This window comes from Stenella coeruleoalba (genome assembly GCF_951394435.1).
Source record: "Stenella coeruleoalba genome assembly, chromosome: 17".
NCBI classification, from domain to species: Eukaryota; Metazoa; Chordata; class Mammalia; order Artiodactyla; family Delphinidae; genus Stenella; species Stenella coeruleoalba.
In genome coordinates, this window is record NC_137163.1 from 72810880 (window position 1) to 73319070 (window position 508191).

The following is a 508191-nucleotide window of genomic DNA, read 5'->3' on the forward strand; positions in this document are numbered from 1 at the left end:
GGCAATCCATCATCCCTCCCACCCCCCTTGAACCCAGCAGCGGCAACGTCTTGCCTGGGAATAAAAGGGCCTCTCAGAGAAGCCGTTTCAACCTCGCTTGTCCTGTGCCTCTCAACTTTTACCCCTTAAATCAACTACAATCATCCCAGTTTCACTGGCCCCCTTCCTGGAAGGCTAAACAGTGCTGTCACCTCCTTCCAGAGCCTCTTCCTGTACCTCTCATGACACTGAATTACAGAAGCTTGACCCACCTCCTCTTGAGTTGTACATGGGACTCTCCTTCTCTGGACTCTCTTACACGTGATTCATCTTCCAGTTTGGACCAAATAATTGGATTCAGAGCAAATCAGTGAAGGCTTTCTCTCCTGAAAAAAAAAAATACGTCCCTTTCTTAGATTACCATTTTGGATAAAGATCTCAGCTACCCTAAATTTCAACTAAGGTAGCCTGCATCATTCTGCCTCACTGTCTACTGTACCCCACCCGAGATGACTTCATCTGTCTGCCCATCGGTGTGCGACCTCCTGCCTCTGCCTTTAGGCTTCCTAAGACCAAGTGTTGTTTGACTTTCTCTCGCCGTCTCCACCGTGGGGGTTCTCCCCTGCTCCCCCTGCTCCGGGCCCTGTCTCTCACTCACTGGGCTGACACTGAGCTCTTAAGCACGGGTATCGCTGCTCATCCATTGGACCCCATCACTCTTTCTGCATCTTCAAGTGAGTCTGGTGTCTCTGCCAACACCATCACCATCTGGTTCTTTCTTAATTCTCCACCTGGCTCCCTCCTGCTTCCTTTGATTAATCAGCTTCTCTCTATGTTCTGTTTTGTACTCCCCTGTGTCTTTCTTTCTTTAACCAAATTTGTTGAACCAACCAATGGTTGGCCAAGGAGGGTGTTAGCGTGAGTTTTGCCTTACAAGGTCTTCATGTTTTCATTTAATTCTCACACCATCCTTATGAAGGAGAGAGGACGGAGGTTATCGGCTCTACTTTCAAGAGGGTAAAATGGAGGCTCAGAGAGGGTAAATCCCTTTCCTAAGGCTCCCCAGCTCATAAAGGGCAGAGGTGAGACCCAGGTCTTCCGCCCCCAAATCACAACGCCTCTCTGCAGAACCCCACGTTCTCACTTCCTCGTTGCCGCTCTCCTGCACTCTCATTTCTGATTTCGGGCCTCTCCCACCTCTCATCCGTTCTCTGCTTAGCTCGGCTTCACCCACGTGGCTTCCTCTCCTCTTCGTCCTCTGCCCCAGGTTCCTCTTGCACAGTAACTGCCGGCCAACAGCCTCACACACTGAGCTGAAATGGACAGGTCAACCAGAGGCCCCGGCTCATCCCAGAGCCCACAAGCTACAAGCTACGAGCTACAAGCTTGGCTACAAGCTCTTTAGGGCAGGATCTTGCTCTGAAATGCTGCCACTGGCTGTCCCCCACCTGCTCTCCACCCTCCCGCTGTCCTGTCACCTCCATCTCACAAACACCCATCAAACCCCAGGATACTGGCCGCTGGATGGCAGGACTGTCCCCTGTGTTCCCAAATCACCTTAGGCTGTAGCACCTTTGGGGGCTCATCTGTGTTTTTTTCACGCTTATTGTGATTTGTAGGACACTCTGGGAGCAAACAGATACCAGGGTGAGGGCTGACAGGAAAGGAAGACCCAGATGGCAGATTCTCCGGCCACACAAGGGACTGACTACCTGTGCGAGCTTCACTGCCTGACAGTCAACAAACCTGTACTTCAGGTAAAGGGAAAGTCTGTCCAAAAAAAAAAAAAGTCTGCTTTGTTGTGGGTTTTTTCTTTTCACGCCAAGACTTCTGGGGTCATGTTTACTGACTCCCCTCCAAGACCAGGATCAGACCCAGACAGAAATGCAGGGACAGGAAATAGAATTCCTGCGACACCTCAAGCCTGGCAGGAGTTCTTTTTGTCCCTTGATCCATCTTCTGTGCCACCCAGAGTGACAGCAGCCAGACCAGGCAGGCCCGAAAAGCCACAGAGAAGAAGTGACGCCCCCTCCCCGTCCTACACCCCAGGGGCCAGCGCCACGAGGGCAAGCTCTCACATCACGTGGCACTCTGGTTGGGTATCCTGGTATGACACTGCAGCTACGGAATCAGTCAAATAAGCTCACTGAACAAGGCTGAGGGTGTTCCAGCTTGGAGTTGACACCAGGATGGGTGGGGAGCAGGTAGGGAGTGGGTGGGGACCAGCCAGCCAGCCCTCCCGGCGTGACACAGCACCTCTCCGCCTGTCCTCTCAAATCCTTGCCAACTAAGGCCTCAGCACGGCCAGCAAAAGAGACCAGCCCCCTTCCCCCTCCTGTCTTTTGTCCTCCCTGACAGAGCACTCAACTAGGAGTCCACTATATCAGTGGTCCCCAACCGTTTTGGCGCCAGGGACCGGTTTTGTGTAAGGCAATTTTTCAACAGACGGCGGGGTTGGGCGGGGGAATGGTGCAGGCGATGGGGAGCAATGGGGAGCAATGGGGAGCGGCACAGGAAGCTTCGCTCGTAGCCCGCCACTCACCTCCCGCTGTGCTGGCCCGTTCCTAACAGCCGTGCACTAGTACTGGTCCGAGGCCCAGGGGTAGGGGACCCCTGCACTATATGGATTCTTTCTTACTGGAAACGATGCAAAAGCACAAATGCTCATCGCCTCAGCTTGTTTTTTGGTTTGGGTTTGGGCTTGGGTTTTTGGCCAAGCTGCGCGGCTTGTGGGATCTTAGTTCCCTGATCAGGGACCGAACCCGAGCCCTTGGCAATGAAAGCACCGAGTCCTAACCACTGGACCACCAGGGAATTCCCTATCAGCTTGTTTTAAAAAGAAGATCATGCCTTCCTTCCATCGCCTTCCCAACCTTCCCGCCATCCTACACACACACACACACACACACTCACACACACACACACACACTCACACTCACCCAGCAACACCTGAGGGTTGGTAAGAATCCTGAGAGTGCTGTGAGCTCCTTTCCATGAACTCTGCATAAATATTAGAACATCTTTTGACCATGACCACCTGGCTATTTAAAGTGATCCTATACTATTTAAAAGAAAAAAATCTTAGGCTCTTTTCAGCTGAAGAAGAGAGAGCTTGGTAGCTGCTTGAGTAAGGTGACAGCCTCCCTTTTCCTTCGTGGCACAGTTTACACAGAAGGAAGAGAGCGGCTGGGCCAGGCAAGGCACGACAGGAACCTGGTCCCTTCCCAGCTCGGATGGAGACTAGAAAAACTTGGGATCTGCCACCCTCCTCCCCATCTGATTTTATTCTAACCAGCACAGATTTAATACACGTACACTGTATATGTATGTATGTGTATATATATATTTATTTATTTAAATATATAAATATATCAAATGTATACATATTTGCATACATTTATATGCTACACAGATTGTTTGCTTGTTGTGAGCCCATGCTCTAGACACTGAGAGTGTACTACTGCACTGTCGGTCTGTATTTCAGGCAAGGATGTCCCACGATTGTTTCTAGATGTTAACTGCAGTGGCTCCCAGGATTCTCAGCATGTCTGTCTGCTCCCTGAAAGCTCTTTGAGGGCTTCTCGTCATTACAGTTCCCTGAGTTTTCACTCTTTCCTGGCAAGCCATCTGACCTCTCTGCGCTGCAGCTGTGGTCACCGTCCGCCAACTCCATCCATCAAGACTATTCAAAATTGCAACCAGAAATTTTGTTTCCCCAAAATCTAGAATTAAAAATTTCTTTCCTTCAAACCTACATTTAGGTTTCATGCTTCATTTTTTTCCCCCTCAAATTCATTATTTATGCTCTTGGAATAGACAGGGCTGTGCACGAGAGAGAAAATGTCTACCTTTATTTCGTCATTTAGCCCCATTAGCTGAGGCCGCTCCCCTCCGTGGCTGCCCCTTGAACACTTACAATTGCCGTTAAACAGAAGAGCAGAGGACGGCAGAACGAAGGGGCCTTCGAGAGTCAAAGGTTGCAGACCAACAGCCCATGGGCTTGAAAGCCTCTGCCTGCTTCTCCTCAGAAGAAGCTGGGGTGCCAACCGGCAGGCCTTGCCCACAGCCATGAACCCTGGCCGGAGGGACATTTTGAGTGACCGAGAACCACCAGAGCACCACTCAGAGGAATCCATAACTGGTGATGGCATTTGCAGGATGCAGGAACGTGGGACCAGGAAGAGAGAAAAGCGAGAGGAAAGGCCCAGAGCCAGAGCTGCTGCTGCTCTGACCTGGGACAGAGGCGGGGACAGAGACAGAATTTTCAAAAGACCTTTTCACTTTTCTCATCTTCGGAACCAAGTAGCTCTCTCTCCCTTTTTCTTTATATTTTCAGTGGTTGTTACTGGTGCTCTTTACTTCCTTTTGTGTTAATTGAAGAAACACCGAAAGGCTATTTTGTGAAGATATCGCAAGCAACCCCATCGGCTCAGGACAGATTTTCCTTCGTTCTTAAGATGACAATTGTGAACCTGTGCTCCAGTGACACAGGGCATGTGACCAGTAAGACAACAGTTGGACGATGTCCTGAAACCCCTAACAATATGTGGTCAGAGGAGACTCACCAAGTCCATTTTTGATTCAGCAGCATTGCAGCTAAAAAGTTCTCAGCTCTGCCCTCATTTGCCCCTTGCCAGTGGTGGTACAGCAGGCGTGGGATGTGAGGGAGCTGGGCGGGAAACAGAAGGAAACAAAGTCTGATTGCCAGTTCAGCCCAGTCAGAGCTGCAGTAATACCCGCTCATGGACCATAGGTTATCCCAGCGAAATACGGGGCAGCAACACGCAGCAACACATTTTTTTCTTTTTTATATTGAAACATAGTTGCTGTACAATATTATATGTTACAGATGTCCAATATAGTGGTTCACAATTTTTAAAGATTATACTCCATTCATAGTTATTATAAAATATTGGGTATATTCCTCGTGTTGTACAATATATCCTTGTAGCTTATTTTATACCTAATAGTTTGCACCTCTTAATCCCCACCCCTATCTTGCCCCTCCCCCTTCCCTCTCCCCACTGGTGACCCCTAGTATGTTCTCTATACCTATGAGTCTGCTTCTTTTTTGTTACACTCACTAGTTTGTTGTATTTTTTAGATTCCACATATACGTGATATCATACAGTATTTGTCTTTCTCTGTCTTATTTCACTTCGCATAACGCCCTCCGAGTCCGTCCATGCTGCTGCAGATGGCAAAATTTTGTTCTTTTTTATGGCCGAGTACTATTCCATTACATATGTATATAAGTACCACATCTTCTTTATCCATTTATCTGTTGATGGACGCTTAGGTTGCTTCCATATCTTGGCAATTGTAAATAATGCTGTCATGAACATTGGGGTCTATGTATCTTTTCAAATTAGTGTTTTTGTTATTTTCAGATATATCCAGGAGTGGAATTGCTGGGTCATATGGTAGTTCCATTTTTCGTTTTTTCATTTTCTAAGAAACCTCTATACTATTTTCCACAGTAGCTGCACCAATTTACAGTCCCACCAGCAGTGCACAAGGTTCCCTTTACTCCACATCCTTGCCAACATTTGTTATTTGTGTTCTTTTTGACGACAGCCATTCTGAAAATGTCAACAAATTGAACCAGCACTGATCAAGTGCCTGCTATATCCAAGTTTTAATATACAGTTTTTCATTTAGCTTTCTGTTATGGGCTGAACTGTGCCCCCCACCCCCCAAAAATTCATGTGTTGAAGTCCTAACCCCCAGTTCCTCAAAATGGGACTCTATTTGGAGACTGGGTCATTAAAGAGGTAGTTAAGGTAAAATAAGGTTGTAGATCCTAATCCAATCTGACTGGTGTCCTTATAAGAAGAAGAGATCAGGGTACAGATCAAGGAACGACTATGTTTAGACACAGGGAGAAGACGGCCACCCACAAGCCAGGGAGAGAGGCCTCAGGAGAAACCAACCCTGCAGACACCTTGATCTCGGACCTCCAGCCTTCAGAACTGTGAGAGAACAGGTTTCTGTTGTTTCCGCCCCCAGTCTGTGGTATTCTGCAGCCCGAGCAGATGAGGGCACCTTCTCAACAGCCTGTACACTCAGAACAGAAGCAAGGATATAAAAGCTCAGTGATAGAAAGTAACTTGCTCAGAATCAGAATTGTGAGGGGGAAAAGCAGGCATGAAAAGGCATCCTCTGTCCTCAACTCAGGAGCCTTGAACAGACAGTGCAGTTTCCAGCTCCTGAAGACAGGAGAGGCACTGGGCAAGAACGTCCCGTCCTACGGAGTGAACCCAGGGATTAAACCCATAACTGCCCACCCTGGGCAGCTCTAGAGAAATCATTGACGTGGAGGTCCATGAGGGGCTGCAGTGAGGCTGGCCTGTCTCCTGCCGCTCGGAGGAGTGAAGCCCTGAGCAGCTTCACGGGCAGGTCCCTCCCCAGGGCTCCACGTGTGTCACACCAGGTGATCCCCACTGCATCCCATGAGCTCGGGACTTCCATTTTTCCCCATAGCTTTCCTCTCTCGGGTGCCCTCCATTACATTGATTCAAAGAAGACCTCTGCTTCAGAAAGTATTCTTTGGGTCACTTCTTGTGGTGCTGTTTTATGCCACTCCTTGTCTGCTCCTTCTAGCACTTTCTCTCCATCTTCCTTTCTCACAGAAATGCTATCTTCTCTTGCACGCTACACATTATACACATGCAAGCTGACCGTGTCTTTATTCTCTACAACTGTGGCCCCTGAAATTAAATATTCTATATTCAACTCCCACTAGACAGGAGGGTTGGAAATAGGTGATGGAACACAGGAGACAATGAGACTAGTTGGCTCTCGTAGAGTTTACAGGTGAGTATCAAAGATGAAAGCAGACAATTACTTACAAATTAGACGCATTTCCTTACCAAAATAGAGACATATGGGACTAAAGCAAGTTGTCGAATGAGCTGCCCGAGAATGTGGCATCTCAGGGAAACCTGAATGGTCAGGGCTTGGTGAGGCCAGGCGGGAGCGAGGATGAACCAGGCAGAACAAAGAGCTCGTTGGCTTTTCGCATCAGAGCAGGTTTGGCTGAGCTGGGAGCCTGCACAATCGTGTGACGGGCACGAATGAGGTGAGAGGATGCAGACGCCACACTGTGCCCATCCTGAGAAGCCACCACAAGGACTATGCACTATATACCAAGGATAACAGGACCACACAAAGTTTTCTTTGTTTGTTTGTTTAACTTTTTTTCTTCTTCTTCTTCTTCTTTGGCCATGCTGTGCGGCTTGAAGGATCTTAGTTCCCTGGTCAGGGATTGAACCCAGACCTGGGCAGTGAAAGCACCGAGTCCTGAGCACTGGACCGCCAGGGAATTCCCAAAGGGTTTTTTTTGTTTGTTTGTTTGTTTGTTTTTTGTGTGTGGTACGCGGGCCTCTCACTGTTGTGGCCTCTCCCGTTGCGGAGCACAGGCACCGGATGCGCAGGCTCAGCGGCCATGGCTCACGGGCCCAGCTGCTCCGCGGCATGTGGGATCTTCCCGGACCGGGGCACGAACCTGCGTCCCCTGCATCGGCAGGCGGACTCTCAACACTGCGCCACCAGGAAAGCCCCCCCAAAAAAGGGTTGATATGAAAAACTTGGTCTGATATGGAGGAGGAGCTGAGAGCTTATTTTACTTTTTATTTAAAATTTTTGATATGCAATAATACCTTCACATGTTTTCAAACACCAGAAAGCATGAGAAGGTGTTCAGTAAAAGCTCCTCCCTCGTCCCTCATTTGCTTCTCTCCTAAACAGGTATCGATTTTTTATAGTCTCTTATGTGTCCTTCCTGACTTTTTCTATACTCACTCATAATCAAATAAAACTAGCAATTCTTATTTTTCTCCTTACATATTCAAAAAATAGGGCTTCCCTGGTGGCGCAGTGGTTGAGAGTCTGCCTGTCGATGCAGGGGACACGGGTTCGTGCCCCGGTCCGGGAGGATCCCACATGCCGTGGAGCGGCTGGGCCCGTGAGCCATGGCCGCTGGGCCTGCGCGTCCGGAGCCTGTACTCCGCAACGGGAGAGGCCACAACAGGGAGAGGCTCGCGTACCGCAAAAAAAATAAAAAAATAAAAAAGAAGTAGCATACCATGCGCTGTGTTCTGTACCTTGAATTTCTCTGTGATAGCTCTTGACTGTTTTGCATATTGTCGATTTAGCTCTTAGTGTTAGTATGAGTATGAGTACGAGTGTTAATATTAGTATTAGTATCAGTTATCTTTTCACAAATGTAAGTTTCTCCTCTCTGACCAGATGGTACTGAGAGGCAGAAGCTGAGTCTTATTCAATTTTGTATGAGGTAGGCGTTCGTTAAAAAAAATCTGTTGAATTGAAGTAGGTGAAGAAAGAGTATCTTTGTCAAATAAATCAGTTACTATTGAAAAAAACAAATGCTTCATCTGGCCTATTCACTTGAAATTTTACTTTTACTTAGGCTACTTTCCCAAGAGTCACAAAGGTAGACAGAATACATAATGAACCCACTCCGCCATGCCCCAGCTTCAACAGTTACCAACATTTTGACGAGCTTGATTCTCATCTATGCACACCACCCATCCACTCTGGGGAAGGAGAGGGCTGAAGTATTTTAAAACAAAGACATCATGTCACTTCCTCTGTAAATACCCGAGAATTCACCTCTAACCGAGAGAGCCTTCGCTTCGCGAACAGAAGGGTGTGCAGGCAAAATTAAGAGTAGCTCTTCAGCTAATGTCCACGCCGTGGTCAGATTTCCCTGATTTTCTCCAGAAGGTCTGTATACACTTGGCTTGTTGAAATCAGGAGTCACGCTCAGCCCACAGATAACACTTGGTCACTGTGTTGACAGTTCTTACACCTCTTTGATTCCATCACAATCCCCTCTCTTCCCTCTTCTCTCTCTTGCGTGCCACTGATTTGTTAGAGAAACCAGGTCATCTGTCCTGCTCAGTGCCCCACATTCTGCATTTGTCTGATTGCTTCTTTGCGGTCATATAACTTATTTTCTGTCCCCCATATTTTCCTTGAAACTGGCAAGATTTGTGTTTGGAAAATGTAATCCAAGTTGCTGTGAGGAGAACTGATGGGAGGTGGGAGAGTGGACAGTGAAAGGCCACGCTGTCCCCCAGGCAGGAGAGAAGGGTTCCCTACATGACAGCGGTGGCACATAGCTCCAGGGGTGCGAGGACAAAGAAGTGGGATGATTCAAGAAAAACTTAGGAGATATGCTCAACCAGACTGCTGGCTAATCGGGAAGGAGGATGCTTCTTGACGCTCTGTGAAGAATCTGGGTCTCCCCATGAGACAAACGGAAAAGTCTGCTTCCCCTGGAAACATTTACATGTTTTCTGACAATCTCCTCACAATAATCATTTATGACAAATTTTAAGGGCATGCAAAGTTGTAGTATTATTGTTGGTATTAAATTTTATTGCTGTGGCTTTAAAATGTAGACAAAAATAATTCCTTAAGTAGCTGGAAATTGTAATGATACTCTTGGGAATAGATTTTATTGCTATGGATACTGTAAAGCACAAAGATAATAAATTTAAATTGTGGTATTAGTATTGGGAATATATTTTATTGCTCTGGCTAGAACACAAAGAAGCAGGACCCCGAACTTGCTTCTCCCCAGCTACAGGTTTATATGAAATGACGCTGGATCTGGTGTGTAGGGAGGATCAAAGGTCACCAGCATCACAGATCACGTGACAAGGTGATAAACCTGGGCTGATGGGAGAAGGTAGAGAGAGGCTTGTCTCTTACAGGTGGCCAGGGAGCTGGAGAGACACAGGCCCAGTGTCTCTGAGTAGGAGGTGCAGGTGGTCACATGGCCTGCGGGAGGGTCATCTGGGAGGAACCGCTGCAAATCCACCCCCACTGAGATGTCTTTGCATCCCACCCGCTAGCACACGCACTGCTTCACACGCTCCCGATTTGAGTCTAGTTTTGAAAACAAGCTCTACAGACCATTTGGGTTTGGGTATTGTATGGTCTTTCACTTCATGAACACTGCCCGCGGCTCCCTCCGTATCCATCTCAGTGGAGGGACCCCCATGCTCCTGGGCAGAAGCAGCCTAGAAGCTGCTGACTCTCCTCTCTCTCTCACCACGGCACATCATCAGCCACTAGCCCTGCTGATTCTGCCTCCCCAAGTATCTTTCACAGCAGTTGCTGTCTCTCCACCCCATCTCAGGCTGCCATCATTTCTCACAGCGTCTTTACTGTTTCGGATCCCGCACCTTGCAGCCCATCCTCCACGCTCATCATCATAATAACCACTTTCATTGAGCAGCAGTAATGTGCCGGGGACGGTGCTCAGCACCTTACATCCGCATCTCATCTGACCCTCACGACTTCCCGATGGTGGAGGGACATCTCTTTTTCATAAATGAGGAAACTCGGTTCAGAGGTTAAACATTAAAAGACATAATAGACAACGAAAATCACCAGGCATAAGCAGAAAATAAACATTAGTTTTTTGTTTTAAACATCTTTATTGGAGTATAATTGCTTTACCATGGTGTGTTAGTTTCTGCGTTATAACAAAGTGAATCAGCTATGTGTATACATATATCCCCATATCCCCTCCCTCTTGCGTCTCCCTCCCACTCTCCCTATCCCATCCCTCTAGGTGGTCACAAAGCACCGAGCTGATCTCCCTGTGCTATGCGGCTGCTTCCCACTAGCTATCTATTTTACATTTGGTAGTGTGTATATGTCCATGCCACTCTCTCACTTCGTCCCAGCTTACCCCTCCCCCTCCCCGTGTCCTCAAGTCCATTCTCTACGTCTGCAACTTTATTCCTGGTCTGCCCCTAGGTTCATCAGTACCATTTATTTTTTTTTAGATTCCATATATATGTGTTAGCATATGGTATTTGTTTTTCTCTTTCTGACTTACTTCACTCTGTACGACAGACTCTAGGTCCATTCACTTCACTACAAATAACTCAATTTCGTTTCTTTTTATGCCCGAGTAATATTCCATTGTATATATGTGCCACATCTTCTTTATCCATTCATCTGTCAATGGATACTCACGTTGCTTCCATGTCCTGGCTATTGTAAATAGTGCTGCAGTGAGCATTGTAGTTCATGACTCTTTTTTTTTTTTTTTTTTTGGTGGTACGCGGGCCTCTCACTGTTGTGGCCTCTCCCGTTGCGGAGCACAGGCTCTGGACGCGCAGGCTCAGCGGCCGTGGCTCACGGGCCCAGCCGCTCCGCGACATGTGGGATCTTCCCAGACCGGGGCATGAACCCATGTCCCCTGCATCGGCAGGCGGACTCTCAACCACTGCGCCACCAGGGAAGCCCCATGACTCTTTTTTGAATTATGGTTTTCTCAGGGTATATGCCCAGTAGTGGGACTGCTGGGTCATATGGTAGTTCTATTTTTAGTTTTTTGTGTGTGTGTGTGGTACGCGGGCCTCTCACTGCTGTGGCCTCTCCCGTTGCGGAGCACAGGCTCGGGACGCGCAGGCTCAGCGGCCGTGGCTCACGGGCCCAGCCGCTCCGCGACATGTGGGATCTTCCCAGACCGGGGCATGAACCCATGTCCCCTGCATCGGCAGGCGGACTCTCAACCGCTGCGCCACCAGGGAAGCCCTATGTTTAGTTTTTTAAGGAACTTCCATACTGTTCTCCATAGTGGCTGTATCAATTCACATTCCCACCAACAGTGCAAGGGGGTTCCCTTTTCTCCACACCCTCTCCAGCATTTACTGTTTATAGATTTTTTGATGATGGCCATTCTGACCAGTGTGAGGCTTAGGTCCTTTTTTATTCTTTAATACTCCTATTGTCATTTCTTCCTTCCTCCCTTCCTTCCTTCTTTCCTTCCTTCCTTCTTCCCTCCCTCCCTCCTTCCCTCCCTTCCTTCAACAAATAAACCCCTTGGAATTAAACACAACAGCACTGCCAATTTCTCCAGACTCATCCATCAGCACAACCCTAAGTAAGGGTAGCACTCATTAACAAAGTAACGTGTAGTTCTTGGAATGCCATTTGCTCTTATCTAGAATGTAATCCCTTTCCCTTTCATTATCTCAAGTCCTATTATCCTTCCATATTTGTTTTAGACATCATCACCAGGAAGGCTACTTTTTTTTTTTAATTGGAGTGTAGTTGCTTTACAATGTTGCGTTAGTTTCTGCTGTACAGCAAAGTGAATCAGCTATACGTATACATATATCCCCTCTTTTTTGGATTTCCTTCCCATTTAGGAGGAAGTCTACTTTTAAACTATGCATTTCCAAACACCATGAGCACACGCGTGTACACACACGGCTGGATCTCTGGCTTCCTCCTGGCTCCTACTGTACCCTGGGCATCTCCCTATCTTGGTGTTTATCGTACTACATTGTAACCATCCCCCTGGTCTTGGAAGCACTTCTGGACTGTAACCGGCCTGAGGGCAGGGACTGTGTCCTTTGTGTGTAAGCTCCCAGAATCGGCTGCCTGAATCCCAGTTCACAGTGAGCACTCAGTGACAGCTTGCTGAGTGAATACACAAGTAAACAAAAAGGATAAAATACAATGAATTCAACAGTGATTATTAGAACAATGAGACATAAGCCTCTTCAATCTCAAAGAAATTTCAGGTCATGCTTTATTTAGTTTGAGGAATTATATTTATACACTACATTTCAAATTCAATCCGCAGTTACTCACCTGTTCTCAAACACCCAGCAACACGCTACCTATAAACTCAAGGCAGACCAAAATTAATGGAGGATAAGCAGTCCTTTTCAGTGGCCTTCAGCGAGTGCATGGAAAAGATCACCATAGCAACCACACAAATAAATATTGGGAGTAATGTTTACCGTGTCACAGCAAACTTGGAACGCTACAATCAGTTAAAGAAATTAGGTTTAGTAAGTTTGAATGCTCTCAAATGCCGGAATCAGCCCAACTTCTGTGAGCTTCTTGTTTGGGAGAAAACTCCTAAATTCTCAAGTTACACGAAGCTCTGTGCTTTGCATTTGGTCGCCATTGAGGTCAGAAACTTGCAGAGTCAGAGTATGGAATCTGAGCATATGGAAAGTCCGAGAAGCCGACAGGAACCAGGCCTCTGACCAGCGCCGCTTCCTGCCTCCATTTCTGTTTCCATAGAAATGACCATTGGCTCAGCAAAAACAAGTTCAAGATTCTTCCACTTTGTTTTCCTTTCTTCTTCCTTTGAGATAACCCCTCAAAGTTGTGCTAATTAGAGAAAATGGGCTCGTGGATGAAATTTGAAATGTTTGAGAAGTTAAATATCCTCCTAGTAGCAAGAGCGTGTCTCTACTCTGTCTCACATGGGCCTGCTCCAGTGACAGTTACCCGCCCCCATCTGGGGAGGTGCTCACAACCTCTGGATCTACAATCATCTTTCCGGTCACTTCCAGCAGTTGGATAACCTTTATGACTGAACACGTTGCTGGGGATTCACGATGGTCCCTATCAAACTGAGATGAATGCATTCCCTAATGTCTGTTTTTATTACATTAGCCTGGGAAGATGAAATCAAAAGGACTACGTTCAACAAAAATGTCCTGTGTCGACAGTTCAATACTCTTTCTACAGGCCCTGGAGATTGCCCTGATTGTGTGCTGGATAAAGGCTAAACGTGCAGCTACCTGTTAGTCTGACAAGGCTGTTCTCAAGCCAGCAGGTTGCTTAGGCTTCTTCTTCTTCTTTTTTTTTTTTTTCACAGCAGCCCTCTAATTCCAACAAACCTACTGGATTAACAAAAACCTGAAAGTAAGATAGCACAAAATGCTATCCCTGCATGAGCTACTCTTCTACTTTGCAAACTACAATTACACCAGTTCAACCTAAATGGCCCCGAATATTATTTCATTAATTCAAGCCATTTCAGAACTGGTAAATATTCCCTCTTCTTGGATTTTCTGTTATTATTCGTTCTCAGCAGAGAATCACGAAGCAGGCAGAGGCCACAACGGAGAACGGCGCCAACGGCACAGTCAAGATGACAGGAAGTGAGGGGCTGGCACAGGAACGGGAGTGAGAGTTGACAAAGTCGATTCGGATAGAAAAAGAGAGAAAACGAACAGGGGGAAAGAGAGAGAGAGATCAAAGAGAGGCATATCAAGGAGGAACTCTCCAGGTGGGTAGATGGAGCTGAACGGGCTGGTCCAGGGCCCGCGGCTGGCGTGGGACAGTCATCTAGGAAACCAGGTCCAGCCCCGCTGAGCCCCACGGCCGCCGGGCATGTGCAGAACCTGAGCCGGCTTTCAAGACCCGCGTGCAAGACACCTTAGGGTCTGAGAGTCAAATCCTTTAAAGAGACTTCTTCCTGTGACAGAATCCTTGGACCAATACAGATGCAAGTGTTAGTTAATTTACAAGAGAAAAAAAAAATGTCTTAACATTCTTAGTTGGTCCAAGATCTTCGTTCAGTAAAAGAGCCTTCCGAGCTGGGAAAGAGGATTTGGGGGAAGATCGTGGAGTTGGGCGCAGACAAACGACTTGTGTATTCTCAGCAGCTGTGTGCTGGGCAGGAAAGGAGGAGGACAGGGAAACAATATATCTCACTCGTGGATTCATTTCCATGGCAGCTGACGGTTAAGAGGAGGGATTTTGAAAAGAGAAGGACCTTGATTCCAATAGCAGCTTTGCTACTTACTAGATGTGATGGGGGGTAAGTTATTGAACTTCTACAAGCTACCATTTCCCCATCTATAAGAAGGAAATCCAAATAGCACCTACGTGAGAGAGTTTCTGTGAGAACTAAAGGTGCGGATAAGAGCTTAGGAAATTGCTGGGTACCTCTTTGACCTCAAAGGAAGGTTAGATAGTATTGTTTGAAGCAGAATAACATATGAGATGAATAGAACTAGATCTTAGGAGTCTATGAGAGTGAGGGAAAGGGGTTAAAGCCAATCTGAGGGTTTTAATTCTCATTAGCAAAACTGGGACATGAAGCTTCACGTTGGTGTGTAGCATCTTTCTAAGATCAGGTACTAGAAAAGGAAAGATATTCTAGAAAGAGGGAGGAGTCCACCTGCACCATCTGCACCATCAGTCCCTTCCTGCTGGTGAAGATGGCCGTTTGCACCTGTGAGGGAGAGAGGGAGGGAGGGAGGGAGGCACCCAGGAAGTGCTGGGAAGGGAAGGGGTCACAATGGAGGTGGGACTGAAACCAGTGGAGGTGGGGAAAGGATTGGCAGGGATGCAGGTCAAGCTGGAAGTTCTCCTTTCGGAACAACAAACATCTCCTGGAAAATGTCAGGTGCTAATCTCGGGGACAGCTCTGCCGGGAAGAAGGGCACCTGCCCACACGTCCTACGGGCAGACGTTTGGGGGAGCAGGGGGTCTTCCGTCATTGTTCGAGCTGAGCTGAATGGCCAGCTGGAGCTCTTGGGCGTTGTGCTAGCCTGGATTTCACACTGTTTGCACAATTACAGAACAACAGACAACAGAAAAGGTGCCAATTCTCTCTTCAAAGGCACATGAACACCCCTCGCTCCCGAGGCTGGTTGCAGCATGCAGACACCGCTGATTCCCGCATCCTTCCCCCTTTGGTACCTCATTCAGGGCCCAGAGCCCTCCCAAGGGGCATCTCCACACCCCCCTCTTTTGGATGGAGAAAGAGCTCCTTGCTGATGAGCATCTAGGACCCAGGCTCACACTGTGGTGGCAGCAGAGGCTTTTGCTGCCCTTTTTGCCCTCCTGGCTGCTGGGGAGGGAAGCCAGCTGCATCCCGAAAACAGTTCCACTCAGCAAACAATGCAGTGCCCCGACGAGTCATAATGAGGTCTGGTTCAAGTGCTGGCACGCACACAAAATATTAATTAAAATAACGTGCATGATAAATAATATTGGAATCCAAAGCATAGGACTCCTGGAAAGTCACAGTTGGCAATTACTTGAGCGCCTGCTAACACGTACTCAGAATTCCAGGGTTGCTTCCATGACAAAATCAGTCTTGGGGAGGTGACCTTGAGAGGTCGCCTTGTGTGGCATCCTCCTGTTCATAAACTGAACAATGTCTAAGCAACCCCCGAAGAAGAGTATCCATCCTGATTTTCAGGTGCTAAGGAAAGAAATTCCTCGAGAACTCAATAATTTAATTTCATAATAAATACTGGAGTACCAGCTAGGCTGAGGCTCTCTCTGCTTAGCACTGGGGATAAGGGGATGAGGGATGGGAGGGATCCGTGGTTCTGGTTTTCAAGAAGTAACTGGTTATTGGCAGATAGAAAGTCCTTCTATATGCCTCACCTAAATCTTTCATGCTGCTGTTAAAAACCCATTGCCACCTGTTTAATCCTTGACTGAGGACCCCACAGGATTCCAGTTCAAACGTTTCTAGAGCCTTTCTTAGCTACCAGGGACTTGGGGAGAGGGGTGACAACAGGTAAGTGTCCCTGGTACTTCTGCACTACTGAGGTTTCCCACCAGCTCCAACAAGTAAAGCAAATTGTGCACCATCTAATTTATCTAGACCCTTAAAAATGATTACCAAATGTATGGCCCTGGTTAGTACAGAAACCTAACTGGGAGAGGAAAAGCCCCCATTATCTTAATTCCAAAAGCATTTTCTATTTGTGGCTCAGGCAACATTTCAGCATCTCATTAAACGTGTTTAATTTCATTCCCTCAACAGTGACCCACATACCACACCAGTGACCACAACTTCGGTGCCCCAGCCCCTAAATTCTATTAGTGTTCAGAAAGCCTCCTGCTTGCAACATAATGTTCAATCAGTGCAGAGAAATTAATTAAATTAAAATTATTTTTATTGTGATTTAATTAGCTCGATTTAATTACTTTGTTCACTGACTGAGCATTCTGTTGTTACAGGCAGATCCTCGCTTTCATTCGTGGCATGAATGTTCCCACAGAATTACACATTTTCTCTGTTCAGCCATTGGAGCAGGCCGGGGGAGTCTGCCAGAAACCCACGATTTATCACAATCAACATCATCACAAATTATAGGAAGCATCCAGCAATATAACTTCTAAATAAGTGTCTGAAAGCAGGTCACAGCGCCAGCCTCGGCTGTTAATCCATCATATTTCATAGTCGACCCGACAGCTTGTCCAATTAGCCACGCCTGCTGCCTCTCTGGGCGCCCGAGTGAGGGGTCCAGCTCCTGCACAGGCTGGCACCCCTAAAAAGGCCTGGCCGGCCCTCCTTGGCCTCCCCAGGCCCCAACTCCACGCTCACTGTGGCTGTTCAGGCTGCCCTTCCTGCTGCTTCTCCCTCTGAGCCTGAGCTTCACCGTCTGAAATTCAGTATTTCCTCTGATTGCAAAAGTAGGCAACAAACCACAGTGCCTAGCAATCCCTGGGACTGAGTCACCAGAGCACACCAGACACTTCCATGATTACATTACAGCTACTGTCGGTATCTTGGAACCCCTTACTTTCCTCACCACTTCAAAACAGCAGTGGGTATTCGACCCCCCAGTAGATCACACGTGAACTCAACCTTTCTCCCCTGCAGGCCAGTCCACGATGCCGTGTGTGATTCAAGCTGGACCACAGTGGCCATCACAGTGGTGTTTTACAGAAATGAGATCAGCTCTAGCTTGGCTATATTTGAACTGTGTCATCTTGATTACTGTGCTCAAAGCTGTGCAGAGTTGTTTTCTTATGTTCTAACAACAGTGTGTCAATATATTTGGCTTTCTGCACTGTCTTACGTGTTTTATTTGATGATCTGAATCCATTCTCCTGAGAAGGGATTCTATACGCTTTGCTAGACTGCTCTAACAACAGAGGCCTAAGCTTTTTTTTTTTTTTTTTTTTTTTTGGTCTCTGTGTTAGCTTCCTGTGGCTACTGTAACAAATTACAATTTTGGTGGCTTCAAACAACAGAAATTTATTGTCCTATAGTTCTGGAGACTAGAAGTTCAACCTCAGTCTCACTGGGCAGAAATCAAGGTGTCCTGGGGCCATGCCCGCTCCAGAGGCTCCAGTGGAGAATCCTTGCCTTGCCTCTTCCAGCTTCTAGGGGCCACTAGCATTCTTTTGCTTGTGGCTGCATCGCTGCAATCTTTGCCTCCATATTCACGTCGCTTTCTCCTCTTCTGTGTGTGCGATCTCCCTCTGCCTCTCTAAGTACAGTTTTGATGGCACTGAGGGCCCAACTGGATAATCCTGGAAACTCTCCCCATCTCAAGTTCTTTAACTGAGTCACATCTTCAAAGGCTCTTTTTCCAAATAAGGTAACATTTACAGGTTCCAGGGATTAGGTCCTGATATTTTGGGGGCCACAATTCAGTCTGCTATAGTCCCTACGCTTAATTCTTTATTGACCATACAATTCTGTCCTTGAGGAAGGGACACAAAATGATTTCAAAAATGTGACAAAATTGGTAGCAAGTTAAAATAGATGTCCATGCAAAGCCCACTGCAATAATTAGATAAGAGTTCATGTGATGGTTAAAGAGACAGCAAGACTTTTTTTAAAAATTAAGTGTTTACCATGGCCCAGGAGAAGAAACAGGCCTGTTTCTTCACCTCCAGATGAAGAAAGTACAAGCTTTGCAAGCCTTGCTTCTAGAACGTGTGTGGTTCTTGGGCCCTGAGATCTCACGGGGCCCAGGTTGGCAGTTCTGCTTTTCCCTCCTCCACCTTGTCCTGCCCAGAGGGGGCTGTATTTGTGTGCTCTGCAAAGTGCTGAATGAGGAACTTATGCCACTGACCAGAAGTGAAAAAGGGCAGGGACTGTGTGTTTTTCAATTAAATAGAACAAGAGGAAGGAAGTGTTAACTTTGACGTGAGCTGTTCAGGCTACCGATGAGAACAAAATCCCTGCAGTCAGGTGCGCCAGCTCAGAGTTTATCCAAAAGGAGTTCTACAGCCGCCTCTTCTGAACATCATGAAAATGGTGCCTGGCAGATCCAGCAGCAGCCTGATCCCCTTCTCTGTCTCCCTGCCCCAGTTATGCCTCTTTAACTCATGTGATTTCATTCACAAAACCTGACCTCTCCAAGTGCCGGTTTCTTCAACCGGGCCTGATGTTCTACGTGGGCTCCTTAAAGGCAGGACTCACTCTTCATGCCCTGTGTGAAGCTTTGAGCACATGGCCTGGCACACAGAGGACCCTCAATCAATATCCACTTATCTGGGGCTTCCCTGGTGGCGCAGTGGTTGAGAATCTGCCTGCCAATGCAGGGGACATGGGTTCGAGCCCTGGTCTGGGAAGGTCCCACATGCCGCGGAGCAACTAGGCCCGTGAGCCACACTACTGAGCCTGTGCGTCTGGAGCTTGTGCTCCGCAACAAGAGAGGCCCGTGCACGGCGATGAAGAATGGCCCCCGCTCGCCGCAACTAGAGAAAGTCCTCGCACAGAAATGAAGACCCAACACAGCCAAAAATAAATAAATAAAATTTTTTAAAAAATGATTTACATTAAAAAAATATATATATCCACTTATCTGAACCTGATGTCTGTCTTACCTGACTCACAGTCTCAAAGTCATGCCGGGCGTGCTGCCTCTGAGGATAATTCCAAAACTCTGCACAGACAGACGGCATCAGTATTGCTGCAGATGTCGTTGTTCTTGCACTGACTCACTTTGCAAGGTCCCTTCCAGCCACATGACACTTTCATCCCTCTTAAATTTAGCCTCACAGAATGAGCATCTGTCCTGGAAATGAGTAGAAAGAGGTCTCTGTTATACCCGTGCTCTTCAATTCAGAGGGCATGCGCTGTCAGTGGGAGACTGTGCACAGACCCTGGTGCCCATAGGCGGGCTGGAGAGACCTTTGAATTATCTAGTTCAACACCCTCCCTTTACAGCTAAGAAAGCTGACAGCTGTCTAATGTCACAAGGCTGGCTGGCAGCAAAGAACCCAGGGAGCTAGGACCCACTGCTACTGTCTTCTGGCCTGGTGTTTTCTCCACGCTATTACACTCCTTCTTTGACCCAAGGTCTTAGCTTGGCCTGGTAGAACTGGCCCAGCACACTACCTCACAGCTAAGTGCTCCAAACTATCAAAGGGTTGAGTATGTTACCGATTCCTCTCACACAGCCTGGGTTGTAAGAACCCATAAATAAAAACCATTGCAAGGTACTCAGAAAGTGTAGAATGTTTTGGTAGGACTCGATTTTGTAGTATATCATTTTGATTCCCTCTTCTTGTCTTCTCTGTGTTTTTGTTTTTCTTTAGTTATTTTCTTGGTGGTTACCTGGGGGGTTACAATTAACATCTTAAATTTATAACAACCTGGTTCGAATAATACCAACTTATTTTCCATAGTATCAAACATTCCACACCTATACGTCTCCATCTCTCCCCCTTTATATTGTTATCGTCACAGATTACATCTTTGCACATTGTGTGCCCGTTAACATAGACTTATAATCATTGTTGTATGAATTTTCCTATTAAATCATATGGGAAAAAGAGAGAAGTTACAAATCATTACCAAAGTGCAGTATTATGCACTTTTAAATCCAGACACTAGATTTTATATTTAACTATGTAGCTATCTTTACCAATGTTCCTTATTTTTTCTTACGGGTGAGATTTACAGTCTACTGGCCTTTCATCTGAGCCTAAAGGACTCCTTTTAACATTTATTTTACAGCAAGTCTATTGCTAATGAACTCCCTTGGCTTTTGTTTATCTGGAAATGTCTTAATTTCTCCTTCAGTCTTGAAAGATAGTTTTGCCAGATATAGAATTCTTGACATTTTTTTTTCCTTCAGGCCTTTAAATATGTTATCCTATTGCCTTTGGCCTCTATGCTTTTCGAAGAGAAACCAGCTGTTAATCTTATTGAGGATCCCTTGAACATCGTGAGTTACTTCTCTCTTGCTGCTTTCAAAATCCTCTCTTTGTGAGTTTTGACAGTTTGACCATAATGTGTCTTGGTGTGAATCTCTTTGAGTTTATCCTGCATGGAGTTCATTGAGATTCCTGGACATGTATATTCATGTACTTCCAGATTTGGGAAGTTTCTGGCCATTACTTATTCAAAATTTTTTTCTTCCCCTTTCTCACTCTCTCCCCCTTCCTCTCTCTCTCCTACTTCTAGGACTCCTATAATGTGTACGTGAGTATGTTTGATGGTATCCCTCACATCCCTCATGCTCTTGTTCATTTTTCTTCACTCCTTTTTCTTTCTGTTCTTCAGACTGGATAATTCCAGTTGTCTTATCTTCGATTTATTGCCTGCTCAGATCTGACATTTAACCCCTCTAGTAAGTTTTTCATTTTGGTTATTATACTTTTCACCTCTGGAATTTTTCGGTTCCTTTTTATAATTTCTATCTCTTTGCTGGTATTCTCATACCAACAATGTTCATGTATTGTTTTCTTGATTTCCTTTAGTTCTTTGCCCATGGTTTCTTTTAGCCCACTGAACATATTTAACACAGATTTAACACCTCCGTCTAATAATTCCAATGTCTGGAATTCCTCAGGACTGATTTCTGTCAAACTCTTTTTTTCTTGTGAATGGGTCATGTTTTCCTGTTTCCTTGTATATTTTGTATTTTTGTTATTATTGTTGAGAACTGGATATTCTGAGAAGTGTGTTAACTCAACTCTAGAGATCTAGTTCTCCCACACCTCAGGGATTGCTGAATCTTGCTTGTTGAACTTTTCCAAACTATTTTAGCGACAGGTGTGTTCCTTGCTTTGTGTGGTCCCTCATGTTTCTGTTATCTCTGCAGCCAGATTTCCTTAAATGTCTGCCTCCCAGAAGAGCTGCAGGGGAGAAAAAAAAAAAAGGGTCCTGTCTCTTTAAATCCCCTCAAAAGCCGCTTCAACACGTGGAAGGGCTGACAGTTCCTGCCAGCTCAGTCACTGTTTTGGTGGATGGGTAGATTCCCGGAGCTTTCTACTCTGCTTTCTCCCCATGAAGTCACCCAGTAGTGACTGACTGATTCTTATTTAGAAAAAAGAGAAAATAATTATTAATTTAAAATTCAAAGTACACGTTTTTTCCAAACATGAAAAAACATTTCATAAATGTGGGTCTTAACTTTCTCATGGTCTCTCAGAAGAGATTAAACAACCCAGTGATTTTTATCTGCCATCTTTAAGTCACATACATTCTAAAACTCACTTTAGGAGGCAGGCACGTATAAAACACGCTGGAAACATGATCTGAAAAAAAACTTAGACCTAGAAGAGTCTAGCAGGAGGGTCAGAATTGAGAGACCAAAGTGATGTTGCTAAATGAGGTACATCTTCCAGAGCATGAAGAAAGCTTGTTCTCAGGATCAAGGAAAGTTTAATCAAGAGAAACATTGACTCTGAGCCCAAAAAAGTCCCTGCCCTCCCTGTACTTATTGTATGCACTCTTAGCTCTTGGTCACCTGGTGTCTTGTGGCATCCCCATCTTGTGGTCCTATTTGGTCACTTAACTTGCATACCATTTAACGTCCACTGGAATAGGTGTCCTTTACTTCAGCATAATTAGATCTCTTTTGAGAACAAGAAGAATTTCTTAAACATTATGATTAAGCTGAAGAAGGAGAAGAAGGAGAGGGGTATAATAAAGTGTGTATTCCTTTCCTCGGGCTGCTATAACAAATTACCACAAACTTGGTGGCTCAAAACAAAAACATTTGTTCTCTCACAGTTCTGGAGACCAGAAGTCCAAAGTCAAGGTGTCATTAGAACGGTGCTCCCTCCAAATACTCCAAATCCCTCCTTACCCTTTCTAGCTTCTGGTGGCTCCAGGCCCTTAACCTGTGGGGTCTGTACTAATCCTGGGCAATTAGTGTCAGAATTGAACTGAATTGTTGAACACCCAGTTTTGGTGTTTAGAATTAGAGAATTTGTTGGTGTCAGAGAAAATACCCCACTAGGGTTAGGATTTGGATATATATTTTAGGGGTGCATAGTTCAACTCACTACGAAGAGGAAGGGAAAGAAGAAGCAGGATCCTTGTTTTCTCACAAAATCTAATAGTACTGAGCACATATTAATTAAATCTATGAATGTGTTATTTATGGAATCAACCTAAGAAGGCAAAGTACAGAGGTTAATGGATCTTCCTGCTAGGGATCTCTTTTGCCTTTAGTAAAACATGAGGTCTTTGTACAAACTTTATAAAAAAGATTGCAAGATTTTTTTCAGGACTTGCACCACCTGCTCACCAATCCTGAGTTTACACTGCAGGAAATATGAATCACAGGAAATATGAGGATAGGCAGGAAATATGAATTACATTTAATGAGAGCGAAATCTGTGAGTTGATCACTGGAATTGTCACTGCCCTTAGAGCTAAGGAAGCATGCAATGGTCTGAGGCCCAGATTAAGGCCCCTTTGGACCCCCTTCCTGGATTGTCCCCTGCAGTTTCTCACCATGAAAAAATAACTGATTAAATTCATGCCAAGGTCAGGTAGCCAACAAAAGGCATATCATTATTCTCAATCTTATGATTTTTACTTTCTTTCGTGTCATTTCTCTCCCTTTTCTAACATGACATTTTCTCTCTTTCTTTCCTTTTAAAAAAAAATAATAATAACAAACATTTGCTTTCACATGCAATTTCTCTTGCATCAATGCCACAAGGTAGGTGTCATTACTGCTCTTTTATAAAGAATGAAATGAGGCCCCAAAGAGGTAACGTGAGGTTACACAGACATTCAGTTGTGGAGCCGGCAATCAGCACTAAATCCCACTGTTTTTCCTCACTGTTTTTCCTCAGCTCTATCGTGTCTTCCTTTCTGCTATTTCCTTTTCTATTTCTATTTCCTTTTCTTCCTTTTTCCTTATTCCAAAGGCACTCACAGACCTAGGACATGCACCCACCCATTATTTTAAGAGCGATTGTTCTCAGCACTCTCAGTACCAAAACTACCCAGGGAGCTTTTATGAAAGCTGATGACTGACTCCATCCCAGGCCAATCAAATCATAACTTCTGGAGGTGTGGCCTGGACACCAGCATTTTGTCAAAGCCCTCCCCACCCCTGCCAGGTGATCTTAAAGTGCAAGGTTGAGAATAACATCTCAATGTATCAAGAGACAGACAAGATCTCTTCTTAACCCTAGAAAAGAAAATATTCACTCTTTCAAGCATAATCCAATCTTTGGAGCGCATCTCTGCAAACCTGGTTGACGAAAACCAAGAACAAACTGACCAATAAGACTTACAGATGGCAATTTGAGCCAACATGCTTAATGCCCCCTCCCTTCCTAAATCCCACTAAAAGATCACAGAATTATGCTAAGCAGGGAGAAAAGTGTAAGACATTAATGTAAAATAAAGAAGAATGGGGCTTCCCTGGTGGGGCAGTGGTTAGGACTCCGCCTGCCAGTGCAGGGGACACGGGTTTGAGCCCTGGTCCGGGAAGATCCCACATGCCGCGGAGCAACTAAGTCCGTGCACCACAACTACTGAGCCTGCGTGCCACAACTACTGAAGCCCGCGCACCTAGAGCCCATGCTACGCAACAAGAGAAGCCACTGCAATGAGAAGCCCGGGCACTGCAACGAAGAGCAGCCCCCGCTCGCTGCAACTAGAGAAAACTCATGCACAGAAACGAAGATCCAACGCAGCCAAAAATAAATAAATAAAATTAATTAATTAATTTTAAAAAAAGAAGAAGAAGAATGGTATCAAGGGGCTAGAAACTTTGAAGAAGTTGGCATGATTTGGTGCAGGTGAAAATGTCGCACCAAATACTGACAAGCACTATTCAACACTGACAAAGAAAAGCCAGGTGGGAAGCAAGTGGATAAAATTCCCCCTCAAAGACCTGGGAAATTCTCAAACTTGATCTGGAAGCAGATGGGACTGTGGGACAGTTGGTGGGCAGAAAATGAGAGCAGTTTGGCAACAACACCAGTGCCTGACACGGAACTGCTGGCCGCCCAGGAGGCACCTGGGGAAGGAGGGACCCTCATCCACACCTCCAACACAAGAAGCTTCAAAGAAGCTGTTTGAAAAAGCAGTGACTTCCTGAGGCAAAGATGCCTTCTCAGTAGTTTGCTACCAAATAAATTTAAAATTCCCCCTTTGGGACTAAGAGAAAAAGAACCAGTACAATTGCTGACAAAACCATTTCAAATCTCCAAAATGAATAAATATAGATCTCCTTCCAAAGGGAAAAACAAATCAAAAAAATAGAATACAATAAAAATCACGGAGCATATGAAAAGAGAAAGAAGACATTTTTGAAGACTCAGAGCAAATGTTTATCTATGAAATAAACTTATTCCAAAGCAGGGGATAAGTTTAACACAATCTTTCATTTATATTTTCAACAATGTTGGAAGGACATTACGGAGAATAGCTATAAAGAGAAAACAATTGATAAATATTCCTATCAGTGAAAATCATGCTCACTAGAATTTTTCTTTCTTAAAAAAAATATTTATTTATTTTTGGCTGTGTTGGATCTTCATTGCTGCGTGCGGGCTTTCTCTAGCTGCGGCCAGCAGGGGCTACACTTCGTTGCGGTGTGCGGGCTTTTCACTGCAGTGGCCTCTCTTGTTGTGCAGCACGGGCTCTAGGTGCACGGGCTTCAGTAGTTGTGGCACGCAGGCTCAGTAGTTATGGCACGCATGCTCAGTAGTTGCGGCACACAGGCTTCGTTGCTCCGTGGCATGTGGGATCTTCCTGGACCAGGGATTGAACCCATGTCCCCTGCATTGTCAGGCGGATTCTTAACCACTGCGCCACCAGGGAAGTCCCAAATTTTTCTTTTTTAATCAGCTTCAAGCTGGGTAGTTGTGAATTTTCCAAAGATGGCAAATCTCCCAACTCCCATATTCATTTGCAATGTGGACTTCTTCTTCCAGGAGGAGGAGTCTCTTTCTTCACATCCTTGAGGCGGTCATGGGTGGCAGACAGACTAAAACTTCCGAGCGGTAGAATGTGCGGGAAGCAATGCTGTGCCAGCGCTGGGCACAGCTCCCCACTGGCCTAGCAGCTTTTGCTTCTTGCCAGTTGGAAGTCATCAGTCACGTAAAAGGTACGACCGCCCTGAGACCACCACACTGTGAAAAGCCCAAGCCACAGAAAGGCCCTGGAGAGTGAGATGCCATGGTGGCGGGGCCGGGCCGCCATGCCACAGGAGTAGAAGCCAGCGTGTAAGTGGACCCTCCATCCACGCTGCGCCAGCCGAGGCCGCGTGACCAGAGACGCACCACCCAGCCGAGCTACTCCTCACCCTAAGTATCGCGAGGAAAATAAAATGGTTATTCCAAGCCACAAAGTTTTGAGGTAGTCGTGAAACGGCAACAGATAACAGGCAGAGGCAGCCAAGAGCAGCCCGCAGTGCCTTACAGAAACAGGTGGGTTTTGGAAAATAAAAAGACATGAACATTAGAGGACTCAGACAGACCCACAATCGTCTGTTTATCCAAATAACAAAGAGTTCCGGAGAGAAAGAACAGAGAAAATGGAGAGGAGGAAATCACCCATGAAGTAACTCAAGAGAATTTCCCCATATTGAAGGGCATGACCCCCACCAAGTCACGTTACCATGAGACATCACAGCAGGAGTGAGAAAAAGAAGATTCTGCAAGGAGAGGGAGAGAGGATTGAAAGAGAGATTGAGAGAAATGTCACGCACAAATGATAAGAAATTGAATGACTTAGAATTTCTCAAAAGCAACACAGAGAGCTAAAAGACAACGGTGCAATGCCTTCTAAAATGATCTCCATACTGGACTCATCTACCCAGACACACTATGAGTCACAGGTGTGTGTAGAAGGAAGACATTTTCAGACATATGAAAAATTAACCTCCTCCTACGGTTTTTCTTAGGAAACTGTGGGAGAGTGTGTTCCATAAAACAAAGGAATGAACCAAGGAGGAAGAAGGTATGAGGTGCAGGGCTCGGCTTCAACACAGTAGAACAATAAAGGGACTTCCCAGGCCGTTAGTGAAGGGGGACCTCCGAATGACAGTAGCCACTCCGCACAAGAGCTCGTCAGAGGACTCCCGGACAGACTCCCCCAGAAGAGTAAGACACAGGATGTCCTTTGTGAATGCTTATCTCAAGAGACATCTAAAACACTGGCATAGAATCAGGGATTGACAAATGCATGGAAAACCAAATAAATAAACAAACAAAACAATTACAATTCAGAGCAGCACCCTCAAGAGTCCCATATGTAATTTTACATTTTTTAGCAAAATCATATTAAAAAAAGAAAGAGCTGAAATTAATTTCAATAATATATTTTATTTAATCCAATTTATCCAAAACCTTATTTCAACATAAAATCAATATAAAATGATTGAGGTTTTTTTTAACATCTTTATTAGGGTATAATTGCTTTACAATGGTGTGTTAGTTTCTGCTTTATAACAAAGTGAATCAGTTATACATACACATATGTTCCCATATCTCTTCCCTCTTGCGTCTCCCTCCCTCCCACCCTCCCTGTCCCACCCCTCCAGGCGGTCACAAAGCACCGAGCTGCTCTCCCTGTGCTATGCGGCTGCTTCCCACTAGCTATCTACCTTACGTTTGGTAGTGTATGTATGTCCATGCCTCTCTCTCGCTTTGTCACAGCTCACCCTTCCCCCTCCCCATATCCTCAAGTCCGTTCTCCAGTAGGTCTGTGTCTTTATTCCTGTGTTACCCCTAAGTTCTTCATGACATTTTTTTTCTTAAATTCCATATATGTGTTAGCATACGGTATTTGTCTTTCTCTATTGAGATTTTTATATTCTTTTTCATATTAAATCTTTGAGGTCCAGTATGTATTTTACATTTATAGCTCATCTCAGTTTGCACACTGAAATTTCTCAGAAATACTTGATTTCGGCTGTATTTAGTTTTCATTAAATCTGCAGTTGAAAAAGTGATTCACATACCAAAAGTGCTCCATACATACTTAATTTTTTTCCAAAAGCCATCCGTTTTCAATTTAGATGTAAACGAATTAATAATTAAATAATAATAATTATTACTATTATAGCATTTTAATAATATTAAAAATTAATTCCTTGGTCACAGTAGCCACATTTCAAGCACTCAAAAGTTCCATGTGGCTAGTTGCTATTGTATTGGAGAGTTAAATCCAGAGTGATCAAAAAGTTACGTGGAAAAGGAAGAATCATTGTAGTTACGACATGGCTCAGCTTTGAGTAACATACTCTGAATATTCATTTAATCAGAATCATAATATGAACTCCACTGGGAAGGTGGGGATGGGAAATGTTCATCGTGTCAAAGGAGGAAGAGGAAAGAAAGCTAAATCTCAAATGCCTGAAACTGAAAAATTAAGAAGAAGCAACATAATCCTACTGAATAGAAACACAGAAATAGATACAGAAGGACTCTCTCACCCTAGCTCCAAGTAACTGCCCCTGAGTAACGAGAAATGGAGCGGGAAGGGGCTTGGGACTCCTGGGGTCTTGTGTTTTGTGTTTTTTCTAACAAACCTCAGGGGACTGGCTGACTCTTTCAACTCATGCATATATGATTTTGATTTTTAAAAAGATCTTGAAAAATGATCTTGGGAAGGTGTGCGGAGTGAGAATTTTCTATGTGATGCTGCCAGTGTAGGACTGTCACTTTAAAATGTGCCCCTTTCTCATTGCTTTATGGAAGGAGAAAGCAGAGGAGGCAGCCCCTAGTATAGGAGGAAAATAAAGTGAAAGGGAGCTCAGGGGTGGCAGATGTATCCTCCTGGCCAAATCCCAAATCGCACTCTTACTCAAGTGCCCACGCCCAGAGCAGGCTCCTAAGAGGTTACACAGAACAGCAGAGTTTTCAGGGGGTGAGTGCTGCCCAGGCCACAGGGGAGGCATGCACTTTCTCCACATCTCAAACCTGCCCATCTGCGAGGCCTGGCAGCTCCAAGGGCAGCGCCAAGACCACCTCCCCGCCTCCAAGCCAAGCCCACCATCCTTCATGGCCCAGGACGGAGCTTCTTTCCACATTAATTTTTCCTGACTTCTACTGTCCTCACCAACAATCTTTTTCTGTTTTCTTTTCCAATCTCATGCAACTCATGTGGTATGTCTCACAGAGTTTGGGCCTTAATTATAAACTGTTTTGAATTGTACACTGTTAATTCCAAGCTGCATGAAAAGAACAAGGACAATCCCATATACTGCCGCAGGCCCCTCGGTACTCAGCATATAGTATCGGTTTAAAGAGTGTTTGAAGATTGATTGTTAAGGATATTATATATGCATTCATGCATTTCTACAGTAGCTCTTATCACAGAAACGATGGTATTAGATAGGTAGGTGGATGGATGAGAGAGAGAGAATTTTTATGCCTAGGAACCAGGTACAGTGTTCAGTTCATTGTTTCTTCATTTCATGGCACATTATTATAATTAGTCAATAAAAAACCCCCTCCCTTCTTTAATTTTATTTCGATTTTTTCCCTGTATCCTTGACCCCATGACCTGCTTCCTTCCTCTCTCCCCACCCGATAGACACCCATCTAAAGTGTTAGGAATTTGCCCTTGGAAACATACGTATCTTAAAGATAGAGTGTTGTTAGTGTGTGTATGCTCTTCCTAACTCTATTAAAACGATATCTTGCTAAAGATCCCGTTCTACATCTTCCTTTCCCATTCAACACTCTTTCTAAGGAACTATGTTTATCTGTTGCTTCATTGCTGCACGGTGTTTACCACTTCTGCTACATCTCACCTATCCATTCCCCAACTTATGGAGACTTATGTCACCTCCAGCTCCCTGGGACCCGAAGTAATGCTATGAGGAGTACCCTTACCCCTGTGCGTTTCCATATGGATGTACGCAACAGTTTCTCTGGCGTACGTTGGGATGGCCATGGCGTGGCATATAAAATATATAATATACAATTTTTTAATTGCTGTCCAGAATGGCTACACCCACCTCACTTCTACCAGTTGTAGATGAGAACTCACTGCTGTGTAACACAGAAAGAGCTGTCAGACACAGTGGGACAGCTGAGCACCTCAGGAGGTAAGTCTCACAGTGACTCTCAGCATCTCCACGAAAAGGAGAGGACAGAAAGACGGAGGCTGCTCTTGTGGGTCTTTTCCCGGGCCACAGGGCTTTAATGTAGGGTCGAGGATGAGCTCTGGGAGACCTCTGCTTCCCTGATCTCCCCATTCCGTGCTGGTGACTCACCTGTGCTCCTTAGGGGTCAACTTATTTCAGACAGTGCTTTTGATTCGTAGCTCAAAAGGTTCTGTAACCCACAGTTTCTTAAAGGGTAAACACACACACACACACACAATTAACTAGAAGGACTAGGGCTCTGAAGTTGACGGCTCCTCCCTACCAGCCTGGGGACTGATGAACCCCTGTGCCAGGTGTGGCTGAGCGAAATGGACTCTGTCTTTTCCCACCCGCGCCCTTGTGTTTCATCTCCCACGGTCTGCAGGGTCCCAGCAGCGTGGAGTCCTTTTGTTTACCCTCGTCCTGCCTTCCACCTGGGGCTCCCTAATCGCGGCCCCTCTGAGACCTCTTCAGCCGTCATCTACCCTCCACAAGTGTGCCCTGCGCCCCCCACGTGCCCGCACTTGAGCTTGAAGATCAGACACGCCAGGCGTCACTTCCCCACTTGGCCTCAGCTGCTGCATCCAGAGAGCTGGGCGGCAGGACAGCAGATCAGATGTGGAGGCGGAGAAAGACCAAGCACCCAAGAAAGGGCAGACAGCCCTCTCCCGCCTGGGCCCCCGCACCCCTGCGCGTGCCCCTCAGCTTCCTTCCCCTGATTCCCACCATCTGGGATCCACCTAGGAACTGACAAAACTCCTGTTGGTCACATCTGGTTTAAGAGAAAGAAACGAGGAGTTAGGAGACCTCAACTAACAGGCAGCACTTGGCACGCACAACAGAAGCAGCTGCTGCTTACAGCCTGTTTTAGGGTGGCCTCGAGCTGGACCTCACACTTCCTGTCCCTGGCTCTCCCCTGGGGAGCATTGTTTTACACGGGGCATTTGCAAACCTCACAGTCCTGCAGCTCAAAAAAAAAAAAAAAAAAAAAAAAAAATCCATGAATCTCATGAAGCCATGAAACTATAACGAACTCTCTTCCTGGGAAAATGTCCCAGACTCGGTCCTGATTGGTCTCTTATTGTAACGCAGGTCCCTACAGCTCCTAACTCCCCACTTTCTCCTGCCCAGTAAAAATACTACCCCAGGAAGCCCTTTCCTGCATAACAGCCAACGAGGTTTGAAACACTTCGGATTTCTTAACTGGGAAAAATACCAGCAAGAATTCAGGGTGTCAGTTCAAGACCAATATCACACTGCCTAGGAGGCAAGTAGCCAGGGCCTTCCCAGCCCCTCCTGCTTGGCGTTGTTATCTGTGCGTCTCTGCTGACCCCAGGGCCTCTCCTCCCTGGTCTCATCCCCATAGAAACAAGCCAGGAGCTGGCGGGCGCGGAGAAGGCGCTGCGCACCATCTGACTCCGTCAGCGCCCTCCCAATACCCGCTTCTGAGCTCGCTCCGCTGGGCAAGGGGGTGCCTAATTACCTCCCTTCTGTTTTCTCCTTCCTCTCCTCTCTGGTCCTTTCCCCTCCCCACTCCCTCAGAGGACAGCCTTTCCAAGAAATAACACACGCTCACACCTGGCGCGGAGCGATAGGGAGGCTACCATGGAGACCGGGCTCCCATTCCCACCCCGGTGGCGGCTCCTGGGAATAAGCAACTATCTCTAGAATGCTACAAACTCCAGATGTGCCCCGCCGAGTGCCTGGAGACCCGGCTTCCTTGTTTCATTATGCCTATTTTTTTTTTTCCACAAGTTTCATATATGCATATCGAGCCTTCAGAAGGGGGAAAAAATGGGAAATGGTAATCTTCCTTTTAATATGCTCTCACATGCCAGCCCGGAACAGCTGTGCACACACCACACGTTGGACTGGACGTGAAATATAGCCCAGGACCATTTTTTAAAGCAGTCATTCCCAGGGCTTACAAAACACATTTACTTGGAGGGAGGTCACACAGTCTTCCCTCTGCATAAAAAGGTGGCTTTGAAATAGGTACAGCCATCTGGAGACAGGCTCCTCTGCCATTGATATGTAAAATGCACACAGGACACCATCTTGCTGAGACCGGGCAGAAGACGCAGAGACACACACAGGCCGTGACTGTTTAAATATACAGCCTCCGGTTCTCCGTGGTGCTTACCTTGCTCTGAAAACCCATTTGCCAGCAGCCTCGGTGACTCTGGACAGGCTGGGGGTGGGAAAGGGTGCAGTTTGCTTGCTGGGGCATTCATCTGTGTGGAGGGGGAGTGTTGTGGAATCCAGATTTGGGGGGAATGATTTGCACACTCTCCAGGGCGGCTCCAAGCTTGCTAATAAGGAAGAATACGTCAAGTGCCTGACTGCAAGTAAATAGCAAACACCCCATCAAAACTATGACCTCTGCTCCTTTGATCATTACAGCCAAGGGTTTGCTCCACCCCGGAAGACTTAGATCTCACCTTTAATAACTGGTTTGCTCAGGCATTTAAAGAAAACGTGCAATGGCTCCTATACGGCTAGCTGATCTCCATGTAGTGGGGTGGGGGCAATGGCTCTGTATGTTTATTGACATTTACTCTTTAAAATGAGTAAACCGCTCCCCTTGGCAAGACCTTCATTGTGCAGACCTCATCCAAACAAATTCTTGACCTCTGAAGCTATTGAACTTTTGTGTTGTTTCTTCCATTTTTACTTCCTAGGCTTGTTTTTTAATCTGTTTTATTTTATTTTTTTAATATACACATGATATGGATAACATAAATCAGCTGCCTTAAAATTTAGAGTGCCAACCCAAAGCCGGACGCTCTCCCAAAAGCAAGCCCAGAAAGGATGCAGAGCTCTGGGTAACCCAAAGGGTTAAGCTGTGAAATGCACAAATAGCAGAGCTCCTGTTACCGAGCTAGCAGGAGAGGGAGGTGACTGGAGGAAGCTCACTCTAGGTCAGCCTGTCCTTTACATTGTGAAGAGCTTGAAAGGGGCTAATAAACCCAGCAGCCTATGGCAAAGGTAATTTATTTTATATTCTTAGTCATCACATGCAATATTTTTTGGAGGGGGAGAGCAAATATAATTCAAAGAAAGCGATAAACAATAAAAAAAAAAACCACATTATCTAGTGATGCTTCCACCCGTAAGTCAAGAGAACTCGGCCCTTCTCTGCTTTTGTGGTGTATTTCTCATCCTGTTTGTGCCTCAACTTCTTCAAAGCGCTTCAGGGCTGGGGTCTGCGAGGAGGCGGAGTGGTGGTGGCTCTGCCTGGCCTGAGGTCAGGGTCCTTCCTGGGGTGGAGGAGGGGAGATGCAAATCCCCTGAGGGGAGCAGCTCCCAGGGTGGGCGTGGACATTTCTGCACAGGCACCTCCCAGCCCTACCCGCTGGAAGCCACGTCCACTTGACTTAGGAATCAGCTCCTGGATGGGAGGGATTACTGAGTGGACAGCTCTCCGGATGATTTCCTGAGCTTCTCCTGGGCTCCGAGGGAGAGGCTGGGCCGTCCTGCTCCTGTCTCGCATTGGCCACATTTTATGTGCATGAGGTCACTGGGCTGCAGATGAGGTAACTAGGCAGCCGCCCGCGAGCTGGGAGAAGTTACCACGTGACCATTCACGTAAACACAGCGAGGTCCCCGCGGGGCCCACGACAGCTGGCTCTGCTGCTGGCTGCCCTGCCAAGCGGTGGGAGCTGCCGGACTCATGGAGCTTGTCAGAGCTCTTAAAGGAGCCAAATCGCTGCCTGAGCTTGTGTCACACCCGCCTTGAACACCGGTCCCCCAGCCTCAGGACAGAGCAGCATCCTCGAGGGAGGAGCGCTGGCTGGTCCTGCGACACGTGTGCATGGTGGGGGCGCTGGATGAATAATACTGCCTCTTAAAAGAGGACACCCAAGGCAAAGAGGCACAGGGGTCTGAGGGGGCGTGGTCTCTGCAAGCCCAGCTCTAAACCTCTCTGCCCTCGGCCAGGAGAGGTGGCCCCAGCATTTGGGCACCTCCTAATCATCTCAAAGTTAGAAACGTGGCTGGAAAACAAGTATTTTTGTAAAAGCCAATAAAGAAATACATTTTTAAGCTCTTCTATGGAAGGACAGAATGCACTTCCAGACGTGGAGCTCTGCTGCTTAGGTGTTTCAGGGCCCCTTGACTCTCAAGGTCAGAAAGTTCTTTCCAAGGTCAAGTCAGATGCACTAAATTCCGCATCTACCCCAGTTCTGCATTTATTCCTTTTTTACGGAGCCCGACCGTGTACCGAGCTCTCCACTGAACCCTGGGAGTGTTGTAGGACCAAAGGTTTGGTCTCCACACGGACGAAGCTCCCACGCCGGCAGACAATTCCTGCTATTACGCTAGCGGTATCCACGAGTGATGGCAATAAAGAGGAATGCGTGCAGGGAGGGGAAATGTGGGGTGCAGGAAAACAGAGGGCACGTCACGGAAGACCTCCCTGAGAGCCTCACTGAGCTGGGGCCAGACCTGTGAGTCCCAATAAAATTCACGGTGGCAGCCAAGATGCACTGTGGGACCGGTCACACATCTTACAACAACCTGGGAGGTAAAGTCACTGTGATGCCCATCTTGCAGATGCTCACACAGCTTAAGAGAAGTTAAGTAACTTGCCCAAGGAAGTGGTAGAATCAGGATTTGAACCAAGGGGTGGGACCCCAGAGCCTGCACTGCATAATCGCTCTACGCCAGACAGTCACTGGGACACCAGGACAGGAAGAGCCTCAGAGCCAAGCGTGAGGTTGGTGCCCTGCCAGCAGCACAAGAAGCTGGGCTCACAGGAAGGGTGGGAAGACCCTGGGAGAAGAGAGCTAGGTGGTGGAGAGAACATTCTGGAAAGAAAAAGCAGCAAACGTATAGGCCCGTGTGTGTGTGTGTGTGTGTGTGTGTTGTGTGTGTGTGTGCGCGCGCGCGCGCACATGCGCACATACGTGAAAGAGAGAGAGGGACTTTGCAAGCCATACTAAAGAATCTGAACTTTTTCCTAAGGGCCATGGGAAGTCATTGAAAGACTATAGGCAGATTAATGAGATGATCAGATCTGTTTGTTTGAAATGCTGCCCTGGCCGCAGTGTGGAATATGGATTGGACAGCAGTGAAGGGCGTGTTGGGATAATCCAAGTGAGAAATGATGGCCAGGTCTGAGAGGGAGCCGTGGGCGTAGAAGGGAGGTGACTTCTGCACAGGAAGCAGAATCAGCAGAGCTTGGTAACTGACCGGCCACGGGGAGGTGTGTGCGTGCCAGGGAAGGATGGAGGAAGGGGGGGAGGATGTCTTCTGATGGAGCTGCAGGTTGTGGAGGAAGATCAGGTTTAGAGGTGCTCACTAGGCATGTAGACACACAGATTGCAAGCTCAGGACCAAGATCTCGTCTGAAGATACAGAGCGAGGAGCCGTCGATACGCACACAGCAACTGAACCTGGGGAGCTGGCGAGCGTGGCCGAGATGTTACTGACACCCCATTTCTTTACCTTGGCTTTTTTGGGTTCTTGTAGAAAGGCCCATCCTCCCCCACTGGAATAGAAGCTACATGAGGGCAGGGACATTTTATTGTCTTGTTCTCCACTTGTTCCACAGTACGTGGCATTTGAAATGTAGGCAATGTTCCATAAATTTTGTGGAATAAAAGAACTGAAGGATAACCCTTTCTAATATAAGGTTCTAAAAATAATACAGGCAGGCAGTTTTTAAAGTTTTAAAGCACACAAAATAATTTTAAATTTAAATTCTCCTTCCACCCTCACCCCTCAAACGTGCTATGTTAAGACCAGGAAATGAGCGTACGGAGAGTCCATCATGACCCCAGCTTTGGTCAGCTGCCATGCACCCTCCTACAGCATCAAGGTTTATATTTACCTTCTGTCTTTAACTATGTTTGGGTCCTTCTTGCTTTGTCAATTTAGGTTAACTCTAAATTTCAAAACAACATCAATTATACTACTGTTACTGTAAAAATATCACCCACTGCAGCATCGAGTGATGTGACGGTGCTCGTAGAAAAGTCAGTGCAGCCATTGGACTGTCTGTCACTCAGCTCACACTGCCCAGAGGAGAGTGTGCCCCACGTCAAGATCAAAGGCAGATGTGGAGAAAGGGAACTGCCGTGCACTGTTGGTGGGAATGTAAATTGGTGCAGACACTGTGGAAAACAGTATGGAGGTGCCTCAAACAGAACTACTCTATGATCCAACAATTTCACTACTGAGCGTTTACCTGAAGAAAACGAAAACACTAATTCAAAAAGATATCTGCACCCCATGTTCATTGCAGGATTATTTACAATAGCCAAGATATGGAAGCAACTTGTCTATCAATAGATGAATAAAGAAAATTATATATATATATATACACATATATGATACATATCTTTCTCACAATTTCTATTATCTTTCTTTTTTCGGATTCACGGAAGACACAGGCACCCGTCTTATCAGGAAAATCTTCCAGGTTCTTAATCACATAATGTGTGTAATGTAAGTACCTATCGTATTAAAGGCCTTCTTTATTGGGCCCTCTGCTGTCCTATACTCATTTGGATCAACTGCTTTCTAAGACTGCCGCACAGCTGTCATCCGGGATTCTTTTTCATTATGCTCCTGGGTTTGTTCCACTGTTTCTCAGATTCCCATTTTTCTCTTGGAGACTTTTTTGTCTCAGTCTTGTATTACTCTGTCTCAGCCACACTAGCACTCTCTCTGACAGCCGAAAATACCAGAAAGTTCCTATTTTACAGTCTCTGCCCGGGCTATTGCTCTGTGTTTAATGCTCCCTCCCCTACCTCAGATCCTTACAAAACTCGGTCCTTTATCTGATTTAAGTCAGCTTCAAATGTTGCCCTCCTCACCGAGCATCCCTCTGCTACCATACTGTCAAAAAAATAAACAGACAAAAACAACCTCCCAGTCACTCGCTAGTAAAACAACTTCTTTTATTTTCAACATAGCACTCTCATTTCCTGATATTTTCTAGTTTTATTCACTGACTTATTTTCTTTTCTTCCCCATTAAAATGTCGGGCCCAAGAGAGCAGGAGTTTTTTCTGTCTTTTCTACCTGTAAACCCTAGCCCCTAGAGCAGTGAGAGAAGTGTAGGAGAAGCCCAGGAAACAGGCTGAAAGAGATTTCAGAAGGCCACATTCATACTGAACACCCAAATTTCTTCTACTCTATCCTCTGACACGACAGAAGAGGGGTCAGGCTCTTAGGATATCTCTTCTGAAATCTTGCTAACCTGTGACGAAAAGCTCTCATATGGAAGAGGAGCTATAAATTGGTACAACAAGATGCTAAAGGACTGAGGGAGATGCTTAAGGAAAAATAGATGATTGTCCTTTAGCTAATTTACCAGGCTTTGCCTAATTGAAATGGTATGTAAGCTAAAAGAGAGAGAGAACTTGTTAAGTTCTGCTGTTAGAAATACAAAAGACTGGATACTTCAAATATTCTTTCACTGTGAAGCACAGAGACTGCAATATTAAATGAGTTGATTAATAAGGGAAATGCCCAGAAACATAAAGTGAGATAAAACAAAACAAAATAAGCCATGAGCAAAAAAGTAAGAAAACTCAGGAGCCGGGGCTGCTCGGGAAACAAATGCCAATGCCAGGATTCTACAGCAGGGATTAACAAACCATAGCACATGGGCCAACCACCTGTTTTTGTAAATAAATTTTACTGGCAGATGGCCATGCCCATTCATTTATGTATCGCCCATGGCTGCTTCTGTGCTACAACAGCAGAGCTGAGTAGTTGCAGCAGAGACTATATGGCCTGCAAGCTTTTAAAATATTTACTCTGATCCTTTAAGAAAGCCCTTAATGGTTGTTCAGGGAAATGGGGTCTTTGGACCTATACAAAGTTGGGAGAGGAACCCAAGAGTCATTGAAGCTTGAACCTTCAAAGGGGCTTACTCTCCAGGAAAAGGGTGGGCTAGAAAAACACACCTGCTGGCAAAACAAGTCAGAGGTAAATCCTTCTGTTTTCACGACAACAATGTTATTAATAAAAGTGATAATAATAAAGATTTTAAAATAATAATGATGATCTCCCTTGGGGATTTGTAACTATGAACCTGCTTCATATGAACCTCAGATTCAAATTTTTGCTACCCACCTAAATTTGAAAACCCCAAACAAAAAAATAAAGTGGTCCCAGTTTGACAACACTTGGCAGAAAGAAATGCAAATCCTCTCCAACGCAAAGCCTTCCTAACTCAGTCACATGAGGATTCCCACAGTTTAAGTTTGATTACATATAAGTTTTTGAAAAGAGAAAAAATTTACCAAACCACAAGGTAACTACCATCATAAGTGAGAATCGACAGAAATAACAAGCATGATTTAAACTCCCAAGAACTTCAATATTAGAATTATCAGATATAGGACATAAAAATAACTACACATGAAATGTTAAAAGAAATGAAAGATAGAAAAATGAACAAGTTTTGAAAAGGGTACCACCAAAGTGACCAAACAGATCTGACAAAGAACCAAATAGAACTTATGGAAATAAAAATAGAACTATACATAATTAAAACTATACATATATTACATATAATAATTATAATGAGATAGATACATTCATACATATATGTGTATGGGTGTGTTTGTATACACTAATGAATAGGTGAAACAACAAAATAAACACGGATGAAGAGAAGATTAGTGAACTGAAGACAGATATGAAGGAATCATTCAGAATGCAGCACAAAAAAACAAAAAAGAAACAGAAAGAGAAAGGGAGGAATAAATGAGAAGTTTTAATATACAGCCAAACAGAGTTACACAAAAGAGAACAGAAAGAATGAAAGAGAGAGAGAGAGACCCTGTTTGAAGAACTAATAGCTAAGAAAATGCCAGAACTAATGAAAGACATGGATCTGCAGAGACAGGAAGCATAATATATCCCAGGGAGAGTAAAAATTCTTTAAATTATCACACACGTTTGGCACATCCTGTGAAACTGTAAAACAGCAAAGCCAAAGAGAAAATCTTGAAAACAACAAGAAAGGAAAAACAGATCACCTAACAAAGAATGACCGTGGTCTGACAGCAAACTTCCAGCAGAAACAATGAAGCCAGAAGACAGTGGAACCACATCTCCAGAGGCTGAAAGAAAATAACTGTCAATCTAGAATTGTGTTCTCAGAAATATTATCTTTCAAAAATGATATGAAAATAAAACCATTTTGGCAAAACAAAATCTGAGACACTTTACCATTAATAGATTCTTATCAAAGAAACTTCTAAAGGATGAACATCTAAAAGAACAAAATGTTCCTAAAAGGATGCTCTGGAACAGAACAAGAAATTCTGAGCTGAATTGCAGTGCACGGTGCCTGTCACAGGAGTGCTCAGTAAATGTCATTTCTTGATTTCCCTTTTCCCCAGAGGTTGTGCTTGGAAACTACCACCAACACTGAGACCTGATCTTAGTAGAAATGGGGGTGTTGAGGAAAGTAGAGAGGATTTTGAGGCAAGAGAAGAAAGGGAGACAAGAAAGCTGGCAAAAACAGCAACACTTTGTGGGAGTTAGAAGGAATGTCTAATAGATGTTTTATTATGTTTTTGCAGTGTGGGATGGATTGTGAATTCTTCTTCCTGTATTCCCACAATATCTTCAGTAACGTATACATTTCTCTCAAGTGCTTTGTGGAGCCAAATTTACTTCTCAAGATAGGAGTAAGAGCCCTTCAAATGAAAAGTTAGGGCAGCACCCTAACCAAATCCAGCCTACTTCCTGATTGATTTTTACATTTTTTAATGATTGAAGGAAAAAAAGAAAGAAAGAAAGGAAAACATTTCGTGACAAGTGAAAACTAGATGAAACTCAAATGTCAGTATCCATACAATTTTATTGGCACACAGCCATGCTTGTTCATTTACATCTAGTCTACGGCTTCTTCTGTCCCATCATGGCAGAGCTCAGTGGTTGCAACAGAGATAACAGCGTAAGGGCTGAGTAAAGTTCAAGGAAAGTGGCTGGGACTGTTACTTCAGAGGAAATAATGCCTGTGTAGCAACAAGGGTCCCCCACACGCCCACTTGATACATGTGCCTCACCTCCTCCTGTAGCTTTAGCTCCTTTTTCCTTTTGCCCAAAATATTTGTCATCAGATTCTTTACAGAAAGTGTTTGCCAACCCCTGGCCTAATTGATAGTATTAACATATTTAAAGAAAAAATGTAATAATCAGAAAGGTCAGTGGGTGTTTCAAAGGAAAAAAGTCAAGAAAATGAAAGCCAGATGTTCCCAGGCAAGTACTAACTTGTGAGGTTAGCCTGACAAAGGCCCTGGGTTAGCAGACCTGGTAGGGCCTGTTGCAAAACGATGCACTGAGCTAAAATTGTGTATCAACAGCTGCTATAACACCACTTGTCAAGCAAGGCTATGTGCCAGGCATTGTGCTTCGCACCTCATATACATTATTAACGTAATACTCAGAAAAAGACTATGAGTGTGGTGGGTGTTATTTCTACTTTAGTGGTAGAAAAAATATGAAGTGCAGAGAGGGGAAGTGGCTTTCCCAAGGCTATGTAGTAAGTAAGTGGATGAGTTGGAATCTTGGACCATCTGACTCCAAAGCCCCTAAACACTAACCTATACAGTTATTAATATTCTAATATTATACCCACTAAAAAACTGTCAATTTGGTCACTACTGCCTCTGCATCTAGCCCAAAACCTAGAGCATCTTAGGTAATTAGAAATTGTTTGTTGAACAAATAAAAGACTCTATGCTCACCCAGCAAGGTTTTTATTATAGTCTGGCTTCCTAGGAAGTTGCCTGCATGGAAAAACTACATCAAATTGAGAACTCAAGACTCCTGCCTCTTGCCAGCTCACTCTACGTCTATCAAGTCAAATAAAAATGGAGTTAACATATACATGAGTCATTTATGAAGCTGGTTAGTGGAAGTCAATCACTCATCTACTCTTGCGTGACAACAGAATCAAGATTTTTAGCCTGCAAAGCTGTGGGGACCAAGCCCCGTTCACACATCAGCACCTGTCGACCTTCAGGGCCCCACCTGATGACAGCCTGTGTCACTGTGCATTGCTGTGAGCCCACAGCAGTCAGACTAAGAAACAAAAGACCCAAGTGGCAAGGCCACCTCGCCAGTAGGAGCAAAGCTGGGATTCAAAACCAGTTCTTTCCTGTTCTAGACCCAGTACTGTTTCCTTCTGCCATACCTTCTCTTTTGTATGACAAGATGTCTACAATCTTCCACTTTCTTTAGTGACTCAAGAAATCCATATCCATTTTAGGAAAAAATTAACATAACAAATTAGAAAAAAATTTCACATAATCCCTCTCCCAGAAATTATTTATTAATATTCTAGGTTATATTTTTCCAGATTTTTTCTTGGGCGTGCATGTTTTAACCAAAAACACAATTATACTGTTTTATAATCTGCTTTGGCCTCTAATAGAGTGTGAATATTTATGACACCCTACATACACATATAATCTTTTTTCTTTTTTTGGCGGTACGCAGGCCTCTCACTGTTGTGGCCTCTCCCGTTGCGGAGCACAGGCTCCGGATGCGCAGGCTCAGCAGCCATGGCTCACGGACCCAGCCGCTCCGCGGCACATGGGATCCTCCCAGACCGGGGCACGAACCCGTGTCTCCTGCATCGGCAGGCGGACTCTCAACCACTGCACCACCAGGAAAGCCCACATATAATCATTTTTAATGTCATGTTTTATTGTATTGATATGCTGTAATTTATTTAACCAAAATCTTACTGTTGGACAACCGAGCTTGTCCTGGTTTCTAATTTATTATCTAATGTGTCTATCTTATTCTCAGTAAGCAATTCCCCCCAGCTCCAATCCTAGTCGTCACTTGATCAATGTCTCAGAAGCTAATATTAAATTTATAATGTTATAGCAATGATCATCACGGCTCTTTGCTCCACCTTTGAGCTCAGAATCAATGCAAAGTAGACACAGTTGTTCAACATGGCAACTTTATTACAAGAAGACTGTAGTGGATACCACAGTTTAGATATGGCCACTATTGGCTCTTCCTAATGGAACACCACATCTGGACCAAAAGACAGCCCAAACCTCTGCCTTGTCGTACCCTCTGAGTTACATCAAGCACACAGCAAGCAGCAGACCCAGCTTCGCAGCTCCTGGAACCCATAATATTTGTGAGCTGGCAAATCTCTGAGAGAGGAGAAGGGCTAAGATGCCACACTCGCTTCTCACAACCTCAACAATCAGACCCAAACACGCCCTCACCCGGACTGAGGAAGGGCAGAGGAAGCACGAGGAAGAGGCCGGGAGGGTCGCCCCAGTAGAAGGAGCCCCGCACTTGATTACACACCTACGCCTCTCCAGCTGCTGCTGCGGCTTCTTTGTCTTTTCTCCTCCTCCCCCCAGATCTGAGTCGGGATGGCTCCCCACGGCTTCCCCATGTATCACATGCCTGTCGGAAGGCCACCGCCACAAAGCTACACGTTCGCTTTGGCCACGGCCACAGGCTCAGTGTGGCTGCCACCAGCCCCGCTGACTCAGCCCTGGTCAGGGTGGCCGGTCTGCAGAAGGGACTTGTTCTGCCTCGACGTGAGTCATTCTGAGTAATAACAGGAGCTGACAAACTCCGCAAGAACCTCTTTCTTCTCTCCTTGCCTCTGTCCCTTCCAGGCGGACACCAAAAGGTCCTGGCCACCTTTGGCGCTCCCAGGGCTGCAGCTCCTATGGCCACCTGCTCCCCACAGGAGGCTGCAAATCTGCCCACCCCGAATCTGTACTCCAGCTGCCCTGCCTTCCTGAGCCCGCAGGGTCAGCAGGTGAGCATCCCAGCTCTGCCTCTGGGCTGTGTGACCTTGGAAGAGGCACCTGGCTTCTCTGGACCATAGCGCCCTCCTCTGCAGAATGAGGACCACAGGCCCGGGTAGAAACGTGAAGCTGGCGTGGCAGCAGGCACCCCACAACAGGCTGCCCCGCTCCCCACCCCCCAGCGCCTCTGCTCTTCTCTGCCTGTTTGCATCTCCCCCCGCCCCCCAACTTTCCCCACATCTGTCCTGTAAGTTCAGCTTCCCCAGGAACTCTTTCCTGCCTCCAGGCTTCCTCGGGTGCCCTCCCTGTGCCCATGGCCTCCCCTGCCCTGCCTCTTTCATACCCTTTCCTCAGGGCTTGGAGATTAATCCGGGTCACCTGTCGGCAGTCCATAGGTTTTTCAGGGCGGGAAGCTTGATCCTTTGTTCCCCATTTCCTAGCCCGTTGGCTGACTCTAATGCAAGGTAAGGGGAAGGGGACAGGAGAGCCGTTCAAATCGCAGCATCCCAGCTTCTGGAAATCTACGCAATGTCTCCCTTTTCGTGTTTATAACTCTCCAAACACAAAATCTCACCTCTTAGACTAAACGCTGCCCTCTAAGGGCCCTGGGACACAAACCACGGCCACTCAGTGGGCAGCTTCGTGGGTGCTGCTCTGCTGGTGCTGGGTCAGCGGCTCCCAGCCTGGGATCACAGAGAATCTGGTGCCGGGTGCCTGCCCTGCAGCCCCAGGCCACGTGTGCACACAATCGTACCTCTCCAGTACAAACAGCCCTGGAAGACAACACCAGTTTGTTCCAGAGAGAGAGGAATTCTGAGCAGTGGCTCTTTCCTGGATGATGGAGTACTCTTTACACTGGAAACATGGACGGTCTGAGCAGATTTATTCAAAAACATCTTCTCCCCTTGTTTCAGACTAGGGAGGGGGTTCCACGTCACCTCTGACGGGTTTGTGACAGTGATACTGGAAACATGGAGGCTTCCAAAGATATTTCTGTGCTGTTCCCCACGGGGTGCGCAAATTCCAGCATAAAACCCAGAAGTGAGAGGACACAGAAGAATGCCAAGTACATGCACAGTTTTCTGGAAGACTTGGGCATAATTTCTACCTCTGATCAGTCTCACTGTGCAGACGATTTTGCATGTAACAGAGACTTTTTTTTTTTTTTTTAGCTTGAATCAGGCTAAGGAGAAAAACACTGCGGCCTTTTATAAGGGAAAGTGTCTCCCCAAGGAAATAATTGAAGGCCCCAATTGCTCAACTCTTTCAAAAGAGACTGTACAAAGTTCTCCTGAAAATACTGTGGGGAATAATTCTGTGTCAGCTGGGGAATTGGCTCGATGATCTAATAGGTCTTTGCCCTTGCTCTAATTTCTATGATTCATGTGTGACTTATTTAATTGTTATCATCTATTGCAGATATATAAAAGAATGCTTTTATTCTAAAAAAAAAAATCTAAATTCAAATCATCTTTAATATCACACCAAGTTCTTACTCCCATCAGCCTTCAGAACATTGACATATTAACTTTTTGACCTGTCTTGAACCCTCCCGCTACCTCCCAGGATACAAAAAGTACATCTGCAGAGCTGCTGGGTGTACTGGGGAGCCCTCACCCCACAGTGCATTGAAAACAAGCTTGGGAGAACTAAGGGTTAAGTGAAGTCCCCTAGGAATTCCAATCTGTTGCAGGCTGCTCATTCAGAGGCTGCCTGGGGCCTAGGTGTAACCACAGCTAGGCAAACAATGCCTAACTGCCTTATCCTCAGCAGCACTTAGCATTTATTATGGTCAGAAAACCACCTGTTACTTGGGAGAGCTTCAAAAGAAGTATGGGCCATAATTAAAGCAAAAATGAATAAAAACATATTGCGAATCACTACCCAACCCCCAGGCAGATGTGTGATTTAACTGTGGGCTTGATCTATGCTATTAATCTGGAATTAAAAATAACAGACAACAAAACACAGACCCAACCAAGGCCCTGCCCTGCCCTGGGGTTTTGTTTCTTTCCAAGGCCGTGACGGTTGTGGTTAGTAACCCACTGCCAGCAGAGATGGCTGCAAACCTGAATGGTGTCTGGCAGCTGGCAGCCAATCGGAATCAAACGCACCCCTGCACCAGTGTGACTACCCATAACTGAAGTTGAAGGAGCGAGTAGGGTTTCCATCCTCCCACACTGCCGGAGGCTCTCTCACGGAGGCCTTTTAGCCCTGCCCAAGCCAACAGATCTTTTACCCTAGGAGAATCACACCTGACCACCTGGGTCCCGCCAGGAGATACTTCAGGCATCTCACTGGGGAACATCTGAAAACACACTTCTCCGACCGACCGTCAGCAGGATTGCAGTCAAACACAGAACAGCGCATGGGAGGGTCAATGGCGGGGGTGGGGGGGGGGGGTTGGCTTCTACTTGCAGGTTCTGTTTGGCGGCTCCTGGTTTGTTTTTAAGGCTCTGATTCCACCTCTTTAAGCTCCTGTGAAATCTTCTGGTAGAACCAGGCTCTAGAGGGGGTGAAGGAAAGGGCAGAGGGGGTGTGAGGTGAAGGAGAGAGGGGCAAAGCAATTTTGTGGCACCCGGGTGTTCCTAATTTTGTATAAAACATTACTCTTAAAAGAATTCAGAACTCGGTTGACATCCAAGCAAATGTGCGAAAACTGGGAAAAGACAAGCTAGCGTTCATTTCAAAAGTTGAAAGCATCGCTTTGATTTGCAATGATCTTTAATCTACCTCTTTCACCACAAAGAAACACTGCAAAGAAAGGAGCCCCAAATGTCACGAAATGAAGCCTGCCGATGTTCTGTTGGCATATATTTTAATTCTTGAACAATTACCCTGCCATATACGTTTATTCTTGAATGTTATATACTGACACATTAAATTTTGGAGTTGAAAGAGAAAATGACACACGTAAATACACCCAAATAGAGAGCCGACTTTACAGTGTAGTCTACTACTCTGCGTGAGTGTGTGTGTGTGTGTGTGTGTGTGTGTGTGTGTGCACCACAGTAAATCTGTGAAAAGTTAAAAGAATGGCTTGTTTATTGAAGTTGACTTCGAATCACCCTCAAGGACTTTGAATATACATGTTCATGCCCTGAAAAAGTTTTGGGTTCGTCTTTTCTGGGATATGCTATCATCTATATTTAGGATGTAATCTCTAAACTAGCAAACATAAGGGGTGCTGATGCGAATTTGTACTTGAGGGTGGCCTTTATGCGGCTGCAATCCTATTGCTGCCCTTAGATGGCTCCTCCATTGCCTTTCAAATTAATTACACACTGTCATTAATTCAAACCTGCCCAAATACGGCCCCAAACGTCTTTTCTGGATTCACCTGCATTACTCTACAAAATCCATGGCGGCCACAGATGACTCCTGGGAGCGTCACAAAGCTCGCTTCCATCTCTTTACCTCTCTGTCTCTGCTCACCCTATTTCCTCCTCTGGAAATGCCCTTCCCAACCAATTCTAGTTGAAAACTCATGCCAAGGATCATTTCCTGGATACCTTGACTATGTCGTAGTCATCACTGTATCCCCAGCACCCAATGACGTGGCAAGGGGTAAAGACTCCATAGGCATTGAATGAACGGATTTCACATCCTTTTCAAAAATTGGTGTTTTAATTAAGCTTTTTCCTATCCCTCTGCCTACTGGACCCCAGAGTTCGGTGCTGGAATTCTCTCGTGGGACTTCCCATACTGTATCTGGTATCACAGTCACTTGCCTGCCCCTCGTCCCCCAGCCCCTCCCTCCAGTCCCTCCATGGTGGTCTCCATGTCTTGCTGACTATCTGTTGAAGTATTCATCCACATGCCTTCCATGGGCCTCATACTCACTCAGTGTTTAACAACAATAATAATATCTAACTCTGCAACAGTGCAGAAAATTGTACAAAGCACTTTCACATTTATTATCTCATTTTATCCCTGCAATAAGGATACAAAATAGGAAGGACCATCATTTGAAAGATAATAATGGGTAATACTTATTGAGAGCTTACTTCAGGCCAGGCATGTCAAATACATGACTTTGTTGAACCCTCACAACCCCATGAGGACAGCCCTATTTTTGTCCTCATTTTACAGAGGAAGAGCCTGTGGCCTATGTTGGCTCAGTAAAGGCCAAGGGCACCCAGCTGGGAAGTGGCAGAGCTGGGGCTGGTCCGGCTCCAGAGTCCAGGCACGTCGTCACTAGCCCTACCTGAAGCTTAGAGAGGTCGTCAGGAAAACTCAGAGCTACAAATGTTTCAGTTCTCCCACTACACTCTACTGCCCCTTCTCTCCTCTGGAAAGGACTCTGGCGACAAAAAAAAAAAAAAGAACTGAACATAGTTTGAAAGCTGAATCTGATTAGCAGGATAGTGGTTAAAAGCACTGATTCTGGAACCAGAAATCCTGGGTTCAAAGTCCAGCTCCACCACTTCCCAGGAGTGTGGCGTTGGGCAAGCTGGTTATTTCCCCTGTGTCTTCTATCTCCATCTGTACAATGGGGCAGTGAAAGCATCACCCCTTAAGGGTGCTGTGAGGATTAAGTTAGTTAATACGTGAAGAACAGGAGGAATGGCGCCCTGCCCCTCTCGGTGGGGCTCTGAAGCCAATGGATGGTTCCAAACGGCTTCGCTTGGCTTCCAGGATCTCTGTGTGCTAGAACCACTTCTAAACCTTCAAAGGAATGATTTCCCTCCACACAGAACAGGCCCTCACATCGTAAGCCCGGTATAATGGCGTGGTGGGCACTCTAGCATCTCCGCAGCCTCGTGTGTGTACGAGAGAGCCGACCGGGGCTGGAAGTGAAGCCTCCTGCCAGGGAGACCGTCTCCTGGTCTAATGTGCCCCCAGCCCACCGCCCTGCGAGAATCCAGCCCATTAGGAAGAAACTAATGGCCACGCAGATGCTCACTTTGCCCTGGCTTCACACATGCGCCTCCAGATGGGCCTGACACTCTACACCACCCTGGTTTCCATTTGTGCGCACTTAACCCAACTAAAGGCCCCCAGCGGCGCCGCCTGCACACGCTCCCAAGCCCTCTTAGCCACCCAGCTCTCTGCTTCCAGCTCTCTGCTTCTCTTTTTCCTTGTTTCCTTCTATTTCTCTGTCTCTCTGAGCTTCTCTCTCTCCACCTCTCTTTCCCTGTTTGAGTTTTGCTTCTGCTTTCTCTTTCTCTCTCTCTCTCTCTCTGTCTCTCTCACTCACACACACACACCCCCCATGACATGCTAACTGGGCTCCCAGGAGAGTGTGCCTCACCCATACAGGCAGAAGTGAACAGAGATGGTGAGAAAGGACGCACTTCACACCTGTCAACTAAGCTCAATCGCCTATTGTGTGAAAATAGCCCGGTGCCCAGGAACAGGAGCCTGGCTGGCTCAGGCCCAGCCTCGGCTGTCCCTCCGAAGTGGGCCCGGGGAACAAATGCTCCTCGTGTTCTCCGTGGGTGAGAGCATCTCCTGGAGTGTCCCAGGAGCAGGTGTGGGCCCTTCCACAGCGTGGATGCAGGGGCCAGTTCCCAGTGAGCTCACAGGACTGTATGTACTGCAGTTGGTCAGCTCTTTTTACAAGATTCCAATTACATAGCTAAAGGACAAAAATCACATAAGGAGGAAATAGGTGACATCCCAGCACTCATGTCACTGGAGTATGTCAGCGGCAAGGAAATGTCTTGGGGCTGGACTGGCCGTAATAGGAAAGAAATATGACCCAAAACAAAGGTGTCTCTATTAATATATTACTTGTGATTTCAAATGGTCTGCCAACTGGAACAGAGCCCATCGAGAGGGAAAGCGGGATGTCACCATGAGGGAAGGTGGGAATATTTTTAAGGGTAAGCTGAGATCCAAGTCTTCATCTATCATTTGATGCCCTTGACAATTATCTGAGGGCCCACAGTGTTGAAAGCATGGTACCAGCTTTCAGAGGTTGTCCCCCAGCCTCACGGAGCTTACAGTTCAGAGGAGAATAAGGACAAGCGATCAAGAAGCACCCACGTTGTGTGTGGAGTGTCACGGGCACGGGAGTCCAGGGTATGAACATGGAAAGTAAGCGGGGGCCGGGGAGGGACCAGAGTTGAGCAGGAAAGGCCTCCCAAAGGACATGGCACAGAAGCTGAGTCCTGCCGCACGAGTAGAGTTAACGGCAGAGGGAAGGATGAAGGGTTCCAGGTGAAAGGGACAGACAGCGCCAAGGTCAGAAGGGAGAGAAGCTGGAGAGGGGGGGAAGCCAGATGACAACGGGTCTGATGGGCCCGTTAAGGAATCTGGGTCTCATCCTCAGGTCAATGGGAAGTTATTAAAGGGTTTTAAGTGGGGTGTAATGTGACCAGAATTGCACTTCGGACGCATTGCTCTGACTCCGGTGGAAAGAGAAGAACCTTGGCAGCAGAAGACAGCTGTAGTGAGACACCGGAGAGCATGAAGGAATCAAGTGGCATTTAGGAGGCAAATCAATAGGGCTTGACGGCTGATTGTCTGAGAGGCTGTTAGGAGAAGGGGTCAAGGAGGACTTCTCGGCCTGTGGTGTGAAGGGTGGCACCCTTTCCTACCTCCGGGAAGATGGAGGAAGTGCAGGGTGGTCAGGAGATGATGTGTCGGTGTGGCCGTGCTGACGATGCTTAGGAAACGTCTGGCGCTCAGACCCTACGGTGACCCACGATCCAACTCCTGGAGTTCATGCCCTTGGGTGACCCCTTCTCCTTGAGTGTGGGCAGGACCTGTGACTTCCTTCCAGCCGACAGACTATGGCAAAGGGGATGGGACATCACTGCTGTGACTACATTACGTTATGTTACAGAAGACTCTCGCTCAGCCATCCGGAACTAGAGACTGTCCCGTGGGCTTGACGCAATGAGCCGCCATGTTGGGAAAGCCCAGGTGCTGAGGAACAGGCTGTAGACACTGAGGCTAAGCCTCCAGATGAGATCACAGCCCAACCAGCACTTTGATTTCACCCTTGTAAGACCCTGAGTAAAGGACCCAGTTAAGCCATGCCTGGACTCCTGGCCCATGAAAACCACGAGATGATAAATGTGTGTCAGTTGAAGGCACTAATCGGAAAATAACACAGTATCTAACTGGAGACAGCGAACAAGCACTTGATGTTTGGATCTGGACCACGAGACCGAGGTCAAGCCTGGAGATACACAGTTGGCAATTGTTAACGTATAGGTAGTAGCCAAAGCCATGGGAGAGAGTGCAGTGACAAGGAGAAAGTCCAGGACAGAAACTTGAGGCTCCACCAATGCAGATGATAAGCAGATGAGCAGGGGTCTCAAAGGGTTCTGAGAAAGGGTGCCCAGCACGGCAGGACAAAAACTAAGAATATGGCCGTATGAATCGCAGCTAACATTTATGAAGAACTTACCACGTGCCGGGTACTGTTCTAAGTGGATAGCAAGTATTAATCCATTTAATTCTTACAACCCTGTATGAGGCATTATCACGTTAGTACCCTTATATTACAGATGAGGCAACTGAGGTACAGACAGAAGAAGGAGCTTGCCCAAGGTCACACTGCAGAACAAGGGTTCTAACTCAGGTGGCTGCCCCCAGAGACCATGTTCTCTGTCCTCCCTCTTACGCCAAATTGACTCTTCCTGTTCTGAGGAACAGAAACTGAACGCAAACTGACTTAACCATGGGATTTACCAGTTCACCGTAACTAAAACGATGAGGGGTAGAACGTGGGACATATTTCAGGCACACCTGAGGGGACAGAGGCAATGTCATCACTTCTCTCTCTCTCTCTCTCTCTCTCTCTCCCTCCTCCCTTCCACCCCTTCCTTTCTCTCTCTGTCTCTCAGCGCAGCTTCCCCTGTGTTGGCTTTATTCTCAGACACGCTCTACTGACTCCACGGCAAAGAGAGCTCCAGGCAGATCCTGACTGATGTTAATCTCCACAGAACAGTTTTTCTGCCATCACTTGCCAACCCTGAACCAATTACAGGGTCCAGGGCGATGAGTTCCCCCTCCAAATTTAGAATCAATTGAGAGATGAATGCAAGAGCCAGACAAATAGAATCCCCGTGTCAGATTTAAAGCTGGGGAGTTGGGGGGACAGCGGCATGGGGAGGATAGAGACGTGACTCAGGTGTTTGGCAAAAAATGGGCTTTTCTAATATTGCACCTAAGAAAAAAGTTACCACCAGGCGTAGGCAAAACTGGACCAGTGGGAGATGTCCCAGCAGGGGCAGAGCCTGGGACCACAGCCTGTGCAGCCAGGCCAGCCACGCACATCATCGTGCACCTGCTCTCGGGCATGGGAGAGAAGAGAGCTGAATCTCGCAGGCCCTCTCCCAAACTCACCTGTCAGATAATTCACCTCTCCACCCACCTGTCCATCTCCCCGTCCAGCAGGGAATAATGGAAAAGGAAAAAGAAATTCAAGCACAGACCTATCAGAATGGCTAAAATTTAGAAACCTGACAAAACCAAGTGCTGATGAGGACATAGAGCAACTGGAAGAATCGTCCATTACCAATGAGAGTGCAGAATAGTACAGCCACATTGGAAGACTGTTTCTTATGCAGCTAAATGAACTTTTACCACATGACCCAGCAATCCCACTCCCAAATATTTAGCCAAGAGAAAGGAAAATGTACGTCCACATGAAGATCTGTACATGAATGTTTATAGAAGTTTTACTCATAGTCACCAGAAACTGGAGACCATCCAAATGTCCCATCAACTGGTGAATGACTGCACAAACTCTAGTATCTGCACAATGGATACTATTCAGCAATTAAAAAGACCATGCCGCTGATAACACACAACAAGGTGGAAAAATCTCACAGGCATTGCACTAAGTGAAAGAAGCGAGTAGTATTTCATTTACGTGATGTTCTGAAAATGGCAAAATTATAGGAACAAAAATAAGATCACTTGTTGCCAGGTGCAGGGGATGGAGGGAGGGATTAAATACAGAGGGGGATAAGGGAACTTTCTGGGGTGATGGAAGTATTCAATACCTTGTTAATGATAGTGATTACATGACTAGATACGTTTTTGTTTTTTTTTTTAATTTCTCGAACTGTGTGTGTAAAAAGAGTGACTACTACTGCATGTAAATTAAACTCCAACAAACCTAACCTAAAACAGAACAAGAATAAACAACAAAAAACAGGGGTGTTACGCTAGTTCTCAAATTTTAACGTGTGTCAGAATCGTTTGGAGAGATTATAAAACACAGATTGCCGCGTCCCACCCAGAGTTTCTGATTCAGTGAGTCTGGGGTGGGGAATGAGAACCTGCATTCTTAACATGTTCCCAAGGGATGCTGATACCCCTGGTCCAGGGGCCACACTTCAGGAACCGCTACTTGTGAAAACCCCTCCACGTGGAAACAAGGGGCAGGAGACAAGGCTTCACTCCTAACCAGCTGTTTGAGCAGCTTGGGGCAGGTGGTGGGGTCGCTGAGGGAGACCAGCCTTTCCACAGACAGCCCCACGGGAAGACAGGGGATCTTCCAAGAGGAAAAGAGTGGGTTCTTTTTCCAAAGGTGGAGGATCAGAAGGTAAGTAGCCCCAAAACAAAGTCTACTTTGGAGATGTACCAGAGAAGCCAAAGGAAGCATTTCTACAAAAAAGGAGTGGGAAGCGCTGTCAGATGCTCAGATGGGTCAAGGAGGTAAGGACTAAGGGGATCCTGCCAGATTTCGCAGCACGGAGGCCACTGTGACCTTGGACAGACCTCCTGTAAACGGGTGCTGGTGCTGGAGCCGGAATGCAGAGGGATGGTGAGGCCAGGTGGGACCATGCAGTGAGTGGGGAGCCATAGGGACCTGTGGGGTGGGGAGGGGAGGGGAGGGAGCAAGGGGCCAGGGCACCACACTTCTTTCTTCCCACGGGAGATACTTAAGTGAGGAAAGGAGTCCGTGAATGACGAGAGGCTGAAAGTAAAGGTGGAAGAGAATGGTCATGGAGTGAAGTCCTTAAGGAGGCAGGCCAGGGAGGGACCCCGAGCGCACAGGGGACAAGTGGCTGCGGAGAAGCACGAGCAGATGGGCACCAGCAAGGAAGACGGTGCAGATGTAGGGATGTTTGTGAGTTCCGTGGAGGGAAACTGAGCGTCTTCCCATCTGATGGCTTCGATTTGCTCTGAGGAGGAGACAACGTCAGTCAAGGGAGGCCCTACAGCACTGGGTTGAGAATTCAGTCTCCAAAGTCAGAGTTCAAACCTGGTGCATAACACTGGGCGGAGGACTCCAGGGCTTGACCAACATCTATAAAACGGGGATAGCGATGGGACCTTCCTCAAGGTAAAGGTGCCTAGAACTGGGCCCAAAAATAAAACCCTGGTGAACCCAGTGGGCCGCGGGTCCAGGCGATCTGCAGAACGTCATCCGCGACCCTGCTCAACCTCTAACAGACGCTCCACCTTGTCTGTAAAACTCTGAGAGCCAGTGTGCACACGGGAGAGCGATTCAGAAGTCCTGGGTTCTGCTGCGGCTGCAGCCACGCCCAACTGTGGGAACGTGAGTGTTCCGGAGGCGAGGCCACTGTTGAGGTCATCTCTGAAGTTCCATCAAGACCCAACAAGTTGGTGTTTCAGAGGCTCAGAAGTGAGTCACTCGCCTACAGTTGGCACCTTCAGACAGATCCATTGTGTAAGAAACCCAGGGGGAGGGAGGGGAAGGGAGCTGGACCCAGTTAACCTGTGGAGTCCAAGGTGACTCTTCTCCCCACCCAGACCACTGGCCACTAGCCGCGGCCACAGGTCAAGGACACTGCTTCCATCTCATACAACGGAAAAAGGGAGAGCATTTTCCCCCCAAAGCATTCCTTCTCCCACTCTGTGTGCCCGAGCTGAGCCTGCATTTCCAACGACGTTTTTTCTCCTGGAATTCCTTGAGCATGATCCAGGTGTGAGTCCCAAATTAATCACAGGAAAAGCAGAACGACTCCAGTCCCTTTGTTCCTCTTCCAAAAGGTGAGGTTTTTCTGAGCTTCTGGTGTGTGTTTTTTCTTCCTTTTTTTCCTCTATGACCTTTTACTTCGGGACTCACCGAACGGCAGTTACCATATTTCATCAGTCCTATGATGCACATTTCCCTCACATTCAACATCTGGGAAATGGAGATGCAGTTTACAGTCCACGGCACCTTAGCTTTGTGTAGTAGTTAAATTGCCCATCTGACAGTGTCTTTGTTTGCATGAACTATGGAAATTGTTCTTCATTGAGTGCCTCAGCGCTGGGACTTTACGTAAATGTTTTCCACGGGTCTAACCACAGCCCTGAACGCTCGATGTGATGCCCCATATTATGAGGGAACTCGAGGAGCAGCCAGATTCAGTGACCTGCTTGAGGTCACCCGGTGCATAAATAGCAGAGCGGGATGATGCCAAGTCACCCTGCTTCCTGGAATATTCGAGCTGGATCAGAATCGTCAACCAACCACAGCCATGAACAGTGCAGGGGAGACGAACAAGGTTCACAGGAAGATTTCAACTTACACTATACTGTAATGTATGGACAGCCAGGTACACAGAAATTTAGAACCAGCCGTGGCAAGAAGCAACCAGAGGACTGTTACCTTCCCTGGGTCTCTCAGTCTTGTAAACGCGGTCACAGTGACGATGACATCTACCACTCATCAAGAAGCTGCCCATCACTGGGTCTGTGCCAAGCATTTTACCATGTTGTCTTATTTATTTTCTCACAACAGCCCCCAAAAGTAGATAGCATTGTCCTCATTAGAAACTGTTGCTTAGAGTGCTTAAGTTACTCACCCAACATTACAGATCTAGCAAGTATCAGAACTGGAATTCAACTCTGCCTGGTTGGCCCTGGGGAGCACAGAACCCCTGGGCCATTCAGCCCCATGGTCAAAGGAAGTAGACAGGATGACCTCTGAGGTCCGGTCCCTAAGAGGCAGTGGTCCTGCTTTTACAAATAAGTACACAATGGCACGATGCTTAGTGATTTGGGGTTGACGGTTCCTCCGGAAGTTAAACATAGAATGACCATGCCATCCAGCAAATCCACTGCTAGGTCTATACCCAAAAGGACTGAAAGAAGGGACTCAGACGTTTTACAGTAATGTTAGCAGCATTATCCACAATAGCCAGAAAGACGGAGGTAAAGCCAAACACCCACCAACAGAGAAGTGCTTAAACAAAACGTGATACACGTGTGTGTATATAATATACATAAGGGAACATTTTCAGCCTTAAAAAGGAGCGTCGCTTGAATATATGCTACAACATGAATGAATCTTGGACGCTCTGCTAAGTGAAAGAAGCCAGACAAATACCGTATGATTCCATGTATATGAGGCACCTGGAACAGGCAGGTTCACAAATCCAGAAAACAGAATCGAGATTAGCTCGGGCTGGAGGGAAGGGAGGGTGGGGAGTGACTGTTTACCGGGCACAGACCTTCTGTTTGGGATGATGGGGAGGTCCTGGTGATGCGTTGTGCAGCCGGTTGCCCGACACTGTGAATGTCCTTAATGCCCCTGAACTGTGCACTTTAAAATGGTAGGTTTTATGCGGTGTCAACTCTCTCACCGTTTTTTAAAATCACCAAGGAAATGTATTGGTGACTAAGCATGCTACCCCAAATCCAGAGCAGGAAAACTCTTGAGACCTGTGTTCAGAGAGAAGGGACGAACCTCGTTCCCACAGTGTGTCAGGAGCAGCAGCGAGGGCGAGAGGGGAAAGGGGCACGCCTGGGAGGGGAAGATGCACAGGCAGAGGATGTGGGTTCTGCCAGGCGACGCCGGGCGCACACACACCCCGAGCATCCCGGAGCAGATGGCGAGTGCTGCCACGCCAGCAAGGAACAGCGAGGGATCTCACGTCACTGAGAGATAAACCATCCTCCTCCGGTCACACGCCCGCCTTCTCACATGTCAGACAATACTGTATCCTTCCTGGAACCTGTAAATGACATCCGTGCATCCTAATTTTCACTGCAAGAAGGAAGCAGTCGACTTATGAAGTCGCTTCTCGGCCTTCAGGGGACGTGGGAGGGATCTAAAGTGTTTCCTCACATCAGATCCCCAGGGTCTGGATTACAGAGTGCTGCACAGCCCCTGATAAATGTGCTCTGACGCGTGCTTCCTGCCAGGGGGCCGGCGGACAGGCTTTCCCGGGGGCTGCGAGAAGCTCTGTCCCCCGCAGCGAGGCTGAGGCCCCGCTCCCGGTCTCTCTGGACGCGCGCCTGCCTCCTGTTGAAACAAGCTGCACCCCGACGGGATGCTTGCACGCTGTTCTTACAGAGAAGGGAATCAAGTCCCCCGTTGAGAAGAATCTGGAAGGACTCTAGGGCTCACCCGTCTGGGCTCCTATTTGCGTGGGTGTCGTGGGCGGAGATGAGGAGGCCGATGAGACCCGGCCTGTCTCATCTGGGGAGCACGGGTGCCGAGGAAGAGCCGGCACTGGTTTCAAGATTTATCAGAAACACAAACAAAGGAAAGTATTCTCTGAAAACGTAGCAAAAGCCCCAACTCAGGGTCAGAGGCTCATTTAATACCTCCAGTCCACTTCCGTGGGCCTGCGGAAATCTCAGAACCGCCCAGCTACCTCGGTGCAAAGCTTTACCTGAGCGCGGGCCTTTGGACCGTGCGCGCTGGGAAGTTGGCAGCGGCTCCCTCTCTGTGCCCAAGCTTCCTTGCTCCAAACAGGAGACACTGAAATAGGTGCCATGTCGCCACTCATTTTGCATTTATAATTTTTAATGAGAAAGGTAATATAGAACAACAATAACATGTATGAAATGGAGACAAAGTTAATTACCTCTAATCCAATTGTCCTAACACAGGTCGCTTAGTTTTATAGTTAAGTGTTAAGTCTTAAGTGTCTTAAGTCTATAGTTAAGTGTTAAGTTAAGTTATAGTTAAGTGTAAGTTAAGTCTTGCAGCATAACTGGTTCTGGAAAACACTAAAATGTTTTAGCTGTTTTTTCAGGACAAAAAATCTTATTAGTACATTTGATTTTTTTTTTCATGGTTAAGCCCTTATACTTTCTAAACTCCAAGGCCCTGTTCTGTGTCATGATGACTCTTGTGTCCTCCACAAGTCATATGCTGAAGTACTAATTCCCAATACCTCAGAAAACTGAGTATATTTGAGGAAGAGTTTTTAAAAGAGGTAATTACGTTTTCTTAAAATTACTTTATATTGGAGTATAGTTGCTTTACAATATTGTGTTAGTTTCTGCTGTACAGCAAAGTGAATCAGCTATACCTATATATATATCCCCTCTTTTTTGGATTTCCTTCCCCTTGAGGTCACCACAGAGCACTGAGTGGAGTCCCCTGTGCTATACAGTAGGTTCTCATTAGTTATCTATTTTATACACAGTAGTGTATATATGTCAATTCCCAAAGAGGTAATTAAGTTTTAAATGAGGTCATTAGGTTGGGATCTAATGGTGGGTGACTTTATAAGAAGAGGCGATTTGGACAGACACGCACAGAGGGAAGACCGGATGAGGACACAGGGAGAAGACGGCCATCTGCAGACAAAGGAGGGAGCCCTCAGAAGGAACCAACACTGCAGACATCTTGATCTCAAACTTCCAGCCTCCAGAACTGTGAGAAAATAAATGTCTGTTGTTTAAGCCCCCGAGACTGTGGTGATTTGTTCTAGCAGCCCTAACAAAGCAATACAGTGAGATATGACTCTTTCTTGGTAAACTACTGATCACACTAAATGGTCATTGACCACAAGGTCCACATAATAAAACCCAGGAAAACACACACACACACACACACACACACACACACACACAATTTTAATAGCTACAGGTCTGTTACATTGTAACATGAGTGTGTTTTGCAACAATTTGTTTTGTTTTGATCCTGGAGCAGAACAGGGTCTTGCAAAGTAACCACATCCTCTCCCCCAGCTGCTTCTCCCTTCCTGCCAGCCAGCTCCACTCACATAGGTGCTTTGAGAGTGAGCCCAGCACAAGGGGTTGGGTGGGAGATCTCCCTCTATCCTGGCCTGCCTCTCCAGTCCTTTCCGAGAAGGTCTGGTGAACAGTCTGTTCATTCTGCCAAAAGGGAGAAGAGAGAGAGCCCCCATACGCCGCGTGCCCGCAGTGCCTTCCGAGTGGCTGTGAGCGGGAAGCCTTCTCCCGGGCTCAGACCCCCGATCAAACCTCCAGTGACTCACCAGTGGCAGGGAGAGCAGCTCCCTTGGCCTGTGCGGCCGGCTTCCCAGCGGCACTACTGTTTGCTTTGGGGTGGAAAGCTTCAGCTTCTCCTGTCCAGACCTGATCATGGCAGCCACACAGAGACCCGTTTACGTTGCCACCAGTACCGCTATAAACACCACCACCAAAGAGAACAGAGAGGGTTGGGCTGTTTTTCTTCAGGGGAGCAGGCCGCATGGCCCTGCAGTTTTGAGTCGGTGTAACTGGGAACCACCAAGAGTTGAATCGGTAAACACTCCACCCTTTCCTCATTCCTGCAACATTCTAAAGAGACAGTGAAGGTCAAAAGGGACACAGTTATCTCTGCACCAACTGCATGAGTTTCTGAAAACAGCTGCAGCCCAGCACCCGGATGACCTCAAGGGGTAGGAAGAGTGAATAAACGTTAGACATCGAGGTGCAGAAAAGCACCTATTATGCACAGAAGAGGACGGGGCCCGCACATCCCTGAGAAGGTCTCGTCTATCAAACGACCAGGAACGGCACCAAGAAATTGCTAAAAGGCACAGCAGCCTGAAGGAGCATCAGTACCGACGCTGCAGTTACAACCTAGTTCAGCTTTTGCCTCAACCAGACGGTTCGTCTTCTTTCTCATGGGGAACTCTCCCATGACTACTGTCACCTCCTCTCCTTAAAGATCAGCCTCTGCATTATCACTTCCTTTGCGTTGTCACCGAGGCCACGAAAGCTAAGGGAAAGAGTGACACCCGTGTGGCCCTGCCCTTGGGTGCTTCCTCCAGCCTCCCCAGGGATGTCATTTTTTGCAGGGAATTGATGAAGGGAGTAGCCAGGCTTCCCACAGAGGCGCCGCTCTGGGCCAGCGCTGCCCTAAGGAAGTAGCTAACAGGGGAGACGGTCACCAAAGCCATCAAAGGGGCTCTAACCTTGGACTTGTTCAGAGTAGGATTTAAGGACCGCAGTTTTAGGAGAAGGCATTGACCGGACAAAGGCAAGGGCTCTGTCTCTGTGGGCAACGCGTTGCACACACATCACCCCACCTACTCCTCACGAGTCTGTGAAATATTCATGCCCCCATTCTGCAGATGACCCGCCTTCCTTCAGGCCTCGGTTTATGCCAGCTTCTCAGTGAAGCTTCTCCTGGCCACGCTCCCTGAAATATCCACACCAGCCCCTCCTGGAACATTTCTGGTGCCTCTTCCTGCTTTGCTTTTTCACCGTACGACTTTATCACTCTCTAACATGCTAGTTTACTTACGTCTCCTATTTAATGTCGGTCTCCCCGACTCAAATATATAATTTCTATATAATCATGTATTATAAAAGCTCCATTAGGGCAGGACCATGTGTGTTCTGTTCACAGCTGTATCCCCAGCACCCAGCACAGCACTCAGCACACAGTGCAGGCTCATTCATGTCTACTGAATGAATGAATGAATGAATAAGGCAACTGAAGTTCCGAAGTTGAACCCAGCAATACAAGCTATTAAAAGGCAGAACCAGTACTGGATCTCAAATCCTGCCCCAGCACCAGGCCTCCCTTCCTGGGAGAACGGCTAAAACTGCTACATCAGCTGCGGCCTGGGAGATGGACGACCAGACAAAATGAGGCACAATAGGACCCAAAGGGGAGCAAACACATGCTGTTCGCATTTTCTTTGAGAAAGGCTAGAAAACCAAAGGCAAGATGAAGGACCCGGGAGACAACAGAAAAGTGACAGCTGATTCCAGGCGGGCAAAAGAAGAAAAACATAGGAAGATAAGGCAAAATGAAAACAGAAACAGAGCTTGGGGTGGAGAAGCCTCCTCCATCCCTGGGGCTTTCTTTAGCAGCAGATGGAGAAAGGAAAAATTCATACAGCCTCCTGGAGAGTCAGGAGAAGACAAAAAGAAAGAACAACCAACATGTAAGAGAGTGAACTTTGCGAACAGCTTAAGGAAGCCCTCAGGGCTGCGATCCCGATCGGGTAGGACTGCCAGGCATTGGGGGTGAGAAAGTCGTGGTGGGGGAGGAGGGATCCTAAATTGGGGGGTTCTCTCGGAGTGGCCTAGAGGGGGCGAGAAGCTTCACATTGAGAATGAGCCAGGTGGAACATAAGGGGGAGCTCAGCACCTCTGAACAAAACCAACCTGCACAGCCCGACTGTACAGGTCCCACCAATGAAGGGAGGTTACACTGGGCTTCAATGATGGACATTTCCAGAAACTTCAGGCTAGAATCTCCCTCTGTCCAACACCAGTGATTATAAGAAGTGGCAGACATAGTGGCTTCCCTTGGGGGATGAGCCCAGGATTCTTAAGGGAGGAGGCAACGGATTCAAAATATCACCGTGGGGCTTCCCTGGTGGCGCAGTGGTGCCTTGTTAGGAAAACACCTAACAAGGGTAAATGATGGGCAGGGGAGCACATGAGGACAGACGGGATAATGACCCGAAACTGAGAGCTGGGGACCAGGTGACACCCCAGACCAGGCCAGCTTGCTGGAAAAATCCAGCAGCCTTCCGGGAACCTGACAACTTTTGCTGGCAAGGAACTCCTGAAGGGTGGTCTCAGAACCAAGATGCAGGCATGGGTTTTACAGAGAGGTGCCAGGGCAAAATGACAAGAAGGGAGGTTGAACTTCCTGGAATCAGGTAAAGGCTTTTCCAAGTACCTCGCAGAGTGTTTACTACTCTTGGCTGGAGTAACTACCGAATTAAAAATCATCCATATGGGTGAAATGACATGATGTCTGGGATTTGCTTTAAAAAGTCTCCAGGGGACTTCCCTAGCGTTCCTGTGGTTAAGACTCCGCACTCCCGATGCAGGGGGCACGGGTTCGATCCCTGGTTGGGGAACTAAGCTGCCGCATGACACGTGGCACAGCCAAAAAATAAATGAAATGAAATAATAAAAGTCTCCAGCCCCCTGAAAGATGGGGAAGGGAATGGAAGAAACCTGATGGGCAAAATGTTATACAGTTTGCATATTGAAGCTGGGTGAGGGTTACACGGGAGTTTACTATACCAGTGGCTCTCATTGCGCCCTTTGGAGACCAGCAGCAGAATCACCTGGAAACTTGCAAATTCTCAGGCGGCTGCAGGAGACCTCAGATCTACTAAATAAAAACCTCTGGGGGTGGGCCCAGCATTCTGGAGTTTTCACCAAACCTCCCAAGGCTGCTGCTCCCGTGATTCTGATGCTTGCTCAAATTTGAGACCCGCTGCGTTATACTATTTTCTTTCTCCCTCAGTGTTTGTGCAATTATTTCCATAATAAAGGCTTTAAAAAAAAAAAAAACCAACCCTATGGGCATTTTTGTTGTTGAGTTGTTTATTTCTTACCTCACTTGTTTTCAATTGCCATTTAACTATTGTTTTGATCTTTTCCTGGAGCCAGAACTAAAAGCCAGGAAGCAGATGCGACTACCCCTCTCTCCCTCCCCTCCCTCCGCAGTTTGCAAATGTAAACTTCCTGTAAGAGACGCCCAGGCCGGGTACACAGCACTCACACCTGAAGAACTGGGTCTCCAAAGGGGCCCAGGAACAGCCCTCACCCCAGCCCCCCGCAGCGGGGCGAGATGCCGGGCGAGGAGACGCCTTCCAGGGGTCACCCTACAGGAGTCCGGGGCCCAGAGAAACTGCCACCCGCTGATCCTGGGGGTCAGCCGGAGCTCCCAAGAAACGTTCCCCTGGCCTGCCTCTCAAAACTGCAGCCCCTTGATCTCCGTTCTCCCTTTAGGAAGTTCTTTAGAAAGAACACCGAGAAGGGAGTGGCGGAAGCCGGGGCCGGGTCACGGGGCCGCCCCCTCCAGCATCATCCTCTTCTCCCTCCTGTTTCTGCTGCTTCGGAGCACGGGCGAGGCCGGGGAGGCCTGAGTGGCCGCGGGAGGGAAAGGGTTAACAGGCCGGGGCCACCTTCCCCTCCTGGCCAGCCGGCCCCCCTCCCCCCCACGTGCTGTAAAACAATCCCAGGGTTTCCTCTTTAAGCTGTTAGCCTCAGGGGCCATTATGGGAAAGAAAGGTAGCCGGGCTCTTTTATCTGCAAGAATCCATTAAGCTTGGCCTCGGTGCCGCGGGCCGCTGTTTACGGGCAGCTTCACTAGGGCACCCTAGGGGGACCTCTCCCCAGCCAGGACGCAGGCGCACCTGTACCCCATCTCACCAACACCACCCCTCCCCCGCTAGGAACTGGAACTCGGGAGGGGGGGAGTGGAGAGCAAGAAGCCCCCAGAGCAAACCAGAGTTCCGAGCAGTGGAGCTCCCGGTTCACACCTTCCTGTACGCCGGGGGAGGGGCACACGTGCGACGGCGAAACGGGAATTGAGCCCCTCGCGGTCTTCGACTCTCCACGCAAGTCTGCGCGCCGCCCCTCGGGTGCTGAACGCGGGCGGGAAGGCGGGCGCGGCAAGATGCGCACGTGTGCCCGTCGGTCCGCGTGTCGGTCGGTCGCCGCAACCCGCGGAGCGTGTGCGCCCGGCCCCATCCCCCAGCCCGGGCGCTCAGACGGCCACCGCTCCCCGCTACACCCGCGCCACCGCCCGCGGTGGAAGGTGGCGCTTCGGGCTGCAAAAGTGTTTCCACTGCAGGCCTAGCAGTCAGCCCTTTACCTCTCTTAAGGAAGCTGTGGCGCAAAACGCCGGCTGGAGAGCCCTGGAGAGGACACTAGAGGTTTCCAGTGTCTCATCAGAGCGCAGTCTAACACCGATTAATTATATCTTCCCCCGAGAATCATTTGCCCAAATGCCCACTTTGTGCCGGCCTCCCAATCAAAACGAGGGAAGAAACTTCGACAGGCCCGAGGCATAGGACCAGAGAAAGTTGGCTTTGAATGCTGGTCTTGGGGGCAGAAGTAGGGGGAGAGGAGGCGGGGGGGGGGGGGGGGGGGGGCGGTACCAGGGCCCTGGGAAGGTCCAGTGTGATACTTTCTTGGGGCTTCGCGGGCGAGGGATATTCCCTTTTTCAAATTGCCAACAATGCAGATTGTTAAGAGGAGCAAAGGTGGCAGGGAAAGCAACAAAACAAAACTCTTTCAATTCTCTGTTGTGTCCAGCTAGAGACAGAATATCAAGTCTGTGCGTCTCCTGCTTGAAATCTCTGTGCAGTGACCTTCTTTGGATCTTCCCCTGCTCTTTCCCCATGAATATAAATATTTTCTCCACTTGCCATATGTTACCCACGCACTTCCACAGACCCCACTGCCACTGCCCCGCTGGGCTCCTTGCAAAAAGAGTCTGCCTGCCGCTCAACCGGGAGGGCAGGGGGAGGAGGGGGCAGTGTTGTTCAAGGGACAATGTCACTTTCCTCTTCGTCAAGATTCTTTGTCAATTGCTGGGGAAATAATTGACCTCAAGCTACTTCAGTCACAACCAATAGAAAAATGGAATGGTGATGTGTCCAGCTGTTAAGGGGAGGCACGCATGCAGGCTGGGAAACAAAGGTGGCTGGGAACAGAGCTGACATGAAAAATATGTAATGCTTCATGTTGGAATTCCTGGGAAACAGTGGAATTTCACTTAAAAAAACAACAACCCTAGTATTCTGTTCATTTGCCACATCTTCTAGTTTGTGGTCCTTAATTTATGCCTTTGGATAGCTTAAAAGGAGAATCCCAACCCAGAACAGCCCTTTAATACAGCTGCCATCTTTTCAGTTCTCTGACCCTTTCCTTAACTTGCACAATGGTACTTTTTTCCAACACCCTCCACTCCATCAGCAGCCAGAATGACACAGTTCTGTCAGACTCAGGGGCCCAGGGAATGATCTGAGAGTTCAGTGAGTATTGTTAGGGGGTTTTTGTTTGCAGGCAGTGGGAGAAAGAGGCAAGAGAATGCTAGGCAGGGGACACCAGGAGGAGTGAGAAGAGCCCCCAGAGAGGCCACCAAGAAGAAATTCACAACTTGCCTTTGCTTCGTTCCCTGGGACAGATGATGGTTACAAGCAGTTTGTTAAAACAAATCTCCTATTTCAAACCACAAGATGTCCCACCTACGAAGCCAATCCTGTCCCAGGTTGGACCAATCGGGAACAAATCAGCAAGGACATTTGATGCCAGCGATGCGGTAACAAGCGAGCACGATATCGAACAGCAGCTCGAATAGGCCTCCAACACAAGCTCTGAGCGCAGACTGTGTGGTTGGCTTACAAAGAGGAGAAAAGAAAAAAATTCAGATGCTACAAAAGCAGCCCAAGAGCTTTGGTGGTTGAAATCTTCTCTCCTGTGTGACTAAGCCCACGTGGCAGACGTGTGAGTGTGGATGAAAAGCTGTCACACAGAAGAACTAAGATCCCTGCCCTCTCCAGGCTTACAACTGAAACACAAAGGGCGGGGTGTCATATCAACATGGCACAAACTCCTGTCACCAGGGGGGAAGAGGTCACCAGAGCCCACGCATGAATTTCTCCACAGCCTGCTTCTTCTCCATGGAGTCGCAGGGAGTGCGGGTATGTGTACAAGTCATCTTGAAAAGAAAGCACAGGCCGTGCACAGAAAGTGCATCACGGTAGAGGTAAGGCTGGTAAAACTCCATGCAGACGTTCAGTGACGTATACTTAGCGTCACGGTAGAACATTCCCCAATTGCAGGATGCGGTATTCTCAAATGGAATTTTTGAAATTTGTGTGTCTGCTCTCAGATGACCTCAGGTCAACAGGTTGATGGGCATATTTTCAAATTTCTCCAACCAGTAACTACACTTTACTTTGCTCAGAATTACTGACTCTAATAACCGGTGGGGTGGTATTGAAGCAAAAGAACCTGCGGAAGGAATTCTCTGGTTTCCGTCATTGTTTGAAGCTGCTGACTGCCGTTTCATCTGAAACTAGAGAGATGTTTTTCACGTACCGTCCTTGAAGAGAGATGGATCTGGACTGGTTTTATTCTAGCTGGATCTGGAACTTTCATTCTAGAATCCAACAATTGTCCAACATGAAATATTCTAATTGTGCCTACTAAGCATGACCCCGTGCCAAGTTCATCTAATGGTTCAAAACAGAATCCTTTAGGTTGGCTGTCCAGTAATGGATTCTCCCTGGTGACCCAGGTGGGAAACCAAGAGTGGGGTGAAATTGGTGGCCACGGTAGTTAGTAAGGCTAATTGACTCTTGTGAGGATGAAACCTCTGGCTTGGCCTCATTAGCCCTACTTTAAATCTAACATCTCAGAGTACAGTTGAATGGACATAGCTCTTGCCTGGAGTATATTTGTAACTTGGTAGAAATAAATATGGTTCTAACTAAACACTGCCCCACCTGCGACCTGTTCTGGGCCAAACAGAGGAAATCAGAGTGAGACGCCAATCAGGAGTCACACACACTCACGTTGCTGTCACTGCCTGCACCAAGGATGGTCACCTGACCCAAAGCCACCATGCCATTAACTTCTTAGTGCCAATCAGATCCTCTCTTCTCAAGAATCTGAATAGAAGAGATGTATAAATTACGGCAAAGTGTAACGATAATAAGCTTTTCAGCTCAGATGCTGGCCTGTGGGGCAAGAGCAGGCGTCAGCTCCATCGAGAGCACAGATGTGGAGGACGGAGGCCTCTCAGATGAGTGGAGAAGGCTGGTCTGCCAGTGGGAAGCGAGGCAGAAACGAAGGCACCAGTGGCCACGCTGCCCTGTGCTGCCCAGAAGAGCTATGCCCATCCTCACAGCTGTCCCGTGAGCAACGCGCCCCAGGAAGCTCGTTGTATGCTAACAGTTCCACGTTTTATTTGAGCTAGCTTGACTAAATTTCTTTCCTTACAACCAAAAGGTCTCAGACTACAACAGAGATAAACACACAAATTATCCAAATGATTGTCTCAATTTGCCAGCGATGACCAGTGTCCCCAGTCTCAGGTCCCTGTGGACGTCTCTCAGGAATCTCAAACCCAGCATGCACACAAGCAAACACATCCACTTCCCGCCTGCATTTCCCCATGTGTTCCCAGACCCTCCCAGTTGTTCAAGTAGAAACCTAGGCGTTAGCTCGACCTTCCCCTCTCCTTCGCCTCCTGTATTCACCCTGCTACCAGTCCTCTCAAATATCGCTCAGATCCACCCATTTCTCTGCCCCTCCACTGCCCTGCCCTAGTCCAGGCTCCATTGCCTGCTGGTATCTGCAGCAATGTCCTATACCCATACGTCTAATGCTGAAGTCTGATTGTTGCGCGCGGTCGCGTGCACGCTCACACACACACACACACACACACGAGCATTTAAAACACTCTCGTGGCTTTCCTTTCCCTTGTAGGGTAAAATCAAAACTCCTGAGCTCAGCCTATGATGCCCTGGCCGTGCACCCTCTCCTGTCCTGCCTCTCAGCATCCCGCCCACGCTCTGCCCAGGCTGAACCTCTTTCAGTTCCTCAAAAATGCTGTGCTTCTCTGCCTGAGGGACTTTCGTGCACCCCGTTCCCCTTTGCACAGAACTCTTCCTCTACCTGGCTGACTCCGACTCTCCTGTGGCGTCTCAGCTTAGACTCCGTGTCCTCCACAAAGCCTCATTTGACTCTAAACTCAAGGCGAAGGAACCCCAATATGTGGTCCTGAGACCTTCTGACCACTCTGACCACTTACCAACCTTCTTGGTCGTTCCTCATTTGTATTATCTGTCTCCCCTGCTTGACTGTAAGCTCCATGCAGGTGTATCCCCAATGCTGAACCCACAGTGCACGCTTAGGAAGCACTGGAGGAATCAATGGATTAGGTTCATAACAACATATTGTTAGGTATTTTAGTGAACCAGCCCTTCTACTCATTTTTGTTATAGCTTACACCTTTTAAGGATCTGATACAAGTCCTGAAAGGGAAGGTGCAAGATGAGGCCAGAGAAGAACATTAATAATAATGATTACTGTTACGAGTATTAACGCACCTGAAATTTCTCCTGCCTCTTTGCACTAGGCTGTAGATTATAGTCTCATTCCTCTGATTACAATTTGACTCTCTTTGCCCTTATGGTGAGTCCTTACCCAGGACTCTCTTGGATCTTCATGCAAATCAACCTCACAGCCCTTTCCAGAAGTCTCTCCTCCTAACATCAAACTTACGGTGGACATAAACCAAAACATCTCCACTACACGTGTGCAGGAGCATATCATTTGGATGAGGAAACTGAGTCCTCGCACAGAGACGGCTGATGTAACAGGTCAGACTGTTCTTTCTCTCCCACAGGCTGCCTTGGGGACCAAACAGTCTATGGAAGGATAGATCAGACAGGAGAGCTTGGAGGCTGGGGGCAGGGAGGTAGCAACCAAAACATCACAGACACGACGCGCTCAAGAGCTAGATATGTGTGGTGGTCTTGGAAAGGAAATAAGAGAGATTATCAGGTGGAGTCACTGTGGATGAAGATGCCTCAGACCCAGAGCCTCAGAGAAGTAGACAGCAGCCGGGAGGAAGGGTGTTCAGGAGAAGGTGGAACCAGCATGGTTCCCAGGGTGGAGTCATACATCCCGAGGCTGCGAGAGGATTTCTGTCGGAGAGGGAAGGTGGTCACTTGGGTTTTAGGTAGATTGGGTTTGGGATGCCACAAGCAGTCCAAGTGGAACTTGGAGTCACAGGAAGTCACCTGCAGAGAGGGCTGGGGATGCCAGTTCGGAGGTGACCAGTGTAGAGTCGGTAGTTGCAGGATGGATGCGGGAGATTCAACAGTGTGAGACAAATACAGGGCCAGCAGGTACTCCCCAGGTGACATCAAGACGACCAGGGGAGACTGGGAGAAGGACTTCAAGGAGCCAGAGCAGGCCGAGGTCAGAGGCATCCCAAACGTAGTGCGAGGCGACAAAGCCAAGGGAGGAGAGGCTTTAAGGAGTTGTTTGCGACCTTCAGTGCTCGTCATGTGTCTGAGCCCTGGCCACGGGCCAGGCATGTTCCAAGGAGGTCTTCACCGATGGGCTCGTGTAATTCTTGCAGCAGCTCTCTGGGAGGGGTGCCATCATGATCCTCATTTTACAAGCGAGCTGAGACGCCGGGCAATCACACAACTCATCAAGGTCAGGTGGACAGAAAAAGGCAGAGGTAAGATTCAAACCCATCGTCACGGAACCCAGAGCTGGATCTTGAAAGAGGAAGGGAAATGTGGAACAGAGGACATGCCAGCGTTCTGTGACGCTAAGTCACTTGACAGAACAAAACAGAAGTCTCTATTCTGCATGGGCATTGAAGCTGAAAGAGACAGAAGTCTAGACACTCTTCTGATTAAGTGAGGCCAGGACAGGGAGGGAATCAGAGAGGTTTGAGAAAGGGCCACAGCCCTGAGACAGTGGCCGGCGTCTGCTGGGCTGCCTGCTGCCTCTCCCCCTCCCCTACTGGAAATGCAGCCCCAGGGTTGCCAGGATGGGTGCTTTCCAGTGGCCACGGAGCCAGTGAGGGCAGAGACGGGGAACAGCTCATCCACTTGCCAGAGCCCTAGTGGCAAAAGGCCCTACAACCCAGGAGCGAGGTGGAGGCCCTGAGAGGGACTTGCCTGAGGCCCGCGGCTGGGGGTGAGGGAGGGAGGTGACCATAAAAAAAGAAAAAGTCAATTGTAGGAGCCTCCGAGTTTGCTTACAAGTGAATTGAGAGCCCTAGGAGTGAGGCAGAGGGGCTGTCCTGCCTCATTCCTCAGCTGGGGGCTTCCTGCTGCCTCACTTAATATTCTTTTATCTCTTCCTCTCCTCCACATTCCACCCAAGAACTGGAAAAGCCTTGCCCACCATTCAGAAATCTAAATTTAGGAATGAGAAAAGCAGGAAAGGAAGGAAAGAGATGGGCCCTTTTTCCAGGGAACTCAGAGGTGACTTGATGCTTTCATGGGAGAAAAGAACCAAATCTGCCCTTGGCTGCTGGGACAGACCTGTGAGTGAGGAGGGACACCCCAGGCCTCTGGAAGAAGTGGGAAGCAGACCTGGGGGGCTGGATGGCAGGCGCCTGAGACAGGAGGCCCACACCCAGGTCTGAGGAGGCTGCTTCTGGCGGCATGAGTCTCTCCCGAGGGGAAACCCTGGTCCTGGTACACGGGTCACGGGTCTCTCCCCTCAGAACTGCGTAACCCAAGCCCGTCCCCACCAGTTGGCCAGCTCCTCAAGATGTACCCTCTGACACCTCCCCCCCCACTGCAGACAATGGATTCTTGCTCTGCAACAGCTGTGTCTTCTGCTTTCAATCAATATTGCCGGCTTTCAAGGCAAAGCAAAGAAGATTCGCAGGTAAAGAGGCATCGTCTGAGCCCAGCAGGCCTGCTGGTTTGCCTGTGGAAGTGACTCAGGGCAGACGCCGGTTACAGGCAGGCTGCAGGTCAGGACAGCGCCCCCTGGAGTTGTGCACGCGGCAAGTGAAGGAACCCTGGGCCTCCGCGCCCCCCACCCCCTGCTTCTCCCCAGCCCTGTGACCTGCGCCTTCCCTGTCTCTGCGACTGAAGCAGCTCCTCCCAGACTTCCTGCATCTCTCTGCCTGGACTGTTTCTCCCAAGTGGCACCATGGCTGCCTCCCTTTTGTGTCTTGATCTCAGCTCAAATATCAGCTCCTCAGAGAGGCCGTCTCTCTGTCCGGTGGTATTATTTTCAAAGCTCTCATCCCTAGCCAGAAGTCATTTAAAAATTTACCTGTTAGCTCTCGCTCCCCCATAGGATGTAAGTTCCGCGAGAGCACGGCCTCGGCCTGCCTTGCCCTTCCGTATCCTCGGCACCTAGGAAAGCACCTGGCTGGGATCAAGGCTGCTCAGTGAAAGGATATCAAACTGAATTCATTTAACTGAAGCTTCCACCCACAACAAGTGGCCAAATGTTACAAATGATTTGTTTCTAAGCAATTACAACTTAGCTACAAATAATTATTTTTGCCCATCCCTCAAAAGGATGGTCCATCTTCTCCCTCCTCCTTTGCCTCTTTCATCTCATCAGATACTACATTCGGAATGTCGGGAACATCTGTAAACTCCCCTTGGTTAAAGGGAACCTATGACTTTAAAAAAGACAGTCATCACTGAAGTTGGTATGAAACGCGCTGTAAAAGGAAAATCTCCCAAGGAGATAAAGGGCATCAGGAGTAGGGCGGCGCCTTTTTATGAAGAGTTCCTAGGTGGTGCTGGGCCAGCTGCTCCACCCCGGTAAAATAGGGCAGCAGGGAAACCTGCCTGTGGCCTGGTTTAACCCTTCCCTGGCCCTCAGCTCACTAAGATGCTGCGGAAGATCAAAAGAATTCGAGCACTACTCGCTGACTGGAAGAAAAGAGCAAAAGGAAAAAAAAAGACTGATTCCAACGTTGCTCCCCAGCCCCAAGCTTTCTTCTCCCAAAGAGCCTTCTGTTCGGAGAAATTAAAGGACTCTGATAGCAGATCACAAGTTCAGGACAGAAAAGCTTCACTATGCAGCCAGAGACTGTATTGTGGGTAACCAGACATCGGACACTGTTTTTTGCTTATGAACTTTTGGAGACCATTCGAATAAAAGACTGTTTGTTCCTGGACACTCACCAAGCCTTTAGGAGGAGGGGGCATTTTTGTTTTGCATTTTCCCTTTGTAAAAAAAAAAAAAGAGCGAGAGAGAGGAGAGACAGAGACAGAGAGACACTTGCTCTATTTACTTTTCAGATGGAAGAACCTAGACTAATTTGTTTACTGTTGTCGGGGATTTGTGTTTACAAGTTCCTATGCCGTTGTGGTAAAAAGAAATGCTATTTTTAAAAAGCAAAACCCCACACAAGCCTCCATATGCAGGGCTTTTCTTCCTCTTCCTGTCTCCCCACCTTCATCTGACAGGTGGTCAGGAACCTATAAGGCAAGTCAGCACTCAGGAGCTAACTCGGAGGCACTTTTCTCTCCCTGCCTCCCTTCACAGAAGGCCATACCGGACCTGGAAAGCACTCTCTCGTCAAAGTTCAGTGAAATTCTACTTGCCCTAAAAGTCACACCCCAGATCTGCTGCTTTTCAGAAAACCCAACTCCTGGCCTGTAGGAGGAACCTACACCCTAGGTTTCAATTCCCCATCCCTTGCAGTCGTCATCCTTCTTGTATCCACGGACCGTTTCTGCAATCAAGCTAGCAAGACGTGGACTGATGTCCTTTTAAAAGAGGGTGTGCCGTAACTGGGTCACTCACTGTGTGTGACTAATCGTGGTTGCCTGGAACCACAGTGACTGTGGCTTCAACCTGACTTGGTTGTTCGTAAACCGCAAAATGACCCAGCCATCTGCAGGCTCTGGAGCTTACAGCTCTTCCTAGGCCCGTTCCTTCCTCAGCCGCGGAAGGGATGGGAGCAGCCCTGGGCTTGGGGCCTCTGGGCATGTGCAGCAATCCAGACGGGTGGATCTGACCTGCTCAGACTTCCTCTCACTCAAGTCTTTGCAGGCTCCAGCCTCAGCAAAAGCACTGGCAACAGCTGCTCTCTGGTCCCAAGTCCACTTTAGCCACACTGAGTCCAAATGAGGAAAAGAAGGGACCCAGAATAAATTTCTTTTCAAGAAAGAAAAAAGACTTCTCCCAACTTAGTTTGGGGTCCTTTGTTGTCCCTATCTTTTACTCATTTGTTGCACTTAAAATGTGATAAAATCCATACATCTTTCCCCAATCACTACAGCAATTTAAGGAGTTTTCAGGACAGAAGCATCCTTTGCCAAAGGCTCCCCCAATGTATCCTAAGTTAGGAGCACCTGAGGTTGCTTTGCGGTAATGCTGTCCCCCCCGCAGGGTCAGGGATCAGTCTGGTCCGGGTGCAGGGAGGGAGCAATTAACCCCTTCCCTTCCTGCCACCCCACATCATTTTTTGCAGGCCTGCAGTGCTAAAAAAAAAAAAAAAATCAGGGCGAAAAGGTATAGTTATAAATGAGAAAAATGATTGGTGGTAGGGGAGGGAAAGCATCTATTCTCACTGCCTCTCAGCACAAACGCCTCACCCCACCTCTCTGGAAATAAGGTTTTTTCCTACATAGTTGGGGTAAGAGTAGTCGAAGGTCCGCGGTGGACTCAGCCGTCTTCTTCAGCCCCGCCCCCTTACCTGCGTTCCTCTCACCCCCTCTGAGCAATCCCTCAGGGAGACACTCACTTTTTGCTTTCTTATCACATTAAGTCTGTAAGGTAACTACTGTCTTGGGCAGAGGAAGGGGGAGGCATTTTCTCGGAAAGGACGGACGGAAGCAACAAATGGGAAAGAAAACAGGCAACGCTTGTGAAACCCCAAACCGGATTGGTAAGAGCAACATCATAAATTATGGATCCCTCGAGCCGCCTCAGGCCTGTCACCGCGCGGTCCGTCTCCAGGGACCCGCCGGGCGCGGGCGACACCGTGGTCCGGGCGCGCGGGTCGCCGGGGCCTGCGATGCCCCGCGGGGCCCTGGGGGGAAGGAGCCCCCCGAGCCGGCCGAGGCCAGGCTCGCCTTTGTTCGCCGGGACCCCCGGAGCGCGGGCCGGGCCGGGGGACCGCAGGGGCGCACGGGGCAGGTGCGGGGCCGGGTGGGCGGCGTCACGCGCGGGACGCCCATCTGGCCCGGCCTTCCTCCAGCGCCCGCGGCGGCGGGGGGAGAAGTCAAGGTCAGCGGCGGCGGCGGCGGGGCCTCGGTGGGCGCAGAGCCCCGGCCCCTGGGCCCGCGCCGCGCCCAGCGCCCCGCCGCCAGGCCGCGTGCGCCCCTGCTCGCCCTTCGGCCTTCCTGCGGGGCAGCTGTGCCGTGACCCCGGCAGCCTCCGGGCTGGCAGGATTAAAGGAGCCTCCGCCCTGCGTAGGAACTGCGAGCCGGGTCCCCCAACCCTCACCAACCCCACCTATTGTTTTGTTTTTGTTTTGTTTTTTGGCAGCATTTCAACCACTCTTCATAAGGTGGGCAAGCCCATCCCCCGGTTCACATCTAAATTTGTTTGTGTGCCAAATCGGCCTGCTGTTACAGCCTTTCAGCACTGCAACCCGCACCGCAGACACAGTGAATGAGGAGATTAAAGTCACCGAAAAACGACTCATCCTGCAGATGTTGCCTGCGGAAGGCTGCTCTATTGACGAATGTGTAAAGGGGCTTTGTGTGTGTGTGTGTGTGTGTGTGAGAGAGAGTGAGAGAGAGAGAGAAGGAGGGAGGGAGGAGAGAGAAGCCTCACATTTGTTCTTCGGTAATTTGTCTTCAGTAAGTTTTTTTTTTTGATGATGATGATGAAAGGTCAACCATGAGACTCAAAACTAAGCAACCTTCTCTAGCAAGCCCTACTCCCAGAAATGAACGGCAGAGCTGCGGGCTCTCCTGGGGCAGAGAAAAGGGAACTCCAGATCAAGCCGAGTCGGGTGTGAGTTAGGCCCTGGAGAAAACTGTGCTGAGAGGAAACGTGGGGGACGGCTTCCTGGATTTCTGCTGCAGGAAGAAACCACCAGTGGGAGGGAGGGCAGCGAGGGGAAGGGCGAAAGAGGGGCGGGGGAGGGGAGAGGGCTGGGAGGAGGGACCGGGCCTCCTTAAGGCCGCGCGAGGAGGGCGGGGTGGACGGGGGAAGGTCGGGCTGCCTTTGTTTGGCTCGGGCCGGCAGGGGCTGGGCCCCGGGGAGCTCGCCTGAGAGCGCCCAGGCGGTCAGCTGCCCGGCGAGGTACCAGCTGGCACCTGTGCCTGAGAATGCCGCGTGCGTTCGCAGCATCGTTATTGAGCATTAGAGCACCGCAAAGGTAATCATTAACAGTTAGAACAAGGGAGCACGGGGGACTGGAAACCCCAGACCCCTCGGCTTACGAAACTCCCAGTTTACACGTGTAATTTCCAGCAGGGTTTGGAGGCCACCACCTCTCGCAAAGCTGCCAGTCTGTGACTCTAGATTCGACAGCTGGAACCAGTTCCCCGGGGGCTTCTTTCCAGCTCTCCTCCTAGCTCAAAGGTCAAATTAGGGTCAGAGATCAAAGGTCATCACTCTAAAATGTTCTGATAACCAAAGCAGTTCCACCTGGAATGCCAGAACTATCCTTTTTACCTGGAATTAAATAGGTCAAATAAGGGGGAGTGGGCACTTTGGTCTTCAAATAACAAGAATCACCACGACAGCTAATTGCTGCGCTCTTTTACTGTGTGAGACACTCTGGAAGCACTTATCACCACCACTTGACAGATGAGAAGACTGAGGCTTGGAGAAGCCCTGGGGGGTGCACGGAGTTGCTCAGCGCCCAGCAGTCCTGTCGCACTGCCGGGAGGGTGAGGAGGTGGCAGTAGGAGCTAAAAGCCCACCAGACAGCGGGCAGAATGAGAACGTATATTCTGATTTTCTGTAGCCATCAAAGACCCTTTCTCACAGCTTGAGCTCTAGCAGAGAAATGCTCGTTCTCCAAAGACATTCTCTCCAAACATGTCCTGGTTCGGGTCAGAAGTACACCTCACAGAAGTTAATGTTAGGGTTTCTGGAAAACCAACTGTTTTCAAGGAGTGTCTTCTTTTATAGGTTGGTATAGTAATTTAATTAGTGAAAAATGTTTTACAAACTTCCTTCATAAAAAGTTTGCCTTCGGGCTTCCCTGGTGGCGCAGTGGTTGAGAATCTGCCTGCCAATGCAGGGGACGCGGGTTCGAGCCCTGGTCTGGGAAGATCCCACATGCCGCGGAGCAACTAGGCCCGTGAGCCACAAGTACTGAGCCTGCGCGTCTGGGGCCTGTGCTCCGCAACAAGAGAGGCCACGATAGTGAGAGGCCCGCGCACCGCGATGAAGAGTGGCCCCTGCTCGCCACAACTAGAGAAAGCCCTCACACAGAAAGACCCAACGCAGCCAAAAATAAAATATAAATTAATTAATTAATTTTTTTTTTAAAAAAAAGAGTAGCTCCTGCTCGCCACAACTAGAGGAAGCCTGCACGCAGCGGCAAAGACCCAACGCAGCCAAAATAAAATATAAATAAATAAATTTATTAAAAAAAAAAAGTTTGCCCTCAACACATGCAACTCATTATATGGACAATAGTAAACTGTTTAGGGATCAAAATCGGCTTTACGTTCGAGACCCAGCTAGGCTAGTAAACTCACCGCCCAACTCCTGACCTAACTTTTTTTGACGTTGTGGTGACTGAAATCAGAGAAGACATTTCATTTCAGGTGTACATGTTGAATTATAGCATCAGATTATGATGCCAAACTGAAGCATTATTACTATTAATACTGATAGTAATGAATAACAGCAATCATGTAAACTGGGCAGTTGTTATGTGTCAAGTATTGCACCAACTGCTAAACATTCATTATCTCATTTAATCCTTACAAAGAAAACCCTGACTTCCACTCCCTTCCCAGTCTCCACTCCACACAGCAGTAGCGAGAGAGCTCTTTGTAAAATGTAAATGAGGTCAAGTGCTGCTCTTGAGTGAAGTCTTCCAATGGCCTCCCAAAGTGCTCAGGAACTGAGCTCCAACTGCTTCCCTTGGCCCACAAGCCGGCACCACCTGGACCCGCCTGTTGCCTATTTCCCCTCGCAGCCCACAGCACTGTTCTCCAACCAAGAGTCCAGTGTTCCGTTTCTTCAGCCTTCAAAGACTCTTGCACCTCAGGGCCTTTACACATGCTTCTCCTTCTGCCTGAAATATCCAGCTTTGCCTGGCTAATTTTGTTCATTCTTCAATTTAAATGCCTCCACCTCATGGAGACCTTCCTTCAAACCAATCAAATCACCCTATTTTCCTTCGTAACACTTAACATCATGTAAAATTGCTTATTTTTTGTTTGCTTACTTGTTCATTTCCCTCCCTGAGCAACAAAAGCCAGAAGGACAGGGACACACATTCAGTGTTGCTCTCTGATGCATCCTCCACACCTGGTGTTTTGGGGACACGCAGTGGTATTTGTTAAATTAATCAACAGAGAAGCACTCTCACAGGAGGATACTATTATTACCCTCACTTTATAAATGAAGAAACTGAGGCACAGGGGTGTTGACTAACTTGCCAGAAGTCCTACAGCTGAAATGGGGCAATGACTGTTTCAGGTCGCTAGCTTTGACTGAAGCCAAAAACAAAATGACAAACACACGTGATCATGAAGAAATGTTAAGACCACACTGGATTCTATGGAAAAGGGACTCTGAACAATCTGAATTTACAGAAGGGTGCTATTTCCAAATACATCATCAAAGATGAATACATCATCTTGCACACTTATTCCAGCCATACAGGTTAACGTTAAGTATTCTGTGGCTTCAGATGCAATGTTTCCTACTATTTCTGACTTTTTTTTAAGGTTTCAAAGTATTTGAGGATTCAGACTATGTCTCTTCAAATAGCACGGGCTGACGGGCATTCCATCCAGTCATTTCTGCTCTTACCTAAGGAAACCAGCAGAACGTGGTTTTATTTCACAATAGTAGGAGCCAGACGTAGCCACAAACCCAGTGACCTATTCTTCTAGTGCAGTCGGCCCTCCCTATGTACGGGTTCTGCGTCCTCAGGTTCAACCAACCTCAAATCAAAAATATTAGGGGAGAAAAAGAATTCCAGAAAGTCCCCAAAAGCAAAACTTGAATTTGTTCCATGCAGGAAACTATTTACATAGCATTTACATTATATTAGATATTATAACTAATCTAGAGATGATTGAAAGTTTAAAGGAGGATGTGCATGTGTGTGTGCCATTTTATATAAAGGACTTGAAGATCTGCAGATACCCTGTGATCAATCCGCCTTGGATACCGAGGGACAACTGTACTTCTAAATCTTTGCATAAATCAGAAGAAGCCCTCACCCGAGAGAAAGGCAAAATTCGAAAAGAGGAGGGGCTGACTTATCCCTAAATTGCTGGAGTGCCTTTACACTTAAGGATTTGCTGTTTCTCCAGACAGTAAGCAAACAGCTTTTCTGTAGTGAGGAAAATGTCCTTAGTCTTTTTGTTGCTTTCACAGCTGAGATAAACCTGCAAGTCCTACTGAGGAAGTGCGGCCGGGTTCCAGCAAAGCCCCGTAGCTGCACATGCAGTAGCTTCCCTTCAGAGAACTGAAGTTTTCTGTTTCCTTCCGGCAGGAACCATAGATGCTCCATAGGAAAATACAGGAATTCGATTCACATGGAACAAAACACAAGCCCAGGGGGAGGGAGAGATTTTCCTGAAATATATGAATTTCCCTGGTTTCACATGACACTGTGTATGGTTTATAATTCACGTACCACAGGAGGCTGAAAATTGTCATTTCCTGGCCCCTCCAATGGTGGTTTTCCAGTGAGGAGAGCGTTCTGACTAACCAGTGCTGTTTTTTTTTTACTTTGAGTCTTCATGTTTGTGAAAGAAAGCCTACCTAAACTTGCAGGGGGAGGGGATGAGAAGGTGGGATGCAGAGAAACAACCTAGAGTTGGTCTTATTATCAATCATCTCTGCCTGTTGTCACAGTTTTAACAAGAAAAACCTACCCACACAGACCGGCATTGATGTGCGTTTCGGCACGTTACTTAGAGCATAAGTGAGACATCATCTAACTTTCTATAAGATGGGGTTTTTAAATATAAATATTCAGACCAAATTGAGATTTTTAGGAGCATTTTGTAACATCCAAACTTGATCGTGAAAACATAGGCGAGAGAGGTTATATGCACTCTTTTTGTGTCTTTTAGTACACAATTTTGGTTTCACTGGTTCACTTTGTGTGTGTGTGCGTGCATGCGTGTGTGTGTGTTGAGGGGGGAGTTTTCGAACCTTGAGCTTCTGTGTAACGTGCATTTGCTGTTATACTTAAATGACGCTGAAGTTAGCTGAGGCAGGCAGAGTGAACCTTCAGTTTGCTCTGGTTTCATCAGTGATTTCTCTTGTGTGTTGGATGTGAAAATTGTCTTTTCATGAAAGCAACATCGGGGCTCATTCAGCCCTTCAGGAAGGCCTTCTGTGACATGGGAAACCTTGGTGTATGAGGTATGATCAGCTGTCTGTAGAAATGACAGGCTCTCAGGGGTAGCCAGTGAATGTGCGGCTTGCAGAAAATTAAGAGGCCTGGTGTCACAGAGGGACGAACCCACATTCTCAGGAAGGTAACATCGAGTCACCAAAGAAGACCTTGGGCCCATCACAGTAAGGGAATGAAGGGACCCAGTCTCAACTTGAAATGATCAGCACGGGGATTTTTAGATCCAGAAATTGTCACTGTCTCCCCAGAATTGTCGGGGGGAAGGGGGAAGAGGATGACTTGACCGATGGGTAATACTATGCACTCTGGGACAGACTCCTGACCCCAGAGATGGAAGCAAGAAGGACAGACGTCGGCGGCCTCGTGTTGTAGGTATTCTTGACCATGTGGTTGGTAGATTTTGCATCACATATGAATTAGCTGGACTTAGGGCTGACATGTCAGTTTCCTGTGGGTTTTGGTTAAGCGAGAAGCAGTTCCAAGCCAACCACTCCAGGTGACCTAACTAATCATTTCTTGACCTGAGAAGCCTGGGACCAGACTGGGGACTTCGCCAGGCAGTGCCCCCTGGGAACCCAGCCTCCCAGCCAGCTAGCCCCCTGGTGACGCATCCAGCAACTCCCTAACTGTGGCAAACTCCCAGGGCCTGGAGAAACCCTGAGAGGGAAAGTGCCCCATCTCTTCACAACACCTCAGCCCACAGCTGCAATCCCGACATTTGATACTTTTCACACGATTCACAACTATTAATCAAAAAGCAGTTATTTTTCAACAATCTTGAAAATAGACACCCCAAAGTCAGAGTTTCTAGGGATTTTCCCTCCGGGAATAAACGTGTGAAGAAGAATCTTCCTGAATGGAGATAACTATTTCTAGTGAGGCAAGAAGGCTGGAATATGTTCCTAGAAAATGAGAAGGAATCATGCTTACAATTATGAGGTACGCTCAACTCAGAAGGTAAGGCCTCTCAGGAAGTAGAAGAGTGAATGAATGAATAAATGAATGAATATGGTGCCACTCAGTGAGAAAATGAGGGGTAATGCAGTCTCACTGTTTTCTGGGGGAAACACTTACTTGTTCACAGGGCCTTTTTTTTTTTTTTTTTTTTTTAACTGCTGGAGGAAAGCCACACATGATGTGTTTCTGCGGAGCAGCCTAGAGACAATTAAGCCAGGTTTCCAGAGAACATCCTGGCCCCGTATGTAGGTGGGTCCGTGCTGGCCTCAAAGCCTTCCTCATCAGCCTCAGGTTACTCAGGTGGTCCTTCAATTTACTTGAAGGCGTTAGAGGAATAATGTAAAAATCTAGAAGAATTGAGCTCATAACGTGATAAGTAGCACAATTCGGCGAGCCTATTAGAGGGGAAAATTGAAAAGGTTGCAGCCAATTATTAATAAGACAGGTGAACATGAGCTGTCTGGGGATGTGCTTGGACCACAGGAAACAGATTACCGGTGTGAACATGCTCGGAGCGGTCACCTAGCAGCCCTGAGGATGGATCCAGCCAGGAGAGGAGGTGTTTTGATCGTCCACAGGAATTAAAAAAAAAAAGTGAGCCAACATAAAATCAAGATTCTTTTTCTACACGTAGTAGAATCTGCACTTTTACCTTCTTTATCTCACACACTTACAAACAAAATTCTTCACTTTTTAGTTTGAGGATGCTAACCTGGGTCGGAAAGAGCAGGATAAAGTGATTAATCTCATCGAAACCACCAAAAAAAATTGCTTTTAGGAAAATGAAACCACCATACTTCCTTGAAGAGGGCCGGGACTCTTATAAGACAGGCAGGAGCCCAGGGCACAAAATTTAAGAAGGCACTTATGTCCGGCAAGCGCATGCAAGTGCAGGGCTGGCGGCTGAGAGGGAGAGGGAGGGCCTCCTTAAACTGGGGGCTTGTGCCTCCCTCTGGCTCTGGCCCACTAGGAATTACAGTGGGGTGGAAGGAAGAGAGAACGGTAGAAAGCATGAAGGCTCTTTTACTAAAATAAAATCAGAGAAGTACTGGGCTTCCCATTTCTATTATATTGTAGAACTCAAACTATAAAACTCTACAAACTCTAATCCCCCCGACTCCGTCACCTCATCTAAGAACACGCTTTTAGAAGCTTTGCTCAGGACGGCAACTCTGGTTTAATAAGGTGGTTTCTTGCTGCTTTTGAAACCTGTCCACCAAGCTCTGCGCTCCCTGTACATGTGGAATAGCTGAGCGATGTCTTTTTTAACCTTTATTTTCCTAGAAACATCACCTTTTAGCCCCCTCAACCTCTTTCACCTTTTCTTATCAAACCCATTTTCCTTTAGTCATTGAGGTGCTAGGTTTCCAGTTTCCATTTAGTCACATATACTCTAGTGGTATCACCTAGGGTTTCCCAAAAAAAAAAAAAAAAAGCACTCTCTCTACAAAGATCTTTCTTTCAGCCAATGTCGTTTTAGGTTTGTACAGCGTATACTAGAAATAATGGTGGGAGAAAATACTGAACGTAATTAGACCACAAAGATTGCTGATCGCTGTGCCGAGCAAAAAAGCCAGACTGGGGCTTCCCTGGTGGCGCAGTGGTTGAGAGTCTGCCTGCCGATGCAGGGGACACGGGTTCGTGCCCCGGGCTGGGAGGATCCCACATTAAAAAAAAAAAAAAAGCCAGACTGTACCTTCTCCGTAGGTCCCTTGATCTACGACACAGCACAGCTCTATCATCCTGGCTGATTATTCCAGGGAAAGGGGTCTGACCTGAAGGAAACGAGCTACAGGCTGGTTGGTGGCTGTGAGGTGTCCTGACATGACCACACTGCTTCATACAGACGCTCTGGACCAGATGCTTACAAACCCAAGCAGGTACCTTTCAGGGAACTGCAGTGTGAGCTGTTAAAGGAGACGCAGCTACAGGGGAGTGAGAAGGGATGGAAAGGGAATCAGAGAAGGACATAAGCAGGAGGCATGAAGGCGGGAAAGCTGGAAGGCTGCAAGGCCATGAGTCATGGGAGTCTGGGAGGCAGAGGGGAGGAGGGGGAGGGAGGCCAGCGGTAGTGACAGCAGAGGCGCACAGGAGGCGCTGGCCTGGGCTGTGCTTGCGGCGAGCATCCCTTGTCCTTTCTTCACGCGGCAGGGGCATGACCATCCCTGGGGCACCTCCCCAACCCCCGTTCCGGGGCTTTGTTTTCAGGGCGCAGACGCACCCCAGCTCCAGCTCCAGCTCCAGGACTGGCCAGTCAGAGCATCCCATTCACCTGGCTGCAGGGACTGGTGTGAGAATGGGCCTGTGACCCAAGCCAGGTGAGCGAAGCCAACGGAACTGGCTTCCAGAAGTATTACTGAAGCTGCAAAGAGAAGTTCTTTTTGCTGCAGTTGTGAAGCTAACCTTGCCCCGAGCCACCATAAGGAGGATGTCGGCCCCAATGCGAAGTCAGCCCAGAGAAAGGCAGACCCAAGGGGTCGAGGGGGAAAGCCTGGGCCATGAAGGTGAGGCCTACCTCTCTCTGACACAGAAGGAGGCACCGTGATGGGGCCAGGCGCTTGCTTCAGGGGACAGTGGCATAGCTGGGCCAGCTTGGAAGGACCGGCCCTCATTCTCTCTTAGTATGTACCATATAAACCTAACACCATACTTGCTGAAAGAAAGAAGCTCAGAACACAGTGGCTTCTTAGCCGGTGATAGTTATCATTACCAGGACATGACACACGCTTATCAGCCAGTGGGACCCCATCTCTGACTCTCAGGGCAAAGTCACAAATTTTCAAAAGGACCCTTGAAAGTCCCTTACGAAGCTGCCACATTGGAGAGAATTTCTCCAAGGTCCAATACGTCCAGATTCTCCTCACTTCTGGACAGATCATTGCTTCCTCAGTGTTTACATGTGAGCACTTGTGGAGAATCCATCTCTTTAAATGCCAGAGTGACAGAGATCAGGCCACAAAGGCGTGTGGCAGCTGAGGTCCCCTAGGAGAAGGACAGACTTCTGACGCCCATCTCAGCCTGTGAGGGGTGTAGCTCATTGAGTGGACAGACAACACTGCCTGCACTGTCATACTGTAATTCTGCACTCCCCACACCACCTTTTTTTTTTTTCTTTTTGACCTTTATTGCCAAATCCACTAAGGCAAATATGCATGTGGCAATTATGCTCTGATATTACGGTCTGTTCCCGGCTAAGTTATCACCATCTAATAACATACTATGTAGATCAGCACCCAAATGCCAGCTGCCAGGTCAGTCTACCTGGAAAACAGTCTGACGTTTAGATTCTCTCTTCCCCAGCACGTGCCTAGAGCTGAAGGGGGCATTTCTGGAAAGTAAACTTTGTGGTAATTCTAAAATAGTCCTTGGAAAACAGTATGGAGATTCCTCAAAAAATTAAAAACAGTACTATCATATGATCCAGTAATTTCACTCCTGGGTATTTATCCAAAGAAAAAGAAAACACTAATTGGAAAAGATATCTGCAACCCTATTTTCATTGCAGCATTATTTACAATAGCCAAGATATGGATACAGCCTAAGTGCCCATCAATAGATGATGTGGTATACATATATGTGTGTACGTATATGTGTATATATATATATATATATATATATATATACACGTATATAAAATGGAATATTTCTCAGCCATAAAAAAGAATGAAATCTTGCCATTTGTGCCCAACATGGATGGACCTAGAGGGTATTATGCTAAGTGATATAAGTCAGACAGAGAAAGACAAATACTGTATGATTTCACTTATATGTGGAATCTAAAAAAAAAAAGCAAATGAAAAAAAACATAGCTAAACAGAAACAGAGTCATAGATACAGACAACAAACAGGTGATTGCCAGGGGCGGGAGGTGGGGAGGTGAGTGTAGGAGAGAAGGTGGTAAGCGATATTAAGAGGTACAAACTTTCAGTTACAAAATAAGTGAGTATGGGTATGAAATGTACAGTATGGGGAATTAGTCAGGAATTATATAATATCTTTGTATGGTGACATAACAGCTAGACTTATCATGGGGCTCGTTTTGAAATGCAGAGAAATATTGGATCACTGTGTTGTGCACCAGGAAGTAACGTGGTGTTGCAGGTCAAGTACACTTCAAAAACAAACAAAGAGGGGCTTCCCTGGTGGCGCGGTGGTTGAGAGTCCCCCTGCCGATGCAGGGGACGCGGGTTCGTGCCCCGGTCCGGGGAGATCCCACATGCCGCGGAGCGGCTGGGCCCGTGAGCCATGGCCGCTGAGCCTGTGCGTCCGGAGCCTGTGCTCCGCAACGGGAGAGGCCACAACAGTAAGAGGCCCGCGTACCGCAAAAAAAAAAAAAAAAAAAAAAAACCAAAGAAACAAACTCATAGGAAAAGAGATCAGGTTTGTGGTTACCAGAGGTGGGGGAGGGAACACTGGATGAAGGCCGTCAAAAGGTACAGACTCCCAGTCATAAGATAAGTTCTAGCGATGGAAGGTACAACATGATGAAGATAACGAGCACGGCTGTAGGTTACAGATGAAAGTTGCTAAGACGGTCGATCCCAAGAGCTCTCATCACAAGGGAGAAAAACATGTTTTTTCCTATTTCTTCCATGTTGTATCTATCTGAGATGATGGATGTTCCCTAAACCTACTGTGGTCAATCTTTCATGATGTATGTAAGTTAAATGATTACGCTGTACACCTTAAACTTACACAGGGCTGCATGTCAATTATATCTCGATAAAACTGGAAGAAAACTAAAACAAAATTGTTCTTGGATACTTCCCAGGGTCAGAGGTTAGCAACGCAAAGGTTTGGCTTTCCCAAGAAAGCTGTAATCATGGATGCCCATTTCCTCCCTGACACTGACCTCACAGAGCGAGCGCTTCTGCGGGAGCCCTTCCCCGGGGGAAAGCAGTGCAGCCACAATGCCCACCACCAAGACACGCGGGGGGAAGTAAAGGCCTTCTGTCCTCAGAGGGCTACAATAACCTTAAAGGAGGAAACTTGATTCAGTTAGCACTCACTTTATACACTGGACCGAGATGGAACGGAGACTTGATGCAATTTGAGAGGACGCAGAAGGACCTAGAAACACTGAGACCAGAGAGTAGGGGCAGGGGATGGGGGTGGAAGGAAGGAGCATGGACTAAGGAGTGAGAGTCATGGAAGGCAAATATTCCATCAACTTTCCACCACCACCCCTGCCACCTGGGAGATTAGGGGGTGCGGTGGTGAGTGGAACCAAGATCAGAAACAATCTGTCACAAGGCAGGGGACCCCATTAACTATTGGTTCTGGGTCTCTCTCTACTCCTCTTTCCTTCAAAAGAGAGCAGACTAATAGAAGGGTTAAGAGTTCAGGGTCTGAGCCAGATAAATCTATTGATAGATTCATACGTTGACCATCACCTGGTTGCTTTCTGACCTGGAGCAAGTTACTTCTTTTTGCCTCAATTCCCTCATCAATGAAGATGATAATAATACTATCTATCTCAAAGGACTGTAAGAGATAATGGTTGAAAAGTGCCCAGCACATAGAAAATGTTCGGTAAATATTAGTTGCTGCTATAGCATCTTCTCCCCCATCCTTCGCTATTTATGCAGCGCCTGTGGTATAGATTACTGACAGAGTGCCATCCTCCTCTGGGCATCCCGAGGCTGGAGAGGACGCTGGGGATGTCACTTTGATCTCGTGTGCGTTTACAGTCAGCAGAAATTAATCCACACACTAGATTTGTCAGTTGCCATAGGCTTCAGGTCCCACTTAGGAAAGACCTTGGACAAAAGAAAGAAACATTCAATGTCAGTAAGTGAATCTGGAACTTCACCAAAGTGGGCTCTCACTCAAATGAAGTCGCATAGAGCGTGAAAGTTCTCAGAATGGTCTCCCTTGATGATCAGGTGGAAGCTTCGGTCTTTACATTCCAAAAGCAAAGTTGTAAGAAATGGGCGTCTCAAAACCCCCAAATTCACACCAGAAAAAAAAAAACCAAACATCTGGAATATCTCCATACCAGACTCTGCCACACACAAACTTATTGAGAAGACGTTACTTATCTTTGCAATTTCATGTTTCCACTTGAGGGTGGTTTTCCCAATGTTTGCCCCAACAGGGGACTTAAACTGTGTTGGTCATTTTAGGACAAAGAAACATCCTTGACAAGGAGACTCTCACATACATCTTCTGCATTTTCTGCTGAATTACCCAATTTATTGTGGTTTGCCATCTTCTGCCTTTTCGTAAGGCTTGAGATTCAAGAAATCCTCTACTCATCTTTGGAAAGTAAACTGGTTATGAAAGTAGCTCTGGTAATATTCATTACAGTTTTAAATGACTCTTTTTTTTTCCATTTCATCATAGTTAAAATTAATTTTGTGGCTCAGGTACATGAAGAGATTTAAAGCGATGTTTATAAAATGAGTTAGGCTCTCCCTCATCTTATTTAGAGTCCTCCATGGTGTAGATATTCAAACTGTAACGGAGAAGCAATTTATGAGGGAGCTCTCTGGTGTCCCTGATTCTGGATCCTCTGGAGGATTTATTAGTTAGTTCTCCTCCTCCCTGGGGGCCAGAAGACAGCCCATGTGGCTGAAAGACAGTGGCTTTGACACTTTTTTTTAACAATAAATTGTTCTTCAAACATCCCATTTGGGATATTTTGATGAGGCTCAACAGTAGGGGCTGGGGAGGGGCACGGTGGGAAGGCAGGAGTGGAGTGGAGTGGGGCACCCATAGCTCACTGGTGTGGAGGCAGCTTTAGCGTGAATCGGTGGCAAATGTCATCTTTAGTTCTAGGTGTGTGAGGCTGCCTGCGAGCGTGCACAGCCCCAGACGGGTCTGGGGGGACCTGGTTCTGATCCTGCCTTTGCCCTTATCTCACCCTTGATCCTAGAAAAGTCACATAGATCCCTGTGGTCTCCACCTTTGTCAGCAGTAAGATGAGGCTGTTGGAACAGACAAGCTCTAAGGTCTCTTCTAGCTATGAAATTCCATGATTTAGCAATTTACCAATTGTAAAACTGTTCATTCAGCTAGTCCTTATTTCAGTATGTCTTCAGAGTTCCAGTAGTTGATTACACACATACAAACACATCTTTAAAATTATATCTCTTTGCCTGTATTGAGCCATATCATGATCAACCGAAAAAAAAGACTTAAGCTAGTTCGTTACTAGAGCTGCCCCATCCAACACGGGAGCCATTAGTCACCGTGGCTGTCTACCTGGAAACGAGTTCCTCCATTACATGAGCCACATTTCAAGTGTTCCATGGCCACACGTGGCTAGCGGCAACAGTATAGGACAGCACAGATACAGAGCATTTCCACCATCACTGAAATTTCTTTTGGACCAGAGCTGTCATTAGAAGGAAAATTGTTTCTAAATAAGAGACTAGGGACTTCCCTGGTGGCCCAGTGGTTAAGAATCCGCCTGACCATGCAGGGGACATAGGTTCAAGCCCTGGTCCAGGAAGATCCCACATGCCGCGGAGCAACTAAGCCCGTGTGCCACAACTACTGAGCCTGCGTGCCACAACTACTGAAGCCCCTGCACCTAGAGCCTGTGCTCCGCAACGAGAAGCCACCGCACTGAGAAGCCCGCGCACCGCAACGAAGAGTAGCCCCCGCTCGCTGCAACTAGAGAAAGCCGGCGTGCAGCAACAAAGACCCAGTGCAGCCAAAAACAAATTAATAAATTTATTTTAAAAAATAATAATAAGACACTAGCTTGGGTGCCCAAGACTGGTTACTATTTTCCAAGCAGTTTCCTCCTAATCCCAGATTGATAAATCATGACCTCCAATGCCAGTCCCATAATCCAATAGTCATTTTTTGGCAGAATTCAAGGCATCTCAAATGTCTGCTTAAAAATACCTTCCCCACGAGTTTGTCATGGGGTTTCCCCACCCACTCTTGCCCACTTCTCCCTCCCTCCCACCCCTGCCAACTTCCTCCTCTCTCTGCTGATCCCTGGTGTCTAGTAACCCTGATGTAATAACTCAGGGAAACAGCAGCTAAAGAGGAGAAAACAGAGCATTTTCCCTCCATTTAAACATGCCATTGATTACAGGGCATAATATTGTTTGTTTTTTGGTTTTAACTTTTGACGTTGAGATGATTTTAGATGGCCTACAGGTGAGTTGCCAAAATAATAGAGAGCTCCTGTATGCTCCTCATACAGCTTCCTCATGTTAACACCTTACATAATCATAATACAATGATCAAAACTGAGAAACCAATGTCCGTGTAATTCTACTAGCTAAACTGCAGATTTTATTTGGATTTCACCAGTTTTTTCACTGATGTCCTTTTTCTGTTCAGCGACCCAGTCCAGCATCCCATGCTGCATTTATTTGTCACATCTCCTTACCTCCTCCGATTGGTGGCAGTTCCTCAGTCTTTTCTTGTCCTCCATGACCTTGACATTTTTGAAGAGTGCTGGTCAGTTATTTTATAGAATGGTCCTCAATCTGGCTCTGCCTGATGTTTCCTCATGACTAGACTGAGGTCCCGCATCACTGGGAAGGAATCTTCAGAGGTAACGTATCCTCCGTGGTGCCTCATATCAGGAGGTACAGACTGCTCTCTGGCACAGGGACAGTTGTAGCGAGTGACGTTCCTGAGAAAGCAGATCCAACAGTGCTGGTTCTTCTGTCTCATGACTGTGCCCAGTGGTGTCAGGGGTGGGAGCCATGACAGATGGTACTAGGAGATGAGAGCCACAGGGTTTTCATTTGATAGATCCTGTGATGTAATCTGGTGGTGTTATGCCTTCTCTCACCCCGCTAGATTCTCTGGGATTCCCAATATCTTTTTTAATGAGTTTCTTTTCTGCTTAAATCAACCCCAATAAGTTTCTGCTGCTTACCTCTAAGAATGCTCACGGATGGAGAAATTGGAACCAGAGGTGGTTATAGGAAACAGACCTCGAGGTAATGAGGGAAATCTGGGATTGGTTATCAGACCGAGTTGGGCAGATAGCAGAAAAAAAGTTCAAGTAAGAATCTGATTCTGTCAGGTCCAATGCATGGTGGCAAAATGGTTATTCGTGACCTGTGGTCCTCCGAATTAAGTGCCCATTCAGGGCAGGCTTCAGGGGGACAGGTGACTCCTGCCAACAATGGTACAAAGGCCACAAGGAACTAAAGATCTAAGGGTGGAGCTCAAATATGTAAACTCTTGGCACAAAGCATAGTCAGAAAAACATGGGACTTGTCTGACAGTTAAGATGAACTCATTTCTTGCAGATAAGCCTGAGGGAGACAACAGCGAGACTCAAAGCTGGGTCCTGAAGGCCGAAGAACTCCTTTGCCAGTTGAATTCACAGCCTTAGTAGGTATTTTATGCAAAATTTAGGGCATTGATCAGGAAAGAGTAAAAGCCTGGGAGTTGAAATGGGGATCTGGGGAGGATCCACTGGAATCCTCTGGCCCCCCGTGAACCTTCCACAAAGATCCACACCAAGGAGATACGTGCATATTTGTAGATCAAGCTGAATTTGGTTGATAGAGGAGAGTCTGGGTTCACTGAGTTAGCTCAGGCAGCTGGGAACAGTTTCAGTTATTTATTTGTTTAGTCAACTGAAGTCTGACTCATCGAGAGTCCCTGCTGAATGAGACGGCGATACCCAAAATTAGTTGATGTAGTTGAAAAAATCAATCCAAAGACTTCAAGTTTGGAGGGACAGGACTGTTACAAGCAGATTTATCGTAAGTGAATAAGTGGAATATATGCCCCCAAATGTACCGTGTCTCCAAAGAAGGCCCCAAGAAAACACTCCCTTTGTCAAAGCAATGAGAAACGCGTGGGTTAAGTGAAGGCCAGTGTATTTCTATGGCACTAGGGTTGCCATTTTCTATAGGCTGGGCTGCTGGTGGTCTTAGAAAACACCCACTTCTGGAGACCCGGAACACCACTCTAGTCCTCCAGTCAGAGAGGGAGATTTGGGAGAGTGACCTTTGACCAAAGTCCTCTCCCAGGAGATTCAGTAAGATTTTATCCTAACCCGCCCCCCACCCCACTCCCCGCCCCCGTCCCCCTCCCCCACTCCACCCTTTACTAAGTGTGTCATCTCAACAATTCATAGAATCCTCACTTTGGCTCTCTCTTAGAAAAGGAGCAAAGGCTACTATGGTCAATGAATTGGATGGAAATCCCTGAAGCATACTGACTGCCCTGGTAAACAGTAAATCCCAAACTATGCTTTATCTCTGGGAGAATTGCAGAGATAAGTTCTTTCACCAAAGATGTAGGGGGTTGTAAAGTACATACATCAGCCAGAGTCAGTTTCTGTTGCTTCTGACTGAGGATGATCATGGGTAAAGGAAATGGAACCAGAAGTGGTTACAGACCTCAGGGCGATGCTGCAGATAGACAGGTTTTGGAGAATGAATGACAGTGGATTATCATAAGGTTAATAAAGTGGTTGTTCTAATTGCCACTACTCTTCCAGAAATGGTCTCTCTCTACTGAAATAAGTCAACAGAGCCTCTGGTACTTTCTATGCGGGTAATAATCAACAAAAACAAAAACAAAAAAACAATGCTTTTTTCTCTACTTCAATAGGTAGAGAACATCTGAGGTTTTGTTTTGCCTGGTCGGCCAGCAGTACACTTCACCACCAGGCTCCAAGGCTCTGTGCCAAAGGGCCACTGAGATCATCTCTCTTTCCCCTTCTGCATCACACTGGTCTACTCAGCCAGGCTCCACCTCGTCTCACGGCAGAGGCCTCCAGGTTTGAGAAGCAGAGCCACAGTCGTTTGGCAGGAATGATTTTTCTTCTGAGAAATAGGCATTGCTACTGGACTCTGACGGGTGTTGAAAAATCTCAGCCTAGAACACCAGGTAAACCTGAAAGGCACATCACGAAGTGGGTTTTATCTCATCCTCCTGGCCATAAATTCAGGCATTCCCAGACGCACCCATCATTCAGGCTGAACAGATCCTGAAGGCACAAGGAAACTGTATGAGCAGATGACTCACGCTCCCGGTCTGAACCCTCCTCCTGTATTATGACCCTTCCCTCAACCTGCACCTGGGCCTCCTGGAGAATTCTCCTCACTATATGCTGCTGTCAGCCAGAGATAGAGTGCTGAAGAGTTACACCTGACTCAGGGGTGGCCTTGAAGGATGGCTAAGAAATCTTCCCAGTCACTATAACTTTGACTTTTTTTCATCCCCTATCTCACCTGGAAGGAGACTGGAGCTGAGCAGTCCATACAGGCAGTGGTTAACTGTTTAGCCATATGGTAAGGAAATGGGAAAGAGTAAAATTTAAGAGCTGGTGACCAGGTTAGGGAAAGAATATGGACTGGCCTCTAAGAACAGGCACAGAGAGTGCCATGTAAGTACTCACCAAAAGTCCCTTGCGATGGAGGAGGCTTTCTTTACTAAGGTGGATGTGATGACCTATTTTATCAGTCAACATCTGGGCTCACTCGATAGGTTCATGAAGTAAGTGGCCATGAAGGGCGCCAGCGAAGCTAAGCAAGGGCTCAAAAACACGGGCATGTCCTCACCTGGCTGAGTACCCAGCTTGTCAGCAGCAGTGACTAACCCTGAGTGTCAATACGGTACCATCCCCAGGAGGAGCAGCCAGCTTCCTGGTGGCTGGTTAATTACGCTGGCTCTTTTCCATAACTAAAGAGGTAGCGATTCAACCTTACTGGGATAAACACTGATTCTGGATTTGGAGTGCATCTGCCTTTCTTCCTACCATGCTTCTTCCTCCATGACCTGCACAGTCTTATGGGTGTCTTATTATTTATTTATTTATTATTATTATTTTTTTTGCGGTACGCGGGCCTCTCACTGTTGTGGCCTCTCCCGTTGCGGAGCACAGGCTCTGGACACGCAGGCTCAGCGGCCATGGCTCACGGGCCCAGCCGCTCCGCGGCATGTGGGATCCTCCCGGACCGGGGCACGAACCCGCGTCCCCTGCATCGGCAGGCGGACTCTCAACCACTGCGCCACCAGGGAAGCCCTGGATGTCTTATTAATGATGGTATCTTATTAATGATTAATGATGGTATCTCACATTCACACACAATTACGTCTCGCCAAAGCACTTACTTCTGAGGGAAAGAAGACAGACAATGGGCTGGTGTCCATGAGACTCACTGAATTTACCCTGTAGCCCATTTCTCAGAAGCAGATGCCCTTATAGAACAGCAGAATAACCTACTGAAGACTTAGTTCTAGTGACAGGAAAAGTAGAAAAAAGAAATCTTGCCCTTAAATTGAACCAAATGATCTTGCCATTACACGACCATTTTTGACCTACAAAAATGGTGCGTTTAGGCCATTCAACCTAATGATTTAGGGTACACAGAATGTGTTGAGCCAGCAATCAACACGTGATGCTTCCACCTGTGAATACGGTGGATTGTGGGAATGGTATGACCTCATGATCACTTGGAACCATTCTGTTTTCTGATCCCACAGCACTGGGCTTTGTTTAGAGGTCTTAATAAACAAGGAGAGCATGCTTCCTCCAGGTGGGGTGGCACTGGTTCCACTGTACTTGAAGCTGAGACTCACACCTGGACATTTTATGACCCTTCTCCACTGGATGAAGAGACAAAAAAAAAAAAGTGTGTGTGTGTGTGGTGATGGGGGTGTTAGGGATTGCGGCTGAAGTAATTAATCTGCTTATAAAGAGGAAATGGAGTTACTGCTCCACAGTGGGACAGAGGGGGCAATGGATAGGCTCCAGGAAGCTCCCTGGAGAGCCTCTGGATGCAGTGTTCTTGGAACCTGGAGTCATGCGTTTTGATAAGTTTTCTCTTCCTACTTAAACGAGCCAAAATCGGTTGCTGTGAGCTGTAACTAAGAACTCTGCCACACTGGGCTGGACCTCAGGTCCATAGCTGTAAAGTGGAGGTAAGAAAACTGCCCACTGTAGGGTAATGGCTAAGCACACAGACTTATGATTCCTTAATTCAAGTCCTTGCTCTGCCACTTTCCAGTTGTGGCATCTTAGGCAAGTTACATGACGTTACTGTCCTGTTTTCTCATCTATAAAATAGAAATGACGGGTTTCCCTGGTGGCGCAGTGGTTGTGAGTCCGCCTGCCGATGCAGGGGACGCGGGTTTGTGCCCCGGTCCGGGAAGATCCCACATGCCGCGGGGCGGCTGGGCCCGTGAGCCACGGCCACTGAGCCTGTGCGTCCAGAGCCTGTGCTCCGCAACGGGAGAGGCCACAACACTGAGAGGCCCGCGTATCGAAAAAAAAAAAAGAAATGACAATTAAAGCACCTGTATCTTAGGGCTTTTGTAGGGATTAAATGAGATAATTTGCATAAAATGCATACAGCAAGGAGTCATGATGTTAACTATCATTATCTGTGTCTATTATTGATATGAATCTTAAAGAAAATTACCTAAAATTATAGAGTGTTAGTTATTATTTAGGATATATCCACCCTTTCCTTCTCCCCCTGTGTCGTCCGCGGTAACCACTTGTATAAGGTATAAGGTGGACCATTTTGGGCGCTGCTGGAAGGAGTCCTGGGGTGAGAGTTCGTGCACCTGGGTGTAGATACCCGCCTCTCGCTGTGGGGACTGGAGACAGTTTCCTCATCTGTAACTTGAGAGGCTTGGGCGTGATTTCCTCCAGTTGGATCCAGCTCGGACAAGCTCAGGATGTTAGGGGAAGGGTCACAGGCTACACTTCTCCTGGAACTCCTGTCTCTGGGGTATGTCTCGCAATGGAGTGTTAGATAGGTGTTGCATAAAATAGAAATTCATTCACGTTCCAATTTTTCCCAGCACTGGACCTAATGAAAAATTCCCCTCAAATATTTCAGTCAAAGGAATCAGAACTTTCAAATGAGCTAAGACATAACAAATACTTAGAACAACTTTGGGACAACCATGCAAGTATAAACCACGATACCACACACTTCCTAGATGTGTGGAGTGTAAAAAAATGTTCCAAGTTATCTGTTCCCTGTAAAAAATAGAATGTGAAATTGATTCGGAAAAACTGACCCAACCTTTATAGAACAGGTTAGATTTGAGTAGTCTACTGACTATATTAAACAAAAAACTTGAAAAGCAAGGAAAAGATTTAGTAATCCCCAGAAGGTTGAAAGAGGGATAATTAATGGGGATGGGATGTCATTACGGTGTTTCATCTTTAGTTCTGAAAGTTTTCTGAATTTTAGTCTTCTCGTTTTATTTCTTAACTAAATTTTAAAGTGTTGACTAAACAAAGAATCCTAAAGAGAAAGGCCAGCAGGCAGCGTATATTTAATAATGTTGAGTAATTACGTCTTTGTAAATGACAACTCTTCCATTCTTGTGTTGCTCACAGGTACACTGAAATGACAGCAGGAGAGTGGTCGTTAAGTATACTTCAAATGTTATTAGACTAAATAAGAAAAGGAGAGATGTCGTGCAAGAGGACTCCCTGATTTAGGCAAGGAAGCTTTCATAGGATTCTGGAGGGAAATGATTTTTAGAGTGATAAGTTGGCATTGTTTGCAGATAACAGGATCACCCACCTGGGGCGGCGGTGCTGAACGAATCAACAACCAGCCGTTAGAACTAACCAAGAGCTTCGCCAGGTTTAGTCAGTGCGATCAACCTACTAAATAGCGGAAACCAACCAACTAGGAATTTTAATGAGAAATAAAATAAAATCCTTCATTCATAATAGCAACAAAATCTATGACGTGTCTAAGAATCCTGAAGTCTTTTGTGGAGAAAACTAAATTTGAGGAGGAACATAGAAGATGACCTGAAAAACAACAGGGAAACGGTCCACGCTCTTGGATGATTTAATAGTTTGTGTCAATGTCCCTAAAATTAACCCGTGATTGCAATGCAATCATGATCATGACTAGAAATTGAATTCTTGAGGAACTTAAACTTATATTAACATGTATATGGAAGAATAAAACATCTAAATCCATCCTGAAAGTAATAGAGAGAGGATTTTCCACACTAGATAATAAAGTATAGTATAAAGCCACAGGGGGGGAAGATGTGATATTGGTACAAGAACAAAGAGGCTAATGGAATATTACACACACACACACACACACACACACACACACGAAGTTAATATATGATCATGGTGGCACTATAAACCAATGGAGAGAGTACAGAATTTTTAGTAGCTGGTAATGGGGAAACTGGTTCACTCTAAGGAGAAACGTACCACTGCACTCTTACATAATAGCACTTACAAAGATGACATCCGGATAGATAAAATTCTCAATGTGAAAAGTAAAACTACCAAGTCAAGAAAGCCTAGGATAAGATCTTTCTGATATAGGTTTGGAGACTGACTTTCTAAGTAAAATTAAATTCACCAGAAAAAAAAGCAATCCCAATAGAAAAATAGGCAAAGAAGCTAAACAGGCAATTTACAAAATGAAACCAAAAACGCTAATAAACATGAAGAGATGCTCAAACTCATTCGTAAATAGAGAAATGAAAATAAAACCACAGGACATAAATTTACATCTGGCAACAGTTAGAAAGATAGACAATGGCACAGGCTGGGGCGGATGTGGAGGTAGGGCAACCTTGGTTCTGGGCTGGTGGAGGGTAGACTGGTGCAGCACTTCTGGGGAGCAGCCCATCACTGCTCAGGCACAGTGAGTGCAGGCACGCATCGGTGACCCTGCAACCTCATTTCTGAGTGCACATCGTAAGGAGGTTTGCATGGAAGTCCATACGAAGACATGAATGCAGATGCTCTCTGCAGCACTCTCTGGAGTGATGGAGAGTAGGGGCCAACCTGGTGTCCGTCACCGGGAGAGTGTGTACCTACAATGCGGTGGATGCACGTGGCACGTGGAGGCTGCATGATGCTCCCAGAGGTGTCCCTGTCCCAATCCCTGGAACCTGTGACTATTACTTTGCAGATGTGATGAAGTTAAGGATCTCGAGGTGAGGAGATTATTCTGGGTTATCTGGGTGGGCCTGATGTGATCACAACATCCTTGTAAGAGGAAGGCAGGAGGGTCAGAATGAGAGAGAAAGATGCGAGGACAAAGCAGAGGCTGGAGTGATGCACTCTGAAGACAGAGGAAGGACCACAGCCAAAGGATACAAGCAGCCATTAGAATCTGAAAAAAAGGCAGCGAAATAGGCTCCAGAAGGGACCAGGGTGGCCAACGCCTTGACCTTAGCCCAGTGAATCTGACTTCAGACTTATGACCTCCAGAACCGTAAGAGAATACTTTGGGGATGTTATAAGCCTTTAGGTGTGTGTAACTTGTTACAGCTGTCATAGGAAACTAATACTCTTGCTGAAATTAAGCAAGAGTTAGAAGCCATGCAGTAACTATACACATAGGAACATAAATTAAGCTTAAATTTTCAATGTTAAGAGAAAAGGGTTTTTAAAAAATATCATGTTCATGGATTGGAAAATTCAATACCGTTTAGATGCCTTTCTGCTCAGATTGGTAGGTAGACTCAATGCAACCCTAATCAAATTCCCAGCAGGCTTTTTTTTTTTTCCTAAAAATTGACAAGTGAATACTAAAATTGATATGGAAATACAAAGGAACTAGAATAGCTAAAACAACTTTGAAAAAGAAGAATTAAGTTGGAGGACTTAGATTACTTGACTTCAAGAATTATTATAGAGCTACAGTAATCAAGACAGTGTGGTTTGGGCATCAAGATAGACAAACAAATTAATGGGACAGAATATAGGGTCCACATACAACCCCAAAAGCATGACCCAGAAGGGAAACAAATTGATATACTGAACTTCGTCCAAACTAAACATTTCTGCTCTTCCAAAGGCTCTATTAAGAGAATGAAAAAAACCACAGACCAGGAGAACATATTCACAAATTATACAAGTGTATCCAGATTATAAAAATAACTTTCAAAACTCAATAATAAGAAAACAAACAACCTTCTCCACAAACGGGCAGAAGATGTGAACAGACACCGCTGCAAAGGAAATACACAGATGGCAAATAAGCACATAAATGGTCCTTAATATCATTAGTCACTAGGGAAATGCAAATTAAAACCATCACGATACACTACTATGCACCTATTAGAATGTCTAAAATCAAGAGGACTGTCTACACCAAGTGTTGGCAAAGTGTGTGGAGGAACTGGAACACTTCTGGCTGGAAAATGAAACACTGCGACTGCTCTGGAAAGAAGTTTGGCAGCTATAAAAAGTTAAACTTATACCTACCACGTAATCCAGGTGCTCCATTTCTATGCATTTATCCAAAAGTAACAGAAGTGTCTCTCTATTAAAAAACTCATAGCAGCTTTACTTGTAACAGCCAGAAATTGGAAAAAACCAAAGTGTCCATCAGCAGGTGACTAGGTACATAGATTGATACATCCATATAATGGAATACTACTTACGCTACCACAGGAAGAAATGAACTATTGATGCACACAACACGAATGAATCTCAAAAACAGTCATGCTGGGCTTCCCTGGTGGCGCAGTGGTTGAGAGTCCGCCTGCCGATGCAGGGGATACGGGTTCGTGCCCCGGTCCGGGAAGATCCCACATGCCACGGAGCGGCTGGGCCCGTGAGCCATGGCCGCTGAGCCTGCGCGTCCTGAGCCTGTGCTCCGCAACGGGAGAGGCCACAGCAGTGAGAGGCCCACGTACCGCAAAAACAAAAAAAAACAGTCATGCTTTGCAAAAGAGGGCAGACAAAAAAAAAAGAAGAGTACACACCACAGAATCCCATTTATAGAAAATTCTAGAAAATGCAAGCTAATCTATAGTGATAGAAAGCAGATCAGTGGTTGCCTGGAGATGACGGGTGGGAAGGGGCAGGAATAGAGGGGTTACAAAGAAACAAGAGGGAACCTGAGGGATGCTGGACCTGTCGTTATCTGGATTTTGGTGATGGTTTCACAGGTGTCCAAACTTATCTCAACATGTTCAGTATAACGTCTGCCAATGATATCTCAATAAAGCTGTTAATAAATAAGATAAACTCACAAGATTAAAAAGTAGAATGAGATACACAAACTACCATTTACATAATTAAATATATGTGTGCACACAAAACAACACACATTTTGAAAAACATATAAGCAAAACTAAAGCATGTACCTGTGATAAACACATTAGAAAGTGTCTCCAGGTGAGTGGGAGCTGAGAGACCAGAACTGGGGTAAAAGAGAATAAAAAAAGAAATGAAAGAAGAGAGAGACTTTTATAGACCAATGACGATTAATGAGGAACACAATGAACTCAACCCTCTGCAGAAAAAAATTTTTTCTCATTATTTATTATAAAAAAAAAGTTTCCTAGGAGAAGATAAATTTTTGTCTCAATTCAAAATGGGAATATTTTTGAGATTTTTATGAAACGGATGCAAGAACTTTGTCTCCAAAGGGAGACAAGTCACATTTTAGTGCTTCTGGATATGGACTTGTGGCTGGTACGTGTCACATCTCTGAAAATCCTGCTAGAAATCCTGCCAGCAGCAAAACGCTGCCATTCCAAAGGGCGTAATTACCTTGATGTTTACAAAACTCCATCATACCCTTTTCGTGGGCCCATTGCACAGATGTTTAAGTACCTTCAAGCTGTGTTTTCCTATGTACAGCTAATAACGCCTAGTGGTCGTTTCCCTTTAAATAAGGCCAACAGTAACCAGAAGATACACTTGGCAGAAAGGGTTCCCTATGTAAAACATCATTTATTTTTAGTTTATTGCAGAGAAATGAGGTAGGGGGAGGGTGGTTAGAAAAGAATTAAAAGTGTGTGCTTCCTTATAACATGCTATCTCCACTAACTGAACTTCTAACCTGACATGAATACATTGCACACTGTAACCTGTTTCGCCTTATTATTAACCTTGAGCGTGGCAACCTATAAATCATCCCCGAAACAGCTGGCGCTCAGCATTGCCCCAAAGGTACATGATTACGATCGTTTTATATACGTCTTGGTATGCAGACATGAAAAATTCATTGAAGAGGTTGGTATTGTAAGACTCATTGTAATGAATTTTCTCAAAAACATAGATCATGCTTAAAATAGGTGTCTGCTTATTATAATGCAGCCATTTATATCTTCTTGAATTACCTTGTCCATAGCTCAGCCATTTTCTTAAAGTCAAACACGATGATACCGAAACAGATTTACTGCAGTCACTTTGCACTGCTTCAAAGTAGAAGTTTTTTTCCCCCCTCCTTTCTATGTTAATGCCTACAGAATCCAAGGGTACAGATTTTTTTTTAAGGGAATCATTTGGAAGGTCATTCCTTAAAGGCACCCCATTTACTTCGGTTTCTCAACCATGAACACACAGAGTATAGAAACCCCCCAAATTGTTATGCTTCTCTCAACTCGCTAAGCTTTTTCACTGCTCCTGCAGAACGGTTCATATCAACATTTATTAGAATAATAAAACGTTAGTGCTGAAAGAGTCCTCAAGTGTGGCCCGGGCCTTCACCGTGTAGATGAAGTATCCCCAGGGGGCGGTGACCTCCTCAAGGTCACACATCTGGGAAGGAGGAGGTTCCAGACCTGGAGCCAAGTGTCAGGTTTGCAATAGTAACAAAATAATCACTCAGATAGTACGTCTAGGTACAGGTTCAGTGCTAAGTGCTGGACACATGGCAAACGGCTGGATCCTTCCGGCAGGCTTGTGAAGTGGGCACTACCACCACCACCACCACCAGCACCATCACATTTAAGCAAACAGCCCCAGCGAGGTAGAGCAGCTTGCCCTGGGCATGGACTTGTAATTGGCTGAGTAAGACTCAAGCAGACTCACTCCAACCCAAGTCCGTATTCCTCGCCACTGCTTTTTACTTCTCTGTGATGGTTTCTTATTTTTTCCTTTTCTCATGTGTCTGGCCAGACTTGTAACCTGTTACTATATGAATTCATAAAGCACACAGGGTGTTAGTTTGCTGGGGCCGCTGTAACAAAGTACCACGAATGGGGTGGCCGAAACAACAAATTTATTCTCTCACTGTTCTAGAGGCCAGAAGACCAAGATCAAGACGTCCGCAGTGTTGGTTCCTTCTGAGGCCTCTCTCCCTGGCTTGTGGACGGTCGTCTTCTCTCCGTGTCTTCACATGGTCTTCCCTTGGTCTGTGTCCTGATCTCCCCCTTTCTATAAGGATACCAGCCACACTGGATTAGGGCCAACTGATAGGACCTTATTTTATCTTAATTACCTCTTGAAAGACCCTGTCTCCAAATACAGTCACATGCTGAATCACTGGCGGGGGAGGGGGGGCGGTCAGGGCTTCAGCGTATCAACTGTGTGGCGGGAACTCAAGTCAGCCTATAGCACAGCATGCCTTTTCCCAGTGGAAAACACCTGATTTAAAACAAATAGGCCTAGGGCTTCCCTGGTGGTGCAGTGGTTAAGAGTCCGCCTGCCAATGCAGGGAACACGGGTTCGAGCCCTGGTCCAGGAAGATCCCACACGCCGTGAAGCAACTAAGCCCGTGTGCCACAACTACTGAGCCCGCATGCCACAACTATTGAGCCTGCCCTCTAGAGCCCATGAGCCACAACTACTGAGCCCACGTGCCACAACTACTGAAGCCCGCGTGCCTAGAGCCCGTGCTCCGCAACAAGATAAGCCAGCGCAATGAGAAGCCCGCACTCCGCAACAGAGTAGCCCCCGCTCGCCACAACTAGAGAAAGCCTGCGCGCAGCAACGAAGACGCAACGCAGCCAAAAATAAACAAATTTATAAAAAAATAAATAAAACAGGGGCTTCCCTGGTGGCGCAGTGGTTGAGAATCTGCCTCCTAATGCAGGGGACACGGGTTCGAGCCCTGGTCCGGGAGGATCCCACGTGCCGCGGAGCAGCTGGGCCCGTGAGCCACAACTACTGAGCCTGCACGTCTGGAGCCTGTGCTCTGCAACAAGAGAGGCCGCGATAGTGAGAGGCCCGCGCACCGCGATGAAGAGTGGCCCCCACTTGCCACAAATAGAGAAAGCCCTCGCACAGAAACGAAGACCCAACACAGCAAAAATAAATTAATTAATTAATAAACTCCTACCCCCAACAACAACAAAAAAACACAAAAAACCCCCCAAAAAAACCAAATAGGCCTAATTCTTATAGGTATATACATCTTCATTCGTTACCAGGTATGAGCTGTTAAAACCAGAGAAACCTTTTGTCTCTGTGTTCTTTTAAGCCAAGCTCCAGAAAAGAAGAGCTGGTTCTGGCAGAGGACTTGTTTGCTTGCATTTCAGCCCCTCCTGGGAGCAGGACCTGACCTCACGGTCCATCTGTATCCAGCACAGCCTGAGCTGCCGCACTGCCTACTGCTGTGTCCAGCAGAGCCGCTGCTGTGTGGAGCCAGGCGTCATGACTGAGTCGCGTGACAGCAGACAATGTGGTGGGCTTCGCAGATAAGAAGGCAGAAATCCAGCCTCCCCCAAAGGCAAGCAACGCACACACAGAGGCATCTTCCTTCTCAACTCACATTCTCCTTCATAAGGATGGAAAGTGGAGGGCAACTCTCTCGGTCCTGTTTTGTTTTCTTCTGATTTGATTTTTATATGGAAGGGTGAGTAGGCGCCCGAGTACAGGTCCTGGGTGTTGTCTGCCATCTGGCAAGTAAGGCACATGGGTGCCCAGGAACCCGGGGTAGCCTGGCAGGCATGCCATTCCGGCCCTGGGGCCGGCTTCCAGAAGCCAGAGAGGGAGGAAAGGACTCGTTTCTATCCTCTAGCTTTGTACGAGGACCGTGCGGCCAGGCCCAGACATATATTTGATTGCCCTGAATTTCTATCTATCAGCCTCGATCCTAATGAATGAGGGAAATAATTCATTCTACTAAAAACAAACACACACACTCATACAAGAATGGAGCAGATACAATGGGACAACCTTCCCTGTGGTACCACCGTCACGCAGGGTCCGTGTGCACAATGGTTGACATTGTGAACGTGTTTATCTTGCGCCCATTCTACTCATTGTTCTATATGCATTATCTCATCCAGTCTTCAAAACAGGCCTATATGGTGGGTGCTCTTTCCATCCCGACTTGGTGCAGTTGAAAAGGGGGGCAGTCATGACCGCTGGCTGCTACACAATGGAGAGAGGCATCCTCTATCCAGGACACGCGTGGAGGACGCTCAGTTTAACTGTGAACTGGGTTTTCCTCTTCAGGGACTGGTCTTTCATCGGTTCTCCATTTCTAAGTGGCATTAAAAGCAATTCCCAGTCAACGCAAACTTCATTTTCTGGTTCTCTTTCTCACCACCCTCTCAAAGAGGGAGTCAGATGCTTTGAAAACCAGATGAAACTTAGGGACACTCTTTCCAGAAAAACGCACACACACAATTGTGCATCCAACTCCAGGATATCTGAGGCCACCTTCACGTCCCTCCCACAAAGCCCACCCACAGGCCCAAGTTAAAAGTCCTTGTTTTAAAGCACAATTTTCCCCAAAGCAGGCAATTATAGATTTCAATTTATTGAAATAATTGAAATTTCAATTTATTCAAATAATTTTCCAATAACCATCCATTATTGTATCCTAAAATCAATTTAGAGGGGCGTGAACATTTGTTTTTTAAATGGAATAGGATACAACAGAGAAGAGTGCATTAGAGGAAGTTAGGATATGTTATACTGTATGAAGTTTTGAAAAAAATTCATATCCAAATGTGACTATGTACCAGGTCCCAGTGCCACTCGTATTTCTCTCTGGTGTTTGAGAGCCCGCGCCCTGGAAGCCTTGCCGCCGCCCAGACTCCCTCCTCCAGGCTCTGCATTGCTCTTGCCCGCCAGCGTTTTCAGGACGGGCATCAGCCTCATTTCTGTGGGACCTTCCTTGCAGAGCCGTCACCCCAGCCCCTCCCTCAGTGCTTTTCAACTGCACCTCCTACGCTGCTTGGCTAACTCGATAGATGAGGATGGTTTCATTTACTTTTGTTAAGCCTTTTTTTTACTGGAGTATAACCGCTTTACAATGCTGTGTTAGTTTCAGGATGGTTTTAAAGTCATCCTTTCCCGCGTGTCAATTCAGTGCCAGCCGCTAAGGACTTTGCACAGTCACAATTTCTAATCTTCCCACAACACTACGAGGAAGGCATGTTTGGTGTTATTTTTATTTTTATTCCAAGTTTACAAATGACAGCGGTGAGGCTCAGAGGAGAACGGAACTCTGGCCGTGCAGGGCTGCCCCGCTGTGCATAGTGGAGTTGCCTGCCGGCTGTCATAACGTGGTACAAGGATCTCTGGGTTTACAGTCCAAACACCTGCCTGCATGCTACGCTGGGATGGCTGAGCCTTAATATCTTCCATCTCTAAACTCACAACTAACTTGCGGTTTCAAAGTTCTATCAGCTGAGATAACGCCTGCATTTGTGCTCTGAAATCTCGAAATCGCAGGCAGGTATATACTATTTACACGCACTGCGTCAGCAACACGCGAAGGGCCCAGAGAGCAAGGAGCCCGACTACGCCCTTTGTCCCGCGTCGCCCCGCCCCCCCGGCACACCCTCTAGCTGCACATTAAATATTTGCCAACTGATGGCGGCTGCTTAAGAACAAGAATGATGCCTATTATTCCCTCTCTGTGTCCTTCGTACACGGAAAGACTCCATGACGTTTGTCCTTGAGAGAAGAGGAGGCTTCTTGTAGGAAGCCCGGAGCACAGAATGGCTGCCTGAATCCACCAAGCAAGGGTGTCCAGGTCCAGGAGGAAATCGGCTGTGGGCACGGGCCGCGGGGATCCTGTCCTCGGCCCCGCCGCCGTCATTGTCAGATCACCGCTGGTGCACCAACAAGAAAAGAGGCATCACGACCACGTTCACGCAGGAGGGGCTGACGTGTGAGCCGTGAAACTGACATTTCTAAACTTTTTTTGGGGGGGTGGTGGTGGCAATGATTCAGAAGCCCAGATGGCCTCGCCTTCGAGTTAATCGAGATCAGTTCAAGCTGCTGGTGCTCTGGAAATGAGGCTGTCAGGTGCAGGGAGCTAAAATTACCTGGAGCCGAGGACAACCCATCGTTGTCCCCCCCTCCTCCAGGATCTGTGGGCTCAGGCCCTCCTGAAGTATTCAATACATTTACACACAGCTGACAATCAACTGGCCAGGATATTGTGTACCTGGAATGGCTATTAACACCGTAAGTCTGCCTAAACCCTCCAGTTATGGTGGATTTCTGTGTTTCCCTGAGGGCAGGGAGAGGCACCAGACTCCCGTCGCCCATGAGGATACATGTGCCACGTGAGCAGCATTTTAGACAGCGGGAGCGCTGCGACCGGTTCTCCCTCTTCCCTGTGCTTTAATGCTGTATACCGCCTGCAAGGTAAAACCCTGCGCTGTCTGAGGCACACGGACGCACACAGAGAAATAAGTTCAAGCATGTTGGGAACGTGTGGACTGGAGATGAGTTTTTGGCCATTTAGTCATTTGAGCTCCAAATACAAGGAGGAACGCCAGATGATTTGCAAAACTGCTTTTCTTCCTGCGTCTATTTTCCACCTTGGTCGCCCAGTCCCCTCTCACCTTTCACAGGTCAGAGCTGTAGTGCTCCCAAACCACATTAAAAAGAACAGCAGGGGCTTCCCTGGTGGTGCAGTGGTTGAGAATCTGCCTGCCAATGCAGGGGGCACGGGTTCGAACTCTGGTCCGGGAAGATCCCACATGCCGCGGAGCAACTAGGCCTGTGAACCACAACTACTGAGCCTGTGAGACACAACTACTGAGCCTGCACTTCTGGAGCCTGTGTTCCGCAACAAGAGAGGCCACGATAGTGAGAGGCCCGCGCACCGCGATGAAGAGTGGCCCCCGCTCACCACAACTGGAGAAAGCCCTCGCACAGAAACGAAGACCCAACACAGCCAAAAATAAAACAACAACAACATAAACACAAAAGCTTTTGTTTCTCTGACATTACAAACGGTATTTGGGTTTTCCCTGTGACTGTCCCCCACAGGAGGGTTTTAATGGTAATAAACATTTGATACCCGAGAATCTCCTAGCAATGGACAGCTTTCTGGTTGAAACGTAAAGGGACACTTTCAGCTTTAATTGCATCTTGCCCTCCCCCCCGAAGGCTGTCCTGATGGCCAATGGTGTTTTTTTTCTCAAGAGCCGTCTGGAGGCTGAGGGGCAGAGCTGAGCCCCTTGTCCTTGAGTTGCCATTGCTGTGTTACTCTCTCTGTTTCCTCTCAGAACACACAAGCTCTGCACAAGATGAGGCTCGAAAGAAAAGGGGGTTCGGGGTTGGTTTGTAACTTTACGTTTTGGAGAGTGAGGGGGAAAGGGAGAATTTTAAACCGTTTCATGTAACCCTTCAGGCCACTGAGTCAGTCCAGCGGCTCCCCAGAGCAGGCCAGGCTGAGGCAGCAGAAACCCAGCGGCTGAGAAGCAGGCCAGCTTCGTCCAGCAAGAACAATGCCTCCGCAGTCAGACACGGTGGCTGCTCTCATTTTCAAGGGACACTTACAATCAGATGGAAAGGATCCCAGAGGCGCCTCGCAGGGCTTCCAGCCTCGTGAGAGAACAGGAGCTCTGCAGCTACAGATATGCAAATCCGTCCTGAGAGCCACAACTGCCCAGAAAAGCTCTGTAGGGGTGGAGGCTGCCAAGGCCGTGTCCCATCCCTGCAGGGACTTCAAGTCCCAGACTTAGCTGGGGCTGCCTGCTAGGGCCATTCAGATACGCGATTCACTATCCAAAAATTCTAAGGAATAAGCTTCAAGAATGTGCAAAGACATTTAGACTGTCAGTTGCGCAGGTTCTATCATAAAATCAGCGTGGATGTAAATAAAGCAAGCTCGTAACTGTATACATTTTTTTTTTTAACTTGAACATCTTTCAGTCATCCTGTCCTGGGGTACTTTGGTCTTGCAGCATGAGAGACTGCAACCTTCTGGCTTGTTCTCCAGATCAAGCTGTTATTAGGAGAGTGTGTAGCTTATTCTATTTTAGGTTGGGAGTTTTTGTTTAAGCTCACGGACCTGAATTAACAAGAATGGCAGGTTTATACTTCACACAGACAGCCCACTGCTGGACACGGCTTACACTGGAGGAGTCTAAATACTAGTTGTCGCCACCACACCTGTCTCAGCACTCAGACTTGGGCAAGAGATCCTGCCTCACCAGGTAAACGGCTGGTGGCAAGAACTCTGAGCTAACTCGCCAGGCTGTGCTGTGGGTTAACTCACAAGTGCCTATTACCAAACACAAATGCTGAATTCTAAAGTGTTAAGAGCCTCCTGACTCCCAAGGAAACATGGTGAAACATGTTGAACAGGATGAATTTTCCGTTCCAAGATGTGATGTGTGCTCCCCAAACTATTAAATTTACAGCCCGCTTAGGTTTCAGTCACCCAGCCTACATCCAAGTTGAAGTCGCGTTAACTGCAGCTGACAATTAGGAGATGGTTTGGGGTTGCAAAGGATGTGAAGCTACTGCAGTACCTGGCTTGAGTCACGGAAAAGAATCAGGTTCCTCTCATTTGTAATTTTGAAATCAATCAAAATTCCTGTAATTTTCAGATCAAAATGCAGAGGCGGGCAACGGACAATGGAGGAAACCACCCAGAGTAGAGTCTTAAGTGATTCCTAAACAATATTTTGACTTAGTGTTTCTCTTTATTATACCTTAGAAATAAATCTATTATGCTGTCCTTCAGCTGTAACTCAGATTCACCATGACAGATTTATCTTGGAGCCCAGTAGAGACCTCGCAAGTGAGAAAGGTTCACAGGAAGAAACATACTGGGAGACAGCCCGACACTTAAATAACATGTCTGTATTGTGTTTGGAGATGGGTTCTGCCATCTTTGTTCAATCGACGAAAATTTCAACCAGTTTAGGAGCTACACAAATGATAAGAGTCAACCGTTCTGGAGCTAAAGATGTCAGATGAAAAAATATTTGAAATTTTAATTGTCATTACCCTATTCTTCAATTTCATTTAAATTACATGGTAAACATTCATCAAGGAGATGCAAATTAAAAATCAACTCTACATTGGTAGATCCAAAATAAGATCTACAGACCAACAGGCCCATTAGGACGGTGGACCTACGTTGCCAACACATATACACAGGGAGTTTTTTAGTTTTGGTCTACAGCATTAGGGAAGTTCAGCAAAAACCTTAGACATAGAAATGATTTATATAGCTCAAACTACTTTGAAAATCACCATTCGAACTCCTACAAGAAAAAAAATCTCCAAATTAGGTGAGTCTCCCAACAAAAAATTCAAGGATGAAATACTTTCACTGAAGGAGTCTTACGTTAGATTAAATATTCCGGATGGTAATTTACACATCTATTTTGCCAAATGTAGTTTACTTTACTATAAAATGTCTATAAAACGATGGTAAATCTTACCTGTGCTAAGAAAATACATAAAATTGCTCATTAGAGAGCCAAGTTGAATGAATAAGGTATATTCTAACTTTTAAGTGCTTGTTAGTAGAGGTCATTTACATTGTTTTGCTTCCTAATTTAAATTTACTGATGGCTCTGGAGGCGCACTGATGTTCACTGCACATGCATCACTTCAACGATGCACACACCTTCTTACCTCCGCTACCTGTTAGAAATAATTGCTGAAAACTCTTCCCAAAGATAATTAACAAATAATTTTCATTGAACTGAAAAGGTAACTTTGTAACAGGGCATGGATGGAAAGATTTCTGTTCCTAGCACCTTTTCTATTAACACTAATCATGGAATTAAAAAAAAAAAGTGTATGTTCTTCATCTGTTGGTTTTACCTTTGGGCTAATCCTGAAAAGTTAATTCAAATTATTCACTTAATGTAAATTGGAGGCTCTATTTCTTTAAAACATAGCCCAAATCCATTTACTGCCTTCCATCTCCATTGCTACCTACTGCCTTGATCCAAGGCTGCTGCAACAGTCTCCTAAATGGGGCTCCTGGTTCCTCCTTACAAGTCATTTTTTTCACATTGCAGCCATAGTGATTATTTTTTTAGAAACATGAATATGATATCACTTCTCTGCATAAAACCTTCCAAGGAACTTTCTATGGCACTTAGAAAAGAAATCCAAATCCTCCACCAGCACCGGTTTGGTCCCTAGCCCCCAAATCTTCTAGGCAAACAGGCTCCCTGCCCCTGCTTCCTCCAAGCTCACTGTCAACACAGGACCTTTGCACTAGCTCTTCCATTTGCCTGGAACATTCTCCAACCAGCTCTGTCTGGCCACTGCTTCTCATCACTCAGGTGTAAGCAGAGTTGTCCCCTCCACAGACCTGAGCACCCCATCACCTTATTTAATAGTATTCCTCCATCTACAAAAATTGTATTTGTATCTGTGTATCACCTGTCTCTTCCTATTAGCATATAAGCCCAATGACAGCAAGGCCCTAGTCTATTTTTGGTTTTCGCTATATTCTTGCCACTAAAACAGTACCTAGCACATAGCACCCAGTAAATGTTTGTTGATGAATGTTAATCACCCCAGTGCAGTGATTTAAGTGCCTAGGGTTGAAATACCCCAGAAGTTAGATCAATCTGAGTTGAAATACCAGGTTTGCTATTTGCTAGCTCTGAGGCTTAAGTTAATCTTTTCCAAAGACTTGACTTCTTCATAAAATAGAAACATTCATGGGGCAAGATAAATCCAAATTTAAATGAGGTAACTGGGACTCAAGTTTGCCTGGTCAGAGATCACACTCTTCTTCCAGGTTCTGCTTCATATAGACTGCCTCTTAATCCCCAATCTTAGATTTAAGGTCCCTTACGGAGGGGTAAGGGAGGGGGGAAACGTAAAAATACAAAAGCCCTAGACACTTCAAATCATCACTAAATAACTATTTTATTTCAGAGACCAGAGTGCAGTATTTCAAGAAACTGTAAGGAAGCTCTAATGTTAGACTGCCTGGGTTCAGATCCAGCTCCTGTACTTACTGCTAGCCAGTTACTTAAAGTCTCCAAGTCTCTGTTTCCTCCTGGAAAGCAGCACTTCCCTCACAGAAGAGAAGTGACGGTGAAACAGAAACGCCATGGAAAGCACTGAGCACCTCAGTGCTTAATTTATACAAGCACGTGACGAACACCGGTTATGAAGAATCAGACTGAATTTAAAATATTTCTTACTTAGGCAAATTCGAGATCTCACGTCGAGAATTAATTCCATTAGGAAAAAAAAAAACCAAACAAACGCATTCTTTGCGTTTGGAAACTTGCATGACTTCAAGGCCACCTTCACAGGTAAATCCCAGATGACTCAGGGCCAGCTGCTGACCTACCTATCATGTCAGGGTTCCTTCTGGCCACAAGCAATTGATGTCTCTGCTTTGAAGATCGTCATTGTTCTCAGCATCTTCCTTTAACAGGGACAGAGTCACATCGTGTGCTCTATTTACAGAGTGTCATAGGAAAACTTCCAACGCTATAAAGAATTTCAGAAGAAGCCCCTTTAAGACTCACTTTATGAAACATATTCTCCCTACCTAAGGTCCTATTTTAAGGCTTAAAAAGTCTTTCAGTTATTTAAATATTTAAGTTCTTTATACTTTGTGGAAGTCTAGTCTTATTTTCCACGTTTGAAGAATTCTGCTCCCGAAGCTATTCTTTTAAAAAAATTCTTTTTAAATTTAATTTTATTATTGTTTTTATTGAAGTATAGTTGATTTACAAAAGGCACTTTCCTGCCCGCGCACTACCCAGGCGCTCTTCAAGAAAGAGTCACGGTGACGTGACAGGTGAAGCCACCACGGGGCGTCTAAGGTGGAGGCTTCACGGAGCTCTTTTTCCAGAATCATCATGGGTATATTTTCATCTTGCGATGCTAATTCACGGAACCTCGTTAACTAAAAGGGACTCGGACAGCCTGTCTCGTGCCACGTCGGGCGGGGGACGGGCTGGGCGCGTCCCGGGGGCGGTACGGAGGGAGCCACCACAGACCACCCTCACCCTCTCTTCCCCTCCTTTTTAACTGCAGGGACACGGCACTTTATGTTTGGTCAGGTGACATTACAAGGTGAAAACAGAGCATCTCAAATTCTAGCTTACCTTGAACATCAGAGGTCATGAAGGAGTGCCCGAACCAGCGGCTCCCAGCCCGTGCGTGCGCGTAGCTGCACGTGCGCGTAGCTGCATTGCGTGCGTGCGTGCGCGTACCTGCAATGCGTGCGTGCGCGTACCTGCATTGCGTGCGTGCGTGCGCGTCGTTCTACGTGGGGCTCCGTGACGCTGGCACCGAGCCCGGGCCCTCAGGACACCAGAGTGCCTTCGCGTCCCTTGCTGACACCACGGCATTGTGTTTTTCTACCCATTAACCGAGGATAAATGACCCAGATATTGTGCCTATTAAAGCCTCATTTTTCTTTTGACCCTTTGTTCCTCGGTGTACCACATTATCAGACGCTGCACACGTTTTTTAAGTCGTCTCGGCCTCGGGTGACCTTTCGAGGGAGTAATGGGAGGTTTCTGCGTGTGGTTCTGTTGAGATATCTGGAGTGGAATTATGTCAAGGTAATGTGAGGTTTTTCTTCCAGTCTAGGCGGAAGACAATCAGTTGAGCGTATTACCAACAGCTAATCTGGTATAGGAGGATGTATCAAGAAACTGTACAAAGGCCAGAATGCTGTATTTGCATCTATTGCGAATACAAAAAATAGAGTGAAACCAGTTCCCCTACGCTACTACATTCTATGCTTACATCTCTGCATATCATGGGTCACTTTTATTAAAAGCATCATTACTACAGTTGGCAGCAATTTACATTTTATCTTACATGATAGCAGTTTTCAAAGGAAAAAAAATAAAAGGACATCACAACAAAGAAAAACAATACATTTACAAAGTCATGTCTGTAAACTTCAAGGCTAGTTTAGAGCTGAGGTAATGCTGTTTTAGCTTGTGGCTAAAGTAACGAAGTCCTTTAATTTAAAAAAGGTACCTGATTCTCTCTTCTCTCACTCTTTATTTATTCATCTATTTATTTTGTTTATACCAGTGCATTACAAGACCACGAGACAATGGAACTGCAGTTCTGTCTGGCAAGAACCCTCCCAGTAGGTTAATTTCCAAAGGGACCCTTCACATTCAACAGCTGCCTTATTATTGCTGCGCCTCGGGACAGAGACGTTCACACTAAGGTGGAGATTGTCAGAGTGTGTGGATGTGTGTGATGCGCAAGTGCGGGAACCCCCGTGTAGTCAAAAAGGGAAACAAATGAGCAAGGATGATATGTATGGTAAATTTCATCTTGACCTTCACAGCAAAAAAATTAAAATTAAAAAATTAAATATATAACTTCATACTTCCTTTGAGCAGCACTTCCTTTCATTCGTGCCACTTGGTTACAAATTGCTCTTTATTATAATACCAATGGTACCAAAGGAAAAGAAAAAAAAAAAAGCAGAGCATTATGTAAGTTTCCTTAAAAAGACACGATCATCTCTCAAATTTCATCTCTCCTAGGGATAATAAATAATGCACTGCACAATACTTAATGACCAAGATACCTTTTGACACACCTGTATAACATGACTTGGACTTTTTTTTTCTTTTGCTACACTATGTTACAGAACAGCTTATAAAACTAGGTATGAACATTAACTGTGAGTGTAAACAGTAGGACTACCACTTGTCAAAAGTTTTAAACACTTTAACTGAAAACTGGTACTGGTTATCCATCATTTTCATTGTTTTCTATTTCGTCCCCCCCGTCGAGTGAGTCTAGCTCTTCGCCCTGTGCTATCTCGTCTTCTAAGACTGAGGACTCCGCCGTCTTGTCCAGGCTCTCCTCGGCGTCGCTGCCCTCGAGGGTCTCCTCTTCCTGAAAGGTGCCCCCCTCAGCCTTGTCGGGAGCCTTGTCGTCGCCGGAGCCCACGGCGTTCTGCAGTCCCGCCAAGGCGGGGAAGCCCGGCAGCGTCAATCCCCCCAGTCCCGGAGGTAGAAACATGGACGGGTAGAAGAGGCCCGGGGCCATGGTGGACAGGAGGAAGGGGTTGAAGGCGAGCGGGTTGGAGGGCAGGCCGGCCGGGGCAGTAGCAGCACCAACAGATCCATTCGCAGAGTCCGGGCCCGGAACGGCGTCTGTGCTTTTCTCCGAGTCCTTGTTCTCGTCCTCGTTCTCGTTGCCCTTCTCCTCCGCTTTGCACGCGCCGTCTTCCGGCTCCGCGGGGCCGGCCGCGGCCGCGGTGTTGCCGGCGGCGGCAGCTGCGGCTGCGGCGGCGGCGGCGGACAGCGGGGTGTTGAGCAGCCCGCCCAGCCCGAACATGCTGGGCAGGCCGGCCACGCCCGGCAGCACCAGGGGCAGCACGGCGGCCGGGTTCTTGGTGTCTCCTCCGGCGGCGGCGGCAGCGGCTGTGGCCGTGGCCAGGCCCGGAGGGAAGCCCATGAGGCCGGCCAGCTGCAGAGACTGGAGGTTCTGGAGGCTCTGCAGGCTCGTCAGGTCCATCCCAGCGAACAGGCTGTTCACCAGCAGGGGGTTGATGCCCGACGTGGAAGCCACGGCGGCGGCGGCGGCGCGGGCGATTTCACTTTTGGGCCTCCGTCCCCGCCGGCTCGCCCCTTCTCCCCGCACCACGGGTCCGGTGAGAAGACGGTCAAACATCGACTCAGGAACGAAACCCTGAAAGGAAGGGAGAGGCAAACAGGGGCTATCAAACGCTTCGGAAGAAAACCTCATTTCCACGCGGGCCTCTGTGATGGACTGAACACTGACATTCGTAATGGAAATACACATGCAATTATTTCCATTCTAGAAGCTCAAGGATCAGACCTCGGAAAGCAGAACTTCTCTTTTTTAGCATTACACAGCTCACCGAATTATGCTGAATTGCAGAAAAAAATGTTAAAGGCTACTCTATCGGTGAGGTAAGTGTCAAGATATCTGCATCCATAGCTAACTCGAGAAATAGCACATCAGAAGGAAGTGGAAAACGATGGAAAATTTAATTAAAGTTATATTTTAGTATCTACCCTGGAGAAACAAAAACTCATGTTCACACAAAAACCTGTACATGAATGTTTATAGCAGTTCTACTCATAATTGTCAAAGTCTGAAAATAGCCCAGACGTCCTTCCATGGGTGATGGGTAACCACACCCAGGGGTACATCCACACACAGGAGCCTGATCAGCAGCAAAACCTGTGACACATGTAACCACTTGGATGAATCTCAGTATGATGAGTGAAGGAAGCCGTCTCAAAAAGGGTACGTGATTTATGCTTCTGTTTAGGTGACATCCTCAAAAAGACAAAACCTCTAGGGATGGAGAACAGATCAGCGAGCGGTTGCCCTGGGCTAGGGGTGGGGACAGAGAATAATACAAAGGAATTTGGGCGAGTCACAGAACTGTCTGTATTCTGATTATGGTGGCCGGTCAAGAAACCATCCATGTGTGAAGACTGATAGAACTGTATACCAAAAGAAAAATAGACAAAAAAAAAAAAAATCAAGACGTTTAAACACGTTAATTTAAAAAAGAAACAGTGAAATTAATGCTTAGGCAGAACTGCTGTATTTTTTCATTTGTTTATTTTAAAATCAGAAATCACAGTTAATCTTAAGGATCTCAACCACCATAAATTCCATTCCACAGATGCTGTTAGCCACGTTTACCTGGGGCATTCCTCCCTGGAGCAAGTCTGCCTCTAAGACTGTGAATGTATATTTCTACACAATCCCTTTAAATCAGAGCTGTCAAATTAATCCACCTTGGTGGATTAATGACATATTGATACAAGGAATGATGATGTATTAATGATGTATGAAAATGATGCATTATGTCAACTCTTTTAAGCCAAGAATAAGTTATCATTGAATAATTAATGGCCCACAGAAAATAAAGAAAAATTCAGGAAAACAGTTTTTGTACAGATACCTTTCTGGACAGAAAGGCGGAGTCTGTACTTACAGACTGCTTGACTATATCGGTCCAGTCTGGGGCAACTGCAAACTCGGGGTTTTCTTCCAGCCACCGGGGTAGATCCTTCATGGGAGGCGCCATAGCTCCACCCATCTAGGGAGAGGCGTTTGGAAAATGATTTAGAAACAGACAAAGTCTTCCCTCTCCCCCTCCCATCTGTATATATACACATATACATACACAGATCATATAAATACACATGTATTCTGGAAGAAACATAATTCTTTTCCCCTATAAAAGATGTCAGAATAAAACACTTCTTTCTGGGAGAAGAAATCACATAGAGATCAATTCCCTTTCCCAATGTTTACCTTCTTCCCATTTCGTTTATTGACAACAGGCACCCTTTCTTCTCCTGTCAAAGTGTTTATATCCAATTTATTAGGGTTTCGACATCTGTGTCGTTTCTGTTTCGGTTTCTGAAATGAGGAAAACAGCACATCTGCATTCTTCTGCAAAAAAACAAAAACAAAAAACATATTTAGTAAAATTCTACTTAGTACTTATTCTTTCCTATATAAATGACAAACAGAACAGTCAAGCCATTTTCAATTACTATGGAAGTTTCAAGAATCATTTTAATTATTAGAAACCATAGTTTCCTTTGAAAGGAAAGACTATTCTCTTTTTCCTTTACTTAAGGAACAAACTTAGAAGCGGAGAACATGCTTTTCCTTTTATCTCTCAATAACCTGCTTAAAATCTTTTCTTCAAATGTTTAACCAAGTCATGGTATTTGAAAAGGAAACTTTCTCTGGTACCTTTGCTGATCTCTACTCAGAGACTTGAGTGGATACAGAGGTGATCTCACATCTACGACATGCGACTGTACATGAGGAGAAACAACCCAAGGGATAAAAGAGCCTTTGCAGGAGGGTGCATTCTGAGTGGCAGGAACTCAACAAGATAAAATGTAAACTCCTACGCTTAAGTTTTCAAAAATTCAGGGCTTCCCTGGTGGCGCAGTGGCTGAGAGTCCGCCTGCCGATGCAGGGGACACGGGTTCGTGCCCCGGTCCGGGAAGATCCCACATGCCGCGGAGCGGCTGGGCCCATGAGCCATGGCCGCTGAGCCTGCGCGTCCGGAGCCTGTGCTCCGCAACGGGAGAGACCACAGCAGTGAGAGGCCCGCGTACCGCAAAAAAAAAAAAAAATTCAATCACATAAGTTATAGGACGTAAGACATCTGCACAACTAGCTCGCAAGCAGTTTAAGTGACAAATCATCCGGAGATCCTGTCTCATGTTTAATAAACGGCATGAGTGTTAGTTGTTTAAGAAAGAAGCTAAAAAGTCTTGGGCTGTGTTAGCGGCTCAGATCTCTGCAGTAACAGCTTCCTAATATTCTGTGCTGGGCAGACCCAGTCCAGAGACCAATTAGAGCACGTTGGGGAGTGTCTTCCCAATAACGAGTCCCCCCTGGAAACCACGCCATGTGAAGAGTAGCAGAAAAAAACCCACATCTATTTGGTGGGAGAAGGAAAAGGCAAGGAAATGCACACTAGGCATCTTCAAATCAGTACAAGGCTGCCCTTCACGTACAACAGACCTGAAGCTAGTTTCTCTAATGTAGAATATACAATGACAAAAGCTGGGAAACGTCCGAGATGACGAGACAGTCAAGTGAAAGGCAGAGGGACCAGGGACTTCTCCGTCGCACGGGAGAAGGAAATGGACTGACTGAGCAAGAATCCTCCCAACCCTACACTCTGTGATACTCACTGGTACGTAACTTGGCATATCAACAGTGTAAGCGGGATGCAGCTTCAGCCACTCGACTAAGTCCTTATTTTTAGGAGCTTCTTCCCCCACCAGCCTAGTCCCATCTTCGAGATTTATAACAGGGATCCGCGTGTCTGGGTCCAGCTGTCCAGGAGAAGGAATGTTTCTTGTAGGTGGGGTCTCTATATCTTCTTCAAAAGCTTTGGTCACCTCAGCATCCTCCTGCAGAAAGTTGACAGTGGTCGGAATTCTCACATGAAGAGAGAGATCCTGACAACATCCTAGCCCGAGGAGACGCCAGCCTAGCATAATGGGTCTCTGATCATAAAGGGAAAAAAGTTACTTGAAACAACGGCAGTTTGGGAACAGCTATTAAATGAGGAGATGTGTATCATTCTTCACACTGTAGCATTAGTAATGGGGTAGAAAATTCACAGTCCATCACCGCTCCATGTCTGAGATCTTAGGCAAGCCGCTAGGAGCATGACACAGGCAGTGGAGCCTGAGCCCGATACGTATGAAAGGCAGCCTCTCAATCTCTTTTGGGGATCCCTGGATAGCATCATTAAAGAAATTATAATTAAAGGAATGTTCCCAAAGCCAGTTTATACCTAGCTCTGTGGCACTCTGTGATCAGCACACTTTTGTCAGTAGTACAATAGTTCATATTAGGCGTGTGTGGCAACACTGGAAAGATCAATGCTAACTGGAGTTGAGTTAGAGTTGAGACTCTACCATCGCCCAGCCACTGGTCCTCAAACTCCGTTATTTCAACCTGCAGACATCTTCAGTGAGGCCCATCTGTCCATCCCTACTGTTCCCGCTTCGGTTCAGGTCTCCGTCACTGACCACCTGTATCACTGCATTACTCCTAAACGGTCCACCTGATTCTAGTTCCACCCTTCTTTAATCCAACCTCCACTCTGCTCAAAAATCATGTTACATCACTCCCCTGTTTAAGCTATTTTGATAAATGAACCCGCATCACCTTCAGGATAAAATCCAAGTTCTTTAGCATAGCAATCACAGCCCTCCGTGATTTGCAGCCTACCTTGTCGCCAAGGTCATCTCTGCCAAAGCTGCCTCCTCACCAAATTCCCTGGCCGGTAACTTTCAGTTCACCAGACACAACAGGCTCTCTCTGGCCTCAGTCCCTTTGCACATGCTCTCCCCACCCCCTCTTTTCAAATGACTTACCCCCATACAACCTTCAAACTTTCACCAAGGTATGACCAACTCCAGGGAAACTTCCCCATCTGTTTCTCTCCACATCCACCTCCTCCAGTCCCATTCTTCCTTTGGGTTTTCAAAGTACCCCAGGGACTTCTCACAACAGTGATATGTTGTTATTTATCTGTCACCCATCTTATACACTGAGTTCTCTGGTGCAAGCACCCGTCGGGCCTTTATTCTTCGCATCCCCACGCCTGGCACAGGGAGGGGTTGGCTCTCACAACTTACTTACTTTTCACGGCTGCACAGTGGCCTCCAGTCTGAATGCTAACACAACACAAGATTTTGGGATCTGTCTTGTTCCACACAAGTAACCTTGCCGACCTCTATACCTCTTCACTACTCAGTTTATTTACAGACCAATCAGCATTCTCCTTGTATCTTATGTGCACGCACATAACCCTCTAAAATACCAAATGAGGAATCCCCAAATTCCAACAGTTAGGAGTTAAAAAAAAAAAATTAAAATACATTCTCTTAACATCTGTTAGGAGTTTTGAGCCACACTGCTAAGGGAAAAAAACAAATGCCTAGGGACAGCTTAAAATATGTGAACGAATAAAGTCAGCTGTAAGTTTAATATAGGGTGTATAACTACAATGGGAAGGAGCACTTGGTCGCGCTGACTGTTAATCCCTGACGCTGGGTCCACAGACAAACGTGAGATTCAAATTGAAAGACAGTAAATGAAGCCGCTCGTGTGCGAGCTGCAGAAACTCCCCGATTTCTTGATGTTTGTTCAGTGAACAAAACCTATCAAAGTATCAGGGCGGTTCCCAGCAGGAAGCTAATGGCTGGCGATGCCACTTTGGGGACCACACACCTAGAAATGGCGTTTTAACTTAGGGAAAAAACAATCACAGCTGATCCACTGTGAGGTGTATTTTTCAAGATTCTAGAAGTAGTCAGATGATCAACAAAAATGACCATTACTACCCCTGGTACATTTGTAGTGAGTTTTGAAAATTATCTTTTAACCACCCGGATGCTTCTGGTTTAATCAGACCCCACTAGGGGGCAAGTTTCAGTGAAGGCTATTTTGTCACTTCGAGACTCTAACTTGACCACGCCTTCCCTACTCTTTTACTAAGTTTCCTCTAAATTCAAGAAATAAAAAATGGGGAAATAATAATAAGAATGAAATAAGGAAAAACATATTGAAACAAACGTCTCCCCTCGGTGTTTCCCAAACTGTGTCCCGCCGCCCAGGGGATGGGCCGGCCGCCGGCATCCCATCTCCTTGGGCAGGAGCTCCAGCACCTCTGTGCTGATTCGGGTTTCAAATCCAAAGGCTTAGAGTACCTTGCACCAATTTCAGCGCTTTAAAAAGACTTCGTGTAATCGGGTTCTCGGGGGTAAAACCTCATCGTTAGTTGGGCGGCACTTTTTTAGGTGAGTGGTTGAAGCGGATTAAGGAAGAGAGTTATTTTGATTACACTGCACTCATTTCCTTTGAATTGAAGAAGAAAATGACAAAATCCACTGACACACATATTTCTTGCAAACCTAAACTAGCACAGGTCTCAATTCAGCTGAGATTTTTTAAATATCTGCTTCTGGAGGCAAGAGAATTTGCAATCACTAGCTTTGCATGCGAACAAAAATCTTAAGTCTGAAACTGAACGAATCTAATAAATGCCAGGCCCCAAACAGATGGATACTTTTAACAGCAGAAGCTTTTTCCACCTCGAGGGTTCGGAGCTAACGATTACAGGCTCAGAAGAACGTGTTTTTGTTTTGGGCTAGTCTTCCGAGAGTGATCAATATATTAGGATCTTGGGCAGAATAAATCCTCAAGCTACCCGTGGTTCAGGCCGAGTGATCTGCGTCAACGCTCAACACAGCTTTCCGGCTCAGAACCACGACTCTGTCCATCGCGACTGCTTCTTTAGCGGAAGGGGCCGGCTTTCGCGCCGCGTCACCGAGGGGCGCGTGCCCCGGAGCGGGCAGCAGAGCCGGGACCCGGGCCGCCGGCGCGGGCACGCGGGGGGAGCCAGCCCCTGGACTTACTGCACTCAATGACGTCCGTTTGTGGCTCATGAACAGCAGGTCGAGGCCCTCCACGTTTTTCCTCCTTCCCCGCCTCCTCTTCATGGGAGGCTCTCCGTCCACGAGGGAGCCGTTGAGCAGATGCCTGGCGGGCGTGCGGGACAGGCCTGCCTGGAGCAGCTCCATTTGAGTCTTAAAGGCATCAGACATGGGCGCCGAGACATTAGGCAAGATAAACTTTGAAGTAAGAGATGAAAAATTTGAGGTAGAGCTTGCCGCCTCTCTCGAGGCCTTTGATAAATCGACAACTTTCTCCTGTCCGTTTTCCGAGACCACCTGATTCCCCCGCAGCTGGGCAACCATCTCCATGAGGTTTCGCCGCTTAGCAGCTCTTTCGGCCTCGATTTCGATCTTCCTCCTCCTTCTCCTCCTCTGGCGAGGGACGGAGAGGTTGAGGGCGTCTTCCTGTTGAGAAATCCCGACACAAGAGTGAGCCAAAACTGCACCTGCTGCACGGGCCGGCTCGCGGAAAGCGGGAACGGGAAGCTTAAGGAATTAAACATCCGAGGCTGCTGCACGGAGCTGAGGAAACAGCCGCCTCCTTAGTTCTCAGCAGGACCAGTGAACACGAGCTTCCAAACGGAGTCAAGGGAGCTTATCTTTAAGCGGCACCAGCAAAGCGCTCTAACTGACCTTGGACAACTGAGGGGAAGCGGTGAGGTCCTCGCTGCCGCTGATGCTCGCCTGGCCCACCATGGAGAGCTCGGCCAGGCTCCTCTTCTGCAGGGGACTGTCGGCAGTGGGGGGCGTGTAGCCAGGGATGAGGCCCTGGAAATCAAACACCTGGCGCCTATTTACCGGCCATTTGCCTTTCAACACTGCTTCACAGATGTTGTCTAATCGGTTTATCATTACTCGATCCTGGAGGGGGAAGAGAAGTCACACGAAACTGTAACAAAGACCTGGTGAAAATTATGGGATAAATACATCCACTGAGACGCTGAAGAGCAGAAAAGGCTTAAAAGCAGACGGGCGAGCGAAAAGCAAAAGTAAACAAAAAGCAAACAAGCGTGGAAATAAACCAAACCCACCAGAACCACTTTACTCTGGTGTGAGGCCTGAAGGTGACCGCAACACATAAGACTCAGCATTTTTCAATTACGCACAATGAATCACACAAACGAGAGAATGTTACATAACCACCACCTCTAAAATGTCCCCATGTTTTACGAGTAACTGTTGTGTAGGCTAAAGATTGTTGGTGCACGTCAGCAGGTGACAATGGAAGCCTGCAGTCAGCTTCTCGACGCTCTGGTGCTTCAGTCCCCAGGCTGGACTGCAGCCTGTCCCAGGAAGTGGGACATCATTAGCGTCACTATTAATAAAGTTCAGCATTACGAATGGGCACCAACCTAGGAACACCTAATGAGCGTCAATTTGCATCTCCCACCTATTATCACTTCAAGTTTCATTGAAGCGTGTCCTTTAAAAATGTCTAATTACAGCTCTCAGACCCAGTTTCCATAGATTAAAAGCCTGCCACTGTAGACCTTTCGGCTTACCTGGGAAGCTGCCTTCTCAACTCAATAAGGCAGACTAGCAAAACAGGGGAAATAAGGGAGCTTACAGAGGAAAAAAGAAATGTCTCCGATAGTACACTCTTCAGTTAAAAATTTCACATTGTTTCTTCCACAATTAATACTATGGGAGACCAGCCTGGGGAGGAGTCGAAGGCAGCCTTTTCTGTGTTGTTTGTTTAAACCAGACACAGCCCTGTTATGGTGATTAGGATGATTATCTCTCCACCCTGAGAAACAGGCCCAAATTACATAGGGATTTATTATGAAATTATGCCAGTTAGCCAAAAAAGTCATTTCTACTTTGCTTTTGGGTTATAGATAACTACATTTGGAATTATCTCATAACGTATTCGAGCAAATGGGTCAACGCCCACCCTCTCCCCAGTTCAGAAGATTACAGGGTTCCAAATGTATGAAGTTGTCTTAAATCTGAAAGTTCTGCTTCAGGATTTAAAAAAACCCCAAAACACACAGTTTTAAAGTACACACAGGTTCCATCAGGATTACAGAATGGTACAATGGCTATGGAAAACAGTACAGAGGTTCCCCCCAAAATTAAAAATAGAACCATCACATGATCCAGCAATACCACTTATGGGTATGTTTCCAAAAGAAATGAAAGCAGGGTCTCAAAGAGACATCAGTCCATTCACATTTACAGTAGCACCATAATAAGCCAAGAGGAGGAAGGTACCCAAAGGTCCCAATGATGGATGAATGGATAAAGAAAATGTGGTATATACACACGACAGAATATTATTCAGCCGTAAAACAGAAGGAAATCCTGTTACATGCTTTGACACAGATGGACCTTGAGGACATTACACTAAGTGAAATAAACCAGTCATAAAAGAGCTAGTACTGTATGATTCCACTTATATGAGGTATCTAAGCTAAAGGAGTCAAGTTCACAGAAACAGAAAGTAGAATAGTAGTTGTCTAGGGGCAGTGGGGCAGGGGAGTTGATCTCCGGGGAAGGAGTTTCAGTCCTGCAAGATAAAAAAAGTCCTGGGGGTCTCTTTTACAACAACCTGAAAATATTTAACTCTACCCAACTGCACACTTAAAAACAGTCAAGATTGTAAATTTCATGGTTATGTGTTTTTTACCACAATAAAAAATTCTTTTTAAAAAAGGTTCACACATTTTATTTTGTCAGATGGGTGAGTCTTTTGAAACAATAATCCATAGACGGCACTAGACAAATAATCTAAAACACCGCGAGGAAGCAAAGATCCTTATGAACAGTTCTTTTTTCTTATTCGCTTTGCTTCCTGGCACCTTTCCTATCCTATTAAAAAAGTTATCCCACAGAATTTTTTCTTTGGGCTTTCCCAGATCATTCTTTTAAAAACACAAGAAAAATCTACAATCTTCATACACTGTGTCAGAGTTTACCTTAAAATTAGCTGAGAAATCAAGCTAGAATGATTTCCTCCACCCTATTCTTTTTTGGTCACCAAAACAACAACAACAACAAAAGCCCACCGACCTTAGGCCAAAACGAGAAGGCAAACGTTCTTTCGTGAAGGAGCTGAGCTACGGACGGATCTCCGTCCTCCATGTAGAATCCGTCTCGGGTCTCATCCCTAGCAGTGCTCATGGAAGCATTGCTCTCTTCATCAAAATTCTTCCCTCTCGAGACAGTTCCTGCTGAGAAATGAGTTAATGTGCATCGCTCACAACCAGCATATTGCTGAGAAGGGAGTGCAGAAAAGACACGATTTAATATCTGAATGCTGACGAGCTCCATTTTATCGAGTACCTACTGCGGCTACAATGGTATCAGGCACGTTACAAGTCTTGTCGCTTAAAGCTTGCAAGGGCCCTTTCACGTAGATGGTGTCATTCCTGTTTTACAGATGAGGAAGTAGAGGCTTAGGGACGTTACGTCTCACTAGTCGTCAGGCATCCTGCGAACAAGTCTCACAGGCGGCTGAATCGACAGCCAAGCCTCTGACCCAGCAGAGCCTCTGTTCCTCCACCAGGAAAAGGATTAATGCGTTGGCCACAGATCCGAGCCGCAGCTCCGGCAGAAAAGTACAACGCGGCGCTTCATTTTTCCTTCGTGGCAGGTACGGCAACCTACCTGGGACTTAGGAAGAGAACTGGTTCTTCCCAGATTCTACTCCCACCCTTTACTTCGGAATGAAAAATAAAGCATCATTTGTTTTAAAATTGTTAGTGTCTGTAAAACCCTCCTCCTGGGAAGTTAAGTCGTTCGAAATAGCATGCTTACACATCGTATCAGAGCAAAACATACATCTAGGCATAACCTGACACTATTCCTTCACAGAAAGAAATGTACGCTCATTACCTTTAAAACGACCGGAAAAAAAAAAGAGCACCGGTCACATGACAGGAAGACACCTGCGGGGATGGGGTCAGGAGAGGCCTGAAGGGCCAGGAGTTACCTTCGGGCTGGGAAGACTCTTCCGACTTGTCATCGTCCTCCAGCTTTTCCTCTTCGTCCTCCTCGGAACCCTTTTCTGAAATGGACTTGGGCCCCATGTCCGCACCGACCTCCGCCCCTCTCGGATCGCTCTTCCCAGCGCCGGGTTCGGCCTCGGCCTCGCGGTCCTGCTTCCGGTCCTTCCCGCCGCCCTCGGCCTCCTCCTCCTCTGCCTCGGCCTCCCCCGCCTCCCCGGCCTTGGCCTCCGCCCCTCCCGCCTTCTCCTCCTGGCCCGGGGCGGCGGTGGGGGCGGCGGTGGCGGCGGCGGCGGGCGTCTGGCCAAAGCCCAGGGCCAGCGCGCTCAGGGCCGGGGCGCCGGCCGCCCCTCGGGTCTGGGCGAAGGTTTTGTGCGCGTCCAGGAAGGAGAGCTCGGGGTCGTTGAGGATGTGGTAGTCCGTGCGGCTGACCCCGTGCTTGGCGGCGCCCACCAGCAGGTCCCGGTCGTGCCTGCCGCACTCCCACCACTCGGGCAGGTCCAGGCTGGGCTGGCAGAGCCGGAGCCGCTCGGCCAGCTGCGGGTGGCGCAGCACCTGCTCGCGGATCTTCCGCAGCAGCTCGATGCGGTACAGGGTGCGCGAGGCGCGCTCCTCCGTGATGGGCTCGATCGCCGAGGGCAGGTCGGGCGGCTCTGCGGCAGGGGGAGCGCGTGTCACCCGAGGGCGCCCGCCCCTCCCACGCCCCGCTGTTCCGTGCCCGGCGAACCTACCGCCATCTGGCTTGGCGGGCACGCGACACACCCGCCGGCACATGGCCACGAAGCAGCTGAAGTACTTCTCCAGACTCTCATCGGACTTCTTGTCAAGCCTGGCAAAGGCTCGGAATTGGTTCCAGTCGAACTGCTGTTTCGCCGGGTCAAAAATAACCCCAAACGTGGACACCACGCGGTAAAAGTCCGCCTCTTCCCGTCTCGTCCACCTGTCAGAAAGGAGACGTTAGCCGGACTTGGGCTGCGTAAAAAGGCTTCACGTTTATTACTGCTTTTCCTCGTTTGCCCTGAACTTAATTCACAGGGCTTGTCTCTTTCTGCGGGGGGGGGGGGGGGGGCGCTTTGACGGCGGTTATCTTGCCTGCGATGTCTGCCTCCCGCGGGTGCAGAAGAACAGAGGGGAGGGCAAGGTACCAGGCGCTGGTAAACCCTCGGAAACTCACTTCTGCCGTTTCTCCGATATTATAGCCTCCCTTTCAGCTTCCAGGGCCCGCACTTCCTCCCGGGGCCGCCGTCTCCGCCGGTCGGTCTTCATCAGGGCCTCCTGCCTCATCTGCTGCCTTTTATAGCTGCGCTGATAGGCGGTAATGAGCCTGCGCAGACGGGTGGTCAGGGTCGAGGTATTGGGCCAGTACAGCTGGCCTAACTCAGCGCCGCCCTCGCTGTGCTTGCCTGGGGAATCGAAGAGAAGATTTCTGAATGTGCAGCCATAACCTCGCCATACACAGAGGTTTCCCAGCAAAACGAGGTGACTCGCTAACATTCAAATGGCAGCTCGGGAAGGGCATCGTGGTGCTCTCGCTTTTAAAATATAAATAAGGAGCGATGTTAGTGTGGAACTTGTAAACCATTTCTTTCTCAGCTTCTTAGGGGGAAAAAACCAAGGTCATACGTCAATCCTCCATAAAGAAACATACTTTGTGCCACAGACTACGTGATAAGGGTGCTCTCCTGTAATGTGATAATCTTGAACGTAAAAAACAATCACATGATTGTTAGCCAATGATCTTACATTAGGAAAAAAGGGTAGTAGTGTCTCAATAAGCGGGCAGATACTTAACAAATGCCCTGTTTTTAAGAGCTGTGTTTCTAAAGATGCTTAAAGGTTTTCACCACCTGATTTGAAACATAAATATGTAAATTATCTTAATCCAAAAAATAGTTATTTTATCAAAGCAATTCAACAGAATGAAAAACCGAGAATAAACAGGCATTAGAATTCTTCACAAAAGAGGTGAGTCAGCATAGATGAAGCGGCACTTGAAGACGCCGCCGTGGTGAAGCGGCAGCAGTCCAGCCGCAAGGCAAGGCCTGCACCCCACTCTTCAGCCCTGCTCCCCCCGGCTTTCAGGGAGTCCTACCTGGGCCGCGTATTTCCATGGGTTCTTCCTTATCTTCTGGAGGAGAATTTGCAAATTCCTCAAAAGCAAAGCGAGAAAGAGAAATTATTTTAATTTGGGGTTTTATTTTGCTTTTATCTTTTAAAGAAAAGGCCGTTATCTATAAAGTTTAACAAGTCTTATATGAGCATACAATATTTTACTGGTGCCGTAAAAGTCAATGTACTCAAGTTCTTACATCTATTTCATCCTTGAACGGCGTTCTGGTTGGTTTATATTCTGGGTCTTCATCTTCTCTATCAAATTCTCCCCTATATAAAATTTATAAAAATGTTTAAATCACAGTGGTTAGCAAGAGACTGAAGGGAGCCTGGGAAAGAGTAACAACCCGCCTGATGCTACTTTGAATTCTGCGTCTGACATCCAAAGCGACTCTGTCGGTATTCAAAGCGTGCAGCCATGAGGGGTGGGGGGGGGGGGGGTGGGGTGTGTGTGTGTGTGTGTGTGTGTGTGTGCGCGCACGCGCGCGCGCGTTGGGGGGCAGGGGGTTGTCATCATTTGGAAAAGACAAGTTGCAGATTATCTAGATCATATATTGTGTTTAAATAGTCATTATGATATATAAACAGACTACACTGGTAAACATCACTTAAGTCCAAATCAGATGCAATGTAATGCACAGTGCCGTGTAAGAACTGAACCCTGCCAGTAGATGTGACACTGACATAAAGTTTATTAAAATTTTAAAATGTCCTTCTTACCCATCACCACCATCTGCTAGCATGTCTGTTCCTCTCTGCTCGGCAGCGATGGCCTTGGCATCGGGCATACCAACTCGTTCCAGGAAGCACAGCGCGGGGTCAGCTCGCATGGAATTGTACTTCTCGTACCCTGTGCCGTCCCACCGGCCCACAGAGGACACACACGGAAACAACGAAGGCCCGTCACTCACAGAATCACGAGCACGGCCACCCCACCCGTGGCTCTCGACTGAGATGATCATTGTATGTTGGCTTTAAACGAACCAGGCTGCAGTAGCCTGTTCTACGGAACCCTTATCCCCGGGCAGATTTGGAGGGGGAGGAGGGGGCCAGGTTACATTTCAGGGATGTTATCAGAACGACTGCAAATACTAACGGAAAAACGGGTTCAGAATAACTGCAAGGTGCCTGGGAAGGTGTCTGACCCGACCGTCCCCAGGATCTCATTTTGCTTGGCATTAAAAAGCTTCGTAATGTTCTTCTGTGACCTCTGCAGGGGTCCACCCCACCTTCCCCGGGAACGGCTTCAGTCCTGCAGGAACGTGCACCGCCGGCTGAAACATCCCTGTCTACGTCAGGCCAGCGAACCTGTCTTATTAGGTTTAGGATGATGCGTGTCAGTAAGATGACACTGTTCCCTCTATGGTTTTCAGACTGCAATTTGCTTTCTGACTGCCCAAGTTGACTAGATGGAAGATGGCAGATCCCAGCAGTGCACTGCGGGAAGGTGATTTTTAGGCTGAGCTCACAGAACACGGCTGTGGCACAGAGGCAGGACAGCACAATTCAATTAGGATGTGCACCACCACACCCCGCTCCTAACTGCTCTAGAGCCGCAAGCCAAACGGTAATCATGAAAGGTTTTATAAGCCATCATTCTCCCCTTTCGTCAGGCTGGGCTGCTGAGAATACCTCCACGCCCTCCAGAGACTCGGGATTATAATCAGGAATCGTTCACTGTATATATCATGCCAGTTCTGCATCCCCAGCCTTTCAAAGTTAACAAGGCTGCATCCCACTCAGGGGAGCCACGAGTTCTCGGCACTGACATTTGTGAAATATTGCTTGGAACAAAGCCCAGGAGGCACTTGTACAGATTAATAGCAGAGGTTAAGCCCACCGTCCACTTTGACACGGGCTGGCAGAGCCCGCAAGGGGAGCCAGGCTGGAAGCAAAGTTTAGGGACAGCTATAGGACAACTTGGCTATTATTAAAACAAATATGGCTTGGGTTTTATTTACAGCCAAGAAAGAAATGTTTTCTTCTCAAATACTCAACAAACATTCAAAAACAGCATCTGATATTTACAGTTCATATTAGATTTTTAGTACAGGAAATGGTAGACGCCAAGAGTCCTCTGGAACTATCCTCATTAATATTATGACTTTGGAAAGAGAATGCAAAGAGCTCTAAATAAAGACAAAGCCACACGGTCAAGATGTGGTCCAACAGAGACGCCCCTTACCGTGCTTGAACACTCCAATCAGGAGGGACTTATCAGCTTCCTTATCCCACCAATCTGTGGGGACTTCCGCGTGGAAAGGCTCAGGTATCCACACATCAGCTTCACTACAAAGACAACCGTTTACGTGATATTTAAAACAAATCCCAGTATTAAAAAAGAACGCCAAGGGACGAACGCAACCCGCGCCCCCTTCCCACAAGCACCTGAGCATCGTGAGGTGGGGCTGGGGGCGGCGTGAGCAAAGGTTAAAAGAAAGGGCAGAAGTCGGCCACGTACGTCCTAGCAGGACCAGAGGTGAACTTTACCACGCAGGGCCCCATTTTTTAAAGGTCAGCTCGGAACACCGGTCGTTTAGTTCACACCTTTTCGTACATCCACACATACATACGAACAGGCTTTTCCCGATTCTCATCACGTCCCCAGGCTGGTAGGGCAAACAACTGCTCTTGAGATGCAAAAAGGGAGAGGCGCCACTGACGGCTGACGGAGGCTCGAGGCGCGCCCCGCGCTCTGTTCTGACCGCCCGGCTCATCGCCGAGGGGAACGGGGCGAACGTGGGCTCACACCAACCTTGAGTCGGCGCCCTCTAGGATCTTCTCCGCCTGGTCTCCTATCACTTCTTGTCTCAGGTAGTACAGCATGCGGACACGCAGCAGGACCCTGGAGAGGAAGACGGGGGCGGGGGCGGGGGGGAGAAGTTCTTAACTTCGGGACTGTTTGCCAACAGCGGCTCCTGGCAGCTGCTGCTGTTCATCCATCATCCTGCCAAGGCTGATTAGCCATGCTGTATGGTAGGCTTGAAGCGTGACAGATGGTGGCACATAATCACCTCTGTGTGGTGCTTTCTGCTAGCTTCCAGCAGGCCTGCCTGGCAACCGCTCCCCCTGCACAGAGAGGGCCAGAGCTCAGCCCGGCCCGGGCACACTTCGTGGAGTCTACCTAGTGCAGCTTGTGAAGTTTAGACACGTAGCCCACCGCTGCCTCTGAAGTATCGAAGCGAGTTTGTAAACAACGGAGCAGATGGCTTTCAGTAACTGTTCTGCTTCATTATCTCGTAAAACTTCCTCAGCTGCTGCCTTAATACCATTTTTGGAAGCACATCAGAAGTTGCAGGAACAAACGAGATATAAAATCTGGTTTTACTACCTTACCATAAACCCTCACTATGGAACGTCAGGTTTTTCAGATTATACAACTTTGCTTCCGAGAAAGGAAGATGGTGGCGGCAGTGGATCCTTACGTTTCCCCCTTAAGGAACAGTAACCGGTTTTTATTCCTTCTAGCTTATATTACCTGGAAGCCTAAGTTATAGCTTAACAAGTAATAATAAAACATCACAAAGGAGATTAAAATGTGTCCAGTTCACTGAAGTTTCTAGTCATCTTCAAGGAATCAGTTTTTAAAAACTCATGGAATTCTAGGAACCAGATTTTTGATCTCACTTGGATTTCCTCAATGGCGTACACCTAATTCTTTCAATAATGCCCCCCTGGTAAGTCCCCAAGGCCTGTCTACTCCAAGTCTAGCATCTCCTGCTGGACAGCCCCACTGTGCACTCAGGACTCATATCTGAAGACTACCTCCTTGGCCATGAGTAGATAACACCAAGTGCTACTCCCCTAGCTGGATAATCCCATCATACACTTGCAGAACACTTTACAACCCATGTATCACACTGACTAACACTAGCTCATTTGATCCTTACAATAACTCTATGACAAAGTGGAGCAAGTCACAATTTCCATTTTCACAAACATGAAAACTGAGGCCAACAGAGGACAAGTGACATATCCAAGGTCACAGGGTCACCTTGAGCACGGACCACTCAGAATTAGGCCTTCTGACTCCATCACTTCTTAATGTCTCTAGGGACGTGGCACTTGTCATTGAAAATATCAAAATGACAACTAGGGGCAGCTTCACCACGACAGGCCACTCCCAATCACACACAGATACCCCGTGACCCACCTTCCTCTCCACCAACAGGCTGCTCCTGGCCAACCTGGGTTCTCAGCGGGCAAAGCGTGAGGCTGTAAATACCTGAATGCACTCCAAAGTAAGCGGCCTTTCTGGATAATTCGTTTTTATTTTTTAAGACTTCTTTCTTTTGATAAGATTAAACATTGGCTGTGCCGTACTGAACCAGCAGAAGAGAAGTGACAGTGCAGGCCCCATGGCTGCACAAGAAGGAACTGCACACCACGTCTCCTTACAGAGGATGCCTGGCAAGGGGACGCCCTCCACCTTTAGCTGGATCCTCTTTTATTCACCAAAACTCGGTGCGGCAGCAGTGATCCTGACGGTTTCTCTCCCTTCGGTAGAAGACAAAGTTTTCTACCTCGTGAGGAATTTTGGTTTTGTGGAGACTTTTACGAATGAACTGTGAATGTCACCTTTCTTCTAGAGGAAAAAATTCAAACCAATGCACTGGCAAGCTGAGTGGCCTGGCAGGATAACGGGGTGATGGGAGGTGGCCTCTGACCCTAAGGAGCTTGCACGTGGTGAGTCAGACAGACAGGACTCCTAACAAGTCCCCAGACCCCATTCTCATTTCAGCGGCTATCCCACTGGTGCCCGTTTTCTGGACCAGCATCAAGGTCGGGAGCACGTGTGCACTGAACTGTCCTACCCCCTTTTCGTCTCCTTCAACTTGAGACAGATCCTGTCTTTGTCTCTTGAAACTTTTTTTTTTTTTTTGCGGTACGCGGGCCTCTCACTGCTGTGGCCTCTCCCGTTGCGGAGCACAGGCTCCAGATGCACAGGCTCAGCGGCCATGGTTCACGGGCCCAGCCGCTCCACGGCATGTGGGATCTTCCCGGACCGGGGCACGAACCCGTGTGCCCTGCATCGGCAGGCGGACTCTCAACCACTGCGCCAGCAGGGAAGCCCTGTCTCTTGAAACTTTTGAAGAGGACTGGCCAGCTGTTTTCCAGGAGGTCCCTCAATTTGGGTCTCATTTTCTCTCTGACTGCTCATCCCAGAGAGGAGATGGAAGAGGCACTGCCGATTCTTCTCCTGAGACCCAGGGGAAGATGTGAAGAACACTAGTTACATCTCACGTACTAACTGGGCCGCATACCCTGCAGAAGTCTGTTACTGACATCAAAGTGGGGAATTAAAAACCGCCACCATGACACTGGGGTCCGGGAAGAGGAGCCGTTGTTCCCACACTAAACCCCTTCACTTACAGTTTGTCTGAATCCAGAGTTCGGAAGGTTATGGACCCCAAGTTCACATAAACCACGAAGAAACAGAAGTTTTCTAATAGCTGTGGGCAGGGCAGGACTTTAGGGAGAACCATTATGCTGTGGCAGTAACAGCAGTTTCTGAGGTGCCAAAAGGGTTTGAGGTAATGGTTTTGAAGACTCAGAAGGGAAAAATTTTGTCGGTCAAAATCCAGCAATGGTGATCAAAGCGAGTCCCTGAAGGCACCACTGCATTTAAGAAGGGACGAGAACCACAAGTCAGTGCGACCCAGGAGTAGCAGATGTTCTCCAGGAATTATTTCACTGAGGTTTTCGACAACCCTGAGGGGAGGCAGGGTTCCGAGATGGGCAGGGCTCCTCGGAAGCAAAGGTGCTCGCTGCCCCTTAACTAGCCGAGGGACCTTAAGCACCCGAAACTTGGTCTCCTTGCCAGGTAAATGGGGATGAAAGAGCACGACTTATCTTAGACAACTCAAAACACATAATCCCTAGGAAGCGCTTGGCGTGCTGCCAGTATTAGGTGCTCAGACTTTTGCTGCTACGATGTCTAAGAGAGATAGACATTTATTTAAGCTCTACTTGACGAATACAGAAAGTGGGTCTTTGAGAGGTCAAGGAGCTTGCCCCAGGTCGCCCAAAGCCAGGAAGGGGAGAGCTGTGCGGCGGTAGCGCTGCCTGAGCCCGGATACCGCACATGCACGCTCAGGGGACGGAAGGAATCAACACATGTGGACGCTGGTGTCATGTGTCGGCAGCTCTCAGAGCTCCAAGCGAGGAAAGGAATTCAGACCTAGTATCCTTCAATTATATATAATCAGGTTCTGGAAGTAAAGATAAGGAATGTGATTCTAAGCTCAGAGGTAAGAAGAAAGGACCCAGTAACTGAGGCATCATGAAGCAAAAAATACCACGTGAGCTCCGCCGTTGCTCGACTGAAAGCAGTCAGTTGAAGGCGGGATCATATGAAGTTAACCATAATCCTCTAATACACGTCGGTGAAAACTCAGTTATCCACAACGTCCACAGCAGCATCATTCACAACAGTCAAAAGGTATCAGCCAACCCAAGTGCCCACTGATGGATGGATGGGTGGATGAACAAATGTGGTCTATACGTACAACGGAATACGGCTCAGCCATAAAAAGGAACGAAAATCTGGCACAAGCTACAACACGGATGAACCCTGAAAACACTGGGCTAAGTAAAATAAACCAGATACGGCAAGGCAAATATTATACGATTCCACTTATGAGGTACCTAGAATAGGCAAATTCACAGAGACAGAAGGTAGAATGGTGTGGTTGCCAGGGGCTTCAGGGGGGAGAAATCATTTAATAGGTACAGAGTTCGTATTAAGGTCAACAAAAAGATTTTGGGTATAGACAGTGGTGATGAGGACACAGCAATCTGAGTATGATCATTCCCAGTGAGTTGTTCACTTGCAAATAGTTAAAATAGTAAAACTGTGTCATGCATCTTTTACCACCCAAAAAAACAAAAAAAAACTCAGTTGCCTGAAGGCAGGCTGCCACGTGACTTGGCATCATGTTTCAAGAAAAACAGTAAGGTTGTACCAACACAGTAAATATGACATAATAGCCTCACTGATATATATCTAGCATATACATCTACTTAAACACATGCATGTTTAAGAAGCAGGGTCGCCAGCTCCCCACGACCGCCCTCCCTGACGTACTTGTTGCAGTGGTGCTTCAGGTGCTTCTTGTAGCTGTCCTCCTGGAACAGGGCATCTGGGTTGCAGCCGGCCAGCCAGTCAGCGTCCTGCACCACTGGATGCGAGCTCTGGGCTTTCACCTTTTTGCCCTTCCGCCCCCTGGGCACCGGGGCTGATAAACCTACAAGCAGAGTAGTCATGATAACCATAGCAACAGAAGCTCTCCACGACCCCGGTTATGGCGTCAGGGTCAGGAATCTCCGTGCAAGGCAGGGACACACGGGGTCTGGGACACGTCTCGAGCGTCCCCGACAGCTCCCTGGGACCCCACCGCACGAGGCGCGACGCCGACCCACCGGAATGGTTGACCAGGGCTCGCGTCTGGCCATCGGCCGTGGGCGTGATCAGATCCCAGATGAAGCTCTTGATGTTCTCGTCCCCCCGGTAGTGGTTGAGGCAGTACACGAGGATAGTCCTGCAGATGGTTTCCACGTCCTGCTCGCTGAGCGGACGCTTGTAGCGGCCATGGGAAAGGATGTCTGTCCAGCGCCCCCAGCTGCAAAGCAAACATTCACATGCAGACGGTGCCTCTGGGTTTAGACGTGCGGCTTTGGTTTCATGGTCAGGTGGCAGTGTTAGGAGAGCCTGGGTCAAAACTAGCGACATATGACATCAGGTTATCGTGAGGCAATCCAGGGTGCCGTTACCACCCGGCCGCGTGTTCACTGCGCCGCCGGGCAGGGGCTGACACAGCCCTTCCCAGCTGAGACCTGGAAACGCCCCGCTCCACTTCACGTGGGCATGGTTCGTACTTTGCGAAGCTGACCCACCGTTTGAGACGGAAGGTGACGGGAATGACTACCCCCAAATCAGGGATGCACGCGGCTAAAGGTGCAGCTGCATCTATTCACCTCCAAGGGACGCCCTGATAATTAATGAGAGGCCATGAAAGGTCTCCCTTTGAGACAGGGGTGCTAGGTACCAAGTATAAGAGCGCTCCTAGGTCCTTGTGTGAAACGGGGGGAGAGAGGACCGTGGACAGACCTACGCGTGCAGTGCACAGGCTGACGCTGCGTGAGCGTGCCCTCCCCGGGTTCCAGGCGCTCAGGGCAGGAACCAGCCTCCACGCGAGGGGCACAGTTCGCCCCGCGGCCCCGCCTCTGCCCCGCCTGGTCCTCCCAGCTTCAGAGAAGTTTCCCCAGTTCCTCAAATCGCCTTCGGACACACGGCTCTTTCTGCTGGGAACTGTCTCCTCCTCCCTGCCCGACAACGTCCCACCCTCCCCCTTACCCCAGCTAATTCATGATATCCATTCACGCACCTCCTTTGATTCCCCACCCCCCACAGTGGGCAGACAGCCCCAAGCTGCATCTTAGAGAGGACGTGCCTCTGCCCCACTGGCATGTGAGCACCTGTGCAGCTTTACCAGTTTACTGCCCTTTCTGCTGGTTCACCTGCCTGCCCACCTGCCCCCGGGGTGGGGGGGGGGGCGCCGTAACCACCTGCTCACGGCCCTGTCCTAGCAGTGCCCTGCAGGTGGTAGGTGTCCAACACACCTGATGCCCATGGGAGGCGGGAAGGGCGTTACTGAAAGACAGATGTCCTGAGCATACTGCTCAGCTTCAGCAGTTATTCATGTTCCGTCTCTAAAGTGAGCAGCAACATTCTCAACTTTGATCATTAGGGTGAAACATGGAAGCAGGGGAAGCAGCAAAGGGCTCGGTAGCTAGGGGTGGCCAGGAAAGAATGCCCGGCTTGCAGAGATGACGATGAGAGGTGACCCAGCTGCCGAGACACAGGACCGGCTGCAGCGGAACCTCCTTTACTGCATAAGCAGCCACTGACCCAGCGCTCACCGTGCCTACGGGCCCCGCACTCTGCCCCGAGGACACGAAGAGGGAGCCCTGGTCCTCGCGGAGCCCTTCACCAGGGCTCCAGCAGGAGAGGCTATCACCTGACATGCCGAGTGTGACAGCAAGTGCAGGGAGACCCTCTGGGGCAGGTGCTGAGGTGATGCCTGCTCAGAGGTCAAGGGCAGGAGATGGTGGGCGGGCAGGGCTGCATGTGGAAACAGAGGGAGCAGCGCACACGGCAGGAGAAGAAGCCTCTGTCCCAACAGCAGCCCGGGGTGCCCGCGGAAAGGACCCATGAGACAGACAAGGGCCAGGTAGGAGCCCTGTCTGCCACGTTGGCAGGATGTTTGTGTTTCTTCTGAAACTAATGATGAGCCATCGGAAGAAAAAAAATCACAGAGCAGATGTCGCCAGATCTCTAGAAATACCGTTTTGGCGGCAGCTTTTTCACTTGAGCGGCATTCGCCGGCAGTCCCGCCACGTGCCAGAGCAGGCGTATTTACGAATCCAGATGCACGCCGAGCACCTGCCTTTCAGAGCCCTGTGTGGGCGCCACAGGGTCAGACATGGGTCAGATGTGGATCTTGTGGTCCAGGAGGAGAAACACGACCCATTCAGAGAGTTGAAATGACCGCCATTTATGTTGCAGATGACTTGGAAGAGCTATACAAGTTGAGGCGATTGCCTTTAACAAGTTTTTATAATGGAAAAATAATGAAAGATTACCATAGTGGTAAACTTTATGTGAAGGTACACTAGGAAAAAAGGTTGTTATTCTGAGACTTTGCTCTGAGTTATTAATGATTAGCAAGTCAATGTGGATGTGACACAATTCCTTAAGGGGCAAACCCCCTTCGAATCCGTGAGGATCTGCACGGCTTTCAGCTCTTTAACCAAGAGGCCCCAGGCCTGCCCGGGTTGCGTCAAAGGCATTTGCTACGGGGAGTCACAGAAATCCAAACACAAATAGGGTTTTCCTCCGCCACCTGGAATTCTAACTATTTTTCGAATGAAAGTCCATCTCTCACATGAGCCTGACTCACCCGTAGACAAGCAGGTTCTTCTCTACTCGGAAGCACTCGCTCCTGGCATAGCCCTGGGACCTGTCCTGCGGCCGCCGTGGCTTCGTGCTGGGCTTCTCTTCAGAATCGCTCTCCAGGTCTGAAAATTCCATCAGCTCATCCTCCTTCACTGCACTGTACAGCCTGGTTTGCTTCCTCACTCTTGGAGTGTCAATAACCAGGTTGTTCTGAAAGACAGCAGATACATTGGAAACTTCTGAAAAAGCAACCCCTGGGGGAGATCAGGCAGACTGTGAAGGGGCCTCTCACTCACCCTCCCATTTAAGGCATCGATATCCAATTCCGCCTTCTTAGCCCACTTTTGCCAGAAATTTGGATCATCCAAGGAAATATCTGTCCTGTTTCCAGATGCAACAAAACTGGCCTAAAAGGGAAAAACGCATGCATTACTTTGAGATGCTTTTCTCAGTGGCAAAATGCAAAGCAGTTTTCACATATTCATTCACTCGAACATGGACCCATCCTTCTACCGTGAGCCAGAGGCTGTGGCCCATGGGACTGGGATGAAGGACTGTCCCTCAGGCAGCTCACTGTCCAGGGGTTGATAAAAGATGATAAAATAAAAGATGACAGCACAGCATAGTAAATGACAGGCAACAAAGGTACGTACAGGTGTAGCCGATATACAGAGAGGAGCCCTAACCAGGCTCAGGTTGGGTGAGGGTACAGGGAGGGCACTGCTGGGAGGAGAGAACAGGCCCTCCAGAATACGATGCCTGGACCAGAGTGTTAAAAGCCCACAGAACAGGAAAGCATGTGGAAACGTTCAGGGCGGGGCATGTGCAAAGGCACAGAGAAGAAAGGTGATCACGTCATACGGTTGGGGATTTGGGCGGTCAGGGGAGTGTAGCCCAAGGTCAAGCTGGTGGGGAGGCAGAAGCCGGGTCAAGCAGGGCCTTGCATGTCCTGTTAACAGAGTCTGAACTCCATCCTGAGGTAGTGGGGAACTCTTTGAAGATGGGAATAATCTCAAGAGGTATGCGACCATATCCAAAGTCACCTGCCAGAGGGACCACAGCGGTGTCCTGGAGCAGGGAGGGCAGAACAAAGAGGACAGGCTGCGGCCATAGTTTAGGGAGGAACAGTGAAGACCGGCAGAAATGAAGAAAAGGATACAGTCTAGAAGGCAGTCTTTAAGAGGTAAAATTAAAGGAGTTGGAATCTGAGTGGATGTGAAGCCTGAAGGACGAGGAAGCCAGGAAAACCTCAGCACCCAACTCTGGCATCTGAAAGGTGTGGCTCAGGTGAAAAAACAGGGGCGTGTGTGTGTGTGTACACGCATACGCGTGCAAACAGAGGGTGGAGGGACAGGGATGATTAATCTGCTTTGGTACCTACTGAATCTGAGGTGCCTGTGAGGATGGAGGAAAGAACCTGAAAAGAGGCTGAAAGATGTGAGCGAGAAGGTGTTGGGTCACAGAGCCCAGAGGAGGAGAGCCTTTCAAGACTGGAGTAGCTGGGACAACTGAAGTAGCTGAAGTAACTGGATATCTACAGGCAAAAGGAGGGAGCTGGACCTCTGTCTCACATCACACACAAAAATTCACTCAACAGGGATCAGAGACATAAAGTTAAGAGTGAAAACTATAAAACTCTTAGAAGAAAACACAGGAGCAAATCTCTGTGACTTAAGGTTAAACAATGAACCAAAAGCACAAACAATAAAAGAGAAAATGGGTGGGCTTCTTAAAATTAAACACCATTAGGAAAAGACTAGGGGAAATATTTGCAAATTGTATTATCTGGTGAGAAACTTTTATCTGGAATTCTTAAAGTTCAATAAAAAAGACAACTCCCTCAAAAGAGTTCAGAGTTGTTCAAAAGATTTGAATAGACATTTCTCCAAAGATTTTATATATATATATATATATATATATATATCTCCAATAAGACGACGAACAGATGCTAAACAGTAGCAGAGAAACGCAGATCGGACCAGAGTGGGCTACCACTTCACACCCAGTAACAGGACAGTAGTCAAAAAGTCAGCCAACGAAAAGCGCTGGTGAGGATGCAGAGAGATTCGAACCCTAAACACTGCTAGTAGGAAGGGAAAATGGCACAGTCACTTTAGAGAACAGTCTGGCAGTTCCTCAAAGGATTAAACACAGAGTTAACATACGACCCAGTAATGCCATTCCCGGTATATATGCGAGAGAAATGAAAACATATGTCCACAAAAAACTTGTTCACAGATGTCTGTAACAACAGTATTCATAATAACCAGAGAACGGAAACAATCCAAATTTCATTATCGGCTAGTGAATGGATCAACAGTCAATGTCCATTATCAAGTGGTAAACGAGGTATAACCATAGAATGGGATATTGTTCAGCAACAAAAAGGAATGTCTGACACGTGCTGCAACACGGATGAACCTCAAAGACATGCTGAGTGAGCGAGGCCAGGCACAGAAGACCACACGTTGTATGATTCCACGTATATGAAACGTCCGGAGTAGGCAAACCTCGAGAGACAGAAAGCAGTTGAAGGGTTGCCAGGACTCCGAGGGGGAGGGGACGGGAGGCGGGGTGGGGGGACTGTTACTGGGGTGATGGAGACGTTCTAAACTTAGATGTGGGGATACTTGTACGAGTCTGTGAATACGGGAAATGCACTCAACGGTACACTTAAAGTAGGGGAATTTTGCGGTAAGTAAATTCCATTTCAATAGCGTTGTTAAAAATGAAAGCGTGGCATTGGGCCTGGGTGTGGATGGGGGAAGCCTCAGAAGGGGTCCTGGGCGGAGGGGATGGAGTGGAGAGGTGAGGGAGGGGTGGAAGCTGGCAGGTGGGAAATTAGCAGAAAGGGAGGCAGGGGAGAGAGCTGCGTAGATAACGCGTGCGTGGCTCTTCGCTGCGAAAGAAGAGCTGCGGGCTTGTAGCCAGAGCGGAGAGCAGACGGGGTCTTCTTCAGATAGGGGTGAGCTGACTGGTCTGAAGGCTGTCAGGGGTCAGGATCACAGGAAAGCGGGGAGAGGGTGACAGAGCAGAGGCTCAAGAAGCAGAGAGGGCGGGGCCGGAACACAGGTAAAGGACGAGCCTGGCGAGGCGGGAAGCGGGGCCGGGACAAGGTGAGAGTGACCCCGAGGCCCGGTACAGAGAAGAGAACCCAAAACACAACGAGTGCTTCGTGCATCGGGGGCCCCATCGAGCGGGAGTTAATCACTAATCTCGTGACGTGCAACATAAAGCAGACATCACGTGTGCTTCCCGGGAGCGCGTGACACGAACTCCGTGCCGCTGCCGCAGAACACCCGCCGCTCGGGATCGATCCGCACCTTAGCAAACGTGGAACCCTTTCCCTCAGACTCGATGGTGATGGTGTGGGTTCGCCGGAGGAGAATCTGGTCGATATCTTCTTCGCAGAATTTAGACCCTTCGTCCTCCTCATCCATGAGGGCACCATAGGCCCCTTTCCGGAGAAGATCCTCTATTTCTTTCTTGGAAAGCTGCTGTACCTGTTTTAGAGAAATATTTTTAGAATTGTCTGTAGACTGAACAAATGATTCACCTTTCTCAAAGAGGGTAAACCCTAGTGACAAGAAAGGAAAGTGTGACAAGATATGCTTAAAATATCGAGGCCAAAAGATAATCAGATGCCGGAAAATTTCTCAGTATAAGCTAAATAATGGAGCGAGAGTGAATGCACGGTGTGGGCAGCGTGCTTTACCCCGTTGGGAGCGTTTTCTCTTCCGCTCATGGACTGCAGGACAGCTTTATCCAGACCGAGCTTCAAGCTAGCTTTGTCGAACATCTCCCTCTCGTAAGAATTCCTTGTAATCAGCCTGTAAATTTTCACAGATTTGCTCTGTCCTATTCTGTGACATCTAGCCTGAGCCTGGAAGAAAAAGGAAATGAATGGCTACCAAAGAAAGAAAAGATTCGACTGTCAGTTATAAGAGCATCTGTTCCAATAAACAGGGGTGCAGTTTAACAGAAGAGGGTTAACACACTAAGAAATTACTGTCACATTATTAATAAATTGATTACTAGTTGGTTCATTTGCCCCAATCACGGGACACTGCCTGAGCGACTACACGATTTTAATTTATTGGTCTGACATAGCAGAATGACTTTCAAAAGTGGGAGAGGGAGGCATCGGGGAGATTTTCTTGCATGTTTACCTGGAGATCATTTTGGGGATTCCAGTCGGAATCAAAGATGATGCAGGTATCAGCAGCAGTAAGATTAATGCCTAAACCTCCTGCCCTTGTACACAGGAGGAAAACAAACCTATCAGAGTCAGGTTTGGAGAACCTGTCGATAGCTGCCTGGCGGAGGTTCCCTCTGACCCGGCCGTCAATCCTTTCGTACGGGTACCTAGAAAATGTCAGTGTTAACAAGGAGGCCTGACGAACGCCCAAAATACGCTTTTCCTTTTTTGGTGTTTCAAAGCAAGTACTATAATATGGGATATATATTAACAGGATGGCATTATTTATCAGAAATAATTTCAGAGCAAATAGGTGTTGTTGTAGTTTTTCATACAACTGGTCGAATGCCCCAAAGATTAAAGTTCCTGCTGCTTCCTCTCCAGTGTCTGAAAAGGGCTGACACCTCCAACAGTGAAACAACAAACAATTTCAATTTTCGGTAAGAACTATTCTCGCCTAGCCAAAGGAAAGAAGTGGAAAGCAGAACTGCCCACAAAAGCACGTGTCGCATGGAATAGCCGTCATGCCCATCTACAGCTTTTAAAAAGAGGTGTGACACATGTCCCCTACTCCATCCCCTTTACTATAAACGCCACTTCAAGGGACTTCCCTGGCGGTCCAGTGGTTAAGACGCCGAGCTTCCACTGCAGGGGGCACGGGTTTGATCCCTGGTCAGGGGGCTAAGATCCCGCATGCCGTGCCGTGTAGCCAAAAAAATTATATATAAAAAAAAAACAACTCCCCCCCGACGCCACTTGGAGGCAAAGCGCGTGGAGCCCCGTCTTCTGACCCCAGCTCGCCAGCCCGGTGCGCGGCCCTCACCGTCTCTGAATGAGGTAGTCTTCCAGGATGTCCAGGCAGCGCACCATCTGGGAGAAGATGAGCACCCTGTGGCCGCCGGCCTTCAGCTTCGGCAGCAGCTTGTCAATCAGCACGAGCTTCCCAGCAGCCTGGATCATCGCCTGGAGCTGAAAATCTGGAGAGTCGGCATTGTGTGTTTCTTTAAACTCTTCCAAAATCTTCTCTTCAGCACCTGCAGAGATTGGAGAGCATAATGGGAACGCTGTAATATTCTGTTACGGTGTGGAATACTGTTTTTAGTAGTAAGAACGGTGAACCTGCTTTCGAAACCCACTGCAAACTGTAAGGGCCGGGAGGCCGCACGCGTGTTTATGAACACACATCCGTCCACGGGCTCCAAGGAGGGTCTACACAGAACCGTGGAAGTACAGAAGGGATCAAAGTTTTAAGCGCAGCACATTTAGGCGTTTGTGGGGGGGGGAAAACCCCACATTTTCCAACAAACAAATGTTTGCTGTCTGTAGAAACTGAATTTCAACAACAGACTGTCACGCCAGAAGTGGCAGAAACAAGCCAAGGGCCAGATACCTACAGAAAACCTGGAACCTAAAATGCTAAAGAAAGGAAGAACTGTTTACTAGCTGAATATAAACACAAATAACAGAATCTGTTCTGAAACGAAGAGACAAGGGAACAGGGTTCTAACAGTTACGGTGCAAGGGCAGACGTCTGTGTATCCAACTGCACATTAGTACAGCCAAAAGGGCTGCGACAACAGGAAGCCCATTTTCCAGGGTCATTTTAGGGATTTCTCAGGGTGCCTGAGCATATCTTTACTGCGGTCTCTGCAGCTCCCTCCACGTTCATTCTCAACTGGTGAGTTCCTAAGGTACAAAAATTCTACCCTGAATTATCCAAAGCTTTAAAAAAACAAAAACTGACCTCTGTTTCATGAAAGACTTCTATACCTAACCCTCTTTTTCTCATCGCCCCACAAGAGACCTCTGCTTTGCTCCAAGACCTGGCTGCATCAGAGAGAAGCCTGGAGAGAGAGGCACCTTCCCAGGGATGGAAGCCCTTCCACCTCCTCCCCTGACCCCAGACGCGCTGGCTCAGGGAGCAGCAGGCTGAGCTGCCTGCAGCCGCTTAGGTGGCTTAACTAGAATTAGGCGGCAGGGGTTCGGCCGCGCTGGCCGGCGGGGGGGTCAATCAGGGCCGGCAGCTGTGCTCAGCCAGCCCCTCTCCCCTGGGGACAGAGGGGTGGTCACCTATCCTTTGGAAAATACAAACAAAACCATCTAATGGGATTTGTCCTCAGCCTTAAACCGTACCAGGAACTTTAAACTACTCTTCTTACCACTGGTTTTAAACGTGAACGAACTATGCACAGGATGGGGATACGGGACCCTCACAGGGTGTAAAGGTCACGTGAGCTGGGCCACCAGAGCCGTGAGGACAGAACGGTGGCACACAGCAGTGGGTGGGGCAGAAGTGCCCTCCATTCCCGTTTTCAGGGCACTTGGGCAAGTTAAGTCATGACACGGTCACACACTGAAACACAGCTTGTTCATTATTAATCAACAAAGGATCTTACTGAGACCAGATTAAAGTCACTAATGCCCGGACCGGGCACTGAGGTCCGCGCAAAGTGCATCGCTACTTCTCAGGAAGGGCCTGGCAGAAAATGCCGGCTGGGTCCAAACTGCTGTCTCTCCCTCCCCCTTCCACATGAATAAAACGCTAATGTTCAGGATGTTAATCTAAGTGAAACAAATGGCAAAGGTTTTACTAGGAAAAGGTAAAAACCAAAATGCTGTTTAAGAGAATCGGCAGGAATATTCTTGAATAAAGAATATTCTTAAATAAATACTCTTGTGTAAAGTTGAATAATGTTTTTCAAGGCAAGAAATTTAGAAATCTAGGTTCTGGATTCAGGACAAGAAGGCCCTCAGGAGACAGGAGAAACAGATTTACATCCATATATTACATTAGGTCTTTTCAAAAAGTTTTTTCTTGTTGGATAATATACTAAAAGCTCTGCAAGTCAGAAATAGATTCCACTCATAATATCTGGGCAGTTATTTTTTGCTCATATTAGGATTACAGTCCATAATCAAAATACAGCATTTTAGCTTAAGCTAATGGTCGGCGAATAGCTTTTAAAAATGAAACAATCGTTTTGACAAAATAAACATGTTTGAGTTATTTTAGTAAAAAATTTGAAAATATAAGTTCAGTCTAATTAGTAAATTTAATTTTTTCATTTTAAATTTATTTATATGACAAAAATAACTTTCCTGTTTTTTCAATATTACCAATGATTTCTCATGTCATCAAAAGTGGCCAGAATTAAAATACACTTTTTCTTATCTGACAGAAGTTCCTCCTGAATTAATCAATTCAGCTCTTTGCTGTGAATTTAGGTTCTTAGAGTGGCAGCCAGTGGACACTAAGAACACTTCATTTAGAAATATCGTATCAGCAGACATATTTCCTGTGTGGTTCCTGTTGCACTGTATGATGCCCAGAAGAGCTGAAGACAAGAGGGCAGGGAAGGAGCTGGGGAGGAAGGCAGCACCTCCCTTCTGAGTCATTACAAGGCCGAATTTGCAAGTTCACCAGTTAAAGATTTACCTTGATGCTAGATTTGTAAATATCAAATCAGAAAATTAACTGGAAATAGGTTATGATAAGCCCAAATACACCGTTGGCACTGCCCTAAAGTCCTGCATTTACATTTAAAAGTGTGTGTGTGTGTGTGTGTCAGAGATAACTTGAAGAAGTGTGGAAGTCTGTTTCCTTAAACAGATGGTCACTGTGAGGGCAGGAGCTGCAATGTCACCTGGCCATATTAGCCGCAAACAAACAAGAAATTCTTTTCTTTTTAAATTTTACTTATTTATTTAATTTATTTATTTATGGGTCTTCATTGCTGCGTGCTGGCTTTCTCTAGCAGCAGCGAGCAGGGGCTACTCTCGTTGCGGTGCGCGGGCTTCTCATTGCGATGGCTTCTCTTGTTGCGGAGCACGGGCTCTAGGCGCGCGGGCTTCAGTAGTTGTGGCTCGCGGGCTCAGTAGTTGTGGCCCACGGGCTTAGTTGCTCTGTGGCATGTGGGATCTTCCCGAACCAGGGCTCGAACCCGTGTCCCCTGCATTGGCAGGCGGATTCTTAACCACTGAGCCACCAGGGAAGCCCAAGAAACTATTTTCTTTTGCAGATTACCATTTTCTCTCTGAAATTCATTCCATCACGTGAGCTCAGTCTTGTCTTCTTTCTGCCCACGGCTCTCCACCGTCCTCGCCCCACCACCAACAGAGGATGCGTAAGTCGCCCTGAAACATCGGGGCCCCTACCAAGTCTTCAACATCATTTTCACTCTCACATACAGCAACATACAGTTACCTGCTCAACTTTTAGCAAGAAAAACAACTAGCAACACTTACCAAGCGTTTATTATGGTCGCCTAACACTGTTCGATGCTCTTAAAAGTCTCAGTACATATTAGAAACATTTCTCATTTATGTACAGTTTGTGTTCTACAATCACTTCTAATGTTTTTTCCGCTTTGCTGATGTTATCGCTCTCAAACTACACAAACAGTTGCTTCTCTTGTCCACGATCACAGAAATGTTGTGCTTTGTTGAACTGAACTTTCATTTGACCGGGGCTGCTTTGCTCTTTCACAACCAACCCAAATGTCAGTTTAATTTTCAAAACTGAAAGCCTCCTGTAACTGCTCGATAAATGAGCGTGGAGCTGGCATTGGGTCAGTACTTCTGTCCTTCCTTCTCCAGGTTGTGGATGAGAACAGACAGTCCTGGGCCTGGGTCAACCTCTGAAACACAACCTTTACATAGGTCATCTGGGCAGCTGTAGCACCCGGTGCGTCCATGTGTGTATTTTTTTTTACTATCATTTCCCAACGCGAAGGCATGTAAGGATGCCTGCTTAACAGATACCTTGTAACTTGCTGTCAGGACAGAAAAGCTGACCTCGAGGTGTGACCGATCAGAACAACAGCCACGGATCCACACCTGGGAAGTCCTCAGGACCTCTGCCAACAGGGAGTGACACAGGATGACCCCGGAGAGCCGTCAGCCAGGGAGGGGACCTCTGGGCCGTGGTTTGGGGTGGGCTGCCCCCTTCAGAGTGCTCAAGGCACGTGATTAGCGTGTAAACCGACAAGGTAAACTGATGGGACTAGGGCGGATTTCTACCAGCCACTGGGGAGACATTCCTTTCCCACACGTCCTGCTACAGCATTTCAGCTTTTGTTAGTGCCTTTTCTTTCCCCTTGGAAGCTACCGTGCCTCATTTTTTTTTTTTTTATTTTTACAGACATTAAATGAAAACGTGTGTGTGTGTCTCTCTCACGTGCGTGTGTCCATGCACCAGAGTTTTACTCATACCATCAACCACCTTCAGCCCCAACCTCATCTCCCCAGCTCAGAACCAGGCTGGTGACACTCGCCACAGTGGCCTCACAGGCTCTTAAACACATGGCAATTAGCAGGCTGGCAGCATTAAAGAGGCAATGATCACACGTGATACTCTCTTTAAAGACCAAGCTACGAGTGCAAAGTTTGAACAAGACATCCACTGATGTCACACCACAGCCACGACCTCATGTGCTGCGTCGAGACAGTCCCAGGTGGGGACTACTCTGTCGTTTAGTAACTGCAACTTCTGGATGTGAGGTGGTCGGTACGTGTGTAGCTACGCAACGGGGAGAGACGAGGAACTCTTTAATTTAGCTGTGCTTGGACCTCATGGAGTGTGATAATGACAAACCTGGCTTTGTTCCTTCTCCCCTGGAAAGGAACCTAGCTGAATTGCTGGCCAATTACAGTTGCACACAAGCACCCTGATTTAGCTGGCCATCACTTTTCTTTAACCCGTATTAACTCCGGCCTGGACTACAGCAGTCGCCTCCTAGCGGGGCTCTCTGCTTGTATGTCGTTCCCTTCTCCCGTCCGTTTCATACCGTGTTGCCAGATCAATCCTGAATCACATCTCTAATCATTTCCAAGCTTCACCCAAATTCCACGAGCTAGCATCTGGGCTTCCCACAAGGTCCCACTGTGTCTAAGGTTCACTGTCCCACCGTTTCTTACGCGTCCTTTATACTTTGGGCAGGTTCCCCCTTTGTTCTCTTGCCTCCTTCTCTTTGTTCATGTGATTACATCAGCCTAAATGCCCTTTCTTTTTCTAACCCTGACGGGCAAAATCCTTGTCTCAATGCCATCGCTTTCTAACAGCTTTCCTAATCTCAATCCCTCACCAACTGAAGGTTCTTGTATTCCCCAGAGTATCTTACACATCATAGGCATGAAAGCTTTGTTCCTCTAATGATTTTTGGAAGGGTACGATACAGGTTTTTACTCATATCAGTTCATAACACTATCAATTTAGTTAAGAAAACAGGAAGACCATGAAGCATCCGTCAGCACCAGGAACCAACTATTATCAACACTCGAGATAACCTCTCACTCTTAGAGAAAGGATGCTAGAGGCCTCAAGACTGCAAGAACTTTTCTCCCATCAAAGTCTTGAGACAGCTGACAGCTGCCTCTCACCCCAAAGCTGCTCTTTAACTTCTCTGACCTAAACACACACACATACAGAGCAGGGAAACCTCAATCAGGGGCTAATTTCTCTTTAACTGTTACCATGTTTGATGACTTCTAGCCACCAAGCAGCAACACCTCCCTTCAAGGGGTGAAATGCAGACACAGGAAAGGTGAGTGGAGGTCCTGCTTCAGGGATCGGTGGGGACAACAGATCTGCACCCTCGGCTACAGAGAAGGAGGCTTTGTGAAGAATAGGAAGATGATGAAGCCCACACTGGGATGATTATGAACCGTAACATCATCAGTCTGGAGGGAGAAAAGGATTTCTGGGGTTTGGACAATTACTGAAACAAGGTGCCAGGCGGGCAGCTTACCGTTAATAAGGTAGGGATGATTGCAGCACTTCCGTAATTCCATCATAGTGTTTAAAAGGTTGGGTACGTTAGCTTGACCACCACCTTTGGAAAGAAACGTAAAATTCTTCTCAAGGATGGCTCGGTAATATTTCTTCTGAATGTTTGTTAGCTCGACTTCGATGATCGTTTCTTCCTTGGGGGCCAAGTTCTTTTCCACGTCCTCTTTGAGACGTCTCAACATCATTGGCTTTAGAATAGCCTGGAGTTTTTGCACCTAAAAAAGGACCTCAAGTAAATACCGGTATCATGACTTGCTTGCATGGTATAATATATACTAACATGAAAAACCACGATTCTCGTATTTACCATTCATTTTCATTTGTCAAAGCCCAGGAAGGGTATGGAAGCACTGATCTTACATTACAGATGTCATAACAGAAGCGCATAAAGGTTGCGTGGCCAATTTCCGATGGGCTACTTCGCTTGCCCAGGAGTCCTGAACAGCCAGAAGGCTTGAACGGTACAACACAGCAGAAAAGAACCCCACTTATTCCGTTAGTTTTCCCTTCTGTGTGTCTTAAGCCTTTGTGATGATGAGGAAGGAAGAGACAATGTCATGGGAGTGCCACACTTCAATTCTCTTCCTTTCTAGAAAGAGCTGATAGAAAGCGTGAGGAAGCCAAGGAGCTGTCCGGTCCCTGCACCAATGAGCGTGCAGGGACGTCCCTCTCTGTTCTTTTCTGTTGACTGGCAATAGGATACTGCACACCCGACAGCTCTTATTTTAAGAAAAGCAAAACAAAACAAAACAGACTCCACTTTGAACTAAGCTAAGAGGTTTTAGACAGTAAGTTAGGGGAGGGGGCACATGAAGACCAAGATTTCAAGCGTATCTCCGTGTTTATCTCAAATACAGCCTAATAACCAACACCAACATAACTCTCACGATGTATGAAATAACCGACCACTTTTCATATGCAATACCGTATTTATTTCTCACAGAAATCCTGCAAGGTAGTTAGGACCCATGTTTCTAAATGAACATATGTAGACTCAAGAAAAGTAAGCAATGTGACCGAGTAAGAAATAAGACTAGAACCTCAGAACTCCAGGAGGGAAACGGCTCGACAAATTTCAGCAGCTTCTGACACTACAGCCAAAAGCATGCATGGCAAAACCACCAAACTCAATAGCACAGCGGCTGAGAAGTACATGAACAGTTATGGAACCTCTCTATGCATCTCGACAGCCCTTCCGGAGGGCAAAGGGACAAACAAACCAATCAGAACACCACCTTAACGAAGACTCAGAATGTCCAAGGAAAGGGGGTGTAAAGCTCACCGGTCTACTGAGGTTGGCTGGGGGCGGGGGGAATGGATGTAATTTACATCTTTAAATGGTTGAATCTTAACGCTCTGCCCTTTCGGGGGGTTAATCTTCAATGACGTGACTGAGATACAAAGGAGGCTTGGTGAGTACCTGTTCTTCGGTTTTCAGATCACCGAATTCTTGCATAAAGGTGGTTTCCGAAGGGAATCGACCTGGTTCCAGGAAGTGAAGCAAGCTGAAGAGCTCTTCCACGGTGTTCTGGAGCGGGGTCCCTGTCAGCAGCACTTTGTGTTCCTACAGGGGTGCGAGGAGAGCAACTGAGCAAATCGTAACAGAGCGCATCTCTTAACACCAGAGCCTCTCTCGACACAGGCATTTTCCGACTTCCACTCAGGAACGCTGAAATCCAGCACCCACCCTGCGTAAAATACAGGAGTTAGAGCCGAAGGCGGAGACGCGAGAAATGTGGTCTCTGCTTCAGACAGACTCCCGGACCCCGTAACCGTGTCTTGCCATTTTGTTTTTTCCTGGGATTTTTAGGTCCCAGGAAACATTCTGGTGCTGCGGCTTCGCAGGTCCCCTACATCTCGAGGCTTCTCTCCCCACCAAAGTTTAAGCCTTTTCCTCAAATCCCTAGGCTCAGACAAAGCTCGCATGCTTCTCTCTGCTCTCCACACCGACAGGGCTCTCCCCTCCCCGTCTACTTCCTGCATGACTCACTTCAGAGACAAAAGAAGGTCTTCCACAGGCAACAGCACATGAAAAACTATTTTTTTCTGCAAACATTTCAAACTAGCAAAGAGGTCAGCTTGGTTTTAAATACCACAATCACTTTTTTGTTTTTTTTTTTAAATAGATGCTATTTCTAACTTTGTCTCCTTGAACCAAGGTACGTATTTCTTTAAGGCAATTCTTCCTGTTTACGAGCTCTTTCTCCAGCTTTCCTTATGCATTTGTACCCTTGTCCTCATACTTCCACGTATCCGACATGGTGACCAGTCTTAACGACGGTGAATTTATTAATCTGAAGGGCCTTGTTATTTTCTACTTTGGCCATCTGGTACACAGTCCAGTTACTAAAGCTATTTCAAAAAGTGGCTACACCTTCTAGGAGGTTCAAAAGCAATATTCTGACTCAACTGGAAGTCCGATGAGGCCTGGTTGCCGAGCGGAGAGTATGTGCTCAGTAAACCCTGGATGGTGATACACCTAAGGGCATGCTCTTTTTCTCAGTACCTACCGTGTCTTATCTGTCAATGGAGTACTTTGAAAGCGAGGTGAAGCAGTTCAATTTGCTTTTATTCTTCCTTTGCTCCCTTTTGAATAAGGGGTCTCTGATTCAGGAAGATACACAGACCATCATCATCTTCCAACTCATTAAATTCATAAAGAGTAAGAAGCTTGCAAATCAATTCAGGATTTTCTAACGTATAACCATACCGGTGAGTAACCTGGGCCATGGTCCCTGACATATTCAAGTCCAAAATTACTTCATCCAAGAATTATTTAAAATATTGTCATAGATTCAGGAAAAGAGTTATTGCCGTGGGAGAGCTGTGTGGGTACTAAAGACTGTCTCCTGGTTTTTTTTATATCCTTTGTGACCAAGTGAAATGCTGAGCCGCTAACCAAATATCAGTACTTCAGAAAAAGCCTTTTAAGTTATTAATTTCAAAATTAACTTATTTGGGGGGGGGGGAAGAACTTTTTTATGCTGCTTCCCCTCAAGGGCTGTTTAAAACCAGTTTCACTGAATGATTACACATATGACCCTTTGGTAAGGCTGCATGGGTAGCAAAAAAAAACCAGGTTTCCCTTTGAAAGTAACTATTATGTAACATACAATTAATATACAGGGGTCACAGAATGTCACGTGAGAGACGGGCTACCAAGCTTATCATCTCCAAGTTCAACTATGTCAGCAGCTAGGCTTTTGGCTTGAAAACGTTACCATTCTTTTTAGCTCTGATGGAGTGGCGTCCATTTGATTTCATTTCAGCAGAGTCTTTAATTTGTGTGAGGCCTCCTGACAATGAAAGATGAGATAACAGAATCCACGAAGAACTACTGCCACCTCCAGAGAGTCCCCTCCTTGTCAAGAAGGGACAAGGAGATGGCCCTGCTCCCGGGGCTCCCGTGGAGGACAGTGGGGACCGTAAATGCCCCTCATGCCAGCATCTTCACAAGAATTTCCTCTGCGATGGGAGAGCTGAAAACATTCACTGGTCCTCCCTTTCTCAGAACGCACTTAAAGACAACCCGCATCACCTCCATCATAACTGCGTCCAGTGCAGGTAACAGCAGTTCCCTGTGACCTGCTCCACAGCTGGATATAGTTATTATTTGCTATTTGCACCATGCCTTATTCTAGAAAAGATGAACAAAAAGTGGCCAGTGTATAAGTTCTCGTGATGGATATTTTAAGTAAGGACTTAAAGACCAGGCAATGAGCTCTTCAGAACTGGACAAATATAATTATATTCTAACTCTGAACAATAATAATGTGTTCCATCTAGAAAACAATTCTTGTGAAAGTAAAGATTCTTGATCATCAGAAAAAAGAAAGATTTTGTTCATCTGTTAATCAGAGCTTCCCATGGTGAGACATGAATGAGTTACAGGTTCGCCAAGTCCTTGGGGCAGCCGGCACGGCTGTGACAGTCAGGACCCCAGGGCCAGTCACCTGCAGTAGTGGCCAGCCTTCTCAGCTTACCCCAGTATGATATACAAATATCATTTTCTATATGTGCCATTATGTGAAAATGGTTAGAGAACACTGCAATATGTAACAGAAAAAGTATCTGGGTAGCAAATTCTAATCCATCAATGAAGTGTTACTATAAACAACAGAAAATCCTTTGAAATCTCCCAGCGACAATTAGGTTGTTTGATGTTGACAGTTAAACGAACTGTGCTCACCAATGAAGGGCTGTTTTGCCGTTAAGAATCTACTACCTGGGAGCACAGACACTAATAACAGAAAACAACTGAAATAAACTGAGATGACTATCTAAGCCTTCAGGAGACGGTGCCGTAACTGTGTCTTATATGGACCACTGTGAAGATGGGTCCCTACTCAGAAGACGCAGTTAGATATTTCATGAGAATCAATGTTCACCTAAACATTAATAGGTTTACTTCAATGTAAGACTAAAATATCACCTAGAGAGACCAAATACAGCCACAGAGTTTCTCTTTTCCACATGCATAGTTATTCATGTCTTCAAGACTGTTCACCATTTACAAGTGTTCTAATTCGTTCTGTGGACTGAACAACAAATAATACAAAACTGCTCTGAGAAAGGTCTTAAGGATGGGAAATCCCATCCTAAATAAGATAATTCAGTCAGACCTTTTCCTTTAAACAAAACTAGATTTTTGTTTGTTGTTAATTAAAAGAATAGCTGGCTAATCCAATCCCCTTAATTTAGGAATAAAAGAAGCTGCTTCAAAGAACCAGCTGCAACAGAAAGCATTTAAGTGTTCTTTTCGGTGGTACCAGTCTTCAGTAAGAAATTTACAAGCCGTGAACATACAGCATATTCCTTCCCATCTCAAACTCTCGATTGACAAGAGATCAAAATAATCTATAGAAGTCAACACTAAAGGGATTTTAAAAATCTTTCTGTATTTTTGAAAAGCGCATCAAAACATCCAAGACATGCTAAATAACAATATCTTTGCTTCTTAAATGTACATTAAAAATAAAAACAAGTGATCAAAACCCACCGTGTAAACTATAGAGAGAAAAGAAACCTGAGGATGACTGAGTCATGTAGTAATTTCTGCTAGAAAATCATACAGCAGTGTGGAAAGGAAAATCAGTCAAATTCCACCACTTCTACAATATGTTTTCCTATGATATGCCTACTGAAAAAAAATCTAGAAAAATCTAATCAGGAAGCCCTGACTATCCCTTAGGAAGCTGGAAGAGTATGGGATAGACATGTCTACAATTCCAGATCAAACGCAAGGTCTTGCAATGCCCCAAACTTCTAAGTGTCTGCGTGAACTGAACCAATTCCAGATATCCGCTCAACTTACTGAGAACTTGCACCTACAAGTCCTCCTGGCCCCTGGACGCCAAAACCTACGAGCCCTGGAATATAACTGGATGATCATCACGGAGCTAACATTTGGCCCAACAGCTTATGAAATGGCAGTATTTACAAACACAAAAGGGAAAAGCAAATACTGGAAACTCATTTCAGTGAAAAATACCATGACTATCCTCTGCTGTGATACAACCGTGCAAAGACACCAGCCAACAGCGTGAGAATCAGGAAGACGGCAGCGACTTTTAAGTCACTGGAAGCGCAGGAGCATACATCACAGCGTTTGACTGGTTTTGCAAACACCCTTCAAAGGTATCATTCAGATTCAGAGCAACGGGAATACTGAGTCAGTGACAATTCTATCCAGGGTCAAGGGAATCGCCAACATGACCACTGACCAAGTCCATCAGCTTGAGTCCCTCCAACAGCTTGCAGTTCCGATTCTTCAGCCTGTGGGCTTCATCAATGACCACGCAGCGCCAGGGAATATTCCGCAGCTCAGGACAATCGGTCAGAATCATCTCAAATGTAGTGATGATGGCATGAAACTTATAGGACCCCTTTATCACTCGACCCTACAAGAACAACTCTGGATTATTACTTAGCATTAAAGGTTACATTAATAACTTTAAGGATGAATAAACAGCAGTAAAATATATGTATTGATCCCCTTGGGGACATCTTTATTCTAGGTAACACTTATACTTTGTTTTCAAGGTGTTTTGGAGGTTTTAAGCTCTTATGGTACAACAGAGTTTTAAAACCTTACCTTTTTCAAGGAAGTCTGAAAATTGTTAGTAAAATTTCCAACCCAATTTCCTTACAGATCACACGCAGTGAAGAGTCACTAACTGTGCCCATTCTAGTTACATCCTACAGACTCCAAAAGGTGAAAGGCCAAAGAGATTATGTACTAAGACAACTTTTTTAAACCGTTTTTACTTTCTAAAACTTTTTATTTATGTATCTAAACTTCTGTAACTTGCTTTTCACTTTTAACGTGCTAACACAAAAAGAACACTCAACTCAGGACAGAACTTATAACAATTTCCCAAATCTAAAGATCAACACCAAAATAGATTTTAGGTTTTTTCTCCCTTAAGTATTTAATTGTAGGGCAGATTTTACACTCAAGCTAAACAAACACAGACAACAAAACCCTGTCCTATTTCCAGCTATAGGACTTCCATTTACTACCTATTGCTTAAAACTATTTTCACATATACTATTTATTCTTCCTTCTTTGTCATTTATAATGCTTCACTGTCAATATCATAGGATAATTGCAGACAGGTAACTAAAATTAGTTAAAAATCATAGCAGTTGCTACTAAGAGCCAAAGTATAAATTCTCCCCTTTCGGCATATTTCATTCAATGTACCAGTTAATACCACATACCTAATATTTTTCACTTCTAGCAACAATAAATAACACAATATTCTTTCCATTCACATTAAAAAACTCCATTTTCTGTTTCGCTTTCTTCTAGGGCTTGCAAAATAAACCAAATTAGCATATCAACACATCAAATGATGTTTAGCAGTCATCCAAGGTAAAACGAAATTTCATTCATTCTAATAATTAGAATGACCAAGGCTATAAAAATAAAGAGCTGCAAGCAAAAGATGTCGAATTATAAGACAAACACAAATTGGGTAAGAAATCTAAAGCAAAATTCTCTTATCTGCAAAATCTAGACCTCCCCTGCCAAAGGTCTGAGACCATTTTAACATCCAACGCCTTAAAATGTCTATAAGCCTAAGGACCGCCCGCCTGTGACGCTTTACCTGGGGATCTTTGAAGTACATTTCATACAACTGAATGGTCCGACGACTAGCTTGACTCCCATGATACACAACCACGTTCAACTCTGTCCAGGTCCGGAATTCCCTTTCCCAGTTGGGGATTGTGGACAATGGGGCAATTACTAAAAAAGGGCCATGGATTCCTTTCAAATATATCTCATAGAGAAATGTAATGGACTGGATAGTTTTTCCCAAACCCATTTCATCTGCTAAAATGCAGTTTCGCCTTTGGGAGGGAAATAAAACAAGGAAACTTTAGTAAGTATACATACAAGACAGTACTTTCATACTCATAAATGCATGCCTTAGATGTTCCCTTACATACAACAAAATACAGTTTCAAACAAAATGCTCTAAGACATAAAAATTATTGCTACACACTTCTAGCAATCTCTATATTAATATGTGTTAAATAAACAAATATTAAGCATACTTCCAGTGTTTGCTTTTTTTTAAAAATAATTTCTATTAGCGAGTTAAAATGTTAAGCTATATTTGATCAATACTTTAGATAACGACAAAAGAGCTACTGTAGGCTTTTTTTTCTTTTAAGTGAAAAAAACCCACATTTTACGTACATGTTGTACCAATTGAAAAGTAGCCAGTTTACTCCCTCCAACTGGTATTCCCTGAGTTTGTTATTGTTTTTATACTCCCTGGAACTCTCCGATTTCTTCCAGTCATCAGCAGGAGGTCGCTCCTGTTTCAAATATAGTAAAAGTCCCATTAGTGGTTTCTCAGAGACCGCATACATTAAAGCCACCGCCACTCGCCCTCCTTACCACGCGCTCTGTTTCCGGCTCCCGGGACAGCAGCTTCTCAAACTCTTCGATCTTGGCTTGGTCTATGTCCTGCCTCAGCTCCCACGTGCTGTCTTCATAAGGCAGTGAGCACCACTTCACCAGGTAGTGAGTCACGGGCTGGGCCGGGTTTAAACACAGCACAGTTGGGTTCATGCTCTACTGCACTTACCGACAGACACTACCCCAGACACAGTGAGATGGAGCTGGGAGAAGTTTTAGAGCTATGACCACTGAACGAGGAGTCCTTAGTTACAGAGTCTCACGTCTAAACCGGAAGTAATATTACTGAATATTATCAGAACAAACTGACTTTTATCTAAGCCACTGGTAAGTCATGTTCAAAAGCCAAAAAAGTACACAGACACAGCTAGCAAATAACAAAGCCGAATCTGAGCCTTGTTCTTATCTGTGCAAATCATCGGGCGTCTGATTCAGACTTACGCGGTAACCCATCTTGGTGTGTTTACATATTTGCCTAACTGGCTACTTTCTTAAGGAATGAGAAACAGACTTCAATTTATTAGGATTTCTGCCTTCTTCTTAAAGAGATACTATTTGCACGCTATCACTTTAAAATAATGTGTTTGAGCTCTAGAAAGACTGCAGAGCAAAACAGTTTGGATAACGCAGATCAATAGGACTTCCTTTGTCTTTCTTCTTGAAAATATTTTGGTTTGTTGATCTTCATCTCAGGACCAAGGTACACTGACCTGGTTGTGATGTTACAGACATTTGCTGTACTAGGTAAATATACGATGGGGAAAAAAAATTTTTTTTTAAAGTACAACTTAGCAAAACTAGAAAGGTAAACATCATGTCACAGACACGATCTCTGAAACATCGTGGACCTCGTGATACAGAGTTTGGAGTAAAATGGGAGTTCACTGCAGACTCACTAGACAAGCAAGATACAAACCTTTACAAAGTTTAATTTACAGGAAGAAGCTAGGAATGACATACCTCATGGCGGGTGGGCATAGACTTACTAAGACACAATGCTCAGAAGTCACTAGACTTGTCTTTACTCTTATGCCCTACCGACTGTCCTTAACAGCCTCGTAGGGTTCTGCAAAGCAACCTGGGCATGCCTAGACTGGGATCTCATAAAGAGAAAGATTTTATAGTATCTTCTGTGCACCACATTAAATGAGGTCCGTCAGCTTCACTAAGGACGTCCAATGTTAAATATCTTTGCACTGCATTCTGCTATAAGAGCACTCTTAGTTTATAAGGGAAATTCATGCTACGTAATAGATTTATACCAAAATACATTGAATCCTTTATTGATCGTATCTGGAACCGTGCAAAAAGTCTATTTGCTTCACACTGAAAACTGATTTCTTTTAAAAAGCTCTCAGACTAAACAAAACAACACATTTACAGTGATTATTAAAGTCCTAAAACTAATAGTAAGTCAATAAATTTCAGTTAAGTTTAGAGCAAGTGTGTCATAACCCAAGGCCCCGACCAGAACCAGATCGAGGAGTCCACCATCATTCTCCATAAGCACACATAAGCTCTCTGAGTCACTGGCTTCTAATACAAATGATCTTCTGTTACCTCTCCCCGGTCATCTGTGCTACGTGCAAAGTCCATTATCCGGTCAACCTCCACGTAATCTGGATTAAAAAGCTCATCTTCAATCTACACCAAAGGAAAAAAAGTTAGAATGTTTATTTAACTCCTCAGAGTAGACACTATTTCACTCTTCATCAGGCAATAATATTTTGGGTCACGGCAATACACAATTTATATTCGGCAAGTTCTATCATATTAATGGAAATGCTACAATTTAGCAAAATCACTCCCCATGAGGAAATCAGACTTCTCAGACTTTGTTAACTGGGTCTTTTAATTACTGTGTGAAACCTTTTCACTGTGAGAAAATGTTTAAGAATATTTTAAATGAAGTGTGAAATTATAATTCACTAATGAGCAGTCCAAAAGGCTTGTGGCACACAATGCATTTGACATTCTGGAAACCACAGCTTGCAATGAAGACTCAGAGCCATGCACAGTCAGTGCTGTTGGAGTCTCATAACTACTGGAGTCGTCTGATGCCTCAGAGCATCATTTGCAGAATGTTATTCAAAAGCTAAAAACGCTGAGACCAGTGAATTCCATATTTTGGTGTGAACAGAGCTTATGATGGCTGGTCGTCTTTGCCAATCAGTATTAGTACCTCATTTGAACACAGTCTTGGCGTTCATCTAAGTGTTCTAATGATTTATTTGTACTGAACATAGAGCATTTGGCTAAAACTCTTAAGGATAAAGAAATGAGGCTGAAAAAATTGGGTTCTTTAGCCAATATATTAACGATCTTTACAAAACTAAAGTAAGGCTGCGTGCCTGCAAAGTTATCTCATGTAAAAGAACAGCACGCGGCTCAAAAGGAAGTTACAGACTAAGCCACACTCAGAGTCAGACAAGTTAGAAAAGACACATTATTATGTGTTTCTAGAGATTAATTTATCAGTAATATAACTTCATTCAAATGCTTGGCAAAGACATATTACAAGCCACTTAGATACTCTTTGTATCCCCTGAGTTGCAGGTTGAAGGGCCGTTTGGTCACAGTTGGCTTGAGGATAACAAACATTCCCTGGGCCCCTGGGTCCACTTACAGCACCCAGTCTGGATGCTTTGAACTGTGAATTATAAAACAAAAGCCAGAAATACCAGAATGTGTTTCAACTGCCTCAGGCCTTTACACAGAGTTCACGACGAAGGCAAAAAAACCTTTGAAATGTTCCGTTAATTTAAAATGTTCATATATTTAATGCACTGGCTTTGTCAAAGCTTCTAGACGTAGGTACACAAGATCTATGTATTATTCATATAAAGCATAAGCACTAGAACTTCCCGTAAACTAGGCTCTTCTGATAAAAGCTCTAAGACAACTTGCTCTTAAACAGAATCTTTCATTACTGACATAAAATCCTTAACTTGACTCCTAAACACGTTTATCCTTCAAGCGAGCCATCTATGCCACCATGCGTGTGACATAATGTCCAGTTCTGATCATCTTTTTGAGTAGAGATTTTAGTTGCAGTGACTTAAAAGGAAGCCTAAGGTGAAACAGAGAATGCAAAGGTGGTCATAACTAAAAATCCCAAAGAAGCAGAACCCTGGGGTACCTGAAGCCAGGACCATCTACGGGACATGACAAACAGTGTGTGTGGTGAGCAGGGGGTGGGGGTCGGGGGGTGCGTGTGTGTATGTAAGAAAGAAAGAGGGGAAGAGAATTGGTGTCATTCTCTGTTAACCTTCAGATCACCTCTTCAGACTCAAGTTTATGCTACTTCCATTCAGGACAAAACTTGAGATCTCTAGTTGCCAAGTGACCAGCAAGCTAATGTATTTCAGCCTCGGTACAGGTGATTCCCAGAGACAGACTCAAAAAGGTAGACTACACACCTCGGGCCGGGCCCACGTCCCTGAAGGGCATCCGACTCCAAGAAGCACAAATAAATTTAATGAGCAGAACCATGATCTAAGGAGCAGGGTGGGGGTAACCACTGTACTCTTTGCTTTCCCTAACACGGATGCACAAAAACATCAGTAGAACGTACAGTGTCTCTTTCTAGGAGGAAGCTAAGGATTTCAACTTGCCCAATATCACGAACATTTAACTTTAGTTTCATTAAGGGGCATGAAAAACAGAACTTCCTAGTATTTTCTCAGAACCTGTCCTTTCAAAGAAAGAATCACCTACATATTCCCCAGGACACGAGGGAGTGAGTCCCATCCAAGCACCTGCACCCCTTGGTGCTGACCACTGCAGGCAAGGAGGCTGGTGCTCGGTGACACGGACACATCTGTCTAGCGGAATCCCCTCCGCCTCATTTCCCATCCAGTGCAGATCTTACAATAATGCCTTTGGGGGCGTGGAAATCAGACTCCAGGAGAACCCAGACCTGTCACCTGAGGGTATAAGGATTGACTCTATGACATAAAACTATGGAACTTTCTTCCGTCCCCCGTTCCCCCATCTGCAACAAGGGGTCGGTGTGTGTGAAGTTGGTCGTGAAGCAGGTATTATTTTCCATCCAATTTCACACTTCTTTACAGTTTGCATTCTGTTAATTCCCTTATGGAGAGGAAAACTAATAAATCAGCCAATTTAGTCTTTCAATGTGAAGGTTTCTCTTTTATCTGCTTCAGGCTGTAAAGTGAAAGCAAATTGGTGGTCGCAAGCCCAGGGACCCCAGGAAGCGCTCTGTGAGAGCATTTTGTCCATGTAATTGACTACACTGGAGGGGAACCCGGCACTTCGTAAAACATGCAGGACTTCTTCCCTGCCCTAGGTATGGGTACCTTCTCATCATGATTGATAACCTAGGATAAAGGGGGGCAGGCAAAGGTATCAGAATATTATATCAACTCCTGTACCACAGTGCGTAATCTGTGAAAAGGAGTTCAGTGAAAACTCTCTGTAATTAGGCACTGACTTGAACAGAAGAAATTTGTCACACACCTCCCCCAACAGAAAGAAACTTTTATATCCTAGAACTTATACTTAATACTCACTGTAGCGTTTTTACCCTGCTAAAATCTTAATAGGACTTTAGTCTACTTACTTTTTTCACTGTCTACTAACTGTATTTTCATTACAAGATTTAATCGTACCATCATATTTCCACATAATATCATAAGGACCAGTATCTTCTAGAACTAAGCAACAGGAAGAATGAGAAATTTCCTGTTTACAAATTATTTTAGCAATAACCAGTTACCGATATGCAAGTAACAGCACCAAATGAGGCAAACTAGTTTTTCTTAATAATATACTGACCTAAAATTCAAAATTCAGAACATTTTAAAAAGGTAAATACTTTAGAAAATTAACCAGGTTTTCCATACCTCTGAAAGGAATTTGTTCTGGCCCTGCTTTGCCTTAAATCGTTTAATCTTTTGCTGAATTCTCTTATCTTTTTCCAGATCTTCTACAGATGCCCACTGACAATGAAGATAAGAGCTAAAAGAACAAAATAATATCCTTGAAACAGGTAGAAGATAATTAATCTTTTATTATACATATTCATTATCATTCCCCCCCCAAATGAACTAAACAGATAATTAACATAATAACCTGTTTAATTACTCACAGAGGTTGCCAAGCCACGTTCAATATAACTACTAATGTTTGAGAATAAGAAAAGAAAATCAATAATAATGCCTAAAATTTGCCTTCTGTCCTGGGCCTGCAGTTCTCTTACCCACTTCCCATTAAAAAAAAGAAAAGAAAAGAAAAGGAAATGACCTAGTAACAAGCTGTTTTCATAAGTGAATGGATTACACTTCAATACAAAACAATTAGCACTACAGGGTGGCCTTAATTATGAATTTGTTTTGAGCCTTTTATCATTAATTGAGAAATAAAAGGTTTTTGTCAAGGTAAAAGAATTCAAATTTAAAAGAGCAAAGGTAAACCTAACTCCCTCCTTCTACAGCTGCCGGGCAGCAAAGGGCCTCCACCAGCTCCGGAACTCCCTTGTCCCCAACCAGCTCCTGGTCAGTTCCAGTCTCCCAGCTCTGAGAGGACTGATGCCCCTTGGGGTCCCTTGTGAATCTTTCACTCCCTACTGTCTACCCTCTTCCTTGCAACTGGCTAGTCTCCCATTCAGACCTGCCACAGGCCTATGCTGAGCATTTGCTGTGTCTTCTCTGACCTGAACTTGAATACTCCCTACCCTTCCTTGTCCATCCCCAAGACTCACTGGTATATAGTTACTGTTTTATGGTACCTCTGACATTCTTTCGTTTGGTATTTCAATATTCTTCTGTACTATCATCCTCTCTCTGCCACCCCCCCACCCCCCTCCATGGCCTCGACTGTCTCTTGTTTCTCTTTCTGGTGATGACATTAAAAAGAAATGAGGTGCTTTCACAATCAAGGTACCACTACTCTTAGAAATTATGCAGCCACTATAAAATCTCTCAAAAAATAATTAACGATATGGAAAAGGCTTCTGACATTAAATATCACATCATTTGTATTTATGTAACGTCTAATATGCATTTTCATAGGTAGGATTGATTTAGTCCTTCTACAATTGACCAAGGGAGATAAGGACTTTAAAATACATATACCTTGTACAGATATGAATTGACAGAAACCCTGCGCACAGAGGGAGAGAGAGAGAGAGAGAAAACAGACTAGACGAAAATGCATCAAAATGTTAGTAATGATCATTGTGGGTGGTAAGATTGCAAGTATTCTATCTTCTACTTTCAACTTGTAATTTCCAAATTTTCAATAAATAATTTGCAATACTGCTATAACCGAAACCAAATATTATAAAAATCACCTAGTCTAGTCTCCTAATTATTGGACAGAAAAAGGCATGTGTGCAGTCAGCACCCTTGTCTCGGCTGAGGTGAACCTGCCGTAAAGCACTGCCAGGGTGACCACAAGGGAGACACAGGCACTTGAGCAGCTGCGTCCAGCCCTGCTCTCCCTCTTATAAACTGGGCTGAAACTTTCTCGCAGTGGCTCTGCTTTAACTCAATGGAGAAAAACCACAGGATTTTTGCTCTAGGATCAGAAACAAGGCAAGGGTGCCCATATCTCCACTACTATTCAATATCATATTCCAGGCATTAGCCAATGCCATTACATGAGAGAAGACAACAAGAGGAGTGATAATTGGAAAACAAGAAGTAAAACTATCTTTATTTGCAGATGCCATGACTGCATAACTGGAAAACCCTAGAGAATCAATTAGGAAACTAATTCAAATAATAAAATAAAATAATTCCGTTATGCAGCAGGATATAAAATTAACAGACAGAAGTCAAATGTCTCCATTCACACAAATAACAGCCACTTAGAGGAAATCGCATTAGGGAAAAACCTCTTTTACGGTATCAACAAAGACAAAATCCTTAGTAATATATTTAACAAGAAGTGTGTGCAACTTGCATGAGGAAGCATTTAAAACCCTCCTAAAAGATACGAAAATCAAGTTGAACCAACTGGAAAGACATCCTTGTTTTTAGATAGCATGACTCAACATCATAAATTTGTGATTTAACACAATGTAAATAAAAATATAAACAACCATTTTAATGGAGTTAGACAAGTGAATGCTAGATTTCTATATAAAAATAGACACGCAAAACATCCAGGAAAACACTAAAAAGGAAACATCTTAGGAGAAACTAGATAAATCAGATATTAAAATACACTATAAATCCTCTACAAGTAAAATAGTGTGCTACTGACTCGTGAAGAGACAGAGCAAAGGATTAGAATAAGTAACAGATATGGATACAATAAATATGTATCTTCAGTTCACGATAAAGACTGCATCTCAAATCACCCGGGCAAAGATGGGCTTTTTAATAATGGTGCTGGAACAACAATATTTGGAAAACAATAAAAAAATTAGAGTCATGCTTTACCCCATATACAAGAGTAAACACCAGTGGATCAAGCACCTAATAAACAGAGAAAATGAAACCATTCAAGTACTAGAGGAAAACATGGCAAATTCCTCTTTAACCAGGGGGTAGGAAAAGGCTTTCTAACTATGATTCAAAAGTCAGAACCTATGAAAGGAAAGATTAATAAATCTCAATATACAAAACACTTTTTAAAACTTACAATGCTATAACCAACAATAAATAAAGCCAAATGACAACGGAAACTGGGAAAAGATAGCTGCAGCATATAACGCAGATTAAGGACCAATATCCCACATATACAAAGAACTGTTAAAAACGGAGGGAAGCACAACAGAAAAATGGGCAAGAGACAGGAACACATAATTGACAGAACAAGATACAAAAGTGGTCGTTACATTTATGAAAAGATGTTCTAAATCACTCACAATAAAAGAAAATGCTAATTAAAACCACACTGAAATACGACTTCCCACAAAAAGTAAAAATAACAAGAAACAGAACAACAAAAAAACACACCACACTACACTGGAAAGGCTGTGGGGAAACAGGTGCTCTCCTACATTGCTGGTAGGAATGCAAACTGACACAACACTTCTGGAAGGGAATTCTGCAATGTCTAACAGAACTACATTTATGTATGCCTTTTGATCTAGCAATCCCTATTCTAAAAATTCACCCTGAAGCTATGCCTCCAACAATTCGCAAATACACAGGCATGAGAATATATATTGCAGCATTATCTGTAACTGTGAAATATGAGAAGCCATTTACATGCCGGCATACCCAGGAGACTGGCTGGATAAGTTATGACACAGCCCTGCAAAGGAGTACTAGGCAGTCGTAACAAAGAATGAGGAAGACGCTATGAACTGATGTTGAATAACTTAGCATACGTAGCATTGTGAAAACAGCAAAGTGCAAATGTGTACTGATGCTATTCCTTTGTGTTTAAGGAAGAAGGGGAAATAACAGTATCTATCTGCACATTCATGCCAAAACTTACAGGAAGGATAAATCTGGGATTAATGAAAAGGTAAGTTAGGAATGAGGTGGAAAGGAAGGGAGGACGGCGTCTCTTCTTTGGGCATCATTTTGCGTACAGTTCTGACTACTGAACCGTGTTAATACTTCATGAACTTGGAAAAAAGCAAAAAGAAAAAGAAAAGAAAATCAACAAGGATGGGGGTGGGGGCGGCCTACAATGGAATCCAAACACAGAAACTAATGAACCAAACTGAGTAGCAAATAACATTGCACTGAAGGGGGTCGGGGAGGAGAACTAACCTGAGGAAATACTGGAAAAAGCATTTAGCCTCTACAGCATCAGGCTAAAGACAGAAGAACTCCTAACAAATACTGAGTGAACGCTAGTTAGCAGGCTTCTTTTTCACAGAAATATGGTCTAGTAATTCTGAAAGCACTTCCTATACACCCTAGGGTTAACAAATAAGAAAATATATTATGGAAAACAGGAGCCAGGTTTCTCATAGTCGAAAGAATGGAGTTATTAATACTGGAAGGGGAAAGAACAGAATGAACCCCGTGGTACTGAAATACATTGGAAGTATCACTATAAAGGCACTGGTTTTCCTTGTTGGCAGGGAGGTAGGCAGACAGACGTGCATGTGTGTATATATAACAAACATATATGTGTGTGGAACATATGTAGGTATATATGTCATACATACATACATATCATATATACACGTGCACGTGCATGCCCTTCCTAGCCCCATCCACTGAGAGGTCTGGAAGCAATGACCCCTCCAGCAGCAATGAGCACACCTAGTACCCAAATCTTGGTTTCTAAATGCCCTTCTCCAGTAAAAAACAACCAAGGCTCCTTAGAGAAACGATCGGTTCCAGGACTTAAATAGGAAGTTGCAAATGGGTTAGGAACATCCTCTGGTGCCAGAAAGTAAGGAAGAGCTCGAAGAAGGATGGGGACAAGACAAAAGGAAGGGAGGAGACAGCCTGCAGGGGCTCCCACCAGCCAGATCTGGGATAATGTGAGCCAAGTAAGTAACGGTAGGATGGTAAGGAACTATGACGCACTGAATGAAAGAAGACTCCGCAAGTCCACACAGCTATAAATAAGCAGACAGGTAAGAAGGTAAAGCTCTTCCTAACAGCAGAAGCCCGACCAGTAAATTCAGGAGGAACAGTGGAATTGTTAAATCACCACTTAGCGACTGTCATGCGTAATAGTCTCAAAGCATCTTTCCACAAGATACTTTTTAATTATAAGAAGAAAACCAGGAATTCTTTGCACTGTTTTTGCAATTTTTCTGTAAATCTCAAATCATGTCAAAATGAAAGGTTAAGAAAAACTTTTAATTTTATGGAAACGTTAACTTCCCTTAGATCTCGATAACATCAGAGAGGAAAGCTACTTCTGAGCACTGCTTTGCCTCATCTCACGGGACCGATGGCAGACAGGTGGCTCGCCTCCCCTGGCTGGCGGCAGTGGCACCTGGGCAGGGAGCCCGGGCCCAGCTCTGGGGCTGTGCGCAGGCGACTTGAGATGGTTCCCACAGACCGAGCGCCTCACCTCCCACAGCCACACGCTGACCGGGACGGGTGCCTGTCTCGTGGTGCCACTTCCTGGCAATCGATACTTAAACTTCTGTGCTTTGAGTGTGATTTGATCAACCGGCCAGAGAACTCTCTGTCTCTCCGGCTTACTTCGTTTTCTCCTCCTTATCTGGTCTTTCCACTCTCCTTATAAGACTATCTGAAACCATGCCATGTGCATAACTTGCACATGTGTAAACTCATCGTGCTCTGAGTACAGAACGATGACAGCATCTAATGTTTGCTGAGCATTTTTCATTTCACTGAATTCTTACAGTAACACTGGTAAGAGACTCCTTCATCTTTTTACCTGGTAAAAGGTTTTGCCCGCAAACGTCAGAAATGCATCCGTTAATTAACACAGTGCCAATTGCAATAGGGGGGAATGACAGAAACCACGAGGCCTGATGCTTTTATTTTCGAGGGTAGGGTAAATTTTCTTAAGCTGTTCTGACAGCTCCCCAAAGCCTCTCTTTAACCCTAGAATTTATTAATACGGTACTTGAGTTCCTTGCCTCAAAAAGCTTAAAGTACATTTTAAAAGTTTACAGTACATTTAACTTTTATGTTATCGATAAATATTTTTGTCCTCGTTCTGTGATTGTTATTTGTCCTCCTCAGCAGGATGACTATTGATGCTTCCAACGAGGTTGCCTCGTCAGAGCGTGCCTGGCCCTAGTATCCAGCTTCCATCTACAACCAGAACAACTCACGGTGGTTTTTCATGCAGTTTTCTTAAGAGTTATGCAATTCAAATTCACTAGACAAAAATCAGAAATGGAAACGGAGCAACAAAATCATAGCTCACTGCATTTCAGAACATGGGTGATGTCACGATTTCCTAGAGTCTCTGCCTGAGAGCAGAGTTCTCATCTCGGGTGCCAAGCATCCCAATGAAATATGAAGGCAGGGAGCCCCGCGGAGCAAAATTCATTCTCAGAGTCAGGCAGGCATGACAATACTTTCCTCACTTTTCTGTTACTGTATGAGCTTTCATCCCCTCTAAAAAGAACTTCTTGGTTATACACAAAAGCTAGTCAGCCTGTACACCAATTACACATTTTGCAGGAAAATAAAGTTCATAAACTATCAAAGATGGAAAAGTTAGTGGGCAACGGCCTATGGCACTGAATAAAACCACACCAGAATTTCCCCGGTGCCAATTTTTTTTAAAAAAACTTCCTGATTACCTTTTAAAATCTGGTACATTGAAAATATATTCCTCCATGGAAAAAAAAAGAAATCACAATGTACTTACAAGTTTTTGTATTTCACGTAGAACTCCTCAACTTCTACCTCTTCTCCAGAGTCCTTCTGCAACAGAGGAAAATTTCAGGCATGCACTTGAAACCATCTACTAGAATGTTCCAAAGTCATGATCTACTCCCGTGTGGGCACAAACAGGCATCGCGGAAGCGGCACAGGGCGCTCGCTCCTGGAAGGATGAGCATGTGGTGAGCTGCTGGGAGGCCAGAGGGATGAGGGAGGACCATGCGCGCTACCCGATGGGCTCCGGCTCCTCAGACGTGCATGGCTTTAGCTCATCCCTAACCACATGCAGCTTCATTCACAACAGCCCGACCCCAAATGTGGCTTTCTGCCAAACCCACAGCGCTAAGGAGACGTCAAGTGCACCATTTTCTCAGGCAGCAGCCAATTAGCCGCTGCTCTCCTGAATGCCACACGGATTATTTTCGGCCGCCTCATGGCAACTTTACATGGTGGGTTTTGTAATGTTTTAAAATATTTAAAAGACATTTATTCCTCCATATAGTTAATAACGCTAAACAAGAAACCATCTAAAACTAAACCTTGTTCCGAGGCTGTAATTTCAGTGCATCGCTATCCACAGTTTCAGTTTGACTCAATGGTACAATTAAAATCTCTCAGACAAGATGTCACATACGCATAGCAGCCAAATAAAATTGACACTCCAACTACGACACCGAGGTGAGGTTAAAATCGTGACCCATCAGCAAGTCAAGGGTGCAGCGGCGAGATTATCTCGAACGTCTCCCCTGATCCTGCCTCTTGTAATGTCTGCAGAAGATACTGCACATATAATATTTTAAGCATCTCTTTCAATATTTTTTTTCCTCTTGGTTGTAGGCTGTTAAACAAGTTGTAATATGTAATGTTCTTTTGGAACATTTGATCAGATAAATCAGGGATGTAAAAAAATCAACACCACTTACAGATGTCTAGAGATTGCTTTTACACTCTTACAAGAGTACCTGCCTTGAGGGTCACATTTGGCTGCTAAACTGCCTCAGAGGTGCCGCAAAGAAAATTAAGGCAAGTCAGAACACAGCAGAGGGCGAACAAAGGAGCAGAGACTTCTCACTGGGTGACAGACTGGCACCAGATCTGCTCAAAGAGCCTAGGAGCAGCCTCCATCCCCAATCTTCGAACTACTGTCAAAGACTGTGAACTTAAAACTTTTCTTCAAAACTCTCCCACGTATCAGTTAAACCTAAATTTTAAGCAGTTTTTCCACCTGCCTGGAGATCACCAGTAAGAAGACAGGATATTCAGGAGAGGGGTCGAAACCCATTGATATCTGATCCTGCCCTCATGGATCTATAAACGGTCATCACCCTAAAGCAGCTTCTTAAATCCACGTGTTCAGAAAACCATCTGTATCCCCAGATTTTCTTTTTTTTAATTATTTTTTATTGGAGTACAGTTGCTTTACAGTGTTGTGGCATGTCCCAGACTTTCAGGTGTCCAAGCTGAAAAGAAATGTTTGCTGGGTACCCTCAAGAGCAGGGATATAAACCTGCAATCACTGTATAGGTAAATTCTGGTCGATTCAAGCAACAATCCACCTCGAACTCGCCTGACATTTTTCTAGCCCTTAACATTACCCCGTCCCACTCCCGCATTTCAGCAGCCATTTCAAGACACATTATCTCTGCACAGAACTGGAGATCACAGTAGAAAGGCAGAGATAAGACTGTGGTCAGCCGAGGAGAATGGGGAACCAGGGTGAGCCTAGATCTCGCGATGCTTCTCATAGCATATCAGGAAATTCAAACCTCGAGTGGAATTCAAACGTCTGGTCTACTGGTTTTGCTTTTTTGATGTTAACTATATTTCTTTCAGTTCTGAAAGAGTTTTTCAAAATTACTTACCTTTGAGGTAGTAAAAAGACACGCTTTATCCTTTCTATGTTCTGTTATCTCCTGATTTCCTTCTTCCGGATCTTTCCTCCCGTACTGTCCCCTTTCCATCTCGTTCTAAGTGGCCTCACTGTCTGTAACTTCTAAGTGGGCCTCAAAGCACACAGATCAACTCTTGAACAAAGGGGCAGTTTTCATTCTGTCTCGATTCTGCTCCAGAAAGTTCCGACTCTTAACGCCATCAGCTGTCTGTCCCTGACTCTCGTGAACACCCATTTTCTCATCACGATCAGCTATGCCTCTGGGGGTGTGCTGTGGAGATCTCAACAAGAGAGTCTCAGGCTGTCTGGGAGGAGGTGATCAGGTTCTGAGACCTCATTTAGTAGCACCTGGAGCTTGTAGAGAACTGTCCCAGGACCTATTTCTCTTGGACGTCCCAAATTAGAACCCTGTGCTTTGTTTAACTGACCACACATACTGGATCAGCTTCTTGCTCCCAGAGCTGTACGTAGAGAGCTGTAATAGAGCTGTTTTGCCCTTCATTTCATATAAATATCATCACGCTGGCCTCTTCTGCTTTACTTAGGGCAAAACAATTAACAAAAGTGTGTGCATTCCTAAGCTCTCAGGAGCATCACTTTAATTACGCGCTAAACGGCAGTCGGTCTGACCAGACTCTCTTGACAGCTGAAAACAGCCCCAGCCTCTACCTCCCATGCCCCAGTGTTCCGAAGCCTTTCCATAATGGGCATATCCGATGCATAACTGAGTCAAGGCACTATTTCTGCAGGTGTGTGTGTGCACGCGTGCACGCGCACACACACACACCCCACTCAAATTTATTTCTAGGACAGTTACCGTTAAATTTGAGAGGCCTCTAAAGTAATTTTATGTGCTCGATAGACTAGTTTTGAGAAATGTGTGTATCTTTTCATTCATTAGACTCCTAAAGCAGTCTGTCAAAATCCTTACTGTTCACAAGAAATTGAAAGTTCCAAACATACTGAACCATGCTTGTTCCACTGTTCACATGAAACAGAAACCTTGACCAGGCACTAAATCAACTCTTCTGGTCACCTGGATTCTAAAACAGCCGTTCAGCAAATGATAATCCTGTTGGCCTGAAAGAATGAATGACCTTTCCCAAGCATCCTATTACTAAATTAAGCAGTCACACTGGGGAAACAAAGCTAAACTGTAGTGTGAAAAGGCAGAAATTTTGTTAAACAATGCACAAAAGAATGAGAAAGCGCCTTGATAAAGGTAACAATAAAGCAAAGGTATGAATCCATTCCTACTTCTGGCCCAACCTGCTGTATATTCTACCAGAGATGCCAAATCATACTTCATTTAGGAAGAAAATAGGACATCATAATACAGAATCCACTTTCAAAACTATTTTTGACCTTCTGGTGCAAAAAGGATTTGAACTGTTTTCCCCCAAAGACAGATGGCTCAAAGCAGAAGGGGCTACATGATGACCAAATGTGGAAAAGAAGAAAATTAACCTTTATACAATCCAAAAGTCCATTCTTAAATCTACCTCGAAATGCAAATACAAGTACCACCTATGTCCCTTGCACTGGGTCTCACGCACACTGATTTGGGTTTAGAACAACGTAAGTGCCTGAGCCATCCCTATGTAACACGCGGTGCGGAGTTAGGGAGGTTCTGCCGGATGAGTTCTGTGAGTTTGCACGACTCCACCATAACCGCTGATGCTTCTCAGGCTACAGTGATGAGGTCAGCTGATTGCAAAACCCGTTAACTGTCCCCACTATGTGTCGGCACCATGCTGGGGAGGCTCTGAGCCCTTAACCAGTTTCCATAGTGCTGCCAGTGGGAGACAAAGGCACCTTCTCACAGCCATGTCTTCCATTATTCATGGTAATAGGAAACAGACCAGCAGGCATAGCTAGAATCCGGGGGAAAATCTCAAATTTCCTTTTGCTTCTATCTGCTACACTTTCCTCCAATATTACTGAAGCTGATAACTAAAGTAACTATTTGGAGAACTTGAGCAGTTTAAAAAGTTAGCACCTGCTAATGTTTACAACCTTCTAACGGTTTTCTATGGCCCTTTATGAAATGCCACTAATCTACAAGCGACTCAATGGGCTCCATACCTCTTTCTTATTTTAAATCATACCTCAAGGCATATCTCTCCTTCCAGAGGAAATTTCCCATTAATTTTCTCCATCCTAAAAGTCACCTACTCAACAAATACTCTACCCTCAAGTACAGTTACAGTGATTTTTAATCTCCTGTGTTAAGATAAACCTGGTCATCTGTAAGTGGCAGCAATACCTACTCCTCAACTGTGGGCACCTATCTTTAAAGGGTTGGAAAGAAAAAACAAAAAATGCCCTCCGGTGGGCAAAACAGAAAGAAAAAGTGATGCCCTACATCATGCGTCGTCTAAGCAGCTCTGAATAACAGAGCTAATTATAATTTGCAACCCCCAAACCTGCTGGGTATGCCTGCTGAAGCACTATCGGTTGAATGAAAATTATTATAACCCATCCAAACCACGTGCTATTTATTCAAACAAGCCACTTCAATTCGCTGAAGGGGATTATTCTTTAAAGTACACCAAGCATTCAAATTTTGCCATATACCTACAATTCACAAGTTAACAGTTCTAGAGTCATTAGAAGGACAAAAATGCAACCTTTCCAATTAGTTAAATAGTGCTCATTTCTGCTTGAACGGGTGGGAAATTTGGTTGAGATTTTATGTTCATCAGAGAGGAAATCCTCAGGTTCAAAGAGCTACCAGATAGACACCCCATACACTCCCACTACCTACACTCATTATGAAAATATCTTGACATGTTGTTCTTGATTATTTTTGTTTGAACCAGAGTTTTATCTTCTGATAAAAATCTATACTTTGAATAACACAATACAAAAGCAGAGAGTATTGGAGCAAAGGTAAAGAGCAGTTTACGGCTGGTGCAATACCATTTTCAAGGATCTCTAGATAGTATCTGAATAGTCAACGTTTCCTGTTTGATAAACCCAGAAGCTCACTTTAAATCTCGTAATTCCTACATTCCTCATCTCTCTCCCTGGAAATTACACTTTGTATACATCTTTTAAAAAAAAAGCTTATTTTACATGTCAAAACAATGAGGTTGTCTTCCACACACCTTGAAAGCAATAAAAAGTAACAACTCTGCCTTTGACAATGATTCAAGCTGGAAGACAGACACCGATGTCTAAAGGAGACCATTTTCTAGAGACACCAAACACGGTTTGCTGGAATATGTAAATGCATCTGGATGCCTATGTGCTTCTTCAAAGTAAAGTGTTTTCTCAAACTGGGCAAGAAGGGTGGGATGAAATGGGGAGTCTCCATCAGTAAAAGAAGATGCAGTGTTCCTGGAATTTGTTGTCACGGCGTGTATCTGCCCCTCAGTGACATGGGCACCAGGCTAGTGACAGGTACTTAGGGCTTACCTTCGCAGATCAGCATGAATTCCGAATAATTTGGAAGGATAAGTCACATTATCTTCAAAAATTACACTGAAAATAGTTCTGTATTTCACTTCTGCACTAACAAAAGAATACTAATACTTCAATTGCATATGAAAAGTATGAGAAAACATCTACTTGCTAACATGATAAAGAGATCTTCCGGGGGGTGGGGGGCTGGGGTAGGGACCTCCCTAAGAGAGATGAGAGATAGATTCATGGTCATGATTTTTCGGAAATAATATTTATGAAAAAGGCAGCCTACAACTCTAGGAGTCCTAATATATTTCTTTTGAGACGTTTGAGTTCTTGCCTACTCTAAATGGGGTAATAAAGCACTGATTGTTTGCTACATTTTAATTTCATTTTGGGCTGAACATCCCAAAGATTGATATTGGACTAATAAATCAGACAGGATTAGAAACATCACCAGAAGTTTCATTTTCAACAGTGAAATTTTTTTTTTTTTTTTTTTTTTTTTGTGGTACACGGGCCTCTCACTATTGTGGCCTCTCCCGTTGCAGAGCACAGGCTCCGGACGCGCAGGCTCAGTGGCCATGGCTCACGGGCCCAGCCGCTCCACGGCATGTGGGATCTTCCCAGACCGGGGCACGAACCCGGGTCCCCTGCATCGGCAGGTGGACTCTCAACCACTGCACCACCAGGGAAGCCCAACAGTGAAATTTTTAAAGGAAATTATAAAGCAAAAAATAATTTAAGAGTCACACACACCCCACAGGTTTTGATAGCTCTACACGGTGCTTACCTGTTTTTTTACTGAACGACTACTCATAATTTTTTCTACCACTGGACCGTCTGCATCAACAGATTCCTAAAACATAAAGTGGAATGAATGAATCCAAACAGAAAGTATTTCATTCTAAGCTGTAAAAGCAAGAAATCATTCCCTTTTGCACCTCCTTCCATACCCTTTAAGTTCATACCCTTTAAATCACTGGGTACGATCACCAGTGGGGAATATGACTGAAAAGAACAAAAATCTCCCTTGCAGAAAGCCAAAAGGAAGAGCTGTGTTTATTACTTCACGATTATGTGGTTTAATTGTGTGGACTAGCATGGGTCCCTAAAGCCAAGGAGCGTTCAGAAATTCCAGCTGCTAAGAGAAAATGATCTCTGCGTGACAGCAGAGACATAACTTTTCCTCGTCTGGACCCATGGGGTTAATATACTCATCATTCTGTTATTGTAGGCAGCTTTTTATCTATGGAGGTCACATAAAACGCTATATAACAACAGAGCGCAAATTACCAAATAAAATACAAAACTGTATTTAATATATTTTTCAATGGGTTACCAGTTTGTTAACTAAAGCACAGTAACAGTAAGAAGAGGGCTTTTGTGTGTGTGGGGGGAAGATCTTCACAATAATCAATCCTCCATTACTACCCATACTTTATACAAACTCTTTTATCCATCACTTACATGGCACAGAGAATAAAGTAGGCCCTGCTGGGTACTACAAGGCAATAATTTCATAAAGGGGCTCTTACAGTGCCAAGCAGCAGGAGACAAGCTTGAGTGGTGTATTAAAGTCCCAGAAGCTACGGCACTGAACTCTCCGAGGTAAATTCAGCCTCCTTGCATCCTAGGTCTGCCTCATCTTCAACAAAGACCATTAATTCTCCAAAATTGTGTCAAATTACATATCACAGGCTTGTACAAAAATAAATCCCAGTGAACGGGGCTTTTTAAAAGACACTCCTAAAGGACTAATTTCCCATAGCGTGTTCACCAACACGAGACGAATATTCCCAGCTCAAAGTCCGACGCTTCTACTGAACTTCTCAGATTCCAGCTATAAAATTTCCAGCCCATCTTCTGATTTTTTTTTTTTGTGGTACGTGGGCCTCTCACTGTGGTGGCCTCTCCCGTTGCGGAGCACAGGCTCCGGACGGACGCGCAGGCTCAGCGGCCATGGCTCACGGGCCCAGCCACTCCACGGCATGTGGGATCTTCCCGGACCGGGGCACGAACCCGCGTCCCCCGTATCGGCAGGTGGACTCTCAACCACTGCGCCACCAGGGAAGCCCTCCAGCCCATCTTTTGAAATGCACACGAGAACTGCACAGGCCACTCACCTGCGGCTCCGACTGCGAGGTTGTGGAGGGCGAGTCTCTCCCAGCAGCGTCTGCGTCATCGGCCTCCTCGTCGGAGATCTTGAACTCCAAGTCCTCGGTGTACCGCTTTCTCTTCACCTGCCTGCTGGACCGTCTCTTCTAAAACGAAAACCCAACAGCCTGGGTTTAGAAAGCTGCTGTTCTCCCCCTTCTCAGAATGGCACGGTACATTTATAAAATAATAATCGTAAAGAAAAGCTGGTGACTTTAACCCTGCAAATCACAGAAGATATCACAGTGGCAACAAATATAATGGAAATGGGGGCAATCTGAAACCAGGCGCCTCGGCCAGCGATGGCCCTGCCACTCCCGGGTACGTGACCTTTAACTGGGACATGGAAGTAACGATACATCTTCCTCCTCGTTCAGCCGGTAAGCTGCTCAAACGTGAAGGCAATGCTGAAGCTGGGTGATGGATATACAGGGGTTCGTTATACTGTTCTAGTTTTGTATGTTTTAAAAATTTCCCCCACAAGAAAAAGTCAAAGAAAGTGAAGGCATGAGAAGATAATTTGTGAATAATAAAGTTCTAGATAACTATTGTTACAGTAGTATCCAAGGTTCTAAAACTATCTCAGAGACCCAGTTAAATAGAAAGTTTGTATTTTCATCTTGGTCCTGAAAGAAAGAGTCTGAACATTTTTAAAGAGCTGAAGGATTGAATGGCAGAATTTATAATGAGTGACTAGGAAAAGGAATTAAAAAAATTTTTTTTACTGCACTGATGAAAATGTGAAGGACTGTTACTAGCTAGTATTGATAGGATTATTGGCAAAATGGGCCCTCTCCCACCCAGTGGTCAAAATAGAACGCAGTATACCTTTGCAGGACAGTGTGGTCAAAACGTAAAACACGCCCATCCCCCTTCCCAGCAAGCGCACGTCTAGTAAGCTACATGACGCATCTGGGTAACATCTAGCAGATAAATGGTTAAGTAAAAAGAAAAGCAAGTCAAGTAACAATAGCTAGCTTATAGTTCTAAGATTACAAAAAAACCTTGTGTATCTATTTGTATGCGTGGGCGATAAATATATAAACTCCTCCAGAGAAACATACTGTAAATCCTGTTTACTTCCCTACACTCAGTGAATGTTTGCTAAAAAATGAATGTATACGGGTATGTTTTCAATAACAGAAAAAAATCTGAAAAGACACAACAAACTGTAATAGCTATTAATTCTGGAGAGTGAAATGAATGGAGCAGAAAAAAGGATTCTGTACTTTTTGTTCAAAACAATTCTAGATGGCTTGACCTTTTTGATATAGAAATAGTTTTGTCAGTTAATTAAAAACAGACAGAAATAACCTTCTCATTAATATGTGTATGTGATGACATCTCAGATAACTCTAAAATGACACGTGTAAATTTTAAAACCCTGTTCAATTACAACTCATGGGTGAGTTGGCAAAGCACATGGAAGAAATAAAAAGAATACTGAGAAAAGTAACACTGATACTGACTGTTCTCTAAGAATTATGAAATAAACTCTTCTGAAGAGCCTTTCGAATTTTAAAGTTGGGATCGTAGGGCAGAGAGAGGCAAATCACCCTGCCGTGCAGACGTCAGGAGGGACGGGCATGGGACCTACGGGGCACAAGTCAGGACCAACAAGCCCCCGTGCCATGTCTCAAAGAATGGGAACCACTCAATTTTACTGAATTAAGTTTGTGTTCGCCCTGCTCTCAAAGGGGATGTGAGACAGCTCACATTACGACTGTGTATAACAGGACCGTCAGACGGGTCATTCGAGGCTGTGAACTCAGCCCTACAGCCAGGGCTGCAGAGGCACGATGTACCCCTCTGCCGGGAGGTATCTGGGAGCTGGGTGGGGACATCTTATTAACAGACTTCCTAGCGGCTCAGACGAGAGGGAGCGGTGATGTGGGCCAAAGGCTCCACCTCTGACCCTTCTCTCCTCTCCAGCCCCGCACAGAATAACCAGTTCCACGTGGAGGTGACACCCAGGTCAGAGGGGGTCCTACCACCGTCCATCTTGCCCCACGTCACCAGGGGCAGTTTGACCTCGGGGGTCCAGGAGCTGAGTGCCCACGTTAGAATGAGGCCAGGCTCTCACTGCGTGACCCTGGACGAGTTCCTTTAGGGACCTCAGCTTCCTGGTCTGTAGACTAGGGGTAATGATAGTAGCTGCCTCATCAGTATACTGTGAAGATCTCCTACGAGAATTCATTGAAAGCACTTAAAACAGCGCACTTAAAGGGACATGTTAATGCCAAACGCAATTAGTAGGATTACAGTCATCAGTAACTAGCTCCACCTTTCCAAGGGAAAATCAGAAAGCAATGAGGCTCCGAAGCCGGGCTACGTCATGTGGCTTCCCTCCTCTTTTCCCAAAGCTGATCTGGAATAGCTCCGCCTCTTCTGCTTACTTCAGCATTGCCTGCTTCTGGCTGTCAGTTTCTTTAAGATATAAAAGCCTATTATCAGGAACAACATTTTAATTTGGTGAAATTTAGTATAGTATCTGTATTTCTTTTGATATATCAATTTAGCTAAATGGAAATGGATGAATCTACAGTTTCACCTTTCCGTCATTACTGTGAGGAGAATGGGCTACTAATGACACAACTGTGATGTTTCATCAGGTTTCCATGGTTGGGGCCACACTGCCCTAGTATTCTTGCAGCACAAGTAACTAAACATCCTTGGACAGAGTCTAAGACAAACCTACTTTACACTAAATCCCACTCTGATATTAAAGAAATGTTCCAGTACAATAAAAACAGAGACTTCTGTTTATTTTTCTAATAGAAATGTGCATATTGGTGAATATAATGTTTATAACGGAAGTTTCCCCTCATATCAACTTTGTGTTATAAATCTATGCAACAGTGATAGGGCTAGTAATAGTGGATACAAGGTCACTTCATAAGAGTAAAAGAAACCCCAAAACACAATTAGAACTCAACCTTCTGAAAGTTTTAAATGTTACATGGCTTCTCTGCCTTCTAAATAATAATTGATCTTAAGTTCATTTCTTTTGGATATCAAGGTTCCTTTCCCAATTTCCAAACATAAAATAAAATTATTTATCACATAGTAGGCTTTTTATGGTCTGTTAAAACTATTGTTATTTGAAACATTTGGGGGAATCAAAATAAAATATAAGAACTGCATTTAAACCAACTGCATTGAAAGCTCAAAACTTTTGAATTAACACTACAATAACAGGTCAACTTGTTAAACTTGGATTGTTTTAGAAAAGTTTCATATAGTTAAAACAGGTATGCTGAAGAACAAATTTAAATGTGTTACCACAGTCTCACTGTTGTACTTTGTGACACAAACTTTTCAGTTTGTTAAAAGAAAAAGAAAAAAAAAAAGACATGGCATTTAGTAACGTTTAAACAAGTTGATCATAAAACTCGAGAACTTTAAGCCCTTTACGCGTGTGCTACAGGAAGAAATACAACAAACAAGCAGTCAGCGTCACTTCCTGTGTTGCTGTGATACAGAAGAGACACTGAGAAACATGGACCTGTGTGTTTACTGATATTAGCTGTCTGACCCGTGACAGTTCAGCACCAGCCAATTAGAAAGGATGCCCGGATGTCCATTTGCATTGATTAGCATTTTTCTGTAACTGAAATGCAGAAGGAAAAAGAAACACCACTAGTATTTCATAAAGTCCATTTGAGTCTGTGTTAATGCAAACAGACTTGTAAAAAACAGCAGTGTTTGTGAAAGAACAACAGAATTTTCTTGACTTGTGTGACAGTCTTCTTAGTATTGTCCAAATACTACTGCACAAAGGTCTTAGTTTAAGCAAAAGCAATTCAGGGGAAAAAAAAAAACACCTGTGGGCATAAGGAATAAACTCAAAATAATTAAAAATACTTTAGTTTAAAACCCCCTAAACAATTTTTTAAAAGATAGCTACTTACCTTCCCAATATCTTTTCACTGATATGGAAAGTTAGAGGAAATTACAAGATTAACTCTAACTGCCAGAGTTTATCACTATGTTAGTTATAGAACCAAACCAAACTGAAACACATTCATTTACACACACACACACACACACACACACACACACTCACTCACTCTCTCTCTCTCTCTCTCTCTCTCTCTCTCTCTCCCCCCGCCCTTTCAGGTCCTCTAAGGTTACGTCGTTCTGTGAAGTTATAGATATCAGGGAGTTCTAGTTAAACCCACACACACAAAATCTATCTGAAATTCTTTAGCACAGAGCTGTATATTGCAAGTACTTTGTTTCTAACTTTTAAGCAAATCAGTAGGTACAGGGAGAAGTACTGAGAGTGCACCAAACCATTAGAAAAGGTCAAACCCGCTTCCAGGGGCTGCTTGCTTTTCTAGCAGGATCCTCAGTAACTGCTCCTTGGTAACTTAGATGTCATTCACAGAAGCCACATTCCCAGCCATCCCAGAGGACCAAGCTGGCATGCTTCCAGGGAACGTAACAAGGAAATAATGTTTAACGGTCACGTGTAGGGGTCCCTTACTTACTGTCCAATCAGCAAAGGCAGTGTACTTTACGCACAAGAACCTAAATTCCTGGTGTTTATTTCAGGGCCAGTTTTTTTGACTGATTCCTATAAAAGTCTCCGAAAGCCAGGAGACTCTAACACTGGAAAATTGTGTGGGGCTGCTGTCCAGAAAGTCACTAACTTGTTCAGAAACTTTAGGGTTACACAAATACATCTCGACTCTGACCGTCAGATGTCAGAAACCTGAAGACGAGCTACAGATTACACTGGGACTTTCTGTTCTGCAAAATAAAAGAACTGACAAGGAACCAAACTTAGCAGAAAATCAGAAATGTGGGTGAAGCTTTAAATGAACCAACATATTAAGACTATGTTAACACTAACATCAACATCAAAAGATACATGTACAGAAATAAATGAAGAGTCTCAGTTTTACTTATCACAGAGTCAAAGATGGCAAAACCAAGAAGTCAGGAGTTTAATTCTGGGCTGGCCCCCCAGCTCTCATCACGATGGCTATAATGTTCCGGGCGACAACAGAGCCATCTCTACGGCAGCTCTATAACAAAGCCAGGGAGGTTCAGTGCACTCGATATGCAGCTAAAATCACCCACGCTAAACAACCACAGCTCGGGATCAGAATAAGGTATTACCTGAACACCTGGGTCCTCGTCTTCTTCAGGAGGAGGAGATGATGGGGGTGTCTTGTCTAAGTCTGAATTCTCAGAACCTTCTGTTTTTCCCTTGTTGGCCTTTTTCTTCAAAGCACTTGCTTCTGAATCAGGTTTCTTATTACTAGAATTCAAAGTGTATCACTTAGTGTTCACTTTTTAACAAGGTTTTTCGTACGCCCCACGCCTTGTATTTCCCACATCAATATCCCTAAAGTATCGATAACAACTGATAAATCAATGCACGTGGGCCATCGAGAGTTAAATAGTACTCTCAATTAAGTTTTTACAGCAAAACCCCGTACTGATGACCTTCAGCAGATATCTGACCTAATGAAAAACTGCATGCAAAAACTCCTAAAACCACACAGAATACATTTGTTCATCTAGACAATGCACGATCCCTGCCAATACACCAAGCCATAATGAAAAACTGGATTAAGAAATCATTTTGCTATCAACTTTTTAAGGTACCAGAAGATGGTTTTTAAAACTGTCAAGGAACACTAGAACATAATGATCATTTCTTCTGTGTCTCTTGCAGATAGTTTTAAATACTCCTGTTTAAGTCCTTTTCTTGACCAGTACTACTAGGTATCCTCTTTTATAACATTCAGATACATTTTTATCCAATTTATAACCTTTTAAAACATAACAAGATATATAGCAATTCCTCTTCTACATAAATTTATTTAACGCTGTATCCTTAAGTAAAAATCAGCTTTATTTTGGTGCTAGACTTCTTTTTTTTGAGGTAGTCACGATGGCCTTTTTTTCAAAAGCTGGGTCTCCAAAATACAGAAATATAGCAAAGTGACCCCAGCAATTCAAGTGCGCGTTCCATAGTATATTTCCATCAAATGTTAATAGGATTTGAATGTTACATAAGTCAAAAGACAAAAATGAACTGTAAGAAAAAATTTTTTTAATTTAAGTTTACTATCACCTTTAGAACCTTTATTTGCCATTCTTTTAGAATGCACACTTGGTGCTGCCTTCCATACCAATTTCCAAAACCCAGCCCCAAGGGTTTTCTAATATTGATTATTACCATTTACTATCCAACATTTCAAATAATCCAACCTCAGTAATAATTATTTTTACTATTTCAAGAAAGCCTAAAATTCTAATAAATTTTGAAAAGAAAAGATACATTTCGAAAAGCTTTGAAAAGTTTATTTAAGTTTGTAAATTCCTAGAAAAGTATGCTGTCAGAATGCACTAAACAGTATTTTTTCTCAATCCCAACAACTACAAAAGGAAAAGAGGCCAAGATACCAATATGCTTTTATTTAAGTAAAGCATGTCATGTAAAATGTTTCAAAAGTACTTAGTATAATTACAACCTAAAAGGCATTTTTGTAATGAATAAATACAATATTTGATAAACTAGTCATTTTCAAATACTCAGAGCTTGTTTTTATTTTGTTCTGTTAATATCTGAGCCTAGTAAATGGCCACATAAGGAAAAAACTTACGACAATTCAGATTACAGCAAAGCAGCAGTTAGGTTTAAAGAGTTCTTTTTAATTTACAAAAAAATAAATAAATAAATAAAAGGAGTGTCCTAAAAACTTCAAGCCCCCAAAAGATCCACGGAAAGCATAATATTTTTTAAATTAAAAAAAAAAATCCATACAACAGTTCTTCATCCAACTGTCCTAGTGTTTACGCTACACATGGACAGAAGTCTCCCCTACTATGAGGCTCCATTTCCAGCATTTATTTCCGCTCTAACTGCCACAAATTATACAATACTACAGCTGAACGCTGGGCCCCTTTCCTTTCATCTGCACGCCAAGAGCAATCAGATTACCCTGGTAACCAGCGGTCACATGACCAGCACCTGCTCTTTTGGCTGGATGCCACTGACTAAAGCCATCTGCTTCCCTCAATCAGCTTTCAAACATTCTCAACACCTGCGCTGCAGTGTTTTGTGGTTTCTTTTATCAAATCAGTGCAAAACTGCTTCCAAAACTTTACATATTTCTCAAATTTGTTTAAATCAGAGGTAGGCCTGTCACGGAGCTGAACCACTGCCAGGTAAAGAAAGCTGGCAGCAGGTCCTTCCCCAGTGCCCTCTCCACGCCACAGTGAAGGACACAATTTGATTTAGTGGGGTTCCTGCACCAGGGGTAAACTGTCCTACGGGAGAAAAAGGCTTACTGCCTCGGAGCCCGCCAGAGCCCAGGTCTGAGGAGACGTCAATCTGCTGGAGGAGAGAGGTGCTAATGATGTTCCGTCTGTCCCAAGGATGCACTCTGTGGAACCTCCAAGAACGTGCAAAGTCAGACAGGACCTCTCCAAATGCCCGGACAAAATGCCTGTAGCCAAGGGAAGCAACCACCCCAGTTCTGATGACTGGAGGATTTCTAAACTCAGTGGACCTTGAGCTATTCATGCTGCCCCGAGACATCTAAGCATTTCCTTGCTAACATCTTCTCGTGACATCAACGTACAAATCAAAAACATACCAAGCGGTCAAAAAAGCTACAAAGTCTTCAATGTTCACCCCAAGACATTACAATCACAGACAAGATGAAGTTATTTACATCAGATTGCCTTTGCCACTATTTTGCAATAAGCTCATTTGGATTTTCAACTGTTATATTAAAACTGCTTTGCCCCAAAAGAGCTAAAGACAGAATTTTTTTTTTTTTTAAGCCAACGAGGAGCACTGATTTCAGACAGCCCTCGGTTCAAGTTCCAACTCTGTCATTTATAACCTGTCTGTCTGTGACTCTGGATACGTCATTTCTTTTCCCTGAGTCTCAGTTTTCTCATCCATAAAATGAGGTGAGTAATTACATTTTGCTCCAAGATTCGACCTTTCCAAGCACCTGGCACACTCGACCGGGAGCTGTTCTCTGACTGCGGCTCAGACCCACGGGCGGAATCAACTGCGGAGACTTAGGGACGGGACCCTCTGCGTCGTGACCACATCACCTAGGCCACGTGAAGAGAAGGAACAGCCTTTATCAACAGTCTCAACACCCGCCCAGAGGCCACTCGCCTCTATACTCCTGGCCCCTGCTTTAGTTCAGACGCGTATCACGTCCCACTCCGACCGTGACAACGGCCTCCCCGCCTCGTCCCCGTCACCAGCCAGGGGCAGGGCCACCCGCCATCAGACTGCTGGCGAGAGGACACGTATCCCACGGCCACAGCCGCGACCCAAATCTGTAAGGTTCAAGGCTGGTCTTTCGCAATGTCTGAGCCAAAACACGGCCGTACACATTCCTCTCCCCAGCTAGAATCTGGGAAGCCTGAACGCACGAAGAGGGCAGCTCTTCCGGTTGGGGAGAAGGAAGCGGTACTTATTCACAAGGACCACCCCTCAACCCGACACTACGAGGTCCGGGACGAGGCCACGGGCTGCCTGGCGCGAATCCAGAACCTCAGGGCGCCGCCAACAGCTGCAGGGCTGGCCCCGGCCCGACGCCCCGCCAGCCAGGACGGCCAGAAGAGCCAGCTGTGCGGGGTCCAGCCCCGACTGGCCGTGGCCCGGAGAAGCCCCGGCTGCCTCCACGCGCCCCCTGGGCCGGCCCTGCCCGCCGCGTCCCCGAGCTCTGTGGCTCAGTCCTGACGCCCGAACATGCCCTGCGAACCCAGCTCCAGGCACCAGCAGAGCGTCCCCGCTCACACACAGACCCGACCGAATCATTCCGCCCAAAGCCGCAGCCCCACGTGTACTGACGTCTGAGATTCTCGGTGCGCGGTTTTTAATCATCGGCAACATGAACTTTATTTTTCTACTTTTCCCACACCCCAAACTCTCCACCCTCCACCCTGCAGATATACAGGACCGCTCCCAGAAGCGTACGCGCATCTCTCCTCCCTCCACTGTCCCTCGCGCACTCATCTGCAAGGCTCAGCTGGACATCACTCAGTCAGAGAACCATTTTCTGGCCACCAAAGTCTGGATTAGTAAGATCTCACACTCTCTGCATGCCACGTGATGTACCCCCACACAAGGGATGTTTAAAACACACAGTACTGGGTGGTAACATTACTGCAATGCAGTAAAACCAAAGCGCCAGCTGTGTGTGTGTATATGTCTTTCTCCAACTATCCTGTTAGCTCAAGAAGGAAATGTGTCTTATTTATCTCTGTATTCCTTGTACGTGGTCAGGTGGGCTACTTATAAACTTCAGCTGACCAATTAAACAGTACAAGTAACCGTGAAATCAACAAACACATACACAGCCCTGACCACGTGCAGCTACAGCGCTCTTCTCCTTAACTCATTTACGAAAACCCCACGCAGATTCTATCTTGACGAAGCTCAGTAAAATGGGGCTAAACCACTACCAAAGTAGAGTGAAACCTAGCAAGTTTTCAAACCCCGTACATCTGTATACCTCCCCTCCGGACTCACAGAGTTCTTTCATTTCTTGACCCTTATCGCCCACCATTACTGGTGAGGCCAAGATGCAGGGCCACCCCCTCGTGAAGCTAGGCAGGCCGTTGTACTCTTGGAAAGGGTTATATCTTTCTGGGGATGCTGCTGGCCACCGTAGGGCCACCATCCCTCCACCAGCTTTACTTACATGTCACATTTCACCATGAGAGGGAGGTCCCAGTGGCGGGCAGCGGGATATTCGCAGGGTCCATGGCTAAGTGACACTTAGGTCACCCTGCCAGACCGAGCTCTAAAGTTCTGTGGTTGCCTCGCCCAACCCCAAGTGATCAAAACCTACACCACCCTGATGAAAACTCCAAGAAACAACTGCTGGGTTCAGAGAGGAGGAATCCACATGGAGGGAGTCATCCCTCTGGAAGGACATATTCAGTGTATGGCTCTAAGAGTCCACAACGATGGGCCCAGTGACAGTACCTGAAGTGGGGCTGGACACATAAATCCAAGCTAAGATAGAGCATGTAAATAATGAAGTCTTTTCGGTGAGAAACGAGTACAGGTTTTTTAAACACGACTTTATGCAAAGGGCTAGAACTTCCTGGAAAGCCGGCTAGCTGCCCTGATTTATTACAGAGCGCAGGGAAACATGGGTAAGCACCAGCCTAAGGGTCTAAGTCCTCGAAGGAAAGACGGTTTGAAAAGGAACCGTATCGTGGAGCCAAACATAACGAGAGGAGTGGAGTCAGCGGGTGAAGCTGTGTGGACAGTGGCGGGGTTGGGCGGAGCGGGGGCAGCGAGGATTCTCCACCACACAGACCCTCGAGACAGGACACGTCAGTGACGGGCCCCCTCACACCGGGGAAAATCAACCTGGAGGCGCGTGAAGATCAAACAGGTCCGTTTTCAGGAAATCAAGCCGACGTGTCACACAACCATCTTTCAGAAGAGCAGAGAGTATTGAAACATATCCTTATACTTTACATACATAAAGGCCTTTTAATAAAAAACTGAATGTCATGGATGAGAAGTGAGGGATGCCTCTGGCACAGGAAGTGTATGGCTTGTCGTGATTCAGAAAGATCACGTATGATAAAATACATGAGCCGCTAGGGTCGAGGTCTCAAGGCTGGTAGGAGAAAAGCGTCTGGCCTCTCAACTTCAGATTTTCCTCTAAGTTTTTAAACAAGGAAAAAGAAAATTAAAAGATAAAGAGGCAAACTAAAAAAGCGACAAGATCAAGGACTAAAAGTTTAAAAGGATCAATGAAGGCAATATAAAATGTGATACATCATGGAGTAAAATAACCCAACAAAATAAAATAAAAATGTTACAAGTCCTAAGACCAAAGTTTTATTTAACAGCTGAACTGGGATGTGATAAAATGCAGGTGACAGAATAAACTAATGAAATAAGAGTCAAGACAAATTCTGCACGACAGACAAGAAACGCAGAAGTCAACACCACCTTCACACGAAGGCCCTTGGAGCTCCCTAGGCCAAGGGCCCAGCAGCGATCAGCAGATGGTCCGAATGCCTGAGACTCCCTACAAGGCAACGCAAGGCAGAGAGCATCTGGGCAGGATCGGGGGACAGGAGCCCCCGTCCGCCCAGGCAGTCAGCCCTCGGGTGCTGAGCTGGCCCCCGACTCCTAACTGCCACCCGCAAATTCTTCACCCTACGCTTCTGCTTGAGAAAGAGAAAGGAGAGCTGAGAAGTGGAGGAGAGAGGGGGTTAGGGGAGGGGGCTCTATTTTACTTCTGAACAACAAGCTGCAAAGACAAATTATCAATCGAGTTTTTAAGTTCTCTGCCTCGAAGACAAATAATTTCAATTGTTACCTTAGGTAGCTCTTAAACGATCAAGTACTCCTGAAGTACATTAATTGTGCTAAATTTCTAGGAAGGGAATAGCAAAATTAGGAAAGATACAGAAACCCAGCTTGCTTTCATTTAAAATGTGTATTTCAAACTCAACAGGCCTCGCCTTCACATCTTACAATCAAACTGTGCAAGGATAAGGAAACAGGGACAAAGAGGTTACACACTCGGCCCAGGAAGCAGCCGTCCCAGGACTGGGCCAGAACCTGCCCGGCTCCAGAGCCCCTGTCTCCGTCCTGAGACCGGCCTGAAGGTCTCACCTCCTCGTGGAGACGTACTATGCATCCAGCACTGGCCTGGCGTTTTGGGGGACCCTCCAGGCCTTGGAAACCTTCCCTGGTGAACGCCTCTGTTACTCCAGTTCATCCCTGGGTGGCCTTCCAATAACATCAGAACCCTGTCCTGAGGAAAGCTCCAGTTGACCATTTTATAAAGAAGAATGTTTTAAAAAAATGAAAGAGAAAGTACAGTAGAAAGTTCTCCTGAAAGAGCTAAACGCATTTTTAATGTTGAATATACTGTAGATGGGGGAAAAAAAAATCACAAAGTCACGAATTATCATTGAAAATCTAAAGGTTATTGAGTTTTATGGACTGAATTAAGATCCACCAGAAGTAAGATGGAAGCAATGTCTGGTGAGCTGATGTGTTATCCGATCCCAGAAGCTCAACAAACATCAACATTAGCCCCCCAGCTCTGCAGCACCACCTGGCACTGCAACACGGCAGAAAGGATCGGGCAAATCAGACATCACACGACCTGCGCAGAAAGCATGCCTTTCAGTGCCCTTTTACTATGGGATATTCTTCCAAGGGCCAATACTTGGCTGTCTGTGCCAAGTCCTAAGACGCCAGCCTTACTCACGCCCAGCGTTCCCACGACCCAGGACGGGGAGAGTGAGGACAGCGTTAGCAGCCGGAAGCCCACTTCCTGGATTCATAAGTATCTTCTCTGATCCGCCAAGGTGGCTATGACAACCGGTGAGACGTGCAGCCCACCCTCGGTTTAATCAGGTGAGGTATGAGGTATGTAGGTGGAGAATTAGGCAGAGCAAATGGCAAGGCCTACGAGGAGAAAACCTCACCACCTACCCCAACAGAAGAAGCATGAAGTTACATCATTCCTACAGGAATCGGGCTACACATAAAATTAGTAATCTAATGGAAGTTCAAGGGTGTTGCCTTTCTAAAATTAAGAGAGAGAGAGAGAGAGAGAGAACAGTGTCTTTTTTCTTTCTTTCGCCACAGCACTCGGCTTGTGGGATCTTAGTTCCCTGACTAGGGATCGAACCCGCGCCCCCTGCAGTGGAAGCGCGGAGTCTTAACCGCTGGACCGCCAGGGAAGTCCCACAGTGTCTTTTTTCTTAATTCGAACGCTCCAGCTCCCTGTTTAACATTTTAGAGCTCAGTCACACGGACTTCCACGGAAAGGTGGGTGAAGCAAAGGCCGGCCTCTCACGTGACTGATGCTCTCACAGTGGCTTTGCATCCAACACCCCACAGGGAGCTCTGTCTGGGCAGAAGACAACTAGCAAAAAGATCTTTATGTACCACGTGACAAGTTTTGCATCCGCACAGAACTTCATACTTTTCAAAAGCACAGACATTTTTAACGATAATTTAAAAAATCAGCCTGTGACGCCTTCTGCTCTTTATCTTCCGACTCTGACATCCCCAACACATCTCCTACGGCAACACGTGCAACACCCTAAAATTCCACTTAAGAAGACTTCAAAGGAAGGTGTCTCCAGAAAAATGCCCCTTTAACATCCTCCTGCTGCCCAGGGCCTCCTCACCTCTCACCTCTCCTCCGACGGGTGCAGTGGGACCTACCTCACCTCTCCCACACAACCACAAGGCCAGCAGGCCACCGCTCTGAAGTCCACTGCAGCTCCCTGGACGGGCAGGAACAAATTCCCACCAGGCCCACTGTGGCCCATTCCTGCATCCGGCACAGAGCATGAGTCAGCAGAACTTGCTGTTTAGGGTCAGTGACGTTGGGCATCCGTCCCCGCCAGGGAGCGTAAAGGGAATCACGGGCTATCAGAGACGGCAGGGTCTGAACTGAAGGCGGCTGACAGCTCCCTCACTGCTCATCCTGCTTTAAGACAAATCAGATAGAGGAAGGGTCACAAGGTGGCCTGTCACTGGCCTTTTACATGTACAAGGAAGTCTCTGAGATGGTTATCCTTCCTTTCTCGAAGGAAAGGAATCCCCACGGGGATTAAGAAGACCTCACGGCCCGGCGCCTTTGTCAAAGAGAAGGCAATCTTAGGAAGGGGAAGGGGGCACCTGGTTGCACCCCTGGCCCGGAGCTTGGACGTAGTGACCAGGAGCGGACAGGGCAGGCCAATGGGCAGACGCCTGAGGCTCACGGACACGTCTTCCTTGTTCCTCGCCAACACCTAAAGGGCTCAAAAGTCCTTTGTAACCACATGCCAAAGAAACCTACACTCTCTTCTGCTGGTACAGTATCCAAAATACCTAATTCAGTCTGTTCAACTATCCAATGTCTTGGGTCAAAGCTAAGTCACGGCACGTGAATAAAAGAAAGAACAAGAAAATAGAAGAAGAAAAGCTGCTGGTTTCATTTACTTTATTACCTGATGGGGAGATACCTGACTATCTAGGTTTTCTGTACTCGTTAGCAAAACAAGTTTAATGGTTTGCTTTTGTGTCCAAGAAATTTTACATATATAAGAGCACATTAGAAAATATGTATTAGTTACTTAAAATACACCACTATTGGGCTTGCTGGCTGAATAAAAATATTTCTCAGGTAAATGCTGCTACTCTTTTAGATCCTGATTGAGAAAACAATATCTGAAAAGTTAACTAAGTTCCTCAGAAGAAAGTAGCAACATAAATATTAAGGACAGTGTGGTATGCAAAAAATACACTTAACGTGTTTTGGGTACTTTATACGTCTTTTGCAGTAAGAGTGGTGTTTCACAGTTTAAAAAATATATATCTTCACTCTTAATTGAGAAGTAGCATTTTAGCTTCCTATTAACTTTAATACTGGGGGTGGAGAGGGGGGCAAGGACCAGATGAGTTCCTAGAAACTGCATTAGAAGCAAATCTCCACGGCTTCATTTAAATGAAGCTTCAGTAGTCAAGTCACAACCTTTGGCTAAGTTCCCTTCTTTATGTACATTCAAAGAATCTTTATATAGCTAAATGGACCACTAAATCCTCCAAGAGTCATTCAAAGGAAGCACTTCCTCCAAATTCTCTCTCATTTCACAAGGCCCAAGCATACACAACAGAAAACGCATTGAAGAGAAGACCACGAGTCCTCATATTCCAGCTCCGTGAATCCTTCCATATGCAAAATGGCATCCTCTCCAGGCCACAACTGTCTTAGCCTTTATTTTCAATATTAACCATCAATATTTAAAAGCTATAAAGACACCTGGGGAAAGCACTAGACAGGTAGAAAAATATATATTTAATGTAAAATGGGAAGAGGGGAAGAAAGATATGGTCCTAATTAGAAAAGAGGCATGTGGTCCATTTTTTCCACCAAGATTTTAAATGTCTCTTTTTGGGGACTTCCCTGGTGGTGCAGTTGTTAAGAATCTGCCTGCCAACGCAAGGGACACGGGTTCGAGCCCTGGTCCAGGAAGATCCCACATGGCCGCGGAGCAGCTAAACCCGTGCGCCACAACTACTGAGCCTGCGCTCTAGAGCCCGCGAGCCACAACTACTGAGCCCGCGTGCCACAACTACTGAGTCTGCACTCTAGAGCCCGCGTGCCACAACTACGGAAGCCCACGAGCCACAACTACTGAGCCCACGCACCGCAACTACTGAAGCCCGTGAGCCTAGAGCCCGTGCTCCGCAACAAGAGAAGCCAACACAATGAGAAGCCTGAGCACCGCAACGAAGAGTAGCCCCTGCTCGCCATAACTAGAGAAAGCCCAAGCGCAGCAACCAAGACCCAAGGCAGCCAAACATAAACAAACAAACAAACAAATAAATAAATGTCTCTTTCTGAAATGCTGACACCTTTTTCTGTTTCACTACCATTCTATATAACAGCTTCTGGGCAGATTCTTTTAGGTTCTCCTGCAGAGGCAAGACAGACCCAATTATATCTTGGTTGCCAAAAGGGCCAGTGTGCTGGGAATGGCCACAAATTCAAGCCTCAGTGGCTTGCAGGGATGACAGGTAGTGAGAAGGACACGGTGAAGGCACACAAAGAAACTCAGCCCCACCAATGACGGCCACCTTTCTCATGTCATTTATGACAGTATGTGAATGATGCAAAACCAGCTCTCTCCTGTGTGGACATCATGCAGACCCCCAGCGGGTCACTGCCGTCACCAGCCGCTCAAAGGGCAGCACGTTTGTTAGGAGAATCTCACCAGTGATAAGGCATAGAGGGCCAAACAAGAAAGATGTGAGTAGTTCTACAGTAAATGTTTCCTTCCATTTCTGTTTATCCCCTCTGCTTCAGCCCTCTGTAGGAGAATTATTTTCTGTATAAACAAATTCATCAAGTTAACTTATTCAAGGATGGAAATAACTGGTATCACATAACGTTTTGCAAAACAAAATTGCCACTGCAGTATTCCAGCGCCTAAAGCAACCTGCTCCGGCAATTCAGCCCCAGCACTGACATAACCCAAACCTCCTATTACCTTCATGACTGCATATTCAATTTACATAATTATTCTGCTATGCTATTCAGAATTTACATGTAGCTGTGTGCAGTCTACTTATCCTTGCTTCAGGGATGCTTTTTCCTTCCAGACTTAGAGGAACAACGAGACCACAACTTGAGATACTCCATTCCCCTGACCACCTGAAACACTGTAGCTCAACACAATAATGGGTTGGCTGGTTAATTCAATGACAATCTCTATTCAGTTACCATATTCTTGGACAGCCACCCCCATCTGAACATTAACGACAGGAAAACCTCTCAGGCATCGTCCTCACCCCACTTCATCCTAAATCAGCAAGTGGTCCTCCAAGGGCAAGTCGCCAGGGCCAGCAGAGGTGCTGCAAATGCTCTCAGTGGCCCTCCTGGACGCACCCCCTTCCCATTTGCACTTCTCTAAGCTCTAAAGAAGGGTTCCCCTCAATTACTTTCACACCACTCGGGGAAAAATGACTGTCACCTACAGCAGCCATCAACTGAAACTACCAGTCAAAAGCAAAAATAAAGAGAAAAAAAGTAATAGACGGGCTTCCCAGGTGGCACAGTGGTTGCGAGTCCGCCTGCCGACGCAGGGGACACGGGTTCGAGCCCCGGTCCGGGAAGATCCCACATGCCGCGGAGCAACTGAGCCCGTGCGCCACAACTACTGAGCCTGTGCTCCAGAGCCCATAAGCCACAACTACTGAAGCCCGCGTGCCACAACTAGTGAAGCCCGCGTGCCTAGAGCCCGTGCTCTGCAGCAAGAGAAGCCACCGCAGTGAGAGGCCGGCACACCACAACAAAGAGTAGCCCCCGCTCGCCGCAACTAGAGAAAAGCCCATGCGCAGCAACGAAGACCCAACGCAGCCAAAAATTAAAAAGTAAATAAATTTATAAAAAAAGAAAAGAAAAAAATAAAGATAGGGTCAGTCTGAGGTAGACTGAGAGCTTGAAAGAATATATTTGGAAATTTACGACAAGTATCCAAGATACAGTGGGGTTTTTTATATCAATTTTTACCATTTGGTAATAAATTCAAAAACTTAAGATAAAAACTTAAGACAGATGTATTTTGAGGCTACAGTTAGTTTTGGTGATATATGTTCTGAGTTCCAGAAAACTTCTTTAGAACACACACTCTTACATTGTAAGTTTGTTTTAAAAAAAATACATTCTTTTAAGATTTTGCTTTGATTTCTTTCTCCTTAGGAGAAATAAAGCACATGCTTCCTCCTACTAAAAGCACAAATACTCAGGCTTAAGCAACTATGTATTTTTTAAAACCCCCTCATAAATCAGACTGAAAGTCTAACTGTCCTCTGGCCTCACATCCCTAAGACTTAACACAGTACCTACAAACAGTAAGTCCTTAATAAAGTATTGCTTAAGTAAATGAAAATAGAATGTATAATAAACTCTGAGGTTAGAGGAGTGTTCACAGGGAGAAAAACATAATGGGCTTCCCTGGTGGCGCAGTGGTTGAGAGTCCACCTGCCAATGCAGGGCACGCGGGTTTGTGCCCCGGTCCGGGAAGATCCCACATGCCGCGGAGCGGCTGGGCCCGTGAGCCATGGCCGCTGAGCCTGCGCGTCCGGAGCCTGTGCTCCGCAACGGGAGAGGCCACAACAGTGAGAGGCCCACATACCGCAAAAAAAAAAAATTAAAAAATAAATAAATAAAAATAAAAAACATAATGGCTTTCAATTAAGAGACCACATACTGAGGCATCAAAGGACACTATAAGCGAATGCAAATATTAAGTTACCTATAAGACTGAGTTACTGAATATACGGTGGTCCCTCAGTACCTGCAAGGAATCGGTTCTAGGACCCCGGCGGATACCCAAATCTGCAGATGCTCAAGGCCTTTGTGGAGGGCCAACTGTAATTCAGTTACCTGGGTACCATAAAAAGTACTGGTGACAAAAGTTTTGTTAATGTCTATGATTCAAACTTGCAGAACACTACAGAATAATGTATTGGGTTGTTTAGATATTTTTAGCAGGAAGCTGAAAATCCAAGTTTGTTCTCTCACTTTGCGGCATCTTTCTAGTTACAGAAACCACCCTTCTTTGTGTACCTGCTCCTGACACACAAGCAAGCTCACAAGCCCAGGGCTGCCAGGCCGGCGAGCTCGCAAAGCCCACGTGGAGCATGTCAGTCTCGGGGTGGAATGCCACGCGCCCTGCACAAGCGGGCATTCGCTCGTGGCGGGAAGCGGTGGAGCGTGTTTTCTCCTGCGTCCGCAAACAGGTTCAGAGTAACCAAGTCTGACCATACTTCCATCTGGAAACTATATTTTCTAACATGAGCCACATTCTGAAAAACAGATTCAGATGTTTGGAACTGGTTCAGAACAGTTGTAAGAAATGTTCGGTACAAATGAAAAAAATTAGTCTTCAATGTCTTCTCCTCTCAGCTTTTCTTACTGAATAAATATGCCTCCTGGGGGGTCAGAGAGCTGGTAGGGAAGTACCAGAGGGGAAGCACGATGTGGAGGCGGCTATTTCCTAGGACCTAAAACTCATGCTACTCTCCAGTGCATATCTAATGGGTAACTGCTATTTGATTTCTCCCACGTTGCCCACTAGGATTCCAATGCTGCCCCTGGAAGGCTTCCTCCGCCTGCCAAGTGGAGAGAATGCATTCTCCCGTTTCAACTTCTGGGAAGCGGGACTGAAAAGCCTAGCGAAATGCAGTGACTCGCCTTGCCTTCTATAATCCTTCTTACCCAGTTTGGCACTGTCGCTGAAAATGAGGCTGGTGGTCTAAGCTCACAAATGATTCTGCTGGTAACTTGGTTCTGTTTGTTAAATGACAGGCTTTCACAAAACTACAAGAAAGTGATTTTAAAATAATAAACAGTTTTTATCCAGTAACGTTTCTAAAGAATCTACCAACCAAATCAACAGTTCATAATAACTGAGTCCTAAATCTCAGAACGCATAAACACCTCAACTTTTCAGTTCGGGTACGAGAAAAAGCAGCTTAGCCATGAGGACACGTGTCAGAGTGTCCCGCGCCCACCCCGTGTCCCCACCCCCGTTCCACAGGCTGTGACTGCTGTGCTCGTGTCTCTACTGTGTTTGGTGGTGGTGGTTTCTGCCCACGGCCTACCTTGACTTTTTGCTGGATTTGGGTTTTGGCGTGGCAGTTTTTGCTTTCTTTTCCTTTGGCTCTTTGGGAATCTTAGGGGCTTTCGGGGTCTTGGGTTCCTTGGGCTCTTTCTTCTCCTTGGGTTCTTTCGGTTCCTTGGGATCTTTTTTTGCCTTCGGCCTTTTCTTTTTCTTTTTCTCTTCTTGGGACCCATCCAGTGAGTTCCTGTTTAGTTCTTGGTTATCAACCCCACCAGGGAAGTCATCTTTACCGAAACTTTTACTGGGATCCTCTGCAACAATGTGGTTGTTTTTCTTTTTCTTCTTCTTCTGCTGCGGCTGCTGTTCTACGGACAGCAGGTAATCATCACTGTTCACTAGCTGAGCGTTCGGTCCACTAACCTGAGTCATATCCGGCACTGGTTTCTCTAGAAAGGGCTCCGATGGAGAATGCTAAGAGACACAAATAGGAATTGAAGTTAGTTTATCGCTCTTCATAGTGAAGAAAGGAACTGAAAGTTAAGTGGCTGATGCTTCTGAAACTTACACTCAAGGTAGCAAACTTAACCAACTACCCATTTGTGTAAACCTATCATTTTCTCTCATCCAGAAAAAAAATAGGTTTCTTCAACAGGAAAGCTTTTAAATAAATAAAGAGGGTAATTTAGTAATACAGTAAAAACTTCTGTTCAGGTGGAAGAAAATTTCTCATTCAGCTGAAGACACTTTCCATGTTCTCGGCACCCATGTAAGAAATGGTGAAGAACAGAAACAGCAGCAAAAGCTAAGACACACAGATGGAATTCAAGTGGAATTTTCCCCATGCAGGAACGGGAGCTCCAATTAAAGATACATAATCAAGTCGCTTTTAAAAAGAACAAGTGTACTGGGCGTTGTAAGAATCAGATACCATGAAAGTTTGAAATCCGAGTGTAAACACATAAATCTTACACAGTACAGGTCATTTCTGATTTAAATGACATTCAAATGTCAAATTAAAAGCACATATACAAGCTTAACGACTCTGGGTTGGTTAGATTTCTCATACTGATAGAAAATGCAGACAATGTTTTTCTTAAGTTATTAAAGCTTTACATTTCCAAATCTCACTGAGAGCGAGAGCGAGAGAGCGAGAGCGAGAAAGAGCGAGCGAGAGCGAGAGAGAGCGAGAGAGCGAGAGAGAGAGCGCCCCACATAGTCAATTTGACATGCCTTGCAGGAGATTTTCAGCATCCACTAAGACCATATCCAGAAATGGTCTTAAATATGGTGGAGAATACCAACACCTGGGATGGGACGCTGAGTGGTCATGATACAAATCAGGGCAGGGGTAGGGGACCATCTGTCTCCACTGTAAACTATGACATCTAATGAGCCTTTACATTTCAACGCAATACTTGAAAATGTTGTATCTGCCTTTTTCATATGCTTCTCCAGACACGAAATAGTAACTGTAATATAAACAGCAACAGCCACGAGCGTGTACGCAACAGTCTCACCATGTGCTGGGCATGTGCTCAGTAAGCACTTTACGCCCGGACCCCATCCGATCCCCACGCCAGCCCGGAGAGCTCCATGGAGACACAGACTTGCTAAGATGAAGAACGCACCCAAGGAGTTACGGATGCAAGTGACAGAACTGAGAACTGGGCCCCTCACACATGACCCCCAAAAGAGGAGCCACAGGAAAGCCCAGGCCCAGGTCTGCTGAGGCGCCCAGGAGTTGCTACTCACCACCCACAAAGGGATACAAATCAGATTCCGGTACAACTCACATCCACTGAGCATCTACTTCATGTTATACACTAAGCAAGGTGCTTGCAGGAGTTTGTGCACCCGAACCCCACACCAAAATGTGATAATTTACCCCCATTTTTCAGAAAAGAAATAAAATTTGAGGAGGCCACGTGGCTACCCAAGGCCACACCATGGGGGACAGAGGTGACATCTGAATCTAGGTTTCCTAAATCCAGTGCTCTTCTGACTCTGTCCAGCTCCTAAAACCTCACACACGGGCGTCCTCCTAGGAAAGGTGCCGCAGGCTTCACTTTATTTCCAAAGTGCTCAGTGACCCAAAGAAACGTTTAAAAAAAGAAATCACTGCCAGAAAAGAAACTGGTTTTCCTGTTCCCAATAAAACCTACTATGGTTACTGAAGAAACCTACATTCAGTTCTCCATCTGCACCAGTGTAAGGGAATGAGCCCAGAACCGTAAGCTGAGAGAGAAAATTCTAGCCCGGGCCCTGCCATGAGCTTTGTAATCTGGGGAAAATCGTTTCACTTCTTCTTCATCTGCAGAATGAAGCGTTTGGTTTAGATGATTTCCAAAGTCTCTTCCAAAATCCTACGGTATGAGAAAATCTTAAAATACACATTGCCCTTTCTTGGTCAGAGCTGAGAGAGAAAGATGCTGAAGGAGAGTAAGGACAGACAGGAGGGGAGAGAAGCCAGGGCAGAGGAGTGAGAATGAACACGTGGATACAGTGTCCATCCAGAGGTAACACAACCGACCAGATCCTGAAAAAAGCCACTCACCTGCCCCCAGTTTTTCCCTCACAAACACGCTTAACAAACATCAACCAAGGAGCTCTCCAAATTATACTCGCTGAGAAGTAATGGGATCTGATTTAGCGGTTTTACTATACCTAAGTTACTGAAGTAGAATTAATTGTTACATATTACCTCCTAATGTAAGGAAAAAGGAAAAAGCCAATTCTTTTCATAAGAGACACAGAGGTCAAACTTATTTGGGACAAGCTATTTCTCAGGAGATGGAAGAAAAAACATTTTCCTGGAAAGGGAAGGAAAGAGGAAAGTCTACCAGTAAACAATGCTTACAGCTTAGAACGGTGAATTAATTCCAGGTATGTGTACCTTTCCTTTTTTTTTTTAATTTTTGAATTTTATTTTATTTATTTTTTTATACAGCAGGTTCTCAGTAGTTATCTATTTTATATACATCAGTGTATACATGTCAATCCCAATCTCCCAATTCATCCCACCACCACCACCACCACCACCACCCGCCATTTTCCCCCCTTGGTGTCCATACGTTTGTTCTCTACATCTGTGTCTCTACTTCTGCCCTGCAAACCAGTTCATCTGTACCATTTTCCTGCATGTGTACCTTTCTTTAATCTGCATGGCATTAACTCCGGTAACCAAATGCCAGCCTCTGATGAGAGATACCTGGTCCACATTTGTGAATCAGAAAAAGCGTGTAACATATGATACCCGATGACTGAAAATTTATCTGCACGTGAGCACACAAATCATTCTGGGTGCTCCTTTCAGTAATACATGAAGCCATAAATTAGTATCCCTTAAAAATTTAATCTTCCATAAGAAGGAAAAAAATGTAAAGACCAAATACAAAAAAGATAGTCGTCCTGTTTGATACGCGGCAGAATTATGTTTTGGTACTGTTTGAAATAGGGTGGAAAGGTGCTCGGAAATATTATAGTGTTTACCAGGCCCACATCTCCTTAAATCTTTTAGAGAAAAGCTGTTTTTGTAAACATTTAACAAAGAACAGATGGCCTGCCTTAATCATGTGGGGAAAAAACCTGGAGCTCACAGTAATACCCTGACAAAGTCTCCCAGGCCCGCCATTCCCCTCCCAACGCCCCGCGCATGGTACAGTCTTCTCTAATGCTATTTAATTTTACAGCGGACATTTTCCCATCAATTCCCACTGCCTGACAGGTAATCAATGCCATTAACATCTGATATCACCATATAGGGCATTCCTCAAACCTCTCATTTACTAGAGCAAAAGCAGAGAATGTTAGATACCAAAGGTATTTTTAAATACACCCTTTAGAACTTCCTGCTTGACATATTTGCTATCATAATTCCATATGCCTTTTGGAGCATTATGGAATATACAAGGACTACACGTGGACTTCTGAAACTGAAACAGAATGACGGACAGTTGAACAAATAAATTAAAACGATCCAAGGTGCGTGTTGTCCTAAAAATTACCATAAACTAAAGATAGTCGTTTTTAGCCTTAACTTCACTTTTCGTAACATATAAATTAGACAAACACATAAACAAGTTCCCTCACATAAAACAGCAGAGTAGACAGGATGTAAATTTAACCAAAGGAGAGGGGCCGGGGAGGCGAGGCCAACCCCTCTGTTACCTTTAAGCAAACATGACCCAAAACGCTCGGGAGCCTTCGTCAGAACAACATAAATACAATGGGTAAGAACACACTTTTCATCCATCTCCACTGTGTTTTCCCTCCAACATTACCCAGCATTTTCTGACTTTAAAGGCTATCTTATTTAACCATATTTTGTCTTAATTATAGGCTTGAAGCCTCAACGTGCTTTCAGCGTCAAGCACCATGAATGAGCAAACATTGTGCAACGTCTCCAGTATGGACAATCTCTGCAAAGCTGCACCATTCTGTAATATAGGACGTCTCTGGGCAAACATTCTACTTACTGGGTGACACGAACACGTCTAAAATCAAAACACTACTTTATAATAAGGAGAAGATACTACCAACTGGAGGAGAGTAACATGGCCCTTCCAGGAGACACGCACGCCCCGCCCCACAAATCAGGCCGAAGGGAGACAGGCACTTGCGAGCTCAGAGAAACTCAGGTTCTGGGGGAGACGCGGCAGGCCAACTACGACCCACGTGACAACAAGTACAATCTTAAAACGCTACGCTAGGATTTAAGTGGCTTGTAAAAATACAAATATTAAGTAGTCATTTAAGACTGAAAAGTACAATTCAGTTTTTGGGTTGTTTTTTTTTTTTAAATCGCTTTGGAGACACATTCCTACTACCGGCCCTCTTCACTTCTATTTACTCTTCCAGTATCCCACAGGTTCTCAGTCCCTCCGCACTCTTCTCAAAAGGAATTCCAATATGAGCCAAAGGAGTGAACCAGGGTTCAAAAGATCATTCAGCCCATGTTCAGCAAGTCCCACTGAGACTTTCACATCTTTTTCTTGTCAGTGACACTGATAAAAAGAAGAGCACTCGGTAATACTCGGTGCCCGATTCATTTATTCATCCAACAGACAGCTGAGGACGTTAACAGTAAACCAAGCAGCCCTGGTACCTGCCGGGGGAGAACAGAGCGCCTAACCCAGGCTGATGCCAAGGAGGGTTCTTGGGAAAAAGGCAGCCAGACTGGGACTGAAGGGGAGACACATGCTGGCCAGGGGCTCCTTCCCCAAGGGACCAGCCCAAGCAACAGACCACGTCAAGGATGGGGTGACAGAAGGCACAAAAATGCATCACAAGTGGCTTTTAAAACCTTCTTTGTGGGGAGGAGATCAAGAAGAACAGATATTAGTTTGAATGGTCAACTGAAATAACTTTTAACTTTGATTCTTTGATACAAAATAATACGTACAGAAATAATCTTAAGAAAAGAATCAAGGATTAGAATATTTTCTACTTGACTATATTTGGTATCAGAGTCAGGACCTCAAGTTCAAGCCTTTCATCTATCAGTTAGTTTTATTCAGCTCGTTTTTAAAGACAATTTCTAGGAAAAAAAATACTGAGTGAATACTTTTACGGACACAGACACAAAGATGAACAACATCACGCCTGTTGGTCATATGACTTGAGAAGGCAGAAAGTATAGAACAACATTTTCTAAGTTTAGGATTTTAAGACGCGTTCCAAGAAAAGAAGGCTCGGGTCACGGGAGTGTTGAGAATTCTGGGTTAAACAAAGTTAAGCATTTTTCTTTACTGTAAAGCTCTCCAAGCCCTTACTACGCTCTGAGGGGGAACAGGACACAGTTGCCATACAGGAAAAAGACATTCTTTCTCCAACAATATCCTGAATATAAATGCTCTTCAAAATACACTCTGGGGCTTCCCTGGTGGCGCAGTGGCTGAGAGTCCGCCTGCCGATGCAGGGGACACGGGTTTGTGCCCCGGTCCGGGAAGATCCCACGTGCCGCGGAGCAGCTGGGCCCGTGAGCCATGGCCGCTGAGCCTGCGCGTCCGGAGCCTGTGCTCCGCAATGGGAGAGGCCCGTGTACCGCAAAAAAAAAAATACACTCTGGATTACACTGATACAGTTAATCCGTCACCTCCGTGGCAGGGATATGAGAGTGTGAGAGAGAACGAGAGAGACGGTGCACGCCGGCCTCAAAGCAGTGGTTATCAAATGGTTCAGAAGATAGTATATGACTCAATGAATAAATACAATTTTATATAAAGGCACTGAAACAGCTCACTCAATTATGCTCAGATGTAGGAATAAAACAGGAATATTAGCATAATCATATAATCTTCTGACTTGTACAGTTTCCATTATAATATATATGCAGTGAAGATAATTACTAAGTTAAATAAAATGAACTTTGAAATATAATAACTTATCTTAGTGGGTCCCTCAGAAGAATCATTAAATTTTAGAATTGAAAAAAAATTTTTTAATTACTGTGAAGTATCTCGTCTAAAAATCATCTGAAGGCATTTCTGAACCTTTGGTTTTCTGCTTACATTCTGTCCTTACAACAGATCTGCCATATGCACAGAATCTTCAACAGCTACAAATTAACGTGAGCCACTGTGACGGCATCTACGTTATAAATGCATTTTGAATCACTGGAGTCCAAAATAATGAGAATACTGAACCAACTGGTCATGTTAAATTTAATGTTAAATGGCTTCCCATCACATATTGAATACTGACCACCTTCCAGTCTTCAGGGTGGAACTACGCCACAGGAAGGGTCCCATGGCCTCTGTAACGTGTGACACACCATGCTGAGGTGTTTCTATGGTCAGCTGGACCAGAACAGCCCAGCGGTGAGGCTCCAGCAATGCAAACCTCCTTCCTAAGTGTCTGAGAAGCTCTAAGTGGCGTGGACTCCCTCTCAGTGGAGAAGAGGGCGTCTGGCCGCCGCCCCTCACTCTCGCCGCCGCCCACTGTGTCTGTGCCACCAGGCTCAGGAGGTGCTGGCCCAAGGGTGCGGCTCTGTGGCCACCATTCCAGTTGGGTAACAGGTCAATTCTACTTCTCAGAAAAAGCACCAGGCCAAGTAACAGGCTTGCACTTAAAAACCATGCAGTGAAATAACGTTTGTCTGCCACACACACACACACACACACACACACACACACACACACACACACACACACACACACACACACACACACACACACACACACACACCCCCAAGGGCACAGAATTGAAGTGATGTTAAAGTTCTGAAATTTGTTTTTTGTTTTTGTCTTTTTGATGTTTCTCCACAAGGGCCTGGGAAAAGTAGCTTAATTGTTTGGACAAGAGTTGAATGTCATTTTAACATGTGTTAGTTTTCCAGAAAGTGTATGCGAGTCATCAGACCAAGCCCCTGACCTTGAGAATCTCCCATCCCACAGTACTTTTAATAGAAGGAAGGGAAACGCCGAGGGGCCGAGAGGAGCATCACTCCGCTGGGCAGGGGAGAAACAAAAACCAGCACAAACTCGACACAATTCAAAGCCACTCGCTGGAACGATGAGTAACTTCCTAGGCCTCCTGGACCGCACACAGGGGAGCAGGCCCTGCAGGCAGCAGGGCCACCCACCCATTCTCCTCCAACAGCAGCCCCCCAAGAAGAAACAGGGCCTGCAACTGTGGCATCATGGTGCCTCTGACTTACAATAAGCAAACCAAAACTCTGAGCCCGCTAGGGGAATCCGAGACAGTCATACTTTCACCCTCTTGCTCTGAATGTCTTGGTTCCTAAAGGCGGTAAATCATCAAGTGTTGTCTTTTACCAGACACTGCCTGCTAGAAGTAAAAACAGAAAAGATAAATGTATGTGCTCAGGGTCCTCAGCAGAGTCAACGGTATTGTCTCTCCCGTCCCTCATTTTTTCTTCCTTCACCACGGTGCATATGGTGCCCTACCCTTAATAGGCTCCACTCCACAAAGAGCAGGGAATGAGGGTCTAGAGAACCAATCCCAGTTCGCGGGCGTTTCTCTTCCTTATTTCAAGTTCTCTCTAAGGTCCATGCTGTCCTCAAAGGAGTGTCTGGAGGCTGGACTTTAGCAGCAGATACCCAGAGGTGAAGCCACCCAGCTTACCAGGGATAAAACTTGGCAAAAACACAAGACAGCAGGGCTTCTGGGCTGGTCGACGTGTTTTAACATAAATAAATCCTATTCAAGGCACTAAGGACAAAGACCAAATTTACGTACTAAAAATCATTTCAATTCAATCTTTTTTTTTTAAACCGTACACTTCCATTGTTTTTAGCTATCACTGATGTACCCAAATTGTAAGTTTGATCCTCAAGTCAGAAAGGTGAACTGTATGGAGTTTGGCTCTGGAGAAGCAATTTATTCCAAGTTTGCACTGGCCTAAAAAAGGTCAACGTTAAAGGTAACTTACTATAAAGCAGAAACTAACACACCATTGTAAAGCAATTATACGCCAATAAAGATATTAAAAATAAATAAAAATAAAGGTAACTTACGATGCTATTCCTATGAATTTAAAAAGTCAAACCTCAACAGACTGAAAGGAAAATGTGCCTTTTTACCTAACATTGAACAATCCCAAGGGTTTGTGTAGAAATGGGAATAGAACAATCTTTCAGGGGAAAAAAAAATCCATTTATAAAGAGCTTGGTGATAAAGCTAATTTACACTCGGCAAGTTCTCCAGGATTCAGAGCCTTTGAGTATAGCAAATCTAGTTGGCAATAAATGCTTAATGATGGACTACTTTGGTCCTATAAAAAAAACACATTCACATCTTATAGGAGGCCGAATTCTAAGGTGACCCCATGACCTCCGCATCCTGGCTGTGGAGGCACCTGTGCTGCAAGCCAGCAGAACATGGCAAAGCTGAGAGGGTCTCGCAGGTGTGGTTAAGGGGCCCAAGTCAGTTCGTTCTGAGTTACTCAAAGGGGAGATTACCGTCGGTGGGCCTGACTTAATCAGGGGGCTTGTGAAGAGGGTGTGGGCCCCCCTTGAGGGCCAGACACTCCCTGTTGCCTGCTAGGAGGCAGCCCCCATGGTCAGGAGCCAAGGGCAGCCTCCAGGGGTCAAGGGCAGCCCCAGGCAACAGGCAGCGCAAGCTGAGTCCCCAAGTCTCACAGCCGCCCGGGATGAATTCTGCCCACAACCTCAGTGGACCCGGAAGCTGATCGCTGCCCAGCCAGGGCTCCAGATGTGAACGCAGTCCTGACACCTGACTGTAGCCTGGAGAGACCCCAAGCGGAGGGGCCAGCTAAGCTGCGCTCAGATCCTGACTCCCGGATGTGAGGGATAAGAAGACAATGTTGTTTCAAGCCACGAAATCTGCTGCAATTCGTTATGCAGCAATAAACAGTGCATACCTTAAAATCCGCTGCCACTCAAAAAGGCATTTTTTCCAGTCTTTTTTTTCCACCCAGGATCCCCCTTCCATGCTAGACATGTCTCTGTCCGCAGGAGGACGGACGGCACAGCAGGACTTCCTTATCCCTTTGCGATGCTGCTCTGCTGAGGGTCACACTGAGCCCTTCTGTGCCAGGCACTGTTCCAGGCTCACAAAGAGGTTACGCATTTGTCCAAAGTCACAAAAAGCTGGTTGTAAGAGCCAGGACTCAACCCAGGCCACCTGTCTGCAGAGCCCACATCTCAGCTGTCACACGGCTCACCCATTCCTGCCGCAGTGTCTTCAAAGAGGAGGAAGACGTGATGACACTGAGAGCTGGGTGCAAGGCAACAGCTGGACAGAGGTGGGACCCTCTCCGACAGGAAGAACCCGGATGACATAAAGGGTGTAGCTGTTACAGGCAGGCTGGAGCCTGACACTGTGAGACAGTTAACTAGCACTGAAACCATCACAGGCAGAAGATTTTAAAAGAAAATCACTTCCTTCCAGTAAAAAAGAAAGAAAGGAAGGAAGGAAGGAAGGGACAAAGAAGAAAAGGAAAAGAAACTGCGCTACAAGCGACATCAAAGGTCCCTGATAATGTATTTTAACAGAAAATTTATTGCACCTTAGAAACAGTCAGTTTAACACTTAAAGGGGATTGTGTCCCCATGACTCCTTCCAGCTGGAATTACACATGAAACAGAAGATACCAAAGCAATTAAGTATTTTATAAACACTGCTGAGGGGTCAAAAAGAGGGAGGTTCATTCACTGACTAATAATGCAGTAATAAACAAACAGCAATGTTATGCAACTGAGAAAATTATTATAATTGAATCTACACAGCTGGGCAAGAATAGAAGCCTGGTTATGTATATCAGCTCACAAATGCTTTGTGTGGGTAGGTTTTAGTTTTAGAACTGGTTCAGATTTGAGACCCTTTAACAGTCAGATTTTTTTTCTCTCAACCGAATACAATTCCACAATTACAACTGCAGAAGAGAAAACTTAATGAACTGCCCCACCAATTATTTGCTATTATTTGTACTACGGAGGAATAAGTGTGTACAGAGCGGTGAGGAGGTGAAACTTCCTTGCGATGCACTCATTTCAGATCTCTTCCAGAGACATTTTATCTTGTTTGTGCACGGTGATATGAATAATGAATGACCATGACTGGGGCACATACTGGAGGGAAAGCCCAGAACAAAGTTGCTTTTCACATTTTAACATTCAGCTCCCACTGTGTTCTTGGAGTTTCCTTCCCACCTTGATATTTTCCCCTTTGCAGAAGATAGGCAGAGAAACACCGCCAATTACCACATTTAAGTTTACACAGATGTGCCTAACAGGGACCAAAGAGTGACTAGTATATTTCCCTTGAATTGCTGAAGCTGCAGCATTAGAATCAGAGAAACATCATTATTCTCTGGGGTTCAAGAACGAGCTTGGTAAAAATCCACCGTCCTTCCATCAATTAAATGTAGTTAAAATACAAACCAAAACAAGTTTCTTTTCATATGATATTCTAGCTGGATATTATCCTTCTTACTCCATGAATTCTCTTCTTAATTAAGTGACTAAATCCGAACAAATTTGTGATCTATGTCAAGTTCCCGTCTGCCTAAAACCTAACTTCAAACACGAAAGGATGATTAGCTAACCATCAGGGCAGAAGTACCCATGTATCTTCGACAGGCACACATTTTACATCAATGATATCTATTTTTATGAGATAAAAGTACTAAAGCTTTAATGGTGGCAATTAAAACAGCCAAGAGTTTGAGTAGCTCGATGGCTGAGTCACAGACCTTTTACCTATAATGGGATCCATTATATCCCTGAGCTCAGTCTGAGGGAGTAGAGGAGGAACAGATTTTTAAATATGGTGATAAAACAGCAGTGCCCTCTGAACTAAGCTGTTTCAGTTTAAACCGCTGCGTGACTTACCCCGCGCCTAATGTCACCCTCCATTCAAGCAGCCTTCTTCGTGGTCCTCAGATACCTGTGTCTATCTGAAACTATTTGAACAATTTGAAGACGCTGTTATGTAATGATGTATATTTTGAGTAATCTGTTTCTATTTTAACTTATTTATATTTAAAATTCATCACTTTTTTTGAAAATGTGTAACTTCAAATGACTTCTGACAAAATATCACTTATGCCTAAAATAATAAATATTTGTATTTTTTGTTTGTTTTTGGTTTTGTTTTTTGCGGTACGCGGGCCTCTCACTGTTGTGGCCTCTCCCATTGCGGAGCACAGGCTCCTGACGCGCAGGCTTAGTAGCCATGGCTCAGGGTCCCAGCCGCTCCGCGGCATGTGGGATCCTCCCGGACCGGGCACGAACCCGCGTGCCCTGCATCGGCAGGCGGACTCTCAACCACTGCGCCACCAGGGAAGCCCAAATATTTGTATTTTGATATTCCCTTTTAAAATGTAATTTAGGGGGATGAATAAGAATGTATTTATTCACAATGAGATGGTGTGTTTGAGCCATATTTACGTATGGACATCAGCAAACAAAGGAGCGGAGGTTTTCAATGGCGGTTTAACATTGTTATTCAAAAGTATTAGGATGATCAACTCTCCAGTTGCAAAATTTAATAATCATCTAACATCCAGTCCAACATTAAACACTTCTCTAATTCAGGAACCCTAAAGGTTTTCTCTTTTGCTTCTATTACAGCAAATCAGAACTAGAAACAGAAATTATCTTGGGGACAATCTCACAACTGTTTCTATCTGTTACCATCCCGACCCCAGGAAGAGCTGACAAACAGGAAACAACATGCAGAAAGGATTTACCTCCAACCAGGAAGGACCCAGCCAACAAGGATGAGGCCAGCCACGGAGCGGCCTTGGCCCAGGGCGCCTGACGTTAGTCGAGGTCTCTCGCGGCTGCAGTGGGTCTGCACCCATACCCAGCACGCCAGCGTCAGCCGGGCACTCACCTGGGCACGTTCCTCTGTGTGCTGGCAGCTCTTTTTTTTTTTTTTTTTGCGGTACGCAGGCCTCTCACTGTTGTGGCCTCTCCTGTTGCGGAGCACAGGTTCCGGACGCGCAGGCTCAGCAGCCATGGCCCACGGGCCCAGCCACTCCGCGGCATGTGGGATCTTCCCAGACCGGGGCACGAACCCGTGTCCCCTGCATCGGCAGGCGGACTCTCAACCCCTGCGCCACCAGGGAAGCCCCTGGCAGCTCTTGTGATGTAAGTCAGCTGAAGGAAGAACAGGAGGATGGACTAGAGCATTCGCTATTATGCTGGCTTTGGGGATTTTCTCTGGGGGGCTTTAACAATCAAGTGTGAAGACACTCTTCTCAGGATGCCTCAACTTCCTGTCTGAAAGATGAAGAAGTGGATGAGCTGATCTGTAAAGCCTTCTAACTCTAAGACTCTACAGTTGGATATTCTCTACTGCTAAGATCTGGCTTCAGGGCTTCCCTGGTGGCGCAGTGGTTAAGAATCCGTCTGCCGATGCAGGTGACACGGGTTCGAGCCCTGGTCTGGGAAGATCCCACATGCCGCGGAGCAACTAAGCCTGTGCACCACAACTACTGAGCCTGTGCTCTAGAGCCTGCGAGCCACAACTACTGAGCCCCCTGCGAGCCTCAACTACTGAAGCCCGCATGCCTAGACCCCGTGCTCCGCACCAAGAGAAGCCACTGCAATGAGAAGCCCGCGCACCGCAACGAAGAGTAGCCCCCCGCTCGCCGCAACTAGAGAAAGCCCGCGCGCAGCAACGAAGACCCAACACAGCCAAAAATAGATAGATAGATAGATAGATCTGGCTTCAGCCCTGCTTAAATAACCGGCCCACACGTCCAAAAAGAAATGAGCATTTGTGAAGTGAAATGGGAAGTGAAGATAATTTCAGAGGGAACTATTAAGGAAGTTTCTTAAACACAAAAAAATAAATAAAACTGATTTGAAAAGCTACAAAAGAAAGCCCAAATTAAATGAGATACACCAGAATTAGAAATATAAATCTTAAAATATACAATTTACTTTTCCCATTTATAAAAAGGAGAACTTTTATAACTGCATTGCAATAATCCATAGTCTCATTTCATCGATACCTAACCTCTACAAGGTTTTCTCCCAGTAAGTTTAGTCTCTGCTCAATATAATGTGTCACAATATTTATTAAACATCGCAGGACGCGCCAAATACTACTACTTAGGTATAAAAATCCGTTCATGTTTGTGAACCGCTGAAGTCATGGATCCACACCACATAAACCACGGGGAGGTGACAGGGAAGGGGAAGGACGAAGGTGGGGCAGGAGGGACAGGAAGCAGCGTCGCTCACAGAAGCCCCGGGGCCCCGAGAAGGCGCACACGAGGGCCACTGCACAGGGACCGTCTCCCAGCCCTGAAAGGTGTGCTGAGACTTTTGGAGCGAGGCACGGTTGACTTCAGGCAGGCAGGCAGGCACAGGGAATTCCTGGGGACCCCAAATTCCTCACGACACAGCTCAGTGTGGGCCGCAGCAGCACAGATGCCCATCACCCGGGGGCCACGCAACACCAGCCCCGCAGCCGTGCGCGGGCTCCCCACGGGACAGCCTGGCAGCAACAGGCTTTAAGAACGGTCATTTACAGAAGTCGGCCTCGGGATGATGTAAATAGCGACAGCCTCCAAAGGTACCTCATTTCTCTCCACCTTCGACCCCCTCCGCCCCTCGCTCGGATTCTCAGCGACCAACGGGGCCTTTCCTGAGCCCACATCCTCCTGCAGCTGGTCACCTGTCTCTGCACTCCTTTAGAACAGAATCCTCCACAGAGTGAGCGTTTGCGGCCTTCCTCCCGGTAGACAGAGTTCACACTCACACTCCACCAGGGCGGCCGGCCCTCCCCCTTGCGGGGACCCCAGGCCCCTCCCCCCTCGCTGCTCCTGGCCCTCCGCCCGCAGGAGCTGACACAGCCCTGCCCGCTCCGACCTCAACCTCTCCGCTACCTCCCCCGAGGTGCTCTGCGCCTTCACCTTTGGATCTCAGATCTACGCTTCCTCCCTCCGGGGGTGCCACTGCTCTAAATACTGCCCACCCACGGCTGATGGCTCCCAGGGTCCCTCCCAGAGCCCAGACCCCTCCCCTGAGCTCCATGCTTCCCTATGCGACTGTCTACCTGACACGGCAACCTGCACGCCCCAAGAGGCATCTCACACTTAATGAATTCCAAACCAAACTCTTGATTTCTCTACCAAACTCCAGCCCCATGAACTGTCACTCCGCCAGCAGCAGTAGCCAGATGCGTGGAGTCACCCCCACTCTCCACTTGGTCTCACCTAACGCTTTCAATCCACTATGGGAGTCCTGTTGGCTCCGTCTTCAGCAGACAGGAAATGGCCTCTGATGCCCTCTCCACACACCAGGAGGCCTGCCTGGACCACTGCCACAGCCTCGATAGCTGACCCCTGATTCCCAGGTCTGCCCTCAGCCCCAGTCTGTGTGCTACACAGGCCGAGTGATCCTTCAAACATGTAAATCAGACCATGTCACACCTCTATTCAAAACCTCTAGTACCTTCTCATTTCATTCACGGTAAAATCAAAAGTCCTGAGCCTGCACGTCCGGAGCCTGTGCTCCGCAACAGGAGAGGCCACAACAGTGAGAGGCCCGCGTACTGCAAAAAAAAAAAAAAAAAAAAAGTCCTCAGCATGGCCTACAAGGCCTCAAATGACATGGACTCTGGCCACCTCCCTAACCTTATCTCCTACAATCTCTCCTACAATCCTCCCCCAGCCCCACCCTGGCCTCAAACTACAGATGTGTATGTAAAATTGCATAACTGCACTGACTTCCTTCTCCCTGAATATATTTTTAATAAACAGCATTATCCTACCAAAAACAAAAAATTGAGGCCTTCCACTCCAACTGTTTTGACCACTTGCTTATTGTCAAACAACAAAGGCCAAAAGCCCTTCCACCTCAGGACCTTTGCACAGGCTGTCTCTGTCCTCAGAGCTCTTCACCCAAGTTTCTCCATGGCTACCTCCCTTGCTTCCATCAAAAGGGCTGGGGCAGCAACAGATTAACGCAAATATGACAAAATGTTAACTGGTGATTTCAGGTAAAGGATAAAGAAGTATTCATTGCATTAATCCTTGAAGTTTTCTGTAGATTCAAAAATTTTCAAAACTCAAACTTGGAGGGGGAAAACCTCCTTGCTTCCACATAATTACTCCCTCTTGTACCTTGTTTCTGACCATTCTTCCCTCATCTGCCCTTTCCTGACCCTCCTCCTTCCTCTGTGGTTTCCCCCAGGTCTGGGCGTCCCCAGGACTCCAGTCTCCACGTGACACAGTCCAGCAGGCCCGGATGCTCAGTGCGCTGAGCCTGGATGTTGCCCCAGCACCACAGGGTCAGCCGAAAACCAGAATCACTCTCCTCTGCCAACAGCCTTGCCCTCCCACCTTGGTTAAAGTCGCCATGATTCCCGGTCACCCACTCTTGTTTCCCCCTCACCCTCACTGGCCACAGCCCACCGGTGGCTAAGACCTGCCTCTCCTCCGGCCCCATTCTCCTCTCCGTGCCCATCCTTCTCCCGCTAGGCTCGCCTTCTTCACTGGACTACCTGGATCATAGTGGAGACCATTCTAAAACACAAAGCGCCTCTGCTGCTTTTCTTTGTACCATTTGTCGGTGATTCCCCATCAATTACATCTAAAACGGAGCCGCTGGGGATGGCTGGTCAGGGCCCTCCCCCCCGCCCCCTCCCAGCCCTGGGTCCACCTCTCCCCAGCACACACACCGCCCCCCCAGGCCAACAGCTGCGGTCACACCCAGGTACTCTGCTCTTTACCAGCTTGTGCCTGTGGACAAGTCACTCCCCGGCCTGGAATGCCTGTTGCTACTCTCTCCTCCCAGTTAAATCCTACTCCATCCTCAAAACTCAACCCAGACGTAACCTCTTCCTGAGGCCTTCCCTGATCCCTCCAGGTAGAGTCAAACAGCCTCACCAGGCTAGTAACACCACAGCACTTGGCTCTTTACCATTAGATCCTTCTAGACCCCGGGACTATAAGCCTCTGAAAGACTGTTTTCGCAGGTACAGGTGACCCCTGAACAAGGACTTTTTTCCAACAGCAAATGCGATGACACTACAGTCGAGGCTGGCTGAACCTGCAGGTGCAGGACTGTGGATACAGATGAACCATGGACACATGGAGGACCAACTGTCACTCATACTCCGATTTTCGACCGTGCAGAGTTGTTCAAGGGTCAACTGCATACAGGAGCATATAGATACAAGAATATGTGTCTGTCTGTCTTCTCTCTCTCCAACACCTGAAGCAAGAGGTGATACACACCGTAGGCCTAGTATTTACCGACTGAACATCAAACCCTCCCCAAGTCTCCTTCAAACGTTAAAACAGATGTCACACCTCCAGCCTCTGTCCTGATCACGTGCACACCCTTTGGGAGCTCCTTGCATCCTTGCAGCAGCTGTACCCCCAAGGTGCCCAGAAGGGTGCCTTAAGCCATTGTAGAACTAATAAATGCATACATAAGTGGGCACACATTTTACTGACCGGTCCAAGGCAATGTTGAAACATTTGCTGTCCACTGAAAGAACCATATTCTGCCTTTTGTCTGCACAAACTTCTTCATTATTCCTCTTTCCCTGACTCACGTATCACCTTTCTTCCTGGCCCTGCAAATAGCTAAGTTGTGTATCTACTCCCATACAAGTCTGCACTTCTCTCTTTTCATTGCAGTTACATCACTGTTGAACTGGAATTTTTTCAAGGGGAGAATAGCTTCTTTTATATATCTCCACGACCTCACATAGCGACTGGCACGTTATAAATGCTCAAAACTGCCGACCGATGAATAAATGGAGAATGAACGGATGGGTGGACAGATGGGTGAGGTTCTCACCTCATCTTTAAATATCCTTAAATAAGGCCTGACAGGCACCAAACGTTGTCCCTCTGCTATGAACTGATTACCATCCCTTATCTCATTCCCAACAAAAGCGCTCCTGGGGAAGACATCTAGGAAGAGTTTTCAGAATCTGACCTCCAAAAATAAAAAGGTACAGACATTTTCCTGCAGTTGCCCAACTACAATGATCATATATTTTTATGTAAGATGGCTTTTAATTTCCCTGTATGTAAATTTTTTTTTTTTTTTTTTTTGTGGTACGCGGGCCTCTCACTGTTGTGGCCTCTCCCGTTGCGGAGCACAGGCTCCGGACACGCAGGCTCAGCGGCCATGGCTAACCGGCCCAGCCGCTCCGCGGCACGTGGGATCCTCCCGGACCAGGGCACGAACCCGTGTCCCCTGCATCGGCAGGCGGACTCCCAACCACTGCGCCACCAGGGAAGCCCCGCTTGCTTCTCTTTTTTGCTCTGACCACAGCCCATCTCTCGAGAGGGTGGGGGGAAGATCATCTGTCTTCCGCTGAAGCCCAAGAAGAGAGGCCTGGAGCCTGCTGGAGGGATGGATGGCCCAGGGGTCTGCGCTGGGTTTAAGGAGCTCTAGTCCCAGTTCCCAGGCCCCAAGGTCATAAAGACCCTAGACTAGGCTCCGTCACCATGAAGCCCGATGACCTACGTGGACCTCCAACTCCAGAACCTCACTCACCATCTTACCTCCTGCCCCTCTACTGCTGAAACAAACACCCAAAGACCTTGTGCTCTTTTTGCTGATGTCTTCCACCTACCTGTGAGGCCACCACTCACCTGGTTAAGCAAGCGAGCAACGTGGTGGCCCGATTCTCCCTCCCCGACACACTGCCGCTGTCTTCGTTCCAGACCCAATACCTCCCGCCCACCTTTTCCCAAGGCCTGTGACGTCCAAGGCGGCGGCCACCAGACACGCGTGGCCTCAGGGCACTGGAAATGTGGCAGGCCTGACCAAAGAGGGGCTCCAAGTGTAAATCACAGCAGGGCTCAAAGAATTAGGGGAAAACGTGTGAACTATCCCGTTAATATTTTTGTATTAGATACTGTTTGTTGAAAGGATATTCAATTATTATATGCTGAGACCATACTTTGGATATAGTACATTACATTAAATGTACCTAAATGAACTCCACTGCTTCTTTTTGCTTTTTTAATGTGACAACGAGGCGATTTTACTCCACACCTGGGGCTCACATCCGGTTCCCAGGGGACAGTGCTGCCCAGGGCAGCCCTCAGTTTCTTTGCCGGCCTCCCCCTGTCGTCTGTCTTCCCCACCCACCCTCCCCAGAGTCCTCCAGGCGGCTGCCCCGTGACCCTCCGATCTGGCTGCCTTCCACCAGCAGGGGCAACTCAGCCCAGAAGGCACCTCCTCCAGCAGGGGGGGGTCCCTCAATACCATTCTCCCCACACCCCCTTCCCCCCTACAGGGCCTCCTCTCTCCCAGGCTCTGCCGTGCGGTGTCGCACATGGGACGTGCCCTGCACTGGGAATATGACACAGAAGGTGATGGACAGGAGCCCTCACCTAACTTAGAACACAGCGGGGGGCGACAGAGAAAATACCCTGTCAAATACTCTAGCAAAACTAGAGTCACAGGAGTAGTTATGATATAATAATGAGGCATTAACAGCAGTAGTCACTTACAGACAGCAGACCATGTGCCGGGCACAATTCTAAGCAAACCACGTGTATGATCCCGCTTAATCCTCCTAACGACAGTATCAGACAGGTACTAGTATGATTCCTACTGTAGAGATGAGAAAACTGAGGCCCAGAGAAGCTATGCAGTTCGCCCGAGGTCACACAGCTCGTGAGTGATGGAACCAGGACACTGCTCTTCCACGCTGCGCCCACTCCCAAGATGAGTGATCGCACAGGTGCTATGGACACAGAGGGGCAGCCCGGACCCCACAACAGGTGGGGTGAGAAAAGACATTACAGAGCAAGTGATCTCTACACTACAGGCGAATGTTCTGAACCAGAAGTTCTGGGGTGACAAGGTCTGGAGGAACTAGAATCAGTTCACTGTGTCTGAGGGGGAGAGAAAGGGCAGCAGGTAGAGGAAGACAGGGCTTTGCTCATCTGTGGTTGCAGAAGGGGCTTTTCTAAAGAGCCTGCAGGGTCTGTGAAGCCATGAGACAGGCCGACCCAGAAGCCTGGCGAAGGACAAACCAAAAACCGGGGAGATGGGCCCCTCGCATGGCTCCCTGATGTAAGAGAAGGGGGCCCTGCAGCGCTCACTCCCTGTCCGATGCGCCAGCCAGAACCTCCCGTCTTGACCAGTGGGAAACCCAGTCCTTGTGAGGAATTCTAGTGGCCCTGCCTAAGGGCTTCTGAAGATTGTACTAATTTTATCCGACGGAGACATACACCTAGACGTTAAGGAAATTTCTGATTACAAGGTTATGGAGTAGAAATGTTACAAAACCACCAGCTTAAGCATTTCCCCAAAGCAGCCAACAGGGATTCAAAGTAACCCCCAAAGCACATCTTCCTGAAGCATCAGAATTTTTGCTTAAGGGCTTGGGGTGAAGGGGGAGTTAAATGATCAAATAGTTAAGCAAACATGACACATCTGAGTGGACTGCAAACTTCACTTTCATTGTAAAGATGAAACGTGAGATTTAGAAGAAATGCTTATCTTGTCAGTCAATTCAAGCAACACCACAAGGACACCCCCTAGCCCCCAACACACACACACACACACACACACACACGGGTTCATTCTTTTTTTTATTTTAGTGACAGCACATGGTAGGAAAGTGGGACAAGCAATACGCAAAGATTCCTACTGGCACCTGGGAAGTACAGTGATTTTGTTTTTCAAGTGGACATCCTCCCATAAATATCTTCATAAATGTTAAGACTGGTTATTTTTTACAGTGTAAAGCTGGCACCGGCTGGAGGAAGGTGAGCAGCGACTGAATGTCAGGTGAGTCGCGACTGAATGTCAGGTGAGTCCTGGTTCTGATGCTGCTCTCAGCACCACCTCCCTGCGAGTCATCTATCGTCAGCTCCTCTGCGGCGCTCCATCGATCTCCGCCTATTTATCATGGCAAGCGTTGAACTAAAATTTTTACATACCTTCTCTCTTAAGATGACAAGTCTGGGAAGTTTACAAGGGCCTCTCCTATTCACCTTTGTACCTCAGGAGCCAACGCAGCCTGGTACGTGGTAGCTGCCAAGTGCTGTTACAACCGTCTCTAGGTGAACCGCTACCTCAAATGCAGAATTCTGCTAAAATTTAACAACTAAAAAAAAGAGTGATGTTGGCGAGAAGTATATAAGGATAATGACAAGGGTTGACCTTTCAGACTGAAAACTGGTAAGATTCAGTCCTCGTCTCACTGGACCTCACAGTGAAGAGCATTTGACACCATGCGTGGCTCCCTCCTGGCAACCCTCTCCCCGCCTGGAATCCAGGACGTGCACCTGGCGGTGGTCCCTCCTTCTCATTGTACCTTCCCGGATCCCCTGCTCTAGTCTAGAGTATTAACAATGGGCTGCACAAGAGCCCTAGCCTCACTCTTCTCTTCTAACCATCTGCTCTAAATGACCTCGTCGAGGCCTGGCAGCATATACCACCTATGCGATGGTAACTCTTAAACTCCTCCCCAAATTTCCATATCCGACTACCTATCTGAAACCTCCACTGGAGTCTAGAAGCATCTCCAAATTAACATGTCCAAACCAAAGCCATCTCCAGACCTCCCGACTGCTCGAGTCAAAACCTCGAGGGCTCTCTCTCTCTCAAACCCCATTTCCAATCTGTCAGCAAAACTGTCACTTTCTACTACCAGCCCCTAGTCCAGGCCACCACTGCATCCTGCCCCATCAACAGTCCCCTTGTGGGACCACATATGCCCTCCTATCTAGTCCTCATAGAGCAGAGTGAGCCTGCTAAAATACACAACACATGGTGCCACTCTCATGCTCAAAACCCTGCGATAGCTTTCCATATCACTCACAGTAAAATTCAAACTCCTTACCATAGCCCACAATACCCTAACCCCCTTTCACTCCCTTTCACTGACCCCCTTTCACTCTCCTAACCGAAGCGCCTATCACTCCCTCACTCTCTCCCTCCCTCCACTCCAAACACACTGGTATCTCTGTGCCCCTCAAACATCCCAAGCACATTCTTGCCTCAGGGCCTTTGCACAGGCTATACCCTCTTCCGCCAGATGTTTACAAGACTTGCTCCCTTTACTTTATTCAGGTTTTCTGCTCAGTGTCAGCTCCCAAGGAGAAGTCTCCTCAGCAGCAAAGAGTTTAAGTAAGAAATATCAAAAGGGGGCAGTGCCAGGGGGCAAATGCCTGTTTAGTGGTGACGGTCATGCAGACCGACACAATTTAACGTATTTGTTTGAACTGAAAAATAAAATTTTTTAAGTTTTTTTGTTTCAAAATTCTTTTAGGGGACCAAAAAACACTGACTACCTCTGCTCTATCGATTATGACTCTAGAATTGTGCTGTTGGATACAGGAGTCACCAGCCACATGTGGCATTTAAATCGCTTAAAATTAAATAAAATTTAAAATTTAGTTGCTCAGTCTCACCAGCCACAGTTCAAATGTTCATAACCACACGTGGCTACAGGCTACCGGAATGGACAGTGCAGAAGACACTTCCATCCTCCAGAAAATTCACAAGGCAGAGCCGCTCTGGGGTCTTGATCAACTGCCTAATAAAGGACTGACTTTGTTTCTAGAGGAAATCCTGGATTTTACCCACAAGCATTTTTACGGCCCCAAATGCCAACAGCAGGTGAGAGATTTCCATCTACGTGACAATGCCTACTGGGAACCCAACTTTCAAAACGGAATGTTCACCCGATAGCCCGATAATCTAGTTTCCAAAGAACAGGGCTCTGGCTCTCCACCAGTAATATACAAAATTAGTATTTTAGACTCTTTTTTTTTAATTGAGTTGAGATTCACAGATATAAAATTAACCATTTTAAAGTGAATAATTCAGTGGCATTAAATATACTCACAATAATTTAGACTCTTGATGACCTAAAGAACTGTCAAATTATCTTCTGTCAAGAGCCTATCCATGACCTAATTAATAGACCAGAAGTCTCGGGAAGATTGCCTACGACGTGCAACCCGCCACCTCGGACGTCCTCAGCCCACAGACTTCACCGAGCAGGCTCTCTGGGATACATCACCTGGGCCAGGTCAAGGCAGCCCTCACAGGACAGCTTTCGCCTCGTAGCCCTGAGTGCTACACTCCCTCGGACAGTATCATCCAGGGTCAAGGAAGGAACTAGCAGATGAAAAACAAACAAAAAACCCAAAACTATTTCTACATGTGTTGTAAAACTACTCTTGTCAAGAAAAGTATTTGTGATGCCTGTCGACACCTCCTACATATAAAATACACCAAGCACAATTTCTCTTAGGATTTCAAGCCAGGAAAAAAAATATATCTCTGGGGGGGGGGGGGAAGTTTCCTTCTTTCTGATGAAGAGAAAGATACATCCTTCCTGCTTCCCTCTGCAAACTCACCAGGGCACTCAGCCCAGCAGCCAGGGCCGCAATTAGCATATTTCCTCGCTCTCCATTTCAGAACCTGATTTCCTGTTTCTATTTCACTCACACACACACACACACACACACACACGCACGCATGCACACGCACACTTTTGTCAAAATGTCTCAAATCCTTTTTGGAAAAATATCGGCTAAGGACTATAACCTAAATTTCTATTAATTCCATTTACCCTCTGCCACTAATCATACATTAGAAAATTTGGGAACAACAATATCAATCTTAATATAGGACTAATTCACCCTAAAATAACATCTTATAACAACTAAAGTTTCTCTGCTTGTCTTTAATGCCAAATGAAGGCCAAGCACCTTCTGATCGAGAGATCCACACAGGTACCCACGCTGACCTGGAGATGTGCAAAGTACAGCCTGGGAGGCCAATGGGCAGGAAATGGCTGGCACCCACTGAAGAAAGCGTTTTGAAATTTTTTCTTCCAGGAATGAGGAGACCGAATTTAATATCAAATTGTGAAAAATCTTTTTCGAGGAGAAAAAAATTGATTTTATCACCTGTAATAACAGCTTTTCAACTTACGAAACCGAGTACTATCCAACGTTTTATATGAAGTATTTGTGACCGGGATGACTTTGGGAAAGAAATTTAAACAACGACTTTCTGCAAGATCACTTATATTTTCAAACAAGGCACTCTCTTCACATTACTAAAGAGAGTGCGCTGTGTTAAGCGACAACTGGCTGGTACCCAGCAAAGATTTACTCCAGAAATAATGAGGTGAACTGTGTCGGCATTACCACGTGTGGATCAGTCACTATATCCTCTCAACCACGTGTGGATGATTCACTATATCCTCTCACTATCTAGCAGGGCCCATGCGGTTAAGAGGTGAGAGAATAACGGTAGAAATACAAAGCTTACACTGGCTACGCACTCAACAAAACACTGTCTTTTTCTAGGTCTACTCGTTACATCTTACATTCCTGTGATTTAAATAATTTGTCTTATTTGGTTATACACACTGAGCTGTCCAACATGCATGTCACTAGCCACATATGGCTATTTAAACTTAAATTAACTACAATTAAATTAAATTAAAATTTCAATTCCTCAGTCTCACTCGCCTCATTTCAGATGCTCAGGAGCCCCACGTGGCTGGTGGCTTCCATACCAGACAGAGCAAACAAGGACCATGCTCACCATCACAGCAAGTTCACAGACAGCACTAGGCTATACATTTCCTACAAGCACGTTACTGTGTGACATCCAAAAACATGGCAAACTTTCTTTAAAAAACTAATTTGGAAAACACTAGATACTTTCTGACAAACTTCAGTACACAGCTAAGTATATTTAGAGGCGTTTTTTCCCCCCTAAACATTGAATTAAATGAAAGTATATGACAGGCCTGGATTGCAGCCACTCTCTAGTATTTCCATAATGTGAAGGGAGCGCTTCATTTTACACACAGATTGTAGACTGTGGTTCAAAAAAGTAGTATGTACAAACCCCACACATGGTATTTGAGAAACACATTATATCTGGACATTAGACAACAAGAGGTTTTCCACTTACTTCTTTCTGATCTCGCTTTTCAACCAATATTGTTATAAAACGCAAAAACCCACGGTACATAAAGTTTGAAGAGGATAAGCCAACGGGCCCCGTCCCTCATCTGCAAACAGGAGCAAAGACGCAACTGTGACCTTTCCTACAGAACAACACTTGGGCTCCAGCCTCTGCCAGCTCTAAAACGCCAGAGCTCCAAGCAGCAAACTTCAAAGAGGGGCAACAGTGTTATGAGTTGCATAAAAATCGTTTCCAAAGCTGCAGACCTCACATACTCAAAAATGTCAATCACCTCTTCTTTGGCAATGGTTTTAAAATGTAGCTACTAAATCCAACTACAACAAACTATTTTCTTTTTTGACTGTCTCACTTTAAAACATGAAGTCGCTTTTTAAAGAAAAAAAAAAAAGATTAGGAAAGGAAACAATAAACTGGTACGACCCTCACACACCAAGTGAGTTCAGAACTGCGGGCAGTGCTACTTCCCCAGGAACCCGCTCACCAAACAAATCCAACACTGCAGTTTCAGCTCAAGGTGTGTGAGAACCCACGGTGAAGACACAGCAAGATGCCAGCCAGGACGACCGGATGAAGTGGATCGCTGCATTTGTGGTTAACAGCTGTAACTTTAGATTTATATTTAACCAAGTCAAGACTGACTATATATAGGTGTAAACAGAGTTCGCGGGTTAACCTCTTGGATGCTGGAGGGAACGCCAGCCAACTTCCCTCGCAATACAAAACAGGATGCTGGCTTCACCCCTGCAGCCTCAAGTTGCTAAACGCTGAAGAGATGGTTTTCGCCTTGGTCAAAATTGGGAAGAAATTAAACACTGAGAAAGAAGTTAGTATTTTATCTATAGTATCCCATTTCCTAGAGATTCAATTAAAAAGAAATACAGCAGCATGATAGCAATTTTTGCCCCCCCCCCTTAAAACTATTATGAATTTGTGTTTGCCCAATGGAGAATCTGATACATCGGTTTTTAGGGCGCTGAGATAATGATGTTCTATTTTACACAACAAGGGCAAGTTTTTCTATTTTATGATGAAGAGTAGAAAAGGGGAGAAAAATTCCAAGAGCTCATTTCAACAACCACATTTACAAAAGTTATAATAAAACAGTTAAGACTCCCTGAGGACTCACTGAGTGTCCTGCACTGTGCTAAAACGTCACCGCCAAACTTCACCTCCTTTAATCCTTGTAAGAATCTTGTGCAATTGGTACAATTATTATCCTCAGCAAACTAAGGTTTAGGGACGTATCCAATTTTTTTACCAAGTCAAAACTTTTGCCAAGCAAAACACTGGAAGAGCCAGACTGCAATGCAGTTCCTGTGCCCTAAAACCCATGGTCTCCACGGCTCTGCACGCGCCCGAGTCCCCTCAGCTACCTCCTGCCGGCAGGGACACACAGAGCCCAGTGAGGCCACTGGACCCAAGAGCAGGCGTGAGGCGTCTGAACTATGAGGAGAGAAACTCTAAATGAAACAGGTAAATGGACACCTCTGCCCATTCCCTTATTCTTGGAACTATATTTATATTTAATATGAATTATCATGCTAGCATCTAACACAGCACAGCACTGAAAGGATTTCCACTCAAGTCTGCAACGAGGGAAACGTTAAAACCGATCTTATAATCCGGCTCATTTTTACTCTATAGGTGACTAGTTTCTTCCTTTTTTTTTCCCTTCACCAATGACACCCTAGCTTAGAGACCTTACTTATATGAAAATATTGATTTTTTAACTTCCTTGCAAAAACTAAGGCTGTGAGCTTGAAACTCGGCTCTAAGGACTAGACCTTTTCCAAAATCAGACCCTGGAATATTTCCTGCCTTAAGCTAAGTCTTCTACCATCGTTTCAAAGTAAGAGGGACGCCTGGCTGAGTCAGAAGTTGAGTGATTGAAGGCACTGAGCACACGAGCCACTGTGGCCTCTGACCCCAGCGTGAAGGATGGGGATGCTCCGTTAACATCCCCAGAGTTTGGGGGATGAAGGTTAAAGTGAAAAGGATATCAGATATTCAGAGAACTGTAAAAATAAAATACTACCTAACTTTTCACCAAATCATCAACTTTTTCCCTGAAGAACTCTCACTTATCTCCTTTAATCCATGGTGTGCCTCAATGTGTTTCATCAGCTTTCCTTTGTGAAAATGTCCTTGCAGTGTTAGAGCCGCCAGAAGCGGAGTTAGCTTAGTAGTGAGTGGGCCGAGTTAAAGCAACGCTAGCGCATCACGCTAGGTCACTGCCCCGGTGCCACGGCGTTCCATGGCTACTCACAGATCACCTGGAGATTTACAGCTGCAACTCCAGAGGAGGGAGAGTAACAGCGAAATGTCAAGGTTAAGGTAAATTCTCCATAAGTCCCCACTGTCTATTTCTAGCCACTTCCATGGTGGTATTAAAGTTCGACCATCGCTTCATGCTGACATTTTGAGGTATTTCCAACATTAACAGTGAAAACAAACACATCACAACTCTGAATAATCCCACAATTGTATCTGATGTTTTTCTAAGTTAAAGAGAATGTTCAGACTATAAGAGTCTATCTAGAGGCGTAACCTAAAAATTGAACCCTAATTTCAAGTATTACCATATTCAGTAAGAACTCTAAGTCTAGGACTTCCCTGGTGGCACAGTGGCTAAGACTCCACACTCCCAATGCAGGGGGCCTGGGTTCAATCCCTGGTCAGGGAACTAGGTCTCACATGCATGCCGCAACTAAGAGTTCACATGCCACAACTAAGGAGCCCGCCTGCCTCAATTAAGATCCGTTGCAACCAAATAAATAAGTAAAATAAAAATTAAAAAAAAGAGAACTTTAAGTCTATATACTGCCCCTTCATTTATTTTATTTTATTTTATTTATTTATATAGCAGGTTCTTATTAGTCATCTGCTTTATACATATTAGTGTACATATGTCAATCCCAATCTCCCAATTCATCCCACCACCACCCTGCCCCCCCGGCTCTCCCGCCTTAGTGTCCATATGTTTGTTCTCTACATCTGTGTCTCTATTTCTGCCCTACAAACCAGTTCATCTGTACCATTTGTCTGGATTCCACATATATGCGTTAATATACGATATTTGCTTTTCTCTTTCTGACTTACTTCACTCTGTACAACAGTCTTTAGATCCAACCACATCTCTACAAATGACCCAATTTCGTTCCTTTTTATGGCTGAGTAATATTCCATTGTACATATGTACCACATCTTCTTTACCCATTCGTCTGTCGATGGGCATTTAGGTTGCTTCCATGACCTGGCTATTGTAAATAGTGCTGCAATGAACATTAGGGTGCATGTGTCTTTTTGAATTATGGTTTTCTCTGGGTATATGCCCAGTAGTGGGACTGCTGGGTCAGATGGTAATTCTATTTTTCATTTTTTAAGTAACCTCCATACTGTTCTCCATAGTGGCTGTATCAATTTTCATTCCCACCAACAGTGCAAGAGGGTTCCCATGTCCCTTCATTTAAAAGTACATCCAGAAATTTAACTTTATTAAAGTTTTGGAAAAAGGATGATCTGAAAGTCCTTGCCTATTCACTAGCATCTCAGGGAAATCCACCCTGAGATGCTCCTGACCTCCTACGATAAACAAGAGGCAGAGACTCCACAGCCCACCAAAGGGCGAGGGTGGGATTCTTATGCTAAGGCTGCACACCTGTCCAGCCAGCCCATGACAAGGCAGGAGAGCACAAGTTAACATCATTGGAGAAACTCTTAACCAGGTTTTTCCAACATCACCACTTGCACTGCCTTCGACATTCTCCAACTCTACGCCCACAGCCAAAGCAAACAAACAAAGCAAAAATGCTCTTGAGATTAAGACCTCTTTACTTACAACTTAAAACAACTGTTCTTACTTTCACCCAGTTAGCGTTCAAGTCTAAGAATTCTCCTGAGATCTGTGGTACAGAATTATCTGGAGTTAAACTAAACACAGAAGGCAGCAGAGAACAGACCAGAAACGCTATAAAGCAGATGAGAAATACCATGCTCTTCACGAATGGGCATCAAAACGGCGTGTTTCCTTCAAATAACTTCCTGGGTGCTGATTTTGATTCAATCATTAAATGAAGAATTAAGGAAATCCCACCCAGTCTTCCCAGACCATCGCTCTCATCATTCAATCCAGACCAGGACACAAGCAAGCAGAATCACAAGCGCCTCTGTATCTATGTTGACTTTTTAAAATGGTGCCAATTTCTTGGCCTTTTCCCAACTTCATTTAAGTTCTCCACTAGTACCCTGACCCAGTGCCATGGCCCAGCCCCTAGAAGGTCTATGTTTTTTACACTAAGTGAAGAAAAATTGAAACCTCACTCGTGGTGACACATCATCACCTACGAAGGTTTTGCAAGGCAAAAGCACAAGTAGGGCTTCCCTGGTGGCGCAGTGATTGACAGTCCGCCTGCCGATGCAGGGGACATGGGTTCGTGCCCCGGTCCGGGAAGATCCCACATGCCGCGGAGCGGCTGGGCCCATGAGCCGTGGCTGCTGAGCCTGCGCGTCCGGAGCCTGTGCTCCGCAACGAGAGAGGCCACAACGGTGAGAGGCCCGCGTACAGCAAAAAAAAAAAAAAAAGAAGAAAAAAAGCACAAGTAAAAGTTTGCTACTGACTTCCTTCACTGATAAAGAGCTGTATTCAGTAACAAAGGAAGAATGAAGGCCATCTCCCCATGGTTACTTAGAGATTATCTACAGACTGACAGCTGTAACTACAGAGAATGGAGACTACTATTAGATAGCAAGATTAAGATAAATTCTCCAAGTTAGGTCCAGCGATGCTTTTCCCTTAACTGTCCCCCTGAGCCTTTTCCCAATTCTCCTCTCCCGGCCAATTATCGCTCTGCAGTGCCAGAGACTGCCTTTCTGAACAACTGATAAAACGAAGAAGAAAAGGCAGCAGAGAATAAACAGGTGAAAGGAAAAAGAGTGGAGGGGGCCAGCAGGGGCACGTGGCAGTGCATGTGTAAGAGTGAAAATGAAGGCTTTCTCCCTCATCCTTGGAGGACCAGTCTCATAAAGAAACAAGCATCAGAGACAGAGGGGCAAAGAAAGGTTGAGCGCTGTGTGTGTGTGTGTGTGTGTGTGTGTGTGTGTGTGTGTGTGCTGGGTGTGTGTGTGTGTGTGTGTGTGTGTGTGTGTGTGTGAATAACTACTAAAAGGATCCAAAAACCACTTGAAACTAAATGGCTGTAATCCACCTTTCTGAGAAAAATGTTATTTTTTTTCCCACAAGAAAATAGACAGCCTTCTTTGAAATCTAAACAAATGAAATTTCACTTTGATAATCTATCTTTTCAGGAACTGATACTGATACTATACACACACACACACACACACACACACACACCCCTCCAACAATACATGTATTGTTCATATATTAAAAAATGCTACTAAGTTTCCAACCTTACAATGAGGGTGCTAACACCTGTGCTGCAGGTTGACTGTTGTCATTAAACAATTTTAAATTTATTTATATGTGCATTAGTCTTGCTTACACTCTGACTTGTTTTCCAAAAGAATTAGAAGCAACGGCTATGGAAAGAGTGTAGCTCTGCACTGTCCAATATGGCAGCCACCAGCCACATGGGGCTACTGGCTTGCCTTATGCAGATACAAATGCAGAAGGGCTCTGCCTGTAAGTACACACCGGATCTCAAACAGCTGTGTAAAATGTCTTTTTATTCTGATTATGTGGTGGAATATCCTGGATATATTTGGTTAATTAAATATACGATACTAATGCGTGGTTTCTTTTTTTTTTTAATGTGGCTACTAGAAAATTTAAAGTAACACATGTGCCTTGCATTCACTGCTCCCATTATATTTCAGTTGGACAGCACTGGTCTACAACATAGTAGGTAAACAAAGAAATGAAGGTCAGGTCATACCTAAATAACAAAATTCCCTGTCCATCTCAGTGAAGGCCTTGACCTCCTCCCCAGCTTCCAGCACACCGCCAATCTCTGTCCTTAACACAGTGCACAGCACATAACAGGCACTCGATAAATGTTTCTTTAATGGAGCTGAATGCAGGCAAACAAGTTACAAGACTAAAAAGCAGTATCTAAAAGTGGCTTCTTAAAAGTTAAGAAAACCCACTGGCTACTTGGGACACCTAGCAGATGGTTAACATGCAGGCTTTGAAAGTAAATTTAAAGACGAACTTCTTATTACCTACAACATTTTTTGACAGTCACAGGAAGCAATACCCTTTTACAAAATAAAAGCCACTAAGACGCGAGGCTAACATTTAGTATTCGGCTCATTTCATGCTTTCAGACTGTGGGGTGAAAGGACAGATGGAGTAGACTGCTTTTCTTTGCTCTAAGTCTACACTTGGCGTTTTCCATTTTAACCCACCGAAACGCTGCCCTCTGGATAAACCAGCTATGCTCGAGGGAAATGCCGGGCAGTGCTCACTGAGCGGTAATATATATGAACAGAGGTGGTCAGAAGAGACATCTTCAGTCTTCGTGAACAACAGGAGGCTCTGGGAGCGCCTCATGGACCAGGGAAGTCGAGAGCAATCGGGGAGGGGCAGGCGGCCTTAACCCACGATGTCCTGAAGGCCGGCACGTGGGAGAGCAGGGCTCCCCCTAACAGTGCTGCAGGGCAGCTGCTCCAAGCAGGTCTAACCATGGGTGCCTGTCCCTGAACGTGGGCACACTCACCACAGCCCCTGGGAGCCACTTAGGTCCAAACTGGGTTTTCTTCAGAGATGATCCGTTTCCCCATCTCCACCAGACGTCTTTAGGGGTGTGAAAGTATAAGTCTGTCCGGAGTAGTATTCAGAGAGATACGATTCAAAAGGCCCTTTCCTCTACTTCTGAGCACAGTTTGCATAAATGAGGCATAAGATGCGTGCCTATTTTTTCCATAAAAATGTATTTAGTAGTTGCAGTTACTCTGCTCGTGTCTGCAATTCTGTATTTACCGGGTGAACCGAGAGGATTTCTCTACTTGAGATTTACCGGGAAAAGGTTTCCCAGAAAGGCTATTGTTTAACGATATTCGTAACACATCACGGAAAGACAGAGGACTGGAGAAACTGCACCACTGATTCTTCTGGATCTGTTTTATTTTAATCTCCAGGGGAAAATTAGGACACAGAAATTACTATCCACCACCTCAGTCTTAGTGATCCTTTGAAAATGCTTTCTGCTCTGTCCTGCTTCACCATGATTGTATTTAATGAGGGGAGCACACATAAATACACCCAACATACACTTAATCCAAGGACACAATATTGCAGATCCTAAAAATCCCACCAGGATCTGCCCGTCTGTGAGCGTAATCTGTGAATGTACCTACACCTGTGTAGGCCTAAAAGCAGGATGAGTTATTCAGAAACTCAGAAACTCCCCTGGAACCTCGAAGGACAACCCAAGTAACCAGTCTTCCTTAGACAAGCTCTTCAAACAAACAAAACGACGTGCTGAGCTCTCCTTCCAGGTGGTCCTTGCTGGCGTCCACCTGGCTCCGTTCTCTGCTCCCTTCCTGCTGCCGAGGACGGTGCCGGCTCCCGCCAGGTCCTCCCAGTGCACCCGTGGACCCGGGGCCTGGGAGGAGCGTCCTGCAGAGGGGTCCCCCAGGCCCCGGCCCCACATGCCAGGGACACAGGCGCACTCTCTTCACCCTCACGGTTGCCAATCCTTAAACTCTCTCCTCCTCCACCCTTGTGCGTCCTCCTCTCAACTCAACTGATGCTCCACAGCTCAGCAGAGCTGTCGCCTGCCCCGGCACGCCCACCCACGCTGGACCCGGCGCTGCCCCCAAGCACGCGAGCTCACCTCCGTGTTGCGCCTTCCAGGGGCTTCCTGCACCACCTCTGCCCCGACCGGCCCTTCCTCTCTCCCAGGGAGCAGAAGGTGAAGCCTCAAGGTCTGCTAACTGCTCCCAGAAGCCAAGGGAAGGAAGTGCAACAACTCTGACCGTACTTAACACTGGAACAAGTGCTTGAGATTATTTCCTAAACTCTGCGACAAGCAACTGTAAACATCTGCCCGATGATAACGGATCATTTGTGAGTGCCCACCGCGTGTCTGACATCATGTTAAATTCTGAGAGACGTCATTGCTAATCTCTCTATGGCTCTAACCAGGAAGGTGTATCGTCCCTCATTTTGGAGAGAATGCAGCCAGGGCCCTGAGGTTAAGGAACCTGCCCGAGGTCGTGGGGTGAGAAACCAGCTGCTGATTCTCTGGCTCAGGAACTGCAGGCTCCGAGACCTACGCTCCTGCCCCCACACCGGTGGCTCTCAGGGTGCGGGACCTGCGAGGTCAGGACCGTTTTTTCATAAGGACCCTGAGATGTTCTCCGCCTCTCACTCGCCTTCTCTCCAGGCGTGCACGGGCTTGGCCAGAAGCTCCTGCAGACTGCACGCAGAAGTGGCTATTAGAATCCAACACTTCGGAAAACGTAAAACAACGCCGTTAATGTTCTGTTGTCTTAGAAAACAGCTGCTTTTCGGTTAAAAATGTGATGTACGTTAACACATGATGGTTTATTATTTTTACTGATTTTAAAAACGAGTAACAAAGATTTCAAACTGTCCTCAGTTTAAATTTCTAAGACAACAAATACCAACACATAAAGTCCACATAAACAAAGGATCTTTGGAGTCACCAGTAATTTTTAGGAGCATAAAAGGGTCTGAGATGCAGAGAAAGACAAACACTGTATGACTCCACTTACATGTGGGACCTGGAAAAGCAAAACAAGTGAACAAACATAACTAAACAGAAACAGGGTCACAGATACAGAAAACAAACAGGTGTCTGCTGGAGGGGAGGGGGTTGAGGAGAAGAGAAATAGGTGAGGGAGGTTCAGAGGTACAAACTTTCAGTTACAAGACAAATGAGTCACAGGTGTGAAATGTACAGTGTGGGGAATAGAGTCCACAATTATGTAATATCTTTGTATGGTGACATATCGTAACTAGACTCACTGTGGTGACCAGTTTAAAAGGTATAGAAATATCAAAGCACTGTGTTGTGTAACAGGAACTAACACAGTGTTGTAGGTCAATTATACTTCAAATACAAACAAAAAATTCACAGAAAAAGAGATGAGATCTGTGATTACCAGAGGCAGGCAGGGGCTGGCGGAGGGCGAACTGGAGGAAGGTGGTCGAAAGGTACAGACTTCCAGTTGTAAGATAAGTAAGTACCAGGGGTGGAGCATGCAGCGTCGTAAGTATAACGAACACTGCTGTATGTTACAGACAAAAGCTGTTACGAGAGGAGATCCTAAAAGTTCTCATCACAAGAAATGTTTTTTTCTATTTCTTTCTTTTTGTGCTTAGATGATGGGTGTCCACTAAAGTTACTGTGACAATCACTTCATGATGTAGGTAAATCAAATCATTATGCTGTGGCCCTTATACACTTTATACAGGGCTATACGTCGACTGTATCTCAGTAAAACTGGAAGAAAAAATTAAAATATAATAAATTATTTAATGATGGATGGATGGATGGATAGATAGAAAAACAGGTCTGAGAATGAAAAGGAGAACCACTATCCTAATCGGCTGTTGACACAGAAGCTAGGTTTTCTCCTTCGTTGTAAATTTTTATCAAATCATCAGGCTCGTCTGGAGCTTCCATTAAAGACTGTGTCCAGACAATGAACATGTGGCCTGATGAACTCTGGCCTCGGTTCTAATATTTTTCTTTGCTGACTCTTTAATATAAAGTTAAACTTATCTTCAAAGATACTTTAACATGCAATAGAATTTAGAAAATATCTGTTCGCTACCCATAAAACACCTAAAAAGCATAACTTCTATTTTTTTTCAAAGTAATAACTCAAGATAAAAAAGTCAACAAGCGGGCTTCCCTGGTGGCGCAGTGGTTGAGAGTCTGCCTGCCGATGCAGGGGATACGGGTTCATGCCCCAGTCCGGGAAGATCCCACATGCCGCGGAATGGCTGGGCCCCTGAGCCATGGCCGCTGAGCCTGCGCGTCTGGAGCCTGTGCTCCGCAACGGGAGAGGCCACAACAGTGAGAGGCCCACGTACCACAAAAAAAAAAAAAAAAAAAAACATCAATATTTCAACTTAATCTGGTGATTTCCCTGCTGCACAGCATGGTTTCAAACCACCATCCGGTCATACATGAAATGCAAAATAATTTTAGTAGTTCTAAAGCAAAACAATAATAATAGATTATTTGCTAGAGTAGCACGTGAGTCAGTCCCAGGGAGAGCGAGGCGTTTAGGATTCTGTAACAGCATTTTGAACCTACCTCATTATCCTCACCACACCCAGCAACACGGGCAAAAAGGCGGGTAATATTTCCACAAGTCAAATTTCATGTGTCACAACTAAGGCTATATTTCATAATATGCAACCTGTTCCTTAAAAATAAAAGTAATTTTACATTGTATTTAGTACATCTGAAATGACATGAATTATAAAGTAAGGTTCGCATTGCAGGAGATCAGAAACTAAAACCTAGAGGAGAATTCACACTTAAGTATGCACCACCGGCTAGAGATCACACTCACTTGATGTGAGTATATTACCCTAATTAATCTCAACCCCTTTTGAGATGGGTACTATTTTTCCTGTTGTACTGATGACGAATCTGAGGTTCAGAGAGGTCAAGCTGCCTGAAGCCACCAAGCTAGTAAGCAGCAGACCTGGACTTCAAACACTTTGCTGATTTCAAAGTCTGTGCTCTTCTCAAGACTTTATACCTCCCTAGTATGATGTGCAGAACTGAGTGCTTCAAAAGCTGAAGCGGATGCAAAGGTGAGCAGAAATAAGAAAGCAAATACCGTGAGAAACGTTTAAAACATGCAACTGAACTTATAAAGATACCTCAAGTATACTTGTTTGCACCCCTTAAACCGTTCCAAGTGTGCCTGCGATGGCACGCTCGAGAAAATGGAGCTGGAGAAAAAGGGAAATACACTTGGTGTCCCCCAGCGCTCAAGGACCCAGAGTCCGCCTACTCACACTCGTCCTCTGAAACACCCGTTGAGAAATCTGTGCTCTTAAAACTAAGAAACGCTGGAGGAGACCAACGATTCCCAACCAAGGATGGGATTATAGTCACAGGGGGTCTCCTTCAAACTGTGCTTGTCCTCCAGGGAGGAGAGAAGATGCTGGGACCAGCAGAAGTCTGAGGACCACTGCTCTGAAAAGATCCCATGTTTAGTAAGAAACTCCCAAGGAGCAAGAAAAGAATAATCCCTGGAAACTAAGTCATGTTCATTTCTGCCCTAGGAGCCATCCAGGTGGGCCGAGGCCCCAGCAGCTGGTAAGACGCCCTTTCTCATCCCCCTCCAAGCTGTCCACAGTCTCAGGAGCCCGCTCCCATCACTGCAGATGAGGCTCCCCAGGAGGGAAGCGGCTCTCTCCCGGGCAGCGCAGGCCCAGTGGCTGAGGCCCACGTGGTCCCCGCTGACCTCGGGGCTCCTCCTGAGAATCTCCAAGTCTGCCGGACCTGTGAGGGCCGCCTTCCCGAAACCCCAACGAGTCCTGTGTCCTGAGGTCCCCAGGAGACTTTCCTGGCCTCCACTTCCCCAGTCCCACCAGGCCTGAAGCTTCTGATCTCCAATCTAAATGCCTCTCCACCCAGGATGCCCCAGAGGGCTTTGTTTCCTGACCCGACCCTTTTACTTGCACATAGTTTCATTCCCTTCTGTTCCCATTCCCCAATCCCTGGTCCCCGGACCAAACTGTCCTCACAGGCCTGGACCACAGGCTCACAGTTCATCTTCTGGTTCCCTGGCTATCCCCGCGCACTGTCTAGTTTGATATCACTGGCTCCCCAACGAAGTCCAAATCCTTTACAACAGAAGATCAGACCTCTACCACCTGGCCCTGCCCTGCAGCGAATTCATCGTCCCGTGCCCCCTCTAAGGAACCATCCCCTAACCTGAAATGCCATCCTCGGTTCACATCCCTGGCTACGTCCTAGCCAGATTCCAAGTACCCCAGGTGCTGCCTCTCTCTGAACACCTGTCACATAACCCTGCATGGTCTTTTACTATACTTTATACTTTCACGTATTGGTCATGTTTCCCCAAATTGATTACAGGTTCATTAGGAACAAGCATTGTGCCTTACAGCTCTAAAGATCACACTGTGCCATCCACGTACAGGGTTGCAATCGTAGTGGAAGATCAGTGCATATTTCTGAATAGCACTCTGAATAATCTAGACAGACATTATTTTTCCTAGAGCTAGAGCACAAACGCCAACATTTATAATGGAAAGATGTGTACGGGAGTACTAGAGCTTAAAACCTAAATCTGTCTGCTTATAAATTCTGTCGGATAAAATCCCAGCATACGAAAAGGAATACTTCTGCTTTTAGTACTAGGTATCCAGATCTCTCAGAGACCGCTTTGTGTGGCCTATCATTTACTGTGATTTTCTACAGTGTGCAAGTTAACACTAACATTCAACAACTGGTCCAATAAGTATTACAGAAGAACATATTTTGTAGCTTCCCAAGGGAAAAATAATAATTTTCTAAAAGATGTGGGAGGGACCATCACAAAAATATAAAACGTTGCTGGAAACCAAGTTTCTGTGTGTTTTTAAATCAGAGAGAGAGAAAGAAGAGAGCGGGAGGGAGGGAGAGAGCGAGCACAGCATAGAAGAATAAAGGGAAGGAAAAAACAGTTTAGATCCAATGTCCGTCTCACTGCTGGCAGTGAGAACAGAGCTCCTTGCAGGCAGGACCCAGGCTTAGTTTTCTACGCACCCTCAGCTCCAGCACAACCCCTGGGACGGGAGGAGTCACGACTTTTTGAAAACGTGAATAAATACACAAGCCAACAGTGAGAGAGTAAAAAAAATAAATAAAGTAAAAGAGAGAGAGAGAGAGAGAGAAACAGAAAACAAGTGAGATGCTGGGCAGCTTACACGGCAGAACTCAAGGACCTCGGGACGAAGCAACGTCTGGCGAGGCTGAGAGGGAGCCCTGCGCGTCAGGCTCCTCGCGCCTGCGCCCCACGCGGCAGAGCGGGCAGGGCCACGCCCCCTTACCTGCGGCACAGGCACTTTCTGCGGGGCGCTCTGGGGCGAGGGGTGGAGCTGTGCCCAAGGCTGGTGGTGCGAGGGCGGGGGCGAAGCCTGGTGGTGCAGGCCCGGATGGGGCTGCAGCGGAGGGCAGCTTGGCAACTGCTGGAAAGCCGGCGGCTGCCCGGGGTGCTGCTGGCCAGGGAGCAGCCGGTCCTGGATCGCCTGCGGGTCTGTGAGGCCGACGCCGGGACAACCGTTGGCTCTCAGGTGCCCGGCCAGCTCCCTCGGCGCCGGGGACATGCCCATAAACGGACGGGACGGTTGCATGTTCCTGGGGCCCATGTTCCTCTGTCCGATCCCCATGGCGCCAGGGGGCTGGTGAGACGACTGCGGGTGAGGCATATTTGGGTAACTGCCGACTTCCATCGGGATCCCGGCACTTCCGGGCCGGACTTGCGGAGGAGGGGTGCCCGCCGGGTTACTCATTGCTTTCATGGGTGACATGGGAGGCGGAGAGGCGTAAGTTCCCTGAGGCTGCGAAGGGTGCATAGTTTGCGTGTTCATTTGGTTAAGGGAGCCGCTGGGGTGGATAGGCTGCTGGTGCATGAGTCCTTGGCCACTGTTCGATGGGAATCCTACAGCGTTGGGGTATCTTGGGACGGACTGGTTCATTGGAGTATTATTTGTAAGGCCTAGATTCTGATTCATCCCTGTATTGTTAACTAATCCCTGATTTAGGTTACTGTAAGGATAGCGAGAATACTGCCCTGAGTTGTTTATAGTAGGTGAGGGGACGGTCTGGCTCCGAGAACTAAAGGTGAGGGTCTGCGGCCTCACGGCCCCTTGCGGGGGAGGGTTGGGGGAGAACCGGGGGCTGTGGGCTACGGGCTCCCCGTGGAGAGCGGCGGGGGGATGGTGGTGGAAGGGCTGCACCGCGTGGCGCAGGCTCGGCGCCACCCCGGGGCTCTGCGGGGGCACGTGCGACAGGTGGCCGGGGCCGGCGATGAAGGGGCTTCCCTGACCGAGGCCCTCCTGGCCCGGGGGAAACTGGCCCATCCTCGGCTGCGGCTGCCCGTGCTGCTGCATGGAGAAGTCCCCGCGCGCCAGGTAGCCGCCCAGCTGCTGCAGGTGCGGGGGGTGACCCTGCGCGGGGGGCCCCGACGGGGCCGCCTGGGGCTGTGGCGGTGGCGGCTGGTAGGGGGCTCGGATCTGGTCCGGCACCTGCACGGCCCGGGGAGCCCACATGGAGCCGCCGTCCACGAAAGACTGCCCCCCATGCCGCTCGTTCGGCAGGCCGGGGTAGACACCCATCTGGCCGCCGCCGCCGCCGCCGCTGCCGCCGCCGCCGCCGCCACCACCGCCGCCAGCCCCGTGGGGGACCTGGGGGACGGGCGGGGTGTGGTACTGCGAGTGGGGAGACGCCAGTCCGTTCCCAGGGGCATTGCTCATCATTCTGTTCGGCTGGTCCATCAGATGCATCTTTTGCTGCTCGTACTGATTATAGTGATCGAAGTGGGTCAACTTGGTTTGATTCTGATTCGCGGAGGGATGGTGGAGGGACGGCTGTAAGGAGGCAAAGCCTTGGTCTATCGGCATCTGTTGACCCATGGGATTCACGGGATTTTCAGGGTAACCACATTCTCCCAGGCTTTCGAGGCCTTCGCTGAAAATATTCCCGTCCTCGCCGAAAAGACTCATCATTCCTGGATCCGCCATCTTCTCCCAACACACGGCTCCTCCAGACCAGCGCTCAGGAGCTTGTCTGTGCTTCACTTCACTGAGGGTTTGTCCTCAGAGCCTATAATCCTTGACTAATCTTCTTCATGTCACTCCATATTTCTCTAATTCTCTTGGACCCTGCAGTGTCAGGCAAATCTGGATAGAGGTCCTAGAAGGGGAGCGGGAGGTGGGGAAGAGGGAGGAAGAAAACAAAGAATTAGGAACAAATGATAAAAACTGCCGGCATTGTACGCATGTGAATTTGGTCTCCATCGACAATACTGATCTAGCCCCCTCACTGAGCTGTATTTTATAAATCTAGTTCACTTTAAGAGAAACTCATTAGCTTCTACCAGAAGCATTATTATGATCGGTTACTTAGAAAGCAAGCAAAACACTAACCTTAACCTTAAATTAATCCATTCACTCCACTTCCTCACGTTCCATTCTTGGATGGAACAGAACAAAAGAACACAACATGAAGCGGCAGCAGCTGCCACAGCAGGCCAGCAGATGTATGAATGTCGCCAAGCAGCCCATCTGCTGCACGAAAGCCCTGGAAATGCTCTGGTTACCAACAGCCCGCCCTTAACCTTATTCCCCTGAGCGGTGTAATCAGATGAGCAGCCAGAGCACCGAGGGCTGTGAAAAGCTCAACTTAGTTAAATTGACTAGAGGATTATACAAATACCAAAATCAGTCATTTCGTACAAATTGGATATTTACGGCCCACATACAACCAACTACAGAACGGCAAACAGAGGCGTCGAAGGAGAAAGCGGCGGAGGCAAGGATGCTGGCAGGCACGCTGGCGAGCGGAGCGGTAACTCATCATTTCCTTACGTCGTCTGACGGCAGGAACACGCCAGGCTTTCGTTCTCCAGCAACACACGCCCGCCCCCCCTCCCCCCTGCCAGAGCAAGTCCCATCACGGGTCCCTCATCCACCCGAGGGCCCTGGCCTCTGGGGATGGACCAGGAGCCATGCGACCACGCGGACAAACTCTAGCTGGATGGACAGTTTCTAGACGATGACCATTCTCATCAGCAGAGACAGAAACACTTCCCCCAAACTGGTCAAAACTGAAACTTTTAACAGAATGAAGTTCAAAATGTCCATGCAGCCCTCACCCTCGCCTTGACCTCTTCTGGGACAAGGCAGACCGGAGCAGGTAGGCGGAAAGGTGGGCAGGCCTGCCCGTAGGCATCCCCTGTTTACAGCGCACCGTGTAGACTAACTACTGCTCTGCTCTTTATGCAAACACTTGCTAACAGCTTCTGTGTCAGATGAAAATAACCAACTTAAAGAATGTTTCCACAATCAAGACAGGAAAGTGTTTTTGTTGAATGCTAATTAAATCAACGACCTAATAAAGAACTAATTCACATAGGAAAAATGTCCAAAATCTTAAACATCTCTGGAATTTAACTCATTTTTTTTCTTCTTTCATAAGCACTTGAAGCATTGTGTGATACTGCCCAACTTGAAAAAAACAGTATCTTGTTGAAGAATTTCAAAAGGGATATTACAAACAGGCCCCGCCATAAATCCTACTGACACACGTCCACAGGAGCACGGGAATGGGGACGGCTGGGGCGGGACTGGGGACGGCTGGGGTAGGAGTGGGGTGGAGGCAGCCAGCCCCACCAGAACCCACGCCCCCATTAAGGGGAGAACTCTGCCTCCGGGAAATGTATGTAAACAACATTCCTTCTCGCTGTCAGAACCACAGACAGCACACCTGAGAGGGTCTCCAGGTCGGCAGTACTCAGGCGACAGCTGTCAGCCAAAGCCAAAGGTCTCCTCACTCTGCCGCTAAGTGCCGTGAATTTTCTGATCTACTTTCTCCAGAAACAGAGGTCAGGCGGGTGGAAGTAAGGTGAGCATGAAAGCCATTTTATTTACAGACATGCTGCTTTAAAACCCAAACCAAAGAGAAGTCGAAATCTCCAGTGCCAAATGAAACAAATATTTATAAATTGAATTTACTCCTAAAAAGCCTACGCGGTCAGTCCTCATTTATTCAAGGCTCCTTCTAGCTTTCAAGGAAATAAATACGGGAATGGACTTGATAAGAACTTAAAACCAGCCGTGCAGACTAACCACTTACCAAAATAACCTTTCAAATTAGCTGAAGGAAGGTAACGTCTAGTTGCCTGTCCTGGGTGGCCTTTACAGGATAATGGTGGCTTCATCCTCCAGGGCCCAGCATGTGTCACGGGGAGGAACTGCTACGGACTGGATGTGTTCCCAGCCAGCTCCAGAGGGAAAGGAGCCCGGGGGAGGAGATGGCTCGGTCCACTGCCTGGAGGGGCAGCATGGAGTTGGCACTCACTTTATAAGGCTGAGCAGAAAGGGAAAAAGAACTTGACTACAGGCCCAGGGGAGGGGCAAAACAGAGCACTCACTGCGAGTAATCCTACCCGACACTTGGGTCTCCAGTTCCCGGCTCCTTCCACCAAGAGGCCATTTCCCAGCAGCAGGAAAAATGGCAGCATTACCTGGTACAGCAAACGTGTCACCCACCACAGCTGCGACCACAGTCACGTGAAGTCCGGGCAGAGAAGTCCAAAAACTATGGCTTTAGTGTGTCACCGGTCACCACTTACGCCTGCTGGGGCAGCCACCACGGCCTTCCTGCCCCTTTTCTGACCTCAAGACTCTGGCTGGCGACTATGCTAGGAATCCATCTGGTAGCTGGATTTCATATTTCTGATCTGAGCTAATCTAATTAATTTATTTTTGTCTTTTTTAATTTGATCAAGACCATTTGAATGCCCACTTTCCCAAGTCACAGCTGCAACATTTAATTTTGTTCCTATCAAAGATATTCATTTAAAATTCCTTTTTGGAGTTTGCCCCCTTGTCTACATTCACTATCTACATTTTCTGTGTCTAAATCAGCACTGTCCAATGAGCCATCAAATCAAAGCCATATTTGTCTAAAATTTCCTAGTTGTCACGTTTAAAAAGTAGCCCCAAAGAGAGTGAAATTAATTTTATTTTTATTTAACCAATAAAACCAATTTATTTATTGGTTTTATTTAAATAAAACCAATATATGCAAGTAATTACATATTACTTCAACATGTAATCGATAGAGGTGAGACAGTTTACATTTTTTGGTACTGAGTCTTTGAAACCCGGCAGTTCACACTTACAGTATATCAATTCCAACTGGCCACATTTCAAGTCAAGAAGGTGCACATGGGCGCAATGGCTACTATACTGGACGGCACAGGTATAGATTATTAAAAAGAAGAGGCAGAAATGCAAGTTATCAGTGTTACCAAATAATTCTCATCATTATCACTTGGGAAATAAATATTCAAGTTGTATTTACATTTGATTTGGCTTTAAATGAAAATCACGTTAAATCTCAAATAGCATTTATGTATTCAAAATATATTTACTGAGCCTCTACTATGAGCCAGGCACTGATCACAGCTGCCAGAGATCTATCAGTGAACAAAAACAAAGTTCCCTTTTTTCCTCATGGAGGTTACAGTCATCTGTAAATGATGAAACTTTTAATTAAAAATTAAGATTCATGGGTTATGGTATAAAAGGTTACGATACCGTTTTACAAAATATTTCTTGGTAATTCATGATGACAAGTGCTGTGTGTGTGATATTATATACTAAACAGTATAGACACCTATAACGAGGACATAATACATGCTTCTGCTCAGCACCCTACTGGCAAGTCTCTTCTGAGTTCAGAAGGTGCTTGGGGGCGTGTTTAGGGGTGAAGAGAGGCACCATGAGACACCCCAGCTCACAGCATCGTGGACACCATGGAGACTCACTGTGAAACCAATGATGAAAATTTAGAGCCGGCCAACACTTTGGAGACCTCCTAATCCAAGCCCCTCTTCATTGTACAGATGAAGAAACCCTTTTATATACGAGAGCAGTAAACATCTCCCACAAAATATTTTAATGACGAACAACTCCCAGAGACGAAAGAGAAATGTATAGATGAAATGGCAACTCACCAGTGAAGCCTAGACGGGGTCCTATGAAAGGCCTACACGGGGTCCTATTTATTCAGAGATAAGTCACTAGAACAATTGCTGAAACCACCAAACAGAAGAGACTTTCCTTTTAAGAAAATTTTTACTTATACTATCGATAACTTTAAGGAAGCAAGCACATATTAGCACCACATTGAGGCTACTGGTTAATATTTTGGGAAATAAGCAGGATGCAAAGTAGGCAGCCCCCAAAAGTAAACAGCACCCAGAAAACTGCGGACAGAAGCAGGGGGTGTACAACAAACCAAGGTGAAAGAAATAAGTCATGCAAAAATACATATTAAGATTTTGAAGTGAAGTTCTGACTTCCCAAAGGTTACATAAACAATGCTTAACTACTGTGCTCTGCTTAAAGTAGGACGGCATTTGTGTAGCCCAGTTTTAATTTGGTATCACAGTGACCTGAAAAGCTAGAAAGGAGATGGGTGAACACAGGACACCTTTCATTTCGTGGGCAAAATACTTCCTACAGCTCAACCACTTTGTATTCGGTTGTGGAAGTAGAATGCCATCCAGGTGCTGTCCATTTTTTCAAAAGTATCCAACACATGGGGCAAGTAAAAGGGAGCTGCCCTGCAGACGCTAAGACCACCTTAGTGTTCCGTAGCTCGATCTGCATTGTCCTCTTTACTCGTCTCTCCTCCACCTCCCAAGAGCCTAAGGTTTGTGACATTACTTGATCAGGGTTCTCGGGACCGGGTGGAGCCTGTGCCAGCATTTCCAAGGGAGTGTGGAGCAGCGGGAAAGCACACCTCCCACCCTCAGCGCAGCCCGGGAGATGCCTCTAGACCCTCACGGCTACAAATCACATCGCGAGGGGGAAGGACCCACGGCTGAGAGGGGAATGGACAGAAGAGAAACGGCTCCACGTGGCTGGGCTTCTCCTCACCCTGAGAGTCCTTCCAGCTCGATCACGAGGCCTATGGATGGTACTCCCCACACACGGCCCCTAGCAGCCCCCGAAGGGGGCGGGGCGTCTGCCCAGGCATTGACCCCACGGACAGCGACCCAGAGAGAGAGGCGGGAAGCGCCTCCAAGTTACCAGCATCAGTTCATCACCAGTCAGTTCCAGGTTTGCCACACGGACCAAATGATGCCCCTCCCGGACCCCCCCAGCCCGGGCTAGGCTACATTTTCTTCCTCGCTCATGTGTCGGGGCTGTGGCTGTGCTGTCCCACACGGCAGCCTCTGGCCACGTGTTGCTGTTTAAATTAAAACTAAATAAAATTTTAACTTCGGTTGCTCTGTTGAACAAGTTGCATTTCAAGTGCTCAGCACACCCGTGTAGCTGGTGGCTGTGGTGCACGTGTGGACAGTGCACCGGTGGAACCCTTCCATCAGGGCAGAAAATTCTATGGACAGCACTGCTACAGATTTCTTCCTAGAGGTAACGTTCTTAGGTGAAGACCATATTAAATAGTAGCAATTCTCTTTGATGAAAAATTTTTTCTCCTGCGCAGGGATTAGTGTTCTTTCAAAGGTCCATACCTAGCCCTTGTGATGAAATTTATAGTATTCTTTCCATACATCATATTTCATGTTATTAACTATACTTTCAACCTATAAAATTTCTCCTTTCTGTAATGTCTCCCAGCATATATTTCTATTTCGTTTTGTTTTGTTTTTTTGGAATCAAGCCATTTTATTGAGGGGCTTCGGGGGAGGGTCGAAAGGCTGGGAGGACAATGAGATTCGACGTCCTTCTCCCGGCCGGCCGGGACCTCCCCAGCTTCAAAGTTGCTGAAAAGGCTCTATTCCTTTCTTTTTTTTTTTTTTTTTTTTTTTTTTGCGGTACGCGGGCCTCTCACTGCTGTGGCCTCTCCTGTTGCGGAGGACAGGCTCCGGACGCGCAGGCTCAGCGGCCACGGCTCACGGGCCCAGCTGCTCCGCGGCATGTGGGATCCTCCCTGACCAGGGCACGAACCTGTGTCCCCTGCATCGGCGGGCGGACTCTCAACCACTGCACCACCTGGGAAGCCCTCTATTTCTTAATAAATAATTTTTATTATGTTAGGAATGATTCTCAACTACACAAAATTCAGACACTTAGGAATAATTTGAGAATCCTTTTCACTTATAGTTGCCATATTACCATTGCTCTTTAATGAAGTATTTGCAAGCTTAATTTTAACACAAAAAAATCTACACAGCAATAGTGAGGCCACTACTTTTTTTAGTGGCTTCGTGCATTATTTTCATTCTTTTTACTGGAAGAAAAGGATGTGAAGTCTTTCAGAAGGTCTATGTTAGTCCCAAGCACCACATGAAAAATAAAACCAAAAAAAGGAAATAAGAAATGCATTTACAGTTAGCTTCGATTTATATCACTAGGTAGCCTCCAATTTTGCTGGTGTTAGTTGAACAGATATATCTTTCGTTGTGTAAAGCAATGCTGTGCTTTCCGCCAGCATTCCCCATGGCAGTTAAGCTCCCTCCACCCACCCCTCCACCCAGCCAGATGATGGAAAACCACCCTCAATCTTTCTCAGCATTCATTCACTTAAAAAATATTTAATGAGGGCCAACCCTGCATAAAGCATTTAATAGACACTGGGTATACAGAGTTGAATGAACAGACGTGGCCCCTGTTCCGTGCAGCTTGCTGTTCCAGTAAAGCCGTGAGGATGTCCTGCATTTCAGTCCACTGACCAGCCTGTGGATTCTCCTCCCAAGTATCTCACAAGTCTTCATCCTCCTCCAGTTCATAGTCTCTGATGTAATCAGGCGTCATGGTTTCGTGAAGGACAGAACTTTAAAGGCTGACTGGTTCTCCTGAATCCGGTCTCAACACGCTCGCACAGCTGACTGAATGATCTTGTAAGACACAAAATGTGTCCCCTCTCCTTAAAGCAGTTCCCTAGCTCCCAGGATGGAGCCCCAAAGCTCCAGCAGGTCTCAAGGCACTTTGTATTCAGAGACCCGTCAGCCTCTCCATTCTCTACGCCCCAGTTTCCTTCCCTCTGCCCCTGAAGCCTTCACAAGCACCCAGGCTGGGTCCGTCAAGGCACAGGAAGTTTCCTGCGCATCACCCACTCACCTCCTCACACCTTCCTCACCCCCACGCCGTGCTGTGCGGTCTGACCTCCCACTCGTGGGCTCGGTTCCTTTGTTACCACTCATCCCAGGAAGCAGCCTGACCCTCAGCCCTCCCTGTTATTCCCACCACGCTGGGGGCAGGAGCTACACAAGCACCAAGCACACCTTGTTCTTGTTTCTTTCCCTGCCTCTCTCCCTGCAGACCGCAGCCTTGCCATTTGAAGGAGGGTCCTGGAAGCACTGGCACTCCCCGGGAGCTGGTGAGAGATGCAGGGTCCTGGGCCCAACCCAACCTCCCGCCCCGGAGTCTGCGTGTTATTAACAAGGCGCCCCGGTGATGCCCGCACACGTGCAAGTGTAGCAAGTCCTGCTGGCAGACTCAGCTCCTCCGGAACTACAGCTGGGATCCCCCTCAATTAACGTGAGAAGGAATAATCGACAACAGGTCCCACAGAATTACAAAGCAAGTAAAACAAAGGTATGTCATCTTACATTTAAGGAAAGGGAGTCTTGGCATTCCTGACCCACAAAGAAACAATACTGACCTCATCCAAAGAATTAGGAATAACCCTTAGTGACAAGTTTTAACTTGTCAAAGAGAGGACATCTGAAAGTGGTTTAATTTCAAAGATTCATCTGTCCCTCTGCTTGACAATCATTTTTGCAAGACAAAAAAAAAATGCAGTTAATATTAATATCTAATGCTATGTTACATAACACCCTATTTCACAGGTCTCTTGCAGAAATACTTCAGTTATTTCTACACAACTTTGAGGAGTCTGGATATTCTGAGCTGCCTTTCAGATAAAGATGGGTTTTTTGCCTACGTAAGAGTGCTGGGGCTAATATGTTTTCTTTCAAGGCAACTAATGAAATGGGACTCAGCTAACAGTTTATACTAAGCGCACTGCCTCTGCACTTTTTTTTTTTCCCTAAATTGGTCGAAAGGCGTATGCTGTCCTATACGTAAGTTGTGCCGCTAAAGCACCGGCATCGATGTCCTCAGAGAACAACCTTCACACCCTGCAATTCAACACTGAAATATCACTCCTTGAAATTAACTCCTTCTAAGACTAATAAGCCCAGTGAGAAGACAGCTGACCTGCTCATCCCACCAGACACCAGGAGAAGATCTGGGGCAACCCTCCTTCCATATGCAGCTCAGCGTGGCCCAGCAGGAGGCCAGTACACATTCCAGGAACACTTAAAATAAGCAACAGTATATGGCAGAAGAGGGATGAGGAAAATCATCTGTATTCAGAGCCACACATACCATATCCATGTAAGTAAACATCTATGTCAAATATGTGTATCTCTCCCTTATCTTTTTAATGCTTCCCTAATTAATTTTATTGTAGGTGAAGGGGAAAGCAAATGAAGAGAGACAGGTCCAGAAGTAAGAAAATGGAAATTCTTTGTGTAATTTGTTTGGGACTGGGAAAAATTCAACTTTGGAAATGTACTTCAACCCACTTGACAGGGAGGTGTATAGTGCAGACTAAGGGGAGAGTAATACAAATTTTACACAGTGTGGTGATCACTAGTGTATCTTGCTTAACATTGTAAAACATCCTGGGATAGTTTAGACAAAACCTGGCTGGTCTATAAAGGTAAATGACACCACATGTTTACTAATCCACTAAAAAAAAAAGTCATTTGAAAATATATTTTCCCACTCACTCTAGATCTATTTCAAGCTACTGATTTGACACACACATGCACGCACACACAGGCAGGCACACACATCTGGGTGAGGCCTAGCCTACAAGGAGTGAGCATACGATAGGAGGAGGGATGGAAGGTGCAGCCCGGGACCACCCCCCCATCCTGAGATGCCCTGGGTGATCCCGAGCTCCTAGGCAGCGACCCTGAATCACTGGAGGACACCAAGGGCAACATGCTGAGGGGATGAAAACACCGTGAGCAGCCAACTGCTCCTGTAAGAACCAAGCTTTCTGTACACTTACTGTGGTTGTCACTGATTAACTCATCTGGCAGTTGCCTACATTCTTTTGCATTTTAAAAGGTTCTGGAAAGCTGAAAGGGGGATCTTGCCTCATAGTCTGGGGAGAGTTTAAAACTGTACCCCAATTCTGCTTGGTTGAAATGAAGGGAGAGAGAGTGTGGTTAAACAGTCTCCTCTGATACACACACCTCCAATGTTCTTTTCCTTCGGGGGGCGGGGTGGGAACCCCTTCGGCAACACCACAGCTGAAAATAATCTATCTATTTTCCCTGCGAGAGCAGAGCGCATGTGATGACAAGGGAGCCTTATCCATCACGAATAAACCCGAGCTCAGAGCCAGGCCAGTGTCACAGGACACCGAGGGCAGAGGTCACATGGCAACCTGGAGGGTGTTCTAAGATGCCATATTTCATGCAAAAGAGAAATACACAGGAATTATATAAATCCAAACTTCCATCAGGGAAGTGAGCAATATAAAAGTCAAACAGGGGACTTCCCTGGCGGTCCAGTGGTTAGGACTCCGTGCCTCCAATGCAGGGGACGCAGGTTCCACCCCTGGTGGGGAAACTAAGATCTGCACGGCGCGGCCAGAAAAAAGAAAAAAGGGAAACAGAACTGTTAAGGAGGGTCGAGGACACCTTTGGAAGAGTATTAGAGAAACTATTTTGGAAAACTGACCATGGTCTCAAAAACCTCAATCTATAGACAAAAAAATGGAAGAAAACAAATTTCACTTACTCTGTGACTACGGTATTAAATTACTCTTTCAAGAAATTATATTTGAGAAGGGAAATGGAATTAAGGCTGGAATATACAGTAAACAGTTTGCATTCATTATTTAATAATCATTCTGACATAAAACAAAGTTGGAAACTCTTTTCCATACGTACACGTATGAACGCAAGCTGCTTCTACAACGCCACCATAATCAGAACTATGTGACAGTCAAAACCATTATCAAAAACTATTACAATAAAATAACTAGTGTTAAAACTATCCATTTCATGCAACTAAATAAGCCTGGTATCTCTCTTAGCTAAATTAAATGTCTTCATGCATATTTGCATATAATAAAAGACAAAAGATTTATCCATAAACTATGTGTATATTTTTCTGCATTCATAGCAAAGGCTCAACCCTAACCTGGCCCCTTTTCCTCGTTGCCCCGAAATCTTCTGAGCCTTTCCCCCAATGCGCTGTGTGCCGTGGGGAAAAGTAACTTTATGAAATATCTTTTATATTTTTCTAAGGAAACTAATTCATAACCTAAATCTGCTTCCAAAAAAGCTACAGTACAGTCTGTAACACATTCTTTTATGTAACATACGTACATATACGTAACACATATCTGACTGCATCACCAAACTCTTCTGCATCACTGAAAGCCTCCTGTAATGACCTGCCTCACATACTCCCCCTAAAAATTACTCGACTAGCCATCTTCCATCTCTCCACGGTTGCTGTGCCATTTTTAAAGTTTTATTTATTTATGGCTGCGCTGGGTCTTCCCCGCTGCGTGCGGGCTTTCTCTAGTTGAGGAGAGTGGGGGCTACTCTTCTTTGTGGTGCACGGGCTTCTCACCACAGTGGCCTCTCCCGTTGTGGAGCAGAGGCTCCAGGCGCACGGGCTTAGTTGCTCCGTGGCATGTGGGATCTTCCCGGACCAGGGCTTGAACCCATGTCCCCCTGCACTGGCAGGCGGATTCTTAACCACTGCGCCACTAGGGAAGTCCTGCTGTGCCGTTTAAAAGGAGAACTGCATGCTGGTGACAATCTTCTAGCTTTACAACTCCTTGTTTGTGTAATGACCTGCTCCAGCCTTCAGACTAAACCTTCCAGAGCAACGTGACCTGGTGCACTTCCCATCAACAGGGTCCAAAGGACCCGGCAATCTCTTCTCCCCACTTTATCTTCTACCTATCCTCTGGTGTACCCAAGAAAGGAATGCATTAAATGCTATTTATTGCTTATTGCAGTTGTACACCTTTCCTCCAAAAAGTCCAAAGTTCCCTATACACTGCTTTCTCACCTATTTTAAGTTCCATCAATAATTGCTAACCATCCAATTTCAAGTACCATTAAAAACTATAATGTTATCTGGCACTCAAAAAGAAAAAGTTTGAAATAAATTTTGATTATAAATTTCACCTGGCCCCTTTGGTCCGCAGCTTCTATTTTAAATTTTCAGATGTAAATATAGTATTTAAAAAGTAACCACGTGGGGCTTCCCTCGTGGCACAGTGGTTAAGAACCTGCCTGACAATGCAGGGCACACAGGTTCGATCCCTGGTCCAGGAAGATCCCACATGCCACGGAGCAACTAAGCCCGTGCACCACAACTACTGAGCCTGAGCTCTAGAGCCCGTGAGCCACAACTACTGAGCCCGCGAGCCACAACTACTGAAGCCCGCACACCTAGAGCCCGTGCTTCACAACAAGAGAAGCCACCGCAACGAGAAGCCCGCGCACAGCAACGAAGACCCAACGCAGCCAAAAATAAATAATAAATAAATAATAATAAATTTTTAAAAAGTAACCATGTGAACATGTTGAAAATACCTGCTTCTTGATAAATCATTTTTAGTAAAATCATTTTTCTGCATTATAATATTGGTTGTGTGTTCATACAAATGCTTTGAGTTCTTGAGTTTGTTTTCTGTGAATTTCTTCTGACCCCTCCAACACTATCAGCTATTGTGTTGCCCTTGGGGAAGTGTTTCGGTGGAGATAAGCACGGCAAGCCAAGCATAACACAGGCGCCCCCCCCCAGCAGTCCCTGTGTTGTCCAGTACAGGATCCAGGAGCCCCGTGTGACTATTTAAATTTAAATTAACTACAACTACAAAACATTTAAAATCCAGTTCCTCTGTCACACCAGCCACGTTCAAGCGCTCAACAGCCACTCGGGTGGCTACGGAACGGGACACAGCAAACACACAGCTCAGCTGACTTGTCATCATGACAAGAAATTCACAGGCAGTGCTGGTCTAGAAGACTCTGCCTAAGCTGAGACCTCAAGGGCAAACAGGAGATTGGCAAGTAGAGGGTCTGGGCAAGAGGGAGGTAGAGAGGCCTGAAAAGTCCATTTCCGAGGTGTAAGGATCTTAAGCAGAGGCCAGATCGTGAAGGGCCTCATAATTCATTCTGAATTCATGCAGAAGTCAGTCTAAAGTTTTTCAGAAAGACGTACATCTTATTTTTTAAACTGAAGTATGATTTATAATATTGTGTTAGCTTCAGATGTACAGCAAAGTAATTCAGTTATATGAATATACATATATTCTTTTTCAGATTCTTTTCCCTTATAGGTTATTACAAGATATTGAGTATAGTTCCCTGTGTTATAAAGTAGGCCCTTATTGTTTACCTATTTTGCATATAGTAGTGTGTATCTATATTAATCTCATACTCCTAACTTATCCCTCCCCCACCCCCTTTCCCCTTTGGTAACTATAAGTTTGTTTCCTGTGTCTGTCAGTTTCTTAAATAGATTCATTTGTATTATTTTTTAGATTCCACATATAAATGATATCATATTAATATCTCTGTCTGACTTCACTTAGTATGATAATTTCTAGGTCCACCCATGTTACTGCAAATGGCATTGTTTCATTCTTTTTTATGGTTGAGTTATGGAATGAGTTATGGAATGAGTTATGGTTGAGTTATGGTTGAGTTATGGAAAAAATATTTTCCATTGGGGGGGTGTGTGTGTGTGTGTGTGTGTGTGTGTGTGTGTGTGTGTGTGTGTGTGTGTGTGTGTGTGTGTGTGTGTGTGTGTGGTATGTACACACCACATCTTCTTTATCCATTCAGAAAGATGTACATTTTAGACAAAATCTCCCTTACTAAAATATGGATCACAGATTGGGAGGGGGGAAATATTACAAGACTAGGGCCAGGAAGACCAGTTTGAAGGCTCTTAAAGGAATTCAGGTAAGAGATGATGGTGCAGAAAAGAAGGGGATGGAGATACTGGAGACAGGACACCAGCCATCTGACTCGGTTTCTGATTGGATGCTGGAGGGTGAAGAAGCGTCTAGGAGGACAGGACTCTGGCTTGGGTAACTGAGCAGATGGCAATACCGTGCACTGAAACATAGGGAACAGAAGAGGAGGAGAATTCACACGGGGGGAGGGGGGAGGTGCAGAGAAAGTCCGCGAGGAGCTACCCAGTTAGCAGCACAATGTAAGAGCGAAGAGCACTCCAGGGAGAGAGCAGAGCTGAAGACGCAACTATTCAAGTCACTACAGACAGAAGCAGGGCAAAGTCTAGGAGCAGATGAGATCACCCAGAGAGCACGGTCAGACATATCCTAAAGGGACAAGAGAAGAAAACAAGGACAGAATCCTGCAGAATACCAACACTTACAGAGCAAACAGCAGAGTCAGCCAGTAAGACAGAAACAAACACCACAAAGAGGCTGTGAGGAAGAAGCGATCAAAAAGTTCAAATGCTAAAAAAAAAAAAAAAAAAAAAAAAAAAAAGTTCAAATGCTATAGAGAAAGAAGTGTCCATCAGACTCCACCAGTAGGAGATTAGTAACTGTTAAGAGGGGTTTCTATAAAGTAGTGGTGGCAGAAGCTGAAGTGCTCAGTTATGGTGATGATGGGTGGGGAGAAACAGTACAGAAGGCTCCCGACTGTGGACCGAGAAGGGGAAGGGCCGGGAGTCGTGGGCGTGGACAGATCAAGGACTAGTATTGTTCTCCCCAGCGTGAGAGAAACTGGGTTGTGTTCCCGCACAGGCCGGGTGACCCTGGGCAGGTTCCTTAGCCTCTGTGTGCCTCAATATAATACGGGGATGGTAAGAGTATGTAGTTCATGGGTTATTAGAATGAAGCGCGTTAATATCTGTAAAGCACGTAGAACAGCGCCTGCCACTTGGTAAAGCATACAAACACTAACAGAAGGAGAGCACGGAGAGCAAGCGTCTGAGAAGTGGCGCAAAGAAGGGGCAGAACCAGCGCACGCATCTCTGAAGAGGGGAGATGAGTGAGAGCCACAGCACAGGACACGAGACCCTCTTGCACTGGGACAGTAAGGGGGGCGGGTGCAGAGGCACAGTGGTAATCAAGAGAACGTGGTCTCATCCCCATGGCTTCAACTGGCTTGAATTCAGAGGGAGGCGCTGGTTGCGAGGTGCGAATTTTAAAGAAAGAAATGGAAGAAGACACAAATAAATGGGAAGATATTCCATGCTCATGGGTTGGAAGAGTTAATATTCTTAAAATGTCCATCCTACCCAAAGCAATCTACAAATCTACAATCCTTGTCAAAACGCCAATGGCATTTTTCAAAGAAACAAGCGATCCTAAAATTTGTATGGAACCCACAGAAGACTCCAAGAAATCGGCTGAACCAAGTGGCAGAGTCAAAGGGCACTATGAACCCAAGGTCTGAGACCAACTGTGAATGACGTCCTGCTCTAGAACTTCCTTTTCTCATCTGTAAAGTACAGATAATACCACCAACCTCTAATTCATGAAGACGAGAGTGTATACATAAAGCGCCTGACACAGCGCTTGGCACACACTTAGTACACAATGCAGATGATCTCTTTCTCCTTCAACATGAGAAATTTAGATACACAAAGTATGTCGACCAGGCTGTGTGGCCTTGACCCAGTTACTTAGCCTCTCAGTTCCTGGTTTCTCACCTGTAGGGTGCGGAGCTGGAAAGGTAGCTGAACAAAATGGCAAACATCCCTCCACTAGAAGACCGTAACCTAAGTAGCTGTGCAATTAGACTTATGCAAAGTATAGCTGTCATCTTCTGAAACTCACACTTTTTTTTTTTTTTTTTTTGCGGTACGCGGGCCTCTCACTACGGTGGCCTCTCCCGTTGCGGAGCACAGGCTCCGGACGCGCAGGCTCAGCGGCCATGGCTCACGGGCCCAGCCGCTCCGCGGTATGTGGGATCTGCCCGGACTGGGGCACGAACCCGTGTTCCCTGCGGACTCTCAACCACTGCGCCACCAGGGAAGCCCTGAAACTCACACTTTTAATGGTAGGAAAATAATCAAAATTTCAAGAAGCACAGATAATTGATGAAAAGTGATTATAAAGATAAATTACACACACATATACGTATCATGTAAATAATTCAGTGAAGCTTCAGTTTTAAATGTAAAATTGCTCGGACCCACTAGTATTTCTAAAGCAACTGTTGCTCCCTACACACAAATTAGCACCCGGTTTACACAGCAAGACTATGAAGCCATCACTTCTCAGAACACGTTCACTTGTCATAGGAAATCCCTCGGCCTCAGCCCACCTGGGGAAAGAGAGGTCAGGGCCACAGGGTACCTGCTGGTACCACCTCTAGGACAAAGGCCTCGGACATCTCCCAGGTCCTTTCCTGAACGTCTGGAGCCCAGGCAGCCACCTGAAGCGAATTTCCCAGAAGCGGGAAACCTCACGCTTCTTTCCGCAGCAGAACTGGCAGCACACTCTCGCCGCCGAGCACCAACAGTGGACGCTCTTGGCCACACAACTGCGATTCCTCCATTAACTTAACAACATTCGTGTCCAGAACACAGCTGTATACCAGGCACCCTAGAAAGCTCTGAAGTAAGAGCTGGGTGCTGGATATATTCTTTCCATTTCCCGTTTATTTGCTGAACAAACTTAAGTGCGAAGTAACTTCTTTAACTTCCTTTTCCACTAACAAAGCAGGTTACTGTCAACTGTCATCTTCAGGGATGCTGTGAGGATGACTTAACTACTTCAAATTCCTACCGAAAATATGCTTAGTAAGATAGAAAATATATAAAAATGTTTATTCTCCACTTCGATTAGTCTCGAAGGTCTAGGTTGGGATGCTTCTTCCCTGAGAAGCCTTGACAATGCACATGGGAAGACTCTCTCATCAAGAAGCCACAAGAGATTTCACCTTCAAACCATCCTTGACCTCGGCTTCCACTATTTCTTTAGAACATCTTCTTCCCTAACAACCCACGATCAGGGTGTTTCCCCGCGTCTGGAGTCCAGAGCAGGGCACCTCTGCCAGACGGGTCCCTGCCTGGACCCCTCACCCCGAGGAGCTGGGGGACCCCGGCCACGGCCCCCAGAGCCCCAGGCTCTTGTCATGGTGCACGTCTCACTGTGGCCAGGATGAGCAGGTGCACAGACGTGCTGGTGGGAAGAGTAAGAAAACTAAGAGCTCTTCCCAACAAGTAATCCACAAAGACTGGACTTTCTAGTTCTTGATACGGGAAGGCACACTGCAAACACCCAAATGTTCTATTTGCGGATCCGGCCACCTGTTTCTATACTCACCCCCAGGCTTACCTGCCCTTTGGTTTTCTGTGTCTAACCACCCTGGGCAGCTTAAGGGTTTAGATCAGCATTTTCTCATCCTTTAACTTTTAGCGGCCGCTGTCAAACATTAAGTTTACAAATGTTAAAAGTTTATAAAGGGCTTCCCTGGTGGCGCAGCGGTTGAGAGTTCGCCTGCCGATGCAGGGGACACGGGTTCGTGCCCCGGTCCGGGAAGATCCCACATGCCGTGGAGCGGCTAGGCCCGTGAGCCATGGCCGCTGAGCCTGCGCGTCCGGAGCCTGTGCTCCGCAACAGGAGAGGCCACCGTAGTGAGAGGCCCGCGTACCGCAAAAAAAAAAAAAACAGTTTATAATATCACCGCCTCTCATCAAAGATGAATGATGCCCAATCGTGACATCTCTTCAACACTTCAGAAAAGCCTGTAACCGTCTTGGAGACAGAAATGAAGAAGAAACATCAGGGCCAGGGAGGGAGGCAGAAGAGCAGCACCGAGAAATTTGGGGAAAACCAGCTCAATCTGGATCTGGCTCTGACACTCTCTCTACCTCAGGCAAATTAAAGCAGATCTGTGGACCTCAGCTTCCTCAACCACGAAAATATGAAAGTAAGTGTTCCATCACCTCCCCCAAAGGGATACTTAGACATGATCTCATTTCACTGTCGCAAGTGGCTATTCACAAACCACACCCGGCAGGCAGACAGTAACACTAGCTGCCCTCCCCACATCTGCACCGACCTTAACCTGCCACCTTTTGAGGCAGACGCAGGGCTGTCAGGAAGGGACAGGATGGCTGCAGACAAGTCCCCTGCAGGGCACCCTCCCAGGTTACAGGGGAATCCTACTTTCATGCCTCGGGAACCTGGGAACCCCAGAACGGGAGCACTAAAAGACCAAAGCTCTAATCCGATCACTTGACCTTACACAGAGGCGCTGAGGAGACACGTGCTTTGTTCAAGGTCACCCAGCTAGTCAGGGACAGAGCCAAGACTCATGCTCGGTCCCCAAGACTGGGGCCAGTGCTACTGTAATAAACATCCTACACTGCGGAAGAGCGTGCCCCCTGTTCTCAGACTAGACAACTGTATTTATGCATCATCGGGAAAATGTTAACAGACAGTGGAGGCAATACGGTTTTAAAACAGGACATCCAAACACGATCTATGGAGTGAGCTCTAGTCATAACTTGAAGCCGTTCCAAATAAGGCGGCATTCTAAAACGTCCTAACGTGATATTCTGTCTCCAAGGTCACTACGCTGAAGGAAGCAACATTCATTTGCATAATGTCTGGTGTATTAAGTCAACTGTGTTATGAGGAATTTTTTCTTTTAACCAGCAGAGTATACTTGCTTCCCCAAAATGCCTGAGAAGCCTTTATAACACAGACATCTGCTCTCTACACCACCATTTCTGTACCCCTGCATCCTTCTAGATGGTGGTGCATGTCAGAAACCATCCAATTCAAGGCAGATACAGAAATAGGCTGTACGACTGAGTTGCAACCTTTTTTCAAAGAGCACCACTTCGACTTGGGGGGGGGAAGAAAACTGAAAAACTATAGTTATTCAGACATGAGCACTTGGCAGGCATTTTCCTCAAAAGTGAACAAAATAAGTCTGTCACTTCAAGGAAAACAATTGACAGTTTTGTTGCCAATGACAGAATTTGAGTTTTCAAAGCAAAAATCAGAATTTTGGAAAATCTCTATCCATCATCACGAACTTGACAGCTTCCCAATACCTAAAGACTTTTCTGATTAGATGGGTGGTGATATTAACAAATGTGATATTTTTTAATATTGTATAATGAAATGTGTCAACATTTCTGTAATTCACTGAAGCAATATTTTCCAAATTACCAACACATGATGTTACAAAACCATGCACAGATAAAAAACCCATGCAAAGTGCAAAACACACCAACGAATTTTAATGAAACCAAATACAAAAATTTCACTCATAGGATTTCAGAGTCCACATTGCAACTAACCTTTAGGAAACTACCCCTTATGGTTTTAGTGTAATATCAAATTATCTGAAAAGGCTCTTCAAATACTCCTCCCTTTTCAATTACAAATCTGCATGCCAGATTTTCTTCATGTTCTTCAACCAAATCAACATATTACAACAGATGGAATGTACAGCAGCTATCAGAATCTGTCTTCTCTTGAACCAGACACTGAAGAGGTTTACAAAAATATAAAGTAATGGGGGGAGGGGCAATATACGGGTAGGGGATTAAGAGGTACAAACTATTAGGTATAAAATAAGCTACAAGGATATATTGTACACTTAGCCATAAAAAAGAATGAAATAATGCCACTTGCAGAAACATGGATGGACCTAGAGATTATCACACTAAGTGAAGTAAGCCAGACAGAGAAAGATAAATATCACATGGTATTGCTTAAAAGTGGAATCGAAAAGAAAAAAAAAAAACAGAAAACAGAGAAACAAACTTATGGTTACCAAGGGGGAAAAGGGGGTGGGGGAAGGGATAAATTAGGAGGTTGCATGCAATTAACATATACACAGTATTACATATGAAATAAACAACAAGGACCTACTGTATAGCACAGGAATTATACTCAATATTTTGTAATAACCTATAAAGGAAGAGAATCTGAAGAAGTGTGTGTGTGTGTGTGTATATATATATATATATATATATATATATATATATATATAAAAAGCTGAATCACCGTGCTGTACACCTGAAACTAACATACTAACACAATACTGTAAATCACTACACTTCAATTAAAAATAAATAAAATAAAATAGAGGATATTTTTTATAAAAGGATATATTGTACAACATGGGGAATAGAGCCAGTATTTTATAATAACTATAAATGGAATATAACCTTTAAAAATTGTGAATCACTATATTATACACCTGTAACATACAATATTGTACTGCAATTAAAAATTTTTTTAAATAAATATAAAGTAACGTCCTTCATTCTCACTAAATTTTTGTTTGGGAAAATAATTATCTTTCATAAAAATTATGTTGTTTATATTAGTATGTAATGGGCTTAATGTTATTTGAAATTAACTAAATAAGATGTTTAAACAGTTTACATTTCAAATACAGTAAATCTCAATAGATATAACCCACATCAGCAACAGCTCTTTGGGGTTCTCGATAAGAGTATAAAGTGGCCGTGAGATCACAAAATTTGAGAACCACAGCTCCAAATGATTCAGAGCCTCATCACTGGTCAACAACATTGCTGAAAATGCAATACACCTACCATTAATTATACTCACACTTAAAACGTGTATACCGTAAAACATTTTAAACGTGGCAAAACAAAACACGAAACCAAAAAAAAGACCTTTCAAACACAATACCTGGCCATGAAAAGCAAGTCTTACCCGTGGAGAACTAGAAACTTGGTAATTTCCGACGCCACAATCACCAAAAGAGACACAGCCACCCTTGACAGGGGAGAAGGTGACGCTCCCCAGGCCGCCTGGCTAAGATGCCCCGCTTTCAAGAGAAGCTGGGTGAGGGATGCAGACAAGAGAAGAAGGTAAAGAGAATGTCCCCGCAGCCAGCAAGTCAAATAACCGGGGAAGTGTCCAGGGCGGAAAAGCAACAGGGCGCGTTCCCTTTGCTTTGAGTTTACTAGCAAAACTCTCCGGCCTCCGTCCCTTCGTTCTTCTCTTCCTCAAGGATGTGACGCATCCGCTCCCGCCACTGCGTCTGAAGGGTAGGAAGACCCAAAGCTTTTATTTCATGTATGTATCGTACCTTCCACAACCCTATGAGATGAACAATATAAACATTATCCCCATGTCACAAATGATGGAACTGGGTTTAAAAAGACTTCCATAGATGGGTGGGTGCACCAGCATCCCGACCCCAAGTCTCCTGGGCTCTTGTCTGAAGCCCTTCCACACACTACTTAGTGGTTCTCAAGTGTGGTCCTGCACGAGAAGCATCAACGCCACTGGGAACTTGTTAGCAACTTGACTTCTCAGACCAATCCAAGCCTATTAAATTCGAAATTCTTGGGGTGAGCCCAGCAATCTGTGTTTCACAAGCCCTCCAGGTGCTTTTGATGTTTGGAGCGATGGCCTACGAACAATGATACCCTAGGCAGACACCCATCTGTCAGGACAACTATCTCAGTTGCTGGAGCTTCCACAGGCTGGGGGGCTTAAACTACGGGACTTCATGTCTCACAGCTCTGGAGGCTAGATGTCCAAGCTCAAGGAACTGGCAAGGTAGGTTTCATCCTGGGGCCTCTGCCCTTGGTGTGTACATGGCATCACTGCATTGTGTCCCACATGACCTCTTTGTGCCAAAGAGGGGAGAGAATTCTTTCTCTTCCTCTTATAAGGCCATCGATCCTACTCGGTGAAGGCCCCACCCATGTGACCTCATCTAACCTGAACTGCCTCCATTAAGGTCTATCTCCAAACAGTCACGTTGGGATTGGGACTTCAGCGCATGGATTTGGGGGGACACGGTCCAGTGCGTAACCAACTTCAGAAGGAATGCTTGGGCCCCATGCCAAGGCTGGCACTGCTGGTCCAGGAGCTCACCTGCAGAGCCCGAGAGATGCCAGGGCAAGGAGAAAGGGGTTCACTTGGAAGAGCAGCACCCGTCAAGGCAATTCCAGCCCTGACGAGGGCCCAGAGCAGCTGAGCAACTCAGGGGCTCCCACAGGAGGGGAGGAGGGAGGGAAAGCCACCTCCCACACTGGAGCCTCATGCTGGCGGTGGCATTCACTCAGCTGCCAGGCTCCAGATGCCCTCACTCATGTAATCCTTGTCACCCCTGTTACAGGAATGGAAATGGAGGATTTAAAGGTTAAGCAGCCCGCCAACGAGCCGCCGCTGGTCGCACCAGCAGTGAGAGGCAGATTCCCAAGGCTGCTCTCAGAGCCAGCGGTCCTAACCTCTACTCTCTCCTAGAAGGGAGAAAAGGGCACAGGCTCACGTGGGATCTTCAACCAGAGAGCGATTCCAGGTGCCAGAGGCCACAAAGCACTTGACGCAGGGGACGGAAGCTAAGGAAACACAGAAGACCGTAACACACATGGAAAACACCCGACTTCACAGACAATGAAAGAAGGGCACCTACCAAATTGGCAAAGGACAATGACGTCCCAAGTTGGCAAGTGCAGAAAAAATGGGCAACCCCACACCACGGAAAGGACGGTGAACTCAGAGGACAGGCACCCTACAAGATGGACACAGCCTGGGACCCCAGGACACCCCTTCCTAGGAACGTGCTCTAAATAGGGTGCTCTAAATGCAGATGGACAAGAAGGGCGAATCTTCACAGCAGCACTGATTTCAACAGGGAAACGTGGGAAATGACCTAAATGCCCATTAAAGGAGGATGGGCAAATGAAGTGACACGGCATAGGATGTCACTGTCTGAGCTATTTGAAAAGATGAAGTACAGCGCCATGTATAGATATGAAAAAATCAGCCACAGTATAACGAAAAAAGGGAGTTGCAATATGTACAGTATGTTTGCACCGTGACAACCTTTCTCCCGCTAAAAACCTAGAGGAATAATTTGTATACCAGAGTTTATCGGGATGGGGGCTTTCATCTTCTACTTTATACATGTTTTATGGGGTGAATCTTTGGGAATGAGCATCCTTACAATCAGGCAGATGTTAGAAAAATAATTTATTACAATTTATTTCTTCCTACATCATGCTGATCTAGCTTCCGTCCAAGTTGCGCTAACTGGTAACCCTGGCTGCGTTATTAAATCTCACAAAGCCCCGGCTTCCTCACCAGTCAGCAGGAACAGTGCTGGGGACACGGGGCGCCTGTAGGTCTGCTCTCAATGTACCCCCTGCTTCCCTTCATTGCGCTCACACCTTGGGCCTGGTGGAGGGTCTGTGGGCTGGGAGCCCCCAGACGGCGGGCCTGTGTGCCCTGTTCACCTCTGTTATGCCAGGGCCCCCTGAGTGCCTAGTACAAAAAGTTGACCAAGTGATAATTCGTGAACAAGATGACCTAGAGCTAGCATACTGAATCAATGCTAACCATATAAGAATGTGTCAGTCCAAGGCTGAAATACATTTCACTCTCAAGGGAATCTTGGAAAAAAGGGCTTATGAATCTTTGAAACGCCACACACACTCCAAACATTCTAAAGGTATAAAACTGATTCACCTATCTAAATGTCTTAACAATTGTGGAAGTTCAAAATGAAAGATGTCCAAATTTTTCCACATTCCTGTTGGAAGCTTAAAAAATATTTTCAGGGCTTCCCCGGTGGCGCAGTGGTTGAGAGTCTGCCTGCCAGTGCAGGGGACATGGGTTCGAGCCCTGGTCTGGGGGGATCCCACGTGCCACGGAGCAACTGGGCCCGTGAGCCACAACGACTGAGCCTGCGCGTCTGGAGCCTGTGCTCAGCAACAGGGGAGGCCGCGATAGTGAGAGGCCCGCGCACTGCGATGAAGGGTGGCCCCGCTTGCCACAACTGGAGAAAGCCCTCGCACAGAAACGAGGACCCAACACAGCCATAAATAAAAAATTTTTTAAAATATATTTTCAGGGTACTCATCTGAAATCATAACTCAGGTGTATTTGAATCAAAAAGGAAGTCTGTCGGGGCTTCCCTGCTGGCGCAGTGGTTGAGAGTCCACCTACCAATGCAGGGGACACAGGTTCGTGCCCCGGTCCGGGAAGATCCCACATGCCACAGAGCGGCTGGGCCCGTGGCCGCTGAGCCATGGCCGCTGGGCCTGCGCGTCCGGAGCCTGTGCTCTGCAACAGGAGAGGTCACAACAGTGAGAGGCCCGTATACCACAAAAAAAAAAAAAAAAAAGGAAGTCTGTCATCTCCAAAGCTTCTTACCCCTTGGGTGACAAATTCTTTCCCAAATACAAAGAGTGCATTTCTCAAGTGATGGTCCAGAACGTGAGACCTTATCCATGAACCTATGATCAGACTTTCATGAGTCAACCCTTCCAGCTAGTTAATTTACACTTTTCAGGCCCTCCCGCCCACCCATCCCCTGCACGGCTAAGGTTTAACTGTGTAACCAGTCGAGTGGCAGCGTGACCAGGAGCAAAGTGCAGACACTGCGGCCACTTACTGTACGACTACCAAGGCCTCATCCATGTCAAGACCTCAGTCACTCTCTCTCTAGATAAACAAAATGTACGGTGAAATAACAAATGCAAAATTATTTGGAGCTCTTGGAGAAGAAGTTCTACACGAAGGCTTCAATTGCCAAGTCCAGTAACTAACCAAAGTGTTTCTATTACAACCAACAAGTAACAACTAAATGGAAACACCACAGTGACCCACTTTCCTTCATTTTCCAGCAGACAAATCACTGTAATTTTAATTGGCAATAAATTAAGGTTATGCATGGAATTCTAATAACCTCCTTTTCAAGACGGACTATACCCCCTTCACCAAATGATCAAACCAGACATCAGCAGTAAACGGGATGGAGAGACATCATGTCCCCCGACGCAATGCCCTGAAGACAGACACACCATCGCCCGTGTGCTACTCTGACCAAAACAGGCTTAACCTACGTCTAAACAGGAGGGGGAAAGTCTAATTTGCTCATTAGGTTGCTAGGCGGACCACTGCAAGGAGAAGAGGTGCCTCATTTCTGAACGCCACCACAGTATAACGATAGCTGCTACCTTCCATGAAGTTCCACCTGCTGTGCAGGCCAAAAACATGTACCACAGAGAAGCACACTGACGATCTCTTTCCCTCCGGTGATGAACTTCCGTGGACTCTGACGCAGAACTGTTTCCAGAGCACCTGCCACAGGTGGAAGGCTGCTCCAGGCACTGGGGAGGCAGCAGTAAACGTCACAGGCGGCAACTCCCTCCTTCGTGGAGCTAAACTGCCGTCTAGTGAGGACAGAGTCAGGACGTAAATTATCAGTACAATAAGTAAAACGTAAAATGAGAGAAAAACCACAGCACGGAAGGAAGACAGGCAATTTGGAGGGAGGGGTAAGATTTCAAAGTGGAGGTGGGGAAGCTTCTCAGGAAGAGGACTCTGGAAGTCTGGGACCAAGGGTCTGGGGGGCACTGGGCAGAGGACGCAGGACCGAGGAAACAGTCTGAAGGCAGCGGGCAGATGCAGAGACCAGTCAGGGAGCCGCTGCAGGAGCTCCAGCAGGAAAAATGGCCACGTGGGCGGACGGCACAGGTAGAGACAGAAGGTGTCGGACCCTGCCCGTAGTCTGAAGGCGGGGCCAACAGCCTCCGAGGACGAATGTGATGCAGCGTGAGTTGGTGGGCGGGGCAAGTCAAAGAGCATCCCAAGCTTCCACGTCAGACGGCCGCGTGATGGAGGCTCCGGAGGCCAGGCAGATGTGGGGAAGCACCGCATCCCAGAGCATCCCAGAGCACGCCGCGGCACGCACAGTCCCGTGAAGCAGGCTGTGAAGGTGGGGTTCCCACCCTTGACAAACGCAGGGAAGGAGCCTGAACCAGCAAGCGTTTTGTCTGTCTACAGTAGTGTTGGAAACAAAACGAAACAGGAGCCTGGATCCCCTTCCCAAGTGTAGGGTTTTTTTCCCACTATCTCGTGTGGCTTTTTTTGGTTTTCCGTTTATTTTTTCAAGGCAGAGTACTATGGAAAATGGAGAAGCCTTGTTCTAAGGTGTTTCCAAAGCTGGCTTCGACCCACGAGCTGCCTCACCTGAACTCACCTGCAGCTGGAGGTCGGGAAGCTCCCTTTACCAAGCAGAAGCCCGATACACGCAGGCCATCTGTATGCTGCAGAGTCCCTCGCTCAGGGGAGCCTGAGCGATTCTACAAGGGATCCGCACAGCTAGAAGGAGAGCAAGGGCCCATCCGGCCCCAGAGCTCCAGAGCGGAGCCTCGGGCTGTCCGCTGCTCTCCCTGATCTCCCTTAAGAGGCAGATCGTGTCCATGTTGCTGTTTCGTAACATCACCTGTAAAACCCTCATGTCCTTCCCCAGTCACATTTCTCACTGATCCCAGAAGACATGCGTTCAGCTATCCTGTAAACTCAAAAAACAAATGTTTTAGACAGAATATTTCTCTTTCTGACTCTCTTGTGGCTGCCAGAAGAATGTCCTTCCTCTTCCCTGTGTCACCTGCACCCTCAACACCCCACCACGGCCCTTGCCGGCCTGTCAAGTCCATCTGTCCATTCGCTCATCCACTCGGTGAGCATGTGTCTGATGAGAATTAAGGCGTTCTAGGCCCTGGTATTTCCATCTCCCCGCAGGTAATTACAGCGAGATGGAGGCTAGGAAAGGGGCCCTAAGCAGGGCTACAGCCGGAGAGGGTCTCCCAGAGCGATGACCATGACCGGAAGCGAAGGAGGGGCAGAACCGGTAGGTGAGGGAGGACGGGTGGGCAGGGCCCGCAGAGGGCGTGGAGGCAGAGAGTCCCGGAGGGGCTAGGGGCGAGAAAACCTTAAAAATCACCAGGGTTTCCCTGGTGGTGCAGTGGTTGAGAGTCCGCCTGCCGATGCGGGGGACACGGGTTCGTGCCCCGGTCCGGGAGGATCCCACATGCCGCGGAGCGGCTGGGCCCGTGAGCCATGGCCGCTGAGCCTGCGCGTCCGGAGCCTGTGCTCCGCAACAGGAGAGGCCACAATAGTGAGAGGCCCGCGTACCACAAAAAAAAAAAACCCCAAAAAACAAAACAAACAAAAAAAAGATGAGGCTGATTAGACTGACACTGAACACAACCCTCAGAGGTTAAGCTGTAGTGATGCAGCAACAAACGTCTCAAAAAAGAAAACTGTGATTTTAGAGCAAGTTGCTCAATGATGCGTTTGAAATGACTTTCTAAAAACAGTCCTGCCTAAACATCTTCCTTCCACCAAAACTAGTTTAGTCAAACAATTCTACTTAGCACTGACAGACTAGTAAAACTGGAGTCGATATGTATTAACAGATATTTCTGCATCTCCAAACAACCTCCTTACATTCACAATATACGTTCTACTTCATTTGTTAACTCCCAACCCCATATATGAAACACGTTCAGTAAATGTGACGTGCCAAGTTACAGAATCGTTGACTTTCAAGGTTGCAAAGGACGCTGAAGGGCCTCTAGTCGGCCAGCCATTTGATGTTTTTGTCTCCAGATTAACGTGCATACGTAAGCTGTTAGGATTTAGTGGGTAATCTGATGCTGCGCGCTGCGCTGCACTACATACAGTAGGAAGTGGGGGGCCCTACCTAATGCCACCCTAAATAACTGTCACTTTAGTAAATAACACTAGTATCTCCATGTCACGTCGGAGCTTCTATCGTAGACAATCACAGGCTGCAACGAAATTTTACGTGCGACACTTTCCGAAAAGCAAACTTCACCGTTTTGCACTGAGTCGCCAGTGCTTCCCCACAGTTCGCTCAACATTTAAAGTCAAAGTCATCAAATAACGAAAGATTTCATTACCACCCTGTACTGACAGAGACCAATATTAATTATTATTTGAATTAACCTCTGAGCCATGGTTTTCATCAGTACTCAGAAAAGACAGGGACAATTTCTAATTACATGCCACCCTCATTATAGGTCACCAGGCCGCAAAGCTGTATCTGATGAGGCTGCCACACTTTGCCTTGAAACTGCTTTGGACTCCATTATTACCTTCTCATCTCAAAATGGAATTTGAGGGCTTCCCTGGTGGCGCAGTGGTTCAGAGTCCGCCTGCCGATGCAGGGGACACGGGTTCGTGCCCCGGTCCGGGAAGATCCCACATGCCGCGGAGAGGCTGGGCCCGTGAGCCATGGCCGCTGAGCCTGCGCGTCCGGAGCCTGTGCTCCGCAACGGGAGAGGTCACAACAGTGAGAGGCCCCCGTACCGCCAAAAAAAAAAAATGTAATTTGAAATGTAATTCAGCGACCTTCAGAGATGCTCTCCCCAGGTGTTACCACTTTTTCCGTTAGAAATGGGATGTGGGACTGCATGCCAGTCTATGAGTAAAAGTCCTAAATGCAAGTAAATGGCATTCGCGTTTACACTTTTCCATAAAGCTGGGAAGCGGTGCCTTCTCACAGCTCCACGTGGAAAAGACTTTGGGGTCTAGTAAGTGGAGGAGAACTGAAGGGAACACTGCGATATCACACCGATCATTTCCCCCAGATGTTAACTGGCTCTGCTTGATTTTGTGTGAAAATAACCTGATACAACAAGGAGAAGAATCCAACAAGAGAGAAGAATAAAAATGGAAAAATGACTTTTATTTCTCTCCCACTGCCGACTCTGATCTCATTCTCCAAAGATAATCATCTTAACGGTTTCTTATGTATCCTTTCCTGCCTATGTGAGAGCACGGAGATGTGTCTGCACACACCACGTATTTTTCCAACCTTTTCCTAGGCAGGAATCTAGGAGGTAAACATCCGAGCCATTGTCAACATCCAGCTGCAGCCACTCCTGAGTGAAGTTCTGGTGCTGCCCCTTCCAACCAGGCTGCTCTTTGGGTACACGTTTCATTCTAGTCTCAGAAAAATGCACCGTTTTTAAATCCTTAAAGTGTCAGGTTAATGATCCATGACACAGATATTCACATCTAAAATACCTGAAGATTAAGGACTCAGGTAGGGCATGATATAATTCCTAAAACCATGTCAAGAGGAGGAGAGGACAGATAAAAACGTCTCTGTGTTCTCAGCCAAAGGAGACACCGAGTTTCTGAATCTTGATTAGAATTCGATTTTAAATTTGACAAAATCGACTGTACGTTAGAATGGTGATTTACCAACGTTAGCACAGTCGGTCCAGTAAAGAAAGACAAGATGTCATCTCCCACAAGGCAGAGAGAAAGCTGAACGGCGCGTACCCAGTGCCAGGGCCTCACCCCTGGACCATCCACATGGCAGTCGTGGCATCTGTTCTCCATCGGGGCACTGCTTCCAGGGTGAGTACTGTTTTGTTACTGAAAAGAATACTGCTCCTGGGAGTAACACCATCAGTGAGATAAAGACAAAAATTTTTTAAACTAAAAAGCCTACATAAGAATCATAATGAATTAAGAACCTATGTATTTTGGTATCTAAAATTTCTTTCACATTTTGAAAGACCATAAGAGAACCTTTCAGGGACTTCCCTGGCAGTCCAGTGGTTACGACTCCGCACTTCCAATGCAAGGGGCGCGGGTTCGAACCCTGGCTGGGGAACTAAGATCCCACATGCCACGCAGCATGGCCAAAAAATAGTAAGAAGAAGAGAACTTTTCATGTAAACAAGATGTAAAGAAGAAACTGGTATTTGGAGAATTCTTTCCCCAAAACTAAGAGTGAATTTTTGTAATCACTTCAAGAACAACTTACATGAACATTACTAAGGGAATTAAAACCTGAGATTTTAAAAGAACCTCCAAAACTATTCCTACCAACCTCCCTGTGTGTGAACTCTCCAGTCTTAAATACCCCACTGCTAACAACAAATTTAAAGTATTTGAATTTATACAAATTATTACAAGACACTTTTAAACTCCTCTGTAAGAGAATCCCTGTCTTTAAATGTCAATTTTTATTATCCTTGTTATTAGAGGTAAGAATTGTAACTAAAGTTTCCTTTCACCCTTAAATATAGTTTCAATTTCCATTTAGAAACGAAACCATGTATGGGTGTGAGAGACACTGTGGTCCTGGGAATAAAAAGTAAACAAGAAATTCCTGAGGAACCCTAACAGGACACAGTGTGATCTGGAACTCTAAGAACTTAGTTACAAAGTAACTTTTACCAAAGAGTTTTTATTTATTTTTCAATTAAATTCAAAACCTGTAAACCTACTCCTGTAGGCTGATTGCTGGCTGCTATGCGGATACAAAAATAAGATGAATGAGTGCCCGAGATTTTTACATTTTTTATTTACCTTCCTCACCTTTCTCTAACTTCACGCTGATTTCTAGTCAAGCAGACACAGGATTCCACCCCCCACCCACCCAAGGGAATCCACCATTTCATCAAGTGCAACAAAATATCGCAAGCTATACAGAAGTGCCTTGGTTACATCTTAGGGAATGTACAATGTAACTACCTATTTTAGAAATCAGATCTAACCCTTAGATAGGCACAATCAGGAAAATACTAATTAAAAAAAATATTAAAATAGCCCCAGACTGCCTTCAAAGAACTTATCATGTAAAAGAAGAAAACAGGAGTGTAGATACTTCAGGGCAATGTCATCTTAGAAATTCTGCAAAAGCAGCGTGCTGCAGGCAGAGCCCAGCACCAAGGAGAAGCGGTGATCCTCCCGGGGAAGGACCAGGCAGCGAGGACTCCACGGGGACCATAGGGACATGCGAGCGACAGCAGGACGAGATGGTGCCGCATCTCACCTGTGTGCTTACTGACCGAATTGTCTACAAGGCGACATGTGCGCCACACAACTGAAAACGGTATGAGGTAAGGAAGCTGTATTCCGCTGCTGAGAATTAGAAGTGGCTTTACAGAAGATGTAGCATTTGAGACAGAATCTGAAGATAAACAGGATTTTGACAGGCGAGGGTGGGTTTGAATGGACGCAGCGCAAGCAAGAGCAGAGGCACGGAGGGCAGGAGCTGCTGTGTGCTCAGGGACCATGAGTGATCCAGGTCAGCCTGATGACGGGAGACGTTTAAAGAAGAGTAGATACTATGGCTACAAAGTTAGGCTGGCATTAAGAATCAAAGACCTGAGTGCCAGGAGGAGGCGGTCAGTTTGGTTTTCAAGGGGAAAACACAAAGAAGGGGGGGTGCACAAGTGTGAGATGAGCAGGCAAGGGCATTCTAGACACTTCTGGAACATGCACAAGCAGAGAATTCAAGCCAGAAGTCTCTGCAACAGTCCAGCACACACAGAAATGTGGGCAGGACCTGAGAGGCTATGTCGGGGAGGTACCATCGACAAAAGTACAAACTTTGACGATGTTCTGAGTGTGGAAAGTGTGAGTGGAAGAGCATGAAGTGGAGACGGCATCCCCTGGGGATGTGGAGAAGGGCTGGGGGGTGGTACGGAGGCTGCATGTGACTTGGAACACTTAATGCCCCAAGCACAGCTCTGATGTCTCCACCCTCGTGTGGAAGCCTCCGAGGGGCTCCACACCAACTATGAAATAAACCCAGGCTCATCCAAAAAGCCCCCCTGAAGCTAATCTTCATACTTCCTCTAACTCACCCACACCACAGTCTTCCTATTTCCTAAATACAAAGCTTTGTTTTGCCTGCCCCCCTCCCCTCGGCCACTCTTCAGATCCTGCACGAAAGCTAATGCCTCCGGGACTCTCCCCGACACCTTAACTGGCCAAGTACTGCAGCCGTTTAATATTTTAATGGTAAACAATGTCAAAAAGAACTTCCCTCTTCTTTATCTATGAAAATTAACTTTCAGCATGTTCACTTCTTTTAATGACAAAGTATCTTAACTGACAGATTTAAGACATCTTAAATCAGCAAATCATAGCTAAATTACTATACTTCTGTCCTCATAATTTGAAGACAAATGTGTTACTCTCTAATTTATCTTTTTATATGTTACAACTCTAATTCTTCCTTTTTATTACGGTTCTTCAACAATGAGAGCAAGATCCTCCATTAACAAGGCCAGTTAACATGTGATTACATAACAAGTGGTCCAGGATCACCCTCTGTTCTTTCATCACCTACACTGCGCAGACAAGGTTTCAGCATATTGTTTAAATTATTTCTATTTAACTATATGCGAAATTCTAGTCAAGCACAAAAATATTCCCTGGTCTCATAAAATTCACTATTTTATCAAGTGTTTAAAAATATAACGTACTATATATAAGTGCCAACTACCTCATTAGTGTCACCAACTTAGGCAATTCATAATGGCTCAACTACCTAATCCAAATTCAAATTTTAATCATTTTAAATAATTCTGCACAGATGTAATTAGAAAACAAATAAAATATTAATCAGAAAACTTGCTACATCACCCAACAGCAATCAGATGGAATGAGCATAATAATCACCACAGTATAAAGAAGTCTGTGGGTTTGTATTAGACACTCCCGTGCTGTTTGGAACTGCAGAGCTGAGGTCCACTAAAAACTGTAATACATCCTTTCAGAATGCCCATGGTGGTGAGGCACCTGACTGTTGCGGAGTCATGAGGACTGAAATCGAGTATGTGGCATCCACCTATACTATATGTGTGTCTCTGAGTAAATCCTAAATTTCTTCATCTATAAAAGGTCACAAGCATTACAGTGCCAATGTGTGTTAAGGTGCCCAGTAAGCAATAAAACACGGAGCGAATGTAAGTCACTTCGTTACATAATGTTGATCAATGCACAGGGGTTGATGTAAAGAACCACATGGCTTTTCTCCATCTGTTTTCTCCTCTACATATGTCACCATTATCTTCGTACTTCATATCTAAATCTCAAAGAATGGGTGGGGTGTATTTCTCTAAAGCCCATGGATCAAACCATTAGCGAGAATCCTGCCATTTTTACTCCGTGAGGTTTATTTACAGATACCTCAGCATAAATTAAGTTGGTAACACTCAGGCACTCAGGAATAATGCGGTATGGCTCATGCTGACAGCATTTCATATTTTTGCAAACTTGATAAAATAGTGAGTCGTCTTTCACGTATAATTTCATGCATAAGCCCAAGTGACAAGTCTAAATTTTCAATGAGTCCAATTTTTCAATGAAGCCCAACAACTCAGTAACTATCAGTCTAGTGCTATGAAGGAAACAAATAAACATGTTTATACATAAATACCTCTTTGTCCCCAGTGAATTCTTGCTCTGGTTGGATGGGCAAGGCATAAATAGGTAACCTCACTTCCTACTTTGCAGGGAGAACAGGCGCCTCTCCTCACACCCGCCCCCCACCCCCAACCTCCATCCACTGCTCCTGCCCTCCTGTCCTCACAGCACAGATGTGCCCACCCGAGGTCGGGCTGGTCTTCCAGATCTGGGCTGAGTCCCTTCCCCTGCTGTCAGGAATGTTACTCCATCAGTTGCCCTTTGCTCTCCCACGGAGACTCCTATATAATCCGTTTCTCAATTGGATCTTTCCCACCTGTTAGTCTCTGCCATTTGGTTAAAAAAAAAGAGAGAGAGAGAGAGAGAGAGAGAGAGGGAAACCTCACCTGGTTTAGAGGGGAGGGGAGGGGAGGAAGAGCTGGGGAGCCTGCAGCTGGGTGTCTGGCAGGGCCTGCTACAGTCAGGTGTGTGACGGTCCGACATTTCACTACCCCAGGGCTGCGGGAAGCAAGTGGGTGTGAAGATCCAGCCGGGACTCCACCAGCCCTGCCTCATGCCCTAGAGAAAGGGCATCTCGTTAGCCTCACAGGCAGCCTGTGTGCCTGGGTGGCCCCACGGACATCGGTCACCCAGCTGGCCATGCAGGCGAACCAGAAGCCCAGGCGTCACCCAGGACACCTTCCCCTGATGGCTCCCATACCTGATCTACCATCAAACCGTACCTGTGAAGCCATCCTCAGCCCCGTCCACCTTCTGTCCACACCCACGTCCACCACACTACATGGAATCACCACTTCCTCTCACTGACTAGGCAGTGCTCTCCCCGCCACCTCCAGCCCCCTCCAACTACACATACAACACAGAGTAACTGTTCCCCTTGTTCCTGGGGTTCAGACCAAGCTCTCCTGAGTGCAGCCACTCAGCCTGCAGGCAGGAGGACCCCAGCTCAAGCTTACCTTCTCCAGGTAAGCCAGTCTCTCTGCATCGGAGTCGAATGCCCATCACCCACTCCACAGCACCACGTGCTGCTCCCTCTTTTTTTTTTTAACAATTGTTACAGTTGCACTTGTACATGTTTGTGTGACTGCTTAATATCCAGCCATCCCACTGGCTGCGGGCACCTGGTACAGTTTTGCCCACCTCTGCATCCCCAACACTCAGCACAGAGCCCAACCCACAAACAGCATAGCTACTCTTTTGGATCCGTAAATAAAACATGAAACAACTAATTCTATCGCCAATACCTTAGGGAGGGTGAGACAAGATATATGGATCAAGCACATGAACACTGAGGAAACTCAACCAAGGGAGAAACTTTCCTGTAAGTGGTTTAGTAAGTTTTAAAAAGCACAGGGGGGGCTTCCCTGGCGGCGCAGTGGTTGAGAGTCCGCCTGCTGATGCAGGAGACGCGGGTTCGTGCCCCGGTCCGGGAAGATCCCACATGCCGCGGAGCGGCTGGGCCCGTGAGCCATGGCCGCTGAGCCTGCGCGTCTGGAGCCTGTGCTCCGCAACGGGAGAGGCCACGACAATGAGAGGCCTGCGTACCGTAAAAAAAAAAAAAAAAAAAAAAAAGCACAGGAGACCTATACTGTTGGTGGGAATGTAAAGTGGTGCAGCCACTGTGGAAAACAGTATGGAGGTTCCTCAGAAAACTAAAAATAGAATTACCACGTGATCCAACAATCCCACTCCTGGGCATATATCTAGACAAAACTCTAATTCAAAAACATACAGGCACCCCTATATTCATAGCAGCACTATTCACAACAGCCAAGACATGGAAACAACCTAAATGTCCATCGACAGATGAACAGATAAAGAAGATGTGGCACATATATACAATGGAATATTACTCAGCCACAAAAAGAAATAATGCCATTTGCAGCAACATGGATGCAACTAGAGATGATCATACTAAGTGAGGTAAGTCAGAAAGAGAAAGACAAAAAATTAACAGTGAAACAGGCTGGGGGCAGTAACTGACATTTTAGTAAGTGCTCACTGCGGACCGAGCCCTGGGCTTGGTGCTTTACACACACACACACACACACACACACACACACACACACACACACACACACACACACACACACACACACACACACACACACAAAATCCCCACAACTACCCCTGAAGTAGTACCTGCCCATATCTTGTAGATGAGGAAAGTGGTATTAAAGCAATCAAGTAACTCTCCAAACCACAAAACTGGTAAGTGGGGGAGCTGGTTTTCCCTTTATTTTGTCCAGCTTCCAAAACCCAACATTGCAAAGGAGAAAGCACAGGCCTCCTGCCCCACCGACCCTGCACAGAGCCCGATACCAGGGGCTGAAGGATTTGCACAAGAGGCAGAAACAGCTATGCAGCAGGGTAAACGTCCTCTACAGAGAAATCAAACAAGCCACAGTGGTGATGGGTGCCCCCACCCAAAAAAGAGTGGCAGAGAAGCATGTAAAAATCCCCAGGAAGGTTAAAAATATCTTCTAAGTTCACATACAGCTGTTACCTAACAAAATACCTTTCAAATGGGCAGAGTTTGTTTTTTTTCCCTCACCAAACCCACCTTTCCTAATAAAATTCTCTCTTTAAAAACTGTAATTACTTGGGACTTCCCTGGTGGCAGAGTGGTTAACAATCTGCCTGGCCAATGCAGGGGACACGGGTTCGAGCCCTGGTCCGGGAAGATCCCACATGCCGCGGAGCAACTAAGCCAGTGGGCCACAACTACTGAGCCTGCGCTCTAGAGCCTGCGAGCCACAACTACGGAGCCCGCGAGCCACAACTACTGAAGCCCGTGCACCTTAGAGCCCACGCTCCGCTACAAGAGAAGCCACTGCAATGAAGAGTAGCCCCCGCTCGCCGCAACTAGAGAAAGCCCGCGCGCAGCAACAAAGACCCAACGCAGACAAAAAAAAAAAAAAATTGTAATTACCTGATAAAAAGTTATTCCAAGAGAGCATCATATTAAGAAACACTCCCATTATATAGTATAGACATCTATGCAAGAAAGAACCATGATACAATCAGACCGTCCAAGCTATGTGGAGAAACCACAATATCACCTTTGGGTGAGAAATACCCTCTCGTTTACAACTAGTAAACCCCATCCACTCCCAAACACAGGGCCAAGTTTACCAGAAATGGGGAGGAAGGAAAAAGAACCTACTTCACCTTAAGGGACTTACACTTCTTTGGGGAAATAAAGATGCTGAGAATGGAATGTAAGACCTTCTGCAGATGAAACCCATGACTGAAAGTCCGGGTCTGTGGCCGTGATCTCGTCCATCACGATGACCCTTTACTAGCACTTTATCACAGAGCACTCAGGACCAGACACTTTACAAGGGCTGTCCCACAACAAGACGGGGACTCACCCGCTGCCGCTGCTGCTCATATACATGTGTGCACCACAACTCTGCATCTGGCCCGAGGTCTGCTGACCTGGCCGAGCTGCAGCCGCCTTCCTGTCCCATCACGTGGGACACCCTGAACCACTTTGGGGTGACGTCTGCGTGCATGTGTGTGCTCTTCCCATCCGGTTATTTTCCGGCCCAAAGAGACATTATTCACAGACCTCACCCAGCTCAAAATTCACATGGACACACTGTTCCAACCCGTGAGCTCAGCCCACGGCTTCTGGAAGGTCCTGCCTCCCAGGAGGCACTGACAGGCCTGCCGCCCCGGGACCTGCTTGGCACTGGGTGCTGGCCCCCTGCGGACCCGAGCTGGCAGAGGTCAAGGCACCTTCCCAGGGCCACGTGGCACGGCGAGGCCTCTAAGTGAGAACCGGGTTCTGACGCCAGGACCCACCCACGCTCCTGACTGAGGTGACGCCACCTGCGATGGTCACCAGCAGCAGGGCTGGAGGCTGCACCGCCCCTGTCTGGAGACCGTCAGGTTGGGCTAAGCAGGACCTCGTCACTAGCCCCGGAGCCAGCACGTGTTTACGTCTCTACAACTATTCCGCCACCCGACGTGGCATCATCTCATCATGTGAGGTCACGCACAGTAACCTCCTAACTCTGCGGTCCCGATTCCTTGGGTTTCATCTTGCCTTCGTCCATATGGGCTGAGATACACACGACCATTGGTTTCTGTCAGGTCAGGACCCTGTCTCAGGGGAGCATCCAATGAAAAGGTCCATGGACCTCCTACAGCATGGCCAGGGGCTGCAGTAACTGCCGTAGGTGGTAAGCTTCTAGAAACGTCCTAGACACAATCGTGAAGGTGAAAGCTCCAGTGTGGTTGGAAAGAGCCCGAGGCCAGCAATCACCAAACATCAATTCAGTCTTTAGTTTTACTCGTAATGATATTCCGAACTTGGCTGTTTGGAATCTAAAATATTTCCATAGAAACAAGCTCTGGCTATGAAACAATAACAACAATAAACGGGGGCGGGGGGGGGGGGAACCAGTTCATCTAACCCATGACGCGGCTGAGAGCAGAATATGAGGGACAACCCTAGAAGTCGGTGGCACATGGGGTTAAAGAGGAGGTGAAAAGTTAATTCAACTATAAGCTCCTTCAAGTCCTGCCCTCTGCTTATTCTAGCTTTCTATGCCCCCCTGCCTCCACCCCATCCAACAGTAGAGGGAGGGCGCTCAGCAAGGAAGCAGAGAAACTGGGCCATACTTCACAGCAATGGGGGATACGCAGGGCCAGCTCCGGCAGAACAGGTTATCGTAGGCTTTAAACAAAAAAAAAAAGAAAGAAGGGTCTTCCCTGGTGGCGCAGTGGTTGAGAGTCCGCCTGCCGATGCAGGGGACACGGGTTCGTGCCCCGGTCTGGGAAGATCCCACATGCCGCGGAGCGGCTGGGCCCGTGAGCCATGGCCGCTGAGCCTGCGCGTCCGGAGCCTGTGCTCCGCAACGGGAGAGGCCACAGCAGTGAGAGGCCCGCGTACCGCCAATAAATAAATAAATAAATAACGTGATAAAACATAAAACAGGACCTATCACATAGCCCTGGCTCACTCTGGGTGACTAGCAACAGAACAGTTAAATATCAACATTTGGCCACTTTGAAATCATCTCAGTTCTTCTTGGTCATATAATTCTTTGGTGACATTAAAGTATCAGTTCGTATCACCTAAGATAGAAGAAGCTATGGGATAAGACAGAGACGCCCCTGTCCTGTTGCACAAAGCAGAGCTCCCACACCTCACGATAACCCAAGTGCACACGGCCACATTAAAACCACTCCTTACTCAACCACAAGACACGGGGGAAATCCAGAAAACCCTAACCAAGGTATCAGCAAAATGCTCTACAGGGAGGCACCACAATCATGCTCTCAGTCTTTTCTTAATAACTAATTGCTCTCAAGTTGCCTGATGCGCGCTGCAGTGCCAAGAAAGGCGTTATCTACCATCTTCATCTGAAACCTCTACAGTCACACTAATAGACACCAAGGCTCTCCAATCTTTACATCTCTCACTTTCACATTCTCTTTACTGAGAAACAAAGCAAGCCGTGACACTGTGAATAGCTGCTCATTCTAATGAATGGCTGGTACATGACAGACACTGAAGAAGGTACTATTATTAACCCCACTTCGTAAATGAGGAAACTGAGGCTGGGGATTAATTAACTTGCCCAAGGTGCCAAAGGTAGTTAAGTATTGGAAGCTAGCTTTAAACCCAGGCCGTCTGACTCCAGAGCTGTTTGCTGGCGTTAACCTTTCCACCATACTACCTATCTGATCTCCAACTAGACATATAGAGAATCTTTACATTGCTATCATTTCATGGGAAATTTTTCTTCCTTATGGCTGGTGGAGGAGGAAATCTCTGACATCATTACATTAGGTCCACATTTGGGTCTATATTCTTTCCATCCTGGCTTCACAGTATCTGCTGCAAAATCCTCTCAAACTATCCTAGATACAAAAAAAAAACAAAAACAAAGAAAGAAAGCAAAGGGCCCTTTCCTTGCTTTGTATCACTGAAAAATTAGATTTTTAAACTTATAAACAAAAAACATTCATTCTGCATTTGTACAACGTGGGCACCAGCCTAGCACTAAGCTCAGAATCTATACCCAAATACTCGATTGTCAAGTCAGGCTTTTAATGGTTAGCAGTACGTTTCTTGTTTTATTGTGAGTTTTAATAGATTTTGGCATCACCCTTGTGGAATAGTCTTGGTGACACTGTTTTATGGTACCCAATGTGTTGACAGCAGTCTGGCAGATTAACGCTATAAAAGGTGGCCCACTGTCTGCTTACATTAGGTCCAGTAGCCAAGCAGGTTCATGCTGAAATGCCTGATTCATAAGCCCATGCAGGCTGTGCTCTACGCGCCGTTCACAATGGAGGCAGCAAGGTGTGCACGGGACGGCACCAGGTGTGATTAAAGTGACAGGCAGCTGTGAAATCTTTTTGCTAAAGATTAGAGGCTTAAGTTCCAATTTCAGATGCAGTCAGGTGATTTTCCTTTTTGTTCAGTAAACGAAACTGAAAAACACGAGTGACTGCCAACTGAAGGTTTTCTAATTTTTCACTCGTTACTGTATTTCACTGAATCTAAGACATACTTTTTTTTTCACATTCCCATAGGTCAGAAATAGGATCTATCTTACAACTGACACCATCTTAGATGTGTATGAAATACAATAATAAAATGAAGTTGCATGTATTCTGGATTCTATGGTTTAAGTTTTATATTACCATCAACCCATGTATTCATAATTAATTTAGGAGACGATGTTAAGATTTGTCTCTATTTTTCCTTTTCTTATCCTCCTCTGTTTGCCATAGAAGATACAATAAAGGATGTTTGAGATATATGAAAGGTCACATAACTTCAAGGAGACAAAAGCTTTGAAGCTATTTTATTATAAGTGCAAAGCTGTTACCCTCCTATGAAGAAAATAGAGCCTGAAAGCTTCTCCAGGCTGCATGCGACCCAAATGGTTTCTTCTGTGAGAAAGACACAATTCCAAGGTGGAAGGGCTCCAGATGCTCAAGTCTTCCCACCAGCGTAAGTCGACTCGCTCCAAGACACAATAAGCCTTTAAACTCAAGCTCAAAACTCTCAAGGGGTTGGTTTCTCCTCCACCTCCCCAGTATCAAAATCATGCTCCCATATTTAAACAATTAGGTGAGATGCACTAGCACTGAAATCTGAGTGCTAAATGTTTAGTAAATACTAACCAAATTCAGATCTCATCTATACAAGTTTTTAAAAAGATGATTCTTGTTTTCTTTGATTTCAGAAAACTTAAGATAAAAAAAGAAGGCAGGGGTCTCCTAAATTCAACTTACTGCAGAACAAAATTTCTGTGAGATAGAAAAAATAAGCCAAATACTGCTCAGTGATCTAGAAAAAGGGAAAACCCTAAGAGGCAAACATTGGGGTATTCATTTCAGAAATGTAACTAGTTGAGATTATAAAGATTTCCCTATTGGACTTCCCTGGTGGCGCAGTGGTTGAGAGTCCGCCTGCCGATGCAGGGGACACGGGTTCGTGCCCCGGTCCGGGAAGATCCCTCATGCCGCGGAGCGGCTGGGCCCGTGAGCCATGGCCACTGGGCCTGCGCGTCCGGAGCCTGTGCTCCGCAACGGGAGAGGCCACAACAGCGAGAGGCCCGCGTACCGCAAAAAAAAAAAAAAAAAAAGATTTCTCTGTCTATACCACAAAACACTGAAAACCTGTCAGGAGTTCTTTTTTCCATATCTGGTATAAGATAGCTTCTTGGGGTGGTGATGGTTGTTTTCCTTGATTATGAAAGTACCTTTCAGTATAAAATTTAGAAAATACTTAAGGATATAAAGATTAGAATAAAAATAACCCACAATCCAAATAACTAACATTTATGGAGGCTAACAATGCAGCGAGCACCGTGCGAGGTGTTTCAGAAGCGTCGCTGCGTTAATCCCAACAGGCCTAGGAGCTGAGCACTGTTACCATCCCCCCGCCACAGCTGAAGAAATGGAGTCTCAGATAAGTTTAAAAATTTGCCTGTGGGACTTCCCTGGTGGCGCATTGGCTGTGAGTCCGCCTGCCAATGCAGGGGACACAGGTTCAATCCCTGTTCCAGGAAGATCCCACATGCCGCAGAGCAGCTAAGCCCGTGCGCCACAACTGCTGAGTCTGCGCTCCGGAGCCCACAAGCCACAACTACTGAGCCCACGTGCTACAACTACTGAAGCCCACGCACCTAGAGCCCGTGCTCCGCAACAAGAGAAGAGACTGCAATGAGAAGCCCACTCGCCGCAACTAGAGAAAGCCCATGCGCAGCAACGAAGACCCAACGCAGCCAAAAATAAATTAAAAAAAAAAAAACACTTGCCTGTGGTCATAGAGCTACTAAGTCAGTTGTCCAAAGTCACACAGCCAGTAAGTAGTTGGGCAGGGATTCAAACCAGACCTGTGTAACTCCGGAATCAGAGCTTTTAACTAAGTGAAACTGTCAATCCCTGAAACTACTCATTTTTAAAATTGATGTATTTTCCCTAGTCTTTTCCTAGGCTTGTGATTTAATTTGTATAAAATTGGGACCACAGTTAATATATTCTTTTGTGCTCTACTCGTTGAGGCTTTATGTTGTTCAAAAGCGTGATGTGTAACGCCTGCATCATACTCTTAACACATGAACACAGCACACATTCAACCATTCTCAGTTTCTCACTGTCAGAAAAAAATGCTGTGACCTCTTATTCATAACAGCTGATTGGATTTCAGATTCTTCCTTAGGATGGATGACTGATATGACTGGAATGGCCATTCATAAAGGTCTGGACACATATAATCTCCAATTACTTTCCAAAATGTTTGTACTTGCTGAACCTTTGTCTGAACCTCAGACGGCAGTGATCGTGCAAGTCTCACCATATTCCGTCAGTATCAAAACTGTTTTTTAAATCTTTGCTAATGTGATTAGGAGGAAAAGTATCTCATTTTAATTTGCATTTTGTTATTACTCCATAATTTGGGAATTTTCATGTTTTTGGCAATTAAATTTTCTTCCTATGCATGACCTGCTTATATCCTCTACTGCTTTTCTACTGGGCTGCAGCTGTTTCTCTACTGTATTTGTTGATGTGTCTTTTTAATAGATCCACACGCACACGTTAGAGCAGGTGAAGCATAAAAGGCGAGACGGTTCGTCCTAACGTCAGAACACACGCTCAGAAGGAAGCTCAACTATGGTGAACGGAATAACTTCCGTGTGTAGTAACTGCGTAGCCTCTTAACAAACTCCCCAGCTACCATCGTGCTGTTTTGATTCTGAAAGAGCAATAGGAACAATCCCGCAGAATTCGTTCGTGTTATTCTATGCCCACGTTGTAAGGACATTTAAAAAAATAAAGTCAGACTACATGTGAAAACAGTTCCAAAATCATTTTTATAAGACACTGACTTTACTTAAAAAAAAAATTTACTATTTCGCTATTTTTTGGCTCGCAGGTTGCACAGCTTCGTGAGTGATGTAGCTTTATTCTGGAAGCTTTCTAAAGTGACCTTTTATCTTTTCACACATCTCACCCTCCTCAAACGTCTCCTATTTGGGGATCTAATCTAAGTTCAAATCATCAAACCTTGGCTCTCCTGAAAAGAGGCTGCGAAGCCATTCTCAGCTCCGAGCCGGCCCCTGGAAGGACCGGGACTCACCCCGCTCTCTGTCCCCGCCCCGGATCTCCCCCTCTTCCCAGGTCTCCCCCGCTCCTCAATTCCCCTGGCCCTGGTGCAGCCCCACGGCGGCTGCCTATGCTATTTCAACAGCCTCTGACTTTTTGCCTCTAGTCCCTCTTCAAGCGCAATCCCCCACGCGTTGCCAGACTAACCTTTCAACTCCATTTCCATCACTTAACGCAAGTCAGGATCTCACCGGGTCTGAACTTCCAACTTCGCCACGGCCTATCCCCAACCCCGTCTGTCCAGCCCCTGCCCTTCTGCTCCCAGCCACCTCTGACCCTCCTGGGCCCAGGAACGGGGCTCCCTGCAGTCCCAGGAGGCCAGGAGGAGGGCAGGTGTATGGCAGGGCGCCCCTCTCCCTGGGGCCATGGGCCCCGCCCCTGCGGCTTGGTCTGGGCACCCTGGCCTCACAGTATCTCTGTGTTTTCTGCTCATGTCATTTCTCAGTCCCTCCAACCTATCAAAGGGCACAGGTCACACCTGCTGATTCCCTCCTCCACTACCAAGTCCCTGCCCGCAGCGCCACCCCTTTTCGGCACCTGACTACATGCCGCGCTGTCCGGTTCCACCTCGTCACAGGTGTGCTACCCTGCAGTTCCCGGCCACGGTGAGCATGTTTAGTATCTCCCACAGAACTCAAGCACCCCTTCACAGACGTTAAAGTCACAAGAATATTCTTAAGATCTGCACACTCCTAATTCTTATCTATCTCCTCAAAGAGTCCATACGAGAACAGCTTTCACCAGACACATCCATGTTTCCAAAACCCAAAAAGACTTCACGATAAACCTCACCCAGAAATCACCATCTACCCTTTAGAGGTGGAAATCTGAAAACACTGTTGAATTGTCCCTGCTCCTTACTGGCCACGCCTTTGCACTCATGAAGTCCTTCCTACAGCCGACTTGGGTGCGGCCCTTATGTAAGAGCTCACTCCGCCGTGACCTTGGAGGCCCGTTTCTGAGGCCCCCGCCTGAGCAGCCACCGCGGAAGGCAGCCGTCTGCCCTGATGCCACTGCCACCACATGGTTCCCTGGTGCGAAGGGCACCTGCTCCGGCACAGTCCCTCAGGCCACGCTCGCCGCAGCAAGCGACTTCCCCCAAGAGGACTTCAGCTGCTAGTTGAACAGCTTTCCCTCCGACACCAGATTATCACACGGACATTACTGTGCTAACCTGCATACCCCTGGACCGACGACCCACAGGGCATCTTAAGCACCTAATCAGGACACCTCGACCAGGAATAAAGAAAGGCCTTCCGACCGGACGCCGGGGACACGACACGGGCTGAGGCCTGAGGAGGGACTCTCACCTCCTCTCCCCACACACATTCTGAACCAGCTGGGGGACAGCCAGGCAGGGCTGGAGCCTGTCACTGGGGAGGCCAGGGAGGGGCCAGGCCGCAGGCACAGGGCAACCCCGCCCCGCCTGAGACGGAGCCTCGCTTTAAACCTGTCAGCCCGGCTACACCCGGAGGCGTGGAGCAGGATGCCTCTGCGGGAGCCTGGGTGCTTCCAGCCGGGGCGGCAGGGCGCCCAAGGAGGACGCCGGGAGGGGAGCGGCGAGGGAGGGCGGGGGTCTCCTCCAACCAGCGCAGGCAGGCGACGGTGATGACAGCCAGGGCTCAGCAGGCCGGGGACTGTGTTCTAACGGGCGGGCGGGGGTCTCAAGGGTGCAGCGCAGTGGAAAGTGCCCCCCTGAACTCAGAGGAGCCTGCAGTGGGCCAGCAAAGGCCAGGACGCGGGGCGGCACGGAGCACGTCGTTCGGACTCAGATGCTCAGATGCGGGGCTGGGCTTCAGGCAGGAAAAGGGGGGCCGGGGGGTGTTGAAAAGACTTCTGTTTCAGACAGGTGGGGAACATTAAGAACAGACGTCTGGGGGCGATACTGGAAATAAAAATACAGTCTTAGGAGTTAACCACCTGGAAACAGGAGCTGGAGCTGTGAGTCTGAACTGGGCCCTAGAGAAGCCGAGACGGGCACTCTGGGTGCAGGACGCAGGCTGTATTCAGGGGGCAGCAGAGGAATGAGGACCCCGGGGAGCAGGCCCAGGACGCGGACGGCACCTCCCAGCCACGGTCCAGGCCGGGGAGACGACAGGGCAAGAGGCCGGCACAGTCAGTGAGGAACGAATCGGAAAGGAAGGGAGAGGACAGAGCCCGGATGCCGCTTCCCATCACCTTCCGCAGAACACCCGGCTCTCAGGGAGAAGGACGCCGCCGAGTCCACCCACCAAACTCCCTGCCACTCTCGCTTTACGTGTTTGACCTGCCCTTGGAGACAACACCGCTTGGAACAGGTGCCCCTAAACAGTTACTGCTGCCTATTAAATCCACTAACACTTCTTTTTTATTATTATTTTTTTAATTTTTTTTGGCCACATCATGTAGCATCCGGGAGTCTTAGTTCCCCAGCCAGGAATCGAACCCACATGCCCTGCACTGGAAGCCTGGAGTCTTAACCACAGGATCGCCAGGGAAGTCCCCTAAATCCACTCACTTTTCATACCACATAGACTAGAACCACACATAAGACAAGTTTTTCATTATTCTGTGGCAGAAATGAAAATAAAATTTAACAAATACAACCCATGCTGCTCTCTGACCTGTTTACCGCCACCTTTGAAGTGGACTATACTTCCAAGCTCAACCATGTGTCCATCTTTACCTTTTATATAACTGGTATCTCAAATAGCAGCTACATTTCATTCATTTACGTGTAAGAGAATAACATTACTTGCGAAATTCCAAAATGTATTGTAAAAATATATGTTACCATTTTTCTGAACTGTTCTGTATTTCCATGGTACGTTCACTGTATAACTAACATACTGGTCTAAACGTGTGGCCTTTTAGAATGTTATCAGAAGCACCTAGATAAAAATTCAGACTCTAGATGGCCCACAGAGATTTTTTTCTTTTGAATTTTATTCTATTTTTTTTTTTATACAGCAGGTTCTTATCGCAGAGATTTTAATTCAGGAAAAAAACTGGCGTAGGGAATCTGCATTTGTTTGTTTGGCCGCGCTGCGAGGCTTGTGGGATCTCGGTTCCCCGACCGGGGATTGAAGCTGTGGCCTTGGCAGTGAGAGCACCAAGTTCTAATCACTGGACCCCCAGGGAAATCCCAGAATATGCATTTTTAACAAGCACCTCAGGTGACTGTGTTCATTCTAAGGCCCCAATAAATATCTATTTTATTAGTTATTCTAATTTTACCAGATGGACTTTTTAAATAATTATATAAGATCCTCAAAGTCACGTAAACAGACCCGTTTTACAGGTCCCTTGGAGAAAACAGATGAAAAAGCTACATCATCCAGCTCACCATTCTACTCTTCCTTAAAGACCAATCGATGCATTATTTCTGCGAAACCACCTTGTACCTCTGAATCCTGGTTGGGTGGAAGGGCGGGGAGCGGAGACAATTGCTGAAAAGCTACAGGACAGAGGCAGAGGCCAGGCTCGCAGCAGCTGCTCCCTCTTCCCCCAGAAACCACTATATACTGTTAGCTTTTCTGCCCAGGAATGAAGGACCAGCATTTTCTATGCAACTATCTCAAAACAGTGCGAAAAGGGAAAGCTGGGGTTCCTTTCACAAAATAGAATATTGGAAGAGATAAACACAAGAAAATTTAATAAGGATATAAATTAATGCTGTAATGCTTTGAATAAAAAGACCCGTTTTCTTACCTCTAGCCTGGAGCTGGCAGGCAAAGCAAATCAGATCACTTACTAAATTCAACAGCTGGCTCATGCAGTCTTTTTTTAGAAGAGGTACAGGTAGTCGAGTCATTTTCAGGTTTGCCAAGTGAAGATATTACTATTCTGAATGTTGTTATTATGGTGGTGGTGATCCATAAAGGATAATGCTGATGATGTGGGCATTTCTTTTTCTTTTTCTTAAAAATTTATTTATTTATTTATTTTTGGCTGCATTGGGTCTTCGTTGCTGTGTGTGGGCTTTCTCTAGTTGCGGCAAGCAGGGGCTACTATTCTTTGCGATGCACGGGCTTCTCACTGTGGTGGCTTCTCTTGTTGCAGAGCACGGCTCTAGGCACGTGGGCTTCAGTAGTTGTGGCTCACGGGCTCTAGAGCGCAGACTCAGTAGTTGTAGTGCACAGGCTTAGTTGCTCCACGGCATGTGGGATCTTCCAGGACCAGGGCTCGAACCTGTGTCCCCTGCACTGACGGGTGGATTCTTAACCACTGCGCCACCAGGGAAGTCCCTATGTGGGCATTTCTTCAAGTTCTGAAGAGCCTGAACTACAACAAGCGACTGACAGTCGGTCCCCCTATGTCACCAATCCACCAGCAAAAGCTGGGCTTCCGTGCAGATCCTCAGGCAGTACATCACCTTTCGTTCACACCATGACAAACACCACGTTTCCCAGGTACTCCACGGTGACACCGCCTGCCTGCCCACAATTCAGGTACAGCCGTGTCACCACCCATGGGCTGAACCATGTGGGAAATTACCTGATTGCGTCATTTTATTGCATCCCTACTAAGTATGTGACAGCACATGAGACAGGGTTCTCTTTATCTTGCTCGACCCCAGCAGCTAAAAGAAACGGCTCTCAACAACCCACAGCAGCCACAAAGCTCCCTATAAACTTGAACTTTGCTTCAAACACCAGCCTAGATTTTTATTTTTTGTTTTTTAATGAGAGGAGAAAATGGAAAACTTAAAATGCCAATTCTGGTGATAAACCTAGCTCTCTGAAACTTAACACAATCAGAAAAAAGTTAAAATTTCAAGTGCACCAAAAATAGCAAAACTTCAAGTTTTAACAAGAGATTTACTGTACTTAAGCTGGACAACTATCTGTTCAGTTGTGAAGGAATAAAACCCATCAACATATACAGAATCTAGATATGTCACCATAGAATAGTTCTAAGACGCAAAGGAGTATTAGGATTTGGGATACTATCGTTTTTTTGTTTTTTTGTTTTTAAATCCCCTGAAAAAGGAACACACATCCACCCCGTAACATATGAGCCTACCTACTGCTGTATACATCCGAATCTGAGACCTACTGACACCAGGCAGCGTGCAGCTGCAGGGGACGGCCCGTCGTCCTGCATGTGAGCAGAAGCGGTGTGCAAGTACTTCCTTGAGTCTGGCTGTTGACTAGGTTAAGTATTTACCAAGAGCGAGTGCTACGGCTGGGAGCTTAGGGAACATCCTGTCTTCTTTCCTGAGCAACTCAAGTCCTCTGCAGTGAGACAAAGAGGCTCCATGAACTAATACACCTTGGATAAACCCTGGGAAGAAACTCTGAGGACAGCCAATTCTGTAGCAAGCGGAATACTCTGATGTTGGCCACGTCTTGGACTGATAAGGACAGGGTAGAACACTAGTAAGTCTTACAATAAGTGAGTGTCTTTTCGGTAGAAAGTGTTTGCAATCGATAAGGTATGACTTGTGAGGAAAAGAAGCCTCCCTGACGCTAATGCGTTCATGGGCAGCTCTGGGCCGTTCAACGTCACTCCCAGAGGTGGACCTTGAAAGCACAGGTGTGTAAGCCTTGAGACGGATGCTTCTAAGGCCAAGGTCATTCTGATGCGAGCCTCCAAGGCAACTTCTGCAGAGAGGTTAATGCTACATGGTCTTAAATAAGCTTGTCCTGATTTGAGTCCCAACTCCACCATTAATAGCCGTATTCTTGGGCAAATTTATTAAACAATCTCTAAAACTCCATTTCCTCACCTACATAATGGCAACTGTTGCTCCTACCTCAGCGATTTGATTAATCCTACTTTGGTAGTCAGTGACCAACAGTCCACGTAAGTAAACAGGTTAGCAAAATGCAAACTCAAATAAAGCCTACGCTCCGCACGTGGTAGCTACTGAGATCAAGCCCTTAGAGTCACTGTTATTCAAGAAATGGGTTCGAGGGCTTCCCTGGCGGCGCAGTGGTTGAGAGTCCGCCTGCCAATGCAGGAGACACGGGTTCGTGCCCCGGTCCGGGAAGATCCCACGTGCCACTGAGCGGCTGGGCCCGTGAGCCGTGGCCGCTGAGTCTGCGCGTCTGGAGCCTGTGCTCCGCAACGGGGGAGGCCGCGGCAGTGAGAGGTCCGCATACCGCAGAAAAAAAAAAAAAGAAAGAAATGGGTTCGAGCCCTGTTCCGGGAAGATCCCACATGCCGCGGACCCGCAAGCCACAACTACTGAGCCCGCGTGCTACGACTACTGAAGCCCGCGCACCACAATAACGAGTATCCCCCGCTCGCTGCAACTAGAGAAAGCCCGTGCAGCAACGAAGACCCAACGCAGCCAAAAGTAAAATTAAATAAATAAATTATTAAAAAAATTTTTAAAAAAAGGCAGCAGCAGCTTCTCCAATTTTTCAACCTTGCAGTAAGGACGGAAGAATACGGGGAACTTCCACAGGCTCATGTCTGTCAACTGTTTCTACTCTGTCCCATTTCATTTTCCCTTTAGAGTCTCTTTTCAGTGAAAATAAAATAGGATAAAACAAAACAAAAGCTGTCTTCGTTCCATCTCTCCCACTGTCATGCCAATCTGGAGAGCAGCGGGATTCCAAGGAAGCTGCCCCACAGCCTCACCTTTGCAGAGGCAGGGAACCTTTTCGCTTTCTCCTTGCTACTCCTATCCCAGATCCCACCCCAAATCTACCCATTTTAGATAGCTTCTTGTCCGTTCCTTAAGCAAGGCACAGAATTTGGGGGAAAAGGACCGGCCCCGACGTTCAGAGACTTGAGGACCTAGAGTTACAGATTTTGAGAACACCGTGTATCTCTCCAGTCTATACTGGAAGGTTCTAACGCTCCAGAACGGATGGAAGATGCCCACCACTGTTTACCCAGGCTAACATCTCCCACCGACTACGGAGAACTGCAGGTTTGGGGAAAACAGGACTGACGGGTTCCCTGGTAAGACAGCCACAGCTCAGCCAGCAGACGGGTAGCTCTGTAGCCAGAAAGCAACTGCTCCTTCAGATGTGCCATTTCTAGTGTCTGGAGTATCCGAGCCGCCTCCGCGTAGTCAATGAGAGGACTAGGTGAATAACATCCAGTTCTGTGCCTGGATACAGGCACACACCCATGTTAATTCTGATGTCAACTTCTGAGGAAAGGTGAAAACCGTGCAGCCAGGATCCACTGCAGGCCTCTCGTGCTTGGCCAGTCATGATTTAGGATCCGGGGACTTTTTAAATTAAAACCAAGACACATGGTTTGATAAGTTCAATGACTACCAGTTAGCTAGTAACTACTCAATAAATATGCCTTACGCTATACCAAGTGCTTTAGGTGGGATACCTCATGCAATCTTCTGCCGTTAGTAACCCCGGCTGGTTGAGAGTATTATTGTTCCTATTTTTCTGATTCACTAGCTGATCCTTCTGACGCCACAACTCCCGGCCACCACGGAATAAAACCTCCACAAGAACAACTGCTCTCCTCATCTCCGTGGGAGAGGAAGGGCATTAGGGTGAAAGGCATGGAACCCAATTGTCTTAGGGGTCAAGATATACCAAGATGTATGCCCCCCATGAGTACAGTAGGCACAAAAAGAGAAAGTGTGGACAGAAGAGCCCAGCTTTCCTACTATGTCACCACATGGGAACATTACTACCCTTAAATTTTAGACGTATCCAAATAATCCCTCAAAACCACTAGAAGTGAGAGTAAAACTTTCAGATGTAGCATGCCCCTACAGCTCATGTAAGCGCCTGAAAAATCTGCAAAGCCACACAATCGTGCCCACCCTGAGGAAGTCAGAGAGGGCCCTGGTGGACTCGATCAAGTCACAAGGACACCAAAAAGGCCTATGAGGACCAATGTCAAACAGAGCACCTTTGAAATAGAGCCCCAACCAAAGACAGAGAGCCCCAGGAAGGTTCTCCCTGCACACGAAGATCAATGTCTGACCTATAACAAAAATAAACGGGTAGGGCTTCCCTGGTGGCGCAGTGATTAAGAATCTGCCTGCCAATGCAGGGGACACGGGTTCGAGCCCTGGTCCGGGAAGATCCCACAGGCTGTGGAGCAACTAAGCCCACGCGCCACAACGACTGAGCCCGTGCTCTAGAGCCCCCGAGCCACAACTACTGAGCCCGCGAACCACAATTACTGAAGCCCGCGCGCCTAGAGCCCATGCTCCGCAACAAGAGAAGCCACCGCAAGGAGAAGCCCGCACACCGCAACGAAGAGTAGCCCCCACTCGCCGCAGCTGGAGAAAGCCCGCATGCAGCAACAAAGACCCAACACAGCCAAAAATAAATAAACTTTTTTTAAAAATTTAAAAATAAGGGCTTCCCTGGTGGCAAAGTGGTTGGGAGTCCGCCTGCCAATGCCTGCCAATGCAGGGGACGCAGGTTCGTGCCCCGGTCCGGGAAGATCCCACATATCGCAGAGCGGGTGGGCCCGTGAGCCATGGCCGCTGAGCCTGTGCGTCCGGAGCCTGTGCTCTGCAACGGGAGAGGCCACAACAGTGAGAGGCCCGTGTACCGCAAAAAACAAAAACAAAAACAAAAAAATTAAAAATAAATAAATGGGTAACATCGTTACTATACAAACTGGCAGAAACAAAGATACAAAAAACAAAATAAACAAACAAAAAAACTGTTTCAAGATAAATGTTCAGCAGATGATGGCTTTTTCTCACGATGGTCTGCGGATGCCACTGTGGGCAGTGCCGATAAAGCCAATGGCTCAGCTGATGCCAGGAGGAGCAGAGAGCCCTGCCAGGGGTGGCTGTGTCTCTTGAGCGCAGGCTTGCTGAAAAGTTGTATGGCTGGACTGGGATCCTCTAGGACGGGATGTCAATGCCCCTCCCCTAGTCACCCTGGCCTCGTTTTCTTACAGCTTCGTTTCTCCCTCTACCCCACCCCCAGTTTGCCTACGTAGGGCGCCTGGCTCATGAGGTTAGCGGAAGTACCAGGCAGTAACGGCTACACTGGAGGAGAAGAGAAAGGAGAAGGCCAAGATCCACTACCCGAAAAAGCAGCAGCTCATGAGGCTACGGAAGCAGGCCGAAAAGAACATAGACAAGAAAACTGACAAATTCACAGAGGTCCTCAAGACCCATGGATTCTTAGTCTGAGCCCAATAAAATTGACCGTTTATTCTTAAAAAAACAACAAAAAAACAAAAGATGAATGTTCAGGGTTTTCATACTTTTTCTTATATAATATAAAGTCAGCAACTTGGAAGCTTTTCTGGATTTATCAATTAGCATCTCTCACTTGCGACCAATCGCGCTCTATCATCCACTTTTTATAATAATTGAACAAAGTGACTGTTAAGATATATTAAGGTAGTTTATACATAGTTCCTCCCCCAGAACAGGTAAGTGTTCTGACCGAGGACAGTATTTCCCTCCACAATTACCTAAGTAATGCATTCATTTCTACCACACCCATGTTTGGCCACAACCGGCTCCTAAAATGCGACCAGTTTCCTCCATGGGGAGCACCAGCTATCTTCCGGGAGTCCAAGGACCTCGTCCCAATACATAACTAGCAACAGAAAGCGGCACCAGGAAGACAACCATGACAAGGACAAAATGTGGCAAAGTCTGCTCACCGGAGGGTCCTCTTCCTTGTATGAGCAAGCAAACTCCTATTAAGCAAGTAAGAAAGTACCATATATCAAGGTAGATAACAAAGTTTCCCTCTTCTCTCCCCTTCCACTGACACCACCAGCAATCCTTGGTGGGCTCGCCATACACCGACATCTTTGGGGGGAAGCTGGCAGACTATTCTGGGAAGTTTTAGAATGCCGCTAGCAATGGAAAGAAGGCTGAAGCAACAGTTTCACGGTCCGCTATCGGCCACCTCAGTCACATGCTTCAAGAGCTCGTGAACTTCCTCCTCAGACCAGGTCCTGATCAGGTGCTCCCTACCTCGGAGAGCAGCAACCCCAGCCAGCCGGCCATGCAGCGAATACACTAGAAACCTACGCTCCCTGACACCTTCCTCTGCCTGAGAACAAATCTGTCTTCAAATACAAGTCATTGGGCCTCCTAAATATCTCTCCAACCTGTCCACTTCTCCATCTCCACGACCACCAGTCTAGCCCAAACCACTGGTCCTTCCCACCCCGTGGACCACAGCAATAGCGGGCAGGACGAGGTTCCCAGCCTATTCTCTCTCCTCTGCCCCACCCACCAATTCAGTCTTCAAAACACAAGCCTGCTCATGTCAAGCCCGGCTTAACACTCACCAGTGGCTCTGCTGCTTTTTTTTTAAATCCCAAATTCCATATCCTGTTAGCCCCGCCCAAGCTGGCCTGTGCCCGCCTCTTGCGTGTCATCTAGCTGCTCTCCGTGGGCCTCAGACACGCTGCCTCCCTCCAGGTGGGCTAGCACTGCCCCTTTCTCCTTACCATCGCTTGGACGGCAGCGCTGAAGCCGCTCCTAACAGGTGACTGTCCTTCCTCCCAGTCCGCCGCCCAGCACCTATGACGTTGCGGTGGCTCTATTTTTCGCGTGGGTCTTTTATGTCTTCTCCTGGCACCACTGTATTCCTAACTCAGGCATAGCACAGCGCCTTTGAGGTAGCAGGTACCCAATAGACACTTGAGCCGATGAACAAGAAAACAGGTGAAACAGGAAAACTGATCACAGCCCAGTCACTAGCCACTAGAGCCAAGCCTGGCACCTACAGCAGTGGTGTAAGGTCAAAAGGACCACTGAAGAAAGTGTCTTTGATGCCACATGGCCACAAACAAGCTCAGGGACCAATCGGCCTCTTACTGCCAAGTAATGCTTCTTCATTACTATTCTACCTTATTTTTATTTTTAAAAAGATAGTTTTTTACTTTTCAAAATAAAAACAAAACAAAAACCTCCAAAAATATTTCCCTGAGAAAACAATTATGTTTGCAGTCACCTAACATTAGTTAAAGGTACTGGAACCTAGTTACGGTAATGAATACGTGCTTCTATAATGAAAACAATAATCAAGTCTCAGAATAATTTTCTCTGCATTTCTCTAGATGGATAATCATACCTCCCCGCTCCCCGCCTCCCCAAAAAAACCTCCAAACCACCACACAGAGGCAAATACAATGCCGTTGGCTTAAGAACACCCTTAAGAGCTATGTGAGCATAGGCTATAGGATGCTTAAGCCAAAAGGTGCTTTTGAGTCAGAACATAAGAGGAAGAGCTAGTCTCTTCCCGAAGCAGCTCAGTCATCCAACAAAGACCAACCCGGCACTCCCCTGCATGAGCACCCAGCTAGGCACCAGGAAGACAACCATGACCAAGGCAGCTCTGCCGGCAGTAACTGGGTGGCCAGCCAGAGACGGCTCCTTTAATTAATCCTCTGGGCTTTAGTTCCTCAATCTGTAAAATGAGAAAGTTCAACTAGCTCTCCAAGGTCCTCATGCTCTAAATATCCAAAGATTTACTAATGACTGTAAGATGAATTTCTACTTGACAATATCATTATGATTTCCTGTTTCTATTTATTATTTTTATCACACAGGTGTGGTTTCATTTAAGAATTTTAATATATTGATAAAAGTAAAATATAAAAGAACGGTACTAATGTTTTTAATTACCATCCCAGCTCTTAACTACCACCATAATCAGCTATGGGCTTTTGCCATAAGTGCAACTGAGTAATACCCAAATTAAAATAAATCATTACATCTTCATATTTTTTGTAGAAAAACAGAAAAGTGATAGAAATAGAAAAGTGATCATTTACTCCCAATTTCTTTCATATTTTTACATCATCCATCATCTTTGAATGTCAAAGTTTTCTTTAAAAAAAAAAAAAAAAAAACTAGGACAGAATAATAAAGATCTCCAGAGAAAAAGGAAAATTTTATCTCCCAAACTGATAAAGCTATAATGGCTTTAGAAACCTGATAAGATATAACAATACAAAATTCTGAATTTCTAAAAGGGCATAAAAAGAATACTCTTTTAAAGATATACAAAAGTGTCCGAGTGAATGAACAAGACAATTAAAGAGTCACACAGCGCCATCATGTTCCCGACATCATCTCACCATCATCACCCCAGATGCTCCTTCCCCATCTACCTTAGTGAATTTAGCTCTGTGACCTGCATCTATCTAAGTGCTGGTTTGTTTACATCTAGAAAGCATCTGAATACTGGAAGCAAATCACTTGATTACAAAGCTGAAATTTTAAGGGTCATTTTTTTGCAGCCACACATTTTGCTCAGCCCTGACTAAGCATTTTTATTCTTGCAATGCCTTATTTATAGTAGATGTCTATAAGACGGCCATGGCGACTACTATCAAACCTGAAAGGCCATGTACGGATAATAAAAGATGGACAATAACAACACATCCAAAGCTGATCTTAAAAGTTAAAATATGAGTACTTGGTTACCTATAGAACGCGCTCTCCTAGTAGATGGTAAACTCTGTGAGGGAAAGCACCGCCTCTTATTTGTCGTTTTACACACCGAAAGCTTGCCAGTGATTGCTGAATCAAAAGTAACCAAATGGATGGTGACACTTTCTCAAGCACAGGGAATAAAATGCTCTTCGGCTAGGTTTGAAATAACTACTCTAAACTCGGCACTGAGATTGCTCTTACGGGTTACACGGCATGTACGTAGAAGCACTCCGACTGTATTTTCTCATAGACGAAAATATTCTTTTACTTTTGACCTTTCTGCCTAAAAACTATACAATAGGTAGTACATTACTGACTGCATCTGTATGAAGAAAAAATTGTCACATTTCTTTGATGCAGTTTTATAAAGGTACTCCCCATGGTATTCATTTTAACTCAATAAAAGTAAGACGCTCATGAAAAAAGTTTTGGAAATAGTCCTATAAGTCGAACTGATTAACAACTAAACCAAGTACAGGAGAATCTATGAAAGTACTGCTTCAAAATTAAGTTACTAGACCTGCTATTTTAAACTCAACTTAGGTATTCTCAACTTGGGGAAAAAAAACAAAAGTGCTATTTTTTTTCCTCAAAAGAGGAAAATAATGTTTGAGTTTTTAACCATCACCGTCACCTATAAATGACCTACATTTCTCTATCCTCACTTTCAAAATTAAGACATAGAAAAGGAAACAATTTTTTTAATTGACGTAAAAATAATTTCATTGATTAAACCAATATAATTAGAGTTTGGAATGCACATACCAGTCCCTTTATTATAATTATTCATTTCTTATCAAGAAACTCATTTGAATCCTGAAAAACCTAGAACAGAATTCGTCAAGCTTCAATTTACTGGCTTGCACAGAGGGAGGAAAAAAAATAGAAAATATCAACAGACTATAAACAATAAAATCCATAGTGCTAGAAAACAATTCTTGAGTGTTATGGTGATGAAATTCACCTGCTACAAGCCTCACAAAAATCCACCATGTCCCTTTAGCTGGTTACCAAAAGGGCGGGGGGGGGGGGATGTCATAATTTCACTATTTGGCAAAACAAGAAAACTTAGTTTCTAAAATTTGCTGCAAGTCAGCTTTCCACTTCCAAATTCTGTTTACCTTGTAACTTTTTTCCACAGAGCAGATTTTTCAGGGAAAACAAACTTTCTGTGAACAAATCTGGAAGACATAAAATGTCTCCCACTTACTATCACCTAGAAAGGCAAACCCAGTCCTGCTCCGTGCCCCAAGCATCTAGCTTTCAGCCTCTTTATTATCATTGTCAATGAATGGGCCCCAGTCAAATGAAAGCTGCCATTTTAGGGTAAAGACTGGAGGGCTTCTGTTGTGCAACAGCAAGACAAAAACACTCCGCGACAGATGTACTCTGGGGGCTGGGAGGCGGATTCAACTTCGCAGAATCACTGCTCAAGTTATTTCTGAAATAAGAAATTACCTACTACTTACACATTGCTACAATCTAAACGGAATTATAACTGGGATAAATCAGGTTCCCATGCTGCTAAGATCACAGTCAGTACGATTTTTTTTTTTTTTTTTTTTTTTTGGCCATCGTTAGACTAGATCTGTGAGGAAATAAGGATAAGTTTTGTGTGGTTTGTTGTTGTTGTTTTCTATTTGATTATTACCTTTAGTGAGTACTCCCACCTCCCCTTATCGGGAGACAAATGGGGGGAAAACACACTCAACCTCTCTGAAAGGTACTGCCCACTGCAAAGACGGCTTTAATGAGAATTTTCAGAAAATAAAAATCAGGGCCTTCACATAATCCTTTAGAAATAAGTTAAAATATTTAATGCAGCCCAAAAATCAAGCCCAGAGAATGGACATATTTCAAGATAAGTTCTTTAAATCGATGGCTAGATAATATACAATGGGAAACTAAAAAGTATACTTAGCAAGTGGAGAGCTGGATAGTGTATCTAATTCTAGCAATTCAAAAGGAAACTCTCCATGTGGGTTGCTACTTTTCTTTTGTCCATTGTCTGTTTGGAAGAGGAGGAAAAAAACTAGTTTAAAAACGAGGCGTGAACAGTCCCTAAAAGTGACCTCCAGGAAAACCGGCCGCCGGGTAGCAGAAGCACTCCCCGCGCGTCCGCTCGACGGGGGCGCTCACAAAGCCGGCGGGCGGGCGGGCGGCCGCGAGTTCGGGGTGCGCTCCCACGGCGCGGGGCTCCTCGAGGCACAGCCATCCGGAGAAAGGCGGCTCGGTAATGATGGCTGCTCGGGGCCGGCGGCTCCTTCCCCGGAGCCTCCCGACCCCCCGCCCCCCCGCGCCCGGGATCCGCCGCCCTCCCCCGCCCCCCGGCCGCGTTCGCCCCGCGCCGACGCGACCGCCCCGCACCGCAGCCCTCCGGGTGCCCGCGCCCCCGCACCCCCGGTGCCAACCAAACAAACAACGCGTCCCCCACCGCCCTCCTTCCTCTGCCCGCTGACCGCCTGGCCTCCAGCCACCTCGGCCGTTCACGCCCCGAACGGCGGATCTCGGCGGGGGCAGAGCGCACCCGGGCCACCCCGGGGGCCACCTGGTGACACCCCCCCTCGGCGTTGACCCCCGGAGGACTCGGGGATGGGGGAGCTGAGCTGCCTCCGGGGGCTTAAAGTCGCTATTATGCAGCCGCCGCCGCCGTTGGCCCGGCCAGCTCGGCAAGGTGGGGTTCCCTCCGCGCCGCGCCTCCCCGCGCTCGCCCCGACCCTGCTCCCTTTCTTCTCCTCCTCGCGCACTTGGGAGCCGCCGGGGAGCCCCGGGAGCCCCCGGCTCCGGGCTCGCAACTCCGCGCCCGCGGCCGGCACGGGCCGGGCTCGGGACGCCCCCCGCGCCGCGTGTTCGCGCCGCCCCCGCCCCACGCGGCGCCCCGCGCACTTTCCTCGCCGCCGACCCACCTCGCCCGGTGGCCGTCCCCGCGCGGGCCGGCGCCGCCGCGCCAGGAGGGACGCACTTTGTTCGCGCCGGTGCGGCCGCCGCTCCCGGCGAGCGCGGCGTGGTCGGTCCGGGGCGGGGGGCGGGGGCTGGAGGCGGGGGTCGCCGCCGTCCCCGAGCCGCCGCCTCCGCTGCTCAGCCGCCCCGCGCCCGCGCGCCCATCGCCCACTCGCACTGGAGTTGCAGCCCAACTTTTCCTCCTTCCTTTTTCTTTCGAATGGAGCCGGCAACTCGTGCTCGGCGCCGGCGGGAGGAAACGCGCTCGCGTTCCCCCGCGCGCAGACACGCTCCCTCCTGTCCCCCGTCCCCCCCCACGCCGGCAGCACAACAAAAAGCCATTTACATGCGAGGAAGTGACCCTCGGCCGGACCGCGCGCCGCCGCCGCCGCCGGCCCAGCGGACGCAGGCAAAAGTTGGGTCGCCGGGCGGCGCTCCGGGCGCGGGTTCGGGCCCCCCGGGCGGCGACGCCGGCGACACGGCCCGGGCGGCGCTGCGCTCCAGCGCCGGCCCCGGCCCCCGCCCGCTCTAGCCCCTCGCCCCGCACACGCCCAACTCCTCGCTCCCAACTCCTCGCGCGGCCCCGGCCCCGGCCCGGAGCGATTTCCTGCCGCCGCCGCCCCTCCTGGGGGCGCCCGGCGAACTCTCGCGCTTACCGGGTCGGGCGGGCGGGAGGGCTTCTCCGCTGCCCTGTGCCGAGGGGGAAACAAAACGCAGAGCGGGCTCCGGAGTTGGCTCGGCGGCCGCGGCCAGGGGGTTGAGTCCTCGGGCGCGGAGTTGGCCGGGGGCGAACGCGGCTCTGGCGAGTTTCAGGGTCTCCGGGTCCCCGGGTCGCCTCCTCAGCGGCGCTCCTTTGTGTAATTGCACTCGATTCAAGTTTAATCCGATAGTTCCCGAGCACGAGCGCGTCCGCACTACCACGGCTCAACCCCCGCGCCGCCGCCGCCGCCGCCGCCGCCGTCGCCGCCGCCGTCGCCGCCGCCGCCGCCGCCGCCGCCGTCGCCGCCGCCGCCGCCGCCGCCGCGGCCCCAGCACGCCAGCGCCTGCGCGCGCCCGACACGCCTGCGCGCGCCCGAGGCCGCGGGGCCGCGCGCGCCCGCCGCCGGCTCCCTCCTCGCCGCGCCCGCGCCCGCGCGCCGCCACCTGACGTCAGGCGCGCCTGGCATAATTTATGCAAGAATTCGGCCCGGGTGTGGAGGCCGAGGGAGAGGCCGAGAGAAAGGGGGCGGCGCGGGGCTGCGGGGCCGCGGGCCGCGAGGGCGGGCGGGGCGCCACTTCCCGTCCCCGGGCGGGCGCCGGCGCTGCGGGCGGCTCTCCCCGCGGGCCGGTGCGCGGCCGCCGCGCCGCCTTCCCGACCCGGCTCGCTGGAGCGCTCGGCCGCCGCGCGGCAGCGCCCGGGACGCGGGCTGGAGACGGTGCCACGTTTCCCCAAGCGGCACCTTCCCGGGGTCCGGGTGCGCCGCCCGCGGGCAGGAAGCGGCGGCCCGGCCGGCGGCGGTCCTCCCGGCCGCGGCGAGGGGCTTCCGAGGCTGCGCGGACGGACGGCCCCGGCTCGAGGGGTTGGGACGTCCTTTCTGCAATTATCCGTCAACTTGGAACGATTTTCCCACCTGAAATTATTTAGAATGGGCACGTTCCATTTCAGATAGATTTCTCCTGCCTCTCCACGTTGCTTGTCTTAACCTCCTCGTTGACAGGACCGCCGGACCCACCACTAAATCAAAAAGTTTAACTAGATGGCGTTGATTTTGTTGAATTTGTTGCCATGCCAAAAAAGGGAGAGGGAGCGCGATGGTTATGAAACAAAGAAATAGGTTGTGTGACCATTTTTAAACATGTCAGGACTAGAGTGTTTTAATCATTCTTTGGCCAAAATGGCACTTTTGTATGATCTCCTAGCCTCAATTACCCAAGCGTCTTATTCTATTTCCCTTCTCGGTACAAAATTAATATGAAACCTGGAGAAATTTCTCTTTTACCAATTTTCCTTTTAGGAACTGGATATAACAAACATTTATCAAGCACCTTTTATGTGTAGATACCAAGCAGTTATAATTCTTTTAAACCGTCAACTGTTGTACACTTTAAGGTGATTTTATTAGGTAAAAGATTACGTTTATTTTTAAATCAAGGAAGGAACGTAGATCAACCAAACATAGACCTATAATAGATACAGAGGAAAGCGAATTGCTCTTATTGGACTCCAAAATAAACTCAGAAAATTGCAAAACTATGCAAAATATAATTTCTCCTCATTCAGCGCCTGTAGTACTAAGACTATCACGATACTTCTAGTTGAACCAAAGATTAATCAAAACTATTTTGTTATATTACTACTACAACTCTTCAATACCTAAGTTTGATTATCCTAGACTTAATCACTAAAACATTTATTTCCTAACATGAGCAATGATTTTCTAAATATTTGTTACATTTTACTGTCATTGATTGAAATGCCGTGGTTTGGGCTTTCTTTCATCATATATTTGAATGGTCTTTTGAAAGAGGTAAATGTTTCATTCAAGGGATTTACAAATAAACAGCAGAAAGAAGGTTGACACTACAGAAAATTCTGACGTTAAGAAAACAGGAAACACTAAAATCAACTTCTACCTTTTTTATAGTCCATTTCATAAACCAAGAATCAGAATTCCGAGGTTAGGTTTACATTTCCATTAAGTTTATGTGTCTCAGTGAAAGCACGTTGGGGATGCTTTGGGGTGTGCTGGGTGCATAGGGGTTAAAGACAGGACACATGTCTGCAAAGAAATCACTAGCAACAGATCATATTAGAGCCCATAAAAGTGGCATAAAAGGGATTATCTCTATCCTTTACAATATACCCCGCTCATTGTCAGATGTGCATATATTTCAAGTCAATTTACGAGCTTAAAAAAAAACAATGACATCTACATAAAGTGAAAATATATTAGTTAACCTTTAATTAACAAATAGTATTGAGTCTGAGGAGGTCCCCCTGTGCCCTTGTCTGTTTAACTAGAAAGTGAGGACACCTCCCTTTGAAACATATGAGAAATGGTAAAATAGTACAGCCAAAGCTCAAGGTGGAAACCAACAGCCCTGCAGCCCCTCCCTGGTTTAATCTCCCTCCTCCTCCCATCACGGGTCCGACAGGATGGAGGAGTCTCTAAGCTTTCAAAAGTGGTAACGGTGCAGAGCTAGAGGGGCCTTGGAAAGCGGAAGGCCTCAGGGGCAAACTCCTAGGCGGCTCTGGCCTGCTGGAGTCATAACTCCCCTCCTCCTGCCCCTCCCCCCTCCCTACCCTTTAGCCTCCAATGTTTTCTCTCCATTTGCTTCACTATTGAAGTTTTCCCATTGAGAATAATTTGAATTCACAAGCTTTCCCTTTGAGTATGCAAATTCCTTAGGGAGAGATAAGGGACTCCTGGTCATTCACAGATGAGTGTAAATTAGTTCAATGGGTTGTTTTCCTCCCAACACGTAGCTGGGACTAACAAATTTAGAGATTTATTCATTCATTCAACATTGAGTGTCTAAGAAGTTCCAGGCCTTGTTCTAGGTGCTGGAGATACAGTAATGAACAAAACAGAACAATGTTTCTGCCCTCTTGGAGTGTACAGCCTAATCGGTTGGTAGTTTTGATTTAGTGCTGAGAGAAAATGGTAACTTTGGAGTCTGAGCCCTTGGGGAATAGGACAGGCTTGAGTTCATTGTAGCCAGAGGGCAGTGGAAACGTACAAGGGGCCTGGAGGTGGGCCTAGAAGTGGGTGCCCCCAGAAAGCTGTTGAGAAAAATTCCAGAGACAACTTGGCCTGTTACAAAAAAGGTTTTCTAGGCCCCATGAAATGAATGAAAACAGTTTCCTCTAAGAACTCAGACTAACGCTAACTGACCTGTGATTTGGCTGCATTACTGCTTAGACAAATAAATATTTGTCTCTGTTTGGAAACATAGTCATAATGTATCAACCTCTAATACCCAAACTTCAGAACACCCTCAGTTTAAAACTATCTGCTTTTCCCTATCTGCTCTTCCAAATCATTAAAATCAGCTTACACAAATCAATTACACTAATTCCAGTGTTGAGGACTTACTTGATGCATTTTTGGAACTCATCTTTTGAAACTGTGTTCAGAACCAATTTGCAAGTCATAGAAAATAACTCTCTTTAGTGCCCAATTTCTTTTTTTCCACTAAAAACTATATTATTCTACTTTATCGTTCACCAAATTTGTGTCCAAATGATTTTGGCAAGCTCCAGACAGTATATTTTGCCTTTAAATGATGAAGATGGACTGTCATTGAAAATATATAGAATTTAAATAGTATACATGATAGCTATTCACAAAGTTTTAAAATTTTGACTTGTAATAAATTCTGAGTAAAGTATTTTTAATCCATAAAATTAAGAAAAAGAAAGAAAAGATAGAGAAAAATAAAACTATAGTTATTCAGAGGGCTATAAATGCTGAAGAAAGCACCAAAAAGAGAAATCTGAAAAGCATTTCCTGCATCACTGGAAGGACAGCATAACCTTCCTGGGTGATGTTTTCATGGGGGAAAGAATCTGGCTGGATATGGAAGTTCAGCCTCCATATTCCACTGGTAATGGACCCGGTTGCTACTGCCTTTGCAGGCAACTGTCCAGACTGGAAAGGTGAAGATATCAGGTGAAAAGAAAGTCACTAGGGCTACGATCAGGCCACTGCTGGCTCCCAAAGACAGCATGGTTAGCTAAGTTTTAGCAAACATTGATTGAATGCCTACTATATGGCTAACTCTCTCTTAGCCTCGGAGGACACAGTTAGCTCCCTGTTCACACGGAGCTCGTGCTTGGTGGCAGCATAAAGAAGGGAGTGATTCTTGCTGCCGGGACAGCAGAGCAGCCTTCCTAGAAGAAGGGAGGCTTGAGGATTTCCTCAGAACAAAGAGAGCAGGACAGATGACCATGAGGTCCAGTTGTTTCAAAGCCTAGTGAGCACGGGTCATTGCAAGTGGTTCCATACTGAGTGGAACACGGAGGGCGGTTCCTGCTCAGTCTTCTCTGACTGACCCCCCAGGGTGGGTTGGCTGTCCTCTCGTTCACCCATCTCCATCAATACTGGTTTACATTAAATTATAATTCATTCCTGGGACTTCCCTGCCAGTAATTAAGACTCCGTGCTTCAAATGCAGGGGGCGTGGGTTTGATCCCTGGTCGGGGAACTATGATCCCACATGCTGCGCAGCACGGCCTAAATAAATAAATCATTCATTCATTCATTCATTCCTGTCTTGTCTTCTCACTGGGTTGTGAGCTACTTGGGGGCAATGGCTATACCTTGTCCTTTGGCATCCCCAGGTGGCCCAGAGCCCTCGCACAAGTGGCAGGGTGGGGAGGTAGTAGATGAGACTGGAGAAGTAGACAGGGCCAAGGAGACGTCTTGACTGCGCCCCAAAGGTGCTGGGGGCTCATTGAAGAGTTCAGCAAGAGAGTCACACATCAGATCCTTACTTTGAAAGATCTCTGTGATGGGGCAGACTGTGGGAAACGAGAAGCAGGGAGAGAAGAGAGGAGACACTCATGAGGCAAGAGAAGGGGAGAAATAAAAGAAATTACCCACATCTTGTATTCTTATTATTTTTCAGACTCAAGACATTCCAGGCAAAGCAGCGCTGCACGACCACTTCGCCCTGTGGTGGAGGAAGGGGGCGCTCTGTCTGGAAGGAGCACTGTTGGGGGCCATGGGGGCAGTGGTTCCAACATGACCCTGCCGCCCACCTGGAACGAAGCATTTGCTTCTTCTCCCCTCAGTTACTGGCTCCAACTTCCGTGACTTACCACCAGACTCATCCTAAGTCATGTCGAGCAACACCTAAACTCTCTCATCTCTATTTCTAGACTGACAAATGGAATTCATGGTGCTAACTTAGACAATTATAAGATATTTTTACAAAACATTAAAAGTGGGGAAATACAGTGTTTTATTCATTCAATAGTTATTGAGCACTTGCTGTGCATCACACACTGTGCTGGGTGCTATGAAAATAAAAATAAAGCCACCCCTGCCCTGGAGGAGCTCTCTGAATCTATTAGGGGTGACAGACATTTAAGCCTGTCAGTACAATTAAAATGTGTACAATCGTGGTACTATTGGGTACCTGGTTGCTCAGAAGAAGAGGCGCCTCATTTTGCTTCTGCCCAGAGAGGCAGGGGAGGCTTCACAGAGGATATGACATTTAATCTGAGTCTTCAAGGACTCTGCAGATGGCAGGGGTGGGGAGGTACACCAGGCAGGAAAACTGTCTGAGACATCCATGGGGCAGATGGCTAGTGTCGGCGCTGCAAGTAATTTGGCTCGGAGCACAGCGTACACAGGGAAAGGGCGGAAAATGAGAATGGAAATAAAAGTAGGGCCAGGTCAGAAAGGGTTTAGTAGCATATTAAGAAATCTTTCCCTTATTCCGTAGGTGATTGTCAGCAGGAAAATGATCAGGACAAATATGGATGTCCTGGCCAAATCTCAGAGCAGGGAGGCAATGAGTAGACGTTGGTGATAGTCAAAGTATAACGTGATGAGGCCCTTGACCAGGGCAGCATTCAAGGTGATGGAGATAAAGCAATAAATGTGAGAGACATTTAGGTGACATACTTGATAAGATTTGGTGAATGACTGATTGTCGATGAGTGGATGAAAGGGAGGAGATGAAGATTCACTTCTAAGTTCCCTCCTTGAGTGACTGGTAAGTACATGCATCATTATCCAAGGTAAGGAATAAGCGGAACGTAGTTTGTGGAAGAACGACACAGTGCTTTGGTGTGTGAATTAGAGGTGCTCTGTGGAATATTTAAATGGGGATGTCCATTAAGTAAGAGATGGGAACTTAGAAGACTGATCTGGTTTAGAAATGTAGGTGTAAGAATTACGAGGTATGAATGGTACTTAAATCCATTGGAATGGATGTTTGGGAAAATATGCAACATTGGAGGAAAGCAGGATGACAACAGGAATCTTTAAAATACCAGGTTTTCTCGGTTGTTTATCATTGTATATCAAACCACCCCAGACCTTAGTGGCTTAAAACAAAAAGGTATTATTTATGTGATGGGTTATCTGGAGTTGGGCTCAGCTGGAAAAACCTGGGGTAGTTGACATTCTCTCTCTCTCTCTCTCTCTGTCTCTCTCTCCCTCTCTTCACTTGGTCTTTCATCTTTTTTCTTTTTTTTCTTTCATCTTAGTCATCCAGAAAACAAGGAAGTTCCTGAGGAGTGTTCCAAGAAGGCAAACCCCACTACACAAGCCTTATCGAGCCTCTGCTGACTTCATGTTTGCTGACGTTCCACTGGCCGAAGCGAGTCACATGGTGCAGCCCAGGCTCAACGCCAAGGGAGCCCAGTGGAGTGATTCACTGGGACCATTACTTATCCATGTAAAACACATGTTACAAGATGGGCAGAAAAAATATTTAAGGGGGACATCAAAAGAGAAGGCATTGGAGAAAACGTATGAAGATTTGTCTGAAAGAAAGAGTAAGACATCAAGGAAGCAGAGTTTCTAGAAGGGAAGGGGCAATAGTGCCAAGTGTCACAGAGAGAACAGGTAGGGAAGGAATAAAAAGTGTTCATGGGGCTTGGTCTTTGTTAACCTTTCCAGTTTCAAGCGTTGAGGGTAAAAGCTGAATCGCAGAGGGGAGAGAAAGTGAATGGGCGTTGAGGAAGTGAAGGCAGAAGATGTGGATTCCAGACTCTTTTCTCAGAAGGTTGGTTATGAAATGAAGAAAAGATGGGGTAGGGCTTCCCTGGTGGCGCAGTGGTTGAGAGTCCACCAGCCGATGCAGGCCACATGGGTTCGTGCCCCGGTCTGGGAAGATCCCACATGCCGCGGAGCGGCTGGGCCCGTGAGCCATGGCCGCTGAGCCTGCACATCCGGAGACTGTGTTCCACAGCGGGAGAGGCCACAACAGTGAGGGGCCTGTGTACCGCAAAAAAAAAAAAAAAAAAGATGGGGTAGTATCTAGAGGAGAACTCACATTAAAGAGAGAGTAATAGTTTTTTTGTTTGTTTGTTTTCTTTAAAGATCAGGGTGATACGCATTACTTTAGAGTAAGAGACAGGAGCTGGGATAGGACAGTAAGGGCTACGGGGAGGAACAAGCGTCCAGCTGACGGTTGATGGGAAGAGCAACACCTGTTTTTTTTTAATCAAAGAAAGGCTGGTGAAAATGGCAATAAGTTTGTAGGTTGGGGTAGAGAGAGATGACAGAAAGTTAAGCAAATGCATTTATAATAGCTTCTGTTTTTCTTCTTAATTCAGTGGTTAATCATCTACTGAAATTGAAATGCTCATGAATGGCCAAGAGATCTGAGGCAAGGGTTTAACTTTTGGAACAGTCTCCACGGGGAAGAAAGAAGCTGTGAAAAGAAAGTAAAAGAACCCTCCCTGAGCCCTGAGAGTCCTTGAGTCCTGAGCTGAGACTGCAGAGGCACCAACTTGTTATGCAACTTTCTTACGTGATGTTCCACCCTGGGGAAAAGGAGTATGAATGGAGAATTTCGAGGTTCACTAGTCGTTGTTGTCTGTGGAGACACAGACCCAGGCCACATAATGAGCAGGGTTCCCAGGGACCAGGTAAGATCAGCTTGCATTATTCCCTGGAGTCATGAAGTAGCCACAATCACGGGTCCTTTGTTTAAATATGGGACATGAGCTGTATATGATTATATTATAATATGATATGCAGAGATTTCTGGCCATCTCAAATCCTCTTTGGGGAAATAAATATGTTAACAAAAACAAAGAAATAACTAAGTATGTCTCTTCTTCCCTTTATTCCCTTAAGTCCCTGGGTGGCTGGTTGGCTCATGTGGTTGGATTCCAGTGTTAACCAGGCCAAGGCCTTGGGTTCTGTTTCTGTTATGGTGATCTCAGCAGTGTCAGTGTCATACAGGGGGACATAATATTATCATTGCAAGTTCTTGGACAATTCTAGGCTGAACTATGTCAAACTCAGAGTTGTGCTTTGATATGTAAAATGAGAACAGGTCATAATTTAAGGTTACCTAATTCCATAACCCATGTGTCAGACCTCATGATACTCCCACATTTAACTCTGGTTTAGGTATTTGCCAAAAACTATTGCTAGCATGTGGTACTCCAACCCTTCTCCTCCTTGGTCAGAATATTCACAGTAGAAAAAATATTAGATTTGGGTTTTGCAGATCATGCACATATAACCCTCTTTTACAAATGAGGAATCTGAGGCTTGAGAGGTTGCCCTGCTGTGAATGACAAAGGTGGGATCCAGGTCTTCTCAACCCCAAAGAGAAATCCAACAACTGCGAAAAGATGCCTTGCCTTTGTCACGATCTGCTGCGAACTGAACTCCTTTACATCCAATTGTGTACACTCTCCTCTGCTCTAAAGGGAGAAAAGTCACATTTGACAGACAAGTCTGCACCCTGATTTTTACAAGATCTTCTTTAGGCTGCAGCTCTGGATAAGACGGACTTGAGAATGATGCAACCAATTATGACGAATGCCTTCTCCTGGGTGGAAACACAAGCTACTCTCTGCTCACTGCTCCACAGAGAAATACGGTAGTCATGTGAACCCGCCCATCCAGTACAGCCCTCAGATTCGTGAGAGGTTGGTTCAGGAACAGCACCTAGTACAGTGCCTGACACAGAGGAGGCATGTGACAACTGTTTACGGAATGAGTGTTGCATTTAAGGTACTAGGATGGCCGGATACAGAAAGGCAGGAATCATTAAAAAAAAAAAAAATTCTGTGTACTTGAATCTGAAAGGAGAAACATTCTTAATTTTATCTTAATTTGTAATTTAACAGAGTTAACTTCCTCCAAAGTAATTACTTGTTAATATGTTTCTAATGTGTTTCTAATGTGACGGAGCTGCTGTACTGGGGCTTTTCATTTAGAAAGCTAGCAAGACTCTGTGTTAACCGTCTCCTAAGCGCCCATCTCAGCAGTTTCTCTGGATGTCATTCCACATACTGACTTCAGTTCCCAGGCAGAGCTTCCTGGGATCGAAATGGCAGGAGCTGAGTGGACCCAAGGCTGCACACCACCCACCGGGTCCCTGTCCTCCCAGGGCTGTTGTAGGGCCCTCACAAGCCACTGCCCTTGAGTCACTCCTAAGTCACCTGGGTTGAAAGTCACAGAAGTATGGCTACATGTGTTTCACCAACAGTCTACTTCTTTTTTTTTTTTTTTTTTTTTGCAGTACGCGGGCCTCTCACTGTTGTGGCCTCTCCCGTTGCGGAGCACAGGCTCCGGACGCGCAGGCTAAGCGGCCGTGGCTCACGGGCCCAGCCGCTCCGCCGCATGTGGGATCTTCCCGGACCGGGGCACGAACCCGTGTCCCCTGCAACGGCAGGCGGACTCTCAACCACTACGCCACCAGGGAAGCCCCAGCCTACTTCTTTATTGCCTCTCTCAGGAAAAGAAAATGTAATATTAGCAGACCTCTCTCACCAAGGGTCAGATAGTCCACGTGAGCTCAGAGCGGGTACAGATCAAGGCAGCGGAACAAAAATGACTACGTTGGGGAAGCAATACCACGTTCTACAATAATATACATTTCCCTTGCCTCATATCTTTTATAAATAGTGGTAAAATATGTATCATATCATTTGAACCAGTTTTAAGTGTGCAAGCCAGGGGCATTAAGGACATTAACAGTGTTATGCAGCTATCAGCTCCATCCATCTCTAGAACCTTTTCATCACCCCAAACAGAAACTCTGTCCCCACTAAACGTTAACTCCCCATTCTCCCCTTCCTGGTAACTTCCATTCCACCCTCTGTCCCCATCAACTGGCCAAGTCCAGGTGCCTCATGTAAGTGGACTTATATCTGTCCTTTTGTGTCTGGCTTACTTCACTTAGCACAATGTTTGCAAAGTTCATCCATGTTGTAGCTTGTGTTAGAATTTCCTTGCTTTTTAAGACTGAATAACATTGCATTGTATATATAGACACACTTTTTTAAATTTTTATTTTATTTTTTTATACAGCAGGTTCTTATTAGTTGTCTATTTTATACATATTAGTGTATACATGTCAATCCCAATCTCCCAATTCATCCCACCACTGCCGCCCCCGCCCTGCCATTCCCCCCTTGGTGTCCATACGTTTGTTCTCTACATCTGTGTCTCTATTTCTGCCCTGCAAACCGGTTCATCTGTACCATCTTTCTAGGTTCCATATATATGCATTAATATACGATATTTGTTTTTCTCTTTCTGACTTGCTTCACTCTGCATGACAGTCTCTAGATTCATCCACGTCTCTACAAATGACCCAACTGCGTTCCTTTTTATGGCTGAGTAATATTCCATTGTATATATGTGCCACATCTTCTTTATCCATTCACCTGTCAATGGGCATCTGGGTTGCTTCCATGACCTGGCTATTGTAAACAGTGCTGCAGTGAACATTGGGGTGCATGTTAGACACACTTTCTTTATCCATTCCTCTGTCGACGGAAACTTGGACTGTTTCCACCTTGTAGCTGTTATGCATAACGCATCTACGAAGATGGGCGTAGCCTCATCTTTTTTTAAGACCAAGACCCCTCCAGCGGAGGTCCTGGCACTTTGTAACTCCTCCCTGCCTGAGAGCGCTTCAAGCCAGTTCCTTCACCCACTGCCTGGTGAAGGCCTCACCCGCCATGAGCAGAACAGAGACTGGCTCCCAAGTGCACTGCCGCGCTCTCTCCTTGGGGTGCTTCTCTTGGTCCTGCAGATTCCCTGCTCCTGGCTCTGGACGTGGGGCCTTGGCAGGATCCAGTGCCTCCCTGGAAGCCCCGCCACAGGCTCAGGCCCCCTCAGCCCCATCTTCATCAGCTGAGACCTAGTATATCTCAAGGTCAAGCCTAAACCATGGCAAATGCCAGTGAAAGATGGATGTGGTTTGAGTGGCCAGTACTATAAGACTTTCCCAAGTTACTCCTAAAACATTTGTATAAAGTAGAATTACTTTCTGCTTGACTATTTACTGATAAAAGTTGACCATCAGTTATTTATTAAGCTTTTCCTGTGTGGAAGGTACCATACTCTGGATCTGTGGAGGACTATACTAATGTGGTTATGTCCCTTCCATTGCCCTCCGAAAGAGTACATTTAATCAGAGAGGTATGGGCCATGATGGCGTAACTAATCAAATAAATTAGGGTTTATCTTTACTATAGAAGCTGCACAGGTATTAGAAAGAATGAGGTAGATATGTATGTACTGATGTGCTGTAATCTCCAAGCTATGTTGTTGTATGAAAAAAAAAAGTCTAGGGACCTCCCTGGCCGTCCAGTGGTTAAGACTCTGCACTTCCACTGCAGGGGCCGAGGGTTCGATCCCTGGTCAGGGAACTAAGATCCCTCAAGCCATGTGGCGTCACCAGAATGAAAGAGTCTAGATGCAGAAGAGTGTATACGGTATGTTCACAGCTGCAGAAAAAAGCACAGAAGGATTTATAAGTGCACACATGTATACATATATGTACCTATATGTGTGCATATATGTACATTCATGTGTGTGTTTATAAGGTGTGTCTGGAATGATACACAAAGGACTAGCAATAGCCGTTGTCTCTGAGGCAACTGTGGATGGCAAATACCTTTTTCCTGTGCAACTGTCTTGTACTGTTTGAATTTTCCACTGTGTGCACAAGTTGCCTTCAAATTTTAAAAAAATGTTTATAAAACTAACAATAAAAGAGAGTGCATGGGAAGTAGTAAATGAGCAGTGTACAAACAACACGAAAGGCTCTCAGAGGAAGGAAAGCTTGCTCTAGGCTGCAGCAGTCAGGACGGTTCATGGGGGAGGAGAGGACATTTGAACTGAGCTATCTGGGGTGGGTGGGCTTTGGGGAGAGGGGGATGCTGGTGGGACAGTAGGATGGGGCAGCATTCCAATCAGAAGGCACAGAATAAGCAAACTTGGAGTCGTATGAGGTAAATCAATTGACCTTTGCCTGGGTGGAGGAATGTAGTAGCATTTTATTTACTTAAGGTACACACGGACTCATTTCAAAATGCATTTTAAGAAGCTTATAAGATAATTAACAGCACAAAATTATTAAAGTAGAAATAGAATCTGAACTCAAGACCTCGGAGAAAATATAAAATTCCTAACCAAAAAAATTAACCGGTTATTAAGCTTTGCAACTGTACAATATCTGAGCCTCCTGATGGCCAGGGTAAAAAGTGAAAGTATAAATCCATAGCTTTTCCTATGGATAGAAGGATGTCATACCAGCTCTCTGAAAACCAGTTCTTTCTGCCCAATTTTACAAGAAAGTGTCACATGGGAATTCTCATGGAAGGTAGTAAGTTGTGTCCCCTGGCAGAAGCCGTGTCAGCAGGGTCATGTTCAAGAGCGTCTTGGTTGAAAGTCACCCAGGATGCAGAGGGTCACTGACTTACCTCACAAAGTTCTTGGAAGGGTGGATAGATACCATGTCTACTAGAGAATTTTCCCTGAATGTTCCCTCTCCCAGCTGGGAGTTCTTTGTGTTGTTGGGTGTTTGTGTGTTTGGCTTGTAATTAGAGCCAGAGGGCGGGTTTACATGAGGGCAGAGCCTAAGTGGCTGGCAATCTGTATTACTGGTTGACGGCCAGGCACATGTTTTGGGACCAGACAAACCAGGAAAGCCGAAAAAGCTAGCAAGCGCGGTTTTGCCAGGGTGACAGGCAACTTTGCCTTCCCCCGAGGGCCATAGGTGTCCCTTGAGACAAATCCAGGATTATCCTCAGAAAGAAGCTTTGCCTTATTCCACTGCTTGAGTCAGTGTTTGTTTGACTCTCCAATATTCAACACTAAAAGAAGATGTCAGGTATGACCTTGGTCCAGTGGCAGTTTACAAAGCGGAACTGGGGAAAAGAGAGACCAGTGGGGGGAGGGTATTGCAATATGTTTAAAGCCTTTATGAGGGCAATGGGTGTGAGAATCAAGGGGCAAGGATGCTAACACTCTATAGAGAGAGAACTGGAGGGTCTTTGTGACTGAATATGGGAGCCAAGGGAAAGTGGAGGGCGGCCCTGAGACTAGGAGCCAAGCCATTTAAAAGGACAATAGAAATGGCCGAAACAGAGACCGCGTCGAGAGGCAAAGCCTGTGCGGGGGAAGATAAATTTGTTTTTAGATGTGCTGATTTTGAGATGATGGCCAAATACCAGTTAGCTGGAGATAAAGGGATGAAGCTGGACACAGACTTGGAAGCCATCTAGATAAATGAGATTCCTGATGGAGCTATATCATTTCCCCTTTGAAATCATCTTGCCAAAAAAATGGATTTGAATCAGCTCACACCTCTAGATCTGACTATAGTTTACTGGAAATTTGGGTGGGCGGAGGGGACCAACGTGATAAACAACCCCAAGGGCATGTGATCAGCAAAATCCAGAATGTGGATTTTGAGCACCAATGAGCTGGTGTTTTCTACAAATAAACTTCGGGGGCGAGGTGGTGCAGCGGAATAAAAAAGGGGAATCAAATGATTAAGGGGGATTTAAAGAGTACAATGTGTGGACCTTGTTTGGATCCTGATCTGAACAAAGCAACTCTTTAAAACATTTATGAGACAACTGAGGAAATATGACCTGATTGGATATTCGCTGATGTTAAGGGATTCTTTTTCATTTTTAGACATATTAATGTTTTTGTGGTTAAGGCTTTTTTTAATGGGTCCTTATATTAAAAAAAATATATACTGGAATCTTTACAGATGAACTGATATGATTCTGAGATTTGCTTCAAAATAATCCAGTGGTGGGGCATGAGGAATGGCGGGGTACAGATGAAACAAGCATGGCTGTACGTGGATGACTGTTGGACTTGGGTGATGGTGCCTGGGGGCAGGGGAGGGGGTCACTACACAGTTCTCTCTATCTCTCTGTGTGTTTAACCGTTCCATAATAAAGAAGTTAAGGATAAATGAATAAAAGAGAGTGTTCACTCCATGAAAGAACACTGCTTTGTAAAAGTAAATGTCTATAGACAGGGAGCAGGTAGTCCAGAACAGAAAGTCCTAGGAAAGTCTCATATTTAAGGTGAAATCAGGAAATGAGGAACAATAGGTGGAATAGAAGCAGTGTGCTGTCCCGGTTTGGAATTCAGCAAATGGTCTGAGTTTAGCTCTAACTCTTACTAGCTTTGTCATCATGAGCACATTGTTGACCTCTGAACACCGACAAGCCTCGGTTTCCTTATCTGTAAAGTGGGGATAATAATTGCATCTCCCTCACAGAGTCAGTACTCTGTGGGTTAAAGGAAATGATGTATATAAGGCACATTACCTTCTGCCTGACGCAAAATAAGTGCTCATGAAACATTAGCTGTGAGCACTGATGTTTTATTGCTTATCAGAGTGGTCATAAAAAGGTAAGAAAAGAACCAGAGTATGTAGTGTGATGGGAGGCAAGAGGAAATTTTGATGGAAGGACAATGACCTTAGTGTCGTGTTCTAATCCAGGAATATGGTGCCTTCATCGGATGAGGTAATTTGGAGGTCACTGGTGACCACAGAGCTGTGGTGTGTGCCACCCGGTGACAAGGAATCGAGTTAGGAGCGGTGATGAAACACCAGGAGCAGTGGATACTGTGTATTTCCTTATTCGGCGATGAAAGAAAGGAAAGGGATAGAGCAACAAAGACAAAAGCGCCCTTCCTCAAAGTATAGGAGCTCTCGCAAGTCTGCAGGAGGAGAGGAAGAAGCCTACGGGGAGGGAGGATGGAGAATGCTGAGCCTGGAGCAGTGGCCTCAGCTGCAGAGAAGAGAAGGAGGGCCAGCCCTGCCATGACTAGAGATTCAGGGTAGGTGATTTACAGTGAGTTAGGTTTGGAGGATAAAAACAGGACAAAGCCGTGAGAGCAATCAGGGTTTCCGAGGACACTGGAAGGGACTGGGAGGGAGGAAAAATAAGGGAAGGAAAAAAGATCAGATGGAGAAGGGAGAAGGTTGGAATGAGAGTGAAAGAGAGACTAGGTGAGTGAAGGGCTTGCCATGTGGGCTGGTGTCTGAGGCTACAAGGCTGGTTACAAGCAAGAGCAGGTTTGTAGTGCAGACTGGGGCCCCCTGCAAGCAACATCTGCAGCCTGTCCAGTGGCAGAGATCGTGGCCACTGATGACACCACCTCTTGGGCGATTGGAGCAGGGCGTCTACAGTGGCCCGTGGAGGAGCAGAGACCTCCAGCTTCCCGGGGTGGAACTGCAGGTGCTCAAGGATGGGAAGGGCTAGGAACATGCCCCAGAGAGCCTAGACAGGGAGAAATAGGACAAAGCCAAGCTGGCCCATGAGACTCAGGGGCTAGACAAGATGTGTTAAAACATGACATCCTGGGCTTCCCTGGTGGCGTAGTGGTTGAGAGTCCGCCTGCCGTTGCAGGGGACACGGGTTCGTGCCCCGGTCCGGGAAGATCCCACATGCCGCGGAGCGGCTGGGCCCGTGCGCCATGGCCGCTGAGCCTGCGCGTCCGGAGCCTGTGCTCTGCAACGGGAGAGGCCACAACAGTGAGAGGCCTGCGTACCGCAAAAAAACAAAAACAAAAACAAAACATGACATCCTGCCTTTGTTCCTACTGAGCCCTTTCTCTACTGACACCCCTCACCTCCACCCGCTCTCCCCCCACCTCTGAACCTCATCCTAAGGACACAGTGATAGCACTTGTTTCTTTCATTGCCTGGTAATAGGAGAAAACCTGGAAATTTAGGGGTTTACTTAATGGGAAAACCCCTGAGTCTAAATGTCATGGCTGGGGACTTCCCTGGCAGTCCAGTGGTTAAGAATCCGCCTTCCAAAGCAGGGGACACAGGTTCGATCCCTGGTTGAGGAACTAAGATCCCACATGCCGCGGGGCAACTAAGTCCTGCATTGGAAGGCGGATTCTTTACCACTGGACCACCAGGGAAGTCCCTGGCCGAACCTAATTCTAATTGGTATACCAAGTATTAAGATGAACTAGTCTTTGGTTAAAAAAAAAGATAACATAAAAGGTAATGACAATATTTATGAGAATAAAATTATAGAAATAAAATTATAAGCCAAATTATCATGTTAGAACAAACCTATAACAATGTGTTCTTAAAAGTATATTCGGCGACTTATTCAACAATTGTATTGTGTTGGGCCCTGTGTCAGACTGGGAGGATGCCATTATGAAGATGTCACGGTCCCTGCCCTCATGAATCTCACATCTGGGGAAGCTGTAACACAAGTATGATGGGAGGAAGAAGCAGAGAGGGCTGTGGGCACACACGCTTCTCCTGCAGCACGAGGGAGGCGCCAGCACCTGCTTTCTCAGAAATGAGGTCCAGCTGAGCCCTGAGGAATGCGTAGGAGTTTGTTAGACAAAGAAGAGGGAAGGAACAGCATGCCAGGCAGTGGGATCTGCTGGTGCGGACACTTGCAGCAGAGGGAGCATAGCACTTTTGCAGGGCTGCCAAAAGAGCGGATACAAAGGAGGTTTGTTCCTGCAGAACTAGGCTGGGACATGAGCAAACAGGGCCCCATAACATGCATTAGCAGAGGCCTCGAGTGAAATGGAATGAGACTTAGAGAGAGGGCAGTTTTACGGAGTGTAAGAGGAAGTCACCAACAGACTTGCAGGGAAGTCCTGATGGACTTTACTTTGGGCTCAACTGGGGTTGCAGACCGTCAGCCGATGTGCACCGGTCCCAGTGCACACAAGTGTGGACACCCCCCAAGAGGCGGACTGGGTGCTTGGGGAGAGAGAGGCTGACGGGTGGGGTCTCCATGAGGTCACGGGAAAGGATGGAGGCTGTGGATACAGGCTACACATGGAAGCACCTGAGAAGCAGGGTGGCTGCAAGCAACGTCCTCAGTGGACGCGGGAGAGCCAGACTCAAGTCTGGAGTGATGGCTCCGCAGGGTGGCGGAGGCCACAGCTCAGGGTTCTGCTTGGGAAGAGCTGTGGCAACGCCGATACCAGGTCAGGTCCAGGAGAGACCTGTACATTGAGGAAGAGTGAGCAGCTTTCCCTGGAGAGGGATACCTAGGGGGTCTTGTCATGCGGGCAAAGACTGAGGCTGGGTCAAAACTCAAACAGCCACACAGAAAAGTCAGGTGCAAGGCACCAGGCAGACCAAACAAACAGGTTCTCAGCCACTTTCCCAATGCACACATCCAGATTTGTTTGTTTAAAATTTTTTTGTGGTAAAATATACACAAGATAAAACATATGATTCTAACCATTTTTAAGTGTACAGTTGAGTGACATTAATTATATTCACAGTGCTGTGCAACGATCACCACTGTCCATCTCCAGAACTTTTTCATCACCTTGAACTAAAACTCCGTACCCATTAAGCAGTAACTCCTCTCCCTCTCCACCCCTGGTAACTTCTGTTCTACGTTCTGCCTCTAGGAATTTGACTGCGTATTTCATGGAAGTGGGATCATACAGTATTTGTTCTTTAGAGCCTGGCTTATTTCGCTCAGCATAACGTCTTCAAGTGGTAGCATGGGTCAGGATTTCCTTCCGTTTTAAGGCTGAATAATATTCCATTGTATGTAGAGACCACGTTTTGTTCATCCATTCACCCATGGACATTTGGGTTGTTTACACCTTTTGGGAGCTGCCATGTTTTTTTACCACCAGTGACAGAAGGTTAATTACAATAAAAAGAGTTGGGAGAGAAGTGAGCAGGGAGAGGGAGAAACCCAGAGCAGAATCGGAACGTAATCTACTCTCTCCTTTTTACACATGTGGAAATTGAAGTCTGTAGCAGGTCTGAATGGCTCAAAGTCACAAAGAACTCAGGTCTTCTGACCTTCAGGCTGCTTTTTCTTCTAGTGTCACGCTTACCGTGAAGCTAGTGTGAATCTAGCTGAATCCCACGACAGTCAAGGACCATGGGTAGCACCAGATGCAGAGATCTGGAAGCCTAAGAACAGAAGCTGGAACCCCAAGGCACCATGTCACACCTGCACAGAAATGGAGCTGGAGGGACAGCCCCGGGCAAAACTATCAACGTGCTTTTGGGTCCCCTCTCTATGGGTCATCCATCCTTCTTTTCTACCTGGGCTGTTCACGTGCTCTCATGTGCCCATCTTGTTCCCTTTCTTGGTCTCAGCAGGATAAGAACCATCTCTGCTGAGCAGGTAACAGATTAGTTAGGTGTTAGCTTCTAGTGCCAGCTACACCCCTCGCAGGGAGATTTCTATTTTAACGGGCAAGTTTAGAAAATGGACGATGTTAGGACCCAAGAGAATGAGGATAGAAGGGCAGAGGATGAGAGTGTTGTATTCAGGCAGGAGTCACCTCCTCTGCTTGCTGGTGGGGTTGGTTAGAGGCAGTGGGAAGTTGCCCATCCAGCCTCCTTCCCGGGCAAAGAGTGTAGGCTCACTCACAAACGTCTAGGTCTTTGTTCCTTTTCTTTCTCAGAATTCTTCCTTGAGAGAAAATGCACTTTGTATTTATTTTACCATCCATATTGTGTACACTATAGCTTTCTGCACGTAAGTTCTCAGTCAAACCAGGGGAGGATGATTCACCGCTGGCCAAATATTTCAAACTTGGGTGAAGGAGTCAAGGATAATAGAAGTGCTTCTTTCGCCACTTTGCTACTTTATCCTCCGGATTTATCATGCGTCAATAATAACAAACAAATACTGTCATCAAAGAATATCTTCCTTTTTTAGCCTTTGACAGTGAGCACTGAATAAGATATACTTCAGTAAATATTTGCCTTATTTTTCTTTATCCCTTCTTTTTTTTTTTTTTTTTTTTGTGGTACGCGGGCCTCTCACTGTTGTGGCCTCTCCCGTTGCGGAGCACAGGCTCCAGACGCGCAGGCTCAGCGGCCATGGCTCACGGGCCCAGCCGCTCCGCGGCATGTGGGATCCTCCCGGACCGGGGCACGAACCCGTGTCCCCTGCATCGGCAGGCAGACTCTCAACCACTGCGCCACCAGGGAAGCCCCTCTTTATCCGTTCTTATCAGTTTCACACACATATCACCTTGCTCTTGCATTCTACACAGAGCATAACAAAATGTAGACTGTACCAGAATGCTCTGTACCCTTACTACAGTGATTATTTTTATATACAGTGCCCCAATTGTCTCTAATACCAGCTATTAGCCATGAACAAATGCAAGGATGTATGAACCCTCCTTAGGGAGTCAGAGTTTATGAAAAAGTAATTTATTTCCTTCTTAGATTTATATATATATATATATATATATATATATATATACATAAAATACAATTTTACGATTTCCATGAAAACTAAATGTCTCCAGTTCCAAAGCAGAACGTGTAGGACAGTACCAGTAACTACGACTTATCCAGGGTTTCAAGGCTGGCAGGATGCATTATCCGCACTTGATCCTCACATATACAGTGGTCAAGATGATGAATAGTTGCTCGATTTATACATGTGGAAAGCAGGTCTCAGACATAACTTGCAGAAGGTATAAAGCTATCTGACTTAGACCTGAGTCTTTTAATTCCAAATCCCACCCTCTTTCCACTCTGCTGGTCATCACTATCTGCATATCTCGACTAGCCGATGGTTTATTTTCAATACCCAATTAACTTGAAATCTCTGCTAAAACCAACAGATGTAGCAATTGGCAATCTTAGATCTCATCTTCAACGTGTGTTTCTCTCAAGTGGTCACCTAATCAGGTTTGACATGCTTAAATAAGGCAGAAATGTATGCCATTGCAGATATCCTCTTTTTATTTTATTTTTTTTACTTCTTTTTAGGCTGCGCAGCTTGTGGGATCCTAGTTCCCTGTCCAGGGATCGAACCTGCGCCCTCTGCAATGAAAGCACGGAGTCCTAACCACTGGGCTGCCATGGAATTCCTGATATGCTCGTAAATTAGCTTTTTTTTTTTTTTTTTTCGGTACGCAGGCCTCTCACTGTTGTGGCCTCTCCCGTTGCGGAGTACAGGCTCCGGACGCGCAGGCTCAGCGGCCATGGCTCACGGGCCCAGCCGCTCCGCGGCATGTGGGATCTTCCCGGACCTGGTCACGAACCCGTGTCCCCTGCATCGGCAGGCGGACTCTCAACACTGCGCCACCAGGGAAGCCCAAAAGTAGCTATTTTTAAACAAAAATAGAGCTACCACATGACCCTGCAATCCCACTGCTGGGCATATATCTGGAGAACAACATGGTCTGAAAGGATACATGCACCCCAATGTTCATTACAGCACTGTTTACAATAGCCAAGACGTGGAAGCAACCTAAATGTCCATCGACAGAGGAATGGATAAAGAAGATGTGGTACATAGGTTCTGAAGAAACTAGGGTCAAGACAGGAAAGATGCAGATGTAGAGAATGGACTTGAGGACATGGGGAGGGGGAAGGGTAAGCTGGGACGAAGTGAGAGAGTGGCATGGACATATATACACTACCAAATGTAAAATAGCTAGCTAGTGGGAAGCAGCCACATAGCACAGGGAGATCAGCTCGGTGCTTTGTGACCACCTAGAGGGGTGGGATAGGGATGGTGGGAGGGAGACGCAAGAGGGAGGAGATATGGGGATATATGTGCATGTACAGCTGATTCACTATGTTATAAAGCAGAAACTAACACAATATTGTAAAGCAATTATACTCCAATAAAGATGTTAAAAAAAACGATGTGTTACATATATACAGTGGAATATTATTCAGCCATAAAAAAGAATGAAATAATGCCATTTGCAGCAACATGAATGGACCTAGAGATTGTCATACTGAACGAAGTAAGTCAGACAGAGAGGGATATCGTATGATATTGCTTGAATCTAAAAAGAAATGACACAAATGAACATATTTATGGGGGCAGAAACAGACTCACATACTTGGAGAATGATCTTGTGGTTGTGGAGTGGAGGAAGGGTGGAGGGAAGGGATAGTTGGGGAGTTTGGGATTGGCATGTACACACTGCTATATTTAGAAAGGATGACCAATGGGGACCTACTGCATAGTACAGGGAACTCTGCTCAATGTTATGTGGCAGGCTGGTTGGGAACGGAGTCTGGGGGAGAATGGATACATGTATATGTATGGCTGAGTCCCTTTGCTGTGCACCTGAAACTATCACAACATTGTTAATCGGCTATACTGCAATATAAAATAAAAAGTTTTTTTAAAAATTAGCTATTAAAAAATTGTTTCACTATAAACAGTTTTTTAAAAATCCTTTACCACTCTATGGTTTGGAAATAAGATTTTTTAAAAGGTTTAAAAACTAAAAAAAAACACAATTAGCTAAAATGTAGGTAAAACGTACTTATAGGATTTTTACCAAATCACAGTATCTAAAATGTTTTCTAAACTCAAAATTATCCAAGCCTACATACACAAGAGAGAAGCCATTTCTCCCACATTTCTTTTTCCCTCATCATTTGTTTATAATAATCACTTGGCATGTCCTGTAAACAGATATGGTATATGCTGAGAGAATACTTCTCTGTAGAAATAGTAAATAATTATAATGCATATTTTTCTCCTTTAAATACTTTAAATACATTACTTGCTTTTACTTTTATATAATCTCATTTTTTTGCTTATTTCACTAAACAAACTTACCCTCCCTTTTTTAAAAAAAATTTTTATTTCTTACTAAATTCCACTCCCTTCTACCAAAGTGTAAAAAAGTCAACAGACTAGTTGTACAGTAATGAGAAAACCAACAAGGATCCCCTTCAGAGTAAGGCTGAAGGGAAACAATTTGTAGTAGTTAAGATTTATTCCCCCATCCTCCCTCCAAATATTATATCTCTCAACAAAGAATTCTTGTTTAACTTTATTGGAAAATGTTTAGCAGGGTGGTGTTTAGAAATACTACAGATCTAAATGTGCATGCGTTAGCATTGTGATCTCCAAGTGAACACAAGGAAAATGAGAATTTCAATTTGTTACACAGACATCTCATGTAAGCAAAAGAAAAATATTAAGTGTATCAGGAGTTGTTTGTTAAAGTCAGTTTCAGAGCAATTTCTTAACATACGGATAATGCTATCCTAAAAATTAATAATAATAATAAACAAGGAACCAGAACTCTCAGCTTAATACTCTTTCCTCCCATGCCTTCCCTCAGTCACTACTGGGGCATTACTTTCAGCTCAGTTTTAAAGATTCAGAGTCTGACCTTAAAAGGAACCCATTTAACCCACTTCTGCCCATTTGCATTGAACAGCAGCCACTGGTCCAGAGTTTCATTTCACAAACCACACACACTATTTCTGCTACAAGAGATTTATAGTTAATTGTGACAAAAACATCACATTGGTTTAAGTAAAATTTATTGGTTTTTAAAAACGTTACTCATAGAGAAACCTGTAACTAAGAAGAGGAATTCAAAACTGAAAAATACAGCAACGTAAAATTAATCTATCAGCAGACACCTAAGGCTACCGGTTCCCTGTGCCCATCATTGTGTATTCTAAAAGGGCTCTGACCAGTATAGCCTAGGAGCTGGGAACAATGTTGAGCAGGATGCAGCCCCTGCTTTGAAGGGCAGGACAAGTGACTGCGCTGTATGGCTATGGTTTGCTGCAGAGGTAGGGGTGCGATGGGTGCCCCTAATTCTCACTTTGGGGAAGGTGAGGGAAAGGAAGGAAGCCACCTCTCAGGAAAGCAGGAGAGCGGGGAGGGCTGCGGAAGCCGGAGAGGACTGGGCACGTTGAGAGAACGGGAAGCAGTTCAGGTAGGCTGGAACTGGGGACGGGTGGGAGGAGTGGCCGGTGGTCAAAGATCCAGCAGGGGACAGGATTAGGAGGGCCTTATAAAGAGAATTTAAGGAGATAGGACTTCATCCCCAGGGCGACAGACACCCCCTACAAGAGTTTAAACGCGGGTAACACGATCCGATTTACTTTGCAATAAAGTGTCTCTCTGGTTGCAATAGCGAGACTGGGGTAGAGCAAAACCCGAGACTGAGAGACGAGTGAGCAGGTAACTAACGGTAATCCAGGTGGGAGACGCCGGTGCTGCAAGGAAGAGGCCAGAGCATGGCAGGAGCGACAAACAGGAGATCAGAAGCACGGAAGTAAGACGGATCCTGGGGCTTAATGACTGGAGGCCGGGTGAGGGGCTGAGGACCAAGCTGTCGTGATGCAGTTGCTGAGATGGGAAACACAGGAAGTTTGGAGGGGAGGTGTGGAGCTCCGTTTAGGACACACAGATGATGACATTTCTGTGGCACCCAAGTCAACTATGCCTGGACCTCAGGATGGGGTCGGCTGGAAGCAGGACGACGCTCTGCGAGTGGACGAGACCATCCAGAGGAAAAGGTGGCCCAGAACGGCTGCCCGGGGAATCCCTCCCGTGCGACCGGACAATGCTTATGTTCTCTTTTTCCTCACATATACATCGAATCACAAAACACGCTGCGCGATTAGTCAGAGGAGTTCATGGCTTTCATTTTGCAGGTGAGGAAAATAGGCTTCGGGGTACGGGTTTGTTCACGTTCACATACACCCCCTACTCTACCCTAAAAATTAACTCAGTGTATCTGATGGCTGAAACATATATTCTTCCCCAAATGTTCGGTAGAAGAGATCACAGAAATGAAATTAGTTTTAAAATGCCTTTTGTTCCTTTTCTCCCCCCAACTCCCACGATAAAATATTGTGATCAACTTTCAGTTTTAATAAATATTACCAGATATTAAAAATATGTAACCACATTTCTTTAGAAAAACTCGTACAGAGAATCTTAGAGCCTATCTCACCAGCAAGTACACAACTTCTTTTAGTTCTCTGTGCTGCATAAATAAGCCTTGACAGATCCTGGCTTTATGCTCACTAACTCGGCACGTCCATCCCCGGTTTTCCAATCTCCGGGACGTGCCCACTCGCCCCCTCCCCTCCCCCCTCCGGCCTCACCACCTGCTCCCGGCGCCGCCCCCCTCCTCCCGCCCGCCCGCGCCGGTTCTCACGCGCGGCCCGCGCCCCTCCCTGCCGCTCCCGCCCTTTCACTTCCGCGGAGCTTCAGAGTCGGAGCCGGTGGCCTCCGCGCCCGGCTTCCCAACCGCTCCACACTCCCGCTTCCCCCGCCCGCCTCCCGCCGCCGCACCCCCCACGAAGTTCTGCCTCCCGCGCCGCCCCCCGCGAGGACTTCAGAGGCGGTCCCAGACCGGCCGACGCTCATTGGTTGCCTCCTGGGCGCCCCGCCCCCCGTGCACGCGCAAGAGGTGGGGCGGGTCCAACGTGGGCGCGCGCGCGGCGCGGCCCCGAGAGCGAAGCGTCCGTGACCCGCGTGCCGGGCCCAGGCGTCCGGGGCCAGGCGACAGCGAGGTAGGGGCGGGCGGCGGCAGGGCGCTCCGGAGCTGGGGTGCTCACGTGGCGCCGAAAGCCCCCGCAGGCCCCGGCGGCGCCCCCCCAGCCGCGGCCAGCCGGGCGTCCCGCAGGGGCTGGGAGCTGCCCAAGGGGCCGTCGTTGTCGCCAGCCCGGTAGCCCGGATGTCGCTGCCCCCCGCGGCGGGGCCGCCGACGCGCTCCTCGGCCCGGGAGGAGGCTCGTCTTAAAGGGACAGCGCCGCGTTCGAGCCAGAGGGGGCGGCGCGCCCTGCCCTCCGTGCGCGACCCCTGCCCCGGGGGACGCCGCGGCGCCTGCCGCCCCGGGTCCCCTGTTCCGGGCGGGGCGCAGTCGTAGCGCGGCGCCCTGCCCCGGGATGGCCGCAGAGAGCCGCCCGGAGGCCAGGTTTTCCTGCGGCCCGAGCGTGGCCGGTGGCGCCGCGCGGGGCCGGAAGGCGCCGGCCTGTGATTGGCCGAGGCCCCCGTGAATGCAGGACATTGTCTGGTCGCGGCCGTCTCTGTCTCTGCCCGCCGCCCTTCCACCGAGCAAGATGGGTGCGCAGCGAGGTCCCGGGGCGGCCCGGTCCCTCCGGCCCTTAGTCCCTGCAGCGGTGGGAACCCGGAGTGGGAAAACCTAACTTTCACGAGATCATGGCATCCGAGAATGGAACCGAGGTGCTGTTTCAAAATACAAAACCATCTCCACTAAGAAATAAAATCATTTGTGTTTGACATAAAGGTTTCCTTTAAGATAAAAAATTCTAAGGTAATTGAAAAGCGCCAACAGTTATAAAAACGGCTGTTTTGTCTTCAAGATTTCTTTAATTAGGATCTATGATAATTCCTCTGAATATCCTTTATAAAAATTTAAATAATATGTATATCATATATACATACATGTATATAGGAAACAACCTTGTTCTAGAAGTGCAGCTTCTCTAGGTCTTAGTGTCCTTACGCTGGACTAGTCGCTTTCCAAGTTTGCTTCCATTGTAAAAATAACTGAGTCTGATTCTAGGCGTAAAGTTCTGATACATCCTATGTACTGGATCATATCTCAAGGCCTTGGAATAGATGAGACCTTTTAAAGAACCCTTGAGGAGAGTCCTCCTAAGATTGTCTTTGAAAATATGTGGGAGTTATTTAAGTGAAGTTGTAGTCTTTTAGTAATTTTGGCAAAAAGGAAAATGAGCAGTAGAGAAATGTACAGAGATCAATCACTTATTAGTCAATGTGAAAAGCAAGGTTTTCTTTCATTCTAAAGAAGTTTTCTAGGTAATGGAATATTATAATAAGGAATAACCATCTTTCCTATTTTGTTCCCAGTATCAAAGGCGTAGGAAGGTGGCAAAGGAGAGAAGACACCCATGAAATAAGAGATACAGAAATGGAAAATGTTTGGAGAGTTTTGAATAAAATTAAGTCGGTATTTGTTTTTAAAAAACTGAATAGGAAAAATTATTGTAGAGTTAAAAGCACACGCGTTGATATAGATAATATTTTGTAGGTTCAGTTTTGTGCTCTCTTCAAAACTAAAAAAAAATCAGTGCTTTCATTTAATTGAGCAATCAACAAGAATTAGAGACTTGGAAATGACAAACAAATGAAGGAAGGAAAGTATCCAGAAAAGAAGATAAATTTAATGGACATGATTCATTGCAAGAGACATGACCTCATTCCTTAATAGAGGGATTTCCACTAAACCAGATTTGATGTTACAGAAATTTGTTTTACAGACTTTCCTCAAAATTATACTAATTTGATATTGCCCCCCACCTTTATTTGTTATGGAAAGGGAAGAAATACAAGGAAAAAATTTAAACATTGTTGCAGCTTCCTCAAATGACAATTGTTGCAGGCTCCCTCACCCTTACCCATCGTAATAAAGGAATGAAAAAGCAGAAATCACCAGCATAGATCCTAGCTGTCTCCAGAAATGAAACATGAATAGTTGTGTGGATGTCTGTGAGTGAAGCAAATTTAGTTTTGATTATTTAAGCTTCTAGTATTTAAATTGTTGATTTTCCTAATTAAACAGATTTTTACTTAAAAGTTATTAAAATTTAGAGGTTAAGCTGAGTGAAATAAAAATAAATTGTTTACAATAAACACAAGCAGCAGGTAATATGATACAGTCTACAAGGCATGCAATGTCTTACCAAATAAGTTTAAGACTTTTCCAGAAAGTTTTCTCCTTAAGATTTTTGCTTTGGTATTTGATGTATAACTATAGGTTAGTCTGTATAGAGTGATAATATTTATGGAACACTTGGTATATGCCAAACCCTGTTCTAAGTGTCTTCTTTGATCTTCACAAAAATGTTGGGGGCAGGTACAAGCATCCCCATTTTAAAGATTTGGAAACTGAAGCTCTAGAGGTCAGGTAGCTTGCCCAAGGTCAGACAGTTGGTGGGTGTAGAGCTGGGACTCGGGCCTAAAATCATGTCTGAATCTGCTCAAAGCAGCTGGCTCTGTGTTTTCAGTCACTCACGAGGCCGACTTATTACTTCTATGGATATGATTATTCATTTTTTATCAGTTCTTTTTGACAGTTAGGATTTAAATATTTTTGCATTAGCACTGTCATTCATTTATGTTTCAGGTGACCATGTAGATACAAGATTGCCACCTGTATTTATTTTGCTACAGAAAGTGAAGCATCCCTATCATTTTTAAAGAGAAACACCCCCTCAGATTTGCATCTCCTGTTCTCTTTTTTTTTTTTTTTGCGGTACACGGGCCTCTCACTGCTGTGGCCTCTCCCGTTGCGGAGCACAGGCTCCGGACGCGCAGGCTCAGCGGCTATGGGTCACGGGCCCAGCCGCTCCGCGGCATGTGGGATCTTACCAGACCGGGGCATGAACCCATGTCCCCTGCATCAGCAGGCGGACTCTCAACTACTGCGCCACCAGGGAAGCCCTCTCCTGTTCTCTTTTAAACAGACATGTACATGGACAGTAGCCCATGCGCCAGTGCCCTCACCCTCTGCTTTTCTGTCTTTTGTCTTTTTCTTCTTTCTGGTGTATTGCTTCTCAGGACCCCCATAATACCTATTGGCAGTGTTAGCTGCATCTAATTGGTGTCAGTCCCAGAGCAGGCACTGGCGTCATTCAGTTAGTGTCTGAATGCTTACAAATCAGCCAGTCCTTCACAAGACCAAGAAGGGAGGATGAATCAAGAATGCAAGACAGGAATTTGGGGGGCTCAGTAGCATAAAGCTGTGGCAAAGGGCTGTGCCTTTAAGATTTTTTTTTTTTGCCTTTTTTTCTTCAGTCTGTATCTTTAGCTGAGAAGTGGCACATCCTTAATGACAACCAAGGGTACAGGGTCACTGTCCCCCACATTTACCTTGCTCTGTCTAGGCACTGGTCCCAGAGTTAGCGGCCATTATAGTCTTCATCTGTAGCTCTGCCCAAGGCAGGGGGGAGGGCAGTCTGTCTCAGTCCCTGTGTTCGCTTGTTCCAAGTGCCTGTATCAGGAGGTTAAGAAATTAGAAATAAAATCATTCTGAAGGGGATCACTTGTGACTCATTAATCCGTGTGATTTCTGATGCTCATTCTCACTGGAAATTGAGTTGGCTAAGTCTGTTTAACTTCTGTGATGAGGGATCAGCGTTCACATTTGAGGTTCTGGGGGCTGAGAGGGATGAAAGGATTGTGTTCAGCTGTCCTCCACTCCCCACCCCGCAGCCACGGCAGCACTCCTGGCTCTTTGTCCTTGGTCAGCAGGCCTCCGTCTGCAGTGAAACCCTGGCAGGGAGGCGCACAGAGCAGCGTGGAGGGTGGCACAGCACCTGGTAAACCCGACCCGCCCAAGCCCACTGCCACCAGGGGGTGACGGGCACGACCAGCATCAGTGTCTCAACAGCCCAGGTGCCCAGAAGGGCAGGGGAGACACCTCCGCAGACCCCACAGAGAGAGCCATCTGGCCTCTTACTCCTCAGTGGCTGTCTTTTCACTGATTTTTTTTTTTTTTTAAACAAAGTCCATAATTAAACTCTTACCATCTGATATTTCTCAAATCCAGTATTAAGACACCTTACAAATGTGTAAAAATGTGTTAAATCGAGTAACAAGCACCCACTCTCATTTCCCTTTGTATTCTTAGCACTCAACAGGTGGCCACTGTCTCTTCTTGGGCTCCAGCACACAGCCGGATTCTGGAAATGCCATCCTCTCTCTGTACCCCTGAGCCTCGGTGGGGATGCTGGTCCCCAGATGCCTTCCTTTGCCGATTGCTTTCAGTCTGCCCACACTTCTTCCCGTTGCGGAGCACAGGCTCCGGACGCGCAGGCTCAGCGGCCATGGCTCACGGGCCCAGCCGCTCCGCGGCATGTGGGATCTTCCCGGACTGGGGCACGAACCCGTGTCCCCTGCATCGGCAGGCGGACTCTCAACCACTGCGCCACCAGGGAAGGCCTGCCCACACTTCTTAAAAGTCTTTTCAAAAAGCCTGACTGAACGTGTGTGTATCTCCTTCCCCCTTCTGGTCCTGCCTGCCTCTCATCGTCAGGATCTGACCCTGGCCCTCTCCTCCAGCGCAGCCTGCGGCCTGGCCCTTCTGCATCCTCTCTGTCTCTCACAGCAAACTCCTCCTCCCCACACACCTGGACCCTCGAGTCCGCTGCTCTTTCTGTCCCGAACACACTGTGAAGACGCCCTGGGCCCCTTGCGTGTGGGCTGCGTCTACTGTTCGCTGATCACATCGTTTTTGAATTGCTGCCTTGCCTTTCCAAGACTGGAGGTTCCCCGAGGTCAGAGACCACATCTTAATCACCTGTGCATCTCGGTGCTTAGCACAGCACGGAACACACGGATAACATCATGAAACCATCGCTAAATCACAGCTGAAAAGGTTTTGTCTCCTCTATTGATTTTCTCCCGAGATCAGCTTTCTATCTTTTCAAATTTTAATCAATTCAAAATTGAAGTGTCATTCGTTTCAATCTTGTCAGTATGTACGTAGATAAACGTATATCTTATAATTAGTATTCACACGATAGCATGTTCTTACCACACTGTATACAACAGTTATGCTCTCAAAAATTGAGTAAATTAATATTTCTAATTCAGGTGTTTAAAATTTAAGGTCATTTGATTTCTTTATTAGTGGCGAGGCTTTTTTATTCCTCCTTTTTGTAGAGCAAATAGTCATACTCTAGGTTATTTTGGAAATACTACTTCCTGTATATCAGATTTACCTTAAGAAAAGCAATTGTATGTTGTACCCTACTACATTACAAGTAGATTTAACTGAGAAGTGTCATTTTTCTGTCTTTTGCCCGTAAATATAAAAGTAAAGACAACGATGCAACAGTCGTATTTTTCCTCAAGGCCACGCACTGTCTGTGTGTTTTCGGCGGTTGGAGAAGGTGGAGGGGTGCACAAGCTCCTCTGTCCCTCCCTGTGTTTTCCAGCGCTAGCAGAGACGTTTTCTGTAATTGGTTTTCCACATTTGCCAAGAGTCTGTTTCCTCTTAACATTCAACATGTTTAACAGAAGTCTTGTAATAGTTCCAAAAACAATAAAACCAGTCTGGAGCATAAAAATGATACACATACAAAACACACTGGTTTTTTGTTGTTGTTCTTGTGGCTTTGGTTTTGTTAAGTTCTTTCTAATAATTTTTAGTGTCAAATCATGTGGTAGAAGTAAAAAAGGTTTTCTTCACAGTAATAGAAACCCCCTAAAGAAATGCAATCAGAGAGTTGTCAGCACAGAGGCCGTCCGGGGACAGTGGTTCCCCTGCACGTCGCAGTAGTGATGAAGTGCGGGTTACGATTCAATTTAATGCTGTGTCCTCAGAAGGAACAAAAGCTTATTTGAGGTACAGCCTTCTGATGTATCGGTAAGGCTGTTCTTAATCTGTGAAAGTCCGTTTCTCACATTGTCAAATGTTAACATAAAAAAGCAACACTAGCGTATATTTTATCCCACCCACCATCACTCCTAAGGAGAGGGCTAAAACGTCCCAACGATCAATTTCTCTGCTTTAACAATTAGATGTTTGACAAGTGAAAAAAAAGTGGAGACTTTTTTTCAATTATTACTTAATTTAAATATTACAGTTACTAGTTTTATTGTTGTTCAAGCAGCTTTAAGTGTTCAGGGCATCAGGACTTAGGAAGAGCTTTGAAATCCCAGAGAGGAATCAGAGGCACTGACAAGCTGGAAACTGTGGAGCTGATAACAAAATCTCCACGATCTCGTGCAAGGCATTTTAACCGTTTCTTCATCAGTAAACTGGAATCCAAAAGATAAGTCCTTGGCAATAAAAATAAATAACCCTGGAGAAGGGACGTCACCGCAGGAGCGAGCAACACAGAGCTGGCAGGGTTCTATCTCCTGATCCAACCCATGATTGGGAGGCCTGTTCTGGACATTTCCCCAGTCCGGCCCTGGCTGTCCACTAAAGGAGCCGGCAGTTTTCCACCGCACCCCGATGGGGCGTGAACTAAAGCTTTGGTGCTCCAAGCATGTTGGGTGACCATAGACCACGCTGGAAATGCAGAGGCTCAGGCTGCACCCCGAACCTGCATCTGAACGGGGTCCGCGGGTTCCCGCCAACACCACCCCAGCTGAAGACCAAGCAAGAGTGTCCAGAGCTGGTGAACTGGGAACCCCCTCGGATACTGTGGGTGTCATGTGAGCATCTGTTTCCCAGAAGTGGGAAATTTGGGGGGGAACAAAAAAGGAGTATTTAACCTCACGGAGCTCGACCAATACATGGAGTTCAAATTATATTATCACCTGCGAGGTAAAAAAACAAAACAAAAAACTGGTGGGCGCGCTCGTCACCCAGTGGAGAAGGCTTACCTTTCAAATCAAAGAAATGGGAGAAGGCACCCATTGCTCAGGGCTGCTGGAACAAGGAACCACGGCCTGCGCGACCCGCGGGCCTCGCTTCTCTCCGGAAGCAGAAGTGCCGGCAGGCCGGGCCGCTCCTCCCCGACGCTGGGCGCGTGCGCGCGGCCTGCGCCAGCCTCGCGGATGCCCGGCGGTCCTTGGCTCGCGGCCGCAGCGCCCCCATCTCCGCCGCGGGTGACACGTGGCCTCTCCTGGGTGTCTGCCTCTTCGCAGGGTGTGTTTTCTTCTTCTGGAAAAACCAGTCGTGTAGGATTAAGCCCCCTCTTTCCCAACTCCTCTGTGATGTCATCTGCAAAGATGTTATTTCCAAATAAGGTCACGCTCTGCCAGCCTCCAGGATGCGAAGGTGAGGAAGACCTCTTCTGGAGGGGGAGAGGGCAGAGCAGCGTGAAAGCCTCGCAGGGTGTCTTTCCAACTTCATTTCAGGACACCCCCCAGCCCCATTTCGAGTCCGTGGCCCTGTAACAAGCCCCAACCGACAGCCTCACTTGCAACCCAGCGCTACGGGCTCCAGGACGCTGGCGGAAGGCCCCATCCTCCCATGCCGCATCGCCCCCGCCCGGCGCGGCCCCAAGGGCGCTGTAGACGGATGCGGGAAGTGTGAGATGGAGACAGCGGAAGAGCCTCTTGCTGGGGAAAGCAATTAGGCGTTTGTCACTAGAGTACAGTGACAGTGACAAGGTCCCTTAACAGTGTCACGACGCACATTTTTATTGTTGTGAGGTCCATACACCAACCTCAGGCATTTCAAACTAGAGGCGGTAAACTCATCAAATGTTCGAGCGCCAAGCACGCGCAAGACCCTGTACTCAGCGCCGCGGAATTTGGGTGGTTGGCTATTAGAAACAAACGAACATCAAATTAAATAAATCTAGGAAATGAATCCAAGGTTGCAATTAAAATTTTTTTATTTTGCCAATTATGGGCATTTTTTAAAAAATTGCCATCATAAAAGCAAGGACTTCAATTACTTTATTTAAAATGTGTATTTATTTTGAATAGTAATATCAAAATGTACGAAGGATGACAGGAAAAAGTAAATGTCCCTCCCACAGGGACAACCACGATTTCTTGAGAAAAGACATTTTAACACCAAAGAAGTAGTAAGGACATAATCTTAGAGGGGAAAAAAGGAGCTTTTTCCAAAAAAGGAACAGTTTGAAAAAAATATATATATATATATTTTTTTCCTTTCTTTATTCATCCATTTATTTTTTACAAGTATTTTTTACACTCCTTTTATGAATGCGGCATTGTTTTTCGTGCAGGAGACACACATCAGAGAACAAAAGAGTGAAAGTAGCGTTCCCTGCCCTCTTGGACTCTACGTTTTGGCGAAAACTGAATCTGAAATTGGGACAGAGGAATCCAGGTGGATGAAGCTGAAGGAAGAGGATGCCACCGTGGCCGAGAGCCACCCGTTATCCTGCAGGCACACGAGGCACAAAGGTGGCGTGAGTTTAGAAGCAGCCCACCTGCCTTGCCCAGGACCTGTCAGAGGTCAGGTCACGAGGGCCAGTTTCATGTGTGGCTCTGAACAGACTCGAGAAACAGAGTCTGACAATAGAATTTGGTTCAGGGGTGAGTAAAAGTGCAGGAGGTGGGTGTCAAGGTGGGTGTTGGAGGGATATTATGGGCAGAGAGGAGAGTGATTTTTAATTTTTTGATGGGGTTTCTGCTCATGCAAAGAAACCAGCCAAGTCTGCATGCTACCTTCTTCCTTCTTCAAGTATCCGGGCGTGCCTCTAACCCAGGGAGCGGTTCAGCTGTGGCAGATTACTGGGCTCTGCCTGTGGCTCTCCCATCAGGAGATCTGGTGGGAAGCATAAACCTCAACCTTTACACTTTTTTTTTTTTTTTTTGCAGTACACGGGCCTCTCACTGTTGTGGCCTTTCCTGTTGCGGAGCACAGGCTCCGGACGCGAAGGCTCAGCGGCCATGGCCCACGGGCCCAGCTGCTCCGCGGCACGTGGGATCCTCCTGGACCGGGGCACGAACCCGTATCCCCTGCATCGGCAGGCGGACTCTCAACCACTGCGCCACCAGGGAAGCCCCAGCATAACATTTTTATCTTAAAATATTATGCTGCGTGCAATTTCTTTCTTGACGTGAGTTTGTCACTATTTGACATCACGACACAAAGCTAGAAATAAAATTTCCCCTCTTTAAACTCCATCAACATTTAATGACCAAGTAAAGCTTTAATCCTGGATGTTACTAAGCATTTTTATTTTTTGGTAGGCAAAAATTGGCATCTCTTTGTTTCAACTTATATTTTACTGATCTTGACGTCTTTTCATATGTTTGGAAGTAATTTGTATTTCTTCTTTTGTGAATTGTCAGTTCATGTCTTTTGCCTATTTTTTTCTTTTGAAATAAATGTTCATTTATACAAGTAATATATTAATGTAGTAGTATTATTAAGAAATTCAAATAGCGTAGAAGTGTATAGAATTAAAATAAGAATTCTCCATCCAGAAATTAGTTATTAAGTCCAAAGTTTGGGATGTACTCCTCTATATAATTTTCTGTGTGATACATATATACGTACATGTGTGTATATGTATATATATGACCGTAATATATGTATTATGCTGCATTGCACTTTTTAACTTAACAATGTCTTGTAGATGTAGATTTATATATTATATAAATGGTTTTACTTAATAATGTCATACATATTGAAGCCTGATTTTTTTTTACCATTGCTTAGTGTTACATGAATTCTTTTTTCTTTCTGTTGAGTCAACATTTATATACTGCTTACTGGGCATAAAGTACTCGTCTAGTGCTTCATAAATATTAGCCCATTTCATCATCATAACAACCCCATGGAACAGGTATGGCTAGTATCCCCATTTTATCAAGGAAGCAGGTATAAAAAGGTGAAGTAACTTGCTCAAGGTCACAGTGCTAGTCAGTTGCAGAACAGATTTAAAATTTATTCTAAAATTCCCTTATCGATAGGTTTAAGTTGTTTCCAATCTTTGACTGTAATCAATATCCCAGAGACATGGCAAGATGCCTGAAGAAGGGAGGGGGAGGAAATCAGTCCAGAAAGGCTGACGCGGAGCGGCTGGGCCCGTGAGCCATGGCCGCTGAGCCTGCGCGTCTGGAGCCTGTGCTCCGCAACGGGAGAGGCCACAACGGTGAGAGGCCCGCGTACCGCAAAAAAAACAAGTAAACAGAAAGGCTGAGAAAGTCAGAAGGAAGTACCAAGCCAGGTAGGAGGAGGGCCAAGGGCACTGGATGGGCACTGGTCTGCAGAGAGCACTCATCTTTACAGTGTCTCTCAGGTAAAAGGGTACCATGGAGCCAATCAGCGCAATCTGTCTTGGGGACAAGGCTAAGAGAGCCCGCCTGCTGGGCAGGACACCATGTGGAAAACTCGATTAGGCCATAAGCAAGGACTCCGATAGTCATTATTTTTCAATGATTTGGATGCATTATATTATCAAGTAGCACATTCACATGATTTACTATACTTACTTGGCAAATACCCAGTATTTGCTGAATGTTCATTTATATTGAATTGAATCAAATGCATACTGAGTGAATATCTGCTGTTTATTTGGGGCTGACATTTTATAAGTAAAACAAGAGAAAGGCTGTTTTTTAGGATAATGAACTAAGAGAAGTATAGAAGAGAAAACAAGCAGTTGAAAAATAAAAATAGACGAGAAATGAATAAAAATGAGCAGAAATCATAAAATGCCTCAGATTTGGTTAAATAAAAAGCAAAATGGGGGAATTCCCTGGTGGTCCAGTGCGCTTTCACTGCCGAGGGCACGGATTCAATCCCTGGTCGGGGAACCAAGATCCCCCAAGCTGCGTGGTGCGGCCGAGAAAAAAAAAAAAGCAAATTTGAAAATGCAGAAGTAAGATTAATTTTAGATTTTTGGAAACAAACTGAGCTCCTCAAAATTCTGTTTCTGGAATGAATGTCATTATCCTAAAAGTCCTTGTTGCACAGAAAGACATATCTTGTTCCTGGATGAGAACATTTAATATCAAACAATGCCAATTTTCTCCCAAGTTAAACTATACATTTAAAACAATTTTTAAAAATCCCAATAGAATTTTGGGGGTCTTGAGAGATGGTGGGTGCTAACATAGAAATGTAGAAGTCTGTGACACAATAAAAATGTCAGAAACAAGTCCAAATATGCATATAGTTTTTTTGGTCTGAAATTAAAGCATTTAAATGTAATGAGGAAAAGATGAACTGCTTAATAAATGACACTGAACCTAAAGATTTTCAAGTCGCCAAAACTATATTTTTTTAAGTAAAAATTCCCATTTTTGGTAATTGAGTACAGGAAGCAGGCCACTCTCAAGGTCTATTTGGAATATAAATTGGTACATTTCTCAAGGGAAATTACATATATAAAATCTTTAACAATATCTGTACTTTATGAACCAGTAATTCTGTTTCTAAGAATGTATTTTAAAGAAATAATTGTTGATGTGCCCAAAGATTTAATGACAAGGATGTGCACTGAGTGTTGATTACTGTGTCTAAATACTTATAACCCTGGCAAACAGGAGGGGATGAAAAGATAACTGATATCACCTCCACACAGTGAAATGCTATACAGCCACCAACAGCATGCAGAAAATACAAGGTAATATTTACTGAGCACTTACTATGTGTCAAGCAAATTTTCAAGAACTTTCCATGTGGCAGCGTGTTTTCCCCTCCCCGCCACGGTATGAGGTGGGCGATTGCTCCTTCCACGTTATAGATGAGGAACCTGAACGAGGCGGTTCCATCCCTCCCCAGTCAGCGGTCCAGCCTGTATTTGAAGGTGACAGTGGAGCTCCTGAGCCCGCATTCCTCCTCACTACAACTAAGGAGATTCTGTAACAAGATGGCAATAAGTGAAAGAAAGCCATGTGCACTGTGGGATGCCATTAGCGTAAAAGAACATATGCAGACATAATCACAGAAAGAGACGGGAAAGAAATACAGCAAGCTGTGAAATCGTTTTCTGTGGGTGCTGAGATGCTGGGTCATCTGAGCGGACGCTGTTGGTGCCCCTGGTCCCCACCCTCGAGTCACCAGCTCGAGTCCTTTATTACAGGCCAAGAATTCCCTGCCTAAAGGCCCGCTCGTCGGTGTACAGGGCGGCCGGGGGGCTGAGGTCCCAGGAGCAATGGCCGCCAATGAAGGAGGGGCCCTTGGCTGCGGTGCGTCCCGCTCCGGGTCTCAGAGGGTCGCCGTGGGAACGAGGCTGGGGCACCTACGGCAGTAACACATCCCATAACGCCCTTCACCAGCGCCACCTCCTCTCCCCGTTTCTGCAGGTCCTCACTGTGCCCCTGGGATCCCCTCTCCCCCAGATCACTTGCACCCAGAACTTGTCTCAGAGTGGGCTTTGAGGGGTATCCAAACTTGGAAAGTAGTTTTACATTTTTCTTCGTTTATGTTCTCCACAGCAAATAGATCGCATTTTAACAAGTTATAAAGGAAGATGAAGTTTTTGTTTTGTTTTTTGTTTTTTTTGAAGGAATTCACTGGACTTCTAGTCAAACAAGGTGGATTGAACACATGCATTTATCTCCTCCCCAAGACCTCAACAAATGGCACTACAGGAATAAAATGTACAAATACACAAGGGCAAAGAGGATAGGAGAGGAGATTGGCAGTGTATAAAATGCCCGGGACTTCCCTGGTGGTCCAGGGGTTAAGGCTTTACCTTCCACTTAAGGGGGTATGGGTTCGATCACTTGTCGGGGAGCTAGGGTCCCACATGCCTCAGTGCCAAGAAACCAAAACATAAAACAGAAGCAATATTGTAACAAATTCAATGAAGACTTTAAAATTGGTCCGCATCAAAAAAAATGTTAAAAAAAAAAAAGGAGAAATGCCCACAATATTCTGACTTAGCAGAGGCAAGGTCTGTGAACAGTGAGCCAGTCACCTGGGAAGGGGAGCTGGAGACGTGCGGTTGGCCCATGCCACCGCCCACCACTGCGGAGCTGGAGTGCCCACCTCTGTCCCTCCAGCACAGGGGTGGGAGGGTGACAGGGACGCACCAAGAGACAGGTAAGGAGCCGGACTGAGAGCTCTGGGGAGGAGATTGTGAGATGGGGCCGGATGGGACGAGGGATGGCTGTTTTTACTGTAAACCTTCTAATACTATTCGTCTTTTTAAAAACTATGGGCAAATATCATTTTAATACTTAAAAAAATTAAAGTCATGCTTTTGTTATTTAAACGTAGAAAAATCAGAACCAGGTTGGCGCCAAGTACTATCAGGTAATCAGACTGATTTACACACACACACACACACACACACGTGTCCATTGCAGCCGTGGTCATAATAGCCAAAAGGTGGAAACCAGCCAAATGTCCCTCAGTGACTGAATGGACAAACTGTGGTTTTACCCATGCGATGGAACATTATTCAGTCATAACCAGGAATGAAGCACTGATGCACATTTCAACACGTGTGAGCCTCAAAAACATTATGCTTAATGAAAGAAGTCAGACACAGATGGCCACATGTCGTATGCTTCCATTTATATGAAATGTCCAGAATAGGTAGAACCACGGGGACAGAACACAGATTAGTGGTCACCAGGGGCTGGGTGGAGGGGTCAGGGGAGTAACTGATGAATAGGTACGGGGTCTCTTTTGGGGCGATGATGAAAGTGTTTTGAAACCAGATAGAAGGGGTGGGTTGCACAGATGGTGAAGTACTCAAGGCTACTGATTTGTTCCCTTAAAGATGCTTAATTTTGTTATGTGAATGTCACTTCAGTCTAAAAGAAAGAAAGAAGCATTCTGGTTGAGAAAGGAGTGGGAAGGCAAGAAGGATTAGGAAGCTTGGTACCACTGCACACGCCCCGTTTTCAGTAATTTCGTTCTGCAGATGGCGATGCTGTCTGATAGGATGACACATGGCCCTCAGACCGGGTAGCATCATGGAGACCCACGCGTGCTGGCCCCATGAAGCTGTGGAGGCCCAAGTGGCAAAGGGCTCAGGTTCCAATGTTTGTTTGTTTGTTTTTTTGCGGTACGCGGGCCTCTCACTGTTGTGGCCTCTCCTGTTGCGGAGCACAGTCTCTGGACGTGCAGGCCCAGCGGCCATGGCTCACGGGCCCAGCTGCTCCGCGGCATGTGGGATCTTCCCAGACCGGGGCACGAACCCGTGTCCCCTGCATCGGCAGGCGGACTCTCAACCACTGCGCCACCAGGGAAGCCCTCCAATGGGTCTTGATTAAGTAGTGAGACATTCAGAATTAGGAAGGGGCTTATTTCATGGTTGATTTAGTAGACACAAATGAAAATAAGGAACCTGAAGGGAGCATTCTTCAAAATCTCTACGCCTAGCTTGTTCATGTCATGCGGTGGTCCCCAAAGCTGCATCATAAACACAGACTAGGCTGATTATAGAGCTGAGTGCCTTCCTTTCATACTGTCCAAAATCCATAACCCATAACCACATTTGTTACGGGCTGCACTGTGTACCTCCCCTCCCAAATTCATATGTTGAAATCTTAAACCTCAGTATTGAAGAATGTGACCTCATTTGGAGATAGAATCTTTAAAGTAATCCAGTTAAAATGAGGTCATTAGGGTGGGCCCTAACCCATATGACTGGTGTCCTTATACAAAGAGGAAATTTGGATACGAAGACACACATAAAGGGACGATGATGTGAAGAGACACAGGGACAAGATGGCCATCTACAAGCCAAGGAAAGAGGCCTAGAACAGTCTTCCCTCACAGCCGTCAAAAGGGACCAGCCCTGCCGACACCTTGATCTTGGACTTTTAGCCTCTAGAACTGAGAAAATAAATTTCTGGTTGTTAAGCCCCCAGTTTATGACACTTTGTTCTGGCAGCCCTAGCAGACTAATACAGCATTACATAATGACCCCTGCTTTTCACCCTTGAAAGGCACATTGGTTGCATAAATGCTTCACCCATCATGTAATGGCTGGTCCCATGGAATAAATCATGGTCCTTGGAGATACTAAGTTTCCATAGGACAGGTCCCAGGAACAGACAGCTTTGTGGCCACAGCCCCTGACAGAGCCATCTCTGATTACAGTCCTTAGCAAATGTTTTCATAATTCAAATTGCAAAGAGGATGTTAAACTTTAGTGCTTTAACACAAATCAGCACCTGCTTGAGGGAAAAGTATGAAATGAAGTATGGATATGTGTCCCGGCTGCGCCCAACTCACGCAGAAGCGCGTGTGACAAGACAGAGCGGAGGGCGGACTGCAGCCAGTTTCCACGTTCTTGTAAATGTGAATTCTGTGCAGCAGCTCCTGGGGACTGGAATGTGGCAATTTTAATGCAAAATTAATTGTCAAGTAGAAGACTGCAGGGGCCTTCTCCCTGGTGACTATCTCACCCACCAGCTAGTTGCCTTCACTCTTGTTCTCGATGCTCTGTACCTTGTTAGCAATATTCAAATGATCAAAAATGATTCCAGGGGCTTCCCTGGTGGTGCAGTGGTTGAGAATCCGCTTGCCAATACAGGGGACATGGGTTCGAGCCCCGGCCTGGGAAGATCCCACATGCCGCGGAGCAACTGAGCCCGTGCGCCACAGCTACCGAGCCTGCGTGCCACAACTACTGAAGCCCACGTGCCTAGAGCCCGGGCTCTGCAACAAGAGAAGCCACTGCAATGAGAAGCCCGCGCACTGCAATGAGAAGCCCGCGCACCGCAATGAAAAGTAGCCCCCGCTCGCCACAACTAGAGAAATCCCACGCGCAGCAACGAAGACCCAACGCAGCCAAAAATAAATAAATAAATAAATAAATAAATAAATAATGATCTCAGGATCTCAATCTCAAAACCCAACCCCTCTTGGTCAGCTCGCACCTACTTTTTGTTTTTACTTGCTTACTTTCACAACAGGATGTCATTGCTGAACTTGCGTTACCATCTCCACTTTCACTGTCAGCATCGTAATCATCGTTAAGATCACACTTGTACACACTGACATCTGCTTCAATTTTAAACTGAATTCTGGGCTTAAGTAACATTAAAAATGCTATCTTTAACGTCATATAAGGGAAGTCCTGTGCTGTATCTATGATTTTTCATGAAATCCCTATGTACAAAAATGTTCATATTCTGAATAGCATCTGGATGTGTAAATTAAATTACTCTGAAGCAGGAAGATGTAAAAATATTCCTAGAGATTAACTTTGCTTCTCTCACGATGATTTCTACACGTGCTACGCAGTGAAGCAGCTGTTACTCTCCCATAAACCCACGGCTTCAACACGACCTTTCACTGAAGGGACACAGACAACCTATCAAAAAATGTCTTCATTCATAGGATGTAAGGTATGTATTAATTTCCTAGGGTGGCCGTAACAAAGTATCACTGACTGGGTGACTTGAAACAGCAGGAACTTCTTCTTCCACAGTTCTGGTGGCTCGACACCAGAAGTCAAGAGGTCGGCAGGGGTGTAATCCCTGAAACCCGTGGAGGACTCATCCTAGTGGCTGGTGGTTTGCTGGCCATTTCGGGGCTCCCGGGTTTGAGGCTGCCTCGTCCACGTGGCCTTCTCCCTGTGTGTGTATTCACATGGCCGTCTTCTGATAAGGACACCGGCCCTGATCCTGTATGACTCCATCTTAACTCATTACATCTGCAACCATCTTGTTTCCAAATAAAGACAAATTCTGAGATACGAGGGCTTAGAACTTCAGCATACATATTTTTTGGGGGGCTGGTGGGGAGCACAGTTCAATCCACGAAAAGGAGATAGGGTAGACTTCACATATTCAAGTTCTGAGAGCAACTCATAAGGCAGCATTTTTGATCGATGGAGACAAAGCCTTAACTTACAAGAAAGTACACACATCGGCCCAGTTTAAAAGATTTTAAAGCAAGTATCCGTGTAACCCCCACTTAGGTCAAGAAACAGAACATGTACCAGAGAAGCCCCCCGCGTGCCCCTCCCTCATCAGAACTGCCTCCAGGACTCATCCAGCACCCCACATTACATTCAGCTACCACATCTGTCTCCTCCAATCTGTGTGCCACATTATCTTTCACAACCTTGGTATTTTTGAAGAGCGCTAGCCACTTTGTAGGATTTTCCTCAATTTGGGTTCGTCTGAGGTTTCCCAATGACTAGGTCGACGTTATACATTTTGCGCAAGAATTCCACAGAACTGTGCAGTGTGGTAATGTCACTTTTTAATACTATAGGTAGGTTCTCATTAGTTTTTATTTCATTTTGAGTTCCTGGTACATCATGGTTGATTTTAATTATTTTCAGAGTATGTGAAACATTACTGTAGTTTTGAGTTAAACGAAACTGTATATTGAAAGGTGCTACTCGTCCCGATTCGCCTTAGTTTCCACTCTGTACTCACCCCCTAATGAGACTAGGTAACCAGTCTCATTAGTTTCTAGTTTATTATTAGTTTCTAGTTTATTATTCTTGTGTTTCTTTTGCACAGGTGAGCAGATACATGTATATTTTCGTCTCCTGCCTTCCTAATTAAATGAGCGATGGTAAACTGTAGACACGCTTGCATTTTGCTTTTCTCATTTTGCTTAACAATATATCCTGGAAATCATGACATCAGTACACAGAGCTCTTCCACAGACTCTTTACACCCGTGCAGGACTACATTGTGTGACGTACCAGCTTACTGAATCACTCTCCTATGTAAAGACACTGAGGTCATTTTCAATTATTTTGCAATTACAGCCAATGCTGCAGTGAGCAACCTTGTGCACATGTGCTTTCGCATTGTTGGAGGGTATCATCAGGGTATTTTCCTAGAAGTGGGAAGGTTGGGTCAACAGGTAAGTATCTCCTGGTTCTATTAGGTATTGTTGAGTTCCTCTCCAGAAAGCTAATATCAGTCTGCACTTCCACCAGCAACATATGAGACATTTCACCAACAGAATGTGTTGTCATACTTGTATTAAACTTCTTCCAATATCATAGTTGAAAAATGGCATCTCAGTTTTAATTTGCATTTCTAACTGTCTGAATTTTAAAACATATTTTAGGGATACTTTTACTTCATTTTTTGGTGAACTGTCTTTTTCCATGTTTCCTATCAGGTTTTTGGTCCTTTGTCCTTCAATTTTTAAGAGCTGGCCTGATGATTTTCTAAACCTAATGAACACTGAATATATACACGTGCAGCTTAAAGTTTCCCATCATGACTTCAGCCAAGTAAGTAGTGTTATCCAGTATATACCAATGCAACATGAGATACTCTACTTATGGGGTTAGGCTCTATTCTCATTTGAACACTGAAGCACATGTGAACTCTTTCCAGGAAACACAGGTAGATATGTTCATGCATTTGTATAGTCAATTATTTATTATGGAACAGGGTTATCTTTTTGCATTATTATGGGTTTTTGTGGTATTAATTTTTAGCTCACATAGTCAAACCCTGTGCTGCCAACCTTAGTACTGAGCTTAGATGGAGCTTCACTACCTATGAGGGAATAAATGTTTAATGTGTCCCAAACACAAATCATTTGAGAGATTAGACACATTTTGGTATCATATATATTCCTACTCTCTTCACTATTAGAACGATTAGAAACAGGAACTATTTTCCTCTTAACAGGCTATTTTAAAATTAAAAACATAACTTATAATGGAAAAGAATTAAAAAAGAACATAGATGTATACATATATAACCGAATCACTTTGCTGTACACCTGAAACTATAACACAATACTGTAAATCAACTATACTTCAATAAAAAAATAAAAATAAACTGTGTAGGAAGATATAGTTTCACTCTCATGTACTGTTTGAATTGTATATCTAATTATACACTACTCTTCCAAAAATTTGGTCTTAATCCAGTTTTGTTAAACCCAGAAGGCAAATTATAACACTATATTTATGAAGATTACAACTTTGGAATGTTACATGTTGAGACATTAAAAGTTTTATTTTTTGTGACTGATTTTCTAGCTCTTAAAACATGTCCATAGGTGCTACCAAAATTGACCAAAGATCATTTAAAGACTTAATTACAGTATTAAAGCGTTTAGTTCCAGGTGCCACTATTACATTATTTGTGACAAGGATAATAAAACAGCAGAGTAGAAACCAGACGGTAACACTGTTTTGTCGACTGACATAAAGGATTCATCACATATGTTCCTTAATGGCAGATGAAACTTGTAGAGAAAGTGGTGACAACTACGGAGAAGTCCTCTACCCGCCCCTGTGGCCCAAGGCCGAGGCAGGTTAAGGCTACTGTGCAGGGGCTGCATTTGAGGGCTCCAGCTCTTCTTAGGTTATTAAAATACATGTGCTTTGTTGTTGTTTGTTTTCCCCATGACTTTCTCTTCTTACACTTGATTTATAAAAGAATTAGAGGAGACAGCATGGAAAAGAAACACATTAAGTTTCTGGAAAAATTAACAGCAGTTTAAAAGTAACAGTTACCAGGGCTTCCCTGGTGGCGCAGTGGTTGAGAGTTCACCTGCCGATGCAGGGGACGTGGGTTCGTGCCCCGGTCCGGGAAGATCCCACATACCGCGGAGCGGCTGGGCCCGTGAGCCATGGCCGCTGAGCCTGCGCGTCTGGAGCCTGTGCTCTGCAACGGGAGAGGCCACAACAGTGAGAGGCCCAAGTACAGCAAAACAAACAAACAAACAAAAAACAGTTCCCAAAGAATCATCCTCTTCCTGGTACAGAGCAGAACAAGTTCTAGTTGTCTTAACTTGTCCTACTCACCACTAATGAGAGTGAATGGTAAGATCAGTGAATTTGATAAGACCACTTTAAAGAAAAAAAAAGTTCATAATAAAAATACTCAAGAAACTCAATTTCCCCTCACCTTTCTCTCTGTCCTCTAGGAGCTAGTTAAAGCAAAAAACTCAGATAGCATTGGGTGACTTCCCACAGGAGTAATGTCAAAGCTTTGACAGAGCACTGCTGAATCTTCAGGAAAGACCGGTAGAAAGCTGAAGTCAGTGAGCGGATTGAAAGTAGTTAGTTTCATACTTAAAATACTTGCTTACATCATCAATAACAAAAAGAATTTCAATACGGTAAAAAGATTTTTATCACATTCTAGCAAAATTTTTAAAAAGGGTAGTGTTGTTAAACATCCTGACCCTTAAAAAAAAATGTGCTTTATAGTACATGTAAAAGCTGTGGATGGACTGAAAAACTGCATTCTTAAAAAATGATGTGGTCATAAAAAAAAAGAACACTTTTATACATAGGATTTTATTTGCACTGCTATAACAATTTCATTATAGTCCAAGGGAGAAAAAGAAAAGGAAGGATAAAACCACCACACTGAGCAAATTACTAAAGCTTTTCTACTTTTAACAGGATTTTCCATCTGGTAGGTTTATTGTCATATCCCCTTCAAAACAGACAAGATGCTCACCATATTTTAAAGATTATAGGTTGCCACGGAAAGAAAAATTTTACACAGTCACTGTACATCAAGGGTTGAAAAACTGTCCTGCGTGAAAAATATATTTAGAAATCATGTGAATAAAAGAAAAAGAAAACATTATTGTGTTCAAGGAAAGATTAAAGTCCTCATAATGTGCCGTCTAAATGTGGACACTCATTCCTCCTGGAGTCGCTCAGGCAGAGGGAGTCCTTTCTTCCTTTCGCCTACCTCACTCATTATACTGTGTTTTTACCCAACAGTCTGCATTAAGGCAAACAAATCCTTTTCTGAAGAGGTCTTAAAGAAACTGTGGACAAATAACAAACTTTTGGCATTAAAACAGGTTAACACACACATAGCCTTTAGAATGTACATTAAGCATATTTCTCTCGGACTAGTGACAAGAAAAAGATGAACATGCTTGTTAACAATGTCAAAAAGTTTAAAATTCAGTGTCCAAGCAATTCCTAACGATGCTTCTGTAGCTTTAAGCTCTAAACAGTATAGAATTTATGCAAATGCATTAAAGAATTCAAGCTTGGCAAATTACACCCAAGCAGGTTATAAACTATATATACAGAAAGTAAATGATAAATACAGAATTAAAAGAGTCCTTCGGTTTTCCTTATAGCCTTGAAAATTGACAAACTTTTGAGGACAGTTCTATAATATTAAACATTAGGTAACCACAGGTGTGGGGAAACCTAACTACACAAACCGATTTAAAATACTCAAGATGACTCTGTAGTGTTCAATACAATTCAGTTCGTAGGTAAGGGCACAAGACAACATTTAACAAAAATAATCACGTCAATTGACCTAGAAATCAAATGCAAATAGATATGAATACAATCTCCAAAATCTGTCTTTTTAAGTGAACATTAACCATTTATTCAAAGTTATACAAGAATTTGAAGGATTAAAGTCTTCTTCTGTGACATAAAGCCATTTCGAAGAGTTTCATGTCTCAGCTGAGCAGGAGGGTGAAAGAATAGGTGAGTAGCCCCTTCTGGGCAGCGAGACAGTAAAAACAGACTCAACAGCAGCCTCCCCCGGCCTGCTGTCCTCCCTGACTGCCTGCGTGCGTGGCGTTAGTAGCAGCATGCTGAGGGCCAATTTTAATGCCATTTGCCTGGAATGAAAGACAGAAGGATAATAAATGTATCTGGAGCCAACCAGACAGTATAATTTAAATTTAAGAAATCCTCTGGTTTCTTAGTGGCACAATCTTACCAAACAACTAAAAAAAAAAAAAAAAAAAATATATATATATATATGCTAAGCAGATTTTTACAACAATTAAAACAATATCTCTCAGGGGATGTTCCTTCCTTTTAAAATAATACTTGTGGAAATATTCCTGCAAACAATTCCTTATCATACCAGGTACTGCGTTAACAGAAACCAGAGTGCTGCTTTTAAGGGAATTCTCACAATGGAGAGATTGTTTAAAACGTAATCTTTAAAAGAGAAAAATATGCAAAGCCTATGCTCCTCTAATACAACGTACAATCTTTCCTCTAGACAGCGTTTCTGTTCCATGTTGAATCAGCTGTACAGGCTAAGGGCATATGAGTGTTCTGTGTCATCAATAATTTCTATGATCCCCAAAGACATGGCAGCTTGCCAAGAACCCACACACAGAGTGGTTCTTTCATTCATCAAACTCACACTTATGTCTCAACCCTCACTCCCTCAAGTGGATTTTACCTAAAAATACAACACTCTGAGAAAAGTAATACAGTAGCTTCAGAAATTAAGCTCTTAAGGAAACTTTACGTCACAGTAAATCTCAGATTTATAGTGCTTGGCAGTTGTTCTGCAACAGTAGTAGCCTTGGGGTTTCTGGCACTAGCTCAGTATTGACAGCAGCTGATGTGGTTTCTTTTCGCTCTTCTGACTCCTCTTTAATAAAAAGCATGCCCTATGGCTCATTGGTTTTGCCCCCTCTGGGCTGGTAGCAACTTCTTGAGGAATCAAGAAGTCAGACTTGGCATCAGGCCAGATAAATCGCACGGCCTGTTGGCTCCTGACAGCACATTGCAATCAAAGCCACGCCAGGCACAGTAAAGCACTCAGCTACTATATGAAACCAGTCAGAGACAATGAACATGCCCTTTACAAAGACGCCCAATTACTGTTCAATTTATATGGCATTAGTCTCTGAATGGTGTCGCCTTTAAATTAACTCAAGGTCTGTTGCCATATAAGCCTGGAAAGTATGGGTTAGAAACTTTATCACTACAAATTAAAAGAAACTGGAAAATCAAACACTTTTTGGAAACCCTAGGCAAACTGTTGTTTGGTTTAGCCAAGAATATTGAGACAGATAATAAAGAGGCTCTCTTGCACATGCCAAGAGATGCACACACAATGTCTTCCTAACACGGTGCTTCCTCACTGCACCTGGGGGAGGAATAAGGGTTTTTCTCTTGGAAGCAAGAAGTCTTATTATAGAATGGCAGAAACATTTATGTAAAAGTAAATAATATGCTCTTATCCACATAAAAATTCTGAAATAAATAAGGACAAATGCATAGTGGTGATTTAGGTCAAAATGATGGCCTTTGGTAAACACTCTGAATTATCTGTTTCAAAGTTACATTTTATCCTCATCATGTTGATCAAAACTGGCTCAAAATAATTTTACAAAAAAAAAAAAAGAAAAAAAAAAAGGAAAAGAAAAGAAACCCACAAAAACAAACAAAACAACTAGTGCCAACTGCCAATTACATATACTAACTCAGGCTCCTGAAAACACACTATGCTGAACTGGGAGTAACTTCCAATTGGACGCCTCCCTTCTCCGCACCAGACACAATGGAGAGAGCACCTTGCATTAGCTGACGTCACACACGCATTTACACACTAGAAAATTATTCCCAAAGCAGATGACACCATATGGATGTGTAGATGAAAGTGGATTTTCTTCTCTCTTTGGAGGATTTATATTATTTTGCATTGCTTGCAATAAATGGATAGGGTCACTTATTTTAATCCGTTTTCATAGATAAAGTGATGCTTCACTAGAACATAAACATTTAGCTATTATACAACATATAACAAATTTTCAATGAGAAGATTATAAACTTATCTGTTAACTGACATCATAGATCCATTTTACGAATTTTAAAAAGTAGAAATCTTGACTCCAAGTAATTAAAATTCAATTCTAAATTAACTAGCCAATAATATTTATATATATATATATATACCTCATTATTAATGTCAAAGACTCCTTCTTGGATTTTTTCATAAATTTCTTTTGCTGTATTAATAAATGCCTGAAATATAAGGTAGAGAAATTGGTTCAAATTATTTAAAACCACACAGTAAGAGAACATTATATAAAAAGCTCCATAAAATATTACAATGCTCAACATAAGAAAATCAACCAATGGAACACACCATATTAATAGAATAAAGGACAAAAAGCACATGAGCATTTTAATAGGTGCAGAAAAAGCATCTGACAAAATCCAACACGTTTTCACAATAAAAGCATTCAACAAACTAGAAATAGAAGGGAACTTCCTCAAGCTGATAAACAGCATCTAAGAAAACCCACAGCCTGTATCATACCCAGCGGTGAAGTCTGAAAGCCTTCCCTCTAAGATCACGAACAAGACAAGGACGTGTGGGAACTAACGCCAGTAGAGCAACAGCCAAAAAGTGGAAACAACACAAATGTTCACCAACTGAAGAATGAAACCCAAAATGTGGTATAACCATACAATGGAATATTATTCAGCCATAAAAAATGAAGTACTGGTTCATGTGACAATGAGGATGAACCTTGCTAATAAGTAAAATAAGCCAGACATGAAAGACCACGTATAGTTCAATTCCATTTATATGAAATGTCCAGAAGAGGTCAATCCACAGAAGGAAAATAATTATTGGTTGCCAGGGGTTAGGGGAAGGAAGGAGTGGAGTGATGAAAATCTTCTGGAAGACAGTGGAGATGGTCGCACAACTTTGTGAATATACTAAAACCCATAGAATTCACCTTTAAAAAAGGGTGAATTTTATGGTATGTGAATTATATCTCAAAAGAAAAAAATTCATGACTGGAGAAGGGGAAGGGGGAGGGGGAGACCATAACATAAGAACAGCACACCTGAGAAAAACATGTCAATTAGATAAGCTGCATAGATGTCCATGTTGAAACTAGCTTACTTCTGGAGGCCACCGTTCCATACAGGATCCTTTTTCCCAGACAATGTATTACTTAACATACAGTTTGGCAGGTGGCGGGGGGTAATAATCAAAGGATGCTTATGATAAAGAGATAAAGGCAGCTCAACTTCTATGCCATGTTGAATAAAGTTTCACCCTTTTCCCATAGAGCATACTACTAAATGACAAGAAATTAGCATGAGAACATTGTAACCAAATTAAGCCTCTAAATACCAGAATCAATCCAAAAGCATTCTATATTTATGTAAGACATTAAGATATTTTACACATTATTGCCAATGCTACAGAAGGTGTATACAAACTCAGGTTCTAAACTATCAGATTTGAGAGATAATAGTATTAATATTATATTCAATTAGCATTCTATAAAAATTCATAAAAGAAGGCTGTTCTCCACTACTACTGATACAGACCTAATTCAAAATTTAAAAAGTAAACAGGTCCATGGAGAGGAACACATCATATCTTTCGTCTTTTCGACACTGTAAATATCTGACTGCTGAACCTGCCACCAGAGCTTTTGTTTCCTAATTAACAGGACTGATATGTTTTCACCTTTAAGGCCCTACAGCTCCCCAGAGCAATCAATCTACTGCCGCTCAATTACTGCACCAAGAACACACCAGTCAGTGCAGGGCGCGTGAGCGACTGCGGCAGGCGCGCAGAGGAATGAATATGCATCAACTCTAAGTGGCTGATCGAACCATCAGAGAGGGTCACGAGAACTTGCAGAGAAATAATGAGAAGAATTAATCACTGCAGATTCACAAGGCACTTCGGAAGCCAGTGTGCTTTTCCAGTGTGTGCTGGAGCTCAAGTGAAGGAGAAACTGGCTGTCAGCCAACTATGAATTGATTCACATTCCTCAAAATGGAGGTTATCCTTATAAATAAGGGAAAACCTAACTCTATTTCCAATAACATGTCAATTACGGTGATGGCCAGGCTAACTAAATATTGAAGTCAACAGATTCATAAATTCACAGAGTTGGAATTCCTGCCAGGGGCACCCACATGTGTACATTTCACCAGAACATTAGAACTACAAGGTCCCATAAATGAGTTATAACTTCATATAAACAAGCATTTATATTATAAAAGTCATTATTACATGTGCCATTGGATGTAAATAAATTGGCTTTTTGCTAATCTGTTGATGAATCACTTTAAAAACTGGCTTAAGAAGGCTATGTCTTTATTTGTGCTAAAATTTCCAAGTCACTACTTATTTTATTACTTAAATAGTATACTTAATACTTTATTTAAGCACCTTCAAGAATAGCTGTACCCAATGGACGTAAGAGGTATTTTATATCAGAAAGACATGCAATTAACTCCATTATAATTAAATATAGCAAATGGTTTTCTTTTCTAATTCCCATCATCTCAGTGAAATACTCTTTGGACAATGCTACAATTTACTTGTCATCCAACTCTCTGATTACATATTAAAGACACTGAAATAAAATATTTTCCACTTCTCTGAGCACACTATACAGAGGACACTATATAAATGGATTGTTTTATTTACATCATGGCAAAAATTAATATTTAATATATATTACTAAGTGATTAATTAATGATCAATTTTAAGAAGTCCTTAAGAGTTTAAAACCAATGTGACAACTGTAGACATCAGTACACCTCTTTTCAAAGTATGTGGCTGTGGACTGAAATTGTTGAGTTCCCAAACATAATGAGCATTAAGCAAATACTGTTAAGGCTTAGTAGAGATAAAATAAAACTTCTAAGAGAACAGCCTTCGTTGTCACGGACAATAACTGTCCACTAAAGCTGCAAAGCACTTCAAAAACTCAGAAAGACAAGAGATACATATCTGTTACAATAATTGACTAGAATTTTCTTTCATTGCTCATTTCACTCCAGTCACTAAAAATCAATCTCCATATGTATCTTTCAAGGAAGAGATGTAACAACCTGAAATACCTCTAGAACACAGGGAAAAAAAAAAAAAAGGAAGAAATTAGCAACAATAAGTTAACTAAATAGATACTACAAAGCCTTTAAAAGCCTTTACACTAAAGCTCATGCTTTTTTTTTTTTTTTTTTTTTTGTGGCTGTGCTGTGTGGCTTGCAGGATCTTAGTTTCCTGACCAGAGATTGAACCCGGGGCCCCGGCAGGGAGAGCACAGAGTCCTAACCACTAGACCACCAGAGAATTCCCTAAAGCTCATGCTTTAATAGGACAGTCTTAAATTGAAATTCCTTCCAATTTTAGACATCATTTTAACTAGTTTTACTTTTTCTATTCCCCAGGCTACAGAAGCAAATTATGAAAAGGAGAGGGAAGGAGAAAGAGAAAGAGAGTGAGTGTGAGGATGTGTCTGTGTGAGAGGCCAGCGGGGATGTGCATGTGCGGTTTTGGGGAAGAGGCCACGGGGGAGCCCGCACATGGCAGCGGCTGCGGGAGCAGTGGGCCTGTGTGAAGATGGGCTCACAGCTCCTGACTGAAGAGGGCATGTGTTGGCCAAGGTGGCCCGAGTCATCAAGGGGAGAGAGACTCAGGATTTGCTGTTTAACATAAGTAACACAAAACACGTTCTTGAAACGTCTTCATTATTCTTACGAGTTTTGATGTTTACCAGGGAAAGATTTTGTAACAATTAACTTATATGGAATAGTTATTTCCTTACTATCAGAAAAATGAAACAAGATGATGGCATAACTCCAGAAAATTTTTAGCACTGCTTAATTAACATAATACTCTAAAAACATGACATCCTAAATATCACTGCAGGTTTTGTGACAAGTCAGAATTACAAACATATTCATCTATACTCCATGTTTCAAATATAGTCAAATCTGAATATTAGTTAATAGATTATAGAACAGGAAAAAACATTTGCTGAGAAACTGATGTGAATGGATTTCATTAACCCTGTGAAACAATCTAGGCAGATCCACGATTAAGAAGTATAAGAGATTTCCTTGCAGCCAACTTAACTTGGCGAGCCTCTGGCCTTCCCATGCAGCGCTGCACACCCGTATCTGAAGCCTGACTCTCTCTACATTTTCCCATTAGCTCCCCGCTCTGCCCTACTTTGATTAATTGCCATGTCCAGTCCTTTACCTTCATTAGCCATTAATTGCCCTCCACCTCAGACACTAATCTTTCAACCCTTGGCAGTAGTTATCTGAATGATTCTGATAATACCTAAACTTAAGTAAGTTTTCAGGGACTTCTATAGCACAAATTAAAATAAACATAACCACAAAGAACTAAAAATGTATATCCTACCTATTACCTGGCCGTTACCCAAGGGCACCTATTCCCTTGCTGCCACAGATCTGGTCCTTCTCTGGGTACCATGGAAGGTCCAGGGAAGAGGACGGCTGCCGTAGTTCCTACTGCTGCTGAACTAAAACAATTTAGTTGGGAGAATCTCAGTATGAGGGCTTACATTTCGGTTGCAGATGCAGGAAAAGTAAACTCTGCCCTGGCTTACAGTGACAGCGTGTGCAGGGCAGGACCAAGGCAGGTCTAGTTGTGGGCTATGGACACTGGGCTATGAGGGCCTTCACAACAAACGAGGGGGAATACAGACAAAGGGGAACACGGAATAATATTTTGTTTTTATTATGGTTTAACAGTTTTTAAGGCAAAATACTGAAAACTAGTCTACAACAGAATAACATTTCAATTGTTTCCTTGTGTAACATGCTGCCACCTGGTGGCAAGATAAAAATTATAGCATCTGTTAGGTAAGAATTCAAAATAAATTGGAAGTGTCTTCGTTTTATTTAAACATCTTGAATAGATGTGAGTCTTTGGTTCTCTCTGAGAAGTGGGAAACAGAGAGCTATAGGATGCTGTTTAATTTTCTTCTCCATGCTAATCAAGGCTGTGGACATTCCAGGTGTCCATTTGCCAAAGCTTACACTAACCAATATTTACCAAATATTTACTATGGGTCGGTCACTATACTAAGTGATTTACACAGGTTCTCGTTATTTCTGAAAAGAAGTTCAAAATATGTGTAAAAACGAGGAAATTAATTGTGCGGGCTGAAGCTGTATCTCCCAGTTTGCTAGCAGAATGGCGAAGGGGAGGCTCTGAGCCAGGCTGTCGGGGTCAAAGCCCAGCGCCACCTCTTACCACACGTGTCTCTTGGACCTGCTGCTTTGCCCCTCTGTAAAAGGAGGGCAACCGTGGAGCCTAGTCCAGACCTGCTGGCTCGCAGGCGGACTCGGCACACGCCCGCCCTCGGCACCACGGGGTGTCGGAGCATACCACCGCGGGAACGAGAGGAGAAGCCGGGAACGAGAGAAGGGGGGACTCAGGAGCAGCCTCCTCAGCGAATTAAAATATCCTGATTAGATAGAACTAAGCATCAAAAGGTAAGTTAACAACATATAATGTGTACGGTGAGCCGAAAGAAGAAAATGTATTGAGATAAGACTTTAGTATTATGCAGATAGGAAAGTCCTGCGAAAAGAACATCAGACGAGAAGCAAGACAGGCGGTTTACACATGAAGCTTCGTCGAATTCCGTGACGGAAAATATTCTGGTTGGAGCTGCGTTAGCTTCAGGAGAGCCTCCCACACACCGCGCCCGATGCAATGGCTTCAAGCACGTTCACGGACATGCCGCGGGGGCCACCATTTCCTCCCCCTCCCCCTCACTTTCCGCGGCATCCCCTATTCCAAAGTAGAGTAGTTCTGCTCTTCTTTCTTTCATCCAGTTTCCTGTGTTTCATTAGAACAAAGAGGGCTGCTGCTACATCTACTGACCTGTCATAACTCTCACTGTACAGACGGCACTGGGCTGCCAAGGAGAAGTGACTTGCCCAAGACCGGGCACAACTGTAGCAGAAGCAGGGTTAGCAGGATTCATATTCTGCCCACGTTTATCCTCTCTTTATTAGGATCACTTATCTTTAACACAATTCAACGGAATTTTCATTTATTTTGCTTATGTTGCCACTAAAATTGAAAATAAAAAGCACACAATTATCCTCTTAAAAACCTTCTAGCTAGAAATTATTGTGGATTGCTAGGATTATTTTTGGAAGTACAAAATATTTGTGTTACTTATAACACACAGATATGTTTAATTCCTTAGTAATTTAGTTCTTCCATTCAACAAGCATTTACTGAGTGTCTGGTTTGTACCAGGCACAGAGCATACACTCAGTTATATACTTGGGTACATGAATGTCTTTGACCTCAAGGATGTGGGAGTACTACAGGACAGATGCAAATCCAAAATTGGCACGTAGCACGAAAACCTCCACAACAGCTGTCTAGAAGGGTAACGTGGCATGACCGCTTCTGCTGGTAAAAAAACTGTCAAGAGAAGAAAGCCCCGTGAATGAAGGCTTGAAGGAAAGTAAGCTCCCACTCATTTATTAGGAAAATTAAGGGGAGGAAAGACTGGTCTGGACGGAGAGGCAGACTTTAAGCTCAGTTACAGGGGAAGCTGGGGACAGGGAGCCACGTGGGATGAGGGTAGACAGGGCCCGACAGACCTCAAGGAACCTTGAAAAGGTAGGAAGCAGGCTGGGGACAAAATCAGAGGCTGCTCTAGAGGAGGAATTCTAAGGAGGAAGGTTGGCAACAGGAAGGCCAGTAAGGAGTTGAGAACTATAATCAAGGTAAGAAATGAAGGCCTGACAAAACAGTGGCAACCAGAATGGAAGGCAAAGATCAAACTTAATATCGCCTTTGGAGAAATTAACAGGACTTGGTAAAGAACACGGTAAGGATGACTCCATTTTTGGCTTAAAGTGACTGAGGTGGAAGGGTATGCCGTGAAATAAAAAAGGAAGAAAATCAGGTTTCAAGGAGGGAATGAAGAGTTTACTTTCGACACGTGGAAGGATCGCTAATGCTGATGGGAAAGTCTTGGTAGCTGGTGATCTATATAGTTGTGTAAGTGCATAACATGCACCTAACAGCATGAGTTTCTTCAGAAGTGTTTAGCTACCCTGGTTTAGAAGTAGAGAAATTGGACGTAACTTTCAAAGTTAGTTTGGTTTGGATCATCCCTGAAGTCCCCTAGGGTGACGGCCAAACAAGGAGCAGAGAAGCTGACGCTAGTCCGCAAAGCCTTCCAATCTGTGGAAGGGAGTAGTAAATATTTATTACACTAAGCTCCCCTCAAGGGACGCTGGAAGCTTGATAAGCTCAGGTCAGATTTCCAGTGAAAAGCCCCGTGGTACCCATGACACTGAGAACAGGGTTGAGGGGTAACACAGCTTTCAGTTTACAGCTACATTCCAGCTCTACAGAAACATCTGTTCCACCACTTACAACACAGCCCAAGGCAAGGAAGATGTCCCCTCAACCCAAATTCTGTCTGTAGATCTCAAGTAGCAGGACAGGACGCAAGTATTCACAAGGTGCCTTGAAACTGGTCTTAGTCACTAAAGCCTTACTGTCAGGTGTTCTCCCCGCCCCACCCCACACAGAAACCCACTGACCCTGTCAAGGTTAGATGTCTCGGCAGCCTACTCCAGTGTCTTCGGGTCAGGTGGCTGTATTTTCAGCTGTCATCTTGGCTGTATCTTTAGTGCTTTAGCAGCTAAGCCAGGAATTTCCAGCCCTGATTTTTCAACAGTTTAAGATATTTTTAATTACTAAACTTTTGCCTCAAAAGTTTTTGATGTTTATATATTCTTCTGGTTTCACATAAATTTCCAATCTTAATTTTAAGTAAAATTGATGAATATTAGGGAAAAATCACCCATCAAATGGCTAAGAGATTGAGAATGTTTGACAAAGTGACAACTGTTTGACAAACAATATGTTTAATTCACACCACTATCACCTTTGGGTCCTAAAGGAAATATAATACTGTTGAAGTTTTGGTAATGTACAACTCCGAGAAAATGAAATTTTAATTTAGAGGGAATACAGAGAAAAACAAGGAAGGAATCATAGAAGTAAATATATCACTTCTAGAATATTCGGACACCTTTAAAAAGTTGACCTGCAGCCTTTGGGAAGGGGTACTTTCCCTAGCCTGCCATAATCTTTGCTGCAGTTATTCCTGGGTCTAAAAAACCTCTTTCAAACCACAAAGACCCCAGGCGGCTACTGGAGGGAGCTCCCAATCAAAGGAGAAGCCAATCTATTCACCTGTGTTTTTCAAAACTCATAGGTTTTAGAATGCTTAGGGCAAAGAAGGTTTCGGACAGAATTCCACCTACAAGTTAACAAGTGAGACCAAAGCATAAGCTGATTAAAGACTGCGGGGAGAGGAGTAAGGTTAAAGTAATTAAATAAATACATAACCATCCAAACAATTATCTACCGTGTGGGGAGAAACTGTGCTAGGCGTTGGGGATGCCGAGATGAAAAGACAGCCTATGTTTTCAAGGAACTCTGTCCACATGTTGAGCCAACGTGAAAAACAAGGGTCATGACAGAGTCATGAGAGAGTGCGAAGATAATAAACCCCTGACACAGGAATGACTAAATACAGAGAAAGGAGCACATAAGAGTGTTGAAGGGGGCAGGGAGGGTGTGTCACGTGTCACGCATTCCAAGAGGAGGAATCAGACTCACTATATATCCTTGAAGGATCGGGTCGGAAGGAGGGCGTTTCAAGCGTGGAGAATACGTTCTGCGGAAGCAGGTCAGGGGCACTGCCCTGTGGACGCGTTCTCTAGTTTAACAAGAACACAGAGGGGAGGACTGGCAAATAAAGGGACCTGTCTTCCAAGCTAAGGAGTTTGATGCAGAAGCCGTGAGGAACCACCTCAGGGTTTTAATAAAGCTGGAGAGTGACATTCAATTTTCATTTTTAGAAAGATCTTATAGGCAACAGTGTAGAGGACTGAAAAATGAACACAGGGAGTCCAATTAGGAAGCAATCACAGAAGAGGACAATTTGGAGAGATATTTAACAGGCAGAAATAATAATACACACATGGAAGGCAATACATATTAACTGAAGAAATGAGTGTAAAAGGGTAGGGAAGGGGGTTGCTTTAGGATACACGAGAGTGCACATCTGCAGACTAGAGCAGAGGAGGGCTATCAGTTCAGTCTGAATGTGTTAAACCGGAGGCTCTGAGACCCACTCATGCAGAGCTGTCCAAGTAGAGCTAGACACACAGCCTAAGAAGGGTATTCATGGATTTAGGTGACATTTCAATGTGGAAGAAGGAGATGGTAAAGGCGTCTGGAAGGCTAGAGAGCACAAATAACGATTAGACCATGATATCATGGAGCTAAGGAAAGAGCAAGTTTATAGACAGAAGAGTAGTCAAAAGTATCACTTACCCCCCAGGGACTGTTCAAGGTAAGAAGAGAAAAGCATTTGTTAGGAGGTCTAGGGTGACCTTGGCCATGATGGAGGAAGTCAGACTGTGAACCGAGGTGTGAAATCCAATGAGGAAACAGCGGTAGATCTTACTAGAAGCTAGAAGAGAACATATCCAGGAGAACAGGGACTGATAGGGTTTGTTTTTAAGATGGCTGAAACCTGATTATGTAATTATATTCTGAGAGCCAAGAATCAGTAAAGGAGAGGATGAAGATGACGAGAAGGTCTGAAGAAATCATGAATCTGCAGAGCAGAGAAAGGACAGCACTTGGCTGGACCGTCTCGTTCACTCACAGCCGGGTGACTTTCCAGCCTCTCCGCTCCCCAGAGGGAGCCCGGGTCACGGTACTGACATCACCTGAGAGCAAGCTGCAAATGCAGACTTTCAGGCCGCACCCCAGACCTACTGAATCATAAGCTGCATTTTAACAGGATTCCTAGGTGAAGTGAATGCACATTAATGTTTGAGAAGCACTGTTCTAAATACAACTGATTTGGAAAAAAATATTTTTACAAGATATTCTGAGCTTAAGAAGAAAGTAGTCTCCACTTCCCCCACTGCAACCTCTATGTGACCATGAAGTAAAAGAGAATTAGCAAAACTAAAGGACATCAATCCTTTGGCTATTACGCACCCTCCACCCCAATTCCACTGGGGCGGGGGGTGGGAATGGCTAAATCACACTTGGAAAACTCTAGGTTAAATAAAAGCCAACAAATTTCTTAACAGTGGGTTTTCAGAATAGGAATAACACACTACTATTGTGAATTCTGGTTTCCTAAAAGGGGGGTAGACCCCAGCTCCTCCTAAGCTCACCTGACCACGGAACCCTAGGCAGAAGCGATCATTTTAATTCATGCTCCTCAAAGAAGGGCAGGCTAACCTTCAGTGCTGCTATTCTCCACTGTGTGGCAGACAGAAGGGGAACGAATGGGGAACCTGGAACACCTGGGTTTGAGTCCTGACTACGTATGTGAAAGAACTCTGACAATATGCCATACAAATATACAACCACATTATTATTTCAGGGACCTGACATATTTTAATCATTTGAAAATACTTCTGAAAGAAACCTTCCACTTATGAGACACTCTTCTAAATGCTGCAAGCAAGATCACCAGATTCCAGTGGCTGGAGGAGCGTCCCTTCATATCAACTCCTCAGTGTGTCACAGGACAGACCACAGAGGTCAGATCTTCCTGGAACCCTGCAGACTAGGACACTAAACAAAGCTGTGGTTCTGGAATGAACTGCCAGAGGGTGGCGGCTGAGGAGGCGTGTAGCCAATGGGAAGCCTGGGCAGTTACCAGGCAGCATGATATCTTGATGTCCTCAATAACCTTTAAGTCTCATTTGAAAATTGAACTCAAACTAATATTCAAAAATATTTACTGCTGGTCACATGGTCGATTTTTATTTCCTTATCAGCAAAATGGAGGTCAAAATAATCGTTTTTTTTTCTTTTTTGTCCACCAGAGGTAAAAGAGCCTAAACCTCATTTTCCCAATATAAGATGTGATGACACTATACATGCTCTGTATATTCAGCATGAACATCACTTGAATAAATGGTAGACAACTAAATACACGGGTCCCCCCACCATATGTTATACACTCAAATATATGTGTATAGCATCTAAATATTAAGTTTAAAAATCTGTAATGGGAACTGAAAATGTAAAGGATGAGTTCTGGTCTCCTATTTCTATGGGAATACCACATAGGCAAGAATATTTTGGTTGCAATTGGCTTTTTAATTTCATTGACATTTAGGAGATGAATTCTGGGGTGTACCTCTACTATCACATTTAAACGTGCATTTCTTCAGCAAATAGCAAAAAGGATGAATGATAATTGCATGTTTGGAGCAACCCCAAGTTGTATAAAACTGACTAGAATCCACTTCATAGGAAGGGTGAATTCTCTTATTATAACTTGTAACTTGGAAATTATAATTTACAGTTTGGAAACAAATAAACATAATACGTGTGTACCACAGTAGTTTGCTAATACAGAGAGGTTTTATGTGGAGAGAGCTTTCTATGTTTGTATTATATAAAAAAGTGTTTCGGGGCTTCCCTGGTGGCGCAGTGGTTGAGAGTCCGCCTGCCGATGCAGGGGACGCGGGTTCGTGCCCCGGTCCGGGAAGATCCCACATGCCGTGGAGCGGCTGGGCCCGTGAGCCATGGCCGCTGAGCCTGCACATCCAGAGCCTGTGCTCTGCAACGGGAGAGGCCACAACAGTGAGAGGCCCAAGTACAGCAAAAAAAAAAAAAAAAAAGAAAAAAAGTGTTTCTTTGTGTGTATATAGTCTGTGTGTGGTGTTAATCTTTTTTTTTTTTTGGTGGTGTTAATCTTATACATGATTTTATAAATATAAAATGATACCCATCTATTTAATAGTAGATCTATCTGAGAAATTCTTACCTCTGTAAGTATCTAGTTTAGGCAGACTAGGGTATCATTTTATTTTTATGCTCTTTATAAAATAATTTGAAAAAAAAAACTGGAAGTACAGTCTTGGGTGCCATTTTCCATTTATCATCCCAGTTGAAGACAAGCAGCATAAATTCAGGTAAGAGCAGAACAGTCGGCACATGAGAGGCTACAGTTAAAAGAAAAACATGAGTCCGCAATACTATAAGTAGAGCAGTGCTGAATGATGTTGCCAGCGGGGCCCCGAACTGGAAAAGAGAAGGACATCAGCGTGGTTTAGAAATATAATGAGCTTGGATCCAGCTGTCAGCATCATCAGCAAGACGATGAAACAGTTGAGGATTCTCACTGTAGAATTCACAGGTCAGAGCCAGCCCATAAAACAGAAGTGGGACCCTTCATAACAGGACTTTCCAGTCTTCACTCTCTCCCCCAGGTTGTCATTGAAATGAAGCTTTTTTAGATCAAAATATACACCATCTTACCTACTACTAAATGAATAAAGAGGATTCATGTATTATGCTAAGTTGTTGGTGCTTCACTTCATTGATTTTAATTATATCCTGTTATTTTAGCTCAGTGTTACTGACATTTTGGACTCGGTAATTCTTTTTTTGTGGACAGCTATCCTGTGCATTTTTCTCTAATACCACTTTGATCCTTCCCCTCAACAGATCCTTCGTGGACGAAATCATTATGCTGAGTAAATCAGTACATCCAGAGATTAACAGTAAACCTATTTCCAGCAACAACGCAACAAATGCTGGAAAAATGGTGCTATCTTATGCTGCAAATTGTCCAATTGCTTACAGGGAAATACAAGAGTAAACTTCATGGTCTCGACTTGCATTAGGTAACTGGACCTTGGTTAAAATATAAAGATAGACCACAGCACAACAGGAAAAGGAAACAGGTCTAGTTCTAAACTGAAAGGAATCATCAAGGTACCAGTTAGGCTTAATCTTAATGAATGATCACATAGTTTTAAATTTCTAAAAAGAACCCTTAGTCAGATGGTCCATAATCAGGACACTGGCATTTGTATAAATCATTCTATCTTTAAACATAATTATGTTTAAATAATTTATATTTAAAAATGGCTTTTAAGAAAGTTTTTTTCTTTAATACCGGAGTTCTCTAACTTCTCTACACATGAGAGCCAAGGATTGGCTAGGAATCAAGTACTTTTTAAAGATTATACAGAAGAGGACACTGACCTGTGAGCTGCCCGAACACCGACCACCACTCTTACTAGCTGACCAGGATGCACTCAGGATACCTGCCTTACTTTTTTAACTCCTCACATGATCAGCTCTCCCAGAGGGTCCTCAAGTTCAGGCAGTAAGCTGAGGATAAACTCCTGTCTGAGCCCACAGCCCAAGTTTCTACCCACTGTGCTAAATGGCCTCTCCCATGGAGGATGGCATAATTAGGCAAATCCAAGTCCTTAGAAAGCAAAAACAGAAGGTATAGCACTTAGAACAAACATCTTTGAAATGAATTATTATTTTCTCCAACCCCAAGTCTAAGTCACTAACTGATCAAGAATCTAAAGACCCTGTAAAACTAATGTACTTATTGCTTGTTTTCAGGATGATTCCTCTTTGGATCTAATTCTAGCAGGCTAACTCTTGCTTAAATCCCAGAGAGCGTATACTGTAATTTTATGAGCTGAATAGTTTCCCACTGAGGCCTCAGCTCTCCTGCTGCAGGAGCCGGTGCTGACTGCTGTAACAAGGAGGGTGTCTGACAGATGCTGGCTTAGTTCTCCTTCCTTCCCTTTTCAAAGTAGAAAGAACAGGTTTTGTTAGTCTTCCCTGACCTCGAAGAAAGAAACTAAGTACCTGTTTTCCAACATCAATTGCTGAATGAAAAAAAAAAAGGGGGGGGGGTGTTATTCAGACTTGATATCAGATATTATTAAGGAATTACTGCTAAGTTTGTTAGGTATAATAATGGTATGATGGACATATTTTTTTTTAAATTACTGTTACTGAAATTTGTAGGTAAAATATTTCTGGAATTTGCTTACAAACAGGGCACATAATAAAATAGTATCATCAAAATGTCAAAATGGTGGTAACTTCTGAAGCTAGATGATGCATATGTAGGTTTACTTTTAAAAATGGTGACACTATTTAAACTGATTTATAATAGCAGCTCCATCAATCTTACTGTGAGGCTACCAAAATGCTTTTAATACAGGGGATGTAAAAAAAAAAAAAAGGATAAATGTGTACTGTCATATAAATGCTCTTTACTTAATGATGAACTTAATTATTTTAAAGTCTGACATACATAGAGGTCATCAATGAACTCTTTTTCAAAAAAAAAATACTAGTTCAAAACATCTAATATTTAGCCCATTTTTGGCATTCTTCCTTTAGTTACTTTGTACAACTCATCATTATCTTCCAACCAGGTGTTTTTTATTCCATATAGCCTAGCTGTCTTTTTTATGAATATTAGTGTAATTTCATGTTCTGCTTCTTCTGAGAAATAGTATGAAGGAAGTCTATGCATAATAAAAATCACAACAGTAACTCTATTATTTGTTAGGCATATGCTAAACATACAACATTTAGCATGGAGGGAACTGGTTGTATAAAAATTTGCTCTGTGTAAGAATGTGACAGACTCATGAAAGAGCCATACTTAACAAATAATGACAATAATTTGAAAAAGAAATCCTGGGGTCTTCATGAATTAAAAAAAAATCACTTAAGCCTTTATAATTATATTCCATATTCTCACATTAGTATTTCATTACAGTTGTGAGGTTTCGTAATCCTTAATTTTTATTTTTTAAATTGCCATTGTGATCTTAAAGAACAGGTTAAATTTAATTAAAGTTGCTTGTATGTGGTTATTACTATTATGTTTTGATCAAACTTTCTGAGATAATTAGACTGATGTGCAGGTGTAAGATAATACAGAGATATCCTGTGTGACTTTCACCTCGTTTCCCTCAGTGGTGGTATCCTGGAAGCATACAACCAAAATAATGAAAAGGGATACAGAACATTTCCGTTTTCAGGGATCCCTCACGCTGTCTTTTTATAACCATACCACCTCCTCTTCCACCCTGACACCCTGGCTTAACACTGGCAATGACTAATCTGTTCTCCATTTCTCGAATTTTGTCATTTCAACCAAGTCATATAAATGGAATCACACAATGTGCAACCTTTTGGGACTGACTTTACTCATTAAGCATACTTTCCTGGAGATTCATCCAGGTTGCTGCATGTCACAACAGTTCGTTCTTTTTTGATGCTGAGTACTATTCCATGATGTGGATGTACTATACACTTTGTCTAACTATTCATCCGCTGAAGGACATCTGGGTTGTTTCCAGTGTTTGGTTATCATGAATTAAGCTGCTATGAACATCTGTGTATGGGTTTCTGTGTGAACATACGTCTTCAATTCTCTCGGATAAATGCCCAGGGGTGCAACTGCTATGTCATATGATAGATGCACACTCAGCTTTTAAAGAAACTGCCGAACTGTTTTCTAAAGTGGCTACATCACTTTAACATTCCCACCAGCAATGCACGAATGACCTAGTTTCTCCACATGCTTGCTAGCATTTGGTGTTGTCACTATGTTTCATTTTAGTGTGTAGTGATACCTCATAGAGGTCTTAATTTGCATTTCTCTAATAGCTAGTGATGCTGAATATCTTTTCAAGTACTTATCTGCCATTTATATATGCTCTTTTATGAAATGTCTGGTCATGTCTTCTGACCATCTTCTAATTGGACTATCTGTTTTTTTTACTATTGAGTTTCAAGAGTTCTTTATTTTAGATACTAGCGGTCCTTTGTCGGATATTTGGTTTGTAAATACTTTCTCCCAGTCTGTAGGTTGTCTTTTCATCCTCTTACCAGGCTTATTCATAGAACAAAAGTTTTTAAAGACTAATTTATCAGTTTTTCCTTTTATGGATCATGCTTTTAGGGACAAGCATGCCTACTGCTAGAACCAAAAGATTTTCTCCTGTTTTTTTCCATAAAAGATAAATAGGTAGAACATTTTACATTTAATTCTGTGATCAGTTTTGAGTTAGTTTTTGTATAAGGTTGTGAGACTTAGGTCCTTTCTTTTTTTTTTTGCTTATGGATGTCCAATTGCTACAGCACCATTTGTTGAAATGGCTATTTTACCCTGTGAATTGTTTTTGCACCTTTGTTAAAAAGCAGTTGGGGGCTTCCCTGGTGGCGCAGTGGTTGGGAGTCCGCCTGCCGATGCAGGGGACACAGGTTCGTGCCCCGGTCCGGGAAGATCCCACATGCCGTGGAGCGGCTGGGCCCGTGAGCCATGGCCGCTGAGCCTGCGCGTCCGGAGACTGTGCTCTGCAGTTGGGCATATTTGTGGGTTCTCTATTTGGTTCCACTGATGTTTCTCTCCCTTCACCAATATCACACAGTCTTGACAACTACAGCTACGTTAAGACTTGAAATCAAATAGAGTGATTCTTCCTACTTTATTCTTTTTCAAAGTTGTTTTAGTTATTCTAGCTCCTTTGCCTTTCAATATGTATTTTATAATAATATTGTCAGATTATCTACAAAAAAATCCTACTGGAATTTTGTTTGGTAAGAGTTGGGTTAAACCTGTATATCAATTTACGAAAAAGTGACATCTTTACTAGGTTGAGAATTCCAAACAATGAACACAGTGTATGTCTCTCCATTTATTTAGATCTTCTTTACTTTCTTTCATCAGCATTTTGTAGTTTTCAGCATACATGTCCTATACCTGTCATTTTTAGATTTATACCTAGGTATTTCATTTTCTTTTTGTGTGATTATAGATGGCACTGTACTTTAAATTTTGGTGTTCATTGTGAGTATATAGAAATACAGTAGATTTTTTATATATGTCTTGTAAAAATCCTGTAAACTTGCTGAACTCACTTATTAGCTCTAGTTTATTTATTTTGCAAATTCCTTGGGATTCCTACAGAGACAATCATGTCATCCACAAAATAAACAGTTTTATGTCTTCCTTCTTGAGCTGTGTGCCTTTATTTCATGTCTTTATATCATGAGAACAGGTATCCTTGCTTTGTTCCTGATCTAAGGGGTAAAGCATTCAGCCTTTCACCACTAAGTATAATGTTAGTTGTAGGTTTTTTTGTAGATGCTCTTTAACAAGCTGAGGAAGTCCTCCTCAATTCCTTTTTTTTTTTTTTTTTGAGGGTTTTTAAACACGGCTGGTGTTGGATTTTGTCACATGCATTTTCTGCACTGACTGCTATGATGTGATTTTTCTTCTTTATCCTATTAAAATGGCAGATTATACTGAACCAGCTCTGTATCCCTGGAATAAGTTCCTTCTGGCCATGATGTATGTATTACATAGGCACATGTATATGATTTCATATGTTGTTGAAATTCTACTTGCTGATATTTTGTTGAGAATTTTTTTCATATATTAATAAATGTTATCAGTCTGTACCCTTTTTTTTTTTCCTTTGGTTTTGGTATCAGGGCAATATTAGCTTCTTAAAATAAATAAGGAAATGTTCTACCTCTTCTATTTTCTGGAAAAGATAGTGTAGAATTGGTGTTCATTCTTTCTGTAAATGTTTGGTAGAATCCTCCAGTGAAACCATCTGAACCTAGATATTTCTTTTTGGAACATTTTTAAATTACTAATTCAATCTCCTTAATAGTTATAGGGCTGTTCAAACACTCTATTTCATACTAGGAGAGCTGTAGTAGTTTGTGCTGAGTTTGTGTTCTTTTTGTCCATTTCATCTAATTTACCATATTTATGTATTATTCCTTTGATGTCTGCAGGATCTATAGTTATAACTTCTGTTTTGTTCCTGATATTGGTAATCTGTACCTTCTCTCTCTTTGCTTCTTTGTCAGTCTTGCTATATTATCTACTTAAAAAAAACCAGCCTTTAAAAATTTCCTCTATTGTTTTCCTGTTTTTGATTTCACTGATTTCTGCTCTTATCTTTATTATTTTCTTCCTTCTATTTGCTTTGGGTTCTTGAGGTAGGAGCTAAGATTCTTGATCTGAGACTTTTCCCTTTTCTAACGAACGTGGTTAATGCTATAAACCTCCCTCTCTGCACTGCATTATGTGTTTCCCACAAATTCTGGGATGTTGTATTTTACTTTTCATTCAGTTCAATGTATTTTTAAAATTTCCTTTGAGACTTCCCCTTTGACACACACATTATGTAGAAGTGTACTGTTTAGCTTCCAAGTCTCTGAAGAATTTCCCAGTTACCTGTTATTGATAATCAGAACCAAAAGAACTGAGAGGAGAAACAAATCCATAATTATAGGTGGAGACGATGATTGATTTCTAGTTTAATTCCATTGGTTCTACTGGTTTTTGCTTCATACATCTTGCAGCTCTGTAGTTTGGTGCACATAAATTTAGGATTGCTATTATCTCCCTGGTGGACTCTTCTTTTATTATCATATAATGTCCCACTCTGTCAACTTTATCTGGTATTAAGAGAGCCACTCATGCTTTCTTTTGATTAATGTTTGTGTCATATGTATTTTCCCATCATTTTATTTTCAAACCGCCTGTATCATTATATTTCAAGTCAGTGTCCTGTAGACACCATATAGATGGGTCATATTTTTGAATCCTCTCTGCCAAGCTCTGTCTTTTGATTGGTGTATTTAAATCATTTATATTCCAGGTAATTATTGCTATGTGAGGGTTTAAGTATGCCACTTTATTTTTGTTTGCTAATTTTTTTCTTTTTCCTGCCTTTCTGAGGGTTAACTGAACACTTTTTAGCATTCTACATTGATTTATCTACTGTTTTTTAGTGTGTCTCTTTGTATATTTTTTAGTAGTTGCTCTGAGTATTGCATTATACATACATACATACATACATACATACATAAATAAAAGCTTATCACAGTCTGCTAGTGTTGTCATTTTACCAAGTCAGGTGAAGTATAAAAACCGTACATCCCTTGATGTCCCTTTCTCCAGTGTGGTTTTATTTCCTATATGTACACTGAAAACCACATCAGACATTAGAGTTTTGCTTCAATTGTCAAATGTAATTTACAAGACTTAAAAGTTTTAAGAAATAAGTCTATTGTGATTATTCATACTTCTGGTTACTGGTGTTCCCTCTTAAAAGGTTCTTTCTTTTATCATTTCATTTGTTAGATAATTTCTTTAGCCATTCGTTTATGGTGGATCTGCTACTGATAAATTCTTGCTTTTCTTTCATCTGAGAATGTCTTGATTTCCCTTCACTCCTGAGATATTTTTGTTGGTTCTAGTATTGTGGACTGAAAGTTTTTTTTTCAGCTCTTGAAAAATGTGCTATTTCCTTCCGGCCTCCATGGTTTCTGACAGAATTCTGCTGTCATTCCAGTTAGTAAGGAATTGTTTTTCAACAATTGTTTTTCACTGCTTTCAGGATTTTTTCTTTGTCTTTAGCTTTCAGAGATTTGCCTATGGACAGCAGTTTGTCTTGGTGTGGATTTTTAAGGTTTATCCTGTTTGGAGCTGCCTCAGATTCTTGAATCTGTAGGTTTATATCTTCTGCCACATTTGGGAAGTTTTCAGTCATTACTCCTTTGAGTACTTTTTCAGAGCCATCTTCTTTCTTCTCTCCTTCTAGGAGTCTGATAATACAATGTTAGAGCTTTTATTATAGCCCCACAGATTCCTGAGGCACTGCTCATTTTTTTTCTACTCTATTTCTCTCTGTAGTTTAAACTGAGTAGTTTCTATTGTTCTACCATCCAGTTCACTATTTCTCTCCTCTGTCCCCATCATTCTGTTGTTGACTCCATCCACTGAGTTTTACATTTGTTGTTATATTTTTCAGTTCTAAAATTTCTACCTTGTTCTTCTTTTTATCTTGTAGTTATTTTGCTGAGACTATTTTTCATTTGTTTCAAGCATGCATGCATGTTATTTCAAACATGTTTCAAACATGCATGCATGTTGAGGCATTTTTATGATGGTTGCCTAAACAATCTTTGTCAGATAATTCTAACATCTCTGTCATCTTGCTGTTGGCATCTATTGATTTTTTTTTTCATTCAGTTTCAGGTCTTCCTACTTCTAGGTATGGTGAGTTTCTACTGGAACTTGGACATTTTGGGTACTGTGTTATGAGACTTGGGATCTTATTTAAACCTATGCTTTAGCTGGCTTCCTCTGACACAACTCCTACAGGGAAATGAGGAGCGTGGAAAAACCTCATCATAGCCAGCCGATGGTGGAAGTAGTACCATAATTTCCTTTGTGATGTTTGGCTGTAGTAGAATATTTTCTCTAAAAGCTTTCTGTCTGGACTTCCCTGGTGGCGCAGTGGCTAAGAATCTGCCCGCTAATGCAGGGGACATGGGTTTGAGCCTTGGTCCGGGAAGATCCCATATGCCGCGGAGCAACTAAGCTTGTGCGCCACAACTACTGAGCCTGCGCTCTAGAACCCGCGAGCCACAACTACTGAGCCTGCACTCTAGAACCCGTGAGCCACAACTACTGAGCCCACGTGCCACAACTACTGAAGCCCGTGCGCCTACAGCCCGTGCTCTGCCACAAGAGAAGCCACCGCAATGAGAAGCCCACACACCACGACAAAGGGTAGCCCCTGCTCGCCGCAACTAGAGAAAGCACGTGCGCAGCAATGAAGACCCAAGGCAGCCAAAAGTAAATAAATAAAGTTAAAAAAAAAAGATTATTTCTTAATATTCTTGGCTTCTGAGAGGCAAATTAATTTACATGATTAAGTAAAGTACTGCTCTCTCATGAGTATGGGAAATTCCCGCCTGATCAAATTTAAACAATTATTTTTATTATTAACCAAGGATACAGAATTTTTGTAATAAATGCTGCCAAAACATTAATGAAATATATTTTATTTAAATGTTCAGCCAAACTGCCAATAGTAATTTGCTACTTACACATAAACACCTACTGTTACTTGTTAAAAATAAGAAAAATGAACACAAAGGCATTAGAGTCAAAACTAGAAATTTAGAATTACTTTCCGGTAGTGGCTGCCTTGTCATCTAACTTCACAGTATGGTTCTTTCATAAAATACAGACAATTCTGGCTTTAAGGTTCGCAAAATCAACAAGAAAATCCATTGTTAATTATCAGTAAGGATATGTTTCAGATGTCTTGAAACCCCCATAACACGTTGGCCCTTACAGTTTCAAATCCAACACCTCTAATAAAGGAGTGCTTCATGGAAACAGGCAGCTTTATATGTCTATTTTAAGTCAAACAAGAGAACAGAATGGATTTCTCTCTGGGTTTGCTGGGTGAAGTAAAACATTATTCTTGGATGTTATCAAGATGTAATTAATTTGCAACACAGGTAAACCATTAGTTGGAGCCTGTAAGAAGAGTATTAAGGACAATCACAGAGCACCTCATCAAGTATAGATGAGTATAATATCTTACCTAAGAATTCTTCAGTGAAAATACCAATGCTGTTGAACTACCGTAGTCAATTTTTGGGTTCAACGGTTAATCAGACATGCTCCGAGTACTATTCCTAATAAGTATTTACTCATTGTTCACTATGTTGAAGGCACAGTGCTAGTTGTGGCCTATGACCCCATCCTCTGCTATCCTTAGGACAAGTGCTTCTCCAATCATTTGTTTTCTAGAATCCCCTTCTGCCGCTGCTCTTAAGATTCTTACCCAGAAGGTGGAAACTCCAGCATTACTCTGGGCAAACTACATATTTTCTTATTCTCATTTCTGCTTTTTATGAAATAGAGTGTAGTAATACATTTACCTAAGAGAGGATTAACTGTCTATTCCTGTATGTATAATAAATAAATACCATATCCACATTCACAAAGCACAGAAGAACATGGTGTGTTCACAAAACTTCCATAGTTCAGGTTGATCAATGGAAATAACTGATACTACAATTTTTATTTATTAATTATGTCAGAATTCCCATGCTTTGTATAATGTTACATTGCAATAATATAATACTTTCCCTACTTAAGCAGAAGTGGATACAAATAGCTACAAATGTTTAGTGTCTTGAAACATTTCCAAATTTTGTTAGTGTTCTTTTTTTTCCCTCTCAAGAAACATAAAAATGATTTTAAGGAAAGTATATACAAAGATCTGTGAAAGTATTTTGGCTTCAAGTGAAGGCTCAGAATATAATTGAAGAGCCTGATATAAGATGAACATTACAAGGCATTTCAAAGGAAAGAAATTTTCTACTTTACAAGCTTCAAGGACTATCTGTGACTAAAAAGCTTACAGGGGATAATCAACAAATGAATATTAAGGTATATAAAAAGTTTCTATTAAGAAGATAAAACATTTTAAAAAGGCCTCTTACTTACCTCTTCTACATTAGAAGCAGTCTTAGCCGAAGTTTCCATGAAGATAAGTCCATGTTCTCGTGCAAAAGCTTCACCTTCTTCTTTTTTTACTTCTCTTCTAGATTCTAAATCACTAAACACAGGGAAAAAAGGACCAAGTTATCAACCAACATAGTACAATTAGAGACATCTGTGGAAACTGTACCATAAGATTCAAAGTTGTGCTGACCATTCTTTCAATTAATTTTTGACACACAATAATCAACTTCATTATTCAGTGTATTATGAGAGTCAAAAAGAGCACACTGCTTAGCTTCAAAGAACTAACAATCCAACTAAAGAAAGATTCTAAGTTAGAGCCCTAGAATGCTAAAACTAGAGAAACCCAAAGGGAACATCTAGCCCAAACCCTACCTTTCAGTTACAGTGGGTTCCCAAAGAAGGGAACCATCTTACTCAACATAATAATTTGAGAGAGCAAAATTACACTATTCCCCTTATCCTTTAGCCAGACTGAGTTTCTATGAATGTGATAAAAATAAGTCACACAATTTTCAGAAACTATAGGAAACTGCTTAATAAAATTCAAAGCAGTTTAGAAACATTAATTAATTTTTAATCCCAGTTAATTCCCAATAGAACTGTTAATGGAAGAAGAGAGAGAGAAACAAAAGTCTAAGCTAGAAATTTTGGACAAAAGTATGGTATTCATTTTTATCATACTGAAATTGTATTAGTTAAGGTAGGGGTAAAAAGTAGAAGTCTCCTCTTCAAGTGTGTTTTATTGTAAACACATTTAAACTTTACTATTACAAATTTATGTGCCCAGAAAAGGATGGAGAAAAATATAATATCCGTGTACTTCCATCTAGCCTTGACACATATTATTTTGACAGATTTGTATCAGATTTCTTTTCTGCTGAGAAATAAAATCAATAGTTACAAGTTGACTGTGCTATGAAATACTAGTGGTAAAACGAGAACATAAAAAGCAGGCAAACTCAGTTTGCAAATATCATAGCATGACTGGACGAGGATAATTTATCCAACTATACTCTGGGGGCTTCCTGTGTGCCAAGCCCTATCCTGGATCTGGGGACAGACCACTCAACAAAACAGACATAGTACCAACCCCCTGCCTCCAGGTGGAGCTTATATTCTAGTAAGTGTAAAAAATGGCGGCGCGGGGGTGGGGGGGACACTAGCAACAGTGACATGGTAACGTGCTCCTGAAATTCAGTCCCCTTATCTGACAATCATTCTTAAAGGAAAATTAGCTTTGAAGTACACAAAATCTTCAAGAAAATACTTTCCCTTAACTGCCCTTTATCCCATTTTATGCATATGCCACATTTTATTTAAACAATCCCTTATTTGGAGATATTTAAAGTTACTCCCAGTTTTCCCCTACCAGTATCGCTGATGATGCCTGCATTTGCAAATGTTATCTTAACAAAGAGGGTTAAGGATGTGTACATTTAAGGGATGGTTTGAAAAAAAGAAAGCGGCACTTCAGTATTCTGTATTTCTGTTTTATCACTCTTCGTTTCCTCAGTTTTCCAGGTGTAAAATCATATTGTTGTCTTTGACTTTTCACTCCATTAATCCCATTTAAATTGCTTTTACTACTTAAATATCTTTCTTTCCTAAACCATTCTCTTAATTTATGCTTTTTTTTTAGGGTATTCTAATCCCTTGACTATTAAAAACTTCCATCCTTGCAGACTCTGCATCCTATTTCCTGTATAACCAATATCAAATGCCACAGTTAAGAAAAATCCATATCACATCTGTCATTCTGACTAGGTCACTGTCTTTCTCAAACCCCTCCACTGGCTCCCTACTGCTTAATTCACCTAACTCAAAAATTGTTTATTCCCTGTTTCCATGTCTACCCCAATTCACCTCATCTAATAATAATCCCCTCATTTATCTCTGCTCGTTTCCATTCACTCTTTGCATGCCATACATTCTTTCTTCCCTTCTCCTAGTTTCTTCCCTAAAATGTCTTTCCACACCTACTGTATCCTAAGGATAAGAGCTACCCATCTACAATCATCAGAAACATCTTCTGTACATACTATACTTTGCTCTTTCTTTTCACAACTGAACTATGGGCAGCAACCAAATTTAAGCCACCAGTAAGCTGCCGGCCACCTTGTTTCAGACACAAGGAAAACACCGGCAAGACAAAACTATGAAAATTCTCTTTATTCTTCAAATATTCTCTTACTATTTCACACATTATCATTGAATGGTAGTATGAATACTCCCATATTACAAAGACTAAAGCTTCCCTCCAATAGCCTTATGCTTAAAAGGATTTTGATATCTGTGGGGAATCCAATCCCCCATGGATGTGGAAGGACAACTGTATGTTCTCTTAACAGCAAACCTCAATTAAAATAACACTTAAAAAAATCTAATCTATGCAGTATAATATTTATTTGTTATATTACTTTTTTTACAGTTTTACTGCAATATAATTGACATAAAAAACTGCACATTTAATATAAAATTTGATGAGTTTCACGTATGTACACCTGGTGAAGCCATCAGTCTCCCAAAAGTTTCCTCATTCCCCACTGTAATCCATCCTTTCCTTCCCCTGTACCCTAGTCAACTAATGATCTGCTTTCTGCTACTAGAGAATAGTCTGCATTTTGTGGGGTTTCATATTAATGGAATCATATAGTATGTTTTCTTTTTTGTCTGCTTTTTTTTCACACTCAGCATAATTATTTTGAGATTCATCCACTTTGCTGCATATATCAATAGCTCATTCCTCTTTATTGCTGAGTGTATTCCATTGTACGGCTGTATCACAATTTATCCATTCACCTGTCAATTGAATTTTGGGTTGTTTCCAGTTTGGTGCTATTGCAAATAAAGCCACTATGAGAGTCTGTGTATAATTTTTTGTGTAAAGCATGTTTTTCTTGGGTAAATACCTAGAAGTGAAGTGGCTAGGTGGTATGACAAATGTACGTTTATTTTCTAAAGAAACCACCAAATTGTTTTGCAAAATCGTTGTATCATTTTGCATTTCCACCAGCAATGCGAGAGTTTCAGTTCCTTTAGATCCTTGCCAATACTTGGTAAGTTAATCTTTCCTATTTAAGTGATGTTTGACAAAACCAGAATCCCTAAGATTTTATATGCTTTCTTCTAGAATATTTTTTATACTTTTAGCTCCTGTATTTAGGTCTGTAATCCATTTCCAGTTAATTTTTGTATATGGTGTGAGGTAAGGGTTAAGGTAAATTTTTTTGCACATGGCTATTCAATTGTTCCAGCACCATTTGATGAAAACATTACCCCTTCCCCCACTGAACCTTGGCATCTTTGTCAAAAGAATTAATTGACAGGACTTTCCTGGTGCTGCAGTGGTTAAGAATCTGCCTGCCAATGCAGGGGACACGGGTTTGAGCCCTGGTCCGGGAAGATCCCACATGCCGCAGAGCAACTAAGCCCATGAGCCACAACTACTGAGCCTGCACTCTAGAGCCTACAAGCCACAACTACTGAGCCCTCGTGCCACACCTACTGAAGCCCTCATGCCTAGAGCCCGTGCTCTGCAACAAGAGAAGCCATGGCAATGAGAAGCCTGCACACCGCAATGAAGAGTAGCCCCTGCCAGCCGCAACTAGAGAAAGCCGTCATGTAGCAACAAAGACCCAATGCAGCCATAAATAAGTAAATAAATAAATATAAAAATACTAGTTTTAATTGTTACCACTGTAATTTTCTACTAAACTAATGAAAACTTTCCTACACTCTTGAAAGTTTATAGAAACTATGGTCAAGAAACTGTTTTCCCATGTACTATCATTTTAAATGTAGAGCACAAGGACATTCACTGCAAATAATGATCCCTAGATATATAAAGTAAAATAAGATTGAAAAAACAACATGAGCACGACACAAATATGTAAGTCTTAGAGGTAAGCTTAAAAGTACTAACGTGATATCTACTAAACAATATTAAAAGTGTTTCAGGCCTTTAAGTAGAAATACACCTGATTAATCTATGTATTATATTAAGTCATATAATACACATTAAGTCATGAAGAAGGGAAAAAAATATTTTTCTGAGTTCTGCACAGATCCTTATTTACACTGCCAAATATTTTTGATAATACTGAACAGTGACCTAACCACCAAACATATCAGTGGGATTTATTTTAAATTACTAATCAGATAAAACTACTTAAGAGTATTCTTTAAAGTATAGCTTCCAACAAAAACTATTTCAAATAATAATTTCCAATAAAGCTTATTATATGCATTTAAAAAAACAAAAGAAACATCTTAGTATCTTGAAATTTTTATAATTTAAGAAATCAATAACTTATATTTTGCACAATGTACAAGAGACAGGCACTTTAACAGTTACCACATAAACAGTTACCATATAACAGCTATCCAGTCTTCATCATTATGTAAAAAAGCTTTAAAAGAGTCTTTTTACCTTTTATTTCCAATAAGCATAATGACCATGTTGGAATTGGAATGCTGGCGGGCATCTTCTAACCAGGTTGTCAAGTGGTTGAATGTGTCTCTTCTAAACATAAATGATAATTTGATTACTGTTTTCAAAGTATTTCCCCTAGTGGTGTACAATGAACAGTATACATTCCATTAAAGATAATTATTTTTAGCCATGTCCAAGTAGGAAACAGGTTTTAAGTACAGTATCTGGAGTCAGAGCTCACTGACTATAGTTCAGTTTAGAAATTAAATGTAACCTCACTTTAGGAAATTCCAATGTATAAATATCATTACTAAATCGATCAACTTGGGGTGCTTATTAATATAAGAGAATAACTTAGTTACAGATTTCTGTAGTAAATTTAAAGTTAATTCAAGATACATAAGTTTTAAAGGCAGATAGCCAGGACATAAAGGCAAAGCTATACTTTTATTACTGATAATCATATTTATTTAGAAAGATTCTCTGCACTGACCACTGAACCAAAAAATTTCCACGTTCTCACCTTGTAATATCATACACTAGCAAAGCCCCTGCTGCACCTCTGTAATATGACCTTGTGATGGAACGAAAGGACTCTTGCCCTGCCTGTGAGGAGAGAAGAAAAGGTTGATAATTTCCTTCAACAAACTGTCCTCTACATTTTCTTATTATTCATATGTAGAATATGGACAGGTAGGGAATGAGTGCATAAAGGAAAAGAAGAAATCCTAACTTCACCAGTCTTAGGAAAAAGTCACATAATACTATACTACTACTGCTCAAGTCAACCAGACGCACATGCAATCCACAACCCCCCACCCCCCAAAACAAGACCTCTAAACCTTTTTTGGCAATCCCTGACAACCCAATTTACTGAATGGCTTCACAATACATGAATCATTATTAGAGCACAGAATGGACTCCTAGCAACTAAGCTCTGAAGACAAATTTGAAAGGAAGCAAATAACCCAGAGCCTCACATTTGAATTCAATAACCCACTCCCTGGGGCAGCTGTTGACACTAGAATAAATAAAGTCCATTGTAAATAAATGATGAATGACATCTTTACGCCCACCATCTGCTGGTGTAAAGGTTGTTGGAAGGCCAAGGATACAGATTTTATCAGTTATATCATAAACTACAGTGAGCTTTCAACAGTCATCAGATGGAATTCTTTGAGCAATCATTTTATTATGAAAAACAGAAAATGGTTCTGAATTTATGAAATTTTTTTCTCTACACTTAATCAATTTTCTCTGTTATTTGATATAAAATGCTTGTCAAAAGGCAACAGGACAAAAAGTCATCTTTATATCCACTTGTGAAAACAGACTTCAGAGATTATGCAAAATTAGTTACTTTCCCTTCTACCAGTAGCACTAATGTTCTGCTTCTTAAGAAAGGCTGGTGTGGGATATGCCTTTTGCCTCTGAGTTTAAAATTGAGACAGTTCTTATCAAAAACACTTTTTCATTTTTAATCACTTAATTTCTACCTTTGAGAAAAAATATATAAATTAAGTAAACAAAGCCAGTGTTCACAATTTTTGTATTCAAAATCTACTAAGTCCTTGAAAAATACTCATGTTTCCATATTCTGAGTTCTGATCTCCAAGTGTAAATATTAAGCCCTTCCCACCCTCAGAATGCACATGGACAGTCAGGTTCTGCCCTGTGCTAACACTGATACTCAATGCTGTAATTCTTGTTGCCATCCCACTACACTCCTGTCCCCCAGCCCCAGTGCCTAGCACTGGGTCTGGCACTCATCAGGCATGCAGAGAAAGCCTGCTGAGTGAAAGAATGAATTCTAATGTCTCAGTCAAATGCACAAAATGGTCATTACTCCATCCCACCTAAATGAGTGGACATCAGTAAGTCCTGACATACTAAGATTCAGTAAAAATAACTTCTCCCAAGTGGAAACTAAAGATTAGACCTTCTTTTGGTAACCCGAACGCATTTCTGGCACTTAGAATAACGTCTTATGATAAATTAGATACTGAGAAAGCCATCACATAAAAGGGCTGTAAAAATAGCCAACTCGTTTCACAGAGTTTGAGGTTAAAACACTAGATGATACTAGCTGGAAGCATGAAATTAATTAGTCATTTTTATTGAGACACATCTTTCCCAAAAAATCCTTTCAAATCCAAGTTCAAAACTCAAGCATTATGGGAATTTCTTCTTTAACTGCTTAGCATGGGAAAATTAAGGACTAGAACAGTGTGAATTATATATACCAAGGAAGGATCATGTGGTAAACAATACAGAAAAAGATAAATATTAGTTCAAAATGAAAATCAAGCTTAGGCTCTTGTATCTCCCAAGCCTAAACAATGAGCAATGGTAAAAGTTCTTTAAATCAATCTTGGTGGGACCTTTTGTGGGAGGAGTTAAAATGAATACAGTTGACCCTTGAACAACACCGTTTTGAACTGTGTGGGTCCACTTACATGTGGAGTTTTTTTCCATGGCAAACAATACAGTACTACACAACCTGAGGCTGGTTGAATCCACGGACACAGAAGAACTGCGGATAGGAAGAACCACAGATAGGAAGGACCAACTATAAATTAGACCCAGATTTTCGACTGTGTGGGAGTTGGCAACCCTAACCCATGTTGTTCAAGGGTTAACTGTACACTGCTATAGATCTTATAGAAAAATTATAAGATCTAAAACTTCAGTGTTTCCAGTCTAGATAAGAAATAGTGAAAGGGAAAAAGTTTAGGAAAAGCACATATCTATATACCATTCCCATTCCTCCTGAACTGTTTTACAAAGAACAAACATGTTGCAATATGGAAATAATGTATATAATGCATCAGTTTATACTGAATCCACTGAATCTGGATGGATTTTGCCCATCATTACAAAATCAAAAACTCCAGCAAATAAAAAATGAAACATTCCAAGTGAGGGCTGTGAAGGTAACTGTGCACCTTGAAATTTAGGATCACTGTGTAAAAAGCGAAGATCAGTGTTCAGAACAGTTTCCAAAATCTGGAGACCTGGCTTGTCGGGACAACACCCCACACTCTGGCCTAGTCTCTGTCAGTGGTGCTGGTAGCCTTAACATAAGTCTTGCCCGATAACGTGTTTTATAACAGCTTCTCCAGCTATAAACAAACTGTTAAACAACTAACTGCAGAAAGCTAGCCCAATGGTTATCTTGATCACATTAAAGCAAAGTAATCTATTTTTAAGAAGCATTTTAATATAAACCTATTCAAACTGTGATCGACTGATATTGTTTTAAATGAAAAAGAACGTCAACTTAGGGCATATAGATGTTTTTGATCCTCTTCACTATAAGATGCTGGCTTAAAGAAATTTTAGAACTTGGAACTGAACAGGATATAGAATTCTTTGTATCAAAAGAAAGGGACGCCTGGGACTTCCCTGGTGGCACAGTGGTTAAGAATCCGCCTGCCAATGCAGGGGACACGGGTTCGAGCCCTGGTCCGGGAAGATCCCATGTGCCGCGGAGCAACTAAGCCCGTGCGCCGCAACTGCTGAGCCTGCGCTCTAGAGCCCACGAGCCACAACTACTGAGCCCGCGTGCCACAACTACTGAAGCCCACGTGCCTAGAGCCCGTGCTCCCAACAAGAGAAGCCACTGCAATGAGAAGTCCGTGCACCACAACGAAAGGTAGCCCCCGCTCGCCACAACTAGAGAAAGCCCGCACGCAGCAACAAAGACCCAATGCAGCCAAAACTAAATAAATAAATTTATAAAAAATAAACAAAATAAAATAAAATTTGTGCCCAGGATTTAAAAAAAAAAAAAGGGGACTCCTAACAGCAGCTAAGGGTATAAAGGAAAATGCATTTCATGAGACAGGAACTAAGTGAACAGCACCAGAAAAACCTGGTTGGGACAGCCAGAGTAGACCATGAGCTGCCAACTCACAATACAGCTCTGTGATTTCTGGGTAAAAAAAAAAAATCAGCAAGATACCAGATATGCAAAAAAGCAGTACAGAAAAGTCCGCCTCGGGAGATAACAGGCATGTTTATTTTGAGGACACTTACTACTAAAATTAGAGCCACAGAACACGTGTGAAAAAGAAGCCTTGTAGCCCTCCATTTTTCATGTGAGAATTGTTAAATTAAATAAACTTGATTCTTTGCCCCAATACCTTTAAAATTGACCTCCAATTGCCAGATAAAGATTCCCCCAAATTGGCTTCTCCGAGTGCCTAAGTCTTTCTTTGAAACAATTTTTGTAGTAACCAGTCTGGCAACTTAACTCCTCCTCTTCTGTTATCTCCATAATATACAACTTCACACACATCAAGCTACTGTTAAAAAAAATCTCTACCCTGAATGTAAGTCCTAAGCTCTTGGGAATCTGATCTCTATTTGGTTCTCTAGAATTTTATATTATTATTCAATAAAAGTCTTGTTCATACAGCCATTTTTTTTCTTACTGGTATTCTGCCCATATTCTGAATATTCCTGCTTTTGTGCCTCTGTTTAAGTCTTCGCCTGAAAATCTTTCTCCTCTATCTATTTATCCAATTTCTATTCCCTTTGAGGACCAGTTCAAGCCCCCTAATCTTCTCACAAAGCTAGGAAGCTTGCCTACCACAGCCTACACTTATCCGTTTCTCCTCACAAATCCAAAAGCAATTTCATGTGATCATTTGGTTCTAATACTATTGATTAGATAAAATGAACACACTGCTCAAATGCTTATCTTTTTTCCTCCTTAGTTCTCCTTGAGGGAGAGCCTAACTCAGAACACTGAAGTATATTTATAGTGGACACTCAAATATGTTATCTTGATTGATCCCAAACAGCCAATGAAGTTAGAAAATTAAGATTTGTGAGAATCAATATTACAGTAATACCTCTTACTTTCATTGTTAGTCATTTATCTAACAACTCCAGCTACACAGAATACAGCCAAGAGCCAGAAAGAAAAAAAGGATTTCTAAGTAGCCAAATAAGTTGTCCAGTGCTCAAGCATGGAATCTCAGGTACTTTACTAAACAGACTCAACTTAAAAATCTAGACCTGTGATCAAGGAACTGCTGTCATCGAGGAAAAAGATTTTCAAATCTACACACAAGAGCAAGACTTCTGGTTGGGACGACAGCAAGATTAGTAAGAATCACAGTAATTTTTAGGCTGCCTCAGTGACCACAGCAAGGATGGAGAAAAAGTCAACTGGGACAATTTAATTCTAGGTCTTTTAAAGGAGTTTCATACAGAAATTAAAGTAGATTCTGGTAAGAGAAATAAAGGTTGTGACTATCTAGGAAAGAAGAGATGTTGAATGCTTTAACAAATTTAAGAAAAGTTACTTTGAAAAAAGACTCAGGATGCAATTGCTGACTTCAGATTCTTCTAACACTGCCATATAAGAGAAACTGGAGACCACAGGTGGGAGGTAGACATTAATGTAGAATGACATGTCTAAGATAGTTTCCTGTCCCTGTGCTTGTTCAAGAAAATGTTGATAAACAGCTGCCAAAGGAGGTGAAACAGCTGGACCTTCAAAGGCCTCTCAGCTCCTGGGGCTGGGGGGCTGGGGGGCTGGGAGCAAGGACTGGCAGAGGCAGGACTGCTCCCCGGGGCTTGGCTCCAGGCTCTTTCTCTAGCGCGCCTGAACTCTGGTCACCCATCCTCACTGCTCCATTGAGACAACAAAAATTCTCATTTTGGGGGTAAGAAGGTGGATATGAACTGACACATTTTACAAAGGACCAAAAAATGCCTGTCATTTGCTGAAAAGGTACTTTCAGCATATAGGTTTCACATGATTTTCTACATAGTTTCACTAACTTTTATTTGATGGGAAAAATATTTGTCAGTCTAATGTAAGAATATTTTCAGGGAAGCTGAACAGACACATGGACTTAAAACATCCATACTACAAATTTTGGGGGGAGAATAAAATTTGGATATGCTGGGAAGGCAACTGAAAAAGTTAACAAAAAGCAAAAGACAAGCAAGAATAGAAAAAGGTAGGTAAAAACTGGATGAGGGTCTGAGAGTGAGAATGGAATTGGGTACAAGGCATGTTTCTCCTCTGACTTACCTTGACAGACACCAGAAATATCAAACATTTGACTTCCCGTAAAAGAAAAAAGGTTACAACAGGGGCAGCGGAAAGTGCTTTAAAGGATACACTGATAACTATTATCACTGCTTCTGGCAAGGCCTTCAAGGAGTATCTGTTGGCAGCTGTACTTACTATTTTTGAAAGAAAGCAAAGATGCTGGATGTGGAAATTTTGCAAGGAAAACCCCTTACATTTATTTTTATTTTTATTGTGAATGGAAACAGATATACAACGGATGACAAACATCCTAAGATACTGAGACTCAGTCATTGGGAACAAAAATTCAGTTTCTTAAGGCTGATGAAACAAACCATAATATTTGGCTAATTATTCCCTGAAGGACTCTGGGATGGGTTTGTAAATATCCTGGGCCAGGAACAGCCATGACCCTTGCTACTAAAAACACAGCGTGCTATACAAATGTATAGACACGCTGCAAAACGTTAACGATGTGGGAAACTGTGTTTCACCAGATATAAACTAAGTGTGGGAGCAACCTTCATGTGTGTCAGATAACATCCATTAAAGAGTTTCGGAAGTTAGCTATGAAAGAAGAAAACCAATGATAAGAGGAAAACCTGTCTGTAGGGCAGAGACTCAAGAAACTTTCATAAGTTAACAGAGTTTTTTGAACAGTCCTTAAAATCTGGCCATGGTTCCTAGCACCCTCCATTTGGAAGCCCTGGAATTCTTTCTGGGGGGGGTCACAATGTCTTCAAAGACGCCAGTCTCTTCGTGTTAGAAAAAGGGGAAAGAAGACCACCCCCTGCCCTTCAGAGTAAGTGTGAACAAGAGGGTTGTTTTTGTTCTATTCCCCTTTCATACTGTCCAGCATAAGTAATTATTATAGATTTCTTTTGAAAGATCACTGCAGGTAAAACAATTAACTCATAAACTAAGGGGAAAAAAGGTACTTATCAAAAGAAGGCATGGCTAGTTATTCTAGAAAACAACTGGGGAATGAATGATTTGTTCAAGTTTCGAAAAGAGGGGAGGGATTATTTAACAGAATACCTTAAGGATAGAAGAACAACTGAATAAACAAAATGAACTACAATGAGGTGGTTTGTGCCTAAAATATCATACAATTTTTATTACTATATTAATCTTTCCTTTTGAAACCATGTACTTTCGTAGATGGTATCTTTTCAGCACTTCCAATGATCCTAAAGTTGCTTAGACAGAATGAGATAGATACTTCACTCATTCATTCAGTAAAATTTACCAAACATTGCATCAACCAGTATAAACTAAGAATACAAACAAGGCACAAAGTTGAATAAGACATAGATGGTTCTTTCCCTCATGATGCTTATTCTGAGGAGGGTAAATATGGGAACAAAAAAACTCTGATAACAACGGGGTAAGAGCTATAACAGAAATATGCATAAAACCTTAAGGGGACAACCAGCTATCCCATGGGGGTCAGAAAGGCTCCACAAGTATTGATACCTGAGCTAGTCTTAAACAGAAAAGGGGGAAAAAGTACTTCAAGCAAAGCAGGTATTTATGCAAAGTACAAGGTATGAAAAACATATTTATTAAAGAATAGCAAGTAGTTTGGTTCACACTACACTGCAGGATGTGTGCTGCACAAGTTTATTAGCTAAGGAAGCAAGTTGGTTTATGTTAAAACAATCCTTCTGAAAAAGAAGTGAAACTTTTAATACAGAAGTAGAAAATACTTCCTTTTGGTTAGAGATCATTAATTTTAAATCTTCAGGAAAGAAGGGACTGTGCATATTTGACTTTTTGTCTTGCATGGAAATGCAGTTTTGAAGTAATGTCGCCTCAAAGAATATAAATCCAGAAAGTTATGAGATGCTACTGGCTGGGAGGGGAAAACACTAAGAAATGGTAAAAGCATAAATCTTTACTGCAAAAAGAGGAAATAAGAAAGCATAAAACACAGAGCCCAATGTATAACTCTGGGACAGAGCAAGACAGAGATTTGGGGTTTTCCATTTCAAGGATGATTGTGTGATGCATGGGAAGGATCAGCCTTCAGAAACTTGCTTGGTCTTCTTGAGAATCCAGTCTGTGAGACTGAATAGTCTTCAAGGTGCCTTCCTTCAATAATGGCTATTAAAGGTGACAGGTGAGACACTACGACTGCATGATTAGGGGAAATAAAAAAAAAAGACCGGGGTATATGATGATAAAATTCCCCATATTTTATATTTCATTTACTAGTTTAGAGAGATGCTCTTTGTAGGAGACATTTTGGTTTTTCTCAACTGGGGTTCTGTGAAGAATAAAGTCCTAACTGCCCTAAGGTAGTGGTACTCAAATTGTGATCCCTGACCCTGGGGAGTCCCTGAGTCCTTAAGGGTCCATGAGATCCTCCACTTCCCAACTACCTATTTGTGTGAGGTTATATTTTCTTCATATACTTCAACAAAACAACACATAAGACTCAATACAGGGGCAGATATGAGAATCTAGCTGTCTTCCACGAAGCAGACAGTAAAGAGATTTTTCAAAAGGTAACAGAATGGCACTCTTCACACTGGAAAAAATATAGTTTTTTTGTTTTGGAAAAACAGTTAATTTCCATAAAAATTGCATCGTTTATCCTAACATACAATGAGTTTATTATGGTTATTGTACAATGAATTAATCATTAACTATTTAATAAGCTTCTCAGTTTTAATTTCTAATATGGTAAATATTGATAGCTATAAGCCACATAAGCAAAGCCTCTTTGAGGTCTTTGCTAATTTTTTAAAGTATAAAGGGATTCTCAGACAAAAAAGTTTGGGAACCTCTACCTTGAAGCATCCATTGTATATAATAAAGTAACTTCTCTTTTATGCATAATATAGGAAGACAAAGAAAAGTCACTCAAATCATTTTCTGTGGTTCAGATGAGAACCATTAAAACACTACATAACAAGATATGTAATAGGCACTCAATGAATATAAATGACAGAATCAGGAACTGGAGCAAGGTAGCTTCAAGTGGTTGGAACTAAATCATACTTTTAAAATAAATGAATAAACTGTCAGATCAAGTGACTCTATCGTATTGACATTCATGTATTTTACTTCTTATGTGTATGTTAGATATACTGCTTGTTTTTCTTAAAAACATAGTTTCTAGAGCATTTCTGTTTAGATCCCATAGACTGAGCATTCGCTCAGATATGTTCACCAAAACCTGACACCTCGGGTACCACTGTTTGAAAACACTGCATAATAAAAACGAATCTTTTCTGGTACCACATTTTCCACCATGGCTGCAGGGGCGTTGGTGTCTAACAAACCATAACAGGCATAAAATAACATTAAAATAGAACAAATGTATAATGTAATTTTATAAAACAACTTTACTGAGGTCATACAGTGTATTTTTGCTATACTTACTGTATCCCAAATCTGAAGTTTTATCTGTTTCCCATCAATGGTTATCATTCGAGCACCGAACTCTACACCTGAATAGGACAGAAAATGTTTTGTTATACAAACTAGTGGGAATATATTTCACATTTAAGGATTTTTTAAAAAAGGCTGTCTATTTCTAGCACATGTTATGCCAAGTGATATACAGATTAACAAATACAGCTCCTATCCTTAGAAAATGTATAAGCTAAGGCAGAGGCTAAGGATATAATTAAAACACTAAGATATCTGAGTCTAGTGTAGTCAAGAAACCAACTGTGGTCTTCATGTTTTGCAGGCTCTGTAATATTTAAAAAATCTAGAAATGAGATTCAAGAACCATAATTATTAATCACAAATATTAAAATTTCTTAAAAACTATTAGTGTGTAATAAAATTCACTAAAACGGACAGATGAATTTCAACATCATCGTCTTGGTTCCCAGCATGGGTTATCAACTAGGAAAGAAATCTCCAAATCCACCCACTAGAGATGACCATTGTTTAAACATATTTTCAGACATTGCTCCATGAATAAAATACACACAGAAGTATACAATTTTATATAAATGGGAACACATAAATGCTGTTCTGCAATTTGCTTTTCAGTCACTGTGTCATCAACATTATTCCATACCACAAAGTATCTTTACAAATCAAAAAATATATAAAACTATACTATTGTTTTTGATGGCTGCATAATATTCCTGTGTGTGTGTGTTATCGCTCTATATACACGCATTTTATTAAGTTGGTTACTCTATTGCTACAAATTTTGGTTGTCCTCAAATTTTCACTAAGTAGTTGATGCTGAAATGAATTTTTCAACTTATGATTATGATTCTTGGCAAATTACAGGAAATAGGATTGCAGGTCAAAGGGAATACAAACTTTACACTTATCAGTTTACTACTCTGGCTTTTCTCCCTGCATATATCAGCTCTTTTGAAAGTACTCATTTAATCATCAAAATAGGAGGAGGAGAAAAAGAGGGGGTAATTTCAGAATAGCAAACAACTGTGAAGGCGACTCTGCAAGAAGTCTATCACTCACATTATACCACATCATTACTGCTTGGAGTGTGTTCTATCAGTATTTACATCAGAGTCAGGGTGAAGGGAAGACACATATGGTCCCCAGAAACCAGATGTCATCCAGGCAGAAAAACAGCTTTTAGTTAGTTGCCCAGGAAAGGGCATACTGCCCAGTGCCAGAATTCCATTTCAGCATCTCCTATAATTCCCCCAACTGTGACTAGGAGAGTGAGTACAAAGGTAAGTTAGCCTCCCAGAATATGTAACTTGATGGAGTTTCCACTCTATATTTTATTACTTATTCCATCCTAGGAGCATAGTCAATACAAAGAAACTAACGGTACGTTTCTCAGACTCAGAAATACAGGTAAGCCAAAGAAAGGGACCCAGGAGTCATGATGTACTAGAATGAAAAATGCAAAACTATAAAACTATGTCATATAAAACCATTACAGTGGGGCTTCCCTGGTGGTGCAGTGGTTGAGAGTCCACCTGCCGATGCAGGGGACACGGGTTTGTGCCCCGGTCCGGGAAGATCCCACATGCCGCGGAGCGGCTGGTCCCGTGAGCCATGGCCACAGAGCCTGCGCGTCTGGAGCCTGTGCTCCGCAACGGGAGAGGCCACAACAGTGAGAGGCCCGCGTACCGCAAAAACAAAAAACAACCATTACAGTGTTTACATATTTATCTATCTACATGCATTTATTCATACATACTGTGTGCCACAGGGTGGGGGGCACCCAAAACAACCATCCACCAGCTTACCGTTAGTGACACGAAAACGAGTAGCTGAGGAAAGAAACCAGTGACTAAGTATGGGACAAATGTTCTTTGAAATATCCAGTATTTAAAAGGAATGTTCTAAAGTAGAAAATTCTACACATCAGCAAGATAGTTGACAAAATGGAGGCCTTTTCATGAATCTATTGTTTTTTTTTTGTTGTTGTTGTTGTTTTTCGGTACACGGGCCTCACCGTTGGGGCCTCTCCCGTTGCGGAGGACAGGCTCCAGACGCGCAGGCTCAGCGGCCATGGCTCACGGGCCTAGCCGCTCCGCGGCATGTGGGATCTTCCCGGACCGGGGCATGAACCCGTGTCCCCTGCATCGGCAGGCGGACTCTCAACCACTGCGCCACCAGGGAAACCCTCATGAATCTACTGTTTATAACCACAGAGAGAAATCCTATATTTCCTTCCACTGTCATGGATGGGTTTTTAACCACAATCCAAAAACATCTGCATGGCTCAATGGGATTCAAGATTTCTTAAATCCAGTGCATAATGTCAAATTTGATGAAAAACAACTGCAAATTAGAAACAGACCCTTGACTGACACCAAGGGTGGGCAGGTAAGGGCAAGCAGATGCTCCTTCTCTGGAAATGACATCCTGGGCAGAGGGATAAAGATACTAAAATTTTTCTTTTTTAACATCTTTATTGGAGTATAATTGCTTTACAATGGTGTGTTAGTTTCTGCTTTATAACAAAGTAAATCAGTTATACATATACATATGTTCCCATATCTCTTCCCTCTTGCGTCTCCCTCCCTCCCACCCTCCCTATCCCACCCCTCTAGGTGGTCACAAAGCACCGAGCTGATCTCCCTGTGCTATGCGGCTGCTTCCCACTAGTTATCTACCTTATATTTGGTAGTGTATATATGTCCATGCCACTCTCTCACTCTGTCACAGCTTACCCTTCCCCCTCCCCATATCCTCAAGTCCATTCTCTAGTAGGTCTGTGTCTTTATTCCCGTCTTACCCCTAGGTTCTTCATGACTTTTTTTTTTTTCTCCTTAGATTCCATATATATGTGTTAGCATACGGTATTTGTCTTTCTCTTTCTGACTTACTTCACTCTGTAAAACAGACTCTAGGTCCATCCACCTCACTACAGATAACTCAATTTCGTTTCTTTTTATGGCTGAGTAATATTCCATTGTGTATATGTGCCACATTTTCTTTGAGGGATAAAGATACTAAAATTGACTGGCAACCATTCCATCATCTGCTGTAGGATGGCTTTTATGGTCTCTGCTTCCTGGCCTCTTAAGATGCGTCATTCCTGCCCATTCCCAAGTCCATGTCCCAACCCTCCTGTGGGTTCTTTATAAAACTCCATATATTCCCTTTCCTTAACTTAAGCCGTAATTGAGTTTTGGTATATTTATCACTTTAATCAAAGTAAATACACAAGAGATTACTGAAGCTTAAAAAGTCCTTAAACAAAGATTTTGCCCCTAAAAACACATTCAATTTTAAAGACATGTTACACGAAAATCAGGATTGGTTCTAAAGCAGGTAAATATAATAAGATTGCTATTTTAAATTCACTTATTAATAAGGTCAGGACAGAGAATAAAAAAACAAGAAGTCAAGAAACTAGTTAAAAGGCTACTATATTATCTAGGAATGAGATAAAGAATGATAAGAAGATAAAGAATGGTATACATCTCCAAAGAAAAAACTGACAAGCACTGTTGATTACTGAAAAACTATGATTTCTGTTTTCCTATCAAGTGAAACAGAAACAATTCAATTTCAGCCTCAAAAACCTTAACTCTTTCCCATTTACCTTCTCATAACTGGGTTCAATGCAGGTTTTACCTTTGTATTCTATGTGGCAAAAGAAAATACTGAAACCTGAAGTGTCCTAGAACTCACAGAAACAAACAAAAAACCCAAAAACCTCATACTTCTCTTCTGGATAGTAAAAAATTTTATTAAACTTTTTCCTTAAGTATATATATGCTTGAGAATCTCATTTAGAAAGTTTTCCTTATCTTTTTCTTTTTTTCTTTTCTTTTTAATGGGATAAACCATCATCCCCTATGCCCTTGAGGCTCTCTTCCCAGATACATTTTCAATTAACAGCCAATTTGGCTGCCAGAGAAATTACCTGTGGAACCAAAGGCCGGGCCTCATTTACCTGACACAGTCAGGGAGTGATGCTTATTTTCTTCTTAGATGTTAGTCACTTTCAACCTTCCAGGACAAAATACTCTGAAGGTAAATACACACTTTCTAAATTACCTCTAGATCATTACCATCCTTGTAGAGTAAGTACTTGCATCCTTGCACAGTATCCATTTCCTGAACATTCAATAATCGATACCTACTAATTGTGTGACCCTGAGTAAGCTAAGTTATTAAATCTCTTCTGTGTTTTAGTTTCTCTTATTTGTAAATGGTATTAATGATATCCATCTCATAAATTTTTTTCAAGATTAGAAGAGTTATTACATATGTGCAATCTAAAAAATGATACCAATGAACTTATTTAAATAGAAACAGACTCAAGGACATAGAAAACAAACTTCTGGTTACTAAAGGGGATAGCGGTGAGGGGGCGGGGGGAGGCGCATGAATTAGGAGTTTGGGATTAATGTAAACACACTACTGTATATAAAATAGTTAACAACAAGGACCGACTATATACCACATGGAACTATACTCAGTATCTTGTAATAACCTATAATGGAAAAGAATCTGAAAAAGAACATATATATATGTATGTATTACTGAATAACTTTGCTGTACACTTGAAACTAACATAACACTGTAAATTAACTATACTTCAATTAAAAAAAAGTTACTACATACAAAATAAGTGCCTGGCACACAGTAAATATTTGGTATGGGTCCACTGTCATTATTATTTTATATTATACCCTCCTCTACTCATCAAGCAAAGGCAAGTACGCAGCAGAATCAAATACTGCCTTATGCCTATTTTAACAATCACTCCAACATTCCTTTAAAAAACACGTGCTAATTACCTTCTAAATTGTTTTTATGTCAGAAAGATAAATTCTTGTGATGGGTGTCACAAGGTATAGTAGTCAGGGTCCAACCAGAAAAACAGAAACCATACGTAGGTATTTAAAACAGAGGGGATTTAAAGTAGGGAACTGGTTACATTAAAGGAAGGGCTGAGAAGCCCAAGGAGCAGAGGGTAAAGCAACCCAGAGATTAGGAACAGCCGGAAGCTGCTGCTGTCCCTAGGCCAGGGGGCAAAGAGAGAAACCAGGGTTCCCAGAGCCCAGGAGCCAGACCATCAGTGGGCCTGTCGGGCAGGGGCTGTGGCTGAAGCCACGGAGGGCACACAGTCTCAGCAGAGAGGGGAGAAGTCCCTCAGCTTCACTTTGCTTTTAACCTCCTAACTCCCAGTGCCTCGCATCAGCGAACCCAGAGGGAAGCCAGCTGGTACAGTTACATGGGTTACAGTTTTCTAAAAACTCCCTCTGGTGTACTCCCCCTTACATAGGCTCCCACAAGTAGAGCCTATGCCGATTTCTAACAGCAGTGAGGTTCCGGCCCATCCGCCCAATCAGGTGTGCCCTAACAACTAGAAATTTACACGAAAGCTTCAACGAAAAGGAAGACACTTTTGTCTAGTACCCTATACGAAAAACAACTGGCTAGTTGTCTCGGGACCAAATCATGCCTAAGAGATGGCCTCAAGGTTCAGACCTACGGAGCAAAGAGCAGATCCTACACAAGGATGAGCTCACCAAAGTTAAACTGCACCATGACGATCAGCATGAAAGAGCAGTACCTGTTTTACCCATCATTACTGGATATAATTAAAACTATCAAAATGAAAACAGAACCACATATTCTTATTGATAGTAGCCAGTAAGGAAAGATTTTAATATATCTACAAAGTACATGTGGCTTGGCTGAATACTATTAACTGATCTAATAATTTGATTCGTAAACTCTATCTTCGATTTGGTATTTTAAAAGTACACAGGACATGAGAATCACCTTGTTATGAAGAGTGAGTTAATCATATCTATAGAACATAAGCAGTCACTGGCTCAAAAGACACATTAAGCTATCAATTGTAAAGTTTAACTAGATTTCCAGTTACCTTGTTTCTTCATGTTTGACTAATCTCTAATTGTTACTGGGCTACAGCCATAGAAGAATAATCTAGATTCTTTAGCTTTCAGGGTATAAATATTTTTTTAAAACAGATAAGAACCCTGAAACAGTATGCTTAAAGTTTTTAGTTTTTCACTTAATTTTACACTTTTGCATATTAATGAATAATATCACTAATAATAAAAACTAGTGTAGCTAATAGTAATAACAGCTAATATTTGTTGACCATTCCTTACCAGTAACTGTCTCATTTATTCTTCACAATTGAGGAAACTAAAAAATGCTTGATGGTAGTTTTTCTCAATTAATAATTATAGGTAAGCCTAAAGCACTTAACACGCTGCCAGGCACTGTTTCAATGCATCATATTTATTAACTCATTTACTGTTCAGAATAATTTTGTGAGATGGTTACCACTGTTTTTCTCATTTTACAGATAAAGAAACTGAGGCATGGAGTGGGAAAGTGGCTTGCCCAGCTAGTTAGCAGCAGAGCCCTGATGTGAACTCTGACAAACTGGTTCAGAGTCTGCTCTTAACCCCTCCCTATGATATACTGTCTCTCAATCAACTGTTTTATCATTAAATACAATCAAAATCAAGTATTAATGTCTTGCTGCATTCCAACCACTTTTACAGAGTTGGGGAATATTATTTTTACTATACATACTTATATTTTTTTTAAAGTGATGGAGACTAAACTCTGTACAGCAACAAATCTAGTTTCACTGATTTCTGACTCATCACTGATGGAATGAGCCCTCTAGCACATTCCATTCCCACTACCCAAAACTTCTAAATGCTTCTCATCTCTTTATAAAACTTACCAATAGTAAGATCATGTACTGGCTGAAACCTCTTGTCTGTAAACTGTAGCAATAAGCATGATTTACCAACACCTGAAAGTTAAAAGAAAAAAAATTTAAGGGACAAAATTCACAGAAATTAAGAAATACTTCATACGAGTACTTGGAAAAGAGGCAGCTAGGGTGACTGGTGCTCTGAGAACACAGTCTGCCATGATTTTTCAGTGCTCTCATTTCTTGGGGAATTAGAGGACTGACGATTTGGGTGAAAGGTGTTGACCAATCCAAAACACGCTTTTCATCCTTTTGCATTCATTCAGCATTTCAATCTGAAAGATGAGAGTGGCAGCAACTCCCAGAGACAACCAACCAGGTCCTCCCAGCAGCCTCTACACCACAGGACTCATGCAGTGAAGTGTTCATGCACTTCTGTTTTTTCTGTAGTAGTGAAAATATTTTTAAAACATAGTATTTTCCTCCTTTTATAGTTTATTTTATCTTAGTCTCCTACAAACAAACAAACAAGTAAGTGTTCGGGATCTACTTTTCTGGGAAAAGCTGCTCACTCTATCTTCTGGCTGATCCATTTCAGGATCGACTCTATAATCTGAATAGCATTCCTACACTCTATTATTGAGGTCTTGAGTAACTTCCAAATTCCCAAATTAAAGGCAAATTTTCTATATACATCCTACTTGCCCTCTGAGGAGACCTGAATATTGAATACCACACCACTTCCTACTCATTTTTAGGCCTGTAACCTCACACTAGACCAAATCTGCTTACTTGGTAGCAACCTGCACTTACAAAACACAAAGGCAGTCATCACTTATTCATTCATTCACTTACTCAAAAAGTCTTCATCAAATGCTAACTGTGCACATGGAAAGCTGACATGCTTCCTTCCTTACAATCTAGCTCAGGGAGAGAAATTTAACAGAATGAGTGCACAAATAACCTATACGAACTGTAATTTGAAATAATTATAATGACTGCCATTTGAAAGAAGAAAATAAAGTTCTATGAGGAAGAGTAACAAAAGAGACTGAAGGGCCGGAGAAGGTCTTTCTTAAGTGATGCAAACTAAACTGTTCAATGTCTTCTAGATTATCCGCTCAATGAGAGAAGGACAACGAATACCTTGTCACTTGCTGCCTGTCTTAAGGCAGAGATAAATCACTTAATAATTTTGCTGAATGACTGGCCCTAGTGTCAAATGCTATAATGATTGTCAAAATGCCCAGTGACAAATCAAATACATGGTCTACTCTGTGTGTGTGTGTGTGTGTGTGTGTGTGTGTGTGTGTGTGTGTGGTGTGTTTTAGGAACTATTTTATTTGTTCAAAGTTTTTTGAATGTTTTAAGATTTTAGTTAACTGAAAATAAATTGGAATTTCAAAACATTTGACCTTGGTTTTCTTCTCTTTCTTTTATCCACAATTTCTCTTTTACATTACAAAAGGCACAAACTCCTTAGATTTCTAACACCCTTGAATAACCTTTCAGATCTAGGAGAGAAAGAAAAGAAATTTTTTTTTAGTTCTTTGTGTGTTTTAAAATTTTTTATATTAGAGTATAGCCAATTAACAATGTTGTGATAGTTTCAGGTACACAGCAAAGGGACTCAGCCATACATATACATGTATCCACTCTCCCCCAAACTCCCCTCCCATCCAGGCTGCCACATAACATTGAGCAGTGTTCCCTGTGCTATACAGTAGGTCCTTGTTGGTTATCCATTTTAAATATAGCAGTGTGTACATGCCAATCCCAAACTCCCTAACTATCCCTTCCCCCCATCCTTCCCCCTTGGTAACCGTAAGTTCGTTCTCTAAGTCTGTGAGTCTGTTTCTGTTCTGTAAATAAGTTCATTTGTAACAGAAAATTATTTTTTAAGTGTTAAAGTACAAAATAGGTGAACAACTGAGATGTGAAACTTCAGTTCTGTTTTAAAAAAAGAGGCTTTAGGGCTTCCCTGGTGGCGCAGTGGTTAAGAGTCCGCCTGCCGATGCAGGGGACTTGCGTTCGTGGCCCGGTCCGGGAAGATCCCACATGCCGTGGAGCGGCTGGGCCCGTGAGCCATGGCCGCTGAGCCTGCGCGTCCGGAGCCTGTGCTCCACAACGGCAGAGGCCACAACAGTGAGAAGCCCGCGTACCGCAAAAAAAAAAAAAAAAAAAAAGAGACTTTATTTTTAAAAGCACTTTTATAGGTTCATAGCAAAATTGAGCAGGAAGTACGGCAAGTTCTCATATACTCCCTGCCCCAGGGGAGCACAGCCTCCTTCCTTATCAACATCCTGCACCACAGCGGTAACACTGGTTACAACTGATGAACATACACTGACACATCATCACTTAAAGCCCTCAGTTTACATCTGGGTTCATTTTCGGTGCCGTCCATTCCATGGATTTTGACAATTGTATAATGTACCCACCATTACAGTATCATACAGAATAGTTTCACTGCCCTAAAAATCCCCTATGCTCTGCCTATCAGCCCCTCCCTCACTCCCAGCCCACTAATCTTTTTACTGTCTCCATAGTCCTGCCTTTTTCTGATTGTCATATAACTGGAATCATATGGTATTTTAGCTTTTTCAGATTGGCTTCTTTCACTTAGCAATATGCAATTAAGATTCCTCTGTCTCTTTTCTTCATTTCTATTTTTAACATTTGAAATTTCCCCATATGGTATAGAAAAAAATTATAATTAGAAATCACAGACTATTACTGAGGGACCTCAAGAATCATCTCACAGTCTGATAATCACTTAAGTGATACAAGAGCCTGAAACCCTTTTCTTACCTCACAACAGAGTATGGATTGCTCTAGCAATAACAATACCACTTATTCTGACCAAATACTGACTTCACTTTCAAGACACCATATTCTTTCTTCAGGTAATGAAAGTATCTTTCAATGCAGAGAACATATCCAAGTGCCACTGTGGTGTTTCCCAAGTCTCCTTAATCACCTATCTGTAGATCATTTGTCAGGATCGGTTAAATTTACAGGTAGCTCATCTTATTCAATATATGTTGACTTCTACTATTTAATTCTGGATAAAATACTTGGGGTTTCTGGCTCACAATCACCAACACTTTTCCAGATTGCCAAATTGAATGAGCTAGTCTTTTTCTCAGTCCTCAATTTATTTGATCCAGAAACAGGATCTGTTTACGTCCATAAAATATTTCCATATAGTTTATCTACCTACAACCTCCTTGAAAATGATCACTTCTAGCTTTAACCACCTCCTTGGTCCCTTGATTCTGTGACAACTGCTCTTCTTCCATGCAAGCCTTAAATACTGGAGGTTTCACCACCATCTCATATTTGGTTATCTTTTCTCTTCAGCTGAGAGAACTAATCCAGTTCTATAGCCCCAACCTACATGTATAAATTAGTCAGTGATTACCAAATCCACCTCTTCAGCCACCATCTTAATTAATTTCACTTTTATTATATCCAATTGCCTACTGAACATGTCCACTTTGATTCCTTCAGGGCTGAAACTCAAACTTCCAAAACCGAATCCATTCCTTTTCATTTTCCTGCCTACCATCCTTCCAACAATTCAGAACAAACTCAGCATCTCCTTCAGTATTTCCTTATCTCTGGAGTTGGTTCCCAGGGCATCACACCAACAAGAAAATCAAGTCATCCTTAATTCCTCTTCCTCCTTTATCATCTACAGCGAATGGCTCACCAATCTCATGAATTCTCTCAGAAACACCTTGAATTCCACGTTCTCCCCTCCTCTTAATCCTCAGTACTCTAGTTCTGGTCCTAGACATGATCTTTCTGCCTTTAGCCTTTGCCCTTTCTCCAACCTACTTGTATAAACCTCTGTGAAATTTTTGCTAAAATGCACATGATTAACCCGCTCTCACGGAATACTGCTTAAAATATAAAATTCAAGCCCTTCGAAACAGTAAACAAGGTTCTTTGCATTTAGGCTGAAAAACTGTTATTCCAATAGATCATATTATCATACCACAGTCTAGAGACCCTAGATTTAAGCATAACACACCATCTCCTGTCCTCTGAAATGACACCATGTTCTTCCCCCGTATCTCTTACCAAGGAACACTTCACTCCTTGGCAACTCTAAACTCATGCTTAGAGATTCCAGCTTAGGGATTCCTATGCCTTCTTCACTAAAGCATTCCTGTTCCAAAGATTCTACCAATCCTCAGGCAGAACTAATGGTACATTGGATTTCCATAATATTTCATTTATGCCTCAAAACCCTGGTCAGAATCCCAGCTGTCACTTTACTAGCTGTAACATGGGGCAAGTATTTGACCTTTCTGAGCTTCAAAATCCTATCTATAGGGCTTCCCTGGTGGCGCAGTGGTTGAGAATCCGCCTGCCGATGCAGAGGACACGGGTTCGTGCCCCGGTTCGGGAGGATCCCACATGCCGCGGAGCGGCTGGGCCCATGAGCCATGGCCGCTGGGCCTGCGCGTCCGGAACCTGTGCTCCGCAACGGGCGAGGCAACAACAGTGAGAGGCCCGCGTACCGCAAAAAAAAAAAAAAAAAAAAAAAAAAAAAAAAAAAATCCTACCTATAAAATGGGGGAAACTCCTACACTTTGGTGAACTGTTGTAAGAATCAAATGAAATAAATAAATGTAAAAGGGCCCCTCTACAGTGCTAGTTACCTGTGTCCAGTTCCTAAACATTCTTTGAGCTGTTTATTTAGGACATGTGCCTTTTTCTATATGCATGATATACTGCAATAAAAATAACAACATTACGGTCTTTCTGATGCATCAGCTTGACTAGGGCCCTCTCCAGTTATTCAATCAAAGACTAATCTGGGTGTTGCTGTGAAGGCATTTGGTAGACATAATTAAAGTCCATAATCAGTTGTGTCTGGTATAAGATAGAGGTCCAGTTGCATTCTTTTGCATGTGGCTGTCCAGTCTTCCCAACATCATTTAATGAAGAGACTGTCCTTTCCCCCACTGTGTATTTTTGGCTCCTCTGTCATAAATTAATCGACCATATATGTGTGGGTTTATTTCTGGTTTCTCTATTCTGTTCCACTGATCTATGTGTGTTTCTATACTAATACCATACTGTTTTGATTACAATAGCTTTCTAATACAGTTTGAAATCAGGTAGAGTGTGGTGCCTCCAGCTTTGTCCTTCTTTCTCAAGACTGCTTTAGGTACCTGACCATTCTTTAATTAATACAAATTACTGCACCTAATAATGCCGCTGTTAAGAGTTCCTACTATGAAGTCACCTTACCTTCTTCCTTTACTCAGGGTCCAACACACTGTCCTCAGCAGGACTCAGTGTTGTGAGAATTGACTATCTGACTACCACCATATCAATGCCAAACGATTACAAGTAACTCATTAAAAATGCCGATTCGTAAAACCCCCACCCCACAGATTCTGATTCAGTTAAGTTTTTGGTTAGGCCCAAGAATCTAATAAACCTGCCAGTGACTTTTTTTAGGCAACGAGTCCTTCTCCACAAGGAACACTGGCATAAGTGCTAGGTATTCTACTGAAGTTTATTTTCCTAGTCCTAAACTGATTTCCACCAACTTCAAGATAATTAAAAAAAACTGACGATGGCTCCATTTTTAAAATTGTAAGACATATAGCTTTAACTTAAAGGATGTGGAAAAAGCAAAAATATAAAAGACCAATTCCTAACTACCGAAGTTTTGTCCAACTGTCATCCTGAAATCATGGCTGCATACTGTCATCTACTACACTGGGTTCTCAAAAAACAAAATGTAACAAACCACGAATTAATGACCTATCCACATAATTGAAAGTAATCCACTGAAGAGTTATATGTTTTAAAATCATACCAAAGAACTGACAGACCTCAAATACAGATCATACAGAGATATGGCAAATTGGTTTAAATGTTAGTAGCTTATTTTGCAAACACAGAAAACTATATCCTTTGTGCTAACATTCCAAATCGAAAAACCCGTGAAACATGTAAAAACAGTAAAGTCTGCTGCTCTTTTTAAACAGAAAATTAATAAACTCAGCATAGACATTAGAAAGAATACAAGCTTTACAGTTGTAACACCAGTATTCAAGTCCACCTGTATTATTTCATAACTTGTGCCCTCAGACAAATTAGTTATAGAAACTAAGCTCCATTTCCACATCTGTAAAATGGAAAAAAGAAAACATGGCATTCCTACTTCAAAGGAATATCATAAGGCTCAAATGCAAAAATTTTGAATTGTGCAAATTCAGAAGTTCAATAAAAAGTGTTAGAGGATTCTTCAGGATGAATACAGCTGAGGAGCAAAATCTCCAACCAAACCCATCTGACCTTGAGTTCAAATTTTTAAATATATATTTTCTAAAATTAACTGAAGAAAATAGTCACAATCTATAATTTTCTTTTAAATAAAATGACTTCAGAGTTGTTTTCATGCTGCTGGTTTTCCAAACATCATCCCCCTCACATGTACGATAGCAATCCTCTCAATTACTGCAACTAGATACTAATCTGGTGGCTTACTGGAGTGAGCTAGAATGGTTCCCAAAGAGATATGTCCAAGTCCCAACCTCTGGAACCTGTGAATGTGGCTTTATTTGAAAAAAGGATCATTGCAGATATAATTAAGGATTTTGAGATGAGATCAGCCTGGATTCAGGCTGGGCCTAATTCCAATGACAGATGGATATGCAGGAGAGAAGGCCGTATGAAGACAAGAGGCAGAGAATGGAGTTATGCTACCACAGCCAAGGAACACCTAGAGCCACCAGAAACTGGAAGCAGCAGGAAGGATTTTCCCTGGAGCCTTCAGAGGGAGCATGGCCCTGCCTATCCCTGGATTTCAGACTTCTGGCCTCCAGAACTGTGAGAGAAACAGCCTATTATTGTTTTAAGCCCTGAAACAACTTTCTGATAATTTGTTAAGCTGCCCTAGAAAACCAATGCACTTATCAAGAGTATCTGCCTTCCTTCTTCACCTTAGATTTTTACATTGCTCGTCTCCCACTCTTGTTGACTCCGTCTCTAATAATTCCTACTGTAATCAATAAAGAGACTCAAACACCAGAAATATTGAGAGAGTAATAAGGGAAAAAGGAAGCAAAGAATACAGAGCATTTATTTGAAAAATCTCTCAGTGATGGCTAGGAGGGTAGCAAAGAGAGAGTCACTCAAAAAATATTTATTAAGTACTCACTATATTCCAGGCACTGAGCTTAGTAATAAAGAAATTAAAGAAAGTTCTCAAGAGGATGTAGCTTTAAGAACGTAAGACATCTTTTCCTCAAAACTGGAAGATATAGAAACAAATACGCAGACAAGGCTGAAAGACTTGCTTAAGAATCAACAAAATGAAAAGGAAATAGGAAGATGTGGAGAACTAGCCCTCCTTCCCTTGATGCAAATCATCTACCGCTTTTCTTTATCTTCGTTTTACAATATTAAAGTACCCCAAGTACTAAAACACTTTTTCTGAGATGAGACCAAAACCATGAAAATGAGTAAAGCAGATAACCTCAGCTGAAAGTCTCTGATTCCTTAGGCTAGTACGCCTTATACATCAGGTCTCTGCAATATTTATTTAGCATACTTTAAGAGCTCTTTCTCCAACACTCAGTGACTTTTTGTCCACTTAGCTAACAGCTACTTATTTCTAAAACTCAACTCAAATGCTGTAACCTCTAGGAAGCTTCCATAGTGCACACCTACCTTCACAAAGTGAGTTAGGTATTCTTCTGACTCTTAAATATGGAGACTTCCTGGCTGTGTGTGTATATAAAATAATCAATATAATTGTCTGGCTTCCGGGAAGAAAACAATATCCTCTGCTGTAAATGCAAGAGGAAGGAACACTGCCAGGTTTCTGTGATCTCCCTCACCCTGTGTATGGCACGGACTCCAGGAACCACATCCAGACCTGAGCTCAGACCAACAGATGAAGAAGGCAGGCCTCACTGAAGGGTAAAACACAGGCTTAGAAGAGCTCCAACCACTCTCTTTATTCAGCCACTATGGGGACTGGAGAAGCCCTAACCTGGCAGTTTATTTCTTACCCTGCAATCTTTATGAAACCTCCTCCGCAGTTTGGATTTTTGCCCCCTTAGTTTCTACCTCCGTTTTCTGTCCCAGGATCCCATCCAGGACACCACATTACACTTGGTTGCCGTGTCTCCTCAGGCTCCTCTCGGCTGTGATAGTGTCTCAGACTTTCCTTGCTTTTGATGACCTGGACAAAAGTCTTGAGGAGTACTGGTCAGGTATACTGTAGAATGTGCCTCAGCTGGGATTTGTCTGATTTTTTTTCCCTGCGACTGACTAGAATACGGGTGTTTGGGAGGAAGACGACAGAGGCAGAGTATGATTCCCATCAAAAGGGTACATACTATCAACATGACTGATTATTGCTGATGTAAACTTTGGTCACCTGGCTGAGGTAGTTTGCCAAGTTTCTCCACTGTAAAGTAATCCTTTTGCCCTTCCCTTTTCATACTAGATCCTTTGGAAGGAAGTCACTGTGTAGCCTGATCCTCTAGGCTTAACAAAGTTTTAACCTCTGTATTCCCCCTGCCTGGTTTCTCTTTGTATGATGTCATATTTCACCTCCCCCGATATCCAGTCTTCTGCCCTTCCATAATGTTTCAACAGTATCATCTGTTTTTGTTACTTTTATATTAAAAAATATATGAAATAGAGCTCACATTTGGAGTATGTACTCCTCTGAGATGGAAAAGTGCCTGAAAATGTTTTAATTTTTTCACTCCCTACAACATCCTCCCCTAAATCCTGTTAATTCCAACTGTCACCAGTATCCTCTTCATTTTCACTATCATTGTCTTAGATAAGGCCTTCGTTACTTCCTACCTGGACCACTGTAGTAACCATCCAACTACACCCCATCTTTCTAATCTGTCCTACATATGAGTGCACCAGAGATGGATAAGAAAAGATAGAAGGACTACATTTAACATCTAGTATGTCTCTGCTGCTGTATTACAACATGAATATATACAGACATATACATACACATGTGTATGTGTGTGTGTATATATACACATTTAATTTCTAATTTAGTCGTAACTCTAGTCCTGTACTCTTTCCTTTAAAAACTTCAATATTTTCTACTGTCTACAGAATAAAGTTCAAACTCTACCTTAACCTGTCACAACCCAGTACTTACCTAAGTCCAACATGTCTAATGAACTTATCTTTCCTTATTTCCACTAACTGTCTGACACAGGGTCTATACTACGGTTAAGCTGAATGGTTTACAATGAGGAAATTACAAGGTATGGCACTTAGCAGATGTGTAATAAACGACAACTATCTTTCTGGTTTTTGCCTAGCTTTACATTTTGATTATTTAACATTTTTACTTGTCTAAACCCTACTCACTTTCCAAGGACCAGCTCAAATGCCATTTTACCCTAAGTTTTCCGAGGAGGAAGGCACTCTGGACCCTATGAAGTTCCAGGCTTTCTCCAGGACCTCAATCAGAGCCCTTATGACATTCTACCAGCACTGCTAGACTATAAACCCCTTAAGGGCAGGGACACACCTGATTCACTTTTTAAATTCTTCTTAGAACTGTGTTTTACATTTGGTAAACTTTTACTGTTGCAGCCTCCTGCATTGCAACACACACCACCAGTTTAAGAGATAAATACCGGACTACTTTTGGATCCTGTGTGTGGTGCTGGTAGAAAAAGTTGTTTCAGGTCTCTAGGCCTTGTTTGCTTATTTGTATAATGGTAATCATACCATTCACCTTATTCAGAAGGCTACTGTGAGGAATAAAAGAAACAGCATGCAGAGAATAAAAGGTAACACGTCTGTGCTTTTTCTTCCTTCCCCAGTACGCAGAGGCAGACCAACACACCATCCCATGCTACGGCACAGTACTCTACACGTACGTTATTAAGCACTTCTCACATTAAACTTTTACCATCAGTTCACACATCTACCTGCCTCCCTTGGGGGCAGAAAATCACTTTGCTCTGTGGCCTGGCTTAGAAAGCTGATGCTCAGTGAGTGAAGAGCATGTGTATCGCATGCTCGCTGAAAAGGTCACAAAATGACGTACTCGCCTTTTCTACTTAGTGACAAACTTAGTCTACATTTTAAAAAGTCAATTTCTCAAAAATATTTTATTCCCCATAGTGGCTTTTCCAGATAGAAAAATGATGCTAGAGAATGAAAACGTGACTGCATGAAATTAAGAACTGCGTCCCTAATAGTATCTGCCCCTAATTGAAGTGTACTTGCCCTTTGGAAACATCAGGTCTAGCAAGTGCACTGCTGTGCCAGGTATCAGTCAAGTGCCTCCTGCTCTAGACCCTCTCTGGCCTGCTGGAGACACGAGGACGTCTCTCCCTTGACAGCTGGCATGATAGGAAGTACCACCGGTAGAAAGTAGCACTCCAGCTCTCTGTGGCCACTGGCCCCCAGCGCCCCTTCAGGCTGCTTCTCAGGGGCTCCCAGGCGCAGCCCCGCCCCACAGAAGGCTTCCCACAGCTTCCCAACCCATCATGGCCCCTCAAGTGCAATTCTCGGCCACCAGATGGGCCTCAGCTGCGAGCCTCCAAAGATGTCTGGATGCCAGATTTGTTTGTTCCTTCCTTCCTTGCTCCGCCTCAGTCTTAGGGGTAGTGGCTGTGCCCTCTACCTGCGGTTGCTGTATTCTTAGAGTTCTCTTAGCCAACTCCCCATTACTCTAATCCCATATTAGAGTCAGTGGTTCCTTACACCAGACATTCCCTGTTCGAATTCCTGTGTGGTTTCTGTCTCCTAGTTGGACTCTGACTGATATGAACTAATATGGTTAAAATACATGCTTCATTAAAATAAAACAAATTTAACTTGGTTAAGTCAAGGATTTTTTTTTAACACAAGCCGAGTTTAGATATCCTTAGGAAAGACCTAGTTTGTGCAATATTTTCACAAAAACAAAGCTAGGTGCAATTTACATTTTTAAAAAATTGAAAAATAAAATGGAGCATTTGCTAATTTACAGATAATAAATGACAGAATATTAAATTTAATAGCAAGTAAGATAGCAGAATGTGGTTAAAAATAGCATCTCTTTCCTTTTTTCCTCCCACTCTTGGGACTTTCCTGAACTAGTTTGTTTAATGGTGGAAAATGGCTTAGAGTGAGAAGAATCAGAACGAAGAAAACTGAAGTATAAACTACCTCTCAGAATATCAGAATGTCTCAGTATGCTGGAACCAAAGAGGTCTTCTATGCAGTGTTTTCTAAACAGTAGGCTGTAACCAGTTAGGTCATGAAATCAATTTACTGGATTACAACTAGCAGTAAAAAAATGAACTAGAATAAACCAGCAAATATTAGACTGTATGTACTAAATAAAGTTAGGATGAGTGCTGTTTGGAAACGATTGTTTTAGAGATATATATGCACTTACACACATATCTGAACCCTGGGTTGCAATGTAATAGGTTATTGCAGCTTGTAAAAAACAAACTTGGAAATTATTCTCCAGCATCTCATCCAATCACATATCCAATGAAAGAACCCATCCACAATATTTACGTTAGTAAACACGGCAAGACGAATCAGCCAAAGAATCTAGAATACTTCTATTCTCATTTAAAGAACATTTACAAGAACAGGGATCAAGGGAAAAATATGACTGAATCATCAGTTGGCAATTTAACATATAAATAAATAAATAAATAAATAAACCTTGCATACCATGAGTCATCTACTAGGTGACAATTCTATTACATAAACCTCTTTGCAAAAAGATCTTTCAAATAGGTAAAATTAGGATGACCCTGTATCCTGGTTTGCCAGGGACAGGCTTAGTTATTCCTGGTGTCCTGCAACATTAGGAATCAGCCTGGACGATGAATTACATGGTTTCCCTAAAGTGCTGATTCTCAAAAGTGTGGTCCCCAGAACAGCAACATCAGCAATCTCTGGAAACTTGTTAGAATGCAAATCATCAGCCCCGCCCCAAACTTAGTGAGTCAGAAACTTTGGGCTGGAGTACTGAAATCTGAGTTTTACCAAGCTCTCCAGGTGATTCTCATGTGCCCTAAAGTTTGAGAACCACTGGCCTAGATATAACCAATTAAAATGCTGGTTTCAGTGTCTCATCCTCTTTAGTTTTCCAGCTACACAACTAGTGTGACGCCATTACATGCTTGGTATAACAGAACACAGTGAAGTATGTTTCACCTCGGTACAGGTTAAGTTCAAAACAGGGTTATCCTGGTTTCCACTTAGTATCTTTGGCAATTCCTCAGCTTAGAACAGCTAGACTACCTGATGCCTGCCAAATACCCAAAGGACATGCTTCGCTATACACAAGTAGTTTTTACTGCAGCCATGGAGTCCTACAATTGAGTTTATGCTAACATACTCTTGTCTTATGTAAAATATATGCCTGACTTTTGACATTTTGAAGGTGAAAATAAGCTCCCTCTTCACACACAATCTTATCTTACCATAACAGTAAGCCTATGGCATCAGTAAAGCAGGAATGATAACCTTTTTAAAAAATTTTTTTTTTTTGCCATGTGGCTCGCAGGATCCTAGTTCCCTGACCAGGGAATTGAACCCAGGCCGCGGCAGTGAAAGAGTTGAGTCCTAACCACTGGACCACCAGGGAATTCCCGATAACCTCATTTTGAAGATGAAGAAAGTGAGGCTTAAGTGACATGCCTCAAGTTAACACAGTAAGAGGCAGAACTGAAAGTCAGAATCAGGTTTTTTAATTCCAAGCCATATTTTTCCACTATACTGTCCAACCTCCTGATTTTGTTCTCAGGTACATATTACTACTTGCAACCAATACCTCTCCTAACTAAAAAGAAGATATCTCACTTACCAGGTTATTAGCAGCAATACTAAGAGGAAGAAGGGAAATGTTCTATAAGCTAAATGACTCTGACAGAGCAGAAATTTAATGAAGGAAGAAGGTTTTAAAAGAAATGAATATACAACTTCCTCGATGTTGACTTTATCCCAAACAACAATGTTCCAGTGAATACATCAGGTATACTAACATACTTCAATCTGACCATTTTCCTAATCCTTTCATAGGTAAAGATTCCAAATAAGAACTATAGCATCTCAGAAATAGATTTCAGTGAAGTAGTTTGAAGATGATACTTTTTCATGATGCTGTGGGAAGGAAGGTGTCTGGATGTAAATGTACAAAATAATTACTGTACAGTAAGTTTATTGTACATGATCTCTAAGTAGTATGTTACGATATAAATGGGTATCAAAATTAGAGGCTGTAAGCAGAAAGATCTATTTCAAGCAGCTGCCAGATTAATAAGAAGTATGTGATAACAGTAACTAAATCAAGCTGCTAAACCCCCAAACATAGACTTGGTATCAGTCGACAAAGATAATGTTGAGACTAGCCTGTTAAATTTAAGTACATGAAATACATACCGAGCTCAAAATTAAATATTCTTTCTAAATTCTTATTTTTAATGGAAGGTGATTTGTGACCTTCCATTGTGGTCACATGTGACCTAGGCTGAGCCAATCAGATGTTCCTGTTCAGAATTTGGAATCCTGAAGGAATACTTCAATATCAGGGACCAACAAGCGAGAATTCACGGTGGCTGCAGAGGAGGTGACAGACGACTGGCAACGCATCAGCATCTGCTTCAGCAGGAGTTTGGCTGTGCCTTGCCTTCCTTGGTTTTGTCATTTTCAAGATTGATTATACTGCCTTCCTATTAACTCTATGGAGCACCCAATCTTTACAATAAAATCTTCCTCTGCTGAAGTTAACCACAGTAGGTTTCTGCTGTTTGCTACCACAGACCAGGACTAACAGAATCAGGAACTGACTGAATTAATAATGGTTCAGCTATGCAGGCTTTTTTAAAAGAATGAAACAGATTTACATGTGATGATATGTTAAGACACCCAAGATTTACCCTGAAGTGAAAAAAATAAAGGTATAGAACAGCACAATTTGTATAATCATATTGGTGGGACTGGGACACACACACACGCAGGCTTAAAGATGTACAGAAAATTTCTAGAAGGATACACAAACCATTACTATATTATGTAAAGTGGTGGAGTATTTAAATTTTCATTTTTTACCACAAGCATTCATCATTTTTACCATAATAAAAAAATGTTTTTCAAAGAATCTATTTTAGCATCAAACACTATATAAGCAATACTTTTACTGGCCTCATCCAGTGACCTCCATAGCGATGTGGCATTTAAATAACTAGCAAAACTTCTAGTGTGACCAGAAATAGTTACATTAAATATTGGTCTGCTAAGAAAATTAGAAGCCTGCAAGTAAAATAATGTGTTGTGAAAGAGAAGATTTTGATTTCTTTTTTTAACTCCTAAAAACCACTAAAGAATAAGTAATCAGCAGTTCTTTTAACAAAACATACTCATGGCTAAGGCTCAAAATTCACATATTCACGCTCACATCCAATACAATTTTTCCAGTTCTCAGGTAAATTCTCCAAGAAAGGAAACTCTAAGCCAGAGAGGACGGGGAAAAAAAAGACCGAGAAAGAAAATAAGGTTAAATGGAGGAAAGGCCTCAATAACCTTTGTCAGAAACCTGCATGAAGGGTTGAAATTTATCCCATTTAGAGATGGGGAATAAGGCTTCTTCTGTGAAGCGTCCAGAGGATACAAAACCGACTCTTGAAACTGCACCACACAACACTCTTCACGGTACATGGTCCCTAGATTCCTTCAGTCTTCACCCCCCAGAAACCCTGACAAAAACTCTACACGGTCACACTCCGGATCACGTTCCTGGTATAAAGTCATCTGCCCTTCTTGGCAAAATAAAAGACTGAGGAGCTCAGCTCAATTCTCTGTTCTCCACACATAACAAATACAAAAATAGGGGCAAAAGTACAAACTGATTCTACGGGATTATTAGGTGGAAAATTTCTCAAACAAACGAGACCATGCCTGATCAAGTCACATCTGATCTGTCATTTGTAAAATGTGGCCAAGAGCTATCTAGGATTACTGTGAGAAACATATGAAAGCCATAGAACAGTATTCAGCATATAGTAGGTGCTCAATAAATGTTTACTGAAAATCCGAATCTGTCATGAGCCACTCACTCCAGTCAGAATGAACCTTCTCCATGCTCCTTTAGTACTCTCTGTACATACACATCTCTATTTCATCATCTTGTAATCTCTGTGGCAAATTGGTCTCCCCTCTAGGGTGGGGCAGTCTTGTTCGTTTTTCTAACTCCAGCACAGGAAATGCTCACATAGTATCTTACATTTCTTTAAAAAGAAAAAAAAATTCGAATCCAATCCCCTACTGTTTGCATAAATACTATCTTCCAAGCCCTAATGTGTCAGTCAAACCTCTGCTTGCACAGCCTCGGTAACAGACCAACTCACCACTTAATACACTCTCTCCATTTCACAGGCAGTCTTCTCTTCCTGGTCCTGGTTCTGTCCGCGAAAAGCCACAAAGGGTAAGTTTAAGTCCTTTTTTATGTGACAGTCACCTAAGTATTTGAAGGTCATTATTATATTCTCCTTTGCCTTTTTTTTTTTTTTTTGTTAAAATGTTTCGGTTATTTCAACCATTCCTAAAATGTCATGGTTGACAGAGACCCTGACTGGTCTCCGAGCACAGACTCCAACGTGCAGATATCCCTCTGAAATAAGAGTTTCCATAAGCGAATTGCAGTTGAGTCCTGACAGAGTACAACCATTACCTACCTTGTTTGTACATCACACTTCTACTAACCTAGAGCCACATTTATTCCTTCGTTGGCTTTATAACTCATCTGACTCATACTGAATCTAGTCATGTAAAACTTTTTAGGTTTTAGACATATCCTGCTATTTAACCAGGTGACCATCATCTTGTATTTGTATGGTTGTTTTAAACGTAAATATAGGGCTTTCACTTCATTTTTATTAAGTTCCATTTTGCTAAATTTAGCCAATCATTCTGGCTGTCAAGGTTATTTTGGATTCTGTCTGGTGTAATCCACACATCAGCTCTTTCAACCAAAGTGGACTTTATCCAAGTTCTTGCCAATACGAAATATAAAAATCCAGGACTGAATATAGCAGCATGCTCCCTCCAGCTTGCCTACATGGGGAAGTCCTTTATGGATAGTCATTCAACCAGTTAAAAATCCACTTTTTAGCTGCAAAACCAGAAGAATTTCTTCACCCCATACCAAAGGTTATCCTGAAAAAGTGTAACAAATACCTTCCTTAAAGGACTGGTGAATCAACTCACCAGGCACACAACTACTACTGCTTTAACTTGTAACTAATTTCCCTATTTATTAATCTTTGTATCAAGTAAAGCTTTGAGCGTAAGTGATTTTGGACACATGTACTTTTACTTTGCCCTTTGAAACGGTTTAAACTGAAACAACAATACTTCGTCCAAAGAGATAAGAAGATAACCTTTGATCAACAGATTCATTTATACTGAAGACTTCTGTAGATCTACAGAACTGCCTCTTTCCAAAAGGGTTCAAAATTGAGAGAAAGCATTCAAGAGGTACATCAAGGTACCAAGAGTGAGTGTAGGAGCCCACTATCAGCCTTATCACCTCCTTCCTGAAGACTGCTGAAAAAGAACACCTCCTACCTGATATTCTTCTCAATCTCAAGTGGCTCATGAGGACATCTGAGCTTGGAAAAGACGTTTTCTTTTATGCAGTCCAGAAAGAATTTCAGGATCAAAGAACTGCCATTTTGCAGGTTAACATGTGCTCTTGCTTCCTTCAACTCAAGTAACTACAGTTTGAGGTCAGCATGGTGAACAGCTTTTTCTATAGGCAAGACCTCCCAAACTAACTAAATTTTAGGGTACTCAACAAATTAGAAAAAATTATCTCTAAAATATTGCTATTAATGAAGCACTTTGCAGCTTAAAGGCATCTGTGCACAATGTTTATTTCAAACTCACAAGAAAATCCTGTGAAGTAGCTAAGCCAGACATTACTACTAACTTTTTCTAGATGAGAAAACTGAAGTTGAAGACGTCTGAACTTTACCAAGGGACAAGTAAGCAGAGGAGCTGTAATATTCTAATTACAAATACCAGGCTCTTAGACAATTTTCAAGAGTGCTGTCTAAGCTAAAATACCCAGAAAGGACTTAGAATAATATATTGTTTGCCTTCTAGATGCATAGTAGTTATTGCTAAAGGTGGACAAATGCTAAAGGGGGAGCCATCCATCAATGTTAATAATGCTGGAGGCCACAGAGCAAGCATAAAGGCACCACTTACACTGATTTATCAACTGTAAATAAACAAAGGGAAACAAATCACTGACACTTGCGTTTCAAAGACAGCTACAAAGTTAGGGGGAAAAAAACAAAAACCAGCCCTAGAGCACTGGTGAATAACCCTATAGAGTGCACTAGCCGGTACTTTACACATTTTACAAAGAGAAAACTCAGGAATCTAAATTAATTGTTCACCTGCACAAATGAGAATTATTGGCAGGTATCCTCTTTTCACATTGCCCTATAAGGAGCAGGTGACACTATACATGCTTGGGAAATCTGACCACCATACTGCTTCCTGTGTGGGACAAGTGCTGCCTCTTCCAAAAGCCCATGGCAAAGGGGCATGCCTGTGACCTATGCCCTGATCCCTGCGAATGGCTGAACCAGGCTGGTGCCTAATAGTAGATAAAAATTCAAATTCCCCAATGATTAAATTCTCCTAGTAAAAGACAGCCTCTCAGATTGAATTTTTTAAAAATATATCACTGGGCTATATAAAAAATAGGTTTAAAAAAAGTGACATAGGGCTTCCCTGGTGGCACAGTGGTTAAGAATCCACCGGCCAATGCAGGGGACACAGGTTCAAGCCCTGGTCTGGGAAGATCCCACATGCCATGGAGCAACTAAGCCTGTGCGCCACAACTACTGAGCCTGCGCTCTACAGCCTGCGAGCCACAACTACTGAGCCCGTGTGCCACAACTACTGAAGCCCGCGCACCTAGAGCCCGTGCTCCACAAGAAGCCACTACGACGAAGAGTAGCCTCCGCTCGCCACAACCAGAGAAAAGCTCGTGCGCAGCAAAGAAGACCCACGCAGCCAAAAATAAAATAAATAAAAATAAAATACTTAAAAAAATTTTTTTAAAAAGTGACATAGTAGGGCTGAAACAAAAATCAGAGTTGACTGATAACTACTCTGGAGAGTGATTGAGATTAGCTGGTAGAGCTGAAGAGGGGCACCCATTCCACCCACAGTTCCACTTGAAGGTGTATCTCCAGAACTCAGCACATGTGCTTTAGGAGCAGGCATGAGAATAACCCATGCAGTGCTATCTTTTAGAATGCAACGGAATATAAAGAAAACTAAACTGATCAAGCAATAAATACCAACAAAATAGAGCAAAATATATTAATATATTATTATAGAGCAAAATATATTATTAATATATTATTATAGAGCAAAATATATTAATATATTAATATAGATAAAGCCCTGAAAATAATGTTGAACAAAACAGTTTCAGAGCAAGTACAGTAAAATTCCATTAATATGAAGTTGAAAAAAATACAAAAAAATACTGTGCATTGTTTATAGGTACATACATATATACATATGTAGTAATCATTTGGAAACTTTCATAGGAATAATAAACACCAAATTCAGGAGACTGGTTACCTCTAGGGACAAAGAGGTGAAGCGCATACAATGGGCTTCAACTGTATCTGTAATGTTTCCTAAACAAAACAAAACAAACCAAATACCTCATTCCAAAAGAAAAAGGAGAGAGGATAAAATAAGTATACACTAGGCAAATATGAACAAAAAGTTAATATTTAAAATTAATATCAAATACTTGAATACTAAAAAGCATACTACCAAATACACAACATGTAAAATTATAGGAGAACTTAAATAACAAAGGAATAATTAACTTTTCAGCGAGATATAATGCCCATACACACCTTACAAATTAGCCCTCAAGTTCACTGGGGGTGGGGGGGTGGAATCAATTTGACAAAAACTACAAAACAAACAAAAAATCCCCCAAACTCACCCAACCGTCGTAATAGGAGATATTTACATCTCGCCCCCAAATTCAAAAGACTATGAGGAATACAGAAGGTGTGACACACACAACTAGCAGGACTGCTCTGATGGACACGTATGGAGCCCTGAACCCACCACACACCCAAGAATATACTTTTCCAGCGCACATGCGACATATACAAACAGTGACCAAGTACCTGGCTACAAAATTAGTCTCAAATACTGAAGAATCAATATACACAGTCTGTATTACTTAAGTGAAATGAAGTCAGAAACTAATAATGAAAAAATATTGTTTTTTTAAAAGAAGAGAGAAAAAGAAAAAATATGTTTAAAACAAAAAACACATTCCTAATTATCTTAAGGCTTAAAAGAGAAGCCATGAGAGGAAAACAAAGATTTCAGAGTGTCCAGTTTCCCAAGACTTGATCACAGTTTTTCTTGGATTCCTCAGCACTCTTCAAATTCTTATCAAAACCTCTCTTCTTCAGCTAGCTGGAGGAGGCTTTTGTTCTTCTTAATCAAATGGGTCCTTCCTAGAACAAAATCAGTCCTTCTACATCATTAGTGGATTGGATGGGCATATAGACTACATTAAGCAAAGCCGATAAAAATAGACGCTTAATAAAATGAATCTTGCTAAACAATTTTGAATCTTGTTAAAAAAATGTTGATAAAGGAACCTTCCATAAAACATCTAGTGGCAAACAAATATGGTAAGTACAAAAAAACACCAACGTAGGCTAGGAAAGCAACAATTCGAGTCAAGGATGGCAAACTCTTTAAAGTATCAGCTGGCCATAAATGAGCAAGCTAAGCAGGGAAGTGGAAAAGAAAAAAAAAAGAAAAAAATCACCACATTAGGACACATGCAGGGCGAAAGAAATTACTTCTGTTATGAACAGCATTAGTCAAACACTGTACAGCACTGGTCAAGTTTGGGTTAGTTTTTCAAATGTATATGGGGAAATTACTGAAACATTCAAAGAAGCAGAATAAAAAATGAAGATGAAATATTAACCATTTCTTGAGTCAGTGTTACACATATTATCTCATTTATTCGTTCCATTTTATAGATGAGGACCCCGCGACTCAGAGACTGAAGAGGTTGCCCAAGCTCACAGAGCTTGTGAGGAGCAGAGAACAAACTTTATTCTTTTTTTACATAGAATAGTTCTGCCCTGTTTTGAAGAGTGGAGGTGGCTTCTGTTTTAGTAAAGGGAATTGAGGGACTGTGTACTCTCACGTCAACTCAACAGACCAAGCAGTTGGTAAGCCAACACAAGAGCCGTGACATGGAATTTGTGGGAATCAAGAAATGCATATAGGAGATGCATACGGGAGATGCATACGGGAGAGAGAGCATGGACTCTGGAGTCAGAAGGACCTGGGTTCAAATTCCAGCTTGGCCACTTAATGGCTGTGTGATAGGACAATAAGTCTCCCTTTCCTCACCTGTAAAATGGAGCCTTCCTCACGGATATTACTGTTCAGATTCAACGAGTTATACCACTAGAAAAGGCCCTATGTGTATAAATACATTACTTGTATATTTACATTTTTCACTACTTTACACTGTATTCTTTTTAAGAAGAATCAGAAGAAAATGCTTTTCAAGACTCAATTAAGGAATAAGTATATGAATGCACGTACTTTTAAAAATGGATACTATAATTAAGGTAAATGAAAACAGGGTTCTCTGCACAGCTTAGTACTAAGTACAGTGCCCACTTCAAAAAGGTATACACAACACGGGTATTTACTGTTTCTACCCACTGCTTCTCCTCAGCCTGCAGTGGTGGGCAGAAAAATGCCCCACCCCCAAAGACATACACACCCTAATCCCCGGAACCTGTGAATGTGCTACCCTACATGACAAGAGGGACCTTGCAGATTAAGATTACAGATCTCGAGATGGGAGATTATCCTGGATTATCCAGGTAAACCCAATCTAAGTATATGAGTCTTTAAAAGCACAAAACCTTTCCCAGCTTCAATCAGATATGGGATGACTCAAGAAGAGTCAGAAAGATGTGACATAGGACTTCCCTGGTGGTGCGGTGGTTAAGAATCCGCCTGCCAATGCAGGAGACATGGGTTCGAGCCCCGCCACAACTACTGAGCCCTCGTGTCACAAATACTGAAGCCCGTGCGCCTAGAGCCCGTGCTCCACAACAAGAGAAGCGACCGCAATGAGAAACCCGCACACTGCAATGAAGAGTATCCCAGGCTCGCAACAACTAGAGGAAGCCTGCGCGCAGCAACAATGACCCAACACAGCCAAAAAAAAAAGATGTGACATAAAAGGACTTGATCCACTGTTGCTCGCTTTGAAGATGAAGGAAGAGGGTCATGGGCCAAATCATGTGACGATGTGGGTAGATGCTGGAAGCCGGGAAGAGATGACAGCCAGCAAGAAAACGGACATCTCAGCATGGAACTCTATCCCTACCAACACCCTGAATGAGCAAGGACCCTCCAGAAGGGTACCCAGCCCTGCCAAAACCTTGATGTTAGCCCAGTGCAACACACATCAGACTACTGATATGTACATGAACTTATGTAGAGCTTCAGAACTCTAAGATAATAAATTTGCATTGTTTGAGCTGCTAAGAATATGGTGGTTTGTTACATTAGCAACATGAAACTAATACGCTCTCTCTTACTTGCATTAAAAAAACTGTAAAAAATTTTTATGTAAGTGTCCTTAAATCCTTTCTGAAACAAGGACAAATAAATTGGCCAATGCATGTAGCCTAACCAGCAGAGGCTACCTAGCACACATTCATCGTTTTCTGAGGCACTAACTCTGTGCCAGGCACAGTCTTGCCTTCAAGAACTTCACTCAGCATCATCCATCAATATTCATTTTCTCCCTCAGATTTGACCAGAAACACAAGTAACTGTCAGCTACCCCTGAAAAATGGCAACATTTTCAAGACAGAACTGGAGAAACTTAGAGTTACATCATAGCTATGAAAAGCAGAAGAGGTGGGGAGAGGGAAGAAACAGTTTGCCCCAAAGGACATAGCTCAGTTTCTTCATCTATGAAATGGTAACCTCACACATACCAGTTGAAGGACTGAAAGATAAAAAGCTTTTGATATTGTGTATGAACTATAAAAAGTGTGGAGAATCCCTCATAAGAATCTACTAGGTAGACAGAGTGCCAAGAACTAACGTAATGGAGAATTCCATATAAATTCACCCTGGATATGCCTTAGGGATTACTTCAACAGAATCCCAGAAAGCAGAAAATCTTACAGTTTTAGAAAAGAATCAATTTTAGAAAAACAGGCAAAAAGGCTCATAATTAACAAGGAGAGGAATGTCACAGTACCACTACAAACAATGCTTTTAAAAAACAGATGTCCAGGACTCACTGCAGATCTACTAAAACAGCATCTCCAAGGACGAGACCCAAGTCGTTTGAGTTGAGAAACACCACAGGAATGAAAGGGGGTGTCCACGGGTGTATATAGCAGAGGGAATCTAGCATCTTTTTGCCAGGTGTCCTTTACTTACAAGTGAAGAATAACAGCTAGAATGTGGAGTATTTTCAAACCAGCAAATAAACGAGGCTGATGAAATCAAATGGGGAAGTTTCACAGAAAACAAAAAGTCAGAAAGAGGGACAAGGGCGGTATGTGGTTGCATCTCTTGTGGCAAAGGACACAGCCTCCCAGACTGAGGATGAGCAGAGAATAACAAAATGGAGCAAGCACAGCTGGGCCAGAGTGAGAGGGAAAAACAGCTAAGCTGGCAAAATCAGGATCTGCTCAAGTGAAACAGCAAAATTACTGGCTACCACAAGAGGAGGAGAGCTGTCGAGATGACATGGGGGAGGGGGAGCAGTGGGGGAGATAAAGGAGAAAATTAATTTCAGGTTGGCGCAGGAATGGAGCGCGGGCATAAAGGACGAGAGCACTAGCTAGAAGAGCGAGGGCCACAACTGGAGATGAGGACGCAGGTTCACCAGGAGAGAAGGGGAAAAAGAAAGGAGAACAATAGGGCCATGGCCTCCCCGCTTCACTAGAAAGTCTCAGGAGCAATATAAATATTAGGGGAAGCAAGCAGGACATAAACGGTCTAGGAGAGAAGGAGAAAGAGAAAGGGCAGTCAAAAATCCTGAAAGACTGCAAACAACATGCATAAAGCAAAAACTTCAAGGAAATTCTAGATGATGTTAAAATGTATGTTTCAGGCACATTTTAGCTCTCTCATTTAATGAAACAAGTAAACACATCTAAAAACAGGCAAAACTTAACAATATAGTTTAGGGATGTGTAAATGATACAACTGTGAAGAAAAGCTAGGGAAGGAATAATACAGAATTCAGGCTAGTGGAAGCCTGGCGGAGAGGTATACGATGAGGCTCTGTATTTCTCTGGAATGGGTGTTTGATTCAATACTACTCTTTAAAGTGTGTAAACATATAACATGCATATGTTTTTATATGCATGATATATTTCATAATTAAAAAAAAACTTCAGTGGAATTTTTCTTCCTCCCAATTTCCCAGTTTGTTTTCCTACTGTTTGTTTTCCAAAATAATCTAACAAACTTGCTCATATAATTATATAAAATGATTAGCGAGCGTTTCTGGCCTCAGATTTTGTAACAAGAAGCTGCACCTCAGGTCTAGTGAATCAAAATCGCTGGGGGTTGGGCCACTGAATCCTTCAAAAAAAAGAATGAAACGAACACCCTAGGTGACTCACAAGAATCTAAAGAAACTCAAGTTTGAGTCTCCCACAGGAAGAGGTCTTCTTTCTGTTACAGCCCTAAAGCTCTGGAGAATCAAATGCCATTCCTTCCCCAAGTTCTCTGGGATTTTGCTCCTGCCCTCTCTCTAGTATTTTCAAACTTTCAACCTCAAGTCTCCTCTATCCTAATACACACACACACACACACCAGCCAACTTGATCCTGCAGCCAACTGTAAACTCACTCTTTCCTTCTCTTTCACACTCAAAGTTTTCTAAAATGGCCCACAGTATGGCTCTGTTTTTAACTTCCCAATATCACTCTCTCTTTTAAAATCATCATTGATTGAGCTGCAAACATGTACTTCCAATTACCTACTAGACATTTCCCCTTTGCTCACCTGGCAAATCCTTATGCATTCTAATTTCAGCTCAAATATCACCTCCCAGGTAAAGCCCTGCAGCACCTCCCCCAAGCGCCCATCCACTCACCTATTAAACATTTCTGATACAGAATGCCTACCCTTACTTTTAAGACAAAGCCAAAAACTTTCCAAACAAACAAAAAAATTAAGATGCACGTAGTAAAGGTGGTCAAAAGGTACAAACTTCTAGGTATAAGATAAACAACGCCTGTGGATGTAATGTATGGCATGATGAGCATAGTTAACAACAGTGTATTGAAGATCTGAAAGTTAAGAGAGTGTATCTTAAAGGTCTCATCAGAAGGAAAAAAACCTTTCAAACTATGTGTGGTGATGGATGTTAACTAAACTTATTGTGGTAATCATTTCACAATACATACGTTTATCAAATCATTAGGCTGTGTTCCTGAAACTAATACAATGCTATACGTCAATTATATCTCAAATTAGAAAATGCATTCAGATGATATGATAATGTGTGACCAGGCTGGTCTTGTTTATTTATTTATATAGCACTTGTCCCTGAAAGAGTTTAAGCAAAAACAAAAACAAGCCAACCAAACCAAACGGTGGAGGTGGGCAGAGGAGGAAGAGTGGAGGTGACCGGCACCAGGCGACAGGGACGGGTGGGGTTTGTTATCATCTTAAAAGAATGAACGAATAGGAGTTGCTCAGGTGAAAAAGTTCTGACCTAACCTGTCTTTTCACTTTGGCTGGGAGTGGGGCTTTGGGGAGTGGAGCACAGTAAGAAAGGGTATTTCAGACAGAACACAACCAGGTTTGTGCTTTTCTGTGCCTAGCTGAAAGGCAGGAAAGGGGAGGGAGGGTTAGTGATGAGATTAAAATGGAAGGCAGACGCCAGAATTTTAGAAGCAACAATTATAGGTTTACTACAATTTTTCTCTCCCTCTATACTTTATAATTCTCTGCTTATAATATTAGTCCAGGCTTGTTAAAAGCTAATTTCCACTTTATATCTAGGTTTAAATGACACATTTTCCTAAACAATTTTTCAGGAACAAGACATTACCAATGAAAAATTGTAAAGCTATATTTTAACTACATTTGGCCATGCAATAAGAAAACGAACATTTCAACAGTATCATGATCATGTAAAACATTTTAAAAGTCTCTTCTGTGAAAGAGGGAACTCTGGAAAGGAAAATGTGTGCGGTACTTCTACATTTGTCCTCATTTTAGCTCTCTACTGAGAGAAGGGAAGGCTAATAATGATTGCTTCACAGGCTAGGGAAAGGGAGAATCAGGAAAAACAGTGATTTCCTTCTTTCTAAAATGCATATTTTTCACACTATGACTGTTTTAAAAATCAGGATGGATTTCCCACTACTGATTACTGATCATTTTTTTGTGTTTGGGGAGGGCCACATTAAGTGGACCTTACAACTACGGGTATACTTTGAATTAAGAAAACATAGTAAAGGATTTTGGCCAAAGTTAATGATAGTAGTAAGAAAGTGGCAGAATTGGACTAAAAAATTCTTCTGTCAAGTTATTAATGTATATTAGTAGGAACATTATGGCCTGTTTGGCTGTTCTTTCATCAATTTAATTAAACGTATGGAGCCTACCGTCCATCTTCTACAGGCTCTTCCTGGAATACAAAACCATACAAAACACCTTTTCTGCCCTCAAGAGGTATATAAGCAATTATAAATGTCTACACAAGTGTCTACAGAACAGTCAGGAATTAATATCAGAAGAACAATACAAAGTGGGATACATCCAGATAAGGAGTGGTGGTCACTTCCAGCCAGGATACCAGGAAGGCCTGACACATCAAAATAACTTAATAAACATTGACTCTGAAAGATTACAAAAGACTCAAGTGAGACTTTGAGGAATGAAAGAATTTCGACAGAGAGGCACTCCAAGCAGAGAGGGTAGCAGAGACCAGGAAAAAGCACAGGGCCTCACTGGCAGGAGGAAAGTGGAGACTCGCGAATACTGGGAACGAAGGCTAGAGAAGTTAAACACGGGCTAAAATATGGAGTTCCCTGAAGGTCAAACTAAAGAACGTGAACAGAGGAACAGCCTCCAAACAGCTGTGTTTGGGGAAGGTTAGTCTGACAGTCAACTATACCACCTGAGCTGGAGTGGGGTGAAAGCAAATGCTGTGGACAGTCCAGGGTCAACTGCTCAGTGCCGGAACTAGGTGGTAACGGTAGCAATGGCAAGAAAGAATGTCGTCCCTTTGAACCGCCAGGGGACTGTTTTTGCATGAGGGCAAATTCCAAAAGAAGGGAGCACCGCCTTGTGAATATTTGTAGCCCCACTACTCCCAGTACAATACTTTACCCACAGCAGATGCTTGGTAAGTAAGCTGAACGAAGGCAACCTGTAAAGGCTAATCTGAAGCGTCACTACTGCCTCACGTCCATAATCACTCTTCTCTCTACTTCTCAAACCCGCTCATATAGCTGTTAACGTGAACTCCCTCTTCCAATCTCAGTGTTACAGCCTCAATTAAAATTTGCCAGTAGGCTTTAGAACCCCACTTCCTTCAAGTATGCCACAGCATTTAAAAAAGCATATAGACACACTATGAACATGTGCAAAACACTGCTTTATCCAGGATTTTACGCAGAAAACTATCCCGTTTCCACATGCACACCAAAAAGCCTTGCTGAAAGACTGTTTACAGCAGAACGTTTTTCTTTTAGGCAGCAATCAACATACTTCTTGTGCTACTTATTCAATCTGCCATATCACTAGTGCAACCACAAGCTGCTGCTTACATTTCCAAAGTTGTGCAAAGGGTCCAAAGTTGTGCAAGAGTCATCACTGCAACCAGACTCCGGTATATTAATAGTTATAACACCTGAACAAGTCTTAGTTTTATTATCAGATTCAAAGTAATGCCAAGAAATCGCAGATATTAAAAATATTTTCAACGAGTTTGACTACTTTATCTGCGAAATACAATGGAATGTTATCTTCAGTGCAAATAACTGTATTTCTTTCTGCTTCGAATGGACATCAGGTCACCTGATAACTGGCAGTTGTGAGCCTGGATTTGATGTATCGAAAAAACCAAAGTGTCCCCAACACACACACACACACACACACACACACACACGCGCCAGCGCACACCAAGAGCGCTGAACGCCTTGCATTACTATCAAAGAACCTCAAGTTTACACGTGGCAGAAGTCGACAGAACTCTTTCATGCTTTAATGACCTCGAAAGGGCCCAGGCGTCAAGTAACGGGATGTGACTTACTCTGACTTGGGAGTTGAGTGATAAAACTACATACCTATGTTACTACTATTATTATTTTTTAGAGGTTTCTGTCTGTCCTCAGATGGCTGTCCCACGCCAGCAAGCGCTCTGCCCGGGCCTCGGCAGGTGCGTGTGGGTCAGGAAGCCCAAGGTCCTCCTCCCATCACCGTCTGCTCTCCTCGGCCCCGCTTTCCTCTCTCGGGGGCGGCGAAGAGGCCCAAGGCGAGGGGCCCGGGGCAGGGCGTGCGATCCTCAGAGCCAGGCTCTGACGGCCCCGGGCTGGGCCGGCCCTCCTCTCATACACTCCCCAGATCGCGCGTCGAAACGGCGGCCGCGGCCCCCAGCTGCAGGGCCGGGGCCGGGGCGGCGGGCCGGGCCGGCCAGGCCAGGCCGCGGCCTCTCGCAGTGCCCACGTCACCAGCTCCAGCACTGCGGAAATGGAGCGGCGCGGCCGGGGGGGAGGCGCCCGGCGGCGGCAGCTCCCGCGCCGCGGCCAGACGCCGTGTGCCCCCCAGCCCCGGCCCGGAGGCCGCCGACCCCCGCCCGCCGCGCTCACCTGTGTCGCCGATGATAATGTACTTGAAAAGATAGGCGTACGCCATGGCCGCGGCCGCTCGGTGCCAGGGCACGCGGCTCCTCCTCCTGCTTCTGCTCCTCCTCCTCCGCGCCCCTCACCCCGGCGCCGCTCGGCCTCGAAACGCCAGGCCCCGCCCGCCGCAGCCGCCGCCGTCGTCGTCAGCCTCCGGGAGTGTGGGGCCGAGAGGAAGCGGGACAAATTGACACCCTCTGAGCCAAGGGAGACAGCGCCCAGCGGAGCCCAGCTGAACAATAACAGCCGCCGCGGCGCCTCCGCCCCGCCTCCGCGCCGACCCGGAAGTGCTGCGGCCGCCGGCGCCGCCGCCGGGGGAAAGGGGAGGAGCCCCGCACGCCGGCAGCGCCACGCCGGCTGGAGCCCCGCCCAGCCAGAGCCCCGCCCCGCCTCGCCTCGCCGGAGACCTCCCCGGTGCAGCGTCGGCCACTGCCGTCGGCCCCGTCGGCCCAGAGCCAGGCGGGGCCGGGCGCTGGTCTTGCCGGCACCTTTGAGCGGCGGGCTCCGGCGGCCGGGAGACGCTGGGGCAGGGGAGGGGCCTTGCGGCTCCGTCGCCGCGACGCGAGCGGAGCCGCGTCCTTCCGCCCTGCGGTGGGGACGCGGGACACGTGGTGGGAAGGCGGAGGTCGCGTTCGGCGCAGGGCCTGCCCTGGGCCCGTGACAAGGTGTTCGAAAATGATGGAGCCTCTCGGGGCGGGGTTGGAGGGCGAGGCTGTATCTGTGGTGCGGGACGGGGCTTTGACAGGGAAAATGGAAGTGTTTGTAAATTCGAAACCCTAAGTTAGGGAATATGCGGTAAACCATGATATGCACCTGCGGTGGAATACTATGCGGTCTTAAAAAAAAAAGCCTGACTTAACGTTACGCAAAAACAAGGCACAGGACTCAGTGTATAAATATACATTTATGTTATATATATTATTTATATATACAACTATCTTATAGTAAGTGATACATAAATTACATTTGTATGTTTATAAGCTATATTTTATTGTTATATAAATAACTTTTTATTTTACCATTGTGTAGAAAAATGACAGGAATATACTTAAAGACCCATACATAGTACGTAGTCAATCTGAAAGGACACACCTGGGACCAGGGGACGGAAGGGATGGGATTGGAGGGAATATCTACTTTTCACTGAATTTTTCAAGGGCAGTTTGAAATTTTGCAGTGTTCATGAATAACCTATTGAAAAATGCACTTAAAGGAAAAAAAGTAACTTTTTTGTTTATTCAACTAACACTTTAAGTACATACTATATTTCATGCACTGCTAGGCCCTGGAACTAAAGGCAGACACTGTTCTAAAGGAGCACACAGATTTTGGAAGAGGAGATGCAAGACAGAGTTAAAAGTGTCAGGATAGGTTATCTAGAGAAGATGATGTCTGACCCAGAAATATGAAGGAAGAGTTTGTCAAGAGGACAGAAGGTGGGGGAAGGGAACTGAAGTTTAGGCGCAAGAAACAATGTGCAAAGGTCCTGGATCTGTTCAGGGAATATGAAGTTGCATAAGGAAGCTTATTTGCTAACCCATAGCCTCTAATGTTGGCAGTGGAAGGAGAGCCATTGCTAGGGCAGAAGTGACTGGGGTTTAGTGGCTCTGGTTCCTGTTGCCTAATATTTTCCTCTCCCTTTTAGGATCTGTCATTCTACCGAAACCTTCATGCTGGGCTGGCAGTACTTCGTTGCTACATGGTTTGAATGGCCTTTCCAAATGTCAACTCACAGGTTTGTGTTTGTTTGTTTGTTTTTACTGTTTGGAGGGGATTTTCAGAGACAGCACACAAAAATTTGATGTGAAAAATTACCAGGAATTGCATAATCTAGTTCACCCATCTTTAGTTTGGGGGTGGAGAAGTCCCTTCTTAGGCCTGCCATGTTCCAAAGGCCGTTTTGTCCCTCCCATCTGAGTGCCTTCACTCAAGTCTTTCCTGGTGATAGACATGTAGAAAGTTCCCTCCTTCCAGGAGAAACTCAATTTCTTACTACTCTCAGCGGTATGCCCTTTACACATAGCCTGAACAGGACAACTCTGTGGGGATGTTCCACGAAAGCCTAGCATCCTTACGATCAGAAGCATTCCCATACTGTTAGAGGAGAACTGTGGGAGAAGTCACTGGTGCCAGGTCATGCACGGGCTCGTTGCCATGTCAGGATGCATGCGGCACTTTACCCAGTGGACACGGAAACTGAGAAGAGAAAGGTCAGAACTGAATGTAAAAAATTATAGAAAAGGATACGTATAGAGCTTTAGAGGCAATGCAGTGTAAAGAGAACTTAGGAAACCTGCTTTTGATCTTGGTCTTACCACAAACTGGTTGGATGATGGTTGCAAATCTTTTGGCCTCCTAGAGCTTTGACACAGTCATTGATAAAGCAATGGAGTTAAGTGTTACCTGAAAGGTCTATTCCAAGTCTGAAGTCCTTTAATTTTATGTCTATCCACCTCCAGATCTAAAGCACCTGTAAAGTAGGTGGTAATCTTTCTCTCATGAAAATGTCAGGGCCACAGGAGTCAAGTGTATATGGTTCTTGCACAGAACTGAGAGGTGTTAGTTATTGGTGTGCAGGAATTATAACAATCAGTGGCTTTGAAAAGAGCAAAGACTAGCTTTTCAAGTCCCTCGCTAAGCCTCGGTTTCCTGGTCTGGAAAATGTAGAGAATAACTGCCTCTCAAAGTCAATTTAGGATCAAATGAGATAATATATGTGAAGATATTTTGTAAATTATGAAAAACATATACTTAATGTGTGAAACCCTTAGTGCTGCATAATTTCTAAAAATTACCTTGAAGGAGTTAAGGCCTAATCACTATACAAATTCCTGTTTTAAAGTCAGCTCCTTTTCTGTCTCTATTTTATGTCTCGACGTTTATTTTTTTCTATGTGTAATTCATAATATTTTGTTACATTTTCTCTAAGCCTATATGCTGTCTTAAATAATCTTTGAAACAAGGTGTAAATAAAACCCACACAAACTTCATTTTAAACACTTTACGTAGCCCCCAAAATCCAAAGACATTTTTTCAAGAAAAACTCCTTAGGCAAAAATGACAGAAATAAAACTCTCTTCCCTTAAATTATAGGATACTTGGTGGGATTTTCCATTCTGTTCGATTTTCAGCTATTTCATTCCCTTGGGGACGAATTCTGATAACCTCATCTCTCAGTCTTACATCATATGTGGTCTGAAGGTCATAACGGTGAAATTTAAGGATCGTTTAAGGCTACATTCTCCAAGGTCTCCTCATTCAAGTTTTCCATGACATTTTAAAGTAGAGTATTATATTAGACTTTTGAATTTACTCTTCCCAAGCAAACTTTTCATGTGTTTAAATTTTCTCTGGTTTTTTTTTTTTTTTTCCTTTTCCCTCTGGTTTTGATCACTCTCAGACTGTGGGAAGAGAGGTAGTGGGGGAATGGGATGGGAGAAGAGTGGCTTGGAATACTGCAATGCATAGGTTCTTACTTTGGTTCCCATGGTTTCCTTAGCCAGCTCTCGAATGCATTCTGGGAGCCCTGTGATCCTCCAGAAATGATATGCACAATGTTGTATGGATTTGCATATTTGTAATTTTATGGGAGAGATCCTCGCACGAGTCCATGACCCAGAAATAATTAAGAACCACTGTGAAATGCTTGCTTTAAGCCATTTCTAAACACCATGACAGAATTAATTTTCCTGCATATACTCATAAGCTCAGTACCAGTTCTGGAGGAAGAAAGAACTCCGTTCAACTCCTGAATTTACCCCCTGTCAGATGAGTGATCTTGGATAAATTACTAAACTCTCTAAGCCTTAGATTCCTCATGAGATGACACAAGTGTCTAGCAAAGTGTCAAGCTCTCAGGAGACACTAAGTAAACACTGAAGTCATTTCTCCCTTTCCTTCACCCTCTCCCTGTGTTCCACCTCCAACCTGTCACTGAGAACTGTAGGAGTTAAATGAGCCCAACAAAGACGCTCCCTTAAAGGAGATGAGAGTCTCTCTCATGTTAAGTCATGGGTAGTCATTGTAATACATGATGAAATAATTATACAACTCACCATAATGCAGAATCAGTGGGAGCCCTGAGCTGCTTTTCCTGCAACTAGATGGTCCCATCTGGGGTGATGGGAGACAGTGACACCCGAAGTGTGTTGCTTGTGTCCACTCTACTCTGTAACAATCAGCTTACTTGTCACTTGCCACTCACTGATAGGGTTTTGATATATCTGCAAGCAATTGATTTACTATGGTCTCTGTGCAGTCAAACCTCTCTGCTAATGATAACCTGTATATGTAGCTGCTCCCCAGCAGAAGCGGAAGGAGAGCCTCTAAGCTGAGCCTTAAAGGGCCTTATCTTCCATAGTTATTGCTTTACTAGTCATTCCAGATGTTTCAGCAGCCCTCTCCACTGTACTTTGTTCACCTTATCCACCTCATCTGCCATTTATGTTCTTGTTGGGTAACACACTTAGTATTCCCTCTCTTCCTTTTCTACTCATGACTGATTTCTGACCACTTGTCAAAGCCAGAAATGACTGGTTTCTCTCTTCCATTGCATTCTTTTTTCTTTTTTAAAATATCTTTATTGGAATATAATTGCTTTATACTTCCATTCCATTCTGCTCATCCTTCAGAAGTTTACCTGAAGGGTCAAAATGGAATGATTGCAAATTCACATCCTGAGTCAATGTGTGTGTAGGTGAGTGAAGAAACTTTCTTTTGTATGTAGGTTAGTTTTGTTATCGATGGACTTACTATTCATAACAGAAGGGGCCTACATAAGTGCACAAATGAGAGAAACAGTGAATATTGGAATAATAATAAGCTCATTTTATAAAATCGTGGATTAAAAAAATATAACTACATAATGATTAATAACAAATTTAAAAGTGAGTTAAAAACCAAAATAGTGTTCTTAAACTACCTACTTTTCTCAGTCCTTAACAGTTGCCTAGTGCTTTCCACAGAGAGAGTGGTCTGGGGAATGGCCCGATATTGGATTCCAGGAGGCCTGAATTACGGTCTTTCTTGCCACCAGCAAGCTGACCTTGAGAATTTTTGTCATATACTCAATAGAGATGATAATTCCAGTTGCTAATAGAATCACTAGGAGGTAGATATGAGAGCACTCTGAAAAGTACATTATTACTAGGAGAGAGTGTATATACCAAATTGCAGGTGAATGATTTTCTTGAATGTATCTAGGTATATTAGAAGACTGACCCCTATAGAACTATATAACATCGGTAATATTTTACTATCTGCATTGTTGGGTTTTTGTCAGCAAAGACTGGACCATGTAATTACTTCAAACCCTCTGGTTTGAACACATATTCATCCATTTATCCTGAACGTGTTCTGTGTCTCGTGTTCATTGGTAGGTGTCCTTATTTTGGAAAAGTCAGGATCAGAATGAGAATGAGGATACCTGAGGAGTATACCTTATATTTTGCTGAAAAGAAACCATTTACTACTCCCATGAGTGTTTCAATTTATTTTAATCTTTACCCGTAAAGGTCTTTAAATTTTGATAAAGGGAAATCCATTTTCTCTCCAATTGTGAGGACATGATAAGCTAGCTCTGTCCCAGTGGGAGGTGCGGACACTGAAAACCTTCTGTCACTGATGTCTTTTGTGTGAGATGGGTGCCAGGAATTACGAGATCACATTTCAGTCTTCTTCCAGCTCCCCTCCCTCCTATATAATCTTTATCTCTGCTTCTAACAGTCTCATTATCAGAATTTTAAACATATGGAATGAGAGAGAAGAAAATGACTATCAAAGAATCACATTTTCACTTCTAATATGGAGAAAATAGGAGTCTATTTTTCCAAACTTTTTTATTTTAAAGAAGTTAGTAAAATAAAATAAATCTGTCTGTTCTTCAGACATTGAGGTTACATCCATTTAAAAATCTGCAAGACTAATTTAAATTTGGCCAAGAATCATTGCTGTACTTCTACCGCTCTTTTAAATTTCTCAATGTAAGTAATCTGGGGATCAATTTCCAGCAATTCCTTCAAATGAAACAGATTGCGAAAAAGTACAGTATAACCTTACAACAGCAGTAAACATTTATTCTCACACAATTTTTATGCATCAGAAATCTAGGAGCAGCTTAGCTGAGTGGCTCTGGCTTGGAGGTCTCTTCATGGGGTTGCAGTTAATCTTTCAGCCAGGGCTGCAGTCTGCAGTCATCTGAAGGCTAGATTGGGGCTGGATGATTTATTCCCAAGGTGGCTTATGGCTGAGGCCTTAGTTCTTTACCACATGGACCTCCCAGAGGACTGCTTAGTATCTTCATGACATGGAAGCTGGTTTCTCCCAGTGTGAGAGATACGAGAGAGGGAACATAAGGCCAAAACCTCAGTGTCTTTTGTGACCTAACCTTGGAAGTCACATCCCGCCACTCCTGCTGTATCCTTCTGGTCCCGTGGACCCACTGTGATAAAACATAGGAAGGGACTACACAAGGACATTAATAACCAGAGGTGAGGATCACTGCCATCCTAGAAGCTGGCTACCACAACCTACAGAGATCAAGTGGAAACAAGGATCTAATAAATGTCTAACCATCTGAAATCAGATACATTTTGGGTCAAATCAGTTTCATTTAACCTGTCTACAATAAAATTTTACTATAAACAGATTAGTCTATAAAGAAGTTTATTGTGGTTTTGGTTTTGTGCACTTCTAAAAGTATTTTTGAAAAAAAAGACCTGAAAAAGAATCATTTTACAGTTGCAAAAGGAAGAGAAAACATATTTTTCAGGTTTTAAAAATTACATTTCAAAGCAATTTTTTGAGGATCAAATACAATGACAACGATCTCCTAAAAAGGATTTTTAAAAAGGAATTGCTGTTTTCTTTCATCTCAAGTCCTTAAGGATTCATGTGGTTCAACAGAGTTAACAATTTATTTCTACTTTTTCATTAACTTATTTGAATAATTTTATGGGAACCAGTATTCTCCTACCTGCACATATTTCCTACCTGCACTGTTATGTCCAAATATTATAGCAGTTGATCATGCGTTTTATGTCTCAGGTTTAAAAAAATCTATATTACAACATGGATGGACCTAGAGATTGTCATACTGAGTGAAGTAAGTCAGACAGAGAAAAACATATCATATGACATCGCTTATATGTGGAATCTAAAAAAAATGTTACAAAGGAACCTATTTACAAAACAGAAATTGAGTCACAGATGTAGAAAACAAACTATGGTTACCAAGGGGGAAAGGGGTGGGGGGATAAATTGGGAGATTGGGATTGACATATACACACTACTATATATAAAAGAGAACCGATAAGAACCTACTGTATAGCACAGGGAATTCTATTCAGTGCTCTGTAATGACATATGGGAATGGAGTGTAGAAGAGAGTGGATATGTGTATATGTATGGCTGATTCACTTTGCTGTACAGCAGAAACTAACAACATTGCAAATCAACTATACTCCAATAAAAAATTAATTTTAAAAATCTACATTAAATGGAGGTAGGGGAAACACTGCCTTTAAAAGGTTTAAGGTACAAACAAGTAGAGTTTGACTATCATCTTATTCCTTAAATGTAGTGTTTTCTTGTACTCTAATATTTATTAGAAGAACTGCAGGCTTATGTCACGTTGGGGTCTTATCTTGAAGTTTTCATTACTAGACTTAATGGAGAAGATTTTTTATTCTTAGTAAATGGATAATTTTCTTCACACTGTATTTGATACAAATTATAATACAAAAGCGTCTGTTGGAAAGAGTAGATTATTCATCATTGATATACTCTAATTTTTGTTAATTTTTCCTTTAGAAAAATCAGTTATAGACAAAGACCTCTTTAGAACTAGATCCCGCTTTCTCTCTTTGAATCAACTGAGTGCATTTCTGGAAGGTTCTCGTTTCACTTCACTCCAAAAAACACTAAATCCAAATGCCAAAAGTGAGATTGTCTCCTCTGAACCCTGAGATAAGCTATTTTGCTTATTTATAAAAGAACAGACTGAGGCTCTTGAATCACTAATTGAAACAAAAACTGAATTATTTACATTTTCTTTCTTGGAAACAAGCAGAGATGAGGAAGTAAGTATACAGATCTCCCTTGACTTACTGTAGGGTTACATCCAGATAAACCCATCATAAGTTGAAAATATCTGTTAAGTTGAAAATGCATTTAATACACCTGCTGAACATAGCTTAGCCTATGTACCTTAAACGTGCTCAGAACACTTACATTAGCCTACAGTTGGGCAGAATCCTCTAACACCAAGCTTATTTTATAATGGTGTTGAATATATCATGTAATTTCTTGAATACTCTACTGAAAGTGAAAAACAGAATGGTCGTCTAAGTGCAGAACGGTTGTGAGTGTACCATTGTTCACCCCCACGATCGCGTGGCTCCCTGGTGACTGCGGCTCACTGTGCTGCCCAGCATCACGAGAGACAGTATTGTACAGCATGTCACTAGCCCGGGAAGGAGCAAAATTCAACATTCAAAGTACATGTTCTACTGAATGTGTACCCCTTTTGTAAAATCAAAAAATCATTAAGTCAAACCGTGGTAAGTCAGGGACTCTCTGTATAGTATGTGTGACTATAAGCGACGCAGGATACAGGAAATGGAGGGTGGACTCAGTATACAGGCCTCCCACCATTAACATGAATTCACTTAAGAAAAATTTGAAGTCAGGAAACAACTACTCAGTGATTAATTTAATGTAGCTGTATAAGAAAGAACTGAGACATGCTGTTCATATGTCAGATACTATGCCAGCTGCTAAGGATACATATATATAGAGAGAGAGAAGCTAAGGAACCTTAAGCTCAGGGTCCCTCACTTGCATGACCCCTTCCAAGGCAAATGTGTTCACGTGGTCAATTTTCTTTTTTGGTAAAATTTGCAAAAGTAAGATACTTAAACTTTAATTTGTGAATTCTGTTCTTTCTCTCCACTGACACTTCCCCCTTGTGTTGGGAAGTGCTGGAGTGTCTACAGGGTTTTTTTGTTTTGTTTTTGGTAATGGTTAAGGAAGGGTTGAGAGTTGAGTGAGGGAGACATTTAGCTCCCTAGGGTATATTTATTCAGTCTCTCATGTGTGTAGCTGAATCATTCCAAGTTGTCCAGCATAGAAAAGGCTTCCAGGGGACTTCCCTGGTGGCACAGTGGTTAAGACTCCACGCTCCCAATGCAGGGGGCCTGGGTTCGATCTCTGGTCAGGGAATTAGATCCCACACGCATGCTGCAACTAAGCGTTCACATGCCACAACTAAGGAGCCCGCCTGCCACAACTAAGACCTGGCACAAACAAACAAAACAACAACAAAAACACATGGTATTCTTTTAAAAAAAAGGCTTCCAGGAATACTGTAATCCCTACTGTGCTGACTCATCATATGGTGTAGAGGTCATATCTCAATATAAGCGTGTCCTACTAGATTCGTTTTCTATTGCTGAGTAACAAAATACCACAAACTTACTGGCGAAAAACAATACCCATTTATTAGCTCGCAGTTCTGTAGGGCAGAAGTCTGGGCCTGGTGTAGATGGGTTCTCTTCTCAGGATCTCAGAAGGCTAAAATCAAGGTGTCCACTTAGCTGCATTCTCATCTGGAGCTTGGGGTCCTTTTGCAAGCCCATGTGATGTGGCAGAATTCAGCCTCCTGCAGTTGTAGGACTGAGGTCCCTATTTCTTTTCTGGCTATTAACCAGGAGCTGCTGTCAACAACTAGAGGCTCCTGCATTCCTTGCCACATGGCTTACTCCGTCTTCAAAGCCAACAGCAGAGAATCTCCCTCATTTTTAATCCCTCCTGCTTTGAATCTCTTTGTTAAGAAGGGCCCCGTCACTTTTAAAGACTCAAGTGATTAGGTCTGGCCCATCCAGGACCATCTCCCTATCTTGAAGTCAATTGTTTTGGGACATTAATTGAATCTGCAGAATCATTTCACAGCAGCATCTAAGTTAGTATTTGGTTGAACAACTGGAAGAAAGTGTGTGTACACGGGGGAGTGGAGATCTTGGGGACCATCTTAGACTTCTGCCTGTAAGCAATGGACATATATATATAGTTTAGTAGAAGATATACCTATTATAAAGCTTTCCAACTCAGAATAGATACCTTCAAAGACTCAGAAGAAAAATTCAAACATAAATAAATGAAAATTTATTCTAACTTGACACAGCTCTAGAGAACCATTTTAACTGCAATGTTTCTAGTAAAACTAATAAGAAATTACAGGCTCCTAATTTATTTATTAAAAACCTAGAGATTTTTATTTATTGAAAACAAAGGGTTCATAAAACAATAATAGAAGATGCAATAAAAGCAATAAAGATGAATGATAAAATTAATAAAAATCATCCTGTCATAGAGAACTAAACTGTAACAAAAGTCTTTACAGGACACAGCAAAAGCCATAGTTTGTTACAAAAAAGAAATAAATTGTGAAAAGAAGTAACAGGTAGGCTCAGTGACTGTCTTGGACTCTGGGCAGAGGAGGGGGCCCTTCCCTGATCCCCGCACTTGAGAGCACCTTGCTCATCATAAATACTGAAGCACAGGGAGGGTTAACTTGCTTTTTGACCTCATGGAAGAGGTTTCTGAAAGTTTGGCACCCAGAAGAAGACTGGAAATTATAAGAGGGGGACAGGCAAGGAGGCCTGGCCCCGAGGCCAGAGGAGACCGAGGCAGGAGACAGCATGTGGGGTCAGGAGGGACTTAGCACCCCAGCCCTTGGAGGCCAGCAACCGAGGAGCTGCTTCAAGCTGGTCCCTCCACACCACCCAGGTGGGTGTCAGGGTCCCTAGGCGCTTGCTTTTTCCTCTCTTCTGCTCTGCTGGTGTAGTTTTGAGAGGTGAACTTCCAGAAGGGATGGGATTTTTTGCAAGGCAAGAGGGAGGGTATATGCCCACCCTGATTTCCTGAGGCTCTTGACCGTGTCCCTCCCCTCTGGCTTCCAGAGGGGTCCAGGCAGCAGCCAAGCTTCCAGGGTCCAGCCAGTCACAGCTAGCTGATGTAGTATATACGGAAGGACTGAGAAAGAGAACAAACAAGCATGATCCCTAGATATTTTGCCAAATGAACAGGTAACACATTAATTGCAGGAGAAGAACAGGTAGGTGGGAAAGAGGGGAGAGAATCAAAGATTCTGTTTTGGACACGTTGAACTGAGATACCAACAGTCATTCAAGTGGAGGGATCAAATGAGCAATTGGACATTTGGGTCTGGGGCTTGGGGGAGTGGTCTGAGCTCCAGATAGAAATACCATGCAGCTGGTACGGTTGTTGGGACCAAATGTTTTCTCAAGTGTCTAATAGACACTTGTGGTTCTTCTATTGTGTATTACCTGTTTGCATGCTCTACCTGTGTATCTATTAAAGTCTCTGACAATCATTGTTAAAATTCACATACGTTTAATACAATTGAAAATGTGTAACAAACCTCCCAAATCATTTAATCTTCACAACAAATCTGAAAGTTTTTAAATTAATTTATGTTTTTATTTTTTGCATTTTACCCTGAGGGTTTTTTTTTAATTAACTTACAGTGTTGTGTTAGTTTCAGGTGTACAGCAAAGTGATTCAGTTCTTTCCCTTATAGTTTATTACAAAATATGAGTGTAGTTCCCTGTGCTATACAGTAGGTCTTCGTTGGTTTTCAGTTTTTTATATGGTAGTGTGTATATGTTAATCCCACTGATAGTTTTTTAATTTAAAATATTTAAAGAAAAAGAATAATAATCAGAAATGGAAAAAAATGTGAGGAAGTGAAAATTCTTTTGTAAAACTTGAAAGGGCAAATTGAATCAATTTTCAAAAAGGTAGTGAAAGGATTATCATAATCCTTTAATATATGCAAACACTTGCACCTAAATTTCCAAATTCTGATAATATAGCTAAAGGAAATAAAAATAAATATACAGAGAAAAAGTCTTTATTTGATAGAAAAGGAGACTGAAGCTTAAAGAGTTTAAATAATTTCTCATGTCGTGACAGCTAGTAAGTGGCAGTACTGGAAGCTGGAAATATGGGTCCAATGAGAGTTTTGACCTCCACATACAAATTTAGAAGTCATCATCATGTAACATGTAAGAAAAATGTATTTGTCCTCCACAAGGAAGTGATGAATGCTTTATGTTCATGAAGAGGGGTTAGATTGAGTCTCCCAAGGGAACTCACAGGTTGGTATATATAGTAAATGACGCTTAGAAACCTGATTTCTCTACACATCAAAAGTGAATCCATCTTTCAGAAATGGACTCACATTAACCTAGTTTACAAGTCTGATTTTTAAAAGTAGAATGTCAAATTGCAATAAGAAATCACTATCTCAGAGACAGGAATATGTGAAATGCATTCCACTAGCTTTTTCTTTTCCTTACAAAGAGTAAAGTGCATGGAAATATTTAATGACTTTAAGTGGAGGGAACACAAAACATCCAGCTCACGTTTGGGATGGTCTTTCCTGGGGGTAAAACCTATGCCTCCTAGTGCATTTCGTCCCCTCATTCATTTCATCAGTTCGACCACACCCTGTCGTCTCACTCTGACCTGCAAGCCGTATCTGTTTGGCCTCCGAAAGCATTTGTAACCCTGGCCCAATAGCCTTAACCAACTACCAAATATTTTGATGAGTCAAAAACTCCCCTGAGTAATATTTCAATAGAGAATACCAATTTTTATCTCCAAAATTTTCCTTTTTCCAGCCTCTAAGACTGACCAATCCTCCTTCTGATGGACTTAGCCAATTCAGTCAAATTACCATCAAGTTCTGGCCCTGGGATTCAACCTGCATCTTTAGGTTGCTTCTGGTGAACTTCATTTTGCAGTATATTAAGCCCCCTGTCTCATTAATTACCTACCATGTGACCTAATGAAGACATTGATTCCATCTGAAATTCAGTTTCTTAATCTGTAGAATGGGGAAAATAATATCAAAATCATAGCATGACCATGCAACGCAGAGGGTGTGTGAAGCTCTCAGTGTGTTATCTGTCATTTTCACTACCTGACTGTCATCATTACATGTTGAATGTTAGCCTGAACTCTCAGGGCACAAACTTACTTCCAAGTTCTGAGGAGAACCCTTGCTGTAAAATCTAATGACTATAATCTCAGTCACACGTGGTTCTGATGCTAAGAAAAAATGGGACAGTGGGCCCTGTAACATGAGCTTCAAAATTGAACTGAGGAGCAGTAATCTGAGAGATTTTTAAAAGATTCGGCAGGAAACGTGGTGTTTTCTTTCAGCAATAGATCCCTTTAGCATTCGTGTAAAGCTCATGGATGCCTGCTCAGAATAATGGTATCAAAGGTACAAAAACAAAAAAACAAAGGATTACAGAAAAAATTATATTAGAATTGTTATTAAAATATTTCCAAAACAAATTTTTGTTAGAGTAATATATGTGCTTCTTTATTAATATATTAAAAACCAAGATCTAACAAGAGGTCTAATAATGGCTATAATTTAGCAGTTGGGATGAGTGTAAATGATATGACAAGATGTTTGTATCAAGTGTATTGTAAGATGACAACATCCATATATCTATTAGTGACAAATCGGTAGATACTGCTAATAGACCTTGGTGCTGACAACAATCATAGTTGAATAAAATGTTAAATTTCAGTTAGAGTTAATACAAATAAAGATGCAAATTTCCCCCTATCCATATCTATGTAATCCACAGCCCCCAGATTAAGAAGCTATGCATCAGAGGGTGGTAAACACAGACTCCAAAGGAAGAGAGAATTTTTGAAGGACAAACTGATTGACACATTTAATAAAAAGATTAGAAATGATAAAGATGAAAATACTTATTGGGTTTATCATTTAGGAGTTCATCAGTGGACATCGCCATTGAAGTTTCATTGGGGAAGTTGAGGGCATAAATCAGATAATGGTAGTTTAAGGATTAGTTGGGGAAGGGGAGTGCAAACACTAGGAAGTGGGGAAGTCAATGAAGGTGGCACTTTTTTTTTTTTTTTTTGGCCAGGCCACGTGGCTTGTGGGATCTTAGTTCCCCGACCAGGGATCAAACCCATGCCCCCTGGGTTTGAGGAAGCGCAGTCTTAGCCACTGGACTGCCAGGGAAGTCCCGGAGATGGCACTTTTAAGGAACCTGGCTGTGACGGGGCCGTGCCAGAGGTAGGAAGTGCATTAGTAGGAGGGAGGACTTGGTTGACAGGAGAAGGTCTGGGCATAGTATGTATCTTGGGTGAAGAACCATAGAAAGGGAGAGTCAAGACAGAGGGAAAATGCGTGATGGGGAGAGAGGTACGCACTTCTGAGGAGGTAGGAAGAGTCTGGACCAAGAGAGGGAGTGAAGGAATTCACCTTGGACTGAGAAAGGAACATCTCTTCTACTGAGAGGAGGGAGCTACACCAAAGGCAGATGCAGAAAAAATCTGAAGTAAAGAACAGAAAGTTGGGAAAGTTTTGAAATAGAAATCGATGCCTTTGTCCTGCCCTTCACTGCCACTAGCCCAAAGGGCCATGTTCTTTATGTAGAGACAGCAGGACCTAAAAGCCTAAGAAAGGTATTATATCAGGTAGATTACTTGCCATGGTAAGAAACAGGAAGTCCAACATTTGGGGTTTGTTATTTAACTTCATTGACTTAAGGAATAAAGGCGATTTATTGCCTCATTCAACAAAAAAACTCCAGAGATGAGTGAAAAGTTTTACATGAAAAGTTTTACATGAAAAATTCCAGGGTAAAAAAATCTGTTTCTTCCAGATATACTCTCTCCAGAGAGCTCCCTAGCAAACCTCCCCTTACACATCATTTACCCAAGCTGCATTCTTTTTTAAAAAATAAATTTATTTTTATTTATTTATTTTTGGCTGTGTTGGGTCTTCATTGATGCCCATGGGCTTTCTCTAGACGCGGTGAGCAGGGCCTACTCTTTGTTGCGGTGTGCGGGCTTCTCATTGCGGTGGCTTCTCTTGTTGCGGAGCATGGGCTCTAGGCGTGCGGGCTTCAGGAGTTGTAGCATGTGAGCTCGGTAGCTGCGGCTGGCGGGCTCTAGAGCGCAGGCTTGGTAGTTGTGGCGCATGGGCTTAGTTGCTCCGCGGCATGTGGGATCTTCGCAGACCAGGGCTCGAACCTGTGTTCCCTGCCTTGGCAGGTGGATGCTTAACCACTGCACCAGCAGGGAAGTCCCCCAGGCTGCATTCTTATTCCTGGACCACCACCTGTGGCAGAGAAATTCCACCCCATGGTTGGCTTACCAACCACTGCGTAAGTTCCTGAACTGTCATTAGCAGGAAACACTGTGCTCCCTATGGACCAGCTGTTCAAGCAGAGCCTTGGCATTCAGGTGTGTGTTGGGCATTTTGGGTCATTAGAATGACTGCAGGAGGAAGTTAGGGATGCAAGACATCCCAAGATGCATGGGACAGTTCAGAGCAAAGAGCTGGCCAGCCCCAAATGCCCATTGTGCCTGCTGCTAAGAAATGCTGCTGTGGACAGAGAAGCCCACGCTTGAATTTCACTGGCTTCATGAGGAGGTGTGGTATAATAAGAAAGATATTTGGTATGTCCCCATTCCTAGCACAGAGCTCCTAAAACCCTTGGAATTTCCTGAGCACTCAGAAAGTCTTTTGTTATTCATAAGAAGCCCATGTTTTGATCACACGGGAGTCTATGCTAATGAGGAGACTCAAGGCTGTGTCCCTACATAGCCTCAGGATGGGGCTGGTCACCAGAAAGACTGAGTGATTAGAAGGTGAGACTTTCAGGTCCACCCAGCAACCTCTAGGAAAGGGAAGGGGTACTGCAGATTAAGCTCTATAAAAACTCTTGAACAGTGAGACATTTGAAGAGCTTCTGGGTTGGTGAACACATGGAGGTGCTGGGAGAGTGGTGTACCCAGAGAGCGCATCTCTTTCATCTAGCTGTTCTGAGTAGTATCCTTTTATGAAAACCAGTTAAATGTTAAGTAAATGTTTCCCTGAGCTTTGTGAGTCATTCTAGCAAATTATCAGACCCAAGGACCCCTCGCGTTTCTGGGAACTCCAATTTATAGCTGATCATTCAGCAGGTGGCCCCTGGACTTGAGACTGGATCTCAAGCAGGGGAATCTGGTGAGCCTGAGCCCTTAACCTGTGGGATGTGATGCTATCTCCAAGTAGATAGGGTCAGAATTGAGATAAATTTGTATGACACCCAGTTGATGTCCACTGACCTTTGGAGAATTGCTTGGAGATGATGGAAAACACCCCAGGAAGATATGGATACCTGAACAAAAGTGTGGAAGGAAGGGGAAATGGATTTAGGGGAGGCGGTCAACAACAGCTGCTATGGATATCATAGATCTCAGAAGCAGAGAGCCTGGGGCTTAAATCCTGGCTCTGCCACTGAGGAGCTGTGTGATCTTGAGCAGGTTAATGAATGTTTAAAAGCCTTACTTTCTTTAATAAGTAAAAATAGAATAATAAAACATACCTTTGAGACTTCTGAGAGGATTAATGAGAGAATGTATGCAAGGAGTCTGTCAAAGGTCCTGGCCCCTAGAAGGGATTCAATGAGTATTGGTTTCCTTTCTTCCTGCTCTTACATGCATTAATTTCCAGGGTAGCTATCTGATAGGATCTGAAGGGATCAGTACCTTGCTATTTCCAGCAAATGTTTTTGAGGTGCTAATATCTTCTAATGAGAACATGAGCCATCATTTAAACCATTAGATTAGGAACATTACAGATGGTCCCAGCACAATGTGTTCGCGTCGCAGATGGCTCGTAATAGCAAGTCAGTAGTAATAAGCAAGGAGAGAAATATCAGTTTTAGCTCTGGGCTTTCAACTCCATCTTTTTTTTAAAAAATTATTTATTTATTTATTTGGCTGTGCCGGTTCTTAGTTGCGGCGTGTGCGATTTAGTTCCCGGACCAGGGATCAAACCCGTGCCCCCTGCGTTGGGAGCGCAGAGTCTTAACCACTGAACCACCAGGGAAGTCTCTCAACTCCTTCTTAAATATACTAGTGCTGTAGAAAATAAATACAATAAGTATGTACACATATGTTTGCCTTTCTATGTTTCTTTTATTTTTTTATTATTATTATTTGGCCACACTGCGCAGCTTGCGGGATCTCAGTTCCCCAACCAGGGATTGATCCCGGGCCATCGCAGTGAAAGCACTGAGTCCTAACCACTGGACCGCCAGGAAATTCCCTCTATATGTTTCATAATTAGGTGAAGATTCATAAGAAAATGACCTTCATTCCAGTTTTGAATGCATCTTCTTCCCTTCAAACACAGGCCTTTGTGCTTTCTGCCCTCTCTGGAAGATGACTCTTATTTTTCTTTCAGAGTCCATGTAAATGATCAATTCCTCTGGAAACGCCTTCCAATTTTCTAGGCTAGGTAGGACATTTTGTTTTTGTTCTCATAGCCTTGTGTTTTTGTTATCTATTAATGTGTTACAAACCACTCCCAAATTCAGTGGTTTTAAATACCAACAGGGTATTAATTACCATGATTATTTTTGTTGATCAGGTGGTTCTCATTTCTTCATGTGAACTTGACTGAGGTGCTGAGATAGCTGGAAGGTCCTGAGCCCGGCATATCATGCTGGACACCAGCTGGGAGTTCAAGGCCCCTGGTGATCCTGCATGTAGACTGTGCACTTATTCGTAGAATGGCAACTGGGTTCTAAGAAAGTGCATTCCAAGAGGTCTAGTCCCATTGGGCAAGTGCTCATCAAACCTCTGCTGGCACCATGTATATCATGTCCCAAGAATCAAAATTAATTATGTAGCCAAACCATTGTCAACATGGAAGGGGATTGCACAAGGGCAAACTGCCAGGAGGCCTGGTTCACTGGGGGCCAAAGTCTACCACATCCGGTGAGCCTTTCCTTCATAGGACTCATCATTGTTTTCAATTATATATTTATATGTGTTATTATTTTTCTCTCTCAATAGACTCAAAGATCCATGAAAACGGGATCTTTTTGTTTCTTTGCTAATTATTGTGGAGCAGAACCTTAAACGCAATTTAAAGGTTTTGAAGAAGCCCAAGTGACTGAGAAACTAATACCAGGTGCCATCATGCAGGTCTTGCAAAAGAGATCGGTCCCCAAATGGCCTGCCCACTGTTAGCTGATCACCTACCATGACACTGTTTCGAGGAGAATTGTAGGTATTCTGTTCTCCCTCTCATCTCAAGCCAAGGGAGAGGGATTTCAAAAATTATTTGGAGAACTTAGCATGTGATCCTTGAATTTTGATGCACCATCCCTGCTGACATCCCTTTGTTTGCAGGCACCAAGGTTATTTGTGGGCATCAGACCCTGCAAGGGAATTGTCTCAGGAATGTCCTGCCAGGCATTCCCTCTGAATGAAGTAATCTGAACATGTCCTGGATGGACACCCAATGATGTCTTCTACCAAACGACATGAGCTACATTTTTTGAGTGCTTCTTATATTCAGGGATGTCCCATACATTTTTTCTAATTTGTATGATAACACGGCAAGGTATGTAGGTTTCATTCACATTTTACAGATGAGAAAACTAAGTGAGGTTGAATTACTTGTCTGATGTCCCATAGCTAATAAATAGCAGAGCTGTGTTTCGAACCTGGGTCTGAATGTTTTCAAAATTCGTGTCTTTACATAGCACCCCACCGTCATAGTTCAGGCAGACATGGAGGAGACACATCTTCAGAGGCACACACGGAGACCAAGTGTGCGGTATATTTGATAGGAATATCAAATATTCCTTCCTTATAAAAGGAAGGGGGGTAGAAGCAGCATTGGGCAGATGGAGAAGTTGCAATACAGGCTTCAGCGACCCTGCAGGAGCTCTGGAACACATTGTGTCCGTTTGTGTGGCACCCTTCAGGTAGAAGACTGGACCTTCTACCTTCTGCCTTACTCAGGCAAGAGATGCACATTGCCCCTGTGCTAATTTTGTGTCAACTTGACTGGGATACAGGGTGCTCAGATACTTGGCTAAACACTATTTCTGGATGTGTCTGCGGGGGTGTTTCTGGATGACATTAGTGTTTGAACTGGTAGCGTCAGTGAAGCAGATTGCCGTCGCGATGTGGGTGGTCATCATCCCATCAGCTGAGCGGCTGAATAGAAGAAAAGTGCAGGGGAAGGGAGAATTCACTTTCTCTGCCTGACTGTTGAGCTGTGATGTTGGTCTTGTGCACTTGGACTGGGACTTACATCATCAGCTCCTCTGGTTCCCAGGCCTTGTGATTTGGACTGGAATCGACACCACTGTTTTTCCTGGGCCTCTGCCTTGCAGATGGCAGATCATGGGGTTTCTCGGTCTCCAGAATCATGTGAGCCAGCATCTTGTAATAAGTCAATCTCTCTCTCTTTGTATTATCTCTGTCTCTATCTACCTCTATCTCTCTATTGGTTCTCTGGAGAACTCTGACTAATATACCCGGGAAGCACCTGTCCTCAGGGTGCTCTCTGCAGCTGAAACCAGTCTCAAAGTGGCTGGGGGTTACGTGCTAACTTCACAGCCCACAGCTAGGCAGCACATCCTTTCTGCTCTTCACAGCACAGCCCCATGTCTACCACAGCTCTCAGCTATTAATTTTAATTTTGCTTTTGGTATTTTAGTTTTTTGACTTAAAAAATATTATTATTCATGTTTTAATAATATTGTTATCTTGAGATTCATTTAAAAGCTAATCAGATTTGAGCATGGACACCTATATTTAAAATCTGAGTGCCAGTTAAAATGGTAAATTTTATGTTATGTATATTTTATAACAATAAAAAAAATCTATGACTCCTACACATACCTATATGAGAGTCTAATTTCCTTATCGTGGTCCATGAAACCTATCAGTCAGATCTTAAACTATATTTATAAGCTTCTACTACTGATCAGTCCCGCTCCATTTTTAGCCTCCCATCCCTGACTCCCCCTGCTTCTGGACAATGCTTCAGCGATACTCAACTTTTCACTGATCCCCAAATATTCCATCTTCTTCAGCTACTGATGTTTTGCACATCCTAGATTGTCCGCATCACGCTTCCTTGATTTCTCTGCCTGATGAAATCCTACTGACCCTCTTGAAGACAAAATGTAAATATTTGACTCTCTGGGCAATTTTGTTTGCTATATCCTTGTGTTTTCCTATTATGTAGCTTCTAAGGATTCTTGGTTTACATATACATGCATGTGTATGATTGCGTTATACATACACGTTTCATCATTTGCACTGTATTAGGATGGTGTTGGCTGCAAGTAACAGAAAAATAGGTCTTGCCTCTCTATTGGCTATACCCCTTTAACCTATAATTCTGTTTTTGTTTGTTTGTTTCTTAAAATCTTTTATTTAATTTGTTACAATATTGCTTCTTTCCTGTGCTTTGGTTTTTTGGCCATGAGGTATGTGGGATCTTAGCTCCCCAACCAGGGATCAAACCCGCATCCACTGCATTGGAAGGCGAAGTCTTAACCACTGGACTGCCAGGGAAGTCCCTATAATTCTGTTTAATGTAAACATTGCAAATTCAGTGGTGGAGATGTTTCAGTTCTTAATTTACTTGACTTCAGTTCTAGTTATCTATTGCTATGTGTGGTACAATAAAGAATTTGTTTGATTTTTATCCAGGTTGCTGGCATAGAGCTTCACAAATCCTTGGAATTTCCTGTATGATAGGAATGTCTTTCTTATGCTAATGAAATGAGTCATGATGGACCCCCTAGATAGCTTCAGGATGGGGTCTCATTACCAGAAAGAGTAACCACAGGATTAGAAGGTTGAGCCTTTCAGCACCTCTAAGGAGGGGAGCTGGAGATTGAGTTCAGTCATGTGGTCAAAGATTTAATCAATCATACCCATGGAGTGAAACCCCAATAAAACCTCTGGAGCTGAGACTTGGAGGATCTTACTGGCTAGTGAATACATTGATGTGCCAGGAGGGTGATATGCCCTCATTCCATGGGGAGAGGGCCGGGAAACTCTACATTGGGGACCCTCCTAGATCTTGCCCTATGTGCACCCATTATAATAAAACTGTAATCCTAAGTATGCCACTTTCCTGCGTTCTGTGAGTCACTCTAGGGAATCATCAACCCCGAGGGGGCTGTGGGAACCTCTGAGTTTGTTGTCAGTTGATCAGTAGTAAGCGTGGCCTAGGGACCACCCCCCACCCGACCCCCCTTAGATATGCAGCTGGTGTCTGAAGTGAGAGTTGTCTTGTGGAGGACTTAGCCCTTAACCTGTGGAGTCTGTGCTAACTCTGGGTGGATGTGTCAGAATTGAATTGCCGTACACCCGGTTGGTGTCAGTTGGAGTTGACATGAAATACTCTGTAACTAACCATCCAAATATTAACTGTTTAAAATAATTTTAAAAAATCATGATTTCTTAAAAAAAAAAAAAAAAAAACATGATTTCTCACAATTCTGTAGGTTGACTGGGCTCAGTCGATTGGTCCTCCCTCACCTGAGGTCTCCCGTGCAGGTACAGTGAGACGGCAGCTGAGGCCCGGGCAGATGGTGCCTGGGCTGGGATCGCTGAGCATCTCTCTTATCGTTAGCTCGGGCTTTCTCACAGTGTGGTGATCTTGAAGTAGTCAGACTTCTTACGTGGTGGCTGGAACCTTCCAAGGGAAAGGATTGGAAGCTGCAAGTCTCTTAAAGTCCAGGCCTGAAAATGGGCACAGCATCATTTTTGCTGTATTCTACTGGACAAAACAGTCACCAAACCCACCTAGACCTAAGGGGAGGGGACATAGAACCCCACGTCTTGATGGGGTTCTATGAGTACCAAATAACTGGCCATCTTTAATCTGCCTCATCCTCTCTTTGGCATTTCCCACTGTTTTCCACAAGCGATATGACATCATGTTCCCTGGTTTTTCCTTTATCACTGACTCTTCTTCTCTAGTCTCCTTAAGTGCTATCTTGCCCCCACTATTTGAACGTCCTCTTCCTTTTTCTCTCTCACTGCTCATTTACCTTGGAATATCGTATCTACTCTTGTGACTCCCGTCACCACCTTTAGGCTGGTGATGCCTCAGATCTCTAAGGACGTCTACTCTAACCCTCTGACTCACACAGCCAAGAAGCCTTTACGACTCCTGGGAGAGGTATCTGGATGAGGCTCGTGCTCACCCACCCATGGGCAGAGCCACAAGTTTTGTCCAAAAGGCGGCCAGGTCTTCCTTGTACAGCTTTCCTGAGAGTCTCCTGCTTGTCCAACTGCACCACATTTGTGGCAACCTCCATGAATGACCTCCACAAATGACAGCCTAGGATGACACAGCTCATGGAACCCACAAGTGTCCAAAGGATGTGGCAAGGCTGACTGGCTGAATGAATGAGAATGATTTACACGAATATGTAAAATCTTTCACTGTAGAACCTACATTTAGTGCTTTCCAGATCCTTTGGCTATAAGAAGTGTAGACACAGTTTGTATGTTTCCATGAACTGCACTTCATCATAATTGCACCTTCACAGGTAAGAAAAGAACACCAGAGCAGCCAATGCATGACCCACAGCACTCATTTCTATAGAAACGGCGTTTAGCCGTATCCTTTCTCACAGGCCATGTGGACATGGCATTCGACAGTAAAAATAAGCTAGTAGTGGTTCCTGAAAGCAAACTTAAAAACAGATAGATTTGAAAGAACAGCTTGCTTAACAAAAAAAGAAATAGGCTATGAACATTGTTTAAGTAAATCCCAATTTTGTTATATGTATGTAACAGCTTGTGTTAATTTTGTTATATTTATACTTGAGTTCTGTGTTGGCAGACCATTTCTGTGTCACCCCACGTATTAACTCTAAGGGGCAAGGACCTATGTTTTGGAATGTGGGTCCTCAATTGGTTTCTTTCCCATAATTGGCCCAAATCTGGGACTGGTTCTCCTCTTTAGTCTGTTGTGTAAGCATCGCAGTTTGAGAAAGTACCACGATTTGGTATCCTCAGTCTGACACCATCTTCAGTGAAATCCAACAAACATTTGTAAGGCACTGTGTTCCATCCCGTGGAGGATACAAAGAGCCTGGGATGTCAAGATGAATGAGGGAGAGGGGAGCCACAGAAAACTGCAACAGTGCAGCAAGGCGACTGTGGCACACAGACACAGGCTTGCTGCCCTGTGCAGGGAATTAACTGTCGCTTCTCATCTGAGGAGCGAGAGGGATGGGAAAAGGATTCCAGATGGAAGGAGCACAGTAGAGGCACAGAGCAGGAGTTCAGGCTGCGGCTGGGGTGAGGAAAGCCTTGGCTGGAGTACAGAGCATATGCAGGTGGGTACCAAGGAAACCGACCGAACAAAAAGCGGGGGGGACATTGAGGAAAGCATCGTTCAGAGAGAGCTGAGTCATCAAGGCTTTTGAACATAACTAGGGCTCACTCCCAGCCCCCGTTCTGTGACTGTCTCCTGTGGAGTATCATGTCAGCCCTTGATTGCATGGGCGTCTTATTCTCACTCTTCCCTGATGGAAAAGACTCATTTAAAAATAAAAAGCAAAACAAATAAACCAAAAACCCTGTCCTTGAGCTGAATCTCTTTCTAATAACTTTCTCCCTACACGGCCAAGCCCATCAGAACAGGCGAGAAGCTCTGAGTCTGAGTCCCCCACTTCTGATGTATCTATATATCACTATCTCTATATATCTGTAGGTACATTATCTATCTATCTATCTACACACACACGCACATCTCCTCTGGACAACCTGAACGAATATACCAGTGGATCTCAAACTCCAGTTGCATTCGAATCACTTGTCTTACTCATAATACAGAAGATGCCGTGAGTCCTTTTCTCATAGTTTGGCTTTAGTAAGTCTGGAATTGGGCCTGAGATTTTGCAATTTCCTCAGCTGCTTCTCAGGCACATGGTGAGAGATTTACACGAGAGACACTGGTCTGCATGACGATCTCCTCAATTCTCCTGGATCTGACTCTTGTCTGTAAGGAGATTATTCCCAGATCTATAGCTCTTGGCCAGAGCTCTGCCGAGTGCCAGATCCTTGTAACTGTCTGTTAAACATCTCAACTACTTGTTCCTTAAGCAGCTAATCTCACCATTTCCCCTGTAACACCTTTTCTTAGTTCCCATTTCAGTGAATGATACCAACATGTACCCATTCCTTCAGAGGAGGGAGCTGGGAGTCCTGCTGAATCCCTGCCGCCCACTTCTCCATGTCCTCAGCATCTTTCATATCTTCTCTACCTTTCCACACCGCTGCCATGGTCTGAACCTCCCACTCTGTGGAGCCTGGGCAGTAGTAATGAGCTCCACCCTGCCCCCTGTCTCTTGTCCCCTGCCCTCCCAATCCAATCTCCACTGCTTTGCCAGGTCCATTTTCTAAAATCAAATCTGATCAAGGTTAAACCCTTTAATTGCTTTACAGCCCACAGAGTAAAGCCTCCGTTCCCAGGATGACGTAAAAGCCCTCCTCCATATCTAGCCCTGCTCTGCTTAGTGAATGCCTCCCTTCCAGATAGGCCTGTGCTATGTCCAGCTGTTTGTAGCTATGTAGACACATGGGGCTGCTTTCGGCATATTCATGGTACTGTTAAACTGATCTGTCTTCCTAGAATGTGTCCTCTGCCATCTTCATGCAAAATACCCTTTTGCTTGCTCATCCTTCAAGACTCAAGAATCATCTTTTCTGCCAAGTCTCTTCTGATGTTCCTATAGGTAAAGTCACATTTTTCCAGTCTTACTTGGATCATAGCCTCTGGAGTACTTCATTGCATTTTCTAATTTACATGTGTAACAGTAAATAAATGGCAAATAATTCCTATTAGATTGGGAATTAATTGTTCACTTTTATATCCTAAGTACTCAGCACAGAGTGTGACATATAGTATAAATGTATGTTTGTTCCTATTGAATAAATAAATGAATGAATTATAGTGGAAAGAACATTGTTCTAAATAAGGTCTGAGGATCTAATATATAACATCGTGACTATGGTTGATAATACCATATTGTATAATTGAAATTTGCTAAGGGGGTAGACTTTAAATGTTCTCACCACCCCCAAAAGAGAAAAAATATATAAATATGTCTATGAGGTGATGGATGTGTTAATTAACTAGGTGGGAGGAATCTTCACGATGTGTACATATATCAAATCATCACAATGTGCACTTTATCTTACAATTTTATTTGTCAACTATATCTCAGTAAAAGTGGAGGAAAAAAAAGAAAGAACATTGTTCTGGAAGTTCAATTACATGAGTCTACTCCTGGCTCAACCACTAATTAACTTACCTCGGACAAGTCATTAACTGTCGTGCAGTACAGATAGCTTTGGGATTCGCTGGAAAGGAAGTGGTAAAAACAGCAAACGATGGCAGAACTGGCATGCAGAGCCTACTGTGACTATCATGAGCCCCTCTAAAAATTCTTATCAATGCTCAGTTTATGTACCAATAATCCATGTTGTGCTGAGGTCGCAAGGTTTGGAATCCTAAAAGAATTGGGGCAAAGCGTAACTCATGGTGCAGAAATAATACAGATCTCCTTCCTGCCAATCCAGAGGGTATGAGAGGAGAGACTTCAGGGTAAACAAGTCAGGGCGGGTGTCCAGCCAGCAGGGGAGCGGAGGGGCCTCTTACCACACAACGCGCATCTGCTGTGGGACTGGGAAGGGGCTTCCCTTGCCTCACGCGCAGGGCACACGACCACAAGGCTGCCCCATCACTGATAATGAATCAGACACCCTGGCTGGCAGTTGGCTTTTCTGATTCTGTCCTAGGTTTAGGGTAGATCTGTTGTGTGAGAGGAGTCCTGTGCTCAAGCTTCCTTTCACTCAGCCACTGGCAGAAAGCAAATGAAAAGAAGTAGGGCTCTCGGCTGACCTCTGCTTTGCTTCCTTTCCCTTCATGGCACCATCTCCCTGAAAGATTAAGAAGCGCTTTCTTCCTGAAGCTTGGTTGGCCACGTCCCCCTTTCTTCGGAAGCGGGGAGGGAGAAGGTCTTACGTTTTAGGCTTAGACGTTACCATAACAACAACAACAAAACAGCAGTAGCAGCTACTGTTTGGAGGACAGATACTGTTTTCCAGGCTCTGTGCTAACCATTTGGCACATGCTGCCTCATTTGCTACCCGTGATAACCCTAGGTGATGAGGACACTTTTTATCTTCCTTTACAGATGAGTAAATAGGCTCAGACAGATTAAGGAAGCTACCTTAAGCCACACAGCTGGTTAAGAGGCAGAGCCGAGGAACAACCCAGGTCTGTCTGACTCCAGATTCCTCCTAACTGAGGAGTCTTCTCCTGAACTATCCCAATTCTATAGCATACACTCAAAAATTGATATTGGTGATTCTGTATTCCTTGAATTCAAATCTTTGAATTGATCGAGCAGTTATATGCACAGACATATACATGACTTATAAGAAAACTATGACAGGGGGCTTCCCTGGTGACGCAGTGGATAAGAATCCGCCTGCCAATGCAGGGGACACAGGTTTGAGCCTTGGTTCGGGAAGATCCCACGTGCTGCGGAACAACAAAGCCCATGCGCCACAACTACTGAGCCTGCGCTCCAGAGCCAGTGAGCCACAACTACTGAAGCCCACACACCCAGAGCCCGTGCTCCGCAACAAAGAGCAGCTGCAGCTCGCCGCAACTAGAGAAAGCCCGCATGCAGCAACGAAGACACACACAGACAAAAAATAAATTAATTAATTAAAAAAAAGACAGTAATGCATTATTAAAAAAAGAAAGCTATGACAACTTGAAAATATAGGTCCTTGGATTTTTCTGATTAAAAAAACCAAAAAACCAAAGCCCAACCAACCAACCAAGAACCCCCCAAAACCAATCAACTAATAAAAACCTCTTATGTTAGAAACTTTGTCCTAAAACAGAATGGCATTCTAAATACTGGTGAAGCCACAGGTTCATGGATTTGTGAGTCATCTGGTGAATCATTTTTCACCTCTAAAGGGCACTCCATTTCCAAACACTTTATCAGTGAGAGATTAATGCATGAGCTCTGAAGTCTTAAGAATTATTCACTATATGTCTTACTTGCTCATCAGCTGAATATTTTCTCCACCTATGGTTCTGATCAGTCACTGCTTCAAATATGTTGTTTCCAGTGATAATGTTGTTCATTCCCTACTCATACAAGTTCATTTCTTCTGAGCCCTGTCTCCCACCGAGTGCCTCTTTTAAAAATTGTTCTTGTGAGTAATAATCTTTCACTGCCAACTGCTGTGATTCATGGGTGAGGGCAAGCCTGGAAGGTGAAGAAAAGACATTCTTATTTTTACCTTAGTGTGGCTATTCCAACACTGCCTTCCGAGTCATCCCTCCCACCTACACCCCCGTGCTCTGAAGATACCTGATTGTTTGCTGTTGAAATCATGAGATCTGTGAGTTACAGGGAAAGATTAAGCCCATTCCCTTAACACTGCATCAATCCAGATCCAGATGATTCAGCCAGAAGGACCGGCTACACCTGTCAGCCCCAAGGGCCAGCTATTACTCCCCAGGCTTGGGAAGCATCAGTACCTCGAGGTTGCAGACCCTCTTGGCTTACCTTTATCCCTTTGAAATTCAGTAGCCAGGTTCCACCCTGCTGCCATCCACAACTGATCTGTAATTCCCACAGGACAAAACCGTAAAAGTTGCCCCCAGGCTCGCAGTTGTGGCACTTGGGGCCAAGAGGAGACAACTTCCCTCAAGTCAACTTTGTAATTCTAACCAGTCATTCTTACTGAGTAGGTGCTAACATTTATAAAATCGTTATTAAGGTGGGGATCCCCTCTGCATTTAGGGGGCGTGGCACAAAGCTTTGGCATCCCACCAGTGCTTCTGTGTCCCTGTGGTAGTCTCTGGACGCTGCCTCAGTCCCCCTGCAGGAAGAAGGGATTTATTTGTGTCCATGCCGTCTTCAGGAATCACCTCAACTGAGGAGAGCTGCCTTGCCCATCATGGTAGATGTCTAGTGACCGAAGGAGAGCAGGGTGTGAAGACAGGTTCCCTACCCCTCTTGGGCTCTGCTCTGAAGGGTGACCAGAGCTCCAAGCTCTGGAACCTCACACCTCTCCCCTCAAAACTGCTCTACCTTCTGTCTTTCTTACCTTGATGAATAAGTCATGCAGCCACCCATCCAGCTCAGATGCCAGAGCCCTGGCAGTCACCTACGCGTCCCCTCTCTTTACTGCCCCATCCAGTCACCACGTCCTTTTTAGTGACTGTGTTGTGGACATCTGTCATTTGAAAAAAAAAATTATTAATTTTTTTTTTTTTTTGGCTGTGCTGCGTGGCTTGTGGGATCTTAGTTCCCCAACCAGGGATTGAACCTGGGCCACCACAGTGAAAGCACCGAGTCCTAACCACTGGACCGCCAGGGAATTCCCTTAAAATTTTTTTATACGAAGAAACTTTGATTCTTTTTTTAAAATTGAGGTTTCATTGATGTATAATATATATATTTAATTTTTAAAATTTTGTTTTTATACATTAAAAGTTGACATATACCACAAAGCTACACTTTGCTAGGGCTTCTTCCAGAATCTTAGGAGATATCCCATACAAATGAAGTGACCAGAAACATATATTTTATTAGCTGCATAGTAAACCCCACTCTGAGTACAACTTACTGGGCATTTGTTACCTGATAGACATTGAATTAGACACTTTATTATCTCATATCTGTTATGTCATATTTCATATTATCATCCCATTTATTTATTTTATTGAAGTATAGTTGATTTACAAAGTTGTGTTAGTTTCAGGTGTACAGCAAAGTGATTCAGTTATACATACATAATTATATATTCTTTTTCAGATTCTTTTCCTTTATAGGCTATTATAAAATATTGAGTATAGTTCCCTGTGCTCTAGTATAGAGTAGGTCCTTGTTGGTTATCTATTTTATATATAATAGTGTGTATCTGTTAATCCCAAACTCCTAATTTATCCCTCCTCCCCCCTTTCCCCTTTGGTAACCATGGGTTTGTTTTTTATGTCTGTGGATCTATTTCTGTTTGGTGTTTAAGTTCATTTGTATCATTTTTTTTTTAGATTCCACATATAAGCGCTATCATATGATATTTGTCTTTCTCTGTCAGGCTTACTTCACTTAGTATGATGATCTCTAGGTCCATCCATGTTGCTGCATATGTCATGTTTGATGTACGATACTATGTAAATTTCAGGCGTACAACAGAGATTCACGGTTTTTAAAAGTTATGCTCCATTTAAAGTTATTATAAAGTAGTGGCTGCATTCCCAGTACTTTACAGTATACCCTTGCAGCTTATTTATTTTATACGTAGTAGTTTGTACCTCTCAGTCCCTTACCCCTACATTTGTCATTTTCTTGATGGTTCAGGCTCTGACTTCCGTTTCCATTTGGGGGAATTCTGCATCGTGTGAGATTCGGTGAAGCCAGGACTCTGCCCTCCGCTTTGGAAGCCAGGCTCTCTCTCTTTCCATCCCTGGTAGCTCTGGTGCAGGCACGTGACAGGCAGTTGGCTAATTGGATGCTTTCTTTGGCATTTTAAATTCGGTTTCCCATTCCACTCTTGGCCCTTCAATTTCTTTTCTGTAGACGAATCATTTAGAAATATAAGTCAGACCATGCCACTCCTTGCTCAAAATCTTCTAATGCCTTTCCATCATATGGGATACCAAATTCAAAGTCTTTATTGCAACCCCCAAGGTCCTCCACGATCAACGAGTGGCTGATTCTCTGTGTTCATGTCCTACTGCTCTTCCCCTGGCCCATCTGCTCCAGCATCCTTACTGTTCCTACAGCTTGCCAAGCACACACTTTGTATCTGCTGTCCCTCAGGCTGAAAGGCCCTTCTCACTGATTTTTACATGGTTCACTCTCTCTCTTTTTAAAAATATTTATTTATTTATTTTGGCTGTGCCGGGTGCACATGGGATCTTTTAGTTGCAGCATGTGAACTCAGTTGCGGCATGCATGCGAGATCTAGTTCCCTGACCAGGGATCGAACCCGGGCCCCCTGCATTGGGAGCGTGGAGTCTTACCCACTGGACCACCAGGGAAGTCCCCATGGTTCACTCTCTTAATGCCGGTTTTATTCAAATGTTTACAGAGAGGCTTTCTATGACGCCTCCTGTGCAAAATAGTCACCCCCTTCCCAAGTCCATCTCTGACCCCTAACCCGACTTTATTTTTCTTCAAAGCACCTCCCACCATCTGATGTTATACTGTTTACTTCTTTGTTTACTGGTCTATTTTGTATCTTTCCCACCAGAATGCAAACTCCCTGATGGCCAGGATGCAGTATATCTGTATCTAGCCCTGGTGTATGGTAGGTAAGAAAATAGTCACTGAATGAAAACGTGGTAGGGTCAATGGCTTGGGAGCCTCAGTGGGCTCACAGAATTGCTGCAATGGAATTTCAAGAGGCTTTCTCAACAAGGAAGCTGTTGGTATTTTGAGTGGTACTGCTTCACACATGGCAGGACATTCAGCATTCTTCACCCTTAGCCATGACATGCCAGCAGCACCCCTTGTCACCTGATGCTATGGTCTGACTATCCAGCCCCTCCAAATTCACATGTTGGAAGCCAAACACCTGATTTTTTTTTTTTAATTTTTATTGGAGTATAGTTGATTTACAATGTTGTGTTAGTTTCCAGTGTACAGCAAAATCAATCAGTTATACATATACATACATCCACTCTTAATTTAAGACTCCTTTCCCATACAGGCCATCACAGAGTATTGAGTAGAGTTCCGATGGTGTTAGAAGCTGGGGCCTTTGGGAGGTGATTAGGTCATGAGGGTGGAGCCCTCATGAATAGGATGAGAGCCCTTACAAAAGAGACCCCACAGAGCTCCCCAGCCCCTTTTGCCACGTGAGGACACAGCAAAAAGTCTGCAAAAAGGAGAGAGCCCGCACTTGGCCGTGCTATTTCCTTGGACTCCCAGCTTCCAGAGCTGTGAGAAATGAATTCTTGTTTTTTGTAAGCTACCAGGTCTGTGGTGTTTGTCATGGCAGCCTGAACGGACTAAGACATCCACAACCAAAATATTGCAACACGTTTCCAGATTTCCCCTTGGAGGGAAGGTGCAGGGCAGCCCTTGACAGAGTACCAGTAGTAGAGGAAGTGACTGGAAGTACAGGAGGCTGTGATCAGAGACTCAGATGCTCTTGTTTTTTCATTGTTCATATTTCTATCTTGGCTCATTCATTTCCACCTCGGTCCCCCCTACTAACCTCTGAGTTCTTTGAGGGCAGGAATCATGGTTTGTCTGAGTGTATTAGCCCATGTGAATACATGAATGTATATGTACATGTATATGTATGTGTGTGTGTGTGTGCGCGCGCATATATTTGTATTTATATCTTTTCCCTTTTGGGCCGCCTGGCCTCCACAGCTCAGTTCTTTTCCCCACCCTCTGACCACGAGGCATCACTCAGCAGATAGAGTAAGACAAAGCAGGGACTCTGACATAACGCACACTGGCCCTTGTGGGACCATCTGTCCCAGCCGTGAGCCCGAGTCTGCTCTTGTCACTACGGGTATGATTATCTCCATTTTACAGATGAAGAAATTGAGGCTCATCTTTACCTGCCACTCATTGATTGATAACCAATCGGTCCTTGTAACCCAACCTTTGCTCTCGCCTCCATTCCGAAAAGCTCTTCCTCAGCCTCAAGTCATGATTTTATAGAGAAGGCTCTCCAGGTAGGAGGAGAAGGTGCTGATAGCAGTGTCATTATTTTAGGTTGGGGAGACTGATAGACCTGCAGTCGTGCCCTCAGCCTGTGCTAAGTGACCTTGAGAGTGACCTTGGAGTTGGAGCAGCCGCTGTGGCTGGCAGTCACTTGCAGCTGATTCTGCTGCTTTGTCTCGTGAGATGTGAAGTGACCTGACCTCCACTGACCTGACGAGTGATGTAGCTGGGACAGGAATTCAGTATTCCCTTATTGGTCTCACCAGATTCTCTGTGTGCTTGGTGTCTTCTTGACTTCAAATGTGCCTTGTCTGATAGGACCTGAATCTCCATCACCTTCAATTGTCAACTCCTCTGGCCCCAGGCGTCCCAGTGGCTGCCTGGAGCACAGACAGTCCCATGTGCTCTGTTACTAGGGCTCTAGGGCTTTTGCCCCCATATTCTTTTACCTTGGTGCCTTGGGCAGGAACATGTATAAACCCTTTGAGTTTAAGGTTTGGAGAGGCTTGGGAGACCCTCAGCCAATTTTCTTAGTCTAGACCCACACCCTCCTTTTTGCCCTTGAACTGAGGCACAAAAAATATGAGTTCTTGTCCTTCAGGCCTGAACAAAGTGGCCCCCTTTCCCCACAGCAGTGTTTTTTAAACTCTGGGTCATGACCAATTCGAGAGTTGTAAAGTCAATTTTTTACAGTTGACCAGCATTAAAAAAATGAATAGAATAAAATTTAAACTATAAAAGTGGTAGTGAAGCTCTGTTCTATGAAGTCTTTTTTCAGTCATGTGTGTGTATGAATGTGTATATGTGTGTGTGTGAGTGTATCCTGCATCACAGTTCAAAATGTATTTCTTATTACATTTTATAGTAAAAAAAAAAAGGGGGTTCTCAACTTGCAGGTGATGATTTTGATTTGGTAGAACATAGAGCAATATGCCACTAAAAGCATATCAGTCTCTGGAGGGAGCGCAATAGGTATGTGCGTTTATTTATTATTTTTGGCTGCGTTGGGTCTTTGTTGCTGCGTGGGCTTTCTCTAGTTGCAGCGAGCAGGGGCTACTCTTCGTTGCGGTGCGCGGGCTTCCGCTTGTGGTGGCTTCTCTTGTTGCAGAGCACGCAGGCGCGCAGGCTCAGTAGTTGTGGCTCACGGGCTCTAGAGCGCAGACTCAGTAGTTGTGGTGTGCAGGCTTAGTTGCTCCGCGGCATGTGGGATCTTCCTGGACCAGGGATTGAATACATGTCCTCTGCATTGGCAGGCAGATTCTTAACCACTGCGCCACCAGGGAAGTCCCGGTATGTGTGATTTTGTTATTTTATTTTATTAAGTATAGTTGATTTACAGTATTATGTGATACAGTTATACAAATATATACATTCTTTTTTATACTCTTTTCTATTATGGATTATCACAGGACACTGAATATAGTTCCCTGTGCTATACAGTAGGACCTTGTTGTTTTGTATGTGTGTTTTCAAAGTTCCTGATTAAAACATACCTGCCCTGCTATTTCCCTAGTGTGCCTGCACGTGCGTGCACACACACACACACACACACACACACACACACTCTCTCTCTCTCTCTCTCTCTCCCCCCCACCCCACCCCGCTGTTCTTTTTTTTTTTTTAAATAAATTTATTTATTTATTTATCTATCTGTCTTTGGCTGCTTTGGGTCTTCGTTGCTGCGCACAGGCTTTCTCTAGTTGTGGCGAGCGGGGGCTACTCTTTGTTGCGGTGCACGGTCTTCTCACTGCGGTGGCTTCTCTTGTTGCGGAGCACGGGCTCTAGGCATGCGGGCTTCGGTAGTTGTGGCTCATGGGCCTAGTTGCTCTGCGACATGTGGGATCTTACCGGACCAGGTCTTGAACCTGTGTCCCCTGCATTGGCAGGTGGATTCTTAACCACTGCGCCACCAGGGAAGTGCCCCCACCCCCACCCCCCTCCGCTGTTCTTGAGAACAACAATATCTTATCCATCTGGATAGCCCCTTATTCCTGAAACAGTGCCTGGCGCTCAGGGGTACCCAATAAATGCTTATAATTGTCAAATGACAGAGCTTCGAAGGTTAAAAGGTGGAATCTATGTAGTTTTCTTTCACCATGCCCAGCACACACTTGGCACTTCATAAATCACTGGGTGTGATCGTGATGACTTATGGAAAACAAAAGTGCAATCATGAGACGCTGCGTGAATCAAAGGCACAGGTGTGATGAACAGCCGCAGAGCGGGGCCGGCCTTCACAACAGAACAAAGCTCTCTTTCCCCCTCAGTGCACTTCAACAAACCCATCCAAACCAGGAAACCTCAGGGACAGAGTGGCTGTCATCTCCCTAAGTAATAGAGCCTATCTCCTCTTAACCTTTGTGACCCTCAAAAACCAGTAAATTCCTTCTTTTATCTATCCCAAATCCTTTATATTACCCCCTAAGCCAATTTTCTGTTGTACTGTATTCAATGGGAATTGAAAACAGCTGGTCACCATCTGCTGTAGATTAATTCTTCATGTACTTGAAGCCTATAATTAGGTCATTCCTCAGCCTTCTCTTCTCCAGGCTAAATATCTTCTTTCTTTTAGCCCTTCCCCAAAGGTTTTATTTTCCAATTATTTAATTGTCTTCCTAGTGTTACTCTCAGCGTCAGGCTTTCTGTTCTCCATACACCTCAAGTGGAGAAGGCTGATTAGTGTGAAGGGTTATGGGTGTTGAAGGTCACCACTGCCACTTTGGAGGAGTCTTTTCTTCCGTGAGTTGTTTATTTTCAGAGGGCCATTTAGAAATGAACAGCAGCCTTTGACTGCCACAGTGAAATTGGAAACAGAGTAATCAGACGGTTGTGCTTTGCTTCCACCCTAATTCCAGATACACTGGACAGTCGCCTTGACTTTGCACCCCGAATCTGTGAGATGCCAGTGCAAACCTACGGGGAGTAATTTCACTCTGGATTACGGGTGCATCACTAGAACAGCATTTTGGAAGTGTCTTGGAAGCCTGGAAGGTCAGTGACAGCTGGAGACAGATTTTTAACTTTAAGCTCAGGAAACAAGCGTCTGGTAGAGAGAAGTGTTCTCCCTCTTAGGTCCAGGAAATATCCTGCATGTGGAATAACCCCGGTGTCCAGTCACCATTCTCCAAGGCAGTGGTTTTTACTTTTGTTCTTTCTGGAATTATATATATGCAACCCATTGCCTGGTATCCAGGTTTTTTAATGAAATACAGGAATGTTTTGTGGATCCATCAATTTTTGAAATGATTGAAATCATATCTTCACTTCTGGGGCTTTCTGCTCTGTCTCTCAAAAGTGTGTTGGACTTTTGGTTGGAAGAAGTTACCCTCTGCTTATCTGTCCTTAAAAGACTCCATCATTACTCAGAAATGATGGCCAGACTAGGTGATATTCTTCGCCTAACTCTATTGACTATCCCCTCCAGCTGCACGCACCATGACTAAGCCAGAAGCAGCCCCTAATGCATGGATTCTGGGATTTCATGTGCACAGTCCCTTCATGAGGTACATAGCATCACCCTCATTTTCACAGATGAGACAGATACAGAGAAATTGTTTTTAAATGTGTTTACGGTGGCTTAGGCAGCAGAGCTGGGATTTGGATCCAGGTCTGGTTGGTCTCTAGTGTCATCATGGCCGCCTCTGCATGCTTGTTAAACTGCAGACATCAGGATCCCATGCTCAGATTCTGAGTTAGGAGATGGGGCCCAGGTACCTGCCTTTTCAGTCAAATAACCCAGCAGAGCTGATGCAGGTAACCCAAGTCCCATGCATACAAAAACACTGTCTAACTTGGTCCCTGAATTAGAAAATTTAGGTCGCTGTTCCTCAAACTCTGTCATACATCTACCCAGGAGCTTGGTGAGAAGAGGTCTGGCTTCCACTCCGCAGCTACTGAGTCAGAAGCAAAGAAGGGTGGAGTACAGATGCTGTATTGTTTAGTTTTTAATATTTGTTTATTTATTTATTTATCTGTTTATTTGGTTGTGCCGGGTCTTAGTTGCAGCATGCGGGATCTCTAGTTGCAGCATGCAGACTCTCAGTTGCAGCACGTGGGATCTAGTTCCCTGACCGGGAATCGAACCCGGGCCCCCTGCGTTGGGAGCACGGAGTCTTAACTGCCCGACCGCCAGGGAAGTCCCTGGACGCTGTATTGTTAACGAGCAGCCTGGGGTATATTCTGGGTCACTCTGAAGTTTGGAAACCACTGGTGTGAGTCTTCCTGCCAGAGGTATCTTATGCCCAGCACTTCTAGGTGCTTTTGTGGGAGATGGAGGCTGGTAGGGTGGAAGATGGGATGGTATGGGCTTAGAGCTCTTGGCTTCCTGAATGTGGAAGGAGCTCTTGGCTAAGGAAACAGTGGGGAGATCACCCCTGAGAAAGCCTGCTTCCTTACCTCCTACAGAAGAAACTTTAACCCTAAGGATGAAAAGCCAAGTGTTGCATTTGATATCAGAAGTCCAGCGAAGGGATAACCATCCGTTATGATGTCGTAGCAGGTAGTGTTGCCTTGGCAACATAGCAGGAGACTTACCGAGGAGATAGAAGAACAGATGGGCAGGTGTCATTCCTCGGAGAACACAGGGGTGACAGAGGTTTACTAAAATGAGCAACGTAAAAAAATACTTGGCACCCTGAGAAAACCAGTCATAGAAGATGAAAGCTTAGAAGATTTGTTTTATGAATATATTTTAAATCTACAAAATAATGTTTTAACAGCAGCGTCAGAAGAATCCTCACAGACGTCTGAGAAATCTTCGTTCTATGGACCCTCCTTTGCAAGCAGCTTTCTAGTAAGTCACATTCTGTACCATATGCTAGTAATATTCTGTGTGAGGGAAAATGAGGCGAGGGTTTGCACTTAAAAGCCAAAGCTACACAAGGATAATTAAACTGTCACTGGATGACCTGAAGAGAATTGATTGAATTCAGCACAGCAATTTCTTGAGTCAGTATGTATCAGGTAAATAGATGGAAATAAGTTTGAAGGTTCATGCACACTCGTATTTAAATTTCCGTATTATAATATTTATAGGCGATATTTAAAAATGGATCTAATTTTAATTCCCTAGATGAATTGTGACTCCTATTTATTTTTTACTTTGAACCAAGGAAAGGTTATTACTTGACACTTCAACATCTATACTCCATCAATTCCTCAAATGCATGATAACCTAATGAAGATTATCGGGGGAGGACCCTCTCTACTTCAGTAATTCAACTTCACTAGTTCCTTAAGTACACAATTACTAAATTTAAATCATTTAAAAGGAAACATATGCAATCTATAAAAATGTTTATCCTATCACTTGATAGAGATCAAGCAGGTTTTCTGCCAAGTTAGGCAGTAAACAGATGCTGACCTTATCAGATAGGGCATGGAAATTCCTCACATTTTTCTTGGTTGAACTGGTCTGTGAGCTCTAAGGATGGGAAAAAGAATGACACCTTATGCACGTGAATGAATCCCCTCTGGATACTCCTTGGGATACCCTGAGAGACTGGATCCTTCCTATAGACAGGAGTATTCCCAGTTCTTGTTGGGCTGCTTCCCAGATCCTGTGCAATCCTACCCTTTCTCCTCCTGACTCCCTGTAATTTACCTATTCTAACGTCTCCTTTTGCTTCAGAGCCTGGTAAATGGTAAATGGAACACCTTCCGATCAGAGCATCTCTCTGCCTTTCTTTGGAGGCATCTGATTTTTCCTTATTCCCCTGTCGTCTCATAACCGCTCTGGGTCCCTGTGTTCCACTCTGCGTCACAGATGACATCTTCAGTCTTCCCAGGATGAATTTCCCACACTGCTTCCTCCTGTGAGAAGTGGAGCCCCTGAAATCCAATTCTGAAGCAGGCAAATTTGCTCAGGGCATCGATGGAGAGCTGAACTAAGCTCATGGCTGTGTGGGACCCACGCTGTTTATTCCTGGTCACCAAAATCCCACCCTTTCCTATGTCAGCACTAAGGAAGGTAGTTGTGGGGAAAATTGAGACCCGCTTTTACAGTGTGACCAAGTGAGAAAGTTATGGAATAACCTCAGTATATACTTGCCACTTAGGGGTTTTCCTGGAGGTCAAGTGGTTAAGACTTTGCCTTCCAATGCAGGGGGTGCAGGTTCGATCCCTGGTCGGGGAGTTAAGATCCCACATGCCTCATGGCCAAAAAACCAAAACATAAAACAGAAGCAATATTATAACAAATTCAATAAAGATTAAAAAAAAATCCACATCAAAAACAAAATCTTTAAAAAAACCCAACAAACACCTCCTACCTAGAACATAGAAAAAGGAGAAGAGCCATTGTTGGTGATAAGCCCAGAGCTCATGCCTTCTATTGCTGATAAATTACAGGATCCCAGAGTCTCGGGGTCACCTCATTGCTGGCAGTGGAGTCAGTTCTCTGGTTAGCGGATCTGGAAGTATCAGGTTCTGACTTCTGGGTGCCCTTGTCCAGTGCCTTTTCAGGGCCATTGGAGAGTTGCACATGGGATGAAGTGGGGTGTGCTCAAAGCAGTTCACTTTCTGTTGGTGCAAATACTTGGGCCTTGGGATTGCTTTAGAAAATGAGAAATTGTGGGCTCTCCTTCACTAGATCTGAGTTTCTCTGGTTTTTGTTTTTCTTTCCTATTTCTGGCAATGCAACTCCCTTAAATCATTATTTTAAATTCCAGGACTCCATTTGCTCATAACCACTGGCGGAAATCCTGTGTGTCTGTTTCCCAACATGGGGTCAGGTCATGCTCTCCCATGTCCCTGGCTTTCAACTGGAGAGACTACATTTTCTAGTGTCTTTGTTCCTGGAACAACTAAATAATCCGGAGGGAAAAGTTAGAAAAAAGCACATTCCTTGGGAGCAGTGCACAGCCCCCTAAAACTATTCCTCCCAACAGTCAGGGCTCTGGAAGATCAGTCCTGAGCACACGATGAGAACGTCATGAACAAACTTTGCTTTGGGTCAGTACTTGGATCTTGGGTCCTCCCTACCATGGGCAACCTAACTGGGCTGTTCTTTTGAAAAAAGGTGGGTATGTCATGCTTTGGGGTTGTCTCTCTCCTTCCTCATCCCTCCCTACTTCCCTCTTTAAGTTGCTTTCTCTTTTAAAGATTTACTGCGTACCTATTATGTGTTGAGTGCAGTGCTCTGTGTTGGGAATAGAATGGTGTACACAGACAGACACTGTTCAGTCCAGTGCGGGGAGAGTCAAGGCATCACGTATTATCGTTGTGAAAAGTGCTGTGATGGGGAGGTGTACAGCGCGCTATCGTAGAGCAGAGCAGGGATGCCTAATCTGGACATGGGAGGGTCAGAGAAGCCCTTCAGTAACTTTACAATTGAGATCTGAACAGTGAATAGGAGTTAATCGCGGAAATTTAGACTTGGTGATGATGGTGATGAATGGGAAGTAAAAAGAATTTAGGCAGCAAATGTCTAACAGATGTCAGCCATGTCGCCCTTCTGCTAAGATCTGGTTAGGATGGACTCCAATGCCCATCTCACATTCTGCAGAAGTTCAAAGTTGGCCTCAAGATCTCTGAGACTGGTTTTTGGGTTTGTGTCTCTTATCCCTGGCAAACTTTGCCCTTTCCTTAATTGCTACAAAAATCTACTCACACAAAGAAGTTAGTCGTGGACTTAACTTTCTTCAGCATTTAGGGGTCACACTTCTTGGCCAGGTTAAGCAGAATAAGAAATCAGAGACTTTGTTTTGAAATGTCCTTTGCTTGCACGACCTCAGGGGCTTCCTCCCTTCTCCTTCACCCTTGAATGGCCCAATCCTGCACCCTGCTCTTGTTCTCCTCTCTTCCCTCCCCTTTCATTTGTCTTTACTACCTCCTCTCAGGACAAACCCGCAAAATTCCTCTCACTGTTCATCTGCTCAGGGTCTTATCTTTTACTAGTGGTTTCTTGAAAATGCAACCCCTTGACGCTGATGGTGGGAAATCCAAGCACAAAGATTGACTGTAGAGGAGAAATATTGAGTCATGAGTTTTCTTGCTCTCCCAGGATCATTCCATAAATATTCTCAGGCATAGGGATGGTTGTAATATAAGCTACCCACTTACATAGATCACTTCTATTACTGCTGCTACCGCTGCTGCTACTGCTATATCAATAGTACAGTTACCACGACTACGGCTCTTCCTTCCTCCTCCTGTTTCTGCTGCTCCTTATTGAGTACTTACTGGATGAAGCTCCTTACATCTGTCATTGTGTCTCATCATCACAACACCATTAATCAGGTATTATCCCCATTTTACAGTTAAGGAAATTAAGGCTTAAAGAGTTTAAGTAGCTTAAAGTCACTCAGCCAGCAAAGGGTGGTGACAGCCAGTCTTGAAGCCATACATTGAATCATTATAATAGCACGGTCGCTGTTACAAAGCCCCTTTCCATGTTTCTTGGCTTTCATTATAATATAGGTCAGGTGTGTGCCTTTGTGTATAGTGGTTAACAGTGCCATTCATACTGTAACACAGTCTGTGACTGAAAATATGCACATTAGTTGAATAAAATGGAAAAGTATCTTCACATCTGTAATGAAAATCAATGAGAAAATATATTTGAAAATTCAGTTCTCTTTTCAGAGATGTTAGCAATATACACAAATACAACAAGAGAGTAAGGCGCACTTGCCACACTGAACTGTGTTCTGTTTCAGTTTCCTACAGGATTTCACAGTCGCACTTATGGGTGTGATTTCACACTGAAATATTTGCATAAGAGAAAGCTTGTGATTAACTGCATATTGCTTGAGTGTTCATCTGTGAACATGATGAATCTCTGTTTTTACTTATTCCTTGCTTTTCAGTAAAACAATCAAAATCCTGACAAATATCTAATATATTTGAGGACCACAGCTACAAATTTCTGCATTAGTACTTCTCTCCCTTCCTATCTCCAAATGGGTGACTCAGAATCACTCCCAATAAACTTTTCCAAAATGTTACCTGTGAACTGTGGTTCAAAATGCTTCACACATTCCCATAGCACTCTGCTTTTAAGTGTCTAAAAATATGGAATTGAAATACAAGATTTTCATGCTTTAGTGAGATTTATAATCAGAAAACTAGTGTCTGCATTTTGGCTTCAACATCTACCAGGTCGGTGACTTACCAGCCTCAAATTCCTTTTCTGTCGGATGGGGTTGTTTAAAAATATGGAGGTCTAGGGACTTCCCTGGTGGTCCAGTGGTTAAGACTCCGTGCTTCCAATGCAGGGGGCCTGGGTTTGATCCCTGGTCAGGGAGCTAGATCCTGCATGCCGTAACTAAGACCCAGAAACCCAGAACAGCCAAATAAATAAACACGTATTAAAAAAATATGGAGGTCTAGGGAAATATGCGAGTTTCTAGAAGCATACGGTAGGGAGTGGGCAAAATCGTTGAAAGTGATCAAAAGGTATAAACTTCCAGTTATAAAATAAACAAGTCCAGGAGATGTGATGTACAGCTTGATGATAATAGTTAATGATACTGTATTTACATTTAAAAGTTGCTCAGAGAGAAGATCTTAAAAGTTCTCATCACAAGAAAAAAACCTTTGTAACTCTGAGGGGTGATGGTTGTGTTGATCATTTAGCAATATCGAACCATTATGTTGTACACTTGAAACCAAGATAATGTTTTATATCAATTATATCTCAATAAAAATTACATTACAAAATTTTAAAATGTATATAGAAAAAAGAAAGACTATTATGACATCACTTTTGGTAGGTTAGACATCTGGCGAGTTTCTTAATCAAAAAAATTATTCGTAAAACTATAGTGTATCCGTATTAAAGAAAGGAAAAGAAATACTGAGATCTGGGGAAAGAATAAGCATTTCCTGAATACCACATATCAGAAACCCCTCCGTTAAGTCCTTCACATCTGCAATGACATTTAATTCCCATGACACTCCTCTATGGTAAATAACATTATCCTTTACTTACAGACCAAGAGGCAAAGGCTAGGGAAGTCCAGACATGCAGGGACCCACTAACAGGCAGGATCAGTGGCAAAGAGCATCCAGACAACTTCTTACTAGGAGAAGGAAGCCCATGCAGCTGAACTTTGTTTCGAAATCTTCTGTTTCCTAGTTCTTCTATGACCAAGTTCGTCTTCAGCACACAGCCACGTCCACCGCTGGACGGTGTCCGGCGAAGCCTTCCCTGTGGTCCTTGTCTGAGTCCCCTCCTCCTCTGGGCTTGCAGATGAGGACAGGTCCCTCCCACGAATCCTCTTCCGTTCTCGTTAGTCCACATTTGTTATCTGTCGGTGCACACTTGGGGTTGTGTGTTTGCGTCCCTCCCCTCTGAGTCTCATCCTCGGGCAGCCTTCTTTCTGGTCTGGGGCTTCTTCCTTTTTTCTGAGATGGCTGTTCAGGATCACTATCTTCTTAAAACACGGAAAAGCAAACATACGATATGAAAATACTCCATCTTTCTTTGTGTAGAAAGAAAAGTATGACACTTCTGCCTAACTCTAAGTTGGTAAATTTATCTTTCCAACTATTTCCTTCTCCCTCTGGGTATATTACAAAGTATTTCAACTTGGACCCTTTGAAAATTGAATTAATTATTTTCTTCCTGGAGTCTCCAAGCACCTTCTTCTGGGGTCCCGCACCTCATTCCCCCCTTTCCCTTCTCTTTCCCTCCTTTCCACCTTTTATCCCTCTCCTTCCCCCATCCTATCACTTACTTCCTTTACTTTGGCTCCACATCACCCAAGCCAGAAGCACAAGAAGCATCCTCAATGCCTGTCTTCTTCATATTCCACGGGTACCATGTCCTATTTATAGTAGCTCCTAATTGATCCATCTTCACTTCCTTAAAAATAGGAAATCAGGAACTTCTCTGGCAGTCCAGTGGTTAAGAATCTGCCTTCCACTGCAGGGGGCACAGATTCGATCCCTCGTCAGGGAACTAAGATCCCACAGGCCACAGGACATATTTGCCACATGCCGCAACTACTGAGCCCGCACGCTGTGGAGCTCGTGCCACAACTGGAGAGAAGCCTGCACACCGCATCGAAGATCCCACATGCCGCATCTAAGACCAAACGCAGCCAAATAAATAAATAATTAATTAATTTTAAAAAAATAGGTGCTTTTGATGAGATAAAGTAGGAAGTACACAGGATCACCTATGAAGCATTGTTGCAAAAAAAGTAAAAGGAGAAAAGGACATTTAATCTAAATCTGATTAAATCTTCAGATCTAGCTACAGTTTACAGGAAATTCAGGAGATAGAGGAACATGTTAACTGATACCATATGGATGCAATCAGCAGAATCCAGCAAGTGAGAAATTCTGTAGGTTTCTCCAACAAGTAAGTGGAATAAAAATAGCACAACAGAAAGAGTAGGGAGGGACTTCCCTGGTGGCGCAGTGGTTAAGAATCCACCTGCCAATGCAGGGGACACTGGTTTGATCCCTGGTCTGGGAAGATCCCACATGCCGCACAGCAACTAAGCCCATGTGCCACAACTACTGAGCCTGCGCTCTAGAGCCCGCGAGCCACAACTACTGAAGCCCGTGCACCTAGAGCCCGTGCTACGCTACAAGAGAAGCCACCGCAATGAGAAGCCCGAGCACCGCAACAAAGAGTAGGCCCCACTCGCCACAACTAGAGAAAGCCCGCATGCAGCAATGAAGATCCAATGCAGCCAAAAAAAAAAAAAAGTAGGGAAATCGTGATGGTATAAAGAGACATAAAAGACATCAATTGAATGCAATGTGTGTGTCTTTTATTGGATCCTGATTTGAACAAGTACGTGTATGAAAAAAGTTTTGAGACATTTAGGGAAAAATTGAAAATATATTGAGTATTAAATGATATTGAGACATTAATATTAACTTTATTATTTGAGATAATGATTTTGTGGTTTATGTTTTAAAAAGACCTTATGTGTTAGTTTGTTGGTGTTACATTCTGAAGTATTGATAGATAAAGCAATATGTTTAGCACTTATTTTGTGTTATATACAAAATACACAGTTTTTAAAGCATTTTTACATACAATAACTCATTTAATCTGTATAGTAACCTTACTAGGTAGGTATTATTATTATCCCCATTTTACAGACTGGGCAACTGAGGCACAGAGCAGTTAAGTAACATGCCCAGGGTCTTGCCAGCCGGTAAGTGGTGGATTCAAATATATCACAAGAGTTTCTTGTTTCCTGTTGTCTCCCAGACTTTGTTCACACGCTCACATATTTCCATAGCTGTAGTTGTAATACACTTAAAATCAGATACTCAGACTTATGTTTATTAGCATATTCTAAACATTTCCCCCAAATTTTACACAGACCTAAATGTTACAATTTTAAATGACTGTATCACATTCTACTGAACATAACTCAGCATCACAGTCAGTTTGATTGTCTCTCTTTGGAAATTTAGGTTGTTTTCAAGTTTTTCTGTTACAAGTAATACTAGAATGATTGTGTTAATGCATGTAGCCTTTTATTTCTTTAATTTTTTTTTTTTACTTAGGATAAAAACCTTAACATCAGACTAGTTGTAAAAGAATGTAAATGGTTCATCATTCTTGATGTGTAATGAAATCAAGAAAAGCTGTGTAAATATGTACCATTAATAGCATAAGAATCTTGTTTTCTTCCCAACTGTACTTAAATTTTGCTGGGTATTCTTGCTTACTTTTCAATATGTATGTAGTAAGGAGTTCCCTGGTGGCCTAGTGGTTAGGATTTGGGCTTTCACTGCTGTGGCCCAGGTTCAATCCCTGGATGGGAAACTGAGATCCCACAAGCCACATGGTGTGACCCCCAAAATTTAAAAATAATAGGTATATAGTAGAATTTCTCTTTTTTCATTTTCACTTATTTATTAGGAATTTTGGATAATTTTTAATAAAATGTTTCTTTCCCTTTTTAACTGCTGTATTTGCTGCAAATATCTTTCTAATCTATTGTTTCTTTACAATTTTAATTTTAATAGTTACCCTCAAAGAAATTAAAAACCTTTTTATGGGTCAAAATGGTTTGTCTCTTCAGCTATAATATCTCCTGTTTCTTGGCTTTTAGAATGTCAGCATTCTAATACAAATATTGTGGGTTATTTGTTTATGGGCAGAGGGCTATTTGATTTTTGGTACACATGGATTAAATTGCTAAGAATCGGGGCTTCCCTGGTGGCGCAGTGGTTGGGAGTCCGCCTGCCGATGCAGGGGACACGGGTTCGTGCCCCGGTCTGGGAGGATTCCATGTGCCATGGAGCGGCTGGGCCTGTGAGCCATGGCTGCTGAGCCTGCGCATCCGGAGCCTGTGCTCCACAATGGGAAAGGCCACAGCAGTGAGAGGCCCATGTACCGCAAAAAAAAAAAAATTTGCTAAGAATCAGTAAAAGTCCCAGAAGTTACCTAAGCAGAGCTCTGAAGGATAGTTGGAGTGTCATGGAAAGCTGTGCAGATAGCTGTCTTCCTCACCACATCTACACCATGCTGTAGCAGTTCACAATTTAATGCCCACTGCTACTGAATTTATTTACAGTTCGAAGACCTGGAATCCTTCCCTGCAACACAGATCTGGCCCAAGACAGCAATTCCTCCAGTTTTATAGGCTACAAAGCTATTTGGAGGAGTATTTGAGGTGAACGGGCACGTGCACATCTAATACTGTTATTTGTCTAGGTCTGTACAATGGCATGTGACAATGTTGGGATATTATTAAGGAAGGTTGGTTGTGTCAATGCCCACGTGTCTCCTAAATTGGCATTTACCATCTATAGATTCCACACTATCCCAGATCAGGTTCTCAGCTTTAAAGCTTCAAACATTTAACATTTTAAGCACACTTGGTATGAATCCAGCCCTCAGGGGCCGACTCCCATTAACTCAGGTGACAGAAGACTGAGGTATACATCGAAGTGCCAGTATTATTTTGCGGTGGCAACTCTGAGCATCCCTTTGGCGGAGAGATTTAGGCCGGTATGACAAGCATATGCTCTCTCTCCTGGCAGCTCTCCTTGGGGAGTAAAATTATACTCAGGAGATTCCCTAGTGAATACAGAATCAGAGCAAAGAGAAGGAGTTGTGTGATTTAGATAATTAATCACATTGGGTTTCAGGTCCACTGATCGTAGGGCTGGGGTCTGTGGGTCGCTCCACCCGCCCCCTTCATCAGCGCTTGTGCGGGTACCACCCCCTGGTGGATCTTCATGTTTCCTGAATCTGTGTGTAAGGCTGACCATGCTTTCAAGTTCACTCTTTCTTCTGATAGGGTTCAGTATAATTGACTGATTCTCTTGATTGCCTGATTCCCATCACACAGCAAGTCGGCCTTCCTATGGTAGTTCTTGAGTCCTTCTGGACTGGCGTTTTGGGTGTTCTGACCACCTTTCAACAGTCTCTTGGGTTAACCAGATGACTAACCTCTTACATGAAACGTAGACTCACCAGCTTAGCTCTTTGGGGACAACTTTCTTCCATGTTCCTGGGGGGTGGTCACTTTGTGTTACCTGCTTTGGCTCTCTACATTGTGGTCCAGGGAAAGTGAGGAGTTTTGGTCTCTTTGTCCTTCAATCCCTGGCATCTCCTTGTTGCCCCTTCTAGGGAATTTTCCTCGTTCAGACAGTTGGTCTTCTCCTTTCTTTGCAAATGTCAGGCCGTGCAAACTTGGGGCTTGGTTTTCTTCCTTCAAAAGTCACTCGTGATCCCTCCTGAGCTAACACGCAAGGCCCAGACTGATCTGCGGGGCCACCCGGGCCTCCAACTGCTTCATCTCAGCTGGGGTTTCCTGACTGTCCTCACACCCGCCCTCCGCTGCTGCCCTCTCCCGGGCTCCCCTCCCTCTTCTCTCACCTGGTCCTGGTTCCTGGCCTCATGCCTGGCTCACCAAGCCCAGGCGAGCTCTGCCAGCTGCTTGGTGATGGATGACACTCAGGGACACGCTGGCAGTCTGGCCACGTCCCAGGACAGTCTTTGTTAAAACCAACAGAATAAAATGTGCCTGAATAATGTACTACTTTGGGGAAAAATTTTAAGATGTTTAAAAGTATGTTAAGAATAGTAAATTTCACAGTATTTCCCAATGCCCGGCACAATGGCTTGGGCTAATAAAAAAAGAACAAAAGAGCAGAAGTGAATCGTTTTCTCGTTACGAAGATATATCAAATGTCGTTAACTGTTCATGAACACCATGCCAAAACAATAGCATTTTTGTTATCAGAACTGTTGATTAATCAGGAATTTATAAAACTTAGCAAATGTTGTGCTTGTAAAAGTTCACCTTCAAACTGATTCTATCACTTTGTGGGCAAGGACACAGCACTGGCTAGAGCCAGGTTGTATAGAATTCACATCTTCTTGTTCTGAGTTTAAGGCTCTTTCCATTATAATTGATGACACAGAACCATCTCCTTCAGTGAACCGCACCCCAAAGGCAAATGTGTCGACGGGTAGAGGTGAGCAGCTGGCTTAGAGCTCAGCCCGAACTGGGATCCAGTCCTGGCTCTGCTGGTGCCAAGCTGAGGGGCCTTGGGCAAGTTAATTCAGCATTCTGAGTATCAATGATTTTCCAGCTGAGAAGCTGAAATAATAATAAAAGCAAATAATGAGAATTATTACCATATAATAAAGTGGTAATAATGCACATGAAGTACACAAAGAGATGAGTCAAATAATAGCTTTTATTACATATATATGTATCACGTCATTACGTAGCCACTGGGTCATCAGTCTAATCAGTGGAGACAGAAAAACTGGATGGTCAAGGCTTGTGAGGATGCATAAGAATTCTCTGTTCATAGAACAGCGTGTTATCACATTAGCCTGGTGGTTCTCATGGAAGCTTTTGGTTGGAACATCATTTTGCTGGTACTGAATTATATATTTCATAGTTATTTGCTCCAATGGTGTTCTATTTGAATTCCTGAAAAGAAAATGAGGAGCTTGAAAACTAAGTTGGAAAAATAAGTAATTAGATTGAGTGTAGGTCATGGTGAACCTGTTTTTTGAAAATGTCCCCTTTTTGAGAATACAAACAAATCCTGTATCTGTATAGGACTTTGAGTCTATGAAGTACTTCATATCTATGAGCTCATCACATCCTCATGATACTTTATGAAATAGTGTGTTATTTACATTTTCATACATGAAGAAATTGAGCCTCAATTTATTTTTATTAGAGTCCCATCTAGAATTCTAATTTCCGGACTTCCCTTCCACGTGGTCACCAGCCCTGGAGAAATGATGCCTGTATGTGACTAATGAAAGGTAGGCTTCTGACAAACATGTGCTTTTCTTGCCAAGTGCCTTCTTCATCAGGCTGTTACATGTCGTGGTTGACAACTACAGTGACAAACACTAAGAGAACGCCTCTTCTGTGTCTGAGACCGTGTCAGTGTTTTTTTTCCTTATTTTTTTGTGGTACGCGGGCCTCTCACTGTTGTGGCCTCTCCCGTTGCGGAGCACAGGCTCCGGACGCGCAGGCTCAGTGGCCATGGCTCACGGGCCCAGCCGCTCCGCGGCATGTGGGATCTCCCCAGACCAGGGCACGAACCCGTGTCCCCTGCATCAGCAGACGGACTCTCAACCACTGTGCCACCAGGGAAGCCCCCGTGTCAGTGTTTTTATGTGTGTGTGCCAGGCATTGCTTATTTGCTCTTAGACCCAGTGTCACCCTTTTTCTCTGCTCTGTATCTCCAGGAATTACCTTTCCCAGGCCACCCTGTCTTCTGACCTCTCCCTCCTCCAGGCAAGGAGACTACAGGGTGGTGAAGGCCTTTCTCCCCGTTCCCATCTGCCTTGTGTGGGCTCTCCACATCCAGCTAGTTCTCTGTGGTGTTAATTCTCCTGCCCCACCATGGTCCTAGCTCCTGCTAGGGACCCTGACGCCTGGACTCTGTACAACTACCACCTTCCTTTGACCTGCCGGCAGCCAGTCTCAGGATGAGCTCTTTATTCTGTTTGGTTCCTCTTAGCTCTTCCATCCCCTGTGGAATCAAACCCCTGCCTTGAATCCTGTCTGTGTGAAAGACCTGGAGTGGTTTTGTTTCATGACCAGTCCATGCAGCTACAGCATGATATTTACATCTGACTTTGACAGCATTCCTGGGAGGAGGTAATACTATTATCTCCATTTACAGACAAGGAAATTGTGGCTCGAAAGACGCAAGTGATGCGGCCAGTCTCATATAGTCCACAAATGGGAGCTCTGGGGCTCCAGTCCAGCACTCCCCCGAGGACAGGTGACTCTGACTGAGTGCATTCCAGTGTCAGGCCTTGGGACCTGAGGGTGCCTATATGCACCGTCCCTTGTGGCCCTCACAGCCTCCCCGGTTATGGATGAGCCCCGAGAGTTCAGAGATGTTAGCTCGCCAAAGGTGCAAAGCTGGTAAGCAGCAGAGAAGAGATTCAAACCAGATCTTTTCTGACTCCAAGCTTGTTTTCTTTCTACTCCTACAAGCGCTTCCCAAAAGGTAGTGTGTATCACAGCTGCAGCGGTGTGGTGTGGTTGAGATATAAATTCCTAGTCCCTAACCCCCCGAAATTCCAGTTCAGTAGCTTTGAGAAGGGGCTCAGGAACAGGCACTTTGCACATCTGCCCTAAGTGATGCTGAGGCAGAGGGTGTGCGAACGGCATGGGGCCAACCTCAACCTCCATGCCTCCCGCCACCCACCTGTGACACCCATGTAGCCTCTGCATCCTCTCCCCACCTGCCTCAGTTTCCTTGTCTGTAAAGTGAAAAGTTGGACTGGATAATCTCCAAGGTGATCCTAGGTCTCTGCTGAGTCCCCTGTGCTGCCAAGGGGACCACTGCTGTGCCACTGAGCCCTCCCAGGGCACAGCTGAGGGCTGGGGGTCTGGGGTTTCTGATGGATCCCCCAGGCTGTGAGATCCGACAGGAGCCCTGTGGCTTAAGAGTAAAGGGAAGCCCTGTTTATCAGTTTGCAGTAGTTGGCAAACTGGCATTTAAAAAAGGAAGTGAATTGTGGGGTGCGGGTTTTAATTCAGGGAGATACTCGAAGAACTCAGTGTTTGCTCTGAGAGGTCATTAAATAAGTTTTGTTCCCACACTCTCTGGAAAAATGATGCTTCATTAAAATGGCAACATGAGGTGTAGAGAAAACGGTGAAATTGGGAACCCTGAAAAGACACATTCACTAGGTTCCACTTAAAATGTAAAAGGAGTGTAAAGAAAACAAATGGACATTTTCTTGAGGCAGCTGAGCGATACAAAACACAGGCATCTTTGTCTCCTTCTTGAAAACTTCCACAATGGGTTCTCCTTTCTTCCTCTTGACCAATCTCTACTTCTAAGAGGTGTTGAGTTTCCGCCAAACTTTCTGCTCCGCTCGCATCAAAGGCTGCCGTGTCGTGAATAGTCAGCTCTCACCTACCGATCCTCACCTGCCGACTCCTGCCCAGCGCACTTAGGTCATTCACCATAATTAGCTCATAGACAGAATTTCCGGGCGGGGTCCGGGAGCATCAGTCACAGGGATGAAGGGGAGGTCGGTGCGTGGGAACCGCGGGAGGTGCCGGGCGCAGAGCGCGCAGTGGTCCCTACGACCCAGTCGCCGCAGATCTGCCCGCGCGATGCTGCGATGCTGCCTCGGTTCCCCTCCGGCCACATCTGTGCTCGACAGACAGGTCGTGTTCGTTTCCACACAGCCTCAGAGGTGCAGAATACCCCATGGGGGGAGGCAGGCGAAGTTTCTGTTCCTGCTGTCTCATGCCCTCTCTACCTGGTTTCCAAATGCGTCTGGCTTCCAGGTTGGGGTTTTCTTCGTACCGTTAGCGGTTCTGCGCTTGGGGGTGGGGATGGAGTTGGGGGTTGGCGTGTTTAACAACTAATGGTACGAGCGAGACTTGGCTTCTGCTTTGGGCCCCGCTGCTTTCTCCTTAAAGCCCTGATTGCTCGTGTTTAATTGTTTCATCTATAACATGAAGATGATAGTTCAGAATTATTAGCTAATAATGAATAAGAGCGAGGTCAGAACACTTTGAAAATACAAAATAACTTTACGTATGACATCCTCGGTTGCTGTTTACTAATATCCTTTACCGGGAGTCTGGGGTCTTGTTGGTGCAAGTGCCCCAGGCGGCCTCTTCCCCCGAAAGCTGGTTCCTGCTCTCTGACGCTGCAGAAAGCGCTGGGGCCTGCGAAACTGTGAGTTCAGCGCTAACCTAAGTCTGGTCGTTTTTGATGCCTGTATACTGTGTGCCTGTTCTCTGGGACCACCTCTCAGCACCACCTTGCCCAGCAGCTGAGTGTCCTGCCGTGCATAGGGCAGGAGGAGGGCTGGACTCCAGCTCAGGCCGAGGGCCTGCTCCCGGGGGCTGTGTGCCGCTGCGCCTGGGGCACTTCCAGATCCTGCAGCGCAGAGAGGTTTTCCTGGGGGAAGGGAGGGCACTTTGACACTAGAGAAAGCAAGTGGCCCAAACCTAGTGAAGTCTAAAGCAGCATCAGGTCTATGCTGTCCCCTGGTGGTCGTATGTTGTACTACAGCCAGCTCTCGGAGTCTGTGAAGTTACAATGAGCTCTTCTTTTTCTATCCTGCAGTATGGAAGTCCAGAGACTTCAGGAGTCAGTCAAGATAGCCTAAGGGCAATGAAAGCATAGATCTAAATCTTCTCATGGGCCTGAATGTAGAACTTTTACTGTAGGAGCCATTTAGTCTTTACCTGGTAAGGTGTATAAACTAGTAAACAAGGCCAGAATAAAAAGGACGCATTTGATGGATTTAAATTGGTTTAGACGGTTATAATTAAAATCATATTATTTAGTCTGTTTTGAATTTAGTCTATTTTGCCTTTTACCAAGTTTGTTTTCGAGTTCCATCTCATTTTTATGGTTTTACAATGGTTTGGGGGGAAGAGAACGATATAGTTTTAATCCCTGTTTCACTGATACGGAAAGAGACAGGGGCCTAAAGTCTCTGCAGAGTCAGGGTTACAGGTCTCTGGGCCCAAATCAGAAGTCATAAGTGGGACAGGGTGACCAGGGGCAGACCTGGAGAGCTTTCCTCTTGGATTCACGGCCTCACGCCCTCCACTTCTGCACATTCCTGTCACTCGCACTAGGAGTGTTTCTAGTCAGCTGTGTGCGCTATGTTAGGCATTTCAAATATGTTTCTGGAAGTTGTCAGGGCTGTTCTCTGTGAGGCCTGAAGGCAAAATTCAATGTTTGTAGTAAATAAGTACTAAAATTATAGCAGCTATTGAGAGGATGGATTACTTCCAGCTTGCTTAGCCGTATTGGCTGAGGCTTGACTTCAGCAGTGGTGCCAACATGCTATACACAAGAACCCTGTGTTCCCGGGAATCGCGCTGAACGTGGCGGTGCAGAGTCTGCTGTGCAGGACACCAAGGTGTGGCCAGCAGGGTTCAAGAAGTTTATGGAGATGCAACAGAAGGTTCTGGAAACTTTGCTGGGATGGCACTTCCCTTGGACTAGTTCCTGGAGACGGATATAGAGGAGACGGGCAGCATCAGAAGCTAGACTTACAGTGTTTTACAAACCGTGGGCTCCAAGGAACGTTTGTTCCTGGAATCAAAGCCACCTCTGTGTGGGATTCTCTCTTCCCATCTCTCTAAGTCTCTGTTATGGGCTGAGTTGTGTTCCTCCAAAATTCCTACACTGAAGTCCTAACCCCCGGTGTCTGAGAATGTGACTTTATTTGGAGACAGGGCCTTTAAAGAGGTAATTAAGTTTAAACGAGGTCATTAGGGTGAGCCCCCATCCAGTATGACTGCTATCCTTAGAAGAAGAGGAAATTAGGACACAGACACGCACAGAGGGAAGACCATGTGAGGACGCAGGGAGAAGGTGGCCAAGCAAGCCCAAGGAGAAAGACTTCTGCAGAAACCTACCCTGCTGACACCTTGATTTCAGACGTCCAGCATCCACAATTGTGAGGAAATAAATGAATGTTGTCTAAGCCAGCCGGTCCATGGTACTCTGTTACGGCGACCTGAGCAACTAAAAGAGTCTCCTTTTGGATTTAGGGAGCGTGACTGAAGGGCCCATCCACTCAGAATCAACGCCAACCAAGTGAAAACCACCAAGCCACTCTGTAAGGAGCTAAAACATCTTGAAAAACAGGAAAGTGACCTGTGAAATAGCATCTGGTTTGAATGGCATCCAGTATCTCTTACTAGACAAGATACACTAGCATGATTTCTGGAGAAAAGCCCAAATACATGCCCCAAATATGTACACCACGGTAAGGATTGCATATAAATCTTTTTTCGCCTGGCTCGATGGTGTCCTGTGGAAGGAATCCAAATAGTATGAAACATGTCTTCAAGTCTTAGTGAGTCATGCAGCCAAGTTTTATGGAGTCAAGCTACAAACCTATCAATTACTACAAGAAAAAAATATTTGCCTATGTCACCCTTAATTTTTCTTTAAGCTGCTGTGAGATATCTGGTGTTTAGCTTACAGGTTACATTATTTGATGAAGCTCTACAAAAGATTTAGTTAAAAAAAAAAAAAAGAACCTAAGCACCCAAGACTTGGAACCCAGCAAATGCAGCTGTTCTGCTTGGTTTCATCAATGGTGGCCACGAGGTTGATGCTGGCGATGAGATAATTTTTACTGACTGTTTCTCATGGCAAAGGCACTAAATTAAGTGCTTGAAATAGGTGACTTAGCTTTCACAGAAACAGATAGATAGGTAAGACGTGGTGTAAGGTAGCTGTTCAGTCTTGGTCCCCGCTGCTACTCAGCCTTGGGATCTTGAGCAAAGTACTTTACTCTCTGTGACTCAGCCTTCTCATTTCAAAAGTTCGTTGTTAATGCACGAAGTGCTTGCAATAGCCCCTGGCACAGGGTAAGGTTTCAGTGAGTGTAGGCTGCTGGTGTTTTTCTTTCTTCCTTTTTTTTTTAATTTTATTTTTGGCTGTGTTGGGCCTTCATTGCTGCGTGTGCGCCTTCTCTAGTTGCAGCGAGCGAGGGCTACTCTACATTGAGGTGTGTGGGCTTCTCATCGTGGTAGCTTCTCTTGTTGCGGAGCACGGGCTCTAGGCGTGTGGGCTTCAGTAGTTGTGGCACATGGGCTTCAGCAGTTGTGGCTCGCGGGCTCTAGAGCGCAGGCTCAGTAGTTGTGGTGCATGGGCTTAGTTGCTCCGTGACATGTGGGATCTTCCTGGACCAGGGATCGAACCCATGTCCCCTGCATTGGCAGGTGGATTCTTAACCACTGCACCACTGTGGACGTCCTGGTGTTTTTCTTAATGTCTTCAGATGAGGAAACAAAGGGCAGTAGAGATGAGAGGCACTTTGCTCAGTACCTCGTGTACCACTGTGGAGGGGAGTCTAGGCAGGCACAGTGCTCAGGCTCTCCAGCACCTCCCATTTGGTGATACTGTCCTTTGCAGGTACTTGTGACCTTATTCTTTCTGGGACACACATGAGGGTGATCTTTTTTTTTTTTTTTTTTTGCGGTACGCGGGCCTCTCACTGTTGTGTCCTCTCCCGTTGCGGAGCACAGGCTCCGGACGTGCAGGCTCGGCGGCCATGGCTCACGGGCCCAGCCGCTCCGCGGCATGTGGGATCTTCCCGGACTGGGGCACGAACCCGCGTCCCCTGCATCGGCAGGCGGACTCTCAACCACTGCGCCACCAGGGAAGCCCGAGGGTGATCTTAATACGTGCTTTCTTTACGTGTTCCCACGCTGGCTTCCCCTCGGAGAGGAGTAACCCTAGTTAACATTGCTTATCTCCAACCGTTCAATTCTCTCTTCTTCTAACCATTACAATTTTTATTCCATTTTCTTCACATCCTCAAATGCCTTATTTTCTTTTTTCTTTTTTTTGGTACGTGGGCCTCTCACTGCTGTGGCCTCGCCCGTCGCGGAGCACAGGCCCCGGATGCGCAGGCTCAGCGGCCATGGCTCACGGGCCCAGCCGCTCCGCGGCATGTGGGATCCTCCCGGACCGGGGCACGAACCCGCGTCCCCTGCATCGGCAGGCAGACTCTCAAACACTGTGCCACCCGGGAAGCCCTCAAATGCCTTATTTTGACCATGCTTCTGCTACGTGGCTGCTTTTGGAATGTAGAAATGCCTCGGATGCTAGGACTCTGATTCCCAGACATTTCTTCCATCGAGGAAACGACTGGCTCCTATGGAAGAGCCCTGCCCCAGGGCTCTCAGCTTTACCACCACTGCACGGACTGCTGGTGGTTTATTCTTCCCAAGAAATCACTTGCTGTGTATACACACCTGGCAGGAACTGAACCACCTGCTAAATGACAGTGTAGACAAGGGGTGGCCGCAATGCCATTGTTTCCTGGCTGGCGGTTCTCAGGCACACTTTCTAGATGTTAATTCCAAGGGCTTTGTTTGCTCCTTTTGGGGTAAAAGAAAGAGGCAAAAGGCCCATTGGAAGCTTAGATTTTGGAAATGAGTGAGAGCATAATGATGCTAAAGAGAAAGATGACATTTTGCTAACAATGACACAGTGAAGGTGTAGAGTTATTGTTGAAATGGGAAAGAATTGGCTGTTTACTTAAAAGGTGGGAAGGAAGGTTGGGAGTCTACATAAAAAGGAAAGTGTGAGTTCCAGAGAGCCATCTGCTTGCTAGTTATGGAACAAATAGAAATAGAAGTTTGCACATTACAAAGCACTTTCAGTACCCATGCCTCCATGCACCCATGCACCCATCCATTTGTTATCTGTTTATTCAGCACTTCCCCGCTTCCATCCTAGGCCCCAAGGATGCAGATGTAGAAAAAGGAAAACCTCAGTCCATTCAGTGGGGCAGGCATCGCAAAGGGTAATTACAGTGTGGTGTGGTAGGAGCCATACAGGGGCCATTGCTGCGATGTTGGGGGCATAGAAGAAGGACTAAGTCAGGAAATGTATATGGAGTAGGAACATTTCATTAGGATCTTGCAGTATGTGTAGGAGTTTGCTGTGTAGATGAGAGGAAAGATTGCATTTCAGGTACATGCAAAGCCTGGAGTTACAAACAAAAAGGAAGTGATCTTGTGAGGTCGGGGGAGGCAGAGCCCTTGGCTTTGACTGGCTCTGTGGGTACTTACAGCCAAGCAGCATCTGATTAGGGAGAATCAGCCCAGCTAAAGTCAGGAGGGGGAGACACTAACTTAAGCCCCCTCGCCGTGCCCTCCTGGGCCTTCCTGAACCTTCCTCCTTTGATCTGTTGGAGGGAAGGGGCTCTGAAGGTATTTGTTTAATGAAAGAGAAAAATGAATAACAGTTTAAGAGAGTTGTTCTCACCCAGGGCTGCACTCCGGAATCTCCTTGGGAAGTTTTTGAGATTTACGTGGTCAGACCATTATCCAGAAGCTCCGACTCAGAGGCCTGGGTGGGCCCAGCGCTGACCCCCTTGACAGAGCTTCTGAGGTGCGACCTTGGTAGAGACCATCTGCTATATGTGTTTCCTTTACCAGGAGTGTCTGCCTGCGGGGGGAAAGGATATCGGGTGCCCTACGTCCCTCTCGGAAGATGGGCCCTAAGGAACCTCTCGGAGGAAACACGTTCTGTCTCCCCTGTGCTGGGTGTAAACTCTAGCGATAGGACCGCCACCCGCTTCCCACCAAGTGCAGCTCAATTCCAGGAAATACTTTCAAGTAAGATTTTCTAATCTCCTCTAGGGTCTCAGACTCCATTTACATCATACTTTCTGTTAATTTTTATATCTGGTTTTATCATCAAGTTGGAGGCTGAGAAGAGGCACATCCAGGGCTTCTGAGTGCTGGCTCTGCTCCGTTTCGTGACCGAGTGCTGATTCCATGGGGTGTTCACGCTGTAAAAACTCAGCGCGCTGCTCACTTACCATGTGTGTACTTTTCAGTCTATATGTGATATATTATTTTTCCAGTTTCTTTTTTTTAAATTGAAGAATAGGTGATTAACAAAGTTGTGTTAGTTTCAGGTGTACAGCAAAGTGATTCAGTTATATATATATATAATATATATATATATTCAGCTTTATATATATGTATATTTCAGATTCTTTTCCATCATGGGTTATTACAAGATACTGAATATAGTTTCCTGTGTTGTACAGTAGGTCCTTGTTGTCTATTTTATATATAGTAGTGTGTATCTGTTAATCCCAAGTTCCTAACTTATCCCTCCTCTTGCCCTTTGGTAACTATAAGTTCATTCTCCGTGAGTCCCTTTCTGTTTTGTAAATAAGTTCATTTGTATCATTTTTTTTGATTCCACATATAAGTGAGATCATATAATATCTGTCTCTCTCTGTCTGACTTACTTCACTTAGTATGACAATCTCTAGGTCCATCCATATTGCTGTAAATGGCATTCTTTCAATAAGTGAATCATTTTAGAGCTGAAGTCGTAATGAATGCAGAGCCCGTGTTCCCCTTGGCCAAACCCCTCGCAGTGGGCATATTCCCAGGACGGCCCCGGGCGGCTCTGTGCTTTGGCAAGGATGTACCTCGCGGTCCAGGCAGCGGCACAGTCCCCCATGTGTGGAGGGCTCCACGGGCTGTGGGAAGGGCAGACTTGGATTTCCTGACTTTTGTCCATTGATGGTCTCACTCACAGAGTTGCATTAACTTGGTTTTGTAGGCTGAATGAAACCACTGGCAACTTTCTGATTTGTTTTTTCAGCCCGAGTAGAGGCTGGTAACTAAGCCAGGAATTCCCAAACTTTCCCAGGCCAGCGCGGAGACACACTGGGACGTCTTTTTCTTCTCCCCCGTCCATCTGCAGGCCAAGTGCGCATCGGTCAAAGGCAAACTCTGAATTGAGCTTTGTGCCAGTCTCTGGAAAGACACCCAAGAGCGTGTGATGGGGAGAGTGACAGTGGCGGTGGCAGCGACATCTGCAGTGCCAGCCCCGTCCCTATCTGCACAGAACGCGTGTGGGCACGCTTCATGAGAACAATCCAGCCGCCAGAGAATGGGGCTTTTGACATCAGCTGCGGCCCGGGCTGCCTTACAATGAGAGGCCTGTTGGTGAAAGGGAGACTGTTTAATGAACTGAGAAGCAGAGGCCAGCTCTGGCCATCTGGACTGAGCATCTTTGGAGCAACTCTTCATCGTAAATGGCTACACTGAAGCACGTTGCCTTTCCAAGAAAGCAATTGCAACAGTAAATTCGTATTTCAAAATTGTGCACAATAAACTCCTATTTCAAAATCGTGAACTTTTAGATATTTGTGTGTGTGCATGTGTTGGAAAGCATTGTATAAAGGTTAGATATTACCATCTTAATTAGCACGGAAGCCTGAAAAAGCATCCCACTTTTGGTTCTGAGGTCAGTAATGATAATGGCTTTTTCCTGACACCGGGTAGCCATGTCCTGTCAAGGATGTGAAAACACTCTCTGAAAATGAAATCCATTAAAGCCCTAATGATCAGGTGAGGGAGGCAGGTGATCACGATTGTCACCACTTGGCTGGCAAAACACTGAGACCCAGGGAGGATGATGACTCATGACCAAGGTCGAGTGGCAGGTGGGGGGTGGAGCTGATAGCTAATTGTGTCCTCCAGCCCCAGGCGCTGGGGAAGGACATGCAAAGCTGGGGCTGACTTTTCCTGGCAGGCTCGCTCTTCGCAGCCGGAATGCAGGTGGCACTGTTGTGATTCCTGGCGTAAACTTCAATGCGTCAATGAGCATGTTGGCTGGCGCCAGGCCCCAGCTGAGTGTCACAGTGCAAGACCCGGGCTTAAGCGGTGCGTGCCGAGGTTCTCCTAGCAGCGTCTCATTTATTAGCTGTGTTGGAAAGAAATCCTTCGCAGCTAACCGGGTACCTCTGGATTTTAACAGCTGTGGTTTATAAGGGATTGGGGAGAGGGTTGTTTTCAAAGTGCCTTTCAGAAAGTATCACCTTAGAGGGGAGTTTCCCTTCTGATCCAGGAGGACGACTGGCACCAGTGCTCTGCTCAGAAAACCAAGCCCGCAAGAAATATCAGGTTCTATTTTCTTACAACCCATTTTAGCAAGTGTGCCTTCACACCACCTACCCGTCTCTTCCCCTTTGTTGGCAACAGTCCCGATTGGAAGGGTTTTAAGTCCAACGTGTCTTAGAAGGTGCCCCGCACAGACTGCGTGGCTGGGGTCTGGCGGTCGCGGTTGGATCGGGGGACCTCGAGGGTCCCTTCCAGTCTGAGATGTTATGACTTCAGAACGAATGCGTCTCAACTCCCAACATGAAACGGGAATAACTACCAATTACCGAGTACTTACTGTGTTCCAGCCCTGTGCTGAGATCTTAACGTGTTACTCTGAATTCTAACAAAATTGTTGTGACTATCACCCCCAGTTCACAGATGAAGAAACTGAGGTTTAGAGAAATTAAAAACCTGTCTGATAACACAGGTTTAAGATTTCGTAAGTGACGGTTCCCTGGAAGTTGAGTCCAGACCAGGCTAATTCCGTGCTCTAAACCCACAACTTAACCAGGACGAACTTTAGTCGCCTTGTGGTTCCCTCTTGTCAGATGAGCTCAGATCTCCAGCTCTCACGGTAGCTGGTGCTAGTCTCTTGTCAGACTCAGTGTTGAAATCAGAGAGGAAAACCCCAGACAAAGGCTGCGGAGGTCCTGGTGCACGAAAACTCCTCTCAGCTTCCCATCCTCCTGCCAGTCAGAGATTCTCTAACTGTAAATACAAATGCCCTTGAAGAGATAACGCATTAATTGTCACCCATTAACACTATTGTGTAAATTAGTGTAATTTAGCAAATGCTCAGAAGGAAGAAACTCAAGGTCCGTAGGTCCAGATTAATTTCGACATGGGCACCAGCACTGGGGAACTCTGAGACGTCTGTTCAGTAAAGATTTGTTGACTTTAAAGATTTGTTAACTTTTTGTTGACTGGAAAGTTTTGCTTTCCAGTGGGTCGAAAGCATAATATTTATTAGAAGGAATGCTTAAAATTCTGACCTGTGTGTATGGAGAGCACGTATAATAAACTACAATTTATTTTAAAAATATGGTCTGAGAAGTCAGATTTATTATACGTGTAAATATATTTTTTCCACAAAAGGAGATATCTATATCTATATATCTTTATCTGTATTACATATAGACATCTATAGCTGTCTCTTTCTCTCTCTGTATATATTTGCTTTTTGTGAAAAAGTTATCCCTACCGTCTGATCCCAAGGGAATATTATTTCTCATCCAGTCTGTGACTAACTGTATTACAAAGTAATGCTTCCTGTCTTTCGAGTGGAGTACAGGTCCAGTAGCAGTCTACCCGGACTACTTTTAGCTGTAAATGTTTTGTGACATCAAAAGTCACTTCTCTTCCACAATTAGCTCTAGAGGTTTTATGCAAATAGTTAAAACTTCTTTGTCATAAAGGAGATGATAATAATAGCCAAGTGGCCTTAAGCCGTGTGAAATATGCAAGTACAATCTAACACTCATGGTGAAAAAGACAATATTTTAGAATAATTCAAGCTTTGCAGTTTGTTTTAACTTTGGAATGAAAATGAACTCAAAAGTTAAAAAAAAAAGGGAAATGGCTTTATTAGATGTCAGGGTGTTGAGACACAAAGTATACAAGCAGATACTGCAAGAATATAGGTTCATCTCATCACTCAAGGCTCATTAAAAAATCAACACCAAGCTCAGATTTCGTCCATGAAGCTAATATTTTTTTCAGATTTTATGAGGAATTTTCCAACTTTGATGTTTTCCGGAATCCACTGCAGGCTCAGCTGGAAGTTGCCTGATGATGCTGAGTGAGGAAGATGTCAGCCTGCTTCCTGCTGGCCGCCAGGAAGACGAGGTTGGTCCGAGCTGGGTCAGAGGCCTGCTGACAGTGCGTCCCATGCGGCCCCAGGACACCCGTCGGCAAGGGTGTCACTGAGGCTCTGCAAATCTTGTAAAGTGAACAAAACCCCCCCGAATCTGATATAGATCGTTCTCGCTGACATTTTAACATTTGAAAGATGTCATGAAAATTGCAGATGGCTACGTAGAGAGGCAAGATCTATTCTACTTTTTTTTTTTTTTTTTTTTTTTTTTTTTTTGGCGATACGCGGGCCTCTCACTGCTGTGGCCTCTCCCGCTGCGGAGCGCAGGCTCCGGTCGCGCAGGCCCAGCGGCCACGGCTCACGGGCCCAGGCGCTCCGCGGCATGTGGGATCTTCCCGGACCGGGGCACGAACCCGTGTCCCCTGCATCGGCAGGCGGACTCTCAACCACTGCGCCACCGGGGAAGCCCTCTATTCTACTTTTAATGCCTACGAGTAGTTCTTTCTCTTTTTTTTTTTCAACAAGAAAAGGGAGCATAGCAAAACTACTTTGGAAAATATGAGCAGTGGAAGTACCTCGTTAGATAGGGATGCAGGAAGGAAGGGTGTGGCGAGTGGGGCTGCCAGGGCTGCACGGCACACTCCACTGCCTGGTGCTGTGTGTTCTGAAGGCAGCATCCCTCAGCAGGGCTCGGTGGCACTCGCTCCTTAAGGGGTACGTGTGCTCCAAGGCTACTGCAGGTGGAAGGCTAGTCTGCATCTCTGAGTTTTTCTAGAACTGTTGCTCTTCCCTTCTCCTTTATATAATTTGACCCCTGGCTGCTGTTCTGATCAGTAGTATTGCCTCAATATACTGAAAGGGGAAAATATTGGTGAAGTCAATCCATCGGTCAATCAAGCAATGAATTTTGATGTGATGTAATGAAACATCTGGTGCAAGAGAGTCTGGCTAAAATAGGATTTCGAAGGGATAATAATGGAAATTTAATCACGAATCTATGTATTTTCAACACTGACATTTCACACAAACATTGGTTGTAAATCTCCAATGTCACAATGTTTTTGTCTTATTACATCTCATTAATTATCTTGTTAAAATAATAGTGTAAGTCTTCCAAAATTCTTTTGGAGCTGGCTGGATAAGTAAGATAAGTAAATCCTAAATTAGTGAAAGAATATACATTTCTCTTTGAAGTTAGGTCACATCCAACTGAAGAAGCCCTAAATTACTCCCCATCTCAACTCTAATTACGACTTCTTTCCTTCATCCCTTGTTTTGTTTTGTTTTTTTTAAGATGTTGTGGGTAGGAGTTTATTAATTTATTTATTTTTGCTGTGTTGGGTCTTCGTTTCTGTGCGAGGGCTTTCTCTAGTTGTGGCGAGCGGGGGCCACTCTTCATCGCGGTGCACAGGCCTCTCACTATCGCGGCCTCTCTTGTTGCGGAGCACAGGCTCCAGACGCGCAGGCTCAGTAGTTGTGGCTCACAGACCTAGCTGCTCTGCGGCATGTGGGATCCTCCGAGACCAGGGCTCGAACCCGTGTCCCCTGCATCGGCAGGCGGGCTCTCAACCACTGTGCCACCAGGGAAGCCCACCCCTTGTTTTTATCGAGTCACTGTTCTACTCGCTCAAGCAGAACGTTTGGGGACCCGTCATTTATTCATCTCTTTGTTTTCCTGACCAGCAAGTATTTATTAACACTAAACGTTACACTCTGGCACCTGTCTTCCCGGGTTCTAGACTCAGACTACAACAGCGAAAAAAACCGATAAAAAGTCTCTGCCTTCTTGTAGCTTATAGACTGGTGGTTTAGAAAGTCAATAACTACGATAAATAAATTTTAAATTGGGTAGTGATATATCTTCGCGTGGCCGGCTCTGCTTCTGGGTGTCTGTGTCTTCTCTTCTGTCTCTTATAAGGACACTTGGCATTGAATTTAGGGTCCGCCCAGGTTATCCAAGATGACCTCATCTCAAGATCCACGATTTAATTCCATCTGCAAAGACCCTTGTCCCAAACAAGGGCACAACCACAGATTTCCCGAGATTAGGATGTACATATATCTTTTGGGGGGCCAGCGTTCAACTCCCTACAGGGGAGAACAAGAAGAGCTGTTTTTTTTCAGTTTTCAACTGGAGGGCCTTTCTGTTAAGGTGGGTTTGAGTAAAGACCTGTAAGAGGCAGGGGAGGGAAGCACGCGGACCCTGGAGCTGAGAGCCCAGGAAGCGGGAGGGGTTGTGATGGCCTGGCGTGCGTTGTAAAGGCCAGAGAGCAGACAGAAGGGGCGAAGGCAGAGACAAGGAGAGCAGGTCAGGCCCAACAGGAAGCCAGGAGCGGGCAGTGGCCCGAGCCCCCGTGGCTGCTGCAGACGTGGTGAGAGGTGGCTGGGCTCTGGCCGTGTTTTAACGATGCTGCCAACAGGATTTGCTTGTGGACCAGATTGGGGGTGAGAGGAAGCGGAGTCAAGGGTGACTCCATGGTTTTGGCCTGAGTTACTGGAAAAAATACAGTTGATGTTTACGAGATGCAAAAGACCTGGGGTGTCAGAGACCTCGTCCTGGGTGCTCGACTGTGAGCTAGGGTTTGGGGGCTGGAGTCGGCTTCTGGTCATCTGGATTCAGGTGGTGCTTACACAGCGGGGCACACAGTCGGGGACAGGCGGGGTCTGCGCTGGAGATTCAAATCTGGGACCTAGAGCATAGAGAGGAGACTGGGGGAAACCTGCCAGCGTGGGAAGGAAAGAGAAGTGGTCCAGGGGCTGGGCCTGGGTCACTCCAGTGCTTAGAGGTCCAGGAAACGAGGAACTGAAGGTGTCTGAGAAGGAGAAGAGGTGGGTGGGTGGGGGGGTCAGGCAGCATGAGGCTGCAAGTCCAGGAGAAGAAGTTTCCACTTGCTCAGTTGCATCCTTCAATGTGGTTATTTCTCCCCTTCCATCATTTCTTATTACGCCCTGTTCTTCCCATTTGCCTCGTCTTCCTCATTTCATCACCTCGCATTGCGGTGACAGTCCCAGCACCAGTTTGAGGCACAAAAAGTGGGATTTCAGAGCCCATTCCATCTGTCACAGGTGTACTGGTCTCTCCCTGGCTTATACCCATGGCTGTACGGTGGGGCAGGGGGCCCTTTGACCAGCTGATGGAGAGAAGAAAGGCTAAGCTTAGTTCACGCTGGGTCAGCCTGGAATGTGATGCAGGCTAAGACTGGACCACGGCTGTACTCTGGCCCCATGCAGGGGGGCACTAAAGGACAGAGGGCAGGGGACATCCGAGGGGTGGGGAGTTGGATGGTCCAACTAATCACCCTCTTAGTGTGTAAGGGGAACGGCCAAGGCACATGGATTCCCGAGCAGTGGCCGATGGCCTGGTGGGATGGTCAGAGGCCCGCAAGGAGAAAGGCTGGACCCTCAGGGCAGAGCAGGTCTGGTGAAGAAGCAGGTGGACGGGCACCCAGTGTGAAGGGCTTTGTTCCTCAGGTGGGACCTACAGACAGCATCCACCACTCACCAAAGCCAACCAGCCTCCCCATCGGGCTCCCCAGGGCTGGCCATGTGGCCTGACAATGGAGCAGCCCGGCTGGCAGGATTGGAGGCGACGTGTGGCCCACCAGCAGGCCCCCGGTCACCGAGACTACTGGCTGCAAGGTCCAGCCAAGACAGGGGTGCACCTGTGTCGCAGTCTACCCGCCCCATCTGCTCAGGGCTGCTGTCTTTGCTCCCTCACAGTGTGTTTCCCGAGAGCACGCCCTAAGGAACACTCTGCAGGCAAATAACTATCTTTGAGTTGTTCCCGGGGAGCCTGGGCTAAGACAGGGAGGGACACGGAAGAAAGTGGAAAACAGAAAAAGAGAAATGAACATCCGACATGATGTCATTGACTGACACAGAATGCTTCCTCCTGTCTGTATCTCTTTGTCTCTCTCTGTAGCCCAAACAAGTACATGCAACTTTTATCTTAGAGCACGTTTTTCAAAACATCCACTAGGTGGAGAACTTGCATCAAGTTTGCCACTCAAACAGTCCATAAATGCAGTTGAGGGAGCTGCATTTATGGACTCATTTATTTATTTATTTAACCGTTATTGAGATGAACTGATGGGTGCTAACCGACGAGATGCATTTATGGCTCTTCTTAGTGGCCCAAGCTTTTCAAATATTATCGGCCTGAAAACATCATACAGAATTACATTACTCTTGTGATTGACTGTTAGTATGGGACGTTTTTAGGAGAAAATGATTAACTGGGTGAGGATAAGCTAAAATTTTTGCATAATCATTTTTGTTGAATGCTGACTCTTGATAAGTTTGTTATGATTTACTCTAAGCTCTTTTAGCTTTGCAAGATTTTGATTGTTTGTTTGTTTGTTGGGTTTTTTTGAATCTCTGGAAGTGTGTATTGATTGAATGATAACTGCAGATTAAGGAAATAATTTTATTCATTAAAAAGCCTCATCCATTGACGTGCTTTTTACATTTCAATGTTCAAACACTGGGCAAAGGAACTTCTTTTCATATGCATTGTTATTCTTGCTGATTATTGAGAAAGTTTTATTGAGGTCACAGAATGTAGGTTAATAGAATTGAGTATACTGTGCGTTCTTGGTTGTAGCTCGGAATGGTAGGGATGCGTTCCCGATTCAGCTGCCAGCCATCCCTGTCCCGGGAGCACTGCCCCAGGTATCCTTGTTGCTTCCCCATGACGCTTCTGCATGGGCTTCTAGTCCCGTCACCAGTGTTAAGAGCCCTGGACAGCAAGGGTTTCGCAGCCCTCGAACTCAGAGTGGTTTTTACAGTTGGACACTCTCAGTCCATTTGATGATAGAAAATACTCACTTTGAGCCACGATGGTGTGAAATATTTTCCTTCTCTTCCCTCCTGCCAAATTCCATTCTTCTCATTAATAGACCTGTACTACAAAAAATCATGCTCACTTATGATATTTTGGATTTTATCAGGTAACATTTGTGGGAATTTGTTTTCTCTTTGGAATGTAAGCACCTAGATAATACCCATATTTTGCCTCTTGACCTGCAAAGCCTCTAGTATTTATTATCTAGCTTTTACAGAAAAAGTTTACTGACTCCTGCTGTAGAGGGTATGTCCAAAATTTTATGTAAAATAGTGTCTGAAGCATGTGAATTTTCTTCTGGAGAGAGGGTTCCTGGCTTTGCTTCATCTGAAAGGTGCATGTGAGCACCAAAATGTTAAGAACCACCAGTGTCACTGGATGAGGGCCTATCCACTGCCTTTAATAATAATAATGATGATGATGATGATAGCTCAAATCGTTATGGGGCCAAGGTACAAAGAATGATCAAAATATTACCCATCTGAATTTAAAGGGACCAAGTGTAGGGCTGAATTGAATTATTAAAAATTTGCAAGCAACTCTTCAGTCATAATCACAAAGCTTATTATGTTTTGCTGGGAATAGTGTAGGTGCTTAGTAAGTTATAGTGTGATCAACTTTATGACATAATGTGAAAAACCGGAGCCTCCTTCTGTGATGCACTTGAGAAAAGCACGGTGCTTAGCACTGAATAGGTGTTTAATTGGGGCCCATGACTGAATGCCCCACATGAACACAATTCACTGGACATTTGAACCGTCAAAGGCACATAATTAGGGTGATGCAATCATTTATCCTTATGAATTTGGAGCTAACCTAACCAGGATGGCACCTACAAGGAGTGAGGCTATAAATAGTGTTTTTTGGCATTTCCTCCATTTCGTAGGGCCCACTTTGCAGTTTACGTAGTGACTGCAAGACTCTGAGGAATTAATGTCTTTTAGAAAACAGACAGGGACAGAGAACCTTCTGAGAACCAACCAGTGATTCCTTAGAAGGCAAATGCCATAACTTAGTTCTGTTCAATTACAATTTCTGGAAGGCCCAGTCTTCTCACCTTTTCAGATCCTACCCCTGAGTATTCAGAAAGACTAAACGGGTGTTGGTCACACCAGTCACATCCTTCCTTTCTGGAGCTGGTTCCAGTTCATCCTTTCTGCAAAGCTGGGTGCAGACATGTGGTCATTACCACTCCCACTCACTGGAAAGAAGCAGGGGCAGAAAGGAAAACAGAGACAAGACCATTGCCTGGAATCAAAGCCAGTATATTCTTGCTCAGCAACCTGGGAAGCGCTGTCTCAAAGGACTGTCCTTGGGGCTTCCCTGGTGGCGCAGTGGTTGAGAGTCCGCCTGCCGATGCAGGGGACGCGGATTTGTGCCCCGGTCCGGGAGGATGCCACATGCCGTGGAGCAGCTGGGCCCGTGAGCCATGGCCGCTGAGCCTGCGCGTCCGGAGCCTGTGCTCCGCAACGGTAGAGGCCACAACAGTGAGAGGCCCGCGTACCGCAAAAAAAAAAAAAAAAAAAGGACTGTCCTTTCTTTCCCAACAGGATACTTGGCCTAGTTTATAAAAAGGAGGAGGATTCAGACACCTTCTCCTCTGATTGAGCTGTTTGTGTTGCTGTGAATTCTGGCAAATGTCTCCTAGGGCTTAGCTGAGTGGTTTAAGTACGACATCGCTGACTGTTCCAATTTTGGAAACTCTCCCGAGATTGCATGAAGACAAAGAGGCTGCGGAGAGCTGCAGCCAGTAGTGCCTGACGCTCTAATCTGAGTTCTGCTCCCACAGACCTTTCTAATCCTCTTGTACCTGTTGTGGAGAGCAGTCTAGGGAAGGGCAGCTAGAGCAAAAGCTGCAGCATACAGATTTAATTCAATCTAGCAAACATTTACTGAGCGCCTCCTGTGTGCCAGACACTGGGCCGGGTTCTGGGACTAGAAAGATTAATCAGATCTGATTCGAGAACTCAAAGCCATCACGGTTTGCAGGTGGAGAGGCACAGCTGCATGAATAATAAAACAGAAGAGCGGGGCAGGGGGAATTCATCACTAAAGGGATGACATGCGTGTGTCTTCACTGAGGAGGAGATGGTAACAGGTAGAGAAGGGGCAGGTGGACAGCCTGGGCCGAGGAAACGGCGTAAAAGCAAAGTTAAGAAGGAATCCTAGTCCATGGTGTTTGGGGTGAAAGTTGAAAGGATGTTGTCTCAGGGAGAGGTGGGAGAAAAGGCTAGAAGTGTAGGCTGGGCACAGTTGCTACTGCTGAAGACAGAAAAGCAAAGATAAACAAGTCTCCCCTCCCCCTCCTTGTGAAGCTTACCTTTGGAGGTGAGGACGGATAATAGATATAAAACACAGGCTGATTATTTGGTGTGATTATTAGTTTGCTAAAGCTGCCATAACAAGGTACCACAAAGTGGGTGATTTGGACAATAGCCTTTATCGTCTTACAGTCTGGAGGCTGGAAGTCCAAGATCCAGGTGTCTGCAGGGTTGGTTCCTTCTAAGGCTGTGAGGGAGAATCTGTCCCGGCCGCTCCCCTAGCTTCCGGTGTTTGTTGGCTTTTGCAAAAGCTCCATCCTGAACTCTGCCTCCTTTATCTCATGGCATCTTCCTGTGTGTGTGTGTCTGTGTCCAAACTTCCCCTCTTAATAAGGATACCAGCCGTATTGGATGAGGGCCCACCCTAATGACCTCATCTCAACTCGATCATCTGCAAAGACCTTTCTTCTAGAAAAGTTACATTCTCAGGTACTGGGGATTCGGGCTTTAACATTTCTGGGGGGGACATAACACAACGCATATTAGTATGTTAGAGTGTAATAATCCTCTGGAGCCAAAGAAAGCATCATAAAGTGTGTTGAGGGGGTCGTCTGTGTAGGAGGCAAGGTACGGGGAGGTTTGCAATTTTCAGTAAGGTGGTTCAGGGTATGACTCACTGCAGAGGAGACATTTGAACATAACCTCGAAGGAGATGAGGGAGTTAGACTCACAGATGTTGGGGGTAGTGTTCTGGGCAGAGGAAAAACCAGTGCAAAGGCACTGAGGTAGAGTGTGACCGGTGAGGCTGGAACAGAGTGAGGAGAAGACGATAGAAGGAGATGAGGTCAGTGATCATGAGACATGCAGGGTCTTATTGCTGCTGGGAGGACTTCATCCATGGGGCTACTGGGCAGTTCTGTTTTTTTAAAATTTATTTTATTGAAGTATAGTTGATTTAAATGTTGTGTTAATTTCTGCTGTACAGTAAAGTGACCCAGTTATACACATACATACACTCTTTTTTACACTATGGTTTATCACAGGATATTGAACATAGTTCCCTGTGCTCTACAGTAGGACCTTGTTCTTTATCCATCCTATATATAATAGTTTGCATCTGCTCATCTCTTGGTCAGTTCTGAGCAGAAGAGTAAGATGATCTGACATAAGTTGTAAAAGGTTTTGGGGGAATTCCCTGGTTGTCCAGTGGTTAGGGCTCGGCACTTGCACTGCTGGGACCCGGGTTCAATCCTTGGTCGTCAGGGAACTAAGATTCTGCAAGCCGCGTGGCGCGGCCAAAAATGGAAAAGGTTTGGGGGTTGCTGTGTTGAGAATAGTCTGGAAGCAGGGGCCCGGGTAGGTGTGGGAAGGTGGGCTAGGAGATGACTGTAAGAGTCCAGGCGAGAGGTGGAGGTTTCTGGGACCCGATGGCGAGCGGAGGTGGTGAGCACTTCAGACGCGTTGACGTTGAGCTACATTGGCACACACAGGTGGAGATGCGGATGGACGCTGAGGCCAGGCTCTGGGGTTCACACTAGCCTAGGCCATCTCATCACTTTCACAGAGACAAGCCTCTCTTTTATGAGGTCAGGGACTTATTGTACATACGCAATAGGACACTCCAAGGGTGTCCTTCTGTTTTCTATGGAAATGGCTTAGCTCCTTAAAGGCTCCTTAAAGGCTTCAGAATGTCTAGTTCTGAGGAATAGACATTCAGTGATAGGGAATCATGTACTGTGGACTCTCTCTTCTGAACAGCAGAGAAAAGACACACAGAGGTAAGTAACCCAATATGATCCAGACATTCTACTTTTGCATCATTTGGGTCTGGTACAATCCAGTGCCTTGACTGTCTTCACTGAGTGGTGGGCTTTGCAGTAGCTGTGCTGTAGGAACCTGCTCTACTAGGCAACCAGGCAAAGACAAGTCAGAGTTGCTTTGGGGTTGACATAACCTCATCCTAATCTACTTCTCCAATTAAACTGTGTGCCAAATTCTGAGTCCCTTTTGTCCCTTCCTCTGACTGTCCTATTTCAGGCCTGAATTTCCTCTCACCTGGGCTATTGGAATAGTTTCCCCAATGATCTTCCTACTTCTAATCTCTCTGTATTTCCTTCTAAACTGTTCTGACAGTTTTTTCCAGAATGTGTCTCCTAAAATATAAAGCTGATGATAGATGTCACTTCCCGCTCCCTCTTGAAACCCTTGGATGACCTGCGTTGTCTTACGGAAGCCTACATTCTCTGTCCTGGCCCACAAAGCTGTTCTCAGTGTGGCCCCGACCTGCCTTTTTAGCTTCCCCTTCCTCTGCTCTTGACCTCAGATCCCAGACCTTTTCCTTACTGTGTAAGTCCCTTTCCCCCTAACCTGCCCCTGTCTATGCCAAGAAGAAACCTTTCATCCACAACAGTAACCATGATTGACTAGTCTCCATGTCCAACTATATCATTCACTCTCATGGAATAATCCAAAGGGCATGGATTTCTAAATCGGCAAGACCTGGATTACACTCATGGCTTTGAAAATGATCACCTGTGTCACTTTGATCAGCTACACAAACTCTCTGAAACTCAGTCTCCTCATTTATACAATGGAGATAACCATATCTACCCTGCAGGGGTGTGGTCCAGGTGGAGATCACGTTGTTAAAATGACAGCTCACCACCAGACTTGTAAGAGGTTCTCATTGAGTGATGACTGTTATTAGCAAACACCAGTTTGGAGCTCAGGGGAGAAATCGTCTGGAGTTAGACTTTGAGGAGTCGTGAGCATCTGTGGAAGCTGTGGGCAATTTATAATTTCCCAGGCAGATCATGTGGAGAAAGAGACAATGACCCAGGACAGAACATGCACCATTAATTGACATTAGGTTTTAATCTAACGCATACTCACATCTTCCCAATTTAAGTTCAACTAATTTAGCTTTTATGACACTGCAGGCAAAACTGGGTTGGAGCTTACTTCTGTGCTATTTATGAGAAAATTAATAGGGAGAACATGATTCCGAGCTCTAACGTGGGGATGTTTAACCTACTTAAACAGCTCAGCTGAAGCTCTGTTGGAACCAGTTTAGCGAGATTAGTTTATGTAGAGACAATGTGTTACTTTACGTGGTTTAGAGATGTACAGTTAGAATGTGGAAGCCAGAAAGGATATTGAGATCATCAGCATATGTCCCTCATTTTAAAGATGAGAAAATAGAGGAATTAAAAAGGTCAACTTGGGCTTCCCTGGTGGCGCAGTGGTTGAGAGTCCGCCTGCCGATGCAGGGGACACGGGTTCGTGCCCCGGTCCAGGAAGATCCCACGTGCCGCAGAGCGGCTGGGCCCGTGAGCCATGGCTGCTGAGCCTGCGCGTCCGGAGCCTGTGTTCTGCAACGAGAGAGGCACAACAGTGAGAGGCCCGCATACCGCAAAAAAAAATAAATAAATAAAAATAAAAAGTTAAAAAAATATACAAATAAACTCTCCTTTTAATAGGCAAGGAAAAAAAATCTTTCCTTTTTTTTTTTTTTTTGGCCAAGGGTGTAAGGTCCGCAGAGTTACTATTATCTGACTTCTGGAGAATCTGAAAAGAAGGAAATCTAGTGTGATGCATTTTCAAAAGGTCCATGTATTTGTTTGACTTAAAAATTTGTATCCTAGTAGCACTGCCCCAGGCTGTCAAGACAAAATAAATCAGTGTGTTAATTACTCGAATAAGATAACAGTAGAAAAATAGCTTCAGTTAATGGAACGGAAACAAATGGAAGCCGTTTTATTCCACTGGGGAAGATTACAAACTAGGCTGGAATTCAATACAAAAAGAAATCGGTAAAAATGTAAACTTCTTCACTCTGCAAACCACACAACAGTTAAACACTACAGTCCTCTTTCTACTCGGGGACGAAGCAAACTATGAGTCATCCTTTAACCTCTGAGATTTCCATGACTCTGTCTTTTTTTCCTCTTCTTCTCGGATTTAATAATTATAATGGGAATAAGAATGCAGATCAGACTTAAATATTAAATTAAATTAAATATTATATATCCTTTATCTTTTTTGGTCAGAAAGATAAAGAACATAGGAAAGACACTGGTATGAACCGTGCTAACTCATAGTTTTTATTAACCCACACGGACTCCAGCATGTGACTGGGTGGTTATGGGACGCACCAGATGCTCTGTGCCCAGCTGGAAAGCTCCTTTCTTTCTTTCTTTTTAAAATTTTTATACAACTTTTAAAGTTTGCTTTCCACTTAAAGTTATTACAAAATATTGGCTCTGTTCCCCATGTTGTACGATACATCCTTGAGCCTGTCTTACGCCCAATAGTTTGTACCTCCCACTACCCAACCCCTAGAGTGCCCCTTCCCCACCCCCGTAACCACTAGTTTGTTCTCTACATCTGTGAGTCTGCTTCTGTTATGTTATACTCACTAGTTTGTTGTAGTTTTTAGAGTCTACATATAAGAGATCTCATACAGTATTTATCTTTCCCTGTCTGACTTATTTCCTTAGCATAATACCCTCCAAGTCTATCCATGTTGCTGCAAATGGCAAAGTTTTCATTCTTTTTTATGGCTGAGTAGTATTCCATTGTATATATGTACCACATCTTCTTTATCCATTCCTCTGTTGATGGACACTTAGGTTGTTTCCCATGTCTTGGCAATTGTAAATAATGCTGCTATGAACGTTGGGGGTGTATGTATCTTTCTGAGTTAGTGTTTTTGGCTTTTTTGGGGGATATATATAGAACTGCTGGGTCATGTGGTAGTTGAAATTTTAGTTTTCTGAGATACCCCCAAACTGTTTTCCATAGTTCGGAGGTATCTCAGAAAACTATGGAATGTAATTGGCTCCACCAATTTACATTCCCACCAACAGTGTACAAGGGTTCTCTTTTCTCCACATCCTTGTCAGCATCTGTAATTTGTGTTCTTTTTGATGATAGCCATTCTGAGAGGTGTGAGGTATTATCTCATTGTGGTTTTTTTAATATAAATTTATTTATTTATTTTTGGCTGGGTTGGGTCTCCGTTGTGGTGCACAGGCTTCTCATTGCGGTGGCTTCTCTTGTTGCGGAGCACGGGCTCTAAGCGCGCGGGCTTCAGTAGTTGTGGCACATGGGCTCTAGAGCGCAGGCTCAGTAGTTGTGGCACATGGGCTTAGTTGCTCTGCAGCATGTGGGATCTTCCTGGACCAGGGCTCGAACCCGTGTCCCCTGCATTGGCAGGAGGATTGTTAACCACTGCCCTACCAGGAAAGCCCTCATTGTGGTTTTAATGTTCATTTCCCTGATGATTAGCAATGGTGGAAAGCTCATGATTTCTAACAATGTTAGAAATGTTAGATTTCTAACATGTTGCCGTGAATAAAAGAATCCAAGGCCTTCTCACGAAAAGTTTTGGCCCTTTGTAGCAAAGGCAACATCATTGTGTCATGATGTCAAGTTCTGTTTGGGGCTGTGGCTTTGTCTCCAGTGTCCTATCCTTCCTTTCTTCTCTCTCTCTCTCTATTTCTTCCTTCCTTCCTTCCTCTCTGCCTCTCTGGCACATAGTTGGTGCCAAATAAAAACTTGCTAAATGAACATCAGATGAGCTGTGTTGAGAAAGTTAATTGGATGGGAAAGTCAAGCAAGTTGTTCCAGGAGATGTATCTGAGCTAGGTCTTGAAGGCTGTGCAGAAATTCATCAGATGGAGAAGGATGAAAATAATAATCCACGTGGGAGTGGAAAACACTGCTTCTTATATAAAGACCTTGGGTTGCTTTAGATCATCACTTTGAAGTGATGGCTAACAGCGAAGTAAAAGAAAGAATCATTGTCTAGCTGAGATGGTTTTGAAAATATTTGCTAAAATATTTTGAGGACGTGTGTTGAACAAGTCACCTTGGTGAACTTCATCCTAAAAACAAGTCTTTGATGGATCCTTACTAATTAAAACAGTACCTGGGTATATAGCAAGTGGTCAGGGAGGTTAGGTAACTCACCAAAGGTCACACAGCTAATATGTGGATTTGAACTCAGTTTTCTCTAGTTCAAGAGTCCAAGCCATGCCTTAAATTTATGAGTAAGGAAGAGTAAGGAAAATGCCTTAAGTTTAAGAGTCTAAGACAGTGCTGTCTAATAAAAATATAATGTGAACCATATATGTAATTAATACAGTTTTTAGTGGCCACATTAAAAAATAAAAAGCATGAGATTATTTTGAATGATACATTTTATTTAACCAAAATATTATCATTTCACCATGTAATCAACATAAAGTAATTACTGATGAGACAATTTACATTCCTCCTCCCATATTGTCTTTAAAATCAGTATATATTTTACATTTAAATTACACCTCAATTTGTTCAATTCGTGGCATTTCAAGTGCACTTTGGACACAAGTGACATTGGACAGCGCAGGTCTAAGCCCTTAACACAGTCTCTGAGTCTCGTATGATTTTGGTTGGTAATTGGGTTGTTCAAAGGGCTGAAGCATAGTTTTTCACCCTTTTCCTAGGAAACTACAGATTCAGCATTTTGCTCTTAACGTCCTCAGTTTTATTTATGGAAACTGTGTTAAGTCTATTTCTGTATTTCATTTCTAGGACATTCCTATTTAACTGCATTTGTTCTCTAAACTTGGTCATAAGAGACATGATTGGGTTGATTACAAGCAGCAGGTAACACTGTCTTGTAATTGTCCCTGAATGTGATCAGTGTCTATCTCCAGACTAGCTCCTGAGTCATCTGAGGGCAGGTTAGACCTCCAGGGCCTAACACATAATAGCTGTGCTGTAAAGTTTGCTGGAGGTTAAGTGAATATTTCCACAACAGACCCTGTCAACTGTTTCTTTCTTTTGGTGAATTACTTGGAATCAGGCTACTATGCAAGATCCTGGAAGGTTTCACCTGTAAATCTGTTCAACTCTGACATGGATTTTAGGACCCAACAGAGTCACAAAAGCAATCTGTATATAGGTGAACTTGCTATTTCTCGTAAGTTACCAGTATTATGAAATGGAGAGTTTTGGGGGTTTTTTTGCGGTATGCGGGCCTCTCACTGTTGTGGCCTCTCCCGTTGCGGAGCACAGACTCTGGACGTGCAGGCTCAGTGGCCATGGCTCACGGGCCTAGCTGCTCTGCGGCATGTGGGATCTTCCCGGACCGGGGCACGAACCTGTGTCCCCTACATCGGCAGGCAGACTCTCAACCACTGCGCCACCAGGGAAGCCCCTGAAATGGAGAGTTTTTAGAACACTCTTGAAACATTTTAAAAACAAGACCTGGGACTTCCCTGGTGGTGCAGTGGTTAAGAATCCGCCTGCCGATGCAGGGGACACAGGTTCCATCCCTGGTCCGGGAAGATCCCACATGCCATGGAGCAACTAAGCCCGTGCGCCACAACTACTGAGTCTGCACTCTAGAGCCTGCGAGCCACAACTATTGAGCCCGAGTGCCACAACTACTGAAGCCCGCGCCCCTAGAGCCCATGCTCCACAACAAGAGAAGACACCGCAATGAGAAGCCCGCGCACCGCAACGAAGAGTAGCCCCCACTCGCCACAGCTAGAGAAAGCCTGCACATAGCAATGAAGACCCAGCACAGCCAAAAATAAATAAGTAAATAAATTTATTAAAAAACAACAAAAAAAAACCAAGACCTGAGAACCCATTAACAGGAATATGGTTTAGTTTGCAGAGTGATTCATAAAGTTCATGATCCTTTTTAAATTCACGTTACCCAAGTTTGACGATTGTCTTTGCACAATCACCAAGACTAAGATCTACATGAAAACAATGGGCCTTGGCTGTCAGGACCTTGCCCGCTCCAGGTATTTTTTATTCTATATTCCCATTTAACAAATATGAGAGCTCAGGTTGGGATATGCTGCTGATAGGAGCAAAGTTTTCCTAACAGTGAGTTTTCACTCTGCTTTTTGGTTGCTGGAAATATAAGTTTCATCTTGCAGACTTCTATTTGGTATTTCAACCACGTTCCCTATACATTCCCAAGGGTCAGTTGTTCTCTCTGTAAAGCTTGCAAAGGAATTTTTATTGGCACACAAGTGCAGATTCAACCTTTTTGCTTATCCTCCGATCTCTATCAGCAAATTGAGGTTTGGGATTTGATGGGGTCATGTCAGAATCAAATTCCCTTAATTCTCATTTTAACACAGTGTTCTATCTAGTTGAAAGGTCTTCTGCTCTGTCGACATTTATTTCTTCAACATGGGATGAATCAAAGAAGGAAGTATTAGCGTCTTGGGTTTTAAACATCAGTCTGAACTCTGGCAGTAATGGCTGATGTCTCCTGCACTGTGGATTCTTAACTACGGTATATGAATGGGAAGTTATGGGTTTGAATGTCTTGATCGAAAATGACTTTGTAACATATTAAGTGTTGATGACTTGTCCCGATTTTATGCATATTTTCAGCATAGCTTCATCTTGTAAACACATGTTATAGCAGCAATATTAAACTGTTAATTTGATGTTTACAGCTCTGTGATTCACCTTTTCTTAGGAACAATACTATTTTCTATTTTGTCACTGTGTCTCCAGTAGTTTTTGGACCATTTCTTTGTGACTTTTTTCTTGATTTTTCTGGGAAACATATTCCTGTCAGCTGAAGCTGTTGTAAGTAAATGAATAAATGAAACCCTTACTCCTGTGGAGCTAGTCTGTTCTTTCGTTTTCCTAAACTTAGAGTCAAACCACAATATCTGACCAGCACCGTCTAGTGGGATTTACCATGATTACTTCTAAGGTGAAAAATTTACATTTGATTGTTAATATTCTTCTTTAAAAAAAGTACTGATTTTTGTGGGGGAGGGTGTTTGGAAGGGGTCTACATTTTTTTAAAAGTTTAGATAGAAGTAAAATGCTTACTTTTCAGTTGAACATACCTAAATTGAAAAGGACTCAATAAAATTCACATCCTGAGTCCCTGAAAATAAATACAAGCATTTTATTATAAGTGGATCATATGTTTTGAGTTCAATGAACAAAGAGTGACCTTAATTGACACCTGGAAAGCCTTCCTTTACAAGTATTTCCAGAAAGAAGGACTTCAGAAACTAAAAACTCATAAGTTTTAACAGACTCTGGTAACCTACAGCTGGCCAATAGTGAACAGCCCGATAAAGCAGGTCAGTCCAGTCAATCATGTTAGGGCCGATTCAGCCAGCTATCCTGGGAGGTTCGGTGAGTAGTTACACTACTTAAAGCTGGATCTCAAAAGGGGCTTCAATGAGGTGGGTTTTTTTTCCTGAGATTTTGGTAAATAATTTTCCATACAGAGACGCTTGTTTCCATGTTCTAAATAACAGAGCTTCGAGACTCAGGGGCTCATTTTTCTGTGTATTGGAGTAGAAAATCTTGCCTGGGTCCCCCCGTACTCTTAGCACCCTCACTGCAGGACTGGTGCCTTCCTACTCTGCATATGACTTTTTTTAGGTGTCTCAGCTTTTATAACCTTACCCTCTCTCAGCCTACTACAGAAATACACGTGTTGGCTTCTAAATGGCAACAGGGAACTCCTGCACTTTTAAGCACTGGCAGGAGGGTTCCTATGATCCCAGGGTGCTCTGATGCAGTCTTTAGGGTCATGTGCCTGAAAGTCGTGCAGCCCATTTTCTAGATACTCTCACTTTTACTTCTACTTTATTTTATTTTATTTATTTCTGTATGTGTTGGGTCTTCGTTGCTGCGCCCGGGCTTGCTTTTAGTTGCGGCAAGAGGAGGCTATTCTTCGTTGTGGAGCATGGGCTCTAGGTGTGTGGGCTTCAGTAGTCGTGGCATGTGGGCTCAGTAGTTGTGGCGCACGGGCTTAGTTGCTCCATGGCATGTGGGATCTTCCCGGACCAGGGCTCGAACCCGTGTCCCCTGCATTGGCAGGCGGATTCTTAACCACTGCGCCAGCAGGGAAGTCTCACTCTCACTTTTAGTTCTGCATGAAACCTAAACCACATTGTTTTTGTTCTCCTACAATGAAATTACTTTGCTGAATTCAGTTTATATGACATGCCATGGATATACCTTGAAGGAATATTATAAATGCCTTATGAATATTCTTGTGTTTACTATAAGAATATTGGTGAAGGTACAGGGTACTAAATTAAAGAGAAACTTCTTTGTAAAGACCTACCACAGGAGACATTACGCTCAGATTTCAGATACTGAAAGTTAAATAGATTTTGCTTATGATTTCGTTTTTGTAGTGATTGCTGGAGAGCTCAGAGTCAAATTTCCAGGCCAGCTCAAGCAAATGCACATGCTGTAATGCACTATTTCATCTGTGGCTTTATTTCTGTCTTTCAACTATTAAGTTTCTATAAACTCAGTTCCTACTTGTTATCATGTTTCATTTTACAAATTTCTGGACTTTAAATCCTTTGGAACTAGATATAGTACAAATAAAGAAATAGTACAGGACTAATTACTTTTTTTGGGGGGGTGGTTAGAACCAATTAAAATGTCCACAGAGTGCAATTCCAGTGGCAGGAAGTGACTCCAGCATCTATGGCAGTGGGTAGGACTTCAGCAGCTGGGTGGGCAGCAGACTGTGGTTCTCACCAAAAGGGGATGGGAGCAGAGTGACAATAAAATGACAGGTTCAGGGTGATAGCAGACAGGATAGCAACCATCCTCCCTCCTCAATAAAAATACCTTCCAGAAATAACTGGAGCTGGAGACTTTCTAATGGGAGGTGCTGGGATCACAGATGGATGGATAAATCAGTGGTTTACATTGTCATTGCTGTTGGGACAGCTTGATTTTAAACAGAAAGTTGGGTTGGTCTAACGAGACAAAAGTTACATACAAATGAGGTAAGCAATTCTTCAGGATGAATTCTGAGGGGAAGCTCCATAACCTGCTGTAAAGACTGCACTGGCATGATTTGAACGTATCCCTAAGAATGAAAGTTTTGTGTTTTCAGGAGTCTTTTGTTAAAGATCCGTAAGTCCGAAGGCAACACAGTGAGATTTGGCTGTGTCACTACCAATACACAGGGACTAGCCTATCAGATCGTTTATGTCTGGGAGGGGATATGAAAGCAAATGTGTCACAGAGGAAAGTATGAATTCTGCCTGGTTTGGGACATAAGACCCAGAGGACAGGGAGGTGGTCTAGCCCTGGGAGAGAGAAGAAATGCCATGAGAATAGAACTGAAATCTGTATCGCTGTGGTTTAAGAACCATTCTAGAACTGAGGAGGCTAGAAGTCCTACACCAAGGAAGGTGGTCCTCAATTCTGACTGATACTGAGCAGGACCCTGGGGGGCTCCTGGGCACAAAAGCCTTTCTGTGTCCCCTGTTTCTTGATTACAGGAAATAAGCTTCATTCAGCCTCCCGTGACCTTCCCTGAGTTCTAACAAGCAGATTCAAACATTTGCTAATTAGGGAAAGGAGGGGATGCCAGACAAGGGAGGAACAATCAAAAGAAACAATAGTGCAGCCTTGGGGCAGGGTCTCTGTCCTCCCTCAAGAAATACACAATAATATCCCTGAGCTGTTTTGCAGGTACTGAGACCCCCACCAGGTGGGAGAAGTTAGCTGTGTGCTGCCCACAAGCACAGAGACCCCAGGTGGGTTGGAACCAGAAGGTTGATGATGCCGACTCCCACTTACCTTACCACCGACCAATCCTAAGAACGTCCATGAGCTGACCACGCCCTCTTTGAGCTATTACTATAAAATTTAATCAGAGAAGTGAGAAAATGCAGAAACAAAAGAAAACAGTCAGAGGAGACCAAGGAATAACAGTTTAGTCATTAAGCAAAGTCAAGGACCTTTAGTTGCTCCTCAAGGGCTATAGATAATATTATGAGCCATATCCTGTGAGCTGTCTTGTAGATACTGAAACCCTCACCAGGTGGAAGAAGTTAACTACATGATGAACAGACTGTAGCCATGACATAAGCTGCCACAATTCCAAGAATTGGCCTCAAGGAAATGGGAAAAAACCGACCCTGGAACTGAAAATTAACTGTAGTTAAAACAATCAGGATGACTCCGATCAGACCACTGATGACCAATTTCAAGATGACTATCAGAGCTGACTGTGCTGTTTCTGCGTGTAGCCCCTCCCTGCACCTGTAAAAGCTCTTGCCCCCTAGTTGCCGGAAGGTGTTGGCCTTTGGACAGGAGTTCTCCTCTCCCCCACCCTAGTTGCCAGCATCCAAAAGAAAGCAAACTCTCCTTTCCACCAACCTTGGCCTCTTTATTACCTTTTGAGTGGTAAGCAGCCCGACCCCACCTTCAGTTACACTAAGAGTTCTTATGTATTCTCGAAACAAGTCCCTTATCAGATGTATGATAGGCAAAAATGAGTTGGGAAGTGTTTCTTTTCCCCTCTTTTATGTTTTGGAAGTTATAGTAAAGAATTGGTATTAACTCCTCTTCAAATATTTGGTAGAAGTCATCAGTGAAGCCTTCTAGTCCTGAGCTTTTTATTGTGGGAAGTTTTTTTTTTTGATTACTTTTTGATTAATTCAATCTCTTTACTTATTACAGGTCTATTCAGATTTTCTGGTTTTTTTGAGTTGGTTTTGATAGTTTGCATTTTTCTTGGAATGTATCCATTTCATCTAAGTTACCTAATTTGTTGGCATACCGTTGTTCATAGTATTCCTTTACACAGTAATTCTTTTTATTTATGTAATATTTGTAGTAATGTTCCCTCTTTCATTTTATGATTTTAATACTTTGAGTTTTCTTTTTTTTTTTCTTAATTAATCTAACTAAAGTTTTGGCAATTTTTTGATCTTTTTAAAAAAACCCCAACATTTGGTTTTGTTGATTTTTCTTTATTGTTTTTCTAATCTCTATTTATTAATTTTAGCACTAATTTTTATTATTTCCTATTTTCTGCTTGCTTTGTGCTCAATTTTCTCTTCTTTCTCTAGTGACTTAAGGTGAAAGGCTAGTTTGTGGATTTAAAAATCTTTCTTTTTCTTTTAAGCTAGGCATTTGCAGCTATGAATTTCCCTCTAAGCATTACTTTAGCTACATTCCATAAGTTGTAGTACTACGTATGTCTTCATTTTCATTCTTCTCAGAGTATTTTCTAATTTCCCTTTTGATTTTTTCTTTGATCCATTGATTATTTAGTAGTGTGTTGTTTACTTTCCAAATATTTGTGAGTTTGCAAAATTTTTTTTCATTTTAAATTTCCTATTTCACTCCTTTCTGATCAGAGGAAATAACACTGCATGATTTCAATCCTTCAAAACATGTTGAGGTTTGTTTATGGCTTAATATATGGTCTATCCTGGAAAATGTCCCATGTGCACTTGCTCTCACCTGTGAATCAGAATTTGCAGAGCCCCTGACTGTTGTGCTGCTGGGCTTAGGGAGTTGCTCTTGTTGATTTTGAATTCTCCTGTTCTCAGGGCTCTCAGATGCCCCAGTTTCCTTTTTCCACATGAATGGAGATATCAAGTAGGTCTTGTCACTATTGGTGGTTCAATCCACACTTGTAATACTTTGAAATTCTTATCAACTAGTTTTATTGTAGATGCTTATATTCCTTTGATAGTGTGGTTTTACCCTAGATACCACCATACGAATACATATGTGGTTTCCTTCAACTTCTTAGATCACACCTAGTCATAATTCTATACTTTTAAATCTTTATGTGAATCACAGAATACTGCTTCTAAGCCGAGGGGAGATGACAGAACGACTGTCTAGGGTTTTTCTCACAGTGGTGAGGCCTCTGAGTCTTCTTAAACCTGATGAGCTGGTGTATCTAAATTTCATTGTATCTGAACTTTGTCTCTGATCCAGTTCTAAAGAGCTTCAGAAGGGAGAAGTGGCAGTTTAAGGCCATTCTATTTCTGTGTTAAAAAATATTCTCCAACCTAGAAAATTAATGTCTTCACCCTATGAAATTCTTAGTCTCTTGAAGTCACTAGGTTTTTAAATAACCAGGCCTTGATCCTCAATTAGAACTAAAATATACAAAGTCCTTAACTGCCAAGGTATTTGATTATCTACTTTCAAGGCAAGCCTAAAGTTATAAGCTAATCATATATATGCTAAAAGAAATCACAGTTGAATTATGGTCAATTTTTCATTATCAGAGATGAGGCTTGGAATTTTCAATGAGTCCCCAAAGTCAGTTATTTTACATGTGTATGGGGTTAAAAGCAGTGAACATTTCTTTGCTGAACTGCTGATGTATAAATCTGGGGCATATCCTACTTTACTAAGTTCTGTAATAAAATGTAAGAGCTGGAGCTATTTAAAAAAAAAAGCAATGCCCTAGTGCATTGAACGTTTCACTTGCTCAGAGACAGAATAATTGATGGGATTTAAAAAATCATAATCATGGGGCTTCCCTGGTGGCGCAGCGGTTGAGAGTCCGCCTGCCGATGCAGGGGACACGGGTTCATGCCCTGGTCTGGGAAGATCCCACATGCCGTGGAGCGGCTGGGCCCGTGAGCCATGGCCACTGAGCCTGCGCGTCCAGAGCCTGTGCTCCACAACGGAAGAGGCCACAACAGTGAGAGGCCCGCGTACCGCAAAAAAAAAAAAAAAAAAAAAAATAATCATAATCATGACTTTGACATTCCTAGTTTCTTTGGTCCAATTATTATTTACTATAAATCTCATTTAAATTTTCCTTGCATTTCCTTATCAACAAGTAAAAGTGTGTGATCTCTATTTCCTTTGGAATCACATGGAGATGGAGAGATAAAGAATGGTAAAGAGTGAAATAAAACAAAATAGAAATTATAAAAATATTTGCTTCTATATATTTCGAATACTTGAATTCACAAAGAAATTTGGTTTCTTTGAAGATTAAAAAAATGGCAACTCAATGGTCTACAAATGGACTGTTTCATTTCATTCAGTCTGTTTTCTATAATTTTTTCTCCTTAGTAATATAAAACAGTTTCTAGCTTGGTCCCCAAATTCCCTAGTGATATGTGTTCCAGGGTCCTGCTTTCTGTTGGAGTAGAGACTGAAGGGCAGTCGGGAAAGTATGATTCACAATTTCTGCAGCACTGTAAGCCTCCAGCAACACGAGATGGAATAGGACAGTGAAAGGAGAGAAGCAAGAGTGCTAATAGGCAGTGCACTACTGAAGAAGTCCTGACCCCCTTTCTAGAGATCACTGTCAGCTACGTGCTTTTGGAAGTAGAATTTTCTATTACATTCTCCACTTAGGATGCTACTCTCCATACACCAAGTAGGCACAGCGAATAAATGAATTGAAATTCTTCCCAATCAGGATAAAACTCAAATACTGCTTCCTCTTTGAAGCCTGTCTTGATCCCTAGTCAGAAACGATCTCTGATCCTTCCCTTCTCTGATGGCCTATGGAGTCCTAAGAGGAGATGTGTTTCCTGGTGTTGACCAAATTCAGGGCTCATCCTAAAATCTTTACCAGAATGTAAGGTTGTGGGGAATTGTATTTCCTGTTGGTGGCTCCAATATGTATTCAATCCCATCCCACTGCTCTTCTTACAATATGACTGACACTCCTCCCACCAAGACATGGGGCCATTAGAGGTTATATTCCATCTTCTTGAGTCAGGGGAGGGTGGGGACACTCACAAATTGTCCCAGCTGCCCCAATGGAGTATGGCTGAAAGGGTCCTGTGTGACTTCTGAGGCTACATCATAGAAAGGAGACAGCTCCTTCTTCCCACTCCCCCATGATCTTACCCTCAGAACCCAGAGCTGGTTTTGTAAGGAAGCCTAGGATGCTTCTCAATCTGTGACCAATGGCCATCATCAACACCAGACACGTGTGAGTGAATCTTTGGATGATTTCTTTTTCTTGCCTAATTGCTCTGGATAGGACTTCCAATACCACATTGAATAAGAGTGGTAAGAGTGGGTGTCCTTGTCCGGCTCCTGATCTTAGAGGAAAAACTTTCAGCTTTTCATTGTTGAGTATGATGTTAGCTGTGGGCTTGTCATTTATGGCCCTTATTATGATGAGGTAATTTCCCTCTATACCTACTTGTTGAAAGTTTTTTTTAATCATGAATGGATGTTGAATTTTGTCAAATGCTTTTTATGCATCTATTAAGATGATCATATGATTTTTATCCTTAATTTTATTAATGTCATCACATTGATTGATTTGCCAAAGTTGCACAATACTTGCATCCCCAGTAAATCCCACTTCATCATGGTGTATGATCTTTTCAATGTGCTGTTGAATTCAAATTTGGTTGAATTTGCTAATATTTTGTTGAGAATTGGTTCATCTATATTCATCAGGATATTGGTCTATAGTTTTCTTTTCTTCTAGTTTCCTCATCTAGCTTTGGTATCAGGGTAATGCTGGCCTCAGAAAGTGAGTTTGGGAGTGTCCCCTCCTCTTCAAGTTTTTGAAAGTGTTTGAGAAGCATTGGTGTAAATTCTTTAAATGTTTGGTAGAATTCACCTGTGGACCCATTTGATTTTTGTTTTGTTTTGTTTTGTTTTTGGAGGGGAGGGCTTTATGGATTATTGATTCAATCTATTTATGTGTTATTGGTCTGTTCAGATTTTCTATTTATTCATGATTCAGTCTTGGTAGGTTGTTTATTTCTAGAAATTTATTTATTTTCTTCTAGGTTATCCAATTTGTTGGTGTATAATTGTTCCTAGTAGTTTTTATGATCCTTTATATTGCTGTGGTATCTCTTGTAATGTGTCCTTTTTCATTTATGATGTTATTTATCTGAGTCTCTTTTTTTCTTAGGTTAGCTAAAAGTTTGTCAATTTTGTTTATCTTTAAAAAAAACTAGCTCAGTTTCATTGATATTTTCTATTGTTTTTCTGGTCTATTTAATTTCTTTCTGCTCTGATCTTTATTTCTTTCCACGTGCTAATTTTGGGCTTAGTTTTGTCTTTTTCTAGTTCCTTGAAGTGTAAAATTAGGTTTTTTTAATTTGAGATCTTTCTTTTTTTCTTAAAGTAGGCATTAACCTCTATAAAATTCTCTCTTAGATGTGCTTTTGCAGCATTCCATCATTGTGCATTCATTTTCATTTGTTTCCAAATATTGTTTGATTTCCCTTTTGATTTTTTTCTCTGACCCATTTGTTGTACAAGTGTGTTGTTTAATTTCCACATATTTGTGAATTTTCCAACTTTCCTCCTATTGTTGAACTCTAGTTTCATACCATTGTTGTCAGAAAAGATACTTGGTATGATTTCAATCTTAAATTTGCTAAGACTTGTTTTGTAACCTATAAAATGATCTATCCTGAAGAATGTCGCTTGTGCACCTGAGAATGTGTACTCTCTGCCAGTGGATGGAATGGTCTGTATATGTCTGTTAGGTCCAATTGTTTTAAAATATGGTACAAGTCTAATATTCCTTGTTGATTTTCTGTTTGGATTATCTCTCCATTACTGAAAGTGGGGTATTGAAGTCCCCTACTGTTTTTGTGTTGTTGCTTACTACTCCCTCAGGTCTGTTAGTCTTTGCTTAATATATTTAGGTGCTCCAATGTTGGGTGCATGTATATTTATGATCATTATCTCTTCTTGATGAACTGGCCCCTTTATCATTATATAATGACCTTCTTTGTGTCTTGTTATTATTTTTGGCTTAAAGTCTATTCTGTTTGCTATAAGTATAGCTATTTATGCTTTGTTTGTTTGTTTGTTTGTTTCCATTTGCATGGAATATCTTTTTCCATCCCTTGATATTGAGATTGTGTAAGTCCTTAAAGCTGACATGAGTCTCTTGTAGGCAGCATATAGTTGGGTTGTGTGTTTTTTAATCCATTCAGCCATATTAAGTCTTCTGATTGGAGAATTTAATCCATTAACATTTAGAGTAATTACTGGTAGGTAGGGACTTAATAATGCTATCTTATTGATTATTTTCTGACTGTTTTGTAATTCTTTTCTCTCTATCTTGCTGCCTTGCTTTGCAAATTGATGATTTTCCATAGTAGTATGCTTTGATTCCCTCTTTTCCTTTTGTGAATCTGCTATAGGTTTTTGCCTTATTTTTACTATGAGGTTTATTTGAAACATCTTATAGATATAACTATATTTTATGCTAACAGAAACTTAATTTTGCATACAAAAACTCTACCCTTTTATTGCCATCCTTTTATGTTTCTGATGTCACAATTCACCTCTTTTTATTTTGTGTATACATTAACAAATTATTGTAGCTATAGGTATTTTTAATACTCTTGCCCTTCACCTTTTAATTAGCATTCAGTGGTTAACACTTCACCATATTACAGTATTAAAGTATTCTGAATTTGACTATATACTTACCTTTACCAGTGTCTGGTATATTTTCATGTTACTGATTAGCATCCTTTCATTTCACTTGAAGAACTCCTCTCAGCATTTTTCATAAGGCAGGTCTAGTGGTGATGAATTCCCTCAGCTTTTATTTGCCTGGGAAAGCCATTATCTCACCTTCATTTCTGAAGGACAGTTTTGCTGTGTAAAAACTGGCTGGATTTCTTTTTCTTTCAGCACTTTGAATAACTATATCATCTCACTCTCTCCTGGCCTGTAAGATTTCTGCTGAGAAATCTGCTGATAGCTTTATGGGGGTTCCCTTGCAAGGTATAAGCTTTTCTTCTCTTGCTGCTTTTAAGATTCTATGTCTTTGGTTTTTGAAAGTTCTATCACAGTGTGTCTTGGAGAGGATTGCTTTAAGTTGATTTTGTTTGGTGACCTATGAGCTTCATGAACTTGGATATCCATCTCTCCGCAGATTTTGGAAGTTCTCAGCCATTATTTCTTTAAATAAACTTTCTGTTCCCTTATATCTCTTCTCTCCTTTGGAACCCAAAATATAGAAAAGCAGAGAGAAGACTATAGAAGGTAGTTGCTAATCCCATCACTCACTTATAATTCCTCTTAGAGTTGGGGTGTGTGTCCCTTCAGTTTTTTCTTATAGTTTATACAGTACAAAATGTTACATTCCAAGCTTTTTCCCTGAATGCTATTCTATAAATATTTTTCTATTCATTTAGAGATTGTTATTACTATTAAATGATAGCAAAATATTCTAGTGAAACACATACACCATGAATTATTTAAAGATTTCATATAGCTGTATATTCAGGTGGTTTGTTTATTTTTTTAATATTATAAGACAACTCTACAATAAGAGTCCTTGTAGCTCAGTCCTTGCACAAACCTCTAGTTATTTTCTTTGGAAAAATTATTAGAAATGAAATTGGTAGGTCAACAATATGCACATTTTTGAGGCCTTTGAAAGACTCACACCCAGCTGCAGTGTAAATATTGGTTAGCATCCAAACATCTTTTACTCTTTAGCTGGGTTTCCTGCATTCCAGCAAACATATTACTGGTATGGTGGACAGGCAGGGTGAGGCTTAGAGAAATAAACTTCAAGGACAACGTTTTGGAATAAAAATGGCTACCTTTTAAATCTTACAAGTATTGATGGCAGCAAGATAAGGGTAAGCTAGAACCAGATTGAATGTGTGTGTGGGCATCTCTGTTTAGTAGCTGTCATCAGGGGTCCACTTTTTCCCACAATAAGTTCCAGACCATCCTGACTTAGGGTGTATACTTGAACTTGCCTGGAATAGCTGCTGTTATGGGATCCTGACTTTTGAACACCTTACACTCAGAACCTGCCACCTCTCCTTTAACTGGCCAAATTCCCAAATAATACTCATCTAAAGCTTGGAACACTTGAAAATAAAGTAACTTCTGCAGGTGTAGTTGCTGTAGGGTAGAGCTCCGTTGGGTAAGTTCTTCATAGTGATGAAATAGAATCATTTAGGACAGAAGGTATATGCAGCTGCGTGAATCTATTTTTACCTCTTGGAAAGACAGCCATTGTGTCGTCCGCGTACTATGTCATTGGCTAACTGGTGGCCATTATGTCTAGAGAAAACCACCACCACCATCACCATTACTTCAGTCTTTCTGCTTAGAGAGTAATTGATGATCAGTTCTTAGTACAGGATATGTATTGCTTACATTTAGCAATAAAGAAATAATCACAAATTCCCATAATGTGAATGTGAAATGAATTAGAGCCAACAGAGCATTGCCCATTGTTTACATGTCAGATCAAAATTTCTTTTTGGGGTCTGAACACATCAGATGGCAGAGAGCAGCAGCATTCTTCCTTTTCACCAAGGGAACTTTTACTGTGCCCGGTTTCTGTTTATGCATGCCCAAATTGGTCACAGAGACAAGACTTTGGTGCTTCCCTGGTCTTCCAAGTAGCTGGTGGTGGCAACGAATGGTATTTACGCTGGGAACTCTGCTTGCACTAAACTCGCTTGTGTGCTGGCAAGCAGTCCAAGTGCTGGCTGTCAGGGCCGGCAAACCTGTGGTAGGCTGTTTGTCTCTGAGGTTCCTACCTCCCCTCCTTGTACACCTTCTTCACTTTCTGTTCTTCCTACTTCCTGTCTTGCAGCCTGGGTCACAGAGAAGAAAGCTCTGATAAACAAATTTTCAGTAAGTTGATAACAATGCATGTTACTCCTCCTAGAAATATTTAAAATTTAAAGTAGGTTCCCAAGAAGGAGGACATTCTTAACAAAAGAGTAATTAGTTCCCAATGTGTGCTTCACTGCCACTTCCATGTGTACGTACGTCTTTATGGAGACATATAGGTGGTAAGAGGGCGAGAAATGTCAGAATAAAGCGTAGAAGAATATAGCTTTGTAATGTAGTTGTTTTTATTTGGTCCAAGGATTGTTGATTGATGTGACAATTTGTCAATGTAAACAGCCATTTGGTTGGTGGAAGATTCATTCCTTTTTCATTTATAGTTCTTTACCCTTCATCTGTTCTCCTACTATTAATGGGAGCAGAATTTAGAAGCTGTTAGTGATTTGATTACTATGAAAATCACTGACTGTTTTCTTGCTTTGTTAAAAAAATTCTTCATGGTTCACTGCAGCAAATTTCTTCCTGATTATCCTGGAAACGTTCGCACAGCTCATTGTATTCTTTTTGAAATATGGAAAACATTTGCTACAATTTCTAGTCACTAGCGGAACATGTAGGGCTTTAAAAACGTAAACAAGATAAATGCATCTGGTCCTGTATTTATACTCCAACTCTTCCTATTCTTTTGGAATTCAAATTTCTTTTTAGGTACAAATACCTACTCATAAAAGGCAAAGAAAGATTGAAGAGACTGTATTCAAATAAACAGGCGCTTTTCTAGTGTGATTTCATGGTACATATCTTTTAAATTATTTTATGTGCTTTTATTAAGAAGAAAATTTTACTTTATCCTTTTGGTAATAGGTAGTATACATTAGAATCTATGGGAAGAATTATGTATTTTCGCCTTTAATTTTGTTTGGAGGAATAAACCCTAAAAAGAAAAATAATTTCTTTGGTCTTTTAGGATAGTTATTACTACGTATTGTACAGAAAAAGCTCCATATATATTTTCATTTTATTTGTTACCCAATTTTTAATGACTTTATTTCAATGCACCAGGAGCTTCTCTTTGGGTGGATCAAGCTACGAGGATTCATCACTGTGAGAAAATAGTTCAGTGTCGCAAAAGAGAATGTCCCTTGTAGGTCTGTGGAGTTGACTCAGCACAAATCAGTAGCTAAAATTCAGGTAAAGGTAATAAATATCTCACAAGAAGACCAAGACTCTGGTCAGAGATTCTTCGTTTCTTAGGCCGTTTCTGAAGAAGTCATTTAATTTCTCAAGTTGCATCAAATGTTGCTCTGATGTTTTAATTTCTTTGATTCACTCTCTCTAAATACCAATAGCATTTACTGTATGAAATTCCATTAGCACGTTGACATTCTGCTCTTTTCTAAAATGGATCATAGCACATAGAAAGGGCATTCAAACTGCCACCACTACCACCATCACTGTCACCAACATCAACAACTTGCTTATGGCTTGGGTTGAAGTAAATTCATCTTTGTGGGATTTCACAGAGCAAAGGTGGAGTAAAGAGGTATCTCCCAGTCATGCTGTGCTTTATTACACACATGGATCCACAGAGGACTAAAGTTGCACTGCAGAAATGGGTCAGGTCAAGCAAATCAATATTTAATTAGCAAAAGAAGTTCACCATTGAAATGGATGGGAATCTCATAGAAAATGGTTCCTGGAAAATTTTCCTTTATTTATTTATTTAGGTATTTATTTACCGTAGGTAAAACGTTATTCTCTGTTTAGAAGAAGTCTTTACGTGCTGATCAAATGTCAGTCCTTGAGGGTTTAGGGTCTTATCCATAAAGCGATTAAGAAAAGTATATGATGAGATTTCTGGAGAAAGCATAGGCTATTCACTTAGTGAGAAAATGAAAGGACTAAATGTTGATATATAAACTTTTTATCATGTGGAACTCAACCAATTCACAGTCACAGTTTTCACACCTAGATCCCCAGGATTCATGCACTTATCAGTCTAAGAAGTGTACGGTGAGTGGCTGCCACGTGTTGGCACTGGGATAACTGTTGGAGATAAAAGGTGAATGAAAATCTCTGTTTTTCGGAAGTTTATAGCCTTGTGAGAAGACAAGACTTCACAGAAATAACTATGGAAATTAAAAGAGGCATGAAAATTGCTGTGACATTCTGATGGACTAACTCCAGCCTGGCGAGAGTTAGGAAAAGCTTCACCAAAGAGGTGACACTGATTGGAGCTGAGTCCTGAAGAAAGAGTAGGAGTTGAAGATGGAGAAGAAAGGAAGGCGTCAGAGGCAAAGTGAACAGCACGTTCAAAGACACAAAGCAGAGCTTCTCAGAGTCCTTCAGAAGCACAGGGGCGGGGGGAGGGTACTCTCTCAAAATGCAGATTCCTGGGCTCACGCAGCTATATTTGGAATCAGAATCTCTGTGGGCGGGGCCTGATAATTTACATTTTGGCATGCGTTCAAATGTATTCTTATGTATGCCACAGTGTGAGAACCACTGGTGTGGGGGAGAGACAAGAACTTCTAGATTCCCTAATATTATTAATAATGAAGGTATCATAGGTATTACATGCCACAGTGTGAGAACCACTGGTGTGGGGAGAGACAAGAACTTCTAGATTTCCTAATATTAATAATGGAGGTATCATAGGTAGTACATATTACATGCCACAGTGTGAGAACCACTGGTGTGGGGGGAGACAAGAACTTCTAGATTTCCTAATATTATTAATAATGAAGGTGTCATAGGTACATATTACAATTATTATCATAGTCTGGCAGTTTGATGTCAGATAAAGTCAATTTCCTGGGCAACTGTTGTCCTTGCTTTACTCTGTGCTTTTTAAATTTTCATATCTGGAGGACCATCACTGGTTGAGTTGTGTCCCCCAAAAGATACATGCAAGTCCTATAACCCGCAGTACTTGCAAAGGTGACTTTATTTAGGAAAAGGATCTTGGCAGATGAAATCAAGTTAAGATGAGGTCCTAAGAGTGGGTTCTAATCCAATATGATGTCCTTATGAGAAAGGAGAGATGCAGAGAGAAGCGCACACAGGGGAATTCTGTGTGATGCCAGAGGCAAAGTGGGGAGTTTCGCTGCCACGAGTCAAGGCGCGCCTGGAGCTCCCAGTAGACAGAAGAAGCAAAAAAGGATCCGCCTTCAGAGAAGTCAGAGGGAGCACGGCCCTGCCAACAACTTGATTTCAGACTTCTGGCCTCCAGAACTGTGAGAGAATAAATTTCTGTTACTTAAAAAAAAAAAAAAGAATTTCTAGATTTTTCCTGAAAAAAGTCAGTCTTACAATGGAATGTAGAGATTCAGCAGGCCCTTCGGGAAATACGGTAGACTGAGTGGTTGCCATATTGGTAGAATTTTTAGGGGTCAGGTGATCCGGGCTGTGTCAGGACATCTCCTCCAAAGCACTGCATCTTACCCTGTCTTTCACGAAGAAGGGATCACAATGCCTGTGTGGCCTCTTTGGACTGTAGAAGCAGCAGGTTCCACGGCTGGAAATACTGCTCCAGCTCCCATGCTAAGTGGACCAAAAGGCTACTTACGAGCTCTGAATGGGACCGAGTAGGAAAGGTCCCTGCAGCAGGTGTGGGATGTATCAGCAGCGGGGCAGAAGGTGTGTGGAGCACGTGGAAGGCCCCAGTGGGAGAATCACTAAGCAGGCCCCCAGCCTCCGCTGTGCTCAAGCCATTTCAGAGCAGCATGGAATTACACACTTTTGAAAAGCATCTCCTGCTGTGTTACTGGGCTTTGGAGCACCCCGTGACCATGCAGCTGGATCTGTCCATCATGAGCAGGGCAGACCTAGTCAATCATAAAGTCAGGCTGGCCCAGCAACAATCCAACGTGAGATGAAACGGAGAGTCCAGGATTGAGGTCCAGCAGCTCTAGTGGGCAAAGCAGACGGCGTGAACAGCAGTGCACACCCCAGTGCGCCATGTCTGTTGTTCCTTCCCCCAGTGGCTTAGCCCCATAGCCATACAGAGCTTCCCACTGGAGGGAGAAAAAACCCATGCTTGCTTGTAGAGAGTGAGCTCGTTAGGTGGGTGCAAACTGCAAACGGACCACCACCATGTTGCAGGCTCCCTGCGAGGCGGCCTTGCTAGAGTGTGGTGAGAGAAAATTCTTCCAGTGGGCAGTGCACCTGGTCACCCACTTTAAAATGAAAGAGAAGTGGCCCAGCGTTAGAAATCAAGAGAATCCTGGGAAATAGTGAATGGCCTGGCCAACTGGGCAGGGGTTTAGAAGGAAAAAGATTGGAAGACCACGGCTATGTGTGGATGGACACATGGAGGGGACCTGACGACCTTTGTGTCACATGTTAACACGAGACAGGGTAGCCTCAGAAGAGACACTAAACAATGGAGCAGACAGAACGCCCCAGCCTCATTGGTAACCACCCTAGTGCTGGCGTGAGGAGCCCCTGAATGCAGGGGCCGTGGTGACTATGCAAGGGCCCAACAGCACGGACCTACACCCACCAAGACCCGTCTGGCTGTGGCTGCCATAGAAAGTCTAAACTGCCAGCTTGGAGAAGAAGTATGAGAGCTTCTGTCTTCTCCAGAGCCCTGCCCTGGATCACTTCCGTCCTATCCCAAAGGGGCTTCGGATTCACCCTCAGAATAGCTTCTTGAAAAATCCGAGAGATTGTTCACTTTGGAAACACTACCATCATACTTAGAATTCTTAAAACTTTTCACCTGCTGAACTGCTAAACTGGACAGATCCAGTTTTCTTATTTTTAGTTTTTCTTTTCCTTTGTAGATTATTACAGGATATTGACTACAGTTCCCTGTGCTATACAATAGGACCGTGCTGTTTATCCATTCTATATACAATAGTTTGCATCTGCTAATCCCAAACTCCCAATCCATCCCTCCCCCACTTACCCCTCCCCCTTGGCAACCACAAGTCTGTTCTCTATGTCTGTGAGTCTGTTTCTGTAAGATCTAGTTTTAGTCCTAGTAGAAATAAGATTTGACTTAAAATTCTTCACGTTGTCTTTAGACAGTTAATAAACTGACATTTATTGAAGAAGTCAGTTTTAATAGCACTAAAATAGCATCACAGAACTCTCATGTTGGGAGAGGTGGAGGCCTCATGCAAAGGCCATGGGTGAGAAGTTGATTTTCTTTAAAACTCCACTTCCCCCATCTTTTAAATCAAATGTGTCTCAATTTCTGTAGGAAAACTCAAAAGCATTAATATTACCTTTCATCAGTTCACAGTATCTCATAATAACGGGTGAAAATCTCATAGAATGTACTTTAAAACACCAATTGTGTTTGAGAGAAAAAAACCAAAGTGATCTTTCACAGAAGCCACTGGTCATATAAAAGACCAATTCCATAGCTCGGAAAACATAAGAACATTCATTTGTAATGTTTGTAATCCGTCAAGATGTGAATACACAAAAGTCTAGCTTTTGAGAAATCCATTCTTGGCAGGAGAGCAATTTCCACTGGCAGAAGTAATCCTTGAATCAGTTAATGAATTATCTGGAATTTCAACATCCAGATAAAGCCTGCTTGTTTGGGATAAACCTGCTTTGTGGCTCCAAATTTGTAAAACTTTGCCCCGCCCTGTATTTTGAACTTTATCAAAGTGACTGGTAAAAAAAAAAAAAAAAGTCTCTATAGGATTTTGCCCTAGAAGGACAGCATCATACAATGATCTCTGGAGGTGTGGTGTCACTACAGCACAGGACAAAAGCTTCTCTGGTTTTCAGTGATAGAAATGATCACGGTGTATACTGTAAGCTGACGGCAGAAGAGGCGTCTACATTCCTTCACCGCAGGCAACTAGGCAGAAGAGCCGAACTCTCTGAATGCCTGATGAATAATCCAATGGCACATGGAACTTGAAAGAGAACAGGAATTGCCTCAGGCATCTTTCCAAAGACTGTGCCTTTGGGAGGCCTCTGCTTTTAGAGATTTTGGTAGCAAAATAATCAGTGTTTCTTGTATTGAATTAATAGCTTAAAATTGAATGAAGTCATATTAGGAACTTACACCTTTGTTTTAGGGAAGACTTAGCTTTGCACTTCCTGGGGTTCCGACACCCTTCTGAAAATCTTGTACACCTGCCTCGCCAGTTCTACTTCTCAGCAAGCGTTTGGCTCTCTCACTGTGCTGTGTGCTGTGCCCTGAATTCTCTCCAGTCCTAATGCCCCCAAGTCTCTGCTCTGTTGGAAATCCTCCCCTGCCACCCCTGCCTCCTGGTATCCTATCCATTCTTGAAGATCTAGTTCAAATATCTCTTCCTTGAAGAAACCTCTCATCTGTACAACAGGGATCAGTCTCTCCGTGGTAAGATCGCTCACAGAATTCTCACATTCAGTCGTGTTAATGAAACTGAGCAGGACCCTGTGGGGCTCCTGGGCGTGGAAGCCTTTCAAACAGTTGCTAATCAGGGAAGGGAGGGGATGCAGAGATGAGAGAGGAGCAGTAAAGAAACAACAGTGCCACCTTGGGGCAGGGTCCCAGCCCCCCCCATAAGGGAAACACATAACAATATCTTTAAGCTCTTCTGCAGAACTAAAACCCCTGAACCAATGCAAGATGCTAACTACTTGATGAAGTATTCTTCAGAGATCAGGAGACCACCCGGGGCCAGATTAAAGGAATGCGCGGGGGGTGGGGTGGGGTGGGGGGTTGGGGGCCTGCCCTGCACACACCCTGCACCTTATCAGCAACCCCGCCCTTGAACCATCGCTATAAAACTCACCAAATCCTCTCAGGTTGGGACACATAGTTTCTGGAGGGCACAAGTCCACTGTGTCTCCCTTTGCCTGGCAGAGCAATAAAGCTATTCTTTTCTACTTCACCCAGAACTCTGTCTCTGAGATTCGATTCAGCACCGGCGCACAGAGGCCGAGATTTCGGCATAGGGTTTCGGCTAATGCAAAACCTATTTAGTACAAGTGTATCTCCTTCTCCGAAACACAAGCTGAGATGGGGACTTGCCTCCCTTTTCCTCCCCTCCCCTGCTTTGCACACAGCCTGTGCAGGCGTCTACTTCCTGCATGTCAACACTTAACACAGACTCCTGCCACTGAGGTCTGAACTGTCTGCCTCCCACCCACCCCACCCTTCAGCAAGATTGTAAGCTTCAGGAGGGTGGTTGTTCTGGAAGTATCTTGGGAGTCATTGTACCCAGTGTTCAAATCACGTGAAGAGCGCGTGACCCACAGAAGACGTTTAGTATATATTTGTCGCTGCTTTATCCCTCTGCACTTGCTTCCATAGTGTGATAAAATTAGTAATGATTTTTTCATTTGGGTCAAACTGCATTAATTAATAAGCCTTCCCAATCTGTCAAGTGCTTTTGGAAATGAAATAATATTATCGTCGTCTAAGCCCAGTTCGCTTCCTCTAAAGCAGAGGCCAGGCACCATTATTAATGACTTGAATGCTTTGGAAGATTACCAGATTGTTTATACAGTCGAGAGTGAACTTCTGCAGGCACTTGGCCTCTCTTAAATCAGCAAAAGCCACAATGTTGGATCCAAAGGAAGGTACACAAATGAACACAGGGTACATTTCCAGTGTGGTAACTTTTCCTTTAACAAAAGGATCTCTGGAAGCAACCTGTAACCCTATGTGTATTCCTGTGACTTCTCAACAGGTAACACTAAGGAATTGTAGCAAACTGGAAACTATCATGTACTACACTAAGTACGTTAGAAATACGTACGATTTATACCTGTGGTTTTCTAATTTTGTAATGTGTAATACAACTGTGAGGATTTGGTACAAGAGTTGGCAAAATGTTTTCGTCTAAACACTGTTACATTAACTAACTGGCTGTTCTGCAGGGGAAAATGTAACTTAGGAAAACTTCAGCTGAATGGCGTGAATGTGCGGAGTTCCAACTCCTTGACCGCAGTGAAACCCTATTACCCAAGTTTAGAAACTGTTTACATAAAATAACACTGAATCTTAGAACTTCTCAGATATGCAAACCCAAGATTAAATAACAACACGAATGACGCAAACCAGGGAAAAGGCTGTTACCCTTCTCTAAAATAGGTCTTTTCATGGAAATAAAATAGGTGATACATATTTTTTTCTGAGTTAAAATTTGGTTCATTTTCATTTAGGGTTGCTATTTGTTCACCATTCTCCCAGCTGCATAACATCTTTGGAATGTTCTTAGAAACCAAAGATCCAGACTCCTTCACTCTAGTGAAAAGAAAATACAAATGCAGAGTGGAGATTTTATGCCCAAGCCCGTATTTTGAATTCTGCAGGGGGCGTCCCACAGACGCTACTTCCACTTCTTTCATAATCACTTCTGACATTTTCCAAGAGAAGAACAATGAAGTTGAAATGCGGTGAAAGCTGATTGTGTGAATTTATTTGGTTTTACGTACTTGGAATTAGGGCCATTTGGGGAAAATTTACTCTGCACTATCACTGAGGATGAGAAAACACCCTCCTCACCGGCCTGCACAGGCTTTTCTACTTTCATATCTATGTCTGGGTCCGTTTTTGCAAACCTTCCCCCTTTTCAACTTTGGAGCCATGATAACTATTTTGGCTCTGATCTTTAAATAATTTTGTGTCTATTAAAAATGCTCAAATACATCATAACTTGATAAATGTCTTCCTTATGATAGTTGTAGAATAGCAGTTAGGTGTGGGTTCTGGAGTCCAACTTCATAGATCTAAAACCTGAGCCCATTGTTTCCCGGTAGTTGCTGAGCCTCTCCAAGCTTCCGGGCACCATCTCTAAGATGGAGACGACGGCTGAACCTCTGTCTCAGGGTTGTTATGAGAATAAATGAGATAACGTTTGTATACAGCTTAGCAGCGTCTGCTAGACAGTGAGTGCTCAAAAAATGGTAGCTATTGTTTATATGTGGGTTACCATTACTGTGCGATCTTCTCATTTTTCAAATTCTATTGGGAATATCCTCTTATTTGGCCCTTCATTAGAATCATAACTGGGTCATCCTAAGTTATCTCTGCCAGAGAGGTGCTTCAGGCCTCACCTTACCGAGCACTGATACTAATTCATTTCTTTTTAATTTATCAAGGGACTTCCATCAGCTACTAATTTAGCAGAGCCCAGAGTCTCCCTGTGTGTCCTTGAGCTGAGATGCAGAAGATCAAGTATGTAAGTGAGGAACAGATATGAACTGCTTAGCCTGCCAGCTGTTCACCTTCTTGTTTTTCAAAGCGGCTCTTAGCAGCAAGCAGGACACAAGAGGAAGGTTGTTTTAAGTTGGAACTTGATTTAATGTGTTCTGGACACAAAATTTTCACTTTCAGCCCCGTCAAGCCTGAAATACATGAACTACAACCTGCAGTGTATTCAGTGCACTGTAAGTGGCCTAGACGTCAAAGGGAATCAGGCATTAGGGGAAATCTGATCCTGTTGAGAAGTGGCTCCTTCAGGCTGGCTTAAGACGGATGTGCTTGGGCTTCCCTGCTGGCGCAGTGGTTAAGAATCTGCCTGCCAATGCATGGGAAACGGGTTCGAGCCCTGGTCCGGGAAGATCCCACATGCCGCGGAGCAACTAAGCCCGTGCTCCACAACTACTGAGCCTGCGCCCTACAGCCTGCGCGCCACAACTATTGAGCCCATGCGCCACAACTACTGAAGCCCGAGCGCCTAGAGCCCATGCCCCGCAACAAGAGGAGCCACCGCAATGAGAAGCCCGTGCGCAGCAACGAAGATCCAATGCAGCAAAAAATAAATATAAGTAAAATAAATTAAAAAAAAAAAAAAGATGGGTGTGCTTGACTTGGTTCCTGACTTGGGAAGCAGGGACAGGGAAGTTAACAGTGGCCCCTCTGGAGCAGGGACAGAAAAGGCTTTCCAGATTCCTTTCTCTTAACGTCTGACTTTAGGCAGACTGAAGTGGCCGTAGCTGAGGCCACAGGTCCATTGGCTCCACGCACAGAAGGGACAATTGCGGTGTGGGAACACGACACTCAGCTCTGTCAGTGCTCAGACCTGCAGGGTCCAGGGCCTGTTTGCTGAGAGCGGAAAGAAAAAGGCTACTTCCAGTTTATATGGGGTGGAAATTGTTGCTCTGCCTTGTTTAGCTCTGTTGCAACTTGTTGACTTTTATTCTAGTTAAGACTCATCAAGGGGTAAAAATCTATAGAACCTGAAAGGATATTTATAACAGAAAGTAATCTAAGGATTATTTTTCTTTTTCTCCACTCTGTCTTTATTCAGAAAAAAATTTACATGCAATGTGCTTAAGTTGAAACAGATTTTTACAGTTCAAATCATAATTCTGATACTAAATAGTTGTTTTACTTTGGTCCCTTAATATTTCTGGATGTCTGCTTCCTCAGATAAAAAAATGAGGGGCTTGGAATAGATGAGCTATAAAGACACTGTCAGATTTAAAAACTTTATGGTTCTTCCAGAGGCTTAATTTATAAAAAAATATACACTCCCGTATCCCAGTCAATCCCAGACAATGGGCTGTTTTTCACAAACATTACTGATGTAGCATCTATTTTCAGTTTCCTTTGAAATGGAGAACAATGTGACACATTTAAAAGCTAGCTCATGAGAATATTACCCTGCGTTTATCAATCCTTCTAGTTAATTCTCTTGATAAGGATCATATGATAGAAACCTTCCTTTGCTGCAAAACTAACAGCAATCTAGACTGTATTTGATAATACGGTACATGCACGCTGTAATAGCTCTGAAAAATGATTTCATATTTGTTGCCAATTGAGTTTGCTTGAGTTGAGAAAAAGAAGAAAATTCACTTTTATGTTCATCTGTCCTGAATGACTGAACAGTTAAAAAGACATATGGTTTCTCCAGATCGTTAGAAAGTATAGCTGTTAATTTCAACGTGGATTGCTCTTGTGCTGATGATCCAGAAATGATTGCTATTAAGATAATAAGAAATTTCTTTTTCAGTTTTAAGAAAATATTCTTCTGTTCACATACATGCTTTCTTAGGATGAATTAAAGGATGTTTACTAAGAAAGACAGGAGAGTAACTGAATAATGGAAAGCAGCATTATTTTAATAAATAACTCAGTTCACGGATGTAGTTTCCTACATTTCATCTATCTAACAGCAATCTGGCTCATGTCTAACCATTGGTGATAGCTAAAAGAGATAGTAAAGATCTGTTTCCTTAGAGAGGAACAAGGCTGGGAGATATTGGGTAAGCGAGGTCAATGGCTCCTCGTCTTTATATTCACTTTTAGTAACAAAGCTCCTATTCCGGATTAGGGGCAAACACCAGAGTACATATTTTTAATGATGTGTTAACTTCTAAATGCATAAGTAAAAAAATACAACAAAGGGCTTCCCTGGTGGCGCAGTGGTTGAGAGTCCGCCTGCCGATGCAGGGGACGCGGGTTCGTGCCCCAGTCCAGGAAGATTCCACGTGCTGCGGAGCGGCTGGGCCCGTGAGCCGTGGCCGCTGAGCCTGCGCGTCCGGAGCCTGTGCTCCGCAACGGGAGGGGTCACAGCAGTGAGAGGCCCGCGTACCGCAAAAAAAAAAAAACAACCAAAAAACCACAAAGTGATGGTACATTAGCCAGTAGACATTCTGCACACAGAGATACTTAAGGGATGCTTTTTAAAAGCAAAAAACCAACCCATCTATACTGATAGTACTTCTCTTAATACTTTTCAATCTCTGATATCCTTTCTGGAAACATGGCACACATGCGCGCATGCACACGCGCGCACACACACACACCTCTTGAGTTGTTGATGGCGGGGAAGGAGGACACACCCTTCAGTGGCAGCAGTGGCAGTGCTGGGTGGGGCTGGGAACCCGAGTCACGGCAGGAGCACCGCAGGAGCACCGTGTGTACTGTTCCCTTATCTCCAAAGGCAGCTGCAGAACAAGGTACCCAGGAGAGGGGGAGGGCAACACGGGGTGTGAAATGGGGAGCATCCTCAACCGCTGCTCAAGGATGATGCCTCTGTCTCCAGCTCACTTTTAACAGCAGTGATACGGAGAGAGTGTGGAAAGTGAGTGACGGGAGAAGAGGACAGTGAGACGGAGGGTGAGGGAGAGAAACTGAGGGAGGGGAGAACGTCTGTCCATGAAGCACGGACGTGGCCTCAGAGAAGGGCGACCAGGCATCCGGGATTGCCCGTTGTCCTCATATAATTAGAAATAGTGTTCCTTCACTCTGAAAGTGTCAAAAATGGATGACAAATTGTTACCCCAGATACATGCCCCAAATGCCGGTAACATAACTGATGACAGGTCACCAGTCCTGGGGCTCTAAAGGGTCAACTGACACAGCCAGGGAAGGAAAATTGCTGAGGGTTCGCTGATAACTCGGACAAAAAGGGAGAAAGTGTCACTGCATTCTTCCTGTGTATTTCTATGATTTGATTGGTAGGCTGCCGGCAGCTTAGCAGCGTGGCTGTGTGGAGGTGTTTTTGTATCAAATATTACAATCTTAAGGTTCAATAAGACTTTCCCCTCGTCACATCTCTCCCACTGTCTCTGTCTGCCTTTTGCTGCTAAGAGAGACCCAGTGGTGCTCATACCCTCGTGTTATCCCTTCCCCTCGAACGTAGGCTGGGATTTTGGGACTTGCTTCTAGCAGATAGAATGGGGCACGGGGGATGGGATGCCTCTTCCAGGTTAAGTTATAAAAAGACTCTGGATTCATCCTGATTCTCTCCCTCCCTCTCTCTCAAACTGGCAGCCATGTCCTGAGCTGCCCTGTGGAGAGACCCACGTGGAAAGGAACTGATGTCTCCGGCCACCGGCTTCCAGGGACGGAGGCTGCCCATGGCCACGTGAGTGAGCGTGGAAGCAGACCCTGCCCCAGCAGAGCCCCAGGATGACAGCAGCCCCAGGTGACACCTTGACTACAGACTCGTGAGGGACAGAGGCTGGCACGCAAGCCAAGCCCAGAGTCCTGACCCACAGAAACCGTGAGATGATGTTTTTTAAACTCGTATTTTGGAATAATTTATTATGCAGCAATCGATAACTTAGATGAACATCATTTTTGTCCCCTTTCAAGGTTCGTGGATTAGCTTCCCACCGACCACACCCGATTAAAGCAAATCCTGTAACTGGGCTATCACTGAACAAGGTTAATCGAATGTCTGCTGCTTAGTAGGAGGGCAGGGAGTCAAGAGTTTCTGAGGGAAACGGTCCCAGTGAGAGGGTGTATATGCAGGGGAGGTGTCATCCAGGGCAGACCTGGCCTTACTCCCGTCCAAGGTCTCTTACAGTTCGTATCGTCTATGGGAAGACTCCATCTAGACTCCTCCCGTGCAGCCACTTCCCCTTCTTATGAGCTGCTCTTCAGCGATGGGGTCCTCATACAGGTTCTCCACCCGAGACCCCGACCCTTCTAGTCCATTTCATTTGGGGCGGAGGCCGAGGCCAGGCACGTGGAGCTCTCGCTCTTACTTTGTTTGGAGAGTGATGTTTCCACTTCCTGCTGCTGACTAGAGAAACTTTTGGTTGACTCGTTCCACATTTTACTTTGTAGGTTTGAAAGCACAGCTGATGTCATGGATAAATGAGGCCCCCGTTTCTCTCTGATAAGGGTTCTTATCTGGTTTCATTCACTCTTGAGAAGCAACAAAACCTGGTGGTTCAGAGCTTGGCTCTGGATCTTGACTTCCTGGTTTCTGGTTTTGCTCTCATGTTTACCAGCTGTGTGACCTTGGGCAATCTGCTTCACCTCTCTGTGTACCCGTGTACTCAACCAAACGCTGGGTAATAATAACTGTTACTGAGCACTGATGACCATGTATCTCTTATTTATTTATTTTTTAAAAAGTTTATTTATTTTTGGCTGCATTGGGTCTTCATTCCTGCTTGTGGGCTTTCTCTAGTTGTGGCGAGCGGGGGCTACTCTTCGTTGTGGTGCGCGGGCTTCTCATTGCAGTAGCTTCTCTTGCTGTGGTGCACGGGCTCTAGGCACGTGGGCTTCAGTAGTTGCAGAGCGTGGGCTCAATAGTTGTGGCTCATGGGCTCTAGAGCGCAGGCTCAGTAGTTGTGGCGCACGGGCTTAGTTGCTCTGCGGCATATGGGATCTTCCTGGACCAGGGATGGAACCCGTGTCCCCTGCATTGGCAGGTGGATTCTTAACCACTGGGCCACCAGGGAAGTCCCATGTGTCTCTTATTTATAAACACTAGAAATGGTTAGCTATTTTTTTGTTCTGTTTTTTTTTTTAGGAAAGAACTAGAAACTGAGTTTGACTTCTTATTTATTTATTAGGCTGTGCCAGGTCTTAGTTGCAGCATGTGGGATCTAGTTCCCTGACCAGGGACTGAACCCGGGCCCCCTGCATTGGGAGCGCAGAGTCTTATCTACTGGACCACCAGGGAAGTCCCAAGAAATGGTTAGCTGTTTTACAATGCTGAAAATCAGGAATACATGAGAACAGTCTCGCAGCACGAGCATGAGGAAGTTAGCCTGTGCTTACAGGACTGCCTGGCTTTCAGAGAATGCTCTGTGAACCTCAGCTATTATTATCACAATATCATTTGGCACAAATATAAAGCAATCATTTAAAAATCAAAAAACTTTCTTGAGCTCTGACTACTTTCTCCAACTTAAATTTTTGGAAGTTGCCGTGCATTGTGAAATAACCCATGGACATAGAGTGGATTCTTAGAGAGTGGTTCATGACTCAGGTTCCTCAAAAGAAATAAGCCCTCCCTCTGCAAAGCCTTTAGAAGTCATTTGTATTCAAAGAGTGGGGATAAGTCCTGAATTCTTTCAAGAAAAGAGAAATTGCCTATTTAATGGGTGAAAAGAGAACACTACAGAATCGTTTATGGAACTTTTGAGGAACTGAAATATGTGAAATAAATGAGGCATTGTGGAAAAGTCAGTTCTGTTAGTCAAAGGAGAGTGTGATTTAAGTTTCACTATTTTTTAAAAATTAATTAATTTATTTTTTATTTTTGGCTGTGTTGGGTCTTCATTGCTGTGCGTGGGTTTTCTCTAGTTGCGGCGAGCGGGGGCTACTCTTCGTTGTGGTGCACGAGCTTCTCACTGTCGTGGCCTCTCTTGTTGCAGAGCACGGGCTCTAGGAGCGCAGGCCTCAGTAGTTGTGGCACACGGGCTTAC

General features: G+C 44.6%; 2 protein-coding genes and 2 long non-coding RNA genes across 11 annotated transcripts; 1 reads left to right on the forward strand and 3 right to left on the reverse strand.

The window, feature by feature from the left end:
* Window positions 1-246: 246 nt before the first annotated feature.
* LOC307176202 lies at window positions 247-108428 on the reverse strand. The gene is made up of 4 exons (XR_013824643.1): window positions 108380-108428; window positions 107614-107756; window positions 19372-19562; window positions 247-365 (listed from the first exon to the last, which is right to left on the reverse strand). It is a non-coding gene; the product is annotated as an uncharacterized lncRNA (long non-coding RNA).
* Window positions 108429-108485: 57 nt separating this feature from the next.
* On the reverse strand, window positions 108486-286954 carry CHD7 (chromodomain helicase DNA binding protein 7). 4 transcript variants are annotated; one of them, XM_079901672.1, is made up of 38 exons: window positions 286677-286954; window positions 227402-229265; window positions 190044-190474; window positions 176027-176168; window positions 170869-171006; window positions 169536-169601; window positions 163430-163485; window positions 157051-157165; window positions 153746-153829; window positions 152165-152302; window positions 151961-152082; window positions 151365-151608; window positions 149976-150152; window positions 145673-145816; window positions 144212-144467; window positions 138289-138499; window positions 137437-137632; window positions 136983-137150; window positions 136591-136770; window positions 133564-133674; window positions 133272-133477; window positions 130732-130931; window positions 130397-130556; window positions 126065-126154; window positions 125495-125598; window positions 124030-124159; window positions 123507-123579; window positions 123290-123347; window positions 122372-122600; window positions 121929-122137; window positions 121185-121850; window positions 120263-120420; window positions 117884-118111; window positions 117212-117655; window positions 113969-114190; window positions 112560-112700; window positions 112237-112341; window positions 108486-110948 (listed from the first exon to the last, which is right to left on the reverse strand). In XM_079901672.1, exons 2-38 carry the CDS (start codon window positions 229091-229093, stop codon window positions 110001-110003), a joined length of 9042 nt encoding a protein of 3013 aa, XP_079757798.1. In that variant the 5' UTR covers window positions 229094-229265; window positions 286677-286954; the 3' UTR covers window positions 108486-110000. The 4 variants fall into 4 exon arrangements, with proteins under 4 accessions (XP_079757798.1, XP_079757797.1, XP_079757795.1 ...); XM_079901671.1 differs by having other exon boundaries at window positions 120263-120423; XM_079901669.1 differs by having other exon boundaries at window positions 120263-120423; window positions 121185-122137.
* Window positions 286955-327608: 40654 nt separating this feature from the next.
* On the reverse strand, window positions 327609-405607 carry RAB2A (RAB2A, member RAS oncogene family). Of its 2 annotated transcripts, XR_013824525.1 has the most exons (9): window positions 405350-405607; window positions 377430-377501; window positions 370667-370734; window positions 361748-361830; window positions 361222-361314; window positions 356772-356883; window positions 334720-334788; window positions 330932-332636; window positions 327610-330688 (listed from the first exon to the last, which is right to left on the reverse strand). XR_013824525.1 is itself a non-coding variant. In XM_079901555.1 (8 exons), the coding sequence occupies exons 1-8, from the start codon at window positions 405393-405395 to the stop codon at window positions 332541-332543; spliced, it is 639 nt and encodes a 212-aa protein (XP_079757681.1). In that variant the 5' UTR covers window positions 405396-405607; the 3' UTR covers window positions 327609-332540. The 2 variants fall into 2 exon arrangements, 1 of the variants encoding a protein (XP_079757681.1); XM_079901555.1 differs by having other exon boundaries at window positions 327609-332636.
* Window positions 405608-405783: 176 nt separating this feature from the next.
* LOC307175885 lies at window positions 405784-503152 on the forward strand. Of its 4 annotated transcripts, XR_013824529.1 has the most exons (6): window positions 405912-406047; window positions 407028-407117; window positions 439866-440001; window positions 441729-441802; window positions 453139-453226; window positions 462565-463749. It is a non-coding gene; the product is annotated as an uncharacterized lncRNA (long non-coding RNA). The 4 variants fall into 4 exon arrangements; XR_013824526.1 differs by lacking the exons at window positions 453139-453226; window positions 462565-463749 and adding an exon at window positions 502171-503152 and having other exon boundaries at window positions 405784-406047; XR_013824527.1 differs by lacking the exon at window positions 453139-453226 and having other exon boundaries at window positions 405784-406047.
* Window positions 503153-508191: the final 5039 nt, after the last annotated feature.

Excerpts from the sequence above, each read along its gene's own strand:
- CHD7 (XM_079901669.1), bottom strand. The coding sequence starts at position 229,093 with ATGGCGGATCCAGGAATGATGAGTCTTTTCGGCGAGGACGGGAATATT. Across the intron at positions 138,500-144,211 it reads TCATCCCTACCTTATTAACG|GTGCTGAAGAGAAGATTTTG; the intron begins GTAAGCTGCCCG and ends CAATCTCTGCAG. Across the intron at positions 123,580-124,029 it reads CTAGCAGATGGTGGTGATGG|GGGAGAATTTGATAGAGAAG; the intron begins GTAAGAAGGACA and ends AATTTTATATAG.
- RAB2A (XM_079901555.1), bottom strand. The coding sequence starts at position 405,395 with ATGGCGTACGCCTATCTTTTCAAGTACATTATCATCGGCGACACAG. Across the intron at positions 334,789-356,771 it reads CTGCTTCTAATGTAGAAGAG|GCATTTATTAATACAGCAAA; the intron begins GTAAGTAAGAGG and ends CTTATATTTCAG. Across the intron at positions 332,637-334,719 it reads TCTTTGACATTAATAATGAG|GCAAATGGCATTAAAATTGG; the intron begins GTATATATATAT and ends CTTTCATTCCAG.